A 562,826-nucleotide genomic window follows, 5' to 3' on the forward strand; every position below is an offset into this window, starting at 1 on the left:
TCCCCTTGAGTGAAAGCATGAATCTCGTCGGGCATGCTTTGAGGTCTAGCTCGGCAGCCATTTTCTGATGCTCTATTGTCTTTTTCTGTGTCTTTCTGGGAGAATGCACATGAATAAGGCAATGGAGGAGCAGCCTCAGCCTTTCTCTCTCTCTCCTCCCATTTGAAGCAAACTGCTTGCTGCAGAGGGGATCATGCATGAGCCTGGCCACAGGACAAGGGAATAAGAGAATATTCCCTAATGGAGTGATGGCGAACCAAAGCGCAAGCGCTTTGTTGGTACCATTATTCTTTCGGGATGCTATCAAGAGATGTGAGGTATTTTAACTAATTTTTTTTTGTCTTTTGCACATTCGTGGACCACATGGGCGTTCTGACGACACAAGAGGCATGCATTGCTATCTCTGTTTGATTTTTTGGTGGCAGCATGAATATTGCTCTTTTCAGTCAACTGTTGGATCTACACAGGATGGTTTTGCAGTCCAACCCAGCGCATTGCTTTAAGGAGTTACTTTGAGCTAATATCGGCTCCGTTTGAAATTTCCCTCATTTTTTCTGGGGAAATGAGTTGGTCAAGGTGATGCTTTTGTTCACGAAGGTGTTTCACGGTATCTGGGTAATACGCATTGTTCCCCCATTATATGTTGGGAACAGTTTAGTTCTAACCTGTTTTTTCAGTACACCAATTTAGCTCAGTCTCCCCCGTAATTTATGCTTGCAAACGAGCATTGAATATTTTCAGTTTGAGTTTTGCCTCTGCCTCCTTGACCAAGGGTCTTAAGGCACGTGTAATATAACTCAATGTATGATAAAAATAGGTCTACACACAAGCCTGACGGGCTTGCTGTGCAACGAAGGATGAACCCCTATTCAGTGAACAAAGTTGGACCGTATAAATGTATCCATTTCTCTCCTGTTTCCCCTTCGGGCAGAATCGCGATGAGTTCACCATGGTATGCACCTCGAACGTCCGACAACCAGAATATGGTTCGGTTTTCCCCCGCAGCTTGCTGGGGAGCGAACATTATTAAAAAAAAAAAAATGCTTCCTGAATTCAGCCTCAGCCGATGAGGGCGGGGCCAGGCTGGAATGACGCACGCCCAGTCCCCAATCAGCCTGATGGGGCGCGCAAGGGATAAAGGCGGCCGGGGACGACAGTTCGGGAGAGAGAGAATTACAGGCAGCTGCCCTGCATGTGTTTATGTTTGTGTGTTTTTGTTTAAGTTTATTATTAAACTATTATTTATATTCTCAAGCCGGTTCTCGCCTCCTCCTTTCCCTGTAACTCCCTTACACATGCATAACAGAATTCGATGTTCATCAAGAACAAGTGTACACAAAACACACAGTGAACATAAGCACAACACATTGCCCCCCCCCCCCCCCATAAGGAATGCTGTGGCCATTGTAGCAAAACAGTTTTCTTAAATAAACATTCCCTCCTATGTTCATACACTTTTCCCCGTTCAAATACCAGGGAAAAGAGTAATTCTGTCAGTGTCCCTGCTGTAGATACATTCAGGGCGCTCATCGTTTATGCCTAAATACAACAAAGGCAAAAACATGATCAAATTCCCTTCAACCAGCCACAGTATTAGAGGAGTGAAGTCTTCCCTCCGCTGTGCCGCTGGTTTGGGGAAAGTCGCCAAAAGTAAGCCAAGCATGCCATCTAGTGGTTACAGGTAGTGCTGCAATGCAAGAGCCATGCATTAATCCCTCTGTCTGCCTGTCTGTCAGCTTGGCAGCAGCTGAAGGGCATTTCAAACTGGGTACTTCAAACGATAAAGCATGGTTATGTAATTAAATTCAGGCGAACTCCGCCGTTGTTCAGTGGGGTTGTTCCGACAGATGTTTCTGTTTGGGAAGCCACGTTTTTGATTCAGGAAATTCATTCTCTCTTTTTTTCCCCCCCTTTTCTCCCCAATTTGGAATGCCCAATTCCCAGTGCACTCAAGGTCCTCGTGGTGGCAAATTAACTTGCCTCGATCCGGGTGGCAGAGGACAAATTTCGGTTGCCTACGCATCTGAGACGTCAACCCGTGCATCTTATCACGTGGCTTGTTGAGCGCGTTATCGTGGAGACATAGTGTGTGTGGAGGCTTCACGCTGTTCTCCAAGCACAACTCACCATGCGCCCCACCAAGAGCAAACCACATTATAGCAACCACAAGGAGGTTACCCCATGTGACTCTACACTTTCTAACAACCAGGCCAATTTGGTTGCTTAGGAGACCTGCCTCGAGTCACTCAACACACCCTGGATTCGGACTCGTGACTCCAGGGGTGGTAGTCAGCATCTTTACTCGCTGAGCTACCCAGACCCCAATTCATTCTCTCTTAGAAAAAGGGACAATAGAGGAGATTCCCCCTTCTCAGAGAGAGTGCAGCTTTTACAGCCGTTATTTTCTGGTCCCAAAAAAAGATGGCGGCTTGCATCCCATTCTGGATTTGAGACGTTTGAATTCCAAACTAATGAAATGTCAATTCATAATGCTGACAGAAGCAAATAATGTTACAAGTGCAGCCAGGGGATTGTTTTGTGACAATAGATTTGAAGGACGCTTATTTCCATATTCAGATTGCGCTGAAGCACAGGTCCTTTCTCAGATTCACTTTCGGGGAAAAGCATATACAATTTTTCATCCTTGCTTCGGACTTGCGCTGGCACCACACACTTTCTCAAAATGCTTGGATGCAGCTTTGACGCCCTTGAGGCTTCAGGGCATCCGCGTTTTGAATTATCTCGACGATTGGCTGGTGCTAGCCCACTCAGAGACTTTGGCTGTCCAACATCGAGATGTCATTCTCAGCCATTTGAGCAATCTAGGGCTGTTTGTAAACCTAGACAAGAGTGTCCTGTTGCCAAGGCAACAGACTTTGTTTCTAGGGGTGGAGCTAGATTCATGGGCGATGCAGGCGTGTCTGTCTCCAGTTCACATTCTGTCATTCCGCCAATGTCTAGCGATGTTCAGAGTGGGACACATTCTCAGTGCAAAAACATTCCACAGGCTTTTGGGGCTCATGATCATGACTTGATCGCTGTCATTCCTCTGGGCATGTTGCATGCGAGACCTTTTCAGTGCTGGATGAACTCCACAAAGGGAATTCAACCACTGATGCATGCTTTCTGTCTCTTCAAAGTGACGCGTGAATCCTACTGAACTCTGTCACCATGGAAACTGACCTGCCTTCTGATGTCAGGCATTCTGTTGGGACAGGTGTGTTGGCCGTTTTTGGCCATCTCAAGCCGTTTTGGCCATCTCAAATATGGTTTTCAACTCTGGTCTCTCTCCTGTAAGTGCCTTGGGAGATTCCAGTCAGAACAAACATGTTGTCTCAGGCTTGGGGCAGCATATGGCACCCCCGGCTAGACTTGTGGAATTTAAGAGTATGGCCCCTCGACGGGGCACACTTTTGAATGATGGGTTATCCCCCACTGTGGTTGACACCATTCTGAATGCTAGAGCTCCAGAACTAGGAAGCTTATACTTTCAAGTGGCGTGTTTTTGCTTCTTGATGTACAGCACGAGGTGAAGATCCATTTCACTGCCCTGTCGGTACAGTGCTGAGCATGTGCTTATCAATGGAGTCTGTTGGTAGACATTCTCTTGTCTCTTGTTTTATGCATGGGGTACGCAAGTTTAGACCTATTCGTCGCATCCGCATTCCTTTTTGGGATTTATCTGTTGTTTTAGAGGTGCTCTCGAGTGCTCTGTTTCAGCCCTTGGCAACAGTCGCTGATAAGTTTCTGACTCTTAAAACAGCCCTGCTGGTGGCATTGGCATCGTTTAAAAGGGCTGGTGATTTGCATGCCCTGTCGATTAATCCCTTATGTATGGATATTGTGCCAGGGTGTTCAAGGGTGGTGTTAGGACCTCGCTTTTGCTATTTGCCCAAGGTCATTTCTACATCATTTCGCTCGCAGACTATTAATTTTCAGGCTTTCTATTCTCCCCCATTTGAGTCAGAGGAGCATGAAAGATTGCATATGCTTTGCCCAGTTCGGGCGCTGTGAGTTTTTGTTGAACATACTAGCCACTGGCGTATTCAGTGAATGTATATCATTCCCAAAATGATTATGCAGCTCAAGTTCCAACGAAAGGGAACATCTCGGTTACGTGAAGCATAGCCCTGGTTCCCTGAGTGGGAACGAGACACTGCGTAAACTGGCCCTACTCTCTAGCAGCTTCATAGGCTTGTGCCTTCATGCAGAAAATCTGACTCGATGGTGCGAAGCGAGCACCTTTATGGAGCACATGACGTAGCTCCCTGGTGCGTCGTTTAAGCACCATCAGCCAATAAATTGCCACGTAACACTCAAGGCATGTCCCAATGCGATTATGCAGAGTCTCGTTCCCACTCAGGGAACCAGGGTTACGCTTCACATAACCGAGGCGATTTTGGTCGTAAAAAAAAAAAATACATCTGGGATTGTATTTATTTTGGACTCTGGCCTCTATTTCTGTGCTGACTAAGAAATTGTTGTAACATTCTTTTAATTGATTTTAAAAACTATTGACCGATTAATCAGTTACCAGACTTTTCCACCACCTTAATGAATCAATGTTATATTTTTTATAGCACTTTTCTGACACTACACTCAAAGTGCTATACATATAGAACAGGGGACTCTCCTCACCCACCACCAGTGTGCAGCATCAACCTGGATGATATGACAGCAGCCATGGTGTGCAAGTACACTCACCACACACCAGCTGTTGGTAGATAGGAGAGAGTACAGTTATATAGCCAATTCAAGGATGGGGATTATTAGGAGGCCATGATTAATAAGGGCCAATGGGGTGAATTTGGCCAGGACACTAGGGTTACACCCCCAACTCTTTTGCAAGAAACTTTGTTTAGAGGCAAAAAAGCATTTAAAAAATCGGTCAAAAAGACAAAGAAATGTGTACTTACCGTCATTCATAAGGGTACACACAACAATCCCATGAAGCATTGCGAATTATGTCACTGAATAAAAAAACAATGGAAATATATAAAACTATTGAGTTTAGGTTGTTGATTATAAGTATAGAAACAATATATTTTACATTTATTGCAAAATAATCTGATATGTACAAATATATAAGTAGTTTAAGGGTGAAGGGAGACCGACTCTGTTACACCATTCACAGTGTGTCATGGGAGCGTGCAGTCGCTCCGAGGCACGTTTCACTGGTTTCGTTGGCCGCGGTTCTCTGATTGGCAGATTTTTCTCTGCTAGACCATGGGTAATGTAGTTGTTTACAATGAATTCCGCTATCAAACACAATGTTTAAACAATGAAGTTGGAATAACGCAGACAGATGGCTTCAACATGAGCATACACCACCGAAGAACAACCTCGGAGCTCAAGGTAGGTCTGTCTTTAAAAGTTTATAAGTTATCATTGAAATTCAATTTGTCTATGGGATAAATTAATGGGAATTTTACTTCCGGAACCAGATGGTTGTGCTCTATAGCACTGGACGGGCAATGGGAAGTGGTGTAATTCTGAATGTTTGCTGTAAAAAAAAAGTTTTGAAAAGTTTTAAGAACAAAATAATAACGATACTAGCTGGTTACCAGCATTTAAACATAATATTTTCACTCTGGAACAATTGAAAAAATTTTGTTCCCGCTTTCCATTGCGTTCTGAAAAAAAAATATATATATATACATAAAAATCCCTAGTAATGACGAAGCAAGCTTGTTCACTATCTTGCCTTGAACATTTTTTTGAGTGGTACACAGAGCACAGACAAACACTGTGATTTGTCATTCCACACTGGAGAAATCCATTGATCAAGCCATCCACTCACAGGATTCCTTTTGTGTTTTGGAGTTGAATGCTTTCATTAGAAGTACTGATTGTACCCTATCTGTACCTTCCCAAGACGCAAGGTTTGTGCTGGATCGAGGGCCACAGCAATTCATTTCCTTTGTGTTGTGGATCTTTATCTTTTTGTACTGGCGGTGTTCAGGATAACTATCTGTAATGAATGATCTAATACAGGTACTGTATACAAGCTGCAAATTATTGTGGCAGCCGAGTAATAATGGTGTCTTAAAGAATTTAGGTTTCCGGCATACATATTTATGTTTACTCTTTAATTCATGTGCTGAAGGATTTGCTAAGTAATCTCATTCCAATCCTTCTGATAGTCAATGATTTATAAGAAATACAGGTTGCTATGCGGTGTTCGGTTGGTTGCAAGTGCATTGCTATGGTTTTATGGATGTTTGCTTAATGGCCAAAATCAAGTCGCTTTGTGATATTCTGGACCCTAGATATGGTTTGGGTCGCCACATCTGTGCAAGTCTATGGACTAAGAGTAGCCTAATAGTAATATACATGATATACATCATCATCACTGTTTGAAACCTTGTATGTGATCTATAACTCCATAATAATTGCTCCTCCTCACTTTAGCATGAAGAGCATTAAATGACTTCGTTAGTATCATTGGCTAAGGTTAACAAGATTCGTCAAGAGTAACAACACATTTGATTAAAGCTCAGAGAGCACTCTCTAATAACAATCACACCCAACTAGACCTGATTAAAAAACTAATCAGACATATTTTGATTGCATGCAAAGCTCCGCCCTGCTCTGTTGTCAGTCTCCATCCAACTATTACATTTTGTCAGCCATTCTCCAGTTCAGTCCCAATTAAACATGAGGAGCTTTAACATGATACCAAGCAATGTAGCAACTGCCTGAATCAAAAATGTTGTTGAAACATGATGTTGATTATCACAAAAAAATTATTTCTACTCGTCCTTTCTTTTCTTTAAAAAAAAGCCAAAATTCAGGCTACAATGAGGCACTTACAATGGAAGTGAATGGGGCCAGTTTTGGGAGAGTTTAAAGGCAGAAATTTGAAGCTTATAATTTTATAAAAGCACATACATTAAATTTTCTATTAAAACTCATATAGTAAATAAGCTGTAAAGTTGTTTCAATTATCGTTTTTACAGTCATTTTGGGGTTTTAGGGTTGTAAAATTGGATATAACTTTTCACAGAAAATGTTAGTAAGTGATTTTATCACACTAAAATCATGTTAAAACACATATTGTTTACATCTTGTTGTTATACTTTTGAAGTATTTATGGACTGGCCCCATTCCCACATCAATTGTAAGTGCCTCAATGAAACCCAGATTTTTTCTTTTTTCTTTTCAATTCTAAATCAATTTTGTGGTAATCAACATTGTCACAAATGGTGCCGATTGAGCTTAATTGTGTGTGTGTGTATATATATATATATATATATATATATATATATATATATATATATATATATATATATATATTACATCATTTCATAAACTTTTCAGCAGAAAAAATATGAGATTTTTTCAAATGCATTCATTCATTTTTGTTTCTATATTATTCATACATACTGTATATACTGTATATATATATATATATATATATATATATATATATATATATATATATATATACAGTATGTATAAATAAAAAACAATTTTTAATCTCACTATATAGTTTTTTTTACTGAACATTTTATGAAATAATGTATATTTGAATAACCATGTGGTAGTGCCTATTTTTAGATAATCCAGTAAATTAAATACATTACAAATTAAAGGTACTTTTGGTTATTTTCTCTTTTTATTTGTAACTTGATGTATGCAAACCAATAGCGCTGTGTGAGACATTTTTTTTTTTTTTTTTTTTTTTTTTTGGCTAAACTAGGGATGCACTAATACTGAATTTCTGAGCAGATACCAATAATTCACACTTTTCTTACTAGTAAACATGCAATTATTACGAGTAAAGCTGGGAACATTAAAAGATAATTTGGCCTTCCATAATTGCAGAGCTTTGTAATGGAATTGCAGAGCTCTGCAACTGCATTTTAATTATGCAGTTGAATTCCAATTAACAAGCTCTAGAATTGCATTTTTACTTTAAGAACACAATTGTAGAGCTCTGTAATTGAATGTTTACTTGTAAAAATTTAATTTCAGAGCTCTACAAATGCGATTCTTACAAGTAAGATTTGCATTGTAGAGCTTCCTATTCAATTATTCAATTATCTCATTATGGTAATTGTGCCTCATGCATATTCATATTCATCTGGCTTGTATAAATTGTCAGGTGGGATAACTTATTTAATTACATTTATAAAATATAATTAATGTTGTGAAAATAGATATATGATCTGATGATCCGATGTAGCGATTCTTTAAATAAGGACAGAATATTGCTGCAGCTGTTTGACCAAAATCAGGGTCCTTTGAACCATCTTTAAATATCTGAATCATGGATAGCCTATGACTAGTTCAGATAATGTTGCACCACTATATCTTTAGGAACATATTTCTCTCTTTCATTACTTTTATCTTACAGCTGGAGGGCAATGTTGGCATTGTAAATAACCATGTTGGTGTGATTAGGACTGCCACTGTAGGGCTGATATCAATCCTTGCCAGTCCCATAAACTCAGTTTTGTTTTGTTTGTTTTTTTGTTTTTTTACAGTCCAACCAAAGCTACTATGAACCATACGTATGAGTTTCTGACATGAATTTCTTTGAACTCGTAGTTACATTGTTGACTTCTGCCACATAACAGTTGTACTGTCACATAACAGTTGTACTGTCACATAACAGTTGTAATGTCATTTAAAAAGAACTTTCATTAAAGCATATTGTTACAATATATTTTATTAGCATATTTTATACAATTTGTTACTTGGTGTGAATTCATTGCTCTTAAATATTTTTCAAGCGTATACAGAGGTTAATTAATATAGTGATTAAATATTGTCCTTCAATAACAAAGAATATCCGGGCTGTCATATCTATATTACGGTAATTCTAACACTATTTTAATGTAATAAATATGTTTGCAAAATAAGCTTGTAAAAATATTTCATGCTAATATCTAACCATGCCACACATGGCCTTTATTTTCAAATGTAGTCTACCTCAGACATGATTTGGAAAGGGAAATGGGTGTAATTCCTTCTGTTTTGCATCATATATACTAGTCTTTACTAGTAAGAGTACAATTGAAGAGCTCTGCAATTGGAATTCTTAATAGTAAAAACTGAATGAGAGTGCTCAAAAATTTATTTTTTACTAGTAAGAATCAAATTGCAGAGCACTTAATTGGAAATTGGAAGTAAAAAATGCAATTACAGATTACTGTGATTTAATTGTAGAGCTCTGCAATTGCATTCTTACTAATACAAATGTCGTAAGAGAGTTCTTACTATTAAAAAATCAATTGTAGATCTCTTTAATTTGAGTTTTTGCTAGTAAAAATGCAAACATAGAGCTCTGTAATTGTAATTCTTACTAGCAGAAAATCTATTGTAGAGCCCTCTAAATGAAATATTACTAGTAAAATTCAATTACAACGAATAACACTGGGAGCATTAAAAGCCAAATTGGCTTGCCATGTACTTGCATAAGTGTGCTCACCTTGATTGCGATGGATGGTGGTTGTTGGTGTAGAAAGCAGAGGCGCATGGATACAAAAACAGAGGGGAGTGGAAACAGTGACACCTGGGACGGAGAGGTGCGGCAACCTTGGTGTGCACACATGTTAAGTCTCCTGTGTGTTGCGGTTGTACAGAGACAGTTCCACCTCTAAAAATCTAAATTGTGCCCAAGACAAAAAATGACCAAAACGGCAATTGCAAGTGGGGTGGCCAATGAGGTGGCCAGGCTTCGGTCCATGGTGGCCACGGCCACCCCCTAGCTCCTCCACTGATGTAAATGTCCACTAAAATGTAAAATTTGACAATATTTCTATTGACTTCAGACCTATACACTTTTCATGATATTGTATCACGGGTGTTTTTCCATTCGCTGCCATTGTTCTCTTTCGCTAATAGTCACAATTATGGCCACTGCACGGAAAAAGTGACTTCACTGAAACAGGTCAATATGCTGAATGCGTGGATTTAAGTAATGTTTAATTAATAATGTTTTTACTGCCAAACAAACTGCTTAAGTAGAAATGATTAGGAAAACTGCTTATGATTGTAGGCTTAATTGTAGTTAAATTGAATACAGTTTTATTGTATGCCTATTTTAACCTTACTAAAGTTTAAGCCTACTTGCATTGTCCGTTGAGGTTGTAAATTGTGATATATTTAATAAAATAATTAAAGGGTTTTATATTAAATACAATTTTATTCAAATTGTAATAATTATTTAATCAAATAATTAAAGGGTTTTCATTGAAATCGCATCAGCCATATCACAGGTTTCACCTCTTAAATGTGTGCTATTTTAAGTATACAGTCATTTCAAAATATCATTGATGTTTGGATAAATCACTTTAATAATCACATTCGTTTGGCTTCTACAGTATATTTGTCTGTTGGAAGGCGATACTAATTCAGTTCAGTTGTCTGAAGCGCAAAAAACAGCTTTTTGTCATGTTTTTTGTTGTTAAAATAGCCAAATTTATTGGATATGGGAGAAGCGTCCTTGCCAACTGTATCTATAGAAAGAATCCAAAGTTGGCCGCCAAGTGGACTGACTTGCCTTGAAAGGGACTTTGAAATTACTGGACTTGTGGATTGAGATATATCCAGCTGGATACTATTGTGTGGATCAGTGACGAAAGACTCGAGACACAAACCGATTCACTCCAAACCGCACATCACTACCCATTCATGCGATTAAAACTCGACCTGGAAAATAAATAAAAATAAAAAATACATATTTTTACATAATATGTTTTAATGCACATTATTAGGTAAATTGATTAAAACAACTGATCATTTCAGAACTTCAGATGTTAAGTAAATTTTTAACACACTTTTGAGGAAGTTCAGCCTTCCTTGCCTCCTCTGATGGACTGCCACAAACCAGATAAGATTAATAACAAATAAATAAGTCTGGCATAAATGCAAAAACAGCTTTGCATTATGAAACACTCAGAACAGTAAAACAAATATTATAAAATGAATATTTCTGATATTTCCACCTTCACCTTAGCTTGGCGACTGTAAACAACTAAATCCCACCTTGTGTAACAACCCTTAATAACAAGTTCTTCCTAGTTTTTACTCGTTTGGGACACATCCCACTCTGTATTTTCGCATTACTCCATGTTTCATGGTCACTCTCATGTGTAAATAACGTAAAGCAGTCCATCCCACTAATAGCTGCATAAATATATCAAGGTACAGTAGAATCTTTAATGTTTGAAACATTTCTACTGTTGTACGGTAGGATCATACACCGCCCAGCCCTACCTACTGAAGAACTGGCCATCAGGCAGGGTCATCAAGCCCGCCCTTCCCAGAATGCTCTGACATCCACGCCAGACAGATTACAGTAACATATATTGCTCCCTGTGTTTCCCTGTGAACCTTTTGTGAAGACACAATCAAGATGAATTGATTGAATCTATCAAGACAGAACTAATATTGCAAGCGATCAGTTACTCTACAAAGGTTTTGCTGTTTTGAGGCGAGCCACATACAAGCTGGCAGTAACATATTTGTTATGTTCTGGGTGAATGCTAGGTGGATGCTTACTGGCCAAAAAAGAGCCTAGCCCCAAGCCTCTAATATTCTGGTCTCTATAAACAGCTCGGGTCCCTCCTTTAATGTAAGTCTGTGGAATTTTTGTGTAAATTCATTACATTATGACAGTAAAATGGGCTGTGAATGCCATTTCATATTAACTTCCTTAATTTTACCTTTCTCCCCAAGAGAGAACATTCAAACTTCCACATTTCCTATAGATTTACCTTTGAATGTTGTTTGAATCGGGGCCTGGATTGGGATTAAAAAGCTCCTCTTTGTTCTTACAAGCAGATCAACTAAAGGTCATCTCTTCAAGTCTTGATCGGACTGTCAGTATTATACATTTTAAAAGGGCATGGCGTCTCAGCAGAGACTAAAGGCCCACTATTTCATTCCCAATCTGTGCACTCCATTTAATTCACAGTGGGCTCATGTCTTGCTCATGTAATCTCATCTGCAAGGCTAGCCCACCTCGTGACATCTGGGCCTCTTCCAAATTACTGAGCCACGATGAAATATAGTAATGAAAGAGCTCGCCAAATGATTTCATTTGAATTCTGTTGCTTTTAATTGAAAATGAATATGATGAACAAGTCACCCAGTGTACAGTACCTGCTGTTTAATTCCCCACAAAAGCTGTGTCTTTTTCATCCATTTTTTGTTTAATAAAGAAATGTATTTTAGATTTTTTAGAAATATGAAAACAATCACATATTCCAAACAGAGATTGCACTGTCAGAGTGTTGGCAATATTCACACATAATTTAAACACATAAAAACTAGGGCTGTCAATCGATACAAATTTTAATCGAATTAATTACATAACATGCTGATTAATTAATCGCATACATCTTTTTTTGCTGAGAATGAACCCCAAATAAAGATTCATATAAATAATGCATAATAAATCATTTATAAATAAAATATCTATAATAAATATATATTACGGATTGAAATTCAGTTTGAAATAAATAGCATTATTGTGGCAGATGAATAAAGCATTGATTAGTCAATACAAAAAGTGTCTTAAGAATTCAATATATTGTTTGTTTTATTCTCATATCATTAAACAAGCCTACAGTTGGCAGCTATCTGTTTTGCATTGAGCTCGTCAATGTGTACAGTTCTCAAAGTGTTCCAAAAATGCCACATTTTTTTGACGCTCTGTCAAGTTAAAAGTAGTGGAATCTTTGAAAATCACGTCTCAAGATTCCTGTATTCTGTTGTGTTTCGCCCTCCTTAGAGTGAGCGAATCTCATTCTTTTGTGAGGTTTGTTGAGGCGTGCTGCCTCTTGTCCATGCGGCTCGTAAAAACAGATGTATTTCAAGCTTGGAAAAGTCAGTGATTTTGCTTGCTGAAATCGCTTCTACAACAGCTTCATGAAGGTAATGAACATGGGAAGATCTCTCTGCCCACTTGCGGCTCGCATGGTAGAAAAATCCATACTTTTATTATAGAATATACGTACACGTCAGGGGGCATGATTAATTGCATACATTTTTTTAACAATTTATTTTTCATATAATTAATCTTACTAAATTAACGCGTTAAATCGACAGCCCTAATAAAAACATGATATCAAAGTTTTAAAAAATCAAACATTTTAGAAGAGAACGAAGCATTGTGTCATGACAAGCCTTCATCCTTGAAAACAATGAACAAAATTGCAGTTTATGGTGAAATTAATACATTTTGATTCTCCCTTTGTTGCTATATCAGGTTCAACTCTTCTGGAAAGGCTTTCCACTTGGTGTCTGCAGGGATTTGCCCCCGTTCAGACACAAGGACATCAGTGAGGTCAGTGAAGCACTGATATTAGATGATGGAGCCAGGCTCAGTGGCAGCGTTCCAGTCCATCCTAAAGGTGTTGATTGGGGTTCAGGGCAAGGCTTTGAGCAGTTCAGTCAAGTTCTTCCGCGCCAGACTCAATAAACCATTTCTTTATGTACATGTACCTCACTTTGTGCACAGTGGTAATGTCATGCTGGAACAAAAAAGGTATGCCCATTCTACAAAAAAAAGAAAAAAAAAGAAAAAAAAGAGATTTTAAAGAGATTGCAAGGTTGCGTGCTTGAATTTATGCAGTTGTTAGTAATGTGTGTAGCTGAAATAGCCAGATCCATTAATTAGAAGGGATTGTCCACATTTTGGCACCGTGGCGTGTTTGTATCATTCTATTCTGTATTTTTGAAGCATTATGTAAAGCTCCTTGTTGACAAATCTCAATATGAAAAGCGTTCCAGCACAGATTTGGTTCCGACTCCCAGCGGACACCATGAAATGTGGTTTTATTCAGAGTGCATTCCTGAGCCGCACTGAGAACAGCCATGAGATTACACATGCATCCAAGAATTGTCATTCAAGTGTGGCTATTGTTGCCATCAAGGACACGAGCTTTGTCATAGAAAGAAATAGTCTGCTAACCACTAGACATCAATGAGGCACAATCAGGCAATCCTTAGGCTTTCTGCTATTGTAATTGCCCTTTAAGTTCACCTATTTTAACATGTACACCTAATTTATTTGGCTGATTTACACACTGTGGAGTTCGTTTTTCTTTGTTACTTTTCATTGAAGGGATGAATTTTATCCAGAGTGGCTTGTGGTACACAAATCCCTCTGTGGCTATAGGGTCAAGTACCTTGTTCAAGGGAACTGTGAGGAGAAAGAATGTGTGATCTCTGTAATTGTAATTTCAGGCTTTGGATTGAACCTGCAGCTCTTGCTTTGGTGGCTGAGATCCTGAAATTTTCTGAAATAGACCCTGAAATGCATTCACCACCATTTGGCATACTAAATGCCGAATTAGCTGTTCATTGCCGAAAGTGGATGTGTTTGAATTTTTTTCAGTGTGGTTTTTGTCTGGTCAAATTGCTTTGCTTATTAAATTATTTGCTTATTAATTTAAAGTGATGTGACCTTGACCGGCAAGACTGCATATTGGTGCATCTTTTAAAAACAAAATAGGTCTGCTTTAATCATGAATGCAATAACATGCAAGTCTGTTTGAATAGCAATACTACTTCCATTTTAGAGAGAACCTACAGTACCCAGATATAAGATTAAAATAAAAACAGTGCCACCAAGTGGTATCAAGTTTGCAATTTCTGTGGTAATGTTTCTGGAAAGACAATATAAGTGTAAAACTCATCTTAATATTACCAAGTTGTTTAATAAAATTAGTGTCAGATTATGACTGACACTTATTATCTGATATATAGTGTTTATATATCAGATAATCATTTGAAAAGGCAAGGATAGCGTTTATTTTACATTTAAATACAATTTATTTAAACAGTAAATTCATATATAAATAAAATATTAAAAAAGTAATAATTTTTCCCCAAGAATCTAGATTTCTTTTTTATGTTTGTGTATCTATTTAACTGCACAATTAATCCACAATAACCTAATTAATCTAATAACCATACCTCTCGTGATCAGTTCATGAACTCCATCACAGCTGTTTATTTATGCAGGGCACACATATTTACATTTAGCATAATACAACATCAAAGTGATTGTAATGATGCCAGAGCTGTAGTGCATGTGGAAAGAAAACACTGAATCAAGCTCTAATGTTCACAGAGTTGAAATTAATTTGTTTACATCAGTCACAGCTCTTTGCTCACCTTTAATGAGTTATGATAATTAGTTTGCAGCTTAGTGGGTCACTACAATCTAAGCAGTGCTAATTACTGTTACCTGTTGTTCTTCGAAATGCCGCCTTTATCTCAATAATTAATAAATTAGTGTCTGATAAAGTGTGTTAGAAATACTGGTTGTGCATTACAAGTGATAGTTTACCTATGATCGAAGGATCTTATTTAAACAATAATAAAATATTAAAGTTAAAACATTGTTGGCGAACAGTCATAGAAATGAGCAAAAGATTAAGACATCTTCAAAAAGAATATGATGTTGCCATCTTTTGAACATCAAGATTTTCAGCGTGGCTGAGCAAGGGTATTAGTTTAACAGTCTCATTTGAGTCAAAGAGGTCTAGGTAACCTTAACAAAGCAGTTTAATGCCTATTAAGTGTTTAATGGTAAATAAAAATATCTCTGATGTTAAAACATGATACATGCATTTGCAGTTGTTGCCTTATATTCTTCAATCTTTGTTTGCGTGCAGTGCACAGATGTCCGTTTCTAGCTCACAGCATTCAGATATCTGTTCTCCCTTTATTCAAAAGACAGAATAGAATCCAGTGACTTGATCCTTTGGTTTAGCATGACCCACTTCAGTAAAAATAAAATTCCTTATATGATTACCCCCAAAAAAACAGTTTGTTAGTTTACCCCCAAAAAACAAATTTCTGTCATCATTTACTTACCCTCATGTTGTTCCAAACCCGTTTGAATTTATTTCTTCCATGGAACACAAAAGATGTTAAGGCACAATCACATGTACCTTCGCACGGTGAAATTCCACAGGCGGAATACATTTCAATGGGAATCTGCGCAATCGTGAATTTCATGCGATTTACTTCTGGTGGCGAAGAATTTCCCCTCACGGATTTCGCTTGGAGATCAATTTTGGTGATCTTTGACAGAAAAATTCAGCGTGTTGAAAAATAGAAAGTTGCTTGGTTTGGTAGTGACCTCTGTGTGGGTGGTGCTTCATACACAGCTACACTGAATATTCACAATGGACTAGAATATCATTTCAGTGGTGAGTTTCTTTCTAACTTCACTCTCAGAGTATAAACTGCAGCATTAAAAATCCATTGCATGAAATTCACGATCGCACGAATTCTCACTGAGATGATTGCCCTTACAAAAAATATAGAGTCAGACAAACTTAAAATTTCCCACTCATTATTTTCACATGCAAATGAGCTTGCGATTCGCCACAAATGTTTGCCAGAAGTTTGCAACTCTTTACCGGTTGCGGTGAACCTGCTGCAAACCTTTGGCGACAATGAAGAGTTTGCAGCTAAAGTAATTTGCCTGTGAATATAATGAGTGGCGAATTTGCGGCAAATTTGCGGCAAGTTTGCAGCAAGTTTCCCAGAACTCTCCATTTTTGCAAGAGTGTATTTCACCCACCAAATTTCGCCGTGCACAGGTAAATGTGACCGTGCCCTTAGGCAGAATGGCAGCCTCAGTCACCTTTCACTTTCATTGTATCTTTGATGAAAGTGAATGGTGACTGTGGCTGCCATTCAACCTAACATTGTTTTTTGTGTTCCACAAAAGAAAGAAAGTCACTCTACAGTTTTCTATCGATTTACAGACAAAAATCCCATAGATTAAAAAATTTGAAAAAATAAATAAACACAATGGAGAGTGGGGTAAGATAAGCAAATTTACACTTAGGTAATTCTCTAGGAAAAGAGAAATGAGACAGTTAAGTCTAATAAACCTGTTTATATTTTGGAATCTCTCATATAAAATAAAATGATAACATAAGGCCATATAACTATGAAAAAAATGGTCTTGTGGCTCATCACTTTAGGGGTAAGTTGTGCCAGGTCAAAGAGTAGGTGAATCATCTGGGGTAAAGAAATTGTTTACTTTTCAAGAAAAAATATTAACATAATTACATATACAGTAAATAATTAAATAATAATAAATAGTAATTCATTATCAGGTTTTGGTGAATTCGTGCCTTTGTGTTAGCTTCCATTAAGTTGCCTAAGAGTCAAAGTTGTATGAATGATTGAACGAGACATGATTTGGTAGTGTGTGAAAGATTTAAACAGCTTTGATGGATGGTTTGTACTGCATCCTTTGCTCAATCATTTTCATGCTTAAATGGAGCTATTTGTTTCTCTGTGTGCAATCTGCCCAAGCTACTGATGCTGGCCTCTGATAAAAATAGAAAGCATGTAAAGAAATTCAAATATTAGCCAAATCCCTTCCACTGTTTTCTGAATGTTTAGAAGTGGCCAACAAAGTGTGACTCAAGCAAGTCATAATGAGACATTATAGGTCTAATTAGCATCATTAATCTTGTTAGAGACATTTGGTGATTGGCATACAACTGTTTCCAAATGGAATTATAGTGGTGTCCACCTTTCAGAGTTTTTCATTGCTAAACAATAGCAACCTTGTCTCATTGAACCACGTTACTATACCTACATTTTTGCCAATTGATCTTCACGTACCTCGTTCTAAATATCGTGACAATTTCCTGGTAAAATGGACACAAGAGGTGCTACCACAATAATGACACAAATCATGAGTAAAACAGCAGATTATCAGTTCATAAATATTAACTTTTCACCCTGTTCCTCACACAGTGGCATCCAAACAGTTTTACTATAGCACATGTCTTGTAAGGTGATACATTTTAATGTTTGTGCTGCAGCTCAACTGATAGAGCGTTGCACTTGCAATATAAAGGGGTACAAGTCTTGAAGCGCATGTAAGACGACACCTGAGCTTAAAGTGTCATAGAAGCACCTAAAAAATGGCATGGTTGTTTTAGCAATTGTGTTTTTCATCTCACATTTGCTTTTATGACACTACCGTTTAGGTTTAGGTTTAAGGTTGTGGGTAGTGTGTATGTTTTGTTGATTGAAAATTAACCTTAAAACCCTCCTCTGTTTGGGAGAACATTTAACTCGCTTTTAGTGCCTCAATGGATATTTCATCTCGAAACTGCCACGATCCGTGTAAGGAACAACTTAATATTTAGCAAAAATGATGCCACTGTCACATAATTTTCATTAGAACAGAGCTGTTCGAATAGCCTCATTGTGTCTCTGGTAACCACTATAAAGAATGAATGTATGGGTGTCAATAGCAAGACTTAAATGAGGCAGCATCTGGACTTGTAATTTAGCAATAGTAATTAGCAATTACAATATCATATCATAAAAGCGCTAACCAAAGGCACTAAATTGCATTGAACTATCATCCTAAACAACTTTTATTAACTGTTGTTAATGTACAAGATTATTGGTGCCATTATTGGAGACATGCATACATAGTCAGAGTGCTATTATGTCTTTTTATTATGCCAAAAGATTAATTATTTCATCCAATATGTGTGTTCTATTTTTTAATCATTCTTTGCAGTACTGAATTAAGTACATGTATTTATAATACAACATTTCAACATCTTGATTGCCATCTTGTATAAGGGCAGCTCACAATAGTTCGAAACAGAGTTAAGGGGGTGAACACATCTAATTGTTTTTAACGTTCTTGTGTTAAAAACAATTAGATGGAGTGCAACAGAATTGAACAGAAGGTGCACACTCGATACACTCATTGTTCTGATTGGTTAATTGTTTTAAAACTGATATTGATGTGCTACAGTATAACAATGAAAACAACTGTTTTTAATTTAACATGGTCTCTTAAAGGCATTTTCTTTTTGTTTAGTAAGTCTACAGGTCATTTGTGATCTTTAATTTGTCAATATGATCACATGGTAAATCGACATGTTGCTTTTAAAAGTTGATGTGCCCTAAAATCAACCCCATTCTGCCAAATTACTGACAAACGACATCCCCTATCAGACATGTTTAAATCAATTCAAAGGTGAACAAATTTCACTCTAGCGCTACTGATAGCATGTTGTTTGAAACAGGAAGTAATTACATTCACATAAACAATGGTGAGCGTGATTCGAAAGTTGCATTTTTACTCTAAAATGTCACTTTTATGCCACTGATGTTTAGGTTTAGGGTTGGGGTTTAGGGGTAAGAGTTAATAAAATACGCATTCCAGTTGAACTAAAAATACTAAACTCCCTTCTGGCGCCACTCTGTGGATATTTCACCATGAAACTTGAGCTCACACGTGCCCATAAGTTCAGTAACACTTCCAGCTTCAGCCACTGGGGGCAGTTATTAGACTTTTGGCAAGCACGGACCAATTTCAACTGAAAAACTTTCGACCTGCTGTCATCGAATTCAGAGTGAGATCAGTCTGGGTTTGTTGTTTGGGGGAAATGTATAAGTAAGGAATAATTGACGGCAGACCGTTGAATTACTGATAATAATTCAACGGGCCGGAGTCAATTATTCCACTTATACCACGGTCAGGGACGGATTAACCACCAGGCCGATTGGGCCGTTGCCCAGGGGTCTCTAAACTCAAAAGGCCCCGAGCTCTAAATCAATGATTCATTTATTTTGAGATACCTATTATAAATCCACGTAAATGTGAAATACCATTTGTTCGGCCGAATGTGTGCTGGACGACAGCAGCACGAGCACAGGCACTCAAGTGCGAAATCTGCATCTCACAGGTGCAGCATGTTTATTTGAAGGACTACAGAGAACAGCGTCTGATTTACAAAATGCTTCCAAACACAAAGATAAGGTGCAGTTTACCCTGGCTGTGTACAAAGCTGATGGTTTAAATTCATATAAGCGACAGAATTCATGCAACAGTGTAGAGGACTTTCAAATGTTTAAGTCTTACATGCATTTAATATTTCATGATAAATAGAAAGGTGCCTTAATACACTAAATATGTGCACGGTAATCTTTTGTAATATTTGGTTAACTGCGAGAGTTCATGAACGATTATTGTATTTATTTGCCAGGAGAACACAGGTGTCTTGAGATGTGTTTATATATATTAAAGTTATTTTAAACTTAACAGTGAGTTGTGGCACAATGATCAAAGACATCTGTCCAGTGCATGCTTACATGGCCTTGATGCACGTGTGAACAGCCCATAACTCGCCCTATAGCCTACTTGAAAAACTGACCCGAACCTGGCTCAAAACCTGTAGGTTTTAGTATTTGAATACCATTCCAATCCCTATTAATAACGCATGATTTTGGATTGGTTCATAATTCCAAAGTACATATAACTGGCCGTGTAAGACATTGCTCTAAACTTTTCTTCCATCAATTTGAAAAATCCAACCAAATCTGGCAAGCTTCCTGTAGCACAAAAAGTGAAAGTAGTCACGTGACACGCCATGGGGGACCTCCATGGTGTACCAGCCCATGGGCCTCTCAGTTCTTAATCCGTCCTTTACCACGGTTACCACACCTTAATACATCGTTCAGGGTTTTATCTCAAGACATTTTCTGAATTTCGTCCCTAAAACGCTCTTTTGAGTTGAACTAATTTCTTCTGCCACAGATTCAACGTCTTGCTCTGATACAGCTCAAGCCTTCGTTGCTAGTTCGAAAACATCACTTTAGAACTAGCAACGGAGGTTAGCGAGGCTTGCACTGCTTTACTGGACCACTTACTGAAGTAACAAGTTAGTGCATTTGTGCGTGTGTGTGAGTTTTGTTTTTGTTTGCATAAAGTGTATATGTATATGTGTCCACATGTGTGAGAGCTTAAGAGAGGGGGAGGGGAAGTGTGAGGGTGTTTCCCACAGATATTTCAGATAATATAGAAGTTTTATTGATCAAGTGTATCTAGCTCTGATACAGATCAAGCCTTCGTTGCTAGTTCGAAAACGTCACTTTAGAACTAGCAAAGGAGGATGCGCTGCTTTTCGGCATTGGAGTAACAAGGTTGTGTGTGTGTGTGTGTGTGTGTGCGTGCGTGTGTGTGTGAGAGGAGGGGGGAGAGGGGTAGTGCGGTGCTTTCCATTATAGCTATGTGAGGCTGATTAGGGCGAAATACATTGAAACATAAAAAGTTTCACATATTAAAAGTTTAGTTAATAGAAACTGTTGTATTAATCAAGTCACAGGGGGTGCAGCTCTATTTGTTGGTCATGACACGAGTCTCAATGTGTGTGTGTGTGTGTGCATGTGTGTGTGTGTGCGCACATGCATGTGCATATGTGTGTGTGTAAGTGTGGAGGAGATGAGGGTGCTTTTCAGCCGAAATTGAAATTAATGTAGGATATTACACACTGTTTGACATTCTTTTTTTATCTTTTTTTTTTTTTTTGATTTTCTCCCCTTTTCTCCCCAATTTGGCATGCCCAACTCCCAATGCGCTCTAGGTCCTCGTGGTGGCGTAGTGACTCGCCTCAATCCGGGTGGCGGAGGACGAATCTCAGTTGCCTCCGCGTCTGAGACCGTCAATCCGCGCATCTTATCACATGGCTTGTTGAGCGCAATACCGCGGAGATCTAGCATGTGTGGAGGCTTCACGCTATTCTCCGCGGCATCCACGCACAACTCACCACATGCCCCACCGAGAGCGAGAACCACATTATAGCAACCACGAGGAGGTTAACCCAACGTGACTCTACCCACCCTAGCAACCGGGCCAATTGGTTGCTTAGGATGCCTGAATGGAGTCACTCAGCATGCCCTGATTGTTTGACGTTCTTAACTGATTTACTTTAACCAGTGTCTTTGTTTATATGGTTATTTTGCTGTGGTAGCATGTACAGTGTGTGAGTGTGTGTGTGTGTGTGGGTGTGTGGGGGGGGGGGGGGGAGAAAGAGAGGAAGCCCAAGGACACTTATAGATATTGTTTGTCACTCTTATTCGATGTACTTAACCAATGTCTTTATTTTAATTGGTTATTTTGTCATGGTAGCCTTTGAAATAATTGAAAGAATTTGGCAAAGTGATAAGGAACCGTTATGCGGTCAAGACCTGGAACTACTTCATAGCTGTGCATTTACTTGAAAAATAATTGCACACCTTAGAACGTCCATCAACCAATCAGAATCAAGCATTCAACAGACCAGTGGTATAATCCGTTGTAACAAAGTGGCTGAGTTCCTCAATAGTATCACCTTTTGATTCACAAAACATTTCCTTCAAGCTGTCCCGCAAATCTTTAGCCTTCTTTTGTCCAGTTCCTCTTTCTCTTGGTGGTACAGTTTAAAGGAGACTGCATTGGGTTGATCCAAGAAATGTCTGGCCACATTGTATATTTCTTGTGTGTGGTGTCTGCAGAGGGCGGGGCATTGATACTCACCAACAATAGCAGTGAAAATCCATCCATTTCCACTGCAGGGACTTCAAAGCTCAGCCTTTTCTGTAAAGAATATGAGAAAGTGTTTGTATTCTCCATGGACAGCATTGTGTTTTCTGTTCCTGGTTATTGTAACCAGCTTGTAAATTTTATTAGGCAGAGACCTCACATTACCCATGATGACAAAAGTCAGATGCCAGCCATCCTACATCCTAGCTGTGTAAGCAAAGACACATGCCCAGCAAGAGCATTAATCCAAGAACCACTTCCTAAATGCCATTAATGCAATGTTTGAAAATCCATGCCAAATCTTAAAGAGATGTAAGAATAATTTTACTGCTTTACACCATATCTATTTGCAGTGGTGCCACAATGGAAGAAACTGCAGGATCTTAGTCAAGGCAGACCATATTTAGTTTGACAATAATGAATACAAGGCTGTGAGGTATAGACGTACTATCTAAAATGGGGTAACAAAGACTATACTGGACTTGACAGCAAACTTGTAAGCGCTGTACAGCAGCAACAAAAGGCTTATTAGATTCTAAGAGTAATGCTTTGGTGCATTAAATTTTAATTAGGGCTGCCGATTTAGCGCATTAATTCAGTGCGATTAATTATATAAAAATTAACGCATTAATTAATCATGTCCCTGGACCGTAATAAGGAAGATTCCTGAGCAATTCAAGCTTGAAGTACCACCTATTTTCTCCAGGGGGCAATAAGCAAAACTCGCTGTATAGGCAACGCGCAGTAGATACAGAGAACAAACCAACCCTTCAGCAGACAGCACAACATGAGGATGCATTCTTGCGTTCCAAAAACAGCTTGATGGTGCGCAAATCCGAATTTAGGGATCTCAAGACGTGTTTTTCTAAGTACTAAACTACTTTTAACTTGACACAGCGACCTAAATATGGTATATTTATGACACAACGAAACCAAAGTGAGACGCACCAAAAGCATCCGTCTAACGCAGGTGTACATTGACGGGTCCTTAGACAAGCACTCATAATAAATCTCTGACTGATTGGCAAATTCAATAGCAAAATGGATTTCTGTGAACTGTAGGCCAGTGATTGGCTTCTGTTCAATAATGTGCAAATAAACAATACATTGGGTTCTAAAACCACTTTTTGTGTTGTCTTATCAATGCTTAACTCCTCTGCCACAATAATTTAATGCATTTTAATTATCTATAGAAGATGCAATGAAAGTGAGTACAGGTTTGGGACAACATGTAACAGAAAACAAATGTTCATTAGAAGCATTTTTTGAGTTGTGAAAATTAGATCTAGTGATCTATACCTTGTATACAGTGAATGCCACTGAAGAGACTGTAAGTTTATCCTTCACAGGCTTTTTTTCATTCCCGTCAAAAATTAAACATGGCACAACTCTAAATAAGGTCTTATTCTAGCCAAGAACTGCCCAATTAGACACTGACTTGTGAACTGGCAAATCACAGTTTGATTTGTTTTTACATGCCTTTAAATGAATATTCCAGGGTCAATACAAGTTAAGCTTAATCGACAGCATTTGTGGCATGATGTTTATTACCACAAAGATTAATTTCGAAAAGCAAAAATCAGGGTTACATTGAGTCACACAGGAGATCAACGTTTGCTTTCATAACAATCATGAGTCTTATTCAATAATTTATTAGACTACTGAATTATACTTTTGCATTCTTTTGAAGCTTGAAGAGGTAGTCACATTAACTGCCATTGTATGACATCACTGAGCACAATTTTTTTTTTTTTTTTTTTGTGTTAAGAAAAAGAAAGAAAGTCAGGGTTATAACAACACAGGGGTGAGTAAACAATGACTGCATTTTTGTGTTTGGGTGAACTATCCCTTTACAGTATAGCACAACTACAGTATAAGTAAGCTATTCGTAGGTTAATTTTCTCGACAACTGTAAACACCATGGGCTCTATTTTTGTGAATGCGCAAAGACAGACAATGACAGTGTGCAACATCTTATCCAATTTTCGAGAGAGCACTAATTCTAAGCGCAATTTGCGTGTCAGAGCAAAATGCAAGTGGGCGTGGGTGGAAGTGTTTGCGCAATCTGCAGGTGTATGTTTTCAATCAGTGGGCGCATTGTATGTTAATGAAGTGGGACAAAGTGCAATTTTCTATTTTCCTGAGAAATAGGTAATTATGCTAAGACGTTTCTAAAATCAGTTCTTGCATTTGCAGTTTGGAGATTCCATCAGCAGGTGGTAATAAAGTTAATGTCCAAACTCTGAAAATATAGTGGAACATCAAATTATGTCCCTGACAATTTGTGACACATTAATTTATTAGATTTATACACAAGTTACATTTATATAGCACTTTTCTGACACTACACTCAAAGCACTTTACACAGTGAACAGGGGACTCTCCTCAACCACCACCAGTGTGCAGCATCCACCTGGATGATGCGACAGCAGCCATTGTGCACCAGTACACTCACCCCACACCAGCTATTGGTGGAGAGGAGAGAGTAGAGTTATAGAGCCAATTAGTGTATGGGGATTATTAGGAGGCCATTATTGAGAAGGGCCAATGGGGGAATTTAGCCAGGACACCAGGGTTACACCCCTACTCTTTACAAGAAGTGCTCTAGGATTTTTAATGGCCACAGAGAGTCAGGACCTCAGTTTAACGTCTCATCCAAAGGACAGTGCCTTTTTTTTTTTTTTTTTTTTAACATTACAGTGTCCCCATCACTATACTGGGGCATTAGGAACCACACAGAGCACAGGGTGAGCACCCCCTGCTGGCCTCCCTAATACCTATTCCAGCAGCAACCTTAGTTTTCCCCAGGAGGTCACCAATCCAGGTACTGACCAGGCTCAACCCTGCTTAGCTTCAGTGGGCAACCAGTCTTGAGCTACAGGGTGATATGGCTGCTGGCAATATGTTATGTTATGTTTATGTTATCTAATAACTGTGACGAGGAGGGGGTTGCAGCTGGGCTGTGAGGGTGCCTAATCAGTGGTAGAGAGAGATAAAGGTCTCTCTATCTCTCCCTCTCATTCTTTCCCTCTCCCCTCTCTCTCCCCTCATCTCTCCCAGGGTCCAAGGAGGCAGGGAAGACCAGATGGCCAGAAGGGCACAACCTCCCCTCCAGGAAGGGAGGGGAGTACGTCAAGCCGGAGGTTTCCCTGGCCTGAATCGGTCCATGAAGGAGTGTGACGAGGAGGAGGGTGTGGCCCGGCCGTAAGGGTGCACGGCTGGCTGGTGCCAAATCACCTAATTAGCGGGAGAGAGAGATATAGGGGAGCTGGAGATGCCAGTGAGTGTGAGAGAGAGAGAGAGAGAGAGAGAGACAGACAGACAGACAGACAGACAGACAGACATGGAGTTATGTTTATGTGTGTCTTTTATGTTATGCTGAAGTTCGTTTGTGTCATTAAAACTTTATGTTGACTGCTCAGCCTGGTCCCAGCTTCCTCCTTTCCCGACCGAACAGAGGTCTTTTACACTATCTATAGGTCTTGGCTTATTTTTCAATTATTATTATTGTTATGTTTATACTTACAATTGTTTTAATTATATAATTTGTATTGGTATTTTTTAAACCTGTTGTCGTAGAGTGATTTCTAAGTCACTGAAAATGAGCCAGTGGAAGAAGTTGGACAGAGTAAAATGTTTGGATTTGGTATGTGTTTTTGACCACTTCGTTATTTTGATAATATTTTTGTTTTTCGTTTGAAGTGTAATTTGAATTTAGAAATATTTTTGGTTTCAATAATTGAATGTTTTAAAATCAAAATCAACCGGTAGAAGTGAAGTGCGTGCCGATACAATCACTAATAATAATACTTAATACTAGCCATGATTTATACTGAGAATAATACTTACATTCTCTATAATTTAACGGAGCCTACAAATCCTGACGAGAACCACATTTTCCATACGTTCAAAAGGAGTGTGTCAAGGTGAAAGAAAATGCTGACATTCAACAAGGACGCAGTTAATGCATAAAAGAGGTAAATCCATATGTCTTTTCTTCAAATAAATTGCATACACTCCATTTTTACACTATCAACTTTTTACGAATGTGCTGTCTTTGTTAATTTAGCTGGTGCTTGAGGGAATTAACTATATAATACAGTAGGACGCAGACACAGCAATTATCGAAGAAGAACCTCTGAATTAAATTGCACTTGACCCAGCCCATTTAGCGCCTTGCACGCATAATTTTGCCAAACCCACTTGTGCCTAAACTTAGCGTGTGCTTGAGGGAAAATACCAAAACTTCATGGCCATGCCCACTGACTTTGCGCTAATGACATAAAGCATAGCCCTGTGCTTAGCGCTAGCGCTCTTAAAATAGGGACCCTCATCTCTGTGGTGCTATAAAAATTCCCATGTTTGTTTTGAGACCCATCTAACTCTGCACAACAACACTGGCTCAACCAGTGGATGCATGACCCATAGAGCCAATTGAAGCCGTGCTTCAATGGGAGTCTATAACGGTACCATTCAAACCAAGGCACAAAAGACTGATGTGGACAAGAACCTCTAAACGTGTCATTTTGGTTCCCGCTTAGAGTCTACGGGAACTTTTGAGTACAATTTGCATTAAATCTGCATCTTATTGCCCTTTGTACATAGAGCTTTCAATCAATGTTTTTTTTTTTGTTCAGCCTTGAAGCCTGGCTTATCTATACGATGATTGGTCAAGCTCTTGAATGGGTGGGACTTTTCAACAAACAGCCAGTCAGTGAAATGGTGATGTACGTGACTGACAATATATGAAATGTAAAAGCACCGCTGTCGAGCATAGAGTGTTCTCTCACTCAGAGATGCACATGCAGGTATTTGCAACCTTACGAAACACATTTACTTCAGCTTTCATAATCTGATATTTTAACTACTTTGTTGCAAAAACAGTTTTGAGCTTAGATAACTCTTTTCATTTAAAAATTTCAAAATTGTTTGAGTAGCAGTTTGAATAAGCACCATCTGGTAGACTGTAGAAAAGTAATAAGTACAGATTATTTCATTGACTTAACTCATAAAACAAAGTGGAATATACAGTTCTATCAGGAAGACTTGCAGACTTGTGTGAAATTTAAGATGACATTTATTTGATGAATATAAAACAGAAATGTAATGTCTCTCTTTGGCATAAGCCCCGTCTGGCAGTCCGAAGAATTTGTACTAGGAACCATCATATCCTGCCAGAGATAGGAGGCAGGGGCGAGGAGCCTACCCCCGTGCAGGACGGGACTCGACTGGTGGTGGTGGGGTGGTGGAGGTTGCCGTGTTAGCACACTGAAACAGCAATGTGATAGATTGTGAGCAGACTTATAAAGCAATGGCTTACATGTGATTGGCTAGGAGTTACCTAGCTAATGGTGCGATGATGTACAGCTGCTAGTCTTCCCGCTAGAACTACGCTGCACTTACATTTCTGCATGTCGTTATCTAGTTAACTTGCTACTAAATGCCTTTAATAAAACTATGAATATTTTTCAAAGACCTGATGCCACAAACCTGGCAAACTTTGGCAAATCCAGTGATTAGATCTTCCTCAGAAGCACTCATTGTATCAACTCTTGTAAAACTCTTGTGAGTTTGTTTCCAGGTGGACTGATTAAATAAATAGCTGTGTCCTCTTACTCGCAGAAGTTGCGTAAAACCAGCAAGATTGAGAAGGTTTTTTCCAGTTTTATGTGCAATATGCACCAGAGGGTCTGTAAACAGACTGTAGGAGGTCTATGAGCGTGCTGTCTGAGACTAGGGTAAACTCAGCACTCAGAGTGATGCAAAATGCACCATTAATTTTCAAAAAAAGACAATAACCACAGGGTTAAGCAGCTGGAGACATGAAATGTTCCTTTTCGATTCTGAGGCCTCAGTTTTTGCATATCTTTAAATTCTTTGGAATATTACATGTGTTTGACAGCTAAATCCACTTATAGTGACTGAGGCTATTCCAGAGACATCTGGATGATACTATGTGTCCTTAATCATCAGTTTCTCTGCAGCCTGAGGGCATGTTGGTTTTGATTCATGTGTGTGGATTGCTCAAAGCTCAGTGGGACAATGATAGATATTCATATGCATTCTGTAATCACTGTTGTATTTAGTCACTAATGAGGGTTTTAGTTGAAGATACACTTGTGTAATTTTAATGTGACTAAGAAAGCTTATTTATGAATGATACAGGGAACTATGGAAGCCTACAGTTTGAATACTTATTCATTCCTTGATTTTATTTGTAAATCAATTAAAGGAATATTCGGTGTTCAATACAAGTTAAGCTCAATGAAAAATAATTTTGACTTGTCTTGCAGTTACAGAAAGGCACACGGCCGTTTCTGAGCATATGTGTAATGTCTTAAATTAAATTAAATCTTGTGGCTATAATTTTTAAACAGTGTGTATTTTAATGTTTATGGACTGACCACTACCATTGTAACAGCCTTACTTTATTTTATTTGAAATAAACAAGGGACACGTTGAAATATATATATATCATCCTGGTTACTTTCCTAACCTCCGTTCCCTGATGGAGGGAACGAGACATTGTGTCGATGTAGTGACACCAGGGGTCACTCTTGGGAGCCCCAAACACCTCTTGAAAAAAGGCCAATGAGAATTGGCGAGTGGAATTTGTCTGCCACTCCTCCGGACATACGGGTATAAAAGGAGCTGGTATGCAACCACTCATTCAGGTTGTGTGCTGAGGAGCCGAGACCAGGTCCCAGCCATTTCAGTGGGTACTTCAGTGTTGAGGCAAGAAGAACACAATCCATCAGGGAACAGAGGTTACGAAAGTAACCAGGACGTTCCCTATCTGTCACTCACTCGACGTTGTGTCGATGTAGTGACACTAGGGGTTCCTATACAAAATGCCACAACTAGCTGAACTGTGTTACGTGAACTGGTGGTGTGTGACGGGCAGACTGCTGTGTGCCTCATAGCCAGCACACCAGGCCATCACATAACCTCCCCCAACGCTCTTATGAGCGTCGAACGGTCCATCAGGAACAAGTCGACTGCCCAACTATAGGGACAGGCTAGCCCAGCCAAGGCCTCTTTTCCCTCTGTTTTCTCCCCAAAAAGAGTGGAATTTTTTAACTGACTGGGAGCCATAAGTGTCTGCGTCAGAGGGTGTCCCTTCCAAGGGGAAGACACCGCAGAGACCACACCCCACCCAAAAAAAGGTGGGGGGGTTATTTTGAATGGAATACGTCACATGGTCTTACCGAGTCTTGTTGGAAGTATGTCATGTGGAGAGGTCCCATGGTAGGTCCTACCCAAATGGTGAGGAGTTTCTACAGAGTATGGCGACCAGGGGCAGAGGGGCCTCTGCCCAAGGAAGATGCAGCTTGCCAACAGGGAAACGATTTTTCGGAAAATATCACATGGGGTCGCCTTTGGGGAAACTCAACTGCCAGAGCGCTAAGAAGGAAAGTCATCCAGGGATCACAGTCTGTGAACACGACTGGGAGTCAAGAGCAATTGTCTTCACCTCAAGGGAGAGGAAAGGCACTATGCGCAAGCGGTACAACCGGCCAGCTGTCCCAGAACTTACCTGCTCGTGCCTGCCAATACACGGGACGAGACAGGCTCAACCCAGAGATTGTAGTACCTCGCAAAGGTGTTGGGTGTTGCCCAGCCTGCTGCTCTGCAGATGTCTGCCAAAAAGGCGCCACTGGCCAGGACCCAGGAGGCCGCCACACTCCTGGTGGAGTGGGCTCATACCTCCACAGGGTGTGGCACGTCCTGAGCCTGATATGCCATCATGATGGCGTCAATGACCCAGTGGGTGATCCTCTGTTTGAAGACAGTGCTTCCTTTCCGCTGTCCACCAAAGCAAACAAAGAGCTGCTCGGAGCTTCTAAAGCTCTGCGTGCAATCCAAATAGATGTGTAAAGCTCGCACTGGACACAGCAACGCCAAGGCTGGGTCTGCCTCCTCCTGGGGCAGCGCTTGCAGGTTCACCACCTGATCCCTAAAAGGAGTCTTGGGAACCTTGGGCACATAGCCCAGTCGGGGCCTCAGTATCACGTGAGAGTAACCCGGACCGAACTCCAGGCATGATTCGCTGACAGAGAACACCTGCAGGTCCCTACACTTTTGATGGAAGTGAGCGCAGTCTAGAGGGCAGTCTTAAAAAAAAGAGAGTGCCTTAAGCTCATCTGACTCCAAGAGCTCAAAGGGAGCTCCCTGTAGACCCCGAAGGACTACAGAGAGGTCCCATGAGGGGACGAGGCGCGGTCTGGAGGGATTCAACCTCCTAGCACCTCTCAGGAACCTGATGATCAAGTTATGCTTCCCCAAATACTTACCATCTACTGCATCGTGATGAGCTGAAATAGCGGCTACATACACCTTCAGGATGGAGGGGGACAGCCACCCCTCCAGCCTCTCCTGCAGGAAGGAAAGCACTGATCCGACTACGCATCTCTGGGGGTCTTCGCGTCGGGAAGAACACCACTTAGCGAACAGATGCCATTTCAAGGCATACAGGTGCCTCATAGAGGGAGCCCTAGCCTGAGGAGCGTGAGATCCGAGAACCACGTCTGGGTGGGCCAGTAGGGTGCTACTAGGATGATCTGGTCCTCGTCCTCCCTGACCTTGCACAGGGTCTGTGCAAGTAGGCTCACTAGGGAAAACGCATATTTGCGTAGTCCAGGGGGCCAGCTGTGTGCCAGCGCATCTATACCGAGGGGTGCCTCGGTCAGGGTGTACCAAAGCGGGCAGTGGGAGGATTATCGGGAAGCAAACAGGTATACCTGTGCTCGACCGAATTGACTCCAAATCATCTGGACCACCTGAGGGTGGAGTCTCCACTCTCCCCTGAGGGTAACCTGACGTGACAGCGTGTCTGCTGCGGTGTTGAGGTCACCCGGGATGTGAGTGGCTCGTAGCGACTTGAGGCACTGCTGACTCCAGAGGAGGAGACATTTGACACAGGCAAATGGCACATTTTCTTCAGGAAATGTAAAAATCTAGTTTCAAGTATGGAATTTTAGTTATTTTCATTTATATTACATTATTTTTTGTATAATGCAAGTAGCAATATTCAACACCTGCAATATGATTGTCCAAACTCACAGGCATATTTGTTAGATTATGTCCTTATGTGTATTTGCAAAGAGCAGTTGTGTGTTGTACTGTATGTAAGTATATCGACAAACGAGCTATTGATCTGTTGACTTGAATGAAATGGAAACTAAACAGTGAACCGGGCTCATGCTGATCGTTTTCCAGTCATGGCCTCTGTAGCTACTATTAACCATTAGGCATTCTGCTCACACTCTAAAGTAACCATAACAATTTGTGTCATCCAGTACAAATTACAGATGATGGGTTAATCAGAGGCAAAATTGGGCCCAGCACACATGCTTACTTTCTTTAGTGTGATCCTCTCTGCACAGTAATTTTCTATTTTTACTCAATAAGCTTGACAGAGGCACAATCAAGCATTAAGCTTTCCTCTGTCCTTGGAATTCAGGTGATAATGCTGAAAGAATTGCTGTAAGTAAAGGCCAGTGATGAACTGGAATAGTTTTGTGATCTGACCTGATATGGTATGTGAAAACAGGATGAATCTGTGGTTAAGTCAGTATTTACATGGTCTAACCAGCAGCTACAGCGGAATAATAAAGATTTTGTCAAGGCCAAGCTGTAACTGAGAGGCTTCAGGCTGATGAAAGCCTTGATAAAGCAGAAAAACACATAAAAATGTGCAAACACAACATGGCCGACTATAATTTTATAACTATAATATATTAACTGTATTAACTATATTAATTTTTTATTTAATTTTAACAAGTTAAATTTGACAAACATAGGCTATATATACATATAGCTTTATATAACTCCAGTGCATAAGAATGTGAAAAATTTTATTTAATTTTAAGGTGAATTTGCTCAGCCTATATGTATATATTCTAATGCAGTTTTTTAAAAAATTTGTCAGTATCTGTTATATATTTTATGTAATTTTGTATTTAATTTAATTTTAAGTTAAGCTTGCCTAGCCTCACAACTTATATCTTCTATGTAAATCCAATGAATAAGAATGTGCCTGAAAAAGTAAGAATCTATCAGTAGCGTAAAGCCTCCACACGCGCTAGGTCTCCACGGTAATGCGCTCAACAAGCCAAATGATAAGATGCACAGGTTGACGGTCTCAGACATGGAGGCAACTGAGATTCGTCCTCCACCACCCGGATTGAGGCAAGTCACTATGCCACCACAAGGACTTAGAGCGCATTGGGAATTGGGCATTCCAAATTGGGGAGAAAAGGGGAGAAAAAAAAAAATAAAATAAAATAAAAAAAAAAAAGGACTATCAGTATATATCTATTATATATTTTTCTGTATGTATAATCATTACTGTCACACCACTATCATTCCCACTACCATTACGTCATACTGTCAAACCTGCCATGACATTTTGACATGCCATATTTATAATGAACACGAAAATTGAAAAAGTAAATTGGTAACACTTTACAATTACAGTAGGTCCCATTTACATCAGTTAACATCATTAGTTAACATGAATTAACAATGAACAATACGTTTACTGCATTTATTAATCAAAGTAATGTTAATTTCAATATATACTTTATTTTTAAAATCAAATGTTGTATTTGATAATATTAGTTAATGCACTATGAACTAACATGAACTTGTTAGTTGGCTTCAGAAGACAACTTGTATAAAACATTTATAGCGTCATTTTTAACCTCTCTCTCTTTTTTTTTCTTTTTTCTTTTTTTTAAGTTTGACAGCCCCAATCGCCATTCACATTCCTAATATGAACTCTATCAGTATATATACACTATATTGCCAAAAGTATTCACTCACCCATCAAAATAATTGAATTCAGGTGTTCCAATCACTTCCATGGCCACAGGTGTATAAAATGAAGCACCTAGGCATGCAGACTGCTTCTACAAACATTTGTGAAAGAATGGGCCGCTCTCAGGAGCTCAGTGAATTCCAGCATGGTACTGTGATAGGATGCCACCTGTGCAACAAGTCCAGTCGTGAAATTTCCTCGCTACTAAATATTCCACAGTCAACTGTCAGTGGTATTATAACAAAGTGGAAGCGATTGGGAATGACAGCAACTCAGCCACGAAGTGGTAGGCCACGTAAAATGACAGAGCGGGGTCAGCGGATGCTGAGGCGCATAGTGCGCAGAGGTCGCCAACTTTCTGCAGAGTCAATCGCTACAGACCTCCAAAGTTCATGTGGCCTTCAGATTAGCTCAAGAACAGTGCGTAGAGAGCTTCATGGAATGGGTTTCCATGGCCGAGCAGCTGCATCCAAGCCATACATCACCAAGTGCAATGCAAAGCGTCGGATGCAGTGGTGTAAAGCACGCCGCCACTGGACTCTAGAGCAGTGGAGACGCGTTCTCTGGAGTGACGAATCACGCTTTTCCATCTGGCAATCTGATGGACGAGTCTGGGTTTGGCGGTTGCCAGGAGAACGGTACTTGTCTGACTGCATTGTGCCATCTGTGAAGTTTGGTGGAGGAGGGATTATGGTGTGGGGTTGTTTTTCAGGAGCTGGGCTTGGCCCCTTAGTTCCAGTGAAAGGAACTCCGAATGCTTCAGCATACCAAGAGATTTTGGACAATTCCATGCTCCCAACTTTGTGGGAACAGTTTGGGGATGGCCCCTTCCTGTTCCAACATGACTGCACACCAGTGCACAAAGCAAGGTCCATAAAGACATGGATGAGCGAGTTTGGTGTGGAAGAACTTGACTGGCCTGCACAGAGTCCTGACCTCAACCCGATAGAGCACCTTTGGGATGAATTAGAGCGAAGACTGCGAGCCAGGCCTTCTCGTCCAACATCAGTGTCTGACCTCACAAATGCGCTTCTGGAAGAATGGTCAAAAATTCCCATAAATACACTCCTAAACCTTGTGGAAAGCCTTCCCAGAATAGTTGAAGCTGTTATAGCTGCAAAGGGTGGGCCGACGTCATATTAAACCCTATGGATTGAGAATGGGATGTCACTTAAGTTCATATGCGTCTAAAGGCAGGTGAGCGAATACTTTTGGCAATATAGTGTATATATATATTAGATTTTATGTAATGTTTTATTTTATTTTTAATACATTTTTAATTTAGTTAAGTTTGTCTAGCCTCATACATACAGTAAATATTTATTTTATATACTGTAATTACAATGCATAAGAATGTGCCTGAAATTTTTAACTCTGTCAGTAGCTATGTTATTTATTTCATTTTATAAAATTAATTTAAAAAAATATTTAAATTATTTGTGCTACAGACAACATGCAGCTGGCTTATTGAGGAGAGGTTTGCTTTTGCTATCTCTGTGATCAGACTTTGTAACAATTGTTCTGCTGTTTTAATGCGTTGAAAGTCTGCTTATCAATTAAATGACACATAAAGTAGATTGCACTGATTGTTTAGAATTTTACAAGTGCAAAATGCTTACATATGGAACATAATGTCAGAATTCGTGCCAGAGCTTCATGTCATATACTGTAAATTTGAACAGAAACACGCACATGTATACACTAGTAATAAATAAGCTTGTTTACTATTTATTTTGACTTCCAACATTTTGACTTCATTGAAAATAGTGAAAGGATAGACATGTTGCTCACTCTAGTAATTATCCCACAGTAATATAGCAGAGGTCACCTCCTGATAAACAACACATCTCCATAGGGACAGTAGATAATGAGGAAGAGCCAGCAGCCACTAATTAAACTGTTTTACTGCAAGTCTCATATAATTTAATATAGCTATTTAAAAGAGCTTCATCACTATCCATTAAAAGTCTTTTAAATAGCACGTATTTGAATTATGCAAAATAATGTGCAGACAATTTAATTTCCCATAGCAACTGTGCTAACAGGTCTTTGTTGCGACGAGATACATTTTGCTGATTGAACTGAACTAAAAAACATAAGCTATCTTTTATATGAATATTATCACATTTTAATACTAAGCCTTGCAGTTATGAAAGCAGAATGATGGCGTGAACATGCCAATACTGCCATAAATGTTATTTGCTGTAGTGAGACCAATTAGATTTCAAGCCATCAGATTTCAAACCTTTACATAAAATTTCTTTTAACTAGGAATTGCACCAACAAACATAATATAATAATGTCACTATGCATTGTTTTAATATAATGGCACACTGAAAGTGTAGTCAGATGTCCTTAACCCTCCTATTGCATTCAGGTCATTTTTGACCCGGTTTAGGCAAATCATAATTTTTAAATACCACATAGTTTTTCGTACAGAAACCAAACTTTGCAACTTTGTTAAGACTACTAAAATGAACATAATATTTTTTTTTATTTATTTTTTTTTTAAAGATTTTTAGAAGAAATTATTTAAGAGATTTAACCATTTTTCAAAAAGTGTTACATATTTTGAGTTCCCGGGCCAATTTTGACCCTGGCATCAATTGTGGCTTTACACATGATATTATGCAGATATTTTCGCACATTTATTAATTCAGTTTGCCTTAAAATACTTTACTTACATTTAGCCACTTTCCCATACTCTCACACACACTTTTTGTGCCTCAAAATGGGACTGCATCTTGTTTACAGACATGCACACACACACACACACACACACACACACACACACGAGAGAGAGAGAGAGAGAGAGAGAGAGAGAGAGAGAGAGAGAGAGAAACAGATGTACAAAATAAATGTAACAAACATAACAAATAAACTATATCAGAGGAATATAGTTGAATAACTATATTCCTGAATAAGTGTTGAGGGAAGAAAAGTCCACATTTTACTCTGTCGCCGTCTACAGTCTGATATTATAATGAACCAGCCTGAAGCATATTCACACATTAACATTCAGCAGTTCATGCAATAAACAGAATAGATTTAGTTTAAAAACATTGTATACAAGTACAGATGTTGTGTAGTTGTGTTGTATAGTTGTTTGGTTGGAAACAAAAATAGATTTGGTTGTGTAGATTTTGACAACTGATTTGTTTTTCAGCAGTAATGAGTAATTAATTAATTAATATGGAACTTAACAGGAGAATTACTAGAAATTCTCACTTTAAATATTTATATAAATGTTAAGCAATGTTATATTTGAATGAAATTTCATATAAACCTTGATAAAAAAATATATATCTGCACATGTATTACACAGGGTTAGCTATAGTTAAAGTATATTTTGAAATGTTAAAGAATTTATCAAATTTATCTAAAAAAATTATATATATATATATATATAAAAAAACATCATACATAATAACATTTATATTTTTCAGTTAACATGGCAAAATATATTGATTTTTTTTTACATGTATAAACAGCTAAGAAATTAACAATGAGCTACAATATGGTTTTTGATGAAAACAATTGGATTAGGAATGTTTTATAAGCTAAAAACTCCACCGCGTTAAAACTGACCCGCAAATGCAAAAGGTTTACGCAGAATTTGAATGCAATAGGAGAGTTAAATGAGGATATATTGAGATACGGAATCTGCAACCAAATGAGACGATCCAAAAGCATCCGTCTAACGCAGGTGTACATTGACGGGTCCTTAGACAAGCCCTCATAATAAATCTCTGACTGATTGGCAAATTCAATAGCAAAATGGATTTCTGTGAACTGTAGGCCAATGATATTTCTGTTCAATAATGTGCAAATAAACAATACATTGGGTTCTAAAGCCACTTTTTGTGTTGTCTTATCAATGCTTAACTCCTCTGCCACAATAATTGTCACGTCTAGATGTGTTTTGTTCATGCTTTTTCATGTCTTTTATTTTCAAGTTTAGTTCCTGTTCCTGTAATGTCATGTGATTTCCTGTTCCCTCATGTGATCTTGTCATGTGTTTCCCCTGTTCATGTGTCTTGTTTTCATTGGTTCATTGTTTGATTACTTTGTTATCAGTTCTAGTTTGTCATTGGTTTAAGTATATTAGTCTTGCTATGTTGTTTATATTTCTGTCTGTTCATTGGTTGTCTTGTTACCCATGTCTGTGTATTTAAGCCCTCATGTTTGCCATTGTCTCTCGTCAGGTATTGTGAATGTAACTTTGTTGTTTTGTCCTAGCCAAGTCAAGTTCATGTTTACGTTTAGTCAGGGTTTTGGGATTCCACGTCTGTAAATAAAACTGCACTTGGGTTCCTCGCTTCACCATCATCTCTTTGTCTGCTTGTTGTCAACATCGTTACAATAATGTAATGCATTTTAATTATCTGAATATTTTTTATTATTTATATATAATTTATAATTATTTCATCATTATATATATGAATTATTGTTATTTGAGGGGTTTCTCAGCAAATATTTACTGTATATATGCGATTAATTGCGATTAATTTAAAATGTAATCAATTGACAGCCCTAATACTAATACATTTTGAAAAACAAAAAATGTATTAGTTAATGCACTATGAACTAACAATGAATAATTATATTTTTATTAACTTACATAAACATAGATTAATAAATGCTGTAAAAAAAAAATATATATATATATATATATAACTGACGGCCAAAAAATTGGATTAATGCTGTTTCGGAAGGTAATTGGTACTTTAATTCACCAAAGTGGCATTCAACTGATCACAAAGTATAGTCAGGACATTACAGATGTGAAAAACAGCACCATCACTATTTGAAAAAAGTCATTTTTGATTAAATCTAGACAGGCCCCATTTCCAGCAGCCATCTCTCCAACACCTTATCCTTGAGTAATCATGCTAAATTGCTAATTCGGTTCTAGAAAATCACTTGCCATTATATCAAACACAGTTAAAAGCTATTTGGTTTGTTAAATGAAGATTAACATCGTGTTTGTTTTCGAGTTGCACAGTATGCAATAGACTGGCATGTCTTAAGGTCAATATTAGGTCAAAAATGGCAAAAAAGAAACGGCTTTCTCTAGAAACTCATCAGTCCATCATTATTTTGAGGAATGAAGACTATACAATGCTTGAAATTGCCAAAAAACTGAAGATTTCATACATTTCTTAAAAAGAAAAGGTTAGAGTGGGCAAAGAAACACAGACATTGGACAACAGACAATTGGAAAAGAGTGTTATGGATCTTAACCCCATTGAGCTTTTGTGGGATCAGCTAGACTGTAAGGTGCGTGAGAAGTGCCCGACAAGACAGCCACATCTATGGCAAGTGCTACAGGAAGTGTGGGGTGAAATGTCACCTGAGTATCTGGACAAACTGACAGTTAGAATGTCAAGGATCTGCAAAGCTGTCATTGCTGCACATGGAGGATTTTTTGATGAGAAATATTTGAAGTAGTTTAAGAAGTTCTGAAATTTTTTTTTTCAAATCGTAATAGTAACTTTTCACGTTATTAATGTCCTGACTATATTGTGATCAGTTGAATGCCACTTTGGTGAATAAAAGTACCAATTTATTTCCATAAGAGCAAAATCTGTACATTATTCCAAATTTTTGGCCGCCTATAAACAGTATATATATATATATATATATATATATATATATATATATATATATATATATATATATATATTATTATTATTTTATTTTTTTTTTTTTTTATTTTGACAGCGCCAATCGCCATTCACAAAATTTAATTTTTTTATTTTTTTTTGGACTTTCTGCTAGATAACTCCTTAAACTTCCTTAAATTGAGGAAAACTTTTCTACACAATTAGAACCCTGTTCTGCCATACAATAAGATGGCTGATTTTTTTTTTTTTAATTATATGATAATAAAAATAGTGTGAAAAAATGTTGATTCTGTATTCTACAAATTTCAATAAACTACATGGATGGATATTATTACACTCCAAAAATAATGGTAGGATCACTTTCCAACATGTCTGCGAGGATCTGGACTTTGGAACTACATGAGGGTGAGTACTTGATGACAGACTTTTCATTTTTCTGTGAACTATCCCTTTAAATTCAGTATCTGTAAGTCTAAGAATGCCTTGAGTTGAGAGATAGATGAGTTATTGTAGAATATACATCACATAAGGAGTCTTATAAAATGATGCTGATGTTGCTGTTCCAAACTTTGTGCTGTAGCAGATGTTTGATGATGCTCTTCTTGTCTCTAAAGACTCATGGCTCACATCTGCATTCAAACAAAAGCTGAACTTGGCAGAAACATCCAAAGAGATGCTTTACATTTTCAAGTAGAGCTCGGTACCTCCAGAGATTTTTTTTAGCAGGTAATTTCCTTGCCTTCTATGCAACAGAACTCTACACTGACTTCGCCTGGGCTTCATTCCAAATCAGCAATTGGATCAGGCCCATGTTCTAGGGGTCATTTAGTTTTAAGGGATGGGGTGCTGATCCTCAATCATAATCAGATTGGTTCTGATCCAGATGGCTTATGGCACACTAGTTACCCATTACTTACATCACTGTTCTTTCCCAAAACATATTTTTCCTTTTGTGTTTGGGGACTGTAGAACAGCTTTAGATGACAATTAATTCATATGACAAATCTCCAAGTATTTCATAAAGAAGGCAGCCCATCTTCCTGGAAGCATTTTAATGTTTACAGCAAGTTATATAATTCATCACATTTTTATTAGCTTGTAATGGCATGCAGGTGACCATTTTAGCACAGATTAATGATTAATGTGATCATAAGGGGAAATTAATATTTGCCGGCAAATTTAGGTGAACAAAATAGACATGTTTTCAAGATGATATGCACAACAAACAGTGTGTCTCAGCTGACACATCAATGACTTCAGTACAACACGCATAATTGTTCTCGTAATAACCTCTGAGTGTTCTGTACACTTGGTCAGGGGTTCTCCAAAGGGAGTCTGGAAGCCTAGAAGTTGCTGCTACATATGTCAGTGCTCAGGTAGGAAAACACTTTAGAGACTGAATTGTAAAAACAAGCTGGTAATTTTCACTCTGAGCACACTTGGGGGAGTGTTGGATGTCCTTGAGGAAGGTTTGAGTTATGTTGAGAACAGTTATACTAAAGAACAGCTGAGAAACACTGCACTGGATGTCCTTTCTTCTCAAAATAATACACATTGTTACAGTTAAAGTCAACATGAAATCAAAATCCACCCTATTAATTTTCTTACTGTAATACATATTTGTGGTCTTATCTTGCGGGATTAATCATTGCACTGTAAACTAGAGCTGACTGTATGGCTGGCACTAGGGGTGGGCTACCTGGGTTTAAGCCCTGAATGTTTTAGTAAAGCCCAGAATGTTTAATCATTTTGTCTTCATTTTTCCCAAAAGTACCAGTACTTCAGTATCAGCTTGACACTAAAAGTTAGCCTAAATATATAAATATCAAGGGAATATTCCAGGTTCAATACAAGTTAAGCTCAATCAGCAGCATTTGTGGCATTATGTTCATTACACATACACACACACACACACACACACACACACACACACATATATATATATATATATATATATATATATATATATATATATATATATATATATATATATATATTTAAATTTTTTTTTATTTTTTTTATTTTTTAACAAGCAATAATATAGGTTACAGTGAGGCACTTACAATAGAAGTTAAAGGGGCCAATTTTTGGTGGGATTAAAGGTAGAAATGTAAAGTTTACAATTCTATAAAAGCACTTAAAATAATTCTGTTAAAACGTGTGTATTGTTTGAGCTGTTTGAGATTGTTTTAGGGGTTTTAGGGTTTAGGCCGTTAAGTTGACATGGCAACAAACTGTAAAACTGGATATAAATTAACACAGAAAAGATAAGAGATTTTATCACAATAAAATCATGTGAAACACACAAATTGTTTATGTCATGTGGCTATACTTTTGAAACAGTGAATATTTTAATGTTTACATATTGGCCCCATTCACTTTCATTGTAAGTATCTCACTGTGACCTCGATTTTTGCTTTTTTTTTTTTTTTAAGAAAAGGAGGGACAAGTCAGATATTTTTTTTTTTTTTTTTTTTGTGGTAATCAACACTATGCCACAAATGCTGTCAACTGAACTTAACTTGTACTGAACCAGGAATATTCCTTTAAGTAGTATATATAAGCAATGCTACTGGATCGGTTATACCAAATACCGACTCAGTTTGGTTGCCCGTTTTGGTGAGATATTGAACACTGTGTATAGTTGGTCCATACAGATGCAATAAGTACCCAATATTTAGAAACATAAACTGGAAAACAAAGAGTAATATGCTAGATGTGCTCGTGGATTTAGCAAACTTTAAGAGACGAGCCAGGACATGTTTTAAGTTTTAAGACATAATGACATGAGTCAGTGCAACCCCTAATGCAAACTCGTATTCAGGTCTGGCTTCATTCTGATATGAAACAATGATTTTCATGATTATCCAGTCAATTCCAGACGGACTCTCCTATGGTCATTTGCCATCTGAACATCCAAAAAAAAAAAAAAAAAAAAATGGGCTTGAATCAATGTCTATGTGGTCGGGAAAAAAAGTGACACCTTTGGTATTCGTGGTCAAAACTGGCCGACCACTGAAAATGAATGGGAAAGACCAAAAACAGGGATTTTTTTTATCTGTCAAATACAATTAATAAATCAGCAACAATGCAGAAAAAAACTGATAGAAATTACAGGGTGAGACTGTAAAACATCCTCAGTGCAAAACATTCACACCCAAATAAATTTTTGGTAGAAAAACGATGTCTTCTCTATGTAAGGCAAGGCAAGTTTATTTATATAGCACATTTCATACACAATTCAAAGTGCTTTACATAAAAAATGATAAAGAAATCTCAGATCCTAATGATCTGAGAGGTCTGTTAGGTTTATATTCAACAAGCATATCTGCAATGTATTAAGTCCTAGGCATCTGAGTGATTTATAAATGAGTAATAGTACTTTAAAATCAATTCTAAATGTAACTGGAAGCCAGTGTAAAGATCTGAGGACTGGAATAATTTGCTCAGATTTTTTTGGTTCGGGTGAGAATCCTGGCAGCAGCATTCTGAATGAGCTGCAAGTGCAGGTTTGTAACACCATGGTCAGGTTTGATGACAAGCATAATGACATAAACTGACACTTCAATTTCAAATAAATTTTAAAATGCTAAACTTTGACAAATATTAGTTTTATAATGTTTAAATATATATCCAAATGCAAATCTTGTGATAAAATATAAAATTTGGTTACAACAAGCCATGAGACTATACAGTAGGTGGCTACAGCCATCTACTGGCTGTTACTGGCATGACATGGTTTTCAAATCATGTTATTTATATTTTGTTCACCAGTTGGCAGCATATCTGCCTCCAATTTATTTCACATTCTCATATTTTCTTCATGTTTCAACTTCTAGAAGTGTAGGTTCTGAATTTCTTATTTTTATATGCAAATTAATGGTAACATTTAGAAATGTACATGTAAATAAGATCAAAATAGCATAAAATCCCAAATGAAATGCATAATTGTATTGTTCTTACTTCAGGGAAGACAAAATTGTATCATTATCATCATTAAAAAAAAAAAAAAAGTTACACATCTTAACATTTCGGTCAAAAATGACCACAAATACCAAAGAAAGGTGCCATTTTTTAATACTATGGGAGGGCTACATCAAATCACACCCTGCATTTTTTACCTCATTGAATATCCATTTTCACCCAGAATTATGTTGCATTTCAGATGTAAAATGGGTTACGAATGCTGTTTCATGTTGACTTTAACTAAATATGGTTGGTTTTTGATAAGTTCCCATAACAGTGGCCCAAAGTTTGCATTTCTGTCAGGTACCCAGGCCAAGAAAGAACATCTAAGAAAATGGACTCTTTAGTAAAATGATACCATTTCTTTACCCATCTCAGTTTTTTCACGGCTTGAATGTCAATGAGCTCTTGTTTGGAGAAAAGGTAATTTGTATGGCATGCATGAGGTTTCAGTTTCATCATGCTTTGATGTTATTGTAAGCATTTGTTACATATAAACCTACCCCAGACGAGGGTGATGAGAGAATTTATGCATTGTCAAGTATACTATGTATAACAACACCCACCCCCCCCCCCCCCCACAAAAATCTTTGCATAAAATCCATTACAGTTTTTTTATGGCTTTAATGAAATTTCTCTATGCCTGACTGTTAATGTGCTTTCTGTTTGCCCCTTTGGGAAGAGGCCGTAGTTAACCTGCCTATTTTCAACAGCAGAAGAGTCCCTCTAGCCCTGGTATGCATGAATATTTCAAAGCTTAAAATTTGTAAAGCAAGAATTAATAAGTTATCGTATTAAAACAACCTACTGTTAATCCTTCAGAAGCTTTTACACTAATATTTGTTGAATTTCAATTGAGTATCAGTTAATGCTTCGAAATGCAAGGGAACTTTAAAAGGTGAAGTGTGTAATTTCAGCACCACTTGTCTCACCAACCTCCCCCTGTCTGTCCATTGGCCGATCAATCAGATAGTCCGGCCCCACACTCACGCCATTTGTCCAGCCAGTGTTACTGTGTCTGGATGCTCAAACAAATTATGTTTTAAAACGCCACAGTGTTTACACTTTTCAAGTGGCTTACTTATATTTGTCTCTGCATATTTAACGCATATAGGAGAAAGTATTTAACATAAGCTTTGAGCACCAGCCATAAAACAGCCAAATGTGCATCTGGCCAAGAAAACAATGCATTCAGATGTTCCATTTTGTAAACGATTTAAATTTGATGACTCTTTTTCTGCAGAGCATAAAAAAGGTCAGACCGTAAGTGTTATTCAATTACAGAAATTAAATGCTTTACATCCTCCATTTACCTTCATTTTATTTAAGAAATCTCTAAAAGTGGCTACCGGTTGCATCAGAGGCATTGTGTATTTAATCATGCTGTCACAGTTATATGGTTGCGGTCGAGGAAGTGACGTTAACAAATAGGATCAAAGACTCATTAGGATTATTTCCATGGTACCAGAGCTAGACGTAATAGCTCGTTTAATGATGTTGCTCATGAGCTAATTAATCAGATAAGTGCAGAGCACTCAGATAACTCACAAAGGATGTGAACTTATGAAGACGTAAAAGCTTCATCAACACATTCAAGTTTCATGTGTATATCTTTGAATATAACATGTATGATTTTTTTTATAATTTCAGTGAAGCAAAGTCATAATGCATTAATATCTTACATAATATCATACATATATCATACAATATCATATCATACAATAAGTTGTTTGTTAAGGCAAGCATCACTGTTATTGCTCACACTTCATATTCGGGACAAACCTTTACCCCTGATTATTAAACTTTGTTGCGTAACTCATCCCACACCATTTGTGCTACAGACAAGCATTATAACCTCAAATCATACTTTTCTATGTAATTTGACTTACGATTTTTGTCTGATGGACAATAAATGGGTGAAATAAATCATATAGATCCATATTATATTCTTGTCAGTACACGTAAGCAAACAGCTTGCAAAGACTCCACACCTATCAACCACCCAGAACGCATAGCAGCTGCGTAGCAATGCACTAAAAAACTATTTAAAAATCTTAGCAACTGCATAGCAACGCCATGGCAACCCCCCACAACACCCCTACCATCATGCCGGTAAATTTTGCATAGGCAAGCAGCACTCACATTTTCAGAAAACAGTTATTAAATATGATAATTATTATTGTTATTCAACAATGTTTGTTAGATCAAATAATAATAATATGAATAATTAATTATTATTTAATTGTATTCATTTATTATTATTATTATTATTAATAATAATATCAATACTGACCTAGTCATGTTTACAACTTTAAATCTGGTGTTGATCATGTGTATTAAATTAATGCATTATGCTTTTTAAAGGTATAACCATGAATATAAAAGTATTGCAATGCATTATATCTGAATACAATTATATATAAAATGTATAAAAGGATAGTTCCGGTCCTGGATGCTGATTGGTTAACAGCCATGCTTTATTCATGACTCCGCTTCATGTGACGAAAAAGATGTGACAAAATTTGGCCAAATTTTTTTCTATTTATAAATCTTGATAAAGTTATACTGGTTAACTTACCAGAGCCAAAATGTTATTTTTCTTTCAATAAAATGTTATCTTTTAAGTGATACGGCTTAATTTCACCAAAGTCAAGCAGCAATGAATGGGGAGAGTAGGGATAAAACATTTGTAGGTTTTTGCTAATTTATTCAGACATGTCAGTTATCTTACATGTGTCAATTATATTTATAACATCATCGATTCAAATGCACATAGGCTATAGGACAATGTTATTCATAACATCCAGAATGTATAAAGGTATATCATTATATTGTAACACGTTGTAAGAAATAAAAAGCACTATAAATGTAAATACACAGTCCTTAATTTTGAATGTGTATATTCTAAAGTTGGTCAATAACAACACACCATAAAATTATAAAGAACAGGCTTTATTCACACCACCAGATTACAATGTAAACATATTTGTAATTTTCACTAATATGCCTCGGTTGCTTTCTGTGTATTCTTCATAAGTTAAAAGCAGCTCTTACATTCATACAGACAGAATCATCACAGATGTTTTGTAATATTGTGTCCAAATCAAAACAGAAAACAACACAAACATGTGTAACTTCATAATGAGAGATGTCTACGGTGATGTACCGGTAGGCATGTGCACTCCCCGGTCACACATCAGACTCAAGTACGGAGGAAAATCATGGAGATAATATATTATAATATCTGTGAAAGTCAAATTTGGCAATATTTGCACTGATTTGAGACATGTATACACCTTTCCTGTGACTTAGCATGGATCAAAAGCTATTTTTGTTGTTGTGACGAGGAGAGGGGTGAGGCAAAGTAGTGATGGGAAGATCGGATCATTTTACTGACTTGAATCTTTGAGTCTCGTTCAGCAAAATGAACAAATCTTTATTCAAGTCATTTCGTTCATTTGAGCAGAATTAAATTAAAATGTTACATTTTCAATAGCCAAATCCCTCCCAACACGTCTACTTACGCAAACTTTGATTATAGTCCCAATAAGGAAAAATTGATAATGCAGCCAAGGACAAATTATGAGAAACAGAAATGATTAGTTTACCTCTGGAATCTTCTTGTCCGAGTCGTTCGTTCTTTTGTCACGTGACAGCCGTATGTACATAGCGTATACGGCTGTCACATGACAAAAGAACGAACGACTCAGACCAAAAGAGTTGAAAGGTGAACTAATCATTTCTGTTTCCTGTACAGCGCCTATGCGGTTTTCACATAACAAATTAATGGCGGTTGCGTAATGCACATGCTCGGCCAACACAGAATGAACGAATCACTCTCTGAGACATGAACGAATCGTTCATGAATGACCCATCACTAAGGCAAAGGAGGGAGTCCTGAGGCAAAGGAGGGAGGAGTGTGACGAGGAGGAGGGTGGGGCCGGACCATGAGTGCGCACGACCGGCCCCCAATTGGGCTAATCAGCTGAGGAGAGGGATAAGGCCGAGCCAGATGCGGCAGTTCGAGAAAAAGAGAGCCACACGCAGCTGCCATGTGTGTGTGTTTATGTTTGTATTTTTTGTTTTCATTAAAATACGAATTTGAAGCTTCGTCTGGATCCCGCTTCCTCCTTGCCCATTTTAAAGGTGCAATATTTAAAAAAATTTGGTGCCAATGTGTTAACGGCTTGTAACGCAACTTAAAAAATGAGCCCTTCCTGGACTTCCTAGGTTGCCTATTAAAGCCTGAAAACTGATTTTCATGCAAAGGGAGCGGGTCAGTTTTGCCAGGAAAATCCAAAGGATGTGACGTTAATATGTGTAGCGTCTCAACAGCGACAACAAACTGCAACACTAGGTAACGTTATCTTAGAGGTGGAATCAAGGAAACGTCCGGCTCCCAGCACAACACCGACTCCTACACAAACTCAGAGTAAGCCAAAAAAAATAAACATTTATGTACTGAATCCCATCTGGCTAAGCGGAAACGTGATCGAGCGAAAACTACAGTGAACATCGGCAGGGTATTTGATTCCTGGAGGAATATAGTGCCATAAGGATTGATCTGTGTAATTTTAGCTAACTTGATCTTGCCTGCTAACGCTGACGAATTGCATGCTACCTTGCTTCATAACTTTCAAATAATTTAAACGATCTTCACTTTATACTAAAAATCAGGTATGCTGATTCACAGTAACTGACATATTGTTAATCTGTAATTATTCAGCAAGGTAAACTACAATAACACATGAAATGAATGCCAGACAATGTTCAAGATAATGCAAAAATACCCATTCATTAGTGTAACGTAACTTGGTAATACAGAAAATATAAACATTCTATTATTATAAAACAATAGTACATATCAAATGACAGTTGTGATGGAATCACATCAATACTGAATTGTGTCAACATATTTATAATGTACAATATATTTTATAAACAGCTACTGTCATTATCCACCAAATTTAGCTAAGAGCTTTTGATAAAGCTGGCTAGCTAGCTAACGCCGACATAGGCTATCGTATAAATGCAGTCAATGTATCATGCAAAGAAAAGTGATTATTTCAAACTACAGTCTCGCATAGTCAGACCTGTGTCCACACTTTGTTTTAGCCCTGTGCCAGCACTGGAGAGTCAAATATAATATACAGTCTCAAAGTTTGTAGTAAAACAATCATAACTGTGTCATTTTAATTATGCTACCTCATCTGTCAGCATGATGCCGGTGAATCACGTTGTCTCTTTGTACGTTACGTCATTGTTTTGGCGTGCATGAGCGCGAGCACGAGCAACAGGTAGCTGCTGCAGTTCACTTAACGGCCACAGGTGTCATTAATAACAAGGCTTTCTGAATCTTACATACTGCACCTTTAAGCGTGTCACAGATGTTTTTCTTGAGATCGTTTTACGGGTGTTTTTACATTGACCGCCATTACTTCCTCCCGCTAATGGTCACGAATATGGCGGCTGCGGGGAAAAAGTGACATCACTGAAACAGTGAGTGCGCATGGCCGGCCCCAATCGGGCTAATCAGTTGAGGAGAGGGACGAGGCCGAGCCGGATGCGGCAGTTCGAGAGAGAGAGAGAGCCACACGCAGCTGCCGTGTATGTGCGTTTATGTTTGTTTTTTGTTTAAGTTTTCATTAAAATATTAATTTGAAGCTTCGTCTGGTTCCCGCCTCCTCCATGCCCATTTAAAGCATGTTACAGATGTTTTTCTTGAGATCGTTTTACAGATGTTTTTCCATTGACCGCCATTACATCCTCCTGCTGATGGTCACAAATATGGCAACTGCGGGGAAAAGTGACATCACTGAAACAGGTCAATAGATTCACATTCACACTCTGACTAAGAATTTTTATTAAGTATACAGCAGGAAATCCTGATCCTGGCAATATGAGGGAGTTAATCTGTGTACTGCAGATGAGTTGAACTGGGGGATTTTAACCTGTAATCTCTCTAATTGGCTCCTTTGGGCAAATGAATGAAGAAAAGAGCTAAATTAAAGGCTGTAAGAGTGCACACGACAGGATTCGGTGGTTTTGGACAATGGGTGTAATTAGGACAATTCCATTTCATACACTTATTTCATCTGTTTGAACTGCTGAACAGTTGATCTCAAACCAAACATCAGTCTAAAAAGTTTCACATTCTGATTTTATAGTTAAATATTGACTTTATCTCTATAAAACTCTTATTATATAAATTGCTATAAATTATAACCCCACTTTTAAATTATAATTATAAATTATTTAAACCTATTATGCAAAATTCACTTTTACATGGTGTTTGAACATAAATGTGAGTCGGCAGTGTGTGTACACAACCACCCTACAATGTTAAAAGTCCACCCACTCCTCTTTCTTATATTTCTATTAATCAAAAACAGTGTTTCAAAATGATTGGTTTTCGTTTCTGCTCTAAAGTGATGTCACTTTCAATTATTTGGATGGGTGAGCGAATACTCACATTTATTTACCATATATGGTAAGTACCCGCTAACCAGTTAACTTTTTTTTCTGTAGCATTTTTACATTATTTTACAACTAGGTTACTGTAGTAAAATCATGTTAAACTCTTTTGAAAATTAACTATGGCTTTACTTATTAACCATAGTTTAACCATGTTTTGTAGTAAAACCACAGTAACCACAAATTTAACCATGGTTACTACAGTCATGGTTACGACAATATTACTAAAGTAAAACCACGGTTTCTAAATGGATACTACAGTGTTACAAAATTGACTTTCCATTTCAGCTGACGTCGTCATGGTGGCGTATGTGGGGAAATTTGCAGGATTACAAAACATTTTCGTAATCTTTCATCAAAATGTAGTAACTTGCTCCGCTCCCTTTTCACAGGATGTTACGAATCATTCTTGCTTTTCAACCTCTCCCCTCCAACCACATGGCTCCAGTCTGCTATGTAACGTCCATTTTCATGATCCAATCAATTCCTGATGGATCAAATCAAGTCCAGCTCTACATTTCTTTCTTGTTCAGTATCCTGTTCCACTCAGAATGTCAGATTACGGAATTATTATGCATTTGGATTTCACATGAAAGTGCTTTATATAATAATAATAATAATAATAATAATAATAAAAACTATATAATTATAGTTATTTTTTGGACATACTGTATATGTATATGTATTTCCATCTCGTCTATTTTAATGTGCAAACATGAAGTGGAGAACATGGCTTTTCACTCATACAGTAAAATGTAGTATCCATTCATGTGATATGTACTGTTGGAATTTTTTGAAATATACAGTATGTGTCATATCAGCTAACAAGTTGATGTTCTAAGATTGTTTTCCTAATGTTACCATAAGGTTGTAAAAACTTTATTTTGAAAGTTCCGGGAATGTTTAAATGTTTACAATTTTTTAATGTTCTAAGAAAGTTTTTTCTTGGTTATAGGAACATTCTGGAAATGCTTCAAACTTTTATGGAATTTTATTTTTTACAATTTAGTCAAATTTAAAGAACATTCCACTAACAATGTTTGAATAACATTTTCATGCTAATGTTTTGAAAATTTTTATAAACAACAGAAAATGTTGAAAGAATGTTCCTTTACTGATACTGCAAGAATGTTTTTTCATAACTTTTACAGAACGTTAGCCAAAGTTCCTTGTTAGCTGGGCTTTTTTATTAGTGAAAACCCATGCATGAACCTACAGTTGCAATCTAAATTATTCAGTAAGGATTTACAAAGGTAAGATTTTCTGATAACACAGAATTTGTAAACTTCACATCTATATCAGTTGAGTGACACATTCAAAGTCATAGTGTGACTATATAGCCTAATATTTCTAAAGAGCAGGATTTTTAAAAAATACAGCCATGTCATAATTATTCAACCCCTTTTGCATGTAGCGGTTTCTTAAATATGTAAGGCTACACAAGTAATTGTTTTAAAACAAAATTAAGTCATCAATCTGCAATGGCTATTATTTAAGTTTTCAAATTTAAGTTTAGCGTTGTAAGCAAACATTTATTTCTATGCAAAAAATGCAGTTAAAAATAAGCTGTCTCAAAAGCTAATAGAGGAGATTATTTCATTACACAAGAAAGGTTATGGCTAAAAGTGCATTACCAAGGTACTCACACATTTTTTAAATATGGTACAACAGCAACCTTCTTGGGGTGTGGAAGAAAGCAAAACTTTACCAAGGGAAATGTTGACTTGAATATTCAAGGAGTAATTAGGAAAGACCTGTGGAGTCCCGGAAGAAGGTTTTATAGACGTATGACACTAAACTGAAAATGAGTTTTAAACCCATGGGTCAGCAGTACATCTGGAATAAGATGACAAGGTGATGACAAGAATGACACCATCCCCACAGTCAAGCATGGAGGTGGGTCAATCCTGTTATGGGGGTGTTTTGAGGCTGTAGGAAATGGCTATCCTGACTATGTGACTGACACCATGGATTCTTTTAGGTATCAGGCCATTTTGGCATGAAAAATGTACATACCATTTTAGCAAGACAATAACACCAAGGATACATCCAAGTTGTCCAAAATCTGGTTCAGGGAAAGGTCCTGGAATGTCCTTAAATGGCCCTTTCAGTCCATCATTTAAATCCAAGTGGATTCACTAGTTCACTAGTTCGAATCCCAGGGCATACTGAGTGACTCCAGCCAGGTCTCCTAAGCAACCAAATTAGCCCGGTTGCTAGGGAGGGTAGAGGTAACCTCCTCGTGGTTGCTATAATGTGGTTAGTTCTCGGTGGGGTGCGTGGTGAGTTGAGCGTGGTTGCTGCAGTGGATGGCGTGAAGCCTCCACACGCGCTATGTCTTCGTGGCAACGCGCTCAACAAGCCACGTGATAAGATGCGCATGTTGACGGTCTCAGACATGGAGGCAACTGGGATTCGTCCTCCACCACCCGGACTGAGGCGAATCACTACATGACCACGAGGACTTAAAAAGCACATTGGGAATTGGGCATTCCAAATTGGGAGAAAAAGGGGAAAATAAAAAATAAAATCCCATTGCAAACCTCTGTTGGGATTTCAAGGAAGCAGTGGCAGCACAGAAACCAAAGAATGTCAATGAGCTGGAAGCTTTTGCTCATGAGAAATGTGTAAAAATTCTAATAGAGAGGTGTCCGAAGCATGAGAACACTTACCTGAAACATTTATTTGTTGTTATTAAGTATAAAGGATGCTCCACAAATGATTGACTTTGGGGGTTGAATATTTTTGACATGACATTTGTGGAGAGAATTAGTTATTTTTTATTTTAAAATTTGGGTAAACTGAACTCTTTGTTCTCAAAATCACTCAAATGTGTATTAAAAACTTACTTTGACTGTTTACTGAGGTTTTAGTTGATGTGTTTTAATTCACATCACCAGAATGTATTGCTGGTCAGGGGGGGTTGAATAATTTTGATTGCAACTGTATGTGTTTTACATGTATTACCAGAAACTATTTAGCAGAGATGGGCCACTTCTATTAAAATGAATGAATGAAATTGGAACGCCCAACAGTCAACTGATGTAGAAAGGAAGTCCCACCTTACAGGTAAAAGAGCCAATCATACAGTGGCCGTGAAATGCAAAACAAAACAGCAAATCTAAAAACGCAACGGCAAATCCAAAAACAAACAGAAAATTCAGAAATACATCAACAAATCATAAAACACAATGGCAAATCAGAAAACATAACACCAACTCTTTCTTGAAAACAGTAACAGGAAATTTTATAACACTGAGAGTAAAAACAGCGAGCGGAAAAAGTTAGTTTGAGGTATGATGTTCATCTATGGTCTCATGGTTCATCTAGTGCGTAAGGGACTGTCTTAAAGTCCACAAACTGTGCTAAAACATTGATTGGCGACCATCGCGCAATTTTCTTATTTTTATACCAAATTTGGTGGCTGTTTCGCTATTAATTTTCATCATCCAACTCCCAACCATGTCAAGGACAGGCTCCGTGGCTTCCCAACAAGAAACTAGAAGGTGTCGCATTACATCAAAAGGACAACCGGCTGCTAACCACGGAAACAAAGATGGCAGCTTGTCAGCAGAGCAGGTCATCTTAGCACAGGGTGTAACTGATAACCTAAGTGTTTTGCTAGATGAGAAATTTGCTCGTTTTGAGTCGACCTTGGACTCAATTACAACTCGATTAGAGGATAATACGAAATATATTGCAGAGGTGGAGAGTCGTGTTTCCCAGACTGAGGACAAGATGGCAGAGCTTCACAACAAGATAGCGGTGCTTGAAAAAAACGTGCAGTCTCTTATTGAGAGAGCTGACGATGCTGAAAATCGCAGCCGAAGGGACAATATTTGGGTCGTTGGCCTGAAGGACAGCGCGGAGGGTCGTCAACCTGTTTTATTTTTTCAAACATGTCTGCCCAAGCTACTGGATCTGGAGACAAAACATGGTGCTGTTAAAATCGACCAGGCACCCAGGACACTTGGCCTGCTTAAAACTAACTGCGCTCGGCCAGTGCTGAATAAGCTCCACAACTACACGGACAAGAGTACAATCCTGGCAGCTAAGAAGGGTCGTCTTACCTATGATGGATTTAACATCTTTATCACACAGGGAGGCGAGATGTGCTTTCAACGACGTCTGTACCCAGCTCATTTAAAAAGGAGTCCACTTTGTGATGTGCTATCCTGCTAATCTGTGCTTCAGTTTTAACGGGGTCGACCACTCCTTTCACTCGGCACAAGATGCCCAAGTGTATCTGAGTGGACTGGACTAACACATCTGTTGACGGAGAACTGTGGGTCGGACCCAGCTGGTTGGGATGAGTGTTAAGGTCCAGAGGTGGGTAGAGTAGCCAAAAACTGTACTCAAGTAAAAGTGCAATTACTTAAAAAAAACAAAACATTACTTAAGTAGAAGTAAAAGTACTAACATAAATAATTACTTGAGTAAGAGTAAGACAGTATCCAATTAAAAGAGTACTCAAGTAGTGAGTAGCTCATTACTTTCACAAATTACATAATAGACGTTTACTCCCCTATATTCCATTACATAATACACATTGAACATGTACTACAGAATTATTATAATTATTAATGGAAATTCTGTCATCATTCACCATCATGTTGTTCCAAACCCATATGACGTTCTTTCTTCCATGCAACACAATAAGGAGATATTAGACAGAATGTTTGCCTGAGTCACTATTTACTTTCAGTGATTGTTGAAAGTGAATGGTGACTGAGACTGTCAGTCCCTAACATTCTGTCTAACATATTTTGTGTTCCACGTAATATAAAGCGTCACACTGGTTTGGAACAACACGAGGGTAGAGAAATTATGACAGAATATTAAATTATGGCTGAGCTATCACTTTAAAGAGATAGTTTACCCAAAAATGAAAATTCTCTCATCATTTACTCACCCTCATGCCATCCCAGATGTGTATGACTTCTTTTCTTCTGTAGAACACAAATTCAGATTTTTAAAAGAATATTTTAAAATTTTGATGCTCCAAAAAGCACATAAAGGCAGCATAAAAGTAATCCATAAGACTCCAGGGGTTAAATCCATATCTCCTGAAGTGATATGATAGGTGTGGGTGAGAAACAAATCAATATTTGTAATTTTCTGCTAGACAGCAGGGGCGATATGCAGAGAATATGAATCACCAAAAACACAAGAAGAAGAATGTGAAGGTGATCTGTTTCTCATCCACACCTATCACATCGCTTCTGAAGATACTGATTTAACCACTGGAGTCTTATGGATTACTTTTATGCTGACTTATGTGATTTTGTTTAGCTTTAAAATGTTGCCACCCATTCACTTGCATTGTATGGACCTACAGAGTTGAGAAATTCTTATAAAAATCTTCATTTGATTTCAGCAGATGAAAGAAAGTCATACATATCTGGAGTGGCAAGAGGGTGAGTAAATAATGAGAACTGTAATTTTTGGGTGAACTATCACTTTAAGGGCTCTTGTCAGATCTGGATGAATTTGTCAATAAGAAGAGAGGTTTGGAAAAATTTCTAGTAATTATTAAAGTGAAAATGTGAAAATGTAACTCAAGGACATTACATATAATGCTGAAATATAAACCAAAGCAAGATCATGCTTTATTAATGCCTTCTTTCGCTATTTCATAGCTTTTAAAGTCCTGTGTGGATTCTTATTTCAGTGTAGTTACAGTTTTCAGTGTCATAAGTATTTAGATCTTTAGCTGCAATAGTTTCCAGTACCCCCTCGAGGGCACGGAGTAAATGCATAAATACTGCTTATTACACACGGGACAAAGTGCACTGATATATTGCTGCACTGATTTAAAAATATAAACTTAAAAACTGATGTCATAAGAGCCCAGTTACATTATCACCCTGAAAATTACCATCTCATTACACAGAAAAGCCCACGTTAGGATGGTGTTAAATGCAGGCATTGCATTACGAAACGACTCTTTTATTTTCACTGTGCGGAGCGAAGAAAGGGTTTCACTTTGAAGAGTTTGATGCTGCTGCAGTGATTGAGTGACAGTCTGTGACACTGGCTCAGCATGTGCAGCTGTGTGAACTTTCGCTCTCGTAAAAGTCCCATTCAAAAATTTCTCAATAAATTACACATTAATTAAAATTAAACCCAGTAATGTAACGACAATAACGCCACCCATTGTAAAGAAGTAAAACAAAAAAAAGTCATTAGAAATTTACTTACCCACTTTTAAACCTACTCTAAAAGTAAATGTTTTGTCCAAAAAGTTACTCAATGTAACGGAGTAAATGTAGCGCATTACTACCCACCGCTGTTAAGGTCCACTCTTACTGCCGGGGAATGCTCAGACAGACAGGTACTCTAAAGGTTCCCTTCATGGTAAATTTAAAGACTGTAATACCCCAGTTCACCCTGTGCAGTGTTGAGTTCTATTGATAATCCGCTGTTTGCTTATACCTCAAGTTAAAATTATACAGCTTAATGTCATTTAAAGTGTCCCTTCTTATTAGGGAGGGCACATGCAGTGATTAAAGCCACTTGTTTATTATAATGTGATACTTTGCTCAATGAGAGCAGGAGGGTTAGATTGAGTTGAACTCCATCTTTTGGTGTAATGTGGCCGCTCGTTTTCACGTCCTCTATTTTTCTTGTACGTGGGTTGGGGGGTGGGGGTTGTTTTGCCAATTCTGGCTTGCAAACTTCTTTGACAACTGGATTGTGTGGGTTTAGTTTTGTTTTAAGTGTGGTTGTGTTCATTGTTCCGACCATCCTCTATACTATTTCAACACCCCAAGGCATTTTCATACTTGGATTTAGATGCTGTCTTGGCTATTTCAGTGATACAATAATATTTGTCCATGAGTGATCTTAAACTGATTAGCCTTAATGTAAAAGGCATAAACCATGTGGTCAAAAGGCAAAAACTTCTCTATTTTGTTCAGAAGGAGAAATGTCAGATTGCACTTCTGCAGGAAACCCATCTCTCTGATATAGAGCACATGAAGCTGCGTAGAAGCTGGGTTGGTCAGGTCTTTTTTTCCTCTTATAAATCCAACAGTAGGGTGGCTGCAATTCTTCTGCACAAGAACCTCTCCTTTAAAATAGAAAAATCAATCATAGATAATGAATGCCAGTATGTACTCCTTTCAGGCTTGCTATATGGGGAACATGTGTTGATTGGTTGTATTTATGCCCCCACAGCATATGAGCCCCAATTTTGTTCCCAAATTACTTGCAGACATTTCTTCATTTTCATGCTCTCTTATACTCTTAGGAGGGGATTTTAACTGTGTGTTAGATCCAACCATAGACCAATCCCTTCCAAAAGGTAAAAGTTCAAGAAAAAGTACTAGGCTTTTAGAACTCTGCAATGATTTTAAACTAATTGATGTCTGGAGGTTAATACATAGGAAGGGTAGGGACTATGTTTTTTTTTTTTTCTCAGCCTCATCAAATTTTTCATGCATCGATCTGTTTTTATCATCAAGAGGGATGCTGGATAGAACGGTGGAATGTTCTATTGGTATTAGTACTTTATCCAACCACTCTCCCATTACAATGACTGTTCACCCCCTGTATAGAGATCCGTACAGTAGACAGTGGTGATTATACCCATCTTTACTGAGTTGCCCTCAATTCATGCAGTATCTTTAACAGCAGTGGAAATACTTTATTGAAACTAATAAATCTCCCGAAATCAACCCATCTCTTTTTTGGATTCTGCAAAAGCCTATTTGAGAGGTGCGATCATATCTTATACTTCAGACAGAAAAAAAAAAAAAAAGAGGCTATTAGAAATCAGGTAGAGCTCAAGAAGAAAATTCAGACTTTGGAGAGAGAATTTAAATGAATACCCTCCAGGGTTCTGTCTCAACAGTTGAGGGCAGCTCGTTCGCCTTTAGACCAGTTATTAACTAAGAAGGCTGAATCTTCTATCTTCTTTGCCAAACATAGACTCTACGAGTCAGGGAATAAACCAGGACGCCTTCTTGCCCGTCTGGCAAGAGGGAGGACAGGGGTTAATGTCATATCATCATTAAAAGATAATTTAGGGGTTAACAGATTTTGAAAACAAATATATTAATACAATTATGAAGGAATTTAATCAAAATCTTTACAGATGAAAGGAGTTATTTCCTCAATAAGATTAAGCTCCCTTCCCTTACACTGGAAGAATTGCCGGACCTCTGCAGACCAATTACGGAAGAGGAAGTTCTTAATACCATTAATTCGCTTAGGGGAGGGAAGGCCCCAGGGCCAGATGGTTTCTGCCCAGAATTTTACAAAAAAATGGGAAGAGACAGAGTTGGACCACTCACTGAAATGTTCGCAGAATCATTGAAAAGGGGTCAGCTTCCACCCACTATAAACATGGCAAATATTTTTCTAATTCTTAAAAAGGATAAACCACCTGATTTATGTAGCTCTTATAGACCCATCAGCTTAATTGGGGTTGATGTTAAACTGCTCTCTAGGTTGCTGGCCAGAAGACTCGAGGGGGTTCTCCCCAATCTTATAAACCTTGACCAGACTGGCTTTATACAGAAGCGTTTCTTTATTACAAATAAAAGGAGACTTCTGAATGTAATTCAATACACCAATCAGCAACACTATGAGGCTATTTCTGTGTCATTTGATGCAGAAAAAGCCTTCGACAGGGTAGAGTGGAGGTACCAGTTTGAGGTTTTGCAGAGATTTGGTATAGAAGGTGATTTTTTTACATGGATCCAAATTATTTATCATTCCCCTACATCCTGTGTCATTACTAACGGCTTGCAGTCGGATCCTTTTCCACTTGCTAGGGGCACCAGACAGGGTTGTCCGCTTACCCCACCTGGAACCTCTAGCTGAGGTTATTATACAACATAAAGGCATAAAAGGCATCTCAATAGGGGGTACTGAGCACAAAATAGCATTGTATGAAGATGATATTTTGCTGTTCTTATCATCCCCTGAATCATCTTTACCAACAATGCAGTCATTATTTGAGTTCAGTTCAATTTCAGGTTACAAAATGAACTTCAGTAAATCGGAAGCCCTACCACTACGCAATTTTAATACTGACTCTCTGACAAACTTCCCCTTTAAATGGTCTAGCTCAGGATTTCCCTATCTTGGGATTAAGGTGTCAACTGATTTTAATAAACTGTGGAAACTATATTTTGTCCTGATCTTCCAGGCGGTGAAAAAAGATTTGAAGCGTTGGCAAGCCCTTCCTCTCTCGATTTTTGGTAGGACAAGTTTAATCAAGATGAATATTCTCCCTCGTCTATTGTATCCCCTTCAGATGTTACCTCTTTGGGTAATTTAGTTCTATTTTTCAAAGTGACATGTATCAGTATGTGGAATACTGTATATTTGAAAACAGACGGTCTTCTCATGTGCTTTTTATGGGTTTTACCTATTAAACTTTACATGTGGCCCTAACTGTTCACTCACATTAATATACGTAAAGAGTATTAGTTTTATTAATTATTTGTCTACTATTATTCTTATTATTATAATTATAGTTATAGTTGTGAGGAGATCTGTTTTTATAGAAGACAGGAATGTTTATAGGAAGCAATCCATGCAACACAATGCTTTGAGGATCTTCTGTAAAATGACCTTTTTGTCTTTATTTCTTACAAGAATGTGCACTGTACATTATGTATGATGATACTGATTATACATGTCAATTAAAAAAAACAAAAAAAACTGTTGTTTAAAAAAATAATAATAATTATGAAGGTTCCGGTTGCTGCCAATGGATAGATTTTCCAAGTATATCTAATTATACTGTATGAATACAGTATTCAAATATTTTAGAAAAACAAGATTAAAATTCATCAAGATGTAATTTTTACATTACAAAGGTTGTAGCAGGCTGCCAGTGGTGTGAATGACTAACTTAACTTTGTTTACTATTATTATTGTTATTATTATAAAAACATAATTGAATACTGTATATGTATAATTCCACATCCTGGGAAAATCTCACCAAGAGTAAATCAGCATATCTAATAGCAGCCTTCTGCAACCTTTACAATATGAATATAATATCTAAAATTTCAGCTATTTATTTATTTTTAAATAATTGAACACTGTACTCATAATTGGCCATCACGCCGGCAGTCTACTGCAACCTTTAGAATGAGAAAATGCATTTTTAATAACAGTGCTGGTTATGTTAGAATATGCAAGTCAATTGAGTGAATGTTTTCTGAATTGCTGTTGAGTTTTCTAACTTGTTTTGTTTCTGGATTTGGTGTTGTGTTTTCTGATCTGCTCTTTTGTTTTCAGATTTGCCATTGTGTTTTATGATTTGTTAATGTGTTTCTGTATTGTTATTTTGTCTTTGGATTTGACATTGTATTTGACAATTTATGATTCCAGTGTTGTCAGATTGTACTGCTGATTTGAAATATGTTTTTTGATCTTAATCTTAACCAGCTGTTTTTGAGATTTTGGTGATCCCCCATTCAAGTAGATAGGAGCTGCACTTTCATGACTGGAACATGACCTGAGAACATTCCAAAGATGGCCGCCAGTGAACTTACTTGCTAGAAAGACTTTGGTATTACCGTGTTATCTGTATGAAACTTTTTGTCGTTGCTATTTGCCATCACCCATTTGAGGGTCACCTATAATTTGGATTTCTGTACTACGTAATGGTTCCAAAAATGTGATCAGCTCTTCATCAAGTTTAATTACAGTCTTTTTAAAACAAACGCATAGCGCAAATGATAAAAAAGGTGACACTTTACATCCTGTGCAGAGTTTAGGTGGTTTTTCAGTCCGTTCCTCTATTCAAAGCTGTTTTATTTTATATAAACATTGTTCTGGTTCTTGTGTCTTCTTTGAATGTCTGCCTCGGCTTGTGCCTGAGCAAGCCGCTGAAATTGAGGTCAGGACTCTGACTTTAGAGTTTCTTCACTTTGAGCCTCTGTTGATTTACTCCTGAGTTTTTGATCATTGTCATGCTGCATGATTCAACTTCTTTTGAGTTATAGACCACAGACCAGGGGCGGATTATGACTAGCAAGGGCCCCGGGGACAATTTTCTTTTAGGGCAATTCAATAAATACTAATTTTGAAATATCAGTAACAATATAAACATTATTGTTAATTTTACTTTATCAAAATCAGCAAAGATTTCACATCAAAAAGATGAATGCATCACAATATGAAGGTAGCCATTTAGGAAATTATATTACAAGGTCTTCTACTTCCAAGAGCATGGAGCAAACTTTCACTAGGAGGCAGTAGAAATCTACTGTGTTGCATACAACAGGGTTTTCAGCAAAGTTTTGATCATGTTGATGATGTAGAGGCTTTAGAAAGTCATGTAGCAAAATGTATATGCATCATAGGGTTAAAGAGTGCCTCACAAAAATGTATTTTTTGAAACAGTAATGCAAAAGGGTCCTACAACAGGGCTGGGGGCCCTCATAGTCACAGGGCCCTGTTGAGGGGGCCTTGTATAAGCTGTGGGGCCCACATATTAAACATTTTAAGTATATATTAAACATTTGTTTTCAAAGTTGAAAAGGCTGCGAGACCTTACAACCCTGGGCCCCCTGGGCCCCTGGTAGTCAAGGGCCCCTGGACACTGGCCCAGTCTGTAATACACCTCTGCCACAGACTGACATTATGCTGTAGAAAATCCTGGTAAAACTTGGAATTAATTGGTCCCTCAATGACTGCAATGGCTATGCCGACCCTGAGGCGGCAAAACACCATTAAACACCCTCTGCCATGTTGCACAGTTGGGATGAGGTGTTGTAAAACTTGTTTATTTTTTCCTAACATAAATTGAAAAGTTTAACTTTATTTATTTTTTTATTATTTATTTATTTATTTCGTTTTTCTCTTTGCATTGTTTGTTTCAGTAGGGATAGGGATGTGGAATATTCATTTATTTCTGGTAGCATTTTCCCGATTGTTTACATTTATATAGCACTTTTCTGCATACCTCCACTTAAAGCATTTCACAGATTCCTCTGATACACTTTATAATAAGGTTCCATTAGTTAACATTACTTAATGCATTGGGTATCATGAACTAACAATGAACAATATTTTTTACAGCATTTATGAATTTTTGTTAATGTTAGTTAATACAAATAAACTCAGCAAAAAAGAAACATCCCTTTTTCAGGACACTGGATTTTAAAGATAATTTTGTAAAAATCCAAATAACTTTACAGATATTTATTGTAAAGTGTTTAAACAATGTTTTCCATGCTTGTTCAATGAACCATAAACAATTAATGAACATGCACCTGTGAAACGGTCATTAAGACACTAACAGCTTACAGACGGTAGGCAATTAAGGTCACAGTTATAAAAACTTAGGACACTAAAGAGACCTTTCTACCAACTCTGAAAAACACCAAAAGAAATGTGAATGTGCCTTAGGCATACTGCATGGAGGCATGAGGACTACAGATGTGGCCAGGCACAGGACAGCTGATCATCCTCGCAGTGGCAGACCACGTGTAACAACACCTGCACAGGATTGGTACATCCGAATATCACACCTGCAGGACAGGTACAGGATGGCAACAACAACTGCCTGAGTTACACCAGGAACACACAATCCCTCCAACAGTGCTCAGACTGTCCGCAATAGGCTGAGAGAGGCTGGACTGAGGGTTTGTAGGCCTGTTGTAAGGCAGGTCCTTACCAGACATCACTGGCAACAACGTCGCCTATGGGCACAAACTCACCTTCGCTGGACCAGACAGGACTGGCAAAAAGTGCTCTTCACTGACGAGTCGCGGTTTTGTCTCACCAGGGGTGATGGTCGGACTTGCGTTTATCGTCAAAGGAATGAGCGTAACACCGAGGCCTGTACTCTGGAGCGGGATCGATTTGGAGGTGGAGGTCTTGGTCTGGGGTGGTGTGGTGTGTCACAGCATCATCAGACTGAGCTTGTTGTCATTGCAGAGAATCTCAACGCTGTGCGTTACAGGGAAGACATCCTCCTCCTTCATGTGGCACCCTTCCTGCAGGCTCATCCTGACATGACCCTCCGGCATGACAATGCCACCAGCCATACTGCTCATTCTGTGTGTGATTTCTTGCAAGACAGGAATGTCAGTGTTCTGCCATGGCCAGCGAAGAGCCCGGATCTCAATCCCATTGAGCACGTCTGGGACCTGTTGGATTGGAGGGTGAGGGCTAGGGCCATTCCCCCCAGAAATGTCCAGGAACTTGCAAGTGCCTAATTGTTTTAACTCAAGATGGCGCCGAGTATGGCTGCTGCGAGCTCCGACACAACATAGTAGTGTTTTGTTTGTTTTGTTCACAATTCTTATGTTTTTTGTCTTGGATGTTGTCTGCCTTATTGTCTACGACAGACAAACACTTTTGGACATTGGTTCAGCAATTTCACACCGTAAACCGGACTTCAAATTCCTCAATGCCGACCCGCTGCTTACAAACACGCAAGCGGAGCCCTTTGTCTGGGCAGCACGGCCGTGGAAACACAAAAGGAAAAGGGGAAACAGAGCCGGCGTTCTCATCAGAGTAAGACGCCGCGCAAATCGACCCCCACTACCCACTATTCTACTGGCAAATGTTCAGTCTCTGGATAACAAGCTCTGCGAGCTGAAAGCGCGGATCTCTTTCCAACGAGATACAAGGGACTGCTGCATTATCTGCCTTACAGAAACTTGGATGTCTGCGGAGATTCCAGACTCAGCCATTGAACCCGTGGAGTTCTCTGTGCACCGAGCGGACAGAGCGAAAGACCTCTCAGGTAAAAGCAGAGGTGGTGGTGTATGTTTTATGATCAACAAATCCTGGTGTGATCAGAGGAACGTACATTCTATCAAGTCTTTCTGCTCTCCTGATCTGGAATTTCTCATGCTTCTGTGTCGACCATTCTGGCTACCGAGGGAATTCACAGCGGTCATTATCACTGCTGTATACATCCCGCCACAAGCCGACACAGACCGGGCACTCAAGGAACTGTATGGGAGTATAAGTGAGCAGGAAACCGCACACCCTGAGGCCGCGTTCATTGTGACCAGGGACTTTAATAAAGCCAGTTTAAAATCAGTCGCACCAAAATACCACCAGCACATTAGTTTCAACACACGAGGGGACCGGGTTTTGGACCATTGCTACTCTCCCTTCCGGGATGGCTACAAATCCCTCCCCTGCCCACCATTTGGCAAATCGGACCACTCTTCCATTCTGCTTCTGCCCGCTTACAGGCAGAAACTGAAACAGGAAGCACCCACCCTCAGAACGATCCAGTGCTGGTCGGACCAATCAGATTCTACGCTACAAGACTGTTTTGATCACATGGACTGGGAGATGTTCCGGTCCGCCTCTGATGACGACATCGAGCTTTACGCTGATAGCGTAATGTGTTTCATCAAAAAGTGCGTGGAGGACGTGGTTCCGTCCAGAACAATACGGATCTATCCGAATCAGAATCCATGGATAAATAACGATGTTCGCGCAGCACTTAATGTGCGGACCTTCGCTTTTAATTCCGGGAACGCGGAGGAGCATAAATAAGCCAGTTATGCCCTCCGAAAAACTATCAGAACCGCAAAACGCCAGTACAGGAGCAAGATTGAAGGACAGTTTAACACCACCAACTCTAGAAGCATGTGGCAGGTAATTAACATCATCACGGACTTTAAAGGGAATAAAATCTCCATGAAAAACACCATGAACACCGCTGCCTCTCTCCCGGATGAGCTAAATACTTATTATGCTCATTTTGAGGGAAATAACACCACCCTCGCGGAGAGAGCTCTTGCGGTCAAAGCTACAGAGGTTAGTTCACTCTCCGTCTCTATAGCGGATGTAACCCGATTCTTCCGACGGGTGAATATCCACAAAGCCGCGGGCCCAGACGGCATTCCGGGCCGCGTCATCAGAGCGTGCGCGAACCAGCTGGCTGATGTTTTTACGGACATTTTCAACCTTTCCCTCTCTTTGTCTGTAGTCCCCACATGCTTTAAAACATCCACCATTGTGCCTGTTCCAAAGCAATCCAAAATCACTTGCTTAAATGACTGGCGTCCTGTTGCTCTGACCCCCATCATCAGCAAATGCTTTGAAAGACTAATCAGAGATTACATCTGCTCTGTGCTGCCTCTCTCTCTTGACCCGTTGCAGTTTGCTTACCGCAACAACCGCTCCACTGATGATGCCATTGCATCTACAATACACACTGCTCTCTCCCACCTGAAAAAAAAGAACACTTATGTGAGAATGCTGTTTGTAGACTACAGCTCAGCATTCAACACCATATTGCCCTCCAAGCTAGATGAGAAACTCAGGGTTCTTGGCTTAAACAGCTCGCTGTGCAGCTGGATCCTGGACTTCCTGTCAAGCAGACGCCAGGTGGTTAGGATAGGCAGCAACATCTCCTCATCACTGACCCTCAACACTGGAGCCCCGCAGGGCTGTGTTCTCAGCCCACTACTGTATTCCTTGTACACACATGACTGTGTGGCAACACATAGCTCCAATGCCATCATTAAGTTTGCTGATGACACGACGGTGGTAGGTCTGATCATTGACAATGATGAAACAGCCTACAGAGAGGAGGTGCACACTCTGACACACTGGTGTCAGGAGCATAACCTCTCCCTCAACGTCAGTAACACAAAGGAGCTTGTGGTGGACTTCAGGAGAAAAGACAGAGAACACATTCCCATCACCATCAATGGAGCACCAGTGGAGAGAGTCAGCAGCTTCAAGTTCCTGGGTGTCCACATCACTAAGGAACTCACATGGTCCATCCACACTGAAGTCGTTGTGAAGAAGGCTCATCAGTGCCTCTTCTTCCTGAGACGGCTGAGGAAGTTTGGAATGAACCGTCACATCCTCACACGGTTCTACACCTGCACTGTAGAGAGCATCCTGACTTACTTCATCTCCGCCTGGTACGGCAACTGCACCGCCCACAACCGCAAAGCACTGCAAAGGGTGGTGCAAACTGCCAGACACATCATCGGAGGTGAGCTTCCCTCCCTCCAGGAAATATATACAAGGTGGTGTGTGAAAAAAGCTTGGATGATCATCAGAGACTCCAGCCACCCGAGCCATGGGCTGTTCTCACTGTTACCATCAGGTAGGCGGTATCGCAGCATCAGGACCCGCACCAGCCGACTCCATGACAGCTTCTTCCCCCAAGCAATCAGACTTCTGAACTCTTGATCTCCCATGATCAAAATACATCAGCACTGCACTTTATTACCCTTACTCTTATATCTCACACCGGACTGTCATAAATTATATTATTATTATATTATATTCTCTCTTAACAACTGACTATCAACCGACAGCCTGAATGTCAATACAGTACAATACTGTACATTCTATATATACTACTATATATACTTTTTTATATATTTTTATTTTTTATTTTTATTGAATAATGTGTATCTATATAGTGTGTATTGTATACTGTACAGTGTATGTTATTATTTGTATACTGTTGAGTGTAATTATGTGTATATCAGATGTTTAAATTGTGCTGTGTTTATTTGATGTTATTGTAAATTGGTATATGTCTCATCACTGTCACGACTGCTATGTTGATCAGAACTGCACCCAAGAATTTCACACACCATTGCACTTGTGTATATGGCTGTGTGACAATAAAGTGATTTGATTTGATTTGATTTGATTTGATTTGATTTGATTTGATTTTGATTTGATTTGATCTCACAGCAAGAACTGGCAAATCTGGTGTAGTCCATGAGGAGGAGATGCACTGCAGTACTTCATGCAGCTGGTGGCCACACCAGATACTGACTGTTACTTTTTATTCCATGGGACACATTATTCCATTTCTGTTAGTCACATGTCTTAGTTGTTGAATCTTTTTATGTTGATACAAATATTTACACGTTAAGTTTGCAGAAAATAAAAGCAGTAGAAAGTGAGAGGACGTTCTTTTTTTGCTGAGTTTATAATTGTTCATTGTTAGTTCATGTTAACTAATATGGTTTTCTAATGTTAACAAATGGAACCTTATTGTAAAGTGTTACCAAATCCTCCTCAACTAGTAGGCAGAATCTACCTGGATGATTCAAAGGCAGCTAAAGTAAACGCCCACCACACACCAACTATCTTTTTCAATTGAAGTTCAGTAGATGGTTGCAGTTCTTTAGCTGTCAGCATATAGTTCTTTGTCACTAGTTTGAGTATATTATTATGGCATACATTTGCATTGATAATTTTAAGACGCACCCAAGAGAGAAAAACAATACAGCTGAGTATAATTTTTTGTATTTATTTTTTAATTTTTCTGAATTGTTGAATTGGGCCTGATGGAAATCTGACACCTTCTTCAGAAATCCTGTATTGGCTCATGAGAGTCAATGAGTGTTCTTCTTGGGTTTTTAATTATACTATACTGCACTTGAACAAAACTTGAAAAAATTACCATGATGAACATGTAACACACATGGCAGTACACAACTGATGTGAGTCGAGCACATGACTCCAATTACCCTCTCCTCAATAGGTAATTAGCTTTCAAGACCTTTGGGGTTTTACATACATTTTTCATCTGTAGATCAAAGCTGCAGTGTATAATTTCAGCAGTGCTAGCAGCACCAAATGAAATAATTAACCAATCACAGACTCGTGGACAACAAGCGTGCCAAGCAAGCGACCGCCCACTCCCATGAGTACTGCGAATAATGCAACCGAGTCGGCCTCCCCACTTTCTCTAACTACTTATATATATGAATAGTTTGCAATAAAATTAAAATATATTGTTTCTATACTTATATTAAACAACGTTAAACCAATATTTTTGTAGTTTCCCATTGTTTTTAATTAGATTTAGTCATTCACAATGCTTCATGAGATTGTAGTTCATTCCCTCATTAAAGATGTTAAGCAAGTAAAGACACTGACTACCACACCTGGAGTCGCAAGTTCGAATCCAGGGCGTGCTGAGTGACCCCAGTCAGGCTTCCTAAGCAATCAATTGGCCCGGTTGCTAGGGAGGGTAGAGTCACGTTGGGTAAACCTCCTCGTGGTCGCTATAATGTGGTTCTCACTCTCAGTGGGGCACGTGGTTAGTTGTGAGTGGATGCCGCGGAGAATAGCGTGAGCCTCCACACACGCTATGTCTCCGCGGCGATGCGCTCAATAAGCCACGTGATAAGATGCGCGGATTGACGGTCTCAGACGCAGAGGCAACTGAGATTCATCCTCCGCCACCCGGATTGAGGCGAGTCATTACACCACCACGAGGACTTAGAGCGCACTGGGAATTGGGCATTCCAAATTGGGGAGAAAAGGGGAGAAAAAAGACATTACGTAGACAGTATTGTACTTTTGTCTTCTTATCCGATATTTAAATACTTTTTTGCTTGAAATCAAAGTTGTTAATGTTGGTTACTGGTTGGTTTGGTTCATTGCTTAGAAATCTTTAATGAAATACTTTATGAAATCCCTATGGGGAAAATCAATGGGAAAAATACTTCCAGAACCAAGACGGCTGAAAAAGCGGGTGAACCGCTCAAACAAACAGAGTGTGTCTAGCCAGAGGAGCAACTGCCATGCAATGGTAAATGAAAGATCAATACAGATTTAATACAAAGGTTACACCACTCTGCCTTTGATTTGGCAGACACAGTTTCTCAAATATGAATATTTTACTGTTTGTTTGTTTTTTTTAGGTTTTTTTTTTTTTTTTTAATAAAAATTATGTAGAAAATATTCCAAACTCTTATTATCCCTTATTATCAAACGTAAATTATCTTATTTCACTTATGATCTGTGACGAGGATTCAAAGGTTCAAAATATGGTTGTTGTCTGACCTCTAGTGCCTGTAAGGTGAATTACAGAATGATAACTGAAGTACATAGGTAAATGTTAATTATAGAGAAATCATATTTAAAGCCTATAGTCATGTTCTAGTTACAGCCAGGGGGCATTTTTTACAAAGTAAAAATTTATTAATAGCCTAATATAAATTATTTGTAATATAATGTACATGATCAAATGAACACTTTGAACTCTTAAAGGAATATTCCGGTTTCAAAACAAGTTAAGCTCAATCGACAACAATTTTTGCATAATATTGATTACCACAAAAAATAATTTCGATTCTACCCTCCTTTTCTTTAACTGTTTACGGATTGGCCCCATTAACTTCCACTTTAAGTGCATTGTTGTAACCCAGATTTATGCTTTTCTTTCTTTTTTTTTTTTTTTCTTTTTTTTTAAAGAAGGGATGGACAAGTCTAAATAAATGTTTGTGGGAATCAACATTATGCCAAAATGCTATTGATTAAGCTTAACATGTATTGAACCCATAATATTCCTTTAAAGGAATATCCATCACCTTACTCACAATCATGTCATTTGGCACGCCGTCTGATTTTATTTCTTCACACAAGGAGAAGTTTTATAGCTGCTCTCTTCCATACAATGAAATTGAATGGGGAGCAGGGACTGTTAATCTCCAAAAAGGAAAACAAAAAGACCATTAAATTAGTCCATTTAACTTGTGCACTCTATTTTCATTGCCTTGAAAATCTTGCTTGACAGTTGTGGACTGTATACACAATATGGAAAAGAGGAACTTTTATATTAAGTTTTTAAAGTTTTGTAAAAAAAAAAATAAAAATAAAAAATAAAAATCACTAAGTGCACCTTTAGGGGACCATATAGGCCTACATGTAAATATTAAATGATAACCTAATTCACAAAGATTTACAAATGTGATGTAGTTATTTTTTTATTTTATTTTTTATTTTTTAATTATTTTTTATTGGTCCATTTCTTCCCAGCATCGCAAAAATGATCATTATCTCATCATTTACTCACCCTCATGCTGTTCCTTAGAAAACTGCAGTTAACAGGGACTTTAACCCTCCTATTGCGTTCAGAATCTGCATACACCTTTTGCATTGGCAGGTCAATTTTGACCCGGTGGAATTCAAGCTTATAAATCATTCATAACCCAATGGTTTTCATCTAAAACTATACTGCAAGTCATTAATAAGTTCCTTACTGTTTATACATGAAAAAAGATTTATATTTTTGGCATGTTAACTGACAAATATAAAAGTTATTAATTATTATTTTTTTTATTTTTTTTAAATAATAAAATATAGAAATGTTTTGACATTTCAAAATATACATTAACTACAGCAAAACCAGTGTGATACATGTGAAGACATCTTTTTGATCAAAATTTCTGTGAAATTTTATGTAAATATAATATACAATGTATATTAACATTTAATGTGAGAATTACTAGTAATTTTAAAGAATTTCCTATTACTCATAACTGCTCAATACAACTTGGTGGTCAAAAGTTATGAAAACAACATATAATTTTTTTTTTACTAAAAATAATCAAAACATCTGTACAAGTCAAGTATACAACATTAATACTTCTTTACTATGTTTTAAAATCTATTCTATTTACTTGCGTGATCTGCCGAATGTTGATGCGTGAATATGTTGTAAGCTGGTTCGGCATCAGATGGCTGCAGAGTAAAATGTGAACAATTTCCTCTTTCAAGCCCTATTTAGATTCATGTGTGCATGAACTTTTGCTCTCCTCACACCCTTTGACAGTAGAACCTTTGATTTAGTTTATTTGTTATAACTGTTACATCTGTCATGTCTGTTTTGTACAGGAATGTGTGTATGTCTGTGTGTGACAGTATGTGTATGTGTGTGCATGTTTGTAAACAAGATGCAGTTCCAGTTAGAGACAAAAAAGTGTGTGAGAGATTATGGGAAAGAGGCTAAATGTAAGTGAAGAGTTTATAAGAAAACAGTCTAATTCATAGATGTACAAAAAAATAAAAATAAAAAATAAAAATAAAAATCAACTTAATATAATGTGTAGTCATAAAAATGTATTTATATATATATATATATATATATATCATTATGTGTTTGGTTCCATCCCGTACTAAAAACAATGTGGTATTTAAAAATTATGATCTACCTCTCCCGGGTCAAAAATGACCCAAACGCAATAGGAGGGTTAAAGAACACAAGAAACAGGCTTTGTAAAATTTTTGTAAAAAGTTTGAAAAGCTGAGATTACATGTTATGCTTAGTTTACATCGCTGTCATACAGTTTAGTCTGTTTTCATTTAATGGCATCCTTCATTTTAAAATCTAGCATCCTAATTTTAAAATGTGAACCAACATCTCCATGTTGAAAGTTAAGTGTGTAATATCTGATGTTTATACTGGTGGCCAAAAGTTTGGAATAATGTACAGATTTTGCTCTTATGGAAAGAAATTTGTACTTTTATTCACCAAAGTGGCATTCAACTGATCACAATGTATAGTCAGGACATTAATAACATGAAAATGTTTAACTACTTCAAATCATTGCTCCATGTGCAGCAATGACAGTTTTGCAGATCTTTGGCATTCTAGCTGTCAGTTTGTCCAGATACTCAGGTGACATTTCACCCCACACTTCCTGTAGCACTTGCCATAGATGTGGCTGTCTTGTCGGGCACTTCTCACGCACCTTACAGTCTAGCTGATCCCACAAAAGCTCAATGGGGTTAAGATCCATAACACTCTTTTCCAATTATCTGTTGTCCAATGTCTGTGTTTCTTTGCCCACTCGAACCTTTTCTTTTTGTTTTTCTGTTTTAAAAGTGGCTTTTTCTTTGCAATTCTTCCCATAAGGCCTGCACCCCTGAGTCTTCTCTTTACTGTTGTACATGAAACTGGTGTTGAGCGGGTAGAATTCAATGAAGCTGTCAGCTGAGCACATGTGAGGCGTCTATTTCTCAAACTAGAGACTCTGATGTACTTATCCTCTTGTTTAGTTGTACATCTGGCCTTCCACATCTCTTTCTGTCCTTGTTAGAGCCAGTTGTCCTTTGTCTTTGAAGACTGTAGTGTACACCTTTGTATGAAAGCATTGTATAGCCTTTATTCCTTGAAACAATGATTGACTGACGAGTTTCTAGAGAAAGCTGTTTCTTTTTTGCGACTTTCGACCTAATATTGACCTTAAGACATGCCAGTCTATTGCATACTGTGGTAACTCAAACACAAACACAAAGACAATGTTAAGCTTCATTTAACGAACCAAATAACTTTCAGCAGTGTTTGATATAATGGCAAGTGATTTTCTAGAAGCAAATTAGCAATTTAGCATGATTACTCAAGGATAAGGTGTTGGAGTGATGGCTGCTGGAAATGGGGCCTGTCTAGATTTGATCAAAAATGACTTTTTTTAAATAGTGATGGTGCTATTTTTTACATCAGTAATGTCCTGACTATACTTTGTGATCAGCTGAATGCCACTTTGGTGAATTTAAGTACCAATTTCCTTCCGAAACAGCAATATCTGTACATTATTCCAAACTTTAGGCCGCCATTGTAAATACTGTTTGTTTTCCCAGAGACAATTACAAGTAAGCCATTTGTGGGTTCATTTCCCCCGCTTTTGAAACTTTGTTGCTTTTAGTAGTGTTTTCGGTCATGAACAAATCATGTTTTTGAACAAATCATCTAAAATGAATCACTTTTGTTCACTTCCAGTGTTTCGGTCGTTAACGACTCAGGTATTTTTAAAACGAATCAGTTGAATCAGAATTATTCAATGAGTCACTCAAAACACATTTAAGATGCGTATTTTGTTGCCATGTACTTGCGAAGGGCGGTAAGAGAGCTCAGGAAACTTGTTCAGAGTTTGAAATAATCATTATTTTTGCGATTTTGTTTGGTGCCATCTCCGGTTTAAATTCCTATCTGATCTCGTATTCCCGAAAGCTCTTATTTGGAGATCGTTTTAATCTTTGACTATAGCCATGCATTCCCTCATTTTGAATATTCATATTCCTACAGTATGTACCACAGTAACTTGCATATGTTCCTGTAGCTCAGCTGTTCAGCACTGACATCATGGTGGTCACTGGAGGTCATGGGTTTGAGTCCCAGGGAACACATGAATTTATAATAATAATTAAAAAATATATATACTTTGAATGATCCATAAGATACTTTGGATAAAAGCACCCACCAGATTCACAAGTGTAAAACGAACTAATTTGTCACCAGATGGAGCTATTTTCTTACTTTTGTCTGTAATCCATTGCAACCCTCCGACACCATTTAAAGAGGCATTTACTGTAAGAGATAAAAAGAGATTAAAAAAAAAAAAGTGTACAGTGAAATTTAGGGTATCCTATTTATATTCCTATTTATAGTGTTACTTATTTATACGTACATTTGCTTTAGCAGCAGTATGATTTTACAACATCCAGGAAAGTGTCTTACCTTACTGTCTCAGATTCTGCCAACAGTTCTAGACTAAATAACAACAGACAACAACAAAGAGAGAAAAAAAAAAAACAAAAAAAAAACAGAAACACAAATGAACAGAACAGACAAAATAGACACTAAAGTACAAATTGTCTATTTTTAATGTGCTTGTGCTGTCGGTGGTCTCTACAGCAGGGCTGTAAAGAGACTTAAATGAAATTCTGTTATTAAATATAGACCCAGAGGAAAATGTTATTGCTTAGAGGTTGCTCTTTCATTTGACAGAGAACTATATTAAAGGGATAGCTCACCAAAATTTAAAATTCTTACTAAATAACGACAGAATTTACTGTAATGACGAATTTTCATTTTTGGGTGAACTATCCCTAAGTTTCTTTAATGGCTTCATTTAAGTAGCTTAAGTCTCAGATTCCTTCAAATGCCTTATGAGATATGAAAATAGAAACAAATGACATATTTTGACATTTTGAAGAAAGAGTATAGAGCTCATATTGAGTTCATATTGATATTCTGACTTTTGCAGACTGTTATCTTGGCAAATCAGAACACAGTTTGTTACATTAGTGAGATCTCTTGTGAATTCAGTGTTTGAATTTCAATCTCATTGCTGTCTAGGAGAAACAGTTGAGACATTACAGAGAACTCATTTGGGATTTTTCTTTTCTTACTGGAAACTGCCTTTAATTGAAAATTACCATATCTATTATTCTCTCCTCAACAAAAAAAAAAAATATTTTAGCTCTGTGTAATAAGTCTTAATAGCAGTCATACATTTACTACTGTGTTTAAGCACAGAATATTTAGCAGAGATGGGACACTTTTATTGAAATGAATGGGAGAAATTGGAACGCCCAACGGCAGCTAACAGTCAACGGATGTAGAAATGAAGTCCCGCCTCACAGGTAAAAGAGCCAATCACCTTTTAGATACAGACATCGCCTGTCAATCAACTAGTGAATGTACTTGCGCATTAGCTATACAAGCTGGGAAAATTTTGTTTTTTAGCGTAATCTGAGGATAAAGAACACAATTTTTGATTCCAGTGTTGTCAGATTTTACTGTTGATTTGAAACATGTTCTTTGATCGTAATCTTGACCAACCGTTTTTGGAGATTTCTGTCTTTCCCCATTCAAGTAGATAGGAGCTACACTTTCATGACTAGAAATAGCTTCCTGAGACCGTTCCGAAGATGGCCGCCAGTGGACTGACCTGCTAGAAAGACTTTGGTATTACCATATATCAGTTTTCTGTATGGGACTTTTTGTAATTGCTATTTGCCATCGCCCATTTGAGGGTCACCTATAATTTGGATTTCTGTATTAAGTAACAGTTCCAAAAATGTCTCCCGAGAGCATTCCAAACTTGGCCAAGAGTGGACTGACTTGCTAGAAAGACTTTGTGTCTGTGTGCATTTCAGCAATGACTAAGTTCAGGCATGACAATCTGAACGAAGCAAGCTCATAGGTTCTTTGAACTTGTTGTCTGGTGTAAACTGATAGGTATTTTAATGTGTAATCGGGGGGGGGGGGCAATCAACTTGCGTATTCTCTCTTTGCCTAAAGGCACGGTCACATTTACCTTTGCACAGCAAAATTCTGCGGCGAAGAAGACGTGGGCGGATGTTGTGCTCATGTGAAACCAGCAAAAAACTAATTGCCAAGCAGCCTGTTTATAATGCTGCACTTTACACTCTGGGAGTGTGAAGTTAAAAAGAAACTCACTGCTAAAATGATACCCTTGTCCATTGTGAATATTCAGTGTAGCTGTGTACAAAGCACCGCCCACACAGAGGTCACTGCCAAACTAATCAACTTCCTAGTGAATGTGGCGAATTCGCCTGTCAAAGTTCACCAAACTTGAATGCCATGCGAAATCCGTGAGGGAAAATTCTTCACCAACAGAAGTCCATCACATGAAATTAACAATCACACGGTGTCCCATTGAAATGTATTTCACTTGTGGAACTTCACCGTGCAAAGGTAAATGTGACCTCGCCTTAATGTTTAAATTTGCTCTGTTTGCAAGTAAGCCGGTTTCACTGCAGCGTGCTGCAAAAGTTTTCTCTGAAACCCTCCTCCTCCCCAGCTCCACAGGACTAAATCTACTACATGCGGATTGTATTTATGTTTAATTGTGCAGCAGCATGCCATAAATGCTTGATGCAGCATGTCTTGTGTTTCTGTAACTGTCCACATGCATGTCCACATGCTCAACTCAGTATGTCTGTGTCTGTGCCCTCCAGAAGCATAAGATCTGTGGGTGAGCGGCGCATCATGGCACCATCTCACAGAGGCACAAAATCACTTTCCTTCACTTCATCTGTTCGGCGAGGAACTCGCCATCAAAAAACATAATTTTCTGTATCACTAGGATAAATTCATCTTCATTCCAAATTCTTGCATTTGTTACTGTGTAAGAGTGTTTGTTTCAATGTGTGCATTTGTTAGTATTTTTACTCTTTACAACCTCTAAGCAATACTCTATTTGTCCAGCTTTTTACTCTTTAATACAAGACATCTTTAAAAGCATAGAATTGTCTACATCTCCAGAATAAATTCCTTGTGATTTTAAATTTTACATGCTAATTTCACTTTTATAAAGCATTAAATAGAGTCTTCCCTTGCATCAAAGAATAATTTCAGATCATCCACAGCAAGTGTCTTCAGTTGCCTAGCAACAACATCCCCAGTATGGACCGGCTGTGGTGATGCTGTCTGGGTATGTGAAGGTAATTCAGGGGGCAATCTGATTTTAAAATAGGTTCATTGTGGGCGGGACCTGATTTTATATAATTATTGCTGTGAGCCAGTACTCCCAATTTAGGTTAGATGCATGTCAAATCTAATAGAAATATGACAGCATGGACCCTAAAATAGCAGGTAAACCAAACGCACCATTCTGCTCATGTATCTTTTTTATTCCTTGCAGAGGTTATTTTGACCTCATTCTTACCAGTTCTGCGGCTTGACAGCCACTAGTCAACCTCTTTTAAGTTTTATTTTACTTGTCTTTTTTGGCCATCTATTTCAGAAATGTACCATGTGTTTTTCATATTCTGTAGAACAGTGGTTCTAAAGTGGTGGGTCGTTACCCAAAAATGGGCCACAGGTCTGCTCTGTTAGTGTCGCGGAGACAGCAGGTAAAATATGATGCACAGAGAGATTGCACAATATACAGTGCATCCGGAAAGTATTCACAGCGCTTCACTTTTTCCACATTTTGTAATGTTACAGCCTTATTCCAAAATGGATTAAATTCATTATTTTCCTCAAAATTCTACAAACAATATCCCATAATGACAACGTGAAAGAAGTTTGTTTGAAATCTTTGCAAATGTATTAAAAATAAAAACCGAAAAAAATCACATGTACATAAGCATTCACAGCCTTTGCCATGACACTCAAAATTGAGCTCAGGTGCATCCTGTTTCCACTAATCATCCTTGAGATGTTTCTACAACTTGATTGGAATCCACCTGGGGTAAATTCAGTTGATTGGACATGATTTGGAAAGGCACACACCTGTCTATATAAGGTCCCACAGTTAACAGTGCATGTCAGAGCACAAACCAAGCCATGAAGTCCAAGGAATTGTCTGTAGACCTCCGAGACAGGATTGTATCGAGGCACAGATCTGGGGAAGGGTACATAAAAATTTCTGCAGCACTGAAGGTCCCAATGAGCACAATGGCCTCCATCATCCGTAAATGGAAGAAGTTTGGAACCACCAGGACTCTTCCTAGAGCTGGCCGCCTGGCCAAACTGAGCGATCGGGGGAGAAGGGCCTTAGTCAGGGAGGTGACCAAGAACCCGATGGTCACTCTGACAGAGCTCCAGAATTTCTCTATGGAGAGAGGAGAACCTTCCAGAAGAACAACCATCTCTGCAGCACTCCACCAATCAGGCCTGTATGGTAGAGTGGCCAGACGGAAGCCACTCCTCAGTAAAAGGCACATGACAGCCCGCCTGGAGTTTGCCAAAAGGCACCCGAAGGACTCTCAGACCATGAGAAACAAAGACTGAACTCCTTGGCCTGAATGGCAAGTGTCATGTCTGGAGAAAACCAGGCACCACTCATCACCTGGCCAATACCATCCCTACAGTGAAGCATGGTGGTGGCAGCATCATGCTGTGGGGATGTTTTTCAGCGGCAGGAACTGGGAGACTAGTCAGGATCGAGGGAAAGATGAATGCAGCAATGTACAGAGACATCCTTGATGAAAACCTGCTCCAGAGTGCGCTGGACCTCAGACTGGGGCAAAGGTTCATCTTCCAACAGGACAACGACCCAAAGCACACAGCCAAGATAACAAAGGAGTGGCTCCGGGACAACTCTGTGAATGTCCTTGAGTGGCCCAGCCAGAGCCCAGACTCGAACCCGATTGAACATCTCTGGAGAGATCTGAAAATGGCTGTGCACCGATGCTCCCCATCCAACCTGATGGAGCTTGTGAGGTCCTGAAAAGAAGAATGGGAGAAACTGCCCAAAAATAGGTGTGCCAAGCTTGTAGCATCATACTCAAAAAGACTTGAGGCTGTAATTGGTGCCAAAGGTGCTTCAACAAAGTATTGAGCAAAAGGCTGTGTTCGTGTGATTTTTTTTTTTTTTTTTTTTTTTTTCGTTTTTTTTTTTTTTAATAAATTTGCAAAGATTTCAAAGAAACTTTCACGTTGTCATTATGGGGTATTGTTTTGTAGAATTGAGGAAAATAGTGAATTTAATCCATTTTGGAATAAGGCTGTAACATAACAAAATGTGGAAAAAGTGAAGCGCTGTGAATACTTTTCGGATGCACTGTAGGCCTATGAACTTTTAAAAGGAATCATATTTTTAGTAATTTCATCAAAAACGTTGTGTCCAATCAAACTCTACAGTATTTTTGTGCAAATTCATCTGTCACTTGATAAGAGCGAGCCAAATTAGGCAGATGCCAATATGGACAGGTTGTGTGACATGACCTCAAAACCCATGAACAAAACTACCCGAGGTAAAAGAAAATCTGACCCAGACTACATTAAATACAGCTGCATTTGGAATGAGGACACAAACATGGTTCCCTTTCAAGTCGGTCATCTTGATGCTGCGTCATTGCTGACATTATGGGTTATCTCAACAGGCGTAACCAATCTCTGAAACTCTTTAAAATCTCGCCAGTTATAATTGACAGATAGCACTTTGTGCTCCACCTCCCCGGGTGCATACTGTATATGGCGACGCACAGTGCCATCTCCTCAGAATTTTCCTCTGTCTGGCGGGCACGAGTGCTGTTTTACGTAAAGCGGCGCTTGTTGATGTTCACTCTGTATTCATGAATCTCAAGGTGCTGTGCTCTCGGCTTTTCTCATTTTTCATTCTGAAAGCCGAAGCCGGTCCCCTCTCCCCCCACTATATGCATGAGGGAGGTGCAAGAGGACAGGATATAAAGCATAATGTTTTGCGCAATTAATTATTAGCTACCGAAAGCATGAAACCATAAAAATTCAAGAGACATTTAGAAACCAAACAGTCTATTGTTATTAAAACTATGGAGGAAAAATATAATGTTATGTTAGTTATGTTAGGTTGGGGCCTATGCAGGTCATGGTATCATATTTGATTAATATTTTATTTGATGTGCTGAAATTATTTTATTTTTATTTTTTTTCTATACTGTAGGTTCAAGAATTTTCTGACTATTTTCCTTATGTTAGGTTTTATCGGGTTAATATATTTCAATGTTAGAATTCAAGCACATTTTAATTTATTTCTGTACCATTAATTATTCGGTCACCATTTGATGTCCAATTTAAAGTCTGGGTCCTGAAGCAAAGCGAGTTGAGAACAAGTGCTCAAGAGGTTTTAGGAAGACCCTGAAGCCAGTTATTTGTATGCTTTTGGTGTTTTGCCATCTGCGGTACTGTAACCAATATCAAAGTGATGCATACACAAAACAGAGCATGTCTTTAAACCAGAGGACACTTTGCATGATGTTTTGCATTAGAATGCTTTAGCTCTATTAAAGGGAGCGTGTAATAAAATGGCTTTTGGCTGTTTTTCCTCCTTTGTTTCCAGGTTTTCCTGCCTATCCGAGACTATGCTCTTTTAAAACAATTCCACGCTGCCTTCAGCAAATCACCTTCTCTTTCAAGCCTCTCTCCATCCCTGCGCTTATTAAACTTTCATAGCTGATTTTTTACTTTGATAGCATATACATATTGAATGGGAGGTGGGTGGAAGCAGGTCAACTTGACCGGCTTGTGCTGTCCTATTACTCGCTCAAATTAAAGCTTTGCATTTTGTCACTATCGCTGCATGTCAGTACTATACAACATGACATACATGTTTTGTTGTTGTGGCTTTTGCATGATGATTTGAAAATGTTCAAGTGCGTGGCGGTTCAACTGAAGTTGCATCAGAATAAACTAGTGTGTTGAATTTTTTTTTTTTTTTCTTTTTTTTTTACTGTTAGATAGAAATACTGGCAACAGGTTCTATGAAGCACATATAATGTGCAATATAAAGTGTTTTTAATTCCTGTTCGCCACTGCACTTTAGATTTAATAAACCATTTAATATAATATAATTAGAGGTGCACTCAGCGATTATTAAAAAAAAGTTTAACTCCTAAAGGCATGAATTGCAATTTTGCAATTTATGTAGGAAATCATGACCACTCACATTAAAATGAAGAATCCAGTCATATCAGTAACCTTATAAAAGCTGTTTTATTCTACAGTACATGGAGAGGGTTCACACATGGGGGTTGTCATGTTAGAATCACATGACCATCTGAATACTACTGGCTTAATCTCAGTAACTGCACTGTTATTTGACACTTTCACTTATTGATTAAAGTAATCATGGTTGACTGTGAATACTAAATTTCTACAATGGCATCTGAAACTGAAAAGTATCGATTTTAAATTATTCTGCATCCAAGCCGCTAGGGGTCAGTGTAAGTCCAAGAGGACACAAAAAAATAAATAAATAAATAAATAAATAAAAAACATATATATATATATATATATATATATATATAATTTATTCATAAGAACATACAACTGATTATAAAGAGTACAATAAGGCGTCGTGAATGCATTGAATTAATGTTTCAAGTTCAATCGCCAGCATTTATTTTTGTTAACCACAGAAAATAATTTCGACTTGTCCCTTGTTTGTTAAAACAAAAAGTAAAAATTACAGTTACAGTAAGGCACTTACAATGGAAATGAATAGGGCCAGTTTATAAACATTAAAATACACACTTTTTCAAAAGAATAGCAACAAGAGATACACATTTTAAAGTAGTAATCTAGTAATCTAATTATAATTTTTAAAAAGTAGTTAGTAATTTGTAGTGGATTTTGTTTTTGAGTAATTTACCCAACTCTAATGTAAATACATGGCTACTTTTAAATGGCTGACAATGGAGCAACAAACTGTTTGCCTGCATAATAGTGTTGTTCCCTATCTGTCACTCACTCAACATTGTGTTGATGTAGTGACACTAGGGGTCACTCTTGGGAGCCCAAAACACCTCTGCTTTTTTGAAAAAAGGCCAATGAGAATTGGCGAGTGGAATTTGCATGCCACTCCCCAGGATATACAGGTATAAAAGGAGCTGGTATGCAACCACTCATTCAGATTTTCTCTTCGGAGCCGAGCGGTTGTATTCAGTGCACTGAATTCAGTTCCCTCCAAAGACGCACCTAAAAACTGCTGGATTTACGGCGCATTCAGCGGCTTCTCCCCCTCTGCACCCGTGGATTGCAGAGAACGCCCCTGGGCACTTTGGCAGAGCGAAAAGAGTATATTTTAGAGTATATTCTAAAAGAGTATATTTTCATTCACAAAAAGAGCGACACACGGAACGTCTTTTTAAGGATGCTTTTCAGTTTGTGTGTTATTCCTGGTTGCGGTCGTTATCTCTCCGCTTCTGACAGCCACGATCGCTGTCTTACATGTCTGGGCACTACCCACATGGAGACATCGTTCGTGGATGAGTCATGTCCTCATTGCGAGAACATGACCATGGCAACGTTGCGGTCACGGCTTGCTTTCGTAAGATAGACGATGAGTTATCAAGCGCAGCATCGAGATCGGGCTCGTCTAGTCTGATGCAGAGGCTTTGGCTGGGCTTCCTCCTTCGGGAACGGTCGCCCAGTCTCACGCGGAATGACGGACATGCTTTCCCGGGTGGCCGCGAGCGTCAGGCTAGAGTGGAACCCTCCACTCTCCTCTGAACCCTTGCGGCTCGATGATTGGTTCCTGGGCTCGGGGCACCGCCCACGGCCATGCCCCGCCCCCGTTCCTTTCTTCCCGGAAGTGCATGAGGAGCTGACAAGATCATGGGAGGCACCTTTTGCTGCCCGGTCCAGGTCTTTCAGCTCCCCTGCTCTCACTACCCACGACGGTGGAGCGGCCAGGGGGTATTCGGTGATCCCCCAGGTGGATAAGGCACTCGCGGTGCACTTGTGTCTGCAGAGCGCCGCCACCTGGTGCGGGCGCCCGAAGCTCCCGTCCAGGGCCTGTAGGTTTACGTCGTCCCCGACGACTGTGGCCTGCGGTGCCGCTGGACAAGCCGCCTCCGCTCTGCACACCATGGCTCATGCACAAGGGTAGTTCTGACCCGGGATTGATGCAGGAACTGCGCTCGGCAACCAACCTAGCTCTCTGGGCGATGAAGGTCACGGCGCGGTCTCTCGGGCAGGCGATGTCCACCCTGGTGGTCCAGGAGCGCCACCTTTGGCTCAACTTGGTCGAGATGGGAGAGGCGGACAAGGCAGTGTTCCTTGATACCCCCATTTCCCAGGTTGGCCTGTTTGGCGACGCCGTCGAGGACTTTGCCCAGCAGTTCTCAGTGGTGAAGAAGCAGACGGAGGCCTTACAACATATCCTGCCCTGGTGCGGCTTAAGACCCCGCACACTGTCTGCTCGTCGCCAAGGGCATCCTCCTGAACCAACAACACCGGCTCCGCCGCAGCCCACCCCTATGGCCCGGCTCTAGCGTGGAGAGACACCACCCATCTCACGGCCGGCTGCTAAGAACCCATGGAAGGTTTTGATGCGCCCGCAAGACGGGTGACCCAGGGGCGAGGAGACCCACTCTCTGGGGCTGGTCGACAGACCACTCCATCCCCCGGTGGAGGGCCGGGAGGAGAATCTTTTGTCACCGCATGCCCAGGAGGCTGCGGCACCCAAAAGCCTGACAAAAGAATGGTTCCCTCATCTCCTGGGTCACATATCCAGTGCGCACGGCCGTCATCAGGACCACCGTCCACCGTCCCATTTTGGCAGGTATGGCACTCCAGCGGCTGACCCCCGCCCCTGTGCGCCCAGCTGTGGCACAAACACGCCCACACGGGATTGGTTCCAGTGGACTACGGGGATGAGATTCCTCCTCCCCCCTCCTCGGCCAATCTAATGGTGGGCGGCAGGAGCCAGGTAAGTGCTTCGATGTCCCTGGACTCAGCACGGCCACGGGGCTCGAGTCCCCTCAACGTGGCACCTCAAGCTCTGCCCCACCGTGAGGCCACACCCACTGGTACATCCGACGTGATCATTCCCTTGGTCCCCCAAGCGGTGCTTTGTCTGCTTTGGTGGACAGCGGAAAGGAAGCGCTGTCTCCAAACAGAGGATTGTCCACTGGGTCATTGACGCCATCGTGATGGCATATCAGGCTCAGGACGTGCCACCCCCTGCGGGGTTATGAGCCCACTCTACCAGGAGTGTGGCGGCCTCCTGGGCCCTGGCCAGTGGCGCCTCTTTGGCAGACATCTGCAGAGCAGCGGGCTGGGCAACACCCAACACCTTTGCGGGGTTCTACAATCTCCGGGTTGAGCTGGTCTCGTCCCGTGTATTGGCAGGCACGAGCAGGTAAGTTCCGGGAAAGCTGGCCGGTTGTACCGCTTGCGCATAGTGCCTTTCCCCTCCCTTGAGGTGAAGACATGTGCTCTTGACTCCCAGTCGTGTTCACAGACTGTGATCCCTGGATGACTTTCCTCCTTAGCCCTCTGGCAGTTGAGTTTGTGGAGAAACTCGCTGACTGGCCAAGTACATGCGCTAATGAGCCCCTGTACTCTGGTAGGTGCTCCACATGTGCTGGTTCCTCAAAGGCGACCCCATGTGATATCTTCTGCAAAATCGTTTCCCTGTCGCCAAACTGCATCTTCCTTGGGCAGGGGCCCCTCTTCCCCCGGTCGCCTTGCTCTGTAGAAACTCCTCCCCCTTCGGGTAGGACCTACCATGGGACCTCTCCACATGACATACTTCCGACAAGACTCGGTAAGACCATGTGACGAATTCCACTCAAAATACCCCCCCCCCCTTTGGGCGGGATGTGGTCTCCGCGGTGTCTTCCCCTTGGTAGGGACACCCCCTGATGCAGACACTTATGACTCCCAGTCAGTTAACAAATTCCACTCTTTTTGGGGAGAAAAGAGAGGGAAAGAGGCCTCGGCTGGGCTAGCCTGTCCTTATAGTTGGGCAGTCGACTTGTTCCTGATGGACCGTTCGACGCTCATAAGAGCGTTGGGGGAGGTTACGTGATGGCCTGGTGTGCTGGCTACGAGGCACACAGCGGTTTGCCCATCACACACCGCCAGTTCATGTAACACAGTTCAGATAGTTGTGCCGTTTTTTTTATAGGGACCCCTAGTGTCACTACATCGACTCAAAGTCGAGTGAGTGACAGATAGGGAACATCATGGTTACTTTCGTAACCTCCGTTCCCTGATGTAGGGAACGAGACGTTGTGTCCCTCTTGACACAATGCTGAACTACCCGCTGAAATGGCCGGGACCTGGTCTTGGCTCCTCAGCACAAAACCTGAATGAGTGGTTGCATACCAGCTCCTTTTATACCCGTATGTCCTGGGGAGTGGCATGCAAATTCCACTCGCCAATTCTCATTGGCCGATTTTCAAAATTGGCTCCCAAGAGTGACCCCTAGTGTCACTACATCGACACAACGTCTTGTTATCTCCATCAGGGAACGGAGGTTACGAAAGTAACCATGACGTTACGGCATCTACCAGCAGGGGCCAAGTCAACCCAAGTGTATCTGTCTGCATCCGCCAAGACAAGCAACACACTCTACACCAGTGTTTCTCAACCTTTTTGACTCCAAGGCCCCCCATTGTCCAAGACAATATTTGAAGGTCCCCTCACATGAAACTAGACGTGTCTGATTAAAATCATTAATCATGGATCATTTTTGATTCTAGAAGTTCCAGAAAGAGTCTGTTATTAATTTGTAGGTATACCATTTTTTTTTTTTTTCTTTTTTTTTTTTTGCATTTTAATTAAGTTGAATTATTTAAATTATTGTCATATTTCTTATTTTAAATTTATTTTAAGTCAACTTGAGGCCCCCTTGGAAGTGTGCTGAGGCGCCCTAGTGGGTCCCGTCCCCCTGGTTGATAACCCCTGCTCTACACCACACACCCACTCCAAGATCCAAGTCCCCTAGGATCACAAAGCCATTCTATTGGCTAAGAAGAATGTTTAAAATCCAGTGTAATCACTGTATGATTCATGTTGTCTTAACTATGTAAATATGACAAAGAATATCTTTTAAATTATATGTAACATATCATATTATTAAACCTAAGATATAAATGGTGAAATTGATCATATCTCTGTTCTGTATTCTCCAGTTAGCTCAAAAGCTTACCGGTTAACCTTTTAGCTTATCATCTTCTTTTCATTTTCATCATGTCTCCCCTCACTGTCGCCACCTAGTGATAGATCAGTACAACTTTTTTGTTGCAGTATATTTAATCATTTTAGAACATTTAATTTTCAATCTTTGTGGTAAGGGTTAGGTTAAAGGGTAAGTATATGTACAAGTGTAGGGTTTCTATGGGGCTCCAAATAAACAGAACAAACACTGTGTGTGTGTGATTGTGCATCCAACTGTTGGTTGCAATTCTTCAGCATTTCACTGGTTATTTGAAGGGGGCGTTACTTGTAGTGGGTGTGACTTGTAGTGGGCATTCCTTGTGGTAGTCTTGCAGGACTCAGAAGGACCCTTCTCAAACACTGATCAGTAAGATCAGTATGCTATCCTTGTATTCAAATGTCTATGAACATATTTAGTTGTCATTTTTCTAATGCAGATTTAAGTGGGTGAAGCATGACGTCATGTCCGTTGGCATCCTTGAGCCAATCATAAGCAGACGGTCTCCGCCATGTGCAGGGCATTCCTGCAGATGTTCCCCAAAGCATTTGCATTCTCTGTTTCACCCCTAAAATCACTTTGTCACATAGTAATGCATCGTTTCACATACAGATTTTTTTTAAATCTGGGCCTCTGAATCTTTTCTGAGCAAGCAATATTCATTAGGGGGAAAATTATTCATGTGATTCCCATGCATTATTTATCAGATGATGATATAAAAAGATGTCCTCCTCACTTTCTCATTATTGTTGCTGTACAAAGCCGCATTGCATGGGGATAGAGCCGCAATTGTCAGAAAGTTTTCTAGCAGATCTCACGGACAAGAAATGGCTTCAGATTATATACTGATGGAAATTCAGGTGTGCTTGGGGCACTTAAGAATGCTATATTACAGGTTTTCTGGTCCAGAATTCTGTGCTACATGTGTGAGATTGCTTTCTCATCCAGACTATGAGTTTGCATTAACATGATCATGCAAGAGCAAATAGCTCTTCACCAAAAAGTGGTGGCATGACTCGGAGCTGTAATCCCTGCTCACTTGAATTTACAGTAATTCTTGAATTTTGTATTATATGTTTTTGTGCAATTTTCCTTCTAAAATGGTGCTGATAAAATCAAAGCAGGACATGTGTTCATCTTTTTAAAAGCCCCTTCATAAGAAAGTGGGGTTCAATTATGTAAGCCCATGCTGGTAAAAGACACAAATATATCAATCTGGGCCCAAAAACCATCTTGTAATTTTTTTTTTTTTTTTACATTGATAGCCATTCAAAATTAGCCATGTATTCTGACTATAAATAAACTTTATTGCAAGCAACAAATTAATTGTAACTAATGTCTTATAATAATATTTTTAGACATATAACAATCATATGACATTGTTTAAGCTTCATTGCAGAATTAAATAATATCACCCCTTATATATTTAATTAGGGTAACACTATTACATTGAACATATACATGTATACTAAATGTAAATTATAGTAATAGAAAAAAAATTAAAAAAAAACTCCTACCCTTTTTTTTTATTACTGAGACAAAATATCGCTATATTTTGTCTCAGTAATAAAAAAAAAGGGTAGGAGTTTTTTTTTAATTTTTTTTCTATTACTATAATTTACATTTAGTATACATGTATATGTTCAATGTAATAGTGTCACTATGCCACCACCAGGACTTAGAGAGCGCATTGGGAATTGGACATTCCAAATTGTGGAGAAAAGGGGAGAAAAAAATAAATAAAGAAAATGCTGCTTTTTATCGCTATAAAAAGCAGCATTTTCTTTATTTATTTTTTTCTCCCCTTTTCTCCACAATTTGGAATGTCCAATTCCCAATGCGCTCTCTAAGTCCTGGTGGTGGCATAGTGACTCGCCTCAATCCGGGTGGCAGAGGACGAACCTCAGTTGCCTCCGTGTCTGAGACCGTCAGTCCACGCATCTTATCACGTGGCTTGTTGAGTGCGTTACAGCAGTGATGTAGCACGTGTGGAGGCTCACGCTATTCTCTGCGGCATCCACGCACAACTCACCACGTGCCCCACCGAGAGCGAGAACCACACATTATAGCGACCATGAGGAGGTTACCCCATGTGACTCTACCCTCCCTAACAACCGGGCCAATTTGGTTGCTTAGGAGACCTGGCTGGAGTCACTCAGCACGTGATAAAAAGCAACATTTAAATATTTCGCTTCAAAAAAGAAGGCAAAGTCCCTTTAACTCTTTAATGCATACCTCTTTAATGCATGGATGAGGTACAGGGAGTGGAATTGAGGTCTGGGTGACCCAGGACCTCAATTCCACTCCCTGTACCTCATCCATTTTTTGGAAGTGTACCCACACCTCTTTAGTATTCCTCAACCTTTCTCTACTTAAAAAAATAAATTAAAAAAAAGGCAAAAATTGTACTTTATTACCAAAAGTGTATAGGGTCATTAAAAACCCCAGATATGTCATAGTGTCTGAGATTTATTTTATTTATTTTTTTATTTGCGCTTCCATAAATCTTATTTTTATGAATATTTCTATATAATTTTAATATCAAAGGTATATATATATATATATATATATATATATATATATATATATATATATATATATTTGTTTATTACAAGACGAATGACTATTACATTCATACAAATGACTACTATATCATGTTTATTTTCTGTGTGACAATGGTGATTTATTAGTATTCAATATGCATGTACACATACATATTATACATGCTATTTTTTAGTCAAGGTGGTGCTGATGATTTGTCTGTGATTGAATTTTTACATTTATTTACATTTGACTTTGCTATAAGATGAAGAGGCAACGTGGAAGTAAACTATAGCAAGTGTATCACATGAACATTTTGATGTGCATTATGTAAGTTATGCATCTATTTAGACTGTGCATCTAAAAGTGCCTGATAACATACAGTACATATGTGTAGTTTATATGTAGGTTATGTGTTATTTGTAGCTCAATATGTGTTTGATAGTTGCGTCTCATGAAATTTCAAAGTGAAAGTAATGAATCCTGTTCTATATTTATTGCATTATCTCTTTAATATATGAAAACTAAAACATCAAAATATATAAGAATATATTCTATTCTATTATTTTCTAATTATCTTAAAATTGTTTTGAAAATTTGACACTATATAGGCATTTCGTAGATCAATTCGTGATTGATATACGTGCCGGGTCTCTAAAGACCAGAGTATGTAATAATGTTTGGTGAAACACCCATGCATTTAAGGGTCAGTGAGGCTGTGCAAGAACTCAAGAGAATCAGTGAAACATTTATGTGAACTAGTTCATTTTCATGAACCATACGAACGAACCGACTCACTAAAATGAATTAGAGCTCCCAATGCTGAATATGAGGAAATGCAATTATTTTAACCGGTTCATTTACCGATTCACTTAATTTATTTGGATTTCCCAGCCCTCTATTGGAGAGAAAGAGGTTGTTTTAGGTGAGTGCGTTTGATTATTCCCTCAGCTTGATCACTGCATTCGCAATCCAGCGTTTGTGATGCAACAGTACGCAAAAATGTAGCTTGTTACTGGAAAAGCTTCACTGAAGACCTTATTCACAGTAGCGCCATCTTTGATTTTTGATAGGAATGAAAACAAGAATGTGAGGGACAGACATACAGTCTCTTTAATGGCAGGCTCTGTATAAAGCTATCAGAAAGTTCCTAGATCAGATCTAATTTTCCACAACTCATGTTGTCTGGAGTTTTTTGTCTACTGAAATTTCTTGGAAAGATATTTTTGCAATGTTTCGTCAGTAGAATGATCCAAAAACACTTTAAACAACTGTACAACCCATTGAAGAGACTGTAGACTATGTCTATCCCTCACAGCCTCGTTCTCATTCCCATCAAAAATCAAAGATGGCGCTGCTGTCAATAAGGAGAAAACAGCTGAACTACTGTCATGCTACTAAAAAGTGTAGTAGTGTCATTACCTTTATTTAGTTCTCAAACACTGCTGGCCAACGGAGGACATGGGAAGATCTTGAGGGAGTCAATTATGTTTAGTGATGCCAGTTGGGCAGAAATTATACACCTTACCTTTAAAGAAAGATAAATGCCTCTTGAGATTTTGAAAGTCAGGTTTGAAACTATCGCTAACCACAAAAAAAAGAAATTTAAAAAAATTCTATGACAGCGAGACTTGCTCAAAGTAGAGTGAAACTGACAGAAAGCAGCAGCGGAGGAGTGCCAGAGTTGTGTTAACTGTTCCTTCCACTCTCGTTCTGTCGCCCCATGACAAACGCAGCAGATGGAGGCTTTGCAGGTGGGAGAGTCTGGAGCTTCTGTTCCCGGTTACGCTGGAGAAATAAAGCTGTGAGTCTATCTGAATATATCTGGCTTTGGGCTTTGTTACTGATGCTGATAAATGTATACATGCAGACTCACGCACAGCTGAACAGATTGACGGGATGTGGTGCCTTTCAATTTGGACTCAATGGAACCGTGAATCTGAAATACAATAGTGTCTTCTCGTTGAGGTCCAAACATGTAGGTCCAAGCATGTCAAAACTAAGTCCTTAGTAGATATACAATGTATGTTTGTCTTAAAGGGTTAGTTCATCCAAAAATGGAAATTCTGTCAATATTTACTCAACCCTCATGTCATTTTAAACCTATACGACTGATTCTTTCTTCCGTGGAACACAAAATAAGAAGAAAGAAGACTGTGAGGTGCTCTTTATACATACTGTGAAAGTAAATGGGCTGTTGAGCCAAAGTCCCTTTCAAGGCAAGTCAGCCCTGCTGAAAAGACCAGCATTGCTGGTCACCAGATTATGTTGTGTTTTGGGTGCTGGTCCCCCAGCATGTGATGTTTTTGTGCTGGTGTCCCCACCAAGCTTTTAAACTAGCTTAACCAGCTTTATCAGAAAGACCATGCTGGACATCAAGCTTCATCAGCAAGGTTTAGCTGGTGAAAAGCATGACTCTGCTGGTTAACCAGCTAGACCAGCACCAAACCAGCACTAACCAGCATAAACCGCCCAAGACCAGCATGGGAACTGCATGCTGGTTAAGCTGGTCTTTTCAGCAGGTAGGCTATTCGGCGGCCATCTTTGGAACGCTCTCTGGGACAGAACCCTTCTAATAGGAGAGCCTACAAGCTCAGCCTAAAATAGCATAAAGCAGCGGTCTCATAGACATTCTATGGGTGGGACACTGGCGAGGAGACAAGCGGACGTTTTTTTTTTTTTTTAATGGATGTCTATGGTGGAGATGTTTCAGTATGCTGAATGAACTGCTTTTGTGAGGAAACAGCTAATCACTTAATTAATTGACCACCTGTCCATCAATCTTCAACATGTTCTACTCTAAACAGTCCTTCTGGAATGAACTATGTGTGGAGTTTACTATGATAAAATTGCTGTTTTACAAGAGAAGACACCGACGAATTTGCAACTGGTAGGTGTTAGTTTACGGCATTAATTTGTATGGTATCCACAAATGGTGACTTACCTGTTGTAATACGCTAGTTGACCGTTACACACTCTTCTATGGTAAAAACACAGAGATTGTTATCTCTGTATAGAAGATCTCTGTCTGGGATATATTTCCTATGTAAACAAAACGACAAAGGCTCCCCAAGGAGTGGGCCTGATAGGTTCTTTGTACTGGGGCCCATAAGATTCAAGTTACACCACTGACAGCTCCTATCTACTTGAATGGGTAAAGACCAAAATCTCCAAAATGGTTGGTCAAGATTACAATCAAAGAACAGATTTTAAATCAGCAGAAATATCTGACAACAATAGTATAATAAATTGTGCTTCTTTAGCTCAGAATACACCAAAAAAACGCTATTTTTCAGGCTGGTCCAGCTAATGTGCATGCACATTTTTTAGTTGATTGACAGGCGATGTCTGTATCTATAGGGTGACTGGCTCATTTACCTGTAAGGTGGGATTTCCTTTGCTACATCTGATGGCCATAGGGCCTTCCAGTTTCTCCCATTCATTTTAATACCTGTGGTCCATCTCTGCTAAACTGTTTATGTTTGAGCTCCAAACATAATACAAATGCACCATGGAAGTAGTCCATTTTGACTCGTTTGCTGTATTCCAAGTCTTCTAAAGCTTTGTGTGAGGAGCTGACCAAAATTTAAGTCATTATTTGCTGATAATGTGTGTTTTTTATACATTAAAATATGTTTTGTGAAGATGTGTCACATTAGGTTTGATGTTAATGATGCCAAATGGTTGCTGTGTGTCAAAACCGTTTGTGACAAGCCAGTTGGTATGGGTAAGAAAATGGGTAATGCAAATGAGATTTGAGGGCTATGGGGTATTTCCAGTGAATGATGTCTTCAATTTCAGTCTGTTCCCCATACAAAGCTATGGAATGGCTTCAGATGACTTCGAACATGACACATAACTCAAATAGACCAGTGGTGTAGTAGTGTCTGAAGAGGTGGGCATACTGTAAATTTATGAAGAACAGCCCGCCCCCCACTCACACCAAAAAACACACACACACACACACACAAAAAAACATGCACCCGGCCTCTAAAATTCATATATTTACATATATGTACATATATAACTTGATGTAAAATATGTATTTAAATGTATAGGTCTTATTAATTTTCCTGTCATTAGGCTTCTATGAAAAGTATGAATACATACATAATAACAATAAACTGTTAAGCATTGTATAACTTATATGAGTGTAGTAATGTTCACATTAACATGTTATCTTGTATTACCATATATAGCCTAAGTAAGAATTCATGTTTTTGTTTTTTTATTTGTATACTATAATGTGTTTTTCTGTGTATAGTAAAATTGTTTTCCTACTAAGAAATTAAATGAAATTAAATGATTTGATACCACGAGAAAAAGGCACCACTGACAGCAGTAAAAGGCACACACAAAAAAAGACATTTAATATAATTATGGGACACAGTTGTGCAGCATCTGCAAAGAGCATCAAATCTAGCATGGGTGCAATAACATGCAGTATTTTCACAAAGTTGAATTACCTAAATTACATTTAAATGTGTTTATATACACTACCGGTCAAAATGTTTGAAACACTTACTCATTCTTTATTATAATTTTTTTCTTCACATTTTATAATAATAGTAAAGTCATCAAAACTATGAAATAACATAAATGGAACTATGGGAATTATGTTGTGACTAAACAAAATCCAAAATAAATCAAAACTGTGTCATATTTTAGCATCTTCAAAGTAGTCACCCTTTGCCTAGAATTTGCAGACATGTACTCTTGACATTTTCTCAACCAACTTCTTGAGGTATCACCCTGGGATGCTTTTTAAACAGTATTGAAGGAGTTCCCATCTATGTTGGGCACTAATTGGCTGCTTTTCTTTATTATTTGGTCCAAGTCAACAATTTCAAAATCTTTTATTTATTTATTTATTTTTATTAAATTTTAGTTTTATAATGAAATACATTAATATGGTGGCACAATTATATTTTTGTCTACAAAACTAATTTCAAACATTTAAGCATACACCTTCAGATCAAAAGATTTTTAAGATCATGAGAAACATTTCAGTCGTGTTTCAAAACTTTTGACCGGTAGTGTATATATTTGCGTTTAGCAGGGAAATAAATTTACAGCGCAAATAATGATTACTCCAGGGTTGCTTGTGCATCAGCAATGATTGGTTTGCAAATATTCAATCGTGTCAGAAATGAACGTTCTGATTGGTGGATAAGCTTAGTCGAACTGTCTGTCTTGCCAGTGCCATTAGTTGCACTCCCGCCTCCCACAGCTCCGTGTGCATTTAGAGAGAATCTCTGTACACTTTTTAAAATAATAATAATAATAATAATAATTTAATATAAAAAATGTAATTAAAAAAATCACTCAACGGTGCTGCGGCATCGCGTTATTAGATTGAAAAAGTTCCAGGTCAAAAGACTACTTGTTGTACTGGCGGCCATACGTATCATCACTTATTTCAGGTGGGCATACGCAAAATCCTAAAAAAAGATAGGTGGGCATACGGTGTATGCCTGCATATGCCCTAGACTACACTACTGAAATGGACTACTTTTATGGTGGTTCGTTTTTGGAGCTTGGCAACCCCTGGTCACTGTATGTTTTCATTGTATGGAAAAGAGTTGCATATGAACATCTCCTTTTGAATTCCACGAAAGAAAGAAAGTCATACTAATTTGGAAATGACATGAGGTTGAGTAAATTATGACAGAATTAAATTTTTTAGTGAACTATGGCTTTAATCCAGCGGTTGGTTGATGCACTCAATATGCACGCCACTTTAGCTCAAAATGAGTTCTTTTTGCCTTGCATTATTATGATAAATGTCTGCTTGGCGTGTTTCCTGTGTCTCCATGGCTCACCTTTGTTTGTTACTTTCTGTCTTTCAAAATTCAGTATAATAATTAATTCCGTCTCTTCTTTGATGTGCTTCTAGAAGCTGCATTTTCTTCAAACCCATCTGAGGCATTCCAACAGTCCATGGTTCACCTTGCACAAGCCTGTATGTTGTTTGCAACCATGACCCCATCTCAAAACAGAAACATGATGGTGTATTTATGTACTGATCAGGTAAACATGTCGTCACTGTGTCTTGACATTCCATATTTGAATATTTGTTAGTGTGATTTGAGAACCACAGCAGAGGGGAAGACTATCAGTAAATAATCGCTTCAGTTTTTGGTCTCTTTCTCACATAAAGCACAATGAAATACATGAAATGAATAGTGCGTTTTTGTCATTTTTGGAGCTCGATAGCATCAGTCCCCATTCGCTTTTATTGTATGGAAAAGAGCATTGTGAACGTTGCAATACCTACATTTTTGCACAATTATTTTTACGTGGCTTGTTGTACATAAAGTATCACTGCAGGTTCCTGGTGAAATGAACACTAGACTGCTGCTGGCTGAAGTTTTCAGACAGTCCCTTACCACACCCTCCACAGTTTTAGCACGTTTTGGCACAATGTGAGTACTTTTTAGTTGGTCCCTTATCCACAATTTCCAACCAATATCAAGGTTAAATGAATGATCTTGAATGATTTTGCGATATTGATTTGAAACGGGACGCACCATTTCATCTTTAAAAATGGGACGATCCCATATTTTACGGGACGGGTGGCAACGCTAGCGGTAGCTCAACTGATAGAGTCACTTGCGAAGCAAATGACCGGAGTCCTGAAGAGCACGTGAGTCGACATGTGAGCCAAACACGTTGTAGAATCACCACAAAGTGAGGTGGTTTCTTCAGCATTTGCATTTTTCATTCCTTATTTATTTTTTATGACAATATCGGTCAGGTTTAGGTTTATGGTTTAGGGTAGGGAAGTTGGTTTTGTTGATTTAAAACTCGGCAGAACATTAACCTCCAAAACCTCATCCGTTTGGGAGAATTTAATGCCCTTTTAGCAGCACACAGTGGACATTTCACCTTGGAACTGCTGCGATACTTGTAATATAATTTTGCACAAATGTCGCCACAAACGCGTAAACAGTCTAAGATCTCCATTTGTGTTCAATGGAATAAAGGATATCAAACAGGTTTGGAACAACAATTGTGTGAGCATATGATGACTTTGAATTTGTATAGTTGGGTGAACTATCCCTTTAAAAGTACTGCAGCAGTTCAAGTTCTTGGGTTTTAGAATTATCAAACCATACATTTTATTTTGTGTTCCATCTCAGGCACTCGTGGGGGTATTAAACCACCTTTAATAGGCTTGTTTCAGCAAAAGGATGTTTTTTTTTTGTTTGTTTTATGCTGCGTAGGGAAAATGAAGCCCCCAAGTTTATCTGTTCTTAACAGTTCAAGCCATTCTGTGAACTCCCGGCTAATATACTAACAGATCACTCCCAACACCTCGTTATTTCGGAGGGATGGCTTTATATTTGGCTATATCACCAACATCTAAAAGATGCTCAATAATATATGGGTGTGGTGAATCTCACGAAGTAGAAGAAGTCTATGTTGACTATTATGGACAATTTTTTTTATTTATTTTTTTCATGACAATAAAGCGCATTCTTATTACTGTAATGCCAAAAAAAAAAAAAAAAAAAAAAACATTGCTCAAAAAGATAAAATGATCAATAATTATGATGATATATTGAAAATATTATTACATATTATTTCAATTGTAAAGTAATAATTTGTTATACTGCCATTAATTTATGTTGATTTAAATAAAACAAAACAATTGCATTAAAGTAATTATGATACTCTAATGCAGTAAAAAATTAATAAAATATATAAAATATCATGATGCACACAACAAAAACTACCATGATGTACACTTACAGTTGTACTTTACAATTTAAATAATATTTATATTATTAGCATTAATAATAGCATTGTTTTCTTATTATGGCAATGAAAATTTGGGAGTGAAAATGTGCTTAATTGTCATGAAATAATGTCAATGCAAAAATGGCTTTATACTAAATAAAATTTCTTGATTTTTTTTCTTTTGATTTTTGTGATTTATGATGCTATAATGCTGAATAAAGAACTGATGCCTTTCAGCACACTAGCAAACAATAATAGCATTGCTTTTCTCTTTACAGTATATCTGCTTTTTGCAATCCTTTATATTTCCCATTGTACTGCGGTGACTGTTCGCCTGGCTCTATATGTTAACATTCAGCTGAATGGCAGTGAATTCTCAACAGCTTACTCTGGATGAAACCACTGATCTGCTTTCTGCAGAAACTTGCTTTGTCTGCTCCTGGGAACATTGGTCTTACTGCACTTTAGTAAGGGTTACACTGAATAGACATAATTTGATGAACGTATAAGATTTTATAACAATTATAACTGAAGACAACAGAATTATCGTAATGCTAGGAACAAATTTGACAGCTCAGTCTAAGACAAATGGCTGCTCATTAAATATGCATTGATCCACAATTAGTTTACACACCATCAATTAGCAGTAAACAATGATTAACAATAGATATAAATCTTTGCCAGTACAATTAAGGTTGAGAAAAGCATATTAGTGTGAATCTCACGAAAACATGTCCAGGTCACTGTAATGGGTAAAGGATGGGCAAAGAGGAGGCGGGAACCAGCAGAACAGTCAACGTAAACTTTAATAACAGAAATTAAATTAAACCAACATAAAACATATAGACGCACACACACACACACAGCAGCCGCATGTGTCTCTCTCTCTCTCGAACTGGTGTCTCCAGCTCCCCTTTATCTCTCTCTCCCAATGATTAGTTGGCTCAGTGCCAGCCGTGCACCCTCATGGCCTGGCCACGCCCTCCTCCTCATCACACTCCTCCCCCATCCGATTCAGACCGGGGCGCCATCTGGACTGGCCTACTCTCCCCCAATCTCTGGAGGGGAGACGCTGCGCTTCCGGACGTTCCGCCAGCTGATGGTCCACCCTCCCTCCTGGGAACCTGGGGAGAAGGGAGGGGAAGGAGAGGGGAGAGGGAAAGGGTGAGCGGGAGAGACAGAGAGAGAGAGAGAGAGAGAGAGAGGAAAAACTTGCTCGCCAGTCCCCAGACACACCGTTGCCGGTCCTCAGCCACTCCTCCGCCTCTGGCACACGATAGCTGCTCCCCCGTGGGTGGACGGCAGCGAGTCCTCCGACCCCTGGAGGACGGACCGGCTCCTCCCATTTCTGGCAGATGGCAGAGGTTCCTCTGACTCCTGGCAGCGGCTCCTCCCCTGGTGGACGGCATCGGCGAGGACTCCACAACAGCGCATCCCTCCTCCTTCCCGTGTTTTGGCACCAGTGTAACGGGTAAAGCATGTGCAAGGAGGAAGCGGGAACTGGCAGAACAGTCAACATAAACTTTAATGACAGAAATGAACTTAAAACAACATAAAACATATAGACACACACACAGCAGCCGCGTGTGTCTCTCTCTCTCTCTCTCTCTCTCTCGAACTGGCATCTCCGGCTCCCCTTTATCTTTATCTCATCATAAAACACATAATTCATGTATAACAATTATTTCTCAAGACAACATAATTATCTTTTTTCCTGCTTGGAACAAATGTGACACCTCCATCCAAGACAAATGGCCACTCATTTAATATGCATTGTGTCAAAATAAGTTAATACACCCCTAATAAGCTTTTCTTAACCCACTACACTATTGAGGGTTAAGAAAAGCAAAGTAAATCTCATGATGTCCAGGTTGCATTGCACCCCACAATAAATAAAACTAAATGTTTTTCGTAAAGAAAATGATACCCATTTTTGGGGCCATATGTTTTGTTTTTGTTTTTGCATTTTGACATTATTTTCATGAAAAATAAGCTTATTCCCCCATTTCATTCTCATTATTTTAATGCGTCCAGACTTTTTATTTTTTCGTTTGTTTTTTTGTAAATATTTATTATTCTCAAAAATGATACTCATTAGATTCCATTACTGCACTCAAAAAAATGGGTTATGAAACTGAAAATTGTGCATCTTAATTTGAATGTAAATACAGTATGTTTTATTGTATTACAGTTACATAATTACTAATAATTAATACCACTTAAATTCTGTAATGATTTCCTTTTAAATCAAAATCATTATAAACCACAGGTAGAACAATAAAATCTACCATGATGTATAAATACTATACGATTAAAATATTACATCTTTTTCACATTGCAGATGTGGGTGACATTTTTTACATTAAAGCAGTAAGAATTTAGGGGAAATGTCACAATGCAAAAAGAAAAAGATATAATATTTAATTTTTATATATTTCTTTTGATTTTGGGGTGAAATATGACCCTGCGGGTGTTAAGACCCCAGTCTGATCAGCTCAGGTTTTTGTTTTGTTCTGTCTGTCTGTGATTTTCCCCTCCTCTTGTGTGTTTTGTTTTGACAGCCATGTGCAGGCAGTGTCATGGGGTTTCCCTGCAGTGGCTATCTCCATGTTTGCTACAATCAGCCTCACCTGTTCCTCATTTCCCCTGATTGGTTTGCTCTCTATTTAATCTCCTTGTGTGTGTTGTCCTGTGTCAGTGTGTTGATTGCTTCAGTGATTTTGACATACAGCGCTATGTCTGTCGGCTTGTCTGTTTCCTATTGGATCTTCTTGATCTCTCTCCCTCTCCCACCCCCCACCTAGTCTGCCCGGTGTTTGATCACTGTCTGGCTTCTCTGGTCCCCACCCCTGGTCAGCCTTACTGCCTATCTCTGCACACTTCTGCCTCAAGCTACTAGCCTTGGGTCGCTCCTGCCTGCCTTGCCTCCAGCCATTTGGTACCATTCCCTCTGGGTCCCTAATAGTTCCAGTTTTTTTCACTCAGAGCTTTTCTGTTTGCCATTTGTCAAAGACTTTTTTTCACTGCAACTTGGTCCTCTTGCTCACTGGTCGTGACCGTGGGTTTCATGAGATTCACCCTTCTGGCACTGAACACAGACTATTGGTTAACTGTCAGCAGGTTTGGGGAGTAAGGGAATACATTTAATGGGATTATGTATTTAAAATACAAAATATAAGTAACTGTATTCAACTACAGTTACAATTTAAATCATTGGTAATTAGAATACAGTTACATTCAAAAAGTATTTTGATTACTGAAGAGATTACTTTGCATTTTATTGTCATTTTGTTCCATTTAAATATTTAGTCCTTTCAGATGGAAAACATTTATACATATAAATGATGCATTCCAAAGAGTGTTTGAACAGCAGTGAAATACTTTAAGATGTGTTGCATTCATAAAAGCAGAAATTCAAATAAACCTTGTGTAGATTGTCATGTGATCGTTTAGCTTTATCCTAAGCTAAAATACAATTTCTAGCCGTTTTACATGCACCTGTTACCAGGCACGATTGTTTTTTTAAATCAAGAAAATCCATGTTAGATAAAATTATTATTATTATTATTATTTTCCTAGTAAGACCTTTGATATTAGGGCAAAAATCTTATTCTTGATGAGAATTTTTGTATTGTTTTTAGTCCTTAAAACAAGATCAATTTGCTTCTTGTTTTAGAAGCAACCCTGCATAAGATATATTCAGGTTTTTCAGAGAATGTATTTTTAACAGGTGTATGTTGACATACTGTACTGGCAGATTTTATTAATTTGTTTAATAAATTGAATATCCCAAACAAGTAAAAAAATCTACCAGTGCTGAAAAAAGTTCTTAGATTACATTACTTACCTTGAGTAATCTAAAGGAATATGTTACCAATTTCATTTTACAGTATGTATGCTGTAATCTGTAGTGGAATACATTTTAAAAGTAACCCTCCCAACCATGACTGTCAGTAACCAGAAAACCTGGTTTTACTTTTGGAAATTAAGCAAATGTTGTATTTCTTTCTTTTGATTTTGGGGTTAAATATGACCCTGGCATGTTCCCAACAGGTTTTGTTTTTGTGTTTGCTTCTAGTGTGGCTGGTACAGAAGTCCATTTAAAGGCAGTCCTGCCACACTTCCCCCCCAAGTCCACTGGATCCACCTGCGATGCCCTGCTCACTGACATTGGCAGGTTGCATTCTGGGAATCCATCTGGTGGCACCACAGACTGGAGGAAACTGCTAATTAGCTCTTGCTGTAAAGGGGCTGGGTCGAAGCGAATTCCCAGCTGTCATTAAACATACTTGGAGAGGGGGAGAACGCAGGAAAACACCAGGGATCCAATGCTCTAATTCCTCTTTTTAGAAAAAGGGGAGAGCTGAGTATCCGTTTGTGTAAGCTACACACACTTGATACATAATGAAATGCATTGGGACACTAACAGAGTAAAGTGCTGGTTCATTGAATTGCTTTATTGTCGCTTTGTGTTGCTTTTGAAAAGAGCAAAATCCCTTGGTGTCACCATTGGCATACCTTCTTTTATAACCCCAGTATAGTCTTATTAAAGCAGAAGGCTTGAAATCATATAGTCTACTAAATCAGACCACAAATAAGAGCTAGAGAACAAAATATGCAGAACTATACATAATAGCTCTCCGATGATTGACTTGCAGTTAAGCAATGGCAACAAATGCACTACAAGTGGCTTCAATCATTTTGGAGAGAAACATAAAGGCCTGAAAGCTCCACTTTGGCGATTATAGCTTGCATACTGAGAATTTGAATCTCCTTTCCCTTGAGCAATTGTGTTTGCACACATGGCCTGCGAGAGCATTCTCATTCAATGATTAAATTACTGTTTTATCCCGGAAACTATAGCAGCCATTCAGATCCAAATGACTTTAATCTCGGCACTCAGATTGCCCAGTCACTGAGTCGACAATGGCTGCTCTGAATTCTAACACTGATCACCTGGCTGCTTCCGACCAATCAGATGTTTCATGAGCCTTGCAGGGGCAGAATTTGCCTTCATTTGTGAGCAAAGTGAGCAATGAGCTTTCTAGAAAATTCCCACCTGATTTCAAAATAATAAATATGTAAATGGCAAAAAAGAAAGAATTTACCTTGCAGTAAACAGCGGACTCTGACTGTTGAACAAATATGTTTTGGACTGAACCAATCAGGATACTACTGCCTTCTTCTGAATACATATCAAGAACAAATTTACCTTGTGGAAGATATTCCTTAGCTGTCTTGTGTGTTTTTGTTCCTGTAGATCATATTTTTAATGTGCACATGTCATGAAAATACGTGAATACATTGAAAAGAACAAGAATGTTTCTCAATTTCACTTCTTGAAAAATAACTAGCTGCATCATTGATGACAAAGAACTATAAGGGACTGGGGCTATAGTTATCACATGGGGAAGTTGTCACAAGGGCTATATATCTCACTAACAATAAGGGTTTGAGTCAAAAGTCCACCCACCAGTGCTTTTGTGTTGGATTCAAACATAGTTAAATCTATCGTAATTAGGATAATTTTTGTGAATTCTGTCCTCCAAACTAAAATTTCAATATTATATTTTCAACAGCTATTGGATAAGGACATACAGGCCTGGTTCCAAATCAAAATCACTGAAGGTGCTTCTGAAAATAGTGGGGGTGCTCTGTATAAAGTGGAGACGTATCGTAAAAGATGAAATCATGTTTAAAGGCTACTAAATCAACGTAAAGAAAATATTTTTAATGTACAAACATATACATGCTTATTAGTTTTGAAGCAGAGATTTTGTGTTCACTGGAATTCAAGGAAATCTGCTTTGCCAATATACAGGCTTAAATATTCAACTGAGCTGGGGTGTGCATTTATTTTGGTATAGGGGCCACATCAGCCTTTAAGTAGAACATGGAAGATAAAAGATAAAAAGTTCTGCATAGTTCTTGCATCTTATAAGACCAGAAGTAGTACACTCTTTCTAATTCATGATGCGCAGTTTGTGTAGAAAATGTATACATTACATGACTGGTCGGATTGTCTATTGAGGCGGAACGCTTTGTCCTGCCAGACACAGGCGGAATGTTGTCATGGGCCATGTGTGACATGGATGGTTAAGCCATTGTGCAGCGTCTCCGGGACGAGAGCGGGGTCCGAGTTTGGGTGGCAAGTGGGGTGGCAAAGCTCATTTTTAGGGTGGCAGCTGCCACCCCGTGCTACCCTTCTGGCCCTGCCCCTGTTTGGCATCCCATTCAGCATACAACTGAATAAAACAGGCAGCACAACTATGATAACTGATTACTGCCAGAGTAACATTCGCATATAGGTGTGAGGGACTTTTTACAAATTACACAAATAAAAAACATATTCCTCTCTCGCTTGCTTTTGCTTGCGTTTCAGTGATTAGGCCTACCCCTATGTGTGCGAATGATGCGAAGATCTATTTGGATTTTAATAAAGTTCATCACTCAAATGGTTTGCTCGCAGACTTAGTAGCACTTAACAGCACACAGAGCCGCATGAATGAACACATAGTGGCTGTATCACACATTTCCTTGAACAGAATATCAGACTGCCGATCACTACGTTTTTTTCGAAGGGGAGAGAGAGTGCGCACACGCACGCATGGTTGCCAGATGCACAAGATTTTGGTGGGGGGGGGTCACATCTATTATCTGACAACCGAGCATATTAAACGCTTGTGGAGGTGCGTTAGGTCCTAGAGATCTAATAAAAAAAATTTAAAAAAACATTCCGGATAAATTTGCCCTGGTCAACAATTGAGGGTGCTCTAACATTGATTTGAGGGTCACCCCCTCAAGCAACCCCGTAGAACCGGGCCTGAGGATACATTGTTACATTTATACTGCCTGGCCAAAAAAAAAAAAAAAAAAAATTGCCATTTGGATTTAAATAAACAAGATACTTAGGAGCCTATGATTGGAACATTATTGCAGTGATTAATATTATATATATAGGGCAAATTATTGGCCTGCATCAAGCAAAGTAAATAACTAAGGAGATTGCTGAAATCACTGGAATTGGGTTAAGAACTGTCCAACGCATTATTAAAACCTGGAAGGATAGTGGTGAACCGTCAGCTTTGCGGAAGTAATGTGGTTGGAAAAAATCTTGAATGATTGTGATCGGAGATCACTAAAGCGTTTGGTGAAGTCACATCGTAAAAAATCGACAGTAGAACTCACAGCTATGTTTAATAGTGAAAGAAAGAGCATGTCCACATGCACAATGCAAGAACTTACAGGATTGGGACTAAACAGCTTTGTGGCCACAAGAAAGCCACTTGTTAGTGAGGCTAATTGGAAAAAACTACTTCAATTTGCTAGGGAGCATAAAGCTTGGACTGTGGAGCAATGGAAAAAGGTCATGTGGTCTGATGAGTCCAGATTTATCCTATTCCAAAGCAATGGGTGCATCAGGGTAAAAAGGGAAGCACATGAAGCGATGCACCCATCATGCATAGTGCCCACTGTACAAGCCTCTGGACGCAGTGTTGTCTGGTGTTGCTTCAATTGGTCAGGTCGAGGCTCAGCAACGTTATGCAGAAATAAAATGAAGTCAGCTACTACCTGAATGTACTGAATGACCAGGTTATCCCATCAATGGATTTTTTCTTCCCTGATGGCACGGGCATATTCCAGGATGACAATGCCAAGATTCATCTAGCTTAAATTGTGAAAGAGTGGTTCAGGGAGCATGAGGAATCACTTTCACACATGAATTGGCCACCACAGAGTCCTTAACGCCATTGAATGTCTTTGGAGTGGTTAGACTCTCCCGTAATCAATACAAGATCACGGCCAAAAATTACTGCAGCTCTGGAGGGAAATAAATGTTTTGACATTGCATAAGGTTGTCGAAACAATGCCACGATGAATGCATGCCGTAATCAAAGCTAAAGGCGGTCCAACAAAATATTAGCGTATGTGATTTTTTTTTTGGCCAGTCAGTGTATATTGGGGCAAGTTGTCACCAGTGTTGGGTAAGTTACTAAAAAATAGTAATCCACTACAAATTACTAATAATTTCTCAAAAATTGTAATCAGATTACTTTACTAATTACTTCATTGAAAAGTAATCACATTACTTTAATGTTACGTTACTTTCTTAACACTTTTCTGCTCAACAAATTCAAAATAATGTCTATATTTATTCCTTGTTCATTGTTACACACAAGTCACACTCAGCACCTCAGATTTCTCTTTCACAATGACTCATTACAGGGCCATAATTCATGTATTCTACATAAATAATATATTATAAATAAGCATAACCCTATAATGTACTTAAAAGTAATTAAATTAATAGAAAGTCACTAACTGAAATCTGATTACAAATTTTTAAATGTAATGAATTACACTACTTTTTTTACTAAAATTAATTAGATTACATTAACTAATTACTTTGTAATTGGATTACCCAACACTGGTGTCACATGTTCTGTATGTTGTACATTTTTACAATGAATTCAGTTGTTTGACAATTTTGTGATACCTTTTCCATTTTTTATTTATTTTTTGTTGTTGTTTAATAAATTGTTTTGCATTTTAATAATTGTCTTACTGTTTAAATTGAGCTGAAAACCCATTAAGTAGCCTATAATACATTTTATATATGCTGCGGTTGCTTTTTTTATGTTTTACTTTAGATAGTATTACTTTATTTCAAATAAATGCTTCAATAAATAGTGTGTTTCTACTGTGACAACTTACCCCAAACAGTCTTTTTCTTTTTCCTGGGCAATAACTGATGTTTAATAGATTTTTGTAGTCAGGACTGCAAAGTATGTGTCGTTTCCTACATTTAAAATAAATAAATAAACCTACTTTTTGAAGTAAATGTGTGACAAAATTTGACAAATGTACATCGTCTCCCAATATAAAGATGGTGTATATGAAGCACATATGAGTCACACTGAGATCTCCTTAATAGCCTATTTGTGTTATTTTTATTCTGTTATCTGAGTGTAGCTGTTATTGTAGTTTTATTGTAAAAATGCAATCCTAACCATTACAAAAAGCTCTATAGAGATGTCCTAAAAAGCAGTGCTGCTCGTACGCCCCTTTCATAAATGCAGCGTGAGAGCGCGCATTTGGTTTCCTAGTAACCCGCGCCTGTGCTGGCGTTCCCGAACACTTAAACTGGTCCGCGCAGCGCGCACTCGAGTTGTGAGGCTCGTGTAGGGAGCTCACGAACACGCAGGACCAGAGCATCAGGATCATACACGCAGGAAAAACACGCGAATGTGACTGGAGTGTAAAGGATGAAGGATGCTTTCGCTGGAAAAGGTCACACGAATTGCATGAAGAACAGTGCGAGGACATCTTAAACGTAACTGCTAAGGATTATACCAATGCTTTTTCTTTTCTTTTTTCTTTTTTTTTTTTTTTCCTTTTTTTTTTTTTTTTTTTTTTTTTTTGTGGAAAAGGGAATACCAGGAATGGGAGATCTGATATTTCACCAAAGCAGGTGAGTTTGATTTTTAAATGTTGATAAATTTATCAGACACCATCATGAGGCTATACTGTGCATTAAGCATTACGCACTGCTATTTTAGTGGATGTCTATGAGATCTCGTATGTCAAGGTTGCCATTTACTGTATGAATGCAATTAACTTCAATAGCCATTCCTTAGTTATTTGATCTGTGGTGAAGAATATGCAGTTAAATATACGAAGTGGGCTTGTTGAAGTGAAATGGGCAGGTTTGCGATGCGCTGCCGGTAAAAGTAACGGGAGATGTGAATGGTGAGCCTTTGCACTTGTTACATCCCAATCCACACTGCAAGTAAGTGACGCGAAAAAAACGAGAACGCTCTTTTTATCATAAGCGAATCAACTGAATGGGCCGTTCAGAACGAACGCTAAAAAACTAGACGGTGCGCAACGAAAAAAAGCAGAACGCAGGAGTCTCGAGACGCGTCTTTAAAAGTTGACGTTCTTCTTACCCGACAAGGCGTCTTAAAAACGTCTAGACAACCGTCCAGCGCATGTTTACATACAAAAACAATTGCAAAACAGCGCGGACACCCTCAAAAACGCGTTTGGTGTGTGAACATCCCCTTACAGCGTCGCGTCCCTGTGCTCGCCTAAAAAAAAAAAGTCTTTGATTGGTCTACAGGGTGCCGACGCCAGTTTTCCATCCGCAACGCTGAAAGACGCGTCATGCGCTCAAACAGTCGCTTGAAACTTGTAGACAGCCTCGTTGATTGCTTTAAAAAGTGTTTGATTGGTTTACTGAGTGCAAACGTCTGGAATATGCGTCATGCTTTCAGTTTGCGCAGCTTCGTTTAGGTATTTAAATTGAAGCGTTCTGATTTTGTCGCGTCACGTTGCCGCTCGCTTACAAAAAGTCTTGATTGGTGTCGTGGCGACGTCAGGATTCCACCAGCAACCCCGAAGGACGCGTCGCGCGCTTGATGTGTAGACAGCTGTTGATTTTAACTGGAGCGTTCTAATTTTGTCGCGATGTTACCTGCAGCTGCATGTTGCGTTCATTTTACGCGTGAATGCCATTACGAGTTTATGATTGGATTTATGGTTCCACCTGATTGTATGCACACTTTGTAAAGGGGAAGATGTATTCAGACTTAGATCTGCTTTGCAATATTGTCTAATCACTGATAATATTTTGCATGCATATTTATTATGAGGACATTATGCATGCATGCATGCATAAATAAATAAATAAATAGTGTAGAACCCACTATATGGAAGTAAAGGGAGCAGTGCAGTCACATTAATATTGATATCCTGGGTTTTAATATATGTTATATACAGTATGCTCATATTCAGTAAATCTTCAATGTTTGGATGCTTCTTATTAATAGAAATACAGCCATATGAAATACTGTTTACGACAGTTTTGATTGGCCTTACAGTTCTACTTTCAAGGACATGGTTGTGGAGAGTCGTGAGAAAGAACTGAATTGCAAAGCAGAGAGAGAGAGAGAGAGAGAGAGAGAGAGAGAGAGAGAGAGAGAGAGAGATGTGCCTTGGAGTTGTCATGGTGATTTGGTGAATAACCAATTGTTGTCCATAAAAGCAACGCATTAAAAGAGATTACTGTTGGCATTCCCTATCAGTGAAAAGCATATTTCAGTTCTCACTAAAGAAGGGTTAGGGTTAAGGTTAGGGTTCGAAGTTTGGGTTATTTATTTGTTAGAAAATACACTGAAACCTAAGACATTTCGATTGGTCAAAGTGAGCTTAGACAATTTTATATGATATCTCCAAAGTAACAAGCTGATCAGCCTAATTCCGTAGCTCTGCCATTCACGCTTGCTTAATATGTGTTTTTTGTTTTTTTTTTTCCAGAGAAAACAGTTTGTGGTCTGACATTTGGTGTTTTGAAGGATTATGCATGGTCCTTCTTGTGAATGTCCTCTCTTGCAACGTCTTTATTGGTATTTTGGCCTCGTAGGTCGGTATTTTTCAAGTTCCCGCTGATTTAAATCCATTCTGATGGTTACATCCAAAGTTCTAAGCTCTGTGCTGCCTTGTCATTTCTATTTTTAATTTAAAGAGAAGCATGTACAATAGTTAGAAACAGGCTGGTCTCTTTCAGTCAGATGAGATACATTCAAAATTGTAGATACAAAACTTTAAACTATAAGTCAAAAGTTTGGACATATCTTCTTTATTATTACTATTTTTGACATTTTAGAACAATAGTAAAATCATAAGTATAAATAACACAAATGGAAGTATGGGAATTAAGTAGTGACCAAAACACTTTATGCAAATCAGATCTGTCTTTTATTTGAGCTTCTTTAAAAACACTTGTTCACTGCTTTTCCTTCACCATCAGCTCTAACTTGTACTTTTATCATCCAAATCAAACAATGTAATTAAAGGCATAATGCAATTTTAACTGTAATGTCATTATTGCAAGGTTTATCCCTTGTGCGACCTTCGGGACATTTTTGTCTTTTTAATTATTATTTTTTCGATCATTTTGGCTATGTTAATGCCAACGGCATAAATTTTGCCAAAGGTGTGTATTTTTGGGAGAATTTTGATATTTCAACCTCAGTTCCTATAATACATCTATTATACACTGTGTGCACAAAATAGTTACACTCAGGACCTTCAGGACAAAAATGTCCACATTGAAACCCATTAAAACAGCAATATTTGATCCCAATGCCATTAAAGCATAAAATCATGAATTCTATGATTTCATTCCGGAGCCCTGGCTTCAAAATATCAATTTTTAATATTATCCACCAGATGGCGCCATTTTTCTCATGTTTAGCCTATGGAGCAAATACATGCTTTTTTCCTATTGTCTGTTTGCTGTATTATAGAGCACTGCAGGCCAATTGAATAAATGATGCAGCTAAAATTGTGTGGGTGTGTTGGTATGGATGTCAGAGTGTGTTTTGTATGTGTGTATTGAGAAATGTGTGTGTGTGTGTGTGTGTGTAAAAAAACAACAGTGGCATTATGTAAACAAACTGGCATTTAAAGGGTTAAAATCCTGAAAATGAATAAATATTTGGTAGTTATGATCAGGACTGATGTTGGTTAAAACATCTAAGTCAGTGAAAGTGGAAAATAATATTAATGTATAATATTTTTTATGGCAGTTTTTGACGTGTACATTTTTGTCCTCTGAGAGACTGAGTGTGACTTTTTATTTTGTACAAAAAATAATAATGCATCAAAATCAGTGTTGTTGCTAATCATTGACATATCCCAGACTGTGATAATCCAAATAAATAAAAAATAAAAAATCATAAAAAACAACAGTGGCATTATATAAACAAACTGGCATTTAAAGGGTTAAAATCCTGAAAATTAATGTATATTTGGTAGTTATTATCAGGACTGATGCTGGTTAAAAAAATTAACTAGTTGAAAGTGACATTAATATATAATATTATTATGGCAGTTTTTGACGCAGATATTTTTGTCCACTAAGGACCTCTGAGTAACTTTTTTTTATTGACGCACAAGGGTTAAACAATGAAATTAGTGGCATAATGTTGATAACCACAAAAACAAACAAAAAACGAAGAAGCAAAAATTGAGGTTACAGTGAGGCACTAACAATGGAAGTGAATGAGGCCAATTTTTGGAGGGTTTAAAGCCAGAAATGTAAAGATTAAAATTTTGTAAAAGCACTTGCATTAAATCTTCTGTTAAAACTTGTGCATTATTTGAGCTCTAAAGTTGTTTTTACAGTCGTTTTAGGGTTTCAGGGTTTACGCTGTTCCGTTTTCATGGCAACAAAGTTGTAAAATTGGCTATAATTTTACACAGAAAAGGCTAGTAATTGATTTTATCACACTAAAATCGTGTTAACACACATTTTATTTACATCTTGTGGCAATACTTTTGAAACAGTGAGTATTTTAATGTTTACATATTGGCCCCATTGACTTCCATTGTAAGTATCTCACCGTAACCTCGATTTTTGCTTTTTTTTAAAAAGAAAAGCAGGGACAAGTAGAAATTAATCTTTGTGGTAATCAACATTATGCCCCAAATGCTGTTGATTGAGCTTAAATAGTAATGAACCCTGAATATTCCTTAAATTATTATTTTTTATTTGTTTTGTAAAGAAATTCATATATAGGCACAATTTATACATCAAAACTAATTTCAAGCAGTTAAGTCTTTAGATAAACAGATTCTGTTAAGTGTGTCCAAACAAACTGGTCTACTGTATTTCTTACTGGCCCTAGATATGTCATGTCATTAATTAGTATTGGTTTAAAATCATAGCACTGATCCATGATTACACAATAACATGCTGGGACCATCACAATTCCTATATTTATTCAGGTTTGGTTTACTCTTCAAATTGATTTAGTATGGTCATATATATCTTGCTGAATATGTTATCCTTCAACATATCATTGCTTGCTACTGGCTTTTGCTGTCTTTGTTACAACAATGTTCTATTCTCTGTGTGATGAGGACACTCTGATGTCATGTATTTGAAATCAGAATTGGAAACACAAGAAAACAAGAAACCCCTACAGCATAATTCTGCATCTGCACTCTTTCCCTGTTAGATCAAACCAGGTGATGTATACTTCCAGTCATCTTTATTGACCTCCCTGAATGAAAAACACTGGACTATTGCCATCGCTCACATGAAGGTCACTCAGTAGACAGTAATTCATCAGCCTCTGAGGTTCAGCAAAACGATCACATATACAAATATACCACAGGACCTGGAAAAGAACTGAAAATAAACCGTGACTGATGTGGTTTTCTGCTTACCTGTTCAATCTGTACTGAGGGAATCTGAAATTGTTTACTTCTTAACTGTCTTACGGAATGCAGGTAGTAGAAAACACTCACTGTATGGTGTTTCAGGTAGAAGTTTAGGGCTTACTTTTGATGGCTTTATGGGTGAATCTCACAAAAACATGTCCAGGCCATATTTCACCCCAAAGTCAAAAGAAAAACATAAGGAATTAGTATTGTTTGCATAAAGAAAATTATGCAATTCCCATTAATTGTCTTGACCATAATGCGTTGGATGTTTTACTTTTGAGTTTGTTTATTCTAAATGGTGATTCTTAGTTCACTGTCATTACTGTAATACAATTAGTTCTTTATTACAGGGCAATTTACTGTAATGCAAAGATTATTTATTTAAAGGGATAGTTCATTCACAAATGAAAATTTTCTCATCATTTACTCACCCTCATGCCATCCCAGATGTGTACGACTTTCTATTTTCTGCTGAACACAAACAAAGAGTTTTAGAAGAATATCTCAGCTCTGTAGGGCCATACAATGCAAGTGAATGGTGGCCAGAACTTTGAAGCTTCAAAAATCACATAAAGGCACCAAAAAAGTAATCCATAAGACTCCAGTGGTTAAATCTATATCTTTAAAAGCAATATGATAAGTGTGGGAGAGAAACAGATCAATATTTAAGTCCTTTTTTACCATATATCTCCGCTTTCACTTTCACATTCTGAAAGTGAAAGTGGAGATTTATAGTAAAAAAGGATTCAAATATTGATCTGTTTTTCACCCAAAGCAATTGCATTGCTTCAGAAGACACATATTGAACCACTGGAGAATAGTTTATATGCTCAAATATATTAACTATAATTTTATGTACTGTAGATTTTTGTTTGGGATGCAGACGTGATGTTGACATTTCAGAAGAAATAATAATAATAATAATAATAATAATAATAAAATATATATATTTATATATATATATACTGTATATATTTAGGGAAGAAGACATGAAATTATGTATTTGTATAATTGAAAAGTTTATAATTTATTTTTTGTCTATCTATGTCTCTTTGTTATGTGTGAGTGTGTGTGAATTATGTCACACCAAAACACACAACAGTCTGTGAACCTGATGCTCTTTAAGTGCCATTTAAAAGACACAAGGCAGAACTGACCTCTTGACCTTCTCTCATCCTTCAAAGATTTTCTTCTCTTCCTGGTTGAGCAAAGATCTTCCCTAAGGTGGCCAGTAATTGTGTGCTCAAAATGGATAACAGTGTTACAGTTTTACTACTTTTTACTTGTTTGACAACACGATCTAACACAAACACAGTGCCTGTACCATTTTAAATGATTTTAAAATAGATGTCCTCTTTTTCCACACCAGCACAGTAGTGATAGTGTAAACAGATAATAGGGTTTATTTTACACATCATTTCAACATCCATATTTCTTTTGCTTGCATTCAGAAGTGTGGCATGAAAACGACCCTTGCTATTTGAAAGGGCTGCTGCTATTCAGGTAGAATACAATGGTTGTCTATGTAGTTTAACTCACATGTGAATGCTTTTGTAACAAACACAAGCACACACACAGGCTTTATAGCCATTTCAAATTTTTAACGCAGACCAGTATCATGCAAGCTTTTCTTTTAAACATGTCTCCCTGTGTCCTCTATGAGACCCATGAGATTTTCTATCAATCACAAAGGGCAATCCAGGCTTACACCTGACTTAACTGGAATAAATGTGAATGTGCTTTCAAAGCTAAAAGGGTTTTAGAGGGGCTTTTGGTATTTGATGGAGACAACAAAACAACTTGAAATAATTCAAATCTTTTGCAACATACTAGTAACTAGGAGCATGTGGAAACAGTTTTGTTTGAAGGCTACAAGGAAAAATCTTGTTGAAAAGATAAGCCCACATATCCACTTCATAGCAGTGTCTTGGCAAGCGGGACGCCACTAAAAAGCAACTGGAATGGAATCTAAATGTTCTCGGCCTGCATTCCCCTGACCTTGTCTGAAAAGATCTCTTATACTCACATAAAGCACACTAAAACGCTGTACTTCCCGAGAGGACAAGGACGCCTTTATTCCAGGACCCTTATTCCTCTACTACTATTGAAAGTGTTGGACAAATGACCTTGCATCAGATATTTTGTAATGTTATACAAATGCAATGCTTTTACTTTAATTTTTACTGCAGCACACAAATAAAATGACAGCAGGTTGTCAGGTGCATCAAAAAGCTTGATGTTAGAGGAGAAAAAACATTCAACAAAATTAAGTGCAGGAGAAGAAATTGAAGGTCTGTAATCATATGCAGATGCACAGACAGGGTAGAGTTATCAGAGGGGATTCAGTTCTTAAGTTGTTGCCACTTCAGATGTTAATGATCTCATTGTCTTGAGAAATTGGTTTTGCCCTGTCTGAGCGTTCATGGCTAAAAAAGTTACAACTTAAATTTAATTTAAATCAGTGCTCATCAGGAGATGACAATTTAAGTAGAATTAAGAAGGAACGAATTTCAGTAACGAAGGGGCCTATAACTCTGCCGTCTTTTGTTAAGGTATAAGATGATGAATGGGCAAAAGTTATATATCACATCCCATCTGCTTTAAAGGGGACATACTCTTTAAATAATTGTATTACCTTCCCTGTGGTCCACTGATAATGTTAGTAAAGTTTAATTTGTACCAAAACAATCATAATTTAGTAATATGTGATAATTTTCCACCATGTCTCTGGCCCTCTGTTTGAAACCCTTGTTTTTGGGTGCTTTTGGAGGATCTCACTTTGGTTGCGTCACGCCATAAACATACAATTTTTAGGACACTGTGTCAGGTAAAACGTATTTTAATACTTATAAAAACACGTCTAGTTCAGATTTGCGCTCCATCAAGCTATGTTTTGAATGCAAGAACAATAATTCTTGCATTCATTGTTGTGTTGTCTGTTGAAGGGTTGGTTTGTTCTCTGTATAATCTGCACGTTGCCTATACAGCTGAAGTTAAACTTACTGCCCCCTGGAGAAAACAGGTGGTACTTCAAGCTTGAATTGCACAGGAATCTTCCTTATTACGGTTCGAGGATATAATTAATTGGGTTCATTTTTAAATTAAATTAATCGTACTGAATGAACACATTAAATCGACAGCCATAAACGTAATGCAACCTGCACTGATGCGATCAGGAGACATCAGTTGCTCTTTTCCTGATGTTTAGGTGCTTCAGCAGGCCAAAGCAGAGATACTGATATTCACAGGTGCGACATCTCGCATCTCCCATGTATGTTTACATACAGGACGGCCTTCAGTTCTCTCAGCCAGCGGATGAGTAGTTGAATAGAGCAGAACAGACGCAGTTTTAAAATTTGTGCTCTAAAAATGCAGCGCACATCTCTGGAGACTCATCAAAACGATCAAAGATGTCCATCTAGTGCATGTTTACATAGACCAAAAATAGTGCAGAGAGGAGCAAAAACGCACCCTGGACCAGTTTATACTGAAAACTGCAAGACACAGAATGGGGTCTTATTTTAAGAATTATAACTTGACATCACGTCTTTTAAAAGCGGAGCAAGATGCATGATAATGGTCAAAGCAGTTTGTCTAGTGCATATTTATGTAGAAAAACATTTAGGAAGGTGTCCTCTGTGTAAGAATCACCCATGACAGATGAGACCCATCTCTCTCCTCTTTACCCATCTGACTGCGTGCCTGTGGGCGTAGCCAAGAGTGCAACGTTATAAAAGTGGGCGTTGATGTCTTGCTGTCTTGACATGCTAAGTTTGAATATGTACATGTGACAAATTACATTATAAGATATGAGAATAACGACTTAATTTTCATTCTGTTCCACACAGATTAATAAATGAATATATTAAATAATTGATAAATTGTTTTATTTATTGAACATTGGTGTTTACTTTGTGTTGTGCCTGACAAATCCCCTTAACGTGGACTTTAAATCAATATGTTAGCATATTGTACACAAAGGCAGTGAGATGCTCATATTAGTTGTTTTTGTTTCTTAGAAGAGATGGCTCTATAAGATGCATCATGCTCCATCTATCTGGAGAATAAGAGAGAGGAACAAAGACGCAGAGAAACCGAGAGATACTCTACAAAAGCACAGTTCCATAACACAACATTCAACATTACCTGAATATACGTTATATATGCAGTATAAGGCCTCTCAATGTCTTGTGATGGTTGCCCAATGAGGTGAAGAGGCTGAGCTTGTTTTTTATTTATTTCTCTATCTATATGATGTTATAAGGACGTTGTGCTGTGGAGTTCTTTGGATAAATGAACAGAGATAAGGCTCCCAGCGGCTATCATTGATTCCTCAGGGCAGCCTTTTAAAGAGCTTAATAAAAGCTGCTAGCACGAAGACCATGTAGAATACAGCAAATGGGCCACATTTGAACGCCTCCATCAACCTATATGTGGGTCACAACCATTAGGGATTTAATAGCGGTTCTTTTCAACATTCTTTCGTTAATTAAGAAGGTTGTAATGGGTAGCACACTGTAACAAATCCTGTTAAATTTTCAATGCAAAACTGGCAGCTGTGGTTGTCAGAAATTCACTGTAAACTAAGGCATATTGTTGCATGTATATTTTACAGTTATGCTGCAAAACTATATCATTAACTGCTATTAACGTGAATATACCAACTTACGTGAACTACTTAAAGGTGCAGTATGTAAGATTCAGAAAGCCTTGTTATTAATGACACCTGTGGCCATTAAGTGAACTGCAGCCAGCTACCTGTTGCTCGTGCTCGTGCACGTGCACACACTCCATAGGGACACGAGCATCGGCCCAAAACAATGACGTAGCGTACAAAGAGACTGAACCTGATTCACCGGCATCATGCTGACAGATGAGATAGCATAATTAAAGTTACACAGTTATGATTGTTTTACTACAAACTTTGAGACTGTATATTATATTTGACTCTCCAGTGCTGGAACAGGGCTAAAACAAAGTGTGGACACAGGTCTGACTATGTGAGACTGTAATTTGAAGTAATCACTTTTCTTTGCATGATACATTGACTGCATTTATACGATAGCCTATGTTGGCGTTAGCTAGCTAGCCAGCTTTATCAATAGCTGTTAGCTAAATTTGGTGGATGATGGCTGTAGCTGTTTATAAAATACACTGTACATCATAAATATGTTGACACAATTCAGTATTGATGTGATTCCATAACAACTGTCATTTTGATATATCGATGTACTATTGTTTTATAATAATATAATATATATATATTTTATGTATAACCAAGTTACATTACACTAATGAATGGGTATTTTTGCATTATCTTGAACATTGTCTAGCATTCATTTCATGTGTTTTTGTAGTTTACCTTGCTGAATAATTACAGATTAACATTGTTTATGACAGTTACTGTGCAGGCAAGATCATTTTAGCTAAAATTTACACAGATCAATCCTTCTGGCACTATATTTCACATGCTTTGCAGTTATGTAAGCTTACCTGTCCAATAAGAAGAACGCCAATTCAGGGTCGGTTTTAATCCCCAAAACCGAACGAAGTTCCCTCCAGGAATCAAATGCCCTGCCGATGTTCACTCTAGTTTTCGCTCGACCATGCTCACGTTCCCACTTAGCCAGACGGGATTCAGTAGATAAACGTTTTTTGTTTTTTTTGTTGGTTTTTTTGGCTTACTCTGAGTTTGTGTAGGAGTCGGTGTTGTGTTGGGAGCCGGACGTTTGCTGGATTCCATCTCTAAGATAACATTACCCAGTGTTGCAGACAATTGTCGCTGTTAAGGCAAGACTCTCGGGAGCGCGCATAAACGTCACATCACAAAGACAAAACACCATCAGAGTAACACACATCTTATTGTAAAGTGTTACCCAAAATGTAACACGAAACACCCTAAAGTACTTAAATGATATATATATATATATATATATATATATATATATAAGATTAAACTAGCAGTTTGAATTTCTGTGAATTTCGCTGATGTTAAAATGCTACAGTAAAGACCTGTTGGAAAACTGTGACTTACCTTATCAAATAAAAAATATGTAAAACTTATATTTATTTAACTGTGAAATGCTGTAAAAGTAATGTTTTTGAAGTATGAATTGCCTTAGTAATGGTGATTTCATTTAACAAGGGAACACATGAACACAGAAGTCCCTGTTTATTTTATTTAAACTGCGTCATTTTTAGTAATAGCCTCAAATTAATTTTCAGTAATAAAAATATCCATTATCACGTTGCATAAAATATTTTACGATATATACATTTCACATATATGTGTATTTAGTCAACTTGTGTAGCTACACTGTAAAAACTTTCTGTAATTTTAACAGTAAAAGGCTGTAAAAATGCTACAGAAATAAAATGTTAATTGAATAACGAATATTAACTGTAAAATATACAGTAAAAATTGTATATTTTAAAATACAGTAGATTTTACAATAAAATCTTGTACAAATAAAAAATTTTAGATGTAAAAAGTATGATTTTCCTGTATAATTAATGGTAAAAATGTACATTATGTTTAACAAGAGAGTACATGTACTTTTTACAGTAAATTATTGTTTATTGTCAATAATCGGGCATTCCCACAATTCCCTGCATGACCCATCATATTTCATTATATTTTATGGGAATAGTTATGTTTCTTCTAATTTTTAATATCAGTTATGTACATTGGGGTGTTCTGTTTTATAGTTAATGTAGTTTAGTTAATGTGTATTATATTATTTTAATTTCACATGTGTTACCCTGATGTTGTTTAGTGTTTGTGTGAGTGACACTGAGCACTGTCTCTGCATGTTTATTGGACATTGCTCCTGAAAGAGCCATTACTGGTGAGCTTCATTTCATCATGTGCTCTTCTCTCATTTTTAATAGATTTTAGCTACTTTAAGCAAAGTGTTTAGATGCATCCAGTGTTTCAGATCACTGGCTCTGGAACAAGCTTGCTTGCATTTTTCCCCCATGTCCCTTTTTCTTCTCAGAGTTTTAAACCAAGGTCAAGTTGTACATAAAACCAAGGGAAATTAACATACAAAAGCCACCAGGCTTTGTCAAACAAGACCTGAAAGTTTAAGGTCAGGGAATGAAACTGTGAACATGGAAAACAGGGTGATAAATGAGACAGCTATGTGTACGGATGAAGCACATGTTAACAGATTGAGATGTTTTGAAATGGAGAGTGAGTGGCTGCAGTAAGGCTGTGGATTAGTGAAGTCTTCCCAGCTTTGGTCAGGCAGACCTTGTGCTTCAGGGTTAGAGAGTACAGATAGACGTGTGCCGCTTGGTTTGCATTGGAAAGCAGGGTTACCAAATACATCAAATCAGCACTACATCACATAGAGAGGCTGTTTAAAGAACACTTAGTTTTAGTGAAAACTAAGCTTTTAGAAAACACTCTCCCAAGTGGATAAATCTTCGCATTGTAATGTGGACAGGGAAAACGGAGATATCTGAAAACGATTATGTCTTTTTTGTCATTTGACGCAGTCATGTGATCCATTCAGCCCAAAACAATCAGATGGCAGTCCATGTTGTAGTGGTGTTGTTGTGTCTGCTATCCACTTTGATAGGGCTATTAAAGATAAATATTACTTTTTACAACCTTCACATTACATTCCTTCAAAGGCAGCGGGAAGTTTACTCGGAGCTGGTATGCAACCACTCATTCAGGTTTTGTGCTGAGGAGCCGAGACCAGGTCCCGGCCATATCAGCGGGTAGTTCAGCGTTGTGGCAAGAGGGACACAAAGTCTCGCTCCCTCCATCAGGGAACGGAGGTTACGAAAGTAACCAGGACGTTCCCTATCTGTCACTCCCTCGATGTTGTGTCGATGTAGTGACACTAGGGGTCCCTATACAAAACGCCACAACTAGCTGAACTGTGTTGCGTGAACTGGCAGTGTGTGACGGGCAGACTGCTGTGTGCCTCGTAGCCAGCGCACTAGGCCGTCATGTAACCTCCCCCAATGCTCTTATGAGCGTCGAATGGTCCATCAGGAACATGTCGACTGCCCAACTTTAGGGACAGGCTAGCCCAGCCGAAAAAGAGTGGAATTTTTTAACTGACTGGGAGCCATAAATGTCTGCATCGGAGGGGTGTCACTCCCAAGGGGAATACACCGTGGAGACCACACCCTGCCCAGAGAAGGGGGGGGGGGTATTTTGAGTGGAAATACATCACATGGTCTTTACCGAGCCTTGTCAGAAGTATGTCATGTGGAGAGGTCCCGTGGTAGGTCCTACCCAAAGGGGGAGGAGTTTCTACAAAGCATGGTGACAGGGGGCAGAGGGGCCCCTGCCCAAGGAAGACGCAGTTTACCGACAGGGAAACGATTTTGCGGAAATTATCACATGGGGTTACCTTCGGGGAACCACCGCATGCAGAGCACCTACCTCAGTACAGGGTCTTACCAGCGCATTTACCAAGCCAGCAACGAGTTTCTCCTGAGCTTGATATGCCATAGCGATGGCGTCAATGACCCAGTGGGCGATCCTCTGTTTGGAGACAGTGCTTCCTTTCCATTGTCCACTAAAGCAGACAAAGAGCTGCTCGGAGCTTCTAAAGCTCTGCGTGCAATCCAAATAGATGCGTAAAGCTCTCACTGGACACAGCAACGCCAAGGCTGGGTCTGCCTCCTCCTGGGGCAGCACTTGCAGGTTCACCACCTGATCCCTAAAAGGGGTCGTGGGAACCTTGGCACATAGCCTGGTTGGGATTTCAGGATCACGTGAGTGTAACCCGGACCGAACTCCAGGCACAATTCGCTGACAGAGAACGCTTGCAGCTTCCCTACCCTTTTAGTGGAAGTGAGCGCAGTCAGGAGGGCAGTCTTCATAGAGTGCCTTAAGCTCAGCTGACTCCAAGGGCCCAAAGGGAGCTCCCCGTAGACCCTGAAGGACTACAGAGAGGTCCCACAGGGGAACAAGGCGCGGTCTAGAGGGGTTCAACCTCCTAGCATCTCTCAGGAACCTGATGATCAAGTCGTGCTTCCCCAAGTACTTACCATCTACCGCATCGTGATGAGCCAAATAGCGGCTACATACACCTTCAAGGTGGAGGGGGACAGCCGCCCCTTGTCCAGCGGCACCGTAGGCTCCAGCCATCAGGGACGACGTAAACCTATAGGCCCTGGACGGGAGTCTCAGGCGCCCACGGCAGGTAGTGGCGCTCTGCGGACACAAGTGCACCGCGAGTGCCTTGTCCACCTGGGGGATCACCGAATACCCCCTGGCCGCTCTGCCATCGAGGGTAGCGAGAGCGAGGGAGCTGAAAGACCGGGCAGTTAAAGGTGCCTCCCGCGATCTTGTCAGCTCCTCATGCACTTCTGGGAAGAAAGGAACGGGGGCGGGGCTTAACCGTGGGTGGCGCCCCGTGCCCAGGAACCGATCGTCGAGCCGCGAGGTTTCAGGATAGAGTGGAGTGTTCCACTCTAGCCTGATGCTCATGGCCGCCCGGGAAAGCACGTCCATCATTTCCGCGTCGGCGTGAGGCTGGACGACAATTCCCAAAGAAGGAAGCCAAGCCAAAGCCTCTGTGCCAAACTGGACCAGCCCGCTCTCCGATGCTGCGCTCGATAACTCATTGATTTCCGGAGCTCCGAACGAGAAGTCGAACTCGCGCTGAGACGAGCCGCCAGTCTTGTGCGAGAGCCTGATCGGGACAAGCGAGCGTGCTGGGGAATGGGAGGTCCGTGGGAGGATACTCGATGGAGGTGGTTCCATTGATATCCCCAAATTGCCCCCAGTGCTAACCTACGCGGCCTCAAACCCGTAGGTAGAAGAAACGGTGCTTTCTTACAAAAGCAAGCCACGACCGCAGCGTTGCCATGGTCATGTTCTCGCAATGAGGACATGACTCATCCACGAATGATGTCTCCGCACGGGCAGTGCCCAGACACATAAGACAGCGATCGTGGCCCTCAGAAGCGGAGAGATAATGACCGCAACCAGGAATAACACACAAACGGAAAGGCATCTTTAAAAAGACGTGTCTTTAAAAAGACATTCCGTGTGTGCCGCTCTTTCAGAAAGAAAATATACTCTATTAGAATATACTCTTTTAAATGTTCTGCCGAAGCGCCCAGGGGCGTTCTCTGCAATCCACAGATGCAGAGGGGGAGAAGCCGCTGAAATGCGCCATAAGATCCAGCAGAGAGAGATGGATGAACTCGGCAGATGAATTCAGCTCAATGAATAGAACCTCTCGGTTCTGAAGAGAAAATCTGAATGAGTGGTTGCATATCAGCTCCTTTTATACCCGTATGTCCGGGGGAGTGGCGTGCAAATTCCACTCGCCAATTCTCATTGGCCTTTTTTAAAAAAAGCAGAGGTGTTTGGGGCTCCCAAGAGTGACCTCTAGTGTCACAACATCGACACAACGTCGAGTGAGTGACAGACAGGGAACATACTCTTTACACTTCAAATCATCCTTATAGACGCTACTATAGGTTTAGATATGGGGTTTGGGTTAGGGCATAAAATTAATAAGCCTGACACGCGGAACTTTCACTTACTTCTGCAATACACATCCACGTATTTGCACGTCTAGAATTCATACGAATTAATACAAACAAACTTGTATGATTTTATACAATTTAGCCAACTCATACAAATTCATAAGTCTTCTCATTAGATCAGGTTGTGTTGGTTTCACCATTTGAATTTGATTTGGTGGACAAAAGTTTTTAATATATTAATCATATTTTTAAATAAAATAGTTTCACTGCTTATTTTTTTAAGAAATAATAATAGAAGATTATTCTACACTACTCATGCCAACATTTCTTTTATTAAAAAATTTCAGCTTTTGATGAGACACTATTTTGTCTCCGGATGGTTACACCAAATGACATTAGACTTTAAGCCCTAGAAAAAATGATTTCGAACTCAGTAATTGAAACTTTATTCATCATAGAAGAGGTGTATTCAAGAAATTGTTTTGTGTGAGTTGCATTTGCAATGAATTTTTAAATAATTTTATATATCTAGAGCGTCACGTCATTGACCTTACTATTGCTTGTACTAAAAGTTAGGGATTAAACATTGGTGCATAACTTGTCTCGTACTGTTTTGTGGACATCATATTTTGTACTTTTCTGAGCAGTAAATCTTATGCTTTTTGCCTGGCGTATGATAAAACGGGTGAAAGAAATCACAGATTTCGATTTATCTAGGAACCAAAATATCAGAGACGTGGGGGTGGGCTCATTTGACTTGGCCAGTAAGTAACTGCCTAGCAACCACTCAGAACACCCTAACAACTACATAGCAACGGTCTAACAATTACTCAGAACACTTTAGCATCTGAATAGCAATGCCCTGGCAACCACTCAGAAGGCCATTTAAACAGGGTGACAATGTAAAGCCTCTGATCTCTATGCAGTATTACTATTAAAATGTTTGATGTTCATTTGAGATGCTCAAAAATGAATATACAGAATTTGTATCACTATTTCACTCATTTTTTACCAGTATGTCATTCATTTTTGATTACATACATACTGTATATTATTTTTTATAGGCAAGTTTAAATGTTCTCTTTTTAAAAAAAAGAGTCCCTAAATTTAGGTGGCAGTACTTTTAATAATTTTATGCGCCTGGTAGCATTTACATATCTTCTAGCTATTTTTAACCAAGGCCAGGTTGGCAGGGCCTATTTGAAGACAGTCCTTGTCCTTTACAGAGCTTTCATCCCATCTGTGCACAGATGCTTCCCAAAACCACCTCGCTTATTAAAGTATCCTCTTGTGACAACACAACCATTTCAGCATAAAGAGCACACATTTCAGAATATTAATAAGAGATTAGATTAATCTGTCACATGTAAGGGAATGTAAATGCATGTTTTCTTCCCTGTTTAGCTGGAGATTTTAGGAATCTTTAGAGACAAATTGATAAAAAGGATAATTTTGCCCTAAATTTGTCTTGAATAAATGCTGTGTTTTAAGGTGAAAGCAGAGAATTAGAGAGCATTTGCCAGAGATTAATGATCAATTATCAATATATAGTGGCCCCCAAAAATATTTGTACACTTATACATTTTAAAAGTAACCCTCCCAACCCTGCTAAGTTGGTGGAAAAATAACTGATTAATCGTCCTATAGTTTTTAAAAATTGATTTATAGAATGTAAAAAAATAAATAAACAAAATAACAAATCTTAGTCTTGCCTTACTTGGATGGGCACAAAGGCTACAAGAGTCCAAAATAAATAAAATCCCAGATGCAGTTTATTGTTAAAAAAAAAAGAAAAAAAAAAAAAAAAGAAATAGTGCATAACGTGGGACTTTTAACTGTAAACAAGCCCAAAACACACAAGGGACTCTTATTTTGTAATGACAAAGACTTGGCTCCATTACAATGTTCTATATTTAAGTATTTACCAAATTAAGCTTTTTATAGCCTACATATTCTCCAGAGGAAGAGTTTTGTATGCAGTATATAGATATTTCATACGGTATGACATGTATCTACTGACGGGGATGATTTTGTCGAAATTGTCTTTGCATGCATGCATTTCAGTTTAGAACACTTGATTATCTAATCAAAATAACAAAATATGCAACAAAGTCAGGATAAAAATATGGATGAATATTGTTAATGATGAAAGATTTAGATACAGCAAATCCCCACTTGATTGTTAATCATGAATAAATGAATAAAAACTATATCGCCGTAGATTTTTGCGGATAACCAATAGTTCTAAAAGCAACTATCTGCACTGATTAATTGGTAAAAACAATATATCGGTCTACCTTTAATCACATCAACTATGGACATATTCCGCTAATGTTTGACAATCCAAATACTTGTTGTCTTCCTTTTTAACAGAATATCTATAGTTTTTGTCATTTAAAACCCTTATAATTGTATTTTTTGTTAAATGTTTTGCTTAAAAAGTGTGCTTCTGATTTTTCCTTTAAAGTAAATGCCACTAGGTATTATTTTGTGTCTAATTTATCAACTTTGAGACATTTTTAAGTGTGCCTTAAGTGTCCAAATACTTTTTGTACACTGTACATCCCCAAAAACCCCAGAAGATATGGATATTGTTTTATTTATATTTTGTTCTGAATAGAACAGTTTGTTCAAACATATCTTTTTCCTTCTTATGATGTTTAATACATTTATGTAAGATCCAACTCTTGTTTATAAAACAACCTGACAAGCTGTAGACTCTTTAATTGCGTAAATGTGTGTTGCCACCTCATGAATCTAAAATGTTGCTACTTATACCATCTTACCTCAGAATTGAGGTCATTTCAAAAATAGATGGTAGCTATGGTCCCAAGAAGTGTTCAGTGATGAATGTGTAGTTGTGGGTCACTGTCACAGTAGTCTGGGTGAAGGAGACAATGAAATAGACTCATTACAAGAAATTCCCAAGCCTCTGTCTGCTTGCAAAGAAGACTGTACTCTGTGTCTGAAGAACGTTAGATTATGTTTGAGTCGTCATCCATCCAGCTGCATTGCATCCTGCAATTTCTTTGGCAAAATCAAGCTAAATTGATCAGTCTATCAGCACTTGCTTCGAAACGTGTAATTTGCAACAACAGAAATCAGGTATTGAATTGCAGTCTAAAGACCACCGGCAATCCACCCTAGTGATCTAAACAAATATGTAATTTGCAAAGTGCGGCTGTAATACTGAAGCAGTGGCTTGCATGTTGTGTCATAAGTGTAGGTTTTCTTGTGGGAATGAATGGGGAATTGGAGAAGGTTTTCCATTACCCAGTGGAAAATTGGGTAAAGAGACTTGGAAGACAATAGCAGATGATAAAATTGCAGAAACCACTTTACTGGTATATTTCTAAAGCATTGTAGGCCTAATATATGGTGAATCTTAGGCCTTGTCCACACTAATAAGTTTTCTTTTGAAAAAACATTAGGCTAATTTCCAACCTCGTTTCATAGTACTATAACTACATTTTTGCTAAATTAGTTTCACATGCCTTGTTCTACGTATTCCTACAGTTATTTAATGAAATAAACACTAGAAGTGCTACAACAAGTAGCTTTATTTACTTTCACACAACTCATGAGTAACACTGCAGATTAACACTTTATAAACAGTAATTTGTTTGCTCTGTTCCCCACACAAAACTATCTTATTACATCAAAACTCTTTTACAATAACACATGATTTGAAAGACGTTACATTTTAACGCTTCCATTACATAATCAACTACATATACCCAAGCTTATTAAGCATTTACTGACTTGCTCGGTGGCGCAACTTGCTCGGACTTTGAATGCAGAAGACCTGGGTTCTTGGCCAGCAAAGCACGCGAGGCGACACGCGAGCTGACATGTGACAAGTGTCATAGAAGTGCCACGAAATGACGTGGCTTTTGAGCTTTTGCGTTTTTCATCTTACATTTGCTTTTATGACACTATCGGTTAGGTTTAGGTGCTGGGTTTAGGGAGGAAGGTTTTATTCATTTAAAATGCCATAGTGCATTTACCTTAAAAACCTCATGCTTTTGGGAGAACATTAAACTTGCTTTTAGCGCCACACAATGGACATCTCATCTCGGAACTGCAGCGAAATGTCTAATGAACCACGTAATTTAATTTAGCAAAACTATTTAATTTAGCAAAACATCACATAATTTTCATGAGATCAGACAGTTAATTTCACTATGCTCTCATCCTCACTAGAACGGCATGTTCCTCCACTGAAAATTAAGCGTTTCAAAAAACGATCTTCATTACCGCATACTATGAAGTAAACATTGGAAACTGAAAACAGATATGTGTGGATGTGGTTTTTGGAATAATAATTAGAGTGTATACATTTGCCCAAGGCGTGCCCAAGGCTCATCAGTGCACAAGGGCAATGAAGACTATCCTGTCTGGTCCGAACCGACAGAAGGTCTACTGTGGTGCCAGTCACAGAAAATGTTAATGATGGTTATGGGAGGAATGCGTCACAACACACAGTGAACCACACCCTGCTGCATACGGGCTGCATAGCCGCAGACTGGTCAGAGTGCCATGATGACCCTTGTCCACTGTCGAAAGCGCCTACAATGGGAATGCGAGTGTCGGAACTGGACCTTAGAGCAGTAGAAGAAGGTCGTCTGGTCCGATGAGTCCCATTTTTCTTTACATCATGTGGACGGCTGTGCACGTGTGCGCCGTTTACCTGGGGAAGTGATGGCACCAGGATGCATTGTGTGAAGTTGACAAGCCGGTGGAAGGAGTGTGATGCTCTGGGAAATGTTCTTCTGGGAAACCCTGGGTCCGGCCATTCACGTGGACATCAATTTGACACGTGCCACCTACCAAAACATTGTTGCAGACCAGATACACCCCTTCATGGCAATAGAATCCCCTGATGGCAGTGGCCTCTTTCAGCAGGATAATGCGCCCTGCCACACTGCACACATTGTTCGGGAATGGTTTGAGGAACACAATGAAGAGTTCAATGTTTTGCCCTGGCCTCCAAATTCCCCAGGTCTCAATCCGATTGGGATGTGCTGGACTAACAAGTCAGATCCACTGCGGCTCCATTCGCAACTTACAGGGCTTAAAGGATCTGTTGTTAATGTCTTGGTGACAGATACCACAGGACACCTTCAGGGGTCTTGTAGAGTCCATGCCTAGTAGGGTCGGTCCTGTTTTGGTTGCAAGCGGAGAACCAACAGCATATTAGGCAGGTGGTGATAAAGTTTTGGCTCATCAGTGTATATACATTCCAGCTCTAATATCAGATTGTATGTTCAAAGCCACTGTAAACCAGCTGATATACGCACACGTGACCACACATCCATTGAAATACTTCAAACCATTGAAACAATTTGACTTGCTGTTATGCACCTATACCTTAAACATGGGACTTTTTGCTATCAACTTTGATTTAATATCAACATGAAATGGCATTTGAAACCCATTTTACTTTGAAAATGGTGTATGTCCAGTTGCAATAGATTGTTCAAAGAGATAAGAATGTACGCAAGGATTTTAGCCATCGGGAATTGACTGGCTGATAAAAAGTGAGCGTTCCATTCCAGATGCTTGGAGACGAGGTCTTCAGGCAGGGGCCGGATTCACGAAACATTCTTAAGAATAAAATTATTCTTAACTGCTATTTTCTTCTTGTTTTCTAACAAATGCAAAAGTTAATGTTTTACATTCCTGATAAGACTTCTTAAGAATGTTATCTTTTTTCTTAAACCGTCAATGTTTATAGCTAGATGCCTTCTTATAAACTTATAGGCTGACCTATCCTAAGAACTTTCTTAATTTGTTTCTTAAGAAGATATTTGTGAATCCATCCCCAGAAGTTTTGTTGTCGTTGGAATACAGAGTACTGATGAATCATGCACAATAAGACCAGGTATGTGAATTAAGAAAGGTCCATTTTGACTTCATGTTGATCGTGTACCATCAATGGAAATATCCAAATTAATATCAACAGTAATTCTGAGCATTAGGAAGTCACCCCATTGTCGGACTCTATGGTGATTTTGGGAAATAAATCTCATCATACAGGGTTATATCACCCTTATAAGTTCATGTTCCATGTCCTAACAATGCTTTATTTGTTCATCATATCTTATCTCTGTGGAATGGGAGTAACTGCAGGGACTGTGAGGAAATTGGAATAAAATGAGAAACTCTTGTTTTTATGAGCCTTATAGACTTTAGAATATTCCGGAATCCTCATCTTCTATTCCTTTTAGTCAACAACACTCTTATCCCAACTTTTCTTTGACATGTTGTGCTCTGTACAGTCAACAGGCACTCTTGATTTTCAGGGGAACTGACAACCTCAAATTTTTTCTTGTGTTTTCATATTAAACATGCCTTTTACAAGTCGCACTCAAGTTTGCTGTTTGTAGATGCTGTAGACTGTTGAATAAGATAAAAGATCCAAAACAGAGAGCCAGGCATGTCTTAGCTCCCTTTTTACCATGGCACAACATGTCTTTTTACACATTAGAATAATAAAAATAAAGAAATAGAGAGAGTATGTTCTGTTTCTGTTCATTCGACATTTCTGAAATCAGCTAATCGCATAACCTGTGCATGCCTAAGTGGGCGGCTCACTAGATTTGGTCAAAAACAAACAAACACTCATGTTAAAAACTACTTACAGTGGCAGACACAATACACTGAAATGTCATTACAAATTATCTTGCTTTGAATACATCTCCATTTTCTCTAATAGAATACTCAGATAATCTGATGTTGGGCTGATAGACTTTAAAGTTGCCAGACGTAACTGATATCATCTTTACTTTGACCCTTGCATGACCTAGTATCCATACAACATATGGTCAGACTAATGCTTTTAATTTAGTGGAAATGCTTTTAATTTGAATATCAATAGTCTGCATAGAATCATCCATACATTCAGCTTTATTCAGCTCAAGGCAAGAATGGATGACAGATTTGTGTGATGGGTCAGTTGCTCAAATCTGCACTTATTTCTTCATACAGTTATTCTGCCCTGCAGTGACAATTGTTCCTGTTCCTCGAATGCTTAAATGTGCCTGTGAAATTACTCAAAGCAAATTCACTATTTGGGCACAATATGTGACTCAACCTATTCTAATAGGGCAGTTGGAGCTTTTGCTGCTGACAGTCCTTTGAAATTAGAAGTGGAGGATAGGCACAGATTGCATGTGCTATATCAAAAGATGTAGAACATGCGACATGGCTCTCAGGGGACTGGCATTCTTTGTGTGTTTATGGCCCACTTTTTCCCAATGGTGCCCAGTGTTTTATAATGGGGTAAATGCAGTACTGTGAGCTGGCGACTAGTGAATGAAGTAAGATGAAAGCTTTCCAGAGCATCTACAATCAAATCACAGATCCATAGGAGATCAGATAGATACCCTCAACATCTTCAGATTCTTCTAGTATTAAACCAATGTGGTGTCTTGTCTGTCTCTAAGGAAGATCTTCTCATTTTAACTCAAATTTGGAAATCGTCAACCTGGTCTCATAGAATCACGTTACTATACCTCCATTTTTCCCAAAGGATTTTTACATGGCTCTTTGTATGCATCGCAGCAATTTCCTGGTTAAATGAACACTAGAGGGGCTACAACATCAATTACTTTATTTACTTTCACTCAAGTCGTGAGCAGATTATCAGTTCATAAACACATCATTTTTGTCCTGTTCCTCACACAATGCTATCTTATGACATCAAAACGCTTTTACTATAACGATATAGAGAATGGGATTTTATGCGTGAGCGTAATAGCGCCACAAAATTGCATGGTTGCTTCAGTAATTGCATTTTTCATCTCACATTTGCTTTTTCTGACACTATCAGTTAGGTATAGGTTTAAGGTTTAGGGTACGTAGTTAGGTTTTGGTGATTTAAAACTCGATAGAGCATTAACCTTAAAAATCTCATCTGTTTGGAAGAATATTTAAATCACTTTTAGCGCTACACAGTGAACATTTCAGCTCAGAACTGCTACGATACGTCTAATGAACCACGTAATATCATTTTGCAAAAAAATTTCGCCACAGTCAGTTTTCATGAGACGAGGCTGTAAATTGTCCTGCAGTGACTCTCCTCATTAGTAACTGTGAAAAACAGAAATATATCAAAATCAACTATGTGGATCGAAAAGATATTTAAATATATTGTAATTATCTACTTGGTGTCTGTTTTCGAAAATGACTGATCATGAATTTACATAAAAAAAAATTAAAAAAAATGCCACCAATTATTTTCTAAATAGGCAACCTCTCGGAGTTTCTTGAAAATATTGCTTATCAGGGCCCCAACAGGAAGTAAACAGGGAGGCTTCGATCTACCGGTCACCAATTGGTATTGGTGATATTCACTTCCCATGACTAGATGGTCTAACAATTTGGATGATCGCATAAAGCAGACACTACACAAGCAGACTCAAAACAACTAGTTTTGGCCGAGGGTGTCAGACATGCAGACTGTTTTGCAGAGATCTCGCTTTCTTCAGTCAGAGGTATGACACACTTGCCAGGTAAAAACAGTGGAGGGGTGACACATAACGACCCACCGCAACTATCTCTCTCTGAGAAAATAACAACATGAGTAAAATTGCAATTGCAATAGAGTGATTTGGGGCATTTTCAGACCTGTAGCTTGCTTGATTGTTCCAAAACAGGGGCTAAAATTGTTACAAAGTTGCATTTTCTTTATGATTCGGTTGGCTTTATGGTTATATTTTAAAATGCACCAAAACTGTAAAATGTCCATCAAGGTTACTTTATCTATCATTAGTTGCTTTTGCATTATTTTTGCAGAATGACAGAATCACTATGGATCTTAATCAGTGTTTATGATGATATGCAGGTGAGTGTGATAAAAAAAAAAAAAAGTTTCGATCAGCTTGTCATCTTGTCAGTTCTTCTCAGTGACAGAATGATTTTTTCAAACAAAACAGATGTGTTTTTTCAGTGCTTGAAATAATTAACTCAGCAGGAAGTCCCGACGGTCAAGTTTAGAGGTGCTAAAAATTGCTCTGTCTCCCTCTGCCTGGCTGGTGATTATGTTAATGAAGCTAACATCTGAAAATCATTGAAAAAATCAGCTAGTGTAGAGCCAGCTTAATATGATTGCCATGTTGCAAAAGGGGCGTGGTTAATTTAAGACTTCAGTGTAGCTGTCATATCATCATGGGTGTGTGGGGAAAATGCAGTCATTGTTTTCTCACCCCTGTGTTGTTATAACCCCATATGATTTCCTTTCTTTCTTTTTTTTTAACACAAAGAGAGAAATTTTGAAAAAGTTTATGCTCAGTGATGTCATACAATGGCAGTTTATGGTGACCACCTCTTGAAGCTTCATGCTAAAGGGGCAAAAGTATAATGCAAAAGTATAATTCAGAAGTCTAATAAATAGGACTGCCCCCTAATAGTCAACCAAACGTTAGTCGATGAGAAGAGTCTTTGTCGACCAAGTTTTGATTGGTCGGTTGGTCGCAGAAAAAACAAACTCCACAGGAAATCACCTTTCCATTTACCGTCAGGCATGTATCCGTCTAAATATGCAGGCGGAAAATTACTTAAACAAATGAAGACATATATAAACAATTATAAATGTAAAAATAATAATTATAATGATGATAATAATTACTGAAATATAAATCATGGTTCGAGGTGAACGTGTTTTTGTATTATTTTATGTTATAATCACAGATGTATAGGCTGCAGAGTTGTGGTTACAATGAACTGCTCTGTGGAAATAAAGTGAACTGAACTCAAAGCACCTCCTGAGTTGAGATGTCTGAGGAAATTTGCAGCACTAATAGACGATAATGTTCTTGCAAAAAATGAATCATAAGACAGAAACAAAGAAAGAGTGAGAACCTTTTACATGCGCATGTTCCATGTGACTGCACACCTCCATACACACAGCGCGTCAGACATGCGCATAGACGGCTTTTCTGTCATCTGTTCTTATAAATATAAGTGTGTTTCTTCAACGTGTGTCTGTGTGCCGCGGGGCAAATTATTTGTAATATTAATTTTATAATAATAATAGCCTAATAATAATAATATGAATAATTTAATACATTAATTGGAAAACACGTCATGTCATCGTCAAAGGCATCAGCTATTGGCGATCACTCTGACCATCGTCGATCCCCGAGATCATCATCTGTCGGCACAACCCTAATGTGCATTTCTCTCTATAATTTAACAAAATGTTCAGACAGTCTCCTTGCTGGTTTTTCCGACACATCCAGAATCATTACCGTTTTGCCGGTATCGCTGCGGCTCGCTTTGTGCGTGCACTTGTAAAATGTATATTTTAAAGGCTCATTATTACGGTTTAGTATTCTCTGTAATGTAGAACAGTGTTAGCAATGTTACTTATAACATTCTCAGCCATGGAACTCAAACCTTTTTCTGATGCCCCCCAAAACATATTTAAGTAATTAAAAACATATATTTAAGTATTAAATTAATATCATGAACGTACGACAACTAGTCGACTAATGGCTTAAACTAAGGACTACTAGTCGACCGGGAAAATCTTTGGTCGAGGGCAGCCCTACTAAAAAATTATGTTAGATGCCTTGTTCTGACAAGGCTTGGTGAGAAACGGACCAAAATCTAATGTTTTATTTGATGAAAATGCTCACCGACCGTTGCCTTTCATGAGAGTGCACGAGAGCAGCAGTTACGCTTAACCCGCTCGCGAGATGGGACATTCAAGCGAGAAATCGCTTTTGTAATTTTAATGTGGAACTACTTCCATGTTCATAGTCCTGCAATGTGATGCCTTCACATAACAGAAAGATAGATGTTCAGCATTAATAAGCATAAAATAATACATTACAGCCTTACTTATATTATGTATTGATTAGACAACTAATTTGTGCAGAGAATATATAACTAACATAATAGCTCAATTTATTTTTAAAGACATTTTAATATTTCTTTCACACTGTTATGCCAGATTCCATTATTATTTATGTCATAGATATTAGCTGATACAATCAAGAACTCAAAACTGGTTGTTTTCTAAACAACAAACATATCTTTCTTATAAAATGTAGTTGTTCCAAACAAGTTTTCACTGACTATAATATCATGAGGTCGGAAAGTCATCATATTCAAAGAATGGCCTAACCATCCATTTTTATTTATTTTTTTGGCCCAAGATACATTTAAACTTATTATGTTGGGCTTATCTCAAAGGAGATTCTGTAATGCTTTGATGGTTCATTCCATTTCACCTTTAACTCAGCAAATATGAGAGAAAGTCACCAAAGATCAGTGACAAATTTCCCAAATCCTGCCCTGATGCTGAATAGTAAGACAAACAGTGGAACAATAAAACTAAGCCCATCAGTTTTATCTGGCAAGCCCACACAACCTTACTCTCCAGATTTACAGCCTCTAGTGCCCTGTGGCACCAAATCTTCAGAGCGGGGTTGCCAAATATATTGGTTATATAGTTATTGAGATGTGAGGCAAATGCGCATCAATTATATAACATATCACCCAACTGGGATATTTGTTTACGCACCTATGAACAAATTTAAATACAGCCTAAGGCTATGAAATATGGACTCAGGGCAGCATAAAGCTTTCAGAAATCATGAGCATTTATCACATTTAATATGGATTGTAATGTATGTGTTTGCATTACTTAAATGCAGCTCCATTGCATCGTTCGCAAGCTAGATAACATTTTGTGCTCTGCTATAGTCTTACTGTCCATTTGTACCATGAATTTCTCTAGCCATTTCTTTTCTTTTACAATTTGCAGACCATTAGAATAGTGAGAATACCAGCTGTCACTCTAATAAATAACCAAACTCTGTGTGTACAAGAGAAAATGAGTTTGACCTTGAGATTATACATTTGTAGAATACTAAAATGTGTTGTGTCAAATCTGCAATACCAAGAAGTTCTGTAAACTTTTGTAGTAGTGAGCAAACATGGACCATGATGTTCCTTGTAAAGTTAATTTAAAAATATTAATAATCACTTTCTGTTAGATTAGGTTCCTATTAATAAATTGAAATTGCATTTATTAGTCAGGCTACAGTGAACAATGTTTTTCCGATTAATTGTTTAAATTTTACGTTGCTGTTGATAAGTTGCTTTCATGTAAGAAAAGTTTCCTTTTAGTATTTTAGAGGTCAGTCTGACCTTTTGCATTATTTGTTGGCTTTCTTTTCATGTGCTTTTCCCTTATTTTCAAATACTTAAAATGGGTGTTTTTGAAGAATAGATTTGTTGTCGTGCAGGGGCGATCTACAACCCCAATTCCAAAAAAAAGTTGGGACAGTATGAAAAATGTTAATAAAAACAAAAAGGAGTGATTTGTAAATTATATTCACCCTTTGCTATATTGAAAACACTACAGCTACACATTATATGATGTTTTACCTACATTTTTTTATGTACAGTAATTTCAAATCAGATGATTGCAGCACGCTCCAAAAAAGGTTAAGACAGGAGCAGTTTAAGACTAATAACAATATGATGAGTTGAAATAAAAAGGTGATGTGAAACAGGAGATGTTAAACAGGTGAGGCAATTGTGTAATAGTATATAAGGAGCCTCCAAAAACAGCCTAGTCCTTCAAGAGCAAGGATCATTCGAGACTTGTCAATTTGCCAACTGATACGTCAGCAAATAATCCAGCACTTTGAGAACAATATTCCCCAAAGACAAATTGGAAGGATTTTGGGCATTTCACCCTCTATAGTGCACAATATAGTTAAAAGATTCAAGGAATCTGGTCAAATCTCGGTGTGTAAAGGGCAAGATGAAAAGCATTTCTGAATGCGTGTGATCTCTGATCCCTCAGACGTCATCATCATTCATCTGTAATGGATATCATGAACATGGATTTAGGATTAGTTTAGTGAACATTTGTTAGTCAACACCACTCGCCGCTGCATCCACAGATGCAAGTTAAGACTTTACTATGCAAAGCAGAAGCCCTACATCAACACTGTCCAGAAGCACTGCCGACTTCTCTGGGCTCGGTCTCATCTAAGATGGAAAGTAGAGCAGTGAAACTGTATTTTTTCGTCCGATGAGTCCACATTTCAAATAGTTTTTGAAAAACACAGCCATTGTGTTCTATGTGCCAAAGAGGAGAAGGACCATCCAAGCTGTTATCAGCATCAGGTCCAAAAGTCATTATCTGTATGGGTCGTCCAGGGGTGTGTCAGTGCCTATGGCATGAGTAACTCGCACATCTGTGAGAACACCATTAATGCAGACAGATATGTACAAATTTTGGAGCAGCATATACTGCCATCCAGCACCATCTTTTCCAGGGACGTCCCGGCATTTTCAGCAGGACAACTTCAAGCCACATACTGGCCGAATAAGCAGAGAGTGTGGGTGTTAGATTGGCCTGCCTGCAGTCCTGACCATCTCCAATTGAGAATGTGTGGTGTATTATGAAGTGCACAATATGACAATGAAGACCCTATGCAACTGTGCAGCTGAAAATTCCATTTTTTAAACTTAAACTTGTGTCTTCGGTGCCTAAATGCTTAATAAGTGTTATTAGAAGAAATGGTGATGTTTCACAGTGGTAAACGCTCGACTGTCCCAACTTTTTTGGAGCATGTTGCAATCATCTGATTTGAAATTACTGTACATTTTCAAAACATAGTGAAATTCACAAGGTAAAACATCATATAATGTGTAGTTGTAGTGCTTTCAATATAGCAACAGGTGAATATAATTTACAAATCAATCCTTATTGTTTTTATTAGTATTTTTCATACTGTCCCAACTTTTTCGGAATTGGGGTTGTACTCGCGCCCTCTCCAAATTTTTATCTGAAATGTGAAGAGACTAAAAAAAAGAATCTGAATTTCCTCCTTTAGCAACCTTGGTTACTTCTTAATTCGTTTTCCACATTCAGCAAAAATGGAATTAAAAAGTCTAAAGACTCTTAAATTACCATTTTAAAAAATAATTTCACTTCACTGTGATGTGTGTGTGGTCTGTGGTATTTTTTAAATTAGTATGCTCAAGTCATATTCGGAGCGATAGCTCACGCCGCTGATAAAGAAACAATTCCAAAGCAATTAAGAGAAACAGCCTGAATGCTTTGGGTCATGATAGTGCATATTGGGCATCATTCACTGCCACCTGATTTATTAATAATAAAGCAGTGAGGATTATTCCCCAGATATTTGTCTCATTCGACACTCATTGCTGGCCTATCATAAGAATTTAATAATATATCATTGCAGTGACTGTCAGCTGTGTTATTTGCAGTGCTACCGTACTCTTGGGTGTATTAAATATAGCACAGAGCCCCATCTGTGAACCTGTCTCCCAAAATCACAGGAATCAGTTTTGATATATTACCTGCAGTGCTGTTTTTACATGTTTGATTATTAGTGGCGTTTGCTGAAGCAAGCATCACTATTACTATTGCTCATACTTACGGATTTCAACAAACCCTTAGCACTAAGTATTTAACTTTGGCGTGTAACTCGTCCCACACCGTTTTACACCATGCTACAGACATGAATAATTGCTCAAATCATCCAGTTTATTGAGAAAAAAATGTGCTATTACTTTTCAAAAGGGATCAGACTTAGCCTGTTAGATGATAAAACTGGATGAAAAAAATTCATGTAGACATGCATTGAAGGAGGAAAACGAACCAGCGTATTTTTGAGATTTGGGGGTGGGCCCTTTTGATTTGGCCCAGTGAGCAACCACCTAGCAATGTTCTAGCAGCTACCCAGAACACCCTAGCAACCGCAAAGCAACATAATAATAATCACTTAGAACACCCTAATATTCACATAGCAATGCCTTGGCAACCACCCAGAACATCATAGCAACTAAACAGCAACATAATAATAACCACCCAGAACACCCTAGCAACTGCATAGCAACATATTAACAACCACTCAGAACACCTTAGAATTCACATAGTAATGCCTTGGCAACCACTCAGAATACCCTAGCAACTGCATAGCAACATATTAACAACCACCCAAAACACCCTAGAAACTGCATAGCAACATAATAATAACCACTCAGAACACCCTAGTTTTCTCATAGCAATGCATTGGCAACCACCCAGAACACCCTAGCAACTGCACAGCAACATAATAATAACCACCCAGAACACCCTAGCATCTGCATAGCAACATATTAACAACCACTCAGAACACCTTAGAATTCACATAGTAATGCCTTGGCAACCACTCAGAACACACTAGCAACCGCATAGCAACATAATGACAACCACTCAGAACACCTTAGAATTCACATAGTAATGCCTTGGCAACCACTCAGAATACCCTAGCAACTGCATAGCAACATATTAGCAACCACCTAAAACACCCTAGAAACTGCATAGCAACATAATAACAACCACTCAGAACACCCTAGTTTTCACATAGCAATGCCTTGACAACCACCCACAATACCCTAGCAACTGCATAGCAACATAATAACAACTACTCAGAACATCCTATCATCATGTAAGTTTTGTAATAGGCAAGCACCACTCACATTTTCTTCAGAAAATGTAAAAACGTAGATTATTTCGACTGCAAAGGGCAGCCTTGCATACCTAGCACCTTTAGTTTGTTATGTCTACCTCTGGGTACCCCTTACATTACAGTGAGTCGAATAATGTGTGTGATGTGCTTTTGTGTATAATATGAGTTTGATTGGATGGTGTAGTTGGTTGTTTGGGAGAGAGTGTTTACTCTTTGAATTCAGCATCTCTTGTGTAGTTTGTGTTCGATTGAGATAGTTAGATGTGTAGTAAATGCTATTTGCTGCAGCACTGTGGGACTCTGTCCATGATCATTACAGAGCAGTATGTGTGTGTGTGTGTGTATGTGTGTGTGTGTGTTTAATTATGACCAGCAGAAGACAGCAGTGTGTGCTCTGGAGTCCACGGTAATGATTGTGCAGCCTCTCGCTCATAGAAATCCCCCTAAAGTGCTTTCAGTGAAGAAACAGCACAATAGTCATAACTCATATTAAGCTCAGTTCTGTGGTATACAGCCTGTAGGATTTGCCCGCTAGCGCTCTGACTGTGTCAAATTGGCATAACATTTCGCCAAAGCTCTCTAGACTAAAGAAGGACAAAGCTAGGTTTATTTGTCAGTTCAGTCTTAAATTGGTGATTTTAGAGTGAATGTCAAGAAAACATGTCAATTTTCACAAAAAACAAACAAAACAAAAAACAAACAAACAAACAAACACAAAAGAATAATGTATGTTATCCAGTATTTTTATTCTGCATTGTACGGAAATTAATTACTACAGTATTTTTATTTAAATCAACATACAGGCAAACAAACAAACACTACCATGATGTATAAATACTTAAAAAAAAAAAAAAAAAAAAAAAAAATCACAATACAGTTAGCAGAATGAGATATGACTTCATAAATTTCATTAAGAGTCAGCCAGTAGCCAACTAAAAGCTCCTTTTATTATAAAGACTACATACATTCTACCCATGTGCCATATCTTTTCTTTAAAATAATATACCAGTAAAACAGTGCAATGACAGGTGATGCATTATCTAATATATTTGGCAGTGTGTTTGGGACACAGTGCTTGAATCAGTCACTAACTCTGTCTGAAACCAACCCTCCACTAAGGGCTTTCAAGAAGAATTAGAGGGACGACACATCTGCCTGTGTGTGCAGAGGAGGCCGAGCTGCCTAGTGGCCCTTTTCATGTAAAACCAATGACCTTCACCTTCTTCCAAGACCCAATTCCCCTGAGTCATTTGGGTGCATTGTAAAACTGTAGATGTAGCCTGTGATATGTAATTAGATGAGTTTACTGGGAAACAAAAGGAGATTGTTAATGGTATTCATAGTTTATTAGCTCTGGAGAAAAAATCCCAAGTGAGATCTCTTTAATATCTTAATTGTTATTCCTAGAATACAGTGAGATTAAACGGAGATCAAATTGAGTCTTTTGCTTAAGTCTCGTGCTCCATTAAGTCTCCTTGTCACTAGAGCTATGGTGCGATGGCTGCTTTTGTAATATGAAGGCAACATCAGCCGATGTTCCTCGAAAGAAGAGCACAGGATGGAGTTTGAATGATTTCGCTTCAATCCATCGCTGACACACTTGTCTCTACATTTACCAGCTCAGCCCAGTGTATTTCCAACCAGCCCTTTTTTCAGATTATCTTTTTTGAGAGCTTTTGGGACGACTGAAAATCAAACAGCAGAATTAGAGGCTGAAAGCAGCAAGCAGCCAATGCATCTGATATCTTCAAATAAATTGTTTGTTCAGCTGGAGTGAATTATAGCGCTTCTGTTTAGCAGCCCTGATGGAGGTTTGATCCCAATGCAGCAGTCTTTAAATGCACTTTTTATGCTAGATTATGCAATACTCTGTATTATTCAGCTATTTCTCTTGCAGATATTGTTAGCTCTGTTTTATGTAAATAAATGCTAGTCACGGTTATTTTTCTCATGCAAAGATTGATTGTCAAACCTTGTCCAACAACAAGGTGCAAATCTTAAATTATGTTTGTTGCTGTTTAAAGCAACATTTGTATTAGTTTCAGATGAAGACTGTGAAGAATTCAGCAAAATAGTCTCATAAGTACTAATTTGTACGATAAGGTGAAATGATAATATATCGTGTGACTTGGCTCGTACAAAAAGTATGGCTTTTATTCCCATAGAGACCAGCTTTCATATTTCAAATCAATACAATACAGGTATCAAATGTTAGTTAGCTTCCTATCCGACACTTTATTTTCAGACAGGAAACTTCTGTAAACAAATTTGCTAGCTAAAATTGGATATAACTTCACACAGAAAAGGTTGGTAAGCAATTTTATCACACTTAAATCATGTTAACACGCATATTGTGTACATCTTGTGGCTATAATTTTGAAACAGTGAGTATTTTAACGAGTATGGATTGACCCCATTCTCTTCCATTGTAAGTGCCTCACTGTAACTTAGATTTTTGTAGGTAATCTTGTAGGACAAGTCAAAATACATTTTTGTGGTAATCAACATTATGGTGGAAATGCTGTCGATTGAGCTTAATTTCTATTGAACCTGGAATATTCCTTTAAACTTTGTAAGAAAATCATAAAAAAACGTAAGAACACATTCAAAACCCACTGTTATTTTCCTGTTAAAAATATGGTTATGTTTATATTTGGGTTATGGGTTGAACATTGGAAAAATCTTAATAGCATTGAAATCAGGGGCCTGGGTAGCTCAGTGGTAAAAGATGCTGGCTACCACTCCTGGAGTTTGCTAGCTCACTAGTTTGAATCCCAGGGCATGCTGAGTGACTCCAGCCAGGTCTCCTTAGCAGCCAAATTGGCTTGGTTGCTAAGGAGGGTAGAGTCACATGGGGTAACCTCCTCATGGTCACTATTATGTGGTTCGTTCTCGGTGGGGCACGTGGTGAGTTGAGCATAGATGCCGCGGTGGATGGTGTGAAGCCATCGCTATGTCTCCATGGCAACGCACTCAACAAGTCATGTGATAAGATGCACGGGTTGACTGTCTCAGACGCAGAGGCAACTGAGATTCGTCCTCCGCCACCCGGATTGAGGTGAGTCACTACGCCACCACAAGGACTTAAAAGCACATTGGGAATTGGACATTCCAAATTGGGTGACATTTTTTTATCCAAAAAAATAACGTTGTTAGTTGGTTTGTTTATTTTTCTCTATGTGATTAAAAGTCATACTTTTTTGTACAAGCCAACTCCTGCGATTTTGTACTATTTTGCCATCTAGTACTGTTATTACGACTTGTCATGAGACGAGTTGATGAAATATGCAACACGATGTTTCTGTGGCACAGCAATTACACTTCACCTTTAATATTTCTTTTCTCTTTTGTCATTATTTGCAGATGTGGCTTTGAGGAAATTTAGATGTATAAAATTAAGTTACTTTTTATAGTGTTTTTTGGATTAGGTTACCGAATACATTTTTCAGTAAGTAATTACCGTAGTAATTTACATTCCCCATCTCTGCCTGCAGAAGTGAGGACGATTCATTCAGCAGCAAACCAGCCAAACACGGTATATATTTTTCTGATATGGCCCCTTTTTTCACAGAGTCAGATGCCTCAAGTATGATGGTTTAATTACTGTATCTGCTTTAGCATTAAAAATGACATAATAGATCGCCCTGTTGCTTTGGTGTACTCAAGTCTGTTGTTAGCTCGTTGGCCATAACGTTAATTACATTTACATCAACTCATAACAGCACCTCGCCTCCCTCCATCTGTCTGTAGTTATGGCAGTATCTTGTTTCTCCAAACCTTTTCTATTTCTTATTGAACAATGTTACTTTAATTCTAATTTTTCTATTGTGTTTCAACTCTTGACATAACTAATTTTACTCATCAAACACCAACGTGTTTTTTGGTTATATATAGTACACCACCGTAAACATACTATCTCATTAAAGCTTTGCCCACTTAAACACTGAATAATTGAGAGGACATACAATTTTCCACCACTGATTAAGCACTGCTGTTGAATTGTATGAATACCGTTCTTTGGCACCGGTAAGCATGCCTAAATGAATATTCCAAGTTAAACTCAATCAACAGCATTTGTGGCATAATGTTGATAACTACAAAAAATAAGTGTATTACTTTTTTTTAAAGGCAGCAATCAAGGTTACAATGAGGAACTTACAATGGAAGTGAATGGGGCCAGTCCATACTCATTAAAAAGAAATGAGGGACAAGGAGGAGAAAATGAGAAACCAGTTGAAATGACTTTTTTTGGTAATCAACATTAACTCGTACTGAACCCGGAATATTCCTTTAATAAGTCACATTGATTTGTAACACCATGAAGGTGACTGTACATATAATGAAACAAATAAACAATTTTGGGTAAACTGTCCCTTTAACAACTTTCTCCAGTCTCAATGCAGTATATTTCTCCCCCTACATGTTAATGTTGTCATGGTAGGTCGTCCGCAAATGCCAAGGAACATCCTGCTATTAATAGAGCTCCAGTTATTACTGTTAACATCTGGGTCATGTTTGTTTTTTCCGAGAGCTGTTAATTCAACAAGCACCCGTCGAAAATCCAGCTCATGTTTTTGACAAGGCACTTTGCACTACACAAATATGAATAGGTAAACTCTAATAACAGCTTCTGAATAAACGTTGATTCTTGCTGCCAGCGAAAACAAGGCTCATGTGTCAGAATAATAACAGAGCCAGTCCAATCAGAGGCTCCATACTGTGAATGAAATACAGACAGCAAACAACATTTTTTAAATACAATGGGTTAAAAGATCAGCAGTGTGTATAAGTATAGACTTAACCATGTAGAGTTGTAGGTTGTAGAATCGTGGCGTAGTCATTGTTAATTGGCCCTGATGAACGAGTTTAAATGGATGAAAGCTACAGTACGTTTAATTCAAAACACAGATTAAACATTACACACACAAGTTTCATCTTCAAAGGGCCATTTGCATGATACACCACAAATCTATGAAGGTAAATCTGTTGCAAAACTCGAGAGCTTGTAGATTTGAAGTTGAGAACTTGTACAATAAATATTTGTACTTGTAAAATCAAATTTACACGCAACGCCCTGATGTGAAAACTTGTAAAATACAAATCTGAAGTTGAATGCTGCAATATGCATGCACAGACAATAATCCAAAACCTGTGTTTGGAATTCAGAGTTGCAGACAACTGGTCACAAATGTGTAAAATGACGTTTATATATATACAATGACTGACACAAACTTGTATTACATATTTACTTTGTACTTTAATTCACTTTCGCAGTACAACCACAAATCGGCAGTTACAACCTCTCAAATCTGCCACTGCAACTTTAAATCTTCCGGCCTTGACTTTTGCAACAGCTTTTGCAGAAAAACCTGTAGCAAAACTCACTTGTGCACTTGTAAATCAAGATGTGAAAGAGCAGACTACCGGTTCTGGGCGGGGGCAGCGCCAATGAAGCCGTGACCAATCACAGGAGCTGGTAAAACTGATGCCAGACCAATCAAAATGGATCATAGTACTTACTTGATGGCTATCTATTTTATATAGAATTCATTGTAAGTTAAAATGAATCTATTTTCCCACTGCACCTAAATTAGAGATATAGAAATTTGCATTTTCTGGTGTTTTTAGTATTCGCTGTCAATATGTGATTTAAATTAAAGTGCACGTTACCGTGGTAATCCCAAATAATTATGATTAAAGCAAGTCATTGCGGTTAGGCATTTATATATCTTAAGTTCTAAATGATATGTCTTATTCTTAAGGCGTCAGGTGTACTTTCTTACTGCTTGATTTTTAGGATTGATCAGCATGGATGGGTTGATAAAACAGTTTAAAAAGACCTTTAACTAGAACTAAGAAATGAATTACTGTCATGTAAAAGACATTCAAAATTAAAACTTTTATTCTGAATGGATAGATATATGAACAGTCATATTTCAAACAAGAATGCACACTGTGCACAATATTATCTTTATTTCACAAGTGGCTTTCTTACAGTAATTACAGTTGCATTGCAATTCATCTAAGCAAGCACTGTATGACTTCTTTTGATTTAACGTTTGCTTGCTAATTTGCAACAATGGCAATATCAGTTACAACACTGAAGTAGAAACATTAGTGAAACGACTAACTGAGATAATAATAATGAAATAATAAAGGCATGATTTCACATGAACAGACAATAGACAGTCAGGCAGCGTGATTAATCTAGTTACCCATTCGTGTGAAAATTAGGATAATTTTTCGGAAAGAATAACACTCAAGTTGTTGTGTGTTTTACACTTAAAAAAAATCAAACATGTTTCCGTCCAAGCACTTAAGCAACATGATACCAGACTTTGTTTAGTTTAATCATTTTAATAAAACATTTAAATAATGCAGAAGATAAATAAATGTCAAATATAGCGGAACGCTGCACTCTGACAATTTAAGGATTTGCCAGCTATGTCTCTGTTGTTATCAATCATTCATCGAATTTTATCTGTTGGAACATTTCTCTGGTGATGAATGAGATTTTCTTACTTCACTCTTATACCTATTAATACCTAACATTTAGTTAATGTTTTCATGGAAATATGGAACTTGTGGCATATGACAGCTGGTTGGATTGTCGCATCCCCTTTAGTTTTACTGAATGCAAACATCCTGCAGAAACATTTCTTCAGAGAATTCTCTCATTGCCTTCCTTAGACATCACATGTGCGGTCTGTCGACGCCAAATTCTGCGTTGATCAACGTGATCAAATCGTCTCATTTGATTTGTGTCATGATAAATTCACTCTTAATCATTTAATTGTCAAGTTATATAACTTATTGTGCCACTGCATCAGCCAGCCATTGTCACCGCATTGTCTTCGCGTTGGCGCTGTTGTGTGACGTCATCGGGTTCTAAGATGATCCATTTTGATTGGTCCGGCATCAGTTGTTCCAGCTCCTATGATTGGTCACGACATCATTGGCCCTGCCCCACCCAGAACTGGTAGTCTGCTCTCTCATATCTTGATTTACAAGTGCACAAGTGAGTTTTGCTACAGGTTTTTCGCAAAAGTTGTTGCAAAAATCAAGGCGGGAAGATTTGAAGTTGCAGTGGCAGATTTGAGAGGTTGTAACTGCTGATGTGTGGTTGTACTGCGACAGTGAATTAAAGTACAAAAGTAAATATGTAAGATATGTAAGTTTGTGTCTGTCGTTGTATTTATATGAATGTAATTTTACGCATTTGTGACTATCTGTCTGCAACTTTGAATTCAAAAACACAGGTATTGGATTATTGTCTGTGAGTTCAACTTCAGATTTTTATTTTACAAGTTTGTACATCGGGCTTTGAGTGTAAATTTCAACTTACAAGTACAAATATTAATTGTACAAGTTCTCAAATTCACATCTACAAGCTCTCGAGTTTTGCAATAGATTTACCTTCATACAAAACAAATTGTTTATCTTTTTGCCAATGACAGAAAGCACGATGAAACATAAATCTGACCTACATTTGAACTGAGAAATAAATGGAATTGGAATGAAATAATGTTGCTTCCGCATGTAATAAAGTGATTGTAAACCATTTTCTCTTGGGAAATGAAGAAAGAAAATATCTTGTATAATTCTGCCAATGTATATAATGAGGACACCCTTAATTAGCAGTGCCACGTTGTCTATGCTGGAAGGTGTTGTAGTGCTGTCAGTGTGTTCATTGTGAATTTTGTCCTTGTTGTTCTGCCTCTATAGACCTTTAATATTCTATTAAACATGCTTAATTGCCAGTGAGAAATACTGTTTTCTGACATCTAATGAATACTCTTTTCTGCATGTTTAGGTGTGAATATAGCACTTTCTTAACCCAAGAGTAGAGTGTTTCATTGTTGAATGTTGTGGTCAGAAACTATTGATTTTTTCTATTTATGATTTTATTAATTAAGTGTGTGAGTGTAGGTGGTAGATAGGCTGAGGGAAATCAGTTTAGAAAGAGAAATGGGTTTGTGCTTTACCTATCAGGTTTGTTCATTGTCAAAAGAAGTAAAAAATAAATAAATAAATATATATATATATATATATATATATATATATATATATATATATATATATATAACGTAATTTCAACTAAATGGCGCTTTTACAAAAAGAGTACACAATAGAGCTTGAAACTCTTATTCAACAGAGGGTCAGTGAAAGGAGGTGCTTAAATATTTAAAGGGATGGTTCACCCTAAAATGAAAATTCAGTCACTGTATAAACAGTTAAACATTGTTTAAACAACCCCTGTGTTGTTATAACCCCACATGACTTTCTTTTTCTTAACACAAAGGGAGAAATTGTGAAGTAATGTCATACAATCAGTGATGTCATACAATGACAGTTTATGGTGACTACCTCTTCAAGCTTCAAAAGAATGCAAATGTATAATTCAGAAGTCTAATAAATTATTGAATAAGACTCATGATTGTTATGAAAGCATACGATAAGGTTTGGTGAGAAATAAACGATACAAATGTAATGTATTACTTAGTGAAAATGTTCACTGACCTTTGATCTCCTGTGCATGCTCATGCTAGGGCATGCAGCCCCCTCGCGATATTGGGGCGTTCAAGCAAAAACTAGTTTTGTTTATCTAAAAACAGGTCTGCCACAGCGATAGCGACAACAGAACACAACACAGCTGCACACAAAATAGAGAACAGAACTTACGAAACATGTCTGAAAAGTTTGTAGTCAAAGGATTGCTCCATTATTTAAAATGGAGTATTCGGAAATCAAACAGAAACATTTTAACTTGATGGCAGATGACATGCGATTAAAGGTATCTTTTCTATGGTAATCAGAGTTTTTGTCCTAAACAACAGTAACGAGCGATGGTGCATTCTATCGATCGCTTGTTTTGTATTTACGGCATCGCACGCGTAACTCCGTCCAGTGTGAACTGGCAAAAAATAAGGCTGGGCATAGAAACGCATAAATTCTTCAATCAATTCGGACGTATATGTTTTATATGAAGTTTGCGATTTTTGCAACCCTTATACCAAAATTTGGAACGTGCCAACATTTTTGAAAAATTATTTAAAAAAAAGTATTGATGCATTAACCTATATTTCCCATAAATGACAGATAAATAATTGTCTGATAATTTTGTTTTGCAGTAACTTTGGTAAGAGGGTTGAATGTTTTTTGTAAAAGGGAAAATCATTCACTAACAGTGTTGTGTGCAAAATGTGAGAAATAGCAAAATATTACGTTTTTGGTTATTAAGTTAATAATTGAAATGATTGTTGTTTGTATACAATTAATTAAAAACCATTAAAAAAACAGATATGACACTATTTTACTGTTTAATTGTCTCAAAACAGTCGAGAATGTGTAGGGCTCCACAATTCATCCTTACAATTATCGAGGTTACAATTACAGCTGTCGCAATTAACTAATGGTGAAAAGTGTCAATTGCAGCATTCCATTAAGGTCTACTCCTGTCACATCCAAGTTTTTTGTTCTTTGTATGTACAGTATGTGTCCAATGGCAAATCAGAGTTGTTTAAATTAGTCTAAAGACATTTATTAACACTTGTTTTACAGGCAATTACAATAATTAACCAATACAGGAAGACAGTTCTCAGCTTGTTTTGGATGAGTAGCGTACATAAAGTATCTGGCATGCAGTTGCCCCACACAAAATAGGCTAAGTATCTTAATGTAAATTCTATTAATCAAAATGAATAATCACAATGAAAGTATCAACAATAATATTCGACAATAATAATTTTCATTTTAATCATGCAGCCCTATTGGACAGGCCAAAATATAGAATATTGATCTTTCACTTGAGTTTCCATATTGATGGGCAGTGTAGAGTAGACACCGATCACAGAAACACCCATAATCCACTGTATTTAATACATCTGACTGAACTTTGACGTTTGATAGCAAACCTTTGGAGTGCTCAGGGCAGATTTACTCTCCGTGCGGCAGGAGTCTTGCCATTCTGAACGCTTGACTGTATTTGCATAGTGAAGGATTATGTCAAGCTGATGGAATGGCTCCTGTGGTTTCTGAAAGGGTCCCAGGAGAAATGTTGAGCGATTAGCTACTTTAAATACCCTGCCGAGGGACTGTCGTGAGATATTAGGTCCACTGTGGATCGTTAAGATGAGCTCAGAGGGTCATTTTTATTTAACCAACGTTAACCCTTTCAATCCTGTGTTTGAGGATGATGAGCAATACAGCGGCGTGGCAGTAACGCATCTCTGAGAAATATTTATTTTGTTGCATAAAAATGATGGCAGGGGGAAGGAAGAAATGTGTTTGGGGAGGTTCTTATAACCATGGAGTGCCCAAGGCTGAAGGAAAGGTCTGAACTGTATGTGGATTTTAATCCAGAGTTGTATCTGTATTCTCTTGTCTGGATGATAGAGTGCATACACTTCACGGGACGTAGGTTTCCTCTCAGCCTGCAGCGATGGGGGTTTATGGGAGCCATGATACGACACGATACAATAAAGTGCTATGTCAGCAGAATCTGCAGATGTGAGATGTTAGTAATGAGAGAAAATGAAAGAAGGAGGTTCTACCATCGGAGTCAAACGAAAGTTTCCAGTTGGCATCACTTTTATTGTTCATATTTGGTAAAAGAGCAAGTATAACACCCATACACCAAATCAAAGATATGCCCATAACGAAAATCGAGAATTCATGGCAAACTTGCCGCAAATTCGCCACTGATCATTTGCAGCAAATTGCGGCAAATTGTCCATTGTTGCCAAAGGTTTGCTGCAGGTTCACCACTACCAACGAAGAGCTGCTAACTTCTGGCAAGCATTTGCGGCGAATCACAAGCTCATTTGTATGTGAAAATATAGAGCAGCAACTTTGCAGAAAATTTGTGGCAAGTTTGTGGTTAGTTTCGATTTTTTGTAAGGGTTCCCCTGGTGGACAATAAAACTCTATAAACTTCTAGAGACCAGAATATCATAGAGATTTTTGGGTGGGCTCTTTTGATTTTCAGCAATATGCTGAAAACCACTTGGCACACCTTACAGTTGCAAATGCATAACAACACCCTGGCAACAACCTTGCATCATGGCTGCATGTTTTGCACAGAAAAGCACCACTCAAATCTTCTTAAAAAAAAAAGAAAAAAAACGAAAGAAACCTAGTTGGATAGGAGGCTAGCTAAAATCTTATGCCTGTTATTTATCAATTGGAAATTTTGTTTGTTGATTGATTGTCTAAAAGTGGTACCTTTTCGATTGAGCCAAGTTGTATGATATCTTACGATTTCACCATCTCTTTTTGCTCTGACCAAGCTGACTAGCAATTTTTATTTTTGTAACATAGCTTGTAATTTCCACAATTCAGCTTCCACAATTGCATACCTTCTATGACATACAAAACAGTGCATGCATTTGTGGAATGATGTAAACACGTATGAATATATAATCCTGGAAATATTCATTACAAGGTAAGGGCCATGTTTATGTTAAACCAAACTGGCTGTTGGCCTCAAACAAGCATTAAATCTGTATTATGTCTTCCTGTGTATCACACCCAACAAGACAAGCAGCCTTGTAATGTGAAGTATTACAGTGCTGATATGTACGCAATTTACCTGGTCAAAATCACTTTGTTGAGAGAAAAAAACGAAACAAAACCGATAAATCGCATCGGTGTACAACGATGCCTTCACGTGCTTTTCAAATTATCGTAAATATGAGTTTCCCACCAGAAGTTGCACATGAACGACTCCTCAAGTCGTAATTATGACTGGCAAAATTTTGATCCCCGAGTTTCCGAGATGGGAGGAGTCATAAACTTTCAACATGGCGGAAGAGAGTGCGGTTTCTGTAGTGAATGACAGGTTTTATTCAGTTTTCTAAATACTGCTAATTGTTAGAGCTTGCCATTTTGGTCATATGTAGTCTATATCAGCAACAATATGATGCATGTTGTAAATGTTTACACCGTGAAAATAGCTTGTATTTGACCAAAATGACATTATTGTCAGTAAGCTAACTGAGTAATATGTATAATGGTGTCAAAATAAAAGTTCCTCAAGAAAAATGTATGAATGAACCTGCCATCATCCATTTACATTTACATTTTACATTTATGCGTTTGGCAGATGCTTTTATCCAAAGTGACTTACAGTGCACTTATTACAGGGACAATCCCCCTGGAGCAACCTGGAGTTAAGTGCCTTGCTCAAGGACACAATGGTGATGGCCATGTTGCCTGTTCTTTCCGATAACAAAGAACTTGAACGTGATGTATTTGTAATTACCACTTCAGAAGTGGGACGGAGAATAATTGACCTTTCGCTAAGCTTCGCCCCCTTTGGATACAGTCGCTCACTCTGACAAGCTCTGCAGAACTCCCCATAGGAATGAATGGGAGATTGCCATGAACGGCTCGGTTTTTGGCTAAATATTCTCATTTATTACGTGGGCTGGAATGAAGAGTGACATTGTAAATCATATATATCTGACTTTTTTTTTTTAATTATTGTTAAATTACACAGTAATTTGATTGAAAACTGTGCAGACTGTGCATCAGAATTGAGGCAAACGATTATCACAGTCACTTGAAAAGAGAAGCATCATTTAATAGCGATTACAAACCTCAACATTAGTGTATTTGAAAAGAACTGCTTATAAAGTCTAATAACAGACTCATTTTTGATTCTGTGAACATTTACTATCACCTTTACCTAGACCTGAATCAATACCTAAATTAATTAATGTTAAGTTATTAACTTTAATTTACCTATATATATATATATGTAAACACGATAAATAAGCCACATCTGTTCTAGGGGTGGGCAATATCACGAAAATCGTATATCACCATATGAGTAATTTTATATCACGATAACAAAACATCATGATACAGTACATTTCTGTGGAAAATCAATAAAAATTGGTTATTATTTTAAAGGTGCACTCAGTCATTTGTGTGTTTTTGTCATCTTGGACTTACACTGGCCCCTAGTGGTGTGGATGCGGCATCATCCAATCGCAATAGATTTCAGTTACAGATGCCATTGTAGAAATTCACTATTAACCATCAGCATTGATTCATTTAATCCCAGAGTGAAAGTGTCCACTAACAGGGTGGTTATTGAGTTTAAGTGAGTAGAAATCAGCTGGTCATGTGATCCCAATATGGCAGCCCCCATGAGGGGACCCTCTCCACATAGAATAAAACAGCTTTTATAAGGTTACTGATATGACTGGAGTCTTCATCTCATGTGCGTGTTTATGATTGTATACATATATTTCAAAATTACTATTCAATTCTTTAGGAGTAAAACTTTTTTATTGAGGAAATAATTATTGAGTGCACCTTTAACCTATAACCTGTAACAATAACCATATTGTACTGCATATATTTGGATAATCCAGTGAATTAAATACTCCCAAATACTTCCTCTTATATAATTTTCTCTTTATTTGGAACCCTCAACTTGGTTTTAAATCATTCTTACCATAAAGTAATAAATCTCTAGCGATTGACACTTTATATCGTCGCAACCATTTAAATCATCAGATCACCCATCCGTATGCAACTCTATGCTGTATACAAATAAACAGCTTTTAGTCTGTGAGTAAAACAAAATGCCTGTTGTATTCTATTCATTCATTAATATTAGCGTCTGTCTATCTGTGGATATTTACAGATATTTGAAATGGTGCATGAAGTGCTTTGTAAAGGCAAATGCTCTGTATAGGCTACTTTAAAACACTACTACTGTTTGTATGACTGATGTTTTCATCTGTTTGTGTGTAAGCATATGTGTTTTGGTGTGCACCATTTGGATGCTTCGGACTGTAAGTCACAGGACCTTTCATATGATTAAAAAAAGGTAAATTTTTAAGGGTATTTAGATATTTTTCTACAAGAAGTACCATGGCACTACCTATTATTTTTTTCAGGATTTATTTATTTTTTGGACATGGTAGTGCAGTGGTACTTTTTGAAATGCCTTTGAGAACAATGGAAATACCATGATATTTGAATTAATATGGTAATCATTCATGGCATATATCAAAATATCATGGTATTGCCATCTCATAATAGTACCACCACAGTTCAACAGACTTTCATGACCAAACATTACTGGGAGGACTTTTTGCCAGCATTGCTAAAATGTCACCCTTGGTCCGAATATTATATACCACTGTGATGTCGTATTCATCTCATTTCAGAGCATTCCATTGCTTTACCCAATGCTAAATTTGACTATTAAATGATTTGAAAATTCTGTCATCATTTATTCATTGCTTTGTTTATTTATTGCTTAGCGTATTTGCTCATTGTTTTGTTTGCTGTGGCACACAAAGGGAGTGTCACAATGTCCGAATTGCAGTTCAAAAAATGAGAAACGCACCATAACTTTATCATATAAAATAATGCATGCTATTTGTGCGCTTTATTCCAAATCTTCCGATGCTGTGTGTATGCTTTGTGTGAGGAACAGATCCGACTTTATGTTTTTAAGCAACATTTTTTTTTTTGTATGAGATGCGACTGTCTTTAAGGAATGTTGATTTTCAGCAATTAAAACCTCAAGTTTCACTCTGCTACTTGCACAGAGCTAGCTTATGGTTTCAGAAGACTTTAAATGCATTTAAATGTATTATCTGCTTTCTATGTCTTTTATATTGTTGGTTAGTTATATTGTTTTTATATTATTGGTAAGGTTTAGGTGTAGGGGTGGGGTTAGGTGATATCTTTAATACAGTTTCATGTAAATAAAATTATTGTGACTATATTTACCTGCCTGTTACGTTTTATATTGTTTATAAGTTGTTAGGTTTATATGAACGTGGTTTTGGGATCTTAAATGTCAATATGATAGTATAATGTAACTAAACTCATATTTATAAGTATAATGAAACATATTGTGATTAAACATGCCAGATTAATCTGAAGATCGCCAAGTCTGTGACGGAATCGTCCGAATTGAGGTGAGAATGGCATGACAATGACGTTTTGATGATGCCAGCAAGAAAGTCGTTACAGTGACATCTTCGTCATGAGACTACCCTGAACAGTTCCTTTGTTTTGTTTTTTTGTTTTGTTTTGTTTTTGTTTTTTGTGAAGGCAGCCAGTGCACATTATTTATTTTCAGACCCCTCTTTTTTTTTTATTATTATTATTAATATCTGTGGCAGTCACAGCTATAGGGAATGGACTCTGCTGTTCTTTTACCTTGATATAGTGCCAAACCCAGAGCTCGGCTCCAATAATGCATGTAAAGGCTGCTTCCCCATACACAATGAATCTTGATGGGGACCTATTTTTTTCCCATTTTAAGGAATATTTCAGTTTCTTTAATTAAACAAAGAAGAGTGTTATTCTTGAAGCCTTGCATCTAGGAGCGCTGTGGTGTACTGGTTTTGAGAGATCTGTAGATCTGGAATTTTAAAAAGTAGAATCACATTATAATTTTTCTGTGTATTTAAAATGTATTTTATCCCAAATTAAAATGTGCTGTGCACCCTAAACTTAATGATAGTTATGTATTATGATTAATACAGCAATGTTAATCCAAAGTTTGACAAACTCTATAATTACTTAGTAAATGTAAATGTAGTCCTGTGGGTTTTTACTTCCATAATGAAGACAGAAAACAAGAGCGACATTTTCTAATAATTAATAATAATCATGTCTATAAGGTTGCAGGTCTAACGTCCAGAATACATGTTTAATATTTATCTATAATGAAAAAGTGGAATAGACAGACAGCTTAAAAATATTATATTATATTATATATCAATGTATTATATAAGGCTATATTATATTTTATAATGATTAATTATATTCAGACAACTTACAAATCCTGACTTTCATTTATATTATATTATATTATATATCATTGTATTATGTAAGGCTACATTATATTTTATAATAAATAATTCTATTTAATCCTCTTATTTAATTTTTTTTATTGTTAATTGTATTCAAGTGAAAGTACATTTATATTTTTTTCTGTAACACACTTTGTAAACTGCTAAATTAATAAAGCTGTACTTAAAATGTAATTCTGAAATTACCAGAAAAAAAAAAGTGGAGCTAGGATCACAGAGTCATGCTAAAAATATAATATAATATATTATAATATAATAAAATATGTAACACTTTACAGCGAGGTTCTATTCATTAAGATTAGTCAAATTGTTAGGTATCATGGGCTAACAATGACATTTTACAGTATTTATTCATCTTTAATTTATGAAAATACTATGGCTGTCGATCGATTACAATTTTTAATCAAATTAATTACATGGCATGTAATTAATTAATCAAAATAATCACAGGTAATTTGCCGAAATAAGCCCCCAATTAAAGATAAATGTTCAATACATAATAATTAAAATAAATATAAATCTAATACATGATAAACATAATATGTCATATAATTCATAATGACATTACATTTTTGTGGCAGACGAGTAATGCATTGATTAGGCAATAAAAAAAGTGGCTTTATTCCATGTATTGTTTGCTTTATTCTGTATCATTCAACATAAGCCTATAACTGGCCTACTGTCCACAGCAATCTATTATGCAATTGAGCTCGTCATTCTGTCCTAGGAAGACAGGGCTCCGTTGGTAGGAAAATTTCTCATTACAGAATTTCTGTACATGTCAGTGGACATGATTCATTGTTTTTTTTTTTTTTTTTTTTTTTGGTGTGTGTGTGTGTGTGTGTGTGTGTGTGTTATTTTAATATAATTAACTGCACTGAATTAACATGTTAAATAGTGTTGTTCATTGTTTGATCATGTCAGTTCATATAGTATTAACTAATGTTAATATTAACATATCAGCATTTAATGTAAAAATTCATTAGTATATGTACAAATTAACATGAACTAAGATTAATAAATACAGTAAAAGTTTTGTTCATTGTTTATTCATGTTAACTACGGCATTAAATAATGTTAGTGAATACAGCCTTATTGTAAAGTGAAGTGAAAGAAATTATCTAATGCTGTTAATTATACAGGTGACCTTCTACTGTAAGTACACTAAGAAAATATAAATTTTACAAATTATATTTTATTCCTTTGTTTTATTTATTTTCTTATTTTGGACACATTTAAGCTTTTTAAAAACGAACAAATCCATGTATTCAATCAATAAATATTAAATTATATTGCATATATTATATTTTGTTACATGTTTATTGTTTAATTGCATAATTTGTACTATTTACAAGTATTTACATTGATTTGTTTAACACCGGTGTAAAGCCAGCACTGTCTCTTTAAGAAAACCGACATTTCTGTAAAGAGTGTGTGTAAATGAGCGCACAAGTCTCGGATGGCTTTAACTCATCCGTGCTATGCGTGATTAAAATTAAAGGTTTATTTTTTGTTGTTTGACTGACTGTAAAGAACAGAAATGTTATTAAAAGAGACATGGTTGCAAATATGAGTGATTTCCTCTCATTGTTGAGGGTTGTGCATAGAGAAAAAGATTGTTCTTGGGATTTAAATGAAGATCGCGATGCATCGGAAAATCGATATTTTTACCCATCTATAGTTCTTTCTGATGACTCAATTCAAGAAATGAAGCAATAACACCATTTCGAATGAATTTATAATACGTGTCTTTCAGATCTAGTGTTTCTACTGTTGTTGCAGTGAGTAAATAAACTGTCCAGCTGTTACAGTCTAGCAGCTGTGGTTTGCTCATCTTATTGGGCACCAGAGTGTTTCTTGAGAGGTGATAATCATGTGCGGATCTCCCATAGAGCACTTAACTCATCCAGTCCCTGCTCACCCTGCAGTGAAGCTGTCTACATTGCAGGCTTACAACACTACTCTCTTAGACACTGTATAATGGTATTTTTATTTATTTATAATTTAGCATTGTAAGCTTCTTACTAGATTTTTGATTATTATTTTCTGAAGTAAATAAGAGTGGTGCTTTCTTATTCAAAACCCAACATCATGATGCTAAAGTGTTGAGGGTGGTTGTCAGGCGTTACTATTGGGTTACTAGCATGTTCTAGGTGGTTGCTAGGGTATTCTGGGTGGTTGCTAGGTGGTTGCAATTTAAACTCAGTCCTGTAAGACATTAAAAGTCTCTTTTAGGCTGCTTGCAGGGTTTATTACTGTCTGCAAGGCCAACCACATGAGTGAAACTATATTTTCTGTGTTTGAGCTGATTGGAGACAGCCCATGCCAGTTTTTCACATTCATCCCCTGATAAATGTACAGCAGGTGTTTAGAGAACCAAAGACCAGTCTGCGTCATTCGGTGTGTCATTGCAGGTATTTTTGAAGAATAGCCATTGCATTGTGCAAGATCACTGTGACGCAGTAGTGTGTTTATATGGAGAAAGCTCAAGTATTGCAGAAACACATTCAGTAGAATTACAGAGGACTGACTCATTCATAATTCAATTTGTAAATGTGGCACAGATGTTAAACTATTAGTATGAGTGGTGTTTTCACTTAAGAGGTGATTGAATGCCTGTTAGAGTTTATTTGTAGACAATTGATGCGTAATAATGTTATTTGCCATTAGATGACGATATCTAGCATCTCTTCCTGTCAGATTTCAGGGATTCCCTGATGTTTAAACTCATTATGCATGGTGTGAGTGTGTTATATAACGAGACTCCAATATTGCTGTGAAAGTTGCAACCCTGATGGTGTAAATCGCGATTGTTGTAAAAGTGTGAATTTGGATGCAACTGCAAGAGTCGAGATGTTAGAACGTGTAGAATGTGCATTTGTTTCCGTGATGGATAGGGCGAGACATTTCTTATTGCATTTACTGTATACAGTACAGAAAGGAAAATAATAGGAAAAAAATTTGTACTCAGAAGTTTTCCTTTCAAAGTTTAGAAGAATAAATGTTAAAATTATGTTTACAGTATTTTTAAAGGGATAGTTCACCCAAAGATGAAAATTCTCTCATCATTTACTCACCCTCATGCCATCCCATATGCGTCTATATGTCTTCAGACACGATAAACAGATGTGGTTTAGAAACAGATCAATATTTGTGTCCTTTTATATTATAAATCTCCACTTTCACTTTCACATTCTTTCCACATTCTGAAAGTAAAAGTGAAAGTGGAGATTTATAGTTTAAAAGCATTGAAATATTCATCTGTTTCTCACCCAAAGTGATTGCATCGCTTCAGAATACATATATTAAACCACTGGAGTCGTATGGATAACTATTATGCTGCCTTCATGTAATTTTTGGAGCTTCAAAGGTCTGGCCACCATTCACTTGCATTGAAACCACCTTCAGAACTGAGATATTCTTCTAAAAATATTTGTTAGTGTTCAGCAGAAAAAAGAAAGTTGTACACATCTGAGATGGCATGAAAGTAAATAATGAGAGAATTTTCATTTTTGAATGAACTATCCCTTTAAATTTCACGTTTGTCTTAGATGTTTTTAAAAAAAAAAATTTATATGTATTCCTGAGGAAAAATTAAAATAGATACAAAGGAGACAGTTTGTATAAAGCAAGAGTATATAGCTGGAAAATTATTGTAGATTGCGTAGCTCGGTTAGTTTGGTCTTGGAAGAATTTGATGAAAAATATTTGAAATATATAATTGAAACTATGGATGATGCATCAATGTGACATTTCTGGGCCAATACAATAAATTATAATTCACAGTTTATTGTGGCCAATAACCAATAATTTTATTTTTTACATTTTAACCCTTTACACTGGAGCTTCCAGCTAACTAATCAAAAACTAAACTACACGTGGAACTAAATAAATGTAGTTTAAAAGCTTAGAAACTGGATTCACAATCTTACCAACTCTTAAATGCTGCTATTTAAGGTTTGGCACATGTAACATGAACCAGTTAAGTGTGACTATTTTACAGATACATGCTGATTTTAATGAGAAATAAATGACATTACACTTGCATTTATTTTGTCCATTTATGAGTATTTATGGTAATCCTTGTATCGTGGCCATTTATGGTATTGTATCGTGGTATTTATGGTAAACTTGATGAACTGCTAAATTAAATAGAGAGAATAACAAACTTTCAACAGATGTAATGATAAATTAGCTAAACCAAAATGACACAATAAGTTAACAGCCTGTAACGAACATTAAACAACAAAACACACTATACAAACACATCCTTTACAAAAATCGTAAGTTCTGGAAAACTTGCTGCAAACTGGCCTCAAATTTGCTGCAAATTCACCACTCAAACTCTTCATTGTTGCCAAAGGTTTGCTGCAGGTTCATCACTACAGGTGAAGGGCTGCAAACTTCTGGCAAATAATTGCGGCAAATTGCAAGCTCATTTGCATGTGAAAATAATGAGTGGGAAATTTGCGGCAAGTTTGCGGCAAGTTTATCAAAACTCTAGATTTTTTGTAAATGAATGCAAAAAAAAAAATATATATATATATATATATATATATATATATATATATATATATATATATATATATATATATATAAAATCTCTGTATACACATTGTAATATTTATTCCAGCAACCAGACTGTGGAAAAAATCCTCTTCAAAGATATTGGCAGTAATTCCAAAGTCGGCTCGATAATAATATTTAGGCTAGATTTTCCCAGTTATCGGCCGCCGATATACCATGCACCCCTAATTGAAACGTAGTCATGACAAACAATTACAGAGAAATTGGTCTTTCCCCATTCAAATAGATTTAAGCTGTACTTGTATGAGTTGTATCACTACTTCTAATGTAAAAGTGCATATAAACACTGACATTAAACAATACAATTGTCCCATTCGTCTCTTTAGTTTCAAGGTATTGTTGACAGCGTCTTTACAGCTCAGGATATTATGATATTGTTTTTCCTTCTGAAGCCGTTAAGATGTCTCCCAGGGATTATGCAGTGTTATATGTGGCGGCTGCTGACAAAGAGTCCCAGTACACACTCCCATAACGATTGTGATTCACATGATCAGAGGCAGATTTACAAGTCTCATGAAGTGTGATCAAGTTTAATGCAGGAGAATACCAACCATACTGACAACTGATGAAACCACTCAGATGAGTGACAAAACGTCTCCAACAACTGCAAAAAAAAAAAAAAAAAAAAAAGGCTGGTGTGAATTAATATATCAGCAGTTCCACAATAAATGGATATAAATCAAATTAAATATAGCCTATGCTTTATTCTGATGCTTTAGACTTACAAGGCACTTTCTCACTAAAGTGACTTACAATACCTGTGTGTTAATGAAATTTAGCAGAGTTGCATCAGCATGGCTATCCTGGTCCACCAGGCACCAGGACCAAACCAGCATGAATAGCCTCGATCTGCACAGAAATTCATGCTGGTTCAAGCTTGTCTTTTCAGCAGGGATGATTTGCCGTAATACTGAAAGTCATTAATTACAACAAGCCTCTGATGAAAACTTGTTGTAGAAGATGGGAGACTTTGAGCCACAACGCTGTCATTAAAGAGCCACACAAGACTTCCAATGCGTATGTTGAGTACCAACTGGCAAATACCAAGACAGGCAGCGGGAAATTTACAATTAATCACCAAGAAGAAGCTCCTAACAGCTACACATACAATAAGACCTCAAACAAGATTCAGTTTTTAAATATGATAATAAGCCAGCATGCTGCTCTACATGTCTAGATGTGTTCCTGAACACTATTGTATACATACATATATGTGACCTCTGCAGTCATTTTGAGTTTCTTCTTCTAAAAAGAAAAAAGGAAAGTTTCAGCTTTCTAATGATATAATTGTCTTTATCTAAACCATTATTTGCGTTATAAATATCATCTTTTAAATGTTTGCTGATATAATCCATTTCAGTTGCTTTAATTTTTACTATAGTGTATAAAAATCAAATCAAAATCAAATGTGTTTCTATATCAAAGCGATTTAAAAAAAATGGAAGGTCACAAATAATGAAAACAAGGTTACAGGATGTTAGTATTGGAGGTATAAGGGTTGCAAAGACATATGTTGTTTTGTCCGTGGACACATTCATACATGCATACTACAGTTGCTTTGTGGTACTCTTTAGGAACATCAAGAGCAGGCGCATGTGCAGACTATGCAAACAGACGCGGACTGTCCACGTGTCTAGAAAAACTCAGCTGCAAGCAGAGAGTCTGCCTGTACTGTGCTGATGATGAAATTTGCATCACGAGCACTGAGCACTGTGCGCGAGACGTAGCAACACACGGAAAATTGAAGTATACTGTACTTTGGTATTTAGGTTTAGGGGTTTTGAATTATATGAATAGTGTTGCTTGCCTTATCAAGCAAGTATTGGTGGAACGCTGTAAGGTGAACATGCACTATACGGACACCTTTCAAGTTTGCGCACCTTCTCCATGTCAAACTCCGTCTCCCACTGAGAGCTATAGACGTGCATCTCCCGCGAACATAGATGAGGAAAATGGGGTAGCAGACGCCACGAGCTGGGCCCCCTGGGAGTTGTGAGCCCATAGGCTTCAGCCCGTGTAAGTCTGTGTGTTAATGCACCCCTGGTCATTTGACATAGTATTAACCATGATGATCAAAGCTGTCAGATATCCTGCTTGGTCACACAGAAACACGTTACTATACCTACAGTTTTGCAAAATAATTTTTACAGGGCTAGTTGTACGTATCACAGTAGTTTTCTGGTAAAACACTAGAGGTGCTAAAACAACAATGACTTTAATTTCCTTTCACACAAATTAAGAGTAAGGGAAGATTATCAGTTCATAAACACTTTTCGTCCGATTCCTCACACAGCGCTATGTTATGACATCCAAATACTTTCGCTATAGTGCGTGACTTGTAAGATACTACATTTTAAAGTTTCCATTACATAACCAACCTCCTGAAGAGCGTGCGAGTTGACACGTGAGCCAAAAATGTCATAGAAGCTCCACAGAATCACATGGTTGCTTCAGCAATTGCGTTTTTCATCTCAACGTTGCTTTTTCTGAGACTATCGGTTAGGTTTAAGGTTTAGGGTAGGGAGGTACATTATGCTTATTTAAAGGTGCACTCAGTCATTTTTTCCTCATTAAAAAGTTTAACTTTAAAGACATTTTGCAATATATGTAGAAAATCATGTCCACTCACATTAAAACGAACACTCCAGTCATATCAGTAACCTTATAAAAGCTGTTTTTTTTCTATATTGAGAGGGTCCGCACATGAGGGATGCCATGTTAGAATCACATGACCAGCAGAATACTACTCGCTTAATCTTAGTAAACGTCATTGATTAAAGTAATCATGGCTGACTATGAATACCACATTTCTACAATGGCATCTGAAACTGAAAACTATTGATTTTAAATGATGCTGCATCCAAGCTGCTAACTGTCAGTGTAAATCAAAGATGAAACAAAGACAAAAGTTACTGAGTGCACCTTGAAAAGTCAATAGAGCATTTACCTTAAAAAAAAAAAACCTCACCTCGAAACTGCTTAGATACGTGTTAAAGAGCCACGTAATATAATTGTGCAAACAAGTCGCCACAGTCACTTTTTTTTTCATGAGATCAGGCTTCAAATATCAGTAGCAAATGTACTTCAATAACTATTTGTTTAGTATATCTCTTTGATTATTTCGTGCACATTGGCTTGTTGGGTAAATAAAATCAAATGCAAATAACAGTGTAGATGGAGGAAAGTAATATCAATTGTGTTTAATTCTCAAATCAATTGTTGAAATCAATTCTCACTTGAAAACTCATGACTTGGAGAAAACAATTTGTTGAGGGTACCTTGTGTACCAAGATTACACTGGACATTTGCTCCACTTGAGTGGGCTCCTGGAGATCAGCTGTACCGTCCACATGTACCAGATGTTTACAGAGGGCATCAAGTGTGTGCTTATGATAATGTGGGGGAGGACGAAGAACTTCCTGGTAGGCTTTGTGCAAATCAGTCTTGAGTTTGGAGAGGAGTTGTGATGTTATAAGTGCACCTCCAGGAAGATTCATACTGGCTCTGTCTTGTGGTTAGTGCTCCACTAGATACATTATAAATCATTTACAAAGTCATTTTGGAATGCAATATCCGCTACTAAACTCTAGCTTTTCTCCCTGTTATTATTCCAAAGCCTTGGAGGGACGCAGGTCTGAGGGTCTTAAGCTTTTAAAATTGAAAATTGATCAGTAGCTGAGCTGGGAAGAGTTCCTCTCCAATGGGGGTGACCATCTTCATGATTAGCATTTACAGTGTTAGCACAGGCGCCCGCGAGGCATTTACAAACAACAGCTTTCCAGAGATGGGGACAGGGGAGCTGTGCCTGAGAATATTTTTTTTTAATACATTTTCGTTGGAATTGGATGGAGACTTTGCTATTTTTGCTTGATGGAACACTTTTATATGCTTGGTTGATAGAATCAAGCTTGTATAACAGGTGGGCCATAACTTAAGTAACTCAGTATTTGTCCAGAATATCTCTTCTTTGATTATCTCGTGCACATTGTCTTATTGGGTAAATTAAACACTTTAAATGGGTTTCTTTTATCGGAATAAGATCATAAACAATTTAAGTTTTTGAACGAGCGTTCTTATGATTTTTCCTAAGTGTAACCCCTAACCCAAACCTAAACTTAACCACAAAGTCTAACCCCTTACCTAAACCTAAACCATGATATTTATAGGAAAAAAAGTTTGTTTACAACTGAAAAAAAAAAAAAAAAAAAATGGGGTTTGGAACGAGACAAGGAAAGTGTATTACAGGTAGTTGACATACAGTACATACGTCATTTTTATTGCATAAAAAAATATGGAATGAGTAACCAGATTTGTTCACTGATGTTTCCTTTGATAAAATAAAGTATTGTATAGGAGGCTAGCTAGCTTCTGTTAGTTGATTGGTTGGTTTCTATGGCAATAAATGTTGTACCATTTCATACCAGCCAAGTCGTACGAAACTGTACGATTTCACCATCTCATATGAATTATTACGAGTTGTCATGAGACTATTTTGAACAGATCCATGACCCACCAGTTGAGAAGCACTGATTTAAATTACTGTCAACCGTTATACCGAAGACTGTAGGTGCTGTAAGGTGTGTTTAAATCAACATGCATTAGAGCTTTTATTTGCATATAGGTTATGCTTTATTGTGCTGGAAGAAAGATTTAGTATGCATGCTGTTTTAAAAGTAAAACAAGTAAAAGCAAAACTGGTCTTGTTTTTTAACTTTCCTATCTTGTTTTTCATCTGCAGGAGAGAAGATCCGATGAGAATACTGTCCAGTGAATGAGGATCGCTCGGGGGGGGAACAGAGCACGTGTATGTGTGTTTTCTTCAATGACAGGAGTAATCAGGCTGTGTTTGAGGGTCTGAAGGCAGGGGGAACATCCTGGAGAAGATTGTTGTGTACGTTGGCTTCTAGCAGCAGCAGCAGCGGCAGCCCTTTTATTGGACCATGTGGTTAGCGGTGCACAAAAACCGTCTCCTTTTGCACCATCAGGACTGCTGTGGTGGCAGGGCTTGTGCCAATCGCAATATCTCTCTGTGGATCTGGATTTTTTGCTGGTCTATGATGCTTGTCCGAGGACAAGGCTACTACCCCACCGTGAATACGCAGTACGGAAAATTAAGGGGCGTGCGGGTTCCGTTGCCCAGCGAGATTCTGGGACCAGTGGACCAATATCTGGGTGTGCCGTTCGGCGCCCCGCCAGTAGGGGAGAAACGTTTCCTACCCCCCGAGCCGCCCTCCTCTTGGTCGGGGATCAAGAACGCCACTCACTTTGCGCCGGTGTGCCCACAAAACATTCACAATGCAGTTCCGGAAATCATGATGCCGATCTGGTTCACATTTAACTTGGATATAGTTGCCACTTACATACAGGATCAAAACGAGGATTGTTTGTATCTAAACATCTATGTTCCAACAGAGGATGGTGAGTGTGTCGGGTATAAAGAGAAAAAATTACATTTTGTCACTTTCTATATTGTGTTTGAAGCATGAGTTGTCGTCTGGCGCATGCTGTGTCCTTGTACACCATTTCTGTTTCTCATTTTGACTTGATCTGCCATCAACTCTTCCCTTCCATGCCACTGTTATGGGTTCCTCTTTTGTGTTGTTCAAGAGAGCAAAACAAAAAAAAGAAAGAAAGCAAGAAAGATAGAAGAAAGCAATCAATGAGAAAGTAATCTGTTAATGTAAGAGCTCAGATTCTAATCTGACATGAAGATTGGATGTAATGATTTTGGTGCACCTCCTCTCCTCACTGTCTTGACTGTTCTGGGGGATTAGCGATCCGAGATTAGCCTGCTTGATGCAAGAATGGGCCTTATGTAGAGTTGGTAAAATGAACTGGAACACAAGAGGCCTGTGGCATCAGTCCTAACCATGTAAGACCCTTTACTGTCTCCATTCCTTCTATTTTCTTGGAAAGGAACTTAAGATCTTTGAACTCAGAAGAAGTTTTAAATTTGCATTAAATTCGCAAGTATCAACCCAGCACAGTGCATTCCTTACAGTTTCCTAAACATTAGCTCTGTTCCAAAACCTAGTGTATACTACCTTCTAAAGGGGCATTCACACGCACATCAATTTGCAGTGACAGTGCGATATTGTTTATGATATGATGCATTAGGCACTGTTGAAATTTATATACAAATGCTTTTCCCTCCAAAATTTTCATTTTTAGGGGCAAGAAAACTGATCCCATGTCAAATTAGAATATCTTAACATCTTAGTTTTTACAAGCGATATATCTAATTTGTGATCAGCTAGGACCAGTTGTGTAGCCCCCCAATAACATTAGAGTAATTTCAATAGAGCACAACAGTGCCCGCCCACTTTTTCAGACATCTTGGTTCTGGAAGTATTTTTCCCATTAATTTTTCCCATAGGGATTTCATAAAATCCTTCATAAAAGAGTTCTAAGCCATGAACTAGAGGTCGACCGATAGTGAATTTTGCCAATACTGATAACTAAGGTGGTGGGAAAGGCCAGTAACCGATTAATCGGGCGATACTTTTTAAAATTGATTTATGTAATGTAAAAAAAAATTTAAAAAAATTTAAAAAAAATCTTTCTTTCTTTATTATGGCGGGCAAAGACTAAGTCCAAAATGAATAAGATCCCAGATGCAGTTTTTTTTTTGTTCAACTAAAATCCTAATAATAACTAGAAAAATTTTTGAGTTGGTACATAACGTGGGACTTTTAAGTATAAACAAGCCCGAAACACACTGGGGACTCTTATTTTGAAATGACTAAATTATGAAAAAACTATCGACAGATTTTTGCAGATAACCGATAGGTCTAAAAAGCCACCGATTAATCGGTAAAACCGATATATCGGTCTACCTCTACCATTAACTAAACCTGCTCTGAGGTGAATCACAACATTACAAACTTTGAAGTTGAACAAAAAAGTATTCGAAAATCAGACAAAAAGAAAAAGGTACAAGTCTGTGTACTTCTCGTCTTTCCTGAGGGAATGAACTACAATCCCAAGAAGCATTATGAATGATATAATCAAATTAAAAACTATTAAAATATAAATATAAAGTGAGGTATTTTATCAGGCTGCATAATGCCTTCTGAATGTTGTCTAGGCAGCTCACAAGGTTTTGGAACAGAACTATTGTCTGTAAAGCTACATAAACCTTAATAAGCCTTTTATTGTTAAAACGTTATTAAACTGAAATTGCCTTAATTGGTATGGAGCATCTAAAGGATACATAAATGTTGCTTATTAAATATAGACAGTACTTCTCTGCTTCTATTTGGTCATGTTCTGAAATAAAGCACATTTTGGTGCATTGCAAAACAGAACCACGCATTTCTCATGCAAAACCGGGAGTGATGCAGCGGTGCAGAGATTGTGACAAGGTTTAATCAGTTTTCTTTTGTGCTTGTAGAGGGTCTTATATAGCAGTGCATGTGAAACTAGGCTTCCTGTGTTCTAGTAAAGCAGCATATCAGTTCCACCTTTTTTGGAATATGTTCTGGCCAAAAGACAAAGCACCCCAGCTAACTTTCGGGACAGGTTCTCTTTGTTGTTCTTGTGGGGAGGGGGAGTGATGTTGTTGCATGTTCTCCTCAAATATCTCTTCAAGAGCCTTCTGTTATTTTGTAGTCTTTTATTCATTTTACAGTCAAAAGAATATCCAAGGAATGTGCCAGAAAACCCAACAAGAAAATTTGTAGGAAAGGAGGTATGTAAGCAAGCCAACATTGAAGCGAAATACACAGAAGAGAGCGACTGGTACGTCCTCTCTCGTACCTGTGGGATTTCTTCGTCGACTACAGAGTCTTGAGCGCTAATTGGAATGAGCAAAGTTAAAATAATGTCTGTATGTTTGTGATGTGATTAATCATTCAAAATAGGTTTGAAAGGGGTTTGTTTGTGAATATATACCATTTTAAAATTCGACTATAAAGTGTGTATACATATGGGTCATTCTCAGGAAATGACATCATTTGTGCCTGTTTTTTATATATATATATATAAACAAATCTGTTTTTGTATACAACCAATTTAATTGTAATCATGATGAATGGCATGCGAATTTGATCATATTATTTAATAATTTAAAAAATAAAATAAATGCATTAAAATTTAATCTGTCAAATAATTATTAGTAAGTAACTTGACTTACTACTGTTAATTATATACATAAGTAGTAAACCATAGACACTCAGTATAGCACACAAATGTCACGGTTTACTTAGAATGACCCATATATTTTATATATTATGTAAAACATCCAGATAGCACATCAAATTTGTTGGCTGTTGTGTCACTGATGTCATAACACAAAGCATCATACAGTAGGATATGAGGCACTGATGTCATACAGTTGGAAATGTCAGTACAAGTAATATCATATGACATGAGTGATTATGAGTCTTCATGCTGTCACAATATGGAGTATGTTATCACAGAAACCTCTCCACCAATGTCAAGACAAATACGCTTGGTTTAAAAAAGCAACAGCCATGTAAATGTAGCATGTTTCAAGACATAATTCAGACTGACTGGTCAGTGAGCACTGTAGAACTTTTAACGGTGGCCTTAATGTTTTCTGTGAGGTGAGGTTTGAATTTTTTTAGATGCTAAAACAATTTTCATGTCACAGTTTAGTATGTAGAGACAAGATAGGGGAGTGTTTGGGAAAACTTTTTGAAAACAGTCATTTCCATTTGGTGACACAAGTGGTGCAGAAATTACAAATCTAATTTAGATTTAATTACACTTCATTTATAGCATATAGATGGCTTCAAAGGTAATATACATGAACTAAAAGCCACAAAAATCTGGTTATTATTTCATGGTTCTTTAAGCACTGTTTGGAAATAGTGTTTTGCTATTTTATGTAAAAAAAAATATTTTTATAACTGCATAATTATATATTGAAACAGCAGAATATTGTGCGGCAGGCAAATTCCAGGTCAAATTTGATTATAGGTTCTAGAAAGCTCCTTTGTCAACACTGCTCATATGTGCAAGATTTTAAATAATTATGCAATAATAATAACCTTGAAAATACCGCCATTAAACATATTTTGAATTTAGTAGCTGAGTAAACACTGTACAGCTTGCTTCCCTGTTGTAATTGGAGATTAATATTGCAATATTGTTTAATAAAATGCACATTAAGGGGAACACTACGACCTTCTCCAACCATTCAGTCTACATACAGGTGCATCTTAATAAATTAGAATGTCGTGGAAAAGTTCATTTATTTCAGTAATTCAACTCAAATTGTGAAACTCGTGTATTAAATAAATTCAATGCACACAGACTGAAGTAGTTTAAGTCTTTTGTTCTTTTAATTGTGATGATTTTGGCTCACATTTAACAAAAACCCACCAATTCACTATCTCAAAAAATTAGAATACATCATAAGACCAATAAAAAAAACATTTTTAGTGAATTGTTGGCCTTCTGGAAAGTATGTTCATGTACTGTATATGTACTCAATACTTGGTAGGGGCTCCTTTTGCTTTAATTACTGCCTCAATTCGGCGTGGCATGGAGGTGATCAGTTTGTGGCACTGCTGAGGTGGTATGGAAGCCCAGGTTTCTTTGACAGTGGCCTTCAGCTCATCTGCATTTATTGGTCTCTTGTTTCTCATTTTCCTCTTGACAATACCCCATAGATTCTCTATGGGGTTCAGGTCTGGTGAGTTTGCTGGCCAGTCAAGCACACCAACACCATGGTCATTTAACCAACTTTTGGTGCTTTTGGCAGTGTGGGCAGGTGCCAAATCCTGCTGGAAAATGAAATCAGCATCTTTAAAAAGCTGGTCAGCAGAAGGAAGCATGAAGTGCTCCAGAATTTCTTGGTAAACGGGTGCAGTGACTTTGGTTTTCAAAAAACACAATGGACCAACACCAGCAGATGACATTGCACCCCAAATCATCACAGACTGTGGAAACTTAACACTGGACTTCAAGCAACTTGGGCTATGAGCTTCTCCACCCTTCCTCCAGACTCTAGGACCTTGGTTTCCAAATGAAATACAAAACTTGCTCTCATCTGAAAAGAGGACTTTGGACCACTGGGCAACAGTCCAGTTCTTCTTCTCCTTAGCCCAGGTAAGACGCCTCTGACGTTGTCTGTGGTTCAGGAGTGGCTTAACAAGAGGAATACGACAACTGTAGCCAAATTCCTTGACATGTCTGTGTGTGGTGGCTCTTGATGTCTTGACCCCAGCCTCAGTCCATTCCTTGTGAACTTCACCCAAATTCTTGAATCGATTTTGCTTGACAATCCTCATGAGGCTGCGGTTCTCTCGGTTGGTTGTGCATCTTTTTCTTCCACACTTTTTCCTTCCACTCAACTTTCTGTTAACATGTTTGGATACAGCACTCTGTGAACAGCCAGCTTCTTTGGCAATGAATGTTTGTGGCTTACCCTCATTGTGAAGGGTGTCAATGATTGTCTTCTGGACAACTGTCAGATCAGCAGTCTTCCCCATGATTGTGTAGCCTAGTGAACCAAACTGAGAGACCATTTTGAAGGCTCAGGAAACCTTTGCAGGTGTTTTGAGTTGATTAGCTGATTGGCATGTCACCATATTCTAATTTTTTGAGATAGTGAATTGGTGGGTTTTTGTTAAATGTGAGCCAAAATCATCACAATTAAAAGAACCAAAGACTTAAACTACTTCAGTCTGTGTGCACTGAATTTATTTAATACACGAGTTTCACAATTTGAGTTGAATTACTGAAATGAACTTTTCCACGACATTCTAATTTATTGAGATGCACCTGTATATAAAGACAACAAATGAAAGTTCTGCAGATTATTTTTACATTTTTAATAGCCGTCTTGGTTCCAGAATTATTTTCCTCATTCATTTTTTCCATAGGGATTAATAAAATCCTTAATAAAAGAGATCTAAGCCATGAACCAAACCAACCAGCTCAGAGGTAAATCACAATACTACAAACTTTGATTTGAAGCTAAAATGTATTTGAAAATCAGACAAAAAAAAAAAAAAAAAAAAGGTAGAAGAATGTGTACCTAATGTCTTTTGTGAGGGAATCCCATGAAGCATCGCAAATAACATAATCAAAATAAAAACTATGGAAAAATATAAAACTATTGATTTAAATTTGTTGATTATAAGTATAGAAACAATGGGCCTCATTCATGAAACACAAGCAGAACCCATTTTTATGTAAATTGTTCATTAAGCCGTACTGACATAAATTCTCAGATTCATAAAAGTTTTCGTGTTTTCAAAATGTTAGTTGGTACGAACAAAATGTACACATGCTCCTGACCATGTGTAAATCGTGCGTAAGACATCCAGTTGTACTCTATTCTTTCAGGCAAACTGAAAGTTGTCTGCTCGAAATGTTTTTTTTTTGTTTTTTAAAGTATCGTTTTTTTCCAAACTCTTATCGTTTTTTCAGCAGTAGTGCTTGACATGGGATGAAAGATTCATGGAAAACGCAGTTTGCCTTTAAAAAAATGAATGGCATCTAACGTGACTGGTTTGACAGTTTTTTTACTTGATAAGAGCTCTATAATTTAGGTTTCATAATTTAGTATAGGCATCGGTAAATCACGTTCAGTTGATAACATATGGTCAATGCTAATGCTGTTAAACCCATAAATAAACACATCGCGGGTGATAGAAAAAGCCCACACACTGTCGTATAGCTTGCAAATCTGTAATAATTTGCAGCGTTTCGGTCAAAGATCTTCCTCTGGCATTCTATTAATTTCTCCTAAGATTCTTCCAATTGCAAGTAGCCTAGTATATCACTGTTACCATCAAGATTTTCCCGAGAAGTTTCACAAATAATGCTGGTGATGCGCTGTGAACTGAACCAGAGAACATTAATGGTGGTGGACATCCTCCTCCCATCATGAACTGACCATTTTTATTGACTTCTTGAACTGTGTGATTCACAAAAGAGCCTCCAATGACAGCAAAAACATGCGATGACAGTAACTCACTTTCTTTGAAATGCTGTTGTGCTTGCTAAATTAACATTTTACGATGTGAATGCGCTAAAATCTTAAAAACTAGTGCTGTCAGTCGATTACATTTTTTAACTGCGATTAATCGCACATGTTTTTGTAGTGAATCGTGATTAATTGCAGATTTGAAAAGTACTGAAATTTGACACTGTATATACTTTTTTTCTTGTCAAAATTCATTTATTTCCATTTTAGGAAAGAAAACAAAACAATATGTAGCAATTTAATGCTTTATTAGCATTTTCAAAACAAAGCCTTCCACAATATTTAGATAGAAATGCACTAATAGGGCACCAATTCAAGTAACATTAAACGTTTCCCAAAGTTTAAGTGAGAGTTTGACTAATTGAAAGAACTAGTCCCCACATAGGTTGCATATTCATTGCAATGGGCATTCAATCTCTTAAACTGTCATCCTCCACAATATTAATCTGCCAGTAAACTGTGACTATCCATTTTGTTACAGCAATCGTGAAGCTGCATTCATGATTTGCATCAGAGCATCAACACCAGCGTCGAGCACCGCTTTGAACTCACCATGAAACGTGCTTGCAAACAAACACTCTTACAAAGGCTGAAAATTAATTGATTTCTATCACAAGCCACATCTGGTCTTGTACATCAAATAGTGTTAAGAGCTCCTTTCTCCATCATTTTATCACTGACAGGGAAGCGCTGTCAGAGATTTTTTTATTTACTAAGATGACAACCTCAGCGATAGAAGAGAGCGTAACGGTCAACTTTAGTGTGTAAAATCATCCGCCCATAGAATGTCTATGGAACTGCCGCATTATGCTATTTTATGCTAAGCTTGTAGGCTCTCATTGGTAGAAGGGCTCTGGCGCTGTGTAATGACTCCGGGCGGACACATTACAAAGTTTCCGCCCTTCACACCAGTGTTTATGCTATATTAATGGTCAATGCGTTAATCGCGATTAAGAAAAATGTATGCGTTAAACTTTTTTAATTTTTAACTTTTCGAACGCGATTAGCAAGCGTTAACCCATTAATTCTGGCAGCTCTAATAAAAAATATATAATTTCATTACTGTTCCATATAGATGTTAACAGCATTTACTAGCTAGTCTGGTGCCTTCCTTATATGGCATTTTCACGGGCATAGATTATCATAATTGTGAATGAATGTGCACACGCCTGCTATTTACGAATGTTTGTAATTCACTAACATAAACACGGTTTATTAACAAGTCTGTAGAGTATGAAGCATTTGTGAATCTGGCAGAAAGTTTTCGAGAAGATCCATTTTACGTATCGATTACTCAGAGGATTCTCAAACAAATACAGTAATGTTCTGATAGCGCCACAGTGTCACAGTATTACACTTTTAGGTGAAATCAACCTACAAATGGCTTACTTATAGTTGTTTCTGCATATTAAGCAGGGGCATAAGCAAGAACTTTAACATTGAAAAAAGCCCAAAAAATTCAGCTTTAAGCGAAGGTCTAACAAATTAACTTACTTGCAAACTCTGTCAAACTTGATAAGAGGTTTATGAACAATAACGACAGAAGTATGTTCCCTTGAAAGCATCTAGAATCACTGATACACTCTGAATACAGACGCAGCACGAAACAACATTGGAGTCTCCCGTGAACTTGTTATGAGAAATGTAAATAACAGCTAAGCATCGAAACCAATGTCTTCACACAGCAGCAGCTGCTACTGAACTGTTAACAACAGCGTTCAGGGGAAAACTGCAGCTTGGAACAAATTCGCAGTGAGTTTGCGCTGTCGGTTAAATGATCTATGAAGTGTGTGCGAGTCTTAAGGGAACAACCCCTCCCTAGAGGAGCTGACTCTCTGTATATGGGTCAGGAAAAAAAGAAACTAGCATCTAGTTTCCCTCATTTATTTTGTTTTCTAGTTGCCTAATGTAGTTAAATTTGCTGATTTTACATTTTTATGGCTGAATAGATTAAATAACATGCCTTTTTTGTTTAAGGAATAGTTCACTCAAAAATAGGTTCTGTCAGGATTTACTCACCCTCATATTGTTTCAAACCTATATCCCCCATGTTATTTTTTCCAAAAAAAAGAAATGTATTGATTTAGAAGACGTTTTATACAAGAGCCAATTAATCCAAAAATAGAACACAATACAAGTAGAGCTACCGTACCAAATTTCCATAAGTGTGATAGTACAATGGCAGTTCTCTGTCGAGCTCCAAAAAGGGCAAAATCAACAGAAAAAGCACCATCAAAGTTGGCCAAATTCATTCATGTGATATATTTCAAGTCTTCTAAAGCCATATGGTAGTTTTGTGTGAGAAACAGACTGAAATGTAAGTTGTTATTCTCTGATAATCTTGCCGTCTCATGCAGCTAGCATCTAGCCCATGTTCACGTTTCAGAATGTAAAAAATATGTTTGGTTACAACATACAAACCAATAACGTTTTGACGTCAATCATATCGACGTGCCGTTTTGGAATCTGGATGTAGAATGCAGGCTAAACTTCACTGGAGAGGAAGATTATCAGTATTTAGCAACTTTAAATTTTGGTCCGTTGTTTACACAAAGCAATTTTATAGCTTCAGAAGACTTGGAATTGTATGGACTTATTTTATACCACAGTGTTTTGTTTTTTGAGCTTGTCAGACAAGCTTTTGCATTCCATAGAAAAAAATAACAGCATTCCGGTTTGTTTTGCCATGAGGGTGAGTACTGTATGTAATGACAGAATTTTAAGTTTGGGGTGAACTACTCTTTATGGTTTTATTCTGAAACATACTTCTATGTACTGGTTTGATTCAAAACTTGAGGCATTTGTAATTGTAACACATTGTTTACATATCCACAGGGCTATTTATTCATCTGCCTCATAACATGTACAGTAATATATTAACATAACAACAATAGAAATTTTAACTTGGCAAGGACAGACACAAAATATTACCATTAGAAAGCCTGATTTTGAATTCAAAAATTAGGGCTTTGGTTTTTAGAGTGCAATCTTTTTGATCACAACAAAAAATACTCCATTAGTGTCAACATGCAGCAACATGAAATCTTATGTAAATTCTGACAAATTTGCATAACATAAAATCATCAGCAAGGGTTGCCAGGCAACAGTATGCTTTTGCTAAAAGCCTGTTGATGGTCTCTTCACTTTCACTCGAGCTGTTTCAATCCAATTTGCCCCGGAGATTTACAAAAGAAAATTTGATCAAGACATTATGTTACGATGAAAATCTGGAAATGTGACAGATTCAGAAAAAATAGAGGTACACTCTGTCTGAAAAGGCAACTAGACCTGCTATGAAAGGTGGTACTGCCAGTGAACGCATTAAAGTTCATGTAATCGTTCCCCTGCAGAACATAAGCACGTGTAAGAGCAGTTCACACCATTAACAGTTTTAGCAAGAGTATGTTTGGAAGAAATAAAAAATTGTAAAAAAACGTAATTCCTCTTACGCTTTGATATCTCACTTCTAGGGCTGTCAATCATTTAAAATGTTTAATCAAGTGAATTACATGATGTGCCAATTAATTCATCGAATTAATCGCAATTAATCACATATATCAGTAAGCGCATCAAATAAATATAATTTCGCATATAATACTTACAAAAATATTATTTGTAATAAATAATAAAAAGGCATGCCATAAAATATTGTTATATTATTGATCGGAATGTTATTTTATCGATACCTTTTCGAGGCATCGGTATATAAACATTAGTCAGCATGTAAATTAGAAGACTAACTTGCGTGCTTCACTGTCATTTTGCCTTCTGTTTAATGTAGTCTGGTGTAATAGCGTAAGAGGCCAGTCACGGGTAGGATAAGGCACAGTTGTGGATCTAGTCATCACCATACACACAACTTCATGACAGTTTTTGTACTTCAAGAATGAACAACGTAACGTTGATGAGTTTGCAGGTTAGTGACATGAAACTGGTGTAACTGTGCGATTATAAATTATTAAACAACTGAAGAAGATTCATTCAAGCTGTCAAACCACAAAAAGACATACTTGTAACTGAAAACACATTGTGTAGGCTATATGGAAGATGCATATACACAATATATCATCCAGTGATGGCTAGAGTAAATAATCTTTGTCCTTTGATAATGATTTGGGATGGATTTATTTGAAAACTATGCAAGTTACGCTCTGTGGCACTGCAAAATTTTGAGCAGCCTCCGGAGACGGCAAGCGGAGGTGTGTGTGGACCTTTGTAAAAATAATTGTTTCGAATTTTAGAACAAGCTTTTTTTAATTGTTGGTCTATGTACTCATGCGCTAAAATTAGAGGTAGACTGACAAATCAGTTTTACAGATTAATTGGTGCCGATAGTTGCTTTTTGGGACTATCGGTTATCGGCAAAAAATCTATGCCGATAGTTGCCGATATTTTCAAAATTTAAAAATCAAAATTTTAAAGAAAATCCTGTTGTTTGCAATGCACTAGATGTCTGCTGCCACCTGGTGGACGATTACGGGCGTTTCTTGATCGAGAAATATTTTAAAAATATTTCCAAAAATGTCCGCTTTTGTATTGCATGCACTTGTTTTTTTATTTTTTTATTTTTTTATATGAAATCTTTGCTGATTTTAATAAAGTAAAAGTGACAGTAATGATTATATTGTTACTGATATTTTAAAATGAGTATTTGCTGAATATAAGCAACTTGTACTTGGTGAAAATTTTTTATATTATTTTATTGAAAAAGCCAGTTGAAATCCATGTATCAAATATGATATGAACAGGCTTTTGAGGTTTAAAATTCTGACATACACATGTTAAAGTGTGAACTAATATTTCTGTATATTTTCATTAATGCAGCCTGCTCTGTAATTATAATTCTATCTCATTATTTTACATTACAAGCTATTATGATGTCATCTTCCATAAGCTCCTGAGACCCAAGCAAAAAAGTTTTACAATTTCCCTTTTTTAAATGTCAGTGTAGTGTTTGGTGCATGAAATACGCATGATAAAAATTGTTTATTGAAAAATAATATTTTATTCATATTGTATTTGATGTGCTGAATTGAAATGTGTGAAAACATTTCAATCCATATTATAGAGCAAGGAGAGAAAGTTGTTATGGCCAAACTCTCAAACATTTGGTATCTCTGAAAAGCCCAGGGAGTCCACTGATAATACCTCAAGATTTATCACTGTAGCATGTAAGGGCAAAGAAACACTTAAATAACGAATGTCCTAAACAAAAATGAGCCTCAGAAGGATAATGAGCTTTAAAGCCAAATGTATCAAATATGATACATAAATAAATAAAAAAAAGTGACTTTTTAATTTTTTATTTTTATACAATTTATCTTTATAGTTTCTCTAATGGTACTAAAAACTGTTTAATGTCAAACAAATCAAATTTTTGACAATTATTTCATATGTCAGGCTTTACAGGGTTAAGGCCTTTAATGGACAGCCCTACTTAATCCGTAATTCCACAAAATGGAATTACGAGCTTGAGTTTTCACTGCAATTTTTTGCAATGTCAAGTCTCAAATCTTGAAAGCTTGTCCTGTCCAGTTGTTTTTTCAAGTATTGCTTAAAAGAAACACCATTGCAACCCATTTTACTAACATAATGTGACATATTTCTGAGTTAAACAGGAAATTCTTTAAAAAATATATAGGGCAGAACTTGATTTTGTCCAGTGGGAACTGATTGGATCATGAAAAGTGGTCTTTGTATGACAGGTGGTTGGAGGGAGAGGGTTGGAAAAATAAGAGAACATGTTTAATTTTTGAGCAAACTGTTCTTTTAATAAATAAAGTTTTGATATCACGTTAAAGATCAGTGAACATGACCTGGAATATACATATTTTTTATATTTTGTACATGCTGATTTCTGATTATATAATTATATATATTCTGATTCATAAAAAGCATTGCTAATGAATTCTGTAGACTAAACACAACATCACCGATGCATCTGTTTATGCATTCAGTTTAAATTCTCTCTTAGATAGATCTTGCCATTAATAGAACGTTTAATACCTCAAGGGTTTTTTAAGATCACATTAATACCTTTTCACAAGTACAGGGCCAAAGTGTTTATTTGCTTCTGTTATCATAATTTTCTGATGTTGGCTGTGCATTTGGTATGAAACATGCACAGTATGGAAATCTCATAGGGAACCGTTCATGTCATGTTTCAAATGACTGCTGACAAGCTATTTATTACAAGCAAACTCATGCTATAATTTAGGCTTTAGTGTCTTTTAATTGTTTGAAAGAAGGGAACTGTGGGGGATCAAACAAGAGATTTTATGTACAAAGCACTCCGAGTGTGAAAAACAGTTCTTTCTTTTTTTCCATAAGAAAGACGAATTGAACAAGACGTCATATACCAGCATTCTGCCAACATGATGGAAACTGCTAAGTGTTGAAAAATGTACTAGGCTGTAATAGCATGGTAATCCTTTTGGATAGTTCAACTTTTCAGAGGTTTGAAGTGTGTGCGAGTGGAGCTTCTGGCAAGAGAATTTGAATGGCAGATAGCAATGGCATAAATGGAGAAAGGGGTGGGAGGAAGTTGAGGAAGAAAAGCACAAGAGAAGCGGATGTCCCCTCTGCTTGATATGGAACAGCTCTTTTTTTAATATGTGGCAGTGCATAGGCCTGGCGTGAGTGGGGTCTTTGCCAGTGGCGCTTCATTCATGCAACTTGAAATGCAAGACACAGATTATCCAGGAAGTTTTCATTCGGGTCCCACACTGCCCACTGGCCCAGTATATATCTGCCTGTTCAGAGTGCAGCGTCTTCCAAATGCTTATATAAAGGCACAGTTATTCTTCCAAAGTCAGGCCTTAGCTGTTTGCATGATCTTTAATGTCTTCAAGGAACCGTTTACTCAAAAATGAAAATTCTGTCATTTATTTATGCCATTCCAAACCTGTATGCTGCTGTTTTTCTCAGTGGAACACCAAAAGAGACATTTTTGAAGAAACGTCGCGTAGCTCTTTCCATTTTTCTCCCCTTTTCTCCCCAATTTTGGCATGCCCAATTCCCAATGCATTCTAGGTCCTCATGGTGGCGTAGTGACTCACCTCAGTCCGGGTGGCGGAGGATGAAACTCAGTTGCCTCCACGTCTGAGACAGTCAATCTGCACATCTTATCACGTGGCGTGTAGAGCGCGTTACCGCAGAGACCTAGCTCGTGTGGAGGCTTCAAGCTATTCTCTGCGGCATCCACGCACCCCACCGAGAGCGAGAACAATATTATAGCGACCACGAGAAGGTTAACCCAACGTGACTCTACCCACCCTATCAACCGGGCCAATTGGTTGCTTAGTAAGCCTGACTGGAGTCACTCAGCATGCCCTGGATTCGAACTTGCGACTCCAGGGTGTAGCTCTTTCCATTAAACAATTCAAACTATTAATTGATTCTTTAAATCTCAATAGTGATATTGTACTTCAAACTTTTACTTTAGTTTTGGTTGTTTATTATTATATCTATTAAAAATAGCAATTGAACTGCATAGATTGAAACTTGTTAATTTTTTTTTAATTCATATTTTTGTAATGTACCAAGTTAGAAGGTTTCCTGTATAATTTACAGCATTAGCTGAGAAATAATTTCTTTCATTTCTAAGCAAAATGGGCATTATAACTAAAATATTCCCAAATATATCACAGTCGAATCAAATCTAGACCTTTGAATTGGAATCGAGTCAAATCTGAAAGTTTGAATCGGAATCGAATCTAGAGTGAATCGGAATCGAGTCAAATCAGGGAAATTTGTATCGATACCCAGCCCTAAAAAACAACATTAAAGTATCATAAAAGTAAATCCATATGACTCCTGCACTATATTCCAGATTTGCATCCAGTGTGTCGACGTCATTGTCTGCAAAACACCACTGTTTCTCGCATGTGTATAATGCAATATGTCATCTTCACATTCTGAAAGCGAACATAGGCTTGACGCAAGTTTTGGCGGAGGGGACGCATATCAGTGAATAACACGTATTTCGGTGTGTTCCTTACACAAAGCTATTGTTTGACTTCATGAGACTTGAAATATAGCGCAAAAGTCGTATGGATGACTTTTATGGTGCTTTTATGCCCTTTTTGGAGCTTGACAGACATGGTCACTATAATAACTGTTATTGTACGGAAGGAACTACATAAACATTATTCTACAATTTCTAAATTACTAAAATAAGAGCATACGAATTTGCAACGTCATGTGGGTGAGTAAATAATTCCAAAATGTTCATTTTGGGGTGAATTTTTCCTTTAAGAGTCACTTCAAATAAACTAAATGCATGTCTTCAGTAGTGTTCTTCAGAAACTGCTGAAGATCAGCATGAAATATTTCAATGATCTTAATGTAATCATGGTTGTCAGACAGCAGGACCACAGTTCTTTTTCATAAGGGCTCTATGCAGTCACTCTCGGTTATTGCCGTTGCAGTTAACGGCAAGGACACCTCATAATGCAGTCCTCTATTAATCCAGCACTTGCAATAAAAACAAAAGGCCTGAGATATAAAGGTGTTCAGGTTTGTCCTTTTCTCTATTATTATAGTCTCCTTAACCTTTAAAGTCAACATGAAGTCAAAATTGACCAGGTTTAATACAGGTTCCTGGTCTTATTGTTCATTATTCATCAGTGCACAGTGTTCCAAAGCAAAATAATGTTTGTCTTCATAATCTTTCATTAATATCTAATAGCTTGCTCTGCCTCTGAAATGTCTATTCTTTTCGGCTGACATCACCTAAGTTGCACGAATTGGGAATTTTGTATCTTTTTTTTTTTTTTTGGCTACAGTTGTAGGTAATGCAGCCTTTTTAAAGTTTTGCCAAAAGTTAACGCAACAATTATATTGTATAATGATAGATTCCAAAAAGACGCGTTGTTATTAGAATACTCAATTCCTGATGGATAAAATGGTAAAATATATATATATATCCTGGTACACTTGGAAATTCAGTACAGAAGTAAAATGGGTTGCAAATCACTACTTTATCATCCTCTGAGCCAGTACATCACATTTAAATTTGATTCTGGAAGAAAAAAAAATATAACATTTTACGTCTATAAAAATAAGACAGAATGTGGAGCAGAGAAGGCAAGGGAAGTCGCAGGAGGATTTGAGACAGACAGTAAAGTGAATACCATCTTGGATTGCTAGGAGTCAACATTTCGCCAATAAGTCCCTTGCTATATCATGACCTTTCCGATATGTAAATCTGGGCTCAATCCATTGTCACTTTGACCCTCTTCTTCTGCTTGTCAGAATGGGGTGCACTTTACATTCAGTGAGCTCTTTACACTGACGCATAGGTCACACCGGCTGTATTGAGCTCACTGTAAAAAAACAGTAGCGTATGGAGACAGTGTAGCAGATGGGCTGCCATTCTCTCAATATAATATAAACTGCAATAGTGCTGGACCAGAGCATATTTAGTGTTGGAAATCTTGAATTGTTTCCTATTAAAGGAATAGTCCAGGTAATAACCACAAAAAAAAAAAAAAAAAAACAATTATATATATATATATATATATATTAATCCCTTCTTTTCTTAAAAAAAAAAAATCAAGGTTATAGTGAGGCACTTACAATGGAAGTAAATGGGGCCAATTATTGGAGGGTTTGAAGGCAGAAATGTGAAGCTTATAATAAACACTTCTGCTAAAACGTGTGTATTATTTGAGTTGTGAAGTTGTTTAAATCGTTGTTTTTTCTGTTGTTTTAGGGTTTTAGGGTTTATGGCATTACATCATTATGGCATCGAAGTTGTTAATTTGGATATAACTTTATATAGAATAAGTTTGTAAGTGATTTTATCACACTAAAATCCATGTAAACACTAATATTGTTTACACCTTGTGGCTATACTTTTGAAACAGTGAGTATTTTAATACATTCACTTCCAGATTTTTGCTTTTTTTCTCTCCCCAATTTGGAATGCCCAATTCCCAAAGCACTCTAAATTCTCTCCTCAATCTGGGTGGCAAGGACAAATCTCAGTTGCCTCCACATCTGAGACCATCAATCCATGCATCTTATCATTAATTAATTTTATTTATTTATCACACATTATACATTTGCACACATACAGTGAAATTCTTTTTTTTTTTTCTCACATATCCCAGCTAAGAGTGCAGGGTCAGTCATGTTACAGCACTCCTGGAGCAGATAGGGTCAAGGACCCAACAGTGGCATCTTGGCAGTGCTGGGGCTTGAACCCCCAACCTTCTGATCAGTAACCCAGAGCCTTAACCACTGAGCCACCACTGCCCCATGTGGCTTGTTGAGCATGTTACTGTGGAGACCTAGTGCATGTGGAGGCTCATGCTATTCTCCGCAGCATCCACGCGCCCCACCAAGAGCAAGAACCACACATTATAGCAACCCTTGAGGAGGTTAACCCAACGTGACTCTATGCACCCTAGCAACCGGGTCAATTGGTTGCTTAGGAAGCCTGACTGGAGTCACTCAGCACGCCCTGGATTCAAACTTGCAACTCCAGTGGTGGTGGTCAGCATCTTTACTTGCTGAGCTACCCGGGCCCCGATTTTTGTTTTTTTAAAGAAAAGGAGGAACATGTCAAAATAGATTTTTGAGGTAATCAACATTATGCCACACATGTATATTGAGCTTAACTTGCATTAGAGCTGGAATATTCCTTTAAGAACTAGTTCCATTTTAAAACAAATACTGATCCTGAATGATTTTAATGAAGGCTACGTCCACACTAATACATTTTCATCTAAAAACACATTGATTCCACTCTGTTACGCCTCTAATCTACACTAGAGCGCTGTTTTCCTCTAACGAAAATGGAGCATTTCGAAAACGTTTTAAATTACCGCATACTTTGAAAAACTATGTTGTTTAGAAAATTAAAACAAAACCGGATTTTTGTAGATCTGGCTGAAGTTGGTTTTGCTAACGGTTCTTGAACATTTGTATTTTTCTGTGGATGTGAACGAAACACTGTACTAAAATACCCTACTATTTAGTGGCATCGCAACACAGCTACTAAATATACAGCCCCACAGCAACAACAACAAAAAAAGAAAAAAGTATGTTTCATCAAAGTTAAACACAATGCAAATTTGAGAACGAATTTTTATGAGCTTCACTTTTTAATGAATAATTTTCAAGACTCTTACACTCATGTTAATTGTTTGAATCGCTCTAATGAATCACTCACTCACTAAATTGGTCAGAGTCGTTCTTGACTTGCTCACTGAACCGCAAGCCATTGCTTTTGTGAGTATTGTAAAATAATTTTAGCTTCCTTAAAATTATTAAAAGAATTGATAATGGAATCGTTAAGCAGCCAGAATTGGAATCTGAAGCAGAATCGTTGTTAAATTCCTCACGATTCCCATTACTATTGCTGATTCTGAATAACAGGAATCAAGTAAATGTATCATTTGACTTACAAATGTAAAATATTCAGACACTTTGCATAAGAAATGACATCAAATACTGCTATCATCCACTGGTTGATTTTATCACTGGCTAATAATAGGTCCAGGGTTTTTCCAAATTTGAAATCTGTTGGCATTTGATTAAAATCTGCCATATTCATGCAGAAAAGTTTAAAATGTGAATAACCTCATTTAAAGATAAAAATGTGCACAGCAACCATAAGTTGACGGTGCTCTTTCCAGATGCACTATAAAGGACATTTGAAATGAGATTTCTCGCCCCAGGTATCACAGCTGCCACCTCTAACAAACAATGCATTAACTTAACCTAATGGTGTGTAGTATGAGACACATAGTAGACTACATCATACATATAAAAACAGCTTTTAAAGGTCTTCCATTGTACTTTTATCCTTTTAAGTCCTAAAGTCCTTGTTTGGCACAAACCAATGACCCAATGACCAACAAAAGATGTAGAAACCTGGCAAAATTACGGTGACCATAAGGAGTATTTTGTGGTTATTTGTTATTCTTTACATGCTGATCCAACTTTATCTGTACAAACACAGCTGATGACATTGGTGATGTGGTTGAATAAATTCCAATATGTGATGTAATTAATTGGCATCTCTATTATGATGGTAATAACTGCAGGATTCATTTGAAATAAAACAATAATGTTGAAATGATTGCACTTTGAAAAGCAGAGACAAATCTATATTTTTAAACATTGCTGAAAAAAGAAAGCCTGATGATAAAGTATTCTCATTGCAAATTGTTGCTTGTCATGTTAATGCATTTTGTTAATTTATATTAGGTTATACTCTTGACCCTTTAAACAGTATGTGATTTATTTAATTGAAACTCTGCAGCACTCAATGCACTGTATTGTGTTTGATTTGTTTTAAAAAACAAAGACTGTAATTATGATTTGTAATATTATGAACAGACTTAATAAGAGGGCAGAACACTATTGTACGATAATGTACACAAAATGACCCATGATGCTTTTTGCCATTTAACCAAATACCAACCAAAATGTTCACCTCTTATTAGGGTTTGAAGCACATTATGTACATTTAATTATGTATTTATGAACAATCATGTTGTACATTTAAGTGGTTTAAGTTATTGGCCAGTTTCATGTAAGTCAGTTAAAGGGATAGTTCAACCTTAAACACATATTCTGTCATCATTTACTCACCTTTATGTTGTTCCAAACCCCTATTTTGAACACAAAAGTAGATGTTAGGCCACATGTTAGGGGAAAACAGCCACACTCACCATTCACTTTCATTGCATCTTTTTGTTTTTTGTTTTTCATACAATGAAAATGATTGGTCATAAATGGTCAGAGTGAATGTGAATGGTCATTCTGCCTAACATCTTTAAATTGCAAACAAAGTTGTATGGGTTTTGAACACATGAGGGTGAGCGGATGATGACAGAATTTCATTTTTGGGGGAACTATTCCTTTAACACTGTTTAATGAGAATCAGTGGCAGTTCTCTTTGTAATGGGTTTATTTGTTCATCTCCTGTCTTGTTGATCAAACTATTTTGAATTTTCCTGTGCTTCTCTGTATTTTTCCCCTGCTTTACTAACAGGAACCCCTTCCAAAAAACAGGGCGAGGATGTGTCAGAGAATGACGGTGATGAAGATGAAGGTATTTTCTTTGGTGATGAAAGACAGTTGCATGTCTTGGAATTTTTTTTTTTTTTTCAGTGTCTGTTTTTCAGTACTTTTTTCTGTACTTTGAATGAAGTCCCCTATGCATTATTTTATTCTCATGGTCCAAAGATACATCTAGCCCTTTGTGTGTCTGTTGAGAATGACTGTGTTCAATACTTAGTACATCAGAGAGACTGCAAGCAGTGTAGCATTTTATTTTATTCAAAAAAACAAAAAACAAAAAAACTCCTTATCTGAGGGTACAGATGCGTAACGGGTTTAAATAGATGAGATTAAAGAGTTATTAAACTATTCAAAATATAATTTTGTCATTCGATTTCACTTGCAACACTGCTTTTTATGAATTTGTTGAAAACAGCATTTGGATTACAGTACACTGATAAGCATCTTTCTATAAATAGGCCTACCACATAAATAAAGATGTATAGAGCTGTATGTTCAACTTATTGGTAATTTGATAGCACCTTGTTATAGCAATATAATTCAAGTTTTAACATATGCTACTATGGCCAATGCATTTAGTCATGAAATAACTATAGACTTGAATCTAATACCATAATGCAAAGTGGTCATCCTTGTTATGCAGTACCTTTTGTATTCCATAACTTTTTTTTAAAAAACAAATATGTTTGTGCTGTAAATCAAGAAAGTAATTCTATAAAAGGGTATACCTGACTTTAAGAAATATACTCTGGTCAAGCTCAGGAAATTAATCTTTATTCATTATTACTTGAATATTTACACAGTGGCAAGAAAATGAGCAGGATTGAAGATAACAGGATTGAAATAAAGAGATATTCAGCCATTGCTAGCCATTGGTATATCATAGCACCGTTTTTAAAACAGGCCAATGGATTTAGATGCAGAAAGAGAGGCTGACAAGTTGTGGTAAGAGGATTAGCAAAGGAGGAGGAAAGATCGAGGGGGAGAGAGAGAGAGAGAGAGAGAGAGAGAGAGAGAGAGAGAGAGAGAAGGTGGCAATCAGCAAGAGCATTGTTCAATTTCAGCATTTATCTTGGGATATTCTGGGCTCAGGGTGGATATCTGGCGAGATTAGAATAGGGAAAGTATCTCTCCCCAGTTCCTGCAAAAAGGCTAAACCCAGAACATATATCAAATCCTGTTATTGTTGTTCCTTTATGCTCCTAAACTGACAATAGATTTTATATGTAAGGGACGTGTTCAGTTTTGGGGTTGTTCAGTGGACATGGAGTACTTGAACTCCCCTGCTGTGCTAATGTTGGTTTAGTCCTAGTGCTAACTCTCAGGGTATGTTCCAATCACTCAGTGGTGCCCGATGAACTGGACTTCACTGGGTATTCTGCCATTTTAAGGCATTTTATTCTGACGTCTGAAGGGCACTGTAAAGTGCATAGGGAGCAAGTGTACATCGATATATCACTTCACAGGAAGTGGACAGGGAAATTTACTCATTAGGCATTGTGCTCTTCATAGTAATTTTTTTCAGTGTAATTTACCTCAGGAAGGTACAGTATGTGACTGTAACAATGCCATTATCATGACCATGGATTACAGTTAAAGAAATGTTCTGGGTTCAGTACAAGTTAAACTCAATCGACAGCATAAGGTTGACTACAACAAAAAAAATCATCACAGTGACTCGCTTCAATCCGGGTGGTGGAAGACGAATCTCAGTTGCCTCCACTTCTGAGACAGTCAGCCCATGCATTTTATCACGTGGCTAGCTGAGCGCATTACCGCAGAGACCTAGTGCGTGTGGAGGCTCATGCTATTCACCACGGCATCCATGCACAAATCACAACGCGCCCCACCGAGAACGAGAACCACCTTAAGCCAAGCGTACACTACACGACTTGCAGTCGGCATCCTGTGACTCACAGTCCGGTTTTCCGTCGTGCTGGTGCTAACACTTCAGGACTGTGGCGTATCAACTACATGACCATTCATCCCCGACTGAGAACATGTGTACACCTGGTATTAAGATGAGTTTTGGCTGATCCGATCACAAATGTTCAAGTGAGACATCACCGTTACACCTGGTTGTCTCTTTTGAATACTTGTGTTTGGATTTCAAGGAGAGAGTCTCTGATTTCATGAGGACATGCATCAATCATTATGTCTGTGTTTTACTGAATGACAATAAAGTGCAAAAAGACAAGAAAACTGCTAAAAACCGCCGCACAGTTAATAAACTCAACAAAAAAAGAAATGTCCCTTTTTCAGGACACTGTATTTTAAAGATAATTTTTTAAAAATCCAAATAACTTTACAGATCTTTATTGTAAAGGATTTAAACAATGTTTTCCATGCTTGTTGCAATGAACCATAAACAATTAATGAGCATGCACCTGTGGAACGGTACATCCGAATATCACACCTGCAGGACAGGTAGAGGATGGCAACAACAACTGCCCGAGTTACACCAGGAACACACAATCCCTCCATCAGTGCTCAGACTGTCCGCAATAAGCTGAGAGAGGCTGGACTGAGGGCTTGTAGGCCTGTTCTAAGGCAGGTCCTTACCAGACATCACTGGCAACAATGTCGCTTATGGGCACAAACCCACCTTTGCTGGACCAGAGAGGACTGGCAAAAAGCGCTCTTCACTGACGAGTCGTGGTTTTGTCTCACCAGGGGTGATGGTCGGACTCGCGTTTATCATCGAAGGAATGAGCATTACACCGAGGCCTGTACTCTGGAGCGGGATCAATTTGGAGGTGGAGGGTCCGTCGTGGTCTGGGGCGGTGTGTCACAGCATTATCGGACTGAGCTTGTTGTCATTGCAGGCAATCTCAACATTGTGTGTTACAGGGAAGACATCCTTCTCCTTCATGTGGTACCCTTCCTGCAGGCTCATCCTGACATGACCCTCCAGCAAGACAATGCCACCAGCCATACTGCTCTGTTCTGTGCGTGATTTCCTGCAAGACAGGAATGTCAGTGTTCTGCCATGGCCAGCAAGAGCCCAGATCTCAATCCCATTGAGCACATCTGGGACCTGTTGGATAGGAGGGTGAGGGCTAGGGCCATTCCCTGCAGAAATGTCCGGGAACTTGCAAGTGCCTTGGTGGAAGAGTGGGGTAACATCTCACAGCAAGAACTGGCAAATCTGGTGCATTCCATGAGGAGGAGATGCACTGCAGTACTTAATGCAGCTGGTTGCCACACCAGATACTGACTGTTACTTTTGATTTTGACCCCCCCCCCACCACCCTTTGTTCAGGGACACATTATTCAATTTCTGTTAGTCACATGTCTGTGAAACTTGTTCAGTTTATGTCTTAGTTTTTTAATCTTTTTAGGTTCTGTCATATATTTGCATATAGATTGATCTCTTCAGCGTTTATTATACAATCACATGTAACAGCAACTACATACAGCACATTATCTCTTAGTCTCCCCTGTATGCCACATACACGTCTTACAATCTAGAAGCGTTATGTGTATATGACAACTAGAAGCATTATGGGTATTGTAGTCTAACACACATACCTACACATCTCTCCTCCCAAGAAGGGATAAACTTTTCAATATCTCAAATAACACATCAGTCAGGGTTACATAACACTTACTTAAACATCAATCAACATGTATCACATTACTATTGAGAAACTATTACTATTGTGAAAATTATACTAATGGAACATTAAGGCTCTTTCACTTTACAATACCTTAACACAACCTGCATACATTTAGAACTACACTAAATATTTGATCACAGAAGAAATGATACTCATTTTCACTCTTATTACTTTTCCCTCTCTCTTTTTTTTTTCAGAAGAGAGAGCATGTATACAGAATACAGTTTTACTGCTTGTCTATGTAATGAGCAGGAATTTTTATTACCCTGCCACTAGAAGTTTTTCTAACCGTGGTGGACTTGTGGGCGCTCTACATCCACAACAGGCAAGAAATGTTCATGTGGTCTCTGTGTCTATAGTGTTTGCATGTAATGATAAGTAACAGTTTGTGTATAGTCAGTTCCAGCAGACAGCACAGACTGTAAATTATGCCTATTCCATCTGAGGATAGCTCCATTTTGTGTCTGAACAAGATAAGACCTTGGTTCATTTGTGGGTCTCACGACTGATCCTGATGTTCTCCAGGTTTTCTCCCCATCCAACTTTACAAGAACCCTTTCACCTGGGTGTAAGTGAGGGAGTGGATGAAATGAATGTCTTTTGTCAAAGAAGCGCTTGTAAGCTGCTTTTGCATTTCTGTCCTTTTTAGCCACTTGCTGGTTTCTGATGCGACGTGGTCTTAATTTTCTTTCCAAGACGGGTTGTGTTGTGTGAATTTGACGTCCCATCATTAACTGAGCAGGGCTTGCTCCCGTGGCAGCAGTTGGTGTGGCTCTGTAGTTCAAGAGAGCCAAATGCGGGTCTGGCTGCCGAAGGATATGCTTTGCTGTGTCTACAGCCCGTTCAATGGCCCCATTTGACTGTGGGTAATGGGGGCTGTTGATAACATGTGTAATGTCCCAATTCTCACAAAAAACTGTGAAGTCTGTGCTACTAAACTGGGTACAGTTATCTTAGTGGAGTTCTTGTGGAATCCCCCATCTCATAAACATTCCTTTTAGACTGGTAATCACACTGCAGCTGCTAGTGAGCTGCAACTGTGCAATTGCAATGTCTCTGGTATAGAAATCCACAACCACTAGATCATTTTTCCCTCCATGTTCACACAGGTCTGCTCCTATTGTGTACCATGGACTGGGTGGCAGTGGGGTGGTGACCAGTGGCTCCCTTCTCTGGATTGGTCTGTTTTCTTGGCTGAAAGAGCACCAAGACACTTTTGCTTGAAGATCAGTTCCGATACCAGGCCACCAGACTGACATTCTAGCTCTTTCCCGGCATTTGTTTAGCTCTTGGTGACCATCATGCAACCGATCAAGGATCTTCCGTCGTTGAGTAGAGGGAACTACAATCCTGTTTCCATGTAAGAGTAATCCTTCTGCCTCAGACAGTGAGGCTCTTTCAGCATAGTAAGGATTGAGTTCATATAGCACATGGTATGGCCAGCCGTCTTTTATGAAACGTCATACTTTGCTTATTTCATGGTCATTACTTGTGGACACACGCATAATTGGCAGTTTAGACTCTGACATTGGTCTAGTCTGAATCATAGTCTCTACATAAACTTGTACATCGTCTTCAGTGTCTGAGCTCGCTGACTCAGTGATTGGGTTGCATGACAACATGTCAGCCACGACCAATGACTTGCCTGGGACATGTACAGCTTTGGCGTTGAACCGCATCAGGCTCATCAGTAGTCATTGACAGCGTACAGGCGTTTTGTCTAGCTCATTGATCAGAGGAATCAGCGGCTTATGATCTGTTTGTAGTGTGAACTCACCCAGCCCCTGCAGATAGCAGGCGAGCCCCTCACATGCCCATACTGCTGCAAGGCATTCTTTCTCGATCTGTGAATATTTCAGTTCGGCAGTCGATAGTGTTCTAGAGCAGAAAGCTACAGGAAGTGTCCTGTCTCCATGAATCTGCAACAGGGTGGCACCCAGGCAGAAACTGCTGGCATCTGCGGACACAATGGTGGGCGTACTAACATCGTAGAAGGCTAGCGCTGGAGCTGAGGATAACATTGTCTTTACCTTATTATAGGCCTGCTGCTGTTGTGTGTCCCATAGCCATGTGGACTCTTTCTTAAGCAGTTCATTGAGTGGGTGGAGCTCTGTGGAAAGGCCAGGTAAGAACCTCCCTAAATAATTCACCATGCCTAGCACTTGTCTGAGCTGAGTGATGTCTTTGGGGCATGGCATGTCGGTGATTGCTTTTACCTTGTCAGGGTCTGGTTTTACTCCATCACCGCTGATGATGTGTCCAAAAAAGTTCATTCTTGCTGAAATGGCATTTATCTCTGTTAAGCTTTAGCCCTGACTCCTGGATTGTCTGCAAAACCCCCTTCAGATTCTTATTGTGTGTCTCTTGGTCTCTGCCATACACCAAGATATCATCCATAACCACTACACAGCCCTCATGTCTCTCCAACAGTCTACACATTTCCCTCTGGAAGATCTCATGTGCTGACGTGATACCAAAGGGAACCCTCTGGAAACAAAACCTGCCTCTGGGAGTGATGAATGTTGTGGGTAATGAACTTTTGGAGTCTAAGGGAATCTGCCAGAACCCTGATGATGCATCAAGGGTTGAGAAAACTTTAGCCCCAGTCAGCTTTGGAGCAATGTCCTCTAATGTAGGCAACATAAATTTTTCTCTCCTCACTGCTTTGTTGAGGTTTTTCAGGTCCACACAGATTCTGACTTTCCCATTTTTCTTTGCTACTGGGACTATGGGGGCACACCAATCAGTCGGCTCTGTGACCTCACTTATTATCTGCATGGACAGCATCCTCTCCAACTCTTCGTTCACTTTCTGAATTGGAAACGGCACTCTGCGTGGTGTAGCTAAACTGTAGGGTTGTGCATCAGACTTCAGCTCAATTTTAATTGGCTTGCAATTCAGGTGGCCAATTTCCCCAAACAGTTCTGAACTGACCCGGTCTACTCTTACTACTAGGACCATATTACTCACTGTACTTCTACCTAGAAGGTTGTTTGAATAATGTCCATTAACTACCTAAATCCAAAATTTGTGACGAGCAGTATTTCTTTCAGTCTCTGCTAGAATTTCCCCATTGTTTTCACTGGGCCACCTGGACTGTTAAGCTGTATTGCCGTTTTAATAAGTGGGGGGCTCTGTGGAAGACTCTGGTAAGTTTCACTGGACATAATGGTGATGTCTGCCCCTGTGTCAATTTTAAAGGATACAATTTTGCCGCACACAGGAAGACTTACCAGCCATTCAGTTTCTGAAACATTTTTCTCAATACTGCCAAGGAAGTATGCTTCACAGTCATCACCTTCTCTGTACTGCACATCCACTGCTCTTACAGTCTTGCTTTGGCAGGCTGCAGCAAAGTGTCCCACTTTATTACATTTACGGCATTGCTTATTATGTGCAGAACACTGTTTCCCCTCTGTCTGTTTATAACCTTGTTGTCCTCTTTTGTTCATTCTTTTACTTGTGTTGCGGTATTTCTCTCCTCTGTGTCACTGTTGTAACGCTACAGCTGACGTCACTGCTTCGGAGTTCTGTGTCTCTAGCACAAATTACTTTCCATCTGAAGTTTCTGTGACACTCCACGATAGGCTATTCCGATGACCAATCTACCGCGAATCTGTTCATCTTTTTGTGCCCCAAATTCACAGTGATCTGCTAGCTCATACAGTCCCCTGACAAAACCTTCCACTGATTCACCTGTCATTTGTAACCACTGGTGAAAACATGCCCGTTCATGTATAACATTTCTTCTCGGTATGAAATGTTCATTAAACTTGTCTACAACTATCTCATAGTTACTGGAATGAGCAGGTTCAGTGAATCAAAACGAAGTATAGGCTCCATAGGCTTTATTTAACTTGATGGCCATCCGAAAGCGTGCAAAGCGCTGGATCCACTGTGGCCACGAGGCGGGCTGGCTAAAATCAAATGATTCCGGAGCCTGAAACATCGACATGTCTTCTGCTTTATGATTGTCTCGTCAGCGGGTGCGAGTCACTTCTGACACCATGTCATATATTTGCGTATACAATACATTGATCTCTTCAGCGTTTATTATACAATCACATGTAACAGCAACTACATACAGCATATTATCTCTTAGACTCCCTGTATACTATGTACACGTCTTACGTCACATACGACAACTAGAAGCATTATGGGTATTGTAGTCTAACACACATACCCACACAAGTTCATACAAATATTTACACATGTTAAGTTTGCTGAAAATAAAAGCAGTGAAAGGACATTTATTTTTTTGCTGAGTTTATATGATAAAATGACGTTTAGAGTGGAATTCTGAGTTATTTTAGAGCAAACCTGTAACTGAGCTTCTATTGTGCATGCTGCTCATATCTGTGTCCCTATTGTACATGTTCATGCATTCGCTTTTTAAAATTTCCATTGTATGCGTATGCTGCCTTCACGTGCTATTGGAATTATTGTAAATACGAGTTACCCACTCGGAAGTTACACATGAACAACCCCTCAAGCCATAATTACGACTGGGAAACTACTGGGAGATCATTTTGATACCCGAGTTTCCGAGATGGGAGTAGTCGTAAACTTTCAACATGGTGGAGGAGAGTATGGTTTCTGTAGTGAATTACAAGTTTTATTCATTTTTCCAAATACAGCTAATTGTTAGCGCTTGCCATTTTGGGTCATATTCATAAATGGATATCAGCAACCATTTGATGCATTTTGTCCATTTTTACACCATGAAAATAGCTTGTATTTGAACAAAATTCCATTATCGTCAGCAGGCTAACTGAGTAATATGTATTATGCTGTCAAAATAAAAGTTCCTCAGAAAATATGTATGAATGAACCTGGCGTCGTCCATGTTTACTGTTCTTTCCGACAACAAAGCACTTGAACGTGACATACTCGTAATTGCCACTTAAGAAGTGGGAAGTAGGATAATTCCGATAACACGTGAAGGCAGCATTATTCCCTTGAAATCCGCATGGAACCGGCAAAAAGCGGGCGTTACAGCTGTCATTAGCATCGTCTCGTTTTAAACAGATCGCTGAAAATCCATCTTAAAGTTAAGATAACGAAATTCATTCACAAACTCAAGCAGTTTATTGTTGATACATATAAAAAAAACAAACCAAAAAAACAGAGACATGAAAGAACAGCTCTCGCCCGTTTTCATGCTTTATTGGCACCATTTGCAAAGGGAAAAAAAAATAAAAACATCTGATAATAATAAAAACAGTGGGTAGGGAGATGTGGGTGAGGTTTTATTTTATTATTATTTTTGTCTCCTTCTACCCAATACCTTGCTCTCCTCTTTCAACAAACAGGAAAGAACGGCTCGCTCCCGTTTTAGGCATATTTGCGCTAATTTACAAAGGAAAAAAAATAAATAAAATCAGCTGAAAATAATAAAGACAGCGGGTAGGGAGATGTAGATTATTTTTTCTTTTTTCTTTTATAATAATTTTTTTGTCTCCTGCTACCCAAATCTTGCTCTCCTCTTTCAACAAACATGAAAGAACAGCTTGTGCCCATTTTGCTATTTGCAAAAGGAAACATTTAAGAATAACAGATTAAAATAATAAAGACAGAGGTTATAGGGATATATTTTTGGTCTTCTGCTTCCTAATACCTTCTCTTGCACTCTCTATATTTCATTGGCTGTGGCTCATTGTCATCTCTCGCTTGTCGGGACAGTGCACACACATATGACAACAAGACATCTAGATATCAGGTAGTTTTGAAAACAGTCACAGCGTCTGGGACTAGTCTCGGCCTGTCACAGGAGTGCGCACACAAAAAGACCTTTCAGCGTGAGATCCAAGGCTTCTCATCACAGACCAGTTGCCGACCCAAAACATCAACGGAGACGAGCTTGAGTTGTGTAGAGTCAACTAGGCATTATAGCGATCATGAGGAAGGTAGCCCACAAGACTCTACCCACCCTAGCAACCAGTCCAATTGGTTGCTTAGGAAGCCTGGTTGGAGTCACTCAGCACGCCCTGGATTCAAACTCGCTACTCCACGGGTGGTAGTCAGTGTCTTTGCTTGCTGAGCTACCCAGGCCCCAATAAAATTATGTTAACTTGTATAATGTTGATGTCTTGTTGCAATACTTTTGAAACAATGCTGCCACAAATGCTGTCGAGTGAGTTTAAATTGTATTAAACTTGGAACATTACTTTAAAATGTACGGTAAATATTGTAAATGAACTAGAACACATTTATTTTTATATTAAACACTGCAACAGTCATTTATTACTAAGTTTAGAGTTTCCAGCATGGCGAATTATACAATTTATTTTGATTTTTGATTTTTAGATAAATGCACTTGGGTATATCAAATACGTAAAGTATTTAGTCATCATACTCATAAATATTCCGAGTTCAATACAAGTTAAACTCAATCAGTCGCATTTGTGTTATAATGTTGATACCCACAAAAATTTCTTTTGACTTCTGGGTTACAAAAATCTGGGTTACAGAGAGGCACTTTCAATGGAAGTGAATGGGACCAATTTGTAAACGTTATAATACTCATTTTCAAAAGTTTAGCTGCAAGATGTAAACAAAATGCTTGTTTACATTATTTTAGTGTGATGAAATCACTTATTCTCTTTTTCTGTGTAAAGTTGTATCCAATTTTACAACTTCGTTGCCATGATGACGTAACCCTAAAACAACCGTAAAAATGACGATTTAAACAACTTTATTGCTCAAATGTTTTAATAGAAGAATTAATGTAACTGCTTTTATAAAATTATAAGATTCACATTTCTGCCTTTAAACCCTCCATTGTAAACCATTCCATTGTAAGTGCCTCACTGTAACCTCGATTTTGTATTCTTTTTTTGTAAGAAATGGAGGGACGAGTCAAAAATATTTTTAGTTGTAATTAACAATATGCCACATATGCTGTCGACTGAGCTTAACTTGTATTGAACCCGGAATACTTTTTTAAAATCTTAAATTAGTGCGCCTTAACTGTTAAATGTGTTTCACTGCATTGAAAGGCATTCCAAATTAACACATTTTTCAGTTGACATGACCTTCTACAGATATCTCTACATAGTATATAGGGAGCAGTGTACACTGCATAGGGAGCCTGTTAATCGAAATGGAGCTTCAGTTCCATCCTGGTTAGCCAGTATTTGCCCAGTTTAGATGCTACGACAAAGTGAATGCAATGGCTTTGCATTTGTCATTAGGGGTGTGACGATTCACTTTGACAACGATTCGATTCGATTCTTTACCTAACGAATACGATTCATTGTGAAATCTGAAATTTGGACACGATTCATTTATTTTGGAACAATTCATAATTATTTTCAAAAAATATACAGAAAAAAAAAAAATCTACGTTTTTACTGAACATTCGTAATTTCGACAGCACAGAAATGCAGCAGACATGAACACTAGAGTCACAGATGCATTTATGACCAAGGAGGTTTGTCTTATATGTGTGGCTACATATAAAAAAAAATGCATGCATTATAGATATTATGAATATGTTACATTATAGACATAATGTGGTACATATACGTAGATATGTTTCATGCATACTAGATTTCCGATAGTAATAAAGAATAACATATTGTCTGCTGCAACATAATGACTTGATGAACACACACAAACCTTTAAACCGTTAAATAAGCGTAATAGATTTGCATATCCTGTAACATTAAGAAATTCCACCAGTAATTAAAGATTAAATGTCATGTGCAGGCACATGAGATCCATGTTAAAATCGAGCAGGGTCTACTGTCTATAAGTAGCGTGTAAAGGCGGTTGTGGTATGTGGTAACCGAATTCCCTATTCATTTCGTCTAAACTGAGGCGCCTCCGCTTGTCAAGCTCGTTTACGTGAATCCAATCTCATTTTCATGCAGGACTGTTTGCGCCACACACTGCAAAAGATAAAAATGCTTTATATTTTCATGGCTGCCATGTATCATTGACCAATCACAGGTAACTGTAATCAACTGGTTTCTTTCAGAACAGTGTGAAATTGCTCTCTATTCCCTGCAGCATTCACTAATAACTATAAAGAGAATGAATGACCGAATTAGAATTTTTGTTCACAGCCAATGCTGCCCACCTATCACATTTATTTACGCTAAGTTCTATTTGTGTTTTAACTGTTTTATGGGGATTTAACACATTTTATGCAGATACAAAAGCAATATTAGGCTAACATAATATATCGTAATCGGGAAAGAAGGCAACAACAATTAACTTACTTTTGTCAAATGAATGCAAACAGTTTTGAATAATGACACAGAAAGCCAAACTCGGCAGCATCCACCTATCCATTTTATGTGGTTTGCATGGTGAACTCGACAGCATAAACATTTCAAAGTGCAAATTCTTTCCCATCGATCTCGCATGCTCCGCTCCGTCTCTATTCCGAGAAGGTTCGTGTAATATGAGACGGTCACACTGGGTATTAATAGAGTAATGATAATCAATTCTTAAATTCTATAATCAATGCATTGAATTTTCTTTGAAAGGTCGATGCACCGCGATGCATCGATGCATTTTCACACCCCTGTTTGTCATGGTTCTGTTGTGCTGTACAACTTTCAGTGTCCTTTGGATTCAATGGAGACTTGGTGTGTTATGCTGACATGGAAACTGAAGCATCCCGTTTTTGAAGCAGCTCAGTCAGAGGTATTAACAGCAGTTAAATTCCGCAGTCAATTCAGGATGAGCTGTTTTCTTCAATACCGGTGGAGGCAAAGGCCTTGTAATGCACATGTCTCAGCCAGCCACATAGAGGCATACTTCCCTCTCAGTCCAAAATGGTTTATTACCTTTGCAATTGGCTGATTGAGACAATCCAATTTCAGACTTGTGCAAATGTGGCGGCGCTCCATGAAAAATCCACTCGGTTCCAGCAGCTGAACAATATGTCCTTCCAGAGGCATTTCCGCTTGGTCTGGAGGTCAGGTCCATGGCCATAGCAGCCCCACTGGGATATGATTTCAGCTCTGGATTGAGATGTAGTCCAACGAGGTGTCTGTGTTTTAGCCCAAGGCATGTTTTTGCATGAGGTCCCAATTACCCTGCATCAATGGCCTTCATATTTTTCCTTGTCTCAAAATAGCCCACGGGTACGATGTCAACAGTGTCTGCAATAGGGAACATAGCTTGCAAAGCAAGCTGGAAAGTTCCAATAAAACACAAATACAAAGCAGGAAAATGGGACAAATGTGTTGAAAGAGTTGCCCTAGATTGGGCAGTTGTGGTTTGTGAGATTATTCGACTAACAGTTGAGCCCCACTTGCCTTGTTAAAGCATTTCGGTTATCTCATCTGAAGTCCTCAAATATAAGAGTGTTGCAAATGTTTTGACACTTGAACCACACTGAAATGATATTCCACTTGAGCCGACTATATATCAGTATGCCCCGTTCGTCTAACAAGGCTTGCGAGTCAAAGCAACACAGCTCAGACGTGGAATCTAGAAGTGAGCTGCCACTGTATTTTTGGGAAGAGATAGCGATAGTGAGCATGACATGTTGTTCACCTTACAACCAGTTCTCTGAAACTAGGCCATTCTTCCATAGCAGACAGTTTTACACAACATCGCCACACACTTAAACCCTCACCAGGTCACTCAAAAGCCTTTAGGCACAAATCAAGGCAACTGTGCGGATACAATTCTGGCCATTCTGCTCACTTGAGCTGAATCCCAATTCGCACACTTCTAAACACGAATTGCACATATTAGATGTACTCATTTTTTCCATAGGGATTTCATAAAATCTTTCATAAGAGATTATTAAGCCATGAATCATATCATCCCAAACTTTGATTTGAAGCAAAAAAAAAAGTATTTGAAAATTGGACAAAAAGACAAAGGTACAAGACTATGTACTTAACGTCTTTAATGAGTGAATGAACTACAATCTCATGAAGCATTATTAAAATTAAAAACGATGGAAAAGTATAAAACTATTAATTTGAAGTTGTTGATTATAAGTAAAGAAACATTTAAATTGTATTGCAAAATATTCAGATATATTCAAATATATAAGTGGTTTGACAGTGTGGGGAAACCTACTTGATTGCGTCATTCGAAGGTTGCTGCAGAGCTCTTTAGCCACGGTTTGTTTGCCACAATTATCTGAATGATGGATCTTTCTCTTCAGTATTCATGGGTAGAGTATTTTTTTTTTTTTTATATACCTGGAATTGCACTATTAAACAAGTTTTATTATTATTATTATTATTATTTATTTATTTTTTTTAAGAATTTGAAATAACACGAACTGATGGCTTCAACAACAGAAACATATAACATCTATTAACCACCTCAGAGCTCATGTCTGTCTTTAAAGGTTTATAAGTTAATGTTACAAATAATTGCACTACTGGGACAGCCTTACATGTTAATTAGAAGGGGTGTCCACATACTTGTGGCCAAGTGTGTTTTTTGCATCATTAAATGTTATTTTTATAGAATATGCAAGGGGTGTGGGCAATGGTAACCCAAAAAGCATGCATGGATGCATACTTTAAAGCTGAAGAAACTAACTTAATGCCACCAAATGGATTTTCAAAAATAAACAATGTTTTCAAAACAACTTTCTGAACACGTCCCTCGTCTGCTGTTGTTCAAACCATCAAATAGTCCCATCCCCAACTCGCGCCATTGGTCAAGTAATGTTGTTCGAAAGGTCTAAGCAGGTAGCTCAAAAGAAACAAAGGAATTTTATAGTTTCACAGAGACACAGGGGCAAATTCACTAAGAGTGGATTGCACCCACTAAAAGCGCCATTTTTTATACGCACTAACTGCGCTCTTTAGGCACCCGATTCACTAAAGGACTTACGCAGATCAAGTAACGGCGCAAACGCCCACAAAATCGCTGCTGAATGCAGTTTGCACGTGCAATTCTGATCTTGCAGTCCGATTCTGAGCACAATGTAGCCAAGGATGTCGCAGACCACCATATTTGACCCACTCTGCCGGGACTGAATAGCAACACTTTGATCCAGACACCTGGATCATCTCTTGAACAAGAGAACGTGCGCTTGACGACACCATGCATCTGGATACATGCCAGATTATAACGCTTTTCAACATAATTTGGTGATTATTTGATTAATTACTGCTGAAATGATCGGTTGAAAATGTTCACAAACATCTCTTTTAAATAAAATTCATTTTACCGGCTACTTTCATTTGCCAGTAGTAGCGCAATGTAAATTAAGCGCAATCTTTAATGAGCCTAATTTACATGTAAAGGAGCCGTGTTTGGTAGGAAAGGAATGACAATGACATTTTGCTGACTGCGCCCGCTAGACGTGATTGCGGGTGGTTAGCCAATAAGACGCAGATATTTGTGCTGAAATACCACACGCAAAAGTGGCACAGCTGTTTAGTGAATTTGCCCCACAGTGTTTACAGTTTTTGAGAAAATGTACCTATGAATGGCTTACTTATAGTTGTCTCTGCATATTAAGCTGGGAAAAAATAAAGTATTTTAACACCAAAAAAGTTACATACTTCAGATTTAAAAATCCACGAGAAATTGTATGGCATCCGTGCACTTTTGGCACACATTGTAGTCGCATGCACTGATCCTAATATGCATTGCAGTATACGATGCATACAATGGTACTTGGGATTCAGCCCAGACATCTATCTTTTGTCCTAGAGTAGATTAGGCTCATATGTTCATCTCATAATGTAACTAGCAAGCTGTTGGCACCCTTTCTCAACCGGTAGTTCTTATTTCAGTCATCAGGCTTGGCACAAACAGATTGCAATGCTTCTTATTCAGACATCTGTAGAGATGCTATTACACCTCCTGCCAATTCGGTTTGTGCCAAATACACAACATTTACAGCTGTATATTTTGTATATTTAGGCACAGGGAACTTATTCTTAAAGAAATAGTTCTCCATTATATAATTTTGTCACTCTCGCATAATCCCAAATCCATATGATTTTTTTTTTTTTTTTTTTAAAGTATATCATGTCCACTCTTTTTATAATGAAAGTGAACAAGGACTGAGGCTGTCAAGCTCCGGGTTTGGAACTAAGTTATGGTGAGTAACTAATGACAGAATTTTCATTTTTGGATGAACTGTCCCTTTAATTTAGAGTATGGCAGTAGTGATATATTGTGCTGTGCTCAAGAGGAGACATACCTTCTCTCATGTGCCTTCTGCCATAGCCTCTGCCACCGCTCACAAATAGATGTACATAGCTGTGGCTTGGCTCGCTGATCCATGTGGCCTAATTGGGCTAAAGACCCCCTCCCCCCTCCAGACTCCAGCTCTCTTCCCATGATGTCAGCATCCAGGCCAGCTCCACCTGCTGGGGTGTTAGGATGGATTTAATTCTGCATCCCAGACTAGAACTGAGTTCAATACCCACTGTTGTGCAGGGTGCTGGTTTAAATAGACAGTAGGCTAAATTGGATGCGTTTCTGTTTGTGTGTAAATCTGTCTCTGTATTAGTGGGAAGAAGCTGTCAGTTCTGCCGTTTACGACTTAAAGGGATAGTTCACCCAAAAATGAAAATTCGGTCATTATTTATTCACCTTAATGTTGTTCCAAACCAGTTTAACTTCTTTTTTTTTAGTGGAACACAAGAGGAGATGTTAGGTAAAATGTTACCCTCAGTCACCATTCACTTTCATTGCATTTTTTCCATGATTATTTTCGCAATGAAGGTGAATGGTGACTGAGGGTAACATTCTGCTTTTGTTTTCCATGGAACCTGAGCCATATTTAGAGGCCAGGATATCAGAGATTTGGGGGTGGTATCCTTTTAACTTGGGCCAGTAAGCAACCAGCTAGAACACCCTAGCAACCACCTAGCAATGCCCTAGCAACCACACAGAATATCCTAGCAACCACTTAGCAACCCTCCAGAACACCCTAGTAACCACCTAGCAGTGCCCTAGCAACCGTCTAGAACACCACAGCAATCACATAGCAATGCCCTATCAACCACATAAAACATCCTAGCAACCATCTAGCAATGCCCTAACTACCACATAGAACACCCTAGCAACCATCTAGCAATGCCCTAGAAAGCATCCAGAACACATATCAACCACCTAGCAATGCCTTAGCAACCATGCAGTACACCCTAGCAACCACCAAGCAATGGCCTAGCAACCATCCAGAACACCCTACCAACCACCTAGCAGTGGCCTAGCAACCATCTGGAACACCCTAGTGACCACCTAGCAATGCCCTAGCAACCATCTAGAACACCCTATCAACCACATAGCAACACCCTAGCAACCACCTAGCAATGCCCTAGCAACCATCTAGAACACCCTAGCAACCACCTAGCAATGCCCTAGCAACCATCTAGAACAGTGGTTCTGAACCCTGTTCCTGGAGGCCTCTAACACTGCACATTTTGTACATCTTCCTTTTCTGAAGATATACAAAGTCTCCACTAACGAGCTGATGAGTTGAATCAGGTGTGTTTGATTAGGGAGATATCCAAAATGTGTAGTGTGGGGGGCTCCAGGAACAGGGTTGAGAACCACTGATCTTGAACACCCTAGCAACCACATAGCAATACCCTAGCAACCACCCATAACACCCTAGCAACCACTTAGGAATGCCCCAGCAACCATCCAGAATGCCATAGCAAACACCCAGATCGTTCAAGCAAACACCTAGCAATGCCCTAGCAAGCACCCAGAACACCCTGGGAAATGCATAGACATGCTTAAAACATGCTAAAAACATACTTAGAAGACCTTAGCAACCGCATAGTAACCTCCTGGCAACCACCTACAACACCTTAACATTGTGGTGGTGAGTTTTGCATGGGCAAGTACCATTAACAGTTTTTTTTCAGAACATGTAAAGATATAAAAATCTAGTTTTCTTTGACTTCAGTCTCAGAAAATAGCAAATGCTTGTTTTCCACCTCAATGCAAATGAAAGAGCATGGCCATTTCAGGGTGTTTCCTAATTATAAAAGCTTTGCAAGTGTTTGCTAGTGGATTTTGGTTAGTTGAATGTGTGATATGTCTGATGTGGAGTCTGTATGGTGGTGTAGTGTATTTTCTCCCTCCACCTTGTTCACTGCTAGCGGCTGGGCTTCAAAGAGCACATCAAAACACCTGTCTCTGTGCTCAGGATCATTATATTTAATGTACAAACACCATGGCCCAGCCTCAAGAACTGACCTTTTTCAATGGTCACTCATACCTATCTGGATTAAGGCTGAGCCATTGAAGTTCACAAACTGCCACATAAACAACTTCTACTTTTCACTTTAATTACATTTGTCCCCCCAACTTTTGGAGACTACTTTTCAAAGACATATATCTTAATGTTTCCTATTATACTTTTCAAATCAGTTGTATACTGCTTAATATTGTATTTTCATGCTTCATCTGATTTTAGCAGTCAAACCCAAATTTGCATCAAGGTACATTTTCTAAATTAGCTATTGGTGTTTGCTAAAGCAAGCATCACTATTATGATTGTTTATATTTAGGGTTAGGAATTTGAATAAACCCTTAACATTAAGGGTATAGTTCACCAAAAAATTTAATTATTTCATTATTTACTCAAGCCGAATGTCGCCATTCACTTTCATTTTATGGGAAAAAAAATTAATAAAAGTGAATGGTGACTGAGTCTAACATTCTGCCTTACATTTCCTTTTGTGTTCCACAGAAGAAAGAAAGTCTTACGGATCTGGAACAACGTGAGTAGGGTTAGTAAATGATGAGAGAGTTTCCATTTTTGGGTGAACTATCCCTTTAAACACCACTGACATTAATAACTTATGTTTTTTTTTTTTTCTTTTTAACCCTTTAAGCTCGGATGGGCCAGCCAAAAAAAACAAAAACAAAACAAAAACATTTTATTTATATATATATATATATATATATATATATATATATATATATATATATATATATATATATATATATATATATATATATATATATATATATATATATATTATCATCAAAGTATTAATAACTACAGTCTTGACCAACACAAAATAGGTATAATTTGAAAGCTTAGAAGCTCTTCTTTCCAATGCATGAAGGCACTATGACCAAATCGGAACAAGTTCTTTGAAATTTGCAGACAAATCAGAAGTGTTTCGTTTTGATAATTTATTTTTTTTAAAACTGTACTTATTATTGCAATCAGTAAAAACATCAAACTCATCAAACAGCCATGTGTCATATGTTGTTGGAAAGCTATCAAAGAGTAGAATACGTCCAGTCTATTTGTTTTACTCACAGACAAAAATCTAGCGAGTAATAGCTAAGTATATGTCTTTGACAATAATGTTGGTGTTGCTTATATGCAACGAAAAATAAACAGAACATAAAACCACATACCATTACTTAGAGGAGGTGATTATCTTTCAAACGATCCCACACTCAAGGTAATCGGATGCATAGATCATCAGATAATCCACACGAAGCACAATGTTACATTTGGCCACCAGGAGATGGCGCTAATAAATTACACAAACTCGATGCAGACTCGTTGAATCAAAAGGCAGTCATTCTGTGAAATCTCATTACTAAAATCATGTCTGCATGCTATGCAAACCTTTAGTCATTGTTGTGTTTGAATGTGTAACTAGTTATGTACAATTATTATGTTTTGTTAGCTTGGAGAGATTTTTGGACACTATGATAAATTATTTTTGTAACGCTATAGCTTTTGATTGCTTTGTCGTATCAACACAACATTTTTCATTATTGGGAACAAAACAAAAGCAGTTTTTCAGAGCCACCTTATTTACAGCCAGAGATATATAATATATATATATTTTTATGTGTGTGTGTGATTTTTCAGCAGTTTCTTTGGCTGAGAGTCTCTTATTTATCATAATCTATATCATTATAAAAATGTGAAAAGTTTCTTTACAATGATACTTACTTGACACTCCTTGTTTTTTTTATTTTAGTTATAAGCCTTAAATTTAGGGTATGCCACTGAAACAGGAAATCTTTAAAAACAAATTCCGAGCTTAAAGGGTCAAAGTGAATTACTAAATTTTTATTTCAGTTGCACAAAAACACAAAAATTTGCCACAAGCATAGCAGCAATTTAATGCTTCAAGAGACATAAACATGGAACTAAAACATTGTAAATATTAATAATGCAATCATTTATACTATTTAAAGTTACAGCTACAGAAAGTGTTTAATTAAAAACATATATAATAGGAATTGTGAAAACTACAGTACAAAGCAATCTGGAAGTGAGTGGCAGCGTCCAAGCCATGATTAAATTGACCTCTTCGTAATCGAAGCTCAAGAAATATCTAGTACAACCTTTAAATGTTGATCTTCAAGTAAACATCTATGTTTTTTATGTTGAGTTCAGTGGTGAGGGCTAAAGCCACAACCTGTGTGCTTGGGAAGAGTGTTTGACAGTTTCCATGTTCAGCAGTGTTATTGCTGGTGTAGTGGCTCTTATCTGTGCTCCTGCTGTCCGGTTTCATAAAAGTGACAGGCTGTTGAGAGGTGGTCCATTGAGAATCGTCGTGAGCTTCACAGATAGCTGGACGTGTCGTGCCCCCGAGCTTTACAGACAGCGTCCAGGTCTGACATACACCACATTTAAGCACCCTAATCACAACTCTGATAGAGATGCAAAGACTTTGTTGAGAAGGCCGTTCAATCCATTGTGTGCACAGAGGTGTTAAATGTTGTTTCATTTATGAGATAGCAGGAGTCTTCGCCTTCTTAAGCTCACTCAGTGATTGATGGCGGTTATGTAAGGTGATGCATGCTTCCACTGCTGCTTTTGAAAATGAAACGTGCATTTATTTGTGAGTTTGTGTGGTGGAAATTCAATAACAATGCATTGCGCCCGCTTATAATATTTATTTGCACACTCTATCTGCATTCTTTTAGCACCCAATTTGCTATAGGAATGGCAAAAAAAAAAAAAAAAAAAAAAAAAAGAATTACAGTTTTTATTTGTATTCACTATCTGCATTGTTTTAGAACAGATTCACTGAAAGAGTTATGCAAATCATTAAAAGCACAAAGATGCCCAAAAACCTGGCAAGAATACACTATAAATTCATTGCATCCACTGATAGCATTGTTTATTTGCATGTGCTGTCTGTGCTGTTTGAGCACCAATTATGTAAAATAATTGTGCAAATCAGGTTACAGCACAAATATGCAAAAAAAAAAAAAGAAAAGAAATCTGGTAAGAATTCACTATAAATATATTGCAGCCATTGATAGTGTTGTTTATTTGCACATGCTGTCTGATTTGTTTTAGCACCCCATTTGCTAAAGCAATTATGCAAATCAGGTAACAGCACGTATATGCCAAAAAAAAAAAAAAAAAGATTGTGAGAATTCACTGTACAGTAAATGCAGTGCAACCACTGATAACTTTGTTATTTGTATACGTTATCTGTGTTACTTTGGCAATGATTCGGTAAAGGAATTCAAATTCAAATCATGTAATGCCAAAAATATGCCCAAAAAATCTTACAATGACAATGTTTTGCACCCATTGATTCTTTGTATGCATAATCTGCGTTGCTTAGCACTGATTTGTTAAATGGGTCATGCAAATATGCCCAAAAAACCTGGCAAGAATTTACTAAAAAAGCATTGCACCTGCTGATGCCGTTGTTTATTTGCAAATGCTGTCTGCGTTGTTTTAGCACCAAATTCGCTAAAAGAATTGTGCAAATCAGATAAAGGTGCAAATATGCCTAAAAAATCTGGTGAGAATTCACTATAAATGGATTGCCACCGTTGATCGCTATTTTTATCCGTTATAAGAACTAAGAGTTAATGCCGCAAACATCCCCAAAAAACCTGGCGAGAATTCACTATAAATGCATTGCTGCCACTGATCATGTTTTTTTTTTTGTATACGCCATCTGCGTTGTTTTAGCACTGATTTGCTAAAGAAGTTATGGAAATTGGGTAACATAACAATTATGCCCAAAAAATCTGGTGAGAATTTACTAATAATGCTTTACACCCATTGATTATTTGTATACACTATACTGTATGTGTTGCTTTAGCACTGATTTTGGCAGGAAAAAAAAATTATGCAAATCAGGTAAAAGCACAAATATGCCCAAAAATTCTGGAGAGATTTCACTGTAAATGCATTGTGCTAGCTGATGCCGTTGTTTGTTTGCACATGCTGTCTGAGTTGTTTTAGCACCCAATTCGCTGAAGGAATTGTGCAAACCAGATAACTGTGAAAATATGCCACAAACAAAATAAATAGCGAGAATTAACTATAAATGCATTGTGCCCATTGATCATGTTGTTTGTTTGTATATGCTATCTGCATTGTTTTATCAGTGGATTGCTAAAGGAGTTATGTAAATCAGGTAACAGCACAAATAAGCCCAAAAGAATCTGGCGAGAATTCACTATAAATGAATTGCGGCCATTGATCACGTTGTTTATTTGCACATGCTATCTGTGTTGTTTTAGCACTGATTCACTAAAGAAGTTATGCAAATCAAGAAACATAACAATTATGCTCAAAAAATCGGGCGAGAATCGACTAATAATGCTTTGCGCCCGTTGATTATTTGTATACACTATAATGTATGTGTTTTCGCTCTGATTTTGCTACAAAAAAAAGACAATTATACAAATCAGCTAAAAGCACAAATATGCCCAAAAAATCTGCCGAGAATTAACTATAAATGTATTGCGTAAGCTGATGCCATTGTTTATTTGCACGTGCTGTCTGAGCTGTTTTAGAACCCAATTTGGTAAAGGAATTGTGAAAATCAGATAATAGTGCAAATACGCCAAAAAAATAATATAAAAAAAATTGTGAGAATGAACTATAAATGCATTGCGCCCATTGATCGTGTTGTTTATTTGCATACAATGCAACACTGTCTGCATTGTTTAGCACTGAAATGCTATAGGAGTTATGCAAATCATGTAGCAGCACAAATAAGCACTAAACATCTGGCGAGAATCCACTATAAATTAATTGCGACCATTGATCACATTGTTTATTTGTATACGCTATCTGTGTTGTTTTAGCACTGATTCGCTAAAGAAGTTATATGCAAATCAGTTTGGGAAAACGCGCCCAAAAATCTCTGGCTTGCCGTAATTTCCCATCATGCAAGCTGGTTCTGAGTGGTACATTTGTAAGATGACCGCTAGAAAATGTACATGAACATCTTTTTAATACGTTTACTGCCCTCTTTCTGCGGTTGGTAATAACGCATTGTTAATTACACCAAGCAAATACCGCTGAGTATTGTGAATAAGGCAAAATCACAGCGTAATTTGCATTGTGAGGAGGCACGTTTGCACTATAAAGAATGACAATAACTTAATTTAAATACGGCACAGTGCTATTTCAGATCGTTTAGCGGCAGGTAAAACTGGTAAAAAAAGAAAATATGGTTTTTGTGCTTAAATACAGCACACAAAAGTGGCACAAATGTTTAGTGAATTCGCTTCAGTGTGTTTTAGAGAGAATGAGTCATTTTGTTCATATCACTGTGCATATCAACCATTATAGCACATTGATGAAGCTGACATTTTTGTTCATGTCACCCTCTCCCCTTCCAGGTCATTTTTGTTAAACGTCCTGTTTATTCAAATAATGTGTCTGAAATTAAAATGTTCTTGCAATGTATTTTTATTAATATCTCTGTTTTTCTTCCTCAGGATGTTTGAATCTGTATTAACTTGTTCTACAGGAAGTTCTAGAAACCACATGGATGTTCAAGCCAGCAAACAAATGACATTGTCTTTATAATGAATATTAGAGGACAGATCAGTTAGCAGAGTATTAAACACAGTCTGCTGTGTACTTTGTGCTTTTATATCAAATCACAATGTGATATGAATCACCAAAAGAGGTTACTGATAACACTGACATGACTAATATTTGTATTATTTTTCTAATTGCTCTTTTCAAGTCTTATATTCTATCTCTCTCATCCTGTTTTACTACTCCATACATTGTCTTTCTTTTGTATGATGTGTCAACAGAAAATTGTCCATTAAATTGTGCCTTATCATAGTTCTCTCAGATACCAGATACGTAACGTCAATGTTAATGTTTGCAGATTTGAAATGGAGAAAATCAGGAGCTTAACATGTGAATGTACTCTTAACATGTGAAACTGGCATTAAGTGAAGACACAGTGATGCAAATAGCATTTGTTCAGTGTTCAAAACCGGCAGGCGGTAATTTGCTGTAACCACATACATGCAAATGAGCGCGTCTTTAATAGGAGGGCTTGAATGCAGATGGGGGGGTGGGGGAGTTGGTTGTTAAATGCACTGGAGTGGTGTTTGCGATTAGCAATTTCTCAAAGATTCAGAATTTTGATGTGCTGTATCCATGGCAACCCTCAATACAATATAGCATTCTGTGTTCTCAAGGCTGACAGAGTAACAGTATTGTGTCACTTTTCATCTCCGCAGTTAGACAATTTTCTCACCTTGATGAAGTAATTATTAAAAATGAGTCAATTGAGATAATGACTGATTAATGTCTATAAAAGCTGCTTAAATAATAAGAGTCCTATGCAGATGTAAATTAAAGGAAAAGTTCACCTAAATGTAAAGAATTTGTCATCATTTATCACTCCAAACCCATATTCTTTTTCTTTCCTTCTGTGAAAAAAATTACGTTACGCATAATGTCTGAGCTTCTGTTTTCGTTCAGTGAAAGTGGTCGGTTAATTATACCGCCAAGCTCCAAAAAGTACCATAAAATGTACATAATGTTTGTGCGCGATATTCTAAGCCATCTGAAGTCATGCGATAGCTTTGTGTGAGGAACCAACCGAAATGGGAGTCGTCATTCTCTGATAATCGTCCCCTTTGCCAAAGCTCTCAAACTTGAGGTGGTTTTATTACAGTAACCATAGTTGAAACCATAGTAACCACAAAAAAAAAAAAAAAAAAAAAAAAATGTGTTTTACTTCAGTAACCATATTTTAAGAATAATGTTAAAACCATAGTAATAATACAGGAAAACCAAAACTATGGTAATAAAAATTATAATCATTTTGCCAAAAAACATGATTTTGTTTGAGAATAGTTTGGTTTTCCTGTGTTATTGCTATGGTTTTACTGTGAATACCATGGTTAAAACATGGTAAATGTAATATAACCATGGTAAATTTTGTGATTAATTTTAATGTTCATATTGGGTGGATAAAGGTATTGCGAGAAAATATATTGTGGAGGGGAATATTTTTAACTACTTAAATTTAACTACTATTGTATAGTGTCAGAAAACTTGGAATATAGCAAATTTTTTCACAAGCTGTCAAGCTGAGCTGTTGGGTTAGCCACGCCCCCTTTTTTCAAAACCCAGCACTCCAAAGATACCAAATGAGCTTTATTGAGACTGACAGGAACAGAAACGGATGTCAAAAACAACAGCAGAAAATAGCGCCCTCAGCTGACAACTGCTATGAGCAACATGGCATAAAAATGGAATTATGCCTTAATCATTTCTTGACAGGTAGAAAGCGTCATTGTCCACAGCCCATGGACACATTTTTGTTTGCTATTTACAGTGTATAGAGCTGTCACAGAGACCAGTGAGATATCTCAGGACACTTATTTCATTAATATCTTTCAGGGAGTAGTAAACATTTTTGCATACCTTTCCATGAAAATATTGCTTAGAGCACCTTTAACTACTTTTATGGTATTGACTTCTTTTCTATAACTTTTCATATGCCTTTTTGTCCTTTTTGGAGCTTGACAGTCCACTTTTGTTGTATGTAAATAGCAACATTGACATTTTGCCTTGCATTTAATTTTGTTGTTCATTGAAGGAAAAAAATAATACAAGTAAAACTTTGTTTTTTTTTTTTTTACATTTTTAAGCGAATTGTTCTTTTAAGCTACTTTCATAATAGTTAATTGTATTCTAAGATACAGAAATGTTGCACCCCCCCAAACTGCTGCCCATGATTAAATCTCCATGGCTGTATGCTGGGGCAGTGAAGTCTAACACAGCCATTAAATTTGAGATGATCTCATCATTTAGGCCACTAAAGCGTGTTAGAGCAGCCTGCAATAGCCGGTTAGGTTCTGACCTTCCATATGGCTTCATCTGTTAATATCTGTTTTGCTCGTACAGTTCATTATGTGAGACAAATGACTCAGCTGATATGAGATACTGTACATTTCAAACAGTAATAGAGTTGGTATCTGGGAGGACTTTGAGACGCATTGCCGTATTGAATCTTGTTTTGATGGGCCAGTGGGGGAGCAAGAGTTTAACGGTGGCCACTCTTGCAGACATACGAGACACTGGAGCCAAACCTGTGATGGTGTACATACACGGAGGATCCTACATGGAGGGCACTGGGAACATGATTGACGGAAGTGTGCTGGCCAGTTACGGGAACGTCATTGTTATTACGCTCAACTTTCGAGTTGGCGTCTTAGGTAAGTAGTTTTCTTGGTTTAACAGTGTTTTGTTGGTGTGGCCCTGTTGATTAAAATAGCCCATGTGAACTCAAAGGTGAAGTGTGTAATTTCCGTGACACTAACGTCGCTAAGTGGAATTGCAAAAATAATGACTGTTTACAGAAACATACCCTCCCCCACCCTCCTTCTGCCATTGGTCGGACAAACAAATAGTCCCGCCCCAAACTCATTGGTTGAGCCAGTCAACCTACAAATCAACATAGACTTACTTATGGTTAACTCTGCATATAAAGCTGGGATAAGAGAAAGTTTTTTAACTGAAAAAATTACACACTTCATCTTTGAGGAGGTCAAGCTAGTTTACGGAACATTGTAGCTGGTTTGTTGCTCGTCCAAGGTGGTCTATCAGCTCTAGCCAGCTGGACCAAGATGGTTTACCAGGTTTAAACCAGGTCTATTGCCGGGTAGTCCAGCAGATCAAAAATCTGGACAAGTTTATGACCATAATTGCCATACATGTAAACCTGCTAGCATCTGAAGCTGTTTTTTCTTGGGTTTTCTTGGAGACCTTTAAGCTAAAGATAACCTTTCTAGCATTAACTTATCAGAGGCTGGTGACTGCAACCATATTTTTTGCTGCATAATGTACATTGCTACTATTTGTATGTTCGCTTTAATGATTAGGTTGAATGTTGTTTGCTGAAGCAGTGTGAGCAGGATTTGATGTAGAGATGCAGAAACTTTTCAGAGAGGTATTGTTGTGAACAGTTAATCAAAGAATATTGCTCACAGCAGTGCAGATTCTCGCCAAAGGTGAATCAATTTGCTTTTTTTGGCTTGCTCAATTTTTTGTTGATTACTTGTTAAAAACTGTTTGTAAAATTGTCCAGTCATCCAGTTGTTATGCTTTTAATTTTAATTTGACAGATAAGCACAATAAGGACAATTCCAATGAGAATGTATAATGCTGAATCCAAATGCATCACATAGACCCCAAAAGAAAAGGAGTAAAAACAGTCAAGTTTTATTGACTGTACGAGTGGTCTAGCTAAATGACTAGTAAGTGGTCATTTAGCAGATGTTTTATCTTAAGTGATTTGTAGTACATTAAAGCACAAAGTTAATTTTTCAGTTCAACTTTATACTCAAATTGTTATGCGTATAATATAATTTGCAATGTGGAAATTGGTATTAAATTGGAAAAATGCAAAATAGACATATTTTCACTAGTGGTCTCAGACTTTTGGACTCCACAGTATATATTACTAATCGTGTGCACAGGTTACACAAGGAATGAAGGCAGCATTATGAACTTTGCATTATTCTCTTTATTAAAACTGAGTGCATTTTCTCAGTATGCACTCTTCATTTGCATACTGAACACTGCTGCAGACATAATTGAAATTCAGAGCAGAAAGGACAATTCCAAGCAAAGGATACTAATATAATAAAGAGCCTGCTTTTAATTTTGCAGCTTAAATGTATAAGAAGAGAATTATACTGTATATAAAAGATCTTTGATTTACCTTGTGGCTATTTTGACTGTATGCTTCGTTAGCATGGCAGTAGATTACAGGAGTTTGATGTAAGTTTCTTGTATTTATGCATGCATGTTCTGTTTTTGAGAATCACATTTGAAAATACAACTCTAGATGTGACCGAATATAACCTGGAAATTTATAAAACGCTAATGAAGATCACTGAACTATAAAGAGCTGGGTAGAAATAAAGTAAAAATAAAAAGATTTTCCAATTAATCGCAATCTTCGTTTGATCAATCTGATATGTAGATTCTTTGGTCCCACTTTACACCTATCAGCCACAACATTAAAACCACCTGCCTATTATTGTTTAGGTCCCCCTCGTGCCGCCAAACAGCGGCAACCCGCATCTCAGAATAGCATTCTGGGATGCTATTCTTCTCACCACAAGTGTACAGAGCGGTTATTTGAGTTACCGTAGACTTTGTCAGTTCGAACCAGTCTGGCCATTCTCTGTTGACCTCTCTCATCAACAAGGCGTTTCCGTCAACAGAACTGCTGCTCACTGGATGTTTTTTGTTTTTGCACCATTCAGAGTAAATTCTAGATACTGTTGTGCGTGAAAATCCCAGGAGATCAGCAGTTACAGAAATACTCAAACCAGCCCATCTGGCACCAACGATCATGCCACGGTCCAAATCCTTTTAACTACTATGTACTAATATTAAAATACATATCACTCTACGATCTCTAGAAGTAAGCTAATAAAATAATTTCAACTCATCAATATGTCATGTCCATTTACTTATTTATGTGGCAAGTAGTCTTGTAATAAGTAGGATAGTGAGCCAGTCAGATGGTAATTTTCACAAAATAAACACCAACAGAACACCGATGCAAACCTGAGGTGAAATTCAGCTGTTCAGCAATTTCTTCTCAAATAACATAATTTTAAATGCAAATCAATATTTCATGTCCATTTATTTATTTATTTGTCAAGTAGTCTTGTAATAAGCTAGAAAATGAACAGACAAATGGTCATTTTCACAAAATAAACACCAACCGAACTCTGATGCGGTTGAAATTCAGCTGTGCTTTTTCTATTGTCTCACATAATAACATAATTTTCAATGCAAATCATTATTTCATGTCCATTTACTCATTTATTTGGCAAGTAGCTGTGTAATAAGCAGGATAATGAGCAGTCAGACAGTAATTTTTGCAAAATAAACACCAACCGAACTCAGACTCAAACCAGAGGTGAAATTCAGCTGTTCAGCAATTTCTTTCTTCTCACTTAATAACATAATTTCAATGCAAATCAATATTTCATGTCCATTTACTTATTTATTTGCAAGCATTCTTATAATAAGCTGGATAATGAGCATTCAGATGGTCATTTTTGCAAAATAAACACCAACAGAACTCTGGGGTAAACCTGAGGTGAAATTCAGCTTTTCAGCATTTTCTTTTTTCTCACACCATAACATAATTTTAAAGCAAATCATTATTTCATGTCCATTTACTTATTTATTTGGCAATTAGCTGTGTAATAAGCAGGATAATGAGCAGTCAGACAGTAATTTTTGCAAAATAAACACCACAGGAACTTCGATGCAAACCTGAGGTGAAATTCAGCTGTTCAGCAATTTCTTTCTTCTCACTTAATTACATAATTTCAATGCAAATCAATATTTCATATCCATTTACTAATTTATTTGGCAGTAGTCTTGTAATAAGATGGATAATGAGCATTCAGAGGGTCATTTTCACAAAATAATCACCAACAGAACTCCGTCGCAACCAGAGATGAAATTCAGCTGTTCAACGATTTGTTTCTTCTCATGTAATAACATAATTTCAAAGCAAATCAATATTTCATGTCCATTTATTTATTTATTTTGTTAGTAACCATGTAAAATGTGCAAGATAATGTACCGTCAACCGGTTTTAATCGCAAAATAAATCCCTTCAGGGTGATACAGGACCTCCTAATCATCCCGTTGGGGTTTAATTTGCAATAATAACCAGCTGACTGTATATTATCCCTTACATATTTGTTCTATTGTTTTTTCTTGTTCTGCTGCTTGTAATTTGTTTCTTTGTTCTTATTTTATTACTGACTGTTTTGAATAATTACTTAAGAACTTGAAACAATGTTTACTTGTTAGTAATTTGTTCTTTTGAAACTGGTATTGAGAATCATCAATTGTTTTCAAATGTAAGCAAAATAGACATTATAACTTAAATATACCCAAATTAATAGCAATCTAATCGAATTGAGAGCTTGTGCAGGCGAATTGAATCTGGAAATCTGTATTGATACCAAACCCTAGAACTATAGGTTCTATATTACACAGTGCTATTCAATAAACCTTGCTGGTGTTTTATCATCTCACAGCAGCGTTACCACCTGTCCTGTGGATGTGGTAATTATTGTCTCTAAGTGTGGACCTGGTCTCTCCAGGGTCCCTATTTGGAGACTTTTGCATGTGAGTTCCACACCATAGATGACTGAGAACTCATTATAGGTTTAATATTTAATTACAAAAGAAAGATTACCAGTGAGGATTTCCTGCTGTGCTTGGGCATCTGGCTGTTTGTGACTGATGGTGATATGTGAATACTGTGACACTCAGATTTGATCAGATATAGAGTTTGGCCAGAGACAATTTGTTTATAGCAATCCTGTCTTGTATGAGCATTGACTGGAGTGTGTTTGTGTGTGAGTGTCTGTGTGTGTGTGTGTGTGTGTGTGTGTGTGTTTGGAATAGGTCAGGCTTGGTGGGACCCTTTAATGGCGCGTAATGACTCCCAGTCGGTGGGAGAGTATCTTGTATCTCTGCTCTTTACAAATATAATTACTCACTGGCTCTCTCAAGCATGTCAAATTCCATTTCCCATGGGGAAGACTTAATTACTGTTTCCACATGCATTAAATATTAACAATAGCCACCTCTTTTTTAAATCCATAGACCTTTGCCCTTTATCATGTTAAGCTAGTGCAGCTGTTGCCCCAATGTGATTTAGAAGCGATTTGGAATAATATTTTCTTTGAGTAAAAACTGGAGCTTCTAAAAAGATGAAAATATTTAAAGAAGGTAACTGTAAGTCAGTGCCAGTGCCAGTGCTTTCCATATATGTGTACAGTATTTTTATCATTTTAGATAGAAAAGTCTTAAAGTCAACTTGAAATCAAAACAAGCCCTATTCACTTTTTAAATACACACTTTTGGTCTTATTGTGTATGATTCATTAGTGCACATTTTAATCCAAAGAAAGAAATGTTTGCCTTCATAAGTTTTCTTTAAAATGTAATAAGTTGCTCCACCTCTGAAATGGCTTTCCTTTTCTACTGACGCCATGTGGGCTGTTGGGCAAAGTTAACCAAGAGCCAAATGTCTATTTAGCCATTGCTTTAGTCTACTGTTGTAGGTAACCTCTCTAAAATGTTCAGATCTAAATTTCTGCCACATTAAAGAGGTAAAATGGACCGTGAATGCCATTTCATGTTGACTTTAACATAATATGGTTTGATTCATTATGAATTTTCTTTTAGTGGCCTGTAGTGGTTGTAGTTTGCAAGAAGTAGGTTACTGTATAGCTGTTTTAGAAGTGTGTCTCATCCCAGTGCTCAAGGCAAACTGGAATATGCGATTAAGTTGCATTACACATGCAGTTTGAACTGACTGTAATATACATTTAATCAGTGGTTCTCAAAAATGGGTCGCAGGTCTGTTTTGAAAGAGTTGCCGACAGTAGGGAAATCAATGCTAAATGAAAAAAAAAAATAAAATGCAAATAAACATATAATTATGCATAGTTAGGATCACAAAATAAAAAGGCTTATCAACTTATAAAAGGTGGAAGAGAACATGTCCCATATCTTTTGTTGTTGATGTCCGTGCATCTAATCAAACTGTACTGTATTTTCCACACATTCATTTGTCACTTGGTAGAAGCTAGTCAAATTAGGCAGATGCCAACTTGGACAGGTTGCATGACATGCCCTAATCCTCAAAAGCCATGAATAAAACTATGCAAGGTAAAAGACTAAATGTGACCCAGAATACAATAAGCAAGGTTTGCAAGGATAAAAATATTTTGCTAGTGAATTATTGAAAGTGTGCCTTCGGTTTTTGATGTCAACAACAAAAGATAATGGCTGCTGAGTGCATGCACCCACCAAAACTCAAGAGACAGTTTGAACCCTAATTTGTCCATTTTCAGATTCAGTATCTGTTACGTTAAAGGAATATTCCAGGTTCAATATAGTAAGTCGGCAGTCGGCAGCATTTGTGGCATAATGTTGATTACCACAGAAAATATTTTCGACTCATCCCTCGTTTATGTAAATATTTCGTAGTTACAGTAATACACTTAATATGGAAGTGAATGTGGCCCGTCCTTAAAGGTGCAATCAGTAATTTTTTCCTCATTAAAAAAGCTGTACTGCTTAAGAAATTAATTGTAATTTTGAAATATATGTATAAAATCATGAACACTCACATGAGATTAAAACTCCAGTCATATCAGTAACCTAATAAAATGCTGTTTTATTCTACATGTAGTGGGTCCCCTCATGGGGGCTTCCATGTCAGAATCACATGACCAGCCAAATAATACCAGCTTAATCTCAGTAACCGCCCTGTTATTGGACACTTTCACTCATGGATTAAATTAATAATGGCTGACTTTGAATTGTGATTTTTTCATTGGCATCTGTAACTGAAAACTATTGCCTTTTGAATGATGCTGCATCCAGGCCACTAGGTGTCTGTGTAAGCCTAAGACGGCATGAAAAGAAAACGTACTGAGTGCACCTTTATACAAAATAAACACACTGTTTTAAAAGTATAACCACAAGACATAAGCAATATACATGTTAACATGACTATAGTGTGATAAAATTGCTTAAAGGTTTTACCAGTGTTGCATTGTCATGGCAACGAAGTTGTAATATTAGATATAATTCTACATATAACTTAGATATAACTCTATAAAGTAAGTAAGCGATTTTCTCACACTAAAATCATGTTAACACGTATAATGCTTACATCTTGTGGCTATACTTTTGAAACAATATGTATTTTAATGTTTATGGATCGGCACCATTCACTCCTATTGTAAGTGCCTTACTGTTACTGCATTTGTTTTTGTTTTTTTGATGAGTGGAAAATATTTTGGTGGTAATCAACATTATGCCACAAATGCTATCAATTGAGCTTAATTTATATTATACGGAATATTCCTTTATTAATTTAGCATATTATTGGGCCTATGCAGTCCATGGTATTTTTTTACATTTCAGTGTTTGATTTTCAGGATATTGTTGATTACTTTGGTATGCTACAGAATTTTAGTACTGTGTTGGTTTGCCAGTTGATGCTCAGTGTGAACTGTTACATTAGACAGCTTGCATGGCTGTGAACCTCATGTGTATGGATTGACATGTAGCTGAAACATCCATCTGCAATGTATAGAATGTCTTTTTTTCTCTATAACATGAGAGTCTAATTAAGCGTCTCTCCAGAAAAGCACATGTAAATGTTTGTCAAGTTTGCAAAAGGCACAGGAGAAATGTTTTTCATGCATGGATCTTCTGTGACCAGTTGGCACTGTGGCACTGCAAATCAAATTCAGAAATTTACAACTGAGTCTTTTGGTTATTGGAGCATAGATTTTCCATGTCACTATGATAACTGTGTATCACTGCAAATGGTTTCTGATTAGTCACTGTGAAACATTTTTACTGTTGCATTAAAATCTTGCATGTTCAGCATGTGATATGAATATATTTCATATGATTTCCTCAAAAGCTGAGCCAAAATCCCTTGACGAATATACACTATATTGCCAAAAGTATTCGCTCACCTGCCTTTAGACGCATATGAACTTAAGTGACATCCCATTCTTAATCCATAGGGTTTAATATGACGTCGGCCCACCCTTTGCAGCTATAACAGCTTCAACTATTCTGGGAAGGATTTCCACAAGGTTTAGGAGTGTGTTTATGGGAATTTTTGACCATTCTTCCAGAAGCGCATTTGTGAGGTCAGACACTGATGTTGGATGAGAAGGCCTGGCTCACAGTCTTCACTCAAATTTATTCCAAAGGTGCTCTATCGGGTTGAGGTCAGGACTCTGTGCAGGCCAGTCAAGTTCTTCCACACCAAACTCGCTCATCCATGTCTTTATGGACCTTGCTTTGTGCACTGGTGTGCAGTCATGTTGGAACAGGAAGGGGCCATCCCCAAACTGTTCCCACAAAGTTGGGAGCATGGAATTGTCCAAAATCTCTTGGTATGCTGAAGCATTCAGAGTTCCTTTCACTGGAACTAAGGGGCCAAGCCCAGCTCCTGAAAAACAACCCCACACCATAATCCCTCCTCCACCAAACTTCGCAGTTGGCACAATGCAGTCAGACAAGTACCGTTCTCCTGGCAACCGCCAAACCCAGACTCGTCCATCAGATTGCCAGATGGAGAAGCGTGATTCGTCACTCCAGAGAACGCGTCTCCACTGCTCTAGAGTCCAGTGGTGGCGTGCTTTACACCACTACATCCGACGCTTTGCATTGCACTTGGTGATGTATGGCTTGGATGCAGCTGCTCGGCCATGGAAACCCATTCCATGAAGCTCTCTATGCACTGTTCTTGAGCTAATCTGAAGGCCACATGAACTTTGGAGGTCTGTAGCGATTGACTCTGAGGAAAGTTGGCGACCTCTGCGCACTATGCACCTCAGCATCCGCTGACCCCGCTCTGTCATTTTACGTGGCCTACCACTTCGTGGCTGAGTTGCTGTCATTCCCAATCGCTTCCACTTTGTTATAATACCACTGACAGTTGACTGTGGAATATTTAGTAGCGAGGAAATTTCACGACTGGACTTGTTGCACAGGTGGTATCCTATCACAATACCACGCTGGAATTCACTGAGCTCCTGAGAGCGGCCCATTCTTTCACAAATGTTTGTAGAAGCAGTCTGCATGCCTAGGTGCTTCATTTTATACATCTGTGGCCATGGAAGTGATTGGAACACCTGAATTCAATTATTTGGATGGGTGAGCGAATACTTTTGGCAATATAGTGTATATTTCATCTGGGTCAAGGGCTTGAGATGCATTCCATGTATACAGTAGATGGAACTGGTACAGCAAAAGTATCAAGGTCATTCTCAGGAAACAGTGCCATGTGTGCCTGAACTTTTTTTTTTTTTTTTCATCATTTTATCTGAAAAGGTTATGGCTGAACTTCCAAGAAATCATATTCCCCCAATTCAGGCCTAAAGTACAGTACCATGACTGTAACCACCATAGACATTTGAGGGAGAATACCTCTGTAGTTCAGCACTGTTACGGTAAGTTTTCATATACTTTTAGGGCTGTAAATCGATGAAATTTGTTAACTAATTAATCGCACAGTTTTCTGTGATTAATTGTGATTAATCATGGTACATTCAAATATAATTATAAATATATTTACTTTATTCTTTGTCTCACTTGCAAGACATTGTTTAGTCATTTCATTATTTAAATATGTACATATTAAAATGTTAAGTTATTTGCAGATAGAGTTAATTAGACACATTTTTACAGGTATAAATATTTAATACAAGTATATGTTTGCATGCCATAAAATCAGTGGACATGCTGTAATTAAACTTTTGGTAATATCTTCTGGCATTTTCATTAATAATAGGATCAAATGGGCAGATTCAATTTATATCAACATTTATATGCCCGGGACATGCATCAATCAGCAAATTTTTGTCACAGGAAATGGGGAAAAACATTAGTGAAGTTTTAGGATTGAAACCCCCCCCCCCCCCCCACAGATACTGCATTAATTGCGTAAAAAAAATTAATGCGTTAAACAGTCATGTATTAATTACAGAAATTAGCATGTAAAATTTCCCAGCCCTAATACTTATTATTATTATTTGAGAAAATTCTGATAATATCAATTAGTTTAATGTGGCTTTTAATAAATCACATTATAATGAAAAAAACAATTACTAATATCCCTTACATTTCTCTCTCACAACATGTTTTGTGCCAATCCTGTTACATTCAAAATGTTTCAGGGTTGATTGGTACACGTTTGAATGTCAAAAATCAACATGATCTCGTGAAAATTTCTCTGTTTTCTTACATTAAGAGTGGTTCTAGCAAACGAACCAATGTTTGCATATTCACCAAAACATACAATATTTACATACTGACAGCATCTAAAACATAATTATTTTACGTATGAACAACTTTAGAGATGTACAAATGTTTACGTATCCTTACTGAATCCATGAATATTGAATTCATGGAATTAATCGCTTAATTTTATTGCATTTGTTATCAGTGAGGTTAATTAAAACATTCAATGCACATTTATTTGATGCATTTACCTAATTTGACATTATAACGGTTGCATTCTGTTCTGTGTGATTTCTGGTCAACTCATTTTAAATGATTATATCACTTTAACCAAGACTAAACTTTAAAATGTTAAAATGAAAAAGAAAACAAATCTGTAATCGCTTAATCATTCATTAAACATTTATTTATTTATTTTTTGCCATGGGACACAAAAGGACTTAAGGCTATAATCCAAGTCTTAAGATTGCTCTGTGTGCGGTATATACCCAAATTCAAGCCTTTTATTCAATGATCTTCATCTCCATACACCATAGCACCCGCAAAAGCAAAAGTAAAGATCAACTCCCACATTGATTTCAAAATTCAAAAATTGTCACCTCAAGAAGATTTACGGTTTTATTGCAGTGATGTCAAATGCTCAGTGGCGCTCACATGTCTTGTGACTGATTGCGACATGCCATATTCCGTGATGTGTTTGTTTGCATGAGATATAAGATATGACAGCGCCTTCACAGAGAGAATCAGGAGAACATTTTTAAGTGATTAAAAACTTCAATTCCACTCTCTACCTCACACAAAGATATTGTTTGCCTTCAGGGGGAACATTGAATGCAGCACATCATTGTTTGAACATTTACATTTACATCTATGCATTTGTCACCTTTATCCAAAGCGACTTACAGTGCATTCAGGGTATTACATTTTGTCAGTTTGTGTATTCCCTGGGAACTACTTTAGTACTGTCTTTCACCATTTTTTCGGGATAAATTATTGTGATTAAATTGATCTGCCTCATGTTTTAATGGTTAGGTTTAGGGGTAGGGGTGGTATTAGCATATATATCTATATCTATATCTATCTATCTGTCTGTCTGTGTGTGTGTGTGTGTGTGTGTGTGTGTGTGTGTGGGCAGGTTTAAGTGGTTTACGAGGACTTTTTTTTAGGTTAACTGATAACAAACTGATTATTACAAGGGTGTTATGCTATAAATGTGGTTTATGAGGACATTTCTCGTGTCCCCATAATTCAAATCACTTAAAACACATACTAAACAATGTTTTATTGAAAATGTAAAAATGCAGAAAGTTTTTTGTGAGGGTTAGGTTTAGGGGTAGGGTTAGGGTTAGTGGACAGAATCTATAGTTTGTACAGTATAAAAATCATTATGTCTATGGAGAGTCCTCATAAGGATAGCTGCACCAATATGTGTGTGTGTGTGTGTGTGTGTGTGTGTGTGTGTGTGTGTGTGTGTGTGTGTGTGTGTGTGTGTGTAAATCAGTATATATATTTTTTAAAAATATATATTAAATATTTTTTTACAAGTATATTTAAAATTGATTCATAAATATTTTAAGTTTCTAAAGGAAAACATATAAAAAAAAAATATATATATACATACATTTTCGATGCTGTCTATACGCCATGTTGTCCAATTCAACGTTTTCCAAATGTACAAATATATACGCTTAAATGATATGTACGAATAACTGCGTATAGTAATGAGATCAGGCTGCAAAAATAGCTAAAATTCACTGGGTTGATGTGCAAACATTTTTAGCAAGTCATGGCACCACTCCATTTTTCACCTCACTATATTCACTGTCATTTTTTTTTTTTTTTTTCTATAGTATATAACCCATGTATATGAACGGACATAAAATTTAATGATGATGAAAAGGGACTTGCAACTGGCTGATATTCAGACAAGACAAAAACATTTAAAAAAAATTGTTTTATACACTAAACAGAGTTAAATATATTATATAATATTATCATCTATGCCCTTGAGTTTAACATCCCAATTATTATATCAGTAGTAAGTCATGGTGACACAAATGGCACAGTTTTCTGTTAATGACTTGGCTGCCATTATGTGTTCATACAAATTTTGGAAGCAAAGTGACAAGATTAAAATGATAATCAGTTATCTTGTTTTATTCGTGCATGCTAAAAAGCAAAAGAGATGATCAAAAAGCTCTTTTGTCTTAAAACAAAGGCCATGTGCACTGAAGGAGATACCTGATTAAATTATGAAAAACATAGAAAGTAATTATAGTTTTTCTAATGAAATGAGAACAAACTAAAAAAAAAAAAAAAAACAAATGCCCAAAGGCTGAAATAAATTGAGGCGCTCTGCAAATGTTTGGCTTGGTAGTTAATGTTAGCTGCCCAGAAGCAAAACTCCAAGGCTCTGCCATTTGCAAACTTCTCCAAAGTGCATCAAATGTCTTTTCAGAAGTTTGCATAAAGAGCCACATCAGAATCATCAAGGTTGTTAGAAACTTTTGCCCCAAACATTCCCAAGAGTCTGTGGTTTTCCTCAGGCAGTTTTGATTTTCCTCCAGGGGTTGCCGGTTCGAGAGCTTACGCCTCTCGGCTTTTTATAGGCGATATAAATTGCAGCGAAACCTCAGTAAAAACCACATTCTCTTTATCTGAACTTGACCTCTGGGTTTGAGGGATTCATCTTTATTATGATGATTGCTGTCAAAGCGTCATTTGAGTGCTGCAATATTTGGGTACTTCCTGGCCTAGTTTTCTTCAAATGAGAGATTTGTCAACAGTACAAGTGAGACAGACTGTGCCACAAGAAACTCGCTGTCGATCTCAAGCCATCAGTATCTCTATTTTAACCGTTTAGAGCTGGCTTGTCTCTGTTTTTTGTACAGTCTACATAGGCTGCTACCTTCTACGTCATAGGTGACTGATTTGAAATGCTCATAGAAGCACAATTGATTCTAGTAGAATTTAATAGTCTGGTTCTGGGGAACAGATTTTTAACAATACATTTTTAATCTTAGGTCTCTTTAAAGACAGACCTAACATGAGCTCAGAGGTTGTTGATGGAAGGTATGTGCTTCTGTTGAACCCATTGGTCTGCGTTATTTCAATTTCTTTATATTTTATTTTTAAATCGTGTTTAATAGCGGAATTCCTGGTTTCAACCTGAGAGTTTCTTGATCCGTCCAGGGATGGGGAGCCTATTAGTGTTTCTCCGTCTATGCAACAGTACGGCCATCACAGAAGAGCTGCCGATATGCAAGAATTGCTGCCGGTGTTGACATCATTTTGTTGTTGTCACTTCGAGCACTGATTTTAGTGTAATAAAATTGCTTATTAACCTTTTCTATTTGATTACACTCACTGAGCACTTTATTAGGAACACTATGGTCCTAATAAATTGCCCGACATGGTCTTCTCTTGTTGTAGCCTGTCCGCCTCAAGGTTCGACGTGTTGCACATTCTGAGATGCTATTCTGCTCACCACAGTTGTACAGAGTGGTTATCTGAGTTACCGTAGCCTTTCTGTCAGCTCGAACAAGTCTGGCCATTCTCTGTTGACCTCTCTCATCAACAAGGTATTTCCATCCGCAGAACTGCCGCTCACTGGATGATTTTTTGTTTTTGGCACAATTCTGAGTAAATTCTAGATACTGTTGTGTGTGAAAATCCCAGGAGATCAGCAGTTACAGAAATACTCAAACCAGCCCATCTGGCGCAAACAATCAAGCCACGGTCAAAATCACTGAGATCACATTTTTTCTCCATTCTGATAGTTGATGTGAACATTAACTGAAGCTCCTGACCCGTATCTGCATGATTTTATGCATTGATAATCACATGAATAAATAGATGTACAGGTGTTTTTAATAAAGTGCTCTGTGTGTATCAAATTTTAGAACTTTGTTGCTGTGACGACATAACGCATAAATCCTAAAATGACTGTAAAAAAAGACGATTTAAACAACTTTGCAGCTCAAATAATATGCAAGTTTTAACAGAAGGATAAATGTTAATGCTTTTATAGAATTATAACCTTCACATTTCTGACTTGAAACCCTCCAAAAATTGGCCCATTCACTTTCATTGTAAGTGCCTCATTGTAACCTCGATTTTTGCTTCTTTTTTTTAAGAAAAGAAGGGAAGAGTGAATCATCATTTAGGGTAATCAACATTATGCCAAATGCTGTCAGTTGAGCTTAACTTGTATTGAACCCGTAATCTTTTTTTAAGGAGATTCTTATTGATGGTTTGGGGGCAGAATTTGTGCCTCTTTGCTGTGTGTTGCATCCATCTGTTCGGTTGTGACATTTTGCAGAGTTCTAAATCTTGTAGTGTCTCTTTTGTAGAGTTAGGGTCCTGTTTTAAGGTATACATGACTGCTAGGTGAAGAATTTCCTCCTCTAGTGACTCTAGTGGCTTTGAAATGTGTGCTAACAACCTTTGTTAACATTGCTGAGTTTGGTATTAAGTCATTCGGCTAGATGGTTCTGGTTTCCTGAGGTGGAACTATCCAGAGGCGTATTGATCTTTGTTTTGCCCCACTTTGGAGCAGAGCAGGTCAGTTAGAGGCAAATATTTGTTGAAATGGCTTTTAAAATTGTGTTTCAGTTCCCCATGTACCACACTTCTTGTTTACATTCTGTTGGCGAGATTTCTAGCGATCCATTACACAACTTTTTCTTCCTCTTTATCCACACAGTCTCGGCTCGGCTCATTGGTCTTCTCCTATGAGGAGGTTTGTCCATCATCAGGCATTTTTGGGTCAGAAATGATATGCCTTGAGAGAGTTATATTGGCTCTCTGGCCAACTCTTGCTACTTGTCTTGTCGAGTGATTAATCATGCTTTGGCCAGTGAAGGAACCAAGGCTAGCAGTCTTATTGCACATGGGAGGCAATATTCTCTACATTGTGTTGGCTGAAATGAGGAAGGTGGGAGTTGGAGGACCAGCAGAGAGGTGTGAAGGAGAGAGCCACGAGAGCGGAGGTGGGCGTACAATCCACTCGCTTTGTGTGACGCGACAAAAGAGAAACTCTAAAGCATAGATACAAAAGAAGGCAAAGACTTTGCCGAGTAGGAGTAATTATTTACACAGCCTGCGTTTATTCCTCTTGTGAATGAAAAGCCTGTCAGAATTGGTCAAAGGATGTTTGAATTACAGAGGTGTTGCATTAGAGGCAAAGCCAATTTAGAGAATCCGGCGTAGCTCGCATGGGGAGTAGGAGGGATATGGGAAAGGATAAATCAAATAACATGGGAAGACCGAACTTGGTGTGAAATTATATATAGTCCATGCGGGATAAGAACCAGGAAATGGTTTTGTGTAGATTAGATACAGAAGGATTTATGGAAGTACACTGCTGGCCAAAAGTTTGGAATAATGGACAGATTTTGCTGTTTCGGAAGGAAATTGGTACTTTAATTCACCAAAGTGGCATTCTACTGATGTAAAAAACAGCACCATCACTATTTGAAAAAAGTCATTTTTGATAAAATCTAGACAGGCCCCATTTCCAGCACCCATCACTCCAACACCTTATCCTTGAGTAATCATGCTAAATTGCTAATTTGGTACTAGAAAATCACTTGCCATTATATCAAACACAGTTGAAAGCTATTTGGTTTGTTAAATGAAGCTTAACATTGTCTTTGTGTTTGTTTTTGAGTTGCCTCAGTATGCAGTAGACTGGCATGTCTTAAGCTCAATATAAGGTCAAAAATGGCAAAAAAGAAACAGCTTTCTCTAGAAACTCATCAGTCAATCATTGTTTTGATGAATGAAGGCTATACAATGCTTGAAATTGCCAAAAAACTGAAGATTTCATACATGGTATACACTACAGTCTTCAAGGACAACTGGCTCTAACAAGGACAGAAAGAGATGTGGAAGGCCCAGATACAACTAAACAAGAGGATAAGTACATCAGAGTCTCTAGTTTGAGAAATAGACGCCTCACATGTCCTCAGCTGACAGCTTCATTGAATTCTACCCGCTCAACACCAGTTTCATGTACAACAGTAAAGAGAAGACTCAGGGGGTCTTTTTTGGGAAGAATTGCAAAGAAAAAGCCACTTTTGAAACAGAAAAACAAAAAGAAAAGGTTAGAGTGGGCAAAGAAACACAGACATTGGACAACAGATAATTGGAAAAGAGTGTTATGGATCTTAACCCCATTGAGCTTTTGTGGGATCAGCTAGACTGTAAGGTGCGTGAGAAGTGCCGACAAGACAGCCACATCTATGGCAAGTGCTACAGGAAGTGTGGGGTGAAATGTCATCTGAGTATCTGGACAAACTGACAGCTGGAATGCCAAGGATCTGTAAAGATGTCATTGCTGCACATGGAGGATTTTTTGATGAGAAATATTTGAAGTAGTTGTAATAGTAATTTTTCACATTATTAATGTCCTGACTATACATGGTGATCAGTTGAATACCACTTGGGTGAATAAAAGTACCAATTTCTTTCCATAAGAGCAAAATCTGTACATTATTTCAAACTTTTGGCTGCCAGTGTATCTGATTTTATAGTAGGAAATCATTCTTAGTCATTGGGAAATTGAACTTCACCTGGAACGTATACTGTACATGACACTTCCGAAAGGTGTTGAGTCATCTTTTTAGACCTTATAAAAATAATAATAATAAACTTTGTTTTTATATAACACCTTTTAAGGTAGCTTCTCAAGGTGCTTTAAGCCCCATTCACACCACCAGTGATATTGTGCGAGACAGCAACGTCATCCCATTAATTTTCAATGAGAGCACAGTGACTTCCGGCAACACGAGCTGTCTCAGAAGGTAGCTGCCTATATAGGCAATAGACAGCAATGCAGCTAACTAGTTCTGCAACATACAGTAGCAATGATTTGGTTTCTCTAATATCTAATTTCTATACCTTTGTCGACTGAAAACACACCACAGATGAAAATCTCATTGCACAGTGTTAATATTATCATAGACTTGGGTTTGCCCAATACTTCAACTCAACTCCCTCAGGAAAATATGGAAGTTGTGTGCTCATTAATTAGCATGTAGTGTTTGAATACAGTAGCTTCAGGTGTTCTCTGACATTCTCGCTGAGAAAGTTCCTGTCAAGCGTTTTTCCCCCCGGCACGTCACGGTTTATATAGCACACCACCTCCACATGAATATCTTAGCAATCTCTGATGATATCTGCTTTTTCAGGTAATGACTGTATGTGCTATGTTTAACCACATGCATATATCAGGTGTACCATATCGCAAGTGTTATGGTCAAGTGGTAATCAAGTTTAGGTCATGCAAGTGATGATGTATGAAATATAGAGGTCCTATTTCACGCCACAATTAAAATAAATAAATAAATATTATATATATATATATATATATATATATATATATATATATATATATATATATATATATATATATTGCATTTCAAAAGTACATTTGAGCAACCCCCCCATTATATTAATAATAAAATAATTATATAAATATATTATATAAAGTGTAACATGCAATTCTAAGTATACATCATTGTAGTTTGTTGTACTGAATCATGAATCAAATGTATCCTGATTTTAAAGATTAACTATGATTTGCATAAAGAAAATGATGCATAATTTTAAGACAATTAAGATTTTTTTCATTGCAACATTATAAATAAGGACCACCCCAAAACCCCCATATTTCTTTGTGCGATTCACCCTATTTATTATTTGTATTCAACATTTTCAGCATGTCTCAACAGCTCTATGATCAGTTCTGTATATCAAAAAATAAAAACGAACACCATGATCACGGTGCTTTTGAAAAATGCTAATGTGAGCCACTAATGTATGATGGGTCGGTGCTCTTGTATTGGCTTTGTGCCATGTGTTCCACGACCACATGCCTTCTTCTGCGTGACTGCATGCTAGTGCCATGACCTTCTCCATTAACCTCTCAGTGTGTCTGTTTTTTTGATGTGTAAAGATTATTCAGCATTCTCATTGGAATGCTGTCAAAAGGTTATGTCACAATACATCACTGTCCATCACTGCTTAACATTTAAAAGCTGTAAATGAAATGTTAAATGTTGGTTTTTGGTTTGACATGTCCTCCGTTTTCTTGGCTGTACACATGTCTCTCGATGTTGGACTGGGCAAATGATAATGAGCACACAGGCAGAGCAATTAAATCAACATTACAGTGTAAATGCTCTGAAAGCTGCTGAATTTAGATAGAGTGACAGCTGTTTCAGGAAGATAACAGTGTTGCTTATACTAGGAATGAAAATTCTGTCATTTACTCACCCTTGTGTCGTTTCAAACCTGTATGACTTTCTTTCTTCCATGGAACAATAAAATAAAATTTAGGCAAAATATTTATGCTGGTCTTTTCCATATAATCAAAGTGAATGGGGAGAGACGCTTTCAAGGTCCAACAATTACAAAATAACAGTAGTCCACAGTCTTCCGAAGCCATACTCTATAATATGCTTTGTGTGATGACAGACCGAAATTAAAGTCATTATTAACTGAAAATCTTCCCTTTTCGCTAATATTTGAGAGCTGCAGCGAATATTTTCTGAAAATAACAACTTAAATTTCACTTCAACAAAAAATGACAAATATTCTCCTTTTGTGTTCAGTAGAAAAAAGAAAATCATATGTGTATGGACAACCTGGTCTCCTCATCGTTTCCTTACAGGCAGCTGTCGCGGGCCCCCCTTTCACCCTGGGCCCCAAGGTGACTGCACACCCTGAACTGCTGTAGTTATACCACTGCAAACAACCAAACAAACAAAGTTCTGATGTCAAACGGACTCGGGTTCGCACCAAGAGAAAGGAATTTTATGTCTTTTTTTATTTTATATTAAGTTCATGGCACTGTTCAGGATATATTATCTACTGTTTTCACAAATTATTAAGTATATTGTACAACAGTTGAGTAATATTTGATTACATACAGACCTGAAGAATTATAAACCAATACAGCTCAGCAACTCAAATTGCCATGGGGGCCTATGCAGTTTGAGCACATAAATTCTTCGGTGTCTCTTCCCCTGAGGAGTTTGTCTAGCTGTGTAATTTTTGGCTGACTTTTGGATGGTTAATTTTTTCTTTCCCCCTCTCTTTTTCTTGGCTTGTCTGAATCAATTGAACAAACTGGCATGATATTTGATGGCCCCTGAGCTCCAATTATTACAACAATATTATGGCACGGGTAAGTCAAGAGATCCTCAGTAGAATGCCAATATTACAGGGAGGCTATTTGTATTTGATGCTAGTCCTTCAGGGCACCAGCAAGGGCAAACTCGGCTCAATAACTACATTTTTAACAATTAGCCCCTGACATATCTCGATGAGACTGATACATCGCTCTATTGTGGATGAAATTTTGGAAAAATAAAGGATTTGCTGTTTTAGCTCTCCATGGACCAAGTATCACGTGAATGACAACTTGTCGAGAACAAGTGACATTTTTTCGACAAATGCCATAGTGGATAAATCTGGATAACAGCCTAACCCTTAAAGGGATAGTTCAACCAAAAATAGAAATTCTGACATAATTTACTCACCCTCATGTTGTTCCAAACCTGTATAATATAATACATGTTTATAACTACATGAAGATGAGTAAATAATGACAGAATTTACATTTTTTTATGTATAGTCTATTTGGGGAGTACTTTTATCGGAATCAGCTTTTGATGACGCAATATAAATTTTATGGCAATAATGAGAGTCTTTTGGTTTTCCTCTACACTGCAGCCATAGGTGTAGATTTAGGTAGGGATGGTATGGACATGTCCTACCAACTTTTAAAAAATGAGAAATGTCCTCACCAACATATGGGACATTTTCCCACATAGAAAATACTTTAACATGTTTAAATTATTTTCCACCTCTTCTAGAGCTGTGCAGAAACAGTATTGTCACATGGCACAATTTACTTTTCTCAGTGCTGTTTAGGATGCACCAATCACAGTCTTTTTGTTTACGGCATATAGATTTTAAAAAATAAATTTCTAGAAATTACACGGGCGAATTTCCATTTGTATTGCAGGTCCAATCCTTGAAATTGATGTATTTAAACAAGCATATTTTCGTGTACAAATGTTTTCTGTCTAAAAAAACAACAACAAAAAAAAAAAACGTCCTGAGTTTTGCATGCGGCCCAGTGGGGGATTCTTTTTGTATGGCCAGTAAAGGCCCAGTTACTGTATACTTCATACAAAATTGAAGAACGAACGGGTGTGGCGTCATTTAGTAGAAAATCTGGCCAAAAAGAAGGTGTTCTTGCATTTTCGGTGGTTCGTAACAGCGCACCTGGGTGAACTTTTAGGAAAACTTCTAACCGACTGCTTAACACCTTACTGCCATTGGTCCATATCATCGGTAGGTGTGACCTGAAGCTCCATCTACCTTGAGGCCAAAACTAATTTTGTTTACCTTGTTCATTCATTCAAAATCAGTCATTATAAACACACTGGCGTGTAGAGTTAATAGCGAGCTGGTGCAAATGTACCTTCATCTGTACGATCGTTCACTTAGAGACATTTTCCAAGACCATGTCATGTGATTTTTTTTTTTGTTTTGTTTAAATAGTTTCCAAAAGGAATCAAATCTACTCAAATAGTCATGTCAAGTCAATTTATTTTTATTTGTATAGCGCTTTTCACAACACACATCATTTCAAAGCAGCTTTACAGGAAATCATGCATTAACAAAAAATGAAACTGTAATATCTATAAAGTCTTAGAGTCATCATGTAGTTTGATTAAATATGATTGTAAATTGTGCATAAAAAAAAAAAAAAAAATTAAATGTATTTAGAACCCCTGTGAGCAAGCTGAAGGCGACTGTGGCAAGGAACATTTTTCTCCATGGTTAATGCTGAAAAATAACTTCGGGAGAAACCAGGCTCACTGTGGGGGCCAGTTCCCCTCTGGCTAAACAACATGAATATAATGCCAATATTAGTTATTTATGTGCAGTGCAAGTCATGGTTTTACATTTATAAATTAAGGAAGCGTTAAGGTCCATTGTTTTAAAATAAAAATTAAAAAAGGTTTTTTTTTTTTTTTATTAACTTTAAGATTAATGACTAATGTCTTTGAAGTCCATCCTGGATTAACTGCAGAAGTTCACATAGATGCATTGTCCTTTGTTAGTTGGCTGATGAAGGCTTTTGTTGGCAATTAAATGATAGTCTATGTGCATCCGAACTATGATCTGTAATAATGTCATTTTACGTCCCCTGGATATCATAGTTTTCTCAGTAAAGATCTACTAAAAACAACTGAATTTGACACATCAATCTTAAGTTTGTCTCTGTCATATAATCCAAAAACTTTTTACATATGGCATTTTTCCTCCATATCGTAAAGCCCTAGTGGTCAGTTCTAAACCTGTTTATTCTTCAAAAAAACAAACAAACAAAAATTAGGCTAAAATGTAATGTGGTGGGCCAGAGAAATGGGAAATGTGACTTACATCAACAACTAAGACATAAACTGAACAAGTTTCACAGACATGTGACTAACAGAATTGGAATAATGAGTCCCTGAACAAAGGGGGGTCAAAATCAAAAGTAACAGTCAGTATCTGGTGTGGCCACCAGCTGCATTAAGTACTGCAGTGCATCTCCTCCTCATGGACTGCACCAGATTTGCCAGTTCTTGCTGTGAGATGTTACCCCACTCTTCCACCAAGACACTTTCAAGTTCCCAGACATTTCTGGGGGGAATGTCTCTAGCTCTCATCCTCCGATCCAACAGGTCCCGGATGTGCTCAATGGGATTGAGATCCAGGCTCTTCGCTGGCCATGGCAGAACACTGACTTTCCTGTCTTGAAGGAAATCACACACAGAATGAGCAGTATGGCTGGTGGCATTGTCATGCTGGAGGGTCATGTCAGGATGAGCCTGCAGGAAGGGTACCACATGAGGAAGGAGGATGTCTTCCCTGTAACGCACAGCGTTGAGATTCCCTGCAATGACAACAAGCTCAGTCCGATAATGCTGTGACACACTGCCCCAGACCATGACGGACCCTCCAAATCGATCCCGCTCCAGAGTACAGGCCTTGGTGTAACGCTCATTCCTTCGACTATAAACGCGAGTCCGAACATCACCCCTGGTGAGACAAAACTGTGACTCGTCAGTGAAGAGCACTTTTTGCCAGTCCTGTCTGGTCCAGCGAAGGTGAGTTTGTGCCCATAGGCGATGTTGTTGCCGGTGATGTCTGGTAAGGACCTCCCTTACAACAGATGTACAAGCCCTCAGTCCAGCCTCTTTCAGCTTATTGTGGACAGTCTGAGCACTGATGGAGGGATTGTGTGTTCCTGGTGTAACTCGGGCAGTTGTTGTTGCCATCCTGTACCTGTCCCGCAGGTGTGATATTCGGATTTACCGATCCTGTGCAGGTGTTGTTACACGTGGTCTGCCACTGCGAGGAGATCAGCTGTCCTTCCTGTCTCCCTGTAGCGCTGTCTTAGGCGTCTCACACTACGGACATTGCAGTTTATTGCCCTGGCCACATCTGCAGTCCTCATGCCTCCATGCAGCATGCCAAATGCACGTTCACGCAAATGAGCAGGGACTCTGGGCATCTTTCTTTTGGTGTTTTTCAGAGTTGGTAGAAAGGTCTCTTTAGTGTCCCAAGTTTTTATAACTGTGACCTTAATTGCCTACCATCTGTAAGCTGTTAGTGTCTTAACGACCGTTCCACAGGTGCATGTTCATTCATTGTTTATGGTTCATTGAACAAGCATGGAAAACATTGTTTAAACACTTTACAATAAATATCTGTAAAGTTATTTGGATTTTTACAAAATTATCTTTAAAATACAGTGTCCTGAAAAAGGGACGTTTCTTTTTTTGCTGAGTTTATATGAGGAAATAATGTTATTTTGCATATATTACCAGACTGATGTTAGCATTTTCTTAAAACCAACATTTTCAATGTTATCCTCCTTGTAATATGTCCCTACCAACTTTCAAACCAAACCCTTGACCCTATGCCCTTGACTGCAACAATACAATTTCTTGTTTGAATCAGACAACTTGAAACATTATTTAACTTTAGCTTTAGCAACGGATTGCCATCAACATACACACAGGTGAAAAAAAAAAAAAAAAAGAGTTAATTGATGAATAATTTAGGAATAAATTTACTGTTTTTTTATTACAGGTACATAATTATAGTTCATATCCATATTTACAGTCAGACCCTTGGGTTAATAGGCCTGTCAACACCTTTCTGGTTTTGACTAGCATGGAACAAATCCTAAGAACAGGTTAAGGCCTTGGGCCATGACTAACCTTGCTGCATCAGTGAAGGCAGGTGAAAAAAAGGTCAAATAACCAGGTTCATTGTGTTTGTCAAAGTTAATCTCACAAGCGAGTTAGAAATTGATGTAATTGATTTGAAAGTTGTGTGTTTGTGTGTGTGTGTGTGTGTGTGTGTGTGTGTGTGTGTTTGTTTTTGTTTATGGGCAAGAACCACTCATATTTTAGTGAATGTAAAAAATCTAGTTATGTTTATAATGATGGCATTTATGCTGAATTTCAGGGTGTTGATTAAAGGAATAGTTTACCCAAAAAATATTATTCTCTTTTGAGAATATCATTTGCTCACCCTCGTGCCATGAAGTGTAATAGAGTTTGAAATCATGATCATGCTAATGAGACTGCAGATGTATAGTGAAAAAGGTGTTATGATTTGGTCCGTTCCCAAGCCAAAACGTATTGCTTCAGAAGACATGGATTAAACCAATCAAGTTGTATGGATTACCTTTATGCTGCCTTTGTCCTTTTAGGAGCTTGAATATTTTTTACCCCATTGACTTGCATTGTATGGATTAAACAGACATCATACACAGTACCAATCAAAAAATATTTGTTTGTTTTCTGTGGAAGAAAAAAGTTATATGAGTTTAAGATGGCATAAGGGTGAGTAAATGATTATCATTTTTGGGTGAACTATTCAGATAGTTTACTCAAAAATAATAAATCTCTCATTATTTACTCCCCGTAATGTCATCCCAGATGTGTAAGACTTTCTGTCTTCTACTGAACACAAACAAAGATTTGTAGAAGAATATTTCAGCTCTGTAAGTCCACACAATGCAAGTGAATAGTGACTAGACCAGAATGGTGATCAAGTTTCAAAAATCACGTAAAGGCTGCATAAAAGTAATCCATAAGACTCCAGTGGTTAAATCTTCAGAAGTGAAATGATAGATGTGGGGATAAACAGATCAATAGTTAAGTCCTTTTTTTTTTTTTTTACTATAAACCTCCACTTTCACTTTCACATTCTTCTTCTTTTATTTTGGGGGATTTGCATTATTCGTGCATATCACCACCTACTACTGGGTAGGGAGTGTAATTTATGGTAAAAACTGACTTAAATATTGATCTGTTTCTCACCCACACCTATCATATCGTTTCTGAATATATAGATTTAACCACTGGAGTTTTATGGATTACTTTTATGCTGCGTTTATGTGCATTTTGGAACTTCAACATTTTTGTACGTTTCACTTGGACCTACAGAGCTGAAATATTCTTCTAAAAATCTTTGTTTGTGTTCCGTAAAAGAAAGAAAGTCATACACATCTGGAATGACATTAGGGGGAATAAATGATGAGAGAATTTTTATTCTTGGGTGAACTATCCCTTTAAATAGAATACTTCAATTCATACATGAATGGATGAACTAGATCTGAATTCAAGTCACATTGCATGTGTCTATGACCAGTCATGTGATGTAGATTTCCCTTCTTTATTTTTATTGATTCATGGCTGGAGGTGCTCAAGCAAATCCAGAGATTTTAATAACAACCCAGCAAATTAGCTCTGAAGCCACTATAGTCTCCACACTCATATCTATCTGGGCAGGAGCCACCTCATTAACTTAAATAATGAATGAATCTGTCATAATTATGAAAGAGCTCATAAGCAAGACTAATAGTGCTCACAGTTTAATTAGTGTAGACGCCTGCCACTCAAACGCTCTACTCCAGTTCAGTATCCAGAGATACTCCATGTCCAAGATAACACTCCAAATGGGATTCAGTCCACATCCCAGAGCCTGATATGAGCCAAATTGAGGATCTCAATTAATATTATAAAAACAAATTTCACAGCCAGATGACCATTCCTCATTGCTCAGTGTTGCACCTGTGGTCCTGTAGCGTTCCATGAATGGACAGTGAATGCACACCAACACGCTGATAACTACCAAAAAACAGCTTATATACACTACCAGTCAAAAGTTTTGAAACACTTACTCATTCTTTATTATATTTTTTTTTTCTTCACATTTTAGAATAATAGTAAATTCATTAAAACTATGGAATAACATAAATGGAACTATGGGAATTATGTTGTGACTAAACAAAATCCAAAATAAATCAAAACTGTGTTATATTTTAGCATCTTCAAAGTAGTCACCCTTTGTCTAGAATTTGCAGACATGTACTCTTGACATTTTCTCAACCAACTTCTTGAGGTATCACCCTGGGATGCTTTTTAAACAGTATTGAAGGAGTTCCCATCTATGTTGGGCACTTATTGGCTGCTTTTCTTTATTATTTGGTCCAAGTCATCAATTTAAAAACATTTTTTTTTAATTATTTATATTACATTTTCGTTTTATAATGAAATAAATTAATATGATGGCACAATTATATTTTTGTCTACAAAACTAATTTCAAATATTTAAGCATACACCTTCAGATCAAAAGATTTTTAAGATCATGTGAAACATTTCAGTCGTGTTTCGAAACTTTTGACCGGTAGTGTGTATATATATATATATATATATATATATATATATATATATATATATATATATATGTATGTATGTTTATACACCATACTTTATAAAACTGAGTCAAAACTACAACTTACAATTACTTATAACATTATAATAATAGTATGTATAATATATAATGTTCTAATATTTTATATCGCTACAAAAAATGATGACAAAGTGCTGCGTAGTCATGTTGTTTAATTAGTGAATCATGCTGCATAGTAAGTGAATCGTTCTTGTGAACCGGTGCTTTTGAACCATCCAAATGCACTGATTCACCTAAATGAATCAAACTAATGTATTATTATGTACAATTTTGTCAAATTCATTGACTTAAATATTATTTATAATATGTAATATTCTAATTTTTTATATCGGTACAAAAAATAAATAAAGTGTTGAGTAGTCGTATAGTGTAATCAGTGAATCACACTGAATAATCAGTTAATGTGTTTTTTTTTTTTTTTTTTTTTTTTTTTGTGTAGGAAAAGCTACACTTAAAAAAATAAAATAATAATAATAATGCAGTACTCTAATCCCTGTCTTGGACAGTACTTTTCTGATGCAATTGAAAAGTACTGTCCAAGACAGAGATTAGAGTATTAGATAAAAGCATCTGGCAAATGAATAATTGTTAATGTAAGCATTTGAGCTACTTTTACACTTAAAAATGTTGTTAAGTTAGTCATGCCAGAACTTTTAGTTAGATATTTCCAAACACTTTATTTGACAACGTATGTCCTCTGGTCTGTAAAATTTAAATAAAGAGAAAGTGGTGTTATCTATCTCTGGATTGTCAGGTGAGCTGCAGTAATGTATGTGCAAACCAAACAACCACAAGGTCACTTCACAATATCATCAAAGGCCTTGAGTGGGCCGACACAGGGCACTCTGAATAATGAGACCTACTTCCTCTCTCTCTTTGAGCGCCACCTTACCTTCAGAACACAAGAGCGCAGGAATAAATGATGTGACATTTACATGAAGATGGAAAAGGAGAGAGACATATGGTATGAGAGATCACAAGAGGAGGAAGGACCTCTTTCGATCCATCTACCCACAAACCCACAGCAGACAGAGGCGAAACAAGCCCACTTCACATGATGAGAAAAATGTGGTGAATTGACAGGTATTAGGTATCATGGGGACTACAAATAGTCATTGACGTGCAATTGACTGGACTCTCAAAATGATGTCTGACCATCTCCAATGAGAAAAGAGATTTAAATTATATTTGTAAATTTTTTGAAGAAAATGTGAGTGGTTCTTGTCCGTGCAAAACTTGACGCTACAATGCTAAGGTTTTCTAGGTTGTAGCCAGGGCATTAGGTTGCTAGTGCGTTCTTGATGGTTGTCAAGATGTTACATATCACTGGCTGCTCACCTCATATAGCTGTATGATCCATCCTAACACCCATACAGAAATCCGAGATATAGCCATACTGTATGGATGTTTCTTTAACTTTGGTCACCTTCTTGTCCCTGGGGTTGATTTTTATTAAAAAGAACAGATTCATTTTTTTTCTTCTTTTTGTTATATGAAGGTCACATTAAAACTGACTTGGAAATTTTTTACCAGGCCATCATAATTTATTTTTGGTACTTTTTAAATGCCTTTTATTTACAGGTTGCACTGTTTTAGAATAGAGCGCAACAGTCTGGTTCCGGAAGTAAAAATCCCATTCATTTATCCCATAGACAAATTGATTTTCAACGATAACTTATAAAACTTTAAAGACAGACCTACCGTGAGATACCAGTTTGTTCATTGATGGTATATGCTTCCGTTGAAGCCACCCGTCTGTGTTATTTCAAATTCATTGTTTAAAAATCATGTTTGATAGCAGAATTCATGGTAGACAACTACATTACCCATGGTACAGCAGAGAAAGATCCACCAATCAGAAACCCACATCTAACGAAACCCGCAAAAATTGTCTCGAGCGACTGCACTCTCCCGTGACGCACTTTGAATGACATAATCGAGTTGGTCTCCCTTCACCCTTAAACTACTTATATATTTGTACATATCATGATATTTTGCAATAAACTTAAAATATAGTGTTTCTATACTTATAATCAACAGCCTTAAATCATTTGCAATGCTTCATGGGATTGTAGTCCGTGCCCTCAGTAAATACTGTAAGTCTGATTTTCAAAACATTTTTTTCCCTCAAAACAAAGTTTGTGGTGTTGTGATTTACCTTGGAGCTGTTTGGTTTGGTTCATGGTTTACAACTCTTTTATGAAGGATTTTATAAAAAGTCAATGGAAAAAAATAATGGGAAAAATACTTCTGGAACCCAGACAGCTGAAAAAGTGGGCAGTCACACTTGTGCTCTATTGTCCCAAACTCAGACTTTCAATATTAAACTCTAAAAATCCATTATTAAAATACAAATGATTACATATTTAAATGTTTAAAAAAAGAGTGAAATAAACATAAGCCATTTCAATATTTAGTGTGTGTAAATTATTTTTTTTAAAAACTGACCCACAATTGTGCTGTCATTTCCACCACCATTTTTTCCCCCCAAATAAGTTTTATTCAAAAGTTAGTATACTTGTTAACCAAGTCAAAAAATTGTTAGTGAAGAGCATGCTTGAGATGAAATATGAGACGTGATGTTTGAGGAAAACAAAGAAAAATCAAGGGAAATATCACTTGTGAGCAGAATATTGATTTCCAGTCAAGCTGTAATATTACCAAATTATGCATAAAGTGTGAAAATAGTATTTAAAGATGCAAAAGTTAAACTCCTGAAGACATGAATTGTAATTTTGCAATATATGTATAAAATCATGAGCCTCCAGTCATATCAGTAACCTTATAAAAGCTGTTTTATTCTACATGGAGAGGGTCCCCTCATGAGGGCTGCCATGCTAGAATCACATGACCAGCCGAATACTACTCGCTTAATTTTAGTAACTGTCCTGTTATTTGACACTTTCACTCATTGATTAAAGTAATCATGGCTGACTGTGAATATACATTTCTACAATGGCGTCTGAAACTGAAAACTATTGATTTGGCTGCATCCAAGCCGCTAGGTGTCAGTGTTAGTCCAAGATGACACAAAGACAAAAGTTACTGAGTGCACCTTTAAAATCAGAATAAAGAATATTTTTAGAGCATTTAATAAACTTGGTTAATGTTAATTTCTACATATATTAATAATAAGTCCAAGATGACACAAAGACAAAAAGTTACTCAGTGCACTTTTTATTGTGTGTATTTAGGATACATAAAATGTTAACTATTAAATTAGCCTTAGCAAGATAAAGGATTCTACCATTTTATTTAAAAACACTTAAAATGTCCTTTCCATCACAAAATTCTGTTAAACATAATACAGAATTTGAGATATGCTGGAAATTACACTGTTGTGGGAATTTTTAAGACATTCAAAAAAAAAAAAAAAAAAAAAAAACGTATTAACGAGAAAGTCTGACTAACATTCTGTCAGTGAAAACGATACATTAACATACATATTAGATGTGTGTTTTACATGTATTGCCATATACAGGGCTGTTTCTAGGCATAGGTATAACTGACTTAATCTAAATGAAAGACATTCAGACATCCAACGGAGGCAGCAATAGGGATCTCGCTTAGGGCGCCAGAACGGTCTGAAATGAGCCTGATCATATAGCAGATTTCTATTTGGGTTGAAACAGGAAGGTCTTTGGCGGATACGCTCAATTAAGTCATTAACCTTACTTAATTGAATTTGACAGTTTTAACAAGCAATGTTAATGTCTTTCATTCAGATTAAGTCAGTTTCATTGAGCCAACATAATTTAGTAAGATAAGGTGGAATCAATGTACTATAGTAGTTTTAACTCAACTTCATTAGGTTCGTCAAACTTAATTTACTAAGGTTTTATTCAATTAATTTCCTTATGTTGGCCCAACCATATTTATTTTAGTAATCATTGTCATATGCTAGGTTAGCAAGTGTAAGGACAGTGAAACTGTTAACCTGTCAGTTTAATTGCAGCTGCTTATAAAGTTAAACATCACTTGAATCAAAGATCACATGAAAGTCCATCCTCAACCTAAGCACAAGCGCCATTCTTCACCACAATGGTAACCCCTAAAACTCCAACTTAAACATGCACAAATCTCCTTCTATTCTCACCTTGCTAAAAAAAAAAAATTAATCAATGCTACATTAAAAAGCAACTATTATGGTTTTTAAACGTGCCTAATTTTGTTTTAAAGGTCTCATACAATAGATTTACATGCATCAAAGGTCAAAAAACACTTTAATTTGCTCATAATTTAAATTGCATTAACTTTTTTTTTTTTTCAGTGTCAAAAACGACTCGTTCAAAGATCCGTTCAAAAGGATTCATTCTAAACTCCTCCTTTCAGAGAGCCTCCTCTGCTCTGATTGGTCAGATGTCCCAGTCTGTTGTGATTGGTCTACTGCTTAGTGTAGTGTTTGAGGGTGGGTCAAAGCTGTTCGCACGCAGCCAATGAAGACCAGAGGCGGGGTTTTTGTTACCAAATTACGTAGGTTATTACAGGAAGTAAGTCTGGAATTACTAACGACTCGTTTCAGGTGTTCAGAATCGGTTCTTTCTTTTGGGAGTCAATAACTCCATTTGTCGTGCACTTTGATTTTTGAAACTTTGCAGACTTTTTTACATTCACAAACAGCTATATAACACACTACATGAAAGGTAATATATGAAAAACCATAATAGGTGCTCTTTAAAAACCTGTTGCATTATACAGATGTATAATTTGTCAACATTATGAAACATTTGAACAGCACACTATATAGTAAATATAGCACACTATATAGTGAACTCATTTAAGCAAATTAAAGTCAGGCCCATGGGTGGGGTCAATGAGCATCAACAGGTTAAAACCACAAAAATGATTCATGTAGTCCCAATTTAGATAGTTTAAGTAAACTTCCATTTCAAACATGTAAATGGATAGAATGCAATAAAATCAAGTTGTGACAAAATGTTCAAGAATTGTGTTGCTTTAGTTCATTTTAATTAAGTAAACTGAACAAGCAGCAAATATCTTTTTTTGTAAGTGTAGTTTTTATATATCAGCTCAACAGGAAATGTGGAGTGTGTCGTGCTGTGACATGGGTCTCTCCCAGACAATGGCTCATCTATTTTTGCACTGTCAGCTCACCTTAAAGCGCAGTTGTCAAATTTAATTGTATTACCAGCAGAGCCAGGAGCGCTTTTATTATTTTATTCCTGGAGGAGGGAGAGAATAGGATGTGAGATGAGGTTCCGCGGCCACAGAGTGTGTTTAGACTGTCTGAAACACGGATACACGAAGCAGCATTAACTTGGAATGACAAGAGTAAATGCTTTGGTGTCTCAGTAGAGGAAGCAGCCATTCGATTCTTCTAGCCTCATTACTCAGAACCTGAAGACAATCATAACTGTCACAAAGATATTTAAGATATGACTTCTGTTGTTAGAGAGAGAGTTGTTAGCCCCATTTCAAAACCTAGTTACAGTAGCTGCCTACTCTTCTGAAAAAAAGGCCAGTATGACTTTCCATGCTGGTCCAAGCTGGTTTATTTGTGCTTTAATGCTTAATTGGTTACCTTGAAGGCTAAAACTCTGTCAAGAATCATTTCTTTTTCCTCAAAGAATATGATCTGAAGGAAGCTGGTGTGAGCGGCTAAGCTCTCAGCCACTGTGCTGTTGTGTTTCAGGTGGGCAGTGCGAACAGCCAACCAATGGGCAGCAGGGAAACAAAGCTGTGATGACATTTTATCTGATGGATAGTCCTGAGGGGGAAAGCTGTGGCGCTGAACTGTCAGGCAGATTTCTGTGGGATGTGGAGGGGAAATAAAAAAAATCCAAACAAACAGTGGCCCTGGCACCAGCACAGGAGCGTAGATAGGGCTCTCTTGGGATTGCAGGATGCACAGATGAAACACAAAAAGAGATCTAACCTTTTTTTTCTTTCCAATTCTCACTGAGTTCAGAGTTTCTTTGGTTCTGCGAGATTAAAAGAGAATGGCAGAGTGAGACAGATTAAAAAGAGTGAAAGCCCAGCACTGTTGATTTGCAATGATTGCCAGCTAAAGGAGAAAAGATTGCATTTGAGCAGTGATTATGTGCTGTTTAATCAGAAGCATTTGGTGTTTCGAGAGAGAACATTTCATGTTAATAAAACCAGAACATTTATTTTTTTATTATTGATCAGTTAGTTACGGCCCTCTAATTTAATTAGACAAGCGGCGTTTCAATAAATGTGCCAATATTCATGACAGCACTCGGACGATTGGTTGTTTGTGTAATTTCGCTAGTCTGAGTTTATGCCATCCGAGGCTGCCAGTTTGTACATTTGAAGCAAGTTTTATTAGTGAAACAAATGGAAAAAAAAACTAAGGATTATATATTTTTAACTAATTAATCGCACAATTTTCTGTGATTAATTGCGATTAATCATGGTACATTTTACATTAAAACAAACATTAAAATACAATCATAAATATATTTTATACTTTGTCTCAAAGAACTTGCAAGAATCATCATTTGTTTTAATTATTTTAATAGGTACATGTTAAAATGTTCTTTGAATTTCACTGGCCGCAGTTCAGTCTCTACCACGCACATGCTGGGTCTCTCTCGCAAGGTTTCACTTTTGAAAGTGAGTGTTTTCGGACAATGCCAAAAGATACAGCAGCTTGCCCATACCTGTCTCACCACTTGTGGGTGAAGTCTCCATTCTCCACATAGTAAATACACTCTGGTGTTTATTATGCACTGGTCCACATAATCAGTTTCTGTGATAGGATGTGTAGTCAAGTCGAGCGTGTACCTTCTGTAAATGTATATACAGTTGTGCTCAAAAGTTTGCATACCCTTGGAGAATTGGTAATATATGTACCATTTTTAAAGAAAACATGAGTGAGCAGGCAAAACACATTTCTTTTATTTCTTATGGGATTCATATTCAACTGTAGGTTATAACAGAATGGCACAATCATAAAACAAAACATGGCAACAAAGAAAAAAATGAAATGACCCATGTTCAAAAGTCTGCATACCCTTAGTTCTTAATACTGTGTATTGCCCCCTTTAGCATCAATGAAAGTGTGCAGTCTTTTGTAATAGTTGTCTATGAGGCCCCAAATTCTTGCAGGTGGTATAGCTGCCCATTTGTCTTGGCAAAATGCCTCCAGGTCATGCAAAGTCTTTGGTCGTCTTGCATGAACCGCATGTTTGAGATCTCCCCAGAGTGGCTCGATGATATTAAGGTCAGGATACTGTGATGGCCACTCCAGAACCTTCACCTTTTTCTGCTGTAACCACTGGAGGGTCAACTTGGCCTTGTGCTTATGATTGTCATGCTGGAAAGTCCAAGAGCGTCCCATGCGCAGCTTTCATGCAGAAGAATGCAAATTGTCTGCCAGTATTTTCTGATAACATGCTGCATTCATCTTGCCATCAATTTTCACAAGATTCCCCGTGCCTTTAGAGCTCACACACCCCCAAAACATCAGTGAGCCACCACCATGCTTCATAGTGGGGATGGTATTCTTTTCACTATAGGCCTTGTTGACCCCTCTCCAAACATAGCGCTTATGGTTGTGACCATAAAGCTCTATTTTGGTCTCGTCACTCCAAATTATAGTGTGCCAGAAGCTGTGAGGCATGGCAAGGTGTTGTTTTTTGTGGCATTGGTGCAGTAAGGCTTCTTAGTATCGTCGTATTGTGCTCCTTGAAACAACCACAACGTCTTTTCCCAGAGCAGCCTGTATTTCTCCTGAGGTTACCTGTGGGTTTTTCTTTGTATCCCGAACAATTCTTCTGGCAGTTGTGGCTGAAATCTTTCTTGGTCTACCTGACCTTGGCTTGGTATCAAGTGATCCCTGAAATTTCCACTTCTTAATAAGTGACTGAACAGTACTAACCGGCATTTTCAAGGCTTTGGATATCTTTTTATATCCTTTTCCATCTTTATAAAGTTCCATTACCTTGTTACGCAGGTCCTTTGACAGTTCTTTTCTGCTCCCCATGGCTCAGTATCTAGCCTGCTCAGTGTATCCATGTGAGAGCTAACATACTCATTGACTATTTATACACAGACACTAATTGCAATTTAAAAAGCCACAGGTGTGGGAAATTAACCTTTAATTGCCATTTAAACCTGTGTGTGTCACCTTGTGTGTCTGTAACAAGGCCAAACATTCAAGGGTATGTAAACTTTTGATCAGGGCCATTTGGGTGATTTCTGTTATCATTATGATTTAAAAAGGAGCCAAACAACTATGTGATAATAAATGGCTTCATATGATCACTATCCTTAAATAAAAGACAGTTTTTTTGCATGATCAGTCATATTTTCATAATCAATGCCAAAATTTCACAATTTCTGCCAGGGTATGCAAACATTTGAGCACAAATGTATGTACATTTTAGCCATAGGAAGAGGGGAAAAATGTCAGGTAAGTTTTAGGGAGTAATTAAAAAAATGGATATGGTATTAATTGCATACATTTTCTTTTACGCATTAAACCAACTATTAATCGCAAAATTTACCGCATTAAATTTCACAGCCATAAAAAAAAAAAAAATTAAAAAAAAAAAAACATAACCGGCCATATTATGTCTAAAATGGAAGTAATTCGATATTAACTTAATTGTTTATAGAACTGTAAAGCATTATCATACTTGCAATTGTTCCGATTACCTGCTGCATGTGTGTTGTAGTTTTGCTGCTTTTGGAATTATGGGCACAGTGACGTAATTTTCATGAGATCAGGCTGGAATTATACTACTTCCCATTTCTGAAGTCTTAATTACGAGCAGGGGTGTAAAGTAATTGAGTATAAATACTTAAGTATTATACTTAAGTATTATTTTTTGGGATTTGTACTTTACTCAAGTGCTATTTAAATGGAATACTTGTACTTTAACTTAATTACATTTCCAAAGACAAAATAGTACTTTTTACTCCTTAAAATTGTATTTAAACTTAAAAAGTACTCACTACATTTTTGCAGATCATATTCTTTTGTCTTACTGGACTGATGCCGCCTTTTTACTGCATCCAACAAAGGACAGATGACAGACCAGAGGTCAGTCATTTTCAAATGGCGTGTCACACTGCGGCTGTGTGGAGTTCCGACCATCTGCAGAGGTGAAATTTCAGATCTGATTTGAGCTTTGGATACGTTGAAATATTTGTGCGACTTGACCATCTGTGACCACCCGACTGAATGTGATGTATTAATTCAAGGTTGTTGGTTCAATCCCCACAGCCACCACCATTGTGTCCTTGAGCAAGGCACTTAACTCCAGGTTGCTCCAGGGGGATTGTCCCTGTAATAAGTGCACTGTAAGTTGCTTTGGATAAAAGCGTCTGCCAAATGCATAAAAATGTAAAAAAAAAAAAAAATGTAAAAAAATTCAAAACTATGAGCACGAAGTGAGAAACACTGACGGTTTTTGTCCTAAACATTATTCTAAACACCTGCTACTTCTACACATTGGACAGTTAAGAAGTCAAAAATGATCATTATATATATATATATATATATATATATATATATATATATATATATATATATATATATATACACACACACAGACACACACACACACACAAAAGGCTTTTGTAATTAAATGTATACATGTCATTTATTTCTTGCTTTCATATTTAAATCATATCTATGAATTTCTATTCCCTATTTGCTGAATTATAATTGTTTTTGTTGTTGCTGGGCAACTATTAATTATAATAATTTCTATTAAACCAGCAATGATAATGATGAAAATAATAATGATAATAAAAATAATGGAATCTGAGCAAATAGTAATTATGAATTGTATTGAATTTATCCATCTGCTCAACAGCAAGGTTTGGCAGCAAACCTCAAAAAACAATTCACAAAACCAACAACATTACTAACTTTTTTCAAAGCTTATTTTGAATGTTTTGGGATCTTTCCCTATGTCTCAAGGGGCTGGGTGCTCTGACATCGCAATTCGTAAGTGCCTTCTCCCATGCTACAAACATTGCATGACTGTGGGAACATTGTTACAAAATACAATTATGTGGTTCATTATACGTCTCAGGGCAGTTCTGAAGTGAAATGTCCACTGTGTGGTGCTAAAAGCAAGTGAAATGTTCTCTGAACAGATGAAGTTTTAAAGGTTAATGTTTTATCGAGATTTAAATCAACAAAACCGACCTTCCTACCCTAAACTTTAAACCTAAACCTAACTGATTATGTCATAAAAAGCAAATGTGACATGAAAAACACAAATTCTGAAGCAACCACATCATTTTATGGTGCTTCAATGATACTTTCGGCTCATGTGTCGACTCGCGTGCTCTTCAGGACCCTGATACCCTGATCCTCTGTATCGCATATGCAACACTCTATCAGTTGAGCTACTGTGCAATTTGCTCACACTTAATGAAGCTTGTAAATGTAGTTGGTTATGTAATGCAATTGTTAAAATTAGTCATCCTCTATAGTAAAAGTGTTAATATGTAATATGATAGCATTGTGTGAGGAACAGGATGAACAGTAAGCGTTTATGAACTGATAATCTGCTCTTTTACTCATGATTTGAGTGAAAGGGGATGCAATTCATTGTTGTTTTAGCGCATCTAGTGTTCATTCCACCAGGAAACTTCTGTGTTATGTACAACAGGCCATATAAAAATAATTTTGCAAAAATGTAGTTATTGTAAGATGATTATATGACCAGGTTGTGAATGCCACTGGGGGAGAAAAATGGCTTAACAAGCCAATCGAATTTAACAACATCTATCTTGATTTCATTTTCGCCAGGAAAAAAGTTACTTTTTACTTTTTTAATACTTAAGTACAATTTAATGTGAATACTTTTTTTACTTTCACTCAAGTATGTTTTTGGCTAGATACTTGGACTTTTAACTGAGTAAAATTTTCACTCAGTATCCATACTTTCACTTAAGTATCATTTCTGAGAACTTTTACACCCCTGATTACGAAGATGTCACATTCAAATGCTTTCATTCAGGTTCTTACTTGCATATATCTTGGGGAACTTTTATTTTGACACCATAATACAATAATGGAATTCTGGTCAAAAACATGTTATTTTCTCTCTATTCTCTCGATTTTCTCTGCAATATTCAGTTTTAAAATCTTTAGGGCTTATAGGTTTTTCAACATATGGTACAGTCAATATGTGCTGTTTAATTATAGAAAGACCAATCACATGTAATTTTGCACACTGTCTTTTGTGGCAAATAGACTTCAAAGGTTATTTGCGGGTGGTAACCGGTGCAAATTCCCAGCTTATTATTGCAACATCATGATATACCGGGTCTCATCCCATATACAGGGCATTAAATGTGCTGCCATTATTTAGTCAGATTAAAAGTATGAAGATAAATCGGTAGCAAAACTCGAGAGCTTGCATATTTGGATTTGAGAACTTGTACAATAAATATGTGTACTTGTAAATTGAAATTTACACTAACAGCGCGATGTGAAAACTTGTAAAGTAAAAATTTGAAGTTGAATGTTGCAATCTGCACTCACAGACAATAATTCAAAGCTTGTGTTTTGAATTCACAATTGCAGACAAGTAGTCACAAATGTGTAAAATGACATTCACATAAATACAACTACAGACACAAACTTGTATTACACATTAACATTTGTACTTATGTACGGTTACCTATGTTAATGTGGGACAGTGGTTTAAATGGGAACTGGCGATTACACTTGTCAGAATTTCTGAGAATGCTTGAAATACTGAGAAAAACAATATAAACTGCGTTTTCCATACATAATAGGCTTTTTAAAATTGTCAAACCGATTTTGCCAAAGATTTTGCCAAACAAACAGAATTATTAAGTTTCTGAAGAAATTTCTCATGCTTTCACAGAGTTTATTCTAATTTAGTTCATTTTGGTATTTGTACTTGCTCTCCACAAAATTAAAAAAAAAATAAAAATAACGCTGTTCTGAAAGATCATCTTTTGGCAGTGTTATGTGTAGTTATAAACATACAACATTGTTATGCACATAACCTTTGAAACGTAAAGGATGTTGTTATAACAATGTAAATAAAAAAATAAAAATGTTCATAGTGGATTTGAACCCAACTCGATATGCATGGTTAGCAGACACGCTACCACTACACCAACGGAGTGATCTAAATTTAAGTGAATAGGCCAATTATTGAGACATTTAATTTTGCAAATAAAATAATTCCACTTGCGATTTACTGCTCTGACAAGTGTAATCGTCAGTTCCCATTCAAACAAATGTCCCACGTTAACATAGGTAACCATGTTACCCTGTGAAACTGTTAAAATCTCTCTTAAACTGTGTCAGATTCATTAGAACAGACATCAATGAAACAAAGCGGATTAATAATGTTACCAACATTTTTTTTATAATGTGCATCTTTTCTTTGCTCCTTGGCAATTCACATTGAACGAATCTGCTGAAAAGGCAAGTGAAATTATTCACATGCACGTGCCACACCAGTTAACATGATCCACACAGGTGGCATTCATTGGCTAGGCATCAACCAATAAAATAACTTCATTTACCCCTCCCCCGCCAAACACTTGTCTTGCTCTCGTGCAATCAGGATTTTACAAGTGTACAAGCGAATTTTGCTACAGGTTTTTCGCAAAAGTCAAGGCGTGAAGATTTAAAGTTGCACTGCCAGATTTGAGCGGTTGTAAGTGCCAATTTGTGCTTGTACTGCGAAAATGAATTGTGAATTCAAAACACAAGCTTTGAATTATTGTCTGTGAGTGCAGATTGCAACATTCAACTTCAAATTTATATTTTACAAGTTTTCACATAAGTGCTGTGAGTATATATTTCAACTTACGAGAGCAAATATTTATTGTACAAGTTCTCAAATTGAGCTTGCTACTGATTTATCTTCATAAAAAGCTTCTGAGGTTCAGAGCCCAAGTTATGCGTTAAGCCAGAGTTCAGAGCCCCAGGGACACTTATCAAATCCCCTGCCCAGTGCTTACTTTGTACAAGCAGAGCCTCTTGAACTCCAAGGTAAGAGAGAGGCCATTTCTTCGCTGAGTGTAGAAGAGCATTTACACACTAGATAGATCAATTCTAAAGGTTCGAGGTCAGTCCGCCAAGACCTGTGGTTTAAAACCTGCTTCCTATTCCTTGTCCTGCTATCAGTGGCTCAGAGCTGCAACTTACATCACAAATGCAGGGGCTTATCAACTCATGCTTATTCCACAAGGTATCAGTCTGACCCAGGTTATTGGTACTAAAAAAATGTCCAAATTCAGCTCAGTGGTGACCACCCACTTTTTCAGCAGCCTTGGTTCTGGAAGTATTTTCCCATACATTTTTAACCAGAGACATTTCAGAAAATATATTCAATAAGGAGTTGTAAGCCTTGAACCAAATTAACAACCTTCGAAGTGAATTACAATTAGTAGTGTTTCGGTTGTAAACAAATCAGTGTTTTTTTTTACAAATCTTTTAAATGAACATATCGCTGTGATTCACTTCTATAGTTTTTTGTAAGGAATCAGTTGAATCAGAAATTATTAAACTACTCACTCGTAACACTTAACAAATGTTCAAGGCATAAAGATGTCATCTGCAGAAATGGTGTGAACAAATCAGTGTTTTGTGGTGAGCGGATTTAAAATACTTGAGTCACTTGGATGAACTAAAATCCCCATCTCTGATAAAACTTTTACAACATTTGATTTAAAAGTGGTACAAGACTGTTTACTTATGAGAGAATGAATGAAATATCCATCCCCTGAATCATTGTGAATGATTGGTTCTTGTGCCTTTTTAATACATTCTTATATAAAATAAAATAAAAAGCATTAATGTCTGTTATGTGTTAATGCTAACTATAGCAGAGCTGCAGTTCCCAAAAAGGCAGACAAGACTTTAAAATGTACACTGGTATTAGTTTTGGGTAAAACTTAGCTTTAGCTGAATAAATTAACTTTCTATGAGCAGTTTTGACCCACTTCCCATCAAATTCCTCTTTGCAGCTATTTGATATTGGCTTTATATCAAACCAACTATCTTAATATCAGACCCTGGCTACTACTTAAAATATTAACCAACACTTTGTTGGTAGCTAGCTGTTAGCTAATGTTACTGTAAATAGGTAGCCTTCGCTAACCTGCAAAAAATCAGCACAACCCTGTTCTCATTTCCATGTATTGGTGGATCTCGGTATAGGATTGTCGGTAGTGTAGTACCCCAACTGAAAAGAAATGTTGTTTGCTGGTCTTAGCTGGTTTAAGCAGGTTTATCTGGCCAAGCTGTTTTTTTTGTTGTTGTTGTTGTTGTTGTTGTTTGTTTGTTTTTTATCTAGTTGTTAGCTGGTTTGACTTGATGGACAGATGGTCTCTCTGCCTGACCAGTTGAGAAGTGCCCAAAGCCTCTTTAAAACCATCAAAACACAACAGCCAACCCAGCTTTGGAGACCAAACCACTGTTTTTTTTTTTGTTTTTTTGTTTTTTTGTTTTTTTTTTTCAGTTCTGCACAGGGATTTATGCAAAGTAACACATTTTATAATAGTTACATTGAAATCACATTGATTTATGGCTTCTACAGAAGCATATACAATACCATTAACAACCACAACGCTTGTGTTAGGCCAGTATTGAAAGGTTTATATATTATAGCTGAAAGTCAATTTCACTATGGAGATGTGCATGGCATTTTTACTTCGGAAACGCTATTGTCCAGCTCTGTTGGGGTTTGAATTGCAATAAATTGAAGTGAGTGTTGAAAATAAGTGGCAGTGCTTGTGCATTTTGTAATGTAGGCAACAATAGAGACTGCAAATTACTGCGACATTAATGTGGACTGTCTATTTCCCGAGCAATGATTCCGTATCAGTGCAGCCTGTTAAGAAAAAAGTACTGTCACTTCAGCCTGATAAAGGTGTGTTTGTATGTGTGTTTGTAACCTGTGCGAGAGGACGGAGCAGGTAGCAATGCTTGGGAACTAATTGAAATGAGAGGCGATGTGCAAGTCTCCTCCAACATCGGTGAGCCATTCGTCAGAGTGACATCACTGGACTCACACCACATCCATCTTCTAGAGCATACCCAGGCTTGCATTGCTTGCCGTGATTAATATCCATAGCTCCCTGCCGCACACCGTCACTTCCAGGGCATTCAAACACACAAGCGCACTGGGAGGCAGCGGGCAGCTTCCCCTGTAATCTTCTCTAGAGCCGGACAGCTGTGGTGTAGGCTTCTTTTCCATGCCTGTATGCCACTGAGGTTGGAAAAGGAGTTGGCAAGGAAGTATGGTGCTTCTTCAGTAGTAGTATACTGTACATTAACTCTGCTGGTAGCCGCATGCTCAACAGACCCCAAGAGTTGGATGATGTTTACACCTTCAACTCATGACAAATTATTAGCAAAACACAAGATGTAGGACAAAGAAAACCACAAGCCATGGCCACAGCAACTGCCTGGCATGAGTTCCATCCACAACTGCATTCATATTTCACATAAAAATCTTCACGTCGAGCCTGTATGACGTTCTTCTGTGGAACACAAAAGCTCTTTTTTTCCGTACAATGAAAGGATTCCTGCTGATAAATATATCTTAAACTAGCCTAATGTGGTTTGCCAGTTTTAGCTGATCCCACAGCCTGGTCAGCCTGGTCTGGTTTGCTGGTTTTAGAGAGTTTTTTGGAACATGTCAGGTTTGAATGGTAGACTAGGTAGAATAGAGGAAGATTGATTTGGCCATGCAGGGAGACCAGCTAAGACCTGTAAACCAGCTTAGACTGGTTTAAAAATATATATTTTCAGACTGGTTTGAAGGGCTTAGCTGGTCTCTCAGCCTAGTCAGGCTGGTTTGATTTGCTGGTTTTAGAGGGGTTTTTGGGCACATGTCTGCTTGACCAGTCTGGAAGACCAGCAAGACCAGTTTAAACCAGCTAAGGTCAGCCTGGTTTGCTGGTTTTAGAGTGGTTTAGGGCACCTGTCTGCTTGGCCAGGCTGGGAGACCATCTTAAACTAGCTAAGACCAGTAAACCTGCTTAGGCTGGTTTTAAAAAAAAAATTTTCACTGGTCTTAAATGGGTTTTGGGCACTTGTTTGCTTGGCCACACAGGGATGCCAGCTAGACCAGATGAAGATCAACTTGCCCAGGCTGGGAGACCAGCTTAAACCAGCCATAGGCTGGTTTTCTGGTTTTAGGGTGATTTTGGGCACTTATCATTATAGATAGGCTGGGAGACCAGCTTAAACCAGCTAAGACCAGAAAACCATTTTAGGCCTGGTTAAACATGTTTTGTTTTTTCATCAGGGATATTGTGAAAAAAAAAAAAAAGCAGCAATAAATTAGTCCATATGACTTGTGTGCTATATTCAAACTCTTCTGAAGCTATACAATTGCTTTGTGTGAGGAACAGACCAGAAGACGTCGTTAAGTTAAAACCAGGTTAAATAATCACCCAAGCCCATGCCAATTTAATCCATTGATGTGTTTAATGACATGTTCATCAAAAGGCAAGATTACAAATGGATCTCATGTCTTTGTTTACATGTCTATGTTTACCTCTGGATCACACCAATTCCAGCACACAGTCAAATCCATAGGCATTAACATCTGCTGTTCAGTGGTAAATCTATGTAAGTAGGTTGCTATGCTTGATCATCTAGCATCCCCAATCAGTCATGCTTCTGTGCAGTGATAATATCTGCTATGTTTCCACTAAGCTGTTTATGATTATGGTTTATTCCCTTTCACATCTGTGAAGTCATATTACAGAGAGAAAATAGTTAAACCATTTAACAATATTACAAATATTTAAATGATATTGGTAAATGCATTAACTTTGGTAGACCAAAAAATACTAAAATTAACAAAACAGAAATGAGAAAATAGATAAAACTAAACTTACAGTCATAGGGTAAAAACTAATGAAAATGAAATAATTTATTTAAATTTATGTAAAAGAATATTACCACACTGATTGAGAATCCATAAGACAGGCAGGAGCACATTGACACATTAAATAAGTTTTTGGAAGGTGGCCTTATCTTTCCCATGGCATCCACATGCCAAAGTCCCCCTTTTCAGCTCTGGGGAGAGAAACAAGAGGGGGATGGTGGGTTAGGAGACTGTAAAGGCAGTGATTGTGTAGCCGAGGTTGAGTATGCAGGGTTGGGAGACTGGCAAAGAGTTTGGACACACAGACAGCCTTGTTAGCTGGCATCCACACTGAAGAAAATAGAAGACAGTCTGGCTGATGTCAAATGCTACTACTGCATTGCATCATCTGTGGCTTCCTCTCTGCCTTATTGCCTCTTTCCTTTACTAACAATGTTGAGCTCACTTGTAGGAAGGAAGAATCCCAAATGAGATCTCTTAATATTTCAATTGTTTCTCCTAGACAGGAATGAGATTAAAAGGAGACTCTTTCTTAATGGAATAGTTAATCCAAAAATGAAATTCCTGCCATTTACTTAAAACTCTTATGGCTTATTTTCTCCAGTAGATGTCACGGTACATAAGCAGGAAGAAAGGACCCAAGTGCAAGAATGAGTGAAAATAAAATGCTTTTAATAAAACAACAGAAACAAACAGACATCACAAAATTCTCACGAAGGAGAGGAAACAAGACAAACCATAATAATAATAATAACCACCAATAACTAGGACCGACCGGAAACAGGACTGGAACAGACGAACATACTGACAAACTCACAAAACGATTAAAAAAAAAACAAAAAAACAAGAAAGAGTACAATATATAAAACCAAACACGTGAGGAACAGGTGCAGACAATCAACATGACAAGGACTAAACGAGGAGGCATGGCAGGAGGAAACAAGCAGGCAGGGTTAGGAGAGAGCAGTGCAGACGGAAAACAAAACAGATGCATGTGCTCAAACACAAGATAGACAAACACATTAACAGACAACAGAAAGGAGAGGGCTTTCAGACACCCCCGACTGACGCCCCTTGGCATCCAAACCAGACAGACCAGGCTCAGGGACAGATGACAGACCAGGGAGGGTAGGTGGGGGAGACCAAGGGGATGGTCTGGGGCAGTCTGTAGGAGGACCGGAAGGCATTGGCGGGGTCGGAAAAGGACCCGGAGGCCTGGATGGACCAGAAGGCCAGGGCCAAACTGAAGGGAACCCGGAGACCAAGGCAAAGCCCGAGCCACTGAGCAGCTGGTGAGGTCAGTGGTGGCCACAGAGGACTGGACAGACTAGACGGTAGTGACCGAGTGAGGACCGTAGAGGGCTAGTCAAACTGGGCAGGGACCTCACAGGGCTGAACGGACTGGTCGGTGATCGTTGGGGATAGGAATGGGTCAGACTGGTCAACGACTGCCGGGGACAGGACTGAGTGATTGGCACCCACTGGGGACTGATGGGTGCTGGTTGCTGGGTTGAGCAACAGACTGGTGTCTGACAGGTGCTGGTTACTGAGCTAGGTAACAGAATGGTAGCTGGTGTCTGATGGGTGCTGGCCACTGGACTGAGCAAATGGTTGGTCGACGGCCTCGGGGAACCGGACAGGCCCGTCGACGGCCGCCGTGGCCATTGGTAGCGGGAATGCATCATGGTGGGCAGCAGCGGGAATGGCCGCCGCCTCGTGGCGGTCGGCAGCGGACTCAGGAGTGGAGCTCTGTCTCTTCCTCCTATGAAGGATGGGAAGTGAGGCTGCAACATTCACCGTCGTTGAGGGGGCAATCGCTGTCCTCGGGCTGGGAAGAAGAGAGAGAGCCCTCCGAGACACAGACAGAGATAAAATCTCAAATTGACTCCCCTCTTCACCCCCAACAGGAATACAGTACTTGATGGGCTCAACCAGGCCTGCCACAAAGAGATCAACGAGGCATTCCTGGTTGAAGCCCAAACCCAAGGCCAACGCTAGAAATTTCAGTGAATACTCCCTCACCAGCTGGTCTCCCTGACAGAGACCAAAGAGCTTTTCGGCTTTAGCAGCTCTTTGGCAAACCAGAGACTCAGAATAAAGAAAAAATCCTCATTCCTGCTGGGTCCATTTGTGGTTGAATTGTTCTGTCATGGTACACAAGCAGGATGAAGGACCCAAGCGCAGGAATGAGTGAAAAAATACTTTTCATTAAACAACAGAAACAAAAACCTCTCATGAGGGAAAGGAAACAAACAAAACATAAACCAGAATAATATACAATAACTAGGACCAAGGGGACCAGGACTAGAACAAGCAAACGAACATACTGACAAACTCACAAAACGATTCAACAAACACAAGAGGAAAGAGGGCACGATATATAGAACCAAACACATGAGGAACAGGTGCAGACAATCAACATGTCGAGGACTAAACAAGGAGGCGTGGCAGGAGGAAACAAGCAGGTAGGTTTATGAGAGCGCATGGCAGACATAAAACAAAACAGAGCCATGTGCTCAAACATAAAACATACACAAACTCAGATCGAAGTTGTGATAGTAGAACACAAAAGGTGAATTCTTTCCCACTCTTTTCCATACATCGAAAGTGAATGTGGACTGGGGCTGTCAAGCTTTAAAATAACAATGACCTTTTTTAATGTGAGTATTTATTAATTTTGGTTAATGTTGATTCATCAAAATACTATTGTTCATTGTTCATTTTAGTTAATAATGCATTAATGTTTAACGTAACTTTTATTTAAAAAATAATATTAGTATACGAAGAAATCAACATTAACCAAGTTTAATAAATGCTCTAAAAATATAGTTTATTCTGATTGTAAAGGTTCACACAGTAACTATTGTCTTTGTGTCATCTTGGACTAACACTGACACCTAGCAGCTTGGATGCTGCATCTTTTAAAATCAATAGTTTTCAGTTTCAGATGCCATTGTAGAAATTTAGTATTCACAGTCAACAATGTTTAATTTAATCAATGAGTGCAAGTGTCAAATATCGGGACAGTTACTGAGATTAAGCGAGTATACGGCTGGTCATGTGATTCTAACATGGCAGCCCCCATGTGCGGACCCTCTCCATGTAGAATAAAACAGCTTTTATAAGGTTACTGATATAACTAGAGTCTTCATTTAAATGTGAGTGGTCATGATTTCCTACATATATTACAAAATTACAATTTATGTCTTTTGGAGTTCAACTTTTTAATGAAGAATACATTACTGAGTGCACCTTTAACCTCCTGAGACCCCGCATCCACATGTGTGGACATTACTTTTTGGCTTCGCTATAGGCTATGCTTAATTTATACCAACTTATCTCAGTTCATGAGACTCTAGGCTGTCATTAAAGGGTTAAACTTTTGACATACCGAGTCATGTGACAAACAACATGGCACCAATCTCAGCTGAGTTTGTCTTTTGCACAATAAAATGGCAACAAAACTACTTCTGGTAAGAAACCTCATTAAGTTTTTATATTAAAACCAGTTTGAGTCAAAAGAGTAGAGTCTCTAGTTTTATCCGACATGCCATTTAAAAAATGTCATCTATTTTTTGCCAAACGGCACGCTGTTAAACACAATGGCCACGTATGTGGACTATAGGCTCATTTTAATTAAAATATCCTATATTCACTGTGCATTATCACATTGAGATGGATGCATCCAAAAGCTGGAAAATTTTGTTTTCAGAGACTGTATACAAAGTTAGGATGAAAATAAGGTGCATTTTAAACTGTTTTAAGGCCAGTGCAGACAGACAGCACACTGGAGGTTAAGTCATTCCGTAAATAGGGAGCAAGGGAGCATTGAATCAGTCTGGGATTACACGAAGAAACCGTAGTAATTGAGACATCCTAAATACATAGAACAGTTGCAAGTACTTCAAGATACTTGGAATAACTGTGCAAGTGTATCTTGGAGAACTGGTGCTGTTTTAAAGGCATAGGGTGGTCACACCAAAATTGTTAAATATTTTTTATATTTACTGCACTTTGTATGAATTTAACTGAAACAAAAATGATTCATGGCATTAGTTTTAAAAACATCCTCACTATACAACACTATACAACTGCCTAAACTTTTGCACTATACTGTATTTTAGTTTATTATTGTTATTTTAAATCTTGTGAGTTTTAATTTTTATTTTAGTTAATGAAAATATCTTCATTTCATTTTCATTTCAGTTTTTATAAACAATAATATCACTGATCTGAATTCCCTAACCCCACACCCCTTCACTCCAGGGAAGCAATTCGCTCTTCTCAGGCCTCATCCTCCCCCATATCCTGGTTCCTGTCAGGCCATTGAATTCCGAAAAATATGGGATTTGAAAGGAAAAGGGGCTTGGCAGGGGCGGAGAGCAAATCTCTGAAAGAGCGCCACTTCCATTTGTATCACTGTACAGTCCTCTCTTTAAAGACACTTGCTGGCTGCCTCAATAATGTGTTTGGAAAGGCTAGAACAAGAGCGCTGTTTTTAAGAATCTGAACACTGAGGCCCATTCAAGTAGCATTGCTGCTCACTCTCTGATGGAGGGGCGGAAAAGAAGAGACCACAATTAGAGGTTTGACAAGTGAGATAGAAGTGCTTCCAGCATGCAATGAATGGCATGCGAGAAAATATGGGGTGAGGGCTATTTTTTTCACAAATTGCTGGGATGGTCTGCATACATATCATTGTTGTCTGGTTGGTCAGACTTTCATTAAGAAACTCCACAAATCACAAAGCTATCGGGGAGAATTCACTATCAATGAATTGGTGCCACTAATATTGTGGTTTATTTGAATGTGCTGTCTGCATTGTTTTACCACCGGATTTACTAAAGGAATTATTCAAATGAGGTAACGGTGCAAACAAGGCCAAAAATGTTGTGGTGAACTTAATTTGCACTGCACCATTTCCCATTTTGTGTGCCAAGTTACAATGCTCTTTTCAATTATTTGATCATCATTTCATGAATTACTGCTGCAACAACAACAACAAAAATGTACACAAACATATCTTTTTAATAAAAAATAAAAAAAAATTTGCCATCTGCTTTCCTTGTGCGCTAATAGCACTGAGTTTTGTGAATCAAGTGCAATCTAAGCTTAATTTTTACAGAATAACAATGTGTTTGTGCTGAAAAGAATGACAATGACTTTATTTCAAAACAGCGCAGCGCTATTTCAGCGCATGTAGAGCAGAGACCATTTAGCAGAGACGGGCCACTTCTATTATAATGAATGAGAGAAATTGGAATGCCCAAATGATGTAGAAAAGAAGTCCCACCTTACAGGTAAAAGAGCCAATCTCTTTTATATAAAGACATCACCTGTCAATCAACTCGAGAACGTGCATGTGCATTAGCTATACAAGCTAGGAGATAAAGAAGCACAATTTTTATTCCAATGTCATCAGATTTTAATGCTGATTTGAATTATGTTCTTTGATCGTAATCTTGACCAACCGTTTTTGAGATTTCGGTGTTCCCCCATTCAATTAGATGGGAGCTGCACTTTCATGACTAGAAATAGCTTCCCGAGAGTGTTCCAAAAATGGCCGACAGTGGACTGACTTGCTAGAAACACTTTGATTTAGAGCTATTTAAATTGGATTGTGGGTGGTTAGTGAATAACGGGCTGTTCAGACTGATAACTGGTTCTTGCAATAAACAAAAGCTAGATGCAGTAAATCGATCAAAATGCAGGTGTTTCGAGTCGCACATTCAAAAGTTGAAGATCTTTTTAACTTGACACTGCATCTAAAAAACATGGTGCTCCTGTGCGTGATAATGAAGGAAAAAAAACAGCTAGATGTGGCACAATGATAAAAGGCATCTGCATAGCACGTTTACATAGAAAAACTATTGCAAAACAGTTCAGACAGACACAAAAATTTGTTCACTCTGAACACCCCCTAAGACCATTGCCAGAAATGTCCTTTTACATTAAGGGTCAATATTTGCGTCATTTTTACCTTTATGAAGGCATTATTTTTTTCTAACCATTTAAAATGTAAACTCTGTCTCATCTGTTTTTGTCAAATACTTCCATTTATCAATTTATTAATACAAATTCTCAAGATTGAGAGTGTAAAGCCTAACTTACCCTAACAGTGAAAGGAATATACCAGGTTCAGTACAAGTTAAGCTCAATCGACAGTATTTGTCAATTGATTTGCCATTTCGACGTCTTTTTAAGGTTTACGGTGTCAAGTTGTGGCAGCAAAGTTGTAAAACTGGATATAACTTTAAATATTAAACTCATGCTAAAATCATGTTAACACGCATAAGCCTAGTTTCCATCCACGACAAAGTGAAAATGCGTAAAAAAAAAATTGTGAAATTTGCCGTCTTCTGCCTGTTTCCATTCAAATGGCCTTTTATCGATAAAAATGGTGTGCGTGATGACGTCATGCCTAAAAAAAAAACACTGTGTCGCATAAGTTTTGGTTTAGCGCAAAAGAAATCTGCCCTGAAGGCGTTTCCATTCAGAAATGTGTGTTTATCGTAAGTTTTGGTAAAATGGGGAGAGTATTGAGACAATTCATTGAAATTAGCCAGCTTACTGTCATTTTAATTTCACAAATAAATGTAATCAGAAGACGAGGAATTGCAATCAAAAGCAAGCAGTTGCCCTTCTGATTGGACTGAATATTGGTCCTGATGTTGCGCCTATCGCAGGTTGACACAGGTTCCGACCCAAATGCGAATTGTCATGGCCCTGTTCAAGCTGTCAACCTGCACCAAGTTGTGGGGGAAACTTTCGGTCTTAGTATAAGGACCATCCATCGATGTGTATATGTTGTGTGCACAACTATTAAAGAAAAACTGATGCAGTGCAATATCAGGGTTTCATATGATACATTCCTGATATTCAATAGGCTATTTTCAACAATCATCTAATCTAAAGCATCACCATCACAACTGCATTATGTCCTGCATATTTGTCCAGCAACTTTTAAAGACCAACTAAACTTGATTGTCATCTAAAATTAATTTTAGTGTCATAATGCAATTTACATTTTCTGAAGAAGCTCAGCAAATGCGATCCGAGGTAAAGAGATTTGAAATATTTAAAAGTTTTAAAATGTTCAAAAGCTCGTTTTCTGAAAGTAAACTCCACATTGGACAAATAGTTCTGAAGTGTAGAAAATGTCATTCAGGCGACTCTATTAGTCTGAAGAACAGGGTAAGGCTAATTTAAGTTTGTGTAAGGAAAAGGCATATATAGGTCAAAAATATATTTTTTTAGTTTGGCAATTTATTTAATTTAATACAGGGAATTTTACCAGCATTTTTTCGGAAGTATAAACAATAATTTAATCAAATTGGGCTATATGTTAGTGTTCCAAAAAAGCACACTGAAGCTTTTCTTCTAGTATTGTGCATATATTTTTAATTTAAAACATATGTGCACAGAAATGATATGTTTTTTGTATTGTGGGTTAATTCCGTGACTGCTGTCTATTATTTTGATTGGTGTGAAAAAGCAACTTTACTAAATAAACGGATGGCTACCGCGATTAAATTAATCACAAACAGTGGCCACTCATTTGTTCTCCATGCACTTGTCAAATGTGCATGTCTTGAAACGAGATATTTGTATTGGCACTCCTGGAAGTGTCATGTTTGCAGTGATCGGATCTTTACGCCATTCAGATCAATCCATAATCACGTACAATAAATTGGCTTTCAAGGATCCTATACCATGTCATCATGATTAACACAGGCAACGACTGGGGTAAATTCTCAGTGTCATGTGACACTACATTTTTGCATTACAAAAAGTGTTTCCAAACCAGTTTTTCGCGACATTTGATGTATCGACATCTGCGCTAGAGTTAAATGGAAAAATATTATGTCAACACTTGTGAAATGTTAGCAATAAATTGCGTTTTCATCAGCTTTAATACGCTAAAACGTTTTGCGCAAAAAATCCTTGGATGGAAACGTAGTTATATTGTGTACATCTTGTGGCTACACTTTTGAAATGGTAAGTATTTTAACGTTTATGGAATGGCCCCATTCTCTTCCATTGTAAGAAATGAATCAGATAAAAAAAAAAATACAAAAAAACAGAAGAATTCTGTACAAGAGCAATTTTGTACACTTTCTAAGATGCAGGGTTTGCACTGAAATATCACTCATTAATTTGCCCCATTGTGTCTTCCTTTTCTGAATCTGAGGCATCTCAACCCCACGTTTTATAATCATATAATTCCATCATTTATCGCTGAGTAAACTAATGATTGAGTGACTGGCATAGAATTAATGACTGCAGATATATTATTGGACTGTATTAGATGTATTTCACACCTGGATTGAGATTAGATCTGACAAGAGTCCCTTTTCATCTCCGAGCTCTTAATAACTGTAAGAGCTGTTGACATACAGCTTCTCAGCCCAAACTCTTTGCTATTAAATCACACAAGCGTGTGTGCGTACCACGAAATATATTCTTGGAATTTTGATTTTCAATTCAGCCAAAATGGGCCGTTGATGAGATTGCAATGGGCATGCAATTTATAACGCATTTAGAGTATTCACCCCAAAGACACAAAAACCGTCATATTTATGTGCCATGGTGGAGCGTTACGATGCAAAACCCATAACGTTGATAGGCGAGGATAAACGACCCAGGAAATGTGGGACTGATAAAACAGATTGCTTCCACTAAAGTCCCAGGCCTTTAGCGGTATGCAGCAAGCAGCACAAAGTAAATCACTGTGCTTATGGGCCAGCTGTTTGCCATCCTGTCCTGTGACAGTGCTTCTCTTAATCTGATTACATGACATGCTTTCTCCGGTCAGCCGGGAACCCTGTGAATGACAAAAGAGCGGTGTGCATTGAATGGCCTCACTTTAGTGGCACACGTCTCAATCAATCACATACAGCACTGAATGGCTCTAAATGAAAATGTGTCTGTCGGGGTGGGGGCAACTGGCTCAGGACATCTCAAATACAGTGAAAGGCTTTCAAGTGTAAGCTTAAGCATGAGAGCTACAAGAGTATGAAACTGTTGCATACATCAGACAGGGGGGTTATCAAAGCAAATCAGTCTAAGGGAGCAGGCATATGCAGTCATATTTTAGAGCATCTTCAAAGTGCCACTCCGCCCTGATTGAAGGCGGTAGCTGCAACTTCATCTCTTGATAATGAGAGGCTTTGTGGGTGGTGGGGATGGGAGGGTGATCTTTAGCTCAGAAGTAAAAAAAAAAAAAAAAAAAAAAAATGCAGTGCAGAATCTTCCAACGCAGGAGCAGTGCCGGTCCTTGCAGTCATACTAACTGCTTTGATAAAAACAGCTTTTTTCTTCTGTCATCATATGATTCCAACTTGTTTTTAAAAAAAAATAGTTCACTCTCAAATGAAAATTTGTTTGTTGTTCACTCACCCTCAGGTCGTTTTAAACTAGTATTACTTACTGTCTTCTGTAAAACACAAATTAGAATAAAAGGACACAAAAAGCATTATAAAAGTAGCCCATACAAATCAAATGCAATATTGCAAGTCTTCTGAAGCCATACGATAGTTGGCTTCAGAAGTAAGTGTTGCACTTGCAATGCAAAGGACCGGGATAAGAGTTCTGAAGAGCACACGAGTTGACACGTGACCCGAAAGTAGCCTTAAAAATTAGTGATGGGTCGTTCATGAACGATTCATTCATTTTGAATGAATCTTTTATGTGACTCAGAAGAACAAGTAGTCTTAGAGAGTGATTTGTTCATTTTGTGTTGGCCGCGCATGTGCATTGCGCAACCTCCTGTACAGGAAACAGAAATGATTAGTTCACTTTTCAACTCTTTTGGTCCGAGTCGTTCGTTCTTTTGTCACGTGACAGCCGTATATGCTATGCATTGCTTACACAGGAAACAGAAATGATTAGTTCACCTCTCGAGTCATCTGGTATGAGTCGTTAGTTCTTTTGTCACATGACAGCCATATACGCTAGCACTAGATTACAGAGGTGAACTAATCATTTCTGTTTCTCATAATTTGTCCTTGGCTGCATTATAATTTTTTCCTTACTGGGACTATAATCAAAGTTTGCGTAAGTAGACGTGTTGGGGGGGATTTGGCTATTGAAAATTTTACATTTTAATTTAATTCTGCTCAAATGAACGAAATGACTTTAATAAAGATTTGATCATTTTGCTGAACGAGACTCAAAGATCCAAGTCAGTAAAATGATCCAATCTTCCCATCACTACTAAAAATTATAAGCATGTTTTAGACACTTGGGAATGCATGAAATGTGCAAACGAGTGGACATTTTTATAAATTCAAGGCATGCACAGAACGAAGTTGTCTGACGAGCTGTCCAGGTGACAGGGTAGATGAACTGAGGGCAAAGCAAAGGATGGACAGCAGTGCGCAAACCATTCTATGGCTTTACTGATGAAAGAAGTTGAGGAAATCTCTGGTGGGTTTGCTGTATATTTAATGTGGTCATATTCTAGAGTCAGCCCTCGGCAGCCCAATGTCATGTCATTGTTGCTGTATCAATCGATATCTGTGCGTGTGTGTGATCTGGCCAAAAAGTGTTTTACAAGGGTGGAATCTGAACATGCAGGAATGGTCAAAAAAAGAGCACTGCAAATAAATAAATAAATAAATACTTAGTCAGGATTCTTTGTGTTGCTGTCCAGTAAAAATACATAAGCAACATTAGAGGTAAAGTGGTTAATTTGTAAGTCAAAACACTTGAGCTATTCTCAGCTTAATATGCAGAGACTACTTAAAGTAAGCCAAACATTTGAGCATCCCAACATAGCAATGGTGTGAGTTTGAGATGGGACTATCTGTTTATTGTCCGACCAATGGCAGATGGGGGGAGTGTTTGCGAAACCCGTTCGAAAACAGTACTTATTTTTGCCACTAGTGGTCAAGAAATTTACTTGAGAAGCAAAGTGGCGTGAGATATCGAGATATTTTTAGTGAATATATTTTTAATTCAGTTTATTTTTCTCATCTTTATTGGCAAATTGCTTTTCTTGTTTCAAGGATAAATATAACAAAATTAAGGGAGATTTATGCTCACAATTTGCAAATGGGGTGCACCTTCATTTAAAGGGATAGTTCACCCAAAAAATCTAAATTCTCTCATCATTTACTCTCCCTCATGCCATCCCAGATGTGTATGACTTTCTTTCTTCTGCTGAACACAAACAAAAATGTTTAGAATGCAAGTGAATGGATACAAAAATTTTGAAGCTACAAAAAGCACACAAAAAATCAATATTGAAGTAATTTTTTTACTAAAAATTCTCCTCCCTGTCCAGTAGGTGGCAATATGCACAAATAATGTGACTCACCAAAAACAAAAGAAGAAGAAAGTGAAAGTGGAGATTGATGGTAAAAAAAAAAAAAGTACTTAAATATTGATCTGTTTCTCACCCACACCTATCAGATCGCTTCTGAATATGGATTTAACCACTGGAGTCGAATGGATTACTTTTATGCTTACTTTATGTGCTTGTGGAGCTTCAAAGTTTTGTTACCCACTTGCTCAAGTATGGACTTGCAGAGCTGAGATATTCTTTTAAATATCTTTGTTTGTGTTCAGCAGAAGAAAGTTAGACACTTCTAGGATGGCATAAGGGTGAGTAAATGATGAGAGATATTTCATTATTGGGTGAACTATCCCTTTAATATATATTCTCTATAAACAACAATATAATTGCAATTTTGCTTCTCAAGTTAATTTATCTTGTTTAAGGATGTTTATATATATATATATATATATATATATATATATATATATATATATATATATATATATATATATATATATATTTCTTTTATTTCTTATGGGATTCATATTCAACTGTAGGTTATAACAGAATGGCACAATCATAAAACAAAACATGGCAACAAAGAAAAAAATGGAATGACCCCTGTTCAAAAGTCTGCATACCCTTAGTTCTTAATACTGTGTATTGCCCCCTTTAGCATCAATGACAGCGTGCAATCTTTTGTAATAGTTGTCTATGAGGCCCCAAATTCTTGCAGGTGGTATAGCTGCCCATTCGTCTTGGCAAAATGCCTCCAGGTCATGCAAAGTCTTTGGTCTTCTTGCATGAACCGCATGTTTGAGATCTCCCCAGAGTGGCTCAATGATATTAAGGTCAGGAGACTGTGATGGCCACTCCAGAACCTTCACCTTTTTCTGCTGTAACCACTGGAGGGTCAACTTGGCCTTGTGCTTATGATTGTCATGCTGGAAAGTCCAAGAGCGTCCCATGCGCAGCTTTCATGCAGAAGAATGCAAATTGTCTGCCAGTATTTTCTGATAACATGCTGCATTCATCTTGCCATCAATTTTCACAAGATTCCCCGTGCCTTTAGAGCTCACACACCCCCAAAACATCAGTGAGCCACCACCATGCTTCATAGTGGGGATGGTATTCTTTTTACTATAGGCCTTGTTGACCCCTCTCCAAACATAGCGCTTATGGTTGTGACCATAAAGCTCTATTTTGGTCTTGTCACTGCAAATTATAGTGTGCCAGAAGCTGTGAGGCGTGTCAAGGTGTTGTCGGGCATATCGTAAATGGGCTTTTTTGTGGCATTGGTGCAGTAAGGCTTCTTTCTGGCAACTCGACCATGCAGCTCATTTTTGTTCAAGTGTCGTCGTATTGTGCTCCTTGAAACAACCACACCGTCTTTTTCCAGAGCAGCCTGTATTTTTCCTGAGGTTACCTGTGGGTTTTTCTTTGTATCCCGAACAATTCTTCTGGCAGTTGTGGCTGAAATCTTTCTTGGTCTACCTGACCTTGGCTTAGTCAGGTCAGCATTTTCAAGGTTTTGAATATCTTTTTATATCCTTTTCAATCTTTATAAAGTTCCATTACCTTGTTACGCAGGTCCTTTGACAGTTCTTTTCTGCTCCCCATGGCTCAGTATCTAGCCTGCTCAGTGCATCCACGTGAGAGCTAACAAACTCATTGACTATTTATACACAGACACTAATTGCAAATTAAAAAGCCACAGGTGTGGGAAATTAAGCTTTAATTGCCATTTAAACCTGTGTGTGTCACCTTGTGTGTCTGTAACAAGGCCAAACATTCAAGGGTATGTAAACTTTTGATCAGGGCCATTTGGGTGATTTTTGTTATCATTATGATTTAAAAAGGAGCCAAACAACTATGTGATAATAAATGGCTTCATATGATCACTATCCTTAAATAAAAGACAGTTTTTTTTTTTTTTGCATGATCAGTCATATTTTCAAAAACATTGCCAAAATTTCACAATTTCTGCAAGGGTATGCAAACTTTTGAGCACAACTTTGTGTGTGTATATATATATATATATATATATACAGTATACACACCGATCAGCCACAACATTAAAACCACCTGCCTAATATTGTGTAGGTCCCCCTCGTTTCGCCAAAACAGCACCAACCCGCATCTCAGAATAGCATTCTGAGATGCTTTTCTTCTCACCAAAATTGTACAGAGCGGTTATCTGAGTTACCGTAGACTTTGTCAGTTCGAACCAGTCTGGCCATTCTCTGTTGAACTCTCTTATCAACAAAGCATTTCCATCCACAGAACTATTGGATGTTTTTTTGTTTGTTTTTGGCTCCATTCAGAGTAAATCCTAGAGACTGTTGTGCGTGAAAATCCCAGGAGATCAGCAGTTACAGAAATAATCAAACCAGCCTGTCTGGCACCAACAATAATCCATGCGATTACCTAATCAGCCAATTGTGTGGCAGCAGTGCATAAAATCATGCAGTTATGGGTCAGGAGCTTCAGTTAATGTTCACATCAACCATCAGAATGGGGAAAAAATGTGATCTCAGTGATTTGGACCATGGCATGATTGTTGGTGCCAGACAACACACACACACACACATATATATACAGGTGCATCTCAATAAATTAGAATGTCGTGGAAAAGTTCATTTATTTCAGTAATTCAACTCAAATTGTGAAACTCGTGTATTAAATAAATTCAGTGCACACAGACTGAAGTAGTTTAAGTCTTTGGTTCTTTTAATTGTGATGATTTTGGCTCACATTTAACAAAAACCCACCAATTCACTATCTCAAAAAATTAGAATACATCATAAGACCAATAAAAAAAAACATTTTTAGTGAATTGTTGGCCTTCTGGAAAGTATGTTCATTTACTGTATATGTACCCAATACTTGGTAGGGGCTCCTTTTGCTTTAATTACTGCCTCAATTCGGCGTGGCATGGAGGTGATCAGTTTGTGGCACTGCTGAGGTGGTATGGAAGCCCAGGTTTCTTTGACAGTGGCCTTCAGCTCATCTGCATTTTTTGGTCTCTTGTTTCTCATTTTCCTCTTGCCAATACCCCATAGATTCTCTATGGGGTTCAGGTCTGGTGAGTTTGCTGGCCAGTCAAGCACACCAACACCATGGTCATTTAACCAACTTTTGGTGCTTTTGGCAGTGTGGGCAAGTGCCAAATCCTGCTGGAAAATGAAATCAGCATCTTTAAAAATCTGGTCAGCAGAAGGAAGCATGAAGTGCTCCAAAATTTCTTGGTAAACGGGTGCAGTGACTTTGGTTTTCAAAAAACACAATGGACCAACACCAGCAGATGACATTGCACCCCAAATCATCACAGACTGTGGAAACTTAACACTGGACTTCAAGCAACTTGGGCTATGAGCTTCTCCACCCTTCCTCCAGACTCTAGGACCTTGGTTTCCAAATGAAATACAAAACTTGCTCTCATCTGAAAAGAGGACTTTGGACCACTGGGCAACAGTCCAGTTCTTCTTCTCCTTAGCCCAGGTAAGACGCCTCTGACGATGTCTGTGGTTCAGGAGTGGCTTAACAAGAGGAATACGACAACTGTAGCCAAATTCCTTGACACGTCTGTGTGTGGTGGCTCTTGATGCCTTGACCCCAGCCTCAGTCCATTCCTTGTGAAGTTCACCCAAATTCTTGAATCGATTTTGCTGGACAATCATAAGGCTGCGGTTCTCTCGGTTAGTTGTGCATCTTTTTCTTCCACACTTTTTCCTTCCACTCAACTTTCTGTTAACATGCTTGGATACAGCACTCTGTGAACAGCCAGCTTCTTTGGCAATGAATGTTTGTGGCTTACCCTCCTTGTGAAGGGTGTCAGTGATTGTCTTCTGGACAACTGTCAGATCAGCAGTCTTCCCCATGATTGTGTAGCCTAGTGAACCAAACTGAGAGACCATTTTGAAGGCTCAGGAAACCTTTGCAGGTGTTTTGAGTTGATTAGCTGATTGGCATGTTACCATATTCTAATTTTTTGAGATAGTGAATTGGTGGGTTTTTGTTAAATGTGAGCCAAAATCATCACAATTAAAAGAACCAAAGACTTAAACTACTTCAGTCTGTGTGCATTGAATTTATTTAATACACAAGTTTCACAATTTGAGTTGAATTACTGAAATAAATGAACTTTTCCACGACATTCTAATTTATTGAGATGCACCTGTATATATATATATATATTTATTTATTTATTTATTTTTTTTTTTTTTTATTTATTGCAGCGAGTGTTTACCCTCTTTCATATGAAAATATCTGAAAGTTTTTCTAGCAGAATCTAGAACCAGTTTCATCACCTGATGTTAAGCACTGCTGATATTGGAAGTCACCTTTTAAGCTTTTTTCTGCATAAAATTGCATGTTGAAAGCACCTACTTTGAAATGTTCAATCCACCAGAGAATAATTGTTTTATGTATTGCATTATCATCGACTTGAGTGCCATCATCACTAGAGCCTATACCATGCTGCAAATGCAAAGATCGGAGATTACAGAGAATACACATACAGTGTTTCATGCAGCATTGCTAATGTGTTTGCTCAACATGAGTGTGAAATCTTGAACAGGACTGTGAAGGCCCTACATTCCAAAACATCACCAAAACATTAACATGAGCAATAATAGGCTGAAATGAAAACAAATATGTCAGTGCAAACTCGGTATGACCCCAGTGGTTTGTAAATGCTACAACAGCCTTGCATAAAACCATGATGCGTAAAAACATCTTTTAAAAAATCTTAATTGCTTTGCAAAGAAAACATTTGCTGCTACATTTCCAATTAAAATACATCCACACACCATGAAGAATATATTTTAAATGTAGCCTTTGGCATGTTTTGTCTTCAGTAATAATTCTGGTTCTAATTTGTTTTTATTTTCTTGAACATCCTAAATTTGAAAGGATATATGTTTTTGTACATAAAAACCATCATCAAAGAATGTCTGCCTGTATAACAACATTTTCTGTGTGTTATGGATTGATGAATGGATGGATGTATAGGTGGATGGCATAGATAGATAGATAGATAAATAGATAGATAGATAGATGAAACAATGTAATATCGATGATATGGTCACCAATAGATTTCACATTCCTAGTTTCTACCCATATACAAGTCTATAATATACAGTACTTGGGTGATCTCTGACTCCCAGTAAATAATCTAATGTCAAGCATGTTTGATTGTGCTCATTAACAAGTATTTGAGAAAAAAATGCAGCAATGTGTTTTGCACAAATATAAGTGATTTCATTCTACATATGATTCATCGTGACACTCTACATCAGTATAAACTGCAAAATGTCTGCCAATGCCCTTGAGATGTGCAGGAAGTCTGTTCTGTTTTAAACCTGTTTACTTTATCTTTACACGCTCCTCTGTGCGAAAGAAGCATTCAAAAAAGCATGCTTTATTTGAAATGCTAATGTATCGCATGCTGTTTAATTGGTACGTTCCTGATGAAAGCACAATAAAAATGGATGTGCAGAACAAGATGGTGAGTGTCTCTCTCTGATAGTGGATGAACAGCGCTCACCCTTACTTTATAACGTGCCTCTTCTTCTACATAATAGACCGATCTCATTGTTTACAAACTTTGCAGCTCTTGCAGTAAGAGATGGCAGAAAGCCGGTGTTCTGAAATATTAGGTTTCTAAGATTTTGGTTGCAATGGGCGGAGCATACATGAATATTCACGAGTTTCCTGTTTCGTGTTAGTGACACTGAAAATATTACTGCCTGCTTGGATTACAACTCACTAAACTATGTTTTCAGAAAGGTGATTACATTTCAGCTTCAAACGAAGCTAAGCTTAACTTTTCATCTTTTCACAACAATGTATAAATTGTGCATGCACATATATTTTCAGTGACGCTTTAACACAAAACTGGAAACTCATTAATATTCATGTATGCTCCGCCCAGTGCAGCAGAAAATCTCAAAAACAGAATATTTCAGAACACCGGCAAACTGTTGTGTTCGATTTGACAGATGAGGCAGCAAGCACTATTTAGCTCCTCTAAATAACACTAAAAGATGACATAGAATAAATATAGCCTTCAGGTTTAAAGCTAGCTAGGTTTGGGTACACTATTGCTAGTAACACAGCTAGTTATAATCATCGATTAAAGAAAGTACAACACAAAGGCATCATAAATACAGAAATATTAATAGCTATACTATTATTATAATGATATGAGTTAATTACATTTATGTAACTAAATGTTCACTGCAAAATTATCTCCTCAGTCCAACCAGCTCTGTTGACAAAATACGATAAGAGTGAAACCCTCGGTTTTTACCAATGCGATATCAACAGCCAGCAGCGCAGCACAACATTTCATTTAGCTTAACCAGACAATTGAAAGCTAACAGCTAACTTTTTGAGGATTGTTAGGTCAGCTAACTACAGGCTTGGTTTACTGTTTGCCACAGTCTTTCTGCCACCACATACTATACTACCCTTACTATTTCTGCAGTATATGTTTGGAATACTATATACTACCCTTACTATTTCTGAAATATATGTTTTGAATAACATATACTACCCATACTATATCTGCAATATGTTTGGAATAGCATGCTGTGACAAGGAGGAGGGCATGGCCGGGCCATGATGGTGCACGGCCGGCGCTGAATTAGCTGATCAGCGGGAGAGCTGATAAAGGGGAGCCTGAGGTGCCAGTTCGAGAGAGAGAGACGCACTCGGCTGCGTTGCATGAGTGTCCTTATGTTTATGTTTGTTTTATATTGAGTTTCTGATTACATTTTACGTTGACTGTTCAGCCGTTTCCCGCCTTCTCCTTGCCCGTCCTTATACTGTTACATATGCTTTATAATACTCTTCCAATATCTGCACTGTATGTTTGGGGAATAGCATACTAAATACTACCCTCACTACTTCTGCAATATATGTTTGGAGTAGCATATTTATACTACCCTTACTATTTCTGAAATATATGTTTTGAATAACATATATACTACCTTTACTATTTCTGCAGTATATGTTTGGAATAGAATGCTTTATATAATCCTTACTATTTAATTGGATAATATCCAGCGCATTGGATTGTGGGATACAGTGTTCCATGCAGTAAATTTGCATACTGTGCACACTATACACACTATACTGAATATTGCAGTAATAGTATTAGTAGTATGGTAGTATGCTATTTCCAAACCTAGCCCATGTCTCCCCTTCTCTATTTCTCTCTTTCATTTCATCTCTGGCATGTGCACAAACACACAGTGGCATTCATGTTAACACCAGGCCTGCAATTTGTGGCGTCCCCTCTAGAGACATCAGGTTGTCAGAGCTAAACATCTAGTGTCAAAGTGAAGACGGGAGGCAATCTAGATAAAACATTTAGCCTCTGTGTATCAGAAAATAAATTTCCCCTTCACCAGTGCTAATAATAGCTCTATTGGAAGATGACGTGTTGATTAACATTGTTTCAGTCATGTCGCTGTATTCCCAGCTAGTAAATCTGTGTCTTCATATAGCTGATGTGTAAATTTGTAAAGTGCATCAGTCTCAGAAGCTCCAAACCATCTCAATTTTGTGAGAAGAAGTCAAATATCAAATGAAGTGATTTTGTTTTGTGGGAGAAGAAAAAGCTAAAATTGACTGGTATGTCCTACATCTATAAATATAACAGGAACATTTCGTATTTAACATATTTGTCACTTGACATTTACAGTCAATATTTTGTTGGCAGGTAGAAACAAGAAATACCACTTGGACTCAAATCCATGAATTTGTTAGTCAAGAACATAAAGAAAATCCCTCAGGTACAGAAAGTTCTTTCAATACCATGTGCCCGTTCTCTGTTTCAGGGTTCCTCAGCACAGGAGACCAGGCTGCTAAAGGGAATTATGGGCTTCTGGATCAGATTCAAGCTCTGCGTTGGATCAGCGAGAACATTGGCTATTTCGGCGGCGATTCCAATCGCATCACTGTTTTCGGATCAGGCATTGGTGCCTCTTGTGTGAGTCTGCTGACCCTGTCACACCATTCTGAAGGTAAAAATTTAATTTAATTCTATAGAAGAATAACCAAAGTATTTCAACAAATTAAAAGAACCCCTAATTGTCAACTTTCCATTATTATATGTTCTTAATAAGATAAAAGATTGTATTCGAAAATGCAAAAAATTTTCGGCTTCTGTCAAAAGCATCTATGGCAGAGAAATAAATGTCAACTCATCCCTGTCAACTCATGCCAACTTAAAAATGAACTAATAATGGGTTTACAGTAATGGATTTACAATAGAAGCTAAGCGGGGAATTGTACAACACTGCGATTAATGTTTTAAATATGCAAACATCGCACTCAGGGGCGGACTGGGAAGAAAAATCGGAGGGGGGGAGGGTTGAGTAGTTGCACAAAAGTTGTTGAGTGGGGTGTGGTGTTTGGCCCCGTTCTGCCCCGTTTCGCAGTCGGCCCACCGGGAAAAGCCCAGTCTCCCACTGGCCAGTCCGCCCCTGATCGCACTGTTTCAAAAGTATAACACTTGCTAAATATGCTAGATTGGTGTGAGAGAATCGCTTACAAACCTTATTTGTGCAAAGTGTTATCCAATCTTTCAACTCATGTCATGACCAGCTAAATAACCAACATATTTGCAGCAGAAAGCCAGAAAGGGACATGGAAGGGACCAGGTGCCAAATTCATGAACATATTCTTAAGAAAAAAATTAAGAAAGTTCTTAGGAAACATTATTAGAAGTAAGAAATAAGAAGTAAAAATATAAGAAGTTTAAAAATAAGAAGAAAATAGTAGTTAAGAAGAATTGTATTCTTAAGAATGTTTTGTGAATCTGGCCCCAGATGTTCCTCCACCTAAAAAAGTAGTCCCAAAAAGAGTTATTTAGGCAACTTTACAGCCCTAATAAAAAACGTTTTTTATGTCACAGATGATTTTATGTATGTTAGTGTTTTAGCAAAAATACAAGCTTCATATGTCTGCTTTTAAAACCTCAGAAACTCTTGCCCCTTAGGCTTCCATTGTAAGTAAATTACTGTCAAAGTATTTTCCATCATTTTTACAAATTTAGAGATGAGTGTAAAAATTGGTTAAAAAGTGGAATTCGTCATCAAGCCACAAATGCTGACGATAAAGCGCAAATTGAATTTAACCCAGAATATTCCTTTAATGACTATTCAAAGCTAAAGGGAACTACTTTCAGTGGCACTAATCAATGGTTAGACAGAACAGATTATGGACATAAAATTTGTCTCTATTCATTTACTATTGACTAAGCTGTTTACAATGTGTGCTAAAAATTCATGACAGTACAATATAAATGATAGGCATGTTGTTCAGATGTGCTGTTTTGTAGTTGACAGCCTGTTTGAGAGTTTGCATAAAACGCCAAAGTGCTTTTACAGTAATTGATGCCACTGATGATGGACGTTCTCTGATGGTGAATTGCAAACAAAGTGTGTAAATTAACATGCACAGTTATGTATTTATGCAGCTGTAAAGAGGCTGCCATTTTTCACAGGACTTACCAAGGTTACATTTATCATTTTAGCAGCTGTAGATTATCATCAGAGCTTACCAAAGATGTAAATCTAGAGCACGTTCCCAAGTGGGTTTTTCTGAGATGTAAGACACAATTATGGGAAAGTCAATTGGCTTTGTGGGTTTCTATGGCACCCAATTGACTGTGTTGAACTTGAATATGTTAAAACATAGAACTTAAAGACAGATGTTAACTACTGTATAATGATCAATTCCTGCTAGATAAAAGATAAGCAGTTCTGTTTGTACTATTTGTAGGAAAAGTTGTGGTTGGTTTTTTCTAGAAAGTGATAATAGGAGTTTCAGCTAAGATGAAGTCTTTTCAGAACTATTAAATTGCTTCCTGTTATGAATAATTCTCTGTGTTTGTTTGCTCGCACCCGTTTGCATCAAAGCAGTATTAATTGCTTTGATTTCCTTTGGATTTGGATTGATTTATTTTACTATAATGGCTTTTCTATTCACATTAGCCACATTGCCAAGCTTCATGTAGCGTGTTATTATAATACAGTCACATCAACCATCCCATTCCTTTCTCTGTAAATTGGATATTACTGAAGCTGATATTCTTTCTGAATAGAAGTGTATGCCTTACTTAGTTTGATGAGATAAAAAAGCAGTCTAGGAGGGAGCTGAGGAGTGCTGGCAGCCTCTATAAACTATCAGGATCCTTGAAAATTGAAAGAGGAAGCCTGCTATTGCGAAAAGGGGTACTTGTTGCAAGTGCTACCAGTATTAGTCTAGCTCTGGAATAGTTCTCTAAGCTGTGATTTTAGCCAGCAGGGCAAGATGAGAAGCAGCCTGTCGAATGGTGATGGCAAGCTGAGGGGAATGCAGTACCAAAGAATCCATCTGCCCTATTATATAAAGTAAATGTTTGACTATATCACTAAAACTTTCAGATTAAAAGATAGTACACCCAAAAATGAAAATTCTGTCATCATTTACTCACCCTCATGTTTTTCAAAACCCGTATGACTTCTTTTTTTTTTTTTTCATGGAACACAAAATGAAGCCTCAGTCACCATTCTCTTTCATTGCATCTTTCCGTACAATAAAAGTAAATGGTGACTTCTGCTTAACATCTTTTCTGTTTCAGAAATAAAAGGGTCGTTGACAAATAAGGTTGTCTGAGATTATAAAAATCTAGTTTAAAGCTAGTTTAATACATTTATTATGTTCAAAGAAATTTAATATTTGTGTCCATGTTGGTTACATACATTTAAAAAAAAAACATTTATAGCATAAATTAGTTTAATGACTTGAAAATGTCATTTGGTGTAACCATCAAGTAAAAGGTATTAAAATGCTTTCCTTGCACCTTGAACACACGTGAGTGTACTTAATTAAAAAAAGTCTTTAAACATTTTTTATTTTATTTTTTTTTTAAATCCTGAATATCTCAATGTTTTTTTTAGAGTGTCTCCACTTGACCAGAACAAAATGTGCCTTTTCATAAAAATGTAAAAATATCTGATATTTTTTAAAAACTTCACACACTTCCTGTCTGTTTTATGTTTTTTTAGCAAGGGCTACCTGCATCTTGGGTATACCACCTGAATTTGATTTGGTGGACACATTTTTTTGTTTTTTTATATTTTAAATAAAACAAATGTCACTGTTTATTTTTTAAGAAATAATAATATTATTCCCTATTATTTATGCCAACATTTCTTTTTTCAAAACTTTATTTATTTATTTTATTTATTAACTCTTTGGACAGTTACACCACTTAGAAATTTTTGACTTTAAAAAAAAATATGCTCATCATAATAGAGATTTATTAAAGTAATTTTATTATGTGAATTTTACTTTATGTATTTTGGAATAACTAAATAAATCTGAACAAACTATGGTCAACACTATGGTCCTAATAATGTGCCCGATGTGGTCTTCTGCTGTTGTAGCACATCCGCCTCAATGTTCGACATTTTGTGCATTCTGAGATGCTATCAAGTGTACAGAGTGGTTATCTGAGTTATCGTAGCCTTTCTGTCAGCTCGTACCAGTCTGGCCATTCTCCATTGACCTCTCTAATTAACAAGGCATTTCCATCCACAGAACTGCCGCTCACTGGATGTTTTTTGTTTTTGGCTCCATTCTGAGTAAACTCCATGGACTGTTGGGTGTGAAAATCCGCAGGATCTGCAGGAGATCAGCAGTTACAGAAATACTCAAACCAGTCTGTCTGGCACCAACAATCATGCCACGGTCAAAATCACTGAGATCACATTTTTACCCCATTCTGATGGTTATGTGAACATTAACTGAAGCTCCTGACCTGTATCTGCATGATTATATGCATTGCACTGCTGCCACACGATTGGCTGATTAGATAATCGCATGAATAAGTAGGTGTACAGGTATTCCTAATAAAGCTCTCAGTAAGTGTATGTTTGGAACAACATGAGGGTGAATAAATGATGACAGAATTTTCAATTTTGGGTGAACTGTCCCTTTAAATAAATTGTCTTATATTATATAAGTCTTGGTTATATTATAATAGTCTTGGTTATGTATTTATGCTATATGGGAAATTATTGATCTACAAAAGGTACAATTGCTCTTTCAGTAGCACAGATCAGATTCTGATCAAAAACACATTTTATGCACTGATCAAATGTTGTACACCACAAATCTGAGACTTGAAATCCCATTGCTGGTAAGACCCACCCACAGTGCAAGAGCAATTCACATTTACCCTGAACCTGATCCCCAGGTAAACACAATTATCTGAATCCCATCATCTGAAATACCAAAGTCCCGGATCAAAAAACACTTCAGCTCCTTCCTTGCAGTGCAGTGTTTGAGATTAAGTGTGATGCTTGTTTGGCAAGTGTGTGTATTTGGGGTGGTGTTAATGAGGCCAGCGTGACCTGTCTTCACCTCACAGTCTGACTCGTCATCTTATGGGGCCTGCTGCTTCCTCATAGAGCTCGCCCTGTCTAGGTGTGTGGTAGGCCAGGAAAGAGGGCTTCATCTATCAGCCCGCTCCACCGCAGGAGTCATCCTGGCCGCCAGGCCCCCGCTACAGTATGGATTGCTGATGTTTCTGACTTTATTGGTCCTGGAAGAACATTCCTCTCAACCAATCAGTACCCTTTGATCTTAGGGGTGAGTCAGTGCTTGGAAAACCTCAAGAAACTTTCTCAAAAATGTAAAAAAATAAATAAATTTTGGAACATTTTCCAAAAACCCTAAACCAATTCTTCTTATTCCGTACAGATTTAAGCATCTCACTTGTCCTGCAACGTTTGTCGTACACCCATTAATAAGGTGTCAAATCGTCCGGATTATTGAGGAGAATTCATAATAAGCGATCGAGCGTACAGTATTTATCTAGCAGGCAAAAAATCTGGCAAAAAATCCCTTAGACTTTACATTGGCATGGGATCAGTCGGATCATATCTCTGGATTAGAATGTCATAGAGACTTGGGGGTGGGCTCTTTTGACTTGGGCTAGCAATCAGCCTTTTTTGTATCTCTCTGACAACTACCTAGCTCTGTCCTAGCAACCATCCAGAGCACCCTAGTAACCGAACCCCATAGACTTCTATTGTAAATGGCTCAGAGGGATATCTTCAGATCAGAATGTCATAGAGATATGGGGGTTGGCTCGTTTTACTTGGGCTGCCGAGCAGCAATTAAGAATCACCCTGAAAACTGCCTAGACACATCCTAGCAACCATCCAGAGCAGCCTAGAAATCATAATAGCAACACCTATATCTTGGCACCAGAGCATCGTAGAGACATGGGGGTGGGGTATATTGACTGAGGCTGGCAAGAAACCTTTAAGTTTCACCTTGGAACTGCCTAGCTATGCTCAAACAACCATCCAGAGCACCCCAGCAACCGAACCCCATGGACTTCCATTGAAAAAGAGGGATATCTTTAGATTAGAATGTCATAAAGACATGGGGGTTGCCTCATTTTACTTGGATTGACAAATAACCATTAAGAACACCATGGCAACTGCCTAGACACCTTAGAAACCATACAGAGCACCCTAGCAACTGTATAGCAACATCCATATCTCTGCACCAGAACATTGTAAAGACATGGGAGTGGACCCTTTTGACTGTGGCTGGAAAGCAGCCTTTTTAGTATCACCATGGAAACTGCCTAGCAACCATATGGAACACCCTAGCGACCGTATAGCAGCATCCATATCTCAACACCAGAACATAGTAGAGACATAGGAGTGGGCTCTTTTGATTTGGTGAAGTGGACTGAAGCCCTTGGTGGACGAGTTTTGCCACGGCAAGCACTACATGCCTTTTCTTCAGAAAATGGTTAATTTAGGTACATTTAGGTAAATATTCTTCATCTAGTTAGTAATTTGATTACTTTTTCCATGAAGTAGGCAGTAAAGTAAACATGGCAGTGTGATGCTGTTAACTTTTATATGACAAAATAGATTGTTCTACTACTCATTTGTAAGTCAAGAAGAAAAAAGCATCTGTTAAATGACTAAATGTAAATGTAGGTTAACAATTTTAGTGCTGTTATTAGTAATGTTTTTAGATTGCTTTTTTAAGTAACCCAACACTGATCATTGCTCTCTGATCTTAGGGTTATGGCTAGGGCCTGCAACAACCCTCTTATCAACCAGTCATTGTCGTTATTTCAGGAGTAGGTTAAGGCTTTAGGATTAGGGTTGGGGCTAGGTCAGGTCTATGATTAGTTGATTTTAATGTTGTTCCAGGACCAACAAAAGATGTTCATCTAGGAACACATCCTACTTGAGCAAACAACATTAAACAGATGCTTGCAGATACAAATATGGAAGATCATGCAATCATATCCAAGCCCCTTCAACTCAAACCCCATACACAGTGATAGAGAAAACCAGGTCACCTGTGTCCTCGCCTTGGGAAACCAAACAGTGATTAGTCTAGCATCTCTTTCTTGAGTCCTGCTTGTCTTTTCTGAGTCCTGACTAAAGGACTGCCACTGCATCTTCTTCATATGTAGTTCAATAGCAGCCGCATCACCTGTCTTTTCAGAATCATTGCTCCAGCATAGAGAGAGTGAGTGAGGTAGAGAGAGTGATGGAGAGAAAAAGGAGTTCTAAATCAAGGACATTACCCAATCTCATGTGTTATTATCTATTTGGCATCAGGGATGGCTCTAATTGAACATGCAGATTTGCCTTTTTTTTTTTTATCTCCTAATAATAATTATTATGTCAAATGAGAGATGGCTAACAGGCTGCTCCTGGAATATTAAACAACTAGAGCTTTGGGTTTGTGTGTGTATATTTTGGGGGGATGTTGGAGGGCTACCAGCAGTGTTTCTGAAGGTCATCGGGTGTCTTTTTTCTATTCCTGTAACTAATCAGCCTAAAAGCCTCACTCACGAGGACACGCTCCCCTTTTAATGGAACATCTCATACATTAAAGGGAGCTCACGGGGGCTACTTCGAGGATTCCTCCACCGATGTCAGCTCTCATTTTTTATTAAGACTTTTGGGTTATTGAGGACCATAAATATGCGTGCTTAAATTGTGCTGGTTTTATTAGCGAGAAGCTATGTGCAGTGGTATCCTTGCGGTGTGATGCATGACGAACTCTCAAGCGTTAAAGTACTTAACTAGACTGTGCTGAATGAGAGGCACTCTAGGCTGATGATCTTAAATGATGGTTAAACAACGGCTACAAATAACAGATACACCACAGCATTAGCAATACAACATTGCTATGATATATTGGCTTTGTTCTGACAGACAGCAAAAATCTGATGTTTTGGTGTATTTGAATCAATACCATAGAGTTGTTTGTAGTCTCAACAGCAAAAAACAGCCTGATCTCATGAAAATTACAGGACTGTGGCAACATTATTGCAAAATGATTTTTTGTGATTCATGACACATATCGTGGCAGTTCCGAGGTGAAATGTCCACTGTGTGGTGCTAAAAGCGTGATAAATTTTCTCTCAGACAGATGAGGTTTTTAAGCTTAATGCTCTATCAAGTTTTAAATCAACAAAACTGACCCTACTCTAAACCTTAAACTTCAACCTAAAAGCACAATTGCTGAAGCAACCATGTTATTTTCGGCTCACGTGTCGACTCGCATGCTCTTCAGGACTCGAACCCAGGTCTTTTGCAATGCAAGTTCAACGCTCTATCAGTTAAGCTACCGTTTTATAGTAAAATGTTTAAATGTCATAAGATGGCATTGTGTGACAGGGCGAAAAGTACGTTTATGTGAACTACTAATCTGCAGTTTTACTCGTTATTTGTGTGAATGGGAATAAAATTAATTGTTGTTGTAGCGCCTCTAGTGTTTACCAGGAAACTGCCATGATCCGTACAACTAGTCACATATCATTTTGCAAAAATGTCGGTATATTAACGTGATTCTGTGAGACCAGGTTGGATCAGACTGAACGCTCAGAATGGAATTCAGGTAGTTTTTCTGTAACATCATGCATAACGTATAGTAGTATCTACAGCTATTTTTTTATTCACTCATTTGCGCTTACGTGCAGCATTCACTGTGTATTAAACAAGTGAGCGGTTTTAGACACATATATATGCAATATATACATTCAGACAGCATTTATATATGAATGTGTAAATTGTACCGTAATGCCTCTGGCGCTTATGTTGTTTGATGCGTCTCATGAGTTCAGCATCACAACAAGACATCAGTAGAGGCAAAAGTTCCACCCCTTTTTTCCACAATGACAGCTACTCATGTCTCTTGACAGTATGCTGATGCTTAAAGAGATAGTTCACTCTAAAATTAGACTACTGTTGTCATTTACTCAACCTCTTGTCATGTCAAACCCTTTAAGTTATTACTACAATAACCAAAGTAGATTTTAATACATTGTTTTAACAAGGGGATTTAGCTCCATCAATCCAGATGTGACAGTCAGGGCTAAAGGTCGGATTTGAAAAACATCTGGATTTATGCGCAGTGTGAACAAAGCCAAAGAGAAATCCGCTATGACATTACAGTCGAAATAATAAAGAACAAACGGCGAGCCAGTTGGCATGTCGAGACTTTTTTTTTTTGTTTTTTTTTTTGTGGTCTGATTTTAATTGGATCCATAATGTGGCTACTCTTCAAGTGACAGTGTATCATTTAGTCAATAGGGTCTCTGAAAAGGAATCAATCTAATTTATGATTTTAATATCATACACATTGAAAATAAGCAAGTCCATTTGCTTTTAGTGTATTAAAACTCTTAGTTTAACTGAGCATCATTTTCTGGCTGTCTTGAATCACGTCACACAACTGATGTTTTTACACAATGCTCTTTTCATAGCGAAGGTTCCTCACGCCTACGCTCTTCTTCTGGAATGGCAGTGTTGCCTAACTTCTTAAATAATTATGCTTATCTTTCAGACAGCTGTGTTGATTTGACTAATTTCTGTTTGTTGTATTAGGGTAGCACTGAGACAGCTTAAGGATTCTTTCATGGAAATTCGACCCATTTTGCACAGAATAAGTTGTTGATAATGACATTATTTCCTTTGGTTTTGATAATTAATTTTTCATGATCTCATAACTAATGCTCAAGGCATTTTGATGCATCACAGTTTGACTTTGAAAACATGTACAGTAGCAAACAATCATGTGCTAGCTTTAGCTTTATGTTGGCATTTGGCTGTTTATTTACCTTGTGCATTTGAGTAGAAGGCTAAATTAATGTTACTGTATTTAGACAAATGTAAATCCCACACCACACATTCACTCAAATGTAAAGCACTCATGTGGATCACAACCAGTGTGCACTAGCACATTAAGCATTGGCTGTTAGGCATGAAGCTGATTCATGTTTTGAGGCTTAAAATAAATTTGAACAAATATGAAAACACATGTACACTGTTAAGGCTGGGCTTATGACAGTATCAACTGTGCTGTGGTAGAAACTAGATAGATTCTGCTATACCATCTGTACTGCAGTACAGTATATTCATGGCACAATGAAAGTATATTCAAAGCGCAATACAGCGCTTGCAGCATAGACAGTTTCGTAGAATATAATGGGAGTTTGACATAGAATTAATCTTATGTGCAGTACAGGTGTGCATATATCAGCTATTTAGGATTCGAACATGGCTCGTCCAAATACATTTTTGATGCATTACTTTTTTGAGTCTTAAAGCTGCTTTAAGCAATTTTAGCCGTTCTACTTCCATGAGACTGAATTAGCCACGCCCCTCTTTCCAAAACCCTGCACTCCAAAGATGCAAATTGAGCTTTATTGAGACTGACATTGTGTAGAAACGGTTGTTAAAAACAATAGCAGCAAAATAGCGCCCTCAACTGACAACTGTTATGAGCAACGGCAACGTGCACAAAGATTGAAAGGTCGAAAGCGTCAGAGGCCACGGCCCATGGACACATTTTTGTTTGCTGTTTACAGAGTCTAGAGCTGTCACAAAGACCGGTGAGATGTCTCAGAACCCTTTTTTCATTAATATCTTTCAGGGAGTAGGAACATTTTTTTGCATACCTTTCCATGAAAAAATCGCTTACATCACATTAAAGTGTTACTTACATAATGTAAATCTGTTTTTGCACTGATGCCAGACTTATCATTAATTTTTATCTTTTAGGGCTGGGTATTGATACAGATTTCCCAATTTGATTCGGATTTACAAGCTTTTGATTTAATTCTGATTTGATTCTGATTCATTTGGTTATATGTCCATTTTATTTGCGTATGAAAGAAATTCTCTTTTTTTAGCTAACGCTGTTAATTATACAAGGGACTCTCAAACTTGGTACATTACGAAAATATTAATTTTACACATATTTACAAGTATTCACATTGATATGTAGAACAAGTGCTAAAATGGTTCTGTCTCTTTAAGAATAGTGGCAGTTCAGGGACAGTCTCACAGAAGTGTTTTGGTTGAGCGCATATTAACAAGAGTGGAGTCGCACTGCCTTTTTACCGCATTTGTGCAATGTGTGATTAGAATTAAAAATTTTATTTTATTTTATTTTATTTTTTTATTTTTTTTATCAACAACTATCTATAGAGAACAGAAAGTGTGAATCTCATCTTTGGACACGCATTAAACGGAATGAGTCAAACCAAACATTTAATCTCAACACACGGTGAAAGGATCTCGGTGCTCAACGTTTTCTCCCTTATACTACTCAATCACTTGTGAGTGAAATCTGAAAATTTTCCAGCCAGTGGCAGACATGTTTTGTCGTTTAGTGCAAAATTTGGTCGCATATGCGAGTGATTTACACGCATTATAAGTAGCCAGTGTGCACAACCCCATTCTGCAAAATGTCAGAAAAACAGGCAAAAACATTAAGAACCTCTCTGTAAATTCACCCATCACATTTGACCTTTGGAAGTTGCAAAGATCTGGCAGTATCCGTTCTGTTGCGTTTTGTCCCTCTGAAATCAAACCTATAGAGCAGCAGCCCGGGCCAGTTTTATAGACGGCAGTGACACAGGCAAATATTTGTGATACAGTTGAATGTGCAATATTATAACAGCCTCCAATCGCTGCCCAGCGTTGGCGCACTTGCAGGTAAATGTCAGATCTGAGATTAGAGAACAGAAAATGTGGCTCTTTCATGCAGACACTGATTTTTGAATGGAAAGAGCCACCAGCTATTGGATGTAGTATTCAAAGATGCTCCGACTGCTGAATAGTACTCTTTCATAAGCTATCAGGCTATTAAAGATCAGATCTCTTGTCTCTTTTCAAAGTATTCAGTCATGGTTTTTCTCTCCTGTTTTCATTCTAAGCAGTTCATCATTTTGATTCTAAACACAGGTGCTTAAGGAAATCCAAGACTTATAACTCAGCGCTCTGTCAGGTGTGGCATCTTCCTGCTCCAATAGACAACAGTTGTTAAAACAGGTGGATATTCTATGGATGAAGCTCTAAGAGAAGAAAGCAAGACTTGCTGTTTAAAGGGATAGTTCACCAAAATGACAATTCTGTCTTTGGCTACTATTTACTCTTCTGTGGAACACAAAATTAATCACACAGGTCCTTTCCATACATCAACCGTTCAGTGACAATGGCTGTTATGCTCCAAAATAGCACCATAAAATTAGTCCATACGACTTTTCCGCTATATTACAAGTCTTCTGAAGCCAAACTGTCGCTTTATTTGAGGAAAAAGACCCAAATTTAAGTCATTATTCACTGATAATCTCAATCTCAATTCAAAGCATTTGACATAATGTTGATAACCACAAAAAAATTATTTTGATTTATCCCTTGTTTAATTAAAAAAATTCTAAAATCATGGATAAAGTAAGGCACTTACAATTTAACTTGATTGGGCCTGTCCGTAAACGCTAAAATACACACCATTTTAAAAGTATAGCCACAAGACGTAAACATTATACAATACATCTTAACATGATTTTAGTGTGATAAAATCGCTTAATAACCTTATCTCCAATATACCAACACTGTTGTCATCACGATGTAGCACTATAAATATTGTTACTGCGGTATTGTGTATCACTTATAACATTCCTTTAACAACTCAACAGAGGGGAAGATTTACAGTAAATAATTACTTTATTTCCAGTCTGTTTATTATACAAAGCTATCGAATGTCTTCAGGAGACTTGGAATATAGTATATGTGTCATATGGACAAGTGTTATTGAGCTTATTTAAAAAAAAATTAAAAAAAAACATTTATTTATTTATTTATTTATTTATTTATTACTTTTCTAGCTATGAACTGTCATTGCTTGGAAAAGACCTGTGTGATGACTCCTCAAAGTATATACATTTGTATTCCACAAAAGAAAGAAATTCATACAGGTTAGGGAACCACATTAGGGTGAGTAAATAATGACAGAATCTTTACAGAAATATGACCTCTTTTAAGTAACTAGAATTCTGTTTTTATTTAAACAAATGGACTGAAACATTGTGAAAGAAGTGGCTTTTTCAGCTAAGGAAGTTTAAAATCCCTACCCAAATCAAAAACACGGTCCAGTGCAGAAACAGTAGAGCATGAAGTATTCTCAGTTGCTTCAATAGATCAGATCCCTAACCACTGACCGAATGTTGAATAACTCTGCCAAATGATCGATAGGTCTTGACACAGCCGCCCATGGCCACGTGTAGATGCTATTTACATCCAACACTGAGAAAGTTAGACTGAAAGTGGTAATGGATGGACGGGTGGAGTAGAAAGTATAAAAAATAGCCATTTGTCCCAGAGGGAGTGCATATCCACCTCTGGATCAAGAGAGATGGAGAAGTGACAAATTGCCTCCCATAGGAGTGCAGTTCATTTTGGGACTGGAAGCATCAGCCGCTACCAGAAGCAGTCAGACAGGTCTATAAAGCATAATACCTGGTGATTTAAGCACTGAAAGAGGGTGTGATCAAGAGAAAAAACTAAAAAAACATGAAAAAGTGAGTAATGCATAATGCATAGCCATCAGACTAGAAAAATTCTCTCTTCTTCTGTCATTTCTCAGAATTTTTTTAATGGGTATTTTTTCAAGTATGGGCACTTTTGGCTCTGTGTATAAAATAAACTCTCTTAAAATATGCTTTTCACAATTACATTAATTTATTTAATTTGTCTACTAACAACATCCAGCAGTGGATATACATTCATCAAAATAGAATGTGTGTCATTTTTGGAACCAACAAATGTCATTTCCATCACATTTGAATCACAATTTATGCTGTGACTGAAATTACATTTTAAACATTTGTTTTTGGGTTCCCTCTCCAAAATTTGCCATGCAAAAATGTAATCTCAAATCACCATTTATTCTGTGGGAGTAATTACTTTTTTAACATTTTTGAAATAAAATTCCCAGACTCCTCTGTCTTTCTAAAGCTGATTTCATAGCATTATACAGTATGTATTCTAAATACAAATATTATTTTCAAACATTTTGCATAATTTGAAAAAAATTACTTGGCTTGATTAGAAATGAAACACAATAAAAATAACATTTATGTTGATTTGCACTGATGGCCAAAAGTTTGGAATAATGTACAGATTTTGCTCTTATGGAACAAATTTGGTACTTTTATTCACCAAAGTGACATTCAACTGATCACAGTGTATAGTCAGGACATTAATAATGTGAAACATTACTATTACAATCTGAAAACATTTTTCAGAACTTCTTAAACTACTTCAAAGAGTTCTCATCAAAAAATCCTCCACGTGCTGCAATGACAGCTTTGCAGATCCTTGTTATTCTAGCTGTCAGTTTGTCCAGATACTCAGGTGACATTTCACCCCACACTTCCTGTAGCACTTGCCATAGATGTGACTGTCTTGTCGGGCACTTCTCACACACCTTACAGTCTAGCTGATCCCACAAAAGCTCAATGGGGTTAAGATCCATAACACTCTTTTCCAATTATCTGTTGTCCAATGTCTGTGTTTCTTTGCCCACTCTAACCTTTTCTTTTTGTTTTTCTGTTTTAAAAGTGGCTTTTTCTTTGCAATTCTTCCCATAAGGCCTGCACCCCTGAGTCTTCTCTTTACTGTTGTACATGAAACTGGTGTTGAGCGGGTAGAATTCAATGAAGCTGTCAGCTGAGGACATGTGAGGCGTCTATTTCTCAAACTAGAGACTCTGATGTACTTATCCTCTTGTTTAGCTGTACATCTGGCCTTCCACATCTCTTTCTGTCCTTGTTAGAGCCAGTTGTCCTTTGTCTTTGAAGACTGTAGTGTACACCTTTGTATGAAATCTTCAGTTTTGTTTTGTTTGTTTTTTTTTGTTTTTTTTTTTTTGTTTTGTTTTTTTGGCAATTTCAAGCATTGTATAGCCTTCATTCTTCAAAACAATGATTGACTGATGAGTTTCTAGAAAAAGCTGTTTCTTTTTTTTTTTTGCCATCTTTGACCTTATAGTGAGCTTAAGACATGCCAGTCTATTGCATACTGTGGTAACTCAAAAACAAACACAAAGACAATATTAAGCTTCATTTAATGAACCAAATAGCTTTCAACTGTGTTTGATATAATGGCAAGTGATTTTCTAGTACCAAAGTAGCAATTTAGCACGATTACTCAAGGATAAGGTGTTGGAGTGATGACTTCTGGAAATGGGGCCTGTCTAGATTTGGTCAAAAATGACTTTTTTCAAATAGTGATGGTGCTGTTTTTTACATCAGTAATGTCCTGACTATACTTTGTGATTAGTTGAATGCCACTTTGGTGAATTTAAGTACTAATTTCCTTCCGAAACAGCAAAATCTGTGCATTAATCCAAACTTTTGGCCGCCAGTGTATCTCATATTTCATCTCAAGCATCATCTTGTCTCAAGCACTGACACTATTTTCTCCTTGGTAACTAAGTACATTAATGTTTGAAAAAACTCCATTATAGCCAAAATTATTTGTTGTTGGAAATAATGTCATAAGTGAGGGACAGTCGTAATTTATGTTAAAGTTCAAAAAATAATTTTCCCACAGTGAATATTGAAAAGGTTTGTTTCAATCATTGTTTAGATTTAGAAAAAAAAAATTATGAAGGATGTTCATATTTTGTGGTAACACAAATAAAAACATACAGTACGTATATAATAATGCATATGAAAAGTAGCAAAAACAAATGATGAATGAAGTTTAAATGTGACGTTCACATTAAAAGATAAAAAGTTTAAATCTGTTAGTCTGAATAAAAATCAGTGCCTGTAGTTGAAAAAAAAAAAAAACACACACATACTGTATGTCGATTGTGTAAAACCAAATGTTTTTTTTTTTTTTTTTGGTAATAAACTTATGTAACTCAAACAAAATGTCACGTTCGATTTACAGGTCTCAGCTGCACTCAGTATAAATGTTCCCCAAGGTGCAGAATTTTTTCTGGCTGTGTGTTTTGGCTTGCAGTTCCTTAGGTCAGTGACCTCGCATGAAGAAGCTATAGGAAGTGGACTTGTTAAAGTGATATTTCACCTAAAAATGAATGTTGTTCCGGACCTATATGTAAGTCTTTCTTCCATGGAACACCAAAGGAGATGTTAGGCAGAATGTTAGCCATGTTTTTTGTTTTTATGGGAAAAAAAAAATTCTGTAATGAAAATGAATGGTGACTGATGCTAACATTCTGCTTTACAACTACTTTTCTTATTATGTGTTCCACATAAGAAAGAAAGAATTACTGGTTAGGAACAACAACAGTTTTGTGTTCCATAAAAAAAATCATAGGGGTTTGGACCAAAATGTGGGTGAGTAAATGATGACAGAATTTGTTATTTGTTTTTTAAGACGACTATCCTTTCTAGCATCAAATAAGATAGGAATCAAATCTTGCTTCATGCCGTACTGTCATGGTAATGTAAAAAATGACATTGTAGTATACTGTGTAGTATAGTCATTTGTTTGGAAAATAATTTGTAGTTCATTGCAGAAGAAAGTAAAGTCAAGGCTTGCCAATTTAGATGAATGATTAGGGGTTATTTCTTTGCTAAATGGCTGTTCTATGACATTCCTGAATGTTTTGAAGGACAGCCTAGTCTGTAGAACAGAATTGAATTAAGAATTCTGTTGTTATCTAAGTCTCCATATTTTATATTTACCGTATTAATCATCTGTCGCTAATATAATATGTTATTTACAGCTATCTTGAGAATAAAAAAGCCTTGACTTTGTTTATTCATTCATACAAACAGTATTCAAGTTGCTCATGTAACCTATTGTATGAACAGGACATTTCAAGAGTGTCACCGATTATAAATAGATTGTCAATCCCAAAACATTTACTGTATCAATGCAACCGTCGTAGTTTCTCCCTATTTACTCTGCTCTCGCAGCTCAAAATCTGCACTGCGCTGGTTTCTTTCTTTCTACCTATCCTTTCCTCCCTCATTTCACAGCCTCCTCCTTCGCACTCAGCACTCCTTCGCTCTTTTTCTCTGTCCTCTGAGAGTGCGCCTCTCTCTGGCCCTGTGAAAAGCAGCCATTATAGTTGGATGCCTGGCCGTCTGAGTTGGCACTCCTTTGCGCCCACCTGCACAGGAAGCCTAACACAAAGAGCGTGACAGCTGAGCGCTCGATCCCCCCCCACCAGCCTCCTCTGCATCGGCCCTCGTGTCAACCAGCTCTTTGTCTCCGCATCTGATAACATCAAACATGATCGAAATAAAACTCCTCGATCCACATTTCGGTTCGAAATGACCCGTCTCCCTCCCCCGCATGGTCTCTTTCTCTCGCTTTAATGTCTCCAGGTCTTTGGTGTGAGCTTTACACGTCTTTTGCACCTTGTGAAAGCTGCTCACATAATACTCTGCTTAGTTAAGACTTCATTAACAGAAGGTACATGCAGTGAGCAATGGCAACTCTCTGCAGATTTGGCCAGTAATTCAAATCACACCACTGAATATCTGTGCTGCTCTGCAGCGGCTGATTGTTTGGAGGGTTTTTTCAAGCCCTGATTTGTTTCCTGGTTGACTCTTTACTAGGGCTTTGTTCAGAATTTTTCTGAATTACTCATTTTACTCTTTGCAGGATGTATCCTGTGCACAGTATGCAAAATGTATACATATTTGCTAAAATGTCAAGTATACAACAGAGCACATTGCGTGAAATATTTGTGTATTCAAGTTTGCAATACGCTCAACTGATATCAACTTGACACATTATTTCGTCGGATATTAGTCACTTTTAATTTATTTTTATTTTATTTTATTTTGTTTTTTCAAAAAATTGAATTCAAAATACAAAATAACCTTATTCATTTCCAAGATGCTTTAAAATAACTAGATGTCATGCACATGCAATGACAGCAGTGTAAAGTATTATGTTATGAAATGTGATACAGATTTCATCTGACTGTCCAAGTATACATGATGCAATGCGTAATTGAAAATGTAAAGGAAGGACGTCAGCTGATCAAGGGTTAAATACTAGGGTTGTCACTCAAATTTTAAATCGAATTAACTACATGACATGGCATGTAGTTAATCACATATAAAAATGAGCTGAGAAAGGCCCCCAAAATAAAGATAATTCAAAATAAATGATACATAAAAATTAAAATAATTATAAATATAATATAGTTGTGTCAGATGAGTAAAACATTGATTATACAATACGGAAAGTGACTTCTGTAGTCAATATATTGTTTGTTTAATTTCCATATCATTGAACATTAAGGATGTGTTCTTACGTTATGTCTGCGCTGTATTGAACTGTATTGTCAGTCTATGTACGTATGCATCAGAGGGACACTTTTGGAGTGCCTCACTTATTTTCAGCGTCATAAATGCTGCATTTTAAGGAAATAAAAATCTATAAAAATTGCATCTTAAGACCCCTGCATTCTGTTAAGCTTCATCCAGCTGTCACGAACGCGTCCTGGCTCTCATTCAGTGGCTGCACTGTTTGTGATGTTTGAAGAGGCATGCTACCCCCTGTTGACACGGCTCATAAGAACACAAAGTTACATTTACGAATTTGAATTGGATAGAGAATTTACATACAGGTCTGGAGGCATGATTAATTGCGTAAAATTTTTTTGCACGTTATTCTTTATAGAATTAATTGCGCTAAATATCCGTGTTTAATTGACAGCCCTATTAAATACACTTCACGCATCACCTTTGTCTTTCGGAGCACATGCACCATGCCGAAGCCAATTGCGACCCATTTAATGTGTATACATGTACATGCTGGACGAAGCCGAACTACAATCACATTATTTAAGTCTGTTAGTTGGACTTTGCAAAAAACGGACTGGTACGATTTCTGTCGGACTAAAGCATTTTCCTGACATTTTAAAAATATTAATTATTGTGTTAGTCCGACTGAAATCAAACATTTGTGATACTGCACTGTATTCCTCATGTAATAAGCAAGTATTCCACGACAAATATGGTAGTATGCTATTCCAAACATAGTCCTAAGGTATGTTCAGAATGGCATAGCACTATTTTGCAGTATGAATACTGTGCAAAGTACTGGAATACTTGGATGGCGGACTACATTTGTCAAAATGTGACGTATACAACAGAGCACACTCTATGGAATACTGTATTCCACAATGCAATTAACTTGCATACTTGCGTTCCAGTGTGAAAGATAAACCGGAAGTGATATCAAGTTATCAACTGCCATGTTTGCCATCTTTATTATCTTATTGGACATTTTTTGCACAAACGATATACAGTATATCATGATATTTGTACTTTTTTATGGAAAGTAATTCAGAAATGAGTGAATAAAATAATAAACGTTCCATCTGAAACGATGTCCAAAGTTATGGTAGACCTGCCATGTCCATTGCAATGAAACAACTTTATCAATAAATCAAATATTATTTGTAATAATACTAAATTTATCTACTCTGCATTGTTTTTCAATCCAAACAAAAAAAAAATTAGGCTTCTCTCTTTTAGTTGAACATATGAGCATTTGCTTTAATTCTGAAGCAAACCCATCCATTTGTTTTGGATTTAGCCTTCCACTGGCTTCTGGAAACCTTTTTTAGCAAAGATATAGCCTACTAGATGCACTCTCATCCAAGACCATGAGAAAAGGGCACCTTATAAAGCAAAAATAATGCAAAAGTAACTAATAATGGATAAAAAAAATAATACAAACATTACATAATATACCTTTTTTTCCTCCCCTTTTCTCCCCAATTTGGAATGCCCAGTTCCCAATGTGCTCTAAGTCCTCGTGGTGGCGTAGTGACTCGCCTCAATCCAGGTGGCGGAGGACGAATCTCAGTTGCCTCCGCATCTGAGACCGCCAATCTGCGCATCTTATCACTTGTTGAGCGCGTTACCACAGAGACATAGCGCATGTGGAGGCTTCACGCTATTCTCTGAGGCATCCACGCACAACTCACCATGCGCCCCACAGAGAGCGAGAACCACATTATAGCGACCATGAGGAGGTTACCCCATGTGACTCTACCCTCCCTAGCAACTGGGCCAATTTGGTTGCTTAGGAGACCTGGCTGGAGTCACTCAGCACACCCTGGATTCTCGCGACTCCAGGGGTGGTAGTCAGCGTCTTTACTCGCTGAGCTACCCAGGCCCCCATTACCTAATATACCTAATACCTATATTCTGATTAGAAATTGCATTCTGCACCATGCAGCTGCATTTTGCATAGCTGCAATAGACGCAATACTCACAATTTTTACCGGTCGACACATTTCTACCAGTAGATTGATTTAACCAATAAATTGTCCATCCAGACCATTTTTATTTGTGTTTTAATTTAGCATGCAATATAATAAGGTCATGTGACAACAATGTAGCATAGACCTACGCCTGTTTGAGACGTTTAGCGCTGTGTATTGCTTTACATACTATTTTTCAAAATCTTAAACAGATTATAGTATATAGTGAAAAGTATGCAGTAAGCAGTATGCTAGTTTGCCATTCTGAACATTGCCAATGTCCTTTCCCCATGATCCACCAATACAGAATTCACAATGTCTTCAATCATGTTTAGGTCTACAGATTAAAATCACATTAGACACTCTGTTGTTTGGCCTGCTCTCAAACCAGTGCTATTGAATTTACCCATCAATGTTTCTGTCATCAGGATATCACTCAAGAGCTCTTCATTCTCTTCACCTAAACCTAAAAAAGAAGAAGACCATTCTCTGGTGATACCACCATTGCCTTTGTTTTCCAAATATTCATGCACACAATGAGGCTTGTTTCCTCTGAACATCTTGAAGCCAGACAGAAATAATTAGGATGAAAAACAGAAAAATCAGGGACAGAAACGAGTTTCCTTCCACTCTAGCCAAATCAAATCAAAACCAATCCAGTTTATTGAGCTGTGGGTGTGTTTGGTGTACATGGTACACTAAATTGTGGTGTGGAGAGAAGCTCCAATATGTGGTGACATGGGAAGCATATACCATCTGGTGCATTAGGCGTTGAGGATCATTGCCACTGCAGCGCAAAGGGACGGGCAGTTGCTTTCATATCATGCGAGCATTACTCATTCCGACTCAAGTGCCTGTTTGGTAGTACAGGATGTACTGTGTACTAGTCATAGTGTGGTTCAAGGAGTTTGGAATTAAATGAGGGTGTGCAAATGATAGAATTTCATTTTTAAGTGAGCTATGCCTTTAGATCCTTAATGGGAGGAACATTCAGGCTAAATAGGAACATCTAAAAAATGCAAATAAAAAAAAACACAAGCACTCTGCTTGTTTGACAAAAAAGGAAATCTTTAGCCTTCACTCCTGTGTTGCAGTGGATTTTGGGGCTTCAGAGAACACAAACAGTTTCATTTAAATATATGGATTGTTTCAGTGTGGCAGGCTTAGTGAAAACCTTTCAGACTACATAATGTGACTGGAACAAAAGTGGATGACAAATGCAAATAGATTTGTTCTTTCCTTTCCTTTTCTGTGCTCTTTTTTTTCTTCACAAACTTAATGTGAAATGGTGGGGTGGGGAGGGGGTGTACTACTAATCACAGTTTGTCAAAACCTTCTGAGATAAATGTGCTTATGTAATCTTAGACTGTACTCTTCCCCTGGGTTACATATACAGTATGCCAGGCTTTTGACTATCGGCATAAAGTCTGGTCCACTTTGCAGCTTATTGAAATGTAAAGTGACCGACCTCTGTTTATTTAATTTTGACTAGGTGTTTAGGGGCAGATACTTCTGAAATGCATGATATACACAAAAATAGACCGACTTGGAAAAATCCAATCTTGTTCAAATAATGGTGTGACATTCTCCGTGATTGGTTTTAAAGAATACACAAAAAGAAATTAGTGGAAATTTATGTAGACTTTGTGATCAGAATTTCTGTCTGTCTAGAAGTACTGATTATTTCACAGACATATCTCAGAAAACAAAGTGGAAAATACAGTTCTGCATGTAGATATCTAGATAGCAATTGACTCAAAGATTTTATGCCACTAACCTGGCAAACTTTGTAAAATCCAGAGATTCATTCTTCCATAAAGAGCTTATTGTAGCCTTGTAAACATCACATTTTTTGGGTGGTTCATGCACTTGTCAAAATGATTTCTATGTGTTAAAAGCTAACATGATTTTAGTGTGAAGTTATATCCAATTTTACATCATCGTTGCCATGACGAAATAATGCTGTAAACCCTGTAATCCTACAAAAACACATGAACTTATCAGGGTAGGTTTAACTAACACTTTGATTTGACTTAAATATTTAAGCACAGTTCCCACAATCATGGAAAACCTAGAAAAGTCATGGAAATCAATAAAATCTTTAAAAGTCAAGGAAATTTCTATAGTGAATATCTCTCTCTCTCTCTCTCTCTCTCTCTCTCTCTCTCTCTCTCTCTCTATATATATATATATATATATATATAAAGTTATGTTGTGCTCTAAACTATTTCATAGGCTAGAAATGATTCTCTATAAAATAAGTTGGTAACACTTTACAATAAGGTTCCTTTTGTTAACATTAGTAATGCATTGGGTATCTAATGTTAACAAATGGAACAAAATAATAATACAAATCATGTCATGGAAATGCATTGGTTAAAAGGTATGGGAATCCTGTTTAACGGAATAGTTCAACTAAAAATGAAAATTCTGTCAACATTTACCCACCCAACATTGTTGCTCCAAACCCATATGACTCTCTTTCTTCTGTGAAACTCAAAAAGAGATGTTAGGCAGAATGTCAGGAAATTATATATATAATAGCTTCAGTCACTATTCATTTTCATAGCATCTTTTTTTCCATACAATCAAAAAGTGATTGGTGACTGAGGCTGTTAATTCCTGACATTCTGCCTAACATCTCTTTTTGTGTTTCACAGAAGAAAGAAAGTCATACAGGTTTGGAACAACAATGTTGGATGAGTAAATGTTGACAGAATTTTTGAGTGAACTATCACTTTAAGTTTTCACTTTTAGTGGGTTGATATTTTTTACATTGTGGGCATACCATCTGAGGCTGCCACTTTAGCTTGAATTCCTCTTTAAAAAAGAGGTGATTCAATTTTATGTGATGCATGCTTGCATATAAAAGCCGTCATAACAGCCAGATCTCTTGTGGGTCCCAGGACTCTCACAAAAGGGTGAAGGCTTCATTAGCTCCAACCAGCTCTAGTGCAGATAGAACATCTGTTTGTTAACTGGCGGCATTGTTACACAGCCGTGTTTGTATGCCGTACTGCCAACATCCTCCCTCATCTGCTTATAGAATCATCATTAGTCTGTGAGTTCTTGATTGGGAACCAGAGCAGCTATGCAGTACCTCCGATCTCTCACATCGGTGTCTAATAAATGGGCTTGCAGAGATTCCATCCTCTCCCCAGACCACCAAAATAATCTCACCTTGACCTCGCTGGGATGCGTCGTATTGACCCCACTTCTGAGAGTTTTGTCATCTCGCCTCTACATGCCCCAGTATCGATTCCCTCCTTTTATTTATTAGGTCACACGCTTGGTCAGACCCAAAGATAATAGGCTCTGACCAGCAACAACACTTGCTCGAGCTCGGTGAGAAGGTCAAAACTTTTCCCTTTAGTTTGCAGTGCGCATCCGCCGGAACGTTGAGAACGCACCACTGTAATTTGATGAGAGCCACGGCAAGGTCCATTTCTTGGTGACAAAACTAATAAAGTCCTGATGTAAACCGAGAAAAGGTGGTGTGCAAAGGGCCTGTGCAGAATGCATGATCTTTGTAGCGCTTCATCAGCAGCATATGAAGCTGTTTAGCTGGCGACCGTTGAAATTGCAGTTTGGACAGAAATGTCGAAAGGGTCAAACAGATCTCTGAAAGGCATTTAGGCTTCTTTCATAATAAAGCTGATCATCAGTATCTCTGTTTTACAGCTTTTCTGTGAATGGTCTGGTTGGACCTGCAGGAGAGTGATTGTGGCAGCAGCAGGGCTCTTTCATCCATCAGCCTCAGGGGAACTTTAGATGTTTGCATTTTCAGAGAAAGCACACCTGTCCACACCTTCATGTAGCACAGCCACAGATGTGTAACACGTAATGAAGCTCCCCTGCTGTCTTTTCTGTATAGATGATTGTTAGATGGATGGGTGGTTGGGTAGATGGTCAGAACTGTCACGATGGGACTGATAGGACCGTGACAGTATCGGCCTGCCTCTGTGTTTTGTGTACCCCCTTTGTGTGAGCGCACGGGTCCGGTTGTTTGGGACGGTCATGCGCGTGTTACCGCCATGTGCTCTCCGGTTATGTCATGGTCCTGTCAACCTGTCAGGTTGGGTTTTGTCTGACGAGGACCATGACATCATCGTCCCCAGTCTGTTTTTGTCAAAGCGTGTTTACGTTTTGCCCTTATGTGTTTCAGGTGCCGCTTGCATGCTGAATCAGCGTTTCCGTGGGAACCCTGATTATTTCCATGGGAACGCTGATCATTACAACCTTCAGCTGCGAGCAGCACCTGCCTCTTGTTTGTTTCCCTGCTTATTTAAATCTCCTCGTGTGTCATGTCTGATGGTTGGATCATTGTCTTGTTGTTGTTGTGTTGTTCAAGGTGATCAATGTGTTGTCTAATATTGGTTTACCTTGCAGTTCGCCTTCGCCTGATATCATCGCCCAGTTCCCTTGGTGGTGGATTCCTCTGTCTCTGCCCCCATGTCGGGGGGAAACTAGTCTGGGCTTTGCTTTGTTTGAGAGAACTTTGTATTGATTAATAAATCCTTTTGAACTGTCACCTCTGCTCTTGGGTCCTGTCTCACGTTTCCTGACACAGAACATTAGATAGATGGATGGATGGATGGAATTGTTACTGGTCTTCTTTCTTGCATCTACATTAATTAATCACATAGCCTGTTTTAGGGGCCTTTCACTTTTTTTTATGTAAACATTCGCTAGACGGTCATCTTTGGCCGTTACGGCATATCTTTTTTTTTTTTTTAAACATCTTACGATAAAATAATGGACCAATCAGAATAATTTTGAGGCGGGATTAACACATTTACATATAGATATGTTTAATGAGAATAATTAATGTTTACATTAGAAACGGTGTATGGGAGTTAATGCACTATAAACTTTGCTTCTGTTTAATAGTGTTGTATTCAATCTAGTTTTTTAATGCTTGAATGCGTCCTTCGTGTATGGCACCTTATACTACACATGCACAGTCGACAGAAAAACAATATGTATGTTGACTGTCATTACAAAGGCGATGTTTGAGACTGCTGAGATGCTGCATTTCATTTACACAGAACTAAAGCTTACCAAAAAAGTTTTTTTTGTTTGTTTTTTTTAGGGGATTTTTTCCCCTTTTTCACCCAATTTGGAATGCCCAATTCCCAATGCGCTTTTAAGTCCTTGTGGTCACGTAGTGATTCACCTCAATCCGGGTGGCGGAGGGCGAATCCCAGTTGCCTCTGCGTCTGAGACCATCAACCTGTGCATCTTATCATGTGGCTTGTTGAGCGCGTTGCCACAGAGACATAGCGCGTGTGGAAGCTTCACGCCATCCACCGTGGCACCCACGCTCAACTCACCACATGCCCCACTGAGAACGAACCACATTATAGCGACCATGAGGAGGTTACCTCATGTGACTCTACCCTCCCTAGCAACTGGGCCAATTTGGTTGCTTAGGAGACCTGGCTGAAGTCACTCAGCACACCCTGGGATTCGAACTAGCGAACTCCAGGTGTGGTAGCCAGCGTCTTTTACCACTGAGCTACCCAGGCCCCCTACTGAAAACTTGAATGCTATTCCTTTGCTGCACTGCAAGCCCTGGTATTCCTTCAGGAATGCAAATTTAGTTATGTTTTGCCATCCTTTAATATGGATACAAACTGTGCTCTTCAAGTTCACATATTCAAATCACGTATTATCACTTTCTTTCCCTCAGTGCCTACTTTGCTATTGTTTGCATCAATCTAACAATGCGATCCTGAAGTTCTCCTGACTACGTGAAGTTTCATTGCAATTTCCCTACAGAGATCTGACGCACAGAGGCAAAACACATTTGAATTCCCAGAAACAGAGAGTGACATTCAGAATTGTTTATTTTATTTTTATTTTTTTGGACAGTTGCCGCAGCTGCAGCCCGAACACACAGTACTACATAACGCACCAAATGTGACACAACATCCGGAGGTATCAAAGCTGTCATAGTGCATTTGCTTTTTGATGCAAAAAAAAGAAAAAAAAAGGAAAAAAAAGAAAAAAACTAACTGGTACTCTGTACTCTGATGTCTTCTGATTCTACTAGAATTATAGTCAGTCAGTCATTCTGTAAGTATGACATCTGTAATTTTGACTCTTTAAACATCAGTTTAGTCAAGGAATACCATCAAACTAATTATGTATTGATACTTTGATTGTAAAGAGAGTTTGATGACATCTATTGAATTTGTTTTAATTAATGCTTTAATGCGTTTTAGCATTGACATGGTCATATATTCATAACCCGATTTCTGATATGCTGTTTATGTTTAGGGTCATTTTAAATTATATAAAAAATGTCTGGTCTCTTCCAACTTCTTTGTTCGTCCCCAGTTTAAGACTCTGCTTTATAATAACCAGAATTATTAGTAATGCATTTTAAATTCTGATTTTGAATTTTTGTGGAATCAATAAAGGAACGTTTGAGAAAGTACCATGATGCACTGAAATCGTTTTTCAAGTTTACAACAGGATGCTGGACTGTTATTTCAAAACATTCATTCACAGCTTTTGAAAAGCAGATGCTATTCTGGGTGGACTGTTGTGCTAGAAGGAATTCTCTGTAACACACTGAGTGTCCTATCATGGAAATCAGAAGTGCTAATGGTCTGATAGACCTTTGCTTGCTTTATTAGCCCATGAGCTTCTTGTACATTATGTGTAAAAGCATTTCCACCTGAGGCCATTTGGTCCCTGTTACATGTTTGATTTATTGCTTTATTTCATACAGGTAGTCAGTGTGTTGCATGCAAAAGTCCAGGCATTATAGTGGCCCTCTCTGTAGCTCTGAAATCTGAAGAACCTATTTCTGGCACCAGCTCGACTGCTATAACTGCTGCGAAATGTAAGGGCTTGACATATAACCACTTAAAGCTACTGAAACGGGAGTTTAGAGAAGTTTCCTCTTTGTCTCTCTCTCTTCAATTGCACTTGTAATGAAAATGTGTTAACTAACAAGATTAATTAAATATGTTTAAATGTATAGTTCACCCAAAAAAAAAAAAAAAAAAGTAAAAGAAAAATTCAGTTTTTATTTACCTACCCTCATATTGTTTCAAATATGACCCCTATGACTTTCTTCAGTGAAACACACGAGAAGATGCTAGACAGAATGTTAGCCTCATAAAGCAACGCCATAGCAACTGTCTAGCATTGCCAGACATGTTTATAAGTAAATCATGGCCTTTATTGATTTATTTAGAAATCAAATCCAGATGGGACTTTCACCAGTAAAGCCATTTGTAGTCTTTGAATGGCAAAAATGTAATTACCATCAAGACTTGACATGTTTGTAATGTCAACTTTATTAGCAAAATTTACCGTCAGTGCAGCCCTCTGCCCCCTGAGTAAATCACTTGCATATGCAACTAAATGTTGAGCTGTGAGACTAAAATATATTTGTTATTAACCACTGGCTACGGATCCACAGACCACATTTTCCTGTATATAGATCTTTATTAATGACCTTTTAATGAACTGATGTTCTCAACAATAATGTAAGTAGGTCATTAATAGGGATCTATATACAGGTTACTGAAAGTCTACTGAATGTTTGTTGAAACACTGTTTACTAGCTATAGCAAGTCAGTCGATAAGCTGTTATTTTGCTGCTGTTATACAGGCTATTGATAGTCTACTGAATGTTTGTTGAAACACTGTTTACTAGCTATAGCAAGCCAGTTGATAAGTCACTTATAGTCAGCTAAATATCTACTTGGGACCATCAAAATAAAGTGTTACCCAATTATTCATAATTAATTATTATAACAATTCACAGCCCTAAGTAATGAAATTTTAGATTTTTTTACATTGGATATTCTCTAGATCTTTAGAACAAGTAATTCTACTATTCTGTGAAAATTATTGTAGAGAGAAGTTGGATACACCTAGACATATGGCACAAAATGAAAGCAATGTTTCCCCAGAATTCACCCCTCTGTTGACTCTGACCAGATTGCGTTGTCTTTGTGATGCATGGGGGTCTGGCTCCGTGGCGGCAGGGCCAAGTTTCCACTCGCTGCCAGATCCGCATGCTACAAGTCAGGGGGTCAGAGTTCCTCTTCAGAGGCCTTTCAGCTTTGTGTCCCTGTGCCATATGCCCCGTAGAAAGACTACATATGGCTCTGTTTGTCAGGAGCCTAAAGCAGCAGGCACTCTGAAATACCCTGCTCACTCTTTACACAAGAGATGATGGGTAATATAGATAATAATATGTAAAACGGTGGCAGCAGATGCTAATCAATATTTTAACTGTCTGCAGCCACACAATATCCTTGCCATTTTTCACAAGCAGTGCCAATGATGCATTTGATCAAAGGCAGACGAGCTGTAGCACTAACTGGAATGAGCGCAAAATAACTCGGTTGTGGACTGGAGTTTCCCACAATGAAATGCCGTGACTCACCAAAGGCATTCAGATACCCGTGTGTGTGCTGAAAGGAGTGCAAAATCAATTGTGGCATTTGGTGCATTTTTTTTCAAGCCCACAAGCAGCCTTGGTCTGTCAAGAGCCAGCTCACAGAGCTGAGACTCGCCGGAAAGAATTCAAATAGTGTTTCCTTCACTGAACTACTACAAGAAAAAATAATTGTGTTGCACTCCATTTTATATTTCTAACACACTCTGTGTTAGAAGAGTAAAATGGATGGTAATAGAACTAGATTCATGTGATCTGAACTGCAACTTCCTGTATGGAATAATAATAGTGTTTCCCTAATTTATCTGCAAGAGAAATATAATTAGTGGTGTTTTCTAAGGCAAGCATCACTATGACTATGGCTCATATAGGTTAGAGATTTGAACAAAAGACAAGAACCCTTTTGTGGCATAAAAGCTACAAAACTTTGATTTTGATTTCAAGGTATGTGTCTATATAGAAATTGACTTTCTAAAATAAACTAGCCCTCTGACATGAGACATCTGACAGATACACACTCACAAACACACACTCTCAGCGCTTTTTACAGCAGGTAATCTCTCAGAGAGATGGAGGTTCCGCAAATCTCATCTCTGCAGTTCACTTTCAATCTTTAATGTCCGCGAATGAGTGAAGACAGAGGAGCTATTTTAGTTCTCTGTTTACTGCGAGTGTCTGCTCGCATTAGGCCGAGCATGTATGCATGTCTGCAGGGCTTGTTATCGCAGTAGCCGGGGTCCGGTAAGTGGGCTGGGATGGATCCGTTTGTACCCCAGATGGACGCCATGGTAACGAGGTCTCATAAGGTGAACGATGTTTGCGGCCTCAAGTCAAACAATCATCTTGCACTGCCTGCCCAGACATCACTGTAAAGTAGGGCTGGGTGATATAGCTAATATATATATCACCGCACTCGATTGTTTTCATCCTTTTGAAATTCAATATATAAAACTATATTTAAGTATTTGCTCTGAAATGATTTAAAATGGGTGATTTTGTTTTTTAATCAGAGATTCACAATTTTTATGGTAAGAACTAAAACACAGTAACAATCCACACTGTTTGTGAGGCAAACGGATTGGTTATTCGATTAATTTAAATGGACAATATGAACTGATTCAAGAAACTGAATTTATAGTATCAACTCTAACAACAGTTTTGCTGATTACTAATATTATAATCCAAGACGCTATTAAAACATGATTTAACGCTCTCATTATCATGAGTCATGAAACAAGGCAGGATTGGTCTGAATAATTTATTTTAAATAGCCAGCAAAAATCTAAATATTTTGCATCCTTCTGACAATAAGGGAATTTTTTTTTCGCAATAAGTTTTGTGTTCCCTCGCAAAAAATTTGCCATGGTTTTACTAGCATATTTTAACCTTGATATTTTTTGGTTATTATGGTTTTTCTACAAATACAGATATTTGTAGTAAAGCCATAGTAACCACAAAAATTCCCATGGTTACTTTTCATACTTTTCATAGTTACTACGATATTACTTTAGTAAAACCATGGTTTCCACAAAAACAAAACATGGTTACTACAGTCGACAATATTACTATAGTAAAATTATAGTTAAACTATGTTATAATAACCTCAAAATTTTTATTTTTATTACCATAGTTTTTGTTTTCCTGTATTATCACTATGGTTTCAATACGAATATCACGGTTAAAGTATGGTTACTGTTGTAAAACCATGGTAAATGTATTGTGAGTGAATGCAAAACTATTGCGAGGGCACGCAAAACTATTGTAAGGGCACACAAAACTTATTTCAAGTGAACGCAAACTAATTGCTAGGGATTGCTAAATTTATTGTGAGGGCACACAACAATTATTGCGAGGGGAACTTGAACTGTTGCGAAGGAATGCAAAACTTACTGTGAGGCCACACAAAACTTATTGCGAGGGAACTGAAACTATTGCAAGGAACTTAAACTATTGCAAGGGAACGCAAAACTTATTGTGAGGGAACGCAAACTAATTTCGAGGGCACGCAAAACGTATTGTGAGCGAATGCAAAACTATTGTTGGGGCACGCAAAATTTATTTTAAGTGAATGCATTTATATTTTTACCAAAACACTTTAATATACATTTATGCATTTGGCAGGTGCTTTCATCCAAAGCGACTTACCGTTCACTTATTACAGGGACAATTCCCCTGGAGCAACCTGGAGTTAAGTGCCTTGCTCAAGGACACAATGGTGGTGGCTGTGGGGATTGAACCAACAACCTTTTGTGTTTAAAGATTACCAGTTATGTGCTTTAGCCCACTGTGCCATCACCACTCCTATTGTATTTAAATATATGTAATGAAGTAAACGAATCGGTGAATCAGAGTTTTAAATTGGTTAACTGAAATGGATGAGATCAAATTCACTAAAAATCAAACTTACCAACTCTAACACAATTTTTTTTATTACTGATGTGTTAATCGGAGACGCTACTAAAACATTATTTAACACTCATACTTATGAATTAAGTATCACAAAACTCGTCTAATGACACGGTCTCTAGGAATAATTCATTTTAAATCACCACGAATATATTGCGAATGTTCAGTATATCACCCAGGCCTACTGTAATGTCAGTATTGAACATTTCCAGATTATTTACAGTAAATGCAGTTTTTTTCTATTTTTAGTGTTTCAAGGAAAGGGGAATTTTGACAGCTGTTTTGCAGAATGCTCAGGGGGCTGTTTGAGCAGCTGTTATTTCCTTATTTCTATATCTCTCTTTCTAGATAGAAACATGTTGCTATTCTGGGTTGTGATGGTGGAGAGTGTTATGTGTGCTGCATGCTCTGCATGTGGTGCCTAATGAGGAAGAACAGTCAAGGAAAGAGGGGAATTGGTGTGGAGAAAGAGAGAACGAGAACGAGAGAGAGAGAGAGAGGAGAATAGAGAGAGGAAGTGGAGGAGTACGTATCACAGTAATTGCCCAAAGGTATTTCATTGCATTTGCACAGTGCATAAGTGGGCGCAGATCAGCCTGAAGAAGTGTTTGGCATATGATGTGTGAGTGTGTGCGTGAGCTTGAATTTGAGCTATTTTTCAATTATCTGCATTGTGTGGGACACATTTCAGAGTCTACAGAGATAAATCTTTATATTAAAAAAAAAAAAAAAAAAAACAATGCCTTGAAAACATGATATTGGAGTGCTCTTAAAGACAGAATGAAGATTTATAAGCAAGCTGTTGTTGAGTATGTCTATTTCAAACTCTTTAATTTCAAAAGCAATGTTTTTCTCCAATCATTTGTCTGTCACAGATTGAACTGCTCCATCCATCGAATTCTCCATAGTTTAAACTGTGAGTCTGTCGCCCCATCTGTCTGTCAAAGTCAGGCTTCAGTCCAGACTTGAGCTATTCTATCCTTTCCTGCTTCACGGCTGAATGCCTGTATTTGTTTGCAAATGTAAACTCTCTTTTGCACTATTACATTAAAAATATGATTCATACTTTATGTACTTCATTTCCACTGATGTGTTCCTCCTCTCACAGTCTCATCTGCAAGAATTGTACATCTATTTTGAGATGTTGTCCAAAAAATAGAAAAGGGTTCTCATTGATTTAGTGTAGAGTCTAGTGTAGCTTTACATAATGTCAGTTTAATAAAGTGTTTGCATTGCAAGCACTATATTGATATTCCTCAAACTTTCTATTTTTATTCTTCTTATCCACAATTTACTGCCATTAATTCAGCTCGAACCACTTAACATACAGATTGGTTCTATAGAATAATTTGTTTTGTTTATTTTTTTAGGCATGCTATCTTTTTTTGTTTTATTATAATGTAAAGTTTTACATTTTTTAATTTATGAAACTTGTTTTTTAATTTAAGAATAAGTTGGAAAGGGGGCCTGGGTAGCTCAGTGGTAAAAATATGCTGGCTACCACCCCTGGAGTTCGCTAGCTTGCTAGTTTGAATCCCAGGGCGTGCTGAGTGACTCCAGCCAGGTCTCCTAATAAACTAAATTGGCCCGGTTGCTAGGGAGGGTAGAGTCACATGGGGTAACCTCCTCATGATTACTATAATGTGGTTCATTTTCGGTGGGGCACATGGTGAGTTGAGCGTGGTTGCCACGGTGGATGGCATGAAGCCTCCACACACGCTATGTCTCCGTGGCAACGTGCGCAACAAGCCACATGATAAGATGTGCAGGTTGATGGTCTCAGACACAGAGGAAACTGGGATTCATCCTCCGCTACCTGGACTGAGGCAAATTACTATGCAACCACAAGGACTTAAAAGCACATTGGGAATTGGGCATTCCAAAATTGGGGAGAAAAAGGAAAAAAATAAAAAATAAGTTGGAAAAACTCCCACTGACTTCCATTGTTAGAAAGTTTTCCATTCAGTGATGATGTCATAGTAATATTTATAAACTGAATTGTGATTGGTCTTTTTGGTATTTATTTGCATATATTACTCCATCTAATGTAAACACCACTTTTAAAATATCTATAGATGGATATATAGACATTTTAAAGGTTATAACATTTTATAATTTCTATATAAATATGAAATATCATATATTAATAGTAAAGATAGTGATAATAATAATAATTTTGTTTTTATATAAGATACTTTATTTACAATATTCAGAATTAATTATGCATAATGCAACATATTTTTATTTGAAATTACAGTAAAATTATTTTTTTAAATTAAATAAAAATAAAAATATTTAATATGTAAATACATTTAAAAACATGTAAATGCATAAACTGATAAAATAATAATGATGTCATTTTTAATAATATACTGTACTTTATTAAAAAATATTCAGAAGTTATTATCCATAACTCAAATCATTTTATTTCAAATTATTATACATTGAAACCACTTATTTAAATAATGAAAACATTTATTATGTAAATAAATGTAACAACTTTTACATGCATAAAAACAAATTGAAAAAACAAATAAAGTATCCTCCATCTGCAGAAGTAAACAAAAATAATTTGTACTTAATGTAGAAATTATTTTATTCCCTCATTGAAAGTGAAGGCATTAAAAAACACACTAACTACATTACAACCCTAACAAGTGTTGTAATGAGATAGAGCAGAGGCTTACACTGATATGACACTGAGATAAACCATGATAACCCAATAAAAAATAATTAGCCCATCTTTCCAGAACCCATGTGAGAGTCAATAGTGTGGGCTAAATGTGTCCGGTGGCAGAGAAGTTCTGCTGTTATTATTGCTGAACAGATTGGACTGTACTGAAACAATGGACCACACACTGGAGTCTGTTTATTACTGCCTTACATAAGCCAAAGAAGAGAGTCAAAACAGAGAGATACATAGAAAGATCCCATGAGTGACAGTGTTGGGGAGCAACTAAAACTTTTCAAAATAATGTCGTTTTTTCAGTAACAAATAAAGTTTTCAGTAACAAATAAGTGTTTTTAAGTGGAAATGCTACTGAAACCATTACTCACCATGCTCAGAACCGTTCGGCCCAATGATGAAAAAACAAGATAACATTCTTAAAACAAGATACATTTACATGAAAAGCAAAATACCAAAAGATATTTTGTCTTGTTTTCATAGAAATCTAACTAAATTCAGTGAGGTTTATGCTTAAAACAAGAAAAAGAAAAAAACTATTTGCCAGTAGGGTAAGAAAAATAAACTTATTTCAAAGGGAAAACAAGTTTATTTTTCTTACCCCATAGGCAGATATTTTTTTCTTGTTTTAAGTAAAAGGTTTAATCAGTTTTGTCAGATTTCTCTGAAAATGACATAATATCTTATACCATTTTGCTTGTCAAGTAAATATATCTTGTTTTAAGAATATTACGATATTTTTACCGGAAAACAAGACAAAAATAGTAATTAAGAAAATAATTTTTTTTGTTTGAGTATCCCGACCAGCCCAACACCACAACACTGGCACAACCAGTGGCATCAGTTTGGGGTGAGACTAATTGTTTGGCTGACAGGGAATGTTTGGGAAACCTGTTTAATCATTAATTGTTTGATCATTACTTATTTGATCATTATTTTTACAATTCCATTTGGTGATTCTAGTGGCACAGAAATTACTCACTTTAGCTTTAAAGTATGAGTAGTTTCCAGCCTGATCTCAGGAAAATTCCATATCACAACTTGCACCCGAGTCCTTTGCATTGCAAAGCGCATTGCTCTATTAGTTGAGCTACTGCGAAATTTGATCGTGCTTATACAAGCTTGTACTGTAAATGAGTTGGTTATGTAATATAAACATTAAAATGGCCTTATAAGTCATAATATAAATTTTATAGTGGCTACTTCCATAGTAAATGTGTTTAGATGTCATAAGATAGCCTTGTGTGAGCAAACAGGGTGAAAAGTAAGTGTTTATGAACTGATAATCTTCCGTTTTACTTGTGATTGTTTTAATCATCATTGTTGTTGTAGTGCCTCTAGTGTTTATTTCACCAGGAAACTGCTGTGATACATGTTAACAATGAGTTAAAATAATTAAGCTAAAATGAACAGTAGGTATAGTAATGCGATACCAGGCTGGTAGTTTTACAGTGGCTTGCACAACACAGGTTAGTGAAAGGAAAATGCTTCAGATAAGGGTGTGAAAAGAGAGATTTTGACAGAGGAGAGGAAGCAGACAGAATCGTTAGAGAACAACAGATGGAGAATGAGTGAGGGGGAAGAAATTAGATTAACAGGACTGGTGATTAAAACACTGCCGTGTATGAATGTGAAGGGGTCTTGCTGGGTGGCCGAGTAGGCCACGCTATTGACCACCGATGTCATGGTGTGATTAGTGGGAGGTATCACACGCGATGGGTAATACACATCGATTCCTCAAGCCGAAACCTGTCGATTGGGTCATTCTTAGCCAGACCTCTCTCACTTTCATGAATAACTCCTTATCTGGACACCACACTCTCTCGCTCTGTCTCTTTCTTTGTTCGGCCCCAGGTCGGTTGCTCCACTTTTTTCTCTCTCTCTCTCTCTGTGCACACAGAACTGCTCTCACCAGCCCTCACAGCTGCAGCGGTAAAGCACTTGCAAACGTGCCGTTACTTCAAATGGCCTCTGCATGCACTACTCTGAAAGCAATTAAAATCAAGGTCTATTTTAAAATGAACCACAGAGGAATTGTGGATAGTGCACTGCACTCATAATCTGCAAAGCTTATTTGAATTATAGAAGAAATGTTGACGCACAGTTCACGGTGTTAAGAAATATGTGTCGTGGCTAACAAATTAACAAAGACTGTGAATTTGTGTGGTTTTTATGTTTTATGATGCCTTTCTTTGCTCATTTATAAGGATTTGAAGAAAACATCTTTGCTTATACCTTTTATGTTTTGTAATTATTATGCACAAAGTCTAAGGCCAAATCTTGAGCCCTGATTTCGTCTACTAACCAGTTCTGACGATTCTCCATTATACGTTGATCTGTTGAGGTAAGCTGGTAGCTAGATATGAAAAATTGGCAAATGAGTATCTTGGGTCTGACCCTCTCACCTGAATCAGCTAAACTCCGCCTTTGACATTGACCCCGCCTCAATCCTCAGCTGAACTTCTTTGACCCCAGGGTAATCTGCGGGCCAAAGGCAATTGGCAGTTGACCCTGAGGAAACCCCAAGGAGCACGATGAAGCCCCGGAAGTGACAGTGGGAACGCAATTGGCCCTGGCACACACTAGCATGCCCTCATTTGGCCTGACAGTGGAAACGTGGCTAATGAGATGAAATGAGATTTTCACTTGAATCAAAATTGACTATGTTTACATTTTCAGTATGTGGTCTTGGTCTTACTGTAAACAATTTATCAATGCACATTTTTCCCTCTGAAACAAAAAGGTTTTCTTCATAATCTTTTATGTAAATGCAATACCTCTTAGCTTATAGCTCATAGCTTCTTTTTCGACAAGATTCACCAATCCGTCATATTTTTCAACCCCTCCCCTGTCATATAGAGTCCACTTTTCACAATTCAATCACTTTCCGATGGATAAAGTAATTTTTTACATTGAAGAAAACGGTTTCATTCTAAAATATATCAGAATACGAAAGTAAAATGGGTTGCATAACACTGTTTCATGTTAATTTACCAAAGTGTTCTGCTTCTCAGATTATTCTCTTGAGAAAAAGACAACGGTAATCTCAAGTGTTCTCTAGCGTTTCAGAAGAGATCTTGATATCTCAAACTTTGCTCATATTTGCCAAAATATCAAATTTCTACAATCAAAAGTCAAACAATTCTTCAAAAACTAAAAGAGTTATGCTGTCCACATAAACTTACTGAATGTCAACAATTGTCTCATTTGTGTCTGTTTTTATTATAATTTAGGAAAACATCTGAGACATAGTTGATACATAATTGAGAACTCCATTAAGTCTCTGAAGCTATGTAAGATGTTGTATCTAATTACAATTGGTGGAAAATACATGGGCCAGTCTGTGTTTTTTATTGTTTTCTCTGAGCAGATATCTCTGGTATGTTTGGGTTTATCCGGCAGTAGCAAGTGTTTAGTGACCCGTTTGAAGCATCTGATGTTATGTTCAAATGTTTCTGATAGTCTGCTGATAGCACGCGGCATCTGACGCTGCATAATCCCCCAACTCATTTGACACGCTCCCTCCCGCCCAGATCCCCGATGAGATTGTAATATTCTGTAATACTGCCAATGCTCAAACAAAGGGTTAAATGCTATTTGGCCCTTGTGATTGCAATGGAATTGATTCACAGGCAGCCAGCCAGCCTAATCTATAGCATCTTGCTATCGTGAGGAAAACAATGACATTATGGTATTTCAGAAATGGCCTGAACCCTGGAGGCAATTTGCTGCATTTCAGGCCTCAGTTGGCTGCCTCGGAAAATGAACTCCGCAAAACGTCAGCTGCTACCTTGCTCGCATTGTTGGCGTGTGTGATGTAGCTATGGAGACAGACATATCTGAGTCATAGAAATAAGTGCGATTAAAGAGGAATTAGCATTTGTAGGATTGCCCATGTCTTTCTGGTGTGGCGTTGTGACAGAAGACTCTAGTGTCGCTCTGTAGGCTGATTTCATGTAAAATCAGTCGAAGGGTTGGAGTGGGACAATGAAAGAAGAGAAGGGAGCAGTAATGACATGATAGGCAGAACCAGAGGCTGTCCCATGGAGAGATCCCCCGCTTTATGGCAGCTCGAGGGAGAGGGGGGGATTTGATGGTTGGGAGGGATTTTGAGCTGCGCTCAAGAGAATGAGCCCAGAGCACAGACAGGCTAAAAGACTTAATCAGTGTGTGTGTGTGTGTGTGTGTGTGTGTGACGACTACTGGAGATGAGAATAGGGCTTATGATGAGCCCCTGCAATTTTAAGAAGGAGCAATAGTTAACCCCTTTTTAATATGAATGGATGGATGTAAAGATGGATGGATGAGCCCCTACAATTTAGAGAAAGAGCAATAGTTAACCCCTTTTTTAACTGGATGGATGGATGGATCAATGGATGGATAAATAAATGGATGGATGGTATATGGTTGAGTATATGGATGGATGGATGGATGGTATATGGTTGGGTATATGAATGAATGAATGGATCAATGATGGATGGTATATGGTTGAGTATATGGATGGATGGATGGATGGATGAATGGATGGATCGTATATAGATGGGTATATGGATTGATGGAAGGTAAAAGGATGGATGGATGATGGATGGACAGAGGGACGGACGGATGGATGGATGATATATGGTTGGATGGCTGGATGGATGGATAGATGGAACAATTACAAATGGATAGATGGAGATAAAGATACACAATATACATAAAATATACATTGGCTTTACACTTAGTTGTGTTTAAACAGATATACACTGGCGGCCAAAAGTTTGGAATAATGTACATATTTTGCTGTTACGGAAGGAAATTGGTACTTTAATTCACCAAACAGGCATTCAACTGATCACAAAGTACAGTCAGGACATTATGGATGTGTGGCAGGGCGGAGGGCGGGGCCGGGTCATGATTCTACACACCCGGCCCCTAATCAGGCTGATTAGCCCGAGAGGGATAAAGGCCGACTGAAGACGGCAGCGCTACAGAGAGAGAGAGTTACGGACATTTGTCCGAAATCTTTGTGTGTGTTGTGTCTTTTGATTTAAGTTCATTATTAAATTATTATTTATATTGTTAAGCCGGTTCTCGCCGCCTCCTTTCCATTGATGTGTTACACTGGTGCCGAAACCCGGGAAGGAGGAGGGATGCGCCGTAGTAGAGTCCTCGCCACTACCATCCACCCCAACGGAGCAGCCGCGGCCATCCGCCAGGGGACGGAGGAGCCCAGCCGCCTGAAAGCAGAGGAACGGCCACCGACCGTGAGGGGAGGAGGGGCTCCTAACCGACTGCCTGGAGTGGTCAGGGCCACTGCCAGGGGCGGAGGAGACCCCTACCAGCCGCTGAAATGCAGCGGGGTCTGAGACCACCGACCGCGAGCGGGGAGGGGCTCCTAGCCAACCGCCTGGAGCAGGAGAACCACTGCCAGGGGCGGGGGGAGACCCCTTCCATCCACCGAAAATGCGGCGGGGCATTCCATCTGCCAGGGGCCGGAGGACTGCCTCCAATCCACCAGGGGAGGCGTGGCTGTTGTCCACTAGAGGACGGAGGAGTGGCCGAGGACTGGACTACACCGTATCGGAGAACCGGCAAGTAAATTATTCTTTTTTTCTCTCTCTCTACTCTCTCTCTCCCGCTGCCACTCCGAGTTGGCCTTTTCCCTCTCTTTTTAAATGTTTTGTTAATTTGGCACAATCGCCGTTACGGCGTGTAGGTGCCACAATTTTTTTTGTTTCCCTCCCCTTGTCCCCTCCCCTGATCCAGGCAGATGTGGATGACCTGCCGGCAAACGGGGCGGAAGGCACACCCCTCCCAAGGAAAGAGGGGGGATATGTACGTCATGCTGGGGGCTACCCGGCATGAGATAACGGGGGAGGAATGTGACAGGGCGGAGGGCGGTGCTGGGTCGTGATTCTACACACCCGGCCCCTAATCAGGCTGATTAGCCCGAGAGGGATAAAGGCCGACTGGAGACGGCAGTGCGACAGAGAGAGAGAGTTACGGACAGCTGTCCGACACCTGTGTGTGTGTTTGTGTCTTTTGGTTTAAGTTATTTTATTAAATTATTATTTATATTGTTAAGACAGTTCTCGCCTCCTCCTTTCCATTGATGTGTTACAGAATGTAAAAAACAGCACCATCACTATTTGAAAAAAGTCATTTTTTATCAAACCTAGACAGGCCCCATTTCCAGAAGCCATCACTCCAACACCTTATCCTTGAGTAATCATGCTAAATTGCTAATATTGTACTAGAAAATCACTTGCCATTATATCAAACACAGTGGAAAGCTATTTGGTTCATTAAATGAAGCTTAACATTGTCTTTGTGTTTGTTCCCTATCTGTCACTCACTCGACGTTGGTGTCGATGTAGTGACACTAGGGGTCACTCTTGGGAGCCCGAGGCACCTCTGGTCTTTGATAAAAGGCCAATGAAAATTGGCGAGTGGTATTTGCATGCCACTCCCCCGAACATACGGGTATAAAAGGAGCTGGTATGCAACCACTCATTCAGATTTTCTCTTCGGAGCCGAACGGTCATGCTCATTGAGCTGAATACTACTGTTCATTCACCTGCTGGATCTGACGGCGCATTTCAGCGGCTTCTCCCTCCTCTGCACTGGTGCACTGCAGAGAATGCCCCTGGGCGCTTCGGCAGAAAAACTAGAGAGTATATTTTCTGAAAGAGCATTTTTCCCCTCTAAAAGAGTATATATTTCTCTAAAAGAGCGCACACATGGAACGTCTTTTTAAAGACGTGTCTTTTTAAAGATGCTTTTCCGATTGTGTGTTATTCCTGGTTGTGCTCGTTATCTCTCGCCTTCTAACGGTCACGATCACTGTCTTTCGTGTCTGGGCACTGCTCACGCGGAGACAGCGTTCGTGGATGGTCACATTCTCATTGCGAGAATGTGTCCATGGCAACGTTGCGGTCGCGGCTCGCCTTCGTAAGGAAGCGAGCCACCCCAGAGGCTCCCGCCTCGGTCCTTTTACCCACGGGTTTGAGGCCAGCGCGGCTAGCACTGGGGGCGATTTGGGAACCCCAATGGGACCGCCTCCGCCGGGTATCCCCCCGCGGACCTCCCATTCCCCAGCACGCTCGTCTGCCCCGATCGGGCTACCGGGTGAGTCCACCGGCTCGTCTCACGGCGAGTTCGACCTCTTATTCGGAGCCCGCGAAAGTGATGAGCTCTCGAGCGCAGCATCGGAGAGCGGGCTCGTCCAGTCGGAAGCCTCGGCTGGGCTCCTCCCTTCGGGGTCGATCGCCCAGTCACAGGCTGACGCGGAGATGACGACATGCTTTCCCGGACAGCCGCGAGCGTCGGTTAGAGTGGATTTCACCGCTCTTCCCTCTGTGATTGGTTCCTGGGCTCGCGGCGCCACTCAAAGCCACGCCCCGCCCCGTTCCTTTCTTCCCGGAAGTGCATGAAGAGCTGACAAGGTCGCGGGAGGCACCTTTTACTGCCCGGTCCCGATCTTTTCAGCTTCCCTGCTCTCACTACCCTCGATGGTGGGGCGGCCAAGGGTTATTCGGCAATCCCCCGGTGGATAAAGGCGCTCGCGGTGCACCTATGCCCGCAGAGCGCCGCCACCTGGTGTGGGTGCCCAAAGCCCCCGTCCAAGGCCTGTAGGTTTACGTCGTCTCTGACGGTCAAAGCCTACGGCACTGCTGGACAAGCCGCCTCCGCCCTGCACGCCATGGCTCTCCTGCAAGTCCGCCAAGGCGCTAAAGGAACTGCACGAGGGTAGTTCCGCCCCGGGATTGATGCAGGAACTGCGCTCGGCGACCGACCTCGCTCTCTGAGCAACGGAGGTCACGGCGCGGTCTCCCGGGTGGACGATGGCCACACTAGTGGTCCAGGAGCGCCACCTTTGGCTCAACCTGGTCGAGATGGGTGAGGCCGACAGGACACGATTCCTTGCTGCCCCCATTTTCCAGGCGGGCCTATTCGGCGACACCGTCGAGGACTTTGCCCAGCAGTTCTCGATGGTAGAGCAGTAGATGGATGCAAGCCGGCTTGTCCTGCCCCGGCGTGGCTCAAGATCCCCCCATCTACTCATCGCTGAGGGCGTCCCCCTGCGGTGACTGCACCAGCTCCGCTGCAGCCCGCCCCTCCGGCCCGGCCCCGGCGTGGAGCCCACCGCAGGAAGCCGATGCCACCCGTCTCACAGCCGGCACCGAAGAACCCACGGAGGTCTTCGAAGCGCCCCTGAGATGGGCGACCCAGGGACAACGAAACCCGCTGCTCTGGAGCTGGTAAGCAGATCTTCTTTTTGTTACCTTTTGCATTTAATTGCGCTGCATGCCCAAGTGGCTGCAGTACTTAAGAGCTCCGCAAGAGTGGTTTCCTTGTTCCCTGGGTCACATATTCGGTGTGTACGGCTGGCATCACGACCACCGTCCACCACTCCATTTGGCAGGTTGGCGCTCCAGCGGCGGTCTCCTGCCCTGAGCGCCCAGCTGTGGCACAAATCCGCCCCCGATGTGACAGTCTCCACGGGTCATGAGGACAGGCCTCTTCCTCCCTCGTCCCAGGCTGTTCCGGGGGTGGTCACAAGGAGCCAGGTAAGTGCTTCGATGTCCTCGGACTCAGCACGGCCACGATGTGGTGTGGCACCTCAAGCTCCGCCCCGCCGCGAGGCCCCACCCGCCGGTACATCCGATGAAGTTGTCCCTTTGGTCCCCCTTGCGCGGAACTCGGACGCATGGCTTGCGCTTTCCAGTCCGTCGCGAGGGCTGGTCCGGACCGTCCGACTCGGCTGCACGATTCACTTCGCTGGGCATCCGCCCAGGTCCAGGAAACGCTGCTACCTTGCGCGGAGATCGCTACCCTCCTACGGAAGGACGCGATAGAACCTGTCCCTCCAGCCGAGATGAAGAAGGGGTTTTACAGCCCCTACTTCATTGTACCGAAAAAAGGCGGTGGGTTGCGGCCAATCTTGGACCTGCGAGTACTGAACCGGGCCTTACACAGACTCCCGTTCAAGATGCTGACGCAAAGACGCATTCTAGCGAGCGTCCGGCATCAAGATTGGTTCGCGGCGGTAGACCCGAAGGATGCGTACTTTCACGTCTCGATCCTTCCTCAACACAGACCCTTCCTGCGGTTTGCGTTCGAGGGTCAGGCGTATCGGTACAAGTCCTCCCTTTCGGCCTGTCCCTGTCTCCTCGCATCTTTACGAAGATCGCAGAGGCTGCCCTTGCCCCGTTAAGGGAGGTGGGCATTCGCATTCTCAACTATCTCGACGACTGGCTAATCCTAGCTCACTCTCGAGACGGGTTATGCGCACACAGGGACCTGGTGCTCTCACACCTCAGCCAACTAGGGCTTCGGGTCAGCTGGGAAAAGAGCAAGCTCCTCCCGGTTCAGAGCATCTCTTTTCTCGGTTTGGAGTTGGACTCAGTCTCCTTGACCGCGCACCTTACGAACGAGCACGCCCAGTCGGTGCTGGCCTGTTTGAAGGCGTTCAAACAGAAAAGAGCGGTTCCACTGAAACATTTTCAGAGGCTCCTGGGGCATATGGCGTCCTCGGCGGTGGCCACCCCGCTCGGGTTGATGCATATGAGGCCGCTTCAGCACTGGCTCCAGACTCGAGTCCCGAGACGGGCATGGCGCCACGGGACACACCGCGTGGCCATTACATCGGTCTGTCACCATCTTTTCAGCCCTTGGACCGACCTCTCGTTTCCACGAGCAGGTGTTCCGCTAGAACTGGTCTCCAGGCGCGTCGTGGTCACGACAGACGCCTCCAAAATGGGCTGGGGCGCTGTTGGCAACGGGCACGCAGCCGCCGGCCTCTAGACGGGTCCGCAGCTGCGTTGGCACATCAACTGCCTCGAGTTACTGGCAATTCTGCTCGCCCTGCAGAGGTTCCGGCCGTTGATCCAGGGCAAGCACGTGCTAGTTCGGACAGACAGCACAGCAGCGGTAGCATATGTCAACCGCCAAGGCGGTCTGCGCTCCCGCTGTATGTCATAACTCGCCCGCCGTCTCCTCCAATGGAGTTAGCAGCACCAAGTCACTGCAAGCCACTCACATCCCGGGCAACCTCAACACTTCAGCGGACGCGCCGTAACAACAGGTTACCCTCAAGGGAGAGTGGAGACTCCACCTTCAGGTGGTCCAGCTGATTTGGAGTCGATTCAGTCAGGCACAGGTGCACCTGTTCGCCTCCCAAGAATCCTCCCACTGCCCGCTCTGGTACGCCCTCACCGAGGCCTTCCTCGGCATAGACGCGCTGGCACACAGCTGGTCCCCTGGCATTCGCAAATATGCGTTTTCCCCAGTGAGCCTGCTCGCACAGACCCTGTGCAAGGTCAGGGAGGACGAGGAGAAGGTTGTCCTGGTAAGCACCCTACTGGCCCACCCAGACATGGTGCTCGGACCTCACGCTCCTCGTGACAGCTCCCCCCAGGCAAATTCCCCTGAGAAAGGCCCTTCTTTCTCAGGGAAGGGGCACCATCCGGCACCCGTGCCCAGACCTCTGGAATCTCCATGTCTGGCCCCTGGATGGGACGCGGAAGACCTAAGCTGTCTCCCACCTGTGGTGGTAGACACGTTCACTCAGGCTAGGGCTCCCTCTACGAGGCGCCTGTATGCCTTTAAGTGGTGTCTGTTCGCTAAGTGGTGTTCTTCCCATCAGGAAGGCCCCCAGAGGTGCGCAGTCAGATCAGTGCTTTCCTTCCTGCAAGAGAGGTTGGAAGGGAGGCTGTCCCCTTCCACCTTGAAGGTGTACGTTGCTGCCATAGCAGCACACCATGACGCAGTCGACGGTAAGTCCTTAGGGAAGCATGATCTGATCATCAGGTTCCTAAGAGGTGCCAGGAGGCTGAATCCCTCCAGGCCACGCCTTGTTCCCTCATCGGACCTCTGTAGTTTTTCAGGGTCTACAGAGAGCCCCCTTTGAGTTTTGCAGTCAGCCGGGCTTAAGGCACTCTCCTTGAAGACTGCTCTCCTGACTGCGCTCACTTCCATCAAGAGGGTAGGTGACCTGCAAGCGTTCTCTGTCAGCGAAACGTGCCTGGAGTTCGGTCCGGGCTATTCTCACGTGATCCTGAGACCCCCGACCGGGCTATGTGCCCAAGGTTCCCACCACTCCTTTTAGGGACCAGGCGGTGAACCTGCAAGCGCTGCCCCAGGAGGAGGCAGACCTAGCCCTGTCGTTGCTGTGTCCGGTGCGCGCTTTACGCATCTATTTGGATCGCACGCAGAGCTTTAGAATCTCTGAGCAGCTCTTTGTCTGCTTTGGTGCACAGCGGAAAGGAAGCGCTGTCTCCAAGCAGAGGATCGCCCACTGGCTCATTGACGCCATAACTATGGCATGTCTCGCCCAAAACATGCCACCCCCGGTAGGGCTACGAGCCCATTCTACCCGTGGTGTAGCGGCTTCTTGGGCCCTGGCCAGAGGTGCCTCTCTAACAGACATTGCAGAGCAGCGGGCTGGGCAACACCCAACACCTTTGCAAGGTTCTACAACCTCCGGGTGGAACCGGTTTGGTCCCAGGTAGTGGCACGCAACACAAGCGGATAAGCCCGGGATAGCCGGCCGGGTGTATTTGCTTGCACATAGCGCCTTCCACCTCCTTTTGAGCTGAAGACGTGCGCTGTTAATTCCCAGTAGTGTTCACAAAAGTTGTTCCCTGGTTGACTTCCTCCGAGCCCTGTGGCAGTCGAGTTTTCGGAGAGACTCGCTGCCGGCCCAGTACACGCGCTAACTAAGAGCCCGGTTCTGGGGTAGGTGCTCCGCATGTGGCGGTTCCCTGTAAGGCTAACCCCATGCGATCTATATCTTCCGCTAGTTCGATTCCCTACTGGCAAACTGCGTCCTCCTTGGGCAGAGCCCCTCAGTCTCCATGTTGTAGTAACTCCTCCCCCATTGGGTAGGATCTACCTTGAAGGCTCTCCACATGGTTGGAAAGACCATGTGATGTATTCTTCCACTTAAATATCCCCCTCTCTTGGGGCGAGGTGTGGTCTCCGCGGTGTCCTCCCCTTGGGAGGGACACCCCCCGACTAGACCTGGCGGCCCAGTCGGATAATCCCCCTTCTTTTTAGGGAGTGGAAAAAGAGAAGGGGAAAGAGGCCACGACTGGGTTAAGCCTGTCTCTATCTCTGGGTAGTCGACTTGTCCCCAAAAAGGGCCGTTCGACACTCATAACTGTGTTGGGGGAGGTTACGTGTCGACCTGGTGTGCTGGCTATGAGGCACACAGCAAGTCTGCCCACCACACACCGCCAGTTCACGTAACACAGTTCAGCCTTGTGGCGTTTTGTATAGGGACCCCTAGTGTCACTACATCGACACCAACGTCGAGTGAGTGACAGATAGGGAACGTCATGGTTACTGGTGTAACCTCCGTTCCCTGATGGAGGGAACGAGACGTTGGTCCCTCCTGCCACAACGCTGAACTACCCGCTGAAATGGCCGGACCTTATATCGGCTCCTCAGCGTAAAACCTGAATGAGTGGTTGCATACCAACTCCTTTTATACCCGTATGTTCGGGGGAGTGGCATGCAAATACCACTCGCCAATTTTCATTGGCCTTTTATCAAAGACCAGAGGTGCCTCGGGCTCCCAAGAGTGACCCCTAGTGTCACTACATCGACACCAACGTCTCGTTCCCTCCATCAGGGAACGGAGGTTACACCAGTAACCATGACGTTTTTGAGTTGCCACAGTATGCAATAGACTGGCGTGTCTTAAGGTCAATATTAGGTCAAAAATGGCAAAAAAAGAAACAGCTTTCTCTAGAAACTTATCAGTCAATCATTGTTTTGAGGAATGAAGGCTATACAATGCTTGAAATTGCAAAAAAAAAAAAAAAAAAACCTGAAGATTTCATACAAAGGTGTACACTACAGTCTTAAAAGACAAAGGACAACTGGCTCTAACAAGGACAGAAAGAGATGTGGAAGGCCAGATGTACAACTAAACAAGAGGATAAGTACATCAGAGTCTCTAGTTTGAGAAATAGACGCGTCACATGTCCTCAGCTGACGGCTTCATTGAATTCTACCCGCTCAACACCAGTTTCATGTACAACAGTAAAGAGAAGACTCAGGGGTGCAGGCCTTATGGGAAGAATTGCCAAGAAAAAGCCACTTTTGAAACAGAAAAACAAAAAGAAAAGGTTCGAGTGGGCAAAGAAACACAGACATTGGACAACAGATAATTGGAAAAGAGTGTTATGGATCTTAACCCCATTGAGTTTTTGTGAGATCAGCTAAACTGTAAGGTGTGTGAGAAGTGCCCGACAAGACAGCCACATCTATGGCAAGTGCTACAGGAAGCGTGGGGTGAAATGTCACCTGAGTATCTGGACAAACTGACAGCTAGAATGTCAAGGATCTGCAAAGCTGTCATTGCTGCACGTGGAGGATTTTTTGATGAGAACTCTTTGAAGTAGTTTAAGAAGTTCTGAAAAATGTTTTCAAATTGTAATAGTAATTTTTCACATTATTAATGTCCTGACTATACATTGTGATCAGTTGAATGCCACTTTGGTGAATAAAAGTACCAATTTCTTTCCATTAGTGCAAAATCTGTACATTATTCCTAACTTTTGGCCAATAGTGTATGATGCAATAGTACTTTAAAATCACATGGGTTCATTTTTGCATAAATTTAACACTGCTAACATTGACACCAATATTTGTACGAAAGTTAGCCTTGCAAATCTATACACAAGCAGAAATACAGTATTAAGCTTCAACTAGATTTGTACCTTTTCAGAAGAAAATGTGAATGGTTGCCAGGGTGTGGCTCAGTGGTTTGCTTAGGGTGTCTGAGTGCATTGCTACCGTATGTGATTGCTATAGGGTGATCTAGGGTGTATATCTATGGAATTTGTTATTGCCCAATTTATTTTCTGCCAGGTGAAAAAATTTAAGTCTGATCTCTTATGAACGTAATAGAACACCTCTCCATAGCAAGTCACTAAATTTGAGGTATAATTTATGTATTTTGAACAAAAAATGCAGTATAAGCTTAAAACTTAGGGTTAGGGGTCTATTAGAGTCCTTAGAGTTAAAACATTTTGAGGATCATCATTATGACGTGAGTACTATGAAACGGAATACCTACATAATTGCCTCAATCTCATTTTCCATATGATTAGGATGTAGTCCATTCTCAGAAGTTATTGAATTTTGTGTGACCTGTCTCATAAGTACAGTCATGAATTTGAACATGTTGTTTGTTATCGTTGCCTCTAAAATAGTTTCAAATTGACCAGGCGCTTGTCATGGCACAAGGTCACTGGTCACTGGTTTGTACTTGGAGTAAATTATCCCCTGCTCACACCAGCCGAATCATGTTCAGTGCAGGCATTTCACCGGCGTCTTGAGAGCGGTGGCAGCTGAGGTCGAAAAATACAGCAAAGCAGTGGTGTTTTAGCGAGGCCAAATGAGCGATTACTTCCCAATTCCTGTCATAATTCACCATGACCTCAATATGCCACCAGTGCCTCTCACTGACTGATCGTAGTTCAAGTGGTCTGATGTTAAGTGTAGTTAGATAGAACTGCCTTTATTTGTGGCCCCTACTGGGCTCACACATTTGATAGATCATGCTAACACGCTAGGTCATCGACAACACCAGGGAAACCTAATTAGATGCATTGAAATCTGTTTGGAAAAGTGTTTTGCAGCAGATCTACAACAAACTGTCTACTTGCTGGAATTAAATAGTAATTCTCAACTGGCCTTGCTTCAGGACCCAGATTTTATGTAGGACATGAAGTGGTGACCCAACACAGTACAAATAACATAATTGATGATTATTTTTGTATGATAATTGTTTATCATACAAAAGTAAACAAAAATGTAAAATTATTAATATTACCATGAAATGCACAAGTGCATTAAAAATTATTTACATGACAAACGCTGAGTAGGAAAACTGACAATTTTAGTTTCTAAATATCTCTCTCAGGAGCCAATAATTCACCGCACAAAACACATTTAGTATATATAATGTAGTCTGGGCTGTATTTTCTTTCCCCCTTGCTCATGTTTTTTGAGGATGTGGGCATGTCATGCAACCTGTCGATGTTGGCATCTGCCGAAATTGGCTTGCTTCAACGAAATGACGCCAAAATACTCTTGACTTTGATTGGATGCACAGCCTTTGATGTCAACAGCAAAAGAAGCATTTTCACTTTTAAAAGTTGCTAAGTCTGTTTATTTTGCTATACTAACCATGCATAATTATATGGTTAGTTGCATTTAATTATTTGTATTTAGCATTGTTTTCCCTGCTGTTTACAGTAATATCAGAACAGACATTTTATTTGAGTAACGACCCATCAGTTGAGAACCACTGGAATAAAAAAAGAAATTCCACAGCTGTGACAATAAAAATTATGTGTACTTATAAAACCTAAGCACAAAATTAATAGCACAGCTAGCTTTTTTACTAAAATAAACAAGAGCACAATCAGCTTAAACACACACACACACACACACACACACACACACACTATGTTCAGAATAGTTTACTGCAGAAATAGTAGGATGGTAGCATGCTATTCCGAACATCGCTTCAGTCAGCACATGAACCTGGAATACAGTACCTGTCGGTGTTGACCTTCACCTGAAATAATGTCTTAAATCCAGTGCATGAATCACAGGGCCACTGTGGTGACCCATATGCTGTTCTAGGGTCAGCCAATGGGATGAAATCGTTGCATATTTATTAGCAGTCTGACAGCTTTTGTGGCCCAGATTGCAATGAAAACAATACATGTTTCTCTGCCCTACATGCACCATGTCAACAGTACAATCAAACATCAAATATTATTGGCATTTTGTAGTCTTCCACCATCTTTTCCACCACATTTGTTTGGTCAAGCCATCGAATGAGCTAGTTTGCAAAACTGTGATGTAAGGACTGGTAGGGTAAGACCTGAAAAATACTCTACACAAGTATGTGAATGCAGACACATGTAGTTATGCGAGGTGATTTCATCCATCGTTGCCTTCTGAAATATTTACGTAAAACAAAAAAAAATATTTGACGTTTGCCATCCATTGTTCAGTTCGTTTGTGCAGTTCATCTCATATCTGACAAAGTCTCTGCAAAAATAATATTAAATGTGTATGATTTGTTAATGGTCTGTTTCGAAGAATTATTAGATGGATGGATGGATGGATGGATGGATGGATGGATGGTAGAATGTGATAGACAGACTGATTGATTGATTGATTGATTGATTGATTGATTTGGACAGTCGGTCAAAAGTCTATAAGATTTTTCCAATTTGTGATAGCTCGCTGTACAAAAACTGTAATTCCGCTCAGTTAGAAAAGTCATAGCAACCCAAGTCAGAACAGTCTGAATGTACCAAGTTTGGAGAATCTAGATTGAAAGTTTAGAAGTTACAATTGATAATTTTTATCTTTGTTGAGGGATTTTGGAAAAAGCCTAAACAAGTCTGTAGAATAACAGTATTAAGCCAACATAAATACGTTAATTCTCTGTATCACAAGAGTCTGAGCACCTGTATTAAAATGAATGGGAGAAATTTGAACACTTAATGTGGTGGATGTTGAAAAGGAAGTCCCACCTTACAGGTAAAAGAGCCAATCACCTTTTAGATACAGACATCGCCTGTCAGTCAACTTGAGAACATGCATGTGCATTAACTGTAAAATAGCATTTTTTTTCCTTTGATCTGAGCTAAAGAAAGTAAATTTATGATACAATTGTTGTCAGATTTTACTGATAATTTGAAATATGTTATTTGATCGTAATCTTGACCAACCATTTTGGAGATTTTACCCTTTCCCCATTCAAGTACATAGAAGCTGTCTGCCGCTCTTATCCACAGAAAACAGCTGCCCAGCAGTGTTCCCAAAATAGCCGCAGAGTGAATTGACTTAACTTGAAAGGGACTTTGGTATCACTGAATCACTGTAATGCTAGAGGGGGAGGAAAAGAAACTGCAAACAGATGCAAAAATGAGTTAAACAATAAACAAAGATGTATTGACTGAGTGAAACTGTGACCACAGAACTTAAATACAAAGCGAGTCACAAGACATTTTAACCGCTACACCCCTAATAAGTACACGTTGCATTACTGTAGCACAGTAGCGGGCATTAACGTCAGATTGGTCAACCACTGCCATAGTGGAGCACAGTTTGAAGAGAATCTTGCTGATCTACTTGGTTACAGTTAGTTAAACTATCAGCATACTTAAAGCTAGCTACCTAAATAATAACACATCCACTTTAATGCCACAGATATTTGAAGGTAACTTTATCTCCCTCTTGAGAACTGAAGCGCATTACTGCCACAGTAAAGCACAATTGCATGTAAAAGTTGTTCCAAACCTGCATGAATTTCTTCCTTCCGTGGAACACAAAAAGCAAGGTTAGGCAGAATGTTAGCACTTGCAATGTATTGGCCAAGCATTCGTTTACTTGGGTAGAGTATTTTACTGGCCTAAAACTGTGTGTTATCCACAAAGAGCTGAAAGCTGGGCCATTAGAGTGAGTGAAAGGGCAGAAATAGAGTCTTGCCTTCCAGAGCCCCAGGTGGGCATCTTTCATCCCTGAGCCTCCCTGTGAATGCTTCGGAGAGAGAGCCGATATCCTTGACATCTGCTGTCTCACCCTGGGAGTCTGGCCACTATCCTGTCCTGAACTTCTGTAGTTTTTTCACTCTTTCTCTCTGACAAACGCACATATACACATTTTTCAGAGGTGTTAACTGTATACGAGCACTGCATCTGAGAGCACACCACCAGACATTCTCCCCAACCTCCTTAACATAAGAGCAATTGCGAAAATAAAAGGTTACGCAGGTTAGTTGGTTTGGAAATATCACAGTCTGCCCATCTGCAAAGTGCAAGCCCTGCCTCAATTTCTCTTCATTGCCTGGCCTCTGGAAAGTTATCTTTGTGGAAATGAGAAGAGCTAAGTACTGGGTAAATTTCCTTAGTGTGCACTGAGCCAACAAAGAAAAGGCAAGCTGTGGATCAATTGTGTAGTCAGGTAAGAAAGTGCCTGGAGGACGTTGAGGCAGAAAGCGGAACGCATCGCTAGCACAAGCACAAAAGAAAAATAACTTTTTTGGGCTGTGCGATTAGGGTTGGGAATTTTCCCTTCTTTTTTCTTTCTTAATACCGGAACTGAATGATTTTCATGACTTTCAACTATTGGTTCAAACTTGCATCTTTCAACGATGCATAGGGAACACCATACTAAAATACTCTGACTGTGTTTCCTGCCATTCCGTTCTGCAGCACTGCAGCTCCACTATTGAAATAGCAGCGTGAAACATACAGTGCAACCAGCGTAGTCCGGTTCCCGACCGAGTCTTATGAATTGATTATTTCTTATCTACTCAGCAAAACATAGAGCACGACAAGTATAGTCCGATTTCCAAACAAATTACCCTTATGAGCCAGTTCTTTGAAATCCACAATGCGACCATTGTAGCCCAATTGCCGAACGAATGACTCTTTTGAATCGAATCCCAAATGAATGTCACTCATGAGTCGATTCTTTATAGTGAAACAAAATCTTACTGAACCATAAGAATAGGATCAAGAACTGTTACTGTCTACTTGAGGCTCAGGAGACATAAATCAGAGTAATTACTGTATAGTTGTAATTATGAGTTTTGTTGTAAAAAGTCTATGTTAAAACACCTTTTGCAAGAATCTGTTCTATTTATATCTGAAATGATCTCATCACTTGGTAACAGGCTGCTGAAGGCAGTAAATCCAATAAGAATTGCATTTCTTATTTCCAAATATTTATTCCTCAATCGTTAATGGAACCAAAAAGGAGTCGAAATTGTTAAGAAACCAGAATTGTTACATTTCTTACGATTCCCATCCCTACATGTGATTCTGATCCCCCAAATGTGCAGCAGCCCAGCTATATCTCAATTTTCATTGCATTCATAATAATTGAACAGGAGTATGTACATGCAGGCTCAACTGGGTATTTCTAGATTCCCTCCAGTATTGTAAAATATTGCACATGGAGCCACTAGCTATGATTGCTTTCACTGCAGAGGTGTGGTAATAGTAATATTGAGCAGCCATTAGGATGGGAGTAAAGCCAAAACGGTTCTTGCTGCAGGGAAGTGTGTAGTTCGAATGCTACCTCCGCACTGCCAAGCCGAGAACCCTTGGTTTTTGGTGGAGAATGAGTAGGCGTGTAAGTGTAGAAGAAGAATTAGATTGCATTTGCAACTGCTTATCAGTGATCTGCGGTTAAGAGAGCAAAAGATCCGTCAGAGGGTTCGACAGCTGACATGCGAACATTAAAACGTCCATCTCGGCACATTCAGATATGCGTCTGGTCTTGACACAAATGTGGGTGTAGATCATCGCTGTGAACATGAACATAGCAGTGGAGTGGATGAAATTATGGTGCATTTCTCAGCCCCATGGCCATCTGTGCCCATGTTTGTGTAATGATTAGGTTTAATCATAGTCTGCCTTCTGCATTTGCATTGAAAGAAGTGATTATCTGAAATCAATGCAAACAAACTCTGGGTATTTAGGCCTAAACAGGTTATGAATACGTTTACCCGAAAATGAAAATTCTGTCAATATTTACTCACCCTAATGAATAATTATTTAGTAATAATTAGTAAATATTTACCCCCTTCAGACACATATGGCTTTCTTTTCTCTGTGGAACACAAAAGGTGAATTTAAAAGTCTTTACCTGGTTTATTTGCCATATAATGACTGAATAAAGCATAAATAGTGACTCCAGTCTGTCAAGCTCGAAAAAGGACAGAAAACAAAACAAAACACACAACCACATTAAAAGCAGAGGTGGGTAGAGTAGCCAAAACTTTACTCAAGTACAATTACTTAAAAAAAAAAAAAAAAAAAAATTTTTTTTACTCAAGTTAGAAGTACAAGTAATAATGTTAAAAATTACTTGAGTAAGAGTAAGAAAGTATCCAATAAAAAGAATACTTAAGTAGTGAGTAACTAGCTACTTTCACATATAACATAATGGATGTTTACTCTCCTATATTCCAGTACATGATACACATTTAACATGCATTACAGAATGATTAATAATAATAATACTATTAATAATATTGTAAATAATGGAAATTGTCATTATTCACCACCATGTTGTTCCAAAGCCATATGACTTCTTTCCTCCATGCATCAAATTAAAGGGACAGTTCACCAAAAAATTTAAATGCTCTCATTTTCTCAGCCTCATACCATCCCAGATGTGTATGTTTTTCTTTCTTCTGCAGAACACAAATTAAGATTTTTAGAAGAATATTTCAGCTCTGTTGGTCCATACAATGCAAGTGAATGGTGACCAGAACTTTGAAGCTCAAAAAAGTACATAGAGGCAGCATAAAATTAATTCATATGACTCCAGTGATTTTCAGAAGCAATGTGATAGGTGTGGGTGAGAAACAGATAAATATCTATAAATGTATAATATATAAAGTCCTTTTTTTACTATCAATTCTCCTCCCTGCCCAGTAGGTGGTGATATGCATAAAGAATTGAATCACCAAAAACACAAGAAGAAGAATGTGAAAGTGGAGATATATTAGTAAAAAAGGATTTAAATATTGATCTGTTTCTCACCCACACTTATCATATCCCTTCTGAAGACATAGATTGAACCAGTGTCATTTGAATTCCTTTAAAGCTGCCTTTATGTGATTTCTGAGCAAGTTTTGGTACCCATTCATAGTATAAACTAACAGAGTTGAGATATTCTTCAAAAAATCTTTGAGTTCAGCAGAAGAAAAAAAACAACACACATCTGGGATGGCATGAGGGTGAGTAAATGAAGCGAGAATTTTCAATTTTGGAAAAATTATTCCTATAAGGAGATGTTAGACAGAATGCTAGCCTTAATTATCATTAACTTTCACTGCATGTTTTTGTCCCCTAACATTCTGTCTAACATCTTTTGGGTTGCATAGAATACAGAAAGTTTCATGGGGTTGGAAGAACATGAGGATGGGGAAATTATGATATAATATTAATTAAAGGCTGAACTATCACTTTAAGGATGTTTCTCAGATTTGGATGAATCTGTCAATTAGAAGAGAAGTTTGGAAACCTTTTTTAAAGTAATTATTATGGTGAAAAACATGAAAAATGTCACACAGTCCCAAGTTATATATAGTGTTTAATTATACACTGAAGCAATATCATGCTTTATTCATGCCACTGTCGTTATTTCATAGCTTTTTACGTCCTGCCTGAATTTAGTTCAGTGAAGGTCCAGCATTGTCAGTGTCAAAAGAATTTAGATCATTAGTTCTGTACACTAAGGGTAAATTATACCTTTTCTCTGTGTTTGGAAGCTTGTTTTCCATAAGACAAAGCCGTCCGCATCTGTCTAACGCTGTGCATGCACCAACCTTGCACATGCAGAAATGCTCACAATCGCGATAGGCAGGGCAAATCATTTGCACTTAACGTGGATGTTTACAAGGATTTCTACAGTAGGCACTATGTTGCAGTGCTGATATAAAAATGCAAACTTAGAGACTGAGGTCATAACAGCCCACTGTTACAGGTTCATACTGAAAATGAATGAGGATCACCATGACACAGACAAGCCCACATTGTCACAATCTCTAAAACTTACCACACCGTGTTTTCTTTAGTTGAAGCTGCAATTTTAATCTTGAAATATATCCTTGTCTTGGTGTAAAATTAAGGTATTGTGTGGAGTGAAGAAATGTTTGTTTTGCACGCTTGCTGCTGTCGTGTTGAACTCGACTCAAGTGACAGCGTGCAGCTGTGAAGTTCCGCTGTCGTAAGAGTCCCATTCAAAAATCTCAATAAATTACGCATTTATTAACACTTATTAAATTAAAACCAGTAATGTAATGACAGGAACGCTACCCAATGTAACAAAGTAAAAGTACAAAAATTTCATCAGAAATTTACTTAAGAGTGAAAAGTACCCACCATAAAACATATTCATAAAAGTACATTTTTTCCAAAAAGTTACTCAAGTAAATGTAACAGATTACCTACCCGTTACTACCCGCCTCTGATTAAAAGTAATCGATATGACTTGTGCGCTGTACTCCAAGTCTTCTAAAGCAATATGATCACTTTTTGGGATGAAAAGAATTAAATTTAAGTAGTTATTCACTCTCAAATCAAATAATTGATAAAGCATTAAAAAAACATGGCAGCTACGCCGATAACATTAAATCTCATTGGTTCTTGCACCATGACGTTTGGTCATGATATGCGATGAGAGTCAATGATATCTGATCATAAAGTGATTACGTCTGTTCAGAAGACTTGTAATAAAGTGCCTATTTTGTATTGATTTCTTTGATTATGGTTTTACTGTGTTTTTTGTCCTTTTTCGAGCTTGACAGGCCGGAGTCACTATTCACTGTCATTATTTGACAAGTAAACCCTTTGAAGACTTGTAATTCACCTTTTGTGTTCCATGGAAGAAAGAAAGTCAGATGGGTTTGAAGTGACATTAGGGTTTGTAAATAACAGTGGAGTTTCCATTTTTGGGCCAACTATCTCTTTGAAGCTCACACTAGTTCAACATCTTGCTTTTTGGTGTTCCTCTATCTCAACTGGTAGAGCAAGGCACTAGCAACAACAAGGTCATGAGTTCAAATCCCAGTGAAAGCATGTATTGATATTGATAGCATGTATTTACTTTGAATGCACTGTAAGTTGCATTGGATAAAAGAATCTACCAAAAGCATAAATGCAAATGAAGTGTTGAATAAAAACAGAAGGCTTGTCACGTGTTTTAAATATGACTTCTTTAATCATTGCATCTTGGTGTTGAGCCTTGTCTAAAACAAATTTTTCCTTCCCTATGGCTGCAGGACTGTTTCATCGTGCCATAATCCAGAGCGGATCGGCGTTGTCCAGCTGGGCCGTCAACTACCAGCCGGTGAAGTACACAAGGCTGCTGGCAGAGAAAGTGGGCTGTAATGTGCTGGACACACTAGACATGGTGGATTGTCTGAGAAAGAAGAGTGCTCGAGAATTGGTGGAACAAGACATCCAGCCGGTGAGATACCATGTGGCCTTCGGGCCAGTCATTGACGGTGATGTCATTCCTGATGACCCTGAGATTCTCATGGAGCAGGGCGAGTTTCTCAACTACGACATCATGCTGGGTGTCAACCAAGGCGAGGGTCTGCGCTTTGTGGAGAACGTTGTGGACTCTGAAGATGGGGTCTCGGGCAACGATTTTGACTTCTCAGTCTCAGACTTTGTGGATAGTTTATATGGCTACCCAGAGGGGAAGGATACACTTCGAGAGACCATTAAGTTCATGTACACAGACTGGGCAGATAGAGATAACCCCGAAACACGACGTAAGACTCTGGTGGCACTTTTTACCGATCATCAGTGGGTGGAGCCCTCAGTGGTGACGGCAGATCTTCATGCCCGGTATGGTTCCCCCACTTACTTCTACGCCTTCTACCACCACTGCCAAAGCTTGATGAAGCCCGCCTGGTCAGACGCAGCCCACGGCGATGAGGTGCCCTACGTCTTTGGTATCCCCATGATTGGCCCGACTGACCTTTTCCCCTGCAACTTCTCCAAAAATGATGTCATGCTTAGTGCTGTCGTCATGACCTATTGGACAAACTTTGCCAAGACTGGGTAAGTGCTTACCTTTGCCAATAATATATATGAGACCTGGGCAATTGGAGCATTGTATGGGGTACAATAGCTGTCAACTGAAATGGATTTTTAATTGGCCAGTGCCAAAATTTTTAAAACAGTTTGGGCAATGACCAATTAAATGGATGTGGCATGACTTTTCTTATATTAATAGATGTATTGTAAACAATTTTTAATCAAAATTCATAGAAAATAGAAAATCCACATTATTCATTGACCAGGCTATTCTTGGAAACCTAACATTTGGCTATGTTTATCAGACACTTATAATAATCTTAAAATTTCTCTGATTAATCGCATGGTCGGTATATCGGTATTGGTATATGGGTCATTGACAAATAAGGTTGTCCGAGGTGATAAAAAAATACGAAATCTTTTAAAAATCTAGTTTAAAACACGCATCAAGTTCTGAAAAATTTTAGTTATTAAAATATTGATAATATTTTAAAACAAAATGGTTTCACTGCCTTTTTTATGTTTATCTTTAGAAATAATAATAAAATATTATTACATAAATACTTATTTCAACATTTACTTTTCCAAGAATTTTAGTTTTAATTAGATTTATTTATTTGTTTGTTTTTAATTTAATTAAATGTATTTATTTATTTATTCTCTCTCTAGACAGTTACATCACATACTCCCCAGAAAAAATATTAAAATAACTTTGAACTCAACAATTGAGAACATTTTCATCATAGTTGAGGTGTATTCATGTAATTGTTTTTTAAGTATCTTTGAATAAATTCATAGATCCAGACATCATTGACCCATATATGACCATTAAAATCTCTGGTACAATTTTGGCATTGGCCAATAAAAAGCCAGTATCGTTGGACCGCTGTTATACTTAAGATTACATTCCTGTACTGTAGCTTAACTGGTAGAGCATGGTGCTACAAATTCCAAGGTCATGGGTTTGATTCCCAGGGAACTTGTATGCTGTTAAAATGTATACCTTCAGGCGCTGTACATCGCTTTGAATACAAGCATATGCCAAATGAATAAATGGAAATTTCTGTGTACCACCAGTTAACAATTGAGAGAACATGCATAACACGATACCACTCACTAAGCATGAGCATGGCTGTTTTTGTTTGCCTGCGGTGTTGTCTACGTTACGGAGTATAATGTTTATAGAGCGTGTGCAGAGAGAATTATCAGTGGAACTTATCGCATTTCTACCCCTCAGCAATACTGATCAAAACCCCTCTCTTCAGTTGATCAGTGTGGCCGCAGGTGACCGCATCCCCAACAGCACCTCCTACCTCCATCCACCCCCCTTTCCTGCTCAATTCTGCCCAGGGCACAAAGCATTATAGATCTGTATGAGGACTGCTTGTAATTAGCTCTAACAACACAAATCTAATTTGACAAGCGCTGTTACTGAGAAGAATTGATTGGCCCTGCTGCTGCTGCTTCTCCACTTTTACCAGTCACAATAAAAATGACACTCCCTGACATGTATAAATCATTCCTTAACTGTTAAGTGCACACAAGGGGTAGCCAAAAATTAGATGCACAGAGTGGGAATGCTAATGGATGAGTACTGCAGGCTATTTTTTAAGACTGAATGCTCAAGTCAACATTCTGCAAGCATATTAAAGAACACTTCAGAACAACATCTGTCCAGAAAATGTTAGATTAGCTTGAGGGTAGGAGACATTTTGTGCATTGAACTCTGGTTTTGCCTCATGGGGTAATAACTTGAGGCAGACTTTCTCAGTTAAACTCTGAAAGAACCCATGAAATGGTTTGACGAGTGTACTTTTTTCCTGTATTGAAGTTTTTCTTATTGAAAGGGGAAGCTGGGGTAAAATGTATTTTAAATATCCAGTATTCTTTAGTTTATGTTTTACAGCCCGGCAAAACCGTCAAATGAATAAACTTCCTTTGTAACCAACTGATGGTTGGGAAAGGAAATAAATAACCCACCAACAAACCATGATTTGCTAGTTGGAGGCTGTAAATAGACTATAGACTGTAAATATACTGTAAAATGTTACATTCGAATACCTGCTAAAAGTTTATTTTGCAATACTGGTAACAAAGCTAACAGACATAGACTAAAAATAACTCCCAATTTGGATTTCATGGGTTTTTGAACTTATTTTGATATGAATGCATGAAACCATCCAATATTCGTGGATCTATCCTTTGCAAACACAGTGTCATTTGTCCATAAAATAATCCTCCACAGTGGAACTATGTGACCTCTGCATCCTCTCTGCCATTTTAAAAGCTTCTTCTCAGAAATTCTATTATGTTAACAGTATTTATTACCTGACAAATACTACATCCTCTTGCAGTCACTCATCTAATGGCTTTCCAATTCGACTGACATTATAGAATCAGTTTGACGAACTAGTGATGTGGTTGTGTAGAGTTTTTGATATTACAGGCCCATAGAGTTGCTCTTTTTTGTGGCACTATTGTAAGGACCGGATTATACTTGATACTGCTTAGCAGTCGGCTTGTAAAGAGCAACGGATTAGATGTCAAGATAATAAACATCACAATCTCTCTAATGCACAATCATGACTTTCATCTTAAAGGAGTAGTTAACTCAAAAATCAAAATTCTATCATGTCATTCCAAACCTGTATATTTTTTTTAAAAATATACTGGTCTCCCTTTTCCACGCAATTACAAAAAGTGGGGATTGGAGCTTTCGAGCTTAAAAAAAAGATGCAAAATCACCATAAGAGTATCACTGAAGTAGTCTACATGACTCATGCTATATATTATAAGTCTTCTTAGCCAAGTCATACGATAGATCAGTGGGAGGAACAAGCTGAAATTTAAGTCGTAACAACCTAACTCTACTTGGTGCATTAATGTGAGTTCAAAACAAAAATAGAAATGTCTTATTAGTGAACAAATCATTGAGACTTGTTTTTGAACCATTTCAAACGATTCATTGAAGAGTCACAATAATGATTTGTTCACAAATTGCAACTTCTCTAATGTGTTATCTATATCTATAGTGTCTATTTCTCACACAAAGCTACCATATGGCTTCAAATTACTGGAATATAGAGACAGGTCATGGCTACTTTTATGATACTTTTATTGTGCTTTTTCATCCTTTTTAAAGCTTGAAAGTTCTAGTTCCCATTCATTGTAATTGCATTGCACAGAGTGACCATGTAGTGATTCCTTGACATTTTTCCTTTGTGTTCCACAGAAGAAAGAAAAAAGTATGGGTTTGGAACAACATGAGGGTGTATAAATCAAGACAGAACTTTCCTTTTTAGGTGAACTTTCCCTTTCAGCCAGCAAACTCTCTGGTTTAGTCCTAACACATGCTGTGATGCAGACGCAAATGGTGCACATGAAATGGACTGGTGTATGTGAAATGTGCTCACAGCTTCTCTACGTGATGATCTATATTGCACTTCTTGGTATCTCTCGTTTTGTTAAATTGTACATTTTTACCAGAGTCAGAAACATATAAATATGGAACCTAGAGCTGGATATACATATACATTATGTTGAGCTTGTGCCGCTTAATGTCAACAGCATGCATCATTCCCCACAACAAAATTCTTCTTTCCGCTTCATGGTGCTTACAAGCAGTCGTGTTTTTCTGCTTACAAGTCCCTGCAGTAGGAATAGAGCATAAAAACAACCATTAACTGTGAAATCTAGGTAGAAAGCCATGTTTGACAAAAGACTAGGGTAAGTGAAGTGACAAAGTAACAAATGTTCCCTTAGTGGATGCCAGGCCCACAGATGCAGGCTGATAGAAAAATATACTAAATAGAGAGTCCATAAATATGTGGAGCTTATTTAGGACATTCTAGGTTAGTGTTGCAAACCATTTCTGAGCAATTATACATTTTTAAAATAAAAATATTATATATTATTAAAAATAATAATAATATATTAAATTGTAATGTATATTAAATTATATTGTATATATTTAATATATATATACACTACCGGTCAAAGGTTTTGAAACACTTGACTGAAATGTTTCTCATGATCTTAAAAATCTTTTGATCTGAAGGCGTATGCTTAAATGTTTGAAATGAGTTTTGTAGACAAAAATATAATTGTGCCACCATATTAATTTATTTCATTATAAAACTAAAATTGAACAAAACATTTTTTTATTTTTTATTCATGACTTGGACCAAATAATAAAGAAAAGCAGCCAATAAGTGCCCAACATGGATGGGAACTCCTTCAATACTGTTTAAAAAGCATCCCAGGGTGATACCTCAAGAAGTTGAGAAAATGTCAAGAGTACATGTCTGCAAATTCTAGGCAAAGGGTGACTACTTTGAAGATGCTAAAATATAACACAGTTTTGATTTATTTTGTTTAGTCACAACATAATTCCCATAGTTCCATTTATGTTATTCCATATATATATATATATTGTATATTCAAATATATTTTAATAAAATATGATACATTATTACCATAACAGACATTTAGATGATTTTTGATTGCTTCTTTTAAGATTTGGTAGTAGTAATAATAATAATAATAATAATAAAATCATTTAAAAACTGTGAATGTAATAAAGCGCTTAAATTCAACAGATCATGAAAAACAATATCCACAGTCACACTTTTGGAGTTCATTGCACCACATACATTTAAATTTCATAATACTATTTGACCAAAAAAACATAATAATAATAATAATAATAATAATAACAATAATTATTATTATTATTAATAATAAATTATAAAATATATATTCAACAATGTAAAGTCTGTAGTATACAATAGATTGTGACTCTTTAAAGATAATTAGAAAGGTTTTTTGAACTTTTCTGTTTGAAATTGTATATTTTCTGTTTGTTTTGGGTCTGAAAATTGCATATGTGCCTTTGATAGGTGTCTGTGGTCACTGACAGTACAAAGTATAAATTTTTCATAAAAAATATAAAATGTTATTACGTATGTTTTATGCTTACACATGCTCTCTAATATGCTAGCTAAAATGGCTATGTGGTCTTTGTGAAAAAAATTTTTTTTAAATGTTTTCACAGTGACAGTAACACCACAGAAGCAGACTGATCTCATAGTAAAATCAGAAACAGTAGGATGAATTTTCTTTAGCTAAAATCGGTCTATGCTAACCAGAATTCGAAACACTGCCCCCAGTGGTCAAAGAGGTTAGTGTTGATGGGCTTATAGGCACGTGTGAGCTCAATTTTCCAGGTGAAATGTCTACGGAGGGGCACCAAAAGCGAGTTATGAAGCAACTGTTTTCAGCTGTACAGGCACTAATACAGTGAATAGGAATGCATATTTTATAAACTCTACCCTCCAACCCAAACACCAAACCTGGCTATCAGTCATATAAAAATGTAATATGAAAGGGAAAAATGCAACCTCCGAATCATGCTAGTCCCTGATTATGCAAAAGCAATTACTTCCTGGTTTCATCGCGGGATCCGACCCATGTCTCCTACACTTATGGGTTGCCAACTTTCTACCAGCCAAATACAGGACATTCCAGATTTAAAAATTGTAAATTTTTTCACAGCAGGGCTCCGGCATGATGCTGTGTAACAATTAAAGAGGTCCACCTAGAGCTTGTTTACATAGCAAAATAATTGAAAAAGAGTGCAGACAGATGCAAAAACGTGTTTGGTGTGAACGGCCCCTAATACACTTAAAATGAAAACCGCTTTAATACAACGACCAGGAAGAACCAAATTTCTGTCAGTCTTAACTTTTAATAAACACTATTTTTTGCCAAAAGAACGAAGTTGCAATCAATGGAGAAAGACAATAAGACAAGTCCTAGTACTGTTTTTAGTAACGATGCATTATAATGGATTTTTATGGGAGACAAAACACTTAACATGAAATAGTGTATTTCTCCTTGGATTACAGTGTCGTTCTTTTGGTACTGAATAGTGTTTATCACTAGGGAAATGTGAGATTTTTTTTTATACAAAATCTGTACTGTATTGTATTTAATTAAAGTGCTGCTGTTTTTCTCACCGTCATTTAGCTAAGTGTCACTTCTAGAGCGAGCATATGCAATGCAATGTACAGTAATGTCATGGATTACTGGTGTTTTTGGAATCACAATGGTGAGAAACTATTATCCTGCGCTCGAATGCTATATGTTTGAAAGGTGTGTGCTTCAGTTCCATTTCTCACGGTTTTAAAACATCTTCAGCAGTTTGGGTGTGAGACACTAAAATACGTGACAAACGGCATCCCGTATGGATTTCATACGGAACACAGTTTTGTTCCCTCAAATATGGGACTATTCCGTATTATTTGGGACGTTTGGCAACCCTGCCTACGCTGCTGATGCAACGTGCTTCTGATCGTGCGACAAGGGAAGGTAACCAAAGCCGATGCAAAAATGTCTGATGGGAGATGGCACCTGTCAGTGAGTTGGCATAACGTGTTTGATCCTAGGGTACTGGAACTCTCTGAAACAACATGCCGACTTCCTGTGTGATCATGTTGAGATGAAGTGTCCATGGGTTATTGGTTTAAAAAAATCATTAAGCTCTTAAATACATTGAATAATAAAGGCAAAATGCATAGAACCACCCATTTAGTTCACGGTGTCATGCATTAGCAACCTAATTAATTTTTCAAGTGGGAGCCATTGACCAGTTGTCTTCTGTGACACAAAGGCATCCAAGAACCTTCGAAACACTATAACTGAATTGTTGGCGCATATCGCCTTTGTTCAGGCTACAGACGGGCCTCAAATGCCACTGTCTGCATTTCTATAGAGACTGTAGAGTTAGCACTTGATGGGCAGGGGGAAGTTTCCTCCATTCTTCTTCTGTGTCACTCAGCCTCCAGTCAAACAGCCCATGCTGTGCCGAGCTAGAGACAGTGCTGAGCACAATACTATTGTGCTTTAGCTTTTGTCTGCCCATTTTCTCTCAGTCTCACCTCACAGTTTCCTGTAACAAGAACACAAGCCACTCTAAAAAATGCTGAGCCCTGCTGTGATGAATCCAGAGGTTTCTGTTTGAAACGCTCATGTTTTTTCATGACTTCCAGGAAGATTGGGGCAATTCAACTCTTCCACACTGAGAATAAAACATGATTGATCAATAATCAATTAGCCATGATTAACTAATCAGATTTAGCTGTGAACATGCCAGTTTGACGCAAGCTGCATTTTGCTTTTTGTTGATGTAATCGTATCAATATCCATTCATTTTATTAAAATTCTGTTGCATTTACCTCATCTGAATAGCAAGCAGACACTCATCAACTCACACACTCTGTTCCAAAACCTAGTGAGCTGCCTCAGTAGGCTGAATTTAAAGGCATTATAGGTGTGATTCCAGTGCATTGCATTGAGCTCAGAAGAAAAAATATTTGAAATACATAAAATACTGAAAGGTATCAATAAAAACCGTTTAATATAATTAAAAACTGTCTATTTTACCCAAGAAATGCAATAAATGTCTTCTTTTCCTTAACTGAGTACTATCATGTTGCTAGCTTAGCAACATGCTACTCTGTTGGGATCAATTGTGAGTCAAGTCTTTCGTTCACTTTGCGTAAGGAGCACTATTTGTATGGTGCACGAGTTGCTGCATATGTTGAAAAAACTGCTGAAACCCTGCTTCAACCAGCCTATGCTTATTTGCTAGTTTTATCAGGTTTAAATTGGTCACTTGAGAAGCAGAAGGACATTGGTGACATACAGAGCAGGGGATGCATTGCATACAGCTCATTTACACTACCAAATTCTTATGAATGGGGTGTCTTAATTTATATGGATGTTGCTTAACATGAAGTAGAATAAATAATAAATGACAGACAGTGCAATAACCAAAGAAGGACCTTCAAATTCAAAACACCTGGTGATGAACAATGGAGAGCGTGCTCAAGGTCATGAATCAGACCTGGGGGACCATACAGCAGCTGGCCAAGAACAGATATGAGTGGTGGATTTCTGTTGCTGCCCTTCATGCCAATAGGCATAATGGGCAATATGTAACCTTCGAGTTAATTTATACTTGACCCAGCCCATTAGTGATTTGCACGCGTGGCCTCGCCATCCCCATTTGCGCCTAGACTTAGCACATGCTTGCACAAAAATATCAAAACTTCATGGCCATGCCTATTGACCATCGCATATGACATATCGCATAGCGCTGCACTTAAGGCATATTGCTCTTAAAATAAGGCCCTAAGTCTTGTTTTCAGAGAACACTAACAACATGTTGGGGGTTTATGCTTAAAACTAGAAAAAACTATTTTCCAATGGGGTAAGAAAAATAAACTTGTTTTGCATTTTGAACCTCCCAACCTGACCAACTTTAAAAACCCCTTTAAGACCACGGTTGGAGCTTCAGCAGGAGAGCATTCCAAAATCGGTCACACCTGAGGGTCCATTTCAGTAATGATGCAAGTCTTTGCAGGACAAAAATGGGCGTTTTCAAATCGGGATAGGCACTTTTTAACCGTTTTACATGATTTGCTTACTACACTGAGATTCCCTACTTTCATTGGATAGTTGAGAAACGCCCATCCTGGTTTGTAAACGCCCACTGATTGCCACATTGAGATTCCCTACTTTCACTGGATAGTTGAAAAATGCCCATCGTGGTTTTAAAAACGCCCACAGATTGGGAAACACCTATTATTGTTATCACAGATACCTGTACTTCAAGGATGCTGCCCTAGAAGGCAGCTGCATGCAATAGGTAATGAGCCAGCTTGATAGGTTTTGGAACAGAGCCCAAGTTTCTCCAATCATATCTGTCTAATGATTGTGAAAACAAAAACAGTAATTTCAATGCTGCATGTTAAATGAGCAGTTTTCCCCTACAATTACACCCAGACAGAAATTAAGTCTTTTGAACATCAGCTGACCCTGCCTCTTTCTCTGGCTTTGAGCTAAATTTCTTCTCCTATCCGCTTGCTTTTTATCCGATTATAAAAAGCAATGTTATGGCTCACAGCAAAAAAAAATAAAAAATCATTTATAAATGAAGTAAAAATAATGAATATTTTTGTCTTGTTTTCCAGTAAAAATATCTAAACATTTTTAAAACAAGATACATTTACCTGAGAAGCAAAATACCACAAGTCCAACTGGGAATTAGAAAGGATTGTGTTTGTTTTGTGTAACAGTCTCACGGCCCACTCAATTAAGTCCAGCACTTGATAGAAAATGTGTTGCCAACATGCGGATTTGCATTAGATAAGGTAAGAAGCCACATAGCATGTTGAGGGGCCCTGGACATCCATGATGAAAAGCCCACACTGCATGTAGAATGTTATGTGTTGAAGTACCATCAGTGAAAAACCAAGAGATCTATGCTGGGCAGGAGTCAGGATGCATGTTGACCATCAGTCACCTAACCCAACCCAATCAATATAACTCATTATGAAGAGTGCACAGGGTTCAGTGTCCTTTAACTGCCTCTATCACTTCAAAATCATTGCCTCTTTTTGGCTTAGTGAAGAAAAATCTCACTGACCATGATGTAGAGATGTTCTAATTAATGTCAAGATTATACTATGTACTTTACGGCTCAGCATTTGAGCCTAGTTTCTCTGTTGTAAAAAGAACTAGAGCTTTACAGTTTCTGTAGAAAATATGACTGGTCTTGGTGGAATGGAATTCCAGGGAGTTAATTTGCAGTTGCTAAGGTGTTCTGGGTGGTTACTAGGGCATTGCTAGGTTGTTGCAAAGATATTCTGGGTGGTTGCTTACTGACCCAAGTCAAAAGAGCCCACCTTTAAGTCTCTATGATATTCTGATCTCTAGATATGACTTGGTCCCTCCTTCAGTGTAAGTCTAGGGGATTTTTCAGGCCTTTTTACTGGTCTGCCTGGTTAAAATCCTAAGTCTGATCACTTAGAAAAGTACTAGCACATCTCTCCTCAACAAGCCGTGTGATTTGAGTAATCATTTATGTCCATATCCCAAACGAGACTAGTTACACGGCAAAGTTTAGTACTTAGGAATAGGGGTTTGTTGAAATCCCTAACCCCAAGCATGAATAGTAATAGTAATGCTTTCCTTAGCAAATGCCACTGATTATAAAGAACTGTTCTGTCTCCTCCAATAGACATATTTTGATATGAGAAATCAATGTGGAATTAATCATGGCTGCACTTCTAAACTCTGTAACTTCAAAAGACTTTTAGTCAGCAATTCAATCTTTCTGCTCATACACAGCAAAGATCTTTGATAGAATGCTCTCAATGTCACAATGTTTCATGTTATACATTCCATCCGCTGACCTCGAGAACAGCATTGAAAGATAAAAAAAGTCTAAATGTAACACTGCATCTTTCAAAAGCAAAGCCTACGTGGACCTTGAAATGTGCTGTGAAAAAATACACAGTGCAGTGCGCACTATCTGCTATATTTACAGTGCATCCGGAAAGTATTCACAGCGCTTCACTTTTTCCACATTTTGTTATGTTACAGCCTTATTCCAAAATGGATTAAATTCATTATTTTCCTCAAAATTCTACAAACAATACCCCATAATGACAACGTGAAAGAAGTTTGTTTGAAATCTTTGCAAATATATTAAAAATAAAAAACAAAAAAAATCACATGTACATAAGTATTCACAGCCTTTGCTCAATTCTTTGTTGAAGCACCTTTGACACCAATTACAGCCTCAAGTCTTTTTGAGTATGATGCTACAAGCTTGGCACACATATTTTTGGGCAGTTTCTCCCATTCTTCTTTGCAGGACCTCTCAAGCTCCATCAGGTTGGATGGGGAGTGTCGGTGCACAGCCATTTTCAGATCTCTCCAGAGATGTTCAATCGGGTACAAGTCTGGGTTCTGGCTGGGCCACTTAAGGAAATTCACAGAGTTGTCCCGGAGCCACTCCTTTGTTATCTTGGCTGTGTGCTTAGGGTTGTTGTCCTGTTGGAAGATGAACCTTCGCCCCAGTCTGAGGTCCAGAGCGCTCTGGAGCAGGTTTTCATCAAGGATGTCTCTGTACATTGCTGCATTCATCTTTCCCTCGACCCTGACTAGTCTCCCAGTTCCTGCCGCTGAAAAACATCCCCACAGCATGATGCTGCCACCACCATGCTTCACTGTAGGGATGGTATCGGCCAGGTGATGAGCGGTGCCTGGTTTCCTCCAGACATGATGCTTGCCATTGAGGCCAAAGAGTTCAATCTTTGTTTCTCATGGTCTGAGAGTCCTTCAGGTGCCTTTTGGCAAACTCCAGGCAGCTGTCATGTGCCTTTTACTGAGGAGTGGCTTCCGTCTGGCCACTCTACCATACAGGCCTGATTGGTGGAGTGCTGCAGAGATGGTTGTTCTTCTGGAAGGTTCTCCTCTCTCCACAGAGAAATGCTGGAGCTCTGTCAGAGTGACCATCGGGTTCTTGGTCACCTCCCTGACTAAGGCCCTTCTCCCCCGATTGCTCAGTTTGGCCAGGCGGCCAGCTCTAGGAAGAGTCCTGGTGGTTCCAAACTTCTTCCATTTACGGATGATGGAGGCCACTGTGCTCATAGGGACCTTCAATGCTGCAGAAATTTTTCTGTACCCTTCCCCAGATCTGTGCCTTGATACAGTCCTGTCTCGGAGGTCTACAGACAATTCCTTGGACTTCATGGCTTGGTTTGTGCTCTTGACATGCACTGTTAACTGTGGGACCTTATATATACAGGTGTGTGCCTTTCTAAATCGTGTCCAATCAACTGAATTTACCACAGGTGGACTCCAATCAAGTTGCAGAAACATCTCAAGGATGATCAGTGGAAACAGGATGCACCTGAGCTCAATTTTGAGTGTCATGGCAAAGGCTGTGAATACTTATATACATATGATTTTTTTCGTTTTTCTTTTTAATAAATTTGCAAAGATTTCAAACAAACTTCTTTCACGTTGTCATTATGGGGTATTGTTTGTAGAATTTTGAGGAAAATAATGAATTTAATCCATTTTGGAATAAGGCTGTAACATAACAAAATGTGGAAAAAGTGAAGCACTGTGAATACTTTCCGGATGCACTGTATAAATATAAAACATTAAAATTAAAAGTACATTAAAAGTACATACACTACCTTGAGTTTAAGTCAATTGTGTTCTGGTGAAGATGGAGTTTTCAGTGAAATAAGTGAACTCAATGACACTGAAGTGGAAACAGAGGCTTTTATGGTGCCTCATCGGATTAGGTGTCTCTGTGTCCATGATCGTCCAAGCGCTTCAAATTAGAGTAATTAATAAGCAATGCTGCTCTGACTCTTTTAAACCTTGTCATATTCATTTGATTTATTCTGCTTGAGCCAGTGCTCTGTGACTGCAATTTGAAATAAGATGTTTGTGTGTGTGTGTGTGTGTGTTTGTGCATGCGTGCGTGCATGTAAAAAAGGTTTGTTAGGTGTGTTAGTCTGAAAACTAAACCACTTTCTGGTAAAATGGCATTAAAGCCCAGTACACACACGCAGCAACTTTATCGCTTGATGTCGCTAGTCTCTTTATCGTTTGAAGTCGCCAGTGGGCGTTTCTACTGTTGTCACTCTAACATCATTGGTGGAATTCATGTCTGGCCATATCTTTTGAAAATATGTTCACAGATGAGATGTATTGTCGGTAAAACTAAGAATTATATTCTTGTCCCTAAAATGCACATTCTGCAGGGAAGAGTGTTTAATATGAACTGAAGCAGTGCTCATTGCATTATCATTAATAAAAGATGAACGATCTATCAATGTACGAATCAAACTTACTCAGACTGCCGAGAAATTATTTCCCATGCTTAATTTTTTATAACATCCTTGATGTTGTTGCAAATAAATCATAGAACGTTGATAATGCTTGAAACATCACTCGTAACCAGAAACATCACAACGCTGCTCCATCTAGTCTGCACTCTATGCCATTATTTAAAAGGAGACGGATGACTTGACTTCCACTGAACACTCTCTTCCCATCTATTGGTTGTTGCTGCCAAAAGTTGCTCCTCATTTGCATTAAGTTAAACTTTTCTATCCTTTATCGTGTCGCTCGCCACGCCCACATCTAGTCACCAGAGGTCGCTGTCGCTCGTGTCGCCAGAAGTCGCCAGCTCTCATTGACAATGAATGAGATGAGGTTGCTTTGTCACTGGAAGTTGCTGCATGTGTGTACGGGGCTTAAGAAGTATGTAAGGGTAGATTCCTGGATACAACCTGTTCCAGGGTTTTACAGTATTTTCAATTAAGTATTGTGACAACGCTATATGTGCATTATTGCATGTCACCTTGGTATGAAAACGAATGATATGACAGACTGATCCCACTATGAATTCTGAGTTCTGCTGCAGAAATCGGTTTGTGCTTTCCAAAATTCAAATCACTGCCCCCAGTGGCCAAAGCTGGAAGTGTTGTTGATCATATGGGCATGTGTGATTTCCAGTTTACAGGTGAAATAATCACAAGTTGGCTCCAAAACGAGTTGTAATTTAAGTTGTAAATTATGCAATACAGTCAACAGAAATGCGTATTTTATTAAGTGCACCCCTTAACCCAAACCCCAATCCTAAACTTAACTTTCAGTGGAGTAAAAAATTTAATTTTACACCTAAAAATGCAACCCCAGAATCGCACTCATTATTGTTTATGTGAACGCGATTACTTCCTGGTTCCCATGTGTCTCTGAGGTTGCTCGCGCAATGCACTATAAATAATGCGAAAGGAAATGGTATTCACAATTTAAATTATGTAAAAATGTCTGATAGAGAAGCCATTTGTCAGTAATTCGGCAGCATGGGGTTGATTTCAGGGTTTATGAACTTTCGGAAGCAAGATTACCATTTTTACAAATATCACAAAATTCGCCACCATGATGCTAGAGGTTTTGTGGGTGGTTCCCATGGAGTTGCTATGCTATTGCTAAGGTGTTTTAGCATGTAGTTATCAGATAGTAGGGTGTAGCTACGTTGTTGCTAGGGTATTCTAAGTGGTTTCTAGGTGGACGTTGCTTACTAGACCACAAGTCTTTATGGTATTCTGGTCTATAGATGAGGCTCGGGTCCCTCCTTCGATGTATAGCAATAGGATTTTTTCAACTGTTTTATCGTAAGCAAGGCAAATATTGTAGGTCCAATCACCTAGAAAAGTAATAGCAAACCTCTCCTCAACAAACCACACAATTTGAGATATCATTCATGTTTGTAGCACAGTCAATGCCGGACAAGTTTCTACCAAAGTTTAATACTTATAGTCAGAGGTTTAGTACAAACCCCATCGGATGAAGGTCCATGAAGGTAATTTGTATCCAGTCTTAGTTTGCAACCAATACACATAGTCTATTTCACAGCTGAAGTCAGATTCTTTGATGAAAATTTCCCCTTGGTGTTAGGCAGGTGTTTAGTAAGTCCACCCTAGATTCAGAATCTCGATGGCTGTAGAGTTGTTTCCTCTCAGGACCCGATATCTGAATGAGCAGGACTGATAGAGGCTGAAGTACCGCTTCACTGGGCTAACCCAAGTGGCCTGAACCGTCGAAAAACATCCAATCAGTTTAGTGGCCAGTTTAAGTGGAGAGGCTGACAGAATGCTATCAGCTAATTCACTGCCTCCATTTGATCAAACACACACACACACACACACACACTACCCAAAGTGTGGGTTAGTGGTATGAATGGGACACCAGTTCAGTCTTTGTCAAAGGAGAAAGTATTTAATATTGATTACTGACATTGTGACATTTCCCTAACATGCAAATATATCAAGTTTGTCCCTGGAAAATGTTATTGCTCAGAGGTTACTCTTTCATATCTCAGGAGATGTCAAAGGAGTTCTCAATTGTGGTTAATTTCAGTATCAACTATGTCAGATATTTCTCTGATACTTTCTTAAGACAAATAAAAATAGACAAAATTGAGACAGTTGTTGACATACAGTAAGAATACAGAGCTATACAATTAATTTGGATAGCATAGCTCAGAGAATTCAGTCTTGGAACAATTTGATGAGAAATGTTTGAGTTCAGATTGAAATCTTTTTTGATTTGAAATTGTCTTTTGATTGCAGACTTTGGCAAATTGACAAATCTGAGAACAGTTTGAGCAATGTGTAGATAGCACCACAGTTTTCACACTTTTCTAGGCAATCAACGCAGAAACGGCTTACTTATGGTTTACTCTGCACATTAAAGTTGACGAGCGCAGTTCAATTTGGTATTTTGTTGTATTTCCTACTGAAACAGGAATTGGGGGTGGGACATGTCAAATGACTCATCCCATTTTTAAGCCAGTAGGCTTTAGTTTACAGCCAAACACACATACCCCTTTCCACCATGATGCTCATGTCAGAGCCGCTTAACGGGGAAACTTGAGAAGTCATCTCAATACCGGCCAGCTTTGAAAACCAAACGATGATCTAACTGACAACATGAATCCATAACCAGCCCACAAAAGCACACAGCACATCGTGGTCTTTGCTTACGACAAGGCTGGAGCCTTCGTGCAAGTCCTATGCAGATGAATGAGAAACAAGTGAGTAAAAGATGATAATATGTCCATGTTTTTAATCACAATACACTTAGCATAAAGAATAAGAACACTTACTCGAACTGTACATGCCAAGAAACCTCCGGCTGCACAAAAAAAAAAAAATAATCCATCAAATTTCCTCACATCCAGCTCCCACGTTGGCTCATCCCATTCACAAGTGATCATCCCTATGCCCTATTGCCTTTGAAGACAATTACCCTCCTCTGTGAGAGCTTCAGATGGCTGAAAGATGATAACAGTCAGTCAGAACTCACTTTTAAAGCGATTCTTTTTGAAAATTCTGTTTGGAACGATCCTACAGCATGGATTGTGCTCCCTTCAAAAGTGCCCTGCGAAGGCATGATCAGCGCCAGTCAGCACACAGCCAAGCACGCTGAACTGTTGTTGGGGTAGGGTGCGTTCTCTACAAGGTTTCTCGAACTCTGTGTGACATCATGGATGTTCCTGAGTCTTTTTAGCTGGTAGAGAGAGACTGCAGATTTTAAATGCTTTTATCTTCTGAAAAAGAGTTTTATCAACATTTAGAAGTACACTAGCATATAGATGACCTTAAAGCTAATAGATATGGACTAAAAGCAGCAAAGCTTTAATTTTGATTTCACATGCTTGAACGTGAAATTAAATCTCTTTGGTGTCTAGGAGATCACATTTGTGATTTTTCTTTCCTATGTGTAATGCTGTAAATCAAATAAACCAAATGTGCTACTTTGATTCGAGGGGGTAATTCTAAATTATTCATCTTTACTCAACACTAAAGCAGCATCTTGATCTAAACCCTCACATGTGAAACGCCTACACGAAATATGTCCTTGCTACAGATCAGCAGTCTTATTCTGTAAACACGTATAAAACATCACTGAACTGACCTCAAATCGGCAGTCGGTGGCATTGCAAACCCACTCACCACATTTCACAAAGCACCGACATGCTGTGTGGTGCGAGCCGCTTGATTGACCATTATGAGAATGAGTGGCGATATTGAAATCCCAGCCTTTCGTATTAACCGAGAATGCCCCAGGTACACTGACTGTGGCTCGCATGCCACGCAGGAAGAATTCATATACGCTGCGCCACTGCAGGCTCATTGATGTCCTGTTCACTGGCATGTTGCAGTGAGGCAGATCAGTATGACCTTACCTCTGCCGTCTGCTGCTTTGAAACTTAATTACTGAGATTCAGCTACAAAGTCATCATAGTCTAGCTGCCAATATTTATCAGGATCATTACCAGCCTAATAAAACCAACTGATATTCATCCTATCTCAATTTGGCCTTTCTGCTCGCAGAAGCAAAGACCTGCAATAAATAAATAAAACCCAAGAAAGACATGAAAGCATGCTATTTTCTTGTCCTGTTTTTTCTGCCTTCTAAGATGTGGTTGCTGTTTTGCTCAGGTGGCATAGTGCAGTTGCCTGTAAGAAGGGATCTCTCTTGACTTGACTAGCTGTCGTTTAGTGGTCATTTTCATCAAATTTGTTTCCATTTACTCACCCTCATGTTTTCAACCCTGCAACATCTCTGTGTCCATCCCAAATATCATAGGCTATGTTTGGAATGGAATGTTAGCTTACTGCTTACTGAATACTGTGTAGTGTATATTGCACAATGCTATTTTTAAAAAAGTAGGATGTAAATACTGTATGCTGTATGCAGCAATAAATGTCTCAAACATTAGTATGCTATATTGTTGATTCAGTGCAGCATATACTGTATACTACATACTATTGTAAAAAGTTGTATGTGAAACAGTATGTAGTATGCAACAATAAGTTTCATTCTGTAGAATGCTACATTGTTGTCTCTGTGTAGTGTATACTGCCTACTGTTTTTAAAAACATAGTATGTGAAACAGTATGCAGTATGCAATAATAAAAGTTTCATACAGCAGTATGCTACATTGTTGTCCCTGCACAGTGTATACTGCATACTGCCTACTATTTTTAAAAACATAGTATGTGAAACAGTGTGAAGAATACGACAATAAAATCACCATTCCCCGCTCGTGTCAACCATTGTCACCGCCATCATCGACTGAGGGAATTCATGAAAGAGAGTGGAGAGAGAGAGAGAGAGAGAGAGAGAGAGAGAGAGTCACCCAGTCACACTGAAGCAGTATCAGGTAAAATTAATTAACAAAATATGCCAAATGTCCTGTAAAATAAGGAATCGTCCTGCAATTAAGGGAAAAAATTGCGTGCCATATGAAATCCAAACGCGATGCCGTTTATCCCGTATTTTAGCATCACACACCCAAACTGCTGAGAATGTTTCACAAATCGAGAGAAATGGACCTGAAACACACACACCTTTCGCGTAAGTTGTGTGAGATATCGGATGTTGCTTTACACGGACCCTACATTTGACAGAAACGGCTGGGGGAATGATCATTGACAATCAGTGGACATCTTCTGTTGTGTTTTCACCAGTAAATGCACCTATTCACGACATGCCATTACATTTTATTGCATGTGTCAAGCTCGTTCTGGTAGAGAGAGAGAGAGAGAGAGGTAAGAAAAACTGCATTACTGCAATAATTCAAAATAAAAGTTCAGAAGTACAGGTTTAGTTAAAACACTTAACGTGATTTTCTTACATTTCCCTTATGATAAACACTATTTACTGCCAAAACAACGACACTAATCCAAGGAGAAATACACTATTTTCATGTTAAGCCTTTTCTCTCCCTTTCTCTCTTCTTCCTGGTCATTGTATTAAAGCGTTTTTCATTTTAAGTATAGTAGGGGACGTTCACACTGAACGCGTTATTGCGTCCGTTCCGTGCTGTTTTTCTATGTAAAGCAGTGTCTTGCACAGGAACGCTGTAAATATGGGTCACTCCTACAATTCTGTGACAATTTAAGTCCCCATTACAAGTGTGTGTGGTATTTATATTGTTTAATTTCACCCAATTACAATTTTCATAGGCTTGTTAAAAAGAATAAAGAATTGTATAATGTTGCACATATCCGCAGACTTAAAAGTTAAATTGTAAATAAATCAAATCCTTTTCTGTGTCACACTGTGTTATTCCCTTATGTCCCAAAAACTGCACATCAAACATCTTTGACAAAAATAAATGCTAAATCATTTGATTTCTATTTTTTTCACACATACAGTTAAGAGTTTCGTATTCTCTCACTAACATTTGTGGTAAATGTGTAATTTTAACACTGATAGTGGAGGTTTTTTGTGTGTCCCTTGATTTATTGCCCACCCTGTTATGTCATGATACCATGACCTTTCATTGAAGATATATGTTAAGAAATTACATCACACACACTGGAGGTGGACATCAGCCATTCTGCAAAATTACTTTGGAATTTGAAGTTTATAACTCTATTGTTTTATTTATGTTTTCCTTTAGTTCTCTTATATTAGTCATATGTGGTCAAGCATAAAATGTTTACTAGTGGTCGGCCGATATATTGGCGAGGCCGATAAATTTGACGATGTTCCGACTTTTTTAATTATCGCACCGGCCGATAAATTTTCCCGTTTGGATCATTTGTTTCTTGAGGGCACCGAAAATTGAGACATGCAAGCGACCAGTCATGGTTCATTTTGTTGTTACGTGCCATCAGGGTTGGGGAGTAATGGAATACATGTAACAGGATTACGTATTTAAAATACAAAATATAAGTAACTGTATTCCACTACAGTTACAATTTAAATCATTGGTAATTAGAATACAGTTACATTCAAAAAGTATTTTGATTACTGAAGAGATTACTTTGCATTTTACTGTCATTTGTTTCATTTAATATTTAGTCCGTTCAGATGGAAAACATTTATTTTCACATCATTCTTATGATATGTTACATTCATACGAGCAGACAGAGAAGTAAGTTTGAAGTTTGAAGTTTGGAGCAGAAGAAATAGAAATAAACCTTTACGCTTTACGCTAAGCTAAAATGCTATTTTTAGACATTTTACATGCACACGTTACCAGACACGATCATATTTTTTTATCAAGAAAATTCACATTGGATCATAATTTCTTTTTTTCTAGTAAGACCTTTGATATTAGGGCAAAAATCATATTCTTGAAAATAATTTATGTATTGTTTTCCTGTAAAAATATCTAAATATCCTTAAAACAAGATCAGTTTGATTTATCTTGTTTTAGAAACAACACTGCATAAGATATTTGGGTTTTTCAGAGAATGTATTTTTAACATGTGTATTTTGTCTTACTGTACTGGCAGAGTTTTTATAGTCAAAACAAGTGAAAAAATCTACCAGTGCTGAAGAAGTAATCCAAAGTATTTAGAATACGTTACTGACCTCGAGTAATCTAACGGAATACGTTACAAATTACATTTTACAGCATGTATTCTGTAATCTGTAGTGGAATACATTTCAAAAGTAACCCTCCCAACCCTTCATGCCATCGTGTTAACAGTAAAGTACAGCCTATAGTAACAGACTGTCTATATTAAACAGTAGTATATCACATTGTTGCCACTGAGCAGGGTATTGTTTATACTGCCTACAAATCAGCCAGTGGTGTCTAATTATCATCTCAGAAATAAAACGGTGATTGAGCATTTTTAGTGCAATTTTGTGTAAAAGTGTCTTCTCTCTTGACAGTCTAATGTGTAAAAAATAAAAATAAAAAAGAGAGAGAGAGAGGGGGGGGGGGGGGGGGGGGGGGGGTTAAAAATCTTGAGATAGAAAGTCAAGTCATGCACATTGCATTATGGGACACAGTATCCTGTGCAGTATGCTCTGTTGTATACTGCACATTTACTGCACATTTAGGTACATATACTATATCATCCCACCTAGACAACCTACTACATATGCCAAATGTGCACTCTTTTGCATGAATACAGAAATTCACATACTGTGCAAAATATACACACAGTAGACCACAAATAGAAGAATAGTATGGAAGCATGCTATTCCAAACACAGCCATTTGTATCACGCCATCCTGTTGTATTTCAGAGGAGATAAACAATCCTTCATACTGATTGGATGATTATCAAGCCTTGCTCATAGATTCTGTTCAAGTTCTCGTCTGAATCTCTGCTGACTGACCCACTACAAGACAACAAGTAGATGTGTAATTATTCATGTGCCATATGTTAATACAGACGATAAATCAATAGTGCCACTGAATGGAGATTGGAGGCCACCTTGCTTTCTCTCTCTCCTGAGAGTTTGCAATGCTTGGAGAACTGGAGGAACAGTGACCCCTAGAGGCAAAATCATATTACAGAACAAACAAGGGCTGCATGCCAGAATCCACCCCCCCCCCCTTTAGCGTTTAGATTAATATGGTCCATTTTCTATCAGCACACTCGCTGTTAATGCAATCTGCACTGCTTTCCCAAAGCAATTAACGGAATGGATGCTCTGCTGTTGTTTTATCAAAAACAAGTTGCATCCTGAAGCACATCTAAGCTGTTGATTTATTCATTTATATTGCACTTTAAAAGCCTCAGGCACATCTCCTTTTTTTTTCTACACAGGATGAGCCAGGGATGTGTGAAGCCCAGCAGACAGAGTTGCTTAGAGTTATGAGCAGTAACGTAATGTCAGACGGGGAGAAATGTAAAATTATGATTTGGAGGAAGCACCTAGTATCTTTATACATGAGTAAAATAAGGGTTTAATGTGATGATTGGTCGATTGCTTGGTTGATTGTTGCAAACTCCAAAAATACTTGAAAAATGCCATTCACACAATACAATTGCTTGAATACACTTATGAATACACAATATATTTTTTAGTTCCTGAGTTCAACGTCATTTTGATAATTTAAAAATAAATAATAACAAAAGTCTCATCAAAAGATGAAATTCTTAAAAAAACTGTGAAACAATCTTGTTCTGAAATATTTGAAAAAAAATGTGTCTACCAAATCAAAGTCAGGTGGTGTAACCAACATGCAGGTGATGTTTAAGAAATAATAATAATAAATAAAAAAAACAGAGATGACCCCTTTGGACCCTCAGAAATGTTTGTGAAGTTTAAAAGAAATATCAGATATTTTGACATTGTTATGAAAAGCTGTTCTAAACTGTATTTATTATAGGAAAGGGGCCAAGAGAAATGTACAGTCAGGGGGCCCAGAACACCTTGTATTTACTACTTACACAGTATTTCATTATGGTGCTTTTTTGTCCTTTTTAGATCTTGACAACCCCTGCTCACTATATGCTTTCATTGTATAGAAAAGAGCATTGTGAACATTCTTCTAAACATCTCTTTTTGTGTTCTCAAGAATAAAGAAAGTCATACAGGTTTGGAACTACATAATGGTTGTTCTCTAGCAACCACACCATAAACTTACATTTCTCAGTTTCATGTATTAATATATCTTCTATTTGTTTTGCAGAGATCCTAACAAGCCAGTGCCTCAGGATACCAAGTTCATCCACACTAAGGCCAATCGTTTCGAAGAGGTGGCCTGGTCCAAATACAATCCAACAGACCAGCTGTACCTGCATATTGGCCTGAAACCACGTGTCCGCGATCACTACCGTGCCACTAAAGTGGCGTTCTGGAAGCACTTGGTTCCTCATCTGTACAACCTACATGATATGTTCCACTATACGTCCACCACTACCAAAGTGCCACCACCCGAGACGACTCAGAATTCCCTGTCCACCAAACGCCCCAATGGCAAAGCCTGGCCATTCAACACCAAGCGCCCCCCAATGTCTCCGGCCTACAACAGTGAGAGTGGCAAGGAACAATGGAACGGAGAAGAGGAACCAGGCCCTTTAGTGGTGGACAACCCACGGGATTACTCTACCGAGCTGAGCGTGACTATCGCAGTCGGGGCTTCACTGCTCTTTCTCAATGTTCTGGCATTTGCAGCTTTGTACTACCGTAAGGACAAACGTCGGCAGGAGCAGCACCCACAACCTAGTCCGCCGCGAGCCACCACAACTAATGACGTGAACCGCCATGCTCCCGAGGAGGAGATCATGTCCTTGCAGGTCAACCGGACGCACCATGAGTGCGACGCAGGGCCGCCTGGTGACCCCTTACGGCTAGCTTCACTTCCTGACTACGCGTTGACGCTACGCCGCTCACCTGACGATATCCCACTCATGACTCCAAATACCATAACAATGATCCCCAACTCACTGGTTGGCATGCCAAACCTACATCCATACAACACCTTCACAGCCGGCTTCAACTCCACTGGCCTGCCACATTCCCACTCCACTACGCGTGTATAGCTTTATGAAGATCCAGAAATTGGGAGGGAAGGGGAGGGAGAGGTTTAGGTTTTATGGAAACGTCACTGCGAGATGAGGAGGATCGGGATGATGACAGAAACAAAACGATTTGAATAGACTTTTGCAACAAGGAGCGACAAGTTTTTTCCAGATGTCAAGTTGTGCGAACCTGCCAAAACAGAACTGCTCTCTTTCCTTTGAAAAGGGACGAGTATTTCAAGCAGTATTTTTTCTAATCATCATTTTAAAAGAGAAACACGCCTTTTTAAGCTGAAATCATGCAAATGGAGCGATCACTTTTTTCTTGAATAAATAATGGGGGAAAAATCAAAGTAAAGTGCATTTTATTTCCCATCACAGTCTTTTGTGGGAAACAAGTTTCAAAACAGTGGCCTCTAAGGTGCTGGATCTGCATAATATTGTTTGCTTTGCTTTTTGATTTCTTTTCAATGCCTTATAAAGAGCTTGTTTTTTTTTTTCTCTCTCTCTCTCTCTCTTAATTTTACGAACTTTCCCTGAGATGAGTTTGTGTGGAACATTGTGATCTGACTTGAGTGGTTGGAACTGCAGGAAATATTCGACAAACGTGGAACACGGTGGATTAAAACAGCAACAGCAAGGCATTTTCCAGATGCATAACCTCACGTGTGGTGTTTTAAAACATTTTCTTGGTTCCAATAAAAATGGACAAGACTGGAGACTTTTAAAGTTACTCCACTTGTTTTTGTTTAAAGAAAAGTGCATCTTTTACAACAAAATTATCTATCAGTGTCGGATCTCCATGAAATGCACACTTATACAAAAGGCTCAGAGCACTGATTTCTGTGTGTGAGTGGGATTTTGAGTATGAATGGGAGTGTTTGAGGTGAGTGTGAGTGTGTGTGTGTGTATGTGTGTGTGTGTGTGTGTGTGTGTGTGTGTGTTTGATTGCATTTTTCATGTTTTTTGTTAAATATTTGTGTGATGGGGGTGGGGGGGGGTTCTTTACCATCGCATTGATTTTGTTCACCACGAGTAGTGTTTCAGCTGCGTCTATGGTTGTCTGTCTTTGCAAAATAGAACTGTTTGTTATTTTAAAAAGAAGTTACATGTCTAATTTTGCTTAAGAATTACAAAATAAATCTATTATTTTACACGCAAGAGAAAACAATAGCTTAAGATTGAACTGAACTAACTGACATGATTCCATTGACTTTGTAAATGTTCCACTCTGACTGGAGACAGTGGCCTCTTTACACTGAATAACCCGAATCAGTGTAGACGTGTTTCTTTAAATATATATATAAATATTGGCATACATACATATATGTATAGGGCTTTTATGAAGATTTTGCTCCCATTGACCTGAAAGTCTAAATGACCATTAGAAGATCGATTTCAGTTATTAGGCTGAAAGCACCAATATCCAGAGGGCAGAGCAAGTTAGTGTCTGTATTAGTTTTATCCTCAACACCATAATCTGAGGCCACAAAAAGTGTCTTTTTAATAGCTCTATATGTATATTTATGTATAAGTATATTTAATATTTATTTATGTATACCAGATGTATACAGTACATGCTGATTGTGCCATGTGCCAAAATTAAACCATAAAACTGGAGAAGAAAAAGTTTCCATAAAACTCAAATTTTTATACTTATATTTTTGTTCAATATTTTCTATCTGACATGTGTTGCTTGATATATGTAGATCTAATGAAATTAAGTGTGGGAATTTGGCAAAAATGTTACTTTTATTCTCATGCAAAAACTGACAAAGCATATGCCCCTGCGAACAAGGTGAGTCATATTGTAAATAATTTTGGTTCATTTTCGCAAAAACAATTTCAATGTGTATATCTGTTTTAGGAGTACAATAACATATAGATGGCTTTAAAACAGACATATGTCAGTCTTATGCTGCATTCAGTTCAACTTGGAAAGTCGGAATTTCCAACATCCTACTGCGAAAAGTGAAACAGAAAATGTATCAATAAGTCAAAGCTCCTACATTAAATGATAAACCTGTTTAGAAACGTTAAACAGGGACAGGTGTGCAAAACACAGTAAATGATCTGTCGATAATTGTACACCAACAAAACAAGCACTAGTATTTATCCTCCATAATTTGGTTGCCAGGAGATTTCTTTGTTGACAATCGAAAACCTGCAAAGTAAATGGTAACATTTCCAAATCATTTCTTAAATGGCATCTTCTGAGCTTTGGGGGAATGGAATGCCTTTGTGATCGCAAGCCGGAGATAACAAGTAGGAATATTTTGGATTTGGATTTTGGATAGAACGCAGCATCAAAGCCACAAAAACTCTTATTTTGATTTCAATGGGTCTTTAAAGATGGGTTTCTGAGGGAATTTGCTCTTGTTAAACTCACCTTGAATGCATCTCTACTCATTTATTGGGTAAAGCAAGACTAGAACATCCCTTCTAAACAAAACAACGTTTAAACCTGTTTTAATATAGCATTCTATGATTCACACAAGTGTTTGCAAATTGCTGTTAATGGCTTCACCCAATCTGATGTTGGGTACATAGAGAATACATCAGAAATAGTGTTATTTAAACTGGTCAGGCTGTGAGAACCGCTGGCTGACCAACTAAACAACAGCTTGGCCAGGCTGGGAGATCAGCTAAACCAGCTTAAACCACACCAGCAAAAGACCAGCATACAACCTTAGGCTGGTTTAATCTGTTATTTTAAGCAGTGATACAACACTTTAGCCTCCAAAAACAGGCTTGGTTCTGAAGGGAAGCGGCATCCGATGTCAGCCAGAGTCCTCTAAACGTCAGCCAGACTCTTGTCCTGTTTGACCCTAATCAACCCCCTCCTGCTCTTCCTCACAATAACTCAAACTCCCTCCATCACAAGCACCAGGGCTTGTACAATTTTTACCCTCAAAAGTAAAATAACATGGAGCTGTTGAAATTTTCGAGTCTTCTCAAATCAATGTGTCACCATCGCTTGGCAGCTTCTTCACTGACATTTGGAGGTCAAACCAGTCCATTTTTATTCAACACTTATATAAGGTCCGAAATATTGACCTGTTTCAGTGACGTCACTTTTTCCCCACAGCCGCCATATTTGTGACCATCAGCAGGAGGAAACAATGGCGTTGAATGGAAAAACACCTGTAAAACTATATCAACTATCTATACCTCAAAAAATGCTTTTGATTCATGCCAAGTCCCAGAAAAGGTGTATACAGGTCTGAGGTCAGCACAAATATTGCCAAATTTGACTTTCGCGGACATGATGATATTATAAATATAATTGACACATGTGCAGACAACTGACATAAAAAAGCAAAAGACCCACAAGTGTTTATATCCCTGCTCTCCCCCTTCATCTCTGCTTGTCTTTGGCGAAATGAAGCCGTATCACTTAAAAGATAAAACTTTATTAATAGAAAAATTTAATTGGCTATGGTAATGAAACAGCAGTATCACCTTTTCAAGATTTAGAAATAGAAACAAAAATTTCGCAGAATTTTGACGCATCCCACAGAGCAGCACAATGAAGAAATATGGAATTTTGGTCACAAACATGGCGGCGCAATCATACAGTGACATCACATGAAACAGGTCAATACTGTATGTAAGTACATGAACGCTAACACTTCTAGCAACACTTCGATTCCATGTATCTTTGCATTCCGTAATGCGTCATTAAGCAATGCAAGCATGCTGTGCATTCTCAGCATTGCAGCAAAAGATGCTATAGCGGATATTATCACAAATTGTCTTCATCTACGCCCAGTTTTCTCTTTCAGGGTCAACAACTGTCATGGCATATCAACAATTTAAAGAGAATCTTGCTGAGCAGGTTAGAAAAGTATGTCTATACTGCTTTGTTTTCTTACTTGCATATGTGAAATAATTGCTACGTATTACTTTTGAATGGAAATTCTGGTAACAAAGTCTACTTTTTCATTTTCTCCACGCCACTCTATTATTGTACTTTGATATATATCAGATGCACCTGCCAGTAAAGGGCACATAGAAACAAAATAAACTGGGGTTGGTCCCTTTATTTGTCAGTGTTATGCCAGATGATCTTCTCTTCCTGTCTAAGTGGATGATTTCTTTCCACAGAATAAGCTGCACAGTGGACCAGACGTTATGCTGATAGTCATAAGTCTAACTACGCAAGACTAAGACCACATCCACACAAATAAGTTTTCAGTTAAAAGCAATGATTTTGCTACACCACCGAAAATTTAGGCCACATCCACATGAATCCTTTTTCATTTGAAAACTCTGTTTGCAGTTTCGTAACATAATTGTTTTCTAAAATATGCAGTAATGGTGAGCGTTACTCAGGATAATGCCATTCCTGAGATTTCTGAAAACACTCCCAAGTACCGCATACTTTGGAAAACAATGACCTTAGGAAATGGAAAATGTCCTGGTTATTTCCATAACCTCTGTTCCCTGATGGAGGGAACGAGACGTTGTGTCAATATAGTGACACTAGGGGTCACTCTTGGGAGCCCGAGACACCTCTGGTCTTTGATGAAAATTGGCGAGTGGTATTTGCATGCCACTCCCCCGGACATCTGGGTATAAAAGGAGCTGGTATGCAACCACTCATTCAGATTTTGTGCTGAGGAGCCGAGACAAGGTCCCGGCCATTATAGTGGGTAGTTCAGCGTTGTGGCAGGAGGGACACAACTTCTTGTTCACTCCATCAGGGAACGGAGGTTACGCAAGTAACCAGGACTTTCCCTATCTGTCACTCACTCGACGTTGTGTCGATGTAGTGACATTAGGGGTCCCTATACGAAATGCCGCAACTGGCTGAACTGTGTTATGTGAACTGGCGGTGTGTGACGGGCAGACCACTGTGTGCCTCGTAGCCAGCGCACCAGGCCGACACGTAACCTCCCCCAACACTGTTATGAGTGTGGAATGGCCCTTTGGGGACAAGTTGACTACCCAAAAGATAGAGAAGGGCTAGCCCAGTTGTGGCCTCTTATCCCCTTTTTTTCCCTCTCCCCCCAAAAAAAGGGAATTAACCGACTGGGGCCACCAGGTCTAGTCGGGGGGGTGTCCCTCCCAAGGGGAAGACACCGCGGAGACCACACCCCACTCAGATGGGGGGGGGGGTATTTAAGTGGAAATACATCACATGGTCTTGCTGAGCTTTGTCGGAGGTATGCCATGTGGAGAAGTCCCATGGTAGGTCCTACCCTACGGGGGAGGATTTACTACAAGCATGGTGAATGGGGCAGAGGGCCTCTGCCCAAGGAAGATGCAGTTTACCAACAGGGAAACGAATTAGCAGAAGATATATGTCGCATGGGGTTACCTACGGGGAACCACCACATGCGGAGCACCTACCCCAGTACAGGGCTTAGTTAGCACGTGTACTGAGCCGGCAGCGAGTTTCTCCACAAACTCGTCTGCCACAGGACTCGGAGGAAATCAACCAGGGAACAAAGTTTGTGAACACTACTGGGAGTCAACGGCGCACGTCTTCAGCTCAGGGGAGGTGAAAGGCACTATGCGCAAGCGATACACCTGGCCGGCTGTCCCGGACATACATGCTTGTGCGTGCCACTACACGGGACGAAATCGGTTCCAGCTGGATTGTAGAACCTCGCAAAGATGTTGGGTGTTGCCCAGCCCGCTGCTCTGCAAATGTCTGTTAGAGAGGTGCCACTGGTCAAGGCCCAGGAGGCCACTACACCCCTGGTAGAATGGGCCCGTAGCCCTACCGGGGGCGGCACGCCCTGGGCGTGATATGCCATTATGGTGTCAGTGAGCCAGTGGGCGATCCTCTGCTTGGAGACAGCGCTTCCTTTCCGCTGTCCACCAAAGCAGACAAAGAGCTGCTCAGAGACTCTAAAGCTCTACGTGCGATCCAAATAGATGTGTAAAGCATGCACCGGACATAGCAACGTCAGGGCTGGGTCTGCCTCCTCCTGGGGCAGCACTTGCAGGTTCACCACCTGGTCCCTAAAAGGGGTCATGGGAACCTTGGGCACATAGCCCGGTCAGGGTCTCAGGATCACAAGAGAGTAGCCCGGACCGAACTCCAGGCACGTTTCGCTGACAGAGAATGCTTGCAGGTCTCCTACCCTCTTGATGGAAGTGAGCATAGTCAGGAGGGCAGTCTTCAAAGAGAGGGCCTTAAGCTCAGCTGCAAGGGCTCAAAGGGGGCTCTCTGTAGACCCTGAAGAACTAGAGAGAGGTCCCATGAGGGAACGAGGCGCGGTCTGAAGGGATTCAACCTCCTAGTACCTCTCAGGAACCTGATGATCAGGTCGTGCTTCCCTAAGGACGTACCCTCCACTGTGTTGTGGTGTGCCACTATAGCGGTTACATACACTTTCAAGGTGGAGGGGGACAGCCGCCCTTCCATCCTCTCCTGCAGGAAGGAAAGCACCGATCCGACTGCGCATCTCTGGGGGTCTTCGCGTCGGGAAGAACACCACTTAGTGAACAGACGCCACTTAAAGGCATACAGGCACCTCATAGAGGGGGCTCTAGCCTGAGTGATCGTGTCTACCACCGCGGGTGGTAGACCGCTTAAGTCTTCCACGTCCCGTCCAGGGGCCAGACATGGAGATTCCAGAGGTCTGGTCGCGGGTGCCAGATGGTGCCCCGTCCCTGAGAAAGAAGATCCTTCCTCAGGGGAATTTGCCGGGGGGGGGGGGGGGGTCTGTCGCGAGGAGCGTGAGGTCCGAGAACCACGTCTGGGTGGGCCAGTAGGGTGCTACCAGGATGACCTGCTCCTCATCCTCCCTGACCTTGCACAGGGTCTGTGCAAGTATGCTCACTGGGGGAAACACATATTTGCATAGTCCAGGGGGCCAGCTGTGTGCCAGCGTGTCTATACTGAGAGGTGCTTCAGTCAGGGCGTACCAGAGCGGGCAGTGGGAGGATTCTTGGAAGGCGAACAGGTCTACCTGTGCCTGCTCGTATCGACTCCAGATCAGCTGGACCACCTGAGGGTGGAGTCTCCACTCTCCCCTGAGGGTAACCTGCCATGACAGCACATCCACTGCAGTGTTGAGGTCGCCCGGGACATGAGTGGCTCGCAGCAACTTGAGGTGCTGCTGACTCCAGAGGAGGAGACGGTGGGTGATTTGTGACATACAACGGGAGCACAGACCGCCTTGACGGTTGACATATGCTACCATTGCCGTGTTGTCTGTCCGAACTAACATGTGCTTGCCCTGAATCAATGGCCGGAACCTCCGCAGGGTGAGCAGAATTGCCAGCAACTCGAGGCAGTTGATGTGCCAACGCAGCCGTGGGCCCGTCCATAAGCCGGCGGCTGCGTTCCCGTTGCAAACAGCGCCCCAGCCCGTATTGGAGGTGTCTGTCATAACCATGACGTGCCTGGAGACCTGCTCTAGGGTAATGCCTGCCCATAGAAACGTGAGGTTGGTCCAAGGGCTGAAGAGGCGGTGACAGATCGGCGTGATGGCCACGCGATGTGTCTCACGCCACCATGCCCATCTCAGGACTCGAGTCTGAAGCCAGTGCTGAAGTAGTCTCATATGCATCAACCCGAGTGGAATGGCTACCACTGAGGATGCCATATGCCCCAGGAGCCTCTGAAAGAATTTCAGTGCAACCGCTGTTTTCTTTCTGAATGCCTTCAAACAGGTCAGCACCAACTGTGCGCGCTCATTCGTGAGGCGCACCGTCAATGAGACTGAGTCCAAATCCAAACCGAGAAAAGAGATGCTCTGAACCGGGAGGAACTTGCTCTTTTCCCAGTTTACCCGAAGCCCTAGTCGGCTGAGGTGCAAGAGCACCAGGTCCTTGTGTGCACACAACACATCCCAAGAGTGAGCTAGGATTAGCCAATCGTCGAGATAGTTGAGGATGCGAATGCCCACTTCCCTTAGCAGGGCAAGGGCTGTCTCTGCGACCTTCGTGAAGACGCGAGGAGACAAGGACAGACTGAAAGGGAGGACCTTGTACTGATATGCCCGACCCTCGAATGCAAACCACAGGAAGGGTCTGTGTCGAGGTACAATCGAGACATGGAAGTACACGTCCTTCAGGTCTACCGCCGTAAACCAATCTTGATGCCGGACGCTCGATAGAGTGCGTCTTTACGTCAGCATCTTGAACGGGAGTCTGTGTAAAGCCCGGTTCAGTACTCGCAGGTCCAAGATTGGTCGCAACTCACCGCCTTTTTTCAGTACAACGAAGTAGGGGCTGTAACACCTACAGTTCATCTCTGTAGGTTTCATCTCGGCCGGAGAGACAATCTCATCAGACGTACTGGCGGGTGTGGCCTTGTGGCAGGGTGGAGCCTGAGGTGCCACACTGTGTCGTGGTCGTGCTGAGTTCAGGGACATCGAAGTACTTACCTGGCTCCTTGTGACTACCACCGGAACAGCCTGGGTTGGGGGAGGAAGAGGCCTGTCCTCGTGACCCATGGAGACTGTCACATCGGGGGCGGATTTGTGCCACAGCTGGGCTGACAGGGGCGGGGAGACTGCCGCTGGAGTGCCAAACCTTCCAAAATGGAGTGGTGGACGGTGGTCATGATGACAGACGTGCACACTGGGTATGTGACCCAGGGAACAAGGAAACCGCTCTTGCTGAACTCTTGGGTACCACAGCCACTTGGACATGCGGCGCAATTAAATGCAAAGGTAGCTTACTAGCTCCAGAGCAGTGGGTTTCGTCGTCCCTGGGTCGCCCGTCTCAGGGTGCTTCAAAGCCTTTCACAGGTTCTTGGCAGCCGCAAGACGGGTGGTGTCTGCTTCCTGCGGTGGGATCCACGCCGGGGCCGGGCCGCAGGGGCGGGCTGCGTCAGAGCTGGTGCAGTCACTGCAAGGGGACGCCCTTGGTGATGAGCAGACGTGGTGCAGGATCTTGAGCCGCGCTGGGGCAGGATGTGCCGGATAACCTCCGTCTGCTGCTTCACCACTGAGAACTGCTGGGCAAAGTCCTTGACGGTGTTGCCGGACTGGCTAACCTGGGAAATGGGGACAGCAAGGAACCGTGCCTTGTCGGCCTCTCCCATATTGACCAGTTTGAGACAAAGGTGGCGCTCCTGGACCACCAAGGTGGACATCGCCCACCCGAGAGACTGCGCCGTGACCTTCATCACCCGGAGAGGGAGGTCGGTCGCCGAGCGCAGCTCCTACATCAATCCCGGGGCGGAACTACCCTCGTGCAGTTCCTTTAGCACCTTGGCTTGGTGGACTTGCAGGAGAGCCATGGCATGCAGGGCGGAGGCGGCTTGTCCAGTGGCACTATAGGCTTTGGCCGTCAGGGACGATGTAAACCTACAGGCCTTGGATGGGAGCTTTGGGTGCCCATGCCAGGTGGTAGTGCTCTGCGGGCATAGGTGCACCGCGAGTGCCTTATCCACTGGGGGAATTGCCGAATAGCCCTTGGCCGCCCCACCATCGAGGGTAGTGAGGGCGGGGAAGCTGAAAGATCGGGACCGGGCAGTAAAAGGTGCCTCCCACGACCTTGTCAGCTCTTCATGCACTTCTGGGAAGAAAGGAACGGGGGCGGGGCGTGGCTGTGAGCAGTGCCACGAGCCCAGGAACCAATCATCGAGCCGCGAGGGATCAGGGGAGAGCGGAGGGTTCCACTCTAGCTGGACGCTCGTGGCTACCCGGGAAAGCATGTCGTTATCTCCGCGTCAGCCTGTGACTGGGCGACCGCACCTGTAGGAAGGAGCCCAGCTGAGGCTTCCGTGTCCAACTGGGGCAGACGAGAATGCTGGGGAATGGGAGGTCCGTGGGTGGCATACCCGGCGGAGGTGGTCCTATTGGGGTCCCCAAATCGCCCCCAGTGCTAGCCGCGCTGGCCTCATATGCGTGGGTAGAAGGACTGAGGCGGGGAGCCTCTGGGGTGGCTTGCTTTCTTACGAAGGTAAGTCGCGACCGCATCGTTGCCATGGACATGTTCTCGCAATGAGTACATGACCCATCCACAAATGCTGTCTCCGTGTGAGCAGCGCCCAGACACGAAAGACAGTGATCGTGGCCGTCAGAAGGCGAAAGATAACGAGCGCAACCAGGAATAACACACAAACGGAAAGGCATCTTTAAAAAGACACGTCTTTAAAAAGACGTTCCGTGTGTGCCGCTCTTTTAGAGAAATATACTCTTTTAGAGAAATATACTCTTTTATTTCTGCCGAAGCACCCAGGGGCGTTCTCTGCAGTGCACCAGTGCAGAGGAGGGAGAAGCTGCTGAAATGTGCCATCAGATCCAGCAGAGGTGAATGAACAGCCGTGGGAATTCAGCTCAGTGAGCATCGACCGTTCGGCTCCGAAGAGAAAATTTGAATGAGTGATTGCATACCAGCTACTTTTATACCCGTATGTCCGGGGAAGTGGTATGCAAATACCACTTGCCAATTTTCATTAGCCTTTTATCAAAGACCAGAGGTGTCTCGGGCTTCCAAGAGTGACCCCTAGTGTCACTGCATCGACACAACTTCGAGTGAGTGACAGATAGGGAACTGAATTTAGTATTAGTGTGGACGTGGCTTGAGACGTTTGAAGACGCTCTCTAGGACCACATACTTTGGAAAACACTGATGTTAGGAAACATATGGAGTTTTCACCCTAAAACGTATTAGTTTGGATGAGGCTTGAGACTCTCGAAAACGCTTACTAGTAGCACATACTTTGGAAAAAGACATTAGGAAAACAGTTTTCACCCGAAAACATATTACTGTGGTTGTGGTTTGAGAATTTCGAAAAAGCTCTCTAGTACCGTATACTTTGGAAAATGATGACGTTAGGAAACAGAAAACTGAGTTTACATCCAAGAATGACACTGGCATTTGAGAACTGAGGTTTGAAACCACATCAGTAACACATGAACATATGTTAAGTAATGTATGTACAACAGTATCGCACTCTTGCAATGCACTGACCAAGCATTCGCCACTGTGCTTGCATACTTGCGCACAATATGTTTCTGGCCTTAAAAAGGACAAAAAACAAGAAGTCAATTCTTCATAATGTTTTTTTTTTTAAGTAAGTACAGTGACAGAACTGGGAATGTGACAGAAAAGCTTTTAGCCAGTTCAGTGAATTAGACTACAGAACTCCCAGAATCTGAGTCACCAACAGAAGAGAGTATTTATTGCTCATGTGGGTGTCTAAAGGATGTTTTGATGACAGTTGACTCATCACTTGTCGTATTCAGCTTTTGATTCCTGATTGACTTGCATACAGATAGAAGTTTATGGCAGCAGGGTTTCCTTGGATGAATGTGGAACAGATGAGGGTAATATTAAGGACAACACGTAAGACTCTGGAGGCACATGACAGACACCCGCTTCAATATCTACTGACTAAAGTAGTTGGGTGTCACACTAAACCCATAAAATAAGCATAAGTATGCCATTAAACACGTTTTTAGGCGGTGCAGGGAAGCAATTTGATTGTAGCATTGTTCACATGTGTGCGTATCTGCCAGTGAGCTAGGCTGGAAGCTGTGGTGTGTCACATCTTCTCTGCTGTGTCTTAAGTGCTGCTTACAGTCATAAATCAAATTATTTTTCTCACTTTCCTTGCCAGCTCTGTCTCTCAACCTTCATCTTACTGTCTCTGGTCTTACAAAGCTCTAAAAGGGTATAATGCACATTTAAAATTATCATGTCATTTTCTTTAATTAGATGGACTGTTTCTGTATTTTTTAAACATTTACATGTTCTACTGCAAGGGTCTTCAACATGGTTCTGTGTCCCCAAGGTTTGGTTTTAAACAAATAAACAAAAAATGAACTAATGTGAATACAAAAATGCAATGTTTTTTCAGATTAACAATTATTATTGATCCTCATAAATGAACACAGAAAAACAAAACATATAAACACAGAATCAATCTTAACCTTCAATATTACCCCTCCCCCTCCCAATCCCCAACCCCACCCAGGCCCCAGCAACATCGCATTGGTCGCACATTATATAGACACAGACACAAAAAAAATTTAAAAATAATAATAAACAAATAAATATTAAATAAATAAACAAATAAAAATATAATAAAAATAATCACCCATCCATAAATGATATATACCCTCCCATTTCTCCACAAACCCGTTGTATTTCCCCATTCTTCTAAATGACTCAAAGGCCACCAAAGGCCGCCACCTTCCCATCTCCGAGCACCACTCCAGAAAGGAGGGTGCTCCAGCTGACCTCCAGCCCCTTAGAATGATATGTCTGGTGATAATGACACTGGTTAAGACCCAACTCTTTGCATGTCTATTTTCAATGTCAATGACCGCCCCAACATCCAAAATACAGAGTCTGGGGCAAAATGATACCCAAGTGCCTAATATATCGCTCACCAGACTCTGAACCTTCAGTCAAAACTCCTAAATCTCAACACCCCCCCCCCCAAAAGACAGGGGTTATGTCTCCATCCTCTGATTGGCATCACCACCAGGTGGGTGTGTCTTTAAGCCCAAGCCTATACAATCTAGAGGGGGTCCAATAGAACCGATGTAAGATCTTGAATTGCATAAGGCGCACCCTTGTGTCTCTAGATGCAGTCTTGACGTTCCTCAGAATTCCAGTCCACTCCCCCTCCTCCAATTCCAAGTTTAAATCTTTCTCCCATAATTTCTTGAGAGTGGTCAAGGTTCCATCCCCCAGACTCTGAATCAACAGAGAGTAATACACTAATGCCTCATGACCTTTTCCAAAAGCAGTAATCACCACTCTCATAGTATCTGCCATTTAGGGGGGTGAATGCTATTCCCAAAAATAGTACAGAGCAAGTGACGTAGCTGTAGATATCTAAAAAACTGAGATCTGGGGATCCCAAAATGTTGAACCAAATTTTCAAAGGATCTCAACACACTACTCTCATATAGGTTACCAAGTGTAGTAACCCCCCTCACAATCCACTCTGACCAGCAGAAAGGGGACTTATTGATACGTAGTTTAGGGTTCAGCCATAAGCTCGAGGCAACATTTAGATAAATATCTGAATTCAACACTCTGGACACTTTTGTCCATACCGAGTGCAAATGCGAGATAACGGGGTGTAGTTTAACTTCTCCGGTTAGATTGATAGAAAGGGTTTGCAATGACAAAATAGGGGCAAGAACTTCCTGTTCAATACAAAGCCAGGGAGGGGCTCTTTCAGGTGGAAGCAGCCAATGAGCCAAATGTCTGAGACCGAACACATAATAATAAAACAAAATCTTGGGTAGGCCTAGCCCACCTTTGTCAATCAGCCTATGCAGTTTACTGAAATGTAATCTGGGACACTTATCATTCCAAATGAAAGACTTCACTATGCTCTCAAAATGCTTGAAATAAGACAGGGGGACATCTATAGGGAGTGACTGTAGCAGGTAGTTGAATTTTGGAATACAGTTCATTTTAATAACATTAACCTTCCCAATTATCGATAAATGTAATGGAGCCCACCTGCCCACATCGCTCGAAAACCTTTTTATTAAAGGGTCAAAATTAACTCTAAATAAATCAGACAAATTTGCTGGGAATAAAATACCCAAATACTTAATGCCCTGTTTGGGCCACTGGAAGGCACCTGGCTGGAAAGCCGTTACTGGGGAGTATGCTGTCGGAGCCAAAGCTTTGGATTTAGACCAACTGACTTTGTATCCTGAGAACTTAGAAAAGGAATTAATAATTCTGTGGAGGCAAGGCAAAGATCTAGTGGGGTCAGAGACGAATAATAAGATATCATCTGCGTAAAGCAGAAGCTTATGCGCCTTACCTCCCGCCATCACCCCTGAAAAATCATCCTCCTTTCTTATCATGGCTGCTAAAGGTTCCAGGGTAAGACAGAACAATAATGTGGAAAGAGGGCAACCGTGCCGGGTGCCCCTATCCAGAGTAAAATAATCTGAAATTAATCCATTTGTTTATTCCGCCGCTACAGGGTGTCTATAAAGTAACTTAATCCATCCAGTAAAAGTATTCCCGAACCCGTATATTTCCAAAATCTTAAAAAGATAATCCCATTCTACCATTTCAAATGCCTTTTCTATGTCTAGTGAGATGGCAGCGACCAGAGTCTGATCATTCGCCACTGACCACATGATATTGATGAAACGCCTAATGTTATCAGAAGAGCTGCGACCCCAAATAAACCCCACCTGATCTATATGTATAAGAGATGTCATAACTTTACTTAATCGGTTAGCCATAATGTTTTACAAAATTTTAACATCTAGCTGGATCAGGGAAATTGGATGGTAACTCTTACACTCACTTGAATCTTTACAGGGAACCGCCACATGCGGAGCACCTACCCCAGAACAGGGCTCTTAGTTAGCACGTGTACTGGACTGGCAGCGAGTCTCCGAAAGCTCGACTGCCAGAGGGCTTGAAGGAAGTCAACCATGGAACAAAGTTTGTGAACACTACTGGGAATTAATGGTGCACATCTTCAGGTCCAAGGGAGGTGGAAAGCGCTATGTGCAAGCGAAACACCCAGCCAGCTATCCCGGGCTTATCCGCTTGTGTTGCGTGCCACTACCTGGGACGAAACCGGTTCCACCTGGAGGTTGTAGAACCTTGCACAGGTGTTGGGTCTTGCCCAGCCCACTGCTCTGCAAATGTCTGTTAGAGAGGCACCCCTGGTAGAATGGGCTTGTAGCCCTACCGGGGGCGGCATGTCCTAGGCGACATATGCCATAGTTATGGCATCAATGAGCCAGTGGGCAATCCTCTGCTTGGAGACAGCGCTTCCTTTCTGCTGTGCACCAAAGCACCAAAGCAGAGACAAGGAAACCACTCTTGCTGAGCTCTTGATTACTGCAGCCACTTGGGCATGCAGCACAATTAAATGCAAAAGGTAACAACAGAATGGAGAGATCTGCTTACCAACTCCAGAGCAGTGGGTTTCGTTGTCCCTGGGTCGGGTGGCGTCTGCTTCCTGCAGTGGGCTCCACTCCGGGGCCAGGCCAAAGGGGCGGGCTGCGGCGGAGCCGGTGCAGTCACCGCAGGGGGATGCCCTTGGCGATGAGTAGAAGGGGTGTGGGATCTTGAGCCGCGCCAGGGCAGGATATGCCGGCTAGAATCTGTCTACTGCTCCACCATTGAGAATTGCTGGGCAAAGTCCTCAACGTTGTGGCTGAATAGGCCCGCCTGGGAAATGGGGGCAGTAAGTAACCGTGTCTTGTCGGCCTCGCCCATCTCAACCAGGTTGAGCCAAAGTTGGCACTCCTGGACCACTAGTGTCGCCATCATCCGCCCAAGAGACCGCGCCATGACCTCCATCGCTCGGAGAGCGAGGTCAGTCACCGAGCGCAGTTCCTGCATCAATCCCGGGGCGGAACTACCCTCGTGCAGTTCCTTTAGCGCCTTGGTGGACTTGCAGGAGAACCATGGCGTGCAGGGCGGAGGCGGCTTGTCCAGCGGCACCGTAGGCCTTGGCCGTCAGAGACAACATAAACCTACTGGCCTTGGATGGGGGCTTTGGGCACCCGCACCAGGTGGCGGTGCTCTGCTGGCATAGGTGCACCGCAAGCGCCTTTATCCACCGGGGGATTGCCGAATAGCCCTTGGCCACCCCTCCATCGAGGGTAGTGAGGGTGGGGAAGCTGAAAAGATCGGGACCAGGCAGTAAAAAGTGCCTCCCACGACCTTGTCAGCTATTCATGCACTTCTGGGAAGAAAGGAACGGGGGCGGGGCGTGGCTTTGAGCGGCGTCGCGAGCCCAGGAACCAATTACTGAGCCGCGAGGGTTCAGGGAAGAGCAGAGGGTTCCAGTCTAGCCGAGGCTCGTGGCTGCCTGGGAAAGCATGTCGTCATCTCCGTGGCGGACTCATCCAGAAGCCCGATCAGGGCAGACGAGCGTGCTGGGGAATGGGAGGTCCGTGGGGGGATACCCGGCGGAGGCGGTCCCATTGGGGTCCCCAAATCGCCCCCAGTGCTAGCCGCGCTGGCCTCATACCCGTGGGTAAAAGGACCGAGGCGGGGAGCGTCTGGAGTGGCTTGCTTTCTTACGAAGGCAAGCCACGACCGCAACATTGCCATGGACATATCCTCGCAATGAGAACATGACCATCCACGAACGCTGTCTCCACGTGAGCAGTGCCCAGACACGAAAGACAGTGATCATGACCGTCAGAAGGCGAGAGATAACGAGCACAACCAGGAATAACACACAATCGGAAAAGCATCTTTAGAAAGACGCGTCTTTAAAAAGACGTTCCATGTGTGCTGCTCTTTTAGAGAAATATACTCTTTTAGAAAAATATACTCATTTATTTCTGCCGAAGCGCCCAGGGGCATTCTCTGCAGTGCACCAGTGCAGAGGAGGGAGAAGCCGCTGAAATGCGCCGTCAGATCCAGCATCTGAATGAACAGGTGAATGAACAGTAGTATTCAGCTCAGTGAGCGTGACCGTTTGGCTCTGAAGAGAAAATCTGAATGAGTGGTTGCATACCAGCTCCTTTTATACCCATATGTCCAGGGGAGTGGCATGCAAATACCACTCGCCAATTTTCATTGGCCTTTTATCAAAGACCAGAGGTGTCTCGGGCTCCCAAGAGTGACCCCTAGTGTCACTACATCGACACAACGTCGAGTGAGTGACAGATAGGGAACAGTTGGTCTCCATATAAACACTGATTTCAGCCTTTAACATTTGTTGGAATTCAGGATTTTGCGAAAGGGATACATTAAAGTGCCAACTATATGATTTATTTTTCTCCATATGTGGCAACACCTCTAAACTCGCCAGGGCGTGATCTGAGACTAAGATGTTTCTAATTGAGCAATCCACAACAGATGAAATGAGGGACTTAGATATCAACAAAAATGCAATGTTAAAGGGATGTTTGATAAGGTGCTTCCAGGCAGTTGGTATGTTTTCTTTGTGGTTGCTAAGAAGTTGCTAAGCAGTTGCTAGTGTGTGCTAAGTGGTCGCTAGGGGGCGCTGATAGGCAGTTGATAAGGTGTTCTGGGTGTATGCAAAGGCATTTCTAAGGTGCTGCTATTCGGTTGCTTGGGTGTTCTTGGTGGTTGCTAGGATGTGCCGGGTGGTTGCTAGGGCATTGATAAGGTGTTCTGGGTGGTTGCAATGGCATTTCTAGGGTGCTGCTATTCGGTTGCTTAGGTGTTCTTAGTAATTGCTAGAATGTTGCTAAATGGTTTCTAGAGAGTGCTGGGTGGTTGCTAGGGCATTGATTGGCAGTTGATAAGGTGTTCTGGGTGATTGCAAAGGCATTTCTAGGGTGCTGCTATTCGGTTGCTTGGGTGTTTTGGTGGTTGCTAGGATGTTGCTGAGTGGTTGCTAGGGTGTGCTGGGTGGTTGCTAGGTGGTTTCTAGGGTGTGCTGGGTGGTTGCTAGGGCGTTGATTGGCAGCCGATAAGGTGTTCTGGGTGGTTGCAAAGGCATTTCTATGGTGCTGCTATTCAGTTGCTTGGGTGTTTTTGGTGGTTGCTAGGATGTTACTGAGTGGTTGCTAGGGTGTGCTGGGTGGTTGCTATTGTAGGGCTTTACCGGTTGTTTAGATCAGTGTTACTATCAGAAATAATTAATAATTATTTCTGTAGTTATTAACTAATATTTAATTAATTGGATCTAACTCATTAAAACCTCATATGGGACTCCAGTAAATGTAGTGTGCTACATTTAGGAGCAAGTTTGGTTATTAGCAATAATTCATAATTATCAAAGATAATTACTAATTATTAAAATCAATAGAACATTGATTTTAATCAATGTTAGCTTTTTTAATCCTTTAATCCTAATTGTTAACATCGATGAAACATTAATTAAAATTAACACTAGCTTATTGATCATTCAAATTCAACAATCATCAAAGATAATGATCAATTATCAAAAATCAATAGAATATTAATAAGGATTAACATTGACGGGGCACCACCCTGGAATTAGGGACTAATAACCAAATAGTAAAACAGTCTCAATATTAGATTGTTTTCTTAGGAAAATCGACATCCAAAGAATATCGATTTTCAGAAAAAAAAAACAATGAATGAAGGTTTGAATCCGAGCACTGACAGCCCGTCAGCATGACTCAGGCGTATGCAAAACCAAAACAAACCAAAACACTTCTCTTTGTAATATAAACAAAGTTTATTTATGCAGTAATATCAATTAATAATTAATACAATGCAGTCAATAAACTTCCGACTTACAACTACAAACTAAACAGTGATATGATTTGATATGGATATAAAAATAATCCTATAACACATAAGGTGTGTGTGTGACAGTGTGTGTGTGTGTGTCAGTGTGGTTAGTGTGAGAGAGAGAGAGAGAGAGAGAGAGAGATGATTAAGTGACAGCCCTAAAGCTGATTTCGCGATAGTGGGAGAGAAAGCAGCTGTGTTCATCACTCAGAGACGCGGTTTTACGAGCGGGGCTTGTAAAAGTCCTGCGTTATTTGACTCTAATGGATGAACTCAGTTTCTGTCTCACCCGCGATGGCAAAATTGCACAATCCAATTTGGTTGGACCACAATACAGCAAAACAAATTTGTGATAATTAATACCCTGAGTATTAATAATGAGCGGACATGGCGATCCATAAACTGTACAAGCAAAAACCTTGAAACACAAGAATAACACGCTATAATATTTTATCTCTGCCCAGACGTAACCTCTTACTTGAATCGCATGAGGACACAGGTAGAATGTGTTTTCCTCCGTCCTTTAACTTTGACCCAGTTTGAGGCCGTTTCCTCGTTCTGTCGGCAGGCGGTATGGCTGTTAATTCTCGGTGGGCTGGCGGAGAACTCAGAAATGTCAACTTGATTGAAGATGGAAGAGAAATCTTTAATCTCTTCACTTCTGTTGGCCAATGGATGAAGATGCGAATTGCTCGGCGGGCTCCTTCGGATCCGTTAGAGTGTTTGGTTGAACACAGAGTAATCTCAACTAGTCCAGCGAGATGGAGATTGTATGGCTACCGTTTCAAGTCTGACATTACTTCCTTGTGCCACGAGGTTGCACCGGAGAGCAGCAGAAAAAAGCTACGTCTATATTCGGTGAACGAAGTCGCTGGAAGCGAATTCTTTAAGCATTTCAGAATTATTTCAACTCCTGATGATGTCATGTTCGAGGGACTTTCTGTTGTGTGCCTCATCCGATAGGAGTTGAGAGTTCGATCCTTTAGTGAGCAAGGCTTCATGGGTTTGTAGTCTGTTTTGGACTCCCTTTGTTTGATTTTTATCAGTAAAATTTATGACTTAGAAGGTGGGGGCTTGAGTTATGTTTTTACGACTGTGTTAGGACTGCCTTTGTCTTCTATCTGAATACATGAGGCCCAACACTATGCATTTTCTAGGGTGTGCTGGGTGGTTGCTAGGGCGTTGATAGGTGGTTTTTAGGGTGTGCTGGGTGTTTGCTTGGTGGTTATTTACTGATCCAAGACAATAGTGCCCACCTCCAATTCTCCATGGTATTTTGGTTCCTATTTTGGTCCGTCCTTCAATGGATGTAAATGGTATTTTCTCACTTGTAAATCACTTAAGTCCATAGAACGAATAGTGTGGCACAAATTAACAATTACGGTTAGGGGTTTCAAATATTAGTGTTGCCAGGGTTGGACTAAGAACTGTGGATGGGTTTGCAAGTACTTTTGGACCTGAGTGCCATAACACTGTCCCAACTGAAACGATAATGATTACATCCTGGTAATGAATCGCCAGAGAAGTGAGAACATTCGAGCAAATGCATTCCTCCCCCTCTTTCCCTCCCTTTCCTCTCTCTCATAAAATTGTTCCTCATAAAAGGGTTTTAAAAATGATTAGCTGCAGTATTGCATTCAGACCTTCAGCATCTATTGAACAGACTAATAAGGATGAGCAGGAGATATATTTTAATTGCACACACAAGGTAATATACATTAAATAGAACTAATAGCACATGCAGTAAGGTGTTATGAAGTGATCCCAACCATGACAAGCTAACGACACATTTTAATCCTATTAACCTTATGTACTGTATTAACCCAACTGCAGCGACCGCACTCAAACAATACAATGATTTTGCAGATAATTGCATGCAAAGGATGGAAAATAAGTGCATGTTTGAATATTGCATATCAAGTAAAGATGAGGAAGCAGTCGTAAAAATTTAATGTCTGTTGAGTGATGCAAATTAAATAAATGTGAATGGCTTGTCAGGAGACTTATGCCCAAAAACATGGACTGTGGTTGGAGTCCCAGTGGGTTTTAAGGGAATGCTATTATAAGGAGTTTTGTGCACTATTATTTTGATTGCTAAAATGTGTTGATGTTGGCAATACTTCAAGTTACAGGAAGAAAAAGAATTTTACAGAAGTTACAGAAGAAAAAATGTACGCTAATCAAGATTGGGAGGCTGCAAAATTGTCTGACTGATCTGGTGCTTTCCTAAAATTGTATCCTCCATTATCCTCAGTGTCTGAGCAAACATAAAAGTGGCTTGATATTGTATTTCAATGCCAGATCAGTGAGGGACATCAGCAATGTCAGCACAAGCTAATTAATATTCATGAGCTCAGCCTTCTCCATGTAGTTATGTTACAATCTGACAAAAATGTGTTCATTGAACTGGTTTTATAGAGCTAAAATCTCTCCTATTTCCTCTACATTTGCAAGACTCCACCATCAGATGGCAGTCCACAAATATTTAACCAAAAAGTAAAGAAATTAATGACCTAGATTAAAATGTGCCCTAATTTTCTTTTCCTCCACCTTCCTAATAGCCTATTTCTTATCCTTGAAGGAAAACTCATACTTTAAACCTAGAAAATGTTTAAGATTTAACACTTACACTGCCAGTCAAAAGTTTGGATACACTTGACTGAATGGATGTTTCTCGTGAGTTTAAAAAGCATTTGATCGAAAGGCTTACGCTTAAAAGTTTGAAATTGGTTTTGTAGACAAATATAAACTGTGCCTACGTATTACATTCTTTAAAAAAAAAAAGTAAGGGAATATTCTAGGTTTAATATATGTTCAGTCAAGAGCATTCGTGGCATAATGTTGATTACCATAAAAAAAATATTTCAACTTGTTGCTCGTTTATTAAAAAAAAATAAAAAAAAGAATGCAGAAAATGTGTTTACAGTAAGGAACTTAGACTTGAAGTGAATCGGACCAGTCCATAAACACTCAAATCTACACTGTTTTCAAAAGCATAGCCATAAGACGTAAACATTATAGAAGTTAACATGATTTTAGTATGTTTAAAATTATTTACTAACATTATCTGAGTAAAGTTATATCCAATATAAAAACGTTGTTGTCATAACAACATTGTGGCATAAACCCTGTAATCCTGGTATTGGATAAAACTTTACCCAGATATAGTTAATAAGCGATGTTATCACACTAAAATCATGTCTACATATATAATGTCCATTGTAAGTGCCTTAAAGGTGCTGTAAGCAATATTTGCCATTCTGGAATTTCTGAGCTGAACCGTTGAATAAGCTATGCCACCTATTTCCAAAACACCACACATCAAAGAAAGACACCATTGCGAACGACACCGAGCAGAACACCGTCATCCCATGGTTGTCAAACACAAGAGTAGCAAAATGGTGCCCTCAACTGACAACTTTTATGGAAAAGATGGCATAAAAATTACATTAAGCCACAATGTTTCACTACAACTACAACACTATGAGAACATGCAAAATGATTGACAGGCAGAAAGCGTCAAGACCGCATCAGATATCTCACTACACTTATTTAATTAATATCTTTCACAGACATTTTTGTCAATATATTGTATGTTAGTAACAAGATAAAAAGTTCAGAAGTCAAACATTGTTTTGGGATAAAGTCTGCCAAAAAGATTTCCTTTAGTATTCCTTGTTCTGCCCATTCTAGATGACAGAATCTGTAGAAATGTGATTAAATTAATGCTGATACATTTATCTGTTCTCACAACAGCATTTCGTGCCATCTTCCAACACTGTTATTGCTGGAACGTTGACAGATCAGATAACCTGCTTGGCTGACAATCAGTTGTGTGAACTTCATTTAACTTTCTCTCTGTAAGATAAAGCAATTTGATGTACAAAAGTCAACAATATCTGCAGTATTGCACTGCCAAGTTTCTAAAAGTGGCTGGAGGGGTATAAAAGCTAGCATAGAAGAAAGAGACAGACAAGATTTTTTTTAATATTGTTAATTCAATCATTGCTCTGTGCACAGAGTAACTCACTTATACTTCAGCAAAACATTGCATCAAACACACAAAAAAAGCCACTGTAAACAAAGACCCCTGGCTCAATCTGAGATGCATAAAACTGACTCATTTTATTACATTCTAACACAAAGATGCTTTAAAGCACCTGCTTTCTTTTGTACTGCATAATGAATGTGCGGAGAGAAGCAATTTGTCGGTTTTCATATCAATAGAGGTGGACATTGTCACTGCAGTCAAGATTTTTTTGTGTTGAAATTGTCAACTGTCCATTTCAGCCAAATCTCTTTTCCATTCATAGACTGGATGTGGCAGAGACCCAGGGGCTCTTCTGAGACTGTCATCTGTTGACTTGTTTAACTACAAATTGGATTAGAATTATCTAATTCTTTTTTCTTTCATTCTAGTGACCTTATCTAGTATGGAGTATTTAGTACGGTACCTGTGCTAAAAGGGATAGTTCACCCAAAAATGAAAATTATCTCATCGTTTACTCACCCTCATGCCATCCCATATGTGCATGACTTTCTTTCTTCAGCAGAACACAAATTAAGATTTTTAGAAGAATATCTCAGCTCTGTAGGTCCATACAATGCAAGTGAATGGTGACCAAAATTTTGAAGCATAAAAGTAATTAAAATGACTCTAGTGGTTTAATCAATGTCTTCTGAAGCAATCCAGTTGGTTTTGGGTGAGAACAGACCGAAATGTAGCTCCCTTTTCACTGTACATCTTTTCATTGCAGTCTCTAGACACAATGATGATTTCAAGCTCAATTGCACTTCCTAGTGCTTCATGCCTGTGTAGAGCTGTAGATGGCACTAGGTAGTGCAATCTAGCTTGAAATCATATCAAGATTTATAGTGAAAAATGAGTTACATTTTGGCCTGTTCTCACACAAAACTGATTGGATTTCTTCAGAAGACATGGATTAAACCACTGGAGTCTTATGGATGACTTTTTATGCTGCCTTTATGTGCTATTTTGGAGCTTCAAAATTTTGGTACCTATTCACTAGCATTGTATGGACCTACAGAGCTGAAATATTCTCCTAAAAATCTTCATTTGTATTGAGCAGAAGAAAGAAATTCATATACATCTGGGATTGCATGAGGGTGAGTAAATGATGAAAGAATTTTCATTTTTGGGTGAACTATTCATTTAACCCACAAGCACTAATACCAGCAATATTCTATTGTTACATATTCTGTTAAACACAATGGTGCTTTGATAAGACAGGAAAAGACACATAGCCTAGGAATCCCAGTCTGGATTTTCTACAGTTAACCATTAACCAGACTTTGAGGTGGGCTCTTTTGACTTGGGCTAGTATGCACATAGCAATCACCTGAAATAGTCTAGAAATTCCCCAGCAACCACATAGCAGTGCACTAATAACCACACATTAGCAACCGTATAGCAACGCCTCGCATTGTAGTGGTGAGTTCTGCAAAGGCAAGATCCACTCAAATGTTCTTTATAAGTCATAATAATCTATTTGTTTGTTTGTTTGTTTGTTTGTTTGTTTGTTTGTTTGTTTGTTTTTGCACAAGACTGTTCTACGCTTTAGCACATGAACATCTCCAAGATGTCTGTTTTGGAGAAAACAGAAATCTGCTTAACATCATAAAAAGATCAGATTTACAAACATTCTAATTCATAAACATCTCAAAGACATCTGCTGAATATCTTATTGACATCCAAGACATACTTATTGACATAAGTCTTACTCATATTGCAGATGAGCAAACAACGTAAAAAAAAACATTTAAAAACATCTTCCAGATGTAAACACACATCAAGTAGACGCCTGGGTAATGTACGTGTTATTAGGGAATCTAACATAAATGTCACATCACATTACATATACAGTACTACATCATTTTCACTCATTTCAAGTTTTCTTCTCTGTGTTGTGAAGAACAAACTTTAGTATAAACACTGCCATCAAGAAACGTGCAAGATGCTCAAACTGCTCTATGTCTCGTTGCCCTTTTACACCCACCAATACTGCTATTGGACACAAAGTTCAGTTTAGTTCAGAGTCAATAACCAAGAGCATTACGGGTCCCTCAAGGAGGAAACAAACTAAACACAATGTCTTTAGACAAATATTTAGCTGGTTCAAACCAGGGGCGTCGTCAGACCCCTTTAAATGTTGTGCCCCCATAAAAGTTTCCCGATAAATCATGAGTGTGAACCGTATACAGATCTGAGAAATATAGTTTCCTATTCAAAACAAATTGACTAATTGTGATGCCTGTTGAAGTGAACATTTTTCCTCATCGGTGATCTATCCAATCAAATATACCTTCACCTCCATTTGCCCCTTCTCTGTCCTCCCTCTCCCTCTCCTTCTTTGGCACGGATTTGATAATATTTGCTTGATAACTGACATGAGCTACTAAAGGCTAATGCTTGCTTTGTTTTCTATTTCCTGGGAGTGGTGAAAGCTACACATGTTGTTAAGATGGCACACCTGCACAGTTGGTTGGGCTCCGTGCTCGCTGTCTTTAATCCAATTTGTTCATTTCTTACTTTCTGTCAAAAATCTCTTAGTTAACTTCTTAATGACAAATCAGCAAAGGCCTATATATGCCAAGAAGCAAAAAATTAATGTACATGATGGCCAGAAACGACGTCAAGAATGCCAGCACAATTAAACGTCCTGGTTACTTTCATAACCTCCGTTCTCTGATGGAGGGAACGAGACGTTGTGTCAATTTAGTTGACACTAGGGGTCACTCTTGGGAGCCCTAAACACCTCTGCTTTTTTAAAAAAGGCCAATGGGAATTGGCAAGTGGAATTTGCATGCCACTCCCCTGGACATACGGGTATAAAAGGAGCTGGTATGCAACCACTCATTCAGGTTTTGTGCTGAGGAGCTGAGACAAGGTCCCGGCCATTTCAGAGGGTAGTTCAGTGTTGTGGCAAGAGGGACACAATGTCTCGTTCCCTCCATCAGGAAACGGAGGTTACGAAAGTAACCAGGACATTCCCTATCTGTCACTCACTCAACGTTGTGTCGATGTAGTGACACTAGGGGTCCCTATACAAAATGCCACAACTAGCTGAACTGTGTTACGTGGACTGGCGGTGCGACACGGGCACATAGCCTCATAGCAGCACACCAGGCCGTCACGTAACTTCCCCCAACACTCTTATGAGCGTCAAATGGTCCTTCGGGAACAAGTCGATTGCCCAAAAAATAGGGACAGGCTAGCCCAGCCGTGACCTCTTTCCCTCTTTTTTCTCCCCAAAAATAGTGGAATATGTTAACCGACTGGGGGCCATAAATGTCTATGTCGGGGGGTGTCAATCCTAAGGGGAAGACACCGCAGAGACCACACCCTACCCAGCGGAAAAAAGGGGGGGGGGTATTTTGAGTGGAAATACGTCACATGGTCTTACCGAGTTTTGTCGGAAGTATGTCATATGGAGAAGTCCCATGGTAGGTCCTACCTGAGGGGGGAGGAGTTTCTACAATCATGGTGACAGGGGGCAGAGGGGCCTCTGCCCAAGGAAGACGCAGTTTACCAACAGGTAAACGATTTATCGGAAGATATCACATGGGGTCACCTATGGGGAACCACCACATGTGAAGCACCTACTTCAGTACAGGGCCTAATTAGCACACGCACTGGGCCGGCAGCGAGTTTCTCCGCAAACTCGTCTGCCACAGGGCTAAAGAGGAAAGTCGTCCAGGGATCACAACTTGTGAACACGACTGGAAGTCAAAAGCGCTATGTGCAAGCATATACCCGGCCAGCTGTCCTGGGACTTACCTGTTCTGACCTGACAACACACGGGACGAAACCGGCTCAACCTGGAGATTATAGAACCTCACAAAGGTGTTGGGTGTTGCCTAGACTGCTGCACTGCAGATGTCTGCCAAAAAGGCACCACTGGTCAAGGCCCAGGAGGCTGCTACACTCCTAGTAGAGTGGGCTCGTAACCCCACAGGGGGCGGCACGTCCTGGCTGTGATATGCCATCACGATGGCATCAACAACCCAGTGGGCGATCCTCTGTTTGGAGACAACGCTTCCTTTCCGCTGTCCACCAAAGCAGACAAAGAGCTGCTCAGAGCTTCTAAAGCTCTGCGTGCAATCCAAATAGATGCGTAAAGCACGCACCGGACACAGCAACGCCAAAGCTGGGTCTGCCTCCTCCTGGGGCAGCACTTACAGGTTCACCACCTGATCCCTAAACGGGGTCATGGGAACCTTGGGCACATAGCCCATTCGTGGTCTCGGGATCACGTGAGAGTAACCCAGACCGAACTCCAGGCACGATTCACTGACAGAGAACACCTGCAGCCTCGTAGAGGGAGCCCTAGCCTGAGTGATCATGTCTACCACAGTGGGTGGTAGGCCACTTAGGTCTTCCACATCCCGTCCAAGGGCTAGACATGGAGATTCCAGAGGTTTGGTCGCGGGTGCCAGATGGTGCCCTGTCTCCAAGAAAGAAGGCCCTTCCTCAGGGGAATTTGCTGGGGAGGCTGTTGCGAGGAGCATGAGGTCTGAGAACCACGTCTGGGTGGGCCAGTAGGGTGCTACTAGGACGATCTGCTCCTCATCCTCCCTGACCTTGCACAGGGTCTGCGCAAGTAGGCTCACTGGGGGAAAAGCATATTTGCGTAGTCCAGGGGGCCAGCTGTGTGCCAGCGCGTCTATACCGAGAGGTGCCTTGGTCAGGGCGTACCAAAGTGGGCAGTGGGAGGATTCCCGGGAAGCAAACAGGTCTACCTGTGCTCGACCAAATCGACTCCAAATCAGCTGGACCACCTGGGGGTGGAGTCTCCAGTCTCCCCTGAGCGTAACCTGTCATGACAGCATGTCCGCTGCGGTGTTGAGGTCGCCCAGTGTGTGAGTGGCTCGTAGTGACTTGAGGCGCTGGTGACTCCAGAGGAGGAGACGGCGGGTGAGTTGTGACATGCAACAGGAGCGTAGACCGCCTTGATGGTTGATGTACGCTACCATCGCCGTGTTGTCTGTCCGGACCAACACGTGCTTGCCCTGGATCACCTCCACAGGGTGAGCAGTACTGCCAACAACTCGAGGAAGGTGATGTGCCAACGCAGCCACGGGCCATTCCAGGAGCCGGCGGCTGTGTGCCCATTGCATATAGTGCCCCAGCCCATCTTGGAGGCATCCGTCATAACCACGTCGTGCCTGGAGACCTGCTCTAAGGGAACCCCTGCCTGTAGAAATGCAAGGTCAGTCCAAGGACTAAAGAGGCGGTGACAGATCGGCGTGGTGACCACGCAATGTGTACTGCTGCACCATGCCCATCTCGGGACTCGAGTCTGAAGCCAGTGCTGAAGTGGTCTCATATGCATCAACCCGAGCGGTGTGGCAACCACTGAGGATGCCATATGCCCCAGGAGCCTCTGAAAAAGTTTCAGTGGAACCACTGTCTTCTATCTGAACGCCTTCAGACAGTTCAGCACCGACTGTGCATGCTCGTTCGTGAGGCACGCCATCACCGAGACTGAGTCCAACTCCAAGCCGAGAAAAGAGATGCTCTGAACCGGGGAAAGCTTGCTCTTTTCCCAGTTGACCCGAAGCCCCAGTCGGCTGAGGTGCATGAGCACCAGGTCCCTGTGTGCACACAACACATCCCGAGAGTGAGCTAGAATTAGCCAGTCGTCGAGATAATTGAGGATGCTGACGCCCACTTCCCTTAGCAAGGGCTGCCTCTATGACCTTCGTGAAGATGTGAGGGGACAAGGATAGGCTGAAGGAGAGGACCTTGTACTGCTACGCCCAGCCCTCGAAAGCAAACCATAGGAAGGGTCTGTGTCGAGGTAAAACCGAGACGTGGAAGTACGCATCCTTCAGGTCTACCGCCGCAAACCAATCTTGATGCCAGATGCTTGCTAAAATGTGTTTTTGCATCAGCATCTTGAACAGGAGTCTGTGCAAGGCCTGGTTCAGTACTCGCAGGTCCAAGATTGGCCGCAACCCACCGCCTTTCTTCGGTACAATGAAGTAGGGGCTGTAAAACCCTTTCTTCATCTCGGCCGGAGGGACAGGCTCTATCGCACCCTTCCATAGAAGGGTAGCGATCTCTGCACGCAAGGTAGTGGCGTTCTCACCCTTCACCAAGGTGAAGCAGATGCCGCTGAACCTGGGTGGGCGCCTGGCGAACTGAATCACGTAGCCGAGTCGGACGGTCCAGGTCAGCCATCGCGAAGGGTTGGAAAGCGCGAGCCACGCGTCCAAACTCCGGGCAATGGGGACCAAGGGGATAATCACGTCGGATGTACCGGCGGGTGGGGCCTCACGGAGGGGCAGAGCCTGAGGCACAACGTCAAGGGGGCTCGAACCCCGTGGCCATACTGAGTCCAGAGATATTGAAGCACTTACCTGGCTCCTGATGTCCACCATAAGATTGGTCGAGGAGGGGGAGGAACGTCTTCCCCGCAGTCCGTCGGAACCAACCCGGTGTGGGCATGTTTGTGCCACAGCTGGGCGCACAGGGGCAGGGGGTCCGCCGCTGGAGCGCCAAACCTGCCAAAATGGGATGGTGGACGGCGGTCGTGACAATGATGGTTTTGGGTACCACAGCCTCTTGGGCATGCGGCAAAAAATGAGACAAACGATTCTCCTCCCGGCCATCCACTGGGGGATAGAGTGGTCTGTCTACCAGCTCCGTAGAAGCGGGTCTCCTCATCCCTGGGTCACCCTTCTCAGGGGCGCTTCGAAGCCTTCCTAGGGTTCTTGGCAGCCGACTATGAGACGGGTGGCATCTGCTTCCTGCGGTGGGCTCCACCTCGGGCCCGGGCCACGGTGGTGGGCTGCGGTGGAGCCGGTGCTGTTGCTGCAGGAGGACGCCCTTGGTGACGAGCAGATGGGGTGCGGGGTCTTGAGCCGTGCCGGGGCAGGATGTGTTGAATGGCCTCGTCTGCTGCTTCACTGCCGAGAACTGCTGGGCAAAGTCCTTGATGGTGTCGCCGAACAGGCCAACCTGGGAGATAGGGGTGTCAAGGAACCGTGCCTTGTCAGCCTCTCTCAAGTCGACCAGGTTGAGCCAAAGGTGGTGTTCCTGGACCACCAGGGTGGACAGGTCTTTTAGTGCCTTGGCTTGGTGTACCTGCAGGAGAGCCATGGCGTGCAGGGCGGAGGCGGCTTGTCCAGCAGCACCGTAGGCTTTAGCCATCAGAGACGACGTGAACCTACAGGCCCTGGATGGAAGCTTCGGGCATCCGCGCCAGGTGGTGGCAACAAGTGCACCGCGAGCGCCTTATCCACCTGGGGGATCAACGAATACCCCTTGGCCGTCCCACCATCGAGGGTAGTGAGAGTGGGGGAGCTGAAAGATCGGGACCAGGTAGTAAAAGGTGCCCTCCATGATCTTGTCAGTTCCTCATGCACTTCCGGGAAGAAAGGAACCGGTGTGGGGCGCGGCTGTGAGCAGCGCTCTGGGCCCAGGATTCCACTCTAGCCCGATGCTCGTGGCTGCCCGTGAAAGCATGTCCGTCATCTCCGCGTTGGCCTGAGACTGGGCGACCACACCCAAAGGGGGAAGCCCAGCCGAAGCCTCCGCATCAGAGTGGATGAGCCCGATCTCCGATGCTGCGCTTTCTTACGAAGAAGAAAGGTAAAATGCCTTTCTTACGAAGGCAAGCTGTGACCGCAACGTTGCCATGGTCATGTTCTCGCAATGAGGACAAGACCCATCCACGAACGAAGTCTCTGCGTGGGCAGCGCCCAGACACGTAAGACAGCTATCGTGGCCATCAGAGGCGGAGAGACAACGACTGCAACCAGGAATAACACACAAGCGGAAAGGCATCTTTAAAAAGACGTTCCATGTGTTGCTCTTTTAGAATTGAAAATATACCCTTTTAGAATATACTCTTTTTTTTCTGCCTAAGTGCCTAGGGGCGTTCTCTGCACTCCACGGGTGCAGAGGGGGAGAAGCCGCTGAAATGCACCGTAAATCCAGCAGATGAGGTGAATGAACTCGGCGGATGAATTCAGCTCAGTGAATAGAACCAACTGGCTCCGAAGAGAAAATCTGAATGAGTGGTTGTATACCAGCTCCTTTTATACATGTATGTCCGGGGGAGTGGCATGCAAATTCCACTCGCCAATTCCCATTGGCCTTTTTTCAAAAAGCAGAGGTGTTTGGGGCTCCCAAGTGTGACCCCTAGTGTCACTACATCGATACAACGTCGAGTGAGTGACAGATAGGGAACGATCAATGCCTGTTTGCTCTTCGTCCCAATCATGCTTGGATTTCTTGCTCCCAGGATCTCTTCAGCAAGGATTCAGTGGGACAAACAAACAAACTGTCTTGTTCAGGACAAACTTTATCTGAACTACTTTGGATAGGGCCAATTCACCATCTACTATTCAATTCTGAAATTTAGATCTGTGTGCACAATTTCTCACACCAAAGCAAATTCAAACTACACCAAAATGGACAATTCACACACAACAATATATTTTTTTTTTCTGGTTCTATTAGCGGGAGACACACAGCTTAACCCAGGTCCACACGGCCTCAGCCCACAGACAGATTTAACCGTTGCGCACCTTCTCTGTGTTTACATCAGCATCTCCCGCTAAACGTGTTTTCATGTGCATCTTCCCGAGAACGTAGATGGGGAGAATACGGTGGAGCATGCCACGACTCCCACTCCCCCCTGGGAGTTAGGGGCTGCCGCGGGCCCCAGGGCTTAAGCTCCGGTAAGCCCGTTCGTTAATACGGCCCTGGCAGTAGATACCAAGGCAGCCTGCCTGAACATTGTGGTCCTGACAGTGCCTGCCGTAAGCTATCAAAGAAAGTCCCCACTAATGTAAGAACATTCCAAGCACATGCATTGACTAAACAAAGACAGAACCTAATTTTTAAGACTGTTAACCATGCCAAAGTAGTTTGGGATCCAACAATAAAACCTAAAGGTGTTTTCAGTGGGGCACTTAAACATTAGAAGTCTCGCTCCCAAATGTGATGAAATCAGAATGTTTTTTAACCAGCTCCAACCTTGACTTTTTGTATCTTAGTGAAACATGGTTGCACCATAAAATCTTAACTAGTATGATTCATGTTCCTGGATATAAGTGTTTCAGAAAGGATAGAGCTATGGGTAGAGGAGGGGGCATGTTGATATATATCAAAGACTCGTTTAAGTCTAAGTTAGGGCTGGGAATCAATTCCAAAAAGATGGAATTCTTCAGATCGATTCCTCAGATGAGCCTCATTCAATTTAGCTGTGCTAATTTCCCACTCGCTTGCTCGCTAAACCAAACTGAAAAAGAATGCCGCCAAGATCAACATCCATAGTCTGGTGCTATTTTACTCTGAACGGGACAAAAAATGAAGTAAAATGCCAAATCTGTGACAAAAAAAAATTGTCCAATGATCAAACAACTCAAAGCTGTCCACAAGAAAGAGGTGACAGAGGAGGATCAAGTAAACAACTAGCTAATTTAACGTGTCAATTTACGACAGTAACATAGATAAATTTGAAGGTTTAAAAGACAACCAGAATGACAATGTACTTAAAACAAAAGTTTAGTGGTTCTGCTCAATGAAGCTCTAACATTAGCCAGATTTAGCTAGTCAGGTAAACACAGGATTTTTTTCCCCCAAATCACTGCAAGACTGAAGATAAGGGAGCAACTCCGCCTGCCCAATAAAAGCTAAACCAGACATCAATTGAGCAGCAGTTTGTGGCAAAGATGACTTACACTGGTAAGTCTTTTTATTCCAGTTATGTAGGCCAATGTGTGCTAACATTAACTAGCCAATTATAATTGCTTCTCTGATTTTAAAATCAGTACAGTAGACAACCCAGTGCAATTAGAGTACTGTATCTTAAAAAAAAAAAAAAAAAACAAAAAAAAACAAGCTGACCTAAAATCATGTGGTAAGTAACCTCTAAATTAACAGGTATAATTTAAGACAGAAATATTACTTAACATCACTAAATCAATACATAAGGTTACACCATCCAAACTAATTTCAATGGTTAGATCAATTAGAAATAGCCCATATTACCTAAGCACATATGTTTGTTAAAACATTCCATGATAGATTGTCTGATGTATGGCAATGGTGCTGCAGTAACTTGACCCTCAGGGGTGTAGCAGTCATTTTAAAAGTGGGGTTGACACAGCTGTCAGTAGGTGGCTCGCACAGACCCAACTCTTACAGTGCAGTATTAATATATTACAGTATATATAAATATATAATAAGATATAAGTATTATATTAATATATACATATTATATACTTTTAATATTTGTAGTGTTTTAAAGATTCAAGCATTGCGAAATAATTAGCTGCAAAAAGAAAGGACATCTTGTGGAGCACTTGCTTCTGTTTCATACATGATAATAAAAGACTGAGCACAAGCTGGTCCTGAATAAATGATTTAATCAATTACAATGATGACAACTCTGCATGTGCACAATTTTATTTATTACTCTGTGCATTGTGGGATTTAAATGTATCCAAGTGGCTCGAGTGTTTTGACTACGTCCTCCAAAATTCGTTCAGATCCATTTAAAGATTCAGTAACCATTTCTGGTGATGCCAGAAGGTGGTGACATATAATGAGTTAGTCACTGAATCAACAATCAAAAGAAAATGTTAATCCTTTAAAATTTGTATGTCTACAGACCTACAAAGAGACTTCAGTGGAGGGTTTAAGCATTACACAAACAAAGCAAATCTATAATTTCCCTACAGTTTGTGAGCTGCTGAGCATGGCTGTTATCAAAATACAACAATAATAATCTTATATTATTATGAGTTTCATGTATACAAAAGTGTGTCTACATATCTATTCACTTCAGTAAAATGCCTAAGTGTTCTAAGAACACAGTAGATCTATCTTTTTTCTTACAGTTTATCGACTGCACACCAACATAAGGTAAAAAACAGGAGCTTATATTAAAAATAGCTTTACATATTTAACACAGATCTAATAATCTGCTTAAATTGGCAAAAACACCCGATCAAACTATTACCTCACAAAGATAATGTAAAAAAAAAAATAACTTAATAAAGACTCATGCGCTGATACAAACTCCACTTACATTGTGTGCTTAAAAGAAGGATTGTCCTTTGTTTTTTTTTTTTGTTTTTTTGTTTGTTTTTTGCAGTGCATTTCATAAAACCATTCATGAACACTGGCAACTAAAATTGTATTGTCATAATGCAAAACACGGTAACACTTTAAAATAAGGTTGTATTTGTGAGTTTGTTAACTAATGTTGTCTAATATTTATAGTAAACAATACTTTTACAGCATTTATTAATCTTGCTTAATGTTAATTTCTATATTTTTACATTAAACGTTGTATATGTTAACAGAAGTTAATGCAATATGAACTAATATGAACACTGAATTATAGTATTTTGATAAATTAACATTAAAGGTGTTGTAAGTGATTTTAGCCATTTTAGAATTTCAGCAAGATGAGCCATTGGATTAGCCACGCCCCCTCTTTCCAAAACCCCGTGCTCCAAAAATACCAAATGAGCAATGTGGCAAAAAAATGGCATTAAGCCTCAATTTGCTTCAATTACAGAACTATGAGAACGTGCAAAATGATTGACAGGCCAAAAGCGTCAGAGACCGCAGCCCATGGACACATTTTTATTAGCTGTTTACATAGCCTACGAGCTGTCTCAGAGACACGTGAGATATCTCACGGCACTTATTTCATTAATATCTTTCAGGTAGTAGGTACATTTTGTACATACAGTGCATCTGGAAAGTATTCACAGCGCTTCACTTTTTCCACATTTTGTTATGTTACAGCCTTATTCCAAAATGGATTAAATTCATTATTTTCCTCAAAATTCTACAAATAATACCCCATAATGACAACGTGAAAGTAGTTTGTTTGAAATCTTTGCAAATTTATTAAAAATAAAAAAATGGAACAAATCACATGTACATAAGTATTCACAGCCTTTGCTCAATACTTTGTTGAAGCATCTTTGTTACCAATTACAGCCTCAAGTCGTTTTGAGTATGATGCTACAAGCTTGGCACACCTATTTTTGGGCAGTTTCTCCCATTCTTCTTTGCAGGACCTCTCAAGTTCCATCAGGTTGGATGGGGAGTGTCGGTGCACAGCCATTTTCAGATCTCTCCAGAGATGTTCAATCGGGTTCAAGTCTGGGCTCTGGCTGGGCCACTCAAGGACATTCACAGAGTTGTCCCGGAGCCACTCCTTTTTATCTTGGCTGTGTGCTTAGGGTCGTTGTCCTGTTGGAAGATGAACTTTCGCCCCAGTCTGAGGTCCAGAGCGCTCTGGAGCAGGTTTTCATCAAGGATGTCTCTGTACATTGCTGCATTCATCTTTCCCTCTATCCTGACTAGTCTCCCAGTTCCTGCCGCTGAAAAACATCCCCACAGCATGATGCTGCCACCACCATGCTTCACTGTAAGGATGGTATTGGCCAGGTGATGAATGGTGCCTGGTTTCCTCCAGATATGACGCTTGCCATTGAGGCCAAAGAGTTCAATCTTTGTTTCTCATGGTCTGAGAGTCCTTCAGGTGCCTTTTGGCAAACTCCAGGCAGGCTGTCATGTGCCTTTTACTGAGGAGTGGCTTCCGTCTGGCCACTCTACCATACAGGCCTGATTGGTAGAGTGCTGCAGAGATGGTTGTTCTTCTGGAAGGTTCTCCTCTCTCCACAGAGAAATGCTGGAGCTCTGTCAGAGTGACCATCGGGTTCTTGGTCACCTCCTTGACTAAGGCCCTTCTCCCCTGATTGCTCAGTTTGGCCGGGTGGCCAGCTCTAGGAAGAGTCCTGGTGGTTCCAAACTTCTTCCATTTATGGATGATGGAGGCCACTGTGCTCATTGGGACCTTCAATGCTGCAGAAATTTTTCTGTACCCTTCCCCAGATCTGAGCCTCGATACAATCCTGTCTCGGAGGTCTACAGGCAATTCTGTGGACTTCATGGCTTGGTTTGTGCTCTGACATGCACTGTTAACTGTGGGACCTTATATAGACAGGTGTGTGCCTTTCCAAATCATGTCCAATCAACTGAATTTACCACAGGTGGACTCCAATCAAGTTGTAGAAACATCTCAAGGATGATCAGTGGAAACAGGATGCACCTGTGCTCAATTTTGAGTGTCATGGCAAAGGCTGTGAATACTTATGTACATATGATTTTTTTTCGTTTTTCTTTTTAATAAATTTGCAAAGATTTCAAACAAACTTCTTTCACGTTGTCATTATGGGGTATTGTTTGTAGAATTTTGAGGAAAATAATGAATTTAATCAGTTTTGGAATAAGGCTGTAACATAACAAAATGTGGAAAAAGTGAAGCGCTGTGAATACTTTCCGGATGCACTGTACCTTTCCATGAAAAAATCGCTTACAGCACCTTTAAGCAAGATTAATAAATGTTGTGAAAAATCATTGTTCATTATTAGTTCTACAGCATTAATTAATGTTAATGAACAGAACATTATTGTTAAGTGCTACGCAAAAACCTTTATTATTTTAAAATAATAATAATAAAATCATTATAATTATAAAAGTGAAAAAATATGATTTTATTACAATAAATTATAAAATAATACACTGAAAACAATTGCAATGTGCTCATATATATGTGCTACATGTAAAATAAATCATTTCAAATAATTCATGAGCACTGGTGACTTCATAATCACAAGCATGGAGTGTTTATTGTAATTATAAGCATTTCTCATTGTCTTGAGCAGTGATGATGTCATCATTCTTCCTCTAAACCTTTAGGGACTTTTAGGCAGTGAACCAGAGACTTCAGACTTCCTCTTTCCATAAATACTGCTGCCCAATTTCCACATATACTGAGTACTGTCCTCTCTTAAAGCTGCATTACGTACTGTAACTTTGTGCTGTCTTGCAACATCTGTGGTTGAAACTTAAAATTGCAAGCAATTTGCGGAAGAATACATTATGTCAGTCGTGTTTCAGTACTGCTCTTCTGGCGGATGAATCTCATGATTTGAGCTTACCTTGACATCGCCTGTGTGATAATGACTTGGAGATATTCAGAGCGGTACTCATAACGTGCTATTTTCATGTTGATATAATGTTATATGATTAAACATTTAAAACTGAAATATTACTTGCTTTGATGAAGATAAACAACACTCATATTCACATATTTTGAATGAATGAATTTTACACTTATAGCGCTTTTCTGACACTACGCTCAAAGCGCTTTTACATAGAGAACAGGGGACTCAGTCACCTCAGTCACTACCAGTATATTTTAATATAGTTTATCAAGTGTTTTATCTACTATTAATGTTTGTATTGTACTACACATCAATTTAAGAGGTGAAACTCGTAATATGACTGATACAAGTTCAATGAAGACTTTATTATTTTTATATTATATTGTACAGCCTCAGTTGATAATGCAAGTGAACTGTAATACTACAACAGTATGTCTATGAATGCACACAATAACACAGTAAACTAAAAACGAGGATTCAATAATGTTAGGGATAAAATATACTTTTTTTTTTTATTTTCTCCCCTTTTTCTCCCAATTTGGAATCACCAAAGCTCTAAGTCCATGTGGTGGCGTAGTGACTCGCCTCAATCCAGGTTGCAGAGGACGAATCTCAGCTGCTTCCACATTTGAGACCGTCAACCCGCGTATCTTATCACGTGGCTTGTTGAGCACGTTACAGCGGAGATATAGCATGTGTGGAGGCTTCACGCCATCCACCGCGGCATCCATGCACAACTCACCACGTACCCCACCGAGAGCGAACCACATTATAGTGATCATGAAGAGGGTGCCCTGTGTGACTCTACCCTCCGTAGCAATCGGGCCAATTTGGTTGCTTAGGATACCCGGCTTGAGTCACTCAGCACACCCTGAGATTTGAACTAGCGAACTCCAGAGGTGGTAGCCAGGGTCTTTACCACTGTGCTACCCAGGCCCCCTAAAATATACTTTATTAAACATGAAAATAATATGCTTAAAAATGCAATATAACAGTTAACAGTCAATTTCAGAAGTCATAAATATTAGTAAACATGTCACAGTATCTCCCCTGGCAACGTAGCTACATTGTGATTGGTTAACACACAAGTAATGTTCAATTCATACAAGCGTGACAAGCAATATAAGCTTCAACAACCCTAACAGACAACATATCCAAGCATTACAGCAGGTAAACAACTTCGCCAAACGGATACAGATTGTTGAGAAGCGGTCCGGAACTGTGTGAGTGTGACTGAACTGAACTGTAGTTTCTTCTTTTTAACAGCTACTCGCAAACTAAAACAGTGCATTACCAGCATCTACTGTTTACATGGGAACGAGAGAGCCAGCTCTTCTTTCCTACGTCCACGGACATGATGTAATGATGCAAGGATGTACTGTATGTCATAAGTGAGCGATTTCACACCAAATCGAATCCGAAAGCTCAAAATACAAATAATTTGTATAGACTTACCGTAGTGAATCGGGGTATGGTAAGAACATTGTTTTGAACACTGATTGTTTATGCACTCAATCAATAATGGCAATTTGGTCATTTTTAACCAAAACATCTTACATAATGCAGCTTTAAGAAATGTTGCATAATGTCAAACAGCTGCTTCATTATATAATGTGTGAGGGTAAGTTTAGCCCAAATCTGCCAAAGTTTTGGTTCCTTTATGGTACTTTCAACAGAAATAACTGGTTTATCGAATTCAATGACATACACTTTTAATTGCAACTTAGAGGTGAAGTATTATTTATTTATTTCTTGAGTTTGTGCTGGGATTGTCTATTTTTTGACCAATGGAAGACAGGGGGAGTACAACAGGGCTTAAGGCCCCCGGGGTAAAAGTAAAAGTAAACATTTTTAATCAAAACAATCTTCAGTTATTATTTCTTTTCACACAAATTATGTTGGTCCATCAAAATTCAATAAAAAACATTTATTTTTTCAATCTTGATACACTTTGTGACCAGAAAAGGGCAAAAAAAACAAAAACTTGCTACCACAAACAGACAAACAAAAAAACAAAAACTTACTGGTTTCGATTGCAATGCAACTGACAGCTTCCTCTTTCATCTATGCAGGGCATTTAGTTGCATGTCTGTGCATTTCCTTTTCTGTACAGTCAGTTTTACCAGGGATCTGAAATCATGAACTATGAAGCTTGATCCTCACACAAGTATATTGCAGTCAAGATATACTCTAATCAGTTTATGCATTCGAGATGGCACAAACTCATGCTAGAATTTGAAGTTGGATTTAATTATTGTTAATTGGCTGAATCTCACGAAACCTATCAAGAATATTCCTGGGTCATATTTGACCAAAAGTCAAAAGAAACAAAACAAGGAGTTTTATTTTACTAAAAGAAAAAGCATATTTTTTAGGACCTTTAAGATATTTGGTAACACTTTACAATAAGATTGTATTTGTTAATATTTGTTAATGCATTAGGTATTACATACTAACAATGAACAGTATTTATTTAAAGCATTTTTAAATCTTGGTTAATGTTAATTTATGAAAACATAATTGTTAATTTTTTTGTTCATGTTAGTTCAGATTGTATTACCTAATGTTGTTAACTATGTTGATAATATAACTTTTAATTAATTTATTTTTTATTTTATCCCCTTTTCTCCCCAATTTGGAATTCCCAATTTTCCAATGTGCTCTAAGTCCTCGTGGTGGCGTAGAGACTCGCCTCAATTCGGATGGTGGAGGACGAATCTCAGTTGCCTCCGCGTCTGAGACCATCAATCCATGCATCTTATCACGTGACCACGTTACCGCGGAGACCTAGCACATGTGGAGGCTTCACGCTATTTTCCGTGGCAACCACGCACAACTCACCATGCGCCCCACTGAGAGTGAGAACCACATTATACGGACCACAAGAAGGTTAACCTAACCTGACTCTATCCACCCTAGCAACCGGGCCAGTTGGTTGTTTAGGAAGCCTGATTGGAGTCACTCAGCACGCCCTGGATTTGAACTTGCGACTCCAGTGGTGGTATTCAGCATCTTTACTTGCTGAGCTACCCAGGCCCCTATAACTTTTCATTTTAATATTAATTTAGATTATTACATTACACATAATTATTTATTTTGATAATGTGTTAATATATGTTGAAATTAACGTTAACCAACATTAATAAATGCTGTAAAATTGCTGTTCATTGTTAGCTAATGTAGAACCAGATTGTTTTGTATTGTGACATTCTAGATAATTGCACACATTTTCATGAGATACAACCAATTAACAACCTGGAGTCGCGAGTTCGAATCCCAGGGTGTGCTGAGTGACTCCAGCCAGGTCTCCTAAGCAACCAAATTGGCCCAGTTGCTAGGGAGGGTAGAGTCACATGGGGTAACCTCCTCATGGTAGCTATAATGTGGTTCTCGCTCTCAGTGAGGCGTGTGGTGAGTTGTGCATGGATGCCGCAGAGAATAGCGTGAAGCCTCCACACGCACTACATCTCCACGGTAACACGCTCAACAAGCCACGTGATAAGATGCACGGATTGACTGTCTCAGACGCGGAGGCAACTGAGATTCATCCCCCGCCACCCGGATTGAAGCAAGTCACTACGCCACCACGAGGACTTAGAGCGCATTGGGAATTGGGCATTCCAAATTGGGGAGAAAATTGGAGAAAATATTTTTTTTAAAAAAGGATAAAATGCTCATTCCTAAATAAGATAACAATTTAAAGACTTTTAATGCAAAAACTTTTATTGAAAAAATTATTTACAAGCAACAACAAAAGTCCTTCATAAGGTACAATTAATATCACACAATATGTTAGACATTAAACTATTGATGTATTTTACAATTTCTTTATAAAAAACTGAAAAATAGACATTTTTACAATAATTCTTCATAAAAAAATTAAATAAAAATAAACTTGCAATGTGCTATTTATATTAACTTAGTAATCATGGATATTTATTAAAATAAAACATCCTCTGAGAAGTAAAAAATTCTTCCAGACCATCACAAAAAAATTACAAAGACACTGTAAATCCTATTTCAAGACCTGTCATTAGGTGGGGAAAAAATAATGCAACATTTTTTTCTACAGCTTAATTTCCTTGTGTCATCCATTTTGATGGTCAGTGGAAACCGAGATAATGGTTAAATGCCATCTCTCCAGGTGTTCAGCTGCACGTGCTCTCTCCTCTCCGATCACGTCATGTCACATCTCTGTCAGGCAGATAAGATTATGACAGCTCAGGTCAGAGGAGTAAGATATCATGGATTTACATGCTAAAAGCGTGAGCTGCTGTCTGGGGAGTTATGATTCATGAGTGTCACTCCACTGAGAGCAGACCAAGCTGGGAGTGAAAGGTGTTAAACCGCTGGCCTTTTGCTGTTAATTTAACATCAAACATAATAACGCTATGAGATATATTTCATGTATTTGTCTTATTCCACAATAGATTCACATGGTTATCTGCACAAGGTTTTGCTTTTCTATCTTTGGGCCCGATGTTGTGTTTAAAACAACATGTCTTCATTTTTATAAATGGTTTTTGGTTTGTAATGGTGATGGACAGGTTTGACTTGTTAGATTTATTTACTATAGAGCAAGCTCCTCTACATTAGCTACTATAATGTGATAACAAAACAACTTTGCTTTTAAGGCCAGAAACATACGCTTCACAAGTATATAAATGCAAAGACTTCTAGCTACTTTAGTTTGATTTCACATGTCATCCTGATACTAAATGTGTCCCAATGCAATTCATAATGGAAAGTAGGTACGTGTTTCATTCTCAGCATTGCCACAAGGGGCGCTATAGCGGACATTAGCATAAACTGTCTTTTTCTACGGTAAGTTTTCTTTTTCAGGTAAACTACTGTCATGGACAGCTACAGTTTGAAGAGATCTTGCTGAGCAGGTAAGTTAAAGCTTGTTAAACTATCTACATGTTTAAAGGTGCACTCAGTAACTTTTGTCTTTGTGTCATCCTGGACTTACACTGACCCCTAGCGGCTTGGATGCAGCATCATTTAAAATCAATAGTTTTCAGTTTTAGATGCCATTGTAGAAATGTAGTATTCACAGTCAGCCATGATTATTTAAATCAATGAGTGAAAGTGTCCAATAACAGGACGGTTACTGAGAATAAGCGAGTAGTATTCGGCTGGTCATGTGATTCTAACATGGCAGCCCCCATGTGCGGACCCTCTCCACATAGAATAAAACAGCTTTTATAAGGTTACTGATATGAATGTCTTTACTTTAATGTAAGTGGTCATGATTTCCTACATATATTATATAAGAGATAAACTTTTTTAATGAAGAAAAAAATTACTGAGTGTACCTTAAAAGCTAGCTTTCTGAACAATAACACATCTAGTTCAATGGAACATAAATTTGACGGTAACTCTATCGCCCCCTTGAGTACTTAGGTTTGTTACTGGTACAACAACGCAAAAACGCATGTTAAAGGTAATTTTTTTAAGTTCAAAAACTTTCTCCTATCTCAACTTCAAATGCGGCAACAACTCGTAGCCATTCGTAGGTTGATTTTCCTGAAAAGTGAAAATTTTGTGCCTCTCTGAAAACATTGCCATTTGTTTGAACATCCTGACTAGCCTGACATAGCAACATTCGCTCAACCAATGGTGTGAGTCTAGGGCGGGACCATCCGTTTGAAACCTGTTCAAAAATAGTCCTTATATTTGCAATTGTGTTTGGTTATATGCCGATTATGTCGCAGAAATTACACACTTCACCATTTTAAGTATGTACAACAGGACTGTGTGCTTGCTTGTGTCCAAGCATTTTCGTCTGCATTTGCGTACTCACATAGAAATTTTTCTGGCCTCACTGTACACACTTGTTGTGTTTGGATCCGAATGAACCAATTATCCTATGCCACATAATTGATATGCCACAATATGCTTTTAAAACAGCCTGATTCCATGAAAATTATGTGTCCACATGTTTTGCAAAATGATAGTACGTGGTTCATTAAATGTTTCACGGCAGTTCCGAGGTGAAATGTCCACTGAGTGGTGCTAAAAGTGAGTGAAATGTTCTCCTAAACAGATGAGGTTTTTAAGGTTAATGCTCTATCGAGTTTTAAATCAACATCCCAACTCCAAACCTAAAACCTAAACCTACCTGATAGTGTCATAAAAGCAAATGTGAGATGAAAAGGCAGTTTAGAATGAAAAGGAGATTTAGCAATTGCTGAAGCAACCACGTCATTTTGTGGTGCTTTTATGACAGTTTTGGCTCACGTGTCGGCTCGCGTGCTCTTCAGGTCTCATGGTCCTTTGTATTGCAAGTGCAACACTCTCAGTTGAGCCACTCTGCAATTTGATAGCACTCGAACAAGCTTCTAGATATAGTTGGTTATGTAATGCAAACATTAAAATGTATTGCCTTACAAGTCATGAAGGTGTTTTGATGTCATATGATAGCAATGTGTGATGAACAGGGCTTAAAGTAAGTGATTCGTGGGAAAGTGAATAAAAGTCATTGTTGTTGTTGCGTCTCTAGTGTTCATTTCACCAGGAAACTGCTGCTATATGTACAAAGAGCTATGTAAAAATCATTCATCAAAAATGTAACATGATTCTATGAGATCAGGTTGTGCAGTTTGCAACTACTTTGCAGTTAAATGCCTTAAATGTGACCAACCATCAAACTGTTTTCATACCTGCAAGCTCCCTATCCAGGTTTTCAATGAAGCTCTGTAGGTCACTGGTGTCCCCAAGCCTGGCTAAAAGGAGCGGAGAGAGAGAAAGAGCAGATGTGAGCACAGTGGAATGCTTCAGACTACGTGGAAATGCAGTTAAGTTCAATGGCATTTCCTGTGGAACACTTCTACCAGAACGAAATGTGACCTCTCGATCGGAATTACGCAAGGCAAAACAATAGAGGGGGAAATCCCTAAAAGCATACTTTCAACAGATCTTAATATATAATTCCCATGATAGTGAAAACTACAGGTCATCTCAGTTTGCCTAATACATATGGTTCACCATCATATTCCATTCCATGTCAGCTGTACAAAAACAGCTATACTGATATGAATTCATATTCAGTTCCACTGTGTCCATGCTTATCATGCATGCTGTTGCCAAATATACAGCATCATAGCAGTACAATCTACAAACACAGACTACAACAAGATGGGTAGATATAGCACAAAGGGGTTAGACTCATCTGGAGCAAATGCAACTGAGTTAAAACTATAGTCTTGTTTAGACAATCAGGTGGGAGCCATTATGCTAATACCTTTAGAAGCGGTGGTCATGCCTGTGAAGTTGAGCTCCTCTTCACTGGCATTCAAACTGTTTCCCAGTGATGTCTCACTGCCTGTAAAAGACACAAAGCATTAATGTGTGTCTCATACATGTGAATGCACTACAGGGGGGTTGCAGTACACAAAGCTTTATTAAAGACACTGAAATCAAAGTCTAACTAATCTCTATTCTTTCGCATAATCTATTTAAGGTTCTGTATATCAAAACCAAGAGAGAGATGTCAATCACACAAGGGCAGGGGGGCATGTCTGCAGTCTTTGTGGGGAGCAAATGTGACCTTCTCCATCATTTTGAGTCACGCTGACCCAGAAACACATGTTGAGTTTTATGCACTAATGTAAAAAAGAAAGTCTCAGTTTACTTTTGATAGAATTATTATGTTTCTACTGCAAACCAACGGAGATAATAATTTAAATGCTTTCATTTTTACTAAACTTAAAATGCTCAAGTCAAAATGCGTTTCTGGGTCAAAGTGACTCAAAATGACGGAGCAGGTCACAAAAGTCCCCATGTGAAGAGTAAAACCTGAAATGACCTACACTGAGGAAGCAGCTTTACAAAGGGACTAAATTGTTAATTAAATAAATGTGTTGATTAAAGTAAAGACTATTCTTTTAAATTATTAAGGCTTAGGGTTTGGGGTAGGGTATGGAAAATATAATTTTTTTTATTATTATTATTTATTTATTTTATGTTTGTTTGATCCTGTAATCCTAGGATGCAGTATATAAAGTTTTCTTTTTATAAAGAAATGTACCTGCAAATTATCCTTCTTTACAATGCAGTGATATAAGGAAATATCTGGAAATCATTTTGAAAGTCTTGTGTGTGTATATATATATCCAAAAATAAAATAAGCATCCTCTTAATACTGTATGTCTGGTATGCAAGTACTTTTAAAATGTACTATTCATTATAATTAAGTATTCATAACAATGTTATAGCCCTAGGATAGTTAGATTGTAATGGATATGTTCTTACAGTAATCTGAATCTTCTCCATCACTCAGTCCCGTGCGTCTCTTCACATCTCTCAGCACATTTTCACAGGTGTGAGGTGTGCTCAACTCCTTCACTACATCATTAAATTCCTGCAGCAAGTCTCCGAGCTCCAAATCCAACTCTGATACAATTCATATCTTCCATTAGAATTACACAGCCAAGACAGACAAATCATTTTAAACTAATTAAGATGTATAAACCTAAATTATATGCTTTTACAAAAACAAATTACATGAGATTTTGAAAAGAAACCTACCTGAACAATTTGGTGTAGACATGCTCTGAATGGTTCTTTGAATATAGTGCTACAAACTGTGAATGCGATGTGTTCTCATCACTGATCTATGTACTGATCTATATATAGATCAGTGGTTCTCATACATATTTATATTGACTCCTCCCACATCATTGCGCGTCGGCCAATCGGGACACAGTTTGGCCTCCGTGGTTACAGTAAAGTCTGGAGCGGGCAAGAGAAGCAACTTTCCCCAGACGTCTGTACGCATGACGTCACATGCGGAACGAGGGAAATATATTTTCCGACCGCTGTAGTCTCGTTTAGTGATTGCTTAAGGCAAAGTTAAAGCACTAAAATAACTGACTCAATACAACGAATTCTTTAAGCTCTAATTACCTTGTTTTTCTCCTTTGCCTGAATAATTAACATTAAATAGACTTGACTCTACCCTTACAAAAAATGACCATGGTAACCATAGTTTCGGACAAATTAGCAACCATAGTTACTACAGATATTGTTTAAACCACAGTATATTAATATGGTATCCCCAACAAACAAACAAGCTTTCAGAATCTTTGTCATTTCGTTTAATTTCTTTTTTTTAATTATTATTATTTATTACAGTTGTGGTCAATGTTACCATAGTTGTAGTAAAACTATGGTGTTTGGGCCCAAACTATGGTCATATATATATATATATATATATATGCCAAAAGTTTGGAATAATGTACAGATTTTGCTCTTATGGAAAGAAATTGTTACTTTTATTCACCAAAGTGGCATTCAACTGATCACAATGTATAGTCAGGACATTAATAACATGAAAAATTACTATTACAATTTGAAGAAAAAAAAATCAGAACTTCTTAAACTACTTCAAAGAGTTCTCATCAAAAAATCCTCCATGTGCAGCAATGACAGCTTTGCAGATCCTTGGCATTCTAGCTGTTAGTTTGTCCAGATACTCAGATGACATTTCACCCCACACTTCCTGTAGCACTTGCCATAGATGTGGCTGTCTTGTCGGGCACTTCTCACACACCTTACAGTCTAGCTGATCCCACAGAAGCTCAATGGGGTTAAGATTCATAACACTCTTTTCCAATTATCTGTTGTCCAGTGTCTGTGTTTCTTTGCCCACTCTAACCTTTTCTTTTTGTTTTTCTGTTTCAAAAGTGGCTTTTTCTTTGCAATTCTTCCCATAAGGCCTGCACCCCTGAGTCTTCTCTTTACTGTTGTACATGAAACTGGTGTTGAGCGGGTAGAATTCAATGAAGCTGTCAGCTGAGGACATGTGAGGCATCTATTTCTCAAACTAGAGACTCTGATGTACTTATCCTCTTGTTTAGTTGTACATCTGGCCTTCCACATCTCTTTCTGTCCTTGTTTGAGCCAGTTGTCCTTTGTCTTTGAAGACTGTAGTGTACACCTTTGTATGAAATCTTCAGTTTTTTGGCAATTCCAAGCATTGAATAGCCTTCATTCCTCAAAACAATGATTGACTGATGAGTTTCCAGAGAAAGCTGTTTCTTTTTTGCCATTTTTGACCTAATATTGACCTTAAGACATGCCAGTCTATTGCATACTGTGCAACTCAACAACAAGCATGATGTTAATCTTCATTTAACAAACCAAATAGCTTTCAACTGTGTTTGATATAATGGCAAGTCATTTTCTAGTACCAAATTAGCAATTTAGCACAATTACTCAAGGATAAGGTGTTGGAGTGATGGGTGCTGGAAATGGGGTCTGTCTAGATTTGATCAAAAATTACTTTTTCAAATAGTGATGGTGCTGTTTTTTACATCAGTAATGTCCTGACTATACTTTGTGATCAGTTGAATGCCACTTTGGTGAATTAAAGCACCAATTTCGTTCTAAAACAGCAAAACTGTGCATTATTCCAAACTTTTGGCCACCAGTGTATATTTATATATATGTATATGAGGATACAATGGGGTAAAAGTCTTCTTTGGTTTTATTTTCTCTCAAAACACTAAATAGCAACAAAAACTACCACAGCACTTTCCTAAACACGTTTGTCACTATACACAGCAAAATGTCCCTGATCCATGAGACCTTTGCGTGTGGTGTCTAAAGTTTTATTCTGAGGCAATTTGATCTCATTTTTAATATTTTATTTTAAATGTTGCAAATTTATGTAGCTAATGAGAATAGCTGAAATTATCACATCTATTTTGAGACAAAATACTTATTTATCATTTGTATATGTGTTCAAGGTCATTAAAACAAAAGTTTCTTAATAACTGTCCAATAAGTGTAAGGATAGTATTTGGGATAAAAAGCCCCCCTGTTGCAGGTGCTAAAGGCCCTTTTAAAACACTTTGTTTTTTTTAAGTGGGGTGAATAGATCTGAAAAAAATTTCAAAGTGGGCTCACATTGACTGATCCAATCATAATGGAGGTTAATTTGTTCATAGAATACCTGAGATGTTATAAAATGCCAGATGTGATTGAAATTAATAGGAAATCAAGCACCATTTTCTGAAGTAGTTATTTTGAGTAAGCATATCTTAATTTGTTACTCAAAAAAGCATCTTGCTGTCTCAAAATTATTTGCATTAGTTGACAAATTTTGCACTATAACTTTTGCCCCTATATCTACACAATATCACTATAAACCAAGTGTGGGGTAAAAGGCTCCTTCAGCATCTTTTAATTTATTTATTTTTTTACTCAATTTAAATCAAAACACCTTTTCGTTATTATTTATTTTCACACAAATTATGTTGCTCCATCAATATTCAATTAAAATAAATACATTTTAATAAAAAGAGAAATAAAGCTAATTTTCCTTAAGGTGTGCCTTTAGCCCCGTTGTACCCTATATACTGTATATATATACACACACAAACACACACAGTATACCGTATATTTATAAAGTAATATCATGGCACATTTTTATTATTATTTACTTTTTTGTGTTAGTGTGGTGTCAGTCAGTGTTTTGTTCTGTATGTTCTAAAAAAAAAAAAAATAACAATAAAAAAAACTAATTTCACTCTGACTTACAGAATGATAATGGAGTAAAACAGAAGTGTGGCTTCGGTGAAATATGAGACCCATTTAGATAAGTGTGGTGTAGTACCACATTCTCCCTCAACAGGGGGAGTTGTACCACAGGAGACATGAGCCAAATTTCATCAACAATAGATCAATAATTAGGTAACACTTTACAATAAGGTTCAATTCGTTAACATTAGTTAATGCATTAGGTATCACGAACTAACAATGAACGATATAGCCCTTTTTGTCACAGCATTTATTAACCTTTTTAACGCTAGTTAATACAAACAGGCTACAATTGTTAATTGTTAGTTCATGTCAGTTCATAGTGCATTAAACCTTTAATCTCTGAAGGTGTTTTTAAAGAATTCCTGTTTCAGTGGCATACCCAAAATTAAAAGCTTATTACTCAAAAAAACAAAAAAACAAAAAGGAGAGTCAAGTGTTTGCTATCATTGTAAAGAAAAAAAAATAAAGAAAAATAAAAATATATATATATTTTTTAATGATATAGATTATGATACATTCTGAGACTCTCAGCCTAAGAAACTGCTGAAAAATCACACAAAAAATTAGCCAAAAAATTACTTATTTTTCTTATTTGTCTTATTTGACATAATATATCTCTGGGTGTAAATAAGGTGGCTCCGAAAACTGCTTTTGTTTCATTCCCAATCGTGTCAACTGTATCTGAGAAAATTTTTGCATTGATTCGACATAGTCATAGTCACAAGTTATAGCATTACAAAAATAATTTATTATAGTGTCCAAAAACGTCTCCATGTGCCCAAAAGCCTCTCCAGACAAATAAAACACAATAATTGTACATAAGATCTAATTACACATGCCAACACAACCATGACTAAAGGTTTGCATAGCATGGAGACATGATTTTAGTAATGAGATTTCACAGAATGACTGCCTTTTGATTAAATGAGTCTGCATCGAGTTTGATTTATTTACTTGGCGCCATCTCCTGGTGGCCATATGTAATATTGTGCTTCGCGTGGATTATCTAATGATCTATGCATCCAAATACCTTCGGTTCCTTTAAAAGATAATCACCTTCTCTAAGTAATGGTATGTGATATTTTATGTTCCGTTTATTTTTTATGTTCCGTTTATTTTAAGTTCTAAGCGAAAACGCAGCATATAAGCAACACCAACATTATTGTCAAAGACATATACTTAGCTATCACTCGCTATATTTTTGTCTGTGAGTAAAACAAATAAGCTGGTTTTATTCTACTCTTTGATAGCTTTCCAACAACATATGACACATGGCTGTTTGATGAGTTTGATGTTTTTACTGATTGCAATAATATGTACAGTGCAATAATAAAAAATAATAATAAAAAAAAAATATCAAAACAGAAAACTTGTGATTTGTCTGCAAATTTCAAAGCACTTGTTCAGTTTTGGTCATAGTGCCTTCATGCATTGGAAAGAAGAGCTTCTAAGATTTCAAACGAAACCTATGTGTTGGTCAAGACTGTAGTTATTAATATTTTGACGACTGTTTTTTTATTTTTTATTTTTTCGGCAGGCCCATCTGAGCTTAAAGGGTTAACTAATATTAAAATATACAACCTTTGATTTTAAAAATGTATTAGGCTACTATATGTTGAAACATTAACCAAGATCCAGTAAAATAATTGTTTATTGTTAGTTCATATTAACTAATGTTGTTAACTAATTTTAACAAATGGAACCTTATTGTAAGTGTAACCAATAATTCAAATTTTGTATCAATTTAGTATTTAAATCTATAGTGTCCAATTCATTATGTTTCATAAAAGCTGAATAGCCCATCGAACCACAACAACTGAAAACAAAAGTTATCACATCAATATAATCTCTATTATTGTTAAATAGAGTGTATATTATTTAAAAAGCATTGTGGATTTGCTACTCAATAGCCAATTGAAGGGGGAATCGTGTTGTCTGCTAACACATCTACAGAAACAAATACTTTAAGGATCCATCCATCATCAAGCTCTTATACAGAAAAAAACATCCTGTCAGACCAGTATTTTATCCATTTAGCCAACAGTTAATAATCCTGAATTCACCTGTAGCACAGGTAGGAGAGAGATCCGCCCCCAACACATTCCTTTGAGCGCTACACATTTCATGCTCACAGAGTTCAACATGTTCTCGAAGAGTGGACAGCTCAAGATGACAACACGATGACCTTGACCACTGTACAGGTCAGTGTTTTACATATAACTCTCTAATTAATACATGATGATATAATTATTATATATTTTAATCACATGTGTTGAAGTATTTTGGGGGTTACATGAACGTGAACTCCACAGTCATTCAGTTAGTATGCAGTGTTCATTGATGTATTCTGTATTTATGCCTTAAATGAATCGTTTTTAAGTCTATCAGTTGGGTTTAACACTTTTATCTCTTCACTTCATTTGGTGGTTATAAAAAGACAGGTTTTTAGTAAGAATAAGATGAAAGATTACCTAGATTTAAAGATATATACAAAACAGTTTGAAGAGGAAAAGTCTAACCCCACTCTAAAATGTTAATGTTTTACTGGCACGTTTCGGGAATAGTGTACAAATTGGTGTCACATTACTTTTTTTTCTTCTGAAAAATAAAGGAACAAATGCTATGTTCCTTAGAGGAAGGGCGATTAGATATGTTAGATATTATCTTACATAAAATGGTTACACTTTACAAAAAGGTTGTATTTGTTAATGCATTAGGTTTCATGAACTAAAAATGAACAATATTTTATTAAAGCGTTTATTTTTGGTTATTGATCATTTACGAAAGTGCAATTGTAGTTCATAACGCATTGACTAATGTTAGCATACACAACTTTTAATTAAAAAACAATTAGTAGAATATTTAAAATCAACATAAACTAACAATCAGTCAGTGCTGTAAAAGCATTGTTATATGTTAACTAGTTAATTAAATACAACCTTATTGTAAAGTAGTCTATTGCCCATAAAATTAACATGGCATGCAAAGTTGCTTGTTTCAAACACATGAAAGGCATTCATAAAGCCACCAAAGGTATTGGAAGAAAAATAATCATAGAAATATTTTTCCTCAGTTTACTGGGAAACATACGTTTCCAAATCTACCAAAAAGAACCAAAGTGTTACATTTTAGGTCCTATTTTGTACCTTGTTTGCGGAAATTGCTTCCTGGTATGTACCTAAAGATATAAAGATTTCATAACAACTAAAGCATTTCCACTTCATAATAACTTCCTAATAATTTCATAATATATAGTGTATTTAAATGTTAAATCTTACTCTTTGTATCTACAGTAAAATGAAAGTCTTTAATGCAGACTGTGCAACAACAAGGTCTGGCTTGGTGGTTGGGGATTACATGTTTGAATCCAAGTCACAGTGGTTAAACTTTCATATGGAAAAAATGGTGTTGCTTTCTTCCAAGGAGTAATTCTCTTCTCTTGTTTTGTAGTGGGCGCTTCTCTTGGCATCTGCTGGGCTAATCCAAAGCCATACGCTGCATTTCACCATCCAAGAGGAGCAAAGTGCAGGTGCTAAAATTGGAACTCTAAGAATGCACTACTCACCTCCATACCAGCTCCTTGGTAAGAAGTACATCAGGGTGGATAATAACACAGGAGATTTGTATACAACAGAACACATTGACAGAGAGACCTTGTGTTCATCACAGCTGGATGGGGAATGTACTGTTTCAGATAATGCACTTGTGAGTTCTAATTCTGAACTGGTGCAGATAATTGTCACTGTGGAGGATATTAATGACAATTCTCCTTATTTTGAAAGGAGTGAGATTTCCTTAAGCATACCTGAAGATGCACAGATTGGTACAGGTTTTCCACTGGACGACCAAGCTATAGATGAGGACATTGGCAGCAATGCCATGATACATTACCATTTAGAAGGTTCCAATGGCTTTTTCGGCATTAGACAAGACTGGGATGCACTTGAGTTGGTTGTACAAAAGCAGCTAGATCGGGAAACGGTTGAAAAATACTTTTTGGTTCTTGTTGCGGTAGATGGAGGTCCATTACCACATAGCGCTACGGCTAATCTCAGTGTAATTGTAACTGATGTTAATGACAACTGTCCAGAGTTTGACTCAGATAGTCCTCACATTGCTACTGTACAAGGATTAGGAACCAAAGGCGCTGCAGTGGCACAACTTAAAGCCACAGACAAAGACCTGGGCCAAAATGCCCATATCACATTCTCCTTCAGTCCTCAGATCTCTGATAGAGCCAAAAAGCTCTTTCACATAAATGGACACATGGGTCTGATCAGCTTAGCTGTTGATGTGAAGGTTGACAGTCTTGAGGAGCACACGTTGAAAGTCGTCGCAAATAGCCCACTTTGCCCCCCTGTGCAAATTCAGGTAACTGTATACATCCAACCAGCGGTTAGCCTAGAGCCAGCCATAAAGATCAAGTTTGTCGCCGAGCATAAAAACCAAGTGATTGTGTTACGCGAAAACGAGACCCCCACCATATTGGCCCTCTTGGAGATGAAAGACACTTCTGGGTTTAAAGGCATTCTGTCCTTAGAAGCAAACGGCATGCCATTTTCTTTGAAACCGCAAGCCAGTGGCTATTTGCTTTCAACATTAAAACCGCTAGATTTTGAGATGTGCAGCGAATATGATGTTACAGTAGTTATTTCTGATGTTCAAGGCGAACGCCTGCACGGAAAAGAGGTGATCAAAGTCATGGTTGAGGATGTGAATGATAACGCCCCAAAGTTCCAACAAGCACGCTATGAAATGAAAATCAAGGAGAACAATAAGCCAGGAGTATTTCTGCTAAAAGTCACGGCTAGTGATGCAGACAGCCGTCAGTTTGGCAAAGTGACATATTGGCTTATAAACAGGGGGCCCTTTAGAATTAACGAAGACACTGGAGTGATATCAATATCGGAGTCTTTGGATAGAGAACAGCAGGAGACATATAGCCTGACGGTGCTGGCCAAAGACGGTGGCATTCCGCCTCAGGAGGCCTTCGCGATAGTGTCTGTAGACATATTGGATGAGAACGACAATCCGCCCACTTTTCCTACCCCACATTTTTACTTTTTTGTGTCTGAGAGCATTCCACATCTCTCGCAAGTTGGCAAAGTCACCGTAAGCGATGCTGACGAAGGAGACAATGGAAGAGTCATGGACATGCGCATCTTAAACAGCACCATCCCCTTCGCCATTGACCTTGCACAAGGATCGCTCCGTAATACGGGGGAAGTCGACCGTGAGAAGCAAGACCGCTACGAGCTTTTAGTTCTTGCTGTAGATGGCGGTAGTCCTCCGCTTTCCACCACGGTGCAAATAACGGTTTTTGTGGAGGATGTAAACGACAATCAACCGCAGGTCATACTTCCTAGCAGCAATCTCTCTTGTTTGACCATATCTCCAACTGCCAGAAAAGGAAGCATGGTAACAAAGATATTCGCCATTGATGAGGACTCAGGAATGAATTCGTATATCACTTACGAGATCATTGCAAGAGAACCAGCTCTCCAAAGCCCCTTCAATATTGACCAACGCACAGGAAACATCACGCTGGCCCATGATCTGAGCGGCGAGCACCACGTCATGCACCATCTCTTCGTAGTCGTTCGCGACGAAGGAAAGCCGACCTCGCTGCAGACCACCGTGTGGGTCAACGTTTTAGTCAACGAGACTTTGGAAAAATGCCACGTGAATGAGGTTCCACAATACTCCTCACCAACGATACCCCCTCCGACCCCACTTTCTTCCAAAGACTGCATTTGTGAATTAAAAATGTCACTTATATTTCTCTGTGGCCTAGGCCTGATGGTTCTCTCAGTCTTTGTTCTTCTGGCAGTTGTTGTGGTGTTTATGAAGCACAGAAACACGAAAAGGAAAGTGGACAAAAAGAGTAAATGGGACACTAAAAACTTGCATGAACTGAAACATTTAAATTAAAAGAAAGTGCTTGCAGTTATACCATGGGGAAAATGTTCAAATGTTTTTTAAAGGTTGTATAAATATTAAAAAAGAAAGTTTTGTATAAAAAAACATTTTTAATTTTTAGCTAATGATAGACCTGGCTGATAATGTTTTGCTTCATTTTTTAAGAATTTATTTTAATATGAATTTTAAATTAAAAAAATAAAAATAAATAAAAAATATATATCTTTAAAACATAATAGTTAAAGAGAAGGATCAGTGCACTTCAATTGGACTAATGGACTATGTTCTGTAAATCTTTATCTGTCATCAGTGGTGTAACATTATAATGAAAAGGAAATATTTGCATGTGCAGTCATGAGGAAAGAAAAATGCACTTGTTTGGATTTTTCCCATGCTTCTCACCCTCTTGTGAGAAATAGTGCAGGCATTAGGGGCTTTTACTCATGAATGTATGTTAGTCATGCTCTATATAATCAATATGCAGGCTGCATTCAGCACCAATATATAGATCAGTGTTTCAAAACCCTTTTTTGTGATTGTGTCTTATATATCCCCACAGCTCCATCATTTAGGTTTAAGGACCAAGTTCAAGTATATGCTCCTTTTCACTCCTACTATCATTTAGCATTATCTTTGGTATTATTTATCATTATTAACTCAACAAAAATGACTAATACTTTGGGGAGAAAACTGATTACAAAGTGGCTTCCTGTCAAACTGAAGCGATTTATGAAATATACTGTAGGACCTGTTATTGTTTAACAGCATTTAGGTTAATATTGGTATGATTGGCTGAGACATTTGATGAGACAAAAATAGGAAAGAGTGTTGTTGTGGAGAAGTGTGAGTGAAACAAGAGCACTGTTGCAGAGATCTAGCTTTGTAGATTTATTTAAAGTCTAAAATCACATTTTCTAAATGTATTTTAAAATGTATGTTTTATAAGTTCAAAGAAATCTAAATCTTTTCGAATACCCCCTGGAACCACACTGTTGCTCTTAAACCCATGGTGAAAAACAGGTTACGTTCAGCCATTTAGATTTTTTTTAAATATATCTTTAAAAAGATATCTGATAGCTTTGACGTTCCTTTTGTTGTGGATTTCCACAAAGGTGAACATTGTATGAAATGTGAAAAGTCACTTAACTGATTAATTGTTACATTTCAACAAAATGATTGATTGAGTACAGCATGCTACAAAGAGCTCTGATGTTCCTTTTGATTTAAGGAGATGAATATATTGTATCACAAGAAACTGTGGTTGAGACAGCCCAGAGAAGAGGCATTGGAGGGGTAGATACTGTAGGCAGATGGGGGATATGACACTCTTATGTCACCAAGTTACCTGTTATCTGATAGCCACCCTTTCACCCCATGCAGGTAGATCAGAGTCTCACTTAACAAACCAGAGCGTTGTTTGCTGTTTTGAAAGTATCAATTTCAAAATACAAAAGAAGGAAATTAATCTGTTTTGAGTGCCATAAAAGCACTGGAAAAGAACTTGGATGAAATGGAGAAACCATTTGCAAACTTCATGCAAATGACAAGTAATTTGTAAATAATAACTATGGAAATATTTTATTTATGGAACTTGTTTTGTAAAATATATAAGTGCATCTTAAAATGGAAAACAGACATATCCTATATATTTTAAAGAGTTGTATCTTTGTATGGTGGCTGACACATGTGCCTGTAATCAGACCCTGATTGTCTGGAAATCTGATTGTCTCTAGAAGCTTAGCTTGCTGGCAGCAAGGCTGGCTTTTTTCTTCAGTCCTTTAAACGACAAAACAAAGTGCATGTTTAGGCAGGTCTGCTCACCTTACTGTGTACAAGGAAGAAAACACTAGTTGTGAAGTTACCTGGAATGTGTCCATAATATACAGGTGAGAAAAACACAGGATGATACTCAAATTACTGTGATATCCATTTTATCCATTCGTTATATTTTGAGTGTTTTTAAAGTTATTTTACATTTCACTGCCACTTTAATAACTGATAAAATACCAACTGTAAATGTCTATTGCAACTCTGACTAGTGCTGATACTTTTACTGTTTTGACTCTTTTGATCTTTAGTTCAAAAGAATCCACAAGAAAAAAAAGCACAAGCATAAAAGGTGTTGGAAATTCATAAGAGTATGCTTATACATCTACATGTGTGGCTTAGGCACCCATAAAACATGTGTTAGAATGTTATTTCAATTTGAAATTGCAGCCTGCTGTTTCTTCCTTCATAAACTGTTTTGCTCACAGGTCAATTAAATTGCATAATGTTCATGCTAGGTGCATTGTATAGTTCATCATGTTTACCTTGCATACCAGTCTACCACATTAGAAATATTCAAATGTATCAGATTTTATAAATTGTATATTATATTGTACATTGAACTGGATTACAATATTTCTAATGTGCAAAGCTAATGTAGGCTAAGCTAGTGGCAGGAGCACAAATGCAGTTTGATAAGTAAACACTAGGGGTCACCGATGAGTCTAATATCTCTGCGGTCGTGCGCTGCAGAAGAATGAGCGTATATATTTTACCACGTTGTATTTATTTTATGATCCGATTGTTAAACTAAAATGTGCAACTTTTACTAAAACTAAACAAATTACAAATTAACTTAATTAATTTAATTAAAAAAAAAAAAAAAAACTCACAACCCTTATAAACAGGGGAGGCCTTATTTGAATCACCAAAACATTCCTTAAAGGAGCACTCAGTAGTTTTTCCTCATTGAAAAAGCTGCATCCCTAAAGAAACGAATAGTCATTTTGAACATATTTATAACATCACGAGCACTCACGTAAGATGCAGACTCCAGTCATATCAGTAACCTTATAAAAGCTGTTTTATTCTACATGGAGAGGGTCCGCACATGGGGGCTGCCATGTTAAAATCACATGACCAGACAAATACTACTCGTTTAATCTCAGTAACTGTACTTTTATTTGACACTTTCACTCTTGGATTAATTTAATCATTGCTGGATGTGAATAGTGAATTTCTACAATGGCTTTGGTAACTGAAAACTATTGTGTTTGAATGATGCTGCATCCACGCCCCTAGGTGTCAGTGTAAGTCCAAGACAATATATTAAAACATTTACTGAGTTCACCTGTAATTGTTAACATGTTTGATTCAACAGCACACAAAGCGATCAGACAGCTGTTTTCAGCACTTTTTTACACCTAGACTTGATCATAAAATGATCTAAATTCACAATCTGCTTTCAGAAATGAGCTAAAAGCCACATGTAACTCTTCGAACTCTTAGCATCTTAAAAGCACGTGCATATACAATGATGAAATACAAATCAATATCCATTTTTTAAGGATTTTAGTGCATTTTCGCATCATGGCCCGTGTCATTATTTACCTTGAACTCTGGGCCGTTCATGCAGGCCATTGAAAAGACACATTTCTTAAGGTTGGAGTTTGAGGCTGTCTTCAGTTGTGTTCATTGTGTGGGAGACTGTGAGAGGAGCAGTCTGTTAGATTATACTGAAGGAGCAACAACCAACCCCACATAGTAGCACTGCACTGCTGCCAACAGACATGGGTAAGTGCAAACTTTTTACTCTATTATCAGGATATGAGTGAGTCGTGACTAGGACATTTCAGAAGTTATTGCAGCATTTGTGTATATAATTGAATATAATTTCAGATTGTGTTTGTAGTTTGATCAACTAGTGCAAAGCTGAACAAAACTTGACAGTGAGATACTTTCATATGCATCTGCAAAAAGTGTGTGTGTTTGTCTTCACATATTTTTTATTATTATTTTAAATCAAACAACCTACTTTTTGTTAAATGTTTTGTTTTGTTTTATTTAGATATATTTAACTGTGAAGAGCAGTTTTATTGTACTCCAAATAGTTAATTTAGATGTTAGATTAAAAAGTTTTAAGTTTAACCAACTTTTGATACTCATTGTTTATTTAAATATCTTGATTTACTGTTTATTGTGATGACATAAAGGTTAATTCAGGGTTATTTAATTGTGATGCTTTGATGTGCAGGTGTTTATTATTATAGTTATCAATTAATGTAATCTAATACAATTAATAATTTAATATTATAATCTATAAAATTATTCAGAAATACATTTAAAAAAAAGCAATTCACACAAAACAACAACTTGAATACTGTTTTTTTAATCATGTTGTTTTCAATTAGTGATTTTGATATTTTTTCTGCAGCGTGAAGCATTTACATGTTTCCATTGATCATGGTATAAATATTGTGGGGGGTTGTACTTGCTTGTTTTGACTGTTGGAGGGGTACCGTCCCCCCATCCCCTCTGGAATCTATGCCCCTGGAAAAAAAGTAATTCCCATTAAAAGCTGAAATTTGTAAAAAGAAAAGAAATTGAAGTAGTGCAGAATAATCTTTTATTAATAACTTCTTGAAAAATAGGCAGTGAAACTATTCTGTTTTAAAATATTATTAATATTATTAAAACTTTTTCTCCATTAACCAACATCTTATGGAGTTTTGTGTTCCTTGCCACAGTCGCCTTCAGCTTGCTCACTGGGTTTCTAAATACAATTATTTAATTATTTAATTTCTATACACATTTTACAATCATATTTAATCAAACTACACAATGATGACTCTAAGACTTTATAGATATTACAGTTTCATTTTTTGTTAATGCATGATTTCCTGTAAAGCTGCTTTGAAACGATGTGTGTTGTGAAAAGCGCTATACAAATAAAAATGACTTGACTTGTTTAAACTACCCTGTGTTTATAAATCAGACTATTTGATACCAAGTACAGTTTCTCTATAAGCATCCTGTGTATGTACCATTACCCCCAACTACATCCCAAATCTTCCCCCCTTCTTTATTCACTATCATTTCTCCCCTATACTAATTTTAGTCAGTCTGTAGGGGTCTGAGGTGGTGCTGGCTCTTTGTGTGCTCGTCATTGCAGGCCCTTGTGTTGCATCGAGACAAAGGCTATTGTCAGTGCAACCACAAAAAGAGACACTCTCGCTCTTGGTCCTCCTTATTTTCTCACACTTTTCACACTGTGGTACAGACCAGCTCCGTCACCCACCCCCACACCAGCACGATACGGATGAAGGAAGAATGGCCACTTAAACCAGATCTTCCAGACTCACGATTTAGAGCTGCAGCTGCGTCTTTGTGCGCAGTTGTTTGCATGATCTGGAATGTGCTTCAGTTTTGGCACATGTGAATGGATTTTAAATAAGGGTCTATGACAGTATAGGTTGTGTTATTGTTTTAGATGAGAATGAGCACTGTTTGCAAATGGATATGGTGTGTGTTAGCACCAAAAGTCAAGTCATTTTTATTTGTATAGTGCTTTTCACAACACACACAGTTTCAAAGCAACTTTACAGGAAATCATGCATTACATTTTTTTTTTTTCAAAATTAAACCGTAATATCTATAAAGTCTTAGAGTGATTATTGTGTAGTTTGATTAAATATGATTGTAAATTGTGTATAGAAATTAAATAATAATTGTATTTAGAAACCCAGTGAGCAAGCTGAAGGCGACTGTGGCAAGGAACACAAAACTTCATAAGATGTTGGTTAATGGAGAAAAATAACCTTGAGAGAAACCAGGCTCACTGTGGGGGCCAGTTCCCCTCTGGCTAACATCATGAATATAATGCCAATATTAGTTATTTATGTGCAGTACAAGTCATGGTTTAAAATTTGTAAATTAAGCGCTAAGGTCCATTGTAAGATTAATGACTAATGTCTTTTGAAGTCCATCCTGGATTAACTGCAGAAGTTCACATAGATGCATTGTCCTTGGTTGACTGATGAAGGCTTTTGTTGGCAATTAAATGATCGTCTATGTATTCCATTTCAAGAGTAACCCAGTGGGGAAAGCTAGGAAGCAATTATCCTTCAAGCAGAAAAGAATAAACTATATGTTTACATTTTCTGATGGAAATGTAAGTGATATTTGATAAAATACCCATCCAAAACTTGCCACCATGATGCTAGGGCGGTTCACCAGTCATTGAAAACCTGGAAATATCAAGGAATTTAATATTTTTTTCATAATAGTATTGTTACATTTCTAGAATGTGTAAATGTTTCTACTTGTTTACTGCTCGAAATTATTTCCTTGACTAAATAAGCTCTGTACAAATGCTTGTGTGATGAATTGCAGGTTGTTATGAATGCTGTACGCGCTGCCTGGGAGGAGTGCCGTACGTCTCTCTGGTGGCAACTCTACTGTGTTTCTCTGGCATCGCTCTGTTCTGCGGCTGTGGACATCAGGCACTCACAGAGAGCGAGAGACTCATTGAAACCTACTTCACCCGAAACAGTCAGGACTACATCACCCTAGCGTACCTGTGTGTGCCATTAGCATCTCGCTGAGCAACCATAGTGGGGTCCAAAAGTCTGAGAGCATGAGTGAAAATGCATCATTTTGCCTTTTTTTATTTTAATACAACATTTTTCATTATACATTATATTGTCAGCATAACAATTTGAGTGAAAAGTTGAACTGAAACTTTAATATGAGTAATATTCAATGAAAGCAAGGGAAAAAAATCTGGAGATAACATCCAGTTAGTCAATGTCACAAATTTGCTTACAGTTGATAAGTGACCTAGAAATAATGCAATCGTAAATATTTCTTATTCATTTTATATTATTATGTTTCTTTGTTTTACATTTTTTCAAAATCCTAAATGCTAAAACTAGATTTTGAATCCCAGATTTTTATTGTGCTCTCAGACTTTTGGTCCCCACTGTATATGTGATCCAATCAATCGAATGGCAAATCAATTTGTTTTGACCAAACATAAAGTCATTTGTAAGTAATTTATAAGAACACTTACAGCTTTTTATGGGGCTTAACTAGAATAGGGCTAAAACGATTAGTTGACATTATACAGTACAGTACTTTTGTTGTCAAATAGTTGTCTGATCTCGTGGGATGTAACATGAGATCATATTAAAAAGGTGCCACTGCGAGAGCCTCATTAAGTGCCACAAGATAATAGACACTTATATTCAAAATACACTCTTTGATCTCTTATGCAGTGTTGCTTCTCAGGTACATGCATCTTATTTGAAGGATTTTTTCAAAAAAAAATTTTTTACTGGAAAATAAGCCTCAGAGAGGAAAAAAAAAAGTTACACAAAAATGAAAATTCTCTCATCATTTACTTACACTCATGCCATTCCAGATGTTTATGACTTTCTTCTGCAGAACACAAATGAAGATTTTTTTAGAAGAATATCTCAACTCTGTACGTCCATACAATGCAAGTGCACGGTGACCAAAATTTTGAAGCTCATAAAAGTAATGCACAAGACTCCAGTGGTTAAATCCATGTCTTCTGAAGCGATCCAATCAGTTTTGGGTGAGAACAGATCAAAATATAACTCCTTTTTCACTATAAGTTTTGACATCAACAGTCTCCTTGGCAATCAAGATTTCAAGCTCGATTACACTTCCCATATAGCGCTTTGTGCATCCATCAAGTACTAGGAAGTGTAATCGAGCTTGAAATCATGATCATGCCTAGAGACTGCAATGGCAAGGTGTACAGTGAAAAAGGACTTACATTTTGTTCTGTTCCCACCCAAAACCGATTGGATCGCTTCAGAAGACATGGATTTAACCACTGGAGTCTTGTGCATTAGTTTTATGCTGCCATTATGTGTTTTTTGGAGCTTCAGAATGTTGGTCACAATTCACTTCCATTGTATGGACCTGCAGAGCTGAAATATTCTTCTAAAAATCTTCATTTGTGTTCTGCAGAAGTAAGTCATACACATCTGGGATGGCATGAGAGTGAGTAAATGGTCAACTATCCCTTTAAGAATAGGGTTTTATCAGTGTATTTTGCACTGAATTATACTTCATAAAAACCCTCATGTATTTTTTCCCCCTGTAATTCAGTAAGGGTAATTTAAAGGTGCACTCATTATTTTTTTCCAAATTAAAAAAAAAAGTTCTACTCCTAAAGAAATCAATTGCATATGAATAAAATCGTGAGCTTGAAACTCCTGTCATATCAGTAACCTTATAAAAGCTGTTTTATTCTATAAAAATTGTCAAGTAAGAGCTGTTGCAATAATCGCCCAAATACTCTAATAATCGTTAGATTAGTCGATTATTAAAATAATAGTTCGTTGCTGCCCTAAACTAGAATGTATCTGTGTTCAAGGAAGTAGCCAAGCAAGTTTTAAACTACTGTTTGGAGAGATGCCTTGTTTAAACAGTCTTGTGCAAACATGTTTCTGTCTTTCTCTCTCCTGTAGTATTGAGTATTTCCAGTATGTTATCTACGGCCTGGCCTCCTCCTTCTTCCTGTACTGTATAGTCCTGTTGGCTGAAGGTTTTTACACCACCAGTGCGGTACGGCAATCATTTGGAGAATTCCGTAGTACCACTTGTGGCCGCTGTCTCAGCACAACGGTGAGTGATGAGTTCCAGTTGTCCTTGGGCACAGTTAATTTAGCTAAAGGACACATTAAATCCTTAAAGGAGTATTTCATCCAAAAATGAATATTCTGACATAATTTATAGTCATTGGTCCTTTTGGAGCTTGACACGTGAAAAAAAATTAATGCAGGTTTGGACAACATTTGGGTGAAAAAATGATGGAATTTTAATCTTTGGCTGATTTATCCCATTAAGACAGAATGCATGAAGTTGATGTTTTTACATATTTCTCGCATAGTTCATCGTGATTACATACTTCCTGGTTGTAGTCTGGTTACTGGTGTTCTCCCTGTCTGCACTTCCTGTCTACTTCTTCTACAACATGGCAAACACCTGTCAGACCATTAACTTCCTGTCTGAGACGCCCTCCAGCATCAACCAGCTGTGCATAGATGCCAGACAGTACGGTAATGACCTCACGATGCTTTCATCACATCTGTTCTGTCTTGTGACAGCTTGGGAGTTTGATATAGCCGAAAGTAATAATGAATAAAGTCCTTTTGATGCTCCTTAACCTTGACTTTTGTAAGAATAATATGAGATGAGCCTCTTATAGATAATGAAGTTTCTTGATGTTCTCAAGAAATCCACTCTTGGAATATTTAAGGGATTATTTACACAACCAGTTAACATCTGGTCATGATTTACTCGACCTCATGTCGTTTCAAAACCCATATGACTTTCTTTATTCAATGGAACACAAAAGTCGTAAAGGTTTGGAACTATATGAGGGTAAGGGATGGCTGAATGATGACTTTTCATACCTATTAAACTACGTGGTGTTATACTATATCTCAAAGAATCATCACTGTGCCTTGGTCTTTTACATGTTGTTTTATGTCTCTGTCTCTCTAAGGTTTACTTCCATGGAACGCAGTGCCAGGAAAGGCTTGTGGAATGACCCTGTCTAATGTATGCAAAACAAGAGAAGTAAGACATGCCTCTGAGTGATTCAGTGTAATTCCTGTAATTCCTCAGAATAACTTCCTCAAGGTTTGCCAAATCTAAACTAAGATCAAACATTCACATGGTGCAGCAGAATTAAGGCCTGTTCACACTGACCACAATATTGCTGGAAGTCGCTAGGGGGTGGATTATCGAAACATTCTAAAGAATAAAATGATTCATAACTACTATTTTTTTCTTCTTAGTATGTTCTTAAGAAAAAAGTTACTAATATTTTGTATTCTCAAAAAAAAAAAAAAAAAGAAAAAAAAAAAAGACTTTTTTTCTGAAACCGTCAACATTAATAGTTACCGTAGATACTTTCATACAAACTTGTAATTGATCCTATGAACTCTTGATTTTTCTCTTAAAGGAATATTCCAGGTTCACTACAAATTATGCTTACTCGACAGCATTTGTGTTATGTTGTTTACCAAAAAAAAATATTTTTGACTTGCCCCTCCTTTTCTTTAAACAATGCAAAAATCAGTGCTCCAGTGAGGCATTTACAATGGAAGTGAATGGGGCCAATCCGTAAACATTAAAATAATCATCATTTTAAAAGTATAGTCACAAGACATAAATAATATGCATGTTAACATGATTTTAGTGTTACTTACTAACCTTTTCTGTGTTTTACAACTTTGTTGCCATGAAGTAACTCTAAAACCTAATACCCTAGATGACTGTAAAAACGACGATTTAAACAACTTTACAGCTCAAATAACACGTTTTAACAGGAGAATTAATACAAGTGCTTTTATAAAATTCTAAGCTTCACATTTCTGCCTTTTTAAACCTTCATAAATTGGCCCCATTCACTTCCACTGTAAGTGCCTCACTGTAACCTCGATTTTTAAGAAAAGGAGTGATGAGATTTTTTGTTTTTTTTGTTTTTGGTAATCAACATTATGCCACAAATGCTGTTGATTAAGCTTAACTTGTACTGAATCCAGAATATTCCTTTTAAAAAATGTTCATGGATCCAGCCCCAGGTCGCTGTTCTGTTGGTCACTGGTAGGCATGAGGCGTTCTGTCGCTGGTTGCTGTAACGTGGGCCGCACAACTAGCCAATGTTTTTGAAAATCTGATCACAAATGAGATGTATTTCCCCCTACAAAAATAGACAAGAAATTGCTACTAAAACATTAAGATTGCACAGGGGAAAATGTATGTATTTAAATTGCTGCGGTGAATAATGCATTATATTATGAACAAAGATGAACTATTATCAATGCATGAATCAAACTCAGTACGACAGCAATTGTTTTATTATAATATATTATTTTTATTACTTTTATAAGGTATGTCCCAGTACCATTTTTAATTTTTTTGAGAACTAGTTTCTGTACCGATACTTTCTTTTTGGTACTTGCTAATGCTTTTTTGTGGTTTTTGTTTTTCTGAATTGCATATAAAATGTTTGTTTTTTCATCAAAATGGAGTCTAAATAATCCATTAAAACTTGAATCAAATGAAAATTGAACAATTCACTTAAAAATTACTTTTATCAAATGAAGTGCTTTTACACAGAATCTTACAGCACAATCCAAAATACAACATTGGAGTTATTTTATTTATTTATTTTAAGTGCTGCATAACAGAATCACAGATGTGCAATATTGCTTAAATTTAAGATAATTATTATTGGTTTATTATTATTAGTAGTAGTAGTAGTATTACAGTGAATATTACATAACTATATACAGCAGTTTTTCCATTTAAATTTAGCATTTATTTTAGAGTGAAGCCCTTTCCATTTCTGTGTTTTTGATGGTAGCTTCTCACATCTGGAATAACAGGTTTCTACATGACCCAATGTGATTATGAAACCTCAAAAGGCTGTATTTAATTAAATAAATATGTAGTCTCTATGTGCTTCATGCTACAAAGTGAATTAGCACTCTGCTCACTTTCATCTGCTACAAACAGAGCTCAATGCTCATGATGGTGTTTTATGTGTATGAGCCAAGGAGCTCTAAAAGGTATGAGCGCACAACACCGGCTCCACACATTCACTTTGTAGCACGCAGCACATGCAGACTATATATTTATCTCATTAAATCGCAGCCTTTGCGGTTTAATAATCATGCTAGGACATAATGTGATTTTAATTTGTGCGCTGAATATTTATGGAATGACATTCATACGTCATATGGTATCGATTTTTGATATTGAAGCATTTTTACAAGCACAGGCACAAGTGCATGAACGTGGTATCGGACCTGATTCTGATACCAATATTGGTATCGGGACATCCCGACGTTTTTTTTTTCTTTATCATCATCATATAGAACAGCGCTACTCAACACGCGGCCCTCGAGCGATCTTTTGCAGGCTGCGTTATGATATCATCATGAGAAATATATTTAACAGCAGCCTATCAATTCTGTATGAATTGTGAGGTGGCCATTTTCATGAGGATTTACGCTAGTTCTCTACATTGCTGAATCACTTTAGAGAGGGAATTCAACTGCAAGATCATATCTGGGCATGGCACTGGACATCTCGCAATCTCACTTGAGAGTTACTCAACTCAATGCAAATCTGTCCAATCTCTTGATTAGCTCATCAAAGATATGTCTTCATCATGATAACAGTATTTGCAGGAAAAAATAACAGTTTTTCCTGCAGTGACGGCATTGAAACGCCTTCACACAAATGCGTTTTATTGTTCTACTTCGTTCTACTAAACGCTAAGGGAGGTGAACAAATGTATATGACTTGTCACTGCAGGACTTTTGGTGCTAATTTTGGATATATCGTTCTTGTTTTTGAACACATCTCTGGTGTATGTGATGTTGAACACTCATGGTGTTTGTTCGTTGACAATCACAGTGACACCAGAACTGATCTATATCAGAAAATTGAACTGTTACACCCCTTACCTTTAAAATAATTACTAAAAGGAATAGTTCACTCAAAAATGAAAATTCTCTTATCATTTACTCACCCTCATCCCATCCCAGATGTATGACTTTCTTTCTTCTGCAGAACACAAATGAAGATTTTTAGAAGAATATCTCTGCTCTGTAGGTCCATACAATGCAAGTGAATGGTGACCAGACTTTTGAAGCTCCCAAAAACACAAAGGCAGCATAAAAGTAATCCATATGACTCCAGTGGTTAAATCCATGTCTTCAGAAGTTATTTGATAGGTGTGGGTGAGAAAAAGATAAATATTTTTGTCCTTTTTTACTGTGAATCTACATTTTCACATCTGTAAGTCACATGTGGCGCCTGTTTAGTTTTAGTTTTACTTTCACATCTAAAAGTGAAAGTGGAGATTTATAGTAAAAAAGCCAAGGACTTAAATATTGATCTGTCTCATCCACAGAGCTGAGATATTTTTTCTAAATAGTCATCTTTTGTCATCAGCAGAAAAAAAGAATGTCATACACATGTGGGATGGCATGAAGGTGAGTAAATGATGAGAGAATTTTCATTTTTAGGTGAACTATCCCATTTTATATATTAAAAATTAAGAGTGCAGCCCTCAAGGGTACAGGGATCCATCTTTGCGGCCTCTGACCTTTCCGAGTTGAGTAGCCCTAATATAGAACATCATATAAAACAGTGAAATCGGTCACAGTAACAAGAACTCTTGTATTCTTGCTGACGCTTGACTACAGTATCTTAGATGGATTATATGAGCTTCAATGTCTTCCCTCCTATTCTTTTTTTTTTTTTTTTTTTTTTAAAGTTAAACTTTTCTCAGCTTTGTCAAGTTACTGGGCATGGCAGTCACTGTCACTCATGTTGCCAGAAATAGCCAACTCTCTTTGAAACTAAATGAGTTCTGGACTTTTTGTCACTGTGAGACGCTGTCAGCGTGAACAGGGCTTTAGGATGTCAATGTTCTGCACTTTACTTTACACTTGTTTTTCAGTTTTCCCTGACATATGATCTCTACATTGCTGCCTTCGCTGGAGCGGGGATGACAGTCTTGGCTCTGGTGAGTGACCGAAACACAACACAATCAGAGTTTGTTTGCATGATGGCATGGCCGTAGGTGTCAAATAGTTCTGTTCCTGCATTTATTAAGGGGTTGGCTGTAATGTATTGTTTGCAGTCATGGTTAGGAATGACTTATGTGATTGTGAGAACTTTTTGTCAGTGTATTTTTTTTATGCTTTAAAAGGGAGTTTTAAGCACTGTGAGAATGTCATGACCACAAACATGTGATTTGTGAGATATTTTTAGAACTGGTGTCAAAGCCAATGCCGTGGCACTTTCTCAAAGAGCATAGTGCTTTTTTATTAAATTAAGCTAAAATATTATGACAGAAAAATATTTTAGCTTCTTTTCAGGTTTACTAATAGTGTTTGCTAAGTCATGCCTTATTATTACTACTAACACTTGGGGTTAGGTTTAGGATTTGAACAACCCCTACCTTTACAGTAATTATTAAACTTTGGTACATACAACATGAATTACACTTTAAATGTGGCTTGTTGAGAAGAGGTGTGCTTTTACTTTTCTAAGCAATTGGACTTGGGATTTTTATATGGCCGGGTCTAAGAAGGGGCTAGTTGGGGCATTGCACCACTACAATTTCCATATCCCTCCCCCCCGAAACTTCTGACGTCCCCCAGACCAACTCCAAAGCATGATGAAGGGGGACCAACCCAAGCGAAATTATCAAAGAGAAGTACCCCACGATCCGACAAAGAGATAAGCAATGATAACATCCTAGTACCGCACCTTGATTTTTACCTAATGGTAGATTTAAAAAACAAATCCATAGACTTACATTGAAGGAGGGACCAAAGTCATATCTAGAGACCAGGATATCATAGATATTATAGATGCGGTGAAGTCTGGCATGGGTATGCACCACTAACATTGTTTTTTTGTTTTTTTCTTCTAGTTTTATGTTATTTTTTTTTGTCACTGGGTCATATCTCTCTTTATTTCTCTCTCTTCAGCTCACATATACTGTGTCCACCACCTATAACTTTGCAGTTCTACGGTATCTGGGGAGAAAGGGCATCAGTCCACGGTGTTAGCATCTTCTCTGTCCTGGTGTCCACCAGAAGTCCTCCTTCTGCCAATAACAGCACCATATTGCAGCACTTTAGAGTTCCTTATTATCACCTTTTCCACACAACAACACCTTTTTCTGACTCTCTTTTTTTTTTCAGATTTCATTTGATCTAAAGATTTTTAAAAAAAAAAAATCTTTGCTCCAAATTAGAAGTTTTATCTCCTTTATTTTTACATCAACACCTCCTTTTCTCCTACGGCATAATGCCCATTTTTTAGGGAAATATCTTGAGTTTCCCATTGCCTGGGAAGTTTGTATTTGGTATTCGTATTAAGTTTAAACTTTGTATTTTGTTTCGCATTTGGTAGTCGTAACTGATAAGTGTGTGTTTAAGTGATTTTGGCTGAGAACAAATGAATGTGTTGGATTTTTTTAAATATTTCTTTTTCTTTTTTACTTGCCAACAAACAAATGAAGCTTTTTAGCTCCTAATGCAAAAACAAAATGAAGTGGAGAATGCATATTTATTTGATGCATATTTAAGGTGTACTTGATGATTTATCTGTGTATTTTATGCTACCACAGAAAATAATTGGAAATGCAGTCATATTAGCTTGTTACTTCAAAAAAACAGCTTAATGGGTAGTATTCTGGCAAGCTTTATCATGATTTTTCATCAACAGTACACAAGGCATACAAACTAAAATGTACAGAACTTAAAAAAGAGCCACAGTTTACCACTAGTAATTATGTTGGTTTGACAAAGCCACCATACTTTTATTCTACAGACTAAGTTTAGGGGTTTTCCAAAATCCCTAAACCAAGACTAAAATTATACAATTGTAAGACTATAATCAATTATAACTCCTCCTAGAGCTTTCTACATCCACCAAACTCAGCTCAGACCTTCAGACTGTTCTCACTTGGGTTGCTTTGTCTTTTCTTACTGATCGGAGGTGCAGTTTTTCCGTAACGGACCACAAAAAATTCCATAGACTCCAATAGACTTTCACTGACGGAATGTTCAAATGGGCCAAGACTCTGACTGTCAATGGGTACGTCTCAATCTGCCACCTAGTTTAGTAGTCAGGGCACTGACCAGAGAGACGGCCATTTCTAGGGCTGTTCCATTCGCAGATTCGTTCCATTGCACTGAAATGTTCGCTCCCTAAAAATTCCCAGAATGCACCGTAAAACCAAGGAGCATCTTTGCTCACAATGTTTCCATACCAGAAAAGTTGTCAGGTCTTTTAAAGTCTCAAGTCGTTAGAAGACGAAATGCAAGTGTAAAATTTAGAAGTCCAAGCCTTACTTTCTCTTTAAAAGAGATGCTGTTTGTAAAATCTTTCATCCATAATGTACATGAAAGGGAAACAATCTTTTAAATATTCGAGTTTTTAGTAACACTTTTCTTTGTTGTATTTTTACTTATGTCATTTATCTTTCATAATAACTTTTTTTAATATCTACCATAAAAATGTACGACAGTGTTATTTATATAGCGATGTTGTTGATTAATAACAGCTGCGTTTAAACATGTGACCTCCTTTTGTGTTGCAGGTAATTGAGTCATAAATGTCCCAATTGAGTCATAAATGTCCCAATGTTCAGTGGATTAACACCCTTGCCAGTGCCCAAATTCGTGTTCACGATATACTCATTCACAACATAGGGAACTAGGGAGCAAGATGAGATGCACCCCTTCTATCTAGCTAGCTAGCTAGCTCTCTAACTATCTAGCAGTGTCCCAAACAACACACTATGCACTTACAAAATATACTATGCACTCAGCCATGTAGTGTATGAATTATCCAAGTGTAGTATCATCCCAAATGGAACACTTAAAGTTTTTTTTACTACACGGAAGTGTTCACTGTTTTACAAAATTTACGGAAGTGACGTTTCAAGCACACGTGATGTGTTTCCGCTAGCTTTAGCGCGTTAGCCAACCTCAGTTCAACACTCGTATCTTAAACAACATACATATTCACACAGCTTGGGGTGATGGTAAAGCATTCAACTCCCATTTGTAAGGTGCTGTATCCACTGAAGTTTCGCTAGCTACTACACTCTTCATTATTTACAACTGAAGTGTGCATGAAGTGCATGAAGTGTCCAACATTCCACACTTCTTTTTACAGCATTTTCAGTGTTAACATACTAACACTACTTGCACTATAAAATGGCTTAGAATAGTGCAGAAGTGTGCGGTTTGGGACACACCTCTACTGTCTGCTGGACTCTCAGTCAGTGTGTCTGACTGTAAGGCCTGTATAACCTTTAAAGTTTGAACTTTTAAAACTATTTTTAACAAGAATTTTTCAAACCAACATTAAAGTTTGTATTGACAAACTGTACCTATATACTGTAGTTTCACCATTGTGGTGGTTATGTGCACCATTGTTATGTGCCCTCATCTCGTAAACACATTAATTCCGACATGACTTGAAGGTGGCAATGAATCTTTAATTAAAGGGGCTGATCAATGTTGGAGTTCTCTCTCCCCCCTTAGTGATACCTTTTTAGGCCATGGCTGAATTATTACTTTTTTAACTTGATAGGACTCATGATTTTTACTTTATATGTTCCTACTATCAAATGTGTTTACAGTTAGTATAGTCCATTTGAGGCAGTTTGCAGAGATTATTAGAACCTAAATGACTTCATTGTATAAAAAATGTAATTTAAAATGAAAATGAAAAAAAAAATAAAAATGGTTTGGTAGATAGGCGATATCATATACTAAGATTTTAGTCAGATGCACAAAAAAGAAAACTCTCGCAGTGGTGATGGTTTCCATGGTGATCATCCCTCACATCTGGTTGCCATGGAGTCAGACAGAGCAATGTGTGTTGTTTTCTTGTGACCTTGGCACTTTTTCTCACAGACTCTTGAAAGGGCTGAGAAATGTGTAAACAATGGAGCTGCCCCGCATTGTTCAGGAGCCAGTTTGAAGAAAGCCCCACCACAATCCCATGCTAGGGGTCAGTTTCAGCATCAGAAGATTTCGCCCACCGACAAAGAGGGTTCTGGGACTTTTGTGCTGCTTAAAAGCCCTTCTATGACTGGTGCACAGATAGGGCTAATAATGTTTGTGCAGGTATTTAACCAATGTTGTTGCTAATATTAGTTTTTGTGGCTGGAATATTTATTCCCCACTCAAAAAGAAGGTGAAATATGCATTTGTAGATGTAGAAGAAAAAGAAAAGCAGCCATTATCAGACATAGCCTAATTTTTTTTACTTGTTTGCTGTAGATATAAATCCTTTGTATCACTTTCAAGAGTTAAATATTTTATTTTTCAATTTGGCATGCTTTTTTATTATTTGCTCCTGAATGTTTTTGATAATGACTGTCTTTGAGCCTGAGACAAAGGGTGATTGATCACCCCCTAGTATTTGGTGAAAGCAAGTGTTTAACTTGGAGTTAAAGGAACAGTTCACCCAAAAATCGAAATTCTGTCACCATTTGAACAGATGCCAACTCGGATGAGATTTGAGAGCTATGGAGGAGGGGAAGATTTTCAGTGAATAACAACTGAAATTTCAGTCTGTTCCTTACACAAAGCTATCATATGGCTTCAAAAGACTTGGGATATAGCGCACAAGTTGTATTAGGACTACATTTAAGCTAATTATATGGTGCTTTTTCTACTTTTTGGAGGTCGACAGCATCTGTCCATCTGTACTTTTATTGTATGGGAAAGAGCATCATGAACATTCTTTAAAACATCCCTTTTGTGTTCCATTAAAGCAAATCAGGCATGCTTGGATTGACGTGAGGGTGGGAAACTTTTGGGTGAACTATCCCTTTAAAAACCAGACTATTGTTTTGTAACTCTAATTATCAGGAGAATATTGTAGTTATTGTATAACTTTTTTTTTTTTTTTTTTTGCTACATTTTGTACTAATCAAAGTTTTTTTATTTTGTTTAATCAAATTTCCTAAATAGCACTAACACTATTTACAGTAGCTATTTTGTATACAGTCAATGCTTCATTCTTATTTAAAGCTTGGCTGCACTGTTTGTTGGTGTATTTGGTGCTGTAAAAACTGACAGGTTGGGAGTTTAGCAGCAAATAAAGAAGTCGATGACTTTCACCAATGGTTCGGTTCAGTTTGATTTTGACATTTAAAGAAACTTTGATGTTTGTCTTTACTAGGGATGCACCGATGTGAAAATGTTTACCCAATAAAAAAACTATAGGCTAATAACGATAGCGATATTTTGTCATCAGATCACTGTTTTACTTAGGAATGCTTAATAAATGTACAGAGATGGTACAAAAGCTTTTTTACTGTTCTAACAATAAATAATTTCCATTGAACACTGGAACTGTTGAACACATGACAGGCCAAAATTGTAAAGAGAACCACAGTGAAATATAAATACAAGATAAAAAGTAACTAAATATAATAACATGAGGATTGCTCTGAAAAAAGATTATTTTATATTTCTAAAACATTTCTGCACTTCTGTTTTTGATGTTTCAAACATAGCCTAAGGTTTAGTAATCGTGCAAGGCCATATTGCGATTTCAATCTTAATTTAATCAATCGTTCGGCATTAATGGATATTATATCTCAGAAGTCAAAGTCTGCCGGTTTCAAAGCAGTTTGGATGGTTTCCATCATCATGTAGCTTATAGTTAAGTGCAGCTTTCACAAATGTCACGACTGTTCACAGCTTTTTTTCCGCATTAACATGAGAACGAGAGAGAATAAAAATTACATATTACAGGAGTGCAAACCCTTCTACATATTGTGGCTATTATTATTTCTGGATAGTGCAGAGTTTTCACAAAGTGTGTTACTAATTAATTATAAATAAACCAGTTTTTCATATCGGCATTTTCATGCTTATTATTACAGTGATTAGGCCAATGGTTTTAATTTGGTCAATAAATGGCCGATAAACACTGGCAGCTGATACATCGATGCATCACTAGTCTTTACTGTGTAGCATCACTCTAGATGTACTGCAGCTTGTTTTGTTATTTGTAAATTCACTGTCCACTGCACCTCACAGCATGGCGGCTTGTTTTAAAAGAACAACATCACAGGGAGAAGGATGAGATGAGACGGCACACACTCTTTGGGCGAGTGTTAAATGAGGACAGAGGAAGTCTGTGTTCTCCCTATGCACTTCACACGGCTGACGTGTGACTAGACACCCAGGCTTTCTGCTTTCTGCTGACTATAAGGCTACGTCCACACTAATACGTTTTAGTTTGAAAAAGCATTTATTTCACCATGTTACTAGAACTGATGTTTTCCTTAAACTTTGACACTGGGAAGCTAAACCAGAGTTTTCAAACAGAAACAGATTAGTGTGGATTATTGTATTGCTCCTGAAAATCCTGTCAAATGAAAACATATTGATGTTACATCATGGACGAAAGACTATGTTTAAGTTACAAAGATTGTTATTCTGTTAAAGGGAGATTTTGTTTAACATGTTTAAATGACATTGCATGAGTTAAAGGAATATTACCGGTTCAGAATAAATTAAGATCAATCGACATCATTTGTGGCATGATGTTGATTACCAAAAAAAAATCAAATAATAATAATAATAATTGTGACTCGTCCCTTCTTTTAAAAAAAAAAAGAGGCAAAAATCGAGGTTACAGTGAGACAATTACGATGGAAGTGAATGGGTCCAATTGTTGGAGGGTTTAAAGGCAGAAATGTGAAGCTTATAATTTTATTAAAGCATCATTAAATTTTCTGTTAAAACTTGTGTATTATTTGAGCTGTAAAATTGTTAAAATCGTCATTTTTGTGGAATTACAGTGTTTCTGGCCTTGCGTTGTCATGGCAACGAAGTTGTAAAATTGGATATAACTTTACACACTTATGTGGTAAGTGATTTTATCAAATTTAAATCATGTTAACACACACATTGTTTACGTCTTGTGGCTATACTTTATAAACAGTGAGTGTTTTAATGTTTACGGATTGGCGCCATTCATTTCCATTGTAAGTGCCTTTCTCTAACCCAGATTTGTGTTTTTTTTTTTTAGAAAAGGAGGGATGAGTCGAAATAATTTATTTATTTTTTGGTAATCAGCATTATGCCACAAATGCTACCGACTGAGCTTTACTTGTACTTAACCCAGAATATTCCTTTAAAACCTTGAATCAGTGCGCCTTAAGTGTTGAATGTAGTTTATGGTGTTAAAAATGTATCTAAACATAAATAAATGACCATTCCAACATGACTTTAAGGCAGCAATAATTATTTCATTTTAAGAGACCAATAAACATTCTCTCTTCCCTTTTTTACTATCTTTTTAGGCCATGGTTGCATTTTTTTATTTTTTATTTTAATTGAGAGATGATAGGACTCTTTATGTGCCTACTATTAGATGTTATTGTTTACATTTAGCAAACGAGACCATTTGAGGCAAGTAGGTATATCTGCAGGACAGAGACCTCCAAATGGGGGTGGAATATCCAAAAGAGAGCAGGGTTACTCCAAAAGGGGGTTGCATCAACTCCAAAAGGGTTAAGGTTAGGGAAAGGGTTGGGTTAGGTTAGAGGCTCCCTATATTTGGAGCTAACGCCCCTTTTTAGAGCTATGCCTGCAACTATACCCTTCTCTGCAGAGCTACCAAGAACCTAAAGACTGCAAAGATTGAGTGCATTTACATGCACAATCTTACACCAGTTGCTTAAGTCAACAACATGTAAGGTCAATTAAATGCCTTCAACAGTTTTCCTTCATCAGGATAAGGTCATAAAAGGTTCAAGCATAACATTAACCCTGATTTCACATTGCATGAAAACACCTTTACCTGTGTTCTCGCTGGCTTATCAACAATGCTTTCAAGTCTCACGTTTTCAGTCTGATTTTTGGTGGTTATCAGCATATAGACCTTATTCATGGTAGTGCCATCTTTGATTTTTAATGGGAATGACAACAAGGCTTTGAGGGATAGACTTTCCACAACTCATGTTGTCTGGAGTTTTTTTGTCTACTGAATGTTCTTGGAAAGATGTTTTTTCGATGTTTTGTCCTTGGAATGATCCAAAAACACTCTCAACTGCAGTGCAGCCCATTTTAGAGACTGTACTTCTATCCCTCACAGCCTTGTTGTCATTCCCATCGAAAATCAAAGATGGCGCTGCTGTGAATAAGGTCTACAGGAGTGCATGTAAGCACGCACAATATTTTTCAGTTAAAGCAGATTGAGTTTTTCTTGTCATGTGTAAATGACAGTACAAGACTAGTCAAAACAAAATCATAAGCATAAACCACACGTTTTATGGTTGCAGTTTGTTTATTCATCACATCAGATTCTTGCAAACTAAATTAGTTTGTAAACAAAAGCAGTCTTGACCTCCTTATTGCATTGGAGTTGACGAGACAGTAGGGTACAAGTTTGAGGAGCTACACAGCCCTTTCCAGGAATCATAACATAACCCCTGCTTTCAAAATACACCAGATGACGCATTTTGTGAATGTACAGTCATTTCCATGTCAGTTAATGCAGTATTTAAAAATGAAAAATGAATGCCCAGCAGTGACGATAATATAGTCAGTTCATTCATTGCAGTAATGCCCTTACAAATTCATCCCTAGCATCATTACTGTGGTAGTGACTGGTTACTCTGACAAACTTACATAAAAATGACAGTATAATTGATGGAATACAATACTCATGTGCATGTAACATAATAAATACTGAGACAGGAATGGTACAACTCAAGCTCAAATGGATGAATCTCACAATAACTGTCAAGAACATGTCCAGGTCATATTTCACCCAAAAATAAATAGAAATATATATATATATATATATATATATATATATACACACACACACATATACACACAGACAAAAAAAAAGCCTATTTTTAAGACAGTTTTCGTTTTTTTTTTTTTTTTTTTTTTTTTTTTGCATTGTGACAATATTTTCATGACAATTAAGCACATTACCCACCTAAATTCTCATTACTGTAATGCGAACATTATACTTTTTAACAAATAAATAATATGTGTTCACTATGCTTTTTGTAATTGTGATTACCAACACAATTATTTATTTATTTTAATTAAAATTAGGATGAATTAAAGACAGTACAACAAATAGTATCATGGTGTATAAATACTTAATAATTTAAGTCATTTTTTTTCTTCATATTACAGTAATGAGAATGACATTTTTGCATTATAGAAATGTTGCTGTCAAATATATGATCTGGCCGTTTCTTTGTGAGATTTATCCACTTATTCCAGACCTTCAGGCAGTTTGCTTATCAAATAGAGCCCACAAATTTTAACAGATTTATCAAAAGACTTTTGTTACCCTAAAAACACGTCATACCAGCTGCACTGATCAAATCCTGATTTTATAAAAGAAAGAATCATTCACTATGTAATACAGATCTGTTCATGTAACATTTCTTCATTTTTAACCAGATGATTAGTACCTTCATTTGCTTGATCAGTAAACAGACCCAATATTTGGGTTGGAACTGAATATGTACAGTACCTGTCCGTCCAACAGTTTGAGAACAAGAAACAGTGTTTCATCTGTAAATATTTCACAGTGTAACAATAATCGTTCGAGACCTTACAGGTATGCAATATGCAGCACTATGTGAGCACAACAATCAACAAAAACAAAGTAACAACCAAGCTGTGTTTAACATGTGTAACATATGAGAACAACAAATTATATTATTATATATATTATGATTGCAGGTAGTAAGTGAAACATCAGCTACATGTCACGCTTTAAATGCAGGGAGCGCTAGCAAGTGCTATAAACATTTAATCAAGACTCCAACGTTCTGCTTGATTTAGCAAAAGTCTGAGAATACATTCATACTGAGGGAACAAATCACTTGAAAATGTGAGCATCAAAAGTTGAGAGTTCTGTCATCACTCACCCTCATGTCGTTCCAAACCCATATGACTTTCCTTCTTTGGCTGGACACAAAAACAGATATGTTGACGAATGTTCATGCCACTGAGTCCATATTGTGCACTATATTCCAAGTCTTCTGAAACTATACAATAGCTTTGTATAGACTACTTTTGTGACATTTTAAGATGCTTTTTTGGAGCTCAACAGCGTCCGTTTCATTGTATGGAAAAGAGCAGCTTGGACATTCCGCCAAACATAATCTTTTGTGTTCCACAGAAGAAAGATATGCTAGTTTGTGAGTAAATTATGACAGAATTGTCATTTTTGGGTGAACTATTCCTTTAAGAAAGATTAGTGACAAATAGAGTACCTATAAATGAAATCGTGACTTCGGCACTAAAGAAAAAGCTGTTCACGAGTGCCCTTTACTCTTTAAAAAAAAAAAAGGGAAAGGAACTGTGCATTTGTACCGCTGTACCAGGTCACAAATTAAGAATAACTTTAAAATACATTTAAAAAAAATTACCTTTCGATACCAAAACAGAAAAATATGCCTTTCTCTGTAACAATAATGGTCTACTGATGTAAATCTAATTATTTGTTAGCAATATGCTAGCAACTATGTATTTTAAAATATCAAACAAAAGGTGTACCATAATAGGGTGAATCCCACAAATTGAAGTCTATGTCATATTTCACCCCAAGATCAAAAGGAGAAAATAAGAATTTATATTTTGCATAAAGAGAATGAAGCCTATTTTCATGACAATTAAGCACATTTCCCCTGTCATGCATGTCATTAAAATCAGTACAACTTGGGGCCTGGGTAACTCAGTTGTAAAATACACTGACTTCCACCCCTGGAGTTAGCTAGTTCGCTAGTTCGAATCCCAGGGTGTGCTAAGTGACTCCAGCCAGGTCTCCTAAGCAACCAAATTGGCCCGGTTGCTAGGGAGGGTATAGTCACATGGGGTAACCTCTTCGTGGTCGCTATAATGTGGTTCGTTCTCGTTGCGGCATGTGGTGAGTTGAGCGTGGATGTCGCGGTGGATGGCGTGAAGCCTCCACACGTGCTATGTCTCCGTGGCAATGTGCTCAACAAGCCACGTGATAAGATTCGCGGGTTGACGGTCTCAGACGCGGAGGCAACTGGGATTCATCCTCCACCACCCAGACTGAGGCGAATCACTACGCCACCACGAGGACTTAAAAGCACATTGGGAATTGGCCATTCCAAATTGGGAGAAAAATGAAAATAAATAAATAAATAAAATACTACCATGATGTAAAATACTATTTTGTTTCGCATTACAGTAATAAGAATCTCGGAGGAATTTCGTTTAATTATCAAGAAAATAATATCACAGTGTAAAAAATCTTCACGATCAAATTTAATTTTCTTTATGCAAACAATTTCTTATTTTATTTCTTGTGATTTTGGGGTGAAATTTGACCTGGACATTTGCTTGACAGATTCAGCCAAAGAATAACTTCACAAAACAAATGCATTTTTCGAACCATTTCAATTCCACAATAGAAGAAATTACCTTTCTCTCTAACAATAATTTTATACTAATAGCAGTGATTAACAATATGCCCTTTGGAGCCCCTTAGAGGAAAGGGAGGGAATTTAATTTCTGTAATTTCTGTTTTGCGTTCCCTCTTAATAGTTTGGGTTCCTTTGCAAAAGCTTTATCCATCCCTTATGAAAATGAACCATGGTTTTACTACTATAGTTCAACTGTGCCATTTGTAGTAAAACCATAACCACAAAAATAACCATGGTTTTAATTCAGTAACCATATTATAACCATGATATTTGTAGTAAAACAATAGTAATAATACAGGAAAACCAAAACTATGGTGATATCATCATTCAACAACAACAAAAACAAAACATGGTTACTATAGTAACAACATGGTTATTTTATGTGTACAAGTACCATGGCTTCATTGTTTCTACAAAAAAATAAAAAAATAAAAAAAATAAAAAAAAGCATGCCCTTTCAAAAATTAAAGGAATATTCCAGGTTCGATACAAGTTAAACTTAATCGAGAGCATTTGTGGCATAATGCTGATTACCACAAAAATTAATTTCAACTCATCCCCCCTTTTCTTTAAAAAAAAGCAGTGAGGCACTTACAATGGAAGTGAATGGGGCCAATCCGTAAACATTAAAATACTCACCGTTTCAAAAGTATAGCCACAAGATGTAAACAATATGTGCGTTAACATGATTTTAGTGTGATAAAATCACTTACTAACCTTTTCTGTGTAAAGTTATTGCCAGTTTTACAACTTCGTTGCCATGACGATGTAATGTCATCAAACCCTAAAATGACTGTAAAAATGACAATTTAAACAACTTCACGGCTAAAATAATACACAAGTTTTAACATAAAAATGAATGTAAGTGCTTTTATAAAATTGAAAGCTTCACATTTCTGCCCCACACTGGCCCCATTTACTTCTTTTGTAAGTGCCTCACTGTAACCTAAAAGGAGGGACGAGTCGAAATAATGTTTTGTGGTAATCGACATTATGCCACAAATGCTGCCGATTGAGCTGAACTTGTACTGAACCTGGAATATTCCTTTAATTTTGCAAACATTTTGTCTTTATAATATCACGCTTACTATTTTTCCTCACACAGCTTGAAAAGGTGTACCACCATAAAATAATGAAACAGCAAAATGCTCCCCTCAAAACAGCAGAATGTTGAAGAGAGGCTAAATCTGCACTGTGCGTGCTCTTGGAGATCTGAGCAGGTGGTGATCTCCAGGACATGAAGCAATCATAAAACAATATTATAAAAGCCCCATGTCACAAGCATGGAATGTGTTGTTTGTGCCAGACTGTGGAGAGATAAATATATATAAAATACCTTTACTGTTATATAGGACCATAATTCTGTTACACATGTAGCCAGGTCACCAAAGAGATGCATCTGACTACAATTGTGCCTGTACCACATAGAAAGCCCTCAAGCATACCAGCAAGATAGTCCATAGCTAGAAGCCTCAAGGCCAGGATCAATTTGGAGGCACCTCAGCAGCAAGAAGAACGAGCCACTTTACGGTTTCCATGTAGATCAATGGTGCTACTCAGCAGGTTGTGATCAATCGGGTCCTCCCCTGCTAGAACTTCCCGAACCGCAGCTTCAAAAGCAGAGCACACGTTGGTGTCGTCCTTCGCGCTGGTCTCAAAGTACGGACAGCAACCGTTCTCCTCGCACCAAGCCCTGGCTTCGTCCTGGCCAACTTCGCGTTCTTCCTTGTCCACCTTGTTTCCGAGCACCACAAAGGGGAAGCGCTCCGGGTCTCGTACATCTGAGTAATACATGAACTCTTTCTTCCAGCAGCCCAGGTTTTGGAAGCTCTGCAGATCGTCCACTGCGAACGTGAGCAGGCAGCAGTCTGCGCCACGGTAGAAGGGTGTACGCAGGCTCTTGAAGCGTTCCTGGCCCGCCGTGTCCCAGATCTGGAGGGTGACGAGTCGACCGTCGATTTCGAGGTCACGGTTGAGGAATTCCACGCCGATGGTGTGGAACGACTGCGAGTCGAAGCGGTCGGTCACGTAGCGATTCATGATGGAGCTTTTCCCCACGCCGCCGTCTCCCAGGAGAATGACCTTCAGTAAGAGGCTCTTCCCACTCATAACGGCCTCCGTGCTATCACACGTGCTCAGTGTAACCTGACAAAACACACACGGATACAAGTATGCATACTATTTAAATAAGTGAACACAAAATAAAGAATACAACAATGACACATATACAGATAAACAAACAACTGCAGGTAATATGATATAGTTGATGATCTATGAATGAATACCAGTGTCATAACCTCTCAAAACAGTGTAAAGTTGATAGTGGTTGTTTATCTGGTTTGGGTCAGGTACTTCAGTGTGTGACCCTGAGACTTTGGCTAGGACAACACCCTCTCAAAGAGTGCATGGATTGGTTAAACACAGAACTGTCATCTGATTTCCTCTTTAATTTTACATGTAAGCAAATGTGCTTGTCAGTTACAGCTTGTTATTCGCCCAATAAATGTAGATTATCACTACAACATTCCACTGTCAATATTATTAAACGCAACTAGTGGTACTGCTATCTACCATCTGAAACAGTGGTTCTCAACTGGTTTTGCTTCAGGACCTAGAAATTACATTGGACATCAAGTGTCGATACAATCCAATAAAAAATGTAACCTGTATTACATGAATCCTTGGTCGTATTTTGTTTTATTTTGCCTTTATTTTGGCACATGCAGAGTGTTGTCTCTTCCTCGTCAGTGCTGTTTATAATGTCAAGACTTTCAATCTGTTTGAGATGTTTGACTTCCTCTATAGCGCTTTAAACTAGAAAATTATCACTAGAATTCAAATGGGTTCCATCATTGTGGTCTGCGCGGCAATATCAAGGGAAGACTGGTTGTCACCCAAGCGCTGCAGAAATACAATAGGTTAGAACAGAGCAGATCATTGGCACGAGTGGTTCTGAGATGGCTCACGCGAGCTTTAATCGAATAGCCTTTTTTAAGATGAGGAGCATACTGTATATAGCGCGTATAAAGCGCCGAACGCGAGATGAATATCATTAACATTATCATTTGCCTCTGCGACCCGAAATTTTGCTTAGACTGCAGAACAATATACATAGAGATAGAACCCTGGCATTATAATTTCCCTGCCACGACCCATTTTTGAGTTGTGACCCACCAGTTGAAAAACACTGATCTAAAACACACAAAATCTTTTTTTCTTTTTTTTTATTTTTCACCCAATTTGGAATGCCCAATTCCCAGTGCGCTTTTAAGTCCTCATGGTGGCGTAGTGATTCGACTCAATCCGGGTGGCGGAGGATTAATCCCAGCTGCCTCTGCGTCCGAGACCACCAACCCATGCATCTTATCACATAGCTTGTTGAGCGCGTTGCCATGGAGACATGGCGCGTGTGGAGGCTTCACGCTATTCTCCGCGGCGTCCACGCACAACTCGCCCCACCGAGAACGAACCACATTATAGCGACCATGAGGAGGTTACCCCATGTGACTCTACCCTCCCTAGCAACCGGGCCAATTTGGTTGCTTAGGAGACCTAGCTGGAGTCACTCAGCACACGCTGGGATTCAAACTAGCGAGCTAGCAAACTCCAGGGGTGGTAGTCAGCGTCTTTTACCACTGAGCTACCCTGGCCCCCTTTTATTATTATTATTTATTTATTTATTTTTACAAAGTTAAAATTTGTGTGAAAGTTTGAGTAAATATAATGTTAAATAAAGTTAATTCATTTTTTATATATATATATACATATATATGTAATTTAATCTATATGTACACTGGCGGCCAAAAGTTTGGAATAATGTACAGATTTTGCTTCATTTAATGAACTAAATAGCTTTCAACTGTGTTTGATATAATGGCAAGTGATTTTCTAGAACCAAATTAGCAATTTAGCATGATTACTCAAGGATAAGGTGTTGGAGTGATGGCTGCTGGAATGATTTGATCAAAAATGACTTCTATCAAATAGTGATGGTGCTGTTTTTTACATCAGTAATGTCCTGACAATTGTATATAATGTCATTTAATATTATATTAATTACATATTTTAATTATATACAATTATATGAATTATATATACTATTATATCGGCATATCGGCCACCCTGCTGTCTGGTTATCGTTTGACCTCTAAACACAAGCCTTATAAATAAATTACAATGGCAACCATAGTTTTCAACAAAACCATACACTATGCATTACAGTAAAACCATAATAAATACATATGTAAAATCATAATACATTAATATGGAATATCCATCGAATAGTTCAATAAGCCTTTAAAATATTTCTGTCATTTTAATTTCCTTCTTTTTTCATGACAGTGGTGACTAATTACATGTAACCACAGTAAGTCTAGTATTTGACTGTATTACTGTACAGATTGAAAAACTGTCTGTATTAGAACAGTAGGGAAATACTGAACAGACGAGCCTCTTATCTGGCATATTCAAGTTAAAAAGTGGTCCTTTTAAAAGATGCAAAGCTTTATACTGTAACATTCAATAAGATGTAGTAAATATGCATCGGAACAGTTTTACTGTTATTTTCAGTCAATATTACAGTGAACAGGAAACAGATGATTGCTCTACGCGCATGCGCACACGTGCATGACAGCTGTGTTTTTAGCATACTAGAGCTCAAGCTAACGTTTGTCTTTATTATTCTGCGTATGCTAGTACTCATAAATATCTCATACTATTGGGAATAAAACTTTTTATATTTGTATTTGGCATTGTAATTCATTAAAACATTCTAAGTCTGCGTTAGCTCTATCTAGCTCCAAGACTAGCATAGGTTTTATTAAATAAACTACAGCACTTTTATAGATGTATACTACTAGATACAGTCGAAATAAGATGCTGTTAAAGGCTTTAAAGTCACTTTGGTCTGAAATGAGCTCAATCGTGTAAAAATACTCTGAATTACCTCATACTCATACCGCGCGCTGTGCTGCTGATGCTGCTGCTGAGATTACAAGCGCTGCGTGCCTGCGTGCGCGTGCGTGTGAGTGAGGAAGAGGAATACACATCTATTTGGATTTATTTTATATGGTTTATCTTTTATTTTCATGCATATTTTTGTTTTATTCAAGGTTCAAAAATGACCCGAACATACATATGTTATATTTCACTTTTTTTTCCTCTCTCTCTCTTTTAAAAACAAATATGTAATAGCAATTATATTACTAAAGTAAAAATACTAAAGTTGTGCATTTTTGGGAGGTATTTTATGGTATTTAGATCTTATTTAGCTCTAAATTATTAAATTACACCATTCATTTTCATATAAAACAAGTACATTTTAAATAAAAACTTCAATAAAAATAAAAAAACTTCATTTCAGTAAACTGAAAGTGTCAAAACATCACAATTTCTCATGCATTGAGGGTGTCTGGTGACATCTGCTGGAATAAAAAAAATTATAATAATTACATGAAATAACAACTGTAGACAACTAGTGTTCCATGCATTGGCTGATCTCTATAAACTCATGTTCTAACAAATTTAATTTCTAGGCATTATCACAAGTTATGCATTGGATATGCACTGGCGGCCAAAAATTGGAATAATGTCCAGATTTTGCTCTTATGGAAAGAAATTGGTACTTTTATTCACTAAAGTGGCATTCAACTGATCAGAATATATAGTCAGGTCATTAATAATGTGAATAATTACTATTACAATTAAAAACAATTTTTTGTTCAAGTTCAAGCGTTCAAGTGGTTTTTATTGTCGTTCAACCATATACAGTTAGTACAGTACACAGCGAAACAAGACAACTTTCCTCCAGGACCATGGTGCTACACAAAACAACATAGGACAAACACAGAACCTACACAGACTGAATAAGACCTACACATTCCTGCATAAAGTGCATGTGCAAACGTATGAAAAAAGTACTAAAAAGGAAACAGGACACTAGGCACAGTAAGAGACAGTGAGAGACAGTGCAGCGCCGACCAGTACACATTTCTAATCTGAGTAGTGCAGAAAGATGACACTTTCTAAAAATGCCGAATGTAAACATAACATACTATGAAATAGTGTTCTATGGACATAGCAGTTATTGAGGTAGCAGCCAGGTATAAAATGACATTGAATTAAGTGCAACTCTGGACATGTGCAAAAGTTGGATCGTGTACAGGTGTGTGTGTGTGTGTGTGTGTGTGTGTGTGTGTTTCAGTCCAGTGTCTGAGTATTGAGGAGTCTGATGGCTTGAGGGAAGAAGCTGTTACACAGTTTGGCCGTGAGGGCCTGAATGCTTCGGTACCTCTTGCCAGACAGCAGGAGGGTGAAGAGTTTGTGTGAGGGGTGTGTGGGGTCATCCACAATGCTGGTTGCTTTGCGGATGCAGCGTGTGGTGTAAATGTCTTTGATGGAGGGAAGAGAGACCCCGATGATCTTCTCAGCTGTCCTCACTATCCTCAGTAGGGCTTTGCGGTCCGAAACGGTGCAAGTCCCAAACCAGGCAGTGATGCAGCTGCTCAGGATGCACTCAATAGTCCCTCTATAGAATGTGGTGAGGATGGGGGGTGGGAGATGTGCTTTTCTCAGCCTTCGAAGACAGTAGAGATGCTGCTGTGCTTTCTTGGTAATGGAGCTGGTGTTGAGGGACCAGGTGAGGTTCTCCGCCAAGTAAACACCAAGGAATTTGGTGCTCTTGACGATCTCCACAGAGGAGCCGTCGATGTTCAGCGGAGAGTGGTCACTCTGTGCTCTCCTGAAGTCAACAACCATCTCTTTCGTTTTGTCCACATTCAGAGACAGGTTGTTGGCTCTGCACCAGTCCGTCAGCCGCTGCACTTCCTCTCTGTATGCTGACTCATCGTTCTTGCTGATGAGACCCACCACGGTCGTGTCATCGGCGAACTTGATGATGTGGTTCGAGCTGTGCATTGCTGCACAGTCATGAGTCAGCAAAGTGAACAGCAGTGGACTGAGCACACAGCCCTCGGGGGCCCCAGTGCTCAGTGTGGTGGCGGTGGAGATGCTTCTTGAGCATCTAACTTCTTAAACTACTTCAAAGAGTTCTCATAAAAAAATCCTCCATGTGCAGCAATGACAGCTTTGCAGATCTTTGGCATTCTAGCTGTCAGATTGTCCAGATACTCAGGTGACATTTCACCCCACACTTCCTGTAGCACATGCCATAGGTGTGTCTGTCTTGTCGGGCACTTCTCACGCACCTTACAGTCTAGCTGATTCCACAAAAGCTCAATGGGGTTAAGATCCATAACACTCTTTTCCAATTATCTGTTGTCCAATGTCTGTGTTTCTTTGTCCACTCTAACCTTTTCTTTTTGCTTTTCTGTTTTAAAAGTGGCTTTTTCTTTGCAATTCTTCCCATAAGGCCTGCACTCCTGAGTCTTCTCTTTACTGTTGTACATGAAACTGGTGTTGAGCGGGTAGAATTTAATGAAGCTGTCAGCTGAGGACATGTGAGGCGTCTATTTCTCAAACTAGAGACTTTGATGTACTTATCCTCTTGTGCTGTTTTTTACATCAGTAATGTCCTGACTATACTTTGTGATCAGCTGAATGCCACTTTGGTGAATTAAAGTACCAATTTCCTTCCAAAACAGCAAAATCTGTACATTATTCCAAACTTTTGGCTAGCAGTGTATATTTAGACATTATTAAAAATATATATATTTGTAAAATTGTAGCATTTTTTCTAAACCATTTGTGTTGAAGTGTCAGATTTTGCAATGATGTTCCAATATGCTGTCAAACAATAAAGAAAAGATAGAGTTATTATTTTGTTACCTGTCATTTATTTCAAACATCAAACATCAAAATTCTAGCATAAACTTTGTCACGCAGGGGTCAGACTCAGACTTGTGTGGTATGTTTGGTATATATAGACAGGTTTGTGTACACTTGTGAGGGTCAAATGTCCTCATCAGTAAAAAAAACAAAACAAAAAGCTCTTAAATTGGTTAGATTAAGTTAATCTTCAAATCTAGTGATGTGCACATGTTAGTGTGATGGTTAGCTTTAGGTTTAGGGGTAGAGTTTGGAAATAGAAAATATTGTTAGCCTGATATTTACATTTATGCATTTGGCAGATGCTCTTATCCAAAGCAACTTACAGTGCGCTTATTACAGGGACAATACCCCCAGAGCAATCTGGAGTTAAGTGTCTTGCTCAAGGACACAATGGTGGTGACTGTGGGGATCAAACCAGCAACCTTCTGATTACCAGTTATGTGCTTTAGCCGACTACGCCACCACCACTCATATGATCATCACTGATATGAAATCAATGGAAGTCAATGAGAGATCAATAATATAGTCAAACAAAACCAGCATGTGTGTGTTTTCTGCATTGTGTATGTTTAATAGTCTCACCCCTTCATTTATATGTGGTTGTGTTCTGCATTATGTCTGATTTATTGATTTAAAAAAAAAAAATTTTTTTTAAATCTCTGTATTTTAGTATTTCACATTAATTTCCTATGGCGGGTCAAAAATGACCGGAAACATCATAAGTGTTGTTTATTTTACGTCCCCTTAGACTTATCAAATCAAGTCCAGATTTGTGTGTGTGTGTGTGTGTGTGTGTGTTCAGACAGCTAGTGGAGGAAAAGTCACCAAGTAGTGTACCACTCAGATAAATGATACAATTTTTATTAAAGGAAAAAATTAAAACGGGTCCAAAAAGACCCGAACAGAACACAAGGGTTACAGGTATTTCACATAAATTGCATTATATACATATTCAATGTCAAAACAGACCTCAATGAAATCATTTTGTAATAGTTTGGTACATTAAATCTGTTTGATTAATTTTGTTTCATGACAATCTGCTCTTACTTTAGGTTTACATCAATGTGTTTAATGTAATTCTCTCCCGGAACTCGAGACGGCGGTAATGATCAGCCTTTCCTACTGGCTTTCCTCAAAACAGGGAAAACACACAAGCTACAGTAGCATCCTGTGATTTGGATTCTTTTACAGAGGACACTAGTGAAGAAAACCTGAGGAGAAAAAAATTAACATGCGTCTTTTCTGACTAGGGTAAGAAATAATGCGGGCAGGTCACGCTGAACGGAAAATCTGCTTTTGTTTTATATCATGTGTTTCTAGACTTTCCTTTGGCTCTTTCTTAAAACGTAGTGAGCAGCCTACCTAGACAGCATTTTTGTCATTATAGACACCTAAGATGACCAAACATGCTCTCAGTGTAAACAGCTTGGAGGTTACGATACCCCCAAAACTGTTCAGAAATTAATTTAATTCCTTCTTAAATTTGAATTAAAGGAATATTCCGGGTTCAATACAAGTTAAGATCAATCAACAGCATTTGTGGCATAATGTGGATTACCACAAAAATTAATTTCGACTCGTCCCTGTTTTTCTTTAAAAAAAAAAAGCAAAAATCGAGGTTACAATGGGGCACTTACAATGGAAGTCAATGGGGCCAATTTTTGGAGGGTTTACTGATGGAAATGTGAAGCTTATAATTTTATAAAAGCACTTACATTAATTATTCTGTTAAAACTCGTGTTATTTGAGCTGTAACGTTGTTTAAATCGTCAATTTTACAGTCGTTTTAGGCTTTGTTGACATTAAATCGTCATGGCAACACAGTTGTAAAATTGGATATAACTTTACACAGAAAAGGTTAGTAAGCAATTTTATCATACCAAAATCCTGTTAACACGCTTATTGTTTATGTCTTGTGGCTATACTTTTGAAACATTTTGTATTTTAACGTTTACGGATTGGCCCCATTCACTTCCATTGAAAGTGCCTCTTTGCTTTTTTTTTTTTTTTTTTTTACAGAAAAGAAGTCAAATTTTTTATTTTTTTTTGGTAATCAATATTATGCCACAAATGCTGCAGGTTGAGCTTAACTTTTTTTTTTCTCCCCAATTCCCAATGCACTCTAGTTCCTCATGGTGGCGTAGTGATTCGCCTCAATCCGGGTGGCGGAGGATGAATCTCAGTTGCCTCCACATCTGAGACAGTCAATCCGCACATCTTATCACATGGCTTGTTGAGCGTGTTACCGCGGAGACATAGCTCGTGTGGAGGCATCCACGCACAACACGCCCCACCGAGAGCGATAACCATGTTATTGTGACTCTACCCTCCCTAGCAACCGGGCCAATTTGGTTGCTTAGGAGACCTGGCTGGAGTCACTCGGCATGCCCTGGATTCGAACTCGCGACTTTAGGGGTGGTAGTCAGTGTCTTTACTCGCTGAGCTACCCAGGCCCACAGGACGAATCTCAGTTACCTCTGCGTCTGAGACCGTCAATCCACGCATCTTATCATGTGGCTTGTTGAGCGCATTACCATGGAGACCTAGTGCGTGTAGAGGCATCCACGCACAACTCATCACGCACCCCACCTAGAGTGAGAACCACATTATAGCGACCACGAGAAGGTTAACCTAACGGGACTCTACCCACCCTGGGCCAATTGGTTTCTTAGGAAGCCTGACTGGAGTCACTCAGCACACCCTGGATTTGAACTTGCGACTCCAGGTGTGGTAGTCAGCGTCTTTACTTGCTGAGCTATCCAGGCCCCCGGTTAAGCTTAACTTTTAATTATACCTGGAATATTCATTTAATTTCAATTTGAGGTATCAATAAAGATTCCGGATTGTATTTCAGATGTGCCATAAAGTAGAATTGAAATGGAAAAAATTCAAAAGAGATTCATGTTAGTGTAGTAGTCTTTAGCAATATGTTGCTTTAGTTTTACTAAAGCTATGATGCCCAAAATACACTGTTTACATAGCCAGCTCCCTTTGTTTTGAGACTATCATGCCCAAAAAATACTGTCTAGGTAGGCAGCACACTATTTTTGGAGGCAGTGATACCTAAAATGCTGTCTAGATAGTCTCACCACCTGGCATGCTACCTATGATGCCTAAAAATACTGTAGAAGTAGAATACTTAATAGGTTTTAAGGCATTTGTGAGCATTTGTGTTTGGTGAGTGTCTTTGTATTGTACCATATACTTAGAGAGTTTATTTTTGTTTTGACCCTTATTCTATACTTGTTGTTGGTTTTAAGATTTACAGCCCAGTATGAATTCTTCAATATTCTTCAGCTACATTATAATTTTCATTACATTGCCTTTTTCTTTTTCAGATTGTTCTCAGGTTCACTATGGTGCTCTGTCTGTGGCTTGTTGTGGTGGTCACGGCATCCTGCTGGGGCCAGGAGCCAGTGGACACAGGGGACGTTGGTGTTTTCCAGCCTCAGAGTGCCCTCACTGACATGGAGTTTGCCACTGTGAGCACCTACCGCGGCCCTGGAAACAACGACCCTCGCCCCAACAATGAGCTGCCTATCCTTCTGTGGTGGAGCGCAAATCTGTTCCCACACTTCCCGGGAGACACGGAGCGTGTGGACTGCGCCCGTTCCTCCTGCATGGTCACTCGCAACCGTAAAGTGCAGCTGTATCGCCGCACGGCGTCCATCATCTTCTACGGCACAGACTTCAGGGCGTATGAAGCTCCCCTTCCACGTATGCCGCATCAAACCTGGGCTCTGTTCCACGAAGAGTCGCCCATGAATAACTATCTCCTCTCTCATAGTGTTGGCATCAGATTGTTTAACTACACGGCTACGTTCAGGAGGGAGTCAGACTATCCGTTAACCCTGCAGTGGCTGCCCTCACTGGATTATCTTCTAACACCGACTGCAGTCTCTCTACAGGAGAAGAACCGCTGGAGACGTGCCGGTCTGGCACCGGTGCTGTACATGCAGTCCCATTGCGATGTGCCTTCAGATCGGGACCGTTACGTTCAAGAGCTGATGAAATATATAGAGGTAAAACTGTTAGAGATCCTAAAGGTTAAGGATGTAATTTCTGTGCCACTAGCGTAAGCAAACGAAAGTGCACGAATAATGTTTTCAGCCCTGTCTTCCATTGGTCAAACAAACACATGTCATTGTTTAACCTGTTGATGTGCATGCCCCCCAAATGTTGGCTATAGGTTTCATAGCTTCTGCACTCTGTTTGGGAGGTTTTGTGTTGATCAACAATAGCTATGTGTTTGTAAAGAATTAGTGGTAACACTACAATAAGTGGGGATTGTTTGCAGTCCAGCAGTCTTTGCTTGGTACGTTTTCCTGCTTTTTTGTCCTTTGCTGATCACATGCCTGAACCGCCTAGCAACAACCCAAAACACTCCAGCAATGACCTAACGACCACCCAGAACACCCAAGTTACTGCCTAGCAACCATCCTAAAATGCTCATAAACACCTAGCAACCACCCAGAACACTAGCAATGACCTAGCAACTTCCCATAGCACCCTAGCAACCACCCAGAACACCCTAGTTACTGCCAAGCAACCACCCAAAACACTCTGGCAATGACCTAACAACCACCCAAAGCACCCTAGCAACTGCTTAGCAACAACTCACAACACTCTAGCAATGATCCACAACCACCCACAACACCCTATCAACTGCCAAGCAATGACTTAGCTACTACCTAGACCACCTAGAAACCACCCAAACACCCTAGCAATCACCCAGAACACCCTAGTTACCACCTAGCACCCGCAACACTCTAGCAACTGCCCAGAAATTTACCCAGAACACCCAAGATACTGCCAAGCACCCACCAGAGCACCCTAACAAATGCCTAATAACCACCCTCAACACATTAGCAACCACCTAGAAAACCCTAGCAACCACCCAAAACATCCTAGCAACTGCCTAGCAGTAACCAAGCTACTACCTAGAACACTATAGCAACTGCCTGGCAATGTCCTAGCAACCACCCAAACATTGTGGTGGTGAGTATTGCACAGATTGCACCACAATCTACTTTGCTTCTTAATTTGTGGCCTAATTTTTGTCCTCTCTTCAGATTGACTCATATGGGAAGTGTCTCAACAACAAACCCCTGCCGGAGCACCTGGAAGACACCAGCACAGCCACAGGTGAGGACAGACGCTTCATGACCTTCGTCGCCCGCTATAAGTTCCATCTCGCCCTGGAGAACGGCCTGTGCCCGGACTACATGACTGAGAAGCTCTGGAGGCCCCTTCATCAGGGCTGTGTGCCCATATACAGGGGCTCGTCCTCAGTGACCGACTGGCTGCCAAACAACCAGTCCGCCATTCTCATAGACGATTTTCCCTCCCCACGAGAGCTGGCTGAGTTCATAAACACTCTGGATGAAGACGACACAGAGTACTTGCGATTTCTAGAGTATAAAACACCCAGCAAGATCACCAACCTGCGTCTTTTGGAGGGGTTGAAGAGTAGAGAGTGGGGTGTTAATGATATGAGTAAACCCAACTATCTGAACGGGTTTGAGTGTTTTGTGTGCAATCGAGAGAATGAGCGTCTCGCAGCCGTGAAAGCACACAAGAGGAACCCTAAACAGAATTCGCTCCCCCAACCAAAGATGGCCGACAACTCACACATGGGATGCCCACTGCCCAACCCTGGATACGGACCTGTTGAAAGCATTGAACCCGATGACAGGTAAGCACAGCAGCTTTCATATATTATCAAGAATGTGGTTGAGAATACCTTTGCATCGGTAGGATCGAATCACTAGCCTCGAGTATGAGCAAACACCACTAATGATATCTCAAGCCACTTTTCACTATCCAATCAAATGCCAGTTTCACTCAGAAATATGTCATATTTCAAGGTATATTTAAGCAAGACTTGAATTAGAGAGAGATTGGATGATATATTTGTGTTTGTTTGTTGTCAGCTGGCTCCAGATGTGGCCGCAGGATTACTGGCAGAGTCTGGATCAGGCAGAAGGTTTGGAGTCTCTTATCAGGCATAACGTGTCAGACCCGTCACTACTGTGGCAGCACATACAGAACATCGCTGTGAGGAAAGCCAGAGGCCAATGAGATGAAACTACCGACGTGTAGAGAGATGCCTTACCATTAACCTAAGGAAACATCTCGGCTCAGAACACCCTCACTGACAGCCAAAGACTGCCAAATGGCAATCATTACCAAAAATATTTCAATCTACCCATTGGTTTCCAACTGAGATCAAAAACTCACTCATTTTGTTTAAAGAGAGAAGATAAGGTGAATCTTCTCTTGAAATCAGACTATAAATGCGTCACGCTCAACTATGGATAGTTATATCACGCATTCATATTGAATGATGTTGAGCTTTATGTTACTCTGAAGGCTTCAGCTGGCATTTAGCTTTTCACAACCACTCAGGCCACTTATTTACAGCTCGACACGGAAGAGTTCGTAGTGGAATGTCACTGCAGCTTTGATGAACAAAGTGAATAATTGCTATTTTTAGGCATGAAATTTGATCTGACATAAACATGTCCAGGTCACATTTCATGTGAAATATCGAAAAAAATAAAATAAGTTTGCATTGGACTTTTATGATGTTTTGCATTTGGTCATTTTCATGAGAATTAAGCACATTTTCTCCGCATATTCTCATTACCGGAATGGTTCCGGACGTTTTGCTTTTGAAGTGTTTTTGTAATCCTAGTTATTCTCAATAGGGATTCTCATCCATTAGATTCTCAAAAGAAATACTGAAAAACAATTTTAAACAGCAACAAGGCAATTCATCAAATACTACCACAGTGTTTAAATACTTTAGATTTTAAATATTTTTCACATCGCAGTAATGAGGAGATTTTCTGCATTACAATAATGAGAATTTTTAGGGACATTGTGCTTAATTTTAATGAAAATCTTAATGCTTCTACACAAAACAAATGTAAATTGCATCAAATTGAATTAAAAAAAGAAATTAAATTTTAATGTTTTATTTAATTTAGTTAATTTCACAAATGTGTAAATCTTAAATAGGCTAATTTTTTTATATAGAGAGAGAGAGTATAATAGGCTTAATTTTCATATTTCAATATTTCTTTTGATTTTAGGATCAAATGACAGACTTTTTTTTATAATCAAAATAAATATATAAGTTTACTATATAACTTTTATTAATTTTACAAAATGTCAATTCAATTTGATGGAATTTCGTTATAAAATTGAAATGTGTTCTCATAGGCTATTTTTTGTATAACAGGCTTCATTTTCATTTCAGTATTTCTTTTGATTTTAGAATTTTTTTTTTTTTTTTTTTTACAGGTTTGGAGATTTACCAAATACTCTTGGGACCTGTTTATATCTTTAGCATTTGCATCCCTCAGTATTTTTTATGTGCTGTATTTATATATTTATATTTTCTATTGCACACTCTTGTAACAATACAATAAAAGGAGAATAAAACTTTATTGATGAGTGAATGTTGCTTTACAGTATACAGAGATACAGAATACATATTTGCATAAGAGATTCAGTTACTGAAAACAATGATTCTTTTTAAATGGGGTTTTGGTGATTAAATAGAAAACAAATACCATGAAGACAAATACACTATTTGTCTGGAGACTAAAAGCACATCTGGAGACATTTAAAAGCATAGAACAAAGCATAGAATCCCCAAAACAGAGTTCCTACTATTCTAGCATCTATTCTGCACAATAAAATTCATTCAGTGGTACACTTAGATCTGATGTATCAGTGAAGAAAAATGAAGAGGAACTTGTTTCATTGCAGTATAAAGTCTAATTCCTAATAAAAGGAAAGTGGCATGCATACTGTGGTGGAATATCCATTTGTTCAGGCAGTGAATGTCAGCAGGTACCCTTACAGGACATTGGAATAACAGCTCTCACAGTGGACGACCCCACGATGGAGAAACATATTGTAAAGCAAATCTCCCATTGGTTTTGTGCAAATCCCACACTTGGGTGAAAAAGAGAAAGAAATACAATATATGAATTAAAGCAGGTTGCCACATACAGTATGATTATGTTCAGGCAGGTTAGTATATCCTAAACTACAAAACAATACATTCAACATCTTATGCCATACAAATTACATGGTGTCTGTAAGGAGCAGTCTTTGTGTGAGCGGATATTGTTGTGTACCTTGAAGCAGGATGGGTGGCAGGATATGTTTAGGTGCTCAATGGTGATCTTGGCGTCATTTCCCACCATCTCTCTGCAGTATGTACAGGGAGTCATCGTTTCTTTGCTATAGAGACACAATGAGGTCATTAGTTTGGGCTCAGGTGACAAACTAAAAAAGGATTAGCATTTAAACTGCTTGATGACACAAAAACTCCTCACTGTTTTTGAAGTTAATTATATATACAGCCACCCTTAGGGCAGTCTATACAGTTCTATAAAATGTGTAGGATAATATATGTGTGTGTGTGTGTGTGTTATATGCATCATTTTCAGGAAACGATGCCATTTGTGTGGTATGTGTGTCCCCACAGCAAACTGAACTTAGACACATAATTCAATATATGTATTTAACTCTGTTTTGTGTGTGATGCAAATAAATATTCAAAAAAAAAAAAAAATGTAATTACATTAATTATTATATTAAATTTACAAAATATTTATATTACAAAAATTATACAAAATATTTAGCATTATATAAAAACTATAATATTACATTTTATTGGTTTTATTTGAATATCAGCCAATTTGCACATCTTCATTTATCACAATTACATTTTAATGGGTTACATAGAGTAAATAATATAATTCAACTTAAATTTTGCTTTTTAGTTTTTCTTTGTCAATTTCTTTTCTTTTACGTATAATTTTCTCAGAAAATGCAGAAACCCAATTCTGTTGTGACATTATCCTCCGTAAAAATGATGGTTTGATGTTGCAGAAATTATATTTAACGGATTGACAGTATTTCATAATGTGATTTATACTTATATTGGCCATAATATCATAAAATCATAATGATCCATGTTTTTTCTTTCAGAAAATGTACTGTTCTTGGCACAAGAAAAAAACGAAATATGTACAATATGATGTGGTGCAACGATATTTGCAAGCTAAGGCAGTAATTATACATTTTTGCACTAACATTTAACACAATAATGTGTGATTTATTTCAGGGCGCACCAAAAAAAAAAACGTGATACTACCTGAATATACTAATTTATTCACATTATACGTACATGAATTCCAAACTTACTTAATGCTTTTGGGTTAGTAACAACTTATAATTATTGGTAATTTGCAAGGCTGAAACTACATATTTAGAAAAATAGTTTTAAAGGGATAGTTCACCCAGAAATGAAAATTCTCTCATCATTTACTCACCCTCATGCCTTCCCAGATGTGTATGACTTTCTTTCTTCTGCTGAACACAAAGACTTTTAGAAGAATATTTCAGCTCTGTAGGTCCATATAATGCAAGTGAATGGTGTCCAGAACTTTGAAGCTCCAAAAAGCACATAAAGGCAGCATAAAAGTAATCCATAACACTCCAGTGGTTAAATCCGTGTCTTCTGAAGAAATATGATAGGTGTGTATGAGAAACAGATCAATACTTAAGTCCATTTTTACTATAAATCTCCACTTTCACTTCCACATTCTTCTTCTTTTGTTTTTTGCCATTCACATTCTTTGTGCATATCGCCATGTACTGGGTAGGTAGGAGAATTTATAGTAAAAAAGGACTTAAATACTGATCTGTTTCTCACCCACACCTATCATATCGCTTCAGAAGAAACGGATTTAACCACTGGAGTCTTATGGATTACTTTTATGGTGCCTTTGTATGCTTTTAGACCTTAGAAGTTCTGGCCACCATTCACTTGCATTGTATGGAGCTACAGAGCTGAGATATTCTTCTAAAAATCTTCATTTGTGTTCAGCAGAAGAAAGAAAGTCATACACATCTGGGATGGCATGAGGATGAGTAAATGATGAGAGAATTTTCATTTCTGGGTGAGCTATCCCTTTAAGCACTGGCCATGGAAAAAAAAACCCATCACAATGTTGACAACTAATCTGAATACTAGGGGGACACGTCCCCCTTTGGTGATTATGGCTCTGATACTTTGGGCTTGAGGTAGGACAATATGACATCTTGAAAGTTCAGCCATAACCTTATCAAATGAAATGATAATATAAATAGAAATTTCAGGCACAAATGGCCCTGTTTCCTGTGAAACACAAAAATAGCATATATACATTACCTGGAGTAGTAACTGGGGGTGCTGTAATTGTAGTTGGAGGTTGTTGAGGTCAGATAATCAGAGCTGCTGTGAGAGGGAAGACGGATAAAATAATTTTTTGTAGCACAAGAGATTGTGTTGCTCCAAAGATTATTATTCTATGATCATCAGTGCTTGAATGTCAGTGTGAAATGAATCTAAAACTAAAATGACTGTAGTTTACCTGCTATCAATATGTGAATTGTTCACATATTCCTTAACGTAGACAAAGCCCCTAAAATAGAGAAAGTAAATATAGAACAGGGGTTCAACACTTTCAGGTTACACAATCAGGTTACATTTAGACTGAATAAGAAGTCCGCACATACTTTTTGGGTTCAGATTCCGGTAACTTCTGCTCAGCACTGTCCACTGTTTTGGTGTAGGTTTTGCTACAAGAATAAAAAGTCACCAGTTAGTATGCTTGCATTTATTCACTATCATACATGTGTCACCTGTGAGCTATTATGCATAGTAGAAAGACCACCCGTACTATTATATTAGTCATATTGAATTAAACCTTACTGTTCAGCTAGACTGCAAACATGTGAGGATGCAAATCAAAAAGGCTGCATTTTTTAAGTATTTGTTTGTAAAAGGCAAGGTACTATGACGGCAAGATCTTTTAAGAAATAACAATAGGTAACCCAAGACGTAATGCAGAGCTACAGTATACTTTTTTTTAGCTGTTGTCCTAGAAAACATGTCCAAGTTTAGTCTTTCATGTGACCAATGTGTGTGTATTAAATGATGGATGACCAGCCCGGATGGTAAAATGGTTATTAAATGATGGTTTGACAAACACCAAAGGTTAAATGATTATTAAAATGATGATTTGTCCAGCCCCATTCAAGTGCCCCCACAGATTACTGAGTCAAGTGGATTTTGAAAGCAACTTAAAAAAATAAATAATCATTTATATCTTTGATAATTATGTTGCACGTATATTTTACATAGAAAAGTAAAAATTCAGTCATCATCTAAACGTTTAAACATTAAAATGTTTGATCGTAGAACACAAATAAAGTTATTATCAAAATGTAAAAGCTGCTCTTTTTCATGCAATGAAAAATGCATTATGCTTTCGCTCATTTTGTTTGCTTTATTTTTTTCCTTCAAATTTTCTCCCCTTTTCTCCCCAATTTGGAATGCCCAATTCCCACTACTTACTAGGTCCTCGTGGTGGTGCGGTTACTCACCTCAATTCGGGTGGCGGAGGACAAGTCTCAGTGGCCTCCACTTCTGAGACAGTCAATCCGCACATCTTATCACGTAGCTTGCTGTGCATGACACCGCGGAGACTCACAGCATGTGGAGACTCATGCTACTCTCCGCACTCCACACACAACTTACCACGCACTCCATTGAGAGCGAGAACCACTAATCATGACCACGAGGATGTTACCCCATGTGACTCTACCCTCCCTAGCAACTGGGCCAATTTGGTTGCTTAGGAGACCTGGCTGGAGTCACTCAGCACACCCTGGATTCGAACTCGTGACTCCAGGATTGGTAGTCAGCGTCAGTACTCGCTGAGCTAACCAGGCCCCCTATTTTGTTTGCTTTCTTAAAAATTTGAACCCAGGACACCATGCATGCTAAATGAAAACTGAACACTACATTAACACATATATACTATAACACTCCTCACTTGTTAAAAAGTGATTAAAAAAAAAAAAAAGATTAAGTAAATAGACCTTTTTTTACATTGCTACCAAATGTGACCAAGAAAGAATGATTATTAATGACGTTTTGACCAGTAATCCTAATCTTGGTTATTCGTTTTGAATACTGAAATGAGCATTTCTACAGCTGTAAAACATTGGGTACTGGCTTCAGTTATCATATTCTCTCGTTTATCAACAAGTAATAATGAATGATATGACAGCATAATATGAAAATGATCATTTTTAAGATCTAAAAATATTTCCCCATAAATTGACATTTCCGTTTTGGGCAGTTAAAAAGCAGTAAAAATGTTTCTATGAAATGTCACATTTTTGTATTTGCCATGAACGCTTACCTTTCCATGTCAGTTCTCCACTTACTCCTGTCAAGACAACAGTAAAAACGGTCAAAATGTTCCACTGTTATGTGATGTGAAGGTCAGTCTTTCTTCTTGAGAGCTCTCGGAGTTCGTACATGTGTGTACGTGTGTTAAGGTGTGTTTGAGACTGGGTGTATATCTGCAGCTCAGGTGGAGTTTTAGGGTTGGGTTTGATCCCTCCTTCATGACTTTAAACCATTATGTTATTGACTTTTTATAGAAGCTTAATATGATCTCAGTGTAAAAAATGTGAATCAACACACAGAGGTTCAGGTATATGCTGAAGAAATGTGCTGTGCTATTAAACATGTGAGTGTTAGAATAGAAAGAAGATTCTTGGAGATCATTTCTGAGGATTTACCTGTCAGTGTTAATTGGAATGACATCATCAGCTAGGGAAACCAAAACATCTGAGGGCATACTATGATTAAAACAAAAATATGCTCATTAATATCCATATAATAAATGTGAATTAATATGAATATACAATTAGTATTCATGTTAAGTCAATAACAAATTATTTGATTATTTATAGATATCTATTCTAATGTAATCATTTTGCAGGGACTGATATAAAAAAAGCAAAAAAGTATTATAAACAAAACAAAAAATTTAACTTGTGTTTCACTTACTCAGGAACCAAGTTTAAGGGCCTCTGAAGTCGACTGTCTGGATCTTTGGATCTAAAAATGAAAATTTCAATCCATTATTGTATTACAAACCTCATTGTGATAATTTATTATCGTCACAATTTCCCAAATATAGCCTGATTAATTTATTTATCGAATTTGTACCTGTTGTTGGTAGAGTCCAACAGAGAATGATTATACCAGTCAGGACTATGACAGAGAGAATCAGAGAGAGAGATATTTGCTGCAGTGTGTATGAACACACATGATTGCTATAGTAATGTAAAGTGTCACCTGTAAGCTAAAATGATTACCTCTTTGTGGGCTCGCGTGGAATTGGATCAAATGGATCAGCAGAGCTGAAAAAATAATTTCACACTGAACGGAGGAACATGCTCTGTTGTATGCAAACCGAATTCTGATGTGACTGTTAATAATGGTTCATTCACTGTACAGAGAAAGCACTAGTACATTGTTTGTACTGAAGGCTGTATTATATAGTATAAATACTCCAAAAACACTTTCATTGATTGTTTTTTATTCTATTGATAAAGCACAGATATATCAATCTACACTACCTGTCTTAAGTTTAAATGCATCTAAACATAAGCCTTGAAAAACAACTCAAGTCAAGTGGGTCCCAACTTTTGACTGGTAGTGCACATTTGCACCCAATATAAATATTTAAGGAATGTAACATAGGGAGAGTGCTGTCAAAATGATCGGTCACATTTGATGACAGTTTTGATCGCGATTATAAAAGAAAGATTGTTATGAGATGCGACAGAAGATTTTATTCTAGTCATGCTGTACCTCTTAAACTCCTCCGGCTGTTTTACAGTCTGTGTTTTGTGACTATAAGTGTACTCTGTGCTGATTCTGAGTGGAAAAGAGAGGAAAAGATGAAACTATTAGTAATGCTTTAATGCTTCAGTGTTCAATGTTTTTATGAGCTTCATTTATTTATTGTGGATTTCATTTTTCATATTTATTGGCTCTAGTGCACATGTATTCTTTAAAACAAAGGAATGACAGTTTCATTAAGATTAAAAATAATACAATCACCTGGTGGCACTAGTATTGATGGGAATAATATCATCCGCGAGAAGGTCCAGACTTTTCACTGTCTGCTTTGTCTGAGGCAGAGAACTGCAGGAGAAACCAATGACACACATCAATCTACAATACTGACTCCAAATCAGTTAACAGATCATTCAATGAAATGGGTGCCTTTTAAATTAGATTTTTAAAAGCAGATTTTTCTATGATTTTAAACATTCAATTACGTAAATCAAGTGTTTAAGTATTAATATATTTCATTGTGCCATCAAGGCAAATGAGGTAACAGGGTCGACAGATTAGTTTGACATTTACAAGTCTTGCGCTAGTTGTGAAACTAAGGTGTTGTAAAGATAATTTTATGCTGATATTTCCACAAATATCCACTTTTCAATTATCTGTTGTTTACTATAAAAAAAACATGGTAACAGGGTTGACATTTTAAGATTGTCTCCTAATGACAAGCAAAGCAAAAAATAAGATAAAGGGATAAAAAGGTTTCTTTAACTTGTCCTTGAGGTTTTTTTCCTAAAAGGATGACGTCATTATGAAATATTTGGAATGGTTCATTACTTTTAAAAGTGCAAATATGACTGCAACAGGATTAATGAAAGTATATAGAGTATATATACAAAAAAAAATAAAGATAAAATGCTTATTCCATCAACGTGCATATTTGCTAAATAAAATAAACATACTGGATTTTTTTAGTTGCCAAACTGGTAACAGGGTTGACGTTTTTGCAAATAAATTTGACATTACAAGGCTTGTGCTAAAGGTTGTGAAACTCTTAAAAAAAATGTTTTATTTATTTGTGTGGATTTTTTCCCTTTTTCACGCAATTTGGAATGCCCAATTCCCAGTGCGCTTTTAAGTCCTCGTGGTCGCGTAGTGATTCGCCTCAATCCGGGTGGCGGAGGACGAATCCCAGTTGCCTCCGCGTCTGAGACCGTCAACCTGCGCATTATCACATAGCTTGTTGAGCGCGTTGCCACGGAGACATAGCGCGTGTGGAGGCTTCACGCCACCCACCGTGGCATCCGCGCTCAACTCACCACGCACCCCACCAAGAACGAACCACATTATAGCGACCACGAGGAGGTTACCCCATGTGACTCTACCCTCCCTAGCAACCGGGCCAATTTGGTTGCTTAGGAGACCTGGCTGGAGTCACTCAGCACGCCCTGGGATTCGAACTAGCGAACTCCAGGGTTAGTAGCCAGCGTCTTTTACCACTGAGCTACCCAGGCCCCTAAAAAAAGGAAATTTGAACAAATATACATTTTTCAATTATCAACTGTTTACTATACCAAATCACGGTAACAGGATAGACATTTTAAGATCGTTCCTTACTGACAAGCATAACAAAACATAATATAAAGTGATTTAAAAGACACACTTGCAACAGTCTCTGTTTTCTGAGTTACTTCCTGTCATTATAACAAAGTTTTTGAATTTACACAATAGTTTGTATCTAAAAAGGAAAAATATGATGGTAACAGGGTTGATGCATAATCTGACAACACAACTTTGAGTCTAATTTTTATTAATACATTATGCCAACTAAAATTTTAATGTAGAGAGAGAATAAAGACTAAATTCTATTAATGTGCATATTTGCAAAAGAAAACCAAGTTACTGGATATTTTTGTTTTGTTGATATGTATAGAAAAATGTCTATTTTAACCCATAGTAAAAGTTGACATTAGCTAATGTTAAAATCATTTACACATTTGTACATAAGGGACACAAACGGCATCCATTATGGGAAATGACCGTTATAACGGACAGTCTCTGCTTTGCATATTAAACTCAATGAAGGATCTAAAATGAATTTGAATATTAATGATATTTCCAAACAGGCTCTCTCACCTGTAGTCTGTGAGCAGGTCTTGACTGAGCAGATCTATATCAGGGTTCACAGACACTTGAACAGTACTGCAAGATAAAGAAAGACAGCAAAGAGTTTTTAGATTTACACAGAGCTTTACAAGTTCAGAGAGCAGAACAAATGACTTTCCCACAATATTAAAACTGGTTTTGGCCACTGATAAAGCTCTGGTGTCCTCATGTGGTTTCTCACAGAACAGCATAAGTCCTAGATGCTGATTGGTCAATACAGTGTTCTAGCCATGCTAAAATACACACCATAGTAACAGCTATGACAAATGTTTACCATAATACTTTTATCATAAAGTCTTGTCACTCAGTTGACTTGTTACAACATAGTTTTGTCATGCTGGATAGGATTAGTGTGTGATTATAAGAGTGAAACACTAAGATTACATAAATAAGATGAGTAAATCACTGTGGTGACATGTTATTGTGTCATACAGAACTCTTAGTGAGATCAGAAAGGTCATCATTCTTCAAGCTAATACTCTGTTCTGGGATCAGTTTTGGATCAGCTCCGAGACACAGAGAGGAATGCAGAATATGAAATGCGAGTAATATATTTTGAGCGAACAGAGCTGAAGAGTCAGAGGGATTCATTCTACACATGAATGGCACTGAGATTAACATAATTTTTATATGCCGGTGCTGATATGCATTATTTAGATAATCTTGTACCTGGCAGGCTCTGTCTTGAAGGATATCAGGGTATCAGACAGTGAAATCAGACTTTCAGTACTGTAAAGAGACAACAAAAAATACAAGAAAACCTATTCAATACTTTATAACACATGTTCATCAATATAATGAGATGGTAAATGTTCCCTATCTACAAATATTGGTCTGCAAAAATAATTTTATATATAAACCATGCTTAAAAATGTATGAATGCCATTACATTACATAACAAAATAACAAACCAAGTGCCATTTATTTTAAATAAATATAGTACAAATACACTTTTTAACCTCTTAAACTCTGGTGCATTTTTGGGCTACCACCTGCAATTTTTCACACTCGAATTTAAAACCTCACCATTCACACATGCTATGAATTGCAATATATATGTTTGTTTTCCTAACTTTGTAAGCATTAATTCTGGTTCTGTTTGCTCTATCTCCATTTAAAAGTCTTATTTTATTGCACTAGATGGCAGCAAGTACTTGGAAAAATAATTTTTCTCTGTCACATTCCATGACAAAATGCCAATCTGTAATGTAGGTGGCCCTATAACGAATTTCAGCCCTCACAGATGTGATCGTCCATAGACATTCAGTCTAATTTTCAGTTCATGCACCACCCCCAATGTTTCATCGAATATCTCGGCCTCTGAGTGGACTAGAAGCTCAATCTAGGTGTCATCAGAAAGCTGATCCTCCCCTTTGCAATGATATAAAACATTTTAGTACCAATAGTCGATAACATATTTTTCAGATTAATTGTTTTGCATGCTTGCCCTGCTGGACTGTATATTTTGTTCTGGACATCTAAGATATAATATTGGATTATTTACACAAGCAAGCTCACAGGCTCACAAAAATGGCTCATGTTTTAGAAAACTGCCTAAGGTAAAAGCAGATAGAAAGTTTTTAGCTATTTGGGGCATACAGCAGCAGTGATCGGCGCATAAATTGATGTTTTGATGTCTTACAAATATCATTTCACTTTGTGATTCTTTTGAAGATATTTCAAACTGTGGTATGAGGGAAACAAAATAAACTGTATAGTTACATTCCTGAGACTGTGAGCTTTCATTTGATATATGACTTGTCCATTTAAGTGCTATGTGTAAAACTTTTATTTTCATATTAATATTTCTACCACATTACCTCTAGGTGGCGCTTATCTGTGACGCGGATGATTTCAGCTCTTATATTGTTATTTTATGTAACATAAATGCAAAAGTGATGGTGTTCTATGAAAAGTTCAGATTCTAAACTTTCAAATGACACCCCATATGCCTGACTTATGTATCCAGGGACTTAATCGTTTGAAGCGTAAACTTAGTTTGCGATATAGCGCCCCCCTTTGGACTCGCAAGTGGGTCCATAGTGTTTAAGGGATTTTAAGCAAAACATTTCACATAAAACGATACTAGATATTGTTCAGAATTATGTACACAATGTACTTGGACACTTTCTGGTTGTCAAACATGTTCATACACTGCTAGGACACATACATCCACTATAAATTACTTGGTTAATTTTCTTAGAAAAGATCTAGAAACTTTTGTTTGCAGATGCCACTTGGTTTGATATTTTGTATCTAATGCAATGACATTCAGACATTTTTAAGTGTCCAATTACTTTTGGGGGCCACTCACTGTTTATTTAAAATTCTATAAGCAATTATGTAAATTCCATATAAATATAAACATAGAGCAAACCTTTTCTCTGGTGTCGGTTCAGGTGCTGGTTTCAGCTGAGTTGTATACTGAGTTTCAGCCACTGGTTTAGGTTCTGATCTGGGCTTAGGCTCTGTTGCTGTTTTAGTTTCTGTTGTAGTTTTAGTTACAGCAGCTGGTTTAGGTTCTGATGTGGGTTTAACTTCAGGTGCTGTTTTAGTTTCAGGTGCGGGTTTAGGTTCAGTTGCTGTTGTAAGTTGTATTGTAGGTTTAGGTTCAGGCCCTGTTTTAGTTTCAGTCACTGGTTTAGATTCAGGTGCTGATTTATGGTCAGTTGCTGTGTTAGTTTGTGTTGTTGGTTTAGGCACAGGTGCTGTTTTAATTTCAACCACTGGTTTAGGTTCGGGTGCTGTTTTAATTTCGACCACTGGTTTAGGCACAGGTGCTGTTTTAATTTCAACCACTGGTTTAGGTTCGGGTGCTGTTTTAATTTCGACCACTGGTTTAGGCACAGGTGCTGTTTTAATTTCAACTACTGGTTTAGGTTCAGGTGCTGTTTTAATTTCAACCACTGGTTTAGGTTCGGATGCTGTTTTAGTTTCGACCACTGGTTTAGGCACAGGTGCTGTTTTAATTTCAACCACTGGTTTAGGCACAGGTGCTGTTTTAATTTCAACCACTGGTTTAGGTTCAGGTGCTGTTTTAATTTCAACCACTGGTTTAGGTTCAGGTGCTGTTTTAATTTCAACCACTGGTTTAGGCACAGGTGCTGTTTTAATTTCGACCACTGGTTTAGGTTCGGATGCTGTTTTAGTTTCGACCACTGGTTTAGGTTCGGGTGCTGTTTTAGTTTCGACCACTGGTTTAGGTTCGGATGCTGTTTTAGTTTCGACCACTGGTTTAGGTTCGGGTGCTGTTTTAGTTTCGACCACTGGTTTAGGCACAGGTGCTGTTTTAATTTCAACCACTGGTTTAGGTTCGGATGCTGTTTTAGTTTCGACCACTGGTTTAGGCACAGGTGCTGTTTTAATTTCAACCACTGGTTTAGGTTCGGGTGCTGTTTTAGTTTCAACAACTGGTTTAGGTTCAGGTGCCGTTTTAGTTTCAGGTGCTGGTTTAGTATCAACTACTGGTTTAGACACAGGCGTTTTAGTTTCAGCCATTGGTTTGGGCTCTGAATTAGGTGCTGTTTTAGTTTCAGGTGCTGGTTTAGTTTCTATTGTAGGCTTAGGCTCTGATGTAGGTTTAGTTTCAGATTTAGTTTGAGGTGCTACTGGCTTGACCTCCTTCACCACTGGGACCGAGGTGTTTTCAGTGCTCGCTTTTACACTGTGAATACAACAAAAACAGAATGGAGATGGTGTTAAACAAGAAATAACAACATGTAGTTGAATAACTGACAGATGTTGTGTAGTTTACCTCTGCTGAGGGGCAGACTGAATAGACACTGTACTGGCAGGTTTAGCTGGAGCAATGTCATCATCATCACTGATAACTACCCTACAAACCACATGCACACAAATTATAATGATTAAGTTAATAAATTGTTTTTAATTTTGTCAGTTGGTGCTTTTTAACAGAAATGTCTCTGGTACCTTTTGGCAACAAAAGAAGTGCTCGTCATAGGAGAGCTGTCGGATTTGTCAGTGGATCTGGAAATATAAAACATTAATGAAGTATGCAGTATGCACAGGGGGGGAATATCCATTCATCCTTACATTGCTGACTAAATACTGGAAACATCTGAGATATTCTACTATATGTATATGGGATCAAAATAAAACATATTTAGCGGCCCTAAAAAATGTACTGTGGTGGTACCACCATAGTATTGAAAAATTACCATATTCCTGTACCATGGTATTTACTACAAGGCACTTTAAAGCATACCATTGTACTACTATGGAACATTCCCAAAACACCATGGTATTGCCATGGTACAGGTCCCAAAAAACACTGTATGACCATGGTACATAAAAATAAGTAAATAAAACATTAAAAAAATAAACACAGTATTACCATGACAAATGAACATAAAACATGAAATTACTATGGTACATATCCCCTTAAAATGGTATTACCATGTTACATGTCCAAAAAACATGGTAATGCCATGGTGTTTAAAAATGGTACTACCGTGGTACATTATGAAAAAACATGGTAATGCCATAGTACATTTCCCCAAAAAATTACAACCATGGTATTTTTTCAAAAGAACATGATTTTACCATGGCACATTCTAAAACAAACAAACAAAAAAAACATGGTATTACAATAGTGCATTGTAAAAAAACAACATGTTTTTACCATGGTATATTACACAAATCATGCAATTACCATTTATGTAAATTAGCATGCTATTTCCACATTTAAAAAACCCCCAAAAAACATGGTATTTCCATTTGTTACTTTATTATTAGTGTCTATCATCTTCTAATCTATCATCTAGGTATAAACCTAATCCTGTTATGTTTTGGAGATTTCAAAAGATATGTCATATTCAGAGCATGAAACGTACTCATATTTCTTTGCAGCTGAGAGTACATATGAACGCCGGCTGGTTGCAGAGCCTTTGAGGACACTGCTGGCTGCCTCTGTCCTGCACACACACACACACAAATGAAGTGGAACGTAAAGTCTTGTAGCATCTTAAATAAATGAGTCTGTGGTGTTTGAGGTCTTAACACCTTTTCTCCACTTCCTCTGGACTCAGAGTAGGCTCAGACTGCACCGGCTTCTCAGCGTTCGTACGAATTGTGTGAGGAGCTCTGGAAGACATAGAGAAATAAAGATAATAAAGATTTGCTAAAATGAGCTCAATTGCATGAGCGTTTTTGGCTCGGCTCACTTACATTTTCTTGTAACTTTCTGATGGCTTTTTTGTGAAGTTATTCATTCCGCTACAGAGAACAGAGAGAGAGAGATATCATACTATTACAATTTATTTTCTACACCAAAGCATGTATTAGCAACAGAATTAAATCTAAGTTAAAAATATTATAAAACTATATTTGGATATTAGATTCAGGGCCGTAACCACAATATACTTTGAGGGGGACAAGTCCCCCCAATAATCAGATATGGCCAGTTTTACAGAGGATTATTATCACCCTCAGATCAGAACTAGAACATGGTGAGACCTGTGACTTGTGACTTCTATTGTGCTTTTAGGTTTTGGCAAGGACGGTGTCATATATTCTCAATGCAAAAATTATTAGGTGATAATATAAAATCAATTTAAGATTTTCTAAATATTTTCTGAATTTTGTACATCATCTCCTAAGAGTCTTCTTTTAAAAGAGACCATTTTATTTTGAGTATGTCCTTGTCAGGTTTGTGCTCACAAAAATGAGCCACCAGTTAAAGTAGTTCACCTTAAAATGTAATTTTACTCACTCATATTTTTACCCTTATGCTGTTCAAAACCCATATGCTGGGGTTTTTCTTGGAACATAAAAATAGATATATTAAGCAGCTCTGTTCCATAGAATAACAGTTTATAGTGAGCTGTCGAGTTTCATAAAGGACAAATACTATATAGCACTATTAAAGACATCATAACAGTAATCCATATGACAAGTGCACTATGTTCCAAGCTTTCTGGGGCCATACAACAGCTATGTGCCTTTATCGCATTTCAAGCCTATATTATGAAAATAATTGCATTCAGCACTTTTACTATATTAAAGGACAAAAGAGGACCATTATATTTTTTACCTCAACACCCGTGACCCCCCCTCCCCCCCCCGTTCTAGACATGGCTACGGCCTTGATTAGATTCATTGTGTTTATTCATTTTACCAGGCTCTGTAATGAACAGAACAAGATTAAGATAATTCAAAGGCGTTTTTGCTTACGCAAAGCCATTAGCTGAAGTTGATGTTGGCTTGGAATCAGTTTTTCTGAAGACCCCTCTGCAAAAGTAAATTATAAAAAAATAAAATAAAATAAAATAATATATATATAAAATATAATATATATAAATAACGTATAAATAAACAAAAAATATATATAAACCAATAGAAAAGTACAGTATTAATAAAGATCACATTTGTTTAAATTATTTGACAAAGGATGCTTATTACCTGATTAAGTATCCAGATGTTGGTGCTGTTGGTCTGTGAAAGCAAAAATTAAGCATTGTTAATTTATTTATTTATTTTACACGTGAACATCCGAGTTTCAGGGATTACAAAACTCATATCTAAAATTACAGACATATTGACCATATTCTGTCTCATCTTCTACAAACTATCTCTCTTCTAATGTATGTCACCTTTACTCCTCATTGGTAAAGCCACTCTTTTAAAACCTGCACCATTTCACACAATTGTAAAACAAATACACTTCAGTTTCCTCCTGTTCATGGTGAAACAGTTTAAGTACTTCAACTTGCATGCCTGACCCTCTTGGTGTAACAATATCTGTACATGCTGCATAAACTGTTGTCATCTCTAGACTAGACTACTGCAATGCTGTTCTGGCATCTCTAGAGGGGACAACTGCAAGGACAGTTGCTTAAATTTGATGAAATGACTCTGTGAGCACTTGACTCAAAACTGTTAATGCACTTAGTACATCTAATTACACATTACCTACTCCTCCGATCTAACTCTTGACTAGGATATTCTGGAACTTTGCATTGTGGCGCCTCTCATGTTACTGTCTACATAGAATGAATGACTTATTGCGTATGTTGTTGCATTTCTGCATTTCTAAGTTACTTTGGATAAAAGTGCCTGCTACATGAATAAATGTAAAAGAAATATATCTCATGGAAGGTTGTAATACATCTCTGTGTTGGTTGTGGGTTGAGGCGCTTTGGTCGTAGGTGATGTAATAGGACTCGTTTCTGCGAAAACCCCATTTGTGCGGTTTGCTCGCACCTCAGCCATCCTACAACAAGAAAATAAATGTTCAGAACTCTTAGTTTGTAGCATTCATTGTAGTAGACCTGGGGTTGTCGATCTTCTTGACAACCCCTGGTCTTTAGGGTTAGTTGTTGTAATTATATAGTACGTAAATGTAGAACAGTACTGTAAAATAAAGTTCTACCCTAAATTGAATCATCTTTAAATAATGTACATATTAAGTTATATGTTTTAATTAGTACAGTTTGGTAAATGGCAAAGCAACTAACTATATTTACTTTGGCATTAATTTAATTTGTATTGCCCTCTCTGTATTAAGTTCATGCTTTATTGCTTTCGCACACACACCAAGTTCTTCCTTACCATGGTTTCTCTTCCTCCTCCTCATTCTTGACATTTTCTTCCTGATTTCGTTGTATCCAGCTGCTGTCTCCTTTCAGAGCAGTACGGACCTTCGTGGTCTTCAAAACCGACTGTCTGTTCCCCTCTACTATCAAGACAGAAAATGTACCATAAACAAACAAAAGATCATTCAGTATTTTAACTATACAATAGTAAGCCACAAGACAATTGATCCAGTGGTAATTGAGGCACAGTTGAATGGGAAAATGTGATACCTTTATGAAAAAAATGCAGTATAACAATGAAAGTTGAGTGTGTGTGAAACAATGTATGATATGCTGCACAACAGGACTGAACACACTGATGCAGTACATCATTGCAGTGTTTGAGTAAGAGTGGGATGTCATAAATTAATAGCTGTAACTTATGAACAAATACTGACACCCTGGTCATTGCAACTTACCACTGGACATTGTTAGCAGAACTCCTGTCAGAAAACTGCTTCAAAAGTAACCTGGATTAGAGAAACAAGGCACTCATAAAAAAAAAAAGTCCATTTTCAATAAATAGCATTTATTGTCATTTTGATGAACGCCATTTTAGTCACTGAGTACACTGAGTGTGAAACAAAGGTGCATGGAAATTTTAAGTTATTTAAATGTACAAAATGACATATTTGATGTTTTAAAGCATAACATCTATTGCATAGTTTTACAAAATTACTTTTCATTAATTACAAGCATTCTGCACACAAACACCAACATATATCTACTGCGTTTATGTATATGAAGTGCTTGACCTCATCAGTTAATATCAGGTTGACCTTAAATCTAGAGCATGTTGCAGGAGTTACCAATCTGTAACTAGTCTAGGTAACACTTCACAATAAAGTTGTATTCATTAACATTAGTTAAAGGTGCACTCAGCAACTTGTGTGTCATCTTGGACTTACGCTGACACCTAGTGGCTTGGATGCAGCATCTTTTAAAATCAATAGTTTTCAGTGTCAGATGCCATTGTAGAAATGTAGTATTCACAGTCAGACATGATTACTTTAATCAATGAGTGAAAGTGTCAAATAACAGGACGGTTACTGAGATTAAGTGAGTAGTATTCGGCTGGTCATGTGATTCTAACATGGCAGCCCCCATGTGCGGACCCTCTCCATGTAGAATAAAACAGCTTTTATAAGGTTACTGATATGACTAGAGTCTTTATTTTAATGTGAGTGCTCATGATTTCCTACATATATAGCAAAATTACAATTCATGTCTTTAGGAGTTAAACTTTTATAATGAGTGCACCACAACTTGAACTGACAATGACCAATACTTTAGCAAATATTTAAAAAAATGCTTGTAATGTTAATTTCAACATACAGTATACTTTTACATTAAAAGTTTTATATTTTAAAATGTGTTAATGCATTGTGACCTAAAATGCACATTAAACAATATCATTTTGATTTATTAACATTAACAAAGATTGATAAATGATGTACAAATCTTTGTTAGTTCATGATACCTAATGCATTAATAAATACAACCTTTTTGTAAAGCGTTACGTAATCTACAAATATATTATACGTATATATTTTAAAGTGAGTTAAATGCCCAAATCTCTTAGCATTTTAATTTAATGCATAATTTGTTTACATAAATCAATGCATTGTTGTTGTGTAAGATTACCACCAAAACAATAGGAAATTCTATTCTCATTGTGGGGAAAAAAATAAAAACTCATGCAACCAGAAATTCTGAAAGATTTATGCAAGTCATGGAATTCCCATAGATTTATTCTATCTAATACTAAAAACACGGAAGAAGGAAAGGCATGTTGCTGGCATGCTAAACAGTCTCAGTCTTAAATGAGTACAATTATTCACTCCTTTCAGCGTAACTAACAAATCAGAAATATTTATGTTAAACAAATTATTTTTGGTAGTCTGAAGCACAGATAAACAGCTGTGGGGTTCTGTAGCTGTGAAACATCAAGCAAGATTCCAGAGTTTCATTTCATAACCATGTCGCAAAGCCTGTCCATCCACTCGAGAAAGAACACTTGCTCTGACAACCACAACCTCTGAACACCTGATCAGATTCAACGAATCAAAAGAACTAAAGGCTCATTAGTTCATTTATGATATGAATGACATGCAGTCAAAGCCAATCGTAGCATTTTGTGGTCAGTTTAGGTGACACAAGAAGATAAGTCCACATTATTATTTCCTGAAATATGTAGGGAGAATTCAGCTAAATTGGGACATTTATTTGCACTCATTTTATCAGTCAAAAAGTTCCGAATTTGCCCCAGTATAGTTAACAAACTGCACTGGAACATGCAATGAAAAGGAAGCACCCTTAATTTCCATAATAACAATTGCAATATTGGTTGATTTCCAAGTAAACACCCCATTGACATTCATTACACTGTACTTATCTGATACGCCCATGCATAATTTGCCTCAACAGTATGCTTTTTTTAATTATTATTATCTGTCACTAATCTGTGGAAAAACCATTAAAACAAATGTCCAAATGTTACAAATTTAAAAATTCAAATTTTCTTTTAATCCATTTTCTTAATTACATTAAAGCTTTCCAGGAATTCTAACAGACTCTATTAACCCAAAAGCTTTCTTATAAAATAGGCTACTTACTAAATGAATCAGAATTGCACAATGGTGACACAAAGTGACCTCCGTGAGTAAATGCAGTTTGTGCTTGACAATGACAGAGCTAGGGCAAAATAACTATAATGAAGGCAAATAAACTTTCACCAGTTCAATATTCCAGCCAATATGTATACAGAGAGATTAAATCAATACATAATGGTTTATATAGAAGAATGGACTGAAATTAAAGAGGCATCTCAACGCTAGCAACATTTAAGGCTAGATTATGGTTGTCAACTCCAATTTGTAACAAAACAAGCAAGTTAGAAACTAGTAGCTTGTGATGTTTTCTCGATAATCACAGACAACTTACCTGATTAGCTGTAGTATCAAGGTACGATCACAGGTGCACTGAAGTGTTCTGAAATTTCACCTGATGGATTGAGCTCTTAGTCAATAAACACGTTGAGGAAAGGTGTGCACTGACAGCTATCTCCTTGAGCGAGCAAGTACGGGTGTGGGCACAGACCTGCCCAGCCAGTCGGGGAGGCCTGGCCAACCAAACATAGGTGTGTACCTGTGTGTGTGTGTGTGTGTTACTTCATGTTTTGGGTTGAATGGGAAGTGTATTCATCTCTTCCCTTTATTTGTTGAATTCAGATGCATTGCTGCACATAGTCAAAGCTACAGAAAACAATAACTGGAGGTGATGTCACACCACATCTAAACTGGCTGAATCGAGATCAGGGTTCCCTGCCTGTCTAACAAAACAAATCAACATGATTTAAAGACAGAAACTGCTCAGAGAACAGCGTCCAGAGGGACAGTGCAAAGCTCATAATGCATTCCTGTGGGACTGATCCAATATAGCTACAACAGTACAACTGCTTGGGCCCTTTAATAAGCACAGGGTACAGTGGAAATTCATTTGGATGTGTTTAATATAATTTGCAGTAGAAAATGCAGCAGTTTGCAATGTTTGTTTTGGGGCAAAATGACAAATAAGGATGTCAGAGATCATGAAAAGTTGTTTAAAAATCTAAATCAAAATACATGTTCCAAGTCCTTGAAAATGTATTCTTTGAATTCATGTTGATTTCATGAGATTTTTTAGGGGGGGATACAATGTGTGTGTATCTTAAAGATTATTTTTCAAACATAATTCTTCCAAGGTAAACACACAAACAAAAAATATTTTTAAATATTTATTGCATTTTTGAAGCATGAATATCATGAATTTGTCTTTGTTTTACCATTTAAAAACCTAAAATAATCTTGTAATTCAGTAATAACAAAACAAAAAAAATCTAACTATGATATTTTCAACAAAATGGCTTCCTGCATGTTAGTTACACCACATTGAAAAATTGTGGATTTTATATCTATATATATAAAAACAAAACTTCACTTTTTCTTTTCTTTCAATTTAAACAAATAAATGAATGTATATATTTTACAAGAATTACAGCCTTTTTCCTAAGAACTTTTGTCTTAGTTATGATCTCAAGTGGGTTACACTACTGACAATTCTTTCAATAAAAAGTCTATGTATGTACAGTTGAAGTCAGAAGTTTACACACACTTAGGTTGAAGTCATTAAAACTCATTTTTTAACCACTCCACAGATTTCATATTAGCAAACTATAGTTTTGGCAAGTCATTTAGGACATCTACTTTGTGCATGACATGATTAATTTTTCCAACAATTGTTTACAGACAGATTGTTTCACTTTTAATTGACTATCACAATTCCAGTGGGTCAGAAGTTTACATACACCAAGTTAACTGTGCCTTTAAACAGCTTGGAAAATTCCAGAAAATGATGTCAAGCCTTTAGGCAATTAGCTTCTGATAGGAGGTGTACTGAACTGGAGGTGTACCTGTGAATGTATTTTAAGGCCTACCTTCAAACTCAGTGCCTCTTTGCTTGACATCATGGGAAAATCAAAAGAAATCAGCCAAGACCTCAGAAAAAAAACAATTGTGGACCCCCACAAGTCTGGTTCATCCCTGGGAGCAATTTCCAAATGCCTGAAGGTACCACATTCATCTGTAAAAACAATAGTACGCCAATATAAACACCATGGGACCACGCAGCCATCATACCGCTCAGGAAGGTGATGCATTCTGTCTCCTAGAGATGAACTTAGTTTGGTGCGAAAGTAAAAATCAATCCCAGAACAACAGCAAAAGATCTTGTGAAGATGCTGGGGAAACAGGTAGACAAGTATCTATATCTACAGTAAAACGAGTCCTATATCGACATAACCTGAAAGGCTGCTCAGCAAGTAAGAAGCCACTGCTCCAAAACTGCCATAAAAAAGCCAGACTACAGTTTGCAAGTGCACATGGGGACAAAGATATTACTTTTCGGAGAAATTTCCTTTGGTCTGATGAAACAAAAATTTAACTGTTTGGCCATAATGACCATTATGTTTGGAGGAAAAAGGGTGAGGTTTGCAAGCCGAAGAACACCATCCCAACCGTGAAGCATGGGGGTGGCAGAATCATGTTGTGAAGGTGCTTTGCTGCAGGAGGGACTGGTGCACTTCACAAAATAGATGGCATCATGAGGAAGGAAAATTATGTGGATATATTGAAGGAACATCTCAAGACCTCAGCCAGGAAGTTAAAGCTCGGTCGCAAATGGGTCTTCCAAATGGACAATGACCTCAAGTATACCTCCAAAGTTGTGGCAAAATGGCTTAAGGACAACAAAGTCAAGGTATTGGAGTGGCCATCACAAAGCCCTGACCTCAATCTGAGAGAAAATTTGTGGGCAGAACTGAAAAAGCATGTGTGAGCAAGGAGGCCTACAAACCTGACTCAGTTACACCAGTTCTGTCTGGAGGAATGGGCCAAAATTCCAGCAACTTATTGTGAGAAGCTTGTGGAAGGCTACCTAAAATGTTTGACCCAAATTAAACAATTTAAAGGCAATGCTACCAAATACTAACAAAGTGTATGTAAACTTCTGACCCACTGGGAATGTGATGAAAGAAATAAAAGCTGAAATAAATAATTCTCTCTACTATTATTCTGACATTTCACATTCTTAAAATAAAGTAGTGATCCTAACTGACCTAAGACAGGGAATGTTTTCTATGATTTAATGTCAGGACTTGGGAAAAACTGTATAACACACACACACACACACACACACATTTTAATTCATAAATGTTCATTAGGTTTATCCAAGACATTGTCTGTTTGAACTTCATTTTTATTGTTTTTTTGAATAAATTAATAAATCAGGACTAAAAAAAATAGTTTAAATATTAAAGACCGCTGATACTGAAACAAAAACAACTCTCAAATTGTAGACTTTCCAAAGTAAGGACAGCCTACAGCTAACTGCTTAGATAAACGTGTGTCAACGGTAACCCAGTGTTCAGTCAAGGTGAACGGCTGAGTCAAGTGTCCATAAATGAACACGGAGGCACCAATCCAAACCACAGTGTAAAACTGTCTCACACACTCTTGTTTACAACAAATAGGGTGTGTGCAGTCTCTAGGATACTCACTAACCCAATGACCAGCATTCTGCTGCCAAAAGATGCATTCACACCCCTGTGAGCGCGTCTCGAGAGAGAACCAACAGGCCCGATGTAGTTTCATAGTGGGTAACACCTACTGCAACAGGAAAGAATCAGGTTTGACGACTGAGTCATAGTGATTCATATCTTTGCGTGGGGAATGTCAGCTATCTGAACAACACCCCCACCTCCCATCCAACGCCTGCTGGAGGAATTGTAAAAATGTATCATTGGGGAAACATTGCTGTCATTTTTTATAATGTATCGCTGAAGGATTACTAGTGTGAAATGAAAGTTATATGCATATGTGACTGATGTGATTTGTCATGAAATATGGGTGATAGAGAATTGGAAATGGACAGAGAAAATGCTCCATAAGTAAGAGTGTGTATGTCCTTCCCATTATTACTCTTTTACAATTAAAATTACTTAAAAGGTGTGACATCATGATGATTTAATTCACTGACATTCTACGCAAACTGGTCTTTTTGTTGATGCTGAAATAGATTATGTCATAATACAACCACCAAAAGGTGACTTTTAAGTGAATGTGAAATCAAATTTGACCCCAATTAGGTTTGTAATACACATTCGTGGTCTTGTTGTTTTTAACTTTGTAATCTTTAATCAAAAAGTAACAACTTGCTCCACCTCTAAACCAACATTTTTTTTCTGCTGACATCACTTAGGGCATGTGGGCAGGAACAATATTAAAGGAATATTCAGGGTTAAATACAAGTTAAGCTCAATCGACACCATTTGAGGCATAATGCTGATTATCACAAAAATTAATTTCAACTTGTCCCTCCTTCCTTTACGAAAATATAAAATCGGGGGGCCTGGGTAGCTCAGTAAGTAAAGACACTGACTACCACCCCTAAAGTTGCGAGTTCGAATCCAGGGCGTGCCAAGTGACACCAGCCAGGTCTCCTAAGCAACCAAATTGGCCCGGTTGCTAGGGAGGGTAGAGGCACTACAATGTGGTTCTCGCTCTCAGTGGGGCGTGTGGGGAGTTGTGCGTGGATGCCATGGAGAATAGCTCGAAGCCTCCACACGAGCTATGTCTCTGCGGTAACACGCTCAACAAGCCACGTGATAAGATGCGCGGATTTACTGTCTCAGACGAGGAGGCAACTGAGACTCGTCCTCCGCCACCCGGATTGAGGCGAATCACTACACCACCACGAGGACTTAGAGCGCATAGGGAATTCCAAATTGGGGAGAAAAAAAAAAAGAAAATAAAATCTGGGTTACAGTGAGGCACTTACAATGGAAGTGAATGAGGCCAATTTGTAAACATTAACATACCATTTCAAAAGCCACAAGATGTTAATAATATGCATGTTAAAATGATTTTAGTGTGATAAAATCGCTTGCTAACCTTTTCTCTGTAAAGTTATATCCAATTTTACAACTTTGTTGCAATGATGACGTAATGCTGTAAGCCCTAAAACAACCGGAAAAACAACCATTTAAACAACTTTACAGCTCACACAAGATTTAACAGAGGAATTAATGTAAGTGCTTTTATAAAAAAAATTCTAAACATTTCTGCCTTTAAACCCTCCAAAGTGTCCTCATTCATTTCCATTGTAAGGGTCTCACTGTAACTTATATTGTTTGCTTTTTTTAAAGAAAGGGACGAGTCAAAATTATTTTTGTTGTAATCAACATTGTCACAAATGCTGTCGACTGAGCTTAACTTGTGTTGAACCCAGAATATTCCTTTAACCAATAGACCACAACAAAGCCCGCCCACTTTTTCCGCTGTCTTGGTTCCAAAATTATTTTTCCCCCATTTATTTTTTTCCATAGGGAAGAATTCAAGGTTTGATTTAAAGCAAAAAAGAATTTGAAAATTGTAACAAAAAGACGAAGGTACAACAGAGTTGTACCCAAACCCTAACCAAAAAAGGAATGTGATACCATTAGATATTTGAATTAAAATGTATACGGAGTTAGACTTGAATAGAGTTTCATAAAGTTTGAATTCTTTCGATCCAAAGGGGCAAGTCACAAATATCTTGCCATCTGAACCCAACATTTGTTGGTGAAAATTTACATTTAATTTATAGGAATGATTAAGTGCATTGTTAATGCAACCTATAAAATAAACACTTGTAATCTAAGGCTTATACTACAGTTCAGCACAAAGTAAACACGTCAGTAAAAACTCCAGTCTCAGCATGCAAGAAAAAAGTATTTACTGTGGTATTATGCTCCATTCCTTAGATGTGGATAGCTCTCTACAGTGCGTGCTATCGCCTCTTGTAAAGGCACCACGGGCTGGTAACCCATGTCCTGCTTGGCACGGGCACAGCTGTAGTAGTGGTAGGTGCCAGCCAGAGCTACTCGCATGGGGGTGAAGGTTGGTTTGATCTGGATCAGGGGCCGCAGTATGAAGGCGATCAGCCACAGCAGCAAGGCGATTCCATACACCAGCATGTAAGGCAGGTGGTACCGTGGGGCGCTGTAGCCCAAACCCACCAGAATCTGAGACATGAAATCCCAGAAACGCACTGGCTCATCATTGGTTATGTGGTAAGCCTGTTAATAAGAGTCAATTCAGAGAAACCATTCATACTGTACTGTATTTTTGTAAGGAATCCAATTAAGGAATTACAATTATTCTAGTCACAAAACTGAAATAACAGTGAAAAGTTTGGCAGTAGTGATGGACTATTCACTTCAATTCATGTGTATTTGTTTATTACTTTTCCCCCAAAGCAGATTTGCAGAAAATACAGTGGCAAGGAAAAACTCACTAAGATGTTATCTAGATGGGGAAAACCCTTTGGGAGGAACCAAGACTAACAATTATCCATTGCTGCCACAGGTCTGCTATAACTGCTCATCAATAGTGGCAGATAAAAATCCAAATTCTGTGATGATTCTACTTTATTTTCAATTCTAGTTTCAACACAAGTGTTCGCAGATATGTAATGGTTGTTTTAACAACATTTATATAATTTTCTACAAAACAATTGATTTAATGACTCTGAAAATGTAAAGTGGTGTAACCATCAAGTAAAAGATATTAAAATACTTTCCTTGCACCAAGAATACACGAGTGCACACAAATTAATCAGTAATTTTAAAAAAGGTTTTCAAACATAGTTTTGAAGGTTAAATAAATTGAGTCACAAATATCAAGAAGTTTTATTAGTGTTCCTCCATTTGACCTGATTGTGCATTTTCATTAAAATAGCAGTAGTCGTAAGAGTAGTATGTGTAGTAACACAGCCCATGAAACACGTCACCGTTGTCATCGGAAATATCTGGCCAATCGCGAATATGCTGTGCCGTCATCAGAGCTTGTGCAGCCGCTCTGGAGAAACTGTGCCAGACGGCCGCTCTCGGTACTTTGATGGCATACGTCACGGTGACGCGGTGGTGGCGCTGTCTTATGACAGACAAAATTTCTAATCGGCATGCACTGCTTAAAGTTCGGGTGCGATTGGTCTGCGTAGCACGGCATGGAGTTGAACACACCTAATGGCTACCTGCATGTTGGTTACACCACCTGACTTTGATTAAAAAACTTTTCACCACTTATTTTTTTTTAAAGAAATAATAACGATGATTCTAAACTGTATTTGCCAACAATTCTTTTTTTTTTCCAATAAAGTCAGCTTTTAATACAACTTTTATTTTTGTTACCATCTCTGAATGGTTAGAAGAGCTACAAACTTCTGGTGATCACAAATAGCACACTGTTTTGTTTTGCCACAAATTAAGCACAAGCTTGCCACAAAACAAAATAATTTTTGTTTTGACATTATTTTCCGGGACTGGGTAATTTTCTTGTTTTCCATGGCTTTTACAAAGATTTTCATGTGTGCATCTGAACCTTGTATTAAAAATGGCATACTAAAAAACTTCCATTCACCATGGCTGCATTTAATGAATGATTGAAAACCCCTATGAGAGATTTGTGTTTTTGTTAACGTTTTTCCTTGGAAATCATGGAAACTTGATGCATCATTAACGTGGGTTGTTTACACTGTACATACACATATGTGGGACTGGATCTATGAATGCACTTCTAGAAGTAACTTACACTTACACTCATTCATGCTCTCACACACATTCCATACCTGACCACAGAGCGGAGAATCAGGCTTCAGGCGTTCAGCCGCTAAAATATGCCCATGAACTACATTCTCCACAAAGGTAAAGTCCACAAGATTGGATCCATCTCTACATATAAAAGAACAAACTCAGGATCAGGCAGCACATTCATTTACCATCACTTATGATCAATGCCAAATATTTACACACTCATTTACACAGATTCCCTAGATTCCTAAGTATGTCCCTTGTAGCTTGAGCTAACGATGAGCACAGGTAGATGTCGCACATGATTGTTTGCTCTGTTGAGCAATTGCTGTGCTAACCATAGCACAGTTACTAAACTACACTGCTTCCAGCCAGTATGTATTTAACATGCTAACATACATTTTCATTTATTTGAGTTACATTGACACCTCAGATTTTGTTGGGTTTACTCAATCCAACTAGGTTATTTCTACACAAAGTGTTTGTGTTGAGATTACATAGCAATTTTAAGTTAAGAAAACTCATTTCAAACATGTGGAACCACTGTCAACAACTGAATCAAGTTCAGCCAAAGAGCTATTTGTTTGAGTGTATATATGAGTTATAAATTCAGAATGAGTTGCCAATACATGCTCTTGTGTCTGAAAAGGAGCAAAACCCCAGAGTCACGTTCCAACATCTAGTGGAAAGCGTTAGAAGCAAAGCGAGGACCAACTCCATATTAATGGTTTGAAATTAAATGTTCTACAAACACATGGGTGTGGCGTTTGGGTGACCACATACTTTAATGAAGTGTATATAAAGAGAGCTTAGACAAACTAAAGACACTGCTGCTTTAAAGGATGTAATGAATTCTTTGTGGAGTTATTTTTATAACTTTAAGACAATCAATATCAAACTTCTAAACTGACCGTGTCTACCAGCAAAAGTTTGTAGTTATTTGTACTGTATGAAAGTCATTAAAGAGTTGAAAATTACATACTATAATATGTGTATTGCATTTGGAAGAACATCTGTATAAATGATGTGCAAACTGAATGCATCTACTGCACAGTCCACATGTTCTATACTAGTTTTCTCAATGTTAAAAAACTGCAGGAAAATTTGCAGCCCAAAGCTTACATGCTGAGGTGCTGTATTAACCACAACATCTCCATTTTAGCTTAAGAAAAATGGTGTGCATCAGTTTGTGGTTGTACACTGCACATTGTATATGGTACAATATATACTTATGTATACGGTTTAGACAGATTATTTCCATCACAGTAAGCATGCGTTCCACCATTGACAAGGTAATAATTTGGCATGCAAGCATAAGGCAGATAGAGGAACGAACATGATGTGTATTTTTAAGGCCTTCCTGCAGCCTGTCTTCATTATGAGGTCTATGGGAAGCGAAACACTCAAAGTAGAAAAAAAACTGCCCTTTATAGGCACACCTGTGCTCACGGCCATGATGCACTTTGGTTCACTTTTTCTTTTTTTTTTTACTGCTTTTTGCTCTCAAAAATATTCTATGTAAATGAGGGGATGTTAAAGCAAGAAATATTTTTAAATGGGCATTTGGGGTGGGAGGGATGTGATCTGGCACAGAGAGTAGCAAGAAAAAAAAAAATGGCACTTCTTTTCAAAACGGTTGGTCAAGATAATGACAATCTGCCACCTAGTGGATTCAAACTGTCTCTGCACCACTACTGACAAATGGGAAGTGGTACACAGGAAGTCACTGATACAAAAGCTGTCAGGAACTGCACACTGTCAGAGTACGTACTGCATTTGATGAAGGACACACTTCTTGGCCTTTACAAAAGTGTGTTCTTTAGGAATGTAGGTGAGTAGTATGAATAGATTTCAGACATATTTAATCAAGAACGTGGGCATTGTCACGTGACCGGAATATATGACAACCGAGAAAATAATCTACTCTGTTTTTGTTAAACAAGCTCCATTTAAGCACAAAAAATGACTTCCTTGTAATATATCTAGCCAGGGTTGGGAGGGTTACTTTTAAAATGTAATCCATTACAAATACAGATTACTTAGTAAAAAAATGTATTCAGTAACTCAATCCAGTTACCTCAATAATAAAATAATGTAATCAGATTACTTTTAGATACTTTTTGATTACCTCAATATCGCATATGTGAATAAAGTCAAGAGAAAAGCAATATTTTCTCAAAGAATTTTAATCATGCCTTTTGAATGCAAACAAAAGTATTTCAGTGGCAGATTTAGGCATGGGCGACATGGGCAGTTGCCCAGGGCGGTATCTTGTGGGGGGGGGGGTGGCACGAGGAGGGAATTATGTCTTGGTTAACATTAAACAAAATATGACCGGATATACCTCAGATTCAAGAACACTTCAAAGTTGGATTCTGCCATGTATTGCAGTTAGCATGTAGACTGATTGGCACTGACCATTCATTAACTGAAGTTAAGATGGAAATGAGAAGTCACACTAAGGTTTAAACAGTAGGCATCCCGTGGTACAATACAGGCCGTTCGACGGGTGAGTGGTCGTTTCTCTGCTTCTATTCCTGCTCCCGCGAAAACGATCTAAAGACAGTCTGATGGCGAAATTAGGGGACACCTATGACTATTTTTAGCTATCCTAGCGAACAAGATTTTCATGTGGGTCTTACCTTCAAATACTTCTTAAATTATGTATCGGGTCCTTGGAAAAACACTGCATCTTCACAGCTGGAAGGTATAAATTGCACTGAACTCTAGTGTTGTTTCCATTTTCTCCACTGAAGTGACAAGAATGTTGGAATTTCCACAAATAATCATATTTCACCAGTGGCCATTGCGATGAAACAGCCCTTTTAATGGTTTGACCTCATTTGTAGAGCACAGTGTTGATGTGAGACAGGTGTTATTTGCGCATGCGACAGTAAGTGCCACCAGATTCACGTGAGCCGTGAGAGAGAACTAGAAGAGATCTCCAGCACGTGTCTGATCATATCTGTACCACTCTAAAGCAAGCAGCAGTCTTTATCATTTTATGTCAGGAGGATCTTTTGTTTATTTTTTTATATATTGAAAATTGTAATCCTGCTAGTACTCCCAATTTTTACCAAATGTAACTGTAATCTGAATACAATGAGTTTTTATGTAACTGTAAGGGATTACAGTTACACAATTTTTGTATCCTGATTACGTAACGCCGTTACAAGTATTCCGTTACTCCCCAGGCCTGTATATAGCGCTTGCAGTTAAAAAGAGCTGCCCATTTTTTTTTATACGTTTTTTTAAATCCAGCTTTTAAACGTGCCATCTCCTCAGCTCCCAAGGGATTTCATCCAAAATTTCCAGTTGATCCGCACTTCAGAATCTCTCTGAAAATTAGTAGTAGACGATATATCGGTCTTGCTGATTAATCGGTGCCGATAGTTGCTTTTTGGAACTATAGATTATCAGTACAAATCTATGACGATAGTTTTTTTAATTATTATTCCTCCATATTCCTCTGTGGCCGGCGCTGGAAGATTTTACAGTATAAAAGCGGGCTCTAGAGGTGAAATAAAAACAATCAATAACATCTCGTGTGAGGGGGCCTGTGTAGCTCAGTGGTAAAATACTCAGGGCTACCACCCCTGGAGTTTGTTAGGTCGCTAGTTCGAATCCCAGGGCGTGCTGAGTGACTCCAGCCAGGTCTCCTAAGCAACCAAATTGACCCGGTTGCTAGGGAGGGTAGAGTCACATTTGGTAACCTCCTCGTGGTTGCTATAATGTGGTTCGTTCTCAGTGGGGTGCGTGGTGAGTTGAGCGTGGTTGCCGCGGTGGGTGGCGTGAAGCCTCCACACACGCTGTCTCCGTGGCAAAGCGTTCAACAAGCCACGTGATAAGATGCGCGGGTTGACAGTCTCAGACGTGGAAAAACTGGGATTCGTCCTCCACCACCCGGACTGAGGCGAATCACTATGTGACCACAAGGACTTAAAAGCACATTGGGAATTGGGCATTCCAAATTGGGAGAAAAAGGGGAAAAATCCCCCCCCCCCCCCCAAAAAACACACACACACACACACACATCTAAATCTTTCATCATTGACAATAATTAAAATAACATTGTGTCTCCAACTTCATATCTTGTGAATAATAATAAGCCTTATTCCTCATTAAACTTCATCTGGTGAAATATATAAGCATAAGAAGCTTACTTTGGTTAATAGTTAAATATAAAGCATTGTAATGGAGCCAAGTCACCGTCATTTCAAAATAAGAGTCCTATTGTATTTTGGACTGGTTTATAGTTAAAAGTCACAAATTATGCACCAAATAAATAAAAAATATTCTGATTATTATTGGGATTTTGCTTGAACAGTAAACTAAATCTGGTATTTAGTTTACTGTTGGACTCTTATAGCATGTCATAGTAAGGAAAGATTTAGAAACAATTGATGCGTGGTGTGAAAGTGCGAGTGCGAGGTGATCGTCAGTGTTCCGCGACTGCTATCGGATCCTTGAATAACATATAATGTGCGAGTAAGAGCAGCCGGTAGAGTTTCTGGTGTCCCCCTAGGGTAAGATGGTGCCCCCCTAAGGAGTTGGTGCCCTACGCAGACCACGTAATACGCGTATAGGGAGAAGCAGTACTGCCGGAAATAGTAGGTCATTCTGGGATTTCTCGCTTACTGTCTTATGAATACTGAGGATTTGGACATACTACTCCATTGGCATACTGTTCTTGGGAAGAATGCTATATAATGGGGAAGTATGTATATTGAGGCAGCTAAAGTCTTCCAAGAAGCTGTAAGCAAAATGTCAGCGATGCTCACCCGATAATGAACTTCATTTTTCCTCTGCGGGCCGTGTCTACCAGGATGGGTACTAACTGAGGGTCCCGGGGACCAAAGATGCCATGCGGACGGATAGCAACAGTGAGGAAACCCTTCTCTTTACTGCACGCCTCCAACACCAACTGAGCAGGGAGAGATAAAGATTAATCATAATGCTTATGAGACATGGAGGATTTGCTTCTAACACTGAAGCGCACTGATTCAATACATCAATCAAAACACCAAGAACAAAACTAACTTAAAACACACAGTGACATGAATAAAATAGAAGTGTATTTCATAAAATGTAAGGTCATGAGGAGAAAGAATGCCACTGATCTGATTTATTCTTACCTTTTCCTGCTGGATTTTGGTTTCTGTATAATAATCTATTGGCTTTTTCGCATATGGCAAATCCTCTTTCCCATTCTTGATGTCAGTTCCTTCAAACACCACACTTGCACTGCTGGTCAGTACTAATTTCTGTAAAAACAAGGCTTAATTTACTAGAGCTGCACAATTCCTCAGATAAATAATCAAGACAACGATTGCAGCTGCAAGGATTAAAGGGGTCATGACCTGAGGAATCAAATTTTCCTTGATCTTTTGACATATAAGAGGTCACTGTACTATATAAACATACTGTAAGTTTCAGAACTCAAAACTTCCTCCACACTACAAAAAGAGCATTTTGATGAAACCAAAACGACTCATTCTCTACTTCCTCCACACTGTGCACATTCGCATCAGTCTACCTCCACAACAACACATTAACGCCTAATTTTCCTTTAATTACTTTCATAGCCCCGCCCAGTAGCGGTGAGCAGTGAGATGGCAAGAAGAGAGAGCAGGTCAGTCGACAGCAGAGAGCCAATCACAACAGTGGTTAAGTCTTAAAGGAGAGCACCAAAACTGAACGTTTCTGGCAGAGGGTCAGAATAAGCGTGGAAAATGATCATGTTTTACAAATATAAGACTGTTTTTTTGTGTAAAAAAAAAAAAAAAAAAAAAGTGTATATAATAAAAATATTATATATATAAAAAAAAAAAAAAAGACATGTCATGACTCATGACCCCTTTAATTGTAAAAAGTGTCAATTACAGCATTCCATTTTGGTGCACTCCCATTAGCCGCGTTTCCACAATCGGGCCAAATGAGGGCGTGCTAGTGCCTGCCAGTAGCGTTCCCACTGTCACTTCCAGGGATTCATCGTGCCTCCTCGGGGCTTTCTCAGGGCCAACGGCCCGCCGATTACCCTTGGGCCAAACAAGGCCAACTGGGGAGTGAGGCGGGGTCAATGTCAAAGGCGGAGTTTCGCAGAACTTGCCAGGTTGTGTATCCAGCGCACAACAGTACAGATCCAGGGAAAATTTAACTGCGGGTACAGTACAAATCTGTTAAAATGCACAATGGACAAAGCAGCGCCCAAAGAAAGAATTTCCATGGTTCGAGATCATGGATGGTATGCTGGGACATCGTCCCGGTTTGGGTGAACTAATCCTTTAATGTCAGCAACAGTATTTGTTCTACAAGTAAAAGTCAACATGAAACAACATTTGCAACACATTTAACTTCCTTAATGTGCCGCATTTCTGAGTAAAACAGGATATTTGATAATAGTCAAATAAAATGCAGGGCGGAACTTGATTGGGAATTGACTGGATCATGAAAACGGGTGTTCCATTTGTTTTCTTTGGACTAACGTGCACTGATGAAATCTTGCAAAAGATCAAGAATGTGTATTAAGAATGTAAATAGGACCAATTTCGAACCAAACTGTCCACTAAAATAAGCCAAATGGAAATCTTATCAATGATTACTGATAATTTGGCAATTTAAAGGTAATTTAACTTCAGCTTTATGGGAAGACTGGTACCTGCACTCCTGCCTCATGGCAGGCCTGTATAACAGTCCGTGTGCCATCAATATTGACCCTCTGAAACAGTGCACGGTCATCACTGGCTGGTGCAGGTGAGGCACAGTGAAATACTATAGACACATCTTTCAAAGCCACAAGCAAAGCCTAAACAAGAGAGAAAGAGAACAAATAAGGCAGTGAGGATGTGCTTATTGTGTCATATTTAATTGATTCATCAAAGGTGATCAGTCTCCACCTGTTTGTCACACAGGTCCCCTTGGTGAAATGTCACTCCTGGACGATCATAGGTCTGTCTGATATCAAACACAGCCACTGCGTATCCTTTGTCCAATAAATGCTCCACAAGGTGTCTGCCGAGAAATCCAGACCCTCCGATGACGGTGCACCGCTTGTTGCTCTGAGGGAAAATGTTTATTATGTCAAAACGTCACATTTTTGGTTAGTTGTCATTTGTCCACTACAACGAAGATAAAACCATATTAATTGGCAGCTAAATATAATAACTACAACAATTTAGCTATAATAAAAATTGGAATAGTTTATTATCCATTGCCAAGGCTGTAGGTAGATTTTGGATCTCAAAATGATCAAATATCAGCCGATAAATCGGTTTATCTCTAATTAACACATTCACGACAAACTTTCACACAGTGCCTAGTGGACACAGGCAATAAGGACAAATAATTGCATGAATTACAATAAACAGAGAACAAAAAATGTGCATGGTCTGTATAAACAGGTAAGATGTGATTGTGCATTGATTGACAGTGTGATCAGCAATGACTGGACAACAATGCAAGTGTGCAAAAATATATAAAAGTTTCAATACATGTTAACAGAAATTAAACAGTCCATTTACATGACATGCTTCCATCATGTTGATATACTCACAGGTCTGATACGAGTTGCCATGTGTAGTTCTCTCAGCTCCTTCAATAGCAGTCTAAAGATCAATAAAATTAACATTAAACTTGTTTAATAGCAACTTTTTAAACCATGTTACACCTGGGTTGACCTTTAAACCATTTACTGCACAATATTTTCTTTTTTAGTCTTGTTGAATTATATGAAATCCATACTTGACATGTCCTACGAGCAGGTAAGTTAGAAGTTCAAGATAAAAGATATATAAACCCTATTTTCTATTTTTGTAAACATTTAGTTCTTTTTCACTCACCTGTACAACTCTATCAAAACACACTAACAGAGGTAATGATTATAACACGACAAGCCATCATCGGCAGAGAGCCGAGAAACATCTTATTGGCTGAGCCGACTATCAGGTATGACGCTAACGTGTACATTTGACCAATAAGAGAAAAGCAACGTCAAAGAGCGCCACTGCGCGGACCAATCAAGAAAGAGAACACCGTTACATTCTCCTCCTCCCATGACACATAGCCACGCCCCTATATGTGCGTTGAAGAGTTTAATATGCAATATTGCGCGTCGTATGTTTGTATATTTGTTAACCTGCTCCTTGATCTGCTCTCTTAACCCTTGTGCGTCAATTTAAAAAAGTTACTCAGAGGTCCTTAGAGGACAAAAATGCCCGCGTCAAAAAAACTTCCATAATAAAATTATAAATTAATATTATTTTCCACTTTCAGTTAGTAAATATTTTTAACCAACATCAGTCCTGATCATAACTACAAAATATTCATTGATTTCAGGATTTTAACCTTTTAAATACCAGTGTCTTTATACACACATATGTCAATGAACAACACTGATTTTGATGCATTATTATTTTTTGTGCAGTCAGATAAAAAAAAATATATATATATAAAACAATAATAAAAAAACTCAATATTCATTAATTTTCAGGATTTTAACACTTTAAATGCCAGTTTGTTTACATAATGCCACTGTTGTTTTTTTACACACACATTTCTCAATACACACATACACAACAAACTCTGACATCCATACCAACACACCCACACAATATTAGCTGCATCATTTATTCAGTTGGCCTGCAGTGCTCTATAATACAGCAAACAGAAAATAGGAAAAAAGCATGTATTTGCTCCATAGGCTAAACAGGAGAAAAATGGCACCATCTGGTGGAAAATATTAAATAAATTAAATTTTGAAGCCAGGGCTCTAGAATGAAATCATAGAATTCATGATTTTATGCTTTAATGGCACTGGGATCAAATATTGCTGTTTTAATGGGTTTCAGTTGGGACATTTTTGTCCTGAAGGTCCTGAGTGTAACTATTTTGTGCACACAGTGTATAAAAGATGCATTATAGGAACTGAGGTTGAAATATCAAAATTTCCCCCAAGAATACACACCTTTGGCCAAATTTATGCCGATGGCATTAACGCAGCCAAAATGGTCGAAACAACAAAAATGAAAAAGACAAAAATGTCCCGAAGGTCGCACAAGGGTTAAGAGGAACAATGACATTTGCAATAAGTATATGAATGTAATTAAATTACTTCATGATGTATAGAAATAACAAAAGAATTCTAAAATAGAAACTATAAAAAGGTTTAGATAACGTTATATTCAAACCAGCACGAAAATATATTTGAATAATTATATAAATGTTATATATAATATTTAATTTTTAGTTTTATTTTATATCATATAATTATGTAAAAATAAATAAAATACGGCACGAAATATACTAATAAATATACACTTACGTAAATTTGCTTTATGTTCCACCAGAAACATCATCACCAGTAGACCAATCAAAGCCAGCAATGTTCCCATAGAGGAGAGGGGGAATTAATATAACTAATATAACTAATATAACTCATGATTGAGTCGTGCTGAACTAATTTCATGAAACGTCAGAAACGCAACCTAATTAATATTAATTAACTACGCTTTCACCGTATCCGGATTCGTGCACCAGCTGACTTCCGCCCATTCACAAACGTCGCATTTCAGCCAATCACAAACGTCACGGAGCGTAATCAATATTCATGAGCCAATCCTTCACCATAGTAGGTAATAAATCTGCGTTTTGTCGGTCTCCTCTCGATAAAGATGGTGAGTCACTGCGTATGCAACTATTTTGCAATAATTATGATGTCTGTATTTATTTAAGTAGCATATTTTCCGTTATACGATGCTCATTGGATTTATGTGTAACCTTTAATTTTTAACGCGTGTCCTGTGTATTTAACCATATGTGATGCTTATTATTGGCATAGGTCTTTCCATGTCAGTAGAGGATGTGTGAATATTTACAGCCACTGATTTTAAAATAAATAATGTCATGCATTAAATCAACGGGTTCCATTGTTCACTGCTCTTATTCTCTTTCACATAATATCCATCAAACTATTTTATTCTAAGATGTATTTTGTATTGTTAACATGTGCAATGTCCATGTTTACACTGGGCATGGTATGATTTTGTATTGTGTATTGTACTGTATTTTTTTCTCTTGTCCTGTATTTATAATCTGCATTAAATATTGCTCTATTCTATTCTATTCTATAAACAGGCCACTAGTCCCAAAAGACCGTCACTGGGAGCAGTAGCCCCTCGTAAAAAAGCAAACCCAAAGCCTGAACTGACAGAGGAGCAAAAACAGGAGATCCGAGAGGCATTTGAGCTCTTTGACACTGATGGCTCTGGTTACATTGAAGTAAAGGAGTTAAAGGTGAGACATAATGCCATGTAATTATTAGAAACATGCATAATCACCTTTAGTGATAGTTTACACAAGAGTGTGTTATTGCCATGCACAAGGTACTGAATAAATGTATTTAATGGGAAATTATGCAAACTATGCAAGGTGGCCATGCGAGCATTAGGCTTTGAGCCTAAAAAGGAGGAAATCAGGAAGATGATTGCAGAGGTGGATAAAGATGCTACTGGCAAGATCTCTTTCAATGATTTTCTGATGGTTATGACTCAAAAAATGGTAAGTGTGAAACTAAAATATATCTAAAATTCTAGACAATTAGTACACTGTTATTGGGTGTGTGTGTGTGTGTATATATATAGATATATATACAGTACTGTGCAAAAGTTTTAAGCACTTGTGAAAAATGTTGCATAGTGAGGATGTCTTCAAAAATAATGCCATAAATAGTTTTCATTTATCACTTAATGTCATACAAAGTCCAGTAAAGTTGTTGGCAGATAGGATGTTTCAAGCTTCTTGGAGAATTCACCACAGTTCTTCTATTTAACTAGGCTGTCTCAGCTGCTTCTGTCTCTATATGTAATCTCAGACTGACACAATGTTCAGTGAGGGGTTTTGTGGGGGCCATGACATCTGTTGCAGGGCTCCCTGTTCTTCTATTCTAATCTTTTCTATTTGCAAAAGTAATGTTTGGGAGTCTAACAATTATATTTCCTATTGACACACTAAAGCTGAAGATATAAATAACCATCTTAAGACAAATGCTTTTGTGAAACATCTTATGTGCCTAAGACTTTTGCACAGTACTGTATATATATACATAAAGATATTTAATTATATGACTTGATTGCTACTGCTAATTATATCTTTATCCATTTTTTTTTCTCCTGTGATTTTGGGGTTAAATATGAAACAGACATGTTTTCATTTGATTTACCCCATTATTGTTTTCTCAAGGCTGAAAAGGACTCTAAGGAAGAAATTCTTAAAGCATTTCGGCTGTTTGACGATGATGAAACAGGAAAAATATCTTTCCGTAATCTAAAGAGAGTGGCCAAAGAACTGGGGGAGAATCTCACAGATGAAGAGCTACAGGTTCGAGAATTATCGAGGCACAAACATTTGCTTTCTGGTCTAAGAAGACAAAATTGGGGTTTCCCTGAGAATTTACTACAGTACAAAGCTATGGAATACATTTAATTTTCTATCTATGTCTGTCTTGTAGGAAATGATTGATGAAGCAGACAGAGATGGTGATGGGGAAGTTAACCAGCAAGAATTTCTTCGCATCATGAAGAAAACAAGTTTGTACTGAATGCCACCATAAGCACAGGAAATCTTAATTGCTATGTAAACATCTTAAAGATTTTTATGATTTCATAGTTTTATGCACAGTACCATTCCAAAACCTTGATGCCTGTCAAACCCAGGGGTCATTTCAGGTCCATGGGGTTTGCCAAATAGTTAAGACGTCAGCTGTTTACAAACTATATACTCAAATTTTAGGATTAAATATAATCAGTAGCATACAACAGAGTCATAAAAAGATGTAGTATGTACTCAAATATATAAAAGTATTTTATGAAAAAATATTACTATATCACCGATTGAACTATCCAGGGCCCTTTTAAATGGTTATTATATTTTAAGTTTACAATTGCTTCTGTTGACTTTAGCATCAGTGTTTTGTATGCTTTATAATACTTCACTGCGCTTTCAGGGACATCTGTACTGTACCCTTCTTCGTGCCTCAGCTTGTGAAGAGATCTTGGTAGTTTTAGCGAATATTATATCATCCTGTGGTTGTAAGTTTCCTATTTGTACATGTCTCCCTCAAATTAGTTTCTGATGTTTTGTACTGGAGTACAACTGAGATGCTATTTAAGTATTATTTACTGTAGAATAAAATATATCAAGCAACTGCTCTTGAGATTATTGGTCTTGGGTTTAATTGTCTCCAATTGAGTGTTTTTCTTTTCCACAGTGTGTACTCTATTCACTATCATTGTATGGAAAAAAAGATGAATGAAAGTCATTGGTGACTGAGGCTGTAATTCTAATGTCTCCTTTTGTGTTCTACAAAAGTTTCACCAAGTGATACGGGTTTGGAAAAACATGAGGGTGATAAAACACAGACAAAAAGTAAATTTTGGTGTGAACTATCCCTTTAAACTACAATATGTGATCACACATTTCACAGATTTGCTTGAAGATATAATGACTGAAGAGCACAACAGAAATTTGACAACATTCCCTGCTCTTGTCATTCATAGACTGTAGTATCATCTGTCGTTTTTATTGATATCTTATGTTGTTTTAATTAAAGGTGCTGTAAGCGATTTTAGCCGTTCTAGAATTTCAAATGAGCTTTATTGAGGCCAACATAGAATAAAAACGGTTGTCAAATCCAACAGCAGCAAAACAGCGCCCTCAACTGACAACTGTTATGAGCAATATGTCATAAAAATGTCATTAAGCCTCAATTATTTGCTGCAACTACAATGCTATGAGAAGGCTCAAAATGACTGACAGTCAGAACGTGTCAGGGACAGCGGCCCGTGGACACGTTTTTGTTTGCTGTTTACAGAGTCTAGAGCGGTCACAGAGACAGGTGAGATATCACACAACAGTTATTTCAGTAATAGCTTTCTGAGTAGGACTTTTTTTTTTTTTTTTTTTTTTGCATAGCTTTCCATGAAAATAATCGCTTACAGCACCATTAACTAAGAGCTCAATTCATTTTTTTTTTTTTTTTTTTTAAAACAATTCAGTCACGTGACCCGTTTCTAATCAAATTAAATCTACTCAAAGGAGTCCAAAAATGTAATTTAAACTGATGTTTTGCATGCATGTTTAGCTAATTACATAATATGCAAATATTTAAGTAATGTGTCCAAATGTCTGCTTGGATCCAGTAACATGCATATTATGAACAAAAACCAATAATGTAATAACCAAATTGTTTATTCTGAAAAAATTCAAAATGTAAGCACAAATAAAACATACACCGATCAGCCACAACATTAAAATCACCTACCTAATATTGTGTAGGTCCCCCTCGTGCCACCAAAACAGTGCCAACCCGCATCTCAAAATATGCTTCTCACCACAATTGTACAGAGCGGTTATCTGAGTTACCGTAGACTTTGTCAGTTCGAAACATTCTGGCCATTCTCTGTTGAACTCTCTCATCAACAAGGCATATCCATCCACAGAACTGCCGCTCACTTGATGTTTTTTGTTTAGTAAATTCTAGAGACTGTTGTGTGTGAAAATCCCAGGAGATCAGCAATTACAGAAATACTCAAACCAGCCCGTCTGGCACCAACAATCATCCATGCAATTATCTAATCAGCCAATCGTGTGGCAGCAGTGCAGTGCATAAAATCATGCAGATACGGGTCAGGAGCTTCAGTTAATGTTCACATCAACCATCAGAATGGGGAACAAATGTGATCTCAGTGATTTGGAACGTGGCATGATTGTTGGTGCCAGATGGGCTGGTTTGAGTATTTCTGTAACTGCTGATCTCCTGGGATTTTCACACACAACAGTCTCTAGAATTTACTCCGAAAGGTGGCAAAAACAAAAAACATCAAGTGAGCGGCAGTTCTGTGGACGGAAACGCCTTGTTGATGAGAGAGGTCAACAGAGAATGGCCAGAATGTTTCGAACTGACAAAGTCTACGGTAACTCAAATAACCGCTCTGTACAACTGTAGTGAGAAGAATATCATCTCTGAAAGCTATTCTGAGATGCTGGTTGGTGCTGTTTTGGCAGCACGAGGGGGACCTACACAATATTAGGCAGGTGGTTTTAATGTTGTGGCTGATCGGTGGAGGAATAATTAAGCAACTTGAAACACACAAAAAACAGAACACGCAGATCCCTTTGATGTCAAAACTTGAGTTGGTGACTGTATCCACATTCTCAGATTTAACAACACAGTATATGAACAGATATTAATGAGGCTAATAAATCAAACAGCTCCTATATCATAAGATTTTGGCCCTTAATTAAATAAAATCATTTCACAGTAAAAAAAAAAAAGACTGATTCCCAGCAAGTTGACATAGACTTTACCAAACAAACTCTTAACTAGTGCAGCAGCCTTGATGGCATGAGGTATTCAAGGATTTGTGTGTCCAATCAGAGATCAGCTTTGACTAAGACGTGTCTTGCTTGAAAAATCGGCACTGAGTTTGCGCATGACCTCTGCGTGACTCTGGCCCGCCAGCTCTTGTCTCGCAGAGCTGTAATGCTCCTTTACGAAGGTGGCAAAGGGTGCTGCTCCCCGCGGCTTTGACGGAGTCAGTAAGACCAGCTGTCCGGTGCACAGAGCACACACAAACTTGGAGGTATCCAGTGACTTAGAATGACGTCCGATCCTGTGCAACAGAGATGGTTAAGTTGATATTTGATCATGAACACTTTACAAGTAGGCACAGTTGTCCATTGATAAACACTTTTATGAAGAAAAAGTCACCACCCCAATGCTAGGGTGTTGTGGAGACATAATCTGCATATTCTGCAAAGTATGCATACTATATATGGCAGAAAAAGTAAGAGAAGTATGGTAGTATGCTACAGCAGCCTTAGCTAGTATGCTATGTCTATGCTACGTCTAAACAGCACACCACTCCTCTAGTGGTTGACCAATATATTGCAGAGGCCAATAAATCAGCCGATATTCACTTTGGCCGTTGATTTTCTCAAGCTGCGAGGGGGCCGAGAATCGCCTGCTTGCACGTGAATTAGCCATCTGAGACAAACGACCAATAACATTTCTTTTTGTTGTTACTTGCCATCATTACTACAAAATAAACCGATGTACAACAAAGTCTCATTTAAACAGTCCTGTTTATCAGAGCCGCTGCTCATTGGATCCACACTAGCCGTGAGAACAACTTCAAAGTAAAAGTGCTTAACGTGCACTAGAAGTAAACATCATTTTCACTGTGCACTTTTAAGTCCAATTAGTAGTTTGATTCGGTCTTGTGTGAGAAAATGCAAACGCTAATGCGCACATGCCATACTGTGTGCACTGTTGTTGTTTCCAGTTTCCTAATGTATTGCAATTTCTTTGAGCAAATAAATTACTTAAATTGGATGACTAAATAGAAATCCAAAGATACTGCTTTTAAAGCACACAAAATCTTTTTTAATTTTTGTGAGATTTTGAGTAACTGTAGTTACTGTAACACTGAGCATTCTGCGGTGTGCTCTTTGAGTCATCTTGGCTGGATGGCCACTTCTAGGGAGAGTAGCAACAGTACTAAATCTTCTCCATTTATAGACAATTTGTCTAACTATGGAGAGATGAATATCTAAGCTCTTCGAGATAACTTTGTTACCCTTTCCTGCTGTATGCAAAGCAACCTTTCTTAATCGTAGGTCTCTTTTTTGCGAGGCATGGTCCACGTCAGCACATGCTTCTTGTGAATAGCGAATTCAAAATGTTTGAGAAATTTTTATAAGTCAAAGTATTTCTAACCCACCTCTAACATCTCCAATCTCGTTTTATTAATTGGATGCCAGGTTTGCCAATTCCTGACTCTAATTAGCTTATGTTGACGTCATTAGCCTATGGGGTTCACATACAGTTTCCAACCTACACCGTGAATGTCTGAATGATGTATTCAATATGTACAAGAACAAAACAATAATTTGTGTGTTATTAGTTAAAACGGATTGTGTTTGCTTATTATTGTAACTTAGATGAAAATCAAGCCATATTTTAAGACAAATTTATACATAAATGCAGGTAATTCCAAAGGGTTCACATAATTTTTCTTGCCACTGTATATCAGCAAACAGTTGGAAGTAAGAGAGGTCCCCACTTACGTGTTCTTACAGCGGTTACACTGATATTGGTATTTGTAGTTAATGTCATAACTGTGACAACGGGTGACCATAGGCAGCTCGGGATGTGCCAGCATGGCTTTGCGGGCGTAGAGCCTCCAGAACGGCCCATGACCATCACGAACGTTGTTTATGAGCCATGTGGCAGCGTGACACATTTCATGAACTAATGTATCCCTTAACCGATCTGGAATGGAAAACAATATTATAAGACAAACATTTTATTTATTTCTAAGTGTCAAATGCTCTTGGGAATTTTTCACAGCAGTATTGACAAGTACCTGCAGAGTCACACACTTTGACAGACAGCTCAATGCGGGCGTATCGTTTCCCAGTGCCGCGCTCTTGACCCGAGATGCAATATCCTGCTGTCTTCCTCATCTTTTTATTCCAAGTGACAGACATATCAGCGGGAAGCTGAGGGTTGGAATTCAACTTATAATTGAGACCACAATGAAATAAATCAAAAGTAAAACAAAATGTATTGTTACATTTTCTGAGGAAAATTAGTGGTGTTTGCCTGTACCAAACTCCCCGCCACAATGCTAAGGTGTTCTGGGTCTTGTGTGTTTTTAATCCTCCTATTGTCTTACGAAACCCTACTTTTGGTCATGTTTGACCTGTATTGAAAATCATTCAAAATGCAAACGTTCTTGATTAGTGGACAATGGCACTAAAGACCCCGTTTACAAAAATCTGTTTTATTGTAGTCCTAAAGTGTGTAATGAAAAGGAAATAAATGAAATATATTGAATATTAAATGAAGTAACAATTTTTAAAGAATGTTTTAAAAAATAAAAAGTTAAAAAACTTGGCTAACATTGGACAAGGATGTTTCAGTTTACGTTTATTTCAATTACTTTTGGCATTTAATAATATCTCAACTGTATCACAACAATTTCTATAGAAAACCAGTGTACATTTTAGAGTTACAAATTTGGTATATGCCTATTTCCCAAATTAATCTCTATTGCTTTTTTACAGCAGTCAAAATGGGCCAGCTTTGCATGTCCATTGCAATGAATCCATTCCTTCCTACTAATGTCAAACAATTTTTTGCAGTATTACAGGGGTTTAAGAAGGTGCCGTAATAGTTGTTTCTGCCATCTAATGCTTTAGAAGAAAATTATATTCAATAGGTCTTTAACCTTTGGGGGGCCTTTAGCCCCATTGTAGCCTATCATATAAAATCATGTTATTAACTAAGATATTACCTGTTCAAAACTGTAAAAAAAATATTCTGTGTGTGTGGGCATGTGTGCACAAACCCCGTTTTAGAGGAATGAAGGTAATTTGTGGAAAAGATGCAGCACCCAGTGAAACAGATGGGGGAGCTAGTCAACAGTATGGGGCTAGGGGCTAAATTTGGGAAAATGTTAAATATTTTAGGTCAAATTTGATTCATAGATGTACAAAAAACTATTCAAAGCTGTATAACATACAGGAAATCTGAAGGTGAAAGGTCACAACTGGTTCTTCCCATACAGGTCAAAACTGACCCGTTAAGACAATGGAAGGAACATTTTGTTTGGTCTTGACAAAGTCACAACGTTTGGTTACAGTACTAAAAACTATGCTGTATTTGTAAGGTATTCTTTACCTGTCCCGGGTCAAAAATGCCCCTAAAACAATAGGAGGGTTAAGCATGGTGCTAGGGTTGTGGGTGGTTGCTTACTGGACAAAAGAGTCAAAAGAGCCCATTCACAAGTTTCTAGATGTCATGGTTTTTAGATATGAAAATAAATCAATAATTAAAACAGCATGTTCAAAGTAGTTAAAACCCCTAAGCATGAGCATTAGTAATAGTAATTACAGTAATGGTGTTAAGGTTTGCACATGTAGTACCTGATTGTTAAACACACTGGTGTTGTAGAGTTGGTAGAGTTTACTGGTGAGCTCCTCTTTGTTCTGTTTAAAGCTGCGGCAGTAAGATGATCCGGGTCCAGACAGAGACTGTAGGAAACAGCCAGGCGTTTTACACATGACCACTCTAATAAACAAGAACAGCAAAATATCAATGTCAAAATCCACAGTCAATGGAAAAGATATAGTTCTGCAAACAGGTTCTGCTCTGGGATAAATTAAAGCTGAAGTGTGTAACTTTTTATGTTAAAATACTTCCCAGCTTAATATGCAGAGACAATAAAAACAGCCCAATAAAATTTGGTGCAATAGTAATTGCTCTGTTAGTTTTAGCTGGCCCATTCAGCCCGACACAGTAACAGTGGCTCGACCAAAGGAGTGAGTTTGGGGCAGGAATATCTGTTTGTTTGATCAATGGCAGACGGGGAGAGTGTTTGAAAGTTTTCAGTGTTTATTTTTGCAATTCTATTTGAAGACGCTAGTGGTGCAGAAATCACATACTTCAGCTTTAAAAGAATAGTTCACCCAAAAATGAAAATTCTCTCATTTACTCACCGTCATGCCATCCCAGATGTGTATGACTTACTTTCTTCTGCAGAATACAAGACGTAGATTTTTTTAGAAGAATATTTCACCTCTGTAGGTCCATACAATGCCACTGAATGGTGACCAAAACTTTGAAGCTTCATAAAAGTAATCCATAAGATTCCAATGATTTAATCCATGTCTTCTGAAGCGATCCAATCGGTTTTGGGTGAGAACAGACCAAAATATAACTTTTCACAATAAACCTCGACATCAGCAGTCTCATCATGATTTCAAGCTCGATTACACTTCCTATAGCAGCATCTAGCGCTCTCTGCATTAGTCAACCAATTATGGTTGTGCCTATAGACTTCAATGATAAGATGTATATTGAAAAAAAAGAGTTATATTTTGGTCGGTTCTCACCCAAAACCACTTCAGAAGACATTGATTAAGCTATTGGAGTCTTATGGATTACTTTTATGCTGACTTTGTGCTTTTTGAACCTTCAAAGTTTTGGTTACCATTCAGTTGCATTGTGTGGACCTACAGAGCTGAAATATTCTTCTAGAAATCATAATTTTTGTACTGCAGAAGAAAAAAATCTGGGATGGCATGAGAGTGAGTTGAATGAGAGAATTTTAGGGTGAACTATCCCTTAAAAGGTAAAGTGTGTATTTTCTGTGTCACTAATGATACCAGCAGAAAAATGACAAATATATATGGAAGCCCACAAAGGCCATACATTATTAAAGTTGAAAAAAGTTGATACTAATCCAAAATAATAACAATGGCCACTGTGGACATTATTTTTACAATAATGTGGTCAATATTTTTTACCAAAGCTTTTTTCAGACAACAAGAGCAAATATCTGATTGACAAAAATTGTCATATCTAACTACAAAAAATAAAAAAATAAAAAAATTCTGATGTTTTTAAAATAGATCCAAACCACATCCATATGTGGTTTTTGAAATGCACAACTACATAGAGGTGTGCAAAAGTTTCTGGAACCATGTCCAAAAATGTCCAGTTTTTTTGTCCACGCTTTCCACACTGATAGCTACACTTTTACCATTGTATGAGAAAGTCTCTTGGCATTGTGCTGACAATGTAGATCCACCAGATATTCCAACTGGTTCCACTATTGTTATAGAAATCACACCCTTCACCTATAATCAAGCAAAAGTGTACAAAGACTGGGTGCAGGTCAGTACCTGCTGTTGGCTGGAGCTCTAGGCTCAGTATGGCTCACTGGTCTGCTACTAGGCGTCTGCACTGGGGTGTGGATTGTGTGTAATCCTTTAATTGGTGCCTTATCACCCACTTTTTTACCCACTGCAGACGGTGTCGACAAACAGGGAGGACGTGGTTTGGGTGCTATATGTAGAGAGAGAAAATGTGATTGGAAAATATAATCAGCAAGTTCAGTGTTGCATATTTGTTAAGAATCAGGACTGCTACGGAGACTATAGCTGTGTTCCAAAACCTAGCTGCCTACCTAGACAGCATTTTAAGGGCTGAAAGACAGGCATCCAACACAAAGGTATAATCAGTGTCAGATTGTGCATGTAAATGCAATCATTACCAAGAAGTATCGATAAAAGTCTGAAATACCAAAAACAAAAATCTATCTAATTTCAGACTCTATTGAGAATATACTTGCGTCCTTTCAATCTATTGGAATATATCACGCAAGTATCGTGTTTTCATCACTGTACCCACTCCTAGTATCTGCATATGTACGAAGTATGCAGCAAGGCAGTTCACTAAGTTTTGGAACAGAGCACATGTGATATTTCTACCCAGAGGAGGCTTTGGGCTCGCATTTGTTCTGCTCCCCAGATTCTGATTCTGTCTGACTCGGTCCAGTAGGGACTGGAACTCTTCCTCAGAGCTGCATGTATCATCTCGATTGGTGTGTGTCATTACAGTGATCGCTGGAGGAGGAACATGAGGCTTCTCATTCTCTTTACTAGTGGTGTGATGTTCCTCAGATGGTGGTCGGCTTTGTCTGCTCCTCCATGTGCTCATTATTACAACATTACTGTCATCATCACTGTCACTCAGGAACACTGGAGAATCACAGTGAGATGGAGGCTGTTTCTCCCTCTTCTGAAGTGATTTAGGAGTTTTAGAAGTCTTGCCATTCCCTGAGTAGAAACAACAGAACTTGTTTATGCATCGTGTCCAGACAGATCAAAATGTATAGAGGACAGTGTATATTAAGGGAACACTAATCCTACATTTTGTCTTAAAAGTACACTTTTAATGTTGGTAAAGTTTTTGCAAAAATTCAATGACAATTATTTCTGAGCCTAAAGGCCAAAGTTTACTTCGGTTGTCTGTGTTGTTGATCACTTCGAGCACAGTATGCATGATGCAAATTTCTCGCATTCTCGCAAAAAATTACGGTCGACCGGCGCAAGCCGATCCGGAACGCAGAAAAACAAAGTATACCGGACCTTCAAGGCCAAAGTATACTTCGGTTTTCCACATTGCTAATCAGAACATGCACAGTATATGTGACGCAAATTCCATAATCAGAACAGTCTGCGTGGACTGTCTGCACACATGCGCCTGCTGTTGACAGTACTAAAAGAGTATCACAAAGCAGTCATAGTGTGCATGCACTGAACGCATTCGTATTCGTTCGCGGCCAGAAGAGTATACCATTGACTATTCCTGTTGCTGACGGCACGCTGCACGAGTGTTTGTAGCTTGCTAGCCTGCTTAGCATTGCTTATTCTTATTCTTATACGTTCATCGTTTTATCCTTTGCCATTTTACCGCTTGCTTCAGGTTTTCTGCTTTTCTACTGTTTCATCTGTGTGTATTTTACCGTTTCTCTCAGGGTTTTGTTCGTTCTTTTTTCCGATTTTTTCCGCTTGTCTCACGTCTCGACTGCGTGCATTCATTTTCTCCACTTACACAGATTATTGCATCAATCTCAAACATCTGCTGATTATGAAACACATCGATCTCAAACCCACGCCGCTCAAGAACAACCATAACAACAACGAACAACTGCAGTAAGTCATGGCATTCGCTCATGTTATTGCTTCCTGCATTACATGCCACATGTTTACTATAGCTTCTTCCGTCAGCAGTGAGGGGTTTACATGTGATAAATGTAAGGAATTAGTCAAGCTGATGGAGAAGATTAATGAGTTAGAGACATGCATCCAAATGCTAGTGGAGGTCAGTGAGAAAGAGAAGCCCCAGTTAAATACTGTTTCGGATGCGGGTAGAACAGCGAGAAACACACACACTTTGGTTCCGGCTGAAGAGCCCCCGCAGCAGGGCGATTGGGTGACATCTCGGCAGCATACTCGCTCAGCAAAGCGACACCACTCTCCCGTTCCTATTAGGGTTTCCAATCGATTCTCACCACTCAGTGATGCACCCACTGAGAATCATGTTGAAAGAGCCCTAATATTTCGTGATTCTATTGTAAGGAACATGGAAATACAGACTCCAGCCACTATTGTTAAATGCATTTCGGGTGCCAGAGTATCTGACATCATCAAATTTACAATTGCTGGATAATGCTAAATGTAGGTTTTCTAAAATTTTTATTCATGTCGGCACTAATGATGTCCGGCTTCGCCAGTCGGAGATCACTAGAGATAATGTTAAAGAGGTGTGTGAACTTGCAAAAATGATGTCAGACACTGTAATATGCTCTGGCCCCCTCCCTGCTCGTCGTGATGATGAGGTTTATAGTAGATTAGTGTCACTGAATGGCTATTTGTCTGAGTGGTGTACGGAGAAAAGCATAGGATTTATAGACATTTGGAAGAGTTTTTGGGGTAGACCTGACCTGCTAAAGGGAAGACCCTCCAGGGAAGGTCCCACTCTCTTCTCTAGTAATTTGGCTCATTGTCTTAATAATGATAGTATCTGACTAACTGGGGCCCAGGTCAGAAAGCAGACAAACTGGTTAATCCAAACATCTGCTAGCTGCCTTAAGATGTCACACAGGTCACATTAACTACAACACATAGAGACTGTATCACCTAGATATCACATAGAGACTGTCTGTTCCCCAAACTACCAAACACAAAACTCTCACTAAGTCATTTAGAAAAATGGCTACTCTTTCTACCAAAGCGCTAATTAAATTATTACAGATCATAGTTTGGATGCGCTCTGTTTGACTGAAACCTGGCTTAAACCAGATTAATATATTTGGGCAGTGGTGGCTCAGCGGTTAAGGCACTGGGTTACTGACCAGAAGGTCGGGGTTCAAGCCCCAGCACCGCCAAGATGCCACTGTTGGGCCCTTGACCTATCTGCTCCAGGGGAGCCGTACCATGGCTGACCCCTGCACTCTGACCCCAGCTTAGCAAATTATGTGAAAAAAAGAATTTCACTGTATATGTGCAAATGTATAATGTGTGACAAAAAAAAGCCTTCTTCATATATTACTTTAAATGAATCTACTCCCCCAGATTATTGTTATAAACATGAGCCTAATCTGAAGGGTCGAGGAGGAGGTGTTGCTACAATTTACAGTGAAGTTTTTGGTGTTACTCATAGGACAGGATATAAGTTTAAGTCTTTTGAATTAATAATGCTTAATGTGACACCGTCAGATATAAATAAAAAATCTCTGTTGTCTTTTGCCCTTGCTACAGTATATAGATCACCCGGGCCTTACTCTCGTTTCCTTGGTGAATTTGCAAATTTTCTATCAGATCTAGTAGTTAATGGAGATAGAGCTTTAATTGTTGGTGACTTCAACATTCACATAGATAATGAAAATGACACATTGGGATTAGCATTTATCGATATTCTCAACTCTCTTGGAGTCAGACAAAATGTAACAATGTAACCAACTCATTGCCATAATCATACGCTAGATTTAATTCTGTCATATGGGGTTGATGTTGATAATATAGAAATTCTACCGCAGAGCGATGACATCTCAGATCATTACCTCGTCTCTTGTTTTTTGCGATCACCTAATGTCACTCAATCTACACCAGCTATCGTTCAGGTTGAACTTCTTTCGACCACTAAAGAAAGCTTCACTAATAATCTTCCAGAATTGTCTCACATACTCAGTAAGCCAAAAAGTCTAGAAGAACTTGATGTAATAACAGAAAGTATAAATACAGTCTTCTCTAGCACTCTTGATAGTGTCGCCCTCCTTCGGTTAAAGAAAATTTTAGAAAAAAGCCTTTCACCATGGTACAATGATCACACTCATGCTCTCAAGAGAACAGCTCGGAAAATGGAGCGCAAATGGAAGAATATAAAATTTGAGGTATTTTGCGATGCATGGAAGCATAGTGTACAGACTAAAAGCTGCCAGGTCAGCATATCTGAGCAAACTCATAGAAAATAACCACAACAATCCTAGGTGTTTATTCAGTACTGTGGCTAAATTGGTTAGGAATAGAGCATCGACTGAACCAGATATTCTGTCGCAGCACAATAGTAATGAATTTTTTACTGATAAAATTGAAATAATCAAAAAATAATATAGGAACTATGCAATCAACTGTCACAGCACCTCAGAAAACAGTGTCTCATAATTCAATCCTTCACTGTCACAGGTCATGAACAGCTAACAAAACTTAAAAAAAAAATAATAATTCAAAAGCCACAACATGGATTTTAGATCCAATACCAACTAAACTCTTAAAAGAGGTATTCCCAGTAATCTCAGAACCTCTTAATATTATTAACTCCTCACTATCCTTAGGACATGTCCCAATAAACTTTAAAATGGCAGTTATCAAACAGCTTATTAAGAAGCCACAGCTTGATCCTAGAGAATTGGCTTATAACAGACCGATGTCTAATCTACCATTTATGTCGAAAATACTAGAAAAGGTAGTATCCTCCCAACTATGTTCATTTCTACAGAGAAATAGTATATGAACAATTTCAGTCAGGATTTAGGCCCCATCACTGTACAGAGACTGCACTTATCAGAGTTATAAATGACTTGCTCTTATCATCTGATCGCGGCTGCATTTCTCTTCTAGTGCTTTTAGATCTTAGTGCTGCCTTCGACATGATAGTTCACAACATTCTCTTGAATAGGCTGGAGAATTATGTTGGCATTAGTGGACTTGCGTTGGCATGGTTTAGGTCCTATTTATCAGACCGCTACCACTTTGTATTTGTAAACAAGGAATTGTCAAATCAAACTGCAAACTGATTTCCTGTAAAGCTGTTTTGAAACGATGTATATTGTGAAAAGCAAAATAAATTGACTTGACAATGTAAATGCACATGCAAATACAACAATGCAAATATAATTTTTTGTGACATGCAACTATCAACATATGTTATTCTTTGTTACTCTATTGTATTTAAAAACATATTTTAAGTGTACCATTATTGCATTTTTTTTTTTTTTTTTTTTTTTTTTGGCAAAACAACACCGAAGCATTAAACTCTGATGACTTTGAGAGAAGCATTTTTTGTTATTATTTTCTTGAATATGTATAGCATTTATGTAACAATTGGCTAAAGCACTTCTAAAAGACGCTATTTAGACTAGTGTTAGAAATTAACTTTTCTATTAAGGGGCAACATTTGCCCCCTGGAGTTGTTTTCAGGGGCATTTTTCACCATTACAAGGGAATTGTTAGGGCATAGTTTTTTCTAACCATACAAAATATGACAATATGATGTCATTGTGTTACATCAAATATTTCAAATTAATCAATTCCTTAAAAAACATGTTCAACCTGAATAATCAGATAGGTGGTTACTTAAACATTAAATAATTTCATGTGATAAGTATATACTAGGTCTAGAATAAAAATATATCCGATGATACAAATAAGAAATATAAATCATAAGTGGCATTTTTATTTAATTATTTTGCCCCCACATTTTTAATTTCAGTGTTATTTTTGCCACCTTCAGGGGCATTTTTGCCCTGAGCCCTTGTTAATTTCCGACCCTGGTTCAGACCAAACACCTTCTTGCACTAAAACAGCAAGATGCAGCTAAATGAATCAGGCAGAATGCAGGTGTTGTGAGATGAGATGCGTTTTTAACAGTTGAAGTTCTTTTACGGCATCTAAAAACATACCAAAATGAGCCAAAAACACATTAATCTAGCGCATGTTTATATGAAAAACAATTGAAAGCAGGACAGAGGAAACTTTATAAAGGAGGCATGAGCGAGGATGCGCAGGTTGATTCTATGTGGAAATATTTTGTGTCGATCGCACCTGACGCGCACATAAATTATTCTCCCCCTTCACATCTGACACAATAGTTCTAATTCCTGTTTCACCGCTGTTTTAACAAACTGTAATTGTCACATACTTCGACAGTGCATCTTGAATTATTAGGATTTATTATTTTTTGGGGGGGGATTTTCTCCCCTTCTCTCCCCAACTTGGCATGCCCAATTCCCAATGCACTCGTGGTGGCATAGTGACTCGCCTCAATCCGGGTGCCGGAGGACGAATCTCAGTTGCCTTTGTGTCAGAGACCGAACTTGGGACTCCAGGTGTGGTAGTCAGCGTCTTTACTTGCTGAGTTACCCAGGCCCCCAGGATTTAATATAAATATATCAATTAATGAAATTTGAACAACATAACAGCAAGCGCTCTGAGGTAGGCTAATGCAGCTGCGCATCGGCCAAATCGTTCACATGCATGTATAGGCTACTTCACCGACTTAATTCAAAACGGCGTACACGTACAGGTATGTAGTGATAATTCCATTGCTGATATCAAGAACTAGCATTTTAACTAATTAAAATATAATTGTAAAAATCTATCATTCACATCCAGCACGTAATTATGTGTCAATTCGGCTTTCCATAGTTGTTTACTTGTAGGTGATCACATATTACTGTTTTCAGATTTCTGGCATCAGAGCAAGCCATTTTTGCAGCTTAGATAGGTAAGACCAATAGATGGTCTTTGTGGACTGTGATGGAAGTTTTGAGTTCAGAAAATCACATTATGTTTTACTGTGCCAACTATAGCCTTCATCGGCCAAAATAATAACAACTACAGTCTTCATCAGCCAAAATAATAACAACTACAGTCTTCAATAGCCAAAATAATAACAACTATAGCCTTCATCGGCCAAAATAACAACAACTATAGCCTTCATCGGCCAAAATAATAACAACTATAGCCTTCATCGGCCAAAATAACAACAACTATAGCCTTCATCGGCCAAAATAACAACAACTATAGCCTTCATCGGCCAAAATAACAACAACTATAGCCTTCATCGGCCAAAATAACAACAACTATAGTCTTCATCAGCCAAAATAACAACAACTATAGCCTTCATCAGCCAAAATAACGACAACTATAGCCTTCATCAGCCAAAATAACGACAACTATAGCCTTCATCAGCCAAAATAACGACAACTATAGTCTTCATCAGCCAAAATAATGACAACTATAGCCTTCATCAGCCAAAATAATGACAACTATAGTCTTCATCAGCCAAAATAATGACAACTATAGTCTTCATCAGCCAAAATAATGACAACTATAGTCTTCATCAGCCAAAATAATGACAACTATAGCCTTCATCAGCCAAAATAATGACAACTATAGCCTTCATCAGCCAAAATACTGACAACTATAGTCTTCATCAGCCAAAATAATGACAACTATAGCCTTCATCAGCCAAAATAACAACAACTATAGTCTTCATCAGCCAAAATAACAACAACTATAGCCTTCATCGGCCAAAATAACAACAACTATAGCCTTCATCGGCCAAAATAACAACAACTATAGCCTTCATCGGCCAAAATAACAACAACTATAGCCTTCATCGGCCAAAATAACAACTATAGCCTTCATCAGCCAAAATAACGACAACTATAGCCTTCATCAGCCAAAATAACGACAACTATAGCCTTCATCAGCCAAAATAACGACAACTATAGCCTTCATCAGCCAAAATAATGACAACTATAGTCTTCATCAGCCAAAATAATGACAACTATAGTCTTCATCCAAAACAATGATAGTCTTCATCAGCCAAAATAATGACAACTATAGCCTTCATCAGCCAAAATAACGACAACTATAGCCTTCATCAGCCAAAATAACGACAACTATAGCCTTCATCAGCCAAAATAACGACAACTATAGCCTTCATCAGCCAAAATAATGACAACTATAGTCTTCATCAGCCAAAATAATGACAACTATAGTCTTCATCCAAAACAATGATAGTCTTCATCAGCCAAAATAATGACAACTTTAGCCTTCATCAGCCAAAATAATGACAACTATAGTCTTCATCAGCTAAAATAATGACAACTATAGTCTTCATCCAAAACAATGACAACTATAGCCTTCATCAGCCAAACAAAAAAGGACACTGCATCTACGTGGACTTCCACAGTCACTTAAAACACACTTAATCATTAATCTTACAGTTCAGTCAATATCTTTTAGTTTTAAACAATGCTCATCAAAAAGCTTAAATCAAATAATACATGACTTGTATTACACAAAGATAAATTATATTGGCATTATATCCATGCTGTATGCCAGAGGGGAACTAAAAGTTTTTTTTTCTCCATTAACTAACATCTATTAGTTTTAGGTTTGTTGCTAATCATCTTTGGCTTGCTCTCTGGGGTCCTAAAGACAAATCATTTTTAAAGCATGATTTTCAATCACGTTTTCATTTAAACTGTTTAATGAGACTTTAAGACATTACAGAATCATTTTCTGTTACAGCAAATTTTTCTGTAAAGCTGTTTTGAAACTATTTGTGTTGTGAAATGCACTATACAAATAAAAATGACTTGACTCTTATATTAAACTGAAAATTCATCAAATAAAACTCAATTTCTCATGATATGACCTCTTTAACCAGAACCTCAAAGATAGCTGTACCTTTATTAATTGACGGCTTCCTCTTGTCTGTGATAAAATCATCATCAGATGACATGCTGTCCACTATGAACCGTTTCAAACTGAGGAGTGAAAAAATAAACTGATGAATGACAGCCATATAGATGCAACAATGAATTTACAGCAAATTATATTTCACTGACCTGTCATCACTGCCATTCACAGACTGTGAACGGACTTTAGTCTTCGGGGTTTTCACTCGATTTAAAACTGTTAATAAAATTATACATTTAAATGCAGTGTCTTTTAAAATGAGCTTTTGTAAATGAAGGCATCAGAGGAAAAAAAAAAAAAAAAAACTTACAGCTCTCAAACTCATCATCACTATCTGAAGACAGAACAGGAATTGGTTCTCTAGAAAATAAAAATATTTATTTCATGTCAGGGTGTTTATGAGGAAACATGCCTACTGTATGTACTAGAATAGCCATGCTACTAGAAGCAAAAAGACTTGAGAGGCCATGCTACATTATTAATATAGTTACGGCTAAAGGAAGTTGTAAGGGACGATGTGCAGCAGAGTATATTCACAATATAGCACAGCCTCCTGTACTTTATTGCTTTTATAAAGGGTTATTATTAATAATAATTAAAATATTAAGGACACAATTTTTCATAACCCTTTAAGCTCTGATTGGAAATATCAAAAGATTAATAACAACAGTCTTGACCAACACAAAATAGGTATTTTTTTTAAAGCCTAGAAGCTCTACTTTATAATGCATGTAGGCTTTATGATCAAAGCTGAACAAGTGCTTTGAAATCTGCAGACAAATCAGAAGTGTTTCGTTTTGCTAATTTATTAATAATTTTGCACTGCACACATTATTGTAATCAGTAAAAACATCAAACTGATCAAATGGCCATGTGTCATATGTTGATGGAAAGCTCTCAAAGAGCAGAATACAACCAGCCTATTTGTTTTACACACAGAAAAAAAATAACGAGAAAATGCTAAGTACATGTCTTTGACATACATGTTACATGTAAACAACTGTTGCTTACAAGCCGCATTTTTGCTTATAACTTCAAGAAAAATAAAAAGAACATAAAATATCATAACCACTACTTAGAAGAGGGGATTCCCATTAAAACGAGCCCAAACACAACATAATCAGATGCATAGATCATTAGATAATCCACACGAAGCACAATGTGCACACAGAACATAGTGTAAAATCTGGCTAAAAACACGTTAGCTTTCCTGGATCAGATGACTTCATCTGAAATTATGTAATGCGTTGTCCAGCATCATGGGGCATAAACCAATAGCATTAGGATTCAGATCACTGGAACCAGAGGTGGAAGTCATCCAAATATGGGCAGAGAGGATCGCTCACTCTAATTACAAATGGCCACCAGGAGATGGCGCAAAGTACATGACACAGACTCAATGATGGCTCAAATGACACAGAATGGAACTGAATGAGCTCTCGTTACTCATGCCTGCATGCTTTGGAGAGAGAGCATACCTTTAGTCATTGTTGTATTTGCTTGTGTAATTAGTTCTTATGTACAATTATTATGTTTTATTTGTTTGGAGAGGCTTTTGGACACTTAGAGACTTTATTTTTGTAATTCTATAATTTGTGATTGTCGTATCAACACAATTTTACTCAGTTACAGGTGACATGATTAAGAACAAAACAATAGCAGTTTTTCAGAGCTACATTATTTACACCCTGAAATATACAATGTCAAATCAGAAGACTAAGAAAAGAAAATAATTTTTGGCTCAAGTTTTTCTGTGGTTTTTCAGCAGTTTCTTAGGCTGAGTGTCTCATAATTTATCAATCTATATCATTAAAACATTTGAGAAGTTTTCTTTAAAGTGATATCAAACAATTGACCCTCTTTGTTGTTGATTTTTATTTTATTTTTTTAGTTATAAGCCTTTAATTTTGGGCATGCCACTGAAACAGGACATCTTTAAAAACACCTTTAGAGGTTAAAGTGTTAAACATTATTAAAGCAAATTCAGTATATAAGATGTAGTTCTTGACATGCAAACTAAGATTAATAGTTGGTTTCTATGGGTGCTGTGCAGGGATACACAGTAGGTAGGTAAATAGATGTTTTTTATCATAGCTGTAACTTAATTTTTTTTGTTTAAGCAGAACTGGAACACTGTTTTGACCAATCAGCATCCAGAACAAGAATCGGTTTTATAAGGGGGTATTTAAATACTGCATTTATTTTTAGTAGAGTACATTTAAAAAAATTAAATTCTCACCTTGGTGTTCTGGCAGCTGATGTGGACAGTTTTGGAAGGGTGGGTTTTGGTGTAGCCTTTTGAGCAAGAACTGCACAATGTGATGTGGAAAAAAAGTAAATTTTTATTAAATCATAATGCAAGCATCTGTGCAAGCACTGTTTATAAATCTATCTTCAACCCAGACTTACACTGATCAAAGTCCTCATCATCTGAACTCAAAAGCACATGATTTGTGTTAATGTGTTCCTCTCGAGAAATGAGCTGATTCTCTTTGCATGAGCTCTCACTATCAGATAACAGCAGTCGGTGAGCTGGATCTGTGCCTGAGGAAGGACTTGAGTCATAACTGCCCAGCGCTGGCCGTCTGCTTTTCTTCAAGCACTTTCTCAACTGAAATGAAAGGGGAAAGTTAAGAGACATGTCAGCTATATGCTGAAATGAGACATCACAGGATGAATTTTATTTTAATGATGGAAACATACATGTTAACATTTTTAAATACCTTCTCCTCGACTACATCAAGACCCCCGTCTCTGTCCCAGCCCAGTTTTTCAGAGACTCTTTGAAACAGGGAAGTTGTGACGGGATCCATTGCAGCCTGTAGATGGAAAAACAAAAAAAGCAAAAATCGAGATTACAATGAGACAATTACAATAGTAGTGAATGGGGCCAATTTTTGGAGGGTTTAAAAGGCAGCAATGTGAATCTTATAATTTTATCAAAGCACTTGAATTAATTCTTCTGTTAAAACATATATTATTTGAGCTGTAAAGTTGTTTAAATACAGTCGGTTTGGCAACGAAGTTGTAAAATTGGATATAACTTCACACAGAAAAGGTTAGTAAGCAATTTTATCACACTAAAATCATGTTAACACACATATTGTTTACCTCCTGTGGCTACACTTTCGAAACAGTGAGTATTTTAACGTTCACGGAGTGGCCCCATTCACTTCCATTGTAAATGCCTCATTGAAAGATTTTTGCTTTTTTTTTAAGAAAAGAAGTGACGAGTTGAATGAATTATTATGGTAATCAATATTATGCCACAAATGCTGTAGATTTAGATTAATTTGTATTGAACCCGGAATATTCCTTTAACCCTTTAAACTCAAATGGGGGCCAGCGAGAGAAAAAATGTATTCGTCAAAATATTAACAATTACAGTCTTGAACAAAACAAAATAGGTATAATTTGAAAGCTTAGAAGCTATACTTTCCAATGCATGTAGGCATTATGATCAAAACTAAACAAGTGCTTTGAAATTTGCAGACAAATCGGAAGTGTTCTGTTTTGATCATTTATATGAAAAAAATAATTGCACTGTACACATTATTGCAATGAGTAAAAACATCAAACTGATCAAATAGCCATGTGCCATATGTTGTTGGAAAGCTTTCAAAGACTCACAGACAAAAATATAGTGAGTATTAACTAAGTATATGTCTTTGACAATTATGTTAGTGTTGCTTGTACACCGTGTTTTCACTTATAATGTTATATTGTTTATAAAAATAAACAACATATAAAAATCACATAACATTTATTATAAAAGAGGTAATTATCTTTCAAACAAGCCCACACACAAGGTAATGGCTGCATAGATCATTAGATAATCCACATGAAGCACTACATATGGCCACCAGGAGATGGCGCTAAGTAAATGACAGACTCAATGATGACTCAGATGGCACAGAATGAAACTCATTCTGTGAAATCTCATTCCTAAAATCATGTCTCATTGCTATGCATACCTTTAGTCATTGTTGTGTTTGCATGTGTAATTAGTTCTTATGTACAATTATTATGTTTTGTGTGTTTGGAGAGGCTTTTGGACACTATGATAAATTATTTTTGTAATACTATAACTTTTGATTGCTTTGTCGTATCAATAAAAATTTTCTCAGATACAGTTGACATGATTGGGAATGAAACAAAAGCAGTTTTTCAGAGCCACCTTATTTACACCCTGATATACATAATGTCAAATAAGAAAAATAAGAAGCTTTTATATATATATATATATATATATATATATATATATATATATATATATATATATATATATTATTTTGTATTTTTTTCAGCAGTTTCTTAGGATGAGCGTTTCAGAATTTATAATCTATATCGTTAAAAAAAATTGAAAAGTTTTCTTTGCAATGATACCCTCCCTCCGTGTTTCGATCTTATTTTTTATGAGAGATTCAGGCTGTAAAATTGAAAATAAAGGCAATATTTTGAAGGAAAGCATGTAAATATATTACTTGGGCCCTAATGTCTTGAGGGGAAAAGCAATAAAGCCATTTATCTGAGGTATCTTTATGTTCTTGCCCCTTTAAGGATTGATGATTACTGTAAGATCTTTAATTCTTTTTTATGTGTTGCTAGTATATATCACATGAGGACAGCTTTCTACACACAAACTAGGTAAAACAATATTTTTATACCTCATTTAGAATTGCAGTAATAGTAATTATTAGTGGTGGTTTGTCATGTTCCGTGCTTATGAGGTCAAGTGCACAAAGTGTTTCTATACTGTTTTTAACGTGAATTCATTCCAAACATGATATTTACGGGTTTTCCATGTTTCCTTCAATATAAGAAGATTATATTTAGAATGAAAATGTACACGATTCCGTGTTGAAACAAAACAATCAACCTTCTCACAAACGTAAACACTTTCTAAAACTTTTTTCGCTGATTTTGACGATTTGAATACTAAAATATGATTTATTTCTGTGTAACATACCTTGAAAAAGTGAATATGATGTGCAAAAGAAATCAGCTTAAGTTTAAAACACCAAATCACGCGGAACTGCGAGACGACGTTCAAATTTGCCAACCGGAAACTGTCATCTGAGGGAGACAATGCAACTTCCGGTTCCAGAAGAAATCGAGATTAAACGTGTGCACTCATTTACATGAATCCTTATATTTATATTTTCACTGTGGTTTCAGTAACTGTTTGGCAGCATTTTGTTTATGAATGGATGTTATACTGATGTCAGTTCTTAAATAAAGACAGTTTAAGGGAGTTGTTGATGTAAAATAAGAAATATGATGTCAGCTTTAATGATGTTCATCTTGATTTTAGCATTTTTAGATTACAGAAAGTTAATGTTATTTTAGCTCATTTATAAGATTAAATGAATTATGATAGAAATTCCATCACCTTTTTCTTTTTTTCATTGTGCTGTCATTGTAAAGTTACATATTAATTGAACTTAGAATAAAATGTAACCTTCGTTTCATTGTGGTTATGATTTAAAAACTTTGATTCAATCACTTAAGTAGATAATACTTCTAGACGGGATTTTAATAGTTTCGCATTGAATTTAAAGGGATAGTTCACCTAAAAATTTAAATTCTCTCATTTACTCGCCCTCATACCATCAGGTATGTACAGCTTTCTTTCTTCTGCAGAACAAATGAAGATTTTAAGAAGAATATTTCAGCTCTGTAGGTCCATACAATGCAAGTGAATGGTGACCAATATGAAGCTCCTAAAAACACAAAAGGAGCGTAAAAGCAATCCATACGACTCCAGTGGTTTAATAAATGTCTTCGAAACGATGCAATCACTTTGGGTGAGAAACTGATCACTATTTCAATCCTTTTTTTTTTTTTTTACTATCAAGTATAAAATATACATTTTAAGTCATTTTTTACTATAAATCTCCACATTCACATTCTGAAAGTGAAAGTGGAGATTTATAGTAAAAAAAAAAAAATGACTTAAAATGTATGTTTGTCACCCACACCTATCATATCACTTCTGAAGACAGATTAAACGACTGGAGTCATGTGTATAACTTTTATGATGCCTTTGTGATTTTTGTAGTTTGAGAGGTCTTATCACCATTTACTTGCATTGTATGGACATAACAGAGCTGAAATCTTCTAAAAATCTTTGTGTTCAGCAGAAGAAATCCATCTGTGATGGCATGAGGGCGAGTATATGAGTGAATTTTTATTTTTTGGTGAATTATCCCTTTAATTTATGAGTAGGTACATCTGTGATGACAGTAAGCAAAACTAATAGTCTAATTTCACAGATATTATCCCATTCTGGCCATTTGTAAATTCAGTAAAATCTTAAAGATACCACACAACAAAAGTGTAGAAACATCTTTAGCACTTTATTCTGGACACAGCAATCAAATTTACAATGAATGCACATGACAGTTCAGTGAGAAACAAGAACAGACACCCTGCACAACATAACAGCAACATAGAACACAAGTAACCAGTACTTTACTAGAGTTAGATCCCAAATTAATGTGTTCGTTCCTAAAAGGAATTGTAGATAAATGAAAAATTGTAGCCAAGCATGTCCAACTCTCTCTGGAAGGTTTGCCACATCTCTTTATTTCAGTTTATTTAAAGAGCCTTGCACAAAATGACAAGAACAGAGCATAAATAAAATGGGTTAATAGGAAGACAGTGTACAAAACAAAAACAGCTTAGAACATACTTACCTAGACCTTCCCTGGTAAAACCATAAAAAAATAAAGAAAAATCATCAAGAGTCAATAGCAGTTTGCAGGCCATTTGTCTGTGTCATAAATCACTCCACTATTTAGCTTGTTCACATAGCATACTGAACAACAACAACAAAATTATACTTTCTATTGATAGCATTTGGAAAACAATGTTGGCATTCAACAGGAAAAAAGTGAGCCAAGTTTGCATCTGTCACCCTTTAGGTCATGATGAGAAATCTAAAATAGGTCAAGCAGGAAATCACCTAACTAAAAAAAAAATCATATTTTTGTGTTAGAGCGCATTATTTAACAACTACATTTCTGATTTACATCTTCCTTCATTCAAAGACCCCATCATCCAATTTGTTTTTCAGAAAGACCACTTCAATTACAGAATGAGGGTGCTGAAGTCCTTTAGAATTCAAAGCAGATGTGGAAAACAGTGAAGCCAACCAACAACAACTTATTAGGTCACGATAGGAAGGGGGTGAAGTCTCAGTGGAGCAACCCTTGTGTATCTTGTGGTCCAATCTGGCTCATGGAAACTAAAGCTGGCTGGAATAGGTGCTCACCTATTCTCCATAGAGTCTCTGTGATTGACACATACTGGAGGACATAAGGGGGCAGAGCTTGTGGGTTAATGAGTGGGGAGGGGCATGCAACTGTTGATCTTGGCTTAGGTGCTCTCACTGGTCTCCAGAGACTGAATTTTGACCAGGTGGTCAGGTTTGCCTCCAGCAGCGTAGTGCTCCCACATCTGCAGGTAAAGTTTCTCCAGATCCATAGTGTACTGTTTGGTGTTGAAGAGCGGGCTGCAGATGCGCTGCTTCCACACACGGGCACGGATTTTCTTCAGGCTGTGTGGTATAAAAGAAGACATTTATGATATATTTTTTCTTTACATGTGTAAAACGAAACTTGAGTGGTGTTTGCCTGTGGAAAACTCGCCACCACAATGATAAGATGATGTGGTTTAGGGCTGTCAACTGGGTTGAGAAGCTAAATTCCAATTTTTACCTTAAAAATAACCAAAATTCAAATTAAAAGTCAGCCGATTTTAAAATTGACAGTTTCCTTAGTCCATAAGAGGGCGCAATGAATAGGCCTACATATAAACAATACAGCACTGTGTTAAAATTATTGCAGAGAACATTCCTGGCTGTTAAAAAATTTGCATCCCATTTTATAATGTGCATAGAATTAAAAAAATGAAAGTTGTAGTTTGTTCATATTCTCAAATGTTGAGTAAAAAGTAAAACGAGGGGGGAAACCACTTTAATAGACAGTTGGTGCCACAGTACTCCCTCAGACTCAAGCTTACAATAATGGCGATGCCACAGTATGTTTCATATGGCCAAAGACCTCCATCTAAGGGGCTGTTCACACCAAACACTTTTGCAACCACCCAGTTAACCATTTGTTTTCTATGTAAACTTGCACTAGACAAACATGTTTTTTCTTTTCTTAAAGAGCACCTATTATGGTTTTTCAAATATTACCTTTCATATAGTGTGTTATATAGCTGTTTGTGAATGTAAAAAAGTCTGCAAAGTTTCAAAAATCAAAGTGCACGACAAATGGAGTTATTGACACCCAAAAGAAAGAACCAATTCTGAACACCTGAAACGAGTCGTTAGTAATTCCAGACTTACTTCCTGTACTAACCTACGTAATTTGGTAACAAAAAACCCGCCTCTGGTCTTCATTGGCTGCTTGCGAACAGCTTTGACCCGCCCTCAAACACTACATTAAGCGGTAGACCAATCACAACAGACTGGGACATCTGACCAATCAGAGCAGAGGAGGCTCTCTGAAAGGAGTTTAGAATGAATCCTTTAGAACGGATCATTGAACGAGTCGTTTTTGACAAGTGGGAAAAAAAGCTGCAATTTAAATTATGAGCAAATTAAAGTCATTTTTGATCTTGGATGCATGTAAATCTTTTGTATGAGACCTTTAAAACAAAATAAGGCATGTTTAAAAACCATAATAGGTGCTCTTTAAATTCGCAAAATATTAAAATCTTTATTTGACAGCCCTATTGTGGGTGGTTGCCAGAATATTGCCAAGTGGTTGCTAGGGTTTTTGGTGGTTGCTTACTAGCCTAAGTAAAAGGAGGCCACTGCCAAGTTTGTATGATCTCCTGGTTCCTAAATTTGGCTCTGGTCCCTTCTTTAACAGGTTACCACACCTTTGGCCAATTAATGACTTCTCCAGTTATTTGTAATTACCGGGTAAGGATTTTCAAATCCTTTAATTGAGATTGCATTGATAGAGTAATTTCTAGCAGATTACATTTTTATAGAGCAGAGCATAATTAGAAAATGTTTTATTCACTATAGAAATGTTGGTAAAACTTTACAATAAGGTTCCATTCATTAACATTAGTTAATTCATTAGGTATCATGAACTAACCATGAACAATATATTTTTTTACAGAATGTATTCCTCTTTGTTAATGTTAATAAAAATACTGTTATATAAATAATGCTGATATTAACATTAACTAAGATTAACAACTGCTGTAAAAGTATTGATCATTGTTAGTTCATGTTAACTAATATTGTTAACCAATGATAACAAATGAAACCTTATTGTAAAGTGTTACCAACATTTTCAAGACTTTCCCAGGCCTGGAAATCACAATTGTAATATTCCCAGGTTTTCCTTAGGAAGTGGATATAGTACAGCCAATTGCTTAGAAAAGTACTAGCAGATCTCTCCTCAACAAGCCACATGATCTGAGGGACCATACATGCCAGTAGCACAAACGTGCTGGGTAAATTACGAGTTTCAGTATAACACTTCAGCCTTAAATGTTATTCTTAAGGGTTTGTTCAAATATAAGAACTGGGCATACAATTCCATGTCAGTGCCAAGCTTGACAGCAACATCTTCATACTCCTGACGACTCTGGGCGATAAGTTCAGGACAGCCAAGACAGGTTAGCTGAGAGGCAGCTACACGAGAAGCCAGTGTTTCTCCTGCACATGAAGAGATCAATGCATAAAAGGTTTCATTGCATAAATTATAAGAACTAATAGGTGTAATGTGCAGTTGCATTTGCTCCGAGTATGCGTTACTGACCTGGCATGGTGACCATTGGGGTACCAGCCCACAGAACATCCATGCCTGTGGTGTGGCCATTACAGAGCGGTGTGTCCAGGCACACATCCGCTAACTGCCCACGCCTCACATGCTCCTCTTTGGGTGCCACAGGAGAGAAGATGATGCGAGAGGCAGGCAGGCCCATATTCTGAGCATACTGCTGGATGTTGGGCTCACCCACTGCAGGGAAGCGCAGCAGCCAGAGCACACTGTTAGGCACACGCTTCAGGATCTACACAAAAGCAAAAGCACAGTAAGCGTCAGTTTTGCTTTTTCAACAGATGCATACTGATAATTCATCTTACAGTCTGTACAATTTTAATATCGTACACAACACGTCTACACTTTCATTTAGACATCTGATAGAAAATACTGTATTTGAGCTCCCCCTTGAACTTTCTAGATGAGAACTATTAAGTACAGCACATCCAAAGAGACTTTTCCCTCTCTTGCATCGCACACACAAAGCAACCCCCGTAGTGATGTCATCTAGTGTCAACCATTTTTCTTCGATCGGGATCGGAGCTACACTTTTGTCAGGGCTGTTTTACACAAACTGTGTCTTCAGTACACGCTGAACTCAGCGCAAAACATGTTGAAAATGCACTATAAACCAACAAAATCTTTTACAATAAAGGCTTTTATGACTCAACATAAAATATTGTACTGAACTACTCACCGTTAATAATATATTTCAATAACCCACTCTCGATAAACACTGTATTTTTGTCCGTTATCCAAGGAAATAATGTAGTAATCCAGAAATCAATTTATTTTCAGTATAGTCACACAGTACAGATGCGATACAAAACTCAAACCACATCTCGCAAGTCACGCAGCAGCTCTGCTCACCCCCTGCACACACATAATATGTGAAACAGGTGATAATCTATGGATACTTTGTTGGTTACGTTATTTCTGTTAACAGAAAATTTAGCGCAATCCTCCGAGTAGCAGGCTAGCAGCTACAAGTTTGTTTACTCATGGCAGCTGTCGACTCCTTGCGTTTCTCTCTGCTTTGTGTGTCATACGTTTTTGATCAATCACAGGCTGCAGCACCTCTCACAGTTCCTCTTCTCCCAAAAAGTACCTAACCCGCAGTAAGAGCAAAAAAGTCTCTCCAAATGGCTAAGAGGAACTATAGTTCCTCATATGCAAAAACTACGAAAAACAGTAGTTCAAAGTAAAAGTATCAAAAATGGGCTTTAGTTCTTTTAAGCTATAGCTCTATAGTCAATGCACATGACACAGAAACGCTGTATCTTACATTGGCCCACATCTGCAGTGTAGGAGGGTCGATCTTATAGAGTTGGTTGAAGTTGCAATAGACAATGGAGTCTTCAGGGAGGCCATACTGCGAGCGGGTGGTCACCACGATTGTTCTTGGAACCTCTTCTCCTGTTGCAGCTTTGTTGTTGATCTACACAGAAACATTAAGGAACACATGAGTTCTAGCTTAGATCAGTGAAAAGACAAGCATGAGACGTTACAGCATTGCCCATCCCTACAAGCCAGTCAGCTCCCCCGCCACCATGTTTGTGCCACCTTTAGCAATGGTGTGAAGGCCCAAGTGAACAGAGAAAAGGCTAGTGCACATCCTGTCTCAAAGCATGCCATTCTCAGCCAGCTTGAGTGTGCCATACCTGCAAGGCTACAGTCCCAGATACTACAACCTCCTCCACTGTAAAAATCTGAAAAACAACAACATGGTAATATTCTGACTCTACCTACTACAAAATTGTCTCTATGCCAGGGACCATATTTACAAAGATTTTATCTTACCACTAGGAATTCTCTAAAGACTTCCTAGAAAAGAGTTTTTGCTTAAAACCTATTCACAAAACTGCTAAGAGAAAGTTTTACTAAGGAACAGGGGAAAATCTAAAGGCGAGTTGACCTTGTTGCTATGGATGACGTCACGTTTTATGAGCATGCACTTAAATCGCTTAATGTGATCGGTAGACAGGGAATTGCAATTTGTTGGCAAGTTCTTTATAGACAGACACACACAAACATACATATATATATATATATATATATATATATATATACACATATACACATATATACACACACACAGTGCATCCGGAAAGTATTCACAGCGCTTCACTTTTTCCACATTTTGTTATGTTACAGCCTTATTCCAAAATGGATTAAATTCATTATTTTCCTCAATTTTACAAACAATACCCCATAATGACAACGTGAAAGAAGTTTGTTTGAAATCTTCGCAAATTTATAAAAAATAAAAAAAATGTAAAAAAAAAAATCATGTTCATAAGTATTCACAGTCTTTGCTCAATACTTTGTTGAAGCACCTTTGGCACCAATTACAGCCTCAATCTTTTTGAGTATGATGCTACAAGCTTGGCACACCTATTTTTGGGTAGTTTCTCCCATTCTTCTTTGCAGGACCTCTCAAGCTCCATCAGGTTGGATGGGGAGCGTCGGTGCACAGCCATTTTCAGATCTCTCCAGAGATGTTCAATCGGGTTCAAGTCTGGGCTCTGGCTGGGCCACTCAAGGACATTCACAGAGTTGTCCTGGAGCCACTCCTTTGTTATCTTGGCTGTGTGCTTAGGGTCGTTATCCTGTTGGAAGATGAACCTTCGCCCCAGTCTGAGGTCCAGAGCGCTCTGGAGCAGGTTTTCATCAAGGATGTCTCTGTACATTGCTGCATTCATCTTTCCCTCGATCCTGACTAGTCTCCCAGTTCCTGCCACTGAAAAACATCCCCAAAGCATGATGCTGCCACCACCATGCTTCACTGTAGGGATGGTATTGGCCAGGTGATGAACGGTGCCTGGTTTCCTCCAGACATGACGCTTGCCATTCAGGCCAAAGAGTTCAATCTTTGTTTCTCATGGTCTGAGAGTCCTTCAGGTGCCTTTTGGCAAACTCCAGGTGGGCTGTCATGTGCCTTTTACTGAGGAGTGGCTTCCTTCTGGCCACTCTACCCTACAGGCCTGATTGGTGGAGTGTTGCAGAGATGGTTGTTCTTCTGGAAGGTTCTCCTCTCTCTCCACAGAGAGATGCTGGAGCTCTGTCAGAGTGACCATCGGGTTCTTGGTCACCTCCCTGACTAAGGCCCTTCTGCCCCGATCGCTCAGTTTGGCTGGGCGGCCAGCTCTAGGAAGAGTCCTGGTGGTTCCAAACTTCTTCCATTTACGGATGATGGAGGCCACTGTGCTCATTGGGACCTTCAATGCTGCAGACATTTTTCTGTACCCTTCCCCAGATCTGAGCCTCGATACAATCCTGTCTCAGAGGTCTACAGACAATTCCTTGGACTTCATGGCTTGGTTTGTGATCTGACATGCACTTTTAAATCAAATCAAATCACTTTACACAGCCATATACAAGTACAATGGTGTGTGAAATTCTTGGGTGCAGTTCCGATCAACACAGCAGTTGTGACAGTGATGAGACATATACCAATTTACAATAACATCAAATTAACACAACACAATTTTAAGTCTAATATACACATAATTACACACAACACAATATACAAATAATAACATACACTGTACAGTACAGTACACACAATATAGATACACATTATTCAATAAAAAAGTATATATAGCATGTACAGTAGGTTGTATTGTACTGTACATTAACTGTGGGACCTTATATAGACAGGTGTATGCCTTTCCAAATCATGTCCAATCAACTGAATTTACCACAGGTGGACTCCAATCAAGTTGTAGAAACATCTCAAGGATGATCAGTGGAAACAGGATGCACCTGAGCTCAATTTTGAGTGTCATGGCAAAGGCGGTGAATACTTATGTACGTGATTTTTTTGGTTTTTTATTTTTAATAAATTTGCAAAGATTTCAAACAAACTTCTTTCACGTTGTCATTATGGGGTATTGTTTGTAGAATTTTGAGGAAAATAATGAATTTAATCCATTTTGGAATAAGGCTGTAACATAACAAAATGTGGAAAAAGTGAAGCGCTGTGAATTCTTTCCGGATGCACTGTATATACCACACACACACACAAACACACACAGATCAGCCACAACATTAAAACCACCTGCCTAATATAGTGTAGGTCCCCATCGTGCTGCCAAAACAGCGCCAACCTGAGCATTCTGAGATGATATTCTTCTCACTACAATTGTACAGAGCGGTTATCTGAGTTACCGTAGACTCTGTCAGTTCAAACCAGTCTGGCCATTCTCCATTGACCTCTCTCATCAACAAGGCATTTCCATCCACAGAGCTGCCGCTCACTGATGTTTTTGTTTTTGGCACCATTCTGAGTAAATTCTAGAGACTGTTGTGTGTGAAAATCCCAGGAGATCAGCAGTTACAGAAATACTCAAACCAGCCCGTCTGGCACCAACAATCATGCCACGGTCCAAATCACTGAGATCAAATTTTTTCCCCATTCTGATGGTTGTTGTGAACATAAACTGAAGCTCCTGACCCGTATCTGCTTGATTTTATACACTGCAGCCACACGATTGACTGATTAGATAATCGCATGGATGATTGTTTGTGTCAAACGGGCTGGTTTGAGTATTTCTGTAACTGCTGATCTCCTGGGATTTTCACACACAACAGTCTCTAGAATTTACTCAGAATGGTGCCAAAAACAAAAAACATCCAGTGGGCGGCAGTTCTGTGGACAGAAATGCCTTGAGGTCAACAGAGAATGGCCAGACTGGTTCAAACTGACGAAGTCTACGGTAACTCAGATAACCGCTCTGTACAACTGTGGTGAGAAGAATAGGTTGCCACTGTTTTGGCTGCACGAGGGGGACCTACACAATGTTAGGGAATGGATGGATGGACGGGTCGATAATAACGGGTTTCTATAGATGATTCTGCTGTCGGATGACATAGAAAATCCCAATTCATTCGCGCTACAGTTTCATTTTGCCTGTGGCCAGAGCGCAGAGCTCTCAAAACCTTAATCTCCGGTGTAATTAGGTTGTTTCGGTTCGTAGGAGAGGTTACTGCATCCCTAGCTAAGTTTACAAAAATGAAACACTCTTGCAATTCAGGTGATGCCTTTTTAGTAAATAGTACATTTTAAGTAAATGTCAATATAATATTATAAGCTTAAAATACATTGACTTGATTGTGATTCAGGCAATATTTTTATAAAGGTCAATGTCATAATATTCTAATACACTGACTCGATTGCGGTGTGGGTTGACAACAGCAGCCATGCTTTGGATTGTTTGTGATTCACTCTTAGGGATTTAGGAGTCCTCAGGATGACTTCTGAGCTGTCATGGGTTTAGGAGCTAATTTTAGCATTAAAATGCTCCAGGTATTAGCAGTGATATGCTAAACTAGCAGCTACTTTTAGCCTTAAAATATTTGGTAAATACTGGCCCAGATCCTTTTTTCATGGAAGTGTCAAATTTAATGAAGGAGATGATCAAAGGAGGAAATGGATCTGAGAGGATTAGAACAACCTGAAGAAAAAAAAAAGGCTCATGTGCGAATACAAAAAGGTGCAGGTGCAAAAGCAACAGCTTTCTGATAAACAAACATCCACACTCCTAAATCTCCATATCCATTAACAAAATTAGGCATTACTGATCTGTAAATGACCACATTTACATGCAAGAAATATTTCATTGTTAACTGAAATTTAATCCATACTACAACCTGATTGCTATAACCCAATTATGCCAATATTCTAACTAAAACACATATGAATAATATTATCCAGAATGTGCGATGTATACAGGAATATTACTATAGATGGAGCATGTACATTTTTTCTAAATAAAAGGAGTAAACAGAATTGTTTAGGAACGGATTTGCATAGAAAATACGGTCAAATATTCACTTAATTGTCATTCTAAGATTAATAGCATTGACTAAATCACAGCCTGAGCGCAAGCACAGACCCTCATAGCCAAGAAGCAGCCTAATTTTGAATTCAGTGTGCAGCGAATAAATTATTTCCTCAACCACATGCAGTCTAGTGCGGAGATCAACGCTGCTGGCATGTGGTGGCCCGTACCTGAGTGGTGGCCAGGCCGTTGCTGACGGTAAAGCCGTTGATGGTGACCTGGATCTGTCCCTGGTTGATCATGTTAATGATGGCCTCAGCAGCTGTGTTCATAGGGATGACAGGCATAGAGAGAGTGCCATTACTGTCAGCTGCCTCCTGACCATCACACTCCATCTGTTAAAGGGAAAAATGTAATATAATCATTACCATATCTGTTTAACTGGACAGTGGAATGGGAGGTAGTCTAAAGCAGGGGTTTCTAAACTACCTTCACGACTTTGACATCCGGTAGGCTTTCCAAGAAGGCTTTCACATCTATGCCATTCAGCACGATCCGATTGTCAAAAATATGTCCATTTGACTTGAAGTCAATAACTGCCTTTTTCTATAGAGCCAAAAGACACATTAATTCAATCAATTTCAACACATTTTAAAAATGTTTATCATAGACAATTACAGAGACCCAATCTTACCTTGAGGTGAGGGAACATGTTAGCATGATCTCCAATGAAGAAAGTGTTTGGCATGTAAGCCAGTTTCTCAGAGTATTGCTCAGCAACCTCAATAGGAGAAGTCTCCTTATCACTGATGATGTAGTCCATGAACTGAGCTCCACTGGTGCCCGGGTAACCAAGCCACATAGTCTGGGATGGATTGAAAAAAATCAATATAATTAGTATTCAATTAAATCTTTACAGTGCTTTTTGGGTTCCTGTTAGAATGTTAAAAGTTACACACTGAAGTTTAAATGGATAGTTCACAATTCTGTCATCATGTACTAACAATCATTCTCTTTTCTTTCTTTTTTTGTTGTTGCATCTTTTCTCCATACAATGAAAGTGAATGATGCTTGAGGCTAACATTCTGCCTAACATCTCCATATGTGTGCTACAAAAGAAAGAAAATTCAAACAAGGTTGGAACAAAACAAGGGTGGTTAAATTATAACAGAAATGTCATTTTTGGGTGAACTGTCCCTTTAATATTTTGTATTAGGGAAGGGGTTTTCAAAGTCTTAAACAGTAAGCCCCCACCGCTGACAAAATGTAGCAAAATTAACAAAATATTTTCACGCATCGATAATCAGAAAATTTTCCCAATGATTATCAATATATATGGTGCTGACTTCAATTATCTTAATAATAAATTTGCAAAGATTTCAAACAAACTTCTTTCACGTTGTCATTATGGGGTATTGTTTGTAGAATTTTGAGGAAAATAATGAATTTAATCCATTTTGGAATAAGGTTGTAACATAAAATGTGGAAAAAGTGAAGCGTTGTGAATACTTTCCGGATGCACTGTATGTATGTGTGTGTGTGTATATATATATATATATATATATATATATGCGCATTTTTTCAGATATAAATAGGGTTGCTCATTGCACAGTAGTCTTTGTCTCTTCAGACATTTTTCTCAACACAACTTTGGTCTGGCAGATGACATGACGCATTCTAAAATTAGAAACAATTATTTTCTACAAACATACACACACACACAAACACCGCCGCTGCTGTTCGCCATCTCCAGAGGCTGCTCAAAATTCTGCAGCACCCAAGGAGAGAAACTTGCATAGTTTTCCATTAAATTTGACTCAAATTCATTATCTAAGATCAAAGAATAGGACGATATAGCCTTCAGTGGAAGATATATTGTGTAGATGTATCTTTCATATAGCCTACACAATGTATTTTCAGTTACAAGTATGACTTTTTGTGGTTTGACAGCTTTTAAACCTCTTTATGGCTAAATACAGAATAAACTGCATAATTTTTAATAATTCAGTTTGCGCAGTTACTTCAATTTCATAAACTAACCTCTAAACTCATCAACATCAACTTGTTCATTCCTGAAGTACAAAAACCTTTGTAACTTGTTTTGTTAATGGTGATGACTAGACCCACTTAGTTTGGACTGCCACCTGCACCGCATCAATCAGGCATGTGATCGGCAAAGGGCAAAAAAAAAAAAAAAAAAAAAAGAACAAAAAGGAAAATGTACCGAGCAACCTCTGAGGATTACAAAACTGCTCAAATGGAGTGCAGAAGTTATGAAATTGGGAACTTTTTAAGTCCATTTAGCCTGTTATTCTGTCTTCTGACACCTGCATACAGGCATATTTATAGAAAACATTCGAATGAACAGTACAGGACCAATAAGAGCAAAACTATTCTAATAAAAAATTCACCCAGTAAAAGTTACGCAACATATTATGGTTAAACAGTCAGGACATTGCTGAAAATAATTAACAGGTAAGCAAGTCTAAAAATAAAATAGGCAGAAAAGATGTGCATATTTTGCAACTTGCATTAGATACACTACAAAATATTACAGCTGTTCACTCAAGGAAGTTAGCCAATATCAGTTAAGATTAAAAAAAAAAAAAAATAGCTAGGTTAGAAATATTGGCCTATGACAAACGTAAACCTTCTATATTATCCTAAAATGTAGGCATACCTAGCATACAATAACCATTTACTGCTTACTCAGACCATATTTTTTTGTTGAGCGAAATTAACATGTCAGCGTGGTCTGGTGACAGATGAGACCTGACTCACTTGCGTTACATTGCGTTGCGAACTCCATTATAATCAATGACGCTGTCTACACTGGAAGCGTCCGGTGAAGTGCGTCACATCAACAATAAACAGATGCCCAATCTATTTTGCGGTGCACGCGCTGGCAGTCCTGCCAGCAAGACAAATGGACTGGTTTAGAGCGCTTGATTTGTCCAGTGTAGACAGCTGTTGCAGCGCGTCAGCAGACGTGCCCGGAGTAGACAGGTGAGGCGATTAATCCCTGAACTTGAAAAAGTCCATTCGGATGGAACAATAAACCCTTTGTTCACACCGCTGCTGAATGTGGCCCAAATCAGATTTTTTCACTCACGTGACAAAAAAAATAGCAACTTGCATTTCGCACTTCCTGCAGCATGACCAGTGATCCCCATTGATACTTTGCTTCTCTTTGTGAGAGGACATTTTCCTGCATGTGCCGCGAGCAGGTTAGAAGCAGCGCGTCTTCTCACTCATGACACGTGCCGAAAAATGCAACATTTAAAGCATTACAGCAGCATTTGCTTCATGTATGACACTTGAATGACACTTGTGTGTGTGAAGAGTGTCAAGAATGCACTGTTTATATTAACACCCGATGAGATATTACACCCCCCCATTTCTTTAAAAAATTTTTAACGGATTTACACAATTCACGTGGGTCACAATTTTAGGTCGGAAAAGACAAAATTCCGTATTAATGCAGAAAAATCACATCCCTGATCAAAGCGTTCTGTGTTATGATACCTGTGCCTTGTCTTTTTCTCATCCGGTGTGTGACCAGCTTCAGTAAATGCTACCAATGCTATTACACCAGACTACATTAAACAGAAGGCCAACTGAGTGAATTGGAAAGCACGCAAATAAGGCTTCTCATTTAAATATTGGCTAATGTTAATATATCAATGCCTCTAAAATATATCGATAAAACAACATGGCAATCAATAATCAACATATCAATATTTTATGACATGCCTAATAATAACGGCAAAAAGCTATGGTCTATTAAGCTGGACTATGGTCTATTAAGGTATACATTTTTATTGTATTTATCATCATTCTCCATGCCTCCCCTGACATGCTCTGGCATGCAAACATCCCAAATAAATGGAGATGACTTTCCATGGAGGTTATTAGGGGGACACTCAAATGCTTACCTGAATTGGAGCTGGGCGCAATGCAAACAGCTCATTGCGTGCTCCTTTAGTATAACCATTCATGTTGACCAGGATGTGAACTCCATCTTGGTGGATCCTGTCTGCTGCTTTTCCATTGCAAGGAATCTATGGAGACACAAAACATGATGAAACCACAACTGTAAAATAGATACTGCACGTATATACTGGGCACATTTATTCTAGGCATACATATACTGACCTGTGAGAGGTCAATAAAGTGGTGAGTCTCTGCCATGACTTTGACTCTAAAGTTGGTGCTGTCATCAGGGCTGAGGGCGTAGCAGAACACCTGAAATAACAACAGTATAAGAACCCCAAATCTCCACAGGGTGTTCAAAGAACAGATCAAGCTTTTTAACTGCAATACAGCAGGCTCCTCACCTCAAACTTCTCAGAGTTGTGCATTCCAGGGATGGACTGCATCAGGTGGGATGTAGGATGGTTGCCAAAATCAGAGCTAACATAGCCCACACGCAGACGTCCCCCACTAGCCTTCAGGTCCTTTGGATATTCATAGGCAGGTTTATGCAGAGCATTGATCTATAGAACAGATTACATAAACGTTCAAACACTAATTTTACACTGCAATCAAGCTGTTAAAGACAACATGAAATCAAAAAAGGACACTATTTACTGTCTTAATAAATATCCTTTTTGTCCTAACCAGTCATGACCGCTGCATGTTCATGCTACGATTGTGTCATGTTGCACAGCATTTTTGTTACTGGAACCTTGTCTCACATGGTTATGATGGTCATTTTTTAATGAATAAAAACAATATTTTTTCTTTTTAATAAAATGTCCTCTGACACATTCCTGAAACACCATTTCTGCATCCAAGGCTGCGTGGAAAAACAATATTAACCTAATACATTTTTAACAATCTTTATATCATGAACATTCTGTTATACTCAGAAATACATTGTATTATGGAAGTCAACTGAGTTGCGATTGCAGTTTGATGTTGTCTTTCTTATGACACAAGTCAATGTCCAGATGTAATATATCAAGATATACACAGAATAGAGCAGCATGGGCCTGTGTGAACACTTAAATACTGAAATTAGCTGAACTACTGAAACTGACCAATTTAACAGTAATATCTGATGTTAATAGTGTTGGTGGGGACCGTTAATACAAACCTTATCCAAACAGAGGTTCCCATGCCTCTCAGCTATGGCTTTACGGAAACTGTGAGAGAGGGGGTAAAGCATGCTGTGATGGGGATGCACCGACGGCAGCCGGTTCTTATCCAGTTGGTCGGCCACAATGCTGACCAGCTTCTTCATTCGCTCATCATAGTCTGTCCAGTCACACACAATCTGAGCAGGACAGCAGAATATTACATTATACAAAGATTCACACCAGCTAAAAACTCTTAAATGTGTGCATTCATGAAGTGTGCATACCTGTAGACAGTGAGCTAGGTTACAGTAAGCATCAGGAAAGTCAGGCTTGAGTTTCAGGGCAGTGCGGTAAGATGCAATAGCCTCGGGAATGTTCCCAGAATCCTTCAGAGAGAATGTCACAATTCGACATTTGAGTTCAAAATAACAAAAAACAAAACAAAAAAAAAAGTTTTTCTTAAAGTCCATAAAGATTATAAAATTATACCTTGTGTATGGAAGCCAAGTTACTGTGAGCATCAGCAAAAGCAGGGTTTATCTGAATGGCACGAGTGTAGCACTGCAGGGCTCCCTGAACATCCTGCATCTCTTTAAGAGTGTTGCCCATGTTGGAGTAAGCATCAGCAAATGTGGGGCTGATTCTGTTTAGTTGTAAACAACAAACGACGATGAGAATTTGAGACATCAACTTGAAATGACAGTTGAAGTTGATATATATATTTTTTTTAATTTCTTTTTAATTAGCATAACATTACTTAATAAGAAAACCAAGTCAACATGCCTAATGGCCTCCTTATAGTGCATGAGAGCTTCCTGAAGTTTCCCCTGCTGCTGCAGGACACTGGCAAGATTCGAATGGGCAGCAGCAAACTCTGGGAACACCTGTCAAAAAAAGCATCCCATATGTATCACTCTAAATAACTTCAATATCCTAATTAATATTATGTGGGTAATGTTTCTATGGATTTTACTGGTCTGTTGCTCTTACCTCTAGAGCTTTCCTGTATAGCTGCACAGCTTCCTCAATGTTGCCCTGTTCACGCTTGATGTTGGCCAGATTGTTAAGAGAGTCAGCATGGGTGGGGCACAAACGCAGGGCTGTGTTGTAGCACTCCTCAGCTTCAGACACCTAACAGGAAACATGCAAGTTAGCTGGCATTGAAATGCTCGACTTGAAGGCAACTATGGGAAATGGTGGGGAGAGGGAAGAGCTTGCAAACAAATCTCATCCCTTCTTAAAGGTGCTGTGAGCGATTTTAGCCATTCTGGAATTTCCAAAAGCTGAGCCGTTGGATTAGCCATGCCCCCTCTTTCCAAAACCCAGTACTCCAAAGATACCAAATGAGCTTTATTGAGACCGACACAGAGAAGAAGCGGCTGTCAAAAACAACAGCAGCAAAATAGCACCCTCAACAGACAACTGTTATTAAAAACATGGCATAAAAATGTAATTAACCCTCAATAATTCGCTACACCTACAACACTATGAGAACACGCAAAATGATTGACAGGCAGAAAGTGTCAGAGACTGCGGCCTGCGAACAGATTTTGTTTACAGGCAGTGAGATATCTCACGACACTTCTTTCGTTAATATCTTTCAGGGAGTAATATTTTGCATACCCTTTTTATGAAAAAATTGCTTACAGCACCTTTAAGCTATAGTTATCGCAAGATATTTAAGGATGCTTGCAAACAGAGGGTTGTAGATATGAGTCGACAGCTGGGACACATGACAGAGGCATTACTTGTGAAAACAATCATAGTTTCTTACATTGCCCTTCTCCTTCAGGGCATTAGCAAGATTGCAGTATGCATCAGGAAAGTGTGGCTGCAGCTCGATGGCACGTCGGTAGGTGTCAATGGCCAAGTCAATCAAACCCTGCTCATAGTACACGCAAGCCAGGTTCCCATGGACAACAGCATGGTTAGGACTCAGACTGAGGGCTCGAAGATAACCAGCAACAGCTCTTTGGGAAGAAAACCAGTGAAACCACATGAAGAAACATTTTAGGCTATAAGGCAAAATGTCATTATTAATAGTGAATGAACAATCAATGTAAAGAGAATTATTTACCTGTCAAAGATACGAGCCTCTTTCAGAACATTGCCCAAATTGATGTAAGCATCCAGAAAGTTTGGATCCAAAGTCACTGCCTGTAAAGGCAATTGAATGCGTCTTGTAAACACTATATTTGTTAAAACAAGCTCTCCTAACACATTTCCAAAAATGGCCTTAACCAAGTGTTGACAAACCTTCTCAAAATGATGTATGGCCAGCCAGATCTCTCCCTGGGCGTTGAATACACAGCCCAGGTTACTCCATGCCACGGCAAAGTTTGGCTGAGTTTCGATTGCCTTCAGGTAACAAGCCTTGATCAGGTTAACAGTAAAAACCAAGAGGAAGAGTAGGCAGAGAGAGGAACAGCAGAGTAGAGAGGAGGGGTTGTAAAAGAAAATAAACCAAAAGATAAAAATAAAAAAAAAAGGAAGAAAAACAAAAAGGGCAGACAAAAGAAGAGTTAGTATCCATTCTCAAACAAAGCAAAAAGTGAGTCTACAGCATGGGCTCGCGGGCGCAAAATACTGTCGCACTAAGCTGCACACTTTTTCCTACGCTGCGCAGATCCAACCAACACCTACACTCCGACTTTCATTCTTCAGTTATGCGGTTTTGAAACAAATATGATCCATGATATTACGTTTAATATGATATTTCAGTACAAACATGTTGAATTAAATTCTGCTCTGAGATCGTAAAAAGTTGCAAGACAAATGTATTACTTAATCTAAAGTCAATTCCACAACCTTAAATGCAAGTGTGGCATGCAGGTGGAGGTCCCTGTAATGCAAGCGCAAAAAGCCACACGGGCAGCCACTTGGTGTTGCCGTGCCGCAGTCGCCGCTTGCGCCGTTTTTCGCTAGCGCCCGCATTCGCCTGCGCAAACACCAGCTCAGGGCGCAGACTACAGACCTGGAGTAATCCAATCCCCCCACCAGACTGGCACACACTATGAAACCCTCTTCCCATTTGGGGTGTGTAACTGGAGTTAGATCCCATGGCCAAATCTATATATATCTAAAGGGATTATCAACTGGATTTCCAGCAAGTTAGCATTACTTCATAGTTGTCGCCAATGTTGTCATATGTAGGGCTGGGTAGCCACTGGGTGCCATGCTAGCAGGGAGGGCACGCAGGTCTGCAACCCGCAAGCCAGGGGGATGAGGGGTGGGGAGGGAGTGTGGTTCAAGCGTGCGCCTTTTTGGTCGCATTTGAATCGATTTTGTCGCTGCGCAGCCCCTGCGCAGCTGCAGACTCACAGCGCATCATCTGCTCAGCAGAACGCTGCAACTCCAAATAAAGGAGAAAAAAATAAATCATACTCCAAAATGAACAGGAAAAAAAAAGACAAGTAAGAGAGTTAGAGGTTCTTACTGTGCATTTCTCTTTTAAATTACTTGGGCATTAATCTTTCTTTCGCTCTTATTTATTATTCCTTTCTTGCTTGCTTTTGTTCTTCAAAGGTAGCCACAAGACAGAAGAACTCAGGCATTGGAGTAAGGTGTTTTTCTTTTGTTGGCTGTTACAAACCCGTTACCATATTTTTGGACTTTGTCTGGGGGGCGGCCGCAGCTGGAAGAAGAGGAGAGGACTGATGCTGCCCTAGTGTTCCTTTCCACCGGACCGCACCTACGCAGGAATAGAGTCACCCACCTGAAACCTTCTAAATAACAATATCAGTGGTGGAAAACCAAAAGAGACAAAATAAGAAAACAAGAACGTTAGTAAAAGTTTGCAATCAAGACATTTCACATGGACATAAAAACTTGTGTTGAAAAACAAAACAAGTAAAAACCAAGAAGGCAGCTTCATAAATGACCTAACATCAGTTTAAACCCATGCAATGTAAAGGATTTTTCATTTGAAGAGAAAGGAATATGTCTGTAAGGGGTCGAGAGTGAAGAAAGGCTTTGAGATTAGTTTTACACAGATTGTTTTGTTTCAATTGTTGTCACATTTAAAATACAGACAAAGGGAGGCGAACTGGCTTGATCTTCCTCAAATGAACTGATCACATTTCTCTGGGAATATTATTAATATCATAACATACAAGGGGGAAGAAAAATAATCATTGATTCTTTTCTTTTCCTTTGATGTATTCTTTGTTTACATGGTTTAATACCTTGTTTGCTTTATCCTGTCCTGCCTTCTTGACTCCTGGCCAATGGATAAGGAAAAAAAGCCTCAGGTTTAAAGATTTCATAATCATCTAGAAGCCTCCACAGCTCTGAAATAAAGAGGTCATCGCTTGTGTCGCGCATGAATAATTCTTTCTCTCTATCATGGTATCTGACGCGTGCAGTGGAGTGCATATAGGGATCTGTCTGCCTGGCACAACCCAGGGCGGACGCATAGTTTTCGAAATACAAAAACCCTCCCAAACCTGGTTAGCCTTACTTTACTATGGGAAAGTAACACTGAACTGGGGAAAAATGAGGACTAAACTTATACCGGGATCTGATTGAATGCACTGTGATGAGCATCTGCTGACTCGGCTGATGGGTCAGGCAGACAGTTCATTGCGCGCACACTCCACGGGCCCTGAGCGAGCGCGCGGGGGGGTTAGGAGCGACAGAGCTGGTGGGGGAGCCGCTGGCACCCTTGTACTCTTCCCCACTCCGCCCCCCCTGTGGCACCAAATAAGAGGGCTTCTAACCAACAAGTGGAGAATTTCACATACATTTTCTCTTCAATCTCCCAAAGTCCCACTGGCACCATAAATTGCAATGCTGCCTCTAAGCAGTGAAAGAAGACATTTACTAGGGCCTCAAAATTCTGAGGAAGTAAATCCAAATTGAACCGACAGCCAAATGGCCATTCTTAAGCTTTTGAGGGGTATGAATGGTTTTAAAGAACGCAAGGGACCAGAACTAGATGGTTAAGGTTAGAAGCCATCTTATTTTTTGCATAGCAAAGAACACTACCTTCATCAGTCCATTTATTTCTCCAAGACCGAGCCAGCAAAATCCCTCCATGAGACTAAAAGGAAAAAAAGCATGCCAATGCAGCAGCAATTGTTTTAGGATCCCCATTTGTAGAGACACAGAAAAGCCCAGCCTTTCTTCCTGTGTGTGTGTGTGTGTGTGTGTGTGTGTGTGTGTGTGTGTGTGTGTGTGTGTGTGGTGGGGGGGGGGGGGGGGGTCGGTTGGATGAAGCACAATGCTTGGACTGAGAGAAGCACTGGAGTGAGAGAGGGCAAGAAGGGGTGGACAGAGGGGGCGTGTATGTTATTTAGCCATTCAAAAGAATACCAAAATAAAAAGTGGGGTAAAGGGATTGTAATATTGCTAAAATGAATAACCCCAATAAAGATTTGCTTCTGAGCAATGTGATGTAAGAGTGGCCTGGTACGGTGCATTACTTTTAGTACAATTTGCTCTAGTTGCTAGGACTGGATGGGTAAAGAGTGTGCTGACGTGGGGCTGTAGACGTGGGGGAAAGAAATGAGCAAAAGGCACCACTCTCTAGAGAGTGTTTACAAGAACTTAGTGAAGAAAAAGACTCACTCACTCCGAAAGTACAAGAGCAAAGAGTCAGATGGGGGATTGTAGTCTACAACAATGATTCTAAAATAATAAAAAAACAAAAAACAAAGGTGCAGCGGCCGACATGTTTAAACATACCTTTGCTTCTTCAAGGCGCCCGAGCGCTTTTAGGAGGTTACCCAAGTCACTGCGTACACAATACAGATCCTGTAATCAAATAAAAAAAATCAACATCAATAATCAATAACCAAAAAAATACAGTAAAAAATGTGTCAGGTCTAGGCGATATATAGAACATGCATTATATTTTTAATATTGGGCATATAAAAATTCAGCAACACCCTAAAAATTCCATTACTATTTTCCATAATATTATAATGTTGGCCAGCAAGTCTCCCCAAGACAGTCACAACTCATATGAGAACGTAATGACAAATGTTTTAATCGGTCTCTTATTAAAAAATTTATTTGATCCTTTCTGTTCTTTACAGTCAATTGTTGATCAAAAACAACAAAAAACTAACAGTTGAAGGACTATTCCGGGTTCAATAAAAGTTAAGCTCAATCGACAGAGTTTGTGGCATAATATTGATTACAACTCAAATTAACTTGCCCCCACCCCACCTTTCTTAAAAAAAAAAAAAAAGCACAAATCTGGGCTACTGTGAGGCACTTACAATGGAAGTGAATGGGGCCAATTTGTAAACGTTAAAATACTCACTATTACAAAAGTATAGCCACAAGACGCGAACATTGTGTTAACATGATTTTAGTGTGATAAAATCACTTACTAACCTATTCTGTGTAAAGTTAGAGCTAATTTGACAAATGTTGATTCAATGAATGCGTGTCATGTTCTATATTTAATGTACAATGATCATAATGCAAGGCAAGCACGTTGCAGATAAATGCCCCATTTCAGTGGAATTTAGCTTCGGATTTGATATAGATTAAGTATTTTAAATGGGTCGCATAAACACATTTTTTGGACTGTTTTCTGAAGGTTGGTTTCTTTTTAGAGTAGTCAACTTCAAAATTTCTGTTTTATCGTCAGTGAAATTAGTCGTTCAGCACATCCCTATTAAATACACTGTGACTCACTGAAATGATTCGTAACCGAACTCACAGGATTGTACTGGAGAGCCGACACATACGCCTGGACTGCTCCCTCCATGTCACCAGCTGCCACCAGCGCTGCTGCCAGGTTGATGTATCCATCAATGAAGTCCGGTTTGAGACGGAGTGCATGACGGTAGTGCTCGATAGCCTCCTGTAGCTGCCCCCGTTCTTTGTAGACATTGCCCAGGTTGGAGTAGGCCTCAGCCAGCATGGGGTTCTGCTTGATAGCCAGAGTGCTGAAGTGGGCCGACCTGCATGCCAAGAAAAGGTTGGGAAAATGAACTGTAACTGAGACTGGACATAATCCTTCCACAAGACTGTGCACCAGACACCCCAACCAATAAAGACCCATAAACACCACGCTATGTATGTTCCAATGAAGCCCAATCAACCTCAGTGAAGCAGACCCACCACGTCCATGAAGGGAGAGCAAAGCTGCCCATCTCACCTGTCAAGCCTGCGACACTGGAAGTGGATAGAGGAGAGCAGCAGCAGGACGCCAGTATTATCCGGCTCCTGCCTCCACAGCTGCATACAGTGGCGCTCTGCTGCCTCAAAATCTCCTGACTGATATTCACGATGCGCCAGCTCTGCCAACCCTTGGAAGGAAAGCATACGTTTGGTTGGTTCTGGAGCACCAACGCAACCCAGAGGAGGGGGGAAACAACATGTTAGAAGAAATGGAAATGAGGCAAAAATAAATAAATAAATAAAAAATGACAAGAACATTTGTTCTTTTATTTATTAAAGTAACATTTTATTGTGTTGAACTATTTTTATGCAGTATGTAATGATAAATATGACTGCATAAACCTCTAAACTAGCTTTTAATGGTTCCCTGTAATGATGCTTGAATATATTTAATGTTCTGCCATAAAAAAATAAAATAGAAAGGATTTTATGAATTTTCAAAGAAACTTAGCATCTAAAACCTAAAATGATTGAAATTAATGATTTTACATCATTAATAAATTAATGACAAATAACTTTTCACCCAAAAATGAAAATTCTCTCATTTACTTATGTCAGATGTGTCTGACTTGCTTTCTACTGCTGAACACAAATTACGATTTTTTTAGAAGAATAGCTCAGCTCTGTAGGTCCATACAATGCAAGTGAATGGTGACCAAAATTTTTAAGCTCCAAAAAAGTAATCCATTAGACTCCAGTGATTTAATCCAGGTCTTCTGAAGCGATCTGATTGGTTTTGAGTGAGAACAGATGAAAAAATAACTCCTTTTTCACTGTACATATTGCCATTGCAGTCTCTAGGCACAATCATGATTTCAAGCTCGATTACACTTCTAGTGCGTGATGCATGGGCAGATCGCTAGATGGCACTAGGAAGTGTAATCGAGCTTGAAATCATGATCGTGCTTAGAGACTGTAACGACAAAATGTGCAGTGAAAAAGGAGTTACATTTGGTTCTGTTCTCACTCAAAACCTATCAGATAGACATGGATTAAATCACTGGAGTCTAATGGATTACTTTTTTGGGCTTTTTGGAGCTTCAAAATGTTGGTCACCATGCACTTATATTGCATGGACGTACAGAGTCTAGATATTCTTCTAAAAATCTTAATTTGTGTTCTGCTGAAGAAAGAAAGTCATACACATCTGGAATGGCATGAGGGAGAGTAAATGAGAGAATTGAAATTTTGGCGTGAACTAATACTTCAAAGGTTAAAAAAAGATGTCAAGGGGTGAATAGGGATGACAATAAAAAGCAGTGGTGTGTACAAAGGATTCAGGAATGAATGAGCATGAAACATGAAAAGGAGAATATATAGTGTGCACACTACAACTACTAAATATAGACTATTATTAGAATGTATTTCTATCAGTGTTGGGTGTAATGCATTACTAATTAATTAAATTACTTCATTAAAAAGTAAGGGATTACTCTCAATTCTTCAGTAATTTAGTTACTTCTGATATAATTGCGTTAAATACTGTAAAGACTATTGAACAATTCTAAATAAAACAATAGTGAATTTAAAATCGAAATTGAACGTCTAATGTTAAAATATATGTTTTTTAATTCAACGCAGCCCCCTTAAATTCTTTGGCCAGTTCATGAATAATTTATTTGATTTTATATGATTTATCTGAAAGAATTAAAAGAACAGTTTCATGTCTATCCTTGTATTTTTCATCTGGTCAAGGTTGATCAGGGTTTTACTAAGTAATTAGTAATGCAATTACTTTTCAGACAGAGCAATTAGTACAATAATCAAATTACACTGTAGAGGTAATTAGTAGTCAGCAATTAATTACTCTTTTAGAGTAACTTATCCAACACTGATTTCTATATATTAAACTACAAGTATATGGAAGATATAGACAGGAAGCTACATTTTTCTATCATTTGAATCATCATCGTAATAACGTTAGCTAGCTGTTGTCTTGTTAAAATGAGATAAATACTACTTTAATTTAACTAAAAGCAGCCTAAATATTGTATAGGAACCATTCGTGGATGGATATTATCAGATATATTATTCAGCTATTTGACAGTTTAATCACAAAAAGCATTCAGAGACGTTAAATATACTGCTAGTTAACAAACTAGACAAAAATCAACTGACTTTTTTTTATATTTCAAATGCATAAAGGCGGGAATCACAGCGAGCTTTTCTTTTCTTTTTTATCTCGAGCCCAACGGTCGTTATTGTCATGGTTACCTGTGCTGTCAGCCACGTTCCCCACCGAGCTCGCCATCTCTCCTTCACTCTTTACTGGCTCCTGTGCAGCGGCTGACGGTGCGACGATATAAGAGAATATAAATCTAAAAGGTCAAATACTTTTAAAACTATATGCGGATTTTTTGGCAAAAGGAAGACGTTAACACTGAAGTCTTCGTTAAACAGCCTGCGGTCCTTCTGTCTAGTAAAATAGGCGAATTTAAGTTCGATGCTATCACCATCGCGGTATTTTTGCTAACAATGGCATCTACCCTGCTCCGAAATGGCGGATGTGACCGGAACACCTTTTTCAAAAGGGGGGATGGGAACGATAAAAAGTAGACCCATCAGATAAATTGCGGATACATTTTTACGACAATAGTCTGTTAATGTGTGTTAAAAAAGCATAGTAAGTTTTATTAATTTATATAATTTTGAACAAATCAGAGTGTTCTTTGTTTTGTTTTTTTGCGCACCCTGCTGCTCTAGAGACGGTTCTTGGATTTATTGCGCTGTATCATTGCGCGTGTTGTTACCGTACAATGCGGTCGTGTCGATAAGGTAACCGCCTAGTTACATAAAGTCTCGCGAGATCCGCATTGAACGTTCACACACTGTTTTTTTGTATTCATTTAGAGTCCTACAGAACCCCTACACTTACCCTTAACCCTAACCTTAACCCTACTACTACATCTAACCCTGAACCTAACCTTGGTAACAGCGAATGAGACTCTCGCGAGATTAAGGCTGCCGGGGGTTACCTTCTAGACAGCCGAATGCAGATCAATTCAACATGGCAGCCTTCTCTTGGGGGTGTGGGTGCACATTAGCTTTAGTGCATTGTTTAATGTTCAGTCACATGCCTTCACACAATATGTGTAAGGCATACTTAAACAATGCCGTTTTTAGCAACACACAAGAATTGGAAAACGTTGGAATGCTGAAGATCAGAATCAGAATGAGCTTTATTGCCAAGTATGCTTACACATACAAGGAATTTGTCTTGGTGACAGGAGCTTCCAGTACACAACAATACAAAACAGCAACAAGACTTGTAAAAAATATTTTAAAAAATGGAATAAAACATAAATGAATATAATTGTATCCAATCTTTTTAATAAAATAAGATTGGTGGGCCAAAAAAATAAAAATAAAAAATGCGATGCAGAAAAAGTGAACCTCACAAAAGGGCCATTTGCTTTTATTAAACAGTTAATACAAATAGCCCAGTGACATAAAATGTTACATAACCTAATAGTGCAGGAGGGTAAACCGGTTGATCAAGACGACAATGGGCATTAAAATACTTGTTTGGACCAGGCCAAATCTACACCTTTGAAATCAGCACGCACTTCACTTCTACCAGTCGATTATGATTTTGAAAATGTTTATTCATTTATTGAAACATGAATAAATTAAACAAAAAATATTTCAAAATTCAAATTACACTTAAGATGAAATGTAAATATATTCAAAAATAACGAAGTGGTCATACCAAATCAAAACATTTTACACTCTCCAAATTCTTCCACTGGCCCCTTTTGCAGTGATTAAAAATCACTCTGTTGTAAAAGGTGGAAAAATACCAGTACAAATTAGGACATAAATACAATTGTAAATATAAACATAATAATAACAATAATTGAAAAATGAGCGATGACATATAGATAGCACTTTGCACACTTACGAAAATAGAGCCCCTAATGTGTCTCATTTAAGAGGAATATGTTTTTTATTTGAGTGTCCAGGGTTCCTAAATTCACAGAAATTAGAGGAAAAATTGAAATGTTAATTTCAGGCTAGGAAAAGTCAAGAAAATTAATAAAATCCTAAAAAGTCAGGAAAAAAATATGGAAATTTCTACAGCGGATATACATTTAAATTCTAGTTGTGCTCAGCTCTAAAATATTTAATTGGCTAGAAATTGTTTTTTGTGTGTGCAGTCTCTATAAAACAAACAACCAAAACAAAAAACAAAACAAAAAAATCCAGAAAAAGTCGTGGAAAAGTTGGCAATTCATTGGTCAAAAGGAGAAGGAAACCTGAATATAAAAAAAATAAAAGTTTGAATGCATATTATATGTTCTAAGTTAAAGGTGAAAAAAAGAAAAAAGTTTTGCTCCTTAAGAAATTAATAGTAATTTTATACATACATTTAAAATCATGAGCACGTATATGACATGAAGACTCCAATCATATCAGTAAGATTAGCTGTTTAAATCTACATGGAGAGGGTACCCTCATAGGGGCTGCCATGTTAGGAACACATGACCAGACGAATACTACTCAATCACAGTAATTGCTTTGTTATTAGACACTTTCACTCATGGATTAAATGAATTATGGCTGACTGAATAGTGAATATCTACACTGGCATCAGCAACAGAAAACTATTGTGTTTCCATACCCCTATATGCTGCATCCTTACCCCTAGTTGTCAAGTCCAAGATGACAAACACAAAAATGACTGAGTGCACCTTTAATTTTGAGGGCCAACTTTTGTGTGTATTATACTGACAACAGTCAGCAGAGGGCAGTTGTACTTGCAAGTTTCTGTGCATGGGCAGACAGGGTGCAACAGTGCTTGGAGGAGTAAATTGATCGCAGCTTTTGCTTGGGCATTTTTTAAACATTCCCACTATAGTTCTTGTGTTTATGGAGGTAAAGGGTTTAAGTGGACCCTGTGCCCAAGTCAACCTCTGTTGCCTTTCACAAGGCTTTATTTCTGCCAAAAGCAAGGGAAGTAAACATACCCAAATTAATTCAGCCTTAAATCCTGCCCCAGCCTCTCTGACTGATTGACATGTCTAAAGAGTTCCTAAAGGGCTAGGCTTGTGATGTGAGGCTCATTAACTTTATCCTCTCAAGGGTCTGGGCCGACCTATAAGGGAAAAGGGTTGACATCATTGCTCGAAAGGCTGCTACACTGTATGCTCAGTGTGTGTTGGTTCAGCATGCAAGCTTGCCCCACTTACCCTGCCGTGGCGCTTGGCTGTTGCCTTGGGAAAATCTGTTGCGCATGAATGATGTCATGGCCATGTTTTTGGCGATTGTATCTGACATCTTTTATCTTTGTGCATGCCCAGTTCTGGCCGAAGCAGGTTAGATCTCCTGTTAAGGAGGGTCCGGTGTCATTTATCAAAGGCTTTTACACAGTCTCATGCTATTTTAGGCAACACATGTACACAAAGAGGGTCAGTCATGTGTCCTCTAACTCATATCAAGCCAGCTCCCAGAAAGTATAGTTTTAGGGATCACTGTATTTTATGCATACCAATTAGCAGCATTTGATTTGCCTTGGTCTGCTTTCAAATCTGGCAACACACATATTTCAGGTCCTATCTGCTCAACGAGCCCACAAAACAATGACTATGTCTATTTTAATTTTGGACTATTTAAACAGTCCTCATCACTTTTGTATTTTTTCTTGTGGGGTGATATATAGTTGAAGTCAGAAGTTTACACACACTTAGGTTGAAGTCATTAAAACTCATTTTTTTAACCACTCCACAGATTTCATATTAGCAAACTATAGTTTTGGCAAGTCGTTTAGGACATCTACTTTGTGCATGACACGAGTACTTTTTCCAACAATTGTTTACAGACAGATTGTTTCACTATTCCAGTGGGTCAGAAGTTTACATACACTAAGTTAACTGTGCCTTTAAACAGCTTGGAAAATTCCAGAAAATGATGTCAAGCCATTAGACAATTAGCCAATTAGCTTCTGATAGGAGGTGTACTGAATTGGAGGTGTACCTGTGGATGTATTTAAAGGCCTACCTTCAAACTCAGTGCCTCTTTGCTTGACATCATGGGAAAATCAAAAGAACTCATCCAAGACCTCAGAAAAAAAATTGTGGACCTCGACAAGTCTGGTTCATTCTTGGGAGCAATTTCCAAACTGCTGAAGGTACCATGTTCATCTGTACAAACAATAGTACACAAGTATAAACACCATGGGACCACGCAGCCATCATACCGCTCAGGAAGGAGACACATTCTGTCTCGTAGAGATGAATGTAGTTTGGTGTGAAAAGTGCAAATCAATCCCAGAACAACAGCAAAGGACCTTGTGAAGATGCTGGAGGAAACAGATAGACAAGTATCTATATCCACAGTAAAACGAGTCCTAAATCAACTATCAGCAAGTAAGAAGCCACTGCTCCAAAACTGCCATATAAAAACCAGACTACAGTTTGCAAGTGCACATGGGGACAAAGATCATACTTTTTGGAGAAATTTTCTCTGGTCTGATGAAACAAAAATTTAACTGTTTGGCCATAATGACCATCGTTATGTTTGGAGGAAAAAAGGTGAGGCTTGCAAGGTGAAGATCACCATCCCAACCGTGAAGCATGGGGGTGGCAGCATCATGTTGTGAAGGTGCTTTGCTGCAGGAGGGACTGGTGCACTTCACAAAATAGATGGCATCATGAGGAAGGAAAATTATGTGGATATATTGAAGCAACATCTCAAGACATCAGCCAGGAAGTTGAAACTCAGTTGCAAATGGGTCTTCTAAATGGACAATGACCCCAAGTATACCTCCAAAGTTGTGGCAAAATGGCTTAAGGACAACAAAGTCAAGGTATTGGAGTGGCCATCACAAAGCCCTGACCTCAATCAGATAGAAAATTTGTGGGCAGAACTGAAAAAGCGTGTGCGAGCAAGGAGGCCTACAAACCTGACTCAGTTACACCAGTTCTGTCTGGAGGAATGGGCCAAAATTCCAGCAACTTATTGTAAGAAGCTTGTGGAAGACTACCCAAAATGTTTGACCCAAGTTAAACAATTTAAAGGCAATGCTACCAAATACTAACAAAGTGTATGTAAACTTCTGACCCACTGGGAATGTGATGAAAGAAATAAAAGCTGAAATAATTATCTATAGTATTATTCTGACATTTCACATTTGTAAAATAAAGTAGTGATCCTAACTGAGTTTAAATGTATTTGGCCTAGGTGTATGTTAACTTCTGACTTCAACTGTAAACTGTTGGTTTAGCATTTGATATTTGCATTGTCATGGTTACTTCTGTGTGAGCAGAGCAAACGTTTTCTACTGAAACAGACTGTTTCTCACCATTACGATGCACCCTTTAAAACTCCACAGATCTGCTTCAACTAGTGTGTACTTTAGCTCTTTTATGCATATTCCCATTGCTGTCTATGTTTACATTTGCCTATGTAATGTGGTCTCATGGAAGGAGACCCTGAAGGCTGTAATGATCCTGTTCTTAAGGTTATGAAGGACATAAATCAATTTCCTGATTGTTATAGTGTCTGCTAAGGCAAGAATCACTTTAATTATTGCTCAAACTTCAGGTTAGGTTAAAGGGATAGTTCACCCAAAACTTAAAATTCTCTCATCATTTACTCACCCTCATGCCATCTCAGATGACTGACTTTCTTCTGCTGAACACAAACAAATATTTTTAGAAGAATATTTCAGCTCTGTAGGTCCTTAAAATGCAAGTGAAGTGTGAACAAAACTTTGAAGCTCCCAAAAGTACATAAAGATAGCATAAAAGTAATCCATAAGACTCTAGTGGTTAACTCCATGTCTTCAGAGGTGATGTGATAGGTGTGGGTGAGAAAAAGATGAATATTTAAGTTCTTTTTTTACTATCCACCTTTTTCCTGAACGCGGGAGTGTTCCATGATTCACCTGTTTTAAATTTCCGATCTCCAGTGTTTTCACCAGCATATATTCTTAGTGGCTAAAGTACTACATTTGTAGAAATTGTAAAAAAAAAAAAAAAAAAAACCAAATGTGGCTCTCTAGTGCCGATACTTTACAGTCAAGATGACCGTTTTGTTTTGTATTTTAACAGTGCCTCACATGAGTATGTAGATGACATGTAGCGATGGTCTGAGATAACATTAGCTACCTTGAGTTATGACAGCACAAGTTGAGTGTGAAATACATTTATTCCAAATAACACTTAACATGTTGTTTTCTCCATCTGGATAACTCGTTTCGGTTAGTTTTACGTGGTATCTCGAGACCAAAGACGGAAAACAGGCAATTAAAATCCTCATAGCACCGCCCAGTGGTGCAGGAAAACTGTGGATAAATCTTCATTTTCACTTTCACATTCTTCTTCTTTTGTTTTTGGTGATTAGCATTCTTTGTACATATCACCACCTACTGGGCAAGGAGGAAAAAATATAGTAAAAAAGGACTTAAATATTGATCTGTTTCTTACCCACACCATCATATCTTTTCTGAGTACATGGATTTAACCACTGGAGTCGTATGGGTTATTTTGATGCTGCCATTATGAGCTTTTTGGACCTTCAAATTTCTGGCCACCATTCACTTGCATTATACTGGCCTACAGAGCTGAGATATTCTAATAAAAATCTTTGTTTGTGTTCTGCAGAAAAAAGAAAGTCATACACATCTTGGATGGCATGAGGGTGAGTAAATGATGAGAGAATTTTCATTTTTGGGTGAACAATTCCTTGAAGTATTAAACCATGGCATATAACTTTTCCCGCACTGTTTGACAAGAATGATACCATAAATCGTGCGGCTTGTTGAGTAGAGATTTACTAGTACTTTTCTAAGTGATATGATTTTCAAAAAATCCCATAGACTTAAATTGAATGAGGGACCAGAATATCATAGAGACTTTTGACATGGGCTCATTTGACTTGGGCCAGTAAGTAACCATCTTGCACTGGACAACTATATAGCAACACACTACAAACCTCTCAGAACAACTAAGCAACAGCATAGCAATGCCCTTGCATCATGGCAGCATCTTTTGTACTGGTGAGCACCACTCACATATTCTTTGGAAAATGTAAAAATCTAGTAAGAGTTTAAACACATATTCAAAGACTGATAAAAATAAATAAATAAATAAAAAAATAATATATATATATATATATAAACCCCACTGTATTTAGGTTACATACATTTCTCACATTGCATCGTTCTCTGTAATCGGATATGCAGTCTTTTGCCTGCAGTGGTTTTGCTGAAGATCCTCTGATTCAGCTGTTTGCAATGGAGTCTACTGACATGACCTGTTATTAAAGAGCGTCCTATTCCTTCCACAAATTTTTGGTTTTGGCAGTGGGTGGACTATAGAACATCCCTATAATAATCCTTATTTGTGCCCTTACAGAATCTACAGTAACATTGATGTTACAGTATTGTATTGCATTACAATATATTTTTTAATATATGACGTGACAAAACAAGAAATTAATCTGTTGACAGGACTGTTGATATTTGTTGTTACAGTGTCATTCATGAAATGCAAGGGCAAAAGTTTTGCGTTCTCTCATAAAAAGTTTTGCAAATTTTGAAAACCATGGTGTTACTATAGTAAATCTGGAAAATGTATATACTGCATGGTTGGGAGGGTACACGCGATCCTGACTAGTCTCCCAGTTCCTGCCGCTGAAAAACATCCCCACAGCATGATGCTGCCACCACCATGCTTCACTGTAGGGATGGTATTGGCCAGGTGATGAACGGTGCCTGGTTTCCTCCAGACATGACGCTTGCCATTCAGGCCAAAGTGTTCAATCTTTGTTTCTCATGGTCTGAGAGTCCTTCAGGTGCCTTTTGGCAAACTCCAGGCGGGCTGTCATGTGCCTTTTACTGAGGAGTGGCTTCCGTCTGGCCACTCTACCATACAGGCCTGATTGGTGGAGTGCTGCAGAGATGGTTGTTCTTCTGGAAGGTTCTCCTCTCTCCACAGAGAAATGCTGGAGCTCTGTCAGAGTGACCATTGGGTTCTTGGTCACCTCCCTGACTAAGGCCCTTCTCCCCCGATCGCTCAGTTTGGCCAGGCGGCCAGCTCTAGGAAGAGTCTTGGTGGTTCCAAACTTCTTCCATTTACGGATGATGGAGGCCACTGTGCTCATTGGGACCTTCAATGCTGCAGAAATTTTTCTGTACCCTTCTCCAGATCTGTGCCTCGATACAATCCTGTCTCGGAGGTCAACAGACAATTCCTTGGACTTCATGGCTTGGTTTGTGCTCTGACATGCACTGTTAACTGTGGGACCTTATATAGACAGGTGTGTGCCTTTCCAAATCATGTCCAATCAACTGAATTTACCACAGGTGGACTCCAATCAAGTTGTAGAAACATCTCAAGGATGATCAGTGGAAACAGGATGCACCTGAGCTCAATTTTGACTGTCATGGCAAAGGCTGTGAATACTTATGTACATGTGTTTTTTTTTTAATTTATTTTTTTTAATTTTTAATAAATTTGCAAAGATTTCAAACAAACTTCTTTCATGTTGTCATTATGGGGTATTGTTTGTAGAATTTTGAGGAAAATAATGAATTTAATCCATTTTGGAATAAGGCTGTAACATAACAAAATGTGGAAAAAGTGAAGCGCTGTGATACTTTCCGGATGCACTGTATACAGTATATATACACAGGGTTGGGGAGTAACGGAATACATACATATATATATATATATATATATATATATATATATATATATATATATATATATATATATATATATATATATATGTATAATTTGTATTACCATAGTTTTGGTTTTCCTATGGGTTTACTACAAATACTGAATAATAGCCAAAATATAGTGACTGTTCTAAAACCATGTTACATTTTTTGGTTAGTGTGGTTTTATTACAAATGCCACACTTGAACTATTGCTACTGCAGTAAAACCATTGATAATTTTCGTAAAGAGTGGATAAAGCCAGACGTTTTGTGAGGGATTTCAAAACTACCAGTACCGAAAGGAAACGCAAAACTATTTCAGAAAATAAATGCCTGCCCTGTCCCATAAACACTAAATACAAACTTCTACATTTTCTTTCTCCTGCAGAAGTTTCCGCCATGATGCTAGGGTGTTGTGGGGTGGACAGGGCGTTGCTATGCAGTTGCTAAGGTGTACTGGGGTGTACTTGTGGCTGGTTGCTTGGTGGTTGCATTCTGGTCCAAGTCTCTATGATATTTTGGTCTCTAGATATGGCTACGGGTAAGTCTTTAGTCTTTTTGCTTAAGTCATGCTTAGAAGAGTAATATCATAACTTACAAACCACACAATGTGAAGTATCATTCTTGTCCAGCACAATTTGTGTGGGACGAGTTAAGCATCGAACTTTAATACTTTAGAGTTAGAGGTTTATTCAAATCCCTATAAGCAACAGTAATAGTGATGTTTGTGTTAGCAAACACCATTAATAAAACCTTTCCCTATGACTTCATGCTGAAATGATGTTGCTCTCGCGGGGCTGGGGAATGTGTCTAACTTCTGATTCATCAGATTTCTATTGTACTTTTAATGGATAACACTCAAGAACATGCCTTCTCATACTTCACCTCCAGAAACTCTCCATTTTCACCCATCATCACAAACGTTTCTTTGTTGGAAAAAATGGATTATTTTCAACACACAATAGACTCTTCTCTTTCTCAATATGGTAATGTTTACACCACAAACACCTTGAACTCGTTCATTAGCACGACTCACAGTCAGCTAAAGGTCATAGCAGATAGCTATAATGCAGTCATAGTTGAGCGACCATGCTTTGACTTGACAGATCACATTATATCTGCATTCTCGGTACAAAACAGTTACTGAAGGAGGACAAAAATTAAGCACAACCACAGCAGCTGACAGCTGCAAGATCTTAAATATAAGGTGCTCTGTGCTTGATTCATGCCTGTAGCCTCTAGTTAATGTACTTGTCAGGCAGTCTACTCACTTTATAGGCTCGTATTTTGCGGCTGGATTTTGTTTGCCTGAACAACACAAGTATGTGGAAAAGAGCAGCCTTGAAAACCTATAAAGTTTTGTCCAAAGTCCTTTGACTTTATTGCTGTTGGATGGGAAACTGTCATGTTATAGATGTGTGAATCACAGGTTACATTGTGCATTTGCCTCAAGCAGTTGTTTAAGCATTAAGTGTTTCTAGAGTCCAGATGTCTTTAGGTGAACATCTTTGACCATTGAGTGTATAAGGCATGTCTTTCCTTTGCTTTTAGTGCTCCATGAGTTCTCCATGATATCTTCACTATTTAGTGCGTAAGTGCGCTCCAGTGGCAGAACAGTAGACTATTGATGTTTAGTCCCACATATAACATTTCTTCAATGGGCACCAGAAGTTAATTAAAAAATAAAATAATAATGTTGAAATAAAAATTTAATATGATTTACTCACCCACATGTCGTCTTCTATGAAACACTTTAAATTTTAAAGTGCTTTTTCCCATGCAATGTAAGTGAATGGGACGGATGCTGTTAAATAAAAAAAGGCACCATAAAAGTACCATTATGTACAACTTGCGTGCTATAGTCTAAGTCTTCTTAAGCTATATGATAGCTATGTGATTCGTTATTCACTAATAATCTTCCCCATAGCTCTCTAATCTGATTTGCACATTCAGATTCAAACCTAGTGCGTCTAGATGGAGCCTGATCTCGTGAAAAAAGGTGGCTGTGGCAACATTTTTGCAGAATGATATTATGTGGCTCGTTAAATATCCACTGAGTGGCGCTAAAAGCGAGTTACATTTTTTCCCAAATAGATGAGGTTTTTAAACATAATGCTCTATCAAGTTTTAAAGCAACTTAACCGACCTCCCTACCCTAAAACCTAATTGATAGTGTCATAAAAAGAAAATGTGAGAAGAAAAATGCAATTTTTGAAGCAACCACGTCATTTTGTGGTGCTTCTATAACACTTGTGGCTTGCATGTCATCTAACATGTCGACTCGCATGCTCTTCAGGACTTTTACCCCAGTCCTTTGCATCGCAAGTGCAGCATTCTATCAATTTAATTGCGTTCGAGCAAGCTTATAAATGTAATGCAAATGTTAAAATGTATCACCTTTTCAACTCATGCGTTATAGTAAAAGTATTTTGATGTCATAAAACAGGGTTTCTCAAACTTTTGCCCACTGCGACCCACTTTTTTTGAATGCCAGTCATCCGCGACCCACCAGGCGAAATAAATTAATAGGTACTTAATTAATCTAGTTTTGTTTATATGCTTATAATATAGCGGCCTAATATGTATAGCCCAATATTTGTAGCCTGAGTACTTTCATAAATACACAAACACTTTCAGTCATTAAACACACTATGAAAAAAATATTTATTTTTTTTTATTTTTTATTCATGTTAATGTGACACTTGGGACTGCCGCTCTGAAATGATGAGATCCAGAGATTGGATTGCATTCAGACTAGCATGATAATGCATGGAGCTAGCGTATGCAACGCTATGTAAAGAGACCTTTGTTGCATCGATGGATTATTGTGATTGGACAGCTAATAATTAACATCAGAGAAATGCAGCCTCTACTTAAGGTCGTTTATGTAAACCTGAAGAAATTAACACGATTCGACAATAGAGGACACCGTTCTATCCTTCTAATTAGTAATTTGTACTCATGACAGAAAAGATCTCACGACCCAGCAGACAATGATCCGTGACCCACTTTTGGGTCGCGACCCAGTGTGGTTGAGAAACCCTGTCATTAGATTGCACTGAATGAGTAACAGGGTGAAAAATAAGTGTTTATGAACTAATAATCTGCCGTTTTACTCATGATTTGTGTGAAAGGAAATAAAAGTCTTTGTTGTTTTAGCATGTCTAGTGTTCATTTCACCAGGGAACTGCCGCGATACATACAGTACAAAAAGCCACGTAAAAATCATTTTACAAAAATGTAGGTATAGTAACGTGATTCTGTGAGATTCAGGTTGTCTAGATGTGTCAGGTTTGACGAATGACTCAAACATCATTAGTTCTTGCATGTTTTGCATCTGAACATACCATGTAAAGTTTTGAAAATGTAGAAGTGCGTGGGCCTGGGTAGCTCAGTGGTAAAATACACCACCCCTGGAGTTCGCTAGCTCGCTAGTTTGAATCCCAGGGTGTGCTGAGTGACTCCAGCCAGGTCTCCTAAGCAACCAAATTGGCCTGGTTGCTAGGGAGGGTAGAGTCACATGGGGTAACCTCCTCGTGGTCGCTATAATGTGGTTTGTTCTCGGTGGGGCGTGTGGTGAGTTGAGCGTGGTTGCCGTGGTGGATGGCGTGATATAGCCTCCACACATGCTATGTCTCCATGGCAACGTGCTCAACAAGCCACGTGATAAGATGCACGGGTTGACGGTCTCAGATGCAGAGGCAACTGGGATTTGTCCTCCACCACCCGGACTGAGGCAAATCACTACATGACCACGAGGACTTAAAAGCACATTGGGAATTGGCCATTCCAAATTGGGAGAAAAAGGGGAAAAATCCCCCCCCCCCACCAAAAAAAAGAAAATGTAGAAGTGCAAATGGACTATTCACAGTTAATAACAATTACATTTTTGTCTGTTCCTATTTTAGCTATTGTACTTTTATGGCACTCCGTTTTGAAGGCTGACAGCCCCTGATCAAAATATACTATCATATTATGGAAAGAGAAACTCGAAAATCTTTCCTTTTGTGTTCCATAAAAGAAACTTTTATCATAATCATAGATGCACTCCTTCACCTCAGGGTATAAACAGTTTGGAACAAAAAACAAAACAAATTTAGATTAGAATGATCTGACTTAACAAGTTCCATTACCATTTATTAATACATTGATTTCATACTCTTTTTTTCTTGATTTCATTTAAAGGCAGATTACTTCTTCCTGTCTTAATCTTCTTGTCTGCGTTTTTGTGACATTATTAATAAATGTCATTCTGTAAAGTTGAGAAGTACTGTCTGTTTCACTTGATGTGCTTTCAATTGGAAAACTCCACTCATCCTGGCTTTGCCACGTCTCATTTGGAGCTGTGTGATGGATGAAGAGCAGTGAAAGCTGTACGCCCAGAGAGATGTGCAGTCTGCTCAGAAAGGATTATGAGTGCTGTCTACAGCTTTCAGTATGTGTTTGTGAACTGGCACCTCCATAGAAGTTTCTGAACAATCAATGCTTTGCATTATGTTCTTGGATCTTTTCAGGCAAAGAGAGTAGGAGAAAGGTTACTTTACAAAGAAAAATGACTAATTGCCCTCTGTTATGTGATAAAGTGTACCAAGATTGTATGTCCCTTGAAAAAAAATGATAAATAATTATATAATTGGGCCATGACTACTCACGTAGCCTAACTTACATAAGGTGTGTGAAAACTTCCTAAATTATGTTCACTACCACTCTGTAATTATTTGGTTATTAAAGGTATAGTTCCCAGAAAAATTTATCAACCAAAAATCATTATTTGCTTGCCCTCATTTCGTTGCAAACCTTTGACTTTCTTACTTGTTTAGTAAGGAGACATTTAGCAGAATGTAAGAGCTGCTCTCTCCCATAAAGTGAAAGTGGATGGGGACCAGGGGCTTTTTTGGCAAACTCCAAAAAGGACTAAAAAGCATCCTAAAAGTAGCCATATGTCTTGTGCATTATATTCAGTCTTTTGAAGTAATATAATAGCTTTGTGTGAGGAACATATTGAAATGTAAACTGTTATTTACTTGCATGACAGCACCATTCACTTTATTTGTATGGAAAATAGCAACTTGGGCATGCATTCTGCATTTTCGAAAAATGTGAGGGTGAGTATATGATGGCAGAACTTTCATTTTTGGTTGAAATATTCCTTTAAAGTCTTTCATATCTTTAAAACAACCGGATTCACTAGGCTATACAAAGATTTCCGAACATCTGTCTCCTATAATGGCCTCAGAAAGCTCCAGCAAGTGCATTCGATTTGCTCTGCTAGCAGGAATTATGGCATATTTGGCTCATGCCCAGTCTTAAGCAAACAAGCTAATGTTGTGCCTCATTCCCATCAGAAAGTCATTCACTTTGCCCCTCTTTCAGAAAATTGGATCACTACCCTTAGCTTGGCCTCCCTCTTCAATCCAGTTACATAACCGGCCCACCTTGTGAGGCAAGAGCACCAGGGGAACAATGTGTTCAGTGAGCGGCTCATCTCGGTACCGCCTGAGTGCAGAAATCACCCTATTTATTTGCCCAAGGACAATACTGTGCTGTTCAATTTGTTTAAGCGCTAATTATCTCCTTTAATGTCTTTTGGAGATTTGGAGTGTCGTAAGTAAGAAGTGTCCTACTTCAGCAGCCCACAACTTTGAGACACACTTGCAACATCTGATCATACTGCACTTGTAACTAGATTTTTTGTGCTTACCCATGCAAAAGTTAACGTCACAATTCTAAGGTGTTTTGTGTGATTGCTAAAGTTTTCGGGGTAGTTGTTAGATGGTTGTTGAAACAGAATTTGTATATGTTTGTGCACGCACATTGCTTAGCCCAAATTTGTTAGGGCACCCACCGGCAAGAACATTAAATGGCGCCTATGCTCGGATCCTATGGTTTTTTTTTCACCCTTTTTAATGGCCTGCCAGGTCAAAATTATACGTCAGTTTGCTTAGAAGAGTAAATAAGCTGCACACTTTGAGGTATCAAGGTCTCGGACTATGCTAAAACAATAAAATCAATACATATAAGGCATTTGAAAAGTACCAAAAATAAATGATGACGGCCTGGTAAAAAGTTTTCAATTCAATTAATGAGACCTTCATAATATAAAAAGAAAAGAGGTTAAATCTGTTTGTTTTAATAAAAATCAATCTCTCGGACATGGTGCTTTCTTGTGTCCTATCTTAATATGCAGAGTCAATTTTAAGTAAGCCAATTACACAGGGAATATACCTGAAAGGGTAACACTGTGGCGCTATATCGAAACATTTCACTGTTTGTTTGAGCTGTTCCTCTAGCCCGAAACAGCAACATTGGCTACCAGTGGTGTGAGTTTTATGTGGGACTATCTGCTTTTAGAACCAATATAGATGGGGGGAGTTTTCTGGAATCTGTTTGAAAATCACATCCCAAACCATATGCATGAGTAATATTAATAGTGATGGTTGCCTTAGTAAACATCGCTAATGATTAGAAAATATATTCTGTCAAATTAATATCCACAGTAAAAGGTGATATAGTTTATCTTGGGGTCCAACCCATCCTCCGAAGGTATCCTGTTTATGTTCCTTAATGCTGTATAAATATCAGGAAACAGGGTCAAATTTACAACAGCCAATACAGGCAGTAATCTGAAACATTGACACAGCAATTCAATTTTAATTTCGGGTCAAGAGACTAAAAAGCTTGGTTTATCTTCACAATAGTATCACCATTGTATCAATTTCCCATTTAGGATTGTCCTTGATTCTGTGTGGAATCTGACTGATGTTTTAAGGTGGGATTTACTTTGTCTTGATTCAGAGCACCGCACTGACCTGGACTCGTGCGCCTGTGAGAACAGCAGAGAAAGGAAATCGAGTTGGCTGAAGACAACCAAGGAAGTGGCTGGAGAGGAAGCCGCAGGAAAGGGCGTGTTATCAGCCTGTCGGGTAACAGCTTCATCACAAAGCACAATTAAAACACCAGACAGGTTCATATTCCCTCATAAATCTGCCAGACAATATGGCATAGAATGTATAATCCAGCAAAAATAATGTAGTATAAAGAGGAGTGTCCCATTGTTATTTTACAGCAATTAGCCACAAAAGGCTACCTTGAGATGCCAGATAAATGTTTAATGAGATAAATGCCTCTGAGATTGAAGGAACAGTTGGTCATGCTATAAGTGGGGTGTTCTTGGGACAAATTGCTGTTTGGGTGTGTGAAAATGGGCGACACCCAATACCACAACTCTCACTACAGTGAACAGGTCAGCCCAACTTAGAATGGCTTCCTATTTTAATGCATCTTTGAATTTGAACAGTGCAAGATGACTTACTTAAAGAGTCTTAAAATAAGAGCTTCTAGAACAGACCCCTAAGTATGAGAGCAGAATTTATCATATTACTGTGTGTTTGTTTTTTTAAATCCTAACTACAAGCACATTTTTACCCTAGAATCACTTTTTACCCTGGTATAGGCATTAATTTATGCACAAGTGCAAAGAAAAAGGACATTTAAGAAATTTTTGGGTAGTAGTGGTGTCTATAATACAATTCAAAGTATTTGCACATTTTGCTGCACTATTTAGTGTTTTTTGTTGAAACAGGATTTTGAAGCTCAAATACATTTATGCGATTTTCCCAGTGGGTGCGAACACTGAGGGGTGCAGGAAACTGGCAGTACTTTACACTTTTCTGTCATCTCACAGCTGATAGGTGCTTTCCTTTAGGTCATAATGGGTACTTACAGTACTTTTTGTGATTGCAACATCACAGGGGTGTTTACCAATAGACAAAACAACATTGCTGGTAATCATGAAACACTAATCTCAATATCAGCTATTAGATGTTTTATGTAACACAAGCTCTAATTTTGATTTGACATTGCCAGTCTGTGTCCTGCCATTGTGACTGATGGGGTCTTTAGCTTTTGTCCAAAGATTTAAGGGCAACCAGGGAGATCTTCAGAGGTCTAGGGGTCAAAGAAGCTGTAACAAGCGATCATGACCTTTAACTTGTTGAGTATCGGTTGCAGATAGTAAATCTGAGTTATAACTGCAATTTGGTGTTATTGTTGCTCTCCTTTAATTCAATAACAATTCATTTATAGTTATAGTAATATACAGTATATTTATAGTTACTTGATTTAATTTTCTTAGGTGTTTGAATTTCAAGAAACCTGTCATGTGCAGGCCATAGTTTACACCAAAGTAAAAAATAAAAATAAAAAATAAAAAAAATGTATTACATTTTGCTTAAAGAATATGAAGCCTATTTTTAAACCATTTGTGGGTGTGTATTACACAAAACGACATTTGCAGGTCATATTTTACACTCCAAAAATTTAATAAAAATTAAGATATTAAAAGTACATTTTGCTTAAAGAATTAGAATGCTATTTTAAAGTTTTTGGGGTGAATTTCAAAATTTTTTTTGCATTGTGTTATTATTTTCATGACAGTTAAGCACATTTCCTCCCAATTCTCATTACTGTAGCCTACTGTGGAAAAAGCTCTATCATAATGCGAAATAATAATATATAATTTAAATTGTAAAGTATATATAAATTATCATAGTAAATGATGTACAGTCTGTATGCTGATTGTAATAAAGTAATTAAAGTTGAGTAATTTCTACTGTAATACAGTCAAAAAATTGCTGTATTCATTACAGTATTGAGAATCACCATTTAAATAATGAGAATTAAAATAACACTCAATGTAAAACTTTCAGTTGGTAATAAGAATTTGAGGTTAAATGTGCTTAATTGTCATGAAAACAATGTTACAATACAAAAAAATCTCAATGGTCCTAAAATAAGACCATTCTTTTGATTTTAGGGGAAATATATACATTTATGCATTTGGCAGGTGCTTTTATCCAAAGCAACTTACAGTGCCCTTATTACAGGGACAATTCCCCTGGAGCAACCTGGAGTTAAGTGCCTTGCTCAAGGACACAGTGGTGGTGGCTGTGGGAATTGAACCAACAACTTTTTGCTTACCAGTTTAGTGCTTTAGTCCACTATGCCACCACCACTCCAAATATGACCTGGGCATGTTTTTGTAAGATTCACTCACACACAATATTCAATAGAAATTCTTAAAAATCATCCTTTCAGTGTGCTCATCACCTACCATTCTCATTATTGGGTTAATGGCAACAACCCTCTTGATCATGTACCCGTAAATATCTCTGTAAAAGTCTTTCTTCAAAACTGGGATTGGCTGAGACCACCCTGCTGAAGAGGACCCTCCTCACTTATTTTGGTTTAATTGTCTGTGCTGGGCTTGTTAAATGAACCTGCCCCATTATGTGAAATTGCATTGGTCTTAGGGCTGTACAGAGGGTGTTTGATGTGTAGTGTATGAAAGAAGATCATAAGGGAAGTTTTCACACAAGGGAAATGTTATGTACCTCATTAAAGATTAAGCCCGATTAAGGTCTTGCTCACATAAGGAAATAAGGCGAACAAGAGCATGAATCTTGCTTACATTTGTGTGAGGAGCGAACTTCTTCCTGTCTTTGAAAAAGTGCAGATAACTTCCTGGCAAGAATTATACAACTGAAAGATTTTATCAGTAACACAATATGGTGACATAAGTTTTACATTCATGCTGTTTAGAGAATGATTTTGTTTTATGTTATTTTATCGTTGGTGTTTGCTAAGGCAAGCATCACTGTTACTAGGTCATTCTCACGAAACCTATCAAGAAAATGTTTTGGTCCTTTTGCTCCAAATGAGAGAAACAAATAAGAAATCACATTTTGCATATACAAAACAAAGCCTATTTTTTATGGCCATTAATATTTTTTACATTTTGATATTATTTTCATGACAGTTACACACATTTTACCCCCCAATTGCTGAATGGATGTCCATCATGATATTCTTATTACCGCAATGTGAATAAAACTGTAAAGTTTCACTGATTTAAATTGAAAAAAATAATTGTACAACAGCATAATTTTACTGTAATGCAGTACAAAATGACTGTGTTCCGCAATAATGCAATAGTAAAAGTAAAACATCCGGATGCACTATGGTAATGAGAATTGGGGAGAAAAATGTGCTTAATGTCATAATGCAACATTTTTTTAATTTTTTTATGCAAAATGTAATTTCATTTTTTTAATTTAATTTAATTTTTCAAAAAATTATTTGGGGTTATATGACCAGGACATTTTCTTGATAGGTTTCATGAGAATCACCCAACTTTATGTTATACTACAATGCTTTTTTAAACCCCAAATTGTACAGCTTGTTGAGGAAAAGTGTGCTATTACTTTTTTAAGCAATCAGATTTACTATTGTGTGGCAGATGAAAAAACTAGCAAAAATTCAAAAAGACTTACACCGAAAATTGTATCCATGCCATTTCTAGATGTCAGAAAATAATGCTGGGGGGGGGGGGTGTTGGCTTTTTTGACTTGGGCCGGTAAGCAACCAGCAACACCATAAACACCTAGAACACCCTGGTAACTGCATACCAAGACCTTGGAAACCAACCAGGACACCTTAGCATCTTGGCGGTGAGTTTTGCATGAGAAAGCATCACTCATATTTTATTCAGCAAATGTAAAAATGTAGTTTTTATGTAGTTCTGACATAGCAATGCACACATCATAAATAACCCAATGTTGCAGTTTGGCTTCCCATAAGTTTTGCAAATGGCTTCTGCCACATGTGCTGTATCTTCATTGTATGGTGGCAGATGTGTTCAAAAGAGCTGACAAACTTATGATCCTCCCAACACCGTCTGGTTCTCATGGATAAAGACCCCATCAGGGGTTTAGCCGTTTGGAATGGTGCCCATGTCAACAGTCATTTGCTTATGTGTAGTGCCCTGGCATTGGTCCATTGGGAGCAAACGTTTCAGTGCCCTGGAACGAATTTGCGATTGAGACAGTCCTAAAAATGGCCGACTCACTGATCAGTGCCCTGACTACTGAACTGGGGAGCTGAATGAGACACCCTACTTCTTGCCGATTTTAGATATACTGCTATTTTATTTGTTGTAACTTTCAGTTATTTGTCTTTTCGTGATTATTCAGTGCTAATTTTATACTTAATATGTTGTTTTTAGTTTTCATCGTCATTGTGATTTGTATGTTAAATGATCAGGTCCACGTGCTTTGCACACTCTCCTGAGTGTTTGTGTGTGGTAGATACTATTGGACTGCGGAGAATTTCAAAATAAAGGTTATCAGTGTTTGACTTATTCAATTAATTTGCACATTCGCGCCTTTGCGGGCCCTCCCCCCCACATCGGGGCCCTAGGTGGCCACCTGTTTCACCTGTAGGATGGGCCGTTCCTGGCACTAAGTCTAGGTGGAAGTGGGTTTGGCGAAATCGCGTGCACAAGGCGCTAATGGGCTGGGTCAAGTACAATTTAATTTGGAGGTCCTTTTCCGGTAATTCCACCAGCTGCGTCCTATTTTATAGCCCATTCCCTCAAGCACAAGCAATATAAACAAAGAAAGCACATTCATAAGAAGTTGATAGTGTAAATGGACAGCATGGAATGGATTAGAATGGTTCCCAACCAGTGCTTGTAGTGGGGCGGCACGCAGCGGTACGCAGTACCTGCACTATAATTTACTCTACAGAGTAGCGTCAGTTTTTCTTGCGTACCACCACTTCTCAGAGTCTCCCGGTACGATGTAATGTCCTTATTTAATGCAAGTCAGGGAGTTGATGTGGCCCGCCAATCACTTTTATCTGACCTTCCAAATGATTTTGATAAAATCGTGGTAAACATCCGAATGTTCTCTGAGAAAAACTCAACAGTGAGTTTAAAAACACTCAACACGTGCAGCAGCATTGGTGCTCATCAAGCTATCTGTGGTCCAGTTCCAGAAGAGCACACGTGTTTAAGCTTGTCTGGACATAGTTCAGTTTCACTCTTCTCCAAACATGAACTAGCAACTTTTGGGTGAGCACATTTTATCAGAACTTATTCGCTCAAATATATTTATGCAAATTGCTTAGCTGCTGGGTGCAATCAAAACTACAGACATAAAAAAAAAGCTTCTTACAGAAGTGATGTCAGCTCATATGCACAACATTTTTTCACAAGATGCAAAATGATGATGAAAACCGAAACTTCAAAGAAAATACATGGGAAAATGTGCTTTTATTTTCTATTCTTTTCTGTAGTGCTTGTAAAAAGATTATGTGAATTGCCATTGAACTTGCCTATGCATATATCCTGACAGTGTTTGGTTCTACATTGTTCTCAATCCTGAACATCATCAAATCAGTTTGTTCACCGTTTCTAATGATTATTATCTGCACAGGTATCTGGCTCCTGGTGGAAGTATCTGGTGGAAAAATACCAATTCAAATTAGATGATAAATAAAATTATAATTTATAAACAATAATAATAATAATTGACTAATAAACCATGACCTATAGATAGTTTAAAAAATCTCATAAATATTTGTTTTATGAAACGACTACAACAGTGATTGTCATGGACATATTTGATGTTCCACTATATTTTCAGAGTTTGGACATGAACTTTATTAGCACCTGCTGTTGGAATCTCCAAACTGTGAATGTAGGAACTAAATTTAGACTTTGCGCTGAAAACAGATGTGGTATTGAAACGTCTTAGCACAATGACCTATTTCTCAGGAAAATAGAAAATTGAGCTTTGCGCCACTTCATTTCCGTACAATACACCCACAGTTTGCGTGCATACACCCATAGACAGCGCAACACTCCCACCCACTTGCACTTTGCGCTGGCACAGAATTGTGCTTAGAATTAGCGCTCTCACGAAAATTGGATAAGACATAGTGCACGATCTTTGCACGTAGTGTGTGGTCTTTGCACGTAACACTGCACTTTGCACGCTTACGAAAATAGAGCCCTAAAAGTGTAACACTGTGTCTCTGTGGTGCTATCAAAACATTCCTGTTGGTTTGAGCGGCCTATCCAGCCAAACATGGCAACATTGGCTCGACCAGTGGTGTGAGTTTGAGGCGCACCATCTGTCTGTACAACCACTGGAAGACAGGGAGTTTTCTGGAATCTGTTTGAAAACAGTGATTATTTTTGCAATTCTGTTTCATGACACTGGTGGCACAGAAATGGCACACTTAAGTTTTAAAGAGACTGAATTGCATGATCAGCTGTTAGGGAATATGGGGAAAATACTAGTGCATGCCTCAATTATAGAAACAACCAGGACACTGCAGCTAAAATACTGTGTCTGAGTTTTGTGTGTGTACTGTTTAATTAAAGTCCCAGGGGATTTTTTGCTGCCTCTCAGTTCAGAGGGCCTGTTTTCAGCACACCTGGTGGCAAATTTTAAAATAAAAGTCTTGCCTTGTGATTACTATATAATTGGGAGCAAATGTTAACACCCCCGGGCTTCACCAACAGTCTTAATGTTAGTGCTGTATGCCAGTGTTTCTCTCCACCTCTGCTGAATCTAGCGCCATGGCAAAAATAAATCATATTTTATTAGTTATGAGCTTATCTTCTCAATTGAACGTAATAAGATAAAAGGACTGTGTAAAATTAAATAATGATCCCCCACTGCAAAAACAGAAGTGTGTTGGAATAGCTGCTAAATGCACACCATACTACTTGTGGAATGCCATATCATGTACTGTATACAGTATGCATAAGCAAAGCTGATAAGTTTCCTATGCTCCTATATTAATCAGATGAGTTGTTATGGTCAGAAAAACAGGCTCACATGCAGGACATTGAGGTGTCAAGATCAAAACGCTGAGGCAGAGACTGAGCTGATAGATCTTTTGCTCAATCTGAGCCCCATGTGAATGAACTCATTAGGACTAAGATATACAGGGTAATCAAGCATAGCCTGTTTAAATGAGCACCTCAAGCATGACCTCAGTGTCCTATAAGTGCATCTGTTTTTGGTTGAGTGGAGCTGACTGTAGCTGACTCCGGCTACCAGCACAAAGACACTTTTCAGGCCAGCTCTTTCTTGACACAGTATGAGTTGTTCTGCTCTCATTATACCAGTGTGTGATCCTGAGACTGTCAACAGCAATATGTGCTGAACTTGAACTCAAATGGCATCAAAATTATTTGACCTGACAATCCGATCATACAAAGGAATTTGTTTACATTATATGATACAGATGGAGCCTGTATTCACAGGCCCTTTTCATATTTTCAGATTACATTTTCAGGCATCTACAGTATGTGCACTTCCGTGGTTAATTCAGGATGGACTTCAAAGACTCTTAGTCAGAAATCTTATAGTTCATTCAAAATATTGTTTAGCCAGAGGGGAACTGGCTACCCCAGTCAGCCTGGTTTCCCCCAAGGTTTTTCTCCATATACTAACATGTTATGGAGTTTTGCCTTTGCCTTTGGCTTGCTTACTGAGGGCATTTTTAAAGGCATAATCTACAATCACGTTATACATTAGCCGGGTTTCCACTGTCGGGTCAAATGAGGGCATGCTAGTGCGTGCCAGAGCCAGTTGCATTCCCACTGTCACTTCTGGGGCTTCATCGTGCCTTCTTGGGGCTTCCTCTGGGCCAAAGGCCAAGTGCCTTTGGCCCACCGATTTCCCTTGGGCAAAAGAAGGCCAACTGGGGATTTAGGCAGGGTCAGTGTAAAAGACGGAGTTTAGCTGAGTCAGGTCTCACTTTCCACCAAGCAAAGACCAAAAATAAGCAAACAAATGGCAGCTTTAGTCTCCAGTATGTTCATTTCAAGGGCTAATTAGTCTCTAGAGTATGATACCTCAGCCTGAGCTTCTCTCTTGCTTGTGAAATGGGCGGGGTGTGTGTCGTTGGCACTAAGGTGGCGTATTAAGGGTGGGTTTGTTTAGGGCAACGTAGCAGGGCTATTGGCCCAATGGTGGGAATGCAGATCGATTTTGGTTTAGTGGCTCATGGTCCAATAGTGGAAAAACGGTTAATGAAACTGCACAATGATAACTTTAATACATTACCGATTTTACGGCTTTATTTACTGCTACAGCATAATTTTCTGTCAAGCTGCTTAGAAAGGATGTGTGTTGTGAAAAGTGCTAGACAAATAAAAATCACTTGATTTGATTAAATGTCAGTGTTTGTGATCACCAGAGACAGCCAAGTATAAATAATGACACAAAAGTCTGTTTCTCTGTTATGGCAATATACAGAGAATGTGAATGTTTTGTATATTCAAAAAGTAGCTGATAGATCAATGGATGGATGGATGGATGGATGTTACGGGTGGTTGCTAGGGCATTGATGGGGTGTTGCAATGTGGTTTCTAGGGCATTTTAAGGTGGTTGCTAAGGTCCGTGTCAAGTTTGGTTGACACATCTTAAAAGCTCTAGGAGGATTTACCATTTTAATTTTAATGGAAGTCTATGGGATTTTGGGGATATTTGGTTGTCTGATACAGTATAACCATAAGTCCAATCAGTTAGAAAAAAGTAAAGCCTACTATTTCAGATCAGGCTGAAGAACTGTGCTAAGTTTGATGGATGTAGTTTGAAAGCTCTAAGAGAATTTAAAGTCCAAAATTTTGGTCTCAGGTTACAGATTTTAAAACAATCCTAACCCAAGTTTGTACAATAACAGTGTGTTCTTTTTGTCACACTAACATAATCACGAGCAAATATCATCACTTCCTTGTAAACTGAATGATTCATTTTTAAGCCTATAGTGTAAACAGCAAATGAAATATCAACCCTACTAATGTCCCGAACAGAGTCTGGCCATTAACTCTCTTTAGATGGCCCCAAAAATAACAGACAGGTGTGGACCATCAACAACAGGATGGCAGATCTCAACACCTCCATACCCCCCACTGATTTCCGAATCCCAACCCATCCACAAAGCCGCCCACTGGGACAGATGGAGGAGAAGGAGGTGGGGGCAGACCTAACCATGTCTGTTTCTGTTTCAAACACACCAGGACTAATGTTTACATAGCTGCACTGCACCAGTGGACTGAAGAGCTAACCTTGTGGCCGATGGACAATCTAAAGTTACCCATGATAACCTAAAGCCCTTTCACCGGTAAGCCCTGGCTGATCTTGGGGGAGTAAGTGTCAAGAAGAGGCTTTTCTTAAGCATTTTTTATTATTTATTTTTCTTGCTGAGTGAGGTGGTGATGTTAAGATGTGCAGAAAGATGGACATTTAATCTGTATGTGTTTGAGCTCTAAACTAACACTGAATTTCACATCAGATAGCAAAGGGAAGATGGTGTATGTGTGTGAGATGTAAACAAGGACACATGGCTTGGGTTTAACAGATTTCAGCTTGTATGTCTACACCTAAACTCCTTTCTTATGAACGTACAGTATTTTATAAGCAAAATATCACTAATGCTATTGCTCATATTTTTTAACCAAGCATCACTAAAACTTTTGCTACTCAGGGCTAGGATTTTTTTTTTAACTCCCCAGTTTCTCTTGTCAACTTATCTCAAACTGTGCTTAGATTTGACATGATCAAAGTCTGATCACACTCAGCTCAAATATTTCTCATCAAATCCTTCCAAGACAAAATTACGACAACAATGGAGCAACAACAACAATGACTCTTATTAACTTTCACACAATTCACGAGTAAAACAGAAGATTATCAGTCCATAAACACGTACTTTTCGCTGTGTTCCTCATTTAATGCTATTTTATGACATCTAAAGACTGTGAGTGCATGACTTATGAGGCAATACATTTTAACGTTTGCATTACATATCCAGCTACATTTAAAAGCTTATTCAGGCATGATCAAGTTGCATGGTAACGCAACTAATGGAGTGTTGCACTTGCGATTCAAAGGACTGGGGTACGAGTCCTGAAGAGCATGCATGTGTCATTGAAGCACCACAAAAATATGTGGTTGCTTCAGCAATTGTGTTTTCACCTCACATTTGCTTTTATGAGACTATCAGTTAGGTTTAGGTTTAAGGTTTAGGGTAGGGAGGTTTGCTTTGTTGATTTAAAACTCGATGGAGCATTAAAAACCTCATCTATTTGGGTGTACATTTATATAGCTTTTAGTACCACACAGTGGACATTTCACCTTGGAACTGCCACGATACATATAATGAACCACGTAATGTCATTTCACAAAAATGTCACCACAATCATGCTATTTTCAATTTTTTGGGTGAGCTATCCCTTTAAGTGTCATGGGCTATGAAAGAGCAACCTCTGTGCAATATAATTTTCCTTTGGGTAAAGAACATGTCCCTGGTGTAATCACGGGTCAAGTGGAATGGCGAAAACACAATGATAGTGGGCAGAGGAAGTGTTTAACTGTTTTCATTGGCTCAGTCCTGCAGGGTTTTGGTCAGGGTTGCCTTGTTTTAGCACATTTTCCACCCTGAGAGGCCAAACAAACTCTGAACCAAAAAGCAGGCTGGTTATTGTTGCTAATAATGCTCATTAGCATTGATTGCTGTCTTTACCGACTACACGGTTTTACTGCTTCCAACTAGAGCTTAGTTTCTGAGTGCTCAGCCTGACAAAACAGCTTGGCAATGACAGATTGAGTTTCCCCTCATCACAGTGCAGGCCACCCTTCATTGGCCACCTCTCCCTCTGTGCTTTTTACATTTTCTCTGTTCTTGCCAAACACACAGCAGCTCTTTTTTTGTTGGTGAGATTGAGTACATGCTTGTGCAAAAGCAAAATAAATTGACGTAAACACACATCCAGGGCTGTCACTGAATTTACAGACTCAGCTGACATAGCATCACTGCATTAGAACCATGTAAATGCTTAAATATATCATAAAACATTGTTTGAAATATTGTTTCTCACATTAAAATGGTAAACATTCACTCATTGAGCACTTTATTAGGAACACCTGTACACCTAAGTATTCATACGATTATCGAATCAGCCAATCGTGTGGAAGCAGTACAGTGCATAAAATCATGCAGATACGGGTCAGGAGCTTCAGTTAATGTTCATATCAACCATCAGAATGGGGAAATAAATGTGATCTCAGTGATTTCGACCGTGGCATGATTGTTGGTGCTAGACGGGCTGATTTGAGTATTTCTGTAACTGCTGATCTCCTGGGATTTTCACGCTCAACAGTTTCTAGCATTTACGCAGAATGGTGCCAAAAACAAAAAACACCCAGTGAGTGGCACTTCTGTGGACGGAAACGCCTTGTTGATGAGAGAGGTCAACGGAGAATGGTTCGAGCTGACAGAAAGGCTACGGTAACTCAGATAACCACTCTGTACAATTGTAGTGAGCAGAATAGCATCTCAGAATGCAGAACATATCAAACCTTGAGATGGATGGGCTACAACAGCAGAAGATCATGTCTGGCACTTTATTAGGACCATAGTGTTCCTAATAAAGTCCTCAGTGAGTGTATATTAAAGCAACACCAAAAATTCAATAATCATTTATCTAAGCATTGAAGATGTGTAGTGCCATGTTTCTTGCCATTGAGTGCATTTAGATGCACACTAATACGCTGATATTTACAAAAAATCAGATAACGCAAGAATATCACATTTACATGAGATTTAAAATCATCTGATTATTCTCTGCTTTTGACATGAAAATGTAAACAAGCATGCACATAAGCACATTACATAAGCCGGAAAAAACCCTGATAAAAGTGTTTACATGCAATTCGAAATCGTGGCAATGGGTGTTTCTCACACAAAGCTATCGTATAGCTTCAGAGGATTTGAAATATAATGCATGAGTTGTATGGATCACTTTAATGATGTTTATTTATTTATTTATTTATTTTAGCTTTACAACCCCTGGTCACTATACACTGCCGCCAAAACAGCACCAACCCGCCGAGGCATGGACTCTACAAGACCTCTGAAGGTGTCCTGTGATATCTGGCACCAAGACATTAGCAAGTCAAGTCATTTTTATTTGTATAGCACTTTTCATAACACACATCGTTTCAAAGCAGCTTTACAGGAAATCATGCATTAACAGAAAATAAAACCGTTAAATCTATAAAGACTTAGAGTCATCATTGTGTAGTTTGATTAAATATTATTGTAAATTGTGTATAAAAATAAATAAATAAATAATAATTGTATTTAGAAACCCAGTGAGCAAGCTGAAGGCGACTGTGGCAAGGAGCACAAAACTCACGAAAAAGATGTTGGTTAATGGAGAAAAATAACCTTGAGAGAAACCAGGATCATTGTGGGGACCAGTTTCACTCTGGCTAAACAGCATAAATATAATACCAATATTAGTTATTTATGTGTAGTACAAGTCAAGATTTAAAATTAGTAAACTAAGTAAGTGTTAAGGGCCAGTGCTTAAACAAAGATTTTGTATGAACTGTAAGATTAATTATTAATGTCTTTGAAATTCATCCTGGATTAACTGCAAAAGTTCACTTAGATGCATTGTCCTTTGATAGTTGGATGATGAAGGCTTTTGTTGGCAATTAATTGATCGTCTATGTATTCCATTTTAAGAGTGTAGTCCAAAAAAAAAAAAGTCCTGTAAGTTGCGAGGTGGAGCTGCCATTGATCGGACTTGTTGGTCCAGCACATCCCACAGATGCACAATCAGATTGAGATCTGGGCAATTTGGAGGCCAGAGCAACACCTTGAACTCTTCATCATGTTCCTCAAACCATTCCCGAACAATGTGTGCAGTGTAGCAGGGCACATTATCCTGCTGAAAGAGGTCACTGCCAATCAGGGAATACCATTGCCATGAAGGGGTGTACCTGGTCTGCAACAATGTTTAGGTAGGTGGCACGTGTCAAACTGACGTCCACATGAATGGCTGGACCCAGGGTTTCCCAGCAGAACATTTCCCAGAGCATCACACTTTCTCCACCGGCTTGTCGTCTTCCCACAGTGCATCCTGATGCCATCACTTCCCCAGGTAAACAGCACACATATACACTACCGGTCAAATGTTTTGAAACACTTGACTTAAATGTTTCCCATGATCTTAAAAATCTTTTGATCTGAAGGTGTATGCTTAAATGTTTGAAATGAGTTTTGTAGACAAAAATATAATTGTGCCACCTATTAATTTATTTCATTATAAAACTAAAATTTAATTAAAAAAAAAAAGTTTTTGAAATTGATGACTTGGACCAAATAAAAAAAGAAAAGCAGCCAATAAGTGCCCAACATAGATGGGAACTCCTTCAATACTGTTTAAAGCATCCCAGGGTGATACCTCTAGAAGTTGAGAAAATGTCAAGAGTACATGTCTGCAAATTCCAGGCAAAGGGTGACTACTTTGAAGATGCTAAAATATAATCACAGTTTTTATTTATTTTGGATTTTGTTTAGTCACAACATAATTCCCATATTTCCATTTATGTTTTTCCATAGTTTTGATGACTTTACTATTATTCTAAAATGTGAAAAAAATTATAATAAAGAATGAGTAAGTGTTTCAAAACTTTTGACCGGTAGTGTACAAGGCCGTCCACATGATGTAACTGGACACATCGGACCAGGCGACCTTCTTCCACTGCTCCAAGGTCCAGTTCCAATGCTCGTGTGCCCATTGTAGGTGCTTTCGATGGTGGACAAGGGTCATCATGGGCACTCTGACCGGTCTGCGGCTACGCAGCCCCATACGCAGCAGGGTGCGATGCACTGTGTGTTGTGACACATTCCTCCCGTAACCATCGTTTCTCCCCTTTTCACCCCAATTTGGCATGCCCAATTCCCAATGCGCTCTATGTCCTCATGGTGGCGTAGTGACTCGCCTCAATCCGGGTGGCGGAGAATGAATCTCAGTTGCCTTTGCGTCAATCCGCGCATCTCATCACGTGGCTTGTTGAGCGCGTTACCACGGAGACCTAGCGCATGTGGTGGCTCATGCTATTCTCCGTGGCATCCAAGCACAACTCACCGTGTGCCCCACCGAGAGCGAGAACCACATTATAGCGACCACGAGGAGGTTAACCCAACGTGACAGTACCCACCCTAGCAACCGGGCCAGTTGGTTGCTTAGGAAGCCTTACTGGAGTCACTGAGCACGCCCTGGATTCAAACTTGCGACTCCAGGTGTGGTAGTAGGCGTCTTTACTTGCTGAGCTACCCAGGCCCCCCCCAAAAAATGTGTGACTTGTGCCACAGTAGACCTTCTGTCGGTTCGGACCAGACGGGATAGCCTTCATTGCCCTCGCGCATCGATGAGCTGCTGACCAGGAGCACCACACAAACCTTGCCATTTCAGAGATGCTCTGACCCAGTCGTCTAGCCATAACAATATGGCCCATGTCAAAGTCGCTCAGGTCTTTACTCCTGCCCATTTCTCCTGCATTCAACACTTTGACTACGAGAACTGAATGTTCGCTTACAATCTACCCAGACCTTGACATGTGGCGTTGTTAGGAGATGATCAACATTATTCGCTTCTCCTATGAGTGGTCATATTGTTTTGGCTCATCTGTGTATGCTTTCATTGTACGGAAAAGAGCAGTGTGAACATTCTGGAAAAAAAAATATTTTTCATGGAAGAAAGAAAGTCATATCAGTTTGAAACTACACGATGGAGAGTAAATGATGAGAGAATTCTTATTTTAGAGTATACCATTAATTTAAGTGGTGAACATGGGTGGCCTTTGTAAAACAGCCTTTTTTTTGTTTTAGTGTCATCGTATCCCCGCAGAGGTGATGTTTCTGGAAATTCAGGATCAACGGAAACCAGATACCCGTCCGTCAAAGGAGCGAAGCCGTCTTGTTTAACCAACATCTTGGCGATCCATGTAATAGGTAGGCTTCATTGTTATGTGACAGTTTAGTGAAGATGAATAGAAGGCCGGGGGAAAGCCTGGTGAAGCGAGGATCCTGGAGGCAGGGAAATGGGGGAAGAATGGAGGGTTAATCCCAAAAGCAGTCCCTCACAGACCCAGCATGTCTCCCATTCAGTTTTAAGCACAGTGGATCCACCAGAGTTGAGGACTGGGTAAAAAGGGTCTTCCAGTTTTAGCTGGGAGGGATGCACTCTCTGATGGGAGCGCTAATCTTCCGGGCCCTCATCTCTGGGGCCAAGTGAGAGCCCCCCTCTTAAATATCCACTGCTATATGAGGCATCTTGCCAACGGCTCCATGAGGATGACATCATCAGTTGGCATAGCAGAACTGGGAAAGGGGTGTAATGAGGTTGATATGGACACAGCAGAGGGTATGGGCATGAATGTGTGTTGCCTGAATAAATAGAGTGTGTCAGCAAGAGTATTAAGGGTTTACATGACACAAATCACGTACACTTTGTTCCCACCTCTAAAATTAGTAACTTGTTTAATTAATTAATGTACAAATTGTGTTAAATAAAATGTTAAAATAAAATAATTATTTGAGATGAAATCACCAAATTCACAATATGTTCTTATGAAAACAAAAATACTGATAACTGATGTAACATTCTACATAAGTGAATGAGTACTTGAATAAAAAAATAACTGAAATAATATAAGATAAGAAATTAATGTACAATTAAATATAAATAAACAAACAAACAAACAAATACATAAAACAACTGAAATAATTTAAAAATAAATTAAAATAAGAATATACTTTAAAAATCAATGAAAACCTGTTAAATCATCAAATTTACAGTATCTTCTCATAAAAACAGGAATACTCATTTTTTACATTGTTCTGATTTTTTTTAATAGAATATTGAAAATTAGTCTATAGATAATTAATGTAACGTAATGAATTATAACTTGTAAATAAATAACAGTAACTGAAATACAATTGGTTAAAAAATAAAAGTTACAATTAAACATAACTAATAAAAAAATAATAAAACAGGCATTTAAATAACATAAAATAAAATAATTCTTTGAAAAAAAAAACAAAAAAAAAAACAGTGAAATGGCCAAATTTACAGTACATTCTCATGAAAACTCATTCTCATTTTTTACAATGCTCTAAATTTTTTAAAATACAATATTGAAATTTAGTCTACAGATAACTAATGAAACAGTCTAAATAAGTGAATAATACCTTGTAAATAAATAAAAATAACAAAGAAATAAAAGTTTTAAAAATAAAAGTTACAATTAATATGAATAATAAAAATACACTTATAAATAAATAAAACAAAACTATTTACATAATGTAAAAAATGCATTAAAATAAAAAATACTTCAAAAATAAACCAAAGCCCGTGAAATCACTAACTTCACAGTATTTTGTACAGAAAACAGGAAAACTTTACATTGCATCTTTGGAGTTCAGAGAGGTTGGGAAGGACACAGTTTATGCAAATTACGTTCTATACATGATCACCCTTCTACGGTCCTCCCCTGTCTCTGCTGTATACATCGCCTATTTAGTCATGTCCCTTTGTGTGCCGACCGTGCTTTGTCAGACACTTTAAAAGACTTCCTTTACGAGGCACTGGTCTTTGAATATTAACTGTGTGATGACTGTTGCCACACAAGGAGCATTCTTCAAAGTTTTTGTAAAAATAGGTGAGAGTCAGACACCACTATACTCTACTAATTGAGTGTCCACTGAAACCCCTATATTTAATTATAAAGAGACCCTTGAATTTGCCCAGCGGTCCACAGCAAAACCCATTTAGAGAATTTAGAGGTTGAACTATCCATTTAAAATTAAAATGGGACCATGTAATTGTGATACAAGAATTTGACCCAACAAACATGGTGTGATACCAAGCTGGAAGAAGGAGAAATTGAACAGGTGTGTGTGTGTGTGTGTGTGTGTGTGTATACAGCAATGACCCCTTTCATTGTGTGACTAGCTATACCTCCCTTGAGTGCATATCCATTCACCGTTATAGATTCTGTATTGTTGCACTATAGGGTCTGCATGTTGGAAAAAGCCTTGTCAAAAAAAATCTCAGAGTCTCTTTGTTTTGCTTTCCAAATACACTTAATGCAAAGGTCTATAATAATATTTTCTGTTTCACTATCTGAGAGGAACAAGAACATGCTTGCTTTGGCCATACACTGATCAGGAATCTCACAATGGGCTTGACTATTCACAGCGTACTACTATATAATGTGGGAAATGTAGGAAACAATACCCTCACAATGGTGAGGAGAATGGGAACTCTTTCTATCAGCAACCAATTCCCGGGCTTCATGCCAAGAACAGCTTATTCTAAAAGGAGAGTTTGAAAAGCCGATAAACTTTGAAGGAACGGCTGACTTTGCATGTCTCTGATGTCCTCCCCTATTTTTAGATCTCTATTATATGTTGACAGTGATGGTTCATTTGACCAGTTTTATGGGCTCCTATTTGTGAAGTTCTATTGGTCTCCATACGTTTGTTCTTGTTAAACCTCACTGTTTCTATCTGAGTGGTCATCCTCTGTCTTAAAATCACCTTGTTTAGGTGTGTAAGCACATTCTTGCTGGTTCTTTGTCTTTTGGTTGCATGAATGCTGGTTCTGGCTACCTGTTGGGCCACCTGGGTTCCATTAAAAGTCCAACAACCTCTGCATGCAGTCAAATGCAGGTGTGTCTTAAGATGCAACTGGGCCACCGCACCAGTTCTCAAACGCTTCCAAGAAAATACACTAGGCGCTGTCAACATATTACAAACAGCTTCCCTAAGGATTTGTTTTCAACTGTATAGTTATTGTATGCTTTTGATGTGCAGTCTAATAAACTTATCATATACAGTACATATCTTGCCATATGCTTTTTCTGATCACTTCAGTGGTTTATGACCTAAATCTCAGACAACATGCCCACAGACCATTCTCAGATCTTCTGATATATATTGCACATGAAAATGACAAAGCTTTTGAAAATCGCAAGTTCAGATCTGACTACCAATCTTACTACTTTTGGGTTGATGGACATTCCAACCACAAAGTCATTTTTCACTAGTGTGTTTAAACTTCGGGTAAACATTACTGCTAATGTATAGAGGTAAATAGGAGACCATAGTTAATATTATATGCACCCAGCAGTGAAAAACCTGCCAAATTTACTGTCACTGTTTGCTGGATATTTTATTATTAATGCCAAACTGAAAAAAGGGAAAGCAGATCTATTAAAATTCTAAACCAGTACACTTGAAATCAACTTAAACTGAAAGTGACCCAAAAAGGAATATTCTCCCATTATTTGCTCACCCTCATGCCATCCCAGATGGGTATGACTTTCTTTCTTCTTCTGAACACAAGATTTTTAGAAGAATATCTCAGCTCTGTAGGTCCATACAGTGCAAGTGAATTGTGACCAGAACTTTGAATCTTCAAGAATCACATAAAGGCAGAATAAAAGTAATCTATAAGACTCCAGTGGTTAAATCCATGTCTTCAGAAGTGATATGATAGGTGTGGGTGAGAAACAGATTAAAGTTAAATAATTAACTTTTTTTCTTTTAATCTCTATCTTTGACCAGCCCCGACCAGTAGGTGGTGATATGCATGAAGAATGCGAATTGAAGAATGTGAATTGCCAAAAAAAAAGAAAAAAAGAAGAAGAGGAATGTGAAAGTAAAAGTGGAGATTTATGGTAAAAAGGACTTAAATATTGATCAGTTTTTCACCCACACTAATCACACCTCTTTTAAAGACATGGATTTAACCACTGGAGTCTTATGGATTACTTTTATGCTGCCTTTATGTGATGTTTAGAGATTCAAAGTTCTGGTCACCATTCACTTGCATTAAAAGGACCTACAGAGCTGAAATATTCAAAAAATCTTAATTTGTGTTCTGCAGAAGAAAGAAGGTCATACACATCTGGGATGAGATGAAAGTGAGTAAATGATGAGAGAATTAACTCTTGAATACATTTATTTTTGAGATGAGAACATAATTTTATTGTGATATACGAAGTCCAAGTGACATACAATACTTTGCTATGAAATGTTCAAATGGGTTCAGACTTCTAACGGATGGTGTTCACTCAACATTATTTTTACTGCTTGCTCAATTCACTTATTTAAAATGAGCTAATGCAACACAATTCTTTAGCATTTGGTCTTCATCGTGTACAATCTATCTATGTTCAATTAATACAATTGTGTTGGGACTATGTGAAAATGGTCAAGGGGTTTCCAGTTCCCAGCATGGAACTGATCTGGGAAAGCAAATTTGAAAATTAAGTGTCATTTTAAAATATTTCTATGCTAAATAAATCAAGTACGAGACTTGATAGTTTAATGTTCTGCTATTTTGGTGTTTAAAGGAGTTTCTATCTTGTAGAATTTTTTTGGAGGTTAACGTTGTGGAGAAGAATGGAGCTAATGGTTAGGTCGAGGTTGGCTTCATTACCACTGAAAAATCAGTGTGTATTGCTTTTATTATGTAGCAATTACTGAAGGACCATCAGTATAATAGTTGGTTTAGGATCTGTAAACTCTCAGCAGCACCATACTTGTCATACATATATATATTGGTGGGTTTTTGTTAAATGTGAGCCAACATCATCACAATTAAAAGAACCAAAGACTTAAACTACTTCAGTCTGTGTGCACTGAATTTATTTAATACACGAGTTTCACAATTTGAGTTGAATTACTGAAATAAATGAACTTTTCCACGACATTCTAATTTATTGAGATGCACCTGTATATATATATATAATATGCAAATGTTTTTGTTGCTAGCTCGCAATAAGCTGCAAGGTTCAAAAGAGTTATTTAAACAGATCAATTTTAAGTTAGGTTAACTCAGTTCATTTAGGTTTTTGTTACTCAAAGTATTTCAGTAGAGCCTACATTTTAATATCATATCAAAGAAATAAAATCCTTATGCAAGGATCCTGTTTGTGGACTTCAGTTCAGCCTTCAGTACCATCATGCCTGATCTTCTCTCAACCATACTGACCCAGCTCTCCGTGCCAACCACAATCTGTCGGTGGATCAATAGCTTTCTGACAGATAGGCAGCAGTTAGTGAGACTGGGGAAAATCACATCCGGGACCCTCACTATTAGCACTGGTGTGCCTCAGGGATGCGTTCTCTCTCCACTGCTCTTCTTCCTGTACACGAATGACTGCTCTGCTCAGGACCCCTCTATCAAGCTCCTGAAGTTCGCAGATGACACCACAGTCATCGGCCTCATTCGTGACAGAAACGAGTCTGCATACAGATGGGAGGTTGAACAGCTGGCTGTCTGGTGTGATCACAAAAACCTTGAGCTGAACACGCTCAAAACAGTGGAGATGATAGTGGAAAATCCCCCTGCACTCCCCCCTGCCCCCTCACCATCCTGAACAGCACTGTGGCAGCAGTGGAGTCATTCAGGTTCCTGGACTCTACCATATCTCAGGACCTGAAGTGGGACACCCACATAGACTCCACTGTGAAGAAGGCTCAGCAGAGGTTGTACTTCCTTCGCCAGCTATGGAAGTTCAACCTGCCACTGGAGCTGCTGACTCAGTTCTACTCAGCCATCATTGAGTCTGTCCTGTGTACATCTATAACTGTCTGGTTTGGTTCAGCCACCAAATCAGACAGAAGGAAACTCCAATGTAGTGTCAAGACTGCTGAGAGGATTATTGGTGCCCACCTGCCCACCGTCCAAGACCTGTACGTCTCCAGAGTGAGGAAACGTGCAGGTAGAATCACTCTGGATCTCACACACCCTGCCCATCCCTCTTTGAACTGCCTCTGGCTGGTGCTACAGAGCACTCAGTGCCAGGACATCCAGGCACAAGAACAGTTTTTACCCTCAGGCCATTTTCCACATGAACAATTAAACTGCCTCAGGACTCCCACATAGTGCAATAATGTAAATAAATATCTCATGTACATCATAGCTCATATTTTATTAAATAACTGTACATACCCCTACCTTGCACATACAGTACATTACCACTTGCACATGTACATAAGCCATTGTATGTTATATGCCCTATTTTTTTGTATGTATATTTATACTCTTACCTTGTTTTATATTCTGTGTCTCACTGTGATGTTCTGTGTGCACTTGCTTGTTTTTTCCTATCACCAAAAAAAAAAAAAATTCCTTGTGTATGTGAGCACACTTGGCATTAAAGCTCATTCTGATTCTGATTCTGAAGAAACACATTTTCCAGTATTTTAACACAATTGACTTAAGTACAGTGATATAAATATACATTAAAATTGCGGTATCATTGATTTCAGATTTGCCTTCCCCTAAATGTTACTAACAGAGCTGTTCAGTCCTGATGTCAGTTTGTCCGCGAACCCGGAAGTTTAATTCGCCATGGGTTCCCACTGGATTTTCCTATGGGTTTTATAATGGAGGTTTTGAATTTGTGTATAATAAGGTCTGTGGTAAACATTACCAGATGATACATGGACGTTTTGTTCTACAACATATATTACAGACTTTTATTCCTCAAACGTGAATTTTAAAGAAAGTATGCAATACAAAACGGCTTCAAAGTTCACGTTTGAGGTGTGACTGTGTGTAATTTAAGTTGTTGAACAAAACGTCCACGTGTCGTCAAGTAATGTTTACCACAGACCTAATTTTACTCATAAGTGGAAAAACCCCATTATAAAAACCCATAGGAAAATCCCGAGGGAACCAATATAGCGAATTACCTTCTAGATTTTTGGACTTCAACCTGAACAGCTCTATAACAAAGCAAACTGTGGTTGGTTGCTTTACATATCTGTCAGATGGCCTCTTCCGTGGTCATCCAAGTAAATGAGCAAACACTCATGTAACCCTTCCAATCTTTCAAAAGATTTCAGATTAACTGAGATTATGATTTAAAGTCTCTTTTTGACACCCAGTACCATTTTTCTTTTTTTTTTTTTTTTGCAGAAGTAGTGCATGTATTATATTTATAATAGTCTTTTGCTATTGCATTTGTTGATTGAGTGCATCTAAACAGCAATCACAGTCAATAACATGGATTCAGACACTATCATCTGTGCAAACATCCACTGATCATTTGTATAGCATAAGCTTGTACAGCATACTGTAAATACAGCCGGTTATATCTGTGAATTCTGAATTAAAGTTTGTAACATTTCCAGATACAATACACAACAGTTCCCATCATGCTTCATGGAAACGGGCCATAGTGCTGAGGTATATAGGGTGCAGAGGGATCCAGGGGCATAACCTCACTAATGCCTGTCCTGTTGAGCAATGCCTTTCAGCATTCTGTGAGCTTGGCTACACCTGAGAACAAAGCTAGAATGGTATCGAAATGATAGGACTCAACACTTGAACGGTCACCTGATAGCGCCTCCTTTCCATGTTTCTCTTG

The 562,826-nt window shown here is 38.3% G+C and overlaps 10 protein-coding genes across 17 annotated transcripts; 5 read left to right on the forward strand and 5 right to left on the reverse strand.

Moving 5' to 3' along the window:
* Positions 1-103,587: 103,587 nt before the first annotated feature.
* Positions 103,588-348,657, forward strand: nlgn3a (neuroligin 3a). 3 transcript variants are annotated; one of them, XM_051649434.1, is made up of 8 exons: positions 103,588-103,867; positions 159,786-160,465; positions 162,678-162,737; positions 180,019-180,078; positions 205,916-206,065; positions 267,491-267,676; positions 323,592-324,381; positions 346,192-348,657. In XM_051649434.1, the coding sequence occupies exons 2-8, from the start codon at positions 159,988-159,990 to the stop codon at positions 347,042-347,044; spliced, it is 2,577 nt and encodes an 858-aa protein (XP_051505394.1). In that variant the 5' UTR covers positions 103,588-103,867; positions 159,786-159,987; the 3' UTR covers positions 347,045-348,657. The 3 variants fall into 3 exon arrangements, with proteins under 3 accessions (XP_051505394.1, XP_051505395.1, XP_051505396.1); XM_051649435.1 differs by lacking the exon at positions 162,678-162,737; XM_051649436.1 differs by lacking the exons at positions 162,678-162,737; positions 180,019-180,078.
* A 38,224-nt stretch (positions 348,658-386,881) lies between these two features.
* Positions 386,882-391,812, reverse strand: si:dkey-27i16.2 (regulator of cell cycle RGCC-like). Its single transcript, XM_051649474.1, has 5 exons — positions 391,673-391,812; positions 391,397-391,537; positions 390,387-390,467; positions 389,806-389,868; positions 386,882-387,334 (listed from the first exon to the last, which is right to left on the reverse strand). The coding sequence occupies exons 1-5, from the start codon at positions 391,692-391,694 to the stop codon at positions 387,327-387,329; spliced, it is 315 nt and encodes a 104-aa protein (XP_051505434.1). The 5' UTR covers positions 391,695-391,812; the 3' UTR covers positions 386,882-387,326.
* A 4,984-nt stretch (positions 391,813-396,796) lies between these two features.
* Positions 396,797-402,879, forward strand: pcdh20 (protocadherin 20). Its single transcript, XM_051649677.1, has 2 exons — positions 396,797-396,891; positions 398,141-402,879. Exons 1-2 carry the CDS (start codon positions 396,871-396,873, stop codon positions 400,619-400,621), a joined length of 2,502 nt encoding a protein of 833 aa, XP_051505637.1. The 5' UTR covers positions 396,797-396,870; the 3' UTR covers positions 400,622-402,879.
* Positions 402,880-404,087: 1,208 nt separating this feature from the next.
* plp1a (proteolipid protein 1a) lies at positions 404,088-419,230 on the forward strand. The gene is made up of 7 exons (XM_051649673.1): positions 404,088-404,170; positions 406,769-406,955; positions 408,880-409,036; positions 409,302-409,470; positions 409,920-409,993; positions 413,898-413,963; positions 414,937-419,230. The coding sequence occupies exons 1-7, from the start codon at positions 404,167-404,169 to the stop codon at positions 415,015-415,017; spliced, it is 738 nt and encodes a 245-aa protein (XP_051505633.1). The 5' UTR covers positions 404,088-404,166; the 3' UTR covers positions 415,018-419,230.
* Positions 419,231-422,270: 3,040 nt separating this feature from the next.
* Positions 422,271-430,435, reverse strand: LOC127413211 (ras-related protein Rab-9B-like). 2 transcript variants are annotated; one of them, XR_007892548.1, is made up of 3 exons: positions 430,369-430,435; positions 426,869-427,568; positions 422,271-426,730 (listed from the first exon to the last, which is right to left on the reverse strand). XR_007892548.1 is itself a non-coding variant. In XM_051650148.1 (2 exons), the coding sequence occupies exon 2, from the start codon at positions 427,530-427,532 to the stop codon at positions 426,924-426,926; it is 609 nt and encodes a 202-aa protein (XP_051506108.1). In that variant the 5' UTR covers positions 427,533-427,568; positions 430,369-430,435; the 3' UTR covers positions 422,271-426,923. The 2 variants fall into 2 exon arrangements, 1 of the variants encoding a protein (XP_051506108.1); XM_051650148.1 differs by having other exon boundaries at positions 422,271-427,568.
* Positions 430,436-434,313: 3,878 nt separating this feature from the next.
* On the forward strand, positions 434,314-440,506 carry LOC127412865 (alpha-(1,3)-fucosyltransferase 11). The gene is made up of 4 exons (XM_051649545.1): positions 434,314-434,462; positions 436,550-437,233; positions 438,284-438,906; positions 439,145-440,506. Exons 2-4 carry the CDS (start codon positions 436,568-436,570, stop codon positions 439,290-439,292), a joined length of 1,437 nt encoding a protein of 478 aa, XP_051505505.1. The 5' UTR covers positions 434,314-434,462; positions 436,550-436,567; the 3' UTR covers positions 439,293-440,506.
* A 138-nt stretch (positions 440,507-440,644) lies between these two features.
* Positions 440,645-474,798, reverse strand: LOC127412864 (cell surface glycoprotein 1-like). Of its 3 annotated transcripts, none has more exons than XM_051649544.1 (26): positions 459,639-460,044; positions 457,115-457,165; positions 456,673-456,799; positions 456,230-456,334; positions 455,524-455,556; positions 455,296-455,352; positions 454,291-454,338; positions 454,126-454,206; positions 453,957-454,037; positions 453,034-453,090; positions 452,858-452,938; positions 451,481-452,767; positions 449,773-449,832; positions 449,074-449,139; positions 447,208-447,291; positions 446,956-447,021; positions 446,457-446,501; positions 446,308-446,352; positions 446,146-446,196; positions 445,875-445,934; positions 445,490-445,516; positions 443,796-443,858; positions 443,651-443,701; positions 443,449-443,511; positions 441,365-441,470; positions 440,645-441,179 (listed from the first exon to the last, which is right to left on the reverse strand). In XM_051649544.1, the coding sequence occupies exons 2-26, from the start codon at positions 457,122-457,124 to the stop codon at positions 441,081-441,083; spliced, it is 2,853 nt and encodes a 950-aa protein (XP_051505504.1). In that variant the 5' UTR covers positions 457,125-457,165; positions 459,639-460,044; the 3' UTR covers positions 440,645-441,080. The 3 variants fall into 3 exon arrangements, 2 of the variants coding, with proteins under 2 accessions (XP_051505504.1, XP_051505502.1); XM_051649542.1 differs by having other exon boundaries at positions 443,449-443,514; positions 459,639-460,039; XR_007892495.1 differs by lacking the exons at positions 440,645-441,179; positions 441,365-441,470; positions 443,449-443,511; ... (19 more) ...; positions 456,230-456,334; positions 456,673-456,799 and adding exons at positions 466,899-467,001; positions 471,642-471,784; positions 471,996-472,124; ... (2 more) ...; positions 474,413-474,464; positions 474,699-474,798 and having other exon boundaries at positions 457,114-457,165; positions 459,639-465,348.
* A 1,672-nt stretch (positions 474,799-476,470) lies between these two features.
* Positions 476,471-479,078, forward strand: cetn2 (centrin, EF-hand protein, 2). The gene is made up of 5 exons (XM_051649562.1): positions 476,471-476,531; positions 476,992-477,150; positions 477,286-477,414; positions 478,096-478,233; positions 478,364-479,078. Exons 1-5 carry the CDS (start codon positions 476,529-476,531, stop codon positions 478,451-478,453), a joined length of 519 nt encoding a protein of 172 aa, XP_051505522.1. The 5' UTR covers positions 476,471-476,528; the 3' UTR covers positions 478,454-479,078.
* A 1,852-nt stretch (positions 479,079-480,930) lies between these two features.
* gcna (germ cell nuclear acidic peptidase) lies at positions 480,931-500,319 on the reverse strand. 2 transcript variants are annotated; one of them, XM_051649691.1, is made up of 13 exons: positions 500,231-500,319; positions 497,985-498,080; positions 497,671-497,872; positions 497,501-497,570; positions 495,572-495,621; positions 495,411-495,477; positions 495,250-495,329; positions 487,195-487,542; positions 486,607-486,769; positions 484,846-484,990; positions 483,282-483,381; positions 482,983-483,187; positions 480,931-481,526 (listed from the first exon to the last, which is right to left on the reverse strand). In XM_051649691.1, exons 2-13 carry the CDS (start codon positions 498,072-498,074, stop codon positions 481,295-481,297), a joined length of 1,752 nt encoding a protein of 583 aa, XP_051505651.1. In that variant the 5' UTR covers positions 498,075-498,080; positions 500,231-500,319; the 3' UTR covers positions 480,931-481,294. The 2 variants fall into 2 exon arrangements, with proteins under 2 accessions (XP_051505651.1, XP_051505650.1); XM_051649690.1 differs by having other exon boundaries at positions 483,282-483,417.
* Positions 500,320-501,828: 1,509 nt separating this feature from the next.
* On the reverse strand, positions 501,829-525,547 carry LOC127412837 (UDP-N-acetylglucosamine--peptide N-acetylglucosaminyltransferase 110 kDa subunit-like). 2 transcript variants are annotated; one of them, XM_051649500.1, is made up of 22 exons: positions 525,271-525,547; positions 523,034-523,184; positions 522,593-522,836; positions 521,605-521,673; positions 518,176-518,292; positions 517,997-518,076; positions 517,694-517,889; positions 516,910-517,050; positions 516,703-516,803; positions 516,409-516,562; positions 516,204-516,305; positions 515,937-516,116; positions 515,176-515,334; positions 514,994-515,083; positions 514,774-514,899; positions 511,533-511,703; positions 511,328-511,444; positions 511,069-511,233; positions 506,341-506,493; positions 505,053-505,305; positions 504,826-504,949; positions 501,829-502,822 (listed from the first exon to the last, which is right to left on the reverse strand). In XM_051649500.1, exons 1-22 carry the CDS (start codon positions 525,305-525,307, stop codon positions 502,642-502,644), a joined length of 3,111 nt encoding a protein of 1,036 aa, XP_051505460.1. In that variant the 5' UTR covers positions 525,308-525,547; the 3' UTR covers positions 501,829-502,641. The 2 variants fall into 2 exon arrangements, with proteins under 2 accessions (XP_051505460.1, XP_051505459.1); XM_051649499.1 differs by having other exon boundaries at positions 523,034-523,214.
* Between the last annotated feature and the right edge of the window lie 37,279 nt (positions 525,548-562,826).

Source organism: Myxocyprinus asiaticus, chromosome 22 (genome assembly GCF_019703515.2).
Source record: "Myxocyprinus asiaticus isolate MX2 ecotype Aquarium Trade chromosome 22, UBuf_Myxa_2, whole genome shotgun sequence".
NCBI lineage: Eukaryota > Metazoa > Chordata > Actinopteri > Cypriniformes > Catostomidae > Myxocyprinus > Myxocyprinus asiaticus.

What these genes read in the sequence shown, in the direction of transcription:
- pcdh20 (XM_051649677.1), top strand. Translation starts at nt 396,871, where the DNA reads ATGACCTTGACCACTGTACAG. An exon ending in TGACCTTGACCACTGTACAG is followed by an intron (nt 396,892 to 398,140) that starts GTCAGTGTTTTA and finishes CTTGTTTTGTAG; the next exon opens with TGGGCGCTTCTCTTGGCATC.
- LOC127413211 (XM_051650148.1), bottom strand. Translation starts at nt 427,532, where the DNA reads ATGAGTGGGAAGAGCCTCTTACTGAAGGTCATTCTCCTGGGAGACGGC.
- plp1a (XM_051649673.1), top strand. An exon ending in TACATCACCCTAGCGTACCT is followed by an intron (nt 406,956 to 408,879) that starts GTGTGTGCCATT and finishes TCTCTCCTGTAG; the next exon opens with TATTGAGTATTTCCAGTATG. An exon ending in GGATGACAGTCTTGGCTCTG is followed by an intron (nt 413,964 to 414,936) that starts GTGAGTGACCGA and finishes CTCTCTCTTCAG; the next exon opens with CTCACATATACTGTGTCCAC.
- nlgn3a (XM_051649434.1), top strand. Translation starts at nt 159,988, where the DNA reads ATGTGGTTAGCGGTGCACAAAAACCGTCTCCTTTTGCACCATCAGGAC. An exon ending in CTTTCGAGTTGGCGTCTTAG is followed by an intron (nt 206,066 to 267,490) that starts GTAAGTAGTTTT and finishes TCTCTGTTTCAG; the next exon opens with GGTTCCTCAGCACAGGAGAC. An exon ending in ACAAACTTTGCCAAGACTGG is followed by an intron (nt 324,382 to 346,191) that starts GTAAGTGCTTAC and finishes TTTGTTTTGCAG; the next exon opens with AGATCCTAACAAGCCAGTGC.
- cetn2 (XM_051649562.1), top strand. An exon ending in TGGTTATGACTCAAAAAATG is followed by an intron (nt 477,415 to 478,095) that starts GTAAGTGTGAAA and finishes TGTTTTCTCAAG; the next exon opens with GCTGAAAAGGACTCTAAGGA. An exon ending in TCACAGATGAAGAGCTACAG is followed by an intron (nt 478,234 to 478,363) that starts GTTCGAGAATTA and finishes TCTGTCTTGTAG; the next exon opens with GAAATGATTGATGAAGCAGA.
- LOC127412865 (XM_051649545.1), top strand. Translation starts at nt 436,568, where the DNA reads ATGGTGCTCTGTCTGTGGCTTGTTGTGGTGGTCACGGCATCCTGCTGG. An exon ending in AGCTGATGAAATATATAGAG is followed by an intron (nt 437,234 to 438,283) that starts GTAAAACTGTTA and finishes TCCTCTCTTCAG; the next exon opens with ATTGACTCATATGGGAAGTG. An exon ending in AGCATTGAACCCGATGACAG is followed by an intron (nt 438,907 to 439,144) that starts GTAAGCACAGCA and finishes GTTTGTTGTCAG; the next exon opens with CTGGCTCCAGATGTGGCCGC.
- gcna (XM_051649690.1), bottom strand. Translation starts at nt 498,074, where the DNA reads ATGGATCCCGTCACAACTTCCCTGTTTCAAAGAGTCTCTGAAAAACTG. An exon ending in GTGAATGGCAGTGATGACAG is followed by an intron (nt 495,330 to 495,410) that starts GTCAGTGAAATA and finishes TTCACTCCTCAG; the next exon opens with TTTGAAACGGTTCATAGTGG. An exon ending in CAAAGTGTGTGACTCTGCAG is followed by an intron (nt 483,188 to 483,281) that starts GTACTTGTCAAT and finishes TTTCCATTCCAG; the next exon opens with ATCGGTTAAGGGATACATTA.
- LOC127412837 (XM_051649499.1), bottom strand. Translation starts at nt 525,307, where the DNA reads ATGGCGAGCTCGGTGGGGAACGTGGCTGACAGCACAG. An exon ending in GGCGCCTTGAAGAAGCAAAG is followed by an intron (nt 518,293 to 521,604) that starts GTATGTTTAAAC and finishes AACCTGATCAAG; the next exon opens with GCTTGTTACCTGAAGGCAAT. An exon ending in CTTGGCACTGACATGGAATT is followed by an intron (nt 502,823 to 504,825) that starts GTATGCCCAGTT and finishes TATACCACACAG; the next exon opens with CCTGAAGAAAATCCGTGCCC.
- LOC127412864 (XM_051649542.1), bottom strand. An exon ending in TCAGAAAGTTACAAGAAAAT is followed by an intron (nt 454,207 to 454,290) that starts GTAAGTGAGCCG and finishes TATGTCTTCCAG; the next exon opens with AGCTCCTCACACAATTCGTA. An exon ending in TTGGACTCTACCAACAACAG is followed by an intron (nt 446,197 to 446,307) that starts GTACAAATTCGA and finishes TTTCATTTTTAG; the next exon opens with ATCCAAAGATCCAGACAGTC.
- si:dkey-27i16.2 (XM_051649474.1), bottom strand. Translation starts at nt 391,694, where the DNA reads ATGTCTACACCAAATTGTTCAG. An exon ending in TGGAGAAGATTCAGATTACT is followed by an intron (nt 390,468 to 391,396) that starts GTAAGAACATAT and finishes TGTCTTTTACAG; the next exon opens with GCAGTGAGACATCACTGGGA. An exon ending in CATGACCACCGCTTCTAAAG is followed by an intron (nt 389,869 to 390,386) that starts GTATTAGCATAA and finishes CGCTCCTTTTAG; the next exon opens with CCAGGCTTGGGGACACCAGT.